General features: G+C 42.0%; 1 protein-coding gene and 3 long non-coding RNA genes across 5 annotated transcripts; 3 read left to right on the top strand and 1 right to left on the bottom strand.

Moving 5' to 3' along the window:
• The first annotated feature begins 55,799 nt into the window (after positions 1-55,799).
• On the top strand, positions 55,800-74,975 carry LOC117502760. The gene is made up of 3 exons (XR_004558403.1): positions 55,800-55,811; positions 72,276-72,279; positions 74,718-74,975. It is a non-coding gene; the product is annotated as an uncharacterized LOC117502760 (long non-coding RNA).
• An 11,308-nt stretch (positions 74,976-86,283) lies between these two features.
• On the top strand, positions 86,284-100,094 carry LOC117502751. Of its 2 annotated transcripts, none has more exons than XR_004558398.1 (3): positions 86,284-86,489; positions 98,960-98,963; positions 100,083-100,094. It is a non-coding gene; the product is annotated as an uncharacterized LOC117502751 (long non-coding RNA). The 2 variants fall into 2 exon arrangements; XR_004558397.1 differs by lacking the exons at positions 98,960-98,963; positions 100,083-100,094 and adding exons at positions 86,937-86,943; positions 99,834-99,844.
• A 42,787-nt stretch (positions 100,095-142,881) lies between these two features.
• LOC117529150 lies at positions 142,882-407,274 on the bottom strand. Its single transcript, XR_004565934.1, has 4 exons — positions 407,184-407,274; positions 324,131-324,193; positions 310,266-310,270; positions 142,882-143,047 (listed from the first exon to the last, which is right to left on the bottom strand). It is a non-coding gene; the product is annotated as an uncharacterized LOC117529150 (long non-coding RNA).
• Positions 407,275-428,970: 21,696 nt separating this feature from the next.
• On the top strand, positions 428,971-576,195 carry lgr4 (leucine-rich repeat containing G protein-coupled receptor 4). Its single transcript, XM_034191843.1, has 18 exons — positions 428,971-429,731; positions 479,556-479,627; positions 502,695-502,766; positions 505,966-506,037; positions 512,711-512,926; positions 522,351-522,422; positions 524,103-524,171; positions 525,978-526,049; positions 526,262-526,333; positions 526,668-526,736; positions 526,819-526,890; positions 528,754-528,819; positions 535,123-535,194; positions 535,303-535,374; positions 535,500-535,625; positions 549,590-549,684; positions 571,507-571,560; positions 571,689-576,195. Exons 1-18 carry the CDS (start codon positions 429,547-429,549, stop codon positions 573,098-573,100), a joined length of 2,940 nt encoding a protein of 979 aa, XP_034047734.1. The 5' UTR covers positions 428,971-429,546; the 3' UTR covers positions 573,101-576,195.
• The last annotated feature ends 521 nt before the right edge of the window (positions 576,196-576,716 follow it).

The following is a 576,716-nucleotide window of genomic DNA, read 5'->3' as shown; positions in this document are numbered from 1 at the left end:
TATGGCTTTCGCTTTGCATGGTAGAGTTTTAACTTGCACTTGTAGATGTAGCGACGGACTGTGCTAACTGACAGTGGTTTTCTGAAGTGTTCCTGAGCCCACGTTGTAAGATCCTTTGCACAATGATGTTGGTTTTTAATGCAGTGCCACCTGAGGGATCGACGGTCACGGGCATTCAATGTTGGTTTTCGGCCTTGCCGCTTACGTTTAGAAAGATCTCCAGATTCTCTGAGTCTTCTTTTTATATTATGGACTATAGATGATGGAATCCCTAAATTCTTTGCAATTGAACGTTGAGAAACATTGTTCTTAACTATTTTTTTCATGCAGTTGTTCACAAAGTGGTGATCCTCGCCCCATCTTTGCTTGTGAATGGCTGAGCCTTTTGGGGATGCTCCTTTAATACCCAATCAGGACACTCACCTGTTTCCAATTAGGTGTTCTTTGAGCATTCGTCAACTTTCCCAGTCTTTTGTTGCCCCTGTCCCAGCTTTTTTGAAATATGTTGCAGGCATCCATTTCAAAATGACCAAATATTTGCACAAAAACAAAAAAGTCTATCAGTTTGAACATTAAATATCTTGTCTGTTGTATGGCTGGGGGGCCTGGCTGCCTTTTTGTTTCTGTCTTTTGTATTTCCTTCCAGGTGGCTTGTATTTGGGACTGAGTGGCTGTGTTGCTGAGGTTATCAGGACCTCACCCTGATCACCTGCGGCTCGTCAGGACTCACAGCTGAGGTGCATCTATATGGATTGGAACATGGTGGCATTTAAGACTGGAGTATACAGTGTGTATTTACCAGAGACTCGACCTTGTGACCAGACGGGTGAGATCGTCGTCTCGGGAGCCATCTCATCATCAGTGGATGCAGAGAACGTCCAGGGTTTGATGCACGGTCTGTGAAAGAGGAGGGGGTGAGGTCTCATGCTCGTCAGCACACTTCCTGAGGTACGTTAGATTTTGTGACTAACGTTTATACAGTCAGTAAATGTGGTGTCCTTCACACCTTATTATATTGAGCTGTACGTTAGTCATGTATCGGCTTCCACTGCAGTGGAGTTTTGTGAACTGTATGTTCCATGCCTGCAGGTTGGGAAGCTGATTAGTAATTAAGCCAGGAAGTGTTTGCTTTGTTTTATGTACACCTTTGAGTGGTCTCTCTGTGTGTAGAGTGTGGACTCACATAATGGTTCCTTCTTTCACAGACTCGGTTTGTTGCGGCCACCTGGGGGGTGTCGGCGGGGTCCTTGGGTCCGAACGGCTTCTGCCTCCGGACCGTTAGCGCTGCTGGGAGCGCACCGTATCACCACCACGCCAGACCGCACACTCTTTTGTTGTTTTGTATCACATCACTGTTATGTGTCGGACGCAGCTCGGAGAACCGACCAGCGTTTGAAGGACCCAGTATGAAATAAGCAGAGCACGGTACAAAGGCTAACTGAATTTAATACATAACAGCAGACACACAGAGAGCCATCAAGAACATCTTGGAAGTAGCTGAAGAAGCTTCCCAGTGGCTCTGGATTAAGAGGGGTGATGAGTGGTGAAGTGAGCTACCTGGACACAAGTCAGGGGCACTCGATAATCCCAGGTTCATCACTGGTGATGTGTCCAGGCTGCACCGCAAGGTGTATTACATGACGGTTCACAATAATTATGAAGAAAGTTATCTGTGGTGAATGTTTTAACTTTAAATAAGCAAATTAGCAAAGTATTCTAAAGTATAAATTCTAATCCTTGATATTATCTGTTTCCAATTTGTATCTTTTATAAATCATTCATGATTCGTCTTGATTCTTCTGAAGGAGGTCATTCTGTCTTCTGTGCAATAGCTGCCTTTTCACTGTATCACAATACTCATTAAAAAAAAAATCAATCTAGGCTTCATAAAAGGATTATCACAATTCACTATACATTGTTACACCCCTAATAAATATGCAAATGATTAAGGTGATAGTAATCTTATTAAGAAAACACAGGTTCTGAAGTCAATTTGGGATAAAGACAAAGAAAAAGTTAAAATGTGCAAAAGAAAATACTACTAGGACACACATGAAGCAGTACAACTAAAGTACTACATAGCTGGGTTACACACCAACACCACACACAATTTATGAAGGCATTTAAATGAAATTTATAAAGTAAAAGCAATATGTAGCACATAAATCTATTGATATTGTGACACGCATTGAGTATCAGAGGACCAGCGATACATAGCCTATTGATCTTTGAGAAATGATGGGGCATGTACTATATAATGACATGTCCTGCATTATTATACAATCCTATCTCAGGTTATTGTATCTCTGAAAATTGTTACATAAAGCTTAGATTTTACTGGCTGCCATTAGAAACAAATGTGTTTTATTTGTTTATTTGTGACAAAAAGGAGACTTGGGGGCTCCAAACAGTATGTAAACATGTCAAACAGCATTTGTGTTCCTTGCATATTTAAATGTAGAAAAACACTCTTGAGCTACAGGCTGTCTGAAGCTTCATAAAATCTCTTTCTTCTCAAATGCTGTGTGCTCAATATGAAAAACAACTTTATTGCTCCATAGAAGAAGTAATCACAACATCAGGGGCTATAAATGATCTCTGACTCAAATTTCTCAATCTCCATGGAAACAATAGCTGTAGATAACTGTAAATATACTGTAAGATGATGCTATTATTGTAGTGTAAGTACAAGATGTCTACAAGGTACAAATCTAATATCTACTGTTGGATTGCAGGTTTAACTGCAATAGATAGACAGATCATTATCAACCATGCTGCTAATAGCAATAAATGTGGGATTAGTGCCTTGACTTGGTATGAGAAAAGACAAACCCAAAGACAACAGTATCTGACAATGTCCCTATGAATTACTCCACCATTGGAAGTACACTTCTACAGAAGTCAAGTCTGGGAGCATGCACTGGTCCTGCACTTGCTGTATCCACAACACCACAGAACAATGTTCGGTCTTGAATGGCAACCACTGGTCCATTCCCACATCTCTATAATAACTATGTATTTGCTACAGCTGGATGAAACATGGGAGTCCCTTTGGCCTTCTCCAACTACTGGGTTCCTCAACACTCAGGTACTTGCGTGCTGGATCATGCACAGAGAAATGCACCACATGGGCCAAAATGTTGAAACTGGCGCTGTGTCCAATGCATGTGATACTTCTCATCTTAGTCTCTTTAAGTAACCGCTGATGTGATACAAAGTCACTTCAGCAGTACCCAAGGATCCTTTGAAGACATCCAGTCATTGCCGTATGTACTGATTAGCATCCAAGTTTCACAACCACACAGTAAGATAGGCGTTCTCCTCCAAAGATATCAGCATCACCGAACACCACTGTCCAGTGACCTCGTGACTCCATCAGCTCTTCCCAGACACCTCTCGAACTCCAAGCCAAGGACCCAGAGACATGTATGTCACTGCCGAGAGAAGTGAAAATCTCGACAAGTACACTTTGACCACATAAAGAAACACTTCTGATGGCTGAATCCAGGAAGTTGTTAAAAGCCTGGACCCATATGCACGAAGCATCTCAAAGTCCTCTCAAAGAGCTCCCAACTTAGCCTAAAATTTCCTGGCAAGGAATCTTAGCCTAAAAGTTAGCCAGCAGGTGTCTGAGAGCAAGTCTGAGCAAGAAGGAGACTAAAACTCCTATCTTAGTGAGAAGGCTGGGACTTCTGTGAGTGCGGTCGCATCTCCTCTTCCTCTCTGTGTTTCTCTATCTCTGCTCCAACCTTCAAAGTCCCTACTTCACCAGCCTGTGAATTCTTCAAACGATATTGGAATAACCATGGAATTGATCAGCTGGTCTCTGAATGCTTTTGACACCATTTTTTCAACAAGAAAATCAGGGCTGGGGGAACCTGCATGCCAGGTGGAACCTACCCTGCGGGCTATGTTCTTGACGCCTGGGAGAAGTGGCGCGTCACGTAGTTGGTTCTCTGGAGGATGGAGGATGTGGAGGATGTCGAAGATTTATTTTTATTTGGTTTTATAGCAGGAGGGCTGGCACTTATTGGTTTATGGGCTGCCCTGACCTACCGGAGAATTGGCAAGACAGCTGCTATAGAATCAGGATCCCTCATCTGCCCATAATGAATAATGAGTTGGGCAAAGCAGTACAGTCTCAGAATGCATTAACCCTTGAACTCAGACGCAAGTTGGAAAACATCTTGGAGCAACTGTCTGCCTTGCAAAGGAAGATATCAGAGACCAGGGAATACTCATAAATTGGATTTAATTAGTCAGAGGAGCACTGAATGGAATTTCTGTGTTTCTCTGCTTAACCCTAAACATGGTAGGCTTATCAGCCACCGAAGGTCAAAACGCCCCATTTGTTTTCCTGCAGAAGAATCTCTATGGCCTTGGTGAACCATTCGGCTCCCCCTCTTATCTTTCTGCCTCCCCTACAGATGTTGTCAAGGAAACTCCAGACATTATGCACACACGGACATGTTAGGTTCTTTTATCATGGTGAGACCTCCAAAAAGAATTGGACAGGAAACGGACTTTAAAGTTTAGATGTTGTATTGTAAAGAGTTGTTACACTGATACAGAGTTATCTCGGAGCTGGGATCTTGAACCCGTCACATGCAAACACCAGGAGCAAAGAACCCTGACTTCCTTTGTTCGTTCTCTAACTTTTATTACTTCAGCCTAAGCCACCCCCATATGGGCAGTCCTTAACCTGGTTTGAGTCAGTGTCTATGTGAGCTGGCTGCAGAGTGGTGAAAATGGGCGGTGTCTGTTCACGGTGCATTATGTTAAAAATCTTATAGTGTGTGTTTATGTATGTAGTGTCACGCAATAAAACAGAGTGTTCCATCATGCTGATTCTTTTTCCAAATAGATATGAATACTTTGGTTTTACCAATTAAACATATATACGAGGGCTGTCAAAGTATAGGTCCTTTTTATTTTTTTCAAAAACTATATGGATTTCATTCATATGTTTTTACATCAGACATGCTTCAACCCTCGTGCGCATGCGTGAGTTTTTCCACGCCTGTCGGTGAGCACTCCTTGTGGGAGGAGTCGTCCAGCCCCTCGTCGGAATTCCTTTGTCTGAGAAGTTGCTGAGAGACTGGCGCTTTGATCAAAATTTTTTCTAAACCTGTGAGGCACATCGAAGTGGACACGGTTCGAAAAATTAAGCTGGTTTTAGGTGAAAATTTTAACGGCTGATGAGAGATTTTGAGGTGATACTGTCGCTTTAAGGACTTCCCACGGTGCGAGACGTCGCGCAGCGCTCTCAGGCGCCGTCGTCAGCCTGCTTCAAGCTGAAAACCTCCACATTTCAGGCTCTATTGATCCAGGACGTCGTGAGAGAACAGAGAAGTTTCAGAAGAAGTCGGTTTCAGCATTTTATCCGGATATTCCACTGTTAAAGGAGATTTTTTTAATGAAAGACGTGTGGACGGGTCTGCGCGTCAGGACGCAGCCGGCGCGGTGCGGCGGCACAGGAAAAACACCTCTGTGTTGATAACCATTTGTAAAATCCAGGCGGCTTTTGATGGCTTTCAGTGGAGTGAGTATATGAGAAATTGTTTAACAGCTGGACATGTTCCAACTTGTCCTTAAGGCTTCCAACAGAGGTGTTTTTCCTGTGATGGAGCGTCGCAGCGGCTGCGAGCCGACGCTGCAATCCGTCCGCACGTCTTTCATTAAAAAAATCTCCTTTAACAGTGGAATATCCAGATAAAATGCTGAAACCGACTTCTTCTGAAACTTCTCTGTTCTCTCACGACGTCCTGGATCAATAGAGCCTGAAATGTGGAGGTTTTCAGCTTGAAACAGGCTGATGACGGCGCCTGAGAGCGCTGCGCGACGTCTAGCACCGTGGGAAGTCCTTAAAGCGACAGTATCACCTCAAAATCTCTCATCAGCCGTTAAAATTTTCACCGAAAACCAGCTTAATTTTTCGAACCGTGTCCACTTCGATGTGCCTCACAGGTTTAGAAAAAATTTTGATCAAACAAAGCGCCAGTCTCTCAGCAACTTCTCAGATAAAGGAATTCCGATGAGGGGCTGGACGACTCCTCCCACAAGGAGTGCTCACAGGCGAATGACGTCACTGACAGGTATGGAAAAACTCACGCATGTGCACGAGGGTTCAAGCATGTTTGACGTAAAAACATATGAATGAAATCCATATAGTTTTTGAAAAAAATAAAAAGGACCTATACTTTATTGACAGACCTCGTATATAAAAAAATCAGATGGTTTTATCAATTAGAGAGCTGTAAAAGGATCTGATTGTTTTACTAAATACAAGGACATTTTGTGCATCAGACATTTTGAAAGGCAGTTAGGTTAAGATCAGACAGTTACAAGGACATTTTGGATGTACATCAGCTGTTTTGTGTTATGCATCATGGAACACTCTTACAACTCCCCCTGTTGATGTGACCTTAGTCACGTCACTAAAGAAGAAAATAAAAAATAAAAGTGAGGTGCAAAAAACCCCAATACAAAACAACAAAAACAAAACAAAGAGAAAAGAAGAAAAAGAGAAAAAATTACAATTAAAATATGAAAATAACAAAAACTCCCGAAAGTACATGTGCCCATAGCTAGTACAATTTTAATTAGTTTGAGTTCATTTTATTTTCCATTTATGTAGCATCAAATCACAACTAAAAAAGGTAAGGTCTAACCTTACCTACCCGCAGAACAAGTCAGGAGGTGGTGACAGTGGCAAGGAAAACTCCCTCTGATGAATGAATGAGTGACAAACTTCAAGCTTTCTTCCTGATTTGAGGAAGAAACCTCGAGCAGACCAGACTCAAGGGGTGACCTTCTGCTTGGGCCATGCTACAGCTAACGATGTGTGGCTATACGGTGGAAATAAACATTAAATATAGTATCAGAAAGATAGGATACAATATAATTAAACATTTCTGAGGAGTCCGTGAGCACAGTGTAACCATGTGATAACTTTAGCAACAAAGTGAGATCAGTTAATGTAGACCCTAATCATAGACCCTATTCTGTCTATATCAGGTGGAAAGAGGTGATGTCTCCGCAGCGTACGGTCCAATGGCACCAGGGTCCAATTCTTCAGGCGAATCTGTTTCAGCATCACCTGGAGACTCAAAACAGAGCTTTAACTTTGCCCATTTGATATGGGAGCAGTTTAAGGGAATCTTGTTCAGCAATAGAAATAAATCTGAGACACAGGGCATCATGTCAGTATTTGTATAAAAATAAGATGGATATTCTTTAAGGAGGTTAGAATATTTAAAGGCAGAAATAATGTATCATCTAGCAATACTGACGGGTACACTGATTATGCTGAAATTGCTGGATTTTTAGTAATAAATATAAAAGCTTGTATAACATCCCATATGTCCCATATGAGCATTTTGAAAAGAATGACATATATGTACAGGAAAATTTCAAATAGTATTAATAAGCGTATTGAAGTTGAGTATATTATCTCCGTGCACGAAGTTTCCAAAATAGTTCATCAATTGAAACATGGTGTTGTGTGGGCCGCTGAAGAGGAGGTACTGCTGGCCCACCACCACCAGAGGGCGCCCTGTCTGGAGTGCGGGCTCCAGGCACCAGAGGGCGCTTCCGCCTCACAGGAGCAGCCGGGGTGACAGCTGTCACTACGACAGCTGTCACCAATCATCTGATCAGCAGTGGTATATCAGCAAGACGACATCTCCACCTCTTTGCCGAGATATCGCTCTACCTAGGAGGTACAGTACTCAGCCGACTGTGTTGTCTTTTTGACATTAACACTTTGTTACTTTTGTGCGTTAAATAGCAGACATTCTTCCGACGAGAGGTGGAGGTGGTTTTCCCACCATACGGGTTGCTGGGTGCAAACGCACCCACATTTAACTGTTTTTGTTCCTCGCCAGCAGTACCAGATCCGACACGCGGAGGCAGTGGCCACCTGGGAGTTCGGGACTTGGCGGCTCCAGTATTCCCGGGGTTCGGTGGCGGAGGAAATCGTGTGGTTCCGGTTCTGCTTTGGACAGACGTCTCTTATCTTCGAGCCTGCCCACGTGACACATTTTGTGAATTGACGTCTTTGTCTATTGTTGTAATCTGTTGTGTTTGTTGTGCTTATTCACAACAGTAAAGTGTTGTTATTTGACTTCCTCCATTGTCCGTTCATTTGCGCCCCCTGTTGTGGGTCCGTGTTCCTACACTTTCCCAACACATGGTAAATCTGATGGAGAGGAAGGTACGCAGTCTGATCATATAATATATGTGCCACACCGATTTATTTTTGAGTCCAATTCCAAAGTAATAAAATAAAAATTAAGAGTATGCTGTTGAATTTAAATAACTCGTGTCATTACCTTGAGGAGTATTATTGCACAAATTGTTGATATCATTATTCTAGTCAAAGAAAAACAAGCCTTGATGAGGTATGACCTGCAGTTTAGTTTAAACCAGGTGTATCCACTACTCAATGTACCTTTGAGGTCTTAACCTATTATAACTACAAGAAACAGGGGCGTCGGCCTGGGGGGTAAAGGGTACTATGTACCCAGGGCCCAGAGCATGGGGGGGGGGGGGGGGGGGGGGCACAAAAAACTGGCATTAAATACATTTTTGTGTTGCATGTTATTAATGTCCTTACAATTCATGTTGTAAAAGAATATAATTAGAATGAATGTATAAATGTTGCAAAACTTTAATTCTACTCTAACAATAATATTGAAAGATCTCTGAGGGCCCTTCCCACCCCTGCACAGTTGTACAATGGTTTAGTCCAGGCGCACAGGCAGCACGCTGCCACACAAACAAACACACACACACACACACACACGGGATCTCACAGAAAGAGGAGGTGTTTAGTAGTGCTGAAACAACTAATCGATTTAATCAATTATTAAATTAGTTGTCAACTAATTTAGTCATCAATTCGTTAAGTAACTTTGTTTTACCGCAGACCTTGAACCAATTGAAGCAGTGATTCGCAGATCGAAGCAGTGCTTCGATCTGGTGCTTTGTTGATTCAGTGTTTTATTTCCCTTAATCTTAATTTTTCCCCAATAAAACCCCAAAGAGCATATGTCTGTGAGTAATATTTACCTTTTTATGTTAATCTGACCTGTTATGGTCTTCTGAAACAGTTGATAGATGTATTTTATAACTTAAAAACAGGACCAATGCTAACGCATTAGCGTGTCTATGGCGTTTTCAATGTTAAACTTAGCATTAAGCTATTGGAGTTGTCAGCACATTTGTTTTCTGTATAATAATTCATGGCTCAGCGTTTGTTGCCATAAAAGAGTCAAATGTATTACAAATTGTAATATTTTATTCATTTATTGTTATTTATATATCAATAATAATAGCAACAACAATAATAGTAATAATAACTAATAATGCCACAATACAGTTTTAAAGAAATGGACAAAAAGAATCTGATGAAACAAAACAGAAAAGATTAAACCAACTAACAATGAACATAAATAAATAAATATAGAAATAACTGTTTCCTGTGAACACATGACTCTTAAACATCAACTTCATGTTGGGAAAGTGTAGTGACACGGACCCACAACAAGGGGGGTAAATGAACGGACAATGGAAGGAGTCAAATTATAACACTTTACTGGTGTGAATGTCACAACCAAACACAGCAGAATCAGAATGTACAACAGTCAATTAATAAAAGGTGTCGTGTGGGCAGGCTCGACGATAGGAGACGCCCGTCTGGAAACGAACCGGAACCACACGATTTCCACCGCCACCTGAACCCGAGGAATACTGGAGCCGCCAAGTCCCGGAGTCCCCAGGTGGCCATCTTCCGGGCGTGTCGGATCTGGTACTGCTGGCATAAAGCAAAAGACAGTCAAAGGGTGGGTGTGTGAACACCCAGTAACACTGGTGGGAATGCCACCTCCACCTCTCACTCAGCGCGTTGCAGCGGTCTCAGCTGAAAAGGAGCGCCGTCTTGCACAGCCTCCTCAAAAACGACCGGTTCTCCTGCAAACACTCACAATAAACAGATTTACAAAAGGCTGAGGATATTACCTCCAGATGAAGATGATATCTCGGCAGTTTGGTGGAGGTGTCTTCCTGCTTTTATACCAGATGTGTTGATTAGTGACAGCTGTCACGGTTGATGGGTGACAGCTGTCACCACGGCTTGTTCCTGAGGCGGCAGCGCCCTCTCGTGTCTGAAGCCCGCACTTCAGGCAGGGCGCCTTCTGGTGGTGGGCCAGCAGTACCTCCTCTTCTGGCAGCCCACACAACAGGACCCCCCCCCTCAACGGGCGCCTCCTGGCGCCCGACCAGGCTTGCCCAGGTGGCGACGATAGAAATCGGCCAGGAGGGCCGGGTCCAGGATGAAGCTCCTCTTCACCCAGGAGCGTTCTTCGGGTCCATACCCCTCCCAGTCCACCAAATACTGGAAACCCCGGCCCATTCGACGGACGTCCAAAAGCCGGCGAACTGTCCAAGCCGGCTCCCCGTCGATAATACGGGCAGGAGGCGGCGCCGGACCGGGTGCACAGAGGGGTGAGGTGTGATGCGGTTTTACCCTGGAGACATGAAAGACTGGATGGATCCGCAGTGAGGCCGGGAGTTGGAGCCTCACTGCGGTAGGACTGAGGACCTTGAGGATGGGGAAGGGTCCAATGAAGCGGTCCTTCAATTTGGGGGACTTGACCTGGAGAGGAATGTCCTTGGTGGAAAGCCACACCTCCTGCCCGGGCTGGTAAGTAGGGGCCCGGGACCGTCGACGGTCTGCATGGGCTTTAGCCCTCGTCCGGGCCCTCAACAATGCCGAACGGGCGGGGCGCCACACCCGACGGCATCTCCGCAGGTGGGCCTGGACCGAGGGCACACCGACCTCTCCCTCCACCACAGGAAACAAAGGGGGCTGGTACCCCAGACACACCTCGAATGGGGAGAGGCCGGTGGCAGAGGACACCAGGCTGTTATGAGCGTACTCGATCCAGGCCAGATGTTCACTCCAAGCCATCGGGTGTGCGGAGGTCGTGCACCTGAGGGCCTGCTCCAACTCTTGGTTGGCCCGTTCGACCTGTCCGTTAGTCTGCGGGTGATACCCAGACGAGAGGCTTACAGTGGCCCCCAGTTCCCGGCAGAAACTTCTCCACACCTGCGAGGAGAACTGGGGACCGCGATCCGAAACGATGTCTGTTGGTATCCCATGCAGCCGGACAACATGGTGGACGAGGAGATCCGCCGTCTCCTGGGCCGACGGGAGCTTCGGGAGGGCCACGAAGTGGGCCGCCTTGGAGAAACGGTCCACTATCGTGAGGATGGTGGTGTGCCCCCGGGACGGCGGGAGGCCCGTGACAAAATCCAGACCGATGTGGGACCAGGGCGGTGAGGCACAGGAAGTGGCTGTAGAAGTCCCTGTGCCTTCTGGTGGTCAGCCTTGCCCCTGGCGCAGGTGGTGCAGGCCTGGATGTAAGCCCGGACATCAGTCTCCAGGGACGCCCACCAGAAGCGCTGCCGGAACACTGCCACGGTCCTATGCACCCCTGGGTGGCAGGAGAGTTTGGACCCGTGACAGAAGTCCAGGACGGCAGCCCTGGCCTCTGGTGGGACGTATAATCTGTTCGTCGGTCCTGTTCCGGGATCCGGGCTCCGTGCCAGGGCCTCCCGGACGGTCTTCTCCACGTCCCAGGTCAGAGCAGCCACGATAGTGGACTCCGGGACAATGGGTTCCGGTGGATCCGACAGCTCGGTCTTGACTTCCTGTTCATGCACCCGGGACAGGGCATCCGATCTTTGGTTTTTGGTCCCGGGGCGGTAGGTGATCCGGAAGTCAAAACGGCCGAAAAACAGTGACCAGCGGGCTTGCCTGGGGTTCAGTCGCTTGGCGGTCCTGATATACTCCAGGTTCCGGTGGTCAGTGAAAACCGTGAAAGGCACTGACGCTCCCTCCAGCAGGTGTCTCCACTCCTCAAGGGCCTCTTTCACCGCAAGGAGCTCTCGATTGCCCGCGTCATAGTTCCGCTCTGCTGGGGTCAACCTGCGGGAAAAATAGGCACACGGGTGAAGAACCTTATCGGTTTCTCCGCTCTGGGATAGCACGGCTCCTATCCCCGAGTCAGAGGCGTCCACTTCAACCATGAACTGGCGACCAGGATCGGGCTGCACCAAGACCGGTGCAGTCGAGAACCGGCGTTTCAACTCCCTAAACGCGGCTTCGCACCGATCCGACCAGGTGAAGGGAACTTTTGGTGAGGTCAGGGCCGTCAGGGGGCTAACAACCTGACTATACCCCTTAATGAACCTCCTGTAGAAATTTGCGAAGCCGAGGAACTGTTGCAGCTTCCTTCGGCTTGTCGGTTGGGGCCAGTCTCTCACCGCTGCGACCTTGGCCGGATCCGGGGCGACGGAGTTGGAGGAGATGATAAACCCCAGGAAGGACAAAGAAGTGCGGTGAAACTCACACTTCTCGCCCTTCACAAACAACCGGTTCTCCAACAACCGCTGCAGGACCTGACGTACATGCCGCACATGGGTCTCAGGGTCCGGAGAAAAGATGAGTATATCATCCAGATATACGAAGACGAATCGGTGCAGGAAGTCCCGCAAGACGTCATTAACCAAAGCTTGGAACGTCGCGGGGGCGTTAGTGAGGCCGAATGGCATGACCAGGTACTCAAAATGACTTAACGGGGTGTTAAATGCCGTCTTCCATTCGTCTCCCTTCCGGATCCGAACTAGGTGGTATGCGTTCCTAAGATCCAACTTTGTGAAGATTTTGGCTCCATGCAGGGGGGTGAACACTGAATCCAACAAAGGCAATGGGTATCGGTTGCGAACCGTGATCTCGTTCAGCCCCCGATAATCAATGCATGGACGAAGACCGCCATCTTTTTTTCCCACGAAAGAGAAACCCGCTCCCATCGGAGAGGTGGAGTTACGGATCAGCCCGGCAGCTAAGGAGTCCCGGATGTAGGTCTCCATTGATTCGCGCTCAGATTGGGAGAGGTTGTACAGCCTGCTGGACGGGAACTCCACGCCTGGCAACAAATTGATGGCACAATCATATGGACGGTGCGGGGGAAGAGTGAGTGCCCGATCCTTGCTAAAAACGTCAGCAAGATTGTGGTACTCAACCGGCACCGCCGACAGATTGGGGGGTACTTGGACCTGCTCCTTCGCCTGGGAACTGGGAGGAACCGAGGATCCCAAACACCTCCGATGGCAGGTTTCTCTCCACTGTACCACCACCCCGGACGGCCAATCAATCCGGGGATTGTGTTTCAACATCCAGGGGAACCCCAGAAACACACGGGAGGTAGAAGGAGTCACAAAAAACTCAATCTCCTCCCTATGATTCCCTGACACTACCAGAGTTACTGGTGGTGTCTTGTGTGTGAGTAAAGGGAGTAGGGTGCCATCTAGTGCTCGCACCTGCAATGGTGTAGGTAGCGCCACCAGAGGGAGCCCTACCTCCCTGGCCCATCTGCTGTCCAACAGATTCCCTTCTGACCCTGTGTCTACCAGTGCTGGGGCCTGAAGGGTTAAATCCCCACTAAGGATTGTAACTGGGAGTCGTGCGGCAATATGTGTGTGTCCCACGTGAAGTTTTTGGCCCACCCTAAGCCCAGTCTCTAGGGGCGGGCGTTGGTGTTTAACCGTTCGGGGCAATCGCTCAATTGATGCTCCATTGAGCCACAAACAAAACACGCCCCGCGTGGAAACCTCCTCTGTCTATTAGGTGGTCTAAATGTGGCCCTGCTCGTGTCCATAGCTTCGTCAGCAGGGGGAGCTGTCGCCCCACGGGACGTAGAGGCCAGGGAGCGTGGGAAGGGCGGACCCTTCTCGGACCCGGAAGGAAGAGGGACGACGCGCGCTTGGCCACGTCCTTTGTCTCGTTCCCGACGGCGTTCCTCCAACCGATTGTCTAACCGTATAACGAGATCAATAAGCCCATCTCATTCCCGCCCATCTCATTCATCCTTGGCCACTAGGTGCTCCTTTAGGACTGACGACAGTCCGTTTACAAAGGTGGCGCGGAGCGCAGCGTTATTCCAGCCGGACCTCGCAGCCGCGATGCGGAAGTCGACTGCATAAGCGGCTGCGCTCCGGCGTCCCTGTCTCATCGACAGCAGCACAGTTGAAGCGGTCTCTCCCCTGTTAGGGTGATCAAACACAGTTCTGAACTCCCTCACAAACCCAGTGTACGTGTGAAGGAGCCGTGAATTTTGCTCCCAAAGCGCTGTAGCCCAAGCGCGTGCCTCTCCCCGAAGCAGCGTGATCACATAAGCTATTTTGCTTGCGTCTGATGCGTACATGACAGGACGTTGTGTGAAGACGAGCGAACACTGCATAAGAAAGTCTGCGCACGTCTCCACACAACCTCCGTACGGCTCAGGAGGGCTTATGTATGCTTCAGGGGATGGTGGGAGGGGTTGTTGGACCACCACTGGAACATTAATATCTAGCACAGGATCGACAGGAGGAGGAGCTGCAGCGCCCTGAGCGCTCGCCGCCACTTGCGCGGAGAGAGCCTCCACCCTGCGGTTCAGGAGGATGTTTTGCTCGGCTATTTGATCCATTCGAGCCGTAAAGGCGGTGAGAATATGCTGTAGCTCACCAATCACGCCTCCTGCAGATGCCTGCGCTCCCTGCTCTCCCATTGGTTGTTCAACAACCTGGTGACGCCCCTCGGAGTCCATGACGCTGGCCGAGATATCCTGTTGGGAAAGTGTAGTGACACGGACCCACAACAGGGGGCGTAAATGAACGGACAATGGAAGGAGTCAAATTATAACACTTTACTGGTGTGAATGTCACAACCAAACACAGCAGAATCAGAATGTACAACAGTCAATTAATAAAAGGTGTCGTGTGGGCAGGCTCGACGATAGGAGACGCCCGTCTGGAAACGAACCGGAACCACACGATTTCCACCGCCACCTGAACCCGAGGAATACTGGAGCCGCCAAGTCCCAGAGTCCCCAGGTGGCCACCTTCCCAGCGTGTCGGATCTGGTACTGCTGGCAGAAAGCAAAAGACAGTCAAAGGGTGGGTGTGGGAACACCCAGTAACACTGGTGGGAATGCCACCTCCACCTCTCACTTAGCGCGTTGCAGCGGTCTCAGCTGAAAAGGAGCGCCGTCTTGCACAGCCTCCTCAAAAACGACCGGTTCTCCTGCAAACACTCACAATAAACAGATTTACAAAAGGCTGAGGATATTACCTCCAGATGAAGATGATATCTCGGCAGTTTGGTGGAGGTGTCTTCCTGCTTTTATACCAGATGTGTTGATTAGTGACAGCTGTCACGGTTGATGGGTGACAGCTGTCACCACGGCTTGTTCCTGAGGCGGCAGCGCCCTCTCGTGCCTGAAGCCCGCACTTCAGGCAGGGCGCCTTCTGGTGGTGGGCCAGCAGTACCTCCTCTTCTGGCAGCCCACACAACACTTCATCCCTGTTTTATTTAAGTTTAATGACAATTTGTTTCGGTCAAACCACATCTAAGCTGTGTTTTTACACAAGAAAAAAATAAAATGCAGTAAACTGCACATTTGTGTCTTTTTTCATGAAAATTGCTTATTAAATATAACATATTACACTTTCGTCAGGCCTTTAAAATACTTTTGTGGACTCTTGCTGTAATATGTTGTCAGTGGTTGAGATAGTTGCTGTAGGCATCTAAAAATGCTCATAACCGGGTGAAACCTGATAGAAATCTCTTTGTGGTGTGTCGGTGATGTATGTATGTCAAAATAAAACAAAACACTACTCCAGGTATGTTTTTGATGAGAATATAACATCATAATTTGTTACAGGGTCAAACATTGATGTTGCGTGATAAAGGCCTTTTAATAATAACTCACTTAAAGAAATAATGACAAAACTCACACGTAAGTTAAAAAAAACTAAACAAAACGATTAATCGAAAAAATAATCGACCGATGAACTGATTAGTAAAATAATCGTTAGTTGCAGCCCTAGTGTTTTGGCTGAAATAAAATATGTCTTTCCTAAAAAAAATCAAAGTCCAGATTTCAAAAAAGAAGAGAAAAAAGGACTAAAAAAAAAAAAACTAAATGAGGGAAAGCGGCTGCTAACCAAATTCTTTGAAAAGAGAGGTGAGCTTGAAAGTTAGCTATATTGACTTGGGGGGTCTGGGGGACCATATTGCACCATTTTCTACAAAAATGGTGCAATATGGTGCATTCCTGTGCATTTTAACAGACGGGAATGCACCATATTGCACCATTTTCTAGAATAATGGTGCAATATGGTCCCCCAGACCCCCCAACTCAGTATTGCTCCCGCAACTTTAAAAAGGGTTCTGACTCCCAGGTGTGATCTAAGGTATACATGATGTAGACCTGGTTTGATCACGCATTAGAAATTTGGTGTTTGCGTTAATAAAAAAGAACATAACAGTGTGTGTGTGGGGGGGTGTTTTCAATATATCTAGTACCTATGGCCCAGAATTTGGTGCTACGCCCCTGACAAGAAAGTAATGTTTTTGTGACCATGCTTGATGCAACTAAAACTTTTGATAAAGTAGACAAAGTATAGCAAAGTATGTCAAAAATTATTAGCCAGAAATATGAGTCATTCCCTGAGAATGGTTAGAATTGGACATGAACATTTTTACATTTTTTTTTTACCAAGATATATTATTTGTATCTATATCCTGCAGCATTAAGGACATATTTAACTATCACAAAAATATTTTCCTATCTCAGGCTAGTTTTATTATTATTTTTCGTTCATCATTTCAAAATGTGGTGTCTGTTATTCTTCAACCCTGTTATGTAGACTATGGAAACTGTCTGAATATAGTCATAAAATGTATGTTTTCAAAGAAATTAATATTTTTATATTAATCAGATGTCCCCCACACTTATTCAATAATTTTAAATATAAAAATAACATAAAATCTCCCTTGTTTTATCCTAAAGCCTGAAATGTGCTTATGTGTGAAAGCACTCTTGGGTTTTTCATCAAAAATGTAGTGTAGTTGAAGTATTGTAATCAAAATCAATGATCTTATGATAGTTCTCAACATTTTATACAGTAGTCAACAACCATTACTTTCAAATTCAGTGTGTAGGATTCTTCATTACAATTACATTTTTGTTATGTAGCCATAGGAAGGACAACAGATATAAATTGAAAAGTGAATTGAGTTTTAGCAACCTAAACTGAAAACAACTTCAACAGCATATCAACAACACTGTTACTACCCATTGCCCTAACCTTGAAGGTCTCTGTTGCGGAGGCTGCTCTGGGTGATCACCCTGATCTGGACTGCTGTTGTCTTTTATATTATTGTAAAAGGCTTACTACAAAATGAAAAAAATTACAATGGTTAATACTTATGCCCCGCCTAATAGTGGCAAACTTTTTTGTTAGAAATCTCACCAATCAAATAGGTGCAGAATCAGAAGGAATAATGATTTGGGGTGGTGATTTCATTATACTGATGAACAACAAGCTCGACACTACAAATAGTAAAAAGTTTAAAAATCCTGTCACAAAAAAAATTTAAAACCTGTCTTGAGGAATTTGGGACTGCAGATACTTGGCAGGAATTGAACCCAGATAAGAGGTTATATGTATTACTCCGCACCAAACAAAAGTTATTCTCAAATTGATTATATTTTCATGAATAAAGTAGATCTATATAGTATACGAGAATGTAAAATTGAAGACACAGTTCTGTCTGATCATTCCTTGCTGACAATGAAACTAAATCTCAATTCTAAAATATGTAATACTTTATGGAGACTTAACGTAGGTCTTTTGAACAATAAACTTATCAAGGAAGAAATTAAAAACAATATAATAAAATATCTGGATGGGGGAGGCATGGCACTGCCTAATCTCAAGGAATACTACCATGCTGCCCAAATCATTCCTGTATTAAATTGGTGTGATGCAAATTATGTCTCAAAATGGAAAAATATTGAACAATATATACAGGGAAGAGAAATCTCAAGTTTTATTGCAGAAACAGATGTAATAAAGAGTAACCTAAATAAAGTGGATGTGATAACATGTTTTACTTTGGAAACGTGGCTGAAAATAATACGGAAATATAAATCAAAAAAAGAACTTTCATTACTTCAATGGCCTGCTTACAGTAAAACTTTTATTCCAGGTACACAAGATCAGACATTTAAATGTTGGATTAATAAAGGAATAACAGCATGGTGTGTGCTAGTAAAAGATAAATGTTTCAAAAGTTTTCAAGAATTTAAAAAGGACTTTGACCTGAATAATCAAGATCACTTCCGCTATCTTCAATTAAGGGATTTTTATGATAAAAAAAATTGAAGAGTAACACTAATCCTAATAATAATCTAATAAATATGATTAATGGACTTTATCACTCTAAAAATACAGGGCCATTACTTTATTATGTAAATATTTTAAGGCTAATAGAACTCACAATGCTAAAGAAGTGAAAGTAAAATGGGAAAAAGGAGTGGTTGGGGGTTTGGAGAACTCAGCATTCAACCACTTCCTCCAGAATTTGAAGGGAGCATGGTTGGAAAAATATAATTAGATTTTTTTATAAACCCCAAAATAACAGCCAGATATGTATCCAGAGTACAGCCCTGTTGGAGGGATTGTGGAGATATCAATGTGAACCATGCTCATGTTTTTTGGTTATGTCCTAAACTTGTATTATTTTGGGAAAATATCCATTCACTAATTACAAAGATTTTAGGCTATGCGATCCCTAAAACCGTCATGTTTATGTATTTTGGTTATGTTGGTAGAGATGTAGAAGGTCATGATAAATACTTATTGAAAATACTACTAATAGCCTGTAAAAAGGCTATATTACTAGAAAGTGGTGTAGAGTAGAACCCCCTGAGATAGAAGAATGGATACAAATTGTAAAAGTTATTGTTGATATGGAGATTCTGACCCACAGACTGAGAATCCAAGAAGACGTTTGCAGAGAGAAACTGGAAAAGTGGACACATTTTATTTCAACGTCACATCAACAAGAATAACTGTTGATTGTTATCCTCAAAAATGTATGTATTGTTTTGCTTATAGTACCCCTAATGTTCCCAACTTATGTTTTGTTTGTAGAAAAAGATAAACTATAATAAAAAAGTATATATAAAAAACAAAAATTCTAGCCCCATGGTCCATCAACAGACACAAATGGTCAGCAGATATTTTATACACACACACACACAGTGCTTGCTTGTCTTTCATTCCATGCAGTTCACACAAACAAAACGAATTGTTACACAACTTGAAGATGTTTGAACATATCTCATTTGCATGCCGATTATCTACATATTAAAAGTGTGCATGAGTTTATAAGTTCAATGTAAGTACATAATATAATTGTAAATGTGTTAAAACTGCATGCATGACACAAGAAACTGAAAACCATTTAAAAATCAAATGACAAAATAGAAATAATAATAAAATAAAATATAAATAATACTGATAATAATAATAAAAATAATGACAATATTAGTGTGTGCATATGATAACAAGAACCTAAACAATTTCTTAATACATTAAGACAGTAAATTAACAGAAAATAATTACATAGATCAAGCTGGTAGGTTTTTACTGACTCACTGTCATCCTATATATGGAGAATGTCTCTGCTTCCTTTCTGTTTTTTCCACCAGCTTGTCTGCTTAAGACACTCTTAGGCTTCTTAAAAGTCCTCCTCACTACTTTTACCAGTTTGGCACCTTAGGAGCTCTCTTAAGACCTTAGGTGCTTTGCAGACAACTTTCATCTTACCAAGGGAAAATTCTAAGAAATGTCTAAGAATTTGAGAAATTCTAAGATTTTTCTTAATATAAAGTCACTAGGAGCTATTTTTAGCCTTAGGCTGCTTCGTGCATGTTGTTGTTGTCCATTCGGCTGCTCCAGTTTTGTGTTTGTGGTCGCCACAGCGGATACAGCCAGGTCCGCATTGGTAGTTGGCACAAGTTTTACACCGGATACCCTTCCTGACGCAACTCCAGTTTTACCTGGAGAAACACACACAGCCACCGGTGTTCTGAAAAGGTTTCCCATCCAAGTACTAACCAGGTCCCGCACTGCTTAGCTTCTGAGATCTGACAGGATCAGGCTCACACAGAGCAGATCAGCTGCTAGGCTGCTTTGTGCATACAGGCCCTGAATCATACATAGTCTTGATCAAAGTGTCATCGCCTCTCCTCTGCCCTGCAGGGGCAGTTCCTCTTGCAGGCAGAGTTGGGTCATGTCTAATTGGAGTCACCTGGGGCTCATGATAAAAGCAGGGCTCCAGCAACATTCTCTTTTTATTCAGTTTTGTTAGGTTTTGGTTTTACATTCAGTCACCTTTACACATGCATCCATGCATTCCATACACCTTACACGCTGACACATCACAGCTCAATTTTCTTATTTTTGTTTAAAGTTAATTTTTATTTTCAATAAAATCCTTTTTGATTGGCCCCTCTTTTTTGTCATGGGCTATGAGCCGGCCTGTGACAAAAGACAGTTGCAGTTCCAGATAGTCCGATTCCTCACTCAGCTTCTCAAGTGCCACAATCAGAGTATCCATTGATTCTGCAAAGACCACAGCAATGTTCTTTAATTCAAGGTCAGTAAACCTTTCCTCACCAACAAAAGCACCCAGGTCACTGGTATCCACAACCCTACCCAACACCCAGTCCATACAAGCAGTGAACACTGCAGGAGCCAGGACACATCTCCAACAAAAGGGAGTTTTCACTTGGAAAAACTGAGAGTCTCTGCCTCCACTCTGTACACCCCTCACAGTATGTGTGTATAGGCTGGCTATGATGTCCACTACCTTTTAGGGGATCCCACAAATTATCAGGATGTTCCAGAGAACAGTCCAAGCAACTCAATCAGACGCTTTGTGAAAATCAACATAGACTCCAAAGAAACTTCCAATATTCACACTTGTGGGCTATGGGTACTCAAAGAGCTATGTGGTTGATAGTTGACTTCTTGGACATGAACCCATACTGTTCCAGTTGCGGAGCTGCAAGTAGCTGGAACTGAATCCTATTAAGAATAATCCTTGCAAGCACCGGCCCCGGCACAGAGAGCAGGGTGATGTTTTTCAATCAAATTCTTCCTCATCATTTTTGGAATTTTGGTTTGAATTTTGAGTTCCATGTGGCGTTTTTGCTAAATTCACACTGCTGAGGAAGTTCTACGTATTTAAATCATGATTTGTCTGAATAGAGATGATGGTTATCACCCTAGGTGTGTCTACCACAGCTGGACTGAGTTACCTATGCAGTTTAGAAGATTTGTGGATTTACTAAGTAAGGGACAAATAGTTTTTTCCACATAGGCCCATTTGGCAATGGGCTTTATTTATTTATTTGTTCTATAAATAAAGCTGGAAATTTAAAACTACATTATTTTGTTACATAGGTGCTGATAAACTTTGAATATCTGCAACAATTTAGTATTAGAATCAAAATCAGAATCGAAATTATTGCCAAGTAAGTTTGCACTTACAAGGAATTTGATCTGGTGCATTGATGCATTAGATAAAAAGAATAAGACATGAGAAGGAGAGCATCTCCACATCCACCATACTACGGAACCGCCTTTGGACCTGGATAGCAGCCACCCAGGTAGACAACTGGTTCATCCACATCTCTCACCAATAACCATCCTTCTGCCATAACTAGGTGGAACATGGTCATTCTCTTAGCCTTCTCCAGCTTCCTGGGGCCCTCAACACAGAGGCACCTGCATTCTGGATCATGCAAGGAAAAATGTGCCACATGGCCAAATGTAATAATTCATAATTCATTTTATTGTGTGTATAAATAGACATATACAAAGTATAATAAAAGCACACATCAGTACATTAAAGTGATAAAAAAATGTAACACTTGTAAGAACATTAGATTTAAAATCACATCAATGACATTGTTATGATTAAGAGATTAAATAGAAGCACACATCGAGCCTCAAATAATCTTTGAAATGAAATAACATCTATAATAATATAATATCTGTCATAATTGTTTTTGAAGGAATTTACATCAGGTGAGAGTACTATGGGCGCAGGGAGGCTGTTCCACAACTCTATTACTAAAACTAAACTTCCTAATATTAAGACGTGATCTTTTCACCCCAACAGTGAGTTCATGACCTCTAAGGCCATTGTACCTTCGCCTCATAAATAAAGTATTGGGGTCGACTGCCTCAAAACCATGTAAATTTTTGTACATTTCTATTAGGTCACCCTGAACTCTTCTGTTCTCAAGAGTTGTTAAACCCAATTCACTTAATCTCTCCTCATAACTCAAATTTTGCAAACCAGGTACTAATTTAGTTTCACGTCTTTGCACCTTTTCTAGTAACAATTTATTTTTTAAAATATGGTGACCCTACTTGTATGCAATACTCAAGATGTTTATAGTGGGCGATTTTAATATCCACACAGATGCTGAGAATGACAGCCTCAACACTGCATTTAATCTATTATTAGACTCTATCGGCTTTGCTCAAAAAGTAAATGAGTCCACCCACCACTTTAATCATATCTTAGATCTTGTTCTGACTTATGGTATGGAAATAGAAGACTTAACAGTATTCCCTGAAAACTCCCTTCTGTCTGATCATTTCTTAATAACATTTACATTTACCCTGATGGACTACCCTGCAGTGGGGAATAAGTTTCATTACACTAGCAGTCTTTCAGAAAGCGCTGTAACTAGGTTTAAGGATATGATTCCTTTGTTATGTTCTCTATTGTCATATACCAACACAGAGCAGAGTAGCTACCTAAACTCTGTAAGGGAGATAGAGTATCTCGTCAATAGTTTTACATCCTCTTTGAAGACAACTTTGGATGCTGTAGCTCCTCTGAAAAAGAGAGCTTTAAATCAGAAGTGTCTGACTCCATGGTATAACTCACAAACTCGTAGCTTAAAGCAGATAACCCGTAAGTTGGAGAGGAAATGGCGTCTCACTAATTTAGAAGATCTTCACTTAGCCTGGAAAAAGAGTTTGTTGCTCTATAAAAAAGCCCTCCGTAAAGCTAGGACATCTTTCTACTCATCACTAATTGAAGAAAATAAGAATAACCTCAGGTTTCTTTTCAGCACTGTAGCTAAGCTGACAAAGAGTCAGAGCTCTATTGAGCTGAGTATTCCATTAACTTTAACTAGTAATGACTTCATGACTTTCTTTGCTAACAAAATTTTGACTATTAGAGAAAAAATTACTCATAACCATCCCAAAGATGTATCGTTATCTTTGGCTGCTTTCAGTGATGCCGGTATTTGGTTAGACTCTTTCTCTCCGGTTGTTCTGTCTGAGTTATTTTCATTGGTTGCTTCGTCCAAACCATCGGCATGTTTATTGGACCCCATTCCTGCCAGGCTGCTCAAGGAAGTCCTACCATTATTTAATGCTTCAATCTTAAATATGATCAATCTATCTTTGTTAGTTGGTTATGTACCACAGGCCTTTAAGGTGGCAGTAATTAAACCATTACTTAAAAAGCCATCACTTGACCCTAGCTATCTTAGCTAATTATAGGCCAATTTCCAACCTTCCTTTTCTCTCAAAGATTCTTGAGAGGGTAGTTGTAAAACAGCTAACTGATCACCTGCAGAGGAATGGTCTATTTGAAGAGTTTCAGTCAGGTTTTAGAATTCATCATAGTACAGAAACAGCATTAGTGAAGGTTACAAATGATCTTCTTATGGCTTCGGACAGTGGACTTATCTCTGTGCTTGTTCTGTTGGACCTCAGTGCTGCTTTTGATACTGTTGACCATAAAATTTTATTACAGAGATTAGAGCATGTCATAGGTATTAAAGGCACTGTGCTGCGGTGGTTTGAATCATATTTGTCTAATAGATTACAGTTTGTTCATGTAAATGGGGAATCTTCTTCACGGACTAAAGTTAATTATGGAGTTCCACAAGGTTCTGTGCTAGGACCAATTTTATTCACTTTATACATGCTTCCCTTAGGCAGTATTATTAGACGGTATTGCTTAAATTTTCATTGTTACGCAGATGATACCCAGCTTTATCTATCCATGAAGCCAGAGGACACACACCAATTAGCTAAACTGCAGGATTGTCTTACAGACATAAAGACATGGATGACCTCTAATTTCCTGCTTTTAAACTCAGATAAAACTGAAGTTATTGTACTTGGCCCCACAAATCTTAGAAGCATGGTGTCTAACCAGATCGTTACTCTGGATGGCATTTCCCTGATCTCTAGTAATACTGTGAGAAATCTTGGAGTCATTTTTGATCAGGATATGTCATTCAAAGCGCATATTAAACAAATATGTAGGACTGCCTTTTTGCACTATTGTAATTCATTATTATCAGGTTGTCCTAAAAGTTCCCTAAAAAGCCTTCAGTTGGTTCAGAATGCTGCAGCTAGAGTACTGACGGGGACTAGCAGGAGAGAGCATATCTCACCCGTGTTGGCCTCTCTTCATTGGCTTCCTGTTAATTCTAGAATAGAATTTAAAATTCTTCTTCTTACTTATAAGGTTTTGAATAATCAGGTCCCATCTTATCTTAGGGACCTCATAGTACCATATTACCCCATTAGAGCGCTTCGCTCTCAGACTGCGGGCTTACTTGTAGTTCCTAGGGTTTGTAAGAGTAGAATGGGAGGCAGAGCCTTCAGCTTTCAGGCTTCTCTTCTGTGGAACCAGCTCCCAATTCAGATCAGGGAGACAGATTGTTGTGTGGGCCGCTGAAGAGGAGGTACTGCTGGCCCACCACCACCAGAGGGCGCCCTGCCTGGAGTGCGGGCTCCAGGCACCAGAGGGCGCTACCGCATCATGGGAGTAATCTGGGTGACAGCTGTCACCCATCACCAAACACAGCTGTTTCTACTCAGCACCGAGGTATATCAGGAGGACGGCGTCTCCACCTCAGTGCCGAGATATCGCCTAAGACCAAGGTAACATTCTCTGCAGCATATTCTGTGATTGATAAACTTGTTAAACCTTTCAGGACTGGTGACTACTGAGACCCTCCTTCTTTGGATAAGTACTCACCTTCCTGCTGAACTTTGCCAAGAGGTGGAGGCGGCTTCTCCCCTCTCTGTGCTGGGTGCGTTCATCCACTCCTGTGTGTTCTTGCTCTCTCCTGCCAGCAGTACCGGATCCGACGAGCGGAGACAGTGGCCACCTGGGAATTCGGGACTTGGCGGTTCCAGTATTTCCGGGGTTCGGTGGCAGTGGAGATCTGGGTGGTTCCGGTTCGACTGAGACGGACGTCTCCTATCTTCGAGCCTGCCCACACGACACCAGCGGATTCGACCCTAAACATTGTGTTTGTTATACTACTCGTGCTTGTTTCAGTAGTAAATCTTGTTTTTTTACTTCCTCCATTGTCCATTCATTGCGCCCCCTGTTGTGGGTCCGTGTTCCTACACTTTCACAACAGGATATCTCGGCCAGCGTCATGGATCCCGAGGGGCGTCAACCGGCTGTTGAACGGCCAATGGAAGACCAAGGCGCAGCGGAGGCTTCGGGAGGGGTAATCGGTGAGTTGCAGCGGATCCTCACCGCTTTCACCTCTCGGATCGATTTAATGACCGAGCAGCATGTTCTCCTAAACCGCAGGGTGGAGGCTTTCGCCGCACAAGTGGAGGCACGCCCTTCGGGCGCCGCTGCGGCTCTCCCTCCCGAGGACCCTGCGCGTGAAAGTGACGTTCCACTGGTCGTTCAACGGTCCCTTCCTCCGTCCCCAGAAGCATACATAAGCCCTCCAGAACCGTACGGAGGCTGTGTGGAGACGTGCGCGGACTTTCTTATGCAGTGTTCGCTCGTCTTCGCTCAGCGTCCCGTGATGTACGCGACTGACGCTAGCAGAGTAGCTTATGTGATAAATCTGCTTCGTGGGGAGGCACGCGCTTGGGCTACAGCGCTCTGGGAGCAGAACTCACGGCTCCTTCATACTTACGATGGGTTTGTACGGGAGCTCAGAACGGTGTTCGATCATCCCAACAGAGGAGAGTCCGCTTCAACCGCACTACTGTCCATTCGACAGGGACGCCGGAGCGCAGCTGCCTATGCAGTCGCCTTCCGCATCGCGGCGGCGAGATCCGACTGGAATAGCACTGCCCTCCGCGCTGCCTTTATAAACGGACTGTCACTGGTCCTAAAAGAGCACCTGGTGGCTAAGGACGAACCGCGGGATTTAGATGGGCTTATCGATCTAGTCATACGACTCGACAACCGGTTAGAAGAACGCCGTCGGGAACGAGGCGAAGGGCGTGGCCAGGCACGCGTCGTCCCTCTCCCTTCCGGGTCCGATCGAGCTCCGCCCTCCCCACGCTCCTCTGTTCCTGCGCTCCGTGCGCCTATGGCTCCCCCTGCTGACGAAGCTATGGACACGAGCAGGGCAACATTTAGGGCACCTGGAGCACAAAGGAGGCGGGCCCACGGAGCTTGTTATGTTTGTGGCTCGAGTGAGCATATGGCAAACGACTGCCCCGAGCGGTTAAACTCCAACGCCCGCCCCTAGAGACTGGGCCAGGGGTGGGCCAAAACATTCACGTGGGACACACCCACATTGCTACACGACTCCCAGTCACGATCCTGTTCGAGGACTCAACCCTGAAGGCCCCAGCACTGGTGGACACGGGCTCTGAGGGGAATCTGCTTGACAGTAGATGGGCCAGGGAGATAGGGCTCCCTCTGGTGGCTCTTACCTCGCCTGTGCAGGTTCGGGCACTAGATGGCTCCCTACTCCCACCAATCACGCACAAGACACCTCCAGTAACTCTGGTGGTGTCAGGTAACCACCGGGAGGTGATCGAGTTCTTTGTGACTCAGGCCACCTCCCGTGTGGTTTTAGGGTTTCCATGGATGCTTAAGCACAATCCCCGGATTGATTGGCCGTCCGGGGTAGTGGTTCAGTGGAGCGAAACCTGCCATCGGGAGTGTCTCGGTTCCTCGGTTCCTCCCGGCTCCCAAGCTAAGGAGGAGGTCCGAGTCCCGCCCAATCTGAAGGCGGTGCCAGCGGAGTATCATGACCTCGCTGACGTGTTCAGCAAGGATCTGGCTCTCACGCTTCCTCCCCACCGTCCGTACGATTGTGCCATTGATTTGGTTCCAGGCAGTGAGTTCCCGTCCAGTAGGCTGTACAACCTCTCACGGCCGGAACGCGAATCAATGGAGACCTATATCCGGGACTCATTAGCTGCCGGATTGATCCGGAATTCCACCTCACCGATGGGCGCAGGTTTCTTTTTTGTGGGTAAAAAAGATGGCGGGCTTCGTCCATGCATTGATTACAGGGGGTTGAACGAGATCACGGTTCGCAACCGATACCCGTTGCCCTTGTTGGATTCAGTGTTCACTCCCTTGCATGGAGCCAAAATCTTCACCAAGCTGGATCTTAGAAATGCGTATCATTTGGTTCGGATTCGGAAGGGAGACGAATGGAAGACGGCATTTAACACCCCCTTATGTCATTTTGAGTACCTGGTCATGCCGTTCGGTCTTACTAATGCTCCCGCGACTTTTCAAGCGTTGGTAAACGATGTCTTGCGGGACTTCCTGCACCGGTTCGTCTTCGTATATCTAGACGATATACTCATCTTTTCCCCGGATCCTGAGACTCATGTCCGGCATGTCCGTCAGGTTCTGCAGCGGTTGTTGGAGAACCGTCTGTTTGTGAAGGGCGAGAAGTGTGAGTTCCACCGCACTTCTTTGTCCTTCCTGGGGTTTATCATCTCCTCCAACTCCGTCGCCCCGGACCCGGCCAAGGTTGCGGCGGTGAGAGATTGGCCCCAACCAACAAGCCGTAGGAAGCTGCAACAGTTCCTCGGTTTTGCTAATTTCTATAGGAGGTTCATCAAGGGCTACAGTCAGGTAGTTAGCCCCCTGACAGCCCTGACCTCTCCAAAAGTTCCCTTCACCTGGTCGGACCGGTGCGAGGCCGCGTTCAAGGAGTTGAAACGGCGCTTCTCGTCTGCACCAGTTCTGGTGCAGCCCGATCCTAGCCGCCAGTTAGTGGTTGAAGTGGATGCCTCGGACTCAGGGATAGGAGCGGTGCTCTCCCAGAGCGGGAAGACCGATAAGGTCCTTCACCCGTGTGCCTATTTTTCTCGCAGGTTGACCCCCGCTGAACGGAATTATGACGTCGGCAATCGGGAACTCCTTGCTGTGAAAGAGGCCCTCGAAGAGTGGAGACATCTGTTGGAGGGAACAGCCGTGCCATTCACGGTTTTCACTGACCATCGGAACCTGGAGTACATCAGAACCGCCAAGCGTCTGAACCCCAGGCAAGCCCGCTGGTCACTGTTCTTTGGCCGTTTTGACTTCCGGATTACCTACCGCCCCGGGACCAAGAATCAGAGATCGGATGCATTGTCCCGGGTGCACGAAGATGAGGTCAAAACGGAACCGTCGGATCCCCCGGATCCCATCATCCCGGAGTCCGCTATCGTGGCCGCCCTCACCTGGGACGTGGAGAAGACCGTCCGGGAGGCCCTGACCCGTGTCCCGGACCCCGGAAACGGACCAAAGAACAGACTGTACGTCCCACCAGAAGCTAGGGCCGCAGTCCTGGACTTCTGTCACGGTTCTAAGCTCTCCTGTCACCCAGGGGTGCGAAGGACCGTGGCAGTCGTCCGGCAACGCTTCTGGTGGGCATCCCTGGAGACCGACGTCCGGGACTACGTCCAGGCCTGTACCACCTGCGCCAGGGGCAAGGCCGATCATAGAAAGACCTCAGGGCAACTACAGCCATTGCCTGTGCCTCATCGCCCCTGGTCCCACATCGGCCTGGATTTCGTCACGGGTCTCCCGCCGTCCCAGGGAAACACTGTTATCTTCACGATAGTGGACCGTTTCTCCAAGGCGGCCCACTTCGTGGCCCTCCCGAAGCTCCCTACGGCCCAGGAGACAGCGGACCTCCTGGTCCACCACGTCGTCCGTCTGCATGGCATACCATCAGACATCGTCTCCGATCGCGGTCCCCAGTTCACCTCGCATGTCTGGAGGAGCTTCTGCCGGGAACTGGGGGCCACGGTCAGCCTCTCGTCTGGGTACCATCCCCAGACCAACGGGCAGGCAGAGCGGGCGAATCAAGAACTGGAGCAGACACTTCGCTGTGTGACAGCCGCGCACCCGACGGCCTGGAGTACCCACCTGGCCTGGATCGAGTACGCCCACAACAGTCAAGTGTCATCAGCCACCGGCCTCTCCCCGTTTGAGGTGCGCTTGGGGTATCAGCCCCCCTTGTTTCCGGTGGTTGAGGGAGAGGTCGGTGTGCCCTCGGTCCAGGCCCACCTACGGAAGTGCCGTCGGGTGTGGCGGGCCGCCCGCTCTGCCTTGTTGCAGGCCCGGACGAGGGCGAAGAAACATGCAGACCGGCGACGAGCCCCGGCCCCCAAGTATCGTCCTGGGCAGGAGGTCTGGTTATCCACCAAGGACATTCCCCTACAGGTTGACTCACCTAAACTGCAAGAACGATACATCGGACCGTATAAAATCCTCAAGGTCATCAACCCCGCCGCAGTGAGGCTCCAGCTTCCGGCCTCACTGCGGATCCATCCAGTTTTCCATGTTTCCCGGATCAAGCCTCTTCACACCTCACCCCTCTGCACCCCGGGTCCGGCACCGCCTCCTGCCCGGATCATCGACGGAGCACCGGCTTGGACTGTCCGCCGGCTCCTTGATGTCCGTCGGATGGGCCGGGGTTTTCAGTATCTGGTGGACTGGGAGGGGTACGGCCCCGAGGAGCGCTCCTGGGTGAAGAAGGGCTTCATCCTGGACCCGGCCCTCCTGGCCGACTTCTACCGACGCCATCCGGACAAGCCCGGTCGTGCGCCAGGAGGCGCCCGTTGAGGGGGGGGTCCTGTTGTGTGGGCCGCTGAAGAGGAGGTACTGCTGGCCCACCACCACCAGAGGGCGCCCTGCCTGGAGTGCGGGCTCCAGGCACCAGAGGGCGCTACCGCATCATGGGAGTAATCTGGGTGACAGCTGTCACCCATCACCAAACACAGCTGTTTCTACTCAGCACCGAGGTATATCAGGAGGACGGCGTCTCCACCTCAGTGCCGAGATATCGCCTAAGACCAAGGTAACATTCTCTGCAGCATATTCTGTGATTGATAAACTTGTTAAACCTTTCAGGACTGGTGACTACTGAGACCCTCCTTCTTTGGATAAGTACTCACCTTCCTGCTGAACTTTGCCAAGAGGTGGAGGCGGCTTCTCCCCTCTCTGTACTGGGTGCGTTCATCCACTCCTGTGTGTTCTTGCTCTCTCCTGCCAGCAGTACCGGATCCGACGAGCGGAGGCAGTGGCCACCTGGGAATTCGGGACTTGGCGGTTCCAGTATTTCCGGGGTTCGGTGGCAGTGGAGATCTGGGTGGTTCCGGTTCGACTGAGACGGACGTCTCCTATCTTCGAGCCTGCCCACACGACACCAGCGGATTCGACCCTAAACATTGTGTTTGTTATACTACTCGTGCTTGTTTCAGTAGTAAATCTTGTTTTTTTACTTCCTCCATTGTCCATTCATTGCGCCCCCTGTTGTGGGTCCGTGTTCCTACACTTTCACAACACAGATACCCTCTCTACTTTTAAGATTAGGCTTAAAACTTTCCTTTTCGCTAAGGCTTATAGTTAGGGCTGGATCGGGTGACCCTGGACCATCCCTTGGTTATGCTGCTTTAGACGTAGATTGTGGGGGGGTTCCCATGATGCACTGTTTCTTTCTCTTTTTGCTCCGTATGCATCACTCTGCATTTAATCATTAGTGATCGATCTCTGCCCCCCTTCACGGCATGTCTTTTTCCTGGTTTTTTCCCTCAGCCCCAACCAGTCTCAGCAGAAGACTGCCCCTCCCTGAGCCTGGTTCTGCTGGAGGTTTCTTCCTGTTAAAAGGGAGTTTTTCCTTCCCACTGTTGCCAAGTGCTTGCTCATAGGGGGTCGTTTTGACCGTTGGGGTTTTTTATAATTATTGTATGGCCTTGCCTTACAATATGGAGCGCCTTGGGGCAACTGTTTGTTGTGATTTGGCGCTATATAAGAAAAAAGTTGATTGATTGATTGATCGATGTGGCCGTAAATAGCTTTTATATAAAGCCAAAAATGACTCTTTGTCAATAAATGTAAATGCTCTCTTGATCATGCCTAGCACACTATTAGCCTTAGCAACAGCCTTGGCTGTGTATTTAGAAAAAGTCAATGCTTAGTTAAGGACCTTAACTAAGCATTTAAGGTCAGATGGTAGTTGATGTAGGACAATGATTTGTTAATGGAAGCTACACAGATTGAAGGGCCAGCACCATTTAGTAGCTGACAAGAGGATTTAGTTGAAAAAAAAATAGACAACACTGAATCAAGCTTACATTTGACCACGCATTTGTAGGGCAATATACTGTGTTTAGTGATAGCTAGCTAGGTGAGTAAAATAAGCACTTTTCAGAAAGTTGCACTTGCTCTTCACATTCAGAGACATAAACTGTGAATAAATACCTCGCAAATGTGACAGTCGCCTGGCAATCACTTGACAGCGCGGCTGGGCGAGGTTACCACCAGTGCTCACAGGGCAGCACCTCTGCTAAATGAGCGCCACCCACAGCAGCACCACGCGACATAAACACACGCCAGAGCAGAGAGAGAGATGAATGTCGGCGCGCTTCGTGGATTGAACCATTTGCCCAGGAAGCGGAGATGATCAAATTACTGTGTTCTTGTGATACATATTTTGGCATAATGCTTGAAATAGGTTGTTTAAAAAAATAGTAGTATAGAAGCATACATACATATATGTATTTTTTAGGGGTGCTTAAAATATTTTTAGGGGTGCTCAAGCACCTCTAAAAATAGGCTAACTCCACCACCGCATTATGTTATCAATATCTTTTTGTAAATTTGATGTCTACTAGGGGACAAGATTGGATGATACACCTTGGTGTCATCTGCAAAGAGCTTACATTTGGTTGATATTGCACCAGGCAAGTCATTAATAAATAGTAAAAACAGGACCGGCCCTGTGACCGATCCTTGTGGAACACCACTAGTTTCACTCAACCATTTAGACTTTGCACTGTTAACACATACTCATTGTTTCCTGTCTGTAAGGAAATCTTCAACCCAGTAACAAAATTTACCAACAATACCATAACTCTGTAGTTTATAAATTAATCTAGCATGAGGTACCAAATCAAAGGCTTTTTTGAAATGTAAATATAACACATCAAATGGTAAGCCCTTGTCATAAAATGTGGTCCACTCTTCTAGTGTGGTAAGCAAATTAGTAAGACAGGATCTACCTTTCCTAAAACCATGCTGTTCATCTGTGAGTAACAATGCTATCTCTTACAGGTTTTTCACAAATCTTACATATTTGAGAAGTGAGACTTACTGGCCTTGTCGTGTGGGCCGCTGAAGAGGAGGTACTGCTGGCCCACCACCACCAGAGGACGCCCTGCCTGGAGTGCGGGCTCCAGGCACCAGAGGGCGCTGCCGCCTCACAGGAGCAGCCGGGGTGACAGCTGTCACTTATCACCGACGACAGCTGTCATCAATCATCAGATCTACAGTGGTATATCAGCAAGACGGCATCTCCACCTCATTGCCGAGATATCGTTCTACCTGAAAGGTAATATCCTCAGCCTGACTGCTTGATAGAAAGCCCTTTTTGTGATTTTTGTGAGTGATAACAGACTTTTTCTCCAATGAGAGGTGGAGGTAGCTTCCCTGCCGTGCAGATTGCTGGGTGCAGACGCACCCACGTTTAACTGTGTTTTTGTTCCTCGCCAGCAGTACCAGGTCCGACACGCGGAGGCAGTGGCCACCTGGGAGTTCGGGACTTGGCGGCTCCAGTATTCCCGGGGTCTGGTGGCGGAGGAAATCGTGTGGTTCCGGTTCTGCTTTGGACAGGCGTCTCCTATCCTCGAGCCTGCCCACACGACACCTTGTAATTTGACCTTTGATCTATTGTGTGATCTGTTGTGTTTGTTGTGCACGTTCGCAACAGTAAAGTGTTGTTATTTGACCTATTCCATTGTCCGTTCATTTGCGCCCCCTGTTGTGGGTCCGTGTACTTACACTTTCCCAACAGGCCTATAGTTTCCAGTTATACACTTGTCCTCCTTCTTGAAAATGGGGATTACATTAGCAAATTTCCAGATATCAGGTACTTTACTTTGGTCAAAAGACTGTCTAAAAATACAAAATAAAGGAAAGTATAATTCGTCTGCACATTCCTGAAGGACACGTGGGTGGATCTCATCCGGACCCATAGCTTTGTTTGGACTGGTTATGAGTAACAATTTCTTAAAATCATTAGGTGTGAAAAATACTATCAAGAATGGTTTAATCTCCCATTCTATTAAATACAACGCCATATATACAATGCATGAAATCGTTAAACCAAATCAAACTTTTATCGTCCTCATAGACAAACACTGATTGAAAGAAACTGTTCAGTTCATCTGCTATATCACAATCATTATTAACATCATCACCATTGATATTTCTAAGTTTGGTAATGGATGATCCAGACTTTATCTTACTGTTCACATACATATAGAAAGCCTTACTGTTTTTCTTAACACGTTTACAATGATTCTTTTCGTACTCTTTCTTAGTCTCTTACTTTTCTATTAACAGCATTTCTTTCCTTTACAAACTCTTAATATCTAACATATGATCTACTGTTCTGATATCTCTTCCAAGCAAAGTATTTTCTTCTTACACTCCTCTTAAGTGCTGCATTAAACCATGGAGGATTAATTTTACCACCATTGTTAATCTTAACCAAAGGTACACGTTCCTTTACAATTTCAAAAATATGGTTATGAAACAATTCCAGGCTACATTAACATCAGTGGAATTTATCACTGGAGACCAGTCTACCTCTCTTAAGAGGCCTCGTAGCTTATCAAAATCTGCCTTATTGTAATCATACCTATATATATCTTCCTTGTATCTATTTATACTTGTGTGGAATTCCCATGTTATCACACTGTGATCAGCTTTACCAAATCAGACAACACACATTAATATTACTAACATTAGTTTCACTTGATGAAATAACCAAGTCGAAACAGCTAGGATTATTATTACCTCTTTGCCTAGTAGGTTCTTGGACATGTTGAACCAGGTACAAATCACACAGTTTGTCAAAGAATCTATGAGAAAAAGCATTGTCATCATCATTTACCATACAGTTAACCCAGTCAATATTTGGCAAGTTAAAAATCACCATTTATGAGTAATTTACCTTTACAAATACTGCTCACAATATCAAACTGTTCTAATAACCTTTCATTGTATTCGTCATTTGCATCACCTTTTCTATAAACAACTCCTAACAGGTAATCATTAGAGTTATTGTTATTCAGCCAAACCCACAAGGTATCTTTGACATTCATTGCAAAGTTTTATATCAATATGATCTCTCACCATTAACAAAACACCACTCCTTATTTCATGAGTATCTTTATGTAACATTTTAAAACCAGGCACATTTAAAATACAATCATTAAAATCAGGTTTCAACCAAGTCTTTGTTCCAAAAATAATGTTAGGCTGCAGTTCATTAATATGAATTTTAAATTCATCAAGTTTGTTCATAATACTCTCAAAATTGGTTGCCATGCGCCTCACATTATTAGATGCAATGGTATCACAGTTAGGGTTATAGTCAACAAGAGTTGGATGCCTGGGTGGCACATGAGTCTCTGGGATGGCATGCTTGGCACGATGTATGCCAAGGTCCTATACAGGACCCTGGACAGCTGTTGGTGCATTGCCTTGTTCCTCTCTGTGGTTTCTCCTGTCTATAACCACTTTAAAGTTCCTGATGGTTAAATTCGTTCCACCTTGATTTCTTCTGCGTTTAAGTTCATCTCTGGCTGCTTTATCAAGGGTTCTTTGTGCTTTTGTCAGATCTGAATTGACAAAAACCCTTCTATGCCACTGAGAGGTCGACTGCTTCAGTTACTTTGCGTTTGCGAGTAGCCGTCTTCTTGTCTGGAGCTTATGGAATTTCAAGCACACCGGTCGAGGTTTACCATCATTCCTGGTTGCTCCTATGTGGAAAATGCTATCTATGTCCTGTTCACTCATCCTGACACTGGGGTTATTTGTACCGATGGACAACAGTGTTACCTTATCCTCATCTCGTCTCTTCTGTCCTCTAGTAGTTCTAGTCTCACCATCTTCATTTTCAGTTTCAAATTCAGGCTCAGGCAGACTATGGACAATCACCCTGAACTTCCTCTTCTCAATCTCAGCTTGCTCATTAAAGTGGTCCTTAACACAAGCCTCGACCATAGTCTTTACTGAATTCGCATTAGTTTTTCTTTCCAGGGCAGACAGCCTTCCCTTCATTTCAGCCATTAGCAAACTGAATAATGTTTTTATGACAAGACTTGCAGAACCACCTGATTACATCCAACAATTCGTTATCTTCTAATCCATCATATTTGTCTCTATTAATATTACAGCATGGGTTGAGATGGAACCAGGCGAAGCACGCCTCACATTGCATACTGGGGGTCAGATTGTCAATGCCAATGTTGCACTCACCACACCGTGTGTCATCATCTCTGTCATTTCTAGTGTTTGTTCTATTGTTCCTAATTCTGTTGATTCTGTTGATTCCCTGCTGTTCTTGTCTGTTTCCAACCCTCCTCTCGGCTTGTGCTCCATTTGCTGCTGCGTCATTACGTTCGCTGCCATCTTGTTCCCTTGGAGCTGCAAGGCACTCGAAGTAACACACACCTTCAGCGTTGAGTTTTCGCGATTTTCCTCTCCCACACCGAACACAAACTCCTTTTCTGTCACCTGCAATTCCAGCACTGAGCCACAAAAAGGAAAGTTTTATCGGAGTTGGTCACCGGAGAAGGAGGCTGTAAGCCACTTGACAGATTCGTCTGAATCGTTTTGTAGTTAGCAGGTTAGCTGAGCATTTTTGTGTGAAGCTTGTATCAAACCCGTAGTTTTCTGTTCAAGATTGATTCACCCCAAACACTGCAACAGCACGAGACCGCTGCTGTGCTTCAACCTTCCAAGATGGGAGGCCAAAGAGCTAGAGTTCCCTCACAGTGCAAGTGATACTCCTCATCTGAGTCTCCATAAGTAACCACTTGTCTGATGTAAAGTCATCCACTTGGCCGGTACCAAAGGATGCTCTGTAGAGACCAACTACCAAAGACATTCAGTCACCACTTTAGGTCACTGGTAGTCATACAAATCTCTCAGCCATACAGTAAGAAAGGAAGCATCAAGATCCAAAAAATGTGGGCCTTCATTCTTGTGGAAAGGTGCACAAGAATCTGCAAACACCTCTGTCAGCATTTCTTGATATCAAAGGCCAAGGAACCAGAGAAATGAATGTCTCTACAAGTTTTACACTTGTACCAGGACAATAAAATTCACTGAACACATCAGTGGTCTCCTGCTGGTTGTACTACAGCAGTCGTGCATCATCACTCTTAGCTTCATAGTGAAATTGAGCGGAGTACCATATTGTTTCACCAAAACATATCAGATCTAGGCTTGCATCTCAGATGTACCTTCTGGCAATTTATAGCTAAACTTTCAGGTCTTCTTTTAAAGAAAATCCTCCTCTATACAACTTCATCATGAAGCTGTATTACTGGTCGAAGATTGATTGGTGCCGCAAGCAAGGGGTCATCCAGCACCCTGGGGTGCAGGGCCAGCATTCATTCGTCACATCATCAGTAGGCCATAGCACAAGCTGTGCTCATGGTAGAGTACATTCCAAAAGCAGACTGCAGTGTGCTGTGTCAGCTTCAGCCATGGAAGCTCATCGTCAGTCCAGTGCCCTGTGGTGCGGAACTGTCAGCCTTGCACAATGTCATCTGTGCCTTGGACAGAGAGAAAAAGAGCAGAATCAGGCAGCTGGAAATAATTACACCTAATGTATGAGTTCACCAGCAGTAAATCAAGAGGGAAGCAGAGAGAATACTAAAGTGATCACCAGCAGCTAGCCCTGATCTTCACTAACAGACCCAGAATTTAGATGAAGTGAGGCCGCGACCTGTTCCATTGCTAATGAGATGAGTTAAAGGGATAGGAATCATAGTTTCATACTATGCCAGTATGCTAACCATAGGAGAGGGAGAACAGATGCATCTTCAAGGATTCAAAAGAATTTTATTGTCATATGCACATAGGAACATGTTTCCTGCACAGTGAATTGTGTTTACTGCATTTTACCCATCCTAATTGCCACTTAGGAGCAGAAGTCGCCTTTGGACGCCCGGGGACTAGCTCTAGATGTACATCCCTGCCTTTGTCAACAGCAGGGCTGAGCAAACCATGACCGGCCTCATGACAACAGACGACGCACACATAACACACAACACACATAAGCCGGCCTGGTACATGAACACATATAAAAGCACACACAAGGTAAACTTGGGAGCATGGTTTACACATAGACGGTTTTGTCAGCGGATAGTACGTAGACCGAAGTTCGCGGTAGTTCTGGCTGTTTTCGCGGTGGAAAGGGGCGGAGCATTTCGCCAGCATTTGACCGCCGTAATAGCCGCAACTACGCGGATAAAACGCCGCTAAATCCGCCGAATAAAGCGGCGTTTTGACACCGTAGCATCCAGCACACGTCAGGCAACGGGGGTTAATACCCAGTTCTATCCTTTACAATCGCAGTGTTCTGCTGCTGCCGATAATGCCCTGTGTACCACTGGATTTATCCAGGCAAATCCTGCGTTACTCCGGGAACTTTTACATATAGGCACTACCCCCAGAGTATAATAGGCTGAAGCAGCAGGAATACATGCCTCTGTCACTCCAGGGGGAGGGAGATACTCAGCCTTTTCTTCTCTTTCCTTTTTCCCCTCCTCAACGTGTTGCTCCGTCTCCACCACAGGGCTACCCTCTGCTTCTGAACCAGACCTCTTGGTAAGTCCTTGCCTCTGCCAGTTTTCTTTTAGGAGGCATACTGGAGCTTCTCTGCAAAAATATCTGGAGCTGGCCGCGAGTGAGAGGCCTGCATGCAGCGCGCTAGCGTTTCTATATTGACCGCTGCCTATCGGCCGTTTGGAACGCCGTTAACCGGGAGGTGGCATTTAGAATGGCGTACTGTCCGCTAGCGCCGGCGTTTTGTCTGCCTCTATCGCCGGTTAAAACGCCCTTGAGGATGCCGATGTGGGCTCTATCGCCATTTTACACGCCGTTGATTAGGGATACAACGCCGGCCGCCAATTACAGTGGTGTAAACTGCGGCACTACAGGAAGGGGCAGGATTAAACGGTGAGTAAAAAGTATCAAACGCCGTTGTTCCCGTTGTCTCCGTCGTCACGCAAATTCTCCAGGAGTGCTCCCGGAATTATTCAACATGTTGAATAATTGTTTGGACGATTCCCGGTAAAGCCGGAACTAAGCCACGCCCCCTAGTGCCGGCATTAACAACGGCGTGTGATCCTTAAGACAGCCAAAAACTCTTCCGGGATGCTTCCGGGAGCTCTTACCGTCTATGTGTAAACGGGGCTTAAGTCTGAACTTGAATGTCTCCACAGAATCTGACGGTTTTATCTCCACAGGGAGATCATTCCACAAAACGGGCATGATAAGAGAAACCTCTGTGGCCCACAGACTTTGTATTCATCCTAGGAATACAAAGTAGTCCTGCACCCTGAGAATGCAGTGCCTGAGCTGGTACATAGGGTGTAATTAGGTCAGCTAAGATGTGAGGTGCTAGTCTGTGAATATTATAGGTTAGTAACAGAACCTTAAACTCTGATCTCTTATCGTGCGTCAATAAAACAATCAGGTTCTCAAGTCCAGATTTGATGCAATTATTTTCCCTTTCATATAGCCAGCATGCTGCCATAGTATGTTACTATGCTTTTTACCCTTTTAAATTCATTCTGTTAGTAAAGAGAGTGTGCCACGGCCTCAACTTTATCTAAAGACTGGGTCTTTTAGTGAAGCTTAGGGCTAGTGGCCGGCGATTACCTTAGTATTTCTTCTGTTTTTCTTGTTGCTTAATGCTGACAAATTATAATGTATTTGTCATCTTTCTGATGCCCGATTATGTTTTTTCTCTCTGTTTAAGGTGCAGCTCCATCCAGAGATGGGATTGATGTCTTCTACGACAAGCCTCCCGTCTTGTGCACCAATGTGGACTACCAAAATTTCCTGTACATTCATATTGTTAATTGTGTCAGTAACATGGCCCAAGCAGTAGGTTACTCCTTTGAGTCTGGTCTGCTTGATGTTTCTTCCTCAAATCATCAGAGGGAGCTTTTCCTTACCGCTGTTGCCTGTGTGCTTGGTCTAGGGAATGGTAAGGTTAGACTTTACTTGTCTGAAGTGCCTTGAGGCAACTTTGTTGTGATTTGGCACTATATAAGTGAAAAAAAAATTAATTAAAGTCAATTTAATGTACAAAGGTTCATTTCTGGTGTATAAATCTCACTGTTTTAGGCAATGATAGCTATCAGCTGGCTGATAGAAGCAAGTTAGAGACAAAAGCAAACCGGCTGATTTCAATAGAACAGCATACAGTCCGAGCGAGTTTTCATCGAGCAGCCAGTCGCAGAAGTACAAATTCTCACTTCGCCGAAGTGATGTGGCACCAACCTTGAGAATATGTAGCATCCTGGGCAGAGCAGAGAGTCAAATGTTGACCTAAACACGAGAATATCATAATACTTAATTTCGTCATGCTTTATTTTAGCTAATAGCCATAATTAGCATTATCAGGGCAGTTCCAACATTGGGAGATACATTATTCATGCATTAATTTTGTCCAGTCTGGACAAACTGCAGTTCCCTGTTTATTTGTATCAGCCAAGAGTCTGTGGCTCAACTCAAGCTGGTTCAAAATGCTGTCATGCTTCATTAACTAGCGGCAAACATTCTGCAGGTCTCATGTGCAGTTCATTTGGTCTCAGTCTCGGGTGGAGCAGGTTGTTCATTAATTGTCAGGTTGGTGGTTCAACGTCTCCCTGGCTACTCATATTTGAATGTTTAAATGTTTCTGAATGAGACTCTAAACCACATATTGCTCTGGCAGATCCACCTTCATCAGTATGAGGATGTAAGTTATTGTTGTAAAGCAGATGTAACTGTACAATCTGCCATTTTGATGACTTCTAGGTTAGTGTGGTGTTGGGCCTGGGTACTTTCTGGAATTACAGTGTCAGTACAGTTTCGACCCACATGACCATCAGGCTGGTCAAGACTGTGTTTCGAAGCTCGGTTGGAAGCACAAGCTGGTAAATTGTCTGAGACCCTAATCGGTGTCACCTGTACAGGATGTTATTGAGACGCTCGGGACGACTGCAGGAAATGGAAGGTCAGGGAGTTGATTCTGCAAAGTGTGGGGGCGGTGTGTCCCCATGCTTGATCTGGAAAATGACATGCTTAATGCCAGGAACAAAAATTGTGTTACACAGTGAATCAGCCCTTGGTAAACTGCGTTATACCCCATCATCACCAATTCATTTTGTTTGTCAAATCTAAATATGGCATTAGCCAACAGCTCTTTGTCTGTCTGCTAGTTCTGCCTCAGTTAGATGGAGAATGGCTGGCAATCCCCCAAACTGGCCATCCAAATTGAGACATCATTTCTTTCAACACTTCGCCATAACCTCTGCCACTCACTTAGCTAGTTCCTTGAGCTCAGCTGAATATATTTTGGTGATGTTACTGCCAGTTTCGGCTGTATACAAACTACTTAATTTCTTTACCTCATAGACAATGCAAGAATCCCCCTGCACTGTGCATGTACACGGTAAGTGAAGTTCTAAACCTTCTAAGGCTGAACCATTTGCATACTCAACAATCAGGTTTTGGTAGAACTCGGACGACAAATCATCAACAAAAAGCTTCTCAATTTTGCCATACTTCTTTAGAAAGTCAATTACCTCTTCATATTGATCAGCTACTCAGGGTTAACTTACGTGCTGCTAATTGGCTGGTCAAAGAGTTAGGTATCATCCATGTGGGGGTACTGTGGGACATAGAAAACTACAAAATTTAACATGTTGAATAACTGTGTCAAAAGAAAAATAATACTTCTATTTAAACTGAAAGCTTAGTTAATCTGGTTCTGTTTATACCTGGGTTACATAAGACAAAAAACACTTGGACCCCAAAGACTTAAGCCTTCATTCTCCTTCAATTCTAGTGAACTCATTGCAACATAAAATCCACTGTTATCCCACTAACAATAACTGTATTTGTGATCTTGACACCAGACATTTGTATGGAGTTCATGTTACTTATATTTTCAAAACTGGTGCTCAAATTAAATGGCTCCTGGCTGGCTCACCACTTCTGCAACCAATTTAGCAATATAAATTAATGTCCTCCTTCTACGGGGGTACCATTGAGAGCATCCTGACCATCAGCATCGCTGTGTGGTACGGTGCCTGCACCGTATCCTGCCGCAAGACCCTGCAGCGCACTGTGAAAGCAGCTGGGAAGATCATTGGTGTCCCTCTCCCCTCTCTGCTGGACATCTACCACACCTACCTCACCCACCCAACTCAGTCTTTTCAGCCTGCTGCCGTCGGGGAGGAGACTGCAGAGACTCCAGGCCAAAACCAGCAGGCTCAAAGACAGTTTTTTCCACCAGTCAGTCAGGATGCTCAACTCCCTCCCTGCTCTGCCTCCACTGACTCTGCCCGCCCACGTACTCACCAACCCCAACCTCAGGACTACACACTTCACTTTATCCTCCCCCATTGCACTATTGCGTCCACATCAGGACTGCCTATACTGGTACATTAGTATATACCCATTGCACTATAGTATTTAATGTTATAATGTTTTACTGTCTACATCAGCATACCTCCACTTGCACTATTGTATTATACTGTTATACTGATTACTTTAGCATACCGCCATTGCACTATTGTATTTAATGTTATACTGTTTACATTAGTACACTGCCATTTGCACTACAGCATCATACCGTTATGCTTACACTGTTTATACTGTTTTATATTGTTATTTTTATTTGTAAATCAGTAGTATTTAAGGTACGTTTTTTACTTAGCTTAGTAGTAGTTTTTATTCTTTACACCATTGGTCTGAGAGGACTGAAATTTCATCTGTGCTGTATGTCAAGCATATATAGCATATTTGACAATAAAGCTGACTTTGACTTTGATAAATGTGGATTACAGTGTAATAAATGAGGAATGGTAACCTGGGCTAGTATCTGAGGAGACCCAATTCTTAAGAGCCAAGGATTTGAGCAACAATTAGAAATTTGTGGTTACTGAGTATTTTAAACTCAAAACCTGTTCTCCAACCTCAGTGCTGACTCGCACCTAAGTAGCGGGTGAAGTTTGGTTTTGACTGTTATGTCACAACTTTACTTTCTGACAGTATTCCTTTAGATCCTACAGACAGTCTTACAAATATTTCAACACTAAACTTAAGACAAATCTTAACTGAGAGATACACTGATATTAGGCACAGGCACGCAGAAGACTGTGGACATGTCATTATTTATTGTCAATTTTTCAAATTTTCCTTCAATTAGTCTGGTCGGTGAATTATTCAGGTTAATTATTTGGACTGGTGTATTAGTGGGGTCAGTACACAAGTGCAATTAATATTGAGTATAATGAATAAATTATAAGTAACAAATTTTCACTTTTGTCTTGTTCCTGGGTTAAAACCATAATTTCCCATTCCTTCACAACCAATCAAAAGAGAAAAGAGTGGTCTTGACCTCCAAACTTTGGTTTTGTGGTCAGGACAATGAAATTGCAACTTAACCAGTTTTTGCATTCACTGAGTGGTCACTACTAATTTCTGGAAAAGTTAAGTCCATTTGTCAGAGTTGTGGTCATCATATTTTCTTTTTGTGATCATGTCAAAAGGGTTCAAACATCATTTTGAACATAATACAATGTTGACAAAGTAATTATATTTATGAAAACCTTCCTCATTTGTACAGATTGAGCAAGAACTTTCAAGAACAGGAGAATAATTTACTGAGGTTTGAAGAATCTCCTTTGTTCATGAAAATTTCACTCTTTAATCAAAGAAAATTAAACAACCTTGTGGAACATTCCGGAAATGTGTAGAATAACAAAGAATGTTCTAGAATCTTTGAGAAAACCCACAAGAATCTCATGGAACTCTCTAGAAAATACCAGAAATCTGTAGAACAGTGCAGAACAGTGAAGAATTTTCTAGAATCTTCTACAATTTTCCATAATGGTTGACAAACAAGTTCAGGAATATTCTTGAGAAATCAAGAAGAATCCAGAATGCCATCATAAAAGACTGAGAAAGTTATGGGGTGTTACATGACAAATATTTAAACAGGGGTTCATAGGCCAGCATTCAGTCAAGCTCGGACTACCTGAGAAGATACACCAGAAGAAGAGAGATTGCATCAAGAGGCTGCAATCATTCTCCAGATAAATTCTGCTACATCTGTGGCCAGTTCATCAAGAAAAGAGCAAACAAGTTTTCTGTGACAGCATCCAGCAAAATGTGTGAAGCCTACAAAGCTTATTTTGGAATGCCAGTTGGAGACCAAGATAAGAACTGGGCACCTCACTTAGCTTGTGAATATTGCAAGAAAACACTTGAAGGTGAGAAAGTTATGTTTTGTTGAAAAAGCCAAAATCTTGTATTGTAAATATTGAATGGTACAGAGGGGAAAAGAGTAATGAAGTTTGCTGTTCCAAGAATATGGCGTGAACCCACTTACCACTCAACCAACTGCTACTTCTGCATGGTGGATCCTTCCAAAGCATAAGTGGGAAGAATGCACCTGCTATTCCTTATCCTGACATTCCATCTTCAATTGCACCAGTGCCACATAGTGCTGAGCTTCCTGTACCTTCACCTCCAGAAAGAAAACACCCATCAGAAGAAGAAAGCGCTGAATCAAAGGATGGGGAGAACAGTGAAGTGGACTGTGACATTACAGATACAGTTTGTTTTCATTGGACCACAAGTCAAGAAAATCATAGAGTGCCCTGAATTTCCAAAGAAACTGACAGCAAAGGAACGGGAAGCATGGAAAAGTTTTGTTGATGTTGTCCATAGGTTTCTGGGCAACCACAAGGCTGACAATTGTGTGGAACTGGTTGAGACTTTGGTGAGAAACTATGGCCAGATGGGTTGTAGGATGTCACTGAAGGTCCACATTCTGGATGCTCACCTTGACATCTTCAAGGACAACATGGTGGCATACCCAGAAGAACATGGGGAGCGCTTCCACCAAGACATAATGGACTTTGAACACAGATATCAGGGATCTTACAATGAAAACATGATGGGGGACTACATTTGGGGTCTGATCAAGGAAAGTGATTCATTGCACATTCGCTGTTGGGAAAGGGTCGTAACACGGACCCGCAACAGGGGGCGCAAATGAACGGACAATGGATAAGACAAAGAGCAACAATTTAATGTTGTGAATCGCACAACTAAATACAGACACAGATAATGCCAGTTGTACACAAGGTGACGTGCGGGCAGGCTCGAAGATAGGAGACCTCTGGCGATCGGAGAGCCGGGACCCACACAGCTTCCACCACCAATGGTCTGAAGAACACCGGAGCCGCCAAGTCCTGAGTCCCCAGGTGGTCACCGTCTTCGGTTGCAGACCCTGGTACTGCTGGCAAAAGATGACAAAACAGTTATGGTGAGTGTGTATCCACACACCCAGTAATCCTTTTTCTGCAGGTCTTCAAGGAGGGAAAACCTCCACCTCCGAAATAGGAACACTCTAGCAGCTCCTGTCAGTCACTTATCTGGATGGAGTGGGAGGCGAAGACGTCGCTGCTCCCACTACACGCCACTCCAGTTATCTCCGACTTCAGGAAAAAGGCTGCAGACAAAGATCAGGTTAAGACACAGTCTTACTCACAGCGGAGAAATTACCTTCAACGGTAGTTGATTTCTCGGCGAGGAGGTGGAGTAATGATCCAGCTTTTGTAGAGCTGGTGGTGATTGGTGACAGCTGGTGTAAACGAGTGACAGCTGTCACTCTCTGTCTCGGCGCCCTCTCATGCTTGAAGCCCGCACTCCAAGCAGGGCGCCGATTGGTGGTGGTGGGCCAGCAGTACCTCCTCTTCAGCGGCCCACACAACAGGAAACCCCCCTCAACGGGCGCCTCCTGGTGCCCGACCAGGCTTGTCCGGGTGTCGGCGGTAGAAATCGGCCAGGAGGGCCGGGTCCAGGATGAAGCTCCTCTTCACCCAGGAGCGTTCTTCGGGTCCGTACCCCTCCCAGTCCACCAGATATTGAAAACCCCGGCCCTTCCGACGGACGTCCAGGAGCCGGCGAACTGTCCATGCCGGCTCCCCGTCGATGATACGGGCAGGAGGTGGTACGGGTCCAGGAGTGCAGAGAGGTGAGGCATGGTATGGTTTTATCCTTGAGACATGAAACACTGGGTGAATCCGCAGTGAAGCTGGGAGTTTCAGCTTCACTGCGGCCGGACTGAGGATCTTGAGTATTGAGAAAGGTCCGATGAACCGGTCTTTGAGCTTTTGTGATTCAACCTGCAGTGGGATGTCCTTGGTTGATAACCACACCTCCTGCCCAGGCTGGTATGCAGGGGCCGGGGAACGCCGGCGATCTGCATGGGCCTTAGCCCTCGTCCGGGCCTGCAACAGGGCAGAACGGGCGGTCCGCCACACACGGCGGCACCTTCGCAGGTGGGCCTGGACCGAGGGGACCCCGACCTCTCCCTCCACAAGTGGAAACAATGGGGGCTGATACCCCAAACACGCCTCGAAACGGGAGAGGCCGGTAGCAGATGAGACCTGGCTATTGTGGGCGTACTCGATCCAGGCCAGATGGTCTCTCCAAGCCGCCGGATGCGCGGAGGTTACGCAGCGGAGAGCCTGTTCCAACTCCTGGTTCGCCCGCTCTGCCTGGCCGTTCGTCTGTGGGTGATACCCGGACGAGAGACTCACGGTGGCCCCCAGTTCCTTACAAAAACTCCTCCAGACCTGCGAGGAGAACTGGGGACCACGATCCGAAACGATGTCCGATGGTATCCCATGCAGATGCACGACGTGGTGGACCAGGAGGTCTGCTGTCTCCTGGGCCATCGGGAGCTTCGGGAGGGCCACGAAGTGGGCCGCCTTGGAGAACCGGTCCACTATCGTGAGGATGACGGTGTTACCCTGGGATGGCGGGAGGCCCGTGACGAAGTCCAGGCCGATGTGAGACCAGGGGCGATGAGGCACAGGCAGGGGCTGGAGGAGGCCCCTGATCTTGTGATGATCTGCCTTGCCCCTAGCACAGGTGGTGCAGGCCTGGACATAGTCCCGGACTCGGCTTCCAGTGACGCCCACCAGAAGCGCTGCTGGACTACTGCCACGGTCCTACGCACTCCGGGATGACAGGAGAGCTTGGATCCGTGGCAGAAGTCCAAGACAGCAGCCCTGGCTTCTGGTGGGACGTAAAGTCTGTTCTTAGGACCGTTTCCCGGGTCCGGGTTCCTGGTCAGGGCCTCCCGGACGGTCTTCTCCACGTCCCATGTGAGGGTGGCCACGACAGTGGACTCGGGAACGATCGTCTCGATGGGGTCTGACAACTCAGCCTTGGCTTCCTCTTCGTGCACCCGGGACAATGCGTCGGATCGTTGGTTTCTAGTCCCGGGACGGTAGGTGATCCGGAAGTCAAAGCGTCCAAAGAACAGGGACCAGCGGGCTTGCCTGGGGTTCAGCCGCTTGGCAGTCCGGATGTACTCCAGGTTCCGATGGTCCGGGAAAACCGGGAAAGGCACCGTAGCTCCCTCCAACAGGTGTCTCCACTCTTCAAGAGCCTCCTTAACCGCGAGGAGTTCCCGATTGCCCACGTCATAGTTGCGTTCAGCGGGGGTCAACCTGCGGGAAAAGTAGGCACATGGATGGAGAACCTTGTTGGACTCCCCGCTGTGGGACAGAACGGCTCCTATCCCTGAGTCAGAGGCGTCCACCTCCACTATGAACTGGCGAGTAGGATCAGGCTGCACCAGAACTGGTGCAGACGAAAACCGGCGTTTCAACTCCCTAAACGCGGCTTCGCACCAATCCGACCAAGTGAAGGGGACTTTAGTGGAGGTCAGGGCAGTCAGGGGACTAACAACCTGACTGTAACCTTTAATGAACCTCCGGTAGAAATTTGCAAAGCCGAGGAACTGTTGCAGCTTCCTACGGCTTGTTGGTTGGGGCCAATCTCTCACCGCCGCAACCTTGGCCGGATCCAGGGCGACGGAGTTGGAGGAGATGATGTACCCCAGGAAGGACAAAGAAGTGCGGTGGAACTCACACTTCTCGCCCTTCACAAACAACCGGTTTTCTAGTAACCGCTGCAGGACCTGACGTACATGCTGGACATGAGACTCAGGGTCCGGAGAAAAGATGAGTATATCATCCAGATATACGAAGACAAACCGGTGCAGGAAGTCCCGCAAGACGTCATTAACCAATGCTTGGAACGTCGCGGGGGCATTAGTGAGGCCGAACGGCATGACCAGGTACTCAAAATGACCTAACGGGGTGTTAAATGCCGTCTTCCATTCGTCTCCCTTCCGGATTCGAACCAGGTGGTACGCATTCCTAAGATCAAGTTTGGTGAACATTTTGGCTCCATGCAGGGGTGTGAACACCGAATCTAACAGGGGCAACGGGTATCGATTGCGAACCGTAATCTCGTTCAGCCCTCTGTAGTCAATGCATGGACGGAGTCCACCGTCTTTTTTACCCACAAAAAAGAAACCCGCACCCATCGGGGAGGTGGAGTTCCGAATCAACCCGGCGGCTAAGGAGTCCCGGATGTAGGTCTCCATCGATTCGCGTTCCGGACGTGAGAGGTTGTACAATCTGCTGGACGGGTACTCAGCGCCCGGAATCAAATCGATGGCACAATCGTACGGTCGGTGTGGGGGAAGAGTGAGTGCCAGATCTTTGCTGAAGACGTCAGCAAGATCGTGGTACACCTCGGGCACCGCCGTCAGATTGGGGGGGACTTTGACCTCCTCTTTAGCTGTAATTCCGGGTGGAACCGAGGATCCAAGACACTCCCGGTGGCAGGTTTCGCTCCACTGTGTCACCACCCCAGACGGCCAATCAATCCGGGGATTGTGCTTCACCATCCATGGAAATCCCAGAATCACTCGGGAGGTAGAAGGTGTTACATAAAACACAATCTCCTCCCTGTGATTCCCAGACACAACCAAGGTTACTGGCTGTGTCTGATGTGTAATTAACGGGAGTAGAGTGCCATCTAGTGCTCGTACCTTCAATGGTGAAGGCAGGGCCACCAGAGGAAGCCCTACTTCCCTGGCCCATCTGCTGTCCAGCAGATTCCCTTCTGACCCCGTGTCTACCAGTGCTGGGGTGTGAAGGGTTAAATCCCCACTCAGGATTGTTACTGGGATTTGTGCTGATTTATGGGTTTTCCCTGTGTACATATTATGGCCCACCCTTAACCCAGTTCCTAAGGATGGGCGTTGGAGTTTGATCGTTTGGGGCAGTCTTTTAACATGTGCTCACAAGAGCCACAGAAAAAACACTCCCCGCGGGCCAGCCTCCTTTGTCTGATATTTAATTTTAATTTGGCCCTGCTCGTGTCCATAGCTTCGTCAGCAGGGGGAGCTGTTGCCACACGGAGCCCTGTGGCAGTGGAACGTGGGGAAGACGACACCCTTTCGGACCCGGACGAGAGAGGGACGGCTTGTGCCCGACCACGCCCCCCGGCCTGCTCTCGACGGTGTTCATTCAACCGGTTGTCTAAACGTATAACCAAACTGACAAGCCCATCGAAGTCTGGCGGTTCGTCCTTAGCCAGTAGATGCTCCTTCAGAACTGGAGACAGTCTGTTTATGAAGGCGGCGCGGAGCGCAACATTATTCCAGCCGGACCTCGCAGCCGCGATGCGGAAGTCGACTGCATAATCAGCTGCGCTTCGGCGCCCCTGTCTTATTGACAGCAGCACGCTCGAGGCGGTCTCGCCTCTGTTGGGATGATCAAACACCTGTTTGAATTCCCATACAAACCCAGCGTATGACGTCAGGAGCCACGAATTCCCAAACCGTAGTTGATTTCTCGGCGAGGAGGTGGAGTAATGATCCGGCTTTTGTAGAGCTGGTGGTGATTGGTGACAGCTGGTGTAAACGAGTGACAGCTGTCACTCTCTGTCTCGGCGCCCTCTCATGCTTGAAGCCCGCACTCCAAGCAGGGCGCCGACTGGTGGCGGTGGGCCAGCAGTACCTCCTCTTCAGCGGCCCACACAACATTCGCAAATCAAGGAAAACTGTTCATTTTTAACTTTGTAAAATTTTTTTTTTTTTTTTTTTTTTGACAATGTGACAAAGTTTATTCGGCACACAAAATATTCAAATAGAAAAAAATGAACAATTCCACAAACAAACACAGACAATACTAGTGAGTCCGAAAGGGTGTGGGCTGAAGCAAAGCTTATTAGCGCCCACCCCTGCTCGTACAAGTCCAACAATTCTTATCAGTCATATTTACATAAATACAAATTCACTACTACATGTCGACACACAGACATACACATCAATATACTATTCACTTATAATTATATTTATATAGTACCAGATCACAAGAAATTCGAATCAAGGCACTTTACGCCAGTAAGGACTAACCTTACCAACCCCCAGAGCGAGCACTAGGCAACTGTGGTGAGGAAAAACTCCCTATAAGGAAGAAACCTCAAGCAGACCAGGCTCTTGGGGGTGACCCTCTGCTTGGGCTGTGCCATATATACCTATATACATACCTATATACTTTACAAACATAAATATATACATACATACATATACACAGTCACTTATATACATATACACCTACCCATATCTATATATCTACATACGCATATACATACCCACACATTCAAATATACGAGTCCCACTTATAAATTGAACATTCCATATAAATCAAATTATATTTGCTTCTTTATGATACTTAGACATGATGTTCTTTTTGAGTAGTTTCTTAAATCTTACTAAGGTACTACTCATTCTAACCTCTGTTAAACATTTGTTCCATTTCCTCACCCCAACCACAGACACACAAAAACCCTTTACATTTGTTCTTACTGGTGGTTCATAAAAATTGCACAACCTCTTAAACTATATCTGGATTCCCTCAATCGGAACAGACTCTGGACATGTCTCGGTAAGGCTTGGTTTTTCGCTCGAAATAAGTTTGAATTGTAATGTAATCGACCAAATCTATGAATTTTATAAATTTAAAGACACAAATAAAGAATGAGTTGGTTCACGATATTGTTTATTGCAGATGATTCGTATGGCTCGTTTTTGCAAAAGGAATATTGGATTGCTATTTGATTTGTAAGTGTTTCCCCATGACTCAACACAATGTGTCATATATGGTACCATCAGAGAATGATATAAAGTAAGTAACCCTTCTTGCGGCAGTAGGTCTTTGGCTTATACAGAATGGCTATAGTTTTTGACAATTTGATTTCACATAATTTATATGTGGTTTCCAGCTAAGTTTATTATCAATTATAACACCTAAAAATTTATTCTCTGTTACTAACTCAATTTCCTTATTGTTTATAGTTAAATTTTTACATTTGGGTGCCTGTTTATTTCCAAATATAATACATTTAGTTTTCCCAAGGTTGAGTGACAACTTATTAGCGTCAAACCAAACCTTAAATTTTTCCAGTTCTTTCTCCACTATGTCCAGAAGCTGTTCAAGATTTTCACCGCTACAGAACACAGTTGTATCATCCGCAAAAAGGACACATCTCAGTGAACTCGACACACAACTTATATCATTTATATAGATTATAAACAACAAAGGACCCAGCACTGAGCCCTGCAGCACCCCACGTGACATCCCTGAGTTCAGAATTTGTATTATTGAATTGAACATACTGAAATCTGCCTTGTAAATAACTAGCTATCCATTCATATGCCAGACCTCTGATTCCATATTTCTGCAGTTTAATTAATAGTATTCCATGGTTAATTGTGTCAAACGCTTTCTGTAAATAAAAAAAACACCCATTGTGTATTGTTTATTGTCGATTGCAGTTGCTATACTTTCCACAAAGTCCATCAAAGCATGTGATGTAGTTCGAGACCTTCTGAATCCATATTGTTCTTCACAAATGATGTTATGCTTCAGTAAATAATCATTTAATCTTTTAGCAAATATTTTTTCCAAAATTTTTGGAAAATTGTGGCAGGAGTGATATAGGTCTATAATTAGAAAATGTGTGTTTGTCACCAGTTTAAACAGAGGAATTACTTTGGCTATTTTCATTTGAGAAGGAAATTTACCAGTACTTAGTGACATATTGCAAATATAATTGAACGGTTTTACTATACAATCAATAACTTTTTTTAATAAAGCCATATCCAAATTATTAAAATCAGTCGATTTCTTACTTTTTGAACCATGAACCAGATCAAGTATTTCCCTTCATGAGTGCCACCAATGAACATTGAAACAGATTTGTTAAACGTTGAATTATTTACCCAGAAGTTATTAGTTGATGAGTCAGTTTTACTGGCAAGATTTTTACCCACATTAACGAAGTATTCATTAAAGTGTTCCGCAATAGACACGTCGTTATCAGTCGTGATGTAGTTGTTACTCTGAAAAAATGAAGGATAATCTCTAGTTACTCTATTCTTTTTTTACTATTTCATTTAATATGTTCCATGTGTTTTTGATGTTATTTCTATTTTTGACAAGTAACTCATTATAATATATTTTTTTACTGAGTCTCATGATATTGATTAACTTATTCTATATGTTTTATACTTACTTTCAGCTTCCTTAGTTCGTAGTTTTATGAATTGTTTATATAGTACGTTTTTCTTTTTACATGCCCTCTGAAGCCCTTTAGTTATCCATGGTTTGTTGCTATATTGATTTCTATATATTTTGTCAACAAATGGACAGTGTTTATTATACAAACTGGAAAAAATGGAGATGAAAGCATCATATGACCTGTCAACATCATCAATAAAAACATCTGACCAATTCTGACTTGATAAATCCTCCCTTAAATGATCAATTGTTTCAGGTGTTACTTTTCTACTCATGAATTTGGTATTGCTTGATACTTACAACAACCCTCCAATGCAAAGACTGAGAAAACTGGCAAGTGATCACTGATATCACTGACCAGTAGTCCCCCACTAAGATTACCGGATATAACATTAGTTAAAATATTGTCAATGAGAGTTGTTGAGTCCATAGTTATTCTGCTAGGATGAATGATGGTTGGAAACAGTCCTAAACATACAAGGTGTTTATAAATGAAGTGATTTGTGGATGATTGTGAGGGTTTAAAAAATCTATATTGAAATCTCCACAGACAAATAAATGCTTATTTCTGTTGATTTTGTTGTACATTCCTAAGATAATGTCTTCAAAGGTGTCAGTATTTGTCCCAAGGGCTCTGTAAATACAACTAACAACTATGTTTTTGGAGTTATAGATGTAATTCTATGGTAACACATTCCATGATGTTGTCCACTGTAAATGACATGTTGTTGATGAGTTTACAGTTATAATCTGACTAACAAACAATGCAACACCTCCGCCCCTTTTCGTCTGCGTATTAACCAGGAACAATTCATAACCATCAAGATATACCAGATCTTTATTATCCTCATTTAACCATGTTTCTGAAATTGCAATAAGTGAAAAACGTTTTTTGGATGTTTTCAAACAATCATTAATAGTGGACAGATTACGAGAAAGACTTCTGCTGTTGAAATGTTAATTGAAAAATCTTCATCATTGATTTTATAATTTTTGAATTGTTCTTCTGTAAAATATTTGCACTGTCTCACAATATTCTCACTGAAAAGGTATCAGGATCATTTTCAGATTCGAAGGGGGTGGTTAGCAGAGTTATTATAATTAAATGTATCTAGACAGAGCTCCTGGGCAGAAATAAATGGATCATTATCCTTAGTCATTATGTCTCTCTTGTCTCCGGGTGTAGATGATGTGGATGAGTGGGTTGCTCCAGTCTGCATCATGGTGCTGTGATGTGTTTGAGTCCTCATACCTATTGTTCATATTTGTCCAGCTCCTCGATGTTCCTTATTGCCATAACCTTTGCTTGTTCTGGTGATCCGTTCAGTTTAATGAATATTTTACAGTTTGAAGTCCATGTGTGCTGGATTTTTCCCTGTTCTTAAGAAGCGTGCTTTCCTGGCGATGTCGGCATTCCGTTTGGTGAGATGTTCATTGATGAATACGTTTGTCTCTTTCAGTTTTCTTCCTTGTTTTAACAGTGCTGTTTTGTGTTTTCTGTTGATGAATCTCATGATGACGGTTCGTTATCACCGTCATTTCTCCGGGGCAGAGGGTGGCACGCTTCAATGTTATTTAAATCCATTTCTATACCTTTAGATAGGAGGAAATCAGCAACCTGTTTTTCCACAGAGCTGACCTCCTGTTCACTGGGCTCCCCTCCGCTCTCATCTGTTACCGCCCGTGCATAGGACCGTGGTTTGATGTGAAGACCTGTGATGATGACGTCGTTGATTCTGGTGTACTGCTCCAATTCAGCACTCTATTTTCCAGCTGCACCAGACGCCGGTCTTTCTCAGCGTTCTGGAGCCGTAATGCCTTCACCTCCTCCACCAGATCCATGATTGATTTCTGTTGCTGCTTCACAACAGAAATCTCCTCTGATAGAAAGTCCAGAGATTTTTTAATATCGTCACCTTCCTCCGCTGTCAGAACCTTCTTAGGCCCCATGGTCGGCTTATGGGCAGCTTGACGATCGCCGATGTTAACAGCCTGCGTTGTTTGTCACCGGGATGGATCTGAACTGCGCTGGTGCCGCGCAGCCTCGGTGTTTCCGCGCTGATGGATCCGCGGTGGCTGCACGAGGCCTCAGGGAAGCGGCACTCGTGACGCGCGGCTTTAATGACACAGCGCGCGGCCTCAGTGAATTCACCACGTTGGGCGGGCCTCGGACGTTGTTGCCGTCCAGTCGCGGGACTAAGTTGCCGGTTGAGGTGGTATTCCCACTGTCCGGGTTGGCAAACACCGGCGTGGCAGATGGCAACTACAAACACCACCTCTGAAAACTCAGGTACAAACTTTTTGCAGCTCGCTCTGACGACACGCAGCTCTCTAGTGACGACACGCAGCTCTCCACTATATCCTGTTCAACTCGAACTCGTTTGTTTTCAAATGTTGAAAATAAACCTTGCTGCAGTTATGTTCCGTATTTTAGTTTTATTGTGAAAAAGTCAGAAATTGTCAGAAGTAGCTGTTTTGAGGGAGATAACATTGCTGTGCAGCCCAAGAAAACAAAGTTTGGCATGAAAAATGGGCTTTTTCTACTGTTTTGCAATAAATGTAGTTGGAAAAAGACACTTATTTGCCAGGAACAAAAATCGTGTTACACAGTGAATCAGCCCTTGGTAAACTGCATTATACCCCATCATCACCAATACATTTTGTTTGGCAAATCTAAATATGGCATTAGCCAACAGCACATTACTGAAATGATTTTATTGTGAAACACAAACACAGCATACCCTTATGTGTAAAAATCTGGATATCCTTGGATTTAAGTACAACATTCAACATCACTGATGAAAACATTTTACTGAAAAGACTGTGTTGGGGTTACTTAACATAAAGGTTTTAAAGTCCATTCATTATTCATTCATTCATTCATTCATTTTCTGTGACTTATTAGCGACTGGCTGGCAGCTTATCCCACACTTCTCTTTCCCTGGCTAAGTCCTCCAACTCTTCCTGGAGTATCCCAAGGCATTCATTCCCAAAACAGCTGGGATATATAATCCCTCCAACATGTCCTGCATCTTTGCTGAGGCTCGTTAAAGGTTGGACGTGCCTGGAAACCTCCCTAGGGAGACAAACGGGGGCATCCTCACCATAATGCCTGAACCACCTCAGCTGGCTCCTTTCGATGCAAAGACCTTATTCTTTCGGTCATTACCCAAAGTTCATGACCATAGATGAGGAAAGGAGCATAAATTTAATCGTAAATTCAGAGTCTCACGGTTCTGGCTCAGCTCTTCCTTCACCATGACGATCCGGTGTCGCCGATCCGAACGGTTTCCCCCCTCAAAATCGGTCCGCCCTGCCTTCACTTTGCGTGCGTCATTAGCCGCAGTTCACTGATTATCACCTCGTTTCTGCTTTAAAACTGCACTCCAGTCATCTTCTGTCTCAGCGACAGACATCTGAAGCTCTTGTACAACAATCATTTTCACATAAATTCAGCATTATTTCATCATAAATGCATAATGACACCAAAAACCTTGTTGATTAGTTGTTAAAGGTCAAGATCAATGTTACTGGAGTGGACCTTTGTAAAAATGTTGTGAGCAGAGATTATTTTAGGTGTACCTGCCCAACTGTCACCAAACTTGGTATATGCCTAACACACACATTGACCCCAGGGTGTAGTTGCAGCTATGTGTGTGTTTTTTACCTCATTGTTGGCAAGTGGTTAATGCGCTTGGTTTCAGTTCAGAAGGCTCCGGGTTCAAATCCCACCCCTGCCACATTTCTCCATGTAATGTGGAGTTGCGTCAGGAAGGGCATCCAGGGTAAAACCTGTGCTAATGAACATGCAGATCCACCTTGGATTTGCTGTGGCGACCCTAGTGCAAACAAGGGAGCAGCCGAAGGGACTTACTGCCAGCCCTAAACAACTCCCAATTTTTTTGGAATGTGTCACAGACCTGAAATACAGGAATGGATGGTATCACAAATGGAATGGCACTGACCACTCAAAACATGAAATATCTTGGGATCATACTGTCTGCAATTGAAACAGATGTCGAAGTAAATCAAAGAATCATTGTTTTTTTTAATTTGCACTTTCCATACAGTCCCATCTTTTTTTCTGAAAACACGTACACACACGAATACTGGAGTGCTTGGCATATACCACGCCCACAGTGCAATAATAGCCTTCATTAGGAACTCCAAGACAATAACACAACTCCCAATCAAGTACAGAATATACCAAAATGATGCACTGTCCTCGTTGATGTTCCCCCTCAGCCAACTCATCATAAATAGCGGATATGGATATTGATTCAGGAGTGGAGTAACCATCAGCCACGTCCTGTACATGGATGACATCAGGCTGTACGCCAAGAGTGAGTGAGGCATTGACTCACTGATTCACCTCACCATTATCTACAGTGAGGATACTGGGATGTCATTCAGACTGGATAAGTGTGGCCAAATGGTGTCAAAGAGAGGGAAGGTGATCCGGACTGAGGGGATGTTGTTGCCAGAAGGCAGAATAGTGGACATACAGCAGCCACAAGCCAACAGGAATCACGATTCAGATCAAGAAAGTCAGCCACTGTCCAAATACCTCCAAATGTAAGCCAGGTGCTAGGAAGCCCGCGCAACAGTTAAATACTATCCGAGACATCAGTACATACTACATCCTACTGTCATCAGATACCCACCTGGAATAATAAGTTGGCCACAGGAGGAGAAAGATGCCACTGATGTCAAGACATGACAGTTCACAAATGCACGGAGGTCTCAAACCAAGGTTCTTGCACCTGAGGGTCTATGAGCAACGGAAAGAGGAAGTGCAAGGGCTAGTCTGTGTTAGAGACAGAATCCAGGATGAATCGCAGAGCATCCTTGAATACACCAGAATGACCGCCCCCTGAGATCAGCTGTTACAAGAATGCCTCAGAGAGCTGAAGACAGACAGTGATCAGGAACAGGAGGAGGAAGCATCATGAAAGATCAAGACCCTCCATGTAATGTACCATTGACAGATAGAGGAAGTGGCTGACATCAAGAAGTCCTACCATTGGCTAGAAAAGGCCAGACAAACAGCACAGAGGCTCTGATCATGGATGCACTGTTGTGTGGGCCGCCAGAAGAGGAGGTACTGCTGGCCCACCACCAGAGGGCGCCCTGCCTGAAGTGCGGGCTTCAGGCACGAGAGGGCGCTGCCGCCACAGACGCAGCCGGGAGTGACAGCTGTCACTCATTATTTCCTGACAGCTGTCACTCATTCTTCATCATCTCACGCCATAAAACCCAGACGTCATCTCCACCTCATCGCCGAGATATCGTACTTCTATGGAAGTAACTTTCTCTGCCTGTATTGATTGATTGTGTTGCAGCTGTCTTATCAGAGGACCGGCGTGGGTCGCGACTGTTTCGTCCTACGTCCCGTCAGATAAGTGGTTACACAGACGCTGCACGAGTGTGTATTAGAGGTGGAGGTGGCATTCCCACCGTTGTTGTTACGGGGTGTACACACACCCACACTTGACTGTTTTTGCTCTTCGCCAGCAATACCAGATCCGACAGTCGGGGACGGTGATCACCTGGGAATTTGGGACTTGGCGGCTCCAGTATTCACCAGGTTCGGTGGCGGCGGAAATCGTGTGGTTCCGGCTCTTCTCAGGACAGACGTCTTCTATCCTCGAGCCTGCCCACACGTCACCTTTGTGGATTGACTGTTATCAAATTCTGAGATTGTCTGTATATTTGTTGTGCACCTTCACAACATTAAACTGTTACTTTTTGGCTCATCTATTGACCATTCATTTGCGCCCCCTGTTGTGGGTCCGTGTCACTACACTTTCGCAACATGCACAAGAACAAGCCCTAAGAAACAGATCCATAAAGGCAGGTGTCTACCACAGCTGACAGGGGCCAAGTTGCAGGCTGTGCAAATGTGCCCCAGAGACATTTCAGTGCATAGCAGCAGGATGCAAGATGAAAGCTGGGACAGCATAAAAGGCACAATCAAGTGTCAAGAATAATGTAGAGGAACATCTGTACCACATACCACATAGAAGTTGTCACGTCCCAATGGGAGACACCACCAAAGGTGGTTGAGAATGACAGGGTTAACTTACTGTGGGACTTCAAATTCCAGAAAGACAAGCAATTGTTGGCCAACCAACCAGACACAGCGGTGATTGACAAGGGAAGGAAGACTGCAGTTGTGATCGATGTTGCAATCTCAGTTGGCAGCAACATCAGAAAGGAGAACAGGAAAATTGAGATGTACCAGAGGCTAGAAGAACAATTGGAGCAGATGTGCAAGGTAAAGTTCACAGTGGTCTCACTGGTAATAGAAGTAGTAGGAGTTGTAACTCCCAAATAGGAAGATGGCTCCAGCGGATTCCAGGCACAACATCAAGAGGTCTCTGTCCAGGAGAGTGCAGTCTAGGAACAGCTAAAATACTGGGCAGAACCTTCAAACTCCCAGGCCTCTGGTAGAGGACCTAAGCTTTCTAACTGTCCCAATTAATCCCCTGGCAGCATATACATATACACACACACACACACACACACACACACACACACACCACACACACACACACACACAACACACACACACCGACCTCGGATTTGCTGTGGCGACCCCAAGTGAAAACAAAGGAGCAACCAAAACTTACTATATATTACGTATACACACAGTGCATTTGGAAGTATTAACAGAGCTTCACTCAAGAAATCACAAGTACATAAGTGTTAACAGCCTTTGCCATTAAGCTAAAAATTGAGCTCAGTTGCATACTGTTTCTCCTGATCATCCTTGAGATGTTTCTGCAGCTTAATTGGAGTCCATCTGGGATAAAATCAGTTGACTCAACATGATTTGGAAAGGCACACAACTGTCTACATATAAGGTCCCACAGTTGAAAGTGCATACCAGAACACAAACCAAGAAGTCAAAGGAATTGTCTGTAGACATCCGAGACAGGATTGTTTAAAGGCACAAATCTGGGGAAGCGCACAGAAGCATTTCTGCTGCTTTGAAAGTCTCAATAAGCACAGTGACCTCCGTCATCTGTAAATGGAAGAAGTTTGAATCCACCAGGACTCTTCCTAGAGTTGGCTGCCCATCTAAACTGAGCAATCAGGGGAGAAGGGCCTTAGTCAGGGAGATGACCAAGAACATGATGGTCTCCAGAGCTCCAGTATTCCTCTGTGTTGAGAGGAGAATTCTAGGACACACTCTGCAGCAAGCCACCAATCAGACCTGTATGGTAAGTGGCCAGACGGAAGCCACGCCTTAGTAAAAGGCACATGGGAGCCCCCTAGGTTGCCAAAAGGTACCTGAAGGACTCTCAGACCATAAAAACATAATTCTCTGGTCTGATGAGATAAAAGATTGAACTCTATGGCTTGAAAGCCAAGCACCATGTTTGGAGGAAACCAAGCACCATCCCTACAGTGAAGCATGGTTTGGCGCAGCAAGCTGTGGGGATGTTTTTCAGCGGCAGGAACTGGGAGACTAGTCAGGATTGAGGGAAAGATGAATGCAGCAATGTACAGAGACATCCTGGATGAAGACCTGCTCCAGAGCGTTCTTGACCTCCTGGCATCTTTCAACAGGACAATGACCCGAAGCACACAGTCAAGATATGAAAGGTTGCTTCATGACAACTCTGTGAATGTCCTTGAGTGGCCCAGCCACAGCCCAGACCTGAATCAGATTTAACATCTCTGGAGAGATCTGAAAATGGCTGTGCACCGACGCTCCCCATCCAACATGATGGAGCTTCAGAGGTGCTGCAAAGATAAATGAGCAAAAGTGCCCAAAGATAAGTGCGTTGAGCTTGTGGTATCATATTCAAGAAGACTTGAGGCTGTAATTGCTGCCACAGGTGAACAAAGGGTGTGAATACTTACGTAAATGTGATTTCTTAGTTTTTTATTTTTAAGAAATTTGCTAAAATTAAAAAAAAATCATGTTGTCATTATGGGGTGTTGTGAGTAGAATTTTGAGGGAAAAAATTAATTTACTCTATTTTGGAATAAGATTGTAAAATAACAAAATGTGGAAAAAGTGAAGCGCTGTCAGTACATTCCGTATGTTATGTGTGTGTGTGTGTGTGTGTGTGTGTGTGTGTGTGTGTGTGTGTGTGTGTGTGTGTGTGTGTGTGTGTGTGTGTGTGTGTGTGTGTGTGTAACATACATATATAAATCTCCAAGCTCTCCAAAATCAGATGTTTACATACTGTTGTGCTGTACTAAAAGGACTCGATGTACATCTCATTAGTTGCCACAGAGATAAGGTGCACAATTTGCTGCAGTGGCCCCTCCTCCTGCCCTTCATTTAGAAGTTCTCATGGTTTATACACCAGCTCTTCCACATTTACGTGGAATAAAGTCAAAATGACAATAGAGGAACAACAATTTGGAGGTCATGGGAGACTTGTCATGACAAATTACATGTTTCTGTGTGTACTTCTGTTTGGGAGTTTGTGTTTTTTGTCTGTGAATGAAATATGTACTCCTTTTCTCTTGTGGTAATCGAGGGTGACATCTCTGAGAAACAACTGCTTTATTATTCACACAGTGTGGGGAAAAATGTACCCATTTGTCTAAATATACACAGGAATAGATAGTTATTTGTTCTGTGAACATTCCAGCTGGCTGTATTATTTTACATTCATTTTCATGTACTGCATTGCCAGTATGCTTTATAATATCACTAAATTCTATTTTCAAGACAGCAAACAAGATAACCATTTTATATATTTATGTTGTTTACATTCGACAATGAGCAAAGGTTTGCGTGTGTTGTGTGTTCAGCATAGATACTTTAGTCAAATGCATATTTTTTCAGAATGTCTGTGATGTGAGAAAAGGCTCGAGTGAGGCTGCTGCTCACAAAGAAGTTGAAGCAGAGAAATGCCACAGCGCACGCTGAGTGACGTCAACCAGGAGGCCCTGTGGGGATGAGGTGAGTCAGAGCCAGGGCCGCGGCCTCGCCAGCTCTCCGCAGCCATGAGCGCGTCATCACCAGTCTCACTGACACCCTCTCACATTTCTCTGCATCTGCTTCAATGTGCCTCTGCCTCCCTCCATCCCTCCGCCTCCTCAGGAGGATCTCTTCGCATCCATGGCATACGCCAGTCCTAGCGATGCTTGCTCATCTCACTCCACACTTTTTGGGTGGGGTTTTTTGTATTTTTTTTTTTTTCTTTCGTCGAGCTCTAAAAAGGGACATTTTGTACACATCCCGAGGATGGTGATTTGTGCAGTTATCATGACATCGCGGAAAATTGAAGTTTGGTCTTGAAATATGCGCAGAGTAGCACGGTTTGGTGATGTAAGAGCAATGAGTCACACATTTGCTCGACTCTAGCAGTTGGACAAATACTAATAACCAAAAAAAAAAAAAAAAACTCCATAACAGACCAACAGGCTCTAATGTCTTCCAGACCAAGCCGTGTTCAGGTTAAGAGTGCAAATGCTTATGTATGGCAGCAGTGTAGGTTTATGCTGATAAGGAGCTCATTAATGCAGCTTGTACTGATTGTGATGTATTGGGGCTGGCAGAGCCGAGCTGTGATGATTCACCCATCACCAGCACAGCTACACTTTAAATATTTCTGAGGAGCTGCTCAGTCACAAAGTACGCCACATACCTTCATTACTGCCCTTCTCAAGGCTTCTAACAATCAGCATCACCGTCACCAAACACTGATTGGTGGCAATAATTAAAAAGATAATTGCTTACTTTTAATTCAATAATTACATCCCTTCATCATCACTACCTTTGTCTCCTCTATTAACAGGCCATTTAAGCTCTAAGCATCCCATTAATGTATTATTTTAATGCAAATAGTCACATGTACAGTGCATTGCATCAGAGGGGCGATGCATATGCTGCACGTGTGTCCTTACTATAAACAGGCTGAAGTGTGTGTGGTCCTGTGATTTTGTGTGTGGGTGTGTCCACAGTGGGTCACGTGGCTCTCGATGTGTCCAACATAGATCTTTGTGCGTAAGCTACCACCTCACTCAATGGAAAACTACAGAGCCACACTTAAGTTTGTATGTTAGAATTGATTTAACTTGCAAACTTAAGTTCAAACAACTTAATTCATTAAGGTTTTTACAAATTGTAACACTTTTTAAAGTTGGTTCAAACATTCTCTTTTTTCAGTGAATAACAGCTGAGTAGATCCTTGTCATTTGATTGGTGCTTTGTATGTCACGTGACATGGATTATTCGTTCCATTTACCGTGCAAATTTGGTTCCATACATTTTCTACCATTGTATGCTGCAAACCCCGCCCACACTAGTGGGGTCGGTGTTTAGCTACACACACACACACATACATACATACATACATACATACATACATACATACATACACGTGTGTATATATATATATATATATATAATATATATAATAATATATATATATAATAGTAGCGTTCAGAATAATACTAGTGCTGTGTGACTAAAAATATTGATCCAGGTTTTGAGTATATTTCTTATTGTTACATGGGAAACAAGGTACCAGTAGATTCTCACAAATCCAACAAGACCAAGCATTCATGATATGCACACTCTTAAGGCTATGAAATTGGGCATAGTAAAAAAAAGTAGAAAAGGGGGTGTTCACAATAATAGTAGCATCTGCTGTTGACGCTACAAACTCAAAACTGTTATGTTCAAACTACTTTTTTATCAATCCTGTGAATCACTAAACTAGTATTAAGTTGTATAACCACAGTTTTTCATGATTTCTTCACATCTGCGAGGCATTAATTTTGTTGGTTTGGAACCAAGATTTTGCTGGTTTGCTTGGGGTCATTGTCTTGTTCAAACACCCATTTCAAGGGCATGTCCTCTTCAGCATAAGGCAACATGACCTCTTCAAGTATTTTGACATATCCAGACTGATCCATGATACTTGGTATGCGATATTAGGCCCAACACCATAGTAGGAGAAACATGCCCATATCATGATGTCTTCACTGTGAATAATTTCTTCTCAAATATCAATGACAGTTGTTGCTATTATACAGATGAACAGTTTAATCGGATCATTAAAACGGATAACAAATTATCAATAATCCATTTCAACAGCAGAAGTTTATATGCAAACTTTAACAACATTAAAGAATATTTAAATCAATTTAAAAAAATATTTAACATAATTGCTATATCAGAAACATGGATCAATGAAGATAAAGGAATGGATTTTGAACTGGATGGATATGAATTTAATTGTGTAAACAGAAAGAATAAGAGTGGAGGAGGAGTGGCTGTGTATGTGGATAAGAACATGGATTATAAAATAGTATACAATATGACAGCTGTGATTGATAACTTATTAGAATGTATAACTATTGAAATATGTGAAGAAAAAAGCAAAAATGTATTAGTCAGCTGTATATGTAGAGCACCAGGATCTAGTATTGAAACATTCACTGACTGTATGGGAAAAATGTTCTCAAAAACTAATCAAAAAACTGTGTTCATTTGTGGTGACTTAAATATTGATCTGCTCAATCCAAATAAGCATAAAATAACAGATGAATTTATCAGTATAATGTACAGTATGAGTTTATATCCAAAAATCACCAGGCCAAGCAGAATTACATCCCATAGTGCCACCTTAATTGATAATATATTCAGCAATGATATTGAGAATAACACTGTGAGTGGATTATTAATCAATGACATTAGTGATCATCTACCAGTTTTCATCGTTTATAATAGAAATCATCGGCGGAATCAGCCAGAGGAGAAAATAAAACAGGCGAGTGCGGACAGAGGAAAACATGAACACACTAAAGAAGGATTTACAGGAGCAAAACTGGGAAAAGGTATACAGTGAAAGTGATGTTGATAGTGCATATGAAACTTTTTACAAATATTTACATCATTATATGATAAAAATTGTCCAATTAAACAAGACTACAGAAAACAAAAAATCCAACATCGACCATGGATGACGAAAGGGTTACGAAATGCATGTAATAAGAAAAATACACTGTATAGAGAATTCATAAAACTTAATCAATCAATCAATCAATCAATTTTTTTTATATAGCGCCAAATCACAACAAACAGTTGCCCCAAGGCGCTTTATATTGTAAGGCAAGGCCATACAATAATTATGTAAAACCCCAACGGTCAAAACGACCCCCTGGGAGCAAGCACTTGGCTACAGTGGGAAGGAAAAACTCCCTTTTAACAGGAAGAAACCTCCAGCAGAACCAGGCTCAGGGAGGGGCAGTCTTCTGCTGGGACTGGTTGGGGCTGAGGGAGAGAACCAGGAAAAAGACATGCTGTGGAGGGGAGCAGAGATCGATCACTAATGATTAAATGCAGAGTGGTGCATACAGAGCAAAAAGAGAAAGAAACAGTGCATCATGGGAACCCCCCAGCAGTCTACGTCTATAGCAGCATAACTAAGGGATGGTTCAGGGTCACCTGATCCAGCCCTAACTATAAGCTTTAGCAAAAAGGAAAGTTTTAAGCCTAATCTTAAAAGTAGAGAGGGTGTCTGTCTCCCTGATCTGAATTGGGAGCTGGTTCCACAGGAGAGGAGCCTGAAAGCTGAAGGCTCTGCCTCCCATTCTACTCTTACAAACCCTAGGAACTACAAGTAAGCCTGCAGTCTGAGAGCAAAGCGCTCTATTGGGGTGATATGGTACTACGAGGTCCCTAAGATAAGATGGGACCTGATTATTCAAAACCTTATAAGTAAGAAGAAGAATTTTAAATTCTATTCTAGAATTAACAGGAAGCCAATGAAGAGAGGCCAATATGGGTGAGATATGCTCTCTCCTTCTAGTCCCCGTCAGTACTCTAGCTGCAGCATTTTGAATTAACTGAAGGCTTTTTAGGGAACTTTTAGGACAACCTGATAATAATGAATTACAATAGTCCAGCCTAGAGGAAATAAATGCATAAATTAGTTTTTCAGCATCACTCTGAGACAAGACCTTTCTGATTTAGAGATTGCGTAAATGCAAAAAAGCAGTCCTACATATTTGTTTAATATGCGCTTTGAATGACATATCCTGATCAAAAATGACTCCAAGATTTCTCACAGTATTACTAGAGGTCAGGGTAATGCCATCCAGAGTAAGGATCTGGTAGACACCATGTTTCTAAGATTTGTGGGGCCAAGTACAATAACTTCAGTTTTATCTGAGTTTAAAAGCAGGAAATTAGAGGTCATCCATGTCTTATGTCTGTAAGACAATCCTGCAGTTTAGCTAATTGGTGTGTGTCCTCTGGCTTCATGGATAGATAAAGCTGGGTATCATCTGCATAACAATGAAAATTTAAGCAATACCGTCTAATAATACTGCCTAAGGGAAGCATGTATAAAGTGAATAAAATTGGTCCTAGCACAGAACCTTGTGGAACTCCATAATTAACTTTAGTCTGTGAAGAAGATTCCCCATTTACATGAACAAATTGTAATCTATTAGACAAATATGATTCAAACCACCGCAGCGCAGTGCCTTTAATACCTATGGCATGCTCTAATCTCTGTAATAAAATTTTATGGTCAACAGTATCAAAAGCAGCACTGAGGTCCAACAGAACAAGCACAGAGACGAGTCCACTGTCCGAGGCCATAAGAAGATCATTTGTAACCTTCACTAATGCTGTTTCTGTACTATGATGAATTCTAAAACCTGACTGAAACTCTTCAATAGACCATTCCTCTGCAGATGATCAGTTAGCTGTTTTACAACTACCCTTTCAAGAATTTTGAGAGAAAAGGAAGGTTGGAGATTGGCCTATAATTAGCTAAGATAGCTGGGTCAAGTGATGGCTTTTTAAGTAATGGTTTAATTACTGCCACCTTAAAAGCCTGTGGTACATAGCCAACTAACAAAGATAGATTGATCATATTTAAGATCGAAGCATTAAATAATGGTAGAGCTTCCTTGAGCAGCCTGGTAGGAATGGGGTCTAATAAACATGTTGATGGTTTGGATGAAGTAACTAATGAAAATAACTCAGAACAATCGGAGAGAAAGAGTCTAACCAAATACCGGCATCACTGAAAGCAGCCAAAGATAACGATACGTCTTTGGGATGGTTATGAGTAATTTTTTCTCTAATAGTTAAAATTTTGTTAGCAAAGAAAGTCATGAAGTCATTACTAGTTAAAGTAATGGAATACTCAGCTCAATAGAGCTCTGACTCTTTGTCAGCCTGGCTACAGTGCTGAAAAGAAACCTGGGGTTCTTATTTTCTTCAATTAGTGATGAGTAGAAAGATGTCCTAGCTTTACGGAGGGCTTTTTTATAGAGCAACAGACTCTTTTCCAGGCTAAGTGAAGATCTTCTAAATTAGTGAGACGCCATTTCCTCTCCAACTTACGGGTTATCTGCTTTAAGCTGCGAGTTTGTGAGTTATACCACGGAGTCAGGCACTTCTGATTTAAAGCTCTCTTTTCAGAGGAGCTACAGCATCCAAAGTTGTCTTCAATGAGGATGTAAAACTATTGACGAGATACTCTATCTCCTTACAGAGTTAGGTAGCTACTCTGCACTGTGTTGGTAATGGCATTAGAGAACATAAAGAAGGAATCATATCCTTAAACCTAGTACAGCGCTTTCTGAAAGACTTCTAGTGTAATGAAACTTATTCCCCACTGCTGGGTAGTCCATCAGAGTAAATGTAAATGTTATTAAGAAATGATCAGACAGAAGGGAGTTTTCAGGGAATACTGTTAAGTCTTCTATTTCCATACCATAAGTCAGAACAAGATCTAAGATATGATTAAAGTGGTGGGTGGACTCATTTACTTTTTGAGCAAAGCCAATAGAGTCTAATAATAGATTAAATGCAGTGTTGAGGCTGTCATTCTCAGCATCTGTGTGGATGTTAAAATCGCCCACTATAATTATCTTATCTGAGCTAAGCACTAAGTCAAAAGGTCTGAAAATTCACAGAGAAACTCACAGTAACGACCAGGTGGATGATAGATAATAACAAATAAAACTGGTTTTTGGGACTTCCAATTTGGATGGACAAGACTAGAGAAACTGCAGAAGTGTGTAAGACTACAACTCTGCTTCCTGGTCCCAACCCTGGATAGTCACGGTTTGGAGGATTTAAGAAAATTGGCCAGATTTCTAGAAATGAGAGCTGCTCCATCCAAAGTGGGATGGATGCCGTCTCCTAACAAGACCAGGTTTTCCCCAGAAGCTTTGCCAATATCTATGAAGCCCACCTCATTTTTTGGACACCACTCAGACAGCCAGCAATTCAAGGAGAACAGGCGGCTAAACATGTCACTCCCGGTCCGATTGGGGAGGGGCCCAGAAAACTACAGAGTCCGACATGTTTTTGCAAAGTTACACACCGATTTAATGTTAATTTTAGTGACCTCCGATTGGCGTAACCGGGTGTCATTACTGCCGACGTGAATTACAATCTTACCAAATTTACACTTAGCCTTAGCCAGCAGTTTCAAATTTCCTTCAATGTCGCCTGCTCTGGCCCCCGGAAGACAATTGACTATGGTTGCTGGTGTCGCTAACTTCACATTTCTCAAAATAGAGTCGCCAATAACCAGAGTTTGATCCTCGGCGGGTGTGTCGTCGAGTGGGGAAAAACGGTTAGAAATGTGAAGTTTTGGCGGTGTACACGGGGCTTCTGTTTAGAACTACGCTTCCTCACAGTCACCCAGTCAGCCTGCTCGGGATCTGCCAGGGGGGAACTAACGGCGGCTAAGCTACCTTGGTCCGCACCGACTACAGGGGCCTGGCTAGCTGTAGAATTTTCCACGGTGCGGAGCCGAGTCTCCAATTCGCCCAGCCTGGCCTCCAAAGCTACGAATAAGCTACACTTATTACAAGTACCATTACTGCTAAAGGAGGCCGAGGAATAACTAAACATTTCACACCCAGAGCAGAAAAGTGTGGGAGAGACAGGAGAAGCCGCCATGCTAAATCGGCTAAGAGCTAGTAGCTACGCTACTAGCTCTTAGACTAAAGAGGCAGAAAATAGATATAAGAAATACAAAAATAGATTAACTAATATTATACGGGTATGTAGGAAGGAATATTATAGTAACATATAATAACAAAAACAATATTAAAGGAATATGGGATATATTAAATAGCATTATCAAAAATGGTAATAAAAAACAGAGTTACCCTCAGTATTTCATTGATAATAATGTCAAGAAGGAAAATAAGGATGAGGTAGTCAACGGTTTTAATAATTTTTTTGTAAATATTGGACCAAGCTTGGCAGAAAAAATTCCCAATTCCCAACCTGAGGATTGGGATAATAATCTCATAGAAAGAAATCCCTGTTCAATGTTCCTCACAGCAGTGGATGGAAAAGAAATTATAGACATTGTGAATAATTGTAAATATAAAACATCTACCGATTTAAATGAAATTGATATGGTGGTGGTAAAACAGGTCATTGAATGGATTGTAGAACCATTAACATACATCTGTAACTTATCATTTCAAACCGGTAAATTTCCCAATCAAATGAAAATAGCTAAGGTTGTGCCGCTGTATAAGACTGGGGATAGACACCACTTCACAAATTATAGACCTGTTTCTTTGCTTCCACAATTTTCCAAATTATTAGAAAAGTTATTCAATAATAGATTAGACAAATTCATAAATAAACATAAATTACTTACTGATAGTCATATGGATTCAGAGCACATAGTTCAACATCACTTGCATTAATAGAATCAGTTGAGGAGATTACAAACGCCATAGACCACAAATTACATTCAGTTGGAATATTTATAGATCTTAAAAAGGCTTTTGATACAATCAATCATGACATATTAATCAGTAAACTTGAACAGTATGGGATTAGGGGGTTGGTGTTGCACTGGGTGAGAAGCTACTTAAGTAACAGAAAACAGTTTGTGAAGTTGGGGGAATATACATCATCATGCTTGGACAATGCTTGTGGCGTCCCACAGGGGTCAGTATTGGGTCCAAAACTGTTTCTAATTTATAAATGATATTGTCAATGTTTCCAAAATATTAAAATTAGTATTATTTGCAGATGACACAAGCATTTTTTGTTCTGGGGGGGATTTGCAGGAGTTACTGAGGAGGATCAGTATAGAAATGGGAAAATTAAATATGGTTTGACAGAAACAAATTATCATTAAAGTAAAACAAAATACATGTTATTTGGCTATTGTAATACAGACATACAGGTTCAGTTACAAGTCGTTCAGCCATGGAAGCTCATCGTCAGTCCAGTGCCCTGTGGTGCGGAACTGTCAGCCTTGCACAATGTCATCTGTGCCTTGGACAGAGAGAAAAAGAGCAGAATCAGGCAGCTGGAAATAATTACACCTAATGTATGAGTTCACCAGCAGTAAATCAAGAGGGAAGCAGAGAGAATACTAAAGTGATCACCAGCAGCTAGCCCTGATCTTCACTAACAGACCCAGAATTTAGATGAAGTGAGGCCGCGACCTGTTCCATTGCTAATGAGATGAGTTAAAGGGATAGGAATCATAGTTTCATACTATGCCAGTATGCTAACCATAGGAGAGGGAGAACAGATGCATCTTCAAGGATTCAAAAGAATTTTATTGTCATATGCACATAGGAACATGTTTCCTGCACAGTGAATTGTGTTTACTGCATTTTACCCATCCTAATTGCCACTTAGGAGCAGAAGTCGCCTTTGGACGCCCGGGGACTAGCTCTAGATGTACATCCCTGCCTTTGTCAACAGCAGGGCTGAGCAAACCATGACCGGCCTCATGACAACAGACGACGCACACTAACACACACACACATAAGCCGGCCTGGTACATGAACACATATAAAAGCACACACAAGGTAAACTTGGGAGCATGGTTTACACATAGACGGTTTTGTCAGCGGATAGTACGTAGACCGAAGTTCGCGGTAGTTCTGGCTGTTTTCGCGGTGGAAAGGGGCGGAGCATTTCGCCAGCATTTGACCGCCGTAATAGCCGCAACTACGCGGATAAAACGCCGCTAAATCCGCCGAATAAAGCGGCGTTTTGACACCGTAGCATCCAGCACACGTCAGGCAACGGGGGTTAATACCCAGTTCTATCCTTTACAATCGCAGTGTTCTGCTGCTGCCGATAATGCCCTGTGTACCACTGGATTTATCCAGGCAAATCCTGCGTTACTCCGGGAACTTTTACATATAGGCACTACCCCCAGAGTATAATAGGCTGAAGCAGCAGGAATACATGCCTCTGTCACTCCAGGGGGAGGGAGATACTCAGCCTTTTCTTCTCTTTCCTTTTTCCCCTCCTCAACGTGTTGCTCCGTCTCCACCACAGGGCTACCCTCTGCTTCTGAACCAGACCTCTTGGTAAGTCCTTGCCTCTGCCAGTTTTCTTTTAGGAGGCATACTGGAGCTTCTCTGCAAAAATATCTGGAGCTGGCCGCGAGTGAGAGGCCTGCATGCAGCGCGCTAGCGTTTCTATATTGACCGCTGCCTATCGGCCGTTTGGAACGCCGTTAACCGGGAGGTGGCATTTAGAATGGCGTACTGTCCGCTAGCGCCGGCGTTTTGTCTGCCTCTATCGCCGGTTAAAACGCCCTTGAGGATGCCGATGTGGGCTCTATCGCCATTTTACACGCCGTTGATTAGGGATACAACGCCGGCCGCCAATTACAGTGGTGTAAACTGCGGCACTACAGGAAGGGGCAGGATTAAACGGTGAGTAAAAAGTATCAAACGCCGTTGTTCCGTTGTCTCCGTCGTCACGCAAATTCTCCAGGAGTGCTCCCGGAATTATTCAACATGTTGAATAATTGTTTGGACGATTCCCGGTAAAGCCGGAACTAAGCCACGCCCCTAGTGCCGGCATTAACAACGGCGTGTGATCCTTAAGACAGCCAAAAACTCTTCCGGGATGCTTCCGGGAGCTCTTACCGTCTATGTGTAAACGGGGCTTAAGTCTGAACTTGAATGTCTCCACAGAATCTGACGGTTTTATCTCCACAGGGAGATCATTCCACAAAACGGGCATGATAAGAGAAACCTCTGTGGCCCACAGACTTTGTATTCATCCTAGGAATACAAAGTAGTCCTGCACCCTGAGAATGCAGTGCCTGAGCTGGTACATAGGGTGTAATTAGGTCAGCTAAGATGTGAGGTGCTAGTCTGTGAATATTATAGGTTAGTAACAGAACCTTAAACTCTGATCTCTTATCGTGCGTCAATAAAACAATCAGGTTCTCAAGTCCAGATTTGATGCAATTATTTTCCCTTTCATATAGCCAGCATGCTGCCATAGTATGTTACTATGCTTTTTACCCTTTTAAATTCATTCTGTTAGTAAAGAGAGTGTGCCACGGCCTCAACTTTATCTAAAGACTGGGTCTTTTAGTGAAGCTTAGGGCTAGTGGCCGGCGATTACCTTAGTATTTCTTCTGTTTTTCTTGTTGCTTAATGCTGACAAATATAATGTATTTGTCATCTTTCTGATGCCCGATTATGTTTTTTCTCTCTGTTTAAGGTGCAGCTCCATCCAGAGATGGGATTGATGTCTTCTACGACAAGCCTCCCGTCTTGTGCACCAATGTGGACTACCAAAATTTCCTGTACATTCATATTGTTAATTGTGTCAGTAACATGGCCCAAGCAGTAGGTTACTCCTTTGAGTCTGGTCTGCTTGATGTTTCTTCCTCAAATCATCAGAGGGAGCTTTTCCTTACCGCTGTTGCCTGTGTGCTTGGTCTAGGGAATGGTAAGGTTAGACTTTACTTGTCTGAAGTGCCTTGAGGCAACTTTGTTGTGATTTGGCACTATATAAGTGAAAAAAAAATTAATTAAAGTCAATTTAATGTACAAAGGTTCATTTCTGGTGTATAAATCTCACTGTTTTAGGCAATGATAGCTATCAGCTGGCTGATAGAAGCAAGTTAGAGACAAAAGCAAACCGGCTGATTTCAATAGAACAGCATACAGTCCGAGCGAGTTTTCATCGAGCAGCCAGTCGCAGAAGTACAAATTCTCACTTCGCCGAAGTGATGTGGCACCAACCTTGAGAATATGTAGCATCCTGGGCAGAGCAGAGAGTCAAATGTTGACCTAAACACGAGAATATCATAATACTTAATTTCGTCATGCTTTATTTTAGCTAATAGCCATAATTAGCATTATCAGGGCAGTTCCAACATTGGGAGATACATTATTCATGCATTAATTTTGTCCAGTCTGGACAAACTGCAGTTCCCTGTTTATTTGTATCAGCCAAGAGTCTGTGGCTCAACTCAAGCTGGTTCAAAATGCTGTCATGCTTCATTAACTAGCGGCAAACATTCTGCAGGTCTCATGTGCAGTTCATTTGGTCTCAGTCTCGGGTGGAGCAGGTTGTTCATTAATTGTCAGGTTGGTGGTTCAACGTCTCCCTGGCTACTCATATTTGAATGTTTAAATGTTTCTGAATGAGACTCTAAACCACATATTGCTCTGGCAGATCCACCTTCATCAGTATGAGGATGTAAGTTATTGTTGTAAAGCAGATGTAACTGTACAATCTGCCATTTTGATGACTTCTAGGTTAGTGTGGTGTTGGGCCTGGGTACTTTCTGGAATTACAGTGTCAGTACAGTTTCGACCCACATGACCATCAGGCTGGTCAAGACTGTGTTTCGAAGCTCGGTTGGAAGCACAAGCTGGTAAATTGTCTGAGACCCTAATCGGTGTCACCTGTACAGGATGTTATTGAGACGCTCGGGACGACTGCAGGAAATGGAAGGTCAGGGAGTTGATTCTGCAAAGTGTGGGGGCGGTGTGTCCCCATGCTTGATCTGGAAAATGACATGCTTAATGCCAGGAACAAAAATTGTGTTACACAGTGAATCAGCCCTTGGTAAACTGCGTTATACCCCATCATCACCAATTCATTTTGTTTGTCAAATCTAAATATGGCATTAGCCAACAGCTCTTTGTCTGTCTGCTAGTTCTGCCTCAGTTAGATGGAGAATGGCTGGCAATCCCCCAAACTGGCCATCCAAATTGAGACATCATTTCTTTCAACACTTCGCCATAACCTCTGCCACTCACTTAGCTAGTTCCTTGAGCTCAGCTGAATATATTTTGGTGATGTTACTGCCAGTTTCGGCTGTATACAAACTACTTAATTTACCTCATAGACAATGCAAGAATCCCCCTGCACTGTGCATGTACACGGTAAGTGAAGTTCTAAACCTTCTAAGGCTGAACCATTTGCATACTCAACAATCAGGTTTTGGTAGACTCGGACGACAAATCATCAACAAAAAGCTTCTCAATTTGCCATACTTCTTTAGAAAGCAATTACCTCTTCATATTGATCAGCTACTCAGGGTTAACTTACGTGCTGCTAATTGGCTGGTCAAAGAGTTAGGTATCATCCATGTGGGGGTACTGTGGGACATAGAAAACTACAAAATTAACATGTTGAATAACTGTGTCAAAAGAAAAATAATACTTCTATTTAAACTGAAAGCTTAGTTAATCTGGTTCTGTTTATACCTGGGTTACATAAGACAAAAAACACTTGGACCCCAAAGACTTAAGCCTCATTCTCCTTCAATTCTAGTGAACTCATTGCAACATAAAATCCACTGTTATCCCACTAACAATAACTGTATTTGTGATCTTGACACCAGACATTTGTATGGAGTTCATGTTACTTATATTTTCAAAACTGGTGCTCAAATTAAATGGCTCCTGGCTGGCTCACCACTTCTGCAACCAATTTAGCAATATAAATTAATGTCCTCCTTCTACGGGGGGTACCATTGAGAGCATCCTGACCATCAGCATCGCTGTGTGGTACGGTGCCCTGCACCGTATCCTGCCGCAAGACCCTGCAGCGCACTGTGAAGCAGCTGGGAAGATCATTGGTGTCCCTCTCCCCTCTCTGCTGGACATCTACCACACCTACCTCACCCACCCCAACTCAGTCTTTTCAGCCTGCTGCCGTCGGGGGAGGAGACTGCAGAGACTCCAGGCCAAAACCAGCAGGCTCAAAGACAGTTTTTTCCACCAGTCAGTCAGGATGCTCAACTCCCTCCCTGCTCTGCCTCCACTGACTCTGCCCGCCCACGTACTCACCAACCCCAACCTCAGGACTACACACTTCACTTTATCCTCCCCCATTGCACTATTGCGTCCACATCAGGACTGCCTATACTGGTACATTAGTATATACCCATTGCACTATAGTATTTAATGTTATAATGTTTTACTGTCTACATCAGCATACCTCCACTTGCACTATTGTATTATACTGTTATACTGATTACTTTAGCATACCGCCATTGCACTATTGTATTAATGTTATACTGTTTACATTAGTACACTGCCATTTGCACTACAGCATCATACCGTTATGCTTACACTGTTATACTGTTTTATATTGTTATTTTTATTTGTAAATCAGTAGTATTTAAGGTACGTTTTTTACTTAGCTTAGTAGTAGTTTTTATTCTTTACACCATTGGTCTGAGAGGACTGAAATTTCATCTGTGCTGTATGTCAAGCATATATAGCATATTTGACAATAAAGCTGACTTTGACTTTGATAAATGTGGATTACAGTGTAATAAATGAGGAATGGTAACCTGGGCTAGTATCTGAGGAGACCCAATTCTTAAGAGCCAAGGATTTGAGCAACAATTAGAAATTTGTGGTTACTGAGTATTTTAAACTCAAAACCTGTTCTCCAACCTCAGTGCTGACTCGCACCTAAGTAGCGGGTGAAGTTTGGTTTTGACTGTTATGTCACAACTTTACTTTCTGACAGTATTCCTTTAGATCCTACAGACAGTCTTACAAATATTTCAACACTAAACTTAAGACAAATCTTAACTGAGAGATACACTGATATTAGGCACAGGCACGCAGAAGACTGTGGACATGTCATTATTTATTGTCAATTTTTCAAATTTTCCTTCAATTAGTCTGGTCGGTGAATTATTCAGGTTAATTATTTGGACTGGTGTATTAGTGGGGTCAGTACACAAGTGCAATTAATATTGAGTATAATGAATAAATATAAGTAACAAATTTTCACTTTTGTCTTGTTCCTGGGTTAAAACCATAATTTCCCATTCCTTCACAACCAATCAAAAGAGAAAAGAGTGGTCTTGACCTCCAAACTTTGGTTTTGTGGTCAGGACAAGAAATTGCAACTTAACCAGTTTTTGCATTCACTGAGTGGTCACTACTAATTTCTGGAAAAGTTAAGTCCATTTGTCAGAGTTGTGGTCATCATATTTTCTTTTTGTGATCATGTCAAAAGGGTTCAAACATCATTTTGAACATAATACAATGTTGACAAAGTAATTATATTTATGAAAACCTTCCTCATTTGTACAGATTGAGCAAGAACTTTCAAGAACAGGAGAATAATTTACTGAGGTTTGAAGAATCTCCTTTGTTCATGAAAATTTCACTCTTTAATCAAAGAAAATTAAACAACCTTGTGGAACATTCCGGAAATGTGTAGAATAACAAAGAATGTTCTAGAATCTTTGAGAAAACCCACAAGAATCTCATGGAACTCTCTAGAAAATACCAGAAATCTGTAGAACAGTGCAGAACAGTGAAGAATTTTCTAGAATCTTCTACAATTTCCATAATGGTTGACAACAAGTTCAGGAATATTCTTGAGAAATCAAGAAGAATCCAGAATGCCATCATAAAAGACTGAGAAAGTTATGGGGTGTTACATGACAAATATTTAAACAGGGGTTCATAGGCCAGCATTCAGTCAAGCTCGGACTACCTGAGAAGATACCCCAGAAGAAGAGAGATTGCATCAAGAGGCTGCAATCATTCTCCAGATAAATTCTGCTACATCTGTGGCCAGTTCATCAAGAAAAGAGCAAACAAGTTTTCTGTGACAGCATCCAGCAAAATGTGTGAAGCCTACAAAGCTTATTTTGGAATGCCAGTTGGAGACCAAGATAAGAACTGGGCACCTCACTTAGCTTGTGAATATTGCAAGAAAACACTTGAAGGTGAGAAAGTTATGTTTTGTTGAAAAAGCCAAAATCTTGTATTGTAAATATTGAATGGTACAGAGGGGAAAAGAGTAATGAAGTTTGCTGTTCCAAGAATATGGCGTGAACCCACTTACCACTCAACCAACTGCTACTTCTGCATGGTGGATCCTTCCAAAGCATAAGTGGGAAGAATGCACCTGCTATTCCTTATCCTGACATTCCATCTTCAATTGCACCAGTGCCACATAGTGCTGAGCTTCCTGTACCTTCACCTCCAGAAAGAAAACACCCATCAGAAGAAGAAAGCGCTGAATCAAAGGATGGGGAGAACAGTGAAGTGGACTGTGACATTACAGATACAGTTTGTTTTCATTGGACCACAAGTCAAGAAAATCATAGAGTGCCCTGAATTTCCAAAGAAACTGACAGCAAGGAACGGAAGCATGGAAAAGTTTTGTTGATGTTGTCCATAGGTTTCTGGGCAACCACAAGGCTGACAATTGTGTGGAACTGGTTGAGACTTTGGTGAGAAACTATGGCCAGATGGGTTGTAGGATGTCACTGAAGGTCCACATTCTGGATGCTCACCTTGACATCTTCAAGGACAACATGGTGGCATACCCAGAAGAACATGGGGAGCGCTTCCACCAAGACATAATGGACTTGAACACAGATATCAGGGATCTTACAATGAAAACATGATGGGGGACTACATTTGGGGTCTGATCAAGGAAAGTGATTCATTGCACATTCGCTGTTGGGAAAGGGTCGTAACACGGACCCGCAACAGGGGGCGCAAATGAACGGACAATGGATAAGACAAAGAGCAACAATTTAATGTTGTGAATCGCACAACTAAATACAGACACAGATAATGCCAGTTGTACACAAGGTGACGTGCGGGCAGGCTCGAAGATAGGAGACCTCTGGCGATCGGAGAGCCGGGACCCACACAGCTTCCACCACCAATGGTTCTGAAGAACACCGGAGCCGCCAAGTCCTGAGTCCCCAGGTGGTCACCGTCTTCGGTTGCAGACCCTGGTACTGCTGGCAAAAGATGACAAAACAGTTATGGTGAGTGTGTATCCACACACCCAGTAATCCTTTTTCTGCAGGTCTTCAAGGAGGGAAAACCTCCACCTCCGAAATAGGAACACTCTAGCAGCTCCTGTCAGTCACTTATCTGGATGGAGTGGGAGGCGAAGACGTCGCTGCTCCCACTACACGCCACTCCAGTTATCTCCGACTTCAGGAAAAAGGCTGCAGACAAAGATCAGGTTAAGACACAGTCTTACTCACAGCGGAGAAATACCTTCAACGGTAGTTGATTTCTCGGCGAGGGAGGTGGAGTAATGATCCAGCTTTTGTAGAGCTGGTGGTGATTGGTGACAGCTGGTGTAAACGAGTGACAGCTGTCACTCTCTGTCTCGGCGCCCTCTCATGCTTGAAGCCCGCACTCCAAGCAGGGCGCCGATTGGTGGTGGTGGGCCAGCAGTACCTCCTCTTCAGCGGCCCACACAACAGGAAACCCCCCTCAACGGGCGCCTCCTGGTGCCCGACCAGGCTTGTCCGGGTGTCGGCGGTAGAAATCGGCCAGGAGGGCCGGGTCCAGGATGAAGCTCCTCTTCACCCAGGAGCGTTCTTCGGGTCCGTACCCTCCCAGTCCACCAGATATTGAAACCCCCGGCCCTTCCGACGGACGTCCAGGAGCCGGCGAACTGTCCATGCCGGCTCCCCGTCGATGATACGGGCAGGAGGTGGTACGGGTCCAGGAGTGCAGAGAGGTGAGGCATGGTATGGTTTTATCCTTGAGACATGAAACACTGGGTGAATCCGCAGTGAAGCTGGGAGTTTCAGCTTCACTGCGGCCGGACTGAGGATCTTGAGTATTGAGAAAGGTCGATGAACCGGTCTTGAGCTTTTGTGATTCAACCTGCAGTGGGATGTCCTTGGTTGATAACCACACCTCCTGCCCAGGCTGGTATGCAGGGGCCGGGGAACGCCGGCGATCTGCATGGGCCTTAGCCCTCGTCCGGGCCTGCAACAGGGCAGAACGGGCGGTCCGCCACACACGGCGGCACCTTCGCAGGTGGGCCTGGACCGAGGGGACCCCGACCTCTCCCTCCACAAGTGGAAACCATGGGGGCTGATACCCCAAACACGCCTCGAACGGGAGAGGTCGGTAGCAGATGAGACCTGGCTATTGTGGGCGTACTCGATCCAGGCCAGATGGTCTCTCCAAGCCGCCGGATGCGCGGAGGTTACGCAGCGGAGAGCCTGTTCCAACTCCTGGTTCGCCCGCTCTGCCTGGCCGTTCGTCTGTGGGTGATACCCGGACGAGAGACTCACGGTGGCCCCCAGTTCCTTACAAAAACTCCTCCAGACCTGCGAGGAGAACTGGGACCACGATCCGAAAACGATGTCCGATGGTATCCCATGCAGATGCACGACGTGGTGGACCAGGAGGTCTGCTGTCTCCTGGGCCATCGGGAGCTTCGGGAGGGCCACGAAGTGGGCCGCCTTGGAGAACCGGTCCACTATCGTGAGGATGACGGTTGTTACCCTGGATGGCGGGAGGCCCGTGACGAAGTCCAGGCCGATGTGAGACCAGGGGCGATGAGGCACAGGCAGGGGCTGGAGGAGGGCCCCTGATCTTGTGATGATCTGCCTTGCCCCTAGCACAGGTGGTGCAGGCCTGGACATAGTCCCGGACTCGGCTTCCAGTGACGCCCACCAGAAGCGCTGCTGGACTACTGCCACGGTCCTACGCACTCCGGGATGACAGGAGAGCTTGGATCCGTGGCAGAAGTCCAAGACAGCAGCCCTGGCTTCTGGTGGGACGTAAAGTCTGTTCTTAGGACCGTTTCCCGGGTCCGGTTCCTGGTCAGGGCCTCCCGGACGGTCTTCTCCACGTCCCATGTGAGGGTGGCCACGACAGTGGACTCGGGAAACGATCGTCTCGATGGGGTCTGACAACTCAGCCTTGGCTTCCTCTTCGTGCACCCGGGACAATGCGTCGGATCGTTGGTTTCTAGTCCCGGGACGGTAGGTGATCCGGAAGTCAAAGCGTCCAAAGAACAGGGACCAGCGGGCTTGCCTGGGGTTCAGCCGCTTGGCAGTCCGGATGTACTCCAGGTTCCGATGGTCCGGGGAAAACCGGGAAAGGCACCGTAGCTCCCTCCAACAGGTGTCTCCACTCTTCAAGAGCCTCCTTAACCGCGAGGAGTTCCCGATTGCCCACGTCATAGTTGCGTTCAGCGGGGTGTCAACCTGCGGGAAAAGTAGGCACATGGATGGAGAACCTTGTTGGACTCCCCGCTGTGGGACAGAACGGCTCCTATCCCTGAGTCAGAGGCGTCCACCTCCACTATGAACTGGCGAGTAGGATCAGGCTGCACCAGAACTGGTGCAGACGAAAACCGGCGTTTCAACTCCCTAACGCGGCTTCGCACCAATCCGACCAAGTGAAGGGGACTTTAGTGGAGGTCAGGGCAGTCAGGGGACTAACAACCTGACTGTAACCTTTAAATGAACCTCCGGTAGAAATTTGCAAAGCCGAGGAACTGTTGCAGCTTCCTACGGCTTGTGGGTTGGGGCCAATCTCTCACCGCCGCAACCTTGGCCGGATCCAGGGCGACGGAGTTGGAGGAGATGATGTACCCCAGGAAGGACAAAGAAGTGCGGTGGAACTCACACTTCTCGCCCTTCACAAACAACCGGTTTTCTAGTAACCGCTGCAGGACCTGACGTACATGCTGGACATGAGACTCAGGGTCCGGAGAAAAGATGAGTATATCATCCAGATATACGAAGACAAACCGGTGCAGGAAGTCCCGCAAACGTCATTAACCAATGCTTGGAACGTCGCAGGGGGCATTAGTGAGGCCGAACGGCATGACCAGGTACTCAAAATGACCTAACGGGGTGTTAAATGCCGTCTTCCATTCGTCTCCCTTCCGGATTCGAACCAGGTGGTACGCATTCCTAAGATCAAGTTTGGTGAACATTTTGGCTCCATGCAGGGGTGTGAACACCGAATCTAACAGGGGCAACGGGTATCGATTGCGAACCGTAATCTCGTTCAGCCCTCTGTAGTCAATGCATGGACGGAGTCCACCGTCTTTTTACCCACAAAAAAGAAACCCGCACCCATCGGGGAGGTGGAGTTCCGAATCAACCCGGCGGCTAAGGAGTCCCGGATGTAGGTCTCCATCGATTCGCGTTCCGGACGTGAGAGGTTGTACAATCTGCTGGACGGGTACTCAGCGCCCGGAATCAAATCGATGGCACAATCGTACGGTCGGTGTGGGGGAAGAGTGAGTGCCAGATCTTTGCTGAAGACGTCAGCAAGATCGTGGTACACCTCGGGCACCGCCGTCAGATTGGGGGGGACTTTGACCTCCTCTTTAGCTGTAATTCCGGGTGGAACCGAGGATCCAAGACACTCCCGGTGGCAGGTTTCGCTCCACTGTGTCACCACCCCAGACGGCCAATCAATCCGGGGATTGTGCTTCACCATCCATGGAAATCCCAGAATCACTCGGGAGGTAGAAGGTGTTACATAAAACACAATCTCCTCCCTGTGATTCCCAGACACAACCAAGGTTACTGGCTGTGTCTGATGTGTAATTAACGGGAGTAGAGTGCCATCTAGTGCTCGTACCTTCAATGGTGAAGGCAGGGCCACCAGAGGAAGCCCTACTTCCCTGGCCCATCTGCTGTCCAGCAGATTCCCTTCTGACCCCGTGTCTACCAGTGCTGGGGTGTGAAGGGTTAAATCCCCACTCAGGATTGTTACTGGGATTTGTGCTGATTTATGGTTTTCCCTGTGTACATATTATGGCCCACCCTTAACCCAGTTCCTAAGGATGGGCGTTGGAGTTTGATCGTTTGGGGCAGTCTTTTAACATGTGCTCACAAGAGCCACAGAAAAAACACTCCCCGCGGGCCAGCCTCCTTTGTCTGATATTTAATTTTAATTTGGCCCTGCTCGTGTCCATAGCTTCGTCAGCAGGGGGAGCTGTTGCCACACGGAGCCCTGTGGCAGTGGAACGTGGGGAAGACGACACCCTTTCGGACCCGGACGAGAGAGGGACGGCTTGTGCCCGACCACGCCCCCCGGCCTGCTCTCGACGGTGTTCATTCAACCGGTTGTCTAAACGTATAACCAAACTGACAAGCCCATCGAAGTCTGGCGGTTCGTCCTTAGCCAGTAGATGCTCCTTCAGAACTGGAGACAGTCTGTTTATGAAGGCGGCGCGGAGCGCAACATTATTCCAGCCGGACCTCGCAGCCGCGATGCGGAAGTCGACTGCATAATCAGCTGCGCTTCGGCGCCCCTGTCTTATTGACAGCAGCACGCTCGAGGCGGTCTCGCCTCTGTTGGGATGATCAAACACCTGTTTGAATTCCCATACAAACCCAGCGTATGACGTCAGGAGCCACGAATTCCCAAACCGTAGTTGATTTCTCGGCGAGGAGGTGGAGTAATGATCCGGCTTTGTAGAGCTGGTGGTGATTGGTGACAGCTGGTGTAAACGAGTGACAGCTGTCACTCTCTGTCTCGGCGCCCTCTCATGCTTGAAGCCCGCACTCCAAGCAGGTAGCGCGACTGGTGGCGGTGGGCCAGCAGTACCTCCTCTTCAGCGGCCCACACAACATTCGCAAATCAAGGAAAACTGTTCATTTTTAACTTTGTAAAATTTTTTTTTTTTTTTTTTTTTTTGACAATGTGACAAAGTTTATTCGCACACAAAATATTCAAATAGAAAAAAATGAACAATTCCACAAACAAACACAGACAATACTAGTGAGTCCGAAAGGGTGTGGGCTGAAGCAAAGCTTATTAGCGCCCACCCCTGCTCGTACAAGTCCAACAATTCTTATCAGTCATATTTACATAAATACAATTCACTACTACATGTCGACACACAGACATACACATCAATATACTATTCACTTATAATTATATTTATATAGTACCAGATCACAAGAAATTCGAATCAAGGCACTTTACGCCAGTAAGGACTAACCTTACCAACCCCAGAGCGAGCACTAGGCAACTGTGGTGAGGAAAAACTCCCTATAAGGAAGAAACCTCAAGCAGACCAGGCTCTTGGGGGTGACCCTCTGCTTGGGCTGTGCCATATATACCTATATACATACCTATATACTTTACAAACATAAATATATACATACATACATATACACAGTCACTTATATACATATACACCTACCCATATCTATATATCTACATACGCATATACATACCCACACATTCAAATATACGAGTCCCACTTATAAATTGAACATTCCATATAAATCAAATTATATTTGCTTCTTTATGATACTTAGACATGATGTTCTTTTTGAGTAGTTTCTTAAATCTTACTAAGGTACTACTCATTCTAACCTCTGTTAAACATTTGTTCCATTTCCTCACCCCAACCACAGACACACAAAAACCCTTTACATTTGTTCTTACTGGTGGTTTCATAAAAATTGCACAACCTCTTAAACTATATCTGGATTCCCTCAATCGGAACAGACTCTGGACATGTCTCGGTAAGGCTTGGTTTTTCGCTCGAAATAAAGTTTGAATTGTAATGTAATCGACCAAATCTATGAATTTTAATAAATTTAAAGACACAAATAAAGAATGAGTTGGTTCACGATATTGTTTATTGCAGATGATTCGTATGGCTCGTTTTTGCAAAAGGAATATTGGATTGCTATTTGATTTGTAAGTGTTTCCCCATGACTCAACACAATGTGTCATATATGGTACCATCAGAGAATGATATAAAGTAAGTAACCCTTCTTGCGGCAGTAGGTCTTTGGCTTTATACAGAATGGCTATAGTTTTTGACAATTTTGATTTCACATAATTTATATGTGGTTTCCAGCTAAGTTTATTATCAATTATAACACCTAAAAATTTATTCTCTGTTACTAACTCAATTTCCTTATTGTTTATAGTTAAATTTTTACATTTGGGTGCCTGTTTATTTCCAAATATAATACATTTAGTTTTCCCAAGGTTGAGTGACAACTTATTAGCGTCAAACCAAACCTTAAATTTTTCCAGTTCTTTCTCCACTATGTCCAGAAGCTGTTCAAGATTTTCACCGCTACAGAACACAGTTGTATCATCCGCAAAAAGGACACATCTCAGTGAACTCGACACACAACTTATATCATTTATATAGATTATAAACAACAAAGGACCCAGCACTGAGCCCTGCAGCACCCCACGTGACATCCCTGAGTTCAGAATTTGTATTATTGAATTGAACATACTGAAATCTGCCTTGTAAATAACTAGCTATCCATTCATATGCCAGACCTCTGATTCCATATTTCTGCAGTTTAATTAATAGTATTCCATGGTTAATTGTGTCAAACGCTTTCTGTAAATAAAAAAAAACACCCATTGTGTATTGTTTATTGTCGATTGCAGTTGCTATACTTTCCACAAAGTCCATCAAAGCATGTGATGTAGTTCGAGACCTTCTGAATCCATATTGTTCTTCACAAATGATGTTATGCTTCAGTAAATAATCATTTAATCTTTTAGCAAATATTTTTTCCAAAATTTTGGAAAATTGTGGCAGGAGTGATATAGGTCTATAATTAGAAAATGTGTGTTTGTCACCAGTTTTAAACAGAGGAATTACTTTGGCTATTTTCATTTGAGAAGGAAATTTACCAGTACTTAGTGACATATTGCAAATATAATTGAACGGTTTTACTATACAATCAATAACTTTTTTTAATAAAGCCATATCCAATTATTAAAATCAGTCGATTTCTTACTTTTTGAACCATGAACCAGATCAAGTATTTCCCTTTCATGAGTGCCACCAATGAACATTGAAACAGATTTGTTAAACGTTGAATTATTTACCCAGAAGTTATTAGTTGATGAGTCAGTTTTACTGGCAAGATTTTTACCCACATTAACGAAGTATTCATTAAAGTGTTCCGCAATAGACACGTCGTTATCAGTCGTGATGTAGTTGTTACTCTGAAAAAATGAAGGATAATCTCTAGTTACTCTATTCTTTTTTACTATTTCATTTAATATGTTCCATGTGTTTTTGATGTTATTTCTATTTTTGACAAGTAACTCATTATAATATATTTTTTTACTGAGTCTCATGATATTGATTAACTTATTCTTATATGTTTTATACTTACTTTCAGCTTCCTTAGTTCGTAGTTTTATGAAATGTTTATATAGTACGTTTTTCTTTTTACATGCCCTCTGAAGCCCCTTAGTTATCCATGGTTTGTTGCTATATTGATTTCTATATATTTTGTCAACAAATGGACAGTGTTTATTATACAAACTGGAAAAAATGGAGATGAAAGCATCATATGACCTGTCAACATCATCAATAAAAACATCTGACCAATTCTGACTTGATAAATCCTCCCTTAAATGATCAATTGTTTCAGGTGTTACTTTTCTACTCATGAATTTGGTATTGCTTTGATACTTACAACAACCCTCCAATGCAAAGACTGAGAAAACTGGCAAGTGATCACTGATATCACTGACCAGTAGTCCCCCACTAAGATTACCGGATATAACATTAGTTAAAATATTGTCAATGAGAGTTGTTGAGTCCATAGTTATTCTGCTAGGATGAATGATGGTTGGAAACAGTCCTAAACAATACAAGGTGTTTATAAATGAAGTGATTTGTGGATGATTGTGAGGGTTTAAAAAATCTATATTGAAATCTCCACAGACAAATAAATGCTTATTTCTGTTGATTTTGTTGTACATTCCTAAGATAATGTCTTCAAAGGTGTCAGTATTTGTCCCAAGGGCTCTGTAAATACAACTAACAACTATGTTTTTGGAGTTTATAGATGTAATTTCTATGGTAACACATTCCATGATGTTGTCCACTGTAAATGACATGTTGTTGATGAGTTTACAGTTATAATCTGACCTAACAAACAATGCAACACCTCCGCCCCTTTTCGTCTGCGTATTAACCAGGAACAATTCATAACCATCAAGATATACCAGATCTTTATTATCCTCATTTAACCATGTTTCTGAAATTGCAATAAGTGAAAAACGTTTTTTGGATGTTTTCAAACAATCATTAATAGTGGACAGATTACGAGAAAGACTTCTGCTGTTGAAATGTATAATTGAAAAATCTTCATCATTGATTTTATAATTTTTGAATTGTTCTTCTGTAAAATATTTGCACTGTCTCACAATATTCTCACTGAAAAAGGTATCAGGATCATTTTCAGATTCGAAGGGGTGGTTAGCAGAGTTATTATAATTAAATGTATCTAGACAGAGCTCCTGGGCAGAAATAAATGGATCATTATCCTTAGTCATTATGTCTCTCTTGTCTCCGGGTGTAGATGATGTGGATGAGTGGGTTGCTCCAGTCTGCATCATGGTGCTGTGATGTGTTTGAGTCCTCATACCTATTGTTCATATTTGTCCAGCTCCTCGATGTTCCTTATTGCCATAACCTTTGCTTGTTCTGGTGATCCGTTCAGTTTAATGAATATTTTACAGTTTGAAGTCCATGTGTGCTGGATTTTTCCCTGTTTCTTTAAGAAGCGTGCTTTCCTGGCGATGTCGGCATTCCGTTTGGTGAGATGTTCATTGATGAATACGTTTGTCTCTTTCAGTTTTCTTCCTTGTTTTAACAGTGCTGTTTTGTGTTTTCTGTTGATGAATCTCATGATGACGGTTCGTTTATCACCGTCATTTCTCCGGGGCAGAGGGTGGCACGCTTCAATGTTATTTAAATCCATTTCTATACCTTTAGATAGGAGGAAATCAGCAACCTGTTTTTCCACAGAGCTGACCTCCTGTTCACTGGGCTCCCCTCCGCTCTCATCTGTTACCGCCCGTGCATAGGACCGTGGTTTGATGTGAAGACCTGTGATGATGACGTCGTTGATTCTGGTGTACTGCTCCAATTCAGCCACTCTATTTTCCAGCTGCACCAGACGCCGGTCTTTCTCAGCGTTCTGGAGCCGTAATGCCTTCACCTCCTCCACCAGATCCATGATTGATTTCTGTTGCTGCTTCACAACAGAAATCTCCTCTGATAGAAAGTCCAGAGATTTTTTAATATCGTCACCTTCCTCCGCTGTCAGAACCTTCTTAGGCCCCATGGTCGGCTTATGGGCAGCTTGACGATCGCCGATGTTAACAGCCTGCGTTGTTTGTCACCGGGATGGATCTGAACTGCGCTGGTGCCGCGCAGCCTCGGTGTTTCCGCGCTGATGGATCCGCGGTGGCTGCACGAGGCCTCAGGGAAGCGGCACTCGTGACGCGCGGCTTTAATGACACAGCGCGCGGCCTCAGTGAATTCACCACGTTGGGCGGGCCTCGGACGTTGTTGCCGTCCAGTCGCGGGACTAAGTTGCCGGTTGAGGTGGTATTCCCACTGTCCGGGTTGGCAAACACCGGCGTGGCAGATGGCAACTACAAACACCACCTCTGAAAACTCAGGTACAAACTTTTTGCAGCTCGCTCTGACGACACGCAGCTCTCTAGTGACGACACGCAGCTCTCCACTATATCCTGTTCAACTCGAACTCGTTTGTTTTCAAATGTTTGAAAATAAACCTTGCTGCAGTTATGTTCCGTATTTTAGTTTTATTGTGAAAAAGTCAGAAAATTGTCAGAAGTAGCTGTTTTGAGGGGATAACATTGCTGTGCAGCCCAAGAAAACAAAGTTTGGCATGAAAAATGGGCTTTTTCTACTGTTTTGCAATAAATGTAGTTGGAAAAAGACACTTATTTGCCAGGAACAAAAATCGTGTTACACAGTGAATCAGCCCTTGGTAAACTGCATTATACCCCATCATCACCAATACATTTTGTTTGGCAAATCTAAATATGGCATTAGCCAACAGCACATTACTGAAATGATTTTATTGTGAAACACAAACACAGCATACCCTTATGTGTAAAAATCTGGATATCCTTGGATTTAAGTACAACATTCAACATCACTGATGAAAACATTTTACTGAAAAGACTGTGTTGGGGTTACTTAAACATAAAGGTTTTAAAGTCCATTCATTCATTCATTCATTCATTCATTCATTTTCTGTGACTTATTAGCGACTGGGCTGGCAGCTTATCCCACACTTCTCTTTCCCTGGCTAAGTCCTCCAACTCTTCCTGGAGTATCCCAAGGCATTCATTCCCAAAACAGCTGGGATATATAATCCCTCCAACTTGTCCTGCATCTTTGCTGAGGCTCGTTAAAGGTTGGACGTGCCTGGAAAACCTCCCTAGGGAGACAAACGGGGGCATCCTCACCATAATGCCTGAACCACCTCAGCTGGCTCCTTTCGATGCAAAGACCTTATTCTTTCGGTCATTACCCAAAGTTCATGACCATAGATGAGGAAAGGAGCATAAATTTAATCGTAAATTCAGAGTCTCACGTTCTGGCTCAGCTCTTCCTTCACCATGACGATCCGGTGTCGCCGACCGAACGGTTCCCCCTCAAAATCGGTCCGCCCTGCCTTCACTTTGCGTGCGTCATTAGCCGCAGTTCACTGATTATCACCTCGTTTCTGCTTAAAACTGCACTCCAGTCATCTTCTGTCTCAGCGACAGACATCTGAAGCTCTTGTACAACAATCATTTTCACATAAATTCAGCATTATTTCATCATAAATGCATAATGACACCAAAAACCTTTTGATTTAGTTGTTAAAAGGTCAAAGATCAATGTTACTGGAGTGGACTTTGTAAAAATGTTGTGAGCAGAGATTATTTTAGGTGTACCTGCCCAACTGTCACCAAACTTGGTATATGCCTAACACACACATTGACCCCAGGGTGTAGTGCAGCTATGTGTGTGTTTTTTACCTCATTGTTGGCCAAGTGGTTAATGCGCTTGGTTTCAGTTCAGAAGGCTCCGGGTTCAAATCCCACCCCTGCCACATTTCTCCATGTAATGTGGAGTTGCGTCAGGAAGGGCATCCAGGGTAAAACCTGTGCTAATTGAACATGCAGATCCACCTTGGATTTGCTGTGGCGACCCCTAGTGCAAACAAGGGAGCAGCCGAAGGGACTTACTGCCAGCCCTAAACAACTCCCAATTTTTTTGGAATGTGTCACAGACCTGAAATACAGGAATGGATGGTTATCACAAATGGAATGGCACTGACCACTCAAAACATGAAATATCTTGGGATCATACTGTCTGCAATGAAACAGATGTCGAAGTAAATCAAAGAATCATTGTTTTTTTAATTTGCACTTTCCATACAGTCCCATCTTTTTTTCTGAAAACACGTACACACACGAATACTGGAGTGCTTGGCATTATACCACGCCCACAGTGCAATAATAGCCTTCATTAGGAACTCCAAGACAATCACACAACTCACCATCAAGTACAGAATATACCAAAATGATGCACTGTCCTCGTTGATGTTCCCCCTCAGCCAACTCATCATAAATAGCGGATATGGATATTGATTCAGGAGTGGAGTAACCATCAGCCACGTCCTGTACATGGATGACATCAGGCTGTACGCCAAGAGTGAGTGAGGCATTGACTCACTGATTCACCTCACCATTATCTACAGTGAGGATACTGGGATGTCATTCAGACTGGATAAGTGTGGCCAAATGGTGTCAAAGAGAGGGAAGGTGATCCGGACTGAGGGGATGTTGTTGCCAGAAGGCAGAATAGTGGACATACAGCAGCCACAAGCCAACAGGAATCACGATTCAGATTCAAGAAAGTCAGCCACTGTCAAATACCTCCAAATTGTAAGCCAGGTGCTAGGAAGCCCGCTCAACAGTTAAAATAATATCCGAGACATCAGTACATACTACATCCTACCTGTCATCAGATACCCACCTGGAATAATAAGTTGGCCACAGGAGGAGAAAGATGCCACTGATGTCAAGACATGACAGTTCACAAATGCACGGAGGTCTCCAACCAAGGTCTTGCACCCTGAGGGTCTATGAGCAACGGAAAGAGGAAGTGCAAGGGCTAGTCTGTGTTAGAGACAGAATCCAGGATGAATCGCAGAGCATCCTTGAATACACCAGAATGACCGCCCCCTGAGATCAGCTGTTACAAGAATGCCTCAGAGAGCTGAAGACAGACAGTGATCAGGAACAGGAGGAGGAAGCATCATGAAAGATCAAGACCCTCCATGTAATGTACCATTGACAGATAGAGGAAGTGGCTGACATCAAGAAGTCCTACCATTGGCTAGAAAAGGCCAGACAAACAGACAGCACAGAGGCTCTGATCATGGATGCACTGTTGTGTGGGCCGCCAGAAGAGGAGGTACTGCTGGCCCACCACCAGAGGGCGCCCTGCCTGAAGTGCGGGCTTCAGGCACGAGAGGGCGCTGCCGCCACAGACGCAGCCGGGAGTGACAGCTGTCACTCATTATTTCCTGACAGCTGTCACTCATTCTTCATCATCTCACGCCATAAAACCCAGACGTCATCTCCACCTCATCGCCGAGATATCGTACTTCTATGGAAGTAACTTTCTCTGCCTGTATTGATTGATTGTGTTGCAGCTGTCTTATCAGAGGACCGGCGTGGGTCGCGACTGTTTCGTCCTACGTCCCGTCAGATAAGTGGTTACACAGACGCTGCACGAGTGTGTATTAGAGGTGGAGGTGGCATTCCCACCGTTGTTGTTACGGGGTGTACACACACCCACACTTGACTGTTTTTGCTCTTCGCCAGCAATACCAGATCCGACAGTCGGGGACGGTGATCACCTGGGAATTTGGGACTTGGCGGCTCCAGTATTCACCAGGTTCGGTGGCGGCGGAAATCGTGTGGTTCCGGCTCTTCTCAGGACAGACGTCTTCTATCCTCGAGCCTGCCCACACGTCACCTTTGTGGATTGACTGTTATCAAATTCTGAGATTGTCTGTATATTTGTTGTGCACCTTCACAACATTAAACTGTTACTTTTTGGCTCATCTATTGACCATTCATTTGCGCCCCCTGTTGTGGGTCCGTGTCACTACACTTTCGCAACATGCACAAGAACAAGCCCTAAGAAACAGATCCATAAAGGCAGGTGTCTACCACAGCTGACAGGGGCCAAGTTGCAGGCTGTGCAAATGTGCCCCAGAGACATTTCAGTGCATAGCAGCAGGATGCAAGATGAAAGCTGGGACAGCATAAAAGGCACAATCAAGTGTCAAGAATAATGTAGAGGAACATCTGTACCACATACCACATAGAAGTTGTCACGTCCCAATGGGAGACACCACCAAAGGTGGTTGAGAATGACAGGGTTAACTTACTGTGGGACTTCAAATTCCAGAAAGACAAGCAATTGTTGGCCAACCAACCAGACACAGCGGTGATTGACAAGGGAAGGAAGACTGCAGTTGTGATCGATGTTGCAATCTCAGTTGGCAGCAACATCAGAAAGGAGAACAGGAAAATTGAGATGTACCAGAGGCTAGAAGAACAATTGGAGCAGATGTGCAAGGTAAAGTTCACAGTGGTCTCACTGGTAATAGAAGTAGTAGGAGTTGTAACTCCCAAATAGGAAGATGGCTCCAGCGGATTCCAGGCACAACATCAAGAGGTCTCTGTCCAGGAGAGTGCAGTCTAGGAACAGCTAAAATACTGGGCAGAACCTTCAAACTCCCAGGCCTCTGGTAGAGGACCTAAGCTTTCTAACTGTCCCAATTAATCCCCTGGCAGCATATACATATACACACACACACACACACACACACACACACACACACACACACACACACACACACACACACACACACCGACCTCGGATTTGCTGTGGCGACCCCAAGTGAAAACAAAGGAGCAACCAAAAAGACTTACTATATATATACGTATACACACAGTGCATTTGGAAGTATTAACAGAGCTTCACTCAAGAAATCACAAGTACATAAGTGTTAACAGCCTTTGCCATTAAGCTAAAAATTGAGCTCAGTTGCATACTGTTTCTCCTGATCATCCTTGAGATGTTTCTGCAGCTTAATTGGAGTCCATCTGGGATAAAATCAGTTGACTCAACATGATTTGGAAAGGCACACAACTGTCTACATATAAGGTCCCACAGTTGAAAGTGCATACCAGAACACAAACCAAGAAGTCAAAGGAATTGTCTGTAGACATCCGAGACAGGATTGTTTAAAGGCACAAATCTGGGGAAGCGCACAGAAGCATTTCTGCTGCTTTGAAAGTCTCAATAAGCACAGTGACCTCCGTCATCTGTAAATGGAAGAAGTTTGAATCCACCAGGACTCTTCCTAGAGTTGGCTGCCCATCTAAACTGAGCAATCAGGGGAGAAGGGCCTTAGTCAGGGAGATGACCAAGAACATGATGGTCTCCAGAGCTCCAGTATTCCTCTGTGTTGAGAGGAGAACCTTCTAGGACAACCATCTCTGCAGCAAGCCACCAATCAGACCTGTATGGTAGAGTGGCCAGACGGAAGCCACTCCTTAGTAAAAGGCACATGGGAGCCCACCTGGAGTTTGCCAAAAGGTACCTGAAGGACTCTCAGACCATAAGAAACATAATTCTCTGGTCTGATGAGATAAAGATTGAACTCTATGGCTTGAAAGCCAAGCACCATGTTTGGAGGAAACCAAGCACCATCCCTACAGTGAAGCATGGTTGTGGCGGCAGCAAGCTGTGGGGATGTTTTTCAGCGGCAGGAACTGGGAGACTAGTCAGGATTGAGGGAAAGATGAATGCAGCAATGTACAGAGACATCCTGGATGAAGACCTGCTCCAGAGCGTTCTTGACCTCCTGGCTCATCTTTCAACAGGACAATGACCCGAAGCACACAGTCAAGATATGAAAGGAGTTGCTTCATGACAACTCTGTGAATGTCCTTGAGTGGCCCAGCCACAGCCCAGACCTGAATCAGATTTAACATCTCTGGAGAGATCTGAAAATGGCTGTGCACCGACGCTCCCCATCCAACATGATGGAGCTTCAGAGGTGCTGCAAAGATAAATGAGCAAAAGTGCCCAAAGATAAGTGCGTTGAGCTTGTGGTATCATATTCAAGAAGACTTGAGGCTGTAATTGCTGCCACAGGTGAACAAAGGGTGTGAATACTTACGTAAATGTGATTTCTTAGTTTTTTATTTTTAAGAAATTTGCTAAAATTAAAAAAAAATCATGTTGTCATTATGGGGTGTTGTGAGTAGAATTTGAGGGAAAAAATTAATTTACTCTATTTTGGAATAAGATTGTAAAATAACAAAATGTGGAAAAAGTGAAGCGCTGTCAGTACATTCCGTATGTTATGTGTGTGTGTGTGTGTGTGTGTGTGTGTGTGTGTGTGTGTGTGTGTGTGTGTGTGTGTGTGTGTGTGTGTGTGTGTGTGTGTGTGTGTGTGTGTGTGTGTGTGTAACATACATATATATAAATCTCCAAGCTCTCCAAAATCAGATGTTTACATACTGTTGTGCTGTACTAAAAGGACTCGATGTACATCTCATTAGTTGCCACAGAGATAAGGTGCACAATTTGCTGCAGTGGCCCCTCCTCCTGCCCTTCATTTAGAAGTTCTCATGGTTTATACACCAGCTCTTCCACATTTACGTGGAATAAAGTCAAAATGACAATAGAGGAACAACAATTTGGAGGTCATGGGAGACTTGTCATGACAAATTACATGTTTCTGTGTGTACTTCTGTTTGGGAGTTTGTGTTTTTTGTCTGTGAATGAAATATGTACTCCTTTTCTCTTGTGGTAATCGAGGGTGACATCTCTGAGAAACAACTGCTTTATTATTCACACAGTGTGGGGAAAAATGTACCCATTTGTCTAAATATACACAGGAAATAGATAGTTATTTGTTCTGTGAACATTCCAGCTGGCTGTATTATTTTACATTCATTTTCATGTACTGCATTGCCAGTATGCTTTATAATATCACTAAATTCTATTTTCAAGACAGCAAACAAGATAACCATTTTATATATTTATGTTGTTTACATTCGACAATGAGCAAAGGTTTGCGTGTGTTGTGTGTTCAGCATAGATACTTTAGTCAAATGCATATTTTTTCAGAATGTCTGTGATGTGAGAAAAGGCTCGAGTGAGGCTGCTGCTCACAAAGAAGTTGAAGCAGAGAAATGCCACAGCGCACGCTGAGTGACGTCAACCAGGAGGCCCTGTGGGATGAGGTGAGTCAGAGCCAGGGCCGCGGCCTCGCCAGCTCTCCGCAGCCATGAGCGCGTCATCACCAGTCTCACTGACACCCTCTCACATTTCTCTGCATCTGCTTCAATGTGCCTCTGCCTCCCTCCATCCCTCCGCCTCCTCAGGAGGATCTCTTCGCATCCATGGCATACGCCAGTCCTAGCGATGCTTGCTCATCTCACTCCACACTTTTTGGGTGGGGTTTTTTGTATTTTTTTTTTTTTCTTTCGTCGAGCTCTAAAAAGGGACATTTTGTACACATCCCGAGGATGGTGATTTGTGCAGTTATCATGACATCGCGGAAAATTGAAGTTTGGTCTTGAAATATGCGCAGAGTAGCACGGTTTGGTGATGTAAGAGCAATGAGTCACACATTTGCTCGACTCTAGCAGTTGGACAAATACTAATAACCAAAAAAAAAAAAAAAACTCCATAACAGACCAACAGGCTCTAATGTCTTCCAGACCAAGCCGTGTTCAGGTTAAGAGTGCAAATGCTTATGTATGGCAGCAGTGTAGGTTTATGCTGATAAGGAGCTCATTAATGCAGCTTGTACTGATTGTGATGTATTGGGGCTGGCAGAGCCGAGCTGTGATGATTCACCCATCACCAGCACAGCTACACTTTAAATATTTCTGAGGAGCTGCTCAGTCACAAAGTACGCCACATACCTTCATTACTGCCCTTCTCAAGGCTTCTAACAATCAGCATCACCGTCACCAAACACTGATTGGTGGCAATAATTAAAAAGATAATTGCTTACTTTTAATTCAATAATTACATCCCTTCATCATCACTACCTTTGTCTCCTCTATTAACAGGCCATTTAAGCTCTAAGCATCCCATTAATGTATTATTTTAATGCAAATAGTCACATGTACAGTGCATTGCATCAGAGGGGCGATGCATATGCTGCACGTGTGTCCTTACTATAAACAGGCTGAAGTGTGTGTGGTCCTGTGATTTTGTGTGTGGGTGTGTCCACAGTGGGTCACGTGGCTCTCGATGTGTCCAACATAGATCTTTGTGCGTAAGCCACCACCTCACTCAATGGAAAACTACAGAGCCACACTTAAGTTTGTATGTTAGAATTGATTTAACTTGCAAACTTAAGTTCAAACAACTTAATTCATTAAGGTTTTTACAAATTGTAACACTTTTTAAAGTTGGTTCAAACATTCTCTTTTTTCAGTGAATAACAGCTGAGTAGATCCTTGTCATTTGATTGGTGCTTTGTATGTCACGTGACATGGATTATTCGTTCCATTTACCGTGCAAATTTGGTTCCATACATTTTCTACCATTGTATGCTGCAAACCCCGCCCACACTAGTGGGGTCGGTGTTTAGCTACACACACACACACATACATACATACATACATACATACATACATACATACATACACGTGTGTATATATATATATATATATATATATATATATATATATATATATATATATATATAGTAGCGTTCAGAATAATACTAGTGCTGTGTGACTAAAAATATTGATCCAGGTTTTGAGTATATTTCTTATTGTTACATGGGAAACAAGGTACCAGTAGATTCTCACAAATCCAACAAGACCAAGCATTCATGATATGCACACTCTTAAGGCTATGAAATTGGGCTATTAGTAAAAAAAAGTAGAAAAGGGGGTGTTCACAATAATAGTAGCATCTGCTGTTGACGCTACAAACTCAAAACTGTTATGTTCAAACTACTTTTTTATCAATCCTGTGAATCACTAAACTAGTATTAAGTTGTATAACCACAGTTTTTCATGATTTCTTCACATCTGCGAGGCATTAATTTTGTTGGTTTGGAACCAAGATTTTGCTGGTTTGCTTGGGGTCATTGTCTTGTTCAAACACCCATTTCAAGGGCATGTCCTCTTCAGCATAAGGCAACATGACCTCTTCAAGTATTTTGACATATCCAGACTGATCCATGATACTTGGTATGCGATATATAGGCCCAACACCATAGTAGGAGAAACATGCCCATATCATGATGTCTTCACTGTGAATAATTTCTTCTCAAATATCAATGACAGTTGTTGCTATTATACAGATGAACAGTTTAATCGGATCATTAAAACGGATAACAAATTATCAATAATCCATTTCAACAGCAGAAGTTTATATGCAAACTTTAACAACATTAAAGAATATTTAAATCAATTTAAAAAAATATTTAACATAATTGCTATATCAGAAACATGGATCAATGAAGATAAAGGAATGGATTTTGAACTGGATGGATATGAATTTAATTGTGTAAACAGAAAGAATAAGAGTGGAGGAGGAGTGGCTGTGTATGTGGATAAGAACATGGATTATAAAATAGTATACAATATGACAGCTGTGATTGATAACTTATTAGAATGTATAACTATTGAAATATGTGAAGAAAAAAGCAAAAATGTATTAGTCAGCTGTATATGTAGAGCACCAGGATCTAGTATTGAAACATTCACTGACTGTATGGGAAAAATGTTCTCAAAAACTAATCAAAAAACTGTGTTCATTTGTGGTGACTTAAATATTGATCTGCTCAATCCAAATAAGCATAAAATAACAGATGAATTTATCAGTATAATGTACAGTATGAGTTTATATCCAAAAATCACCAGGCCAAGCAGAATTACATCCCATAGTGCCACCTTAATTGATAATATATTCAGCAATGATATTGAGAATAACACTGTGAGTGGATTATTAATCAATGACATTAGTGATCATCTACCAGTTTTCATCGTTTATAATAGAAATCATCGGCGGAATCAGCCAGAGGAGAAAATAAAATACAGGCGAGTGCGGACAGAGGAAAACATGAACACACTAAAGAAGGATTTACAGGAGCAAAACTGGGAAAAGGTATACAGTGAAAGTGATGTTGATAGTGCATATGAAACTTTTTACAAATATTTACATCATTATATGATAAAAATTGTCCAATTAAACAAGACTACAGAAAACAAAAAATCCAACATCGACCATGGATGACGAAAGGGTTACGAAATGCATGTAATAAGAAAAATACACTGTATAGAGAATTCATAAAACTTAATCAATCAATCAATCAATCAATTTTTTTTATATAGCGCCAAATCACAACAAACAGTTGCCCCAAGGCGCTTTATATTGTAAGGCAAGGCCATACAATAATTATGTAAAACCCCAACGGTCAAAACGACCCCCTGGGAGCAAGCACTTGGCTACAGTGGGAAGGAAAAACTCCCTTTTAACAGGAAGAAACCTCCAGCAGAACCAGGCTCAGGGAGGGGCAGTCTTCTGCTGGGACTGGTTGGGGCTGAGGGAGAGAACCAGGAAAAAGACATGCTGTGGAGGGGAGCAGAGATCGATCACTAATGATTAAATGCAGAGTGGTGCATACAGAGCAAAAAGAGAAAGAAACAGTGCATCATGGGAACCCCCCAGCAGTCTACGTCTATAGCAGCATAACTAAGGGATGGTTCAGGGTCACCTGATCCAGCCCTAACTATAAGCTTTAGCAAAAAGGAAAGTTTTAAGCCTAATCTTAAAAGTAGAGAGGGTGTCTGTCTCCCTGATCTGAATTGGGAGCTGGTTCCACAGGAGAGGAGCCTGAAAGCTGAAGGCTCTGCCTCCCATTCTACTCTTACAAACCCTAGGAACTACAAGTAAGCCTGCAGTCTGAGAGCAAAGCGCTCTATTGGGGTGATATGGTACTACGAGGTCCCTAAGATAAGATGGGACCTGATTATTCAAAACCTTATAAGTAAGAAGAAGAATTTTAAATTCTATTCTAGAATTAACAGGAAGCCAATGAAGAGAGGCCAATATGGGTGAGATATGCTCTCTCCTTCTAGTCCCCGTCAGTACTCTAGCTGCAGCATTTTGAATTAACTGAAGGCTTTTTAGGGAACTTTTAGGACAACCTGATAATAATGAATTACAATAGTCCAGCCTAGAGGAAATAAATGCATAAATTAGTTTTTCAGCATCACTCTGAGACAAGACCTTTCTGATTTTAGAGATATTGCGTAAATGCAAAAAAGCAGTCCTACATATTTGTTTAATATGCGCTTTGAATGACATATCCTGATCAAAAATGACTCCAAGATTTCTCACAGTATTACTAGAGGTCAGGGTAATGCCATCCAGAGTAAGGATCTGGTTAGACACCATGTTTCTAAGATTTGTGGGGCCAAGTACAATAACTTCAGTTTTATCTGAGTTTAAAAGCAGGAAATTAGAGGTCATCCATGTCTTTATGTCTGTAAGACAATCCTGCAGTTTAGCTAATTGGTGTGTGTCCTCTGGCTTCATGGATAGATAAAGCTGGGTATCATCTGCATAACAATGAAAATTTAAGCAATACCGTCTAATAATACTGCCTAAGGGAAGCATGTATAAAGTGAATAAAATTGGTCCTAGCACAGAACCTTGTGGAACTCCATAATTAACTTTAGTCTGTGAAGAAGATTCCCCATTTACATGAACAAATTGTAATCTATTAGACAAATATGATTCAAACCACCGCAGCGCAGTGCCTTTAATACCTATGGCATGCTCTAATCTCTGTAATAAAATTTTATGGTCAACAGTATCAAAAGCAGCACTGAGGTCCAACAGAACAAGCACAGAGACGAGTCCACTGTCCGAGGCCATAAGAAGATCATTTGTAACCTTCACTAATGCTGTTTCTGTACTATGATGAATTCTAAAACCTGACTGAAACTCTTCAAATAGACCATTCCTCTGCAGATGATCAGTTAGCTGTTTTACAACTACCCTTTCAAGAATTTTTGAGAGAAAAGGAAGGTTGGAGATTGGCCTATAATTAGCTAAGATAGCTGGGTCAAGTGATGGCTTTTTAAGTAATGGTTTAATTACTGCCACCTTAAAAGCCTGTGGTACATAGCCAACTAACAAAGATAGATTGATCATATTTAAGATCGAAGCATTAAATAATGGTAGAGCTTCCTTGAGCAGCCTGGTAGGAATGGGGTCTAATAAACATGTTGATGGTTTGGATGAAGTAACTAATGAAAATAACTCAGAACAATCGGAGAGAAAGAGTCTAACCAAATACCGGCATCACTGAAAGCAGCCAAAGATAACGATACGTCTTTGGGATGGTTATGAGTAATTTTTTCTCTAATAGTTAAAATTTTGTTAGCAAAGAAAGTCATGAAGTCATTACTAGTTAAAGTTAATGGAATACTCAGCTCAATAGAGCTCTGACTCTTTGTCAGCCTGGCTACAGTGCTGAAAAGAAACCTGGGGTTCTTATTTTCTTCAATTAGTGATGAGTAGAAAGATGTCCTAGCTTTACGGAGGGCTTTTTTATAGAGCAACAGACTCTTTTTCCAGGCTAAGTGAAGATCTTCTAAATTAGTGAGACGCCATTTCCTCTCCAACTTACGGGTTATCTGCTTTAAGCTGCGAGTTTGTGAGTTATACCACGGAGTCAGGCACTTCTGATTTAAAGCTCTCTTTTTCAGAGGAGCTACAGCATCCAAAGTTGTCTTCAATGAGGATGTAAAACTATTGACGAGATACTCTATCTCCCTTACAGAGTTTAGGTAGCTACTCTGCACTGTGTTGGTATATGGCATTAGAGAACATAAAGAAGGAATCATATCCTTAAACCTAGTTACAGCGCTTTCTGAAAGACTTCTAGTGTAATGAAACTTATTCCCCACTGCTGGGTAGTCCATCAGAGTAAATGTAAATGTTATTAAGAAATGATCAGACAGAAGGGAGTTTTCAGGGAATACTGTTAAGTCTTCTATTTCCATACCATAAGTCAGAACAAGATCTAAGATATGATTAAAGTGGTGGGTGGACTCATTTACTTTTTGAGCAAAGCCAATAGAGTCTAATAATAGATTAAATGCAGTGTTGAGGCTGTCATTCTCAGCATCTGTGTGGATGTTAAAATCGCCCACTATAATTATCTTATCTGAGCTAAGCACTAAGTCAAAAGGTCTGAAAATTCACAGAGAAACTCACAGTAACGACCAGGTGGATGATAGATAATAACAAATAAAACTGGTTTTTGGGACTTCCAATTTGGATGGACAAGACTAGAGAAACTGCAGAGAGGTGTGTAAGACTACAACTCTGCTTCCTGGTCCCAACCCTGGATAGTCACGGTTTGGAGGATTTAAGAAAATTGGCCAGATTTCTAGAAATGAGAGCTGCTCCATCCAAAGTGGGATGGATGCCGTCTCTCCTAACAAGACCAGGTTTTCCCCAGAAGCTTTGCCAATTATCTATGAAGCCCACCTCATTTTTTGGACACCACTCAGACAGCCAGCAATTCAAGGAGAACAGGCGGCTAAACATGTCACTCCCGGTCCGATTGGGGAGGGGCCCAGAGAAAACTACAGAGTCCGACATTGTTTTTGCAAAGTTACACACCGATTTAATGTTAATTTTAGTGACCTCCGATTGGCGTAACCGGGTGTCATTACTGCCGACGTGAATTACAATCTTACCAAATTTACACTTAGCCTTAGCCAGCAGTTTCAAATTTCCTTCAATGTCGCCTGCTCTGGCCCCCGGAAGACAATTGACTATGGTTGCTGGTGTCGCTAACTTCACATTTCTCAAAATAGAGTCGCCAATAACCAGAGTTTGATCCTCGGCGGGTGTGTCGTCGAGTGGGGAAAAACGGTTAGAAATGTGAACGGGTTGGCGGTGTACACGGGGCTTCTGTTTAGAACTACGCTTCCTCCTCACAGTCACCCAGTCAGCCTGCTCGGGATCTGCCAGGGGGGAACTAACGGCGGCTAAGCTACCTTGGTCCGCACCGACTACAGGGGCCTGGCTAGCTGTAGAATTTTCCACGGTGCGGAGCCGAGTCTCCAATTCGCCCAGCCTGGCCTCCAAAGCTACGAATAAGCTACACTTATTACAAGTACCATTACTGCTAAAGGAGGCCGAGGAATAACTAAACATTTCACACCCAGAGCAGAAAAGTGTGGGAGAGACAGGAGAAGCCGCCATGCTAAATCGGCTAAGAGCTAGTAGCTACGCTACTAGCTCTTAGACTAAAGAGGCAGAAAATAGATATAAGAAATACAAAATAGATTAACTAATATTATACGGGTATGTAGGAAGGAATATTATAGTAACATATAATAACAAAAACAATATTAAAGGAATATGGGATATATTAAATAGCATTATCAAAAATGGTAATAAAAAACAGAGTTACCCTCAGTATTTCATTGATAATAATGTCAAGAAGGAAAATAAGGATGAGGTAGTCAACGGTTTTAATAATTTTTTTGTAAATATTGGACCAAGCTTGGCAGAAAAAATTCCCAATTCCCAACCTGAGGATTGGGATAATAATCTCATAGAAAGAAATCCCTGTTCAATGTTCCTCACAGCAGTGGATGGAAAAGAAATTATAGACATTGTGAATAATTGTAAATATAAAACATCTACCGATTTAAATGAAATTGATATGGTGGTGGTAAAACAGGTCATTGAATGGATTGTAGAACCATTAACATACATCTGTAACTTATCATTTCAAACCGGTAAATTTCCCAATCAAATGAAAATAGCTAAGGTTGTGCCGCTGTATAAGACTGGGGATAGACACCACTTCACAAATTATAGACCTGTTTCTTTGCTTCCACAATTTTCCAAATTATTAGAAAAGTTATTCAATAATAGATTAGACAAATTCATAAATAAACATAAATTACTTACTGATAGTCAATATGGATTCAGAGCACATAGTTCAACATCACTTGCATTAATAGAATCAGTTGAGGAGATTACAAACGCCATAGACCACAAATTACATTCAGTTGGAATATTTATAGATCTTAAAAAGGCTTTTGATACAATCAATCATGACATATTAATCAGTAAACTTGAACAGTATGGGATTAGGGGGTTGGTGTTGCACTGGGTGAGAAGCTACTTAAGTAACAGAAAACAGTTTGTGAAGTTGGGGGAATATACATCATCATGCTTGGACAATGCTTGTGGCGTCCCACAGGGGTCAGTATTGGGTCCAAAACTGTTTCTAATTTATATAAATGATATTGTCAATGTTTCCAAAATATTAAAATTAGTATTATTTGCAGATGACACAAGCATTTTTTGTTCTGGGGGGGATTTGCAGGAGTTACTGAGGAGGATCAGTATAGAAATGGGAAAATTGAAAATATGGTTTGACAGAAACAAATTATCATTAAAGTAAAACAAAATACATGTTATTTGGCTATTGTAATACAGACATACAGGTTCAGTTACAAGTCGAGGGGGTAGATATTGAAAGGGTACATGAAAATAAGTTTCTGGGGGTGATAATAGATGATACGATAAACTGGAAGACTCATATAAAACATATACAAAGTAAACTGTCAAGAAGCATTTCAGTTCTAAACAAAACAAAACATATTCTGGACCACAACTCACTCCGCATTCTTTACTGCTCACTGGTTTTACCATATTTACAGTACTGTGCAGAGGTATGGGGTAATACTTATAAAGGTACAACACAATCACTATCAGTAATGCAGAAAAGAGCTATAAGAATTATTCATAATACTGGCTATAGAGATCATACAAATCCACTATTTTTACAATCCAAATTCTTAAAATTCACAGACTTGGTTCATTTTCAAACAGTACAAATCGTGTATAAAGCAATAAACAATTTACTTCCAGCAAATATTAAAAATATGTTTTTTAACAGATCAGGGGATTGCAGTCTGAGGGGGAAATTTAATTTAAAGCATCAGTGGGCACGAACAACATTAAAAGGTTTCTGTATTTCTGTCTGTGGGGTGAGGATGTGGAACAGATTGGGAGTGGGGCTCAAGCAATGTCCAAGCATGAACCAGTTCAAACAGCGGTACAAAAATATGTTTTTTTCTAGGTATAGGGAGGAGGAAGGGTAATGAGGGTTAGGGTGTTTTTGTTTTTTGCTTCAGCTTGTAAATATATAGTATTTTGTATGTAAGTAGGTATGTGTAGGTGTATATTTGTTTGTGTATATATGTGTATATATGTGTATGTATATATATATATATATATATATATATATATATATATATATATATATATATATATATATATATATATATATATATATATATATATATATATTGGTTTAGGTGTGTAGGAATCTATGTGTATATGTAGCAAAGGGTATTACTGGTTGTGGGGAAGAAGGGGTAGGGATAAATAAGCTGATGCTTCACCCTACCCCTTTTCGGACATGTTTGGTACACAGTAGGAACTTTTTTGTTGTTGTCTTTACTGATCTATCTTGTAATTGTTGTTGTATCAAATGTTCGAAATAAACAGTTTTCATTCATTCATTCATTCAAACTGTGGCTTGAATTCAGAGTTTGGGGGTCGTCTCACAAACTGTCTGCGGCTCTTGGACCCAAAAATAACAATTTTACTCTCATCAGTCCACAAAATATTCCTCCATTTCTCTTTAGGCCAGTTGATGTGTTCTTTGGCAAATTGTAACCTCTTCTGCACGTCTTTTATTTAACAGATGGACTTTGCAGGGGATTCTTGCAAATAAATTAGCTTCACACAGGTATCTTCTAACTGTCACAGGACTTACAGGTAACTCCAGACTGTCCTTGTTCATCCTGGAGCTGATCAGTGGGTGAGCCTTTGCCATTCTGGTTATTCTTCTATCCATTTTGATTGTTGTTTTCCGTTTTCTTCCACGCGTCGCTGTTTTTTTTTGTCCATTTTAAAGCATTGGAGATCATTGTAGATGAACAGCCTATAATTTTTTGCACCTGCGTATAAGTTTTCCCCTCTCCAATCAACTTTTTAATCAAACTACGCTGTTCTTCTGAACAATGTCTTGAACGTCCCATTTTCCTCAGGCTTTCAAAGAGAAAAGCATGTTCAACAGGTGCTGGCTTCATCCTTAAATAGGGGACACCTGATTCACACCTGTTTGTTCCACAAAATTGACGAACTCACTGACTGAATGCCACATTACTATTATTGTGAACACCCCCTTTTCTACTTTTTTTTTTATATAGCACTACTATTATTCTGAACACCATATACACACACTTTGCAGTGGGATACCAATTAAACAACTGCAAATTATAAAGAAAACAATGCATATATGGCTGAGGGTATTTTAGCATCGTGTTATCCTTTTTATTTTTTCATTATGCATTTTAATAATGCATTCTTAGAAACTTTGGATCACCCCTCTAACCATATTCCAATCAGACAACTCACATTTATGCATTTGTTTTGCAGCAGCAGGACATAGGTTGAGTTCGGCATCTAGGGTCTGACTTCATCACTCCCTGCACATTCCCCAAATCTAAGCCCACAGGTGGATGCTAGGTGGAGGTGTAGCTGAGCAGCAACAGCAACAGGGATGCAGTAGTGGAAGAAGTTGACAGGCAGGAAAACAGGAAAGCTAGGAAATTTGGAGGGAGTATTTAGTGGATCATACTGAAAGTATGTTTTTATAGGAAGTATGTGGTAATGAGACCATCAGTTGTACATAATAAAAGGTTTAAAAATTGGTTTTGCTCCAACATCATTGTGACTACTTTTTGATGGTGGATTTCCATTTTGACAGACCCCTTGAAAATATTCCTAAAAGTTCTCCGCTAGGAACGCTGCAGTGTTTTGGCTATTAACCCTTTCCTGTCAAAGTAGGAATTATGAAAGTTTAACTTACTCAATTTCAGGAGGCAAAGAGAAAAAGTACTTCCTAAAATACTGTAAATGGCATCCTACAGCCAACTAATCTGTCTTCAATGTGAACCCCCAAAATTCAGCGTAAATGGAGAGTCTATAAAATTTCACGATTTTACTGCCTTTATTGCAAAAAATAACACCGTGATACAGTTTTCATAGATTATGAATTAACTCAGTCCACCATGCATTATTTTTTTATTCACGAAACCACTTCAAGTACTTACAAGACCAGGGAAAACATAGGGCCAATCAAGTGAGTCTAGGCCTATCTATTTTCACTCATCAAAGTCACTTTCATTATCATCCTCCAGATCATCACAGTTGTCTAGTGAATCAATGCCAGTGGTGCTTTCTGATTGGTTTTCTGACACAATTCACCATGGGTAAAGAAGACATCCAGGTCATATTCTGCTGTAGTTAGGTCAGCACCCTTACAGCAGTTGAACAAAAACTCAGACACTCTTTGTTTTTTCCACCTGAAAGGAACTTCTTCCAGTGTTTTGGCATTTTCTGCTCCACTCCATAGATACGGACAAAATGACTGCCCCACAATGCTCGTCTAGCCTGTTCCGTGGCATAACTTGAACGAAGTTTCTTAGGGTTAAAAGGATGTTGATGTTGTGTGCTTGGCCTTTTTTTCTGGAGCATATTGTTTTGTTGCAATTTCAATTCATTTTTTTTTTAAATCAATAAAACGTCTGTAACAGGCTGGGTGAAAGTCCAGTTCTGGGCCAGAGTGTTTATCAAAATCGTACTTCAGGTGCACCATGGCCGATTCGGCGATTACACTATCTGGAGCATCCAAATCAAGCCATTCTTCAGCGCATGCACAGGCTTTTTGCCATCTTGCTTCAGTGAAGACTTGTGGCATTTCACCGGTAACTGAGTCATAGTGAATCAAACACTTTGTAATGATTTTTTAAAAAGATTTTGGTTTATTTTCTTCAATATCACATTCACCCGTAACTGAGTCATAGTGAATCAAACACTTTTTTGAATGATTTTTTAAAAAGATTTTAGTTTATTTTCTTCGATATCACTTTCACCTGTAACTGAGTCAATCACTTTGTAATGATTTTTTTAAAAAAGATTTTGGTTTATTTTCTTCAATATCACTTTCACCTGTAACTGATTCATAGTGAATCAAACACTTTTTGGAATGATTTTTAAAAAGATTTTGGCTTATTTTCTTTGATATCACTTTCACCTGTAACTGATTCATAGTGAATCAAACACTTTTTGGAATGATTTTTTAAAAAGATTTTGGCTTATTTTCTTCGATATCACTTTCACCTGTAACTGAGTCATAGTGAATCAAACACTTTGTAATGATTTTTTAAAAAAAGATTTTGGTTTATTTTCTTCAATATCACATTCACCCGTAACTGATTCATAGTGAATCAAACACTTTTTGGAATGATTTTTAAAAAGATTTTGGCTTATTTTCTTTGATATCACTTTCACCTGTAACTGATTCATAGTGAATCAAACACTTTTTGGAATGATTTTTTAAAAAGATTTTGGCTTATTTTCTTCGATATCACTTTCACCTGTAACTGAGTCATAGTGAATCAAACACTTTGTAATGATTTTTTAAAAAAAGATTTTGGTTTATTTTCTTCAATATCACATTCACCCGTAACTGATTCATAGTGAATCAAACACTTTTTGGAATGATCTTTTAAAAAGATTTTGGCCTATTTTCTTTGATATCACATTCGCTGGTAACTGAGTCATAGTGAATCAAACACTTTTTGGAATGATTTTTAAAAAAGATTTTGGCTTATTTTCTTCGATATCACATTCACCGGTAACTGATTCATAGTGAATCAAACACGTTCTAATGATTTTTAAAAAAGATTTTGGTTTATTTTCTTTAATATCACGTTCACCCGTAACTGAGTCATAGTGAATCAAACACTTTGTAATGATTTTTTTTAAAAAGATTTTGGTTTATTTTCTTGGATATCACTTTCACCCGTAACTGATTCATAGTGAATCAAACACTTTTTGGAATGATTTTTTTAAAAGATTTTGGCTTATTTTCTTCAATATCACATTCACCGGTAACTGATTCATAGTGAATCAAACACTTTATAATGATTTTTTAAAAAGATTTTGGTTTATTTTCTTTAATATCACGTTCACCTGTAACTGAGTCATAGTGAATCAAACACTTTTTGTAATGACTTTTTAAAAAGATTTTGGTTTCTTTGATATCACATTCACCGGTAACTATTCATAGTGAATCAAACACTTTGTAATAATATTTTTAAAAGATTTTGGTTTATTTTCTTCTATATCACTTTCAGCTGGAACTGGTTCATAGTGAATCAAACACTTTTTGTAATGATTTTTTAAAAAGATTTTGGTTTATTTTCTTGGATATCACTTTCACCGGTAACTGAGTCATAGTGAATCAAACACTTTTTGGAATGATTTTTAAAAAAAGATTTTGGCTTGTTTTCTTCGATATCACATTCACCGGTAACTGATTCATAGTGAATCAAACACTTTGTAATGATTTTTTTTTTAAAAGATTTTGGTTTATTTTCTTCAATATCACTTTCACCCGTAACTGATTCATAGTGAAGCAAACACTTTTTAGAATGATTTTTTAAAAGGATTTTGGTTTATTTTCTTTAATATCACGTTCACCTGTAACTGAGTCATAGTGAATCAAACACTTTTTGTAATGACTTTTTTTTAAAAGATTTTGGTTTCTTTGATATCACATTCACCGGTAACTGATTCATAGTGAATCAAACACTTTGTAATGATTTTTTTTTTAAAGATTTTGGTTTATTTTCTTGGATATCACTTTCACCGGTAACTGATTCATAGTGAATCAAACACTTTGTAATAATTTTTTTTTAAAGATTTTGGCTTATTTTCTTCGATATCACTTTCACCTGTAACTGAGTCATAGTGAATCAAACACTTTGTAATGATTTTTTAAAAAAAGATTTTGGTTTATTTTCTTCAATATCACTTTCACCCGTAACTGATTCATAGTGAATCAAACACTTTTTGGAATGATTTTTTAAAAGGATTTTGGCTTATTTTCTTTAATATCACGTTCACCCGTAACTGAGTCATAGTGAATCAAACACTTTTTGTAATGACTTTTTTAAAAGATTTTGGTTTCTTTGATATCACATTCACCGGTAACTGATTCATAGTGAATCAAACACTTTGTAATGATTTTTTTAAAAAAAGATTTTGGTTTATTTTCTTCTATATCACTTTCAGTGGGAACTGGTTCATAGTGAATCAAACACTTTTTGTAATGATTTTTTAAAAAGATTTTGGTTTATTTTCTTGGATATCACTTTCACCGGTAACTGATTCATAGTGAATCAAACACTTTGTAATAATTTTTTTTTTAAAGATTTTGGCTTATTTTCTTCGATATCACTTTCACCTGTAACTGAGTCATAGTGAATCAAACACTTTGTAATGATTTTTTAAAAAAAGATTTTGGTTTATTTTCTTCAATATCACTTTCACCTGTAACTGATTCATAGTGAATCAAACACTTTTTGGAATGATTTTTTAAAAAGATTTTTTCTTATTTTCTTTGATATCACATTCACTGGTAACTGAGTCATAGTGAATCAAACACTTTTTGGAATGATTTTTAAAAAAGATTTTGGCTTATTTTCTTCGATATCACATTCACCGGTAACTGATTCATAGTGAATCAAACACTTTGTAATGATTTTTTAAAAAAGATTTTGGTTTATTTTCTTCAATATCACTTTCACCTGTAACTGATTCATAGTGAATCAAACACTTTTTGGAATGATTTTTAAAAAGATTTTGGCTTATTTTCTTTGATATCACTTTCACCTGTAACTGATTCATAGTGAATCAAACACTTTTTGGAATGATTTTTTAAAAAGATTTTGGCTTATTTTCTTCGATATCACTTTCACCTGTAACTGAGTCATAGTGAATCAAACACTTTGTAATGATTTTTTTAAAAAAGATTTTGGTTTATTTTCTTCAATATCACATTCACCCGTAACTGATTCATAGTGAATCAAACACTTTTTGGAATGATCTTTTAAAAAGATTTTGGCTTATTTTCTTTGATATCACATTCGCTGGTAACTGAGTCATAGTGAATCAAACACTTTTTGGAATGATTTTTAAAAAACATTTTGGCTTATTTTCTTCGATATCACATTCACCGGTAACTGATTCATAGTGAATCAAACACGTTCTAATGATTTTAAAAAAGATTTTGGTTTATTTTCTTTAATATCACGTTCACCCGTAACTGAGTCATAGTGAATCAAACACTTTGTAATGATTTTTTTTACAAAAGATTTTGGTTTATTTTCTTGGATATCACTTTCACCCGTAACTGATTCATAGTGAATCAAACACTTTTTGGAATGATTTTTTAAAAAGATTTTGGCTTATTTTCTTCAATATCACATTCACCGGTAACTGATTCATAGTGAATCAAACACTTTATAATGATTTTTTAAAAAGATTTTGGTTTATTTTCTTTAATATCACATTCACCTGTAACTGAGTCATAGTGAATCAAACACTTTTTGTAATGACTTTTTAAAAAGATTTTGGTTTCTTTGATATCACATTCACCGGTAACTATTCATAGTGAATCAAACACTTTGTAATAATATTTTTAAAAGATTTTGGTTTATTTTCTTCTATATCACTTTCAGCTGGAACTGGTTCATAGTGAATCAAACACTTTTTGTAATGATTTTTTAAAAAGATTTTGGTTTATTTTCTTGGATATCACTTTCACCGGTAACTGATTCATAGTGAATCAAACACTTTGTAATAATTTTTTTTTTAAAGATTTTGGCTTATTTTCTTCGATATCACTTTCACCTGTAACTGAGTCATAGTGAATCAAACACTTTGTAATGATTTTTTAAAAAAAGATTTTGGTTTATTTTCTTCAATATCACTTTCACCTGTAACTGATTCATAGTGAATCAAACACTTTTTGGAATGATTTTTTAAAAAGATTTTTTCTTATTTTCTTTGATATCACTTTCACCTGTAACTGATTCATAGTGAATCAAACACTTTTTGGAATGATTTTTTAAAAAGATTTTGGCTTATTTTCTTCGATATCACTTTCACCTGTAACTGAGTCATAGTGAATCAAACACTTTGTAATGATTTTTTAAAAAAAGATTTTGGTTTATTTTCTTCAATATCACATTCACCCGTAACTGATTCATAGTGAATCAAACACTTTTTGGAATGATCTTTTAAAAAGATTTTGGCTTATTTTCTTTGATATCACATTCGCTGGTAACTGAGTCATAGTGAATCAAACACTTTTTGGAATGATTTTTAAAAAACATTTTGGCTTATTTTCTTCGATATCACATTCACCGGTAACTGATTCATAGTGAATCAAACACGTTCTAATGATTTTTAAAAAAGATTTTGGTTTATTTTCTTTAATATCACGTTCACCCGTAACTGAGTCATAGTGAATCAAACACTTTGTAATGATTTTTTTTTAAAAGATTTTGGTTTATTTTCTTGGATATCACTTTCACCCGTAACTGATTCATAGTGAATCAAACACTTTTTGGAATGATTTTTTAAAAAGATTTTGGCTTATTTTCTTCAATATCACATTCACCGGTAACTGATTCATAGTGAATCAAACACTTTATAATGATTTTTTAAAAAGATTTTGGTTTATTTTCTTTAATATCACGTTCACCTGTAACTGAGTCATAGTGAATCAAACACTTTTTGTAATGACTTTTTAAAAAGATTTTGGTTTCTTTGATATCACATTCACCGGTAACTATTCATAGTGAATCAAACACTTTGTAATAATATTTTTAAAAGATTTTGGTTTATTTTCTTCTATATCACTTTCAGCTGGAACTGGTTCATAGTGAATCAAACACTTTTTGTAATGATTTTTTAAAAAGATTTTGGTTTATTTCTTGGATATCACTTTCACCGGTAACTGATTCATAGTGAATCAAACACTTTGTAATAATTTTTTTTTTAAAGATTTTGGCTTATTTTCTTCGATATCACTTTCACCTGTAACTGAGTCATAGTGAATCAAACACTTTGTAATGATTTTTTAAAAAAAGATTTTGGTTTATTTTCTTCAATATCACTTTCACCCGTAACTGATTCATAGTGAATCAAACACTTTTTGGAATGATTTTTTAAAAGGATTTTGGCTTATTTTCTTTAATATCACGTTCACCCGTAACTGAGTCATAGTGAATCAAACACTTTTTGTAATGACTTTTTTAAAAGATTTTGGTTTCTTTGATATCACATTCACCGGTAACTGATTCATAGTGAATCAAACACTTTGTAATGATTTTTTTAAAAAAGATTTTGGTTTATTTTCTTCTATATCACTTTCAGTGGGAACTGGTTCATAGTGAATCAAACACTTTTTGTAATGATTTTTTAAAAAGATTTTGGTTTATTTTCTTGGATATCACTTTCACCGGTAACTGATTCATAGTGAATCAAACACTTTGTAATAATTTTTTTTTTAAAGATTTTGGCTTATTTTCTTCGATATCACTTTCACCTGTAACTGAGTCATAGTGAATCAAACACTTTGTAATGATTTTTTTTTAAAAGATTTTGGTTTATTTTCTTCAATATCACTTTCACCTGTAACTGATTCATAGTGAATCAAACACTTTTTGGAATGATTTTTTAAAAAGATTTTTTCTTATTTTCTTTGATATCACATTCACTGGTAACTGAGTCATAGTGAATCAAACACTTTTTGGAATGATTTTTAAAAAAGATTTTGGCTTATTTTCTTCGATATCACATTCACCGGTAACTGATTCATAGTGAATCAAACACTTTGTAATGATTTTTTTTAAAAATATTTTGGTTTATTTTCTTCAATATCACTTTCACCCGTAACTGATTCATAGTGAAGCAAACACTTTTTAGAATGATTTTTTAAAAGGATTTTGGTTTATTTTCTTTAATATCACGTTCACCTGTAACTGAGTCATAGTGAATCAAACACTTTTTGTAATGACTTTTTTTTAAAAGATTTTGGTTTCTTTGATATCACATTCACCGGTAACTGAGTCATAGTGAATCAAACACTTTGTAATGATTTTTTTTTTAAAGATTTTGGTTTATTTTCTTGGATATCACTTTCACAGGTAACTGATTCATAGTGAATCAAACACTTTGTAATAATTTTTTTTTTTAAAGATTTTGGCTTATTTTCTTCGATATCACTTTCACCTGTAACTGAGTCATAGTGAATCAAACACTTTGTAATGATTTTTTAAAAAAAGATTTTGGTTTATTTTCTTCAATATCACTTTCACCCGTAACTGATTCATAGTGAATCAAACACTTTTTGGAATGATTTTTTAAAAGGATTTTGGCTTATTTTCTTTAATATCACGTTCACCCGTAACTGAGTCATAGTGAATCAAACACTTTTTGTAATGACTTTTTTAAAAGATTTTGGTTTCTTTGATATCACATTCACCGGTAACTGATTCATAGTGAATCAAACACTTTGTAATGATTTTTTAAAAAAAAGATTTTGGTTTATTTTCTTCTATATCACTTTCAGTGGGAACTGGTTCATAGTGAATCAAACACTTTTTGTAATGATTTTTTAAAAAGATTTTGGTTTATTTTCTTGGATATCACTTTCACCGGTAACTGATTCATAGTGAATCAAACACTTTGTAATAATTTTTTTTTTTTAAGATTTTGGTTTATTTTCTTCTATATCACTTTCAGTGGGAACTGGTTCATACTGAATCAAACACTTTTTGTAATGACTTTTTTAAAAGATTTTGGTTTCTTTGATATCACTTTCACCTGTAACTGAGTCATAGTGAATCAAACACTTTGTAATGATTTTTTTAAAAAAGATTTTGGTTTATTTTCTTCAATATCACTTTCACCTGTAACTGATTCATAGTGAATCAAACACTTTTTGGAATGATTTTTTAAAAAAAGATTTTGGTTTATTTTCTTCAATATCACTTTCACTCGTAACTGATTCATAGTGAAGCAAACACTTTTTAGAATGATTTTTTAAAAGGATTTTGGTTTATTTTCTTTAATATCACGTTCACCTGTAACTGAGTCATAGTGAATCAAACACTTTTTGTAATGACTTTTTTAAAAGATTTTGGTTTCTTTGATATCACATTCACCGGTAACTATTCATAGTGAATCAAACACTTTGTAATAATATTTTTAAAAGATTTTGGTTTATTTTCTTCTATATCACTTTCAGCTGGAACTGGTTCATAGTGAATCAAACACTTTTTGTAATGATTTTTTAAAAAGATTTTGGTTTATTTTCTTGGATATCACTTTCACCGGTAACTGATTCATAGTGAATCAAACACTTTGTAATAATTTTTTTTTTAAAGATTTTGGCTTATTTTCTTCGATATCACTTTCACCTGTAACTGAGTCATAGTGAATCAAACACTTTTTGGAATGATTTTTAAAAAAGATTTTGGCTTATTTTCTTCGATATCACATTCACATGTAACTGATTCATAGTGAATCAAACACGTTCTAATGATTTTTAAAAAAGATTTTGGTTTATTTTCTTTAATATCACGTTCACCCGTAACTGAGTCATAGTGAATCAAACACTTTGTAATGATTTTTTTTAAAAAGATTTTGGTTTATTTTCTTGGATACCACTTTCACCCGTAACTGATTCATAGTGAATCAAACACTTTTTGGAATGATTTTTTTAAAAGATTTTGGCTTATTTTCTTCAATATCACATTCACCGGTAACTGATTCATAGTGAATCAAACACTTTATAATGATTTTTTAAAAAGATTTTGGTTTATTTTCTTTAATATCACGTTCACCTGTAACTGAGTCATAGTGAATCAAACACTTTTTGTAATGACTTTTTAAAAAGATTTTGGTTTCTTTGATATCACATTCACCGGTAACTATTCATAGTGAATCAAACACTTTGTAATAATATTTTTAAAAGATTTTGGTTTATTTTCTTCTATATCACTTTCAGCTGGAACTGGTTCATAGTGAATCAAACACTTTTTGTAATGATTTTTTAAAAAGATTTTGGTTTATTTTCTTGGATATCACTTTCACCTGTAACTGATTCATAGTGAATCAAACACTTTGTAATAATTTTTTTTTTAAAGATTTTGGCTTATTTTCTTCGATATCACTTTCACCTGTAACTGAGTCATAGTGAATCAAACACTTTGTAATGATTTTTTAAAAAAAGATTTTGGTTTATTTTCTTCAATATCACTTTCACCCGTAACTGATTCATAGTGAATCAAACACTTTTTGGAATGATTTTTTAAAAGGATTTTGGCTTATTTTCTTGGATATCACTTTCACCGGTAACTGATTCATAGTGAATCAAACACTTTGTAATAATTTTTTTTTTTTAAGATTTTGGCTTATTTTCTTCGATATCACTTTCACCCGTAACTGATTCATAGTGAATCAAACACTTTTTGGAATGATTTTTTAAAAGGATTTTGGCTTATTTTCTTTAATATCACGTTCACCCGTAACTGAGTCATAGTGAATCAAACACTTTTTGTAATGACTTTTTTAAAAAAAGATTTTGGTTTATTTTCTTCTATATCACTTTCAGTGGGAACTGGTTCATAGTGAATCAAACACTTTTTGTAATGATTTTTTAAAAAGATTTTGGTTTATTTTCTTGGATATCACTTTCACCGGTAACTGAGTCATAGTGAATCAAACACTTTGTAATGATTTTTTAAAAAAAGATTTTGGTTTATTTTCTTCAATATCACTTTCACCTGTAACTGATTCATAGTGAATCAAACACTTTTTGGAATGATTTTTTAAAAAGATTTTTTCTTATTTTCTTTGATATCACATTCACTGGTAACTGAGTCATAGTGAATCAAACACTTTTTGGAATGATTTTTAAAAAAGATTTTGGCTTATTTTCTTCGATATCACATTCACCGGTAACTGATTCATAGTGAATCAAACACTTTGTAATGATTTTTTAAAAAAAGATTTTGGTTTATTTTCTTCAATATCACTTTCACCCGTAACTGATTCATAGTGAAGCAAACACTTTTTAGAATGATTTTTTAAAAGGATTTTGGTTTATTTTCTTTAATATCACGTTCACCTGTAACTGAGTCATAGTGAATCAAACACTTTTTGTAATGACTTTTTTTTTTAAAAGATTTTGGTTTCTTTGATATCACATTCACCGGTAACTGATTCATAGTGAATCAAACACTTTGTAATGATTTTTTTTTTAAAGATTTTGGTTTATTTTCTTGGATATCACTTTCACCCGTAACTGATTCATAGTGAATCAAACACTTTTTGGAATGATTTTTTAAAAAGATTTTGGCTTATTTTCTTCAATATCACATTCACCAGTAACTGAATCATAGTGAATCAAACACTTTATAATGATTTTTTAAAAAGATTTTGGTTTATTTTCTTTAATATCACGTTCACCCGTAACTGAGTCATAGTGAATCAAACACTTTTTGTAATGACTTTTTTAAAAGATTTTGGTTTCTTTGATATCACATTCACCGGTAACTGATTCATAGTGAATCAAACACTTTGTAATGATTTTTTTTAAAAAGATTTTGGTTTATTTTCTTGGATATCACTTTCACCGGTAACTGATTCACAGTGAATCAAACACTTTGTAATAATTTTTTAAAAAAGATTTTGGTTTATTTTCTTCTATATCACTTTCAGCGGGAACTGGTTCATAGTGAATCAAACACTTTTTGTAATGATTTTTTTTTTAAGATTTTGGTTTATTTTCTTGGATATCACTTTCACCGGTAACTGATTCACAGTGAATCAAACACTTTGTAATAATTTTTAAAAAAGATTTTGGTTTATTTTCTTCTATATCACTTTCAGCGGGAACTGGTTCATAGTGAATCAAACACTTTGTTGTGAAAGTGTAGGAACACGGACCCACAACAGGGGGCGCAATGAACGGACAATGGAGGAAGGTGAATAACAAGGTTTACTATTGTGAAACGAGCACAATGAATACAACAATCACAATTTGGGGTCGAATCCGCTGGTGTCGTGTGGGCAGGCTCGAAGGTAGGAGACGTCCGTCTCAGTCGAACCGAAACCACCCAGATCTCCTCTGCCACCGAACCCTGGAAATACTGGAACCGCCAAGTCCCGAATTCCCAGGTGGCCACTGCCTCCGCTCGTCGGATCCGGTACTGCTGGCGGGAGAGAGCAACAACACAGGCGTGGATGCGACAGCACCCAGCAACGGAGAGGGGAGAAGCCGCCTCCACCTCCAGTTACAGTATGACAGGCAGGTGAGTACTTATCTAAGCAATTCAGCTGTCCTGAAAAGGTTTAACAAATCTGTTAGCTATGTAGTCAGAATATAAATGCAGAGAACGTTACCTTCGTCTAAAGGCGATATCTCGGCACTGAGGTGGAGACGCCGTCCTCCTGATATACCTCTGTGCTGAGTGGAACAGCTGTGTCCGGTGATGGGTGACAGCTGTCACCCAGGCTGCTCCCATAAGGCGGCAGCGCCCTCTGGTGCCTGGAGCCCGCACTCCAGGCAGGGCGCCCTCTGATGGTGGTGGGCCAGCAGTACCTCCTCTTCAGCGGCCCACACAACACACTTTTTGTAATGATTTTTTAAAAAGATTTTGGTTTATTTTCTTGGATATCACTTTCACCGGTAACTGATTCATAGTGAATCAAACACTTTGTAATAATTTTTTTTTTAAAGATTTTGGTTTATTTTCTTCTATATCACTTTCAGCGGGAACTGGTTCATAGTGAATCAAACACTTTGTTGTGAAAGTGTAGGAACACGGACCCACAACAGGGGGCGCAATGAACGGACAATGGAGGAAGGTGAATAACAAGGTTTACTATTGTGAAACGAGCACAATGAATACAACAATCACAATTTGGGGTCGAATCCGCTGGTGTCGTGTGGGCAGGCTCGAAGGTAGGAGACGTCCGTCTCAGTCGAACCGAAACCACCCAGATCTCCTCTGCCACCGAACCCTGGAAATACTGGAACCGCCAAGTCCCGAATTCCCAGGTGGCCACTGCCTCCGCTCGTCGGATCCGGTACTGCTGGCGGGAGAGAGCAACAACACAGGCGTGGATGCGACAGCACCCAGCAACGGAGAGGGGAGAAGCCGCCTCCACCTCCAGTTACAGTATGACAGGCAGGTGAGTACTTATCTAAGCAATTCAGCTGTCCTGAAAAGGTTTAACAAATCTGTTAGCTATGTAGTCAGAATATAAATGCAGAGAACGTTACCTTCGTCTAAAGGCGATATCTCGGCACTGAGGTGGAGACGCCGTCCTCCTGATATACCTCTGTGCTGAGTGGAACAGCTGTGTCCGGTGATGGGTGACAGCTGTCACCCAGGCTGCTCCCATAAGGCGGCAGCGCCCTCTGGTGCCTGGAGCCCGCACTCCAGGCAGGGCGCCCTCTGATGGTGGTGGGTCAGCAGTACCTCCTCTTCAGCGGCCCACACAACACACTTTTTGTAATGATTTTTTAAAAAGATTTTGGTTTATTTTCTTGGATATCACTTTCACCGGTAACTGATTCATAGTGAATCAAACACTTTGTAATAATTTTTTTTTTAAAGATTTTGGTTTATTTTCTTCAATATCACATTCACCCGTAACTGAGTCATAGTGAATCAAACACTTTTGGAATAATTTTTTAAAAAGATTTTAGTTTATTTTCTTCAATATCACTTTCACCTGTAACTGATTCATAGTGAATCAAACACTTTTTGGAATGATTTTTTAAAAAGATTTTGGCTTATTTTCTTTGATATCACTTTCACCTGTAACTGAGTCATAGTCAATCAATCAATCAATCAATTTTTTTTATATAGCGCCAAATCACAACAAACAGTTGCCCCAAGGCGCTTTATATTGTAAGGCAAGGCCATACAATAATTATGTAAAACCCCAACGGTCAAAACGACCCCCTGTGAGCAAGCACTTGGCTACAGTGGGAAGGAAAAACTCCCTTTTAACAAGAAGAAACCTCCAGCAGAACCAGGCTCAGGGAGGGGCAGTCTTCTGCTGGGACTGGTTGGGGCTGAGGGAGAGAACCAGGAAAAGGACATGCTGTGGAGGGGAGCAGAGATCGATCACTAATGATTAAATGCAGAGTGGTGCATACAGAGCAAAAAGAGAAAGAAACAGTGCATCATGGGAACCCCCCAGCAGTCTACGTCTGTAGCAGCATAACTAAGGGATGGTTCAGGGTCACCTGATCCAACCCTAACTATAAGCTTTAGCAAAAAGGAAAGTTTTAAGCCTAATCTTAAAAGTAGAGAGGGTGTCTGTCTCCCTGATCTGAATTGGGAGCTGGTTCCACAGGAGAGGAGCCTGAAAGCTGAAGGCTCTGCCTCCCATTCTACTCTTACAAACCCTAGGAACTACAAGTAAGCCTGCAGTCTGAGAGCGAAGCGCTCTATTGGGGTGATATGGTACTACGAGGTCCCTAAGATAAGATGGGACCTGATTATTCAAAACCTTATCAAACACTTTGTAATGATTTTTTAAAAAAAGATTTTGGTTTATTTTCTTCAATATCACTTTCACCCGTAACTGATTCATAGTGAATCAAACACTTTTTGGAATGATTTTTTAAAAAGATTTTGGCTTATTTTCTTTGATATCACATCACTGGTAACTGAGTCATAGTGAATCAAACACTTTTTGGAATGATTTTTAAAAAAGATTTTGGCTTATTTTCTTCGATATCACATTCACCGGTAACTTATTCATAGTGAATCAAACACTTTCTAATGATTTTTTAAAAAGATTTTGGTTTATTTTCTTTAATATCACGTTCACCCGTAACTGAGTCATAGTGAATCAAACACTTTTTGTAATGACCTTTTTAAAAGATTTTGGTTTCTTTGATATCACATTCACCGGTAACTGATTCATAGTGAATCAAACACTTTGTAATGATTTTTTTTTAAAGATTTTGGTTTATTTTCTTGGATATCACTTTCACCGGTAACTGATTCGTAGTGAATCAAACACTTTGTAATAATTTTTTAAAAAGATTTTGGTTTATTTTCTTCTATATCACTTTCACCGGGAACTGGTTCATAGTAAATCAAACGCTTTTTGTAATGATTTTTTAAAAATATTTTGGTTTATTTTCTTGGATATCACTTTCACCGGTAACTGATTCATAGTGAATCAAACACTTTGTAATGATTTTTTAAAAAAGATTTTGGTTGATTTTCTTTACTTTCTTTCACGTCTTCACTGGGCGCAGCCATGTTGGTGTGTTTCACTAGCTTCATGGGAGGAGAGTTCACAGGACTGGCCACTGATTGGTTGTTTTGTGTACTATTTTAGTGCACTGTACTTCACTGCTTTATTCCTCGCTGTGTACATGTGCGAATATAGTGCAAAGTTTGATAATAGCTCATTAAATAACTGCAGGGATTTCAATGGAGAACTTTCGGATTTTGGACAAATAGAAACTGATGTATCATAAACTGTTCTCTGATTTTAGTTCCACACTCGGTGGAGCGAACCTGAACGCTGTGGAGAACAGCTGATGGCCTAAATTATGTAGAGTCAGGCATATCAGCGTGTATGGCACAGAGCAGCTAGTGCTTCCTGCCTGAGGTACATCCATCATAAACAAACTTACCAGACCTATCATCACAGACTGGTGCAGGGTTGTTATACGTGCATCCAGAAAGTACTTACAGCACTTCGTTTTTTTCCACATTTTGTTGTGTTTTGTGTGTAAATTAATTTGTTTCCTACAAAATTCTACTCACAACACTCCATAATGACAACATGAAAAAAGTTGTTGGTTTTTTTTGCAAATTTATTAAAAATAAAACTAAGAAATCACATGTGCATAAGTATTCACACGCTTTGCTCAATACTTTGTTGATGCATGTATGGCAGCAATTACAGCCTCAAGTCTTCTTGAATGTGATGCCACAAGCTTGGTGCACCCATCTTTGGGCATAGTAGAGAAGCTTGAATCTTCGACTGGACTGGGTTACTCTGGTAGTCTGACTTCTGTCTTGAGTCAAGACAGAAGTCAGACTATCAGAGCAAGAATTTTAGCTGAGGAAGCTTCTGCGATTTGAAGCGAAACGTCCTCGCGTCAATCAACCCAGTCCAGTCGAAGATTCAAGCTTCTCTACTATGGAAACCACCTGGACAACTGAGAGCCTACACAGAAACATCTTTGGGAAGTTTTGCTCATTTCTCTGGATGGGGAGTGTCGGTGCACAGCCATTTTCAGATCTCTCCAGAGATGTTCAATCAGATTCAGGTCTGGGCTCTGGCTGGGCCACTCACGGACATTCACAGCTGTCATGAAGCCACTCCTTTGATATCTTGGCTGTGTGCTTAGGGTTATTGTCCTGCTGAAAGATGAACCGTCGCCCCAGTCTGAGGTCAAGAGCGCTCTGGAGCAGGTTTTCATCCAGGATGTCTCTGTACATTGCTGCACTCATCTTTCCCTCAATCCTGACTAGTCTCCCAGTTCCTGCTGCTGAAAAACATCCCCACAGCATGACGCTGCCACCACCATGCTTCATTGTAGGAATGGGGCCTGGTTTCCTCCAAACATGATGCCTGGCATTCATGCCAAACAGTTCAATCTTTGTCTCATCAGACCAGAGAATTTTGTTTCTTATAGTCTGAGTCCTTCAGGTGCCTTTTGCAAACTCCATGTGCGCTGCTGTGTGCCTTTTACTAATGAGTGGCTTCTGTCTGGTCACTCTACCATGCAAGCCTGATTGGTGGATTGCTGCAGGGATGGTTGTCCTTCTGGAAAGTTCTCCTTTCTCCACAGAGGAATGCTGGAGCTCTGACAGAGTGGTTCTTGATCACTTCCCTCACTAAAGCCTTTCTCCTCCAATTGCTCAGTTTAGACAGACAGCCAGCTCTAGGAAAAGTCCTGGCAGATCTGAAGTTCTTCCATTTACAGATGATGGAGGCCACTGTGCTCATTTGGGACCTTCCAAGAAGCAGCAATGTTTCTGCACCCTTCCCCAGATTTGTGCTTCAAGACAATTCTGTCTTGGAGGTCAACAGACAATTCCTTTGACTTCAAGCTTGGTTTGTGCTCTGACATGCACTGTCAGCTGTGAGACCTTTTGTGTAGACAGGTTTGTGCTTTTCCAAATCATGTCCAATCAACTGAATTTACCCCAGGTGGACTCCACTTAAGCTGTAGAAACATCTCAAGGATGATCAGTGGAAACAGGATGTACATGAGCTCAATTTTGTGCTTCATGGCAAACACTGTGAATACTTATGTACATGTGATTTCTTAGTTTTTATTTTTAATAAATTTGCAAAAATCTAAAAAAATTATTTTTTCACATTGTCATTATGGGTTATTGTGTGTAGAATTTTGCATATTGGAAAAAGGCTGTAACAAAATGTGTAAAGTGAAGCGCTGCGAATATTTTCCAGATGCACTGTAAACTGGTATATTTAAAAATACACAGACAGCTAGCTGTATGTCTTCAGACGTAATGTTAACATATCAATGGTTACAAGGTTGCTAGCATTATTTCAGTGCTGGTTTGGGTGCAGAATGAATCTTTGTAACTCCAAGGACAGTTAACTCATTCACTCCCATTCGTTCTTTACTATTTTTGGCTTTTTGTTTGCTTTTAAATGAAGCAGTCTCAGGCCGAGGCTTGACTATCAGCAATATGACGAAGTATGCAAAAAGATCAAATTTATTTAATTCAAATTATATTAACTTTATTCTTTCTTCTGTCTTTTTCTGCAAGTAACTTCTTACAATAAACTGTATAATGCACTGCATCTTTTAAAGTACACCAAATACTGAATATGTGGCAGCAATAATCAGCAGCTGCCACACTCTAATTTATTTGAGTTTCGGTGAAAAGCCAAGTGTTTTCATATGTTATCTGCCTTCAGAAAGAAGCAACAGTAGTAGTTCTAATGGTATCAGTGTTCCAATGGCATGGTACAGGCGAGCTTCTAGTGCAGCTGATTGCAGTGTGTGTGGAGGGGAGGTACAGCATACAGAAAAACTGACAATTTTTTATCCATCCAATTGGTTGGTGTCTGTCTGCAAGCTGCCTGCAATATCAGCTGTGTAAGTCCCATTCATGCCAGACAGGAGTGTGTTGCAGGGGTGAAGGTGGGGTGGAGGGAAGAAGCTGGCCCAGAGGAAGAGGTCTGCACCACATACAACATTCAAGCGGACATCTGACGTCAGCAGCATCAATAATTAAAGCATTTTATTCATAGCCTGGTTGAAGGAGAATCAATTGACAAATCATATATTCACTTTGTGTTACTTCAAACAGTGAAACAATTAAAATGCACATCTCTTTGTTTGTATGTGTATGAAGAGAAGGATGTCATTTTTCTACAATCCCAATTCCAATGAAGTTGGGACGTTGTGTAAAATGTAATTAATAACAGAATACAATGATTTATAAATCCTCTTCAACCTATATTCAATTGAATACACCAGAAAGACAAGATATTTAATGTTCAAACTGATAGACTTTATTGTTTTTGTGCAAATATTTGCTCATTTTGAAATGGATGCCTGCAACATGTTTCAAAAAAGCTGGGAGAGTGGTATGTTTACTACTGTGTTACATCACCTTTCCTTCTAACAACACTCAATAAGTGTTTGGGAACTGAGGACACTCATGATTGGGTATAAATGGAGTATCCCCAAAACGTCTCAGCCGTTCACAAGCAAAGATGGGGCAAGGATCACAACTTTGTGAACAACTGCATGAAAAAATAGTTCAACAGTTTAAGAACAATGTTTCTCAACGTTCAGTTGCAAGGAATTTAGGGATTCCATCATCTACAGTCCATAATATAATCAGAAGATTGAGAGAATCTGGAAAACTTTCTACACGTAAGCGGCAAGGCCAAAAACCAACACTGAATGCCAGTGACCTTCGATCCTTCAGGTGGCACTGCATTAAAAACTGACATAATTGTGTAAAGGATGTTACCGCATGGGCTCAGGAACACTTCAGAAAACTGTTGTCAGTTAACACAGTTTGTCACTACATCTACAAGTGCAAGTTAAAATTCTACCATGCAAAGCAAAAGCCATACATCAACAACATCCAGAAACGCCGCCGCCTTCTCTGGGCCCGAGCTCATTTGACATGGACAGACGCAAAGTGGAAAAGTGTGCTGTGGTCTGATGAGTCCACATTTCAAATTGTTTTTGGAAATCATGGACGTCATGTCCTCTGGACAAAAGAGGAAAAAGACCATCCAGATTGTTACCAGCGCAAAGTTCAAAAGCCAGCATCTGTGATGGTATGGGGGTGTGTTAGTGTCCATGGGATGGGCAACTTACACATCTGTGATGGCACCATCAATGCTGAAAGGTACATCCAGGTTTTGGAGCAACACATGCTGCCATCCAAACAATGTTTTTTTCAGGGACGTCCCTGCTTATTTCAGCAAGACAATGCCAAGCCACATTCTGCACGTGTTACAACAGCGTGGCTTCATAGTAAAAGAGTGCGGGTACTAGACTGGCCTGCCTGCAGTCCAGACCTGTCGCCCATTGAAAATGTGTGGCGCGTTATGAAGTGCAAAATATGACAACAGAGACCCCGGACTGTTGAAAAACTGAATTTGTACATCAAGCAAGAATGGGAAAGAATTCCAATTGCAAAGCTTCAGCAATTGGTGTCCTCAGTTCCCAAACACTTATTGAGTGTTGTTAGATGGAAAGGTGATGTAACACAGTGGTAAACATACCACTGTCCCAGCTTTTTTGAAACCTGTTGCAGGCATCGATTTCAAATTTGCACAAGAACAATGAAAAACAATAAGGTTTATCAGTTTGAACATTAAATATCTTGTCTTTGTGGTGTAGTCAATTGAATATAGGTTGAAGAGGATTTGCAAATCATCGTATTCTGTTTTTATTTACATTTTACACAACGTCCCAACTTCATTGGAATTGGGGTTGTATTCATAGGCCCCATGTAGCTTAGGATGCATCCCCCAAAATATGTGTCCACATAAGACAAATATTATATTATAAATACTGTCATTATTATGCTCCCAGGTTGTTCATCCTTGTGTTGTAGTTGGTTGCAAGGTTAGTTTTAGCCTTTCTATTTGCACCAAAAAAAAAGAAAGTTTTATTGTCTAATTGGTTGCAAGGTTAGTTTTAGTCTTTCTATTTGCGCCAAAATTTTTTTTTTTTTGTGCAATAGCACATACATATATAATCTGTATATACAGTCACGGTGTACATTGCCTCATGGCCTATGACTGCTGGGATAGGCTTCAGCCTGCCCCGTGGTCCTTATAAGCGAAGAGCGCAACGCAGCTGCGCATGCGTGGGTCAAACGGGACAAAAATTCCAACTACCAAACTCACACCGCTACCATTGAATTTCGTATACAGTAGCATTAGCGGACTGTAAAAGTTAAGGCTTACAGGGATTGTTTCAGGACTGTAAAAGTTAAGGCTTACAGGGATTGTTTCAAACGCTTTAAGCCTTAAGCGACGCATACAATAATGACAGGTGCACATTGTGCTGTTTTCATATGCTCAACCGGAATTTCTAGGCTTGAAAGTTGGCTGAAAACACACGATTGCAAGGCTCCGCCGAGTCCACACAAAGACGGAAAAAAGAAGAAATGTGGTTGTAAACCTCCGATCATTCTAAACAATTTCCCCACAGAAAAGAAAGATCCAGACGGACGTAAAAAATGGACTAAAATTGTAAGTTTCTTGCACACATTTATTTTGTCAATATCCTGAAACTGTGCCGAATTATAATGTGGCTGATACGCCGTTTTTGTGCATCGGCTTATGACTGTAATGTCGCGCCATGAATGACATGGCGCGTAATATTGTAATATTGTAATATTGACATGTTCTATAAACAAACTGCATGCATGCACATATCACTGTTTGTCAACTTATCAAAACAAACGTGACACCAAAGAGGTTATATGTGAGACCCACCTTCCTTGTAGTCATTACGAAGCCGGCAGAGTAGCAATTTTTCATCCCTGCTTAGCAAATATTCTGCAATATCCACAGTCTCAGACCCTGGACTTCGTCTAACCATCCGTCAGTTGCCTTCAAGGGGTCAGAAATTTGTTTGTCTCCAGCTATTAACAAGGACTGGTCATTTTCGACAGCAGCGCGCTCTTCCTCCTTTGTCGGCACTAACGGTAGTTTCTGTAACGATGCAGCATACGCAAGCGCAGCCAGCTCTTCTTTTCATTTCTGTCCACTGCTGTACGTAGTCCTGGTTGTAACAGGCAATCCGCGGAGCTTACAAAAACACTTTAAATCGTCAACTTTCTAGTGGTTAAAATGATCCAAATTACAGCGCTTCTCGCTGCTTTCCGCCATCATAGCTTGTGGATTGATAGTCGAAAAATTTATTGTACCCATAATGCACCGCGTGGCCCGAGATGTGCACTTCGCTTATTGGAGTAAGTGGGTATAGAAAATGGATGGATATACAGTCAGGTCCATAAGTAATAGGACAGACTACTACAAATTGTCACTTCTACAGTTAGTTTTCTTTGAACAAGTCCTATCCAAGTCACCTAATCATGTCATGTCAAGGCCACAGATCAAAGGTCAATGTTAAATCAGATGGCACTGTATGCTGTCTACAGTGATATCTTCAAAATGGGAAGAGCAATTTTATTCAAACTTGGTGGAGAAACTAAGTGGATGCCCTCTCACATTAGAGCAAGTCTAACACCAAGATCAAATCAGAGGCCATTGTCTAAAAGATATTATAAACCCCGTCTCATGAATTACCTGAGATGAAATGCAGTTTTGACACTGTGACATCAAGAAAAGTCCAAAAATTAGCTTGTGGGAATGAGGCACTACAGTCATCTAGATCTCACACCAAGTTTGTGATGGCATTGCAGAAAGTGGTTTAATCTATTAGCTCGTGATACTGTCACGTGTTACATCGTTATGACTGTATCACAAAGTTATTTTGTGATGGTATCATGCAGTTTGGGGTGACACAACTGTGGCATGGCGTTGTGGGGGGGGGGGGGGGGTTGGGGTTATGGTTAGGGTAAGAATTAAGATAAGGATTAGGGTTAAAAATAGTGACTGAAGCTTGACTGGGTCACGAAAATATGACTGGATGTCTTTAGTACTAAGTGTCTTTGAGGGATCCTTAGGTACTGCTGGAATGACTGTATCAAATGAGTGGTTACTGAGAGAGACTAGGATGAGGAGTATCACTTGCATTGTGAGGGAGCATCAGCTCTGACATTTTGGGCATGTGCTCCATCCATGATCCAGCACATAAAGCGTATTGTATCCACTGTCAATTTTGCATGGTTTTCCCACCTACAAAGAATGAAGAGGTCTGTAATTTTTATCATGGGTACACTTCAACTGTGAGACACAGAATCTAAAAAAAAATTTAAAAAAATTGGAAAGTCATATTGTATGATTTTTTTTAAAAAAACAATTAATTTGAATTTTATTGCATGAAATAAGCAAGAATTCTGGCTCTCAGACTATTCTGCACTCTTTACCTGTATTAACTGCACCTGTTTGAACTTGTTACCTGTATAAAAGACACCCATCCACACACTCAGTCAATCACACTCCAACCTATCCACCATGGCCAAGACCAAAGAGCTGTCTAAGGACACCAGGGAACAAAATTGTAGCCCTGCACAAGGCTGGGATGGACTACAGGACAATAGGCAAGCAGCTTGATGAGAAGACAACTGTTGGTGCAAATATTAGAAAATGGAAGAAACATAAGATGGCTGTCCATCTTCCTCGGTCTGGGACTCAATGCAAGATCTCACCTCGTGGGGTAAGGATGATTTTGAGAAAGCCCAGAACTACACGGGAGGACCTGGTCAATGACCTGAATAGAGCTGGGACCACAGTCACAAAGATTACATTCGTAACACACTAACACCGTCATGGTGTAAAATCCTGCAGGACAGCAGTGTCCCCTTGCTCAAGCCAGCACATGTCCAGGCCCGTTTTAAGTTCACCAGTGACCATCTTGATGATCCAGAGGAGGCATTGGAGAAGGTCATGTGGTCAGACGAGACCAGAATAGAGCTTTTTGGTATCAACTCTACTCACCGTGTTTGGAGGATGAGAGCAACCCCAAGATCACCATCCCAGCTGTGACACATGGGGCTGGAGACACACAGCCAGGGCAACTAAGGATAGGCTCTGTTAGAAGCATTTCAAGGTCCTGGAGTGGCCTATCCAGTCTCCAGACCTAACTCCAGTCTGTATATTTGTATTGCCATTTGTGTCAGTAGCATGGCCCAAGGAGAGGGTCACCCCTTTGAGTCTGGTCTGCTTGAGGTTTCTTCCTCAAATCAACAGAGAGAGTTTTTCCTTACCAATGTCGCCTGTGCTTTTGCTGTAGGGGTTGGTAAGGTTAGACCTTACTTGGGTGAAGTGCCTTAAGGCAGCTTTGCTGTGATTTGGCATTATATAAATTAAATAAATTGAATTGAAATTGAACTCAATAGAAAAACTTTGGAGGGAGCTGAAACTCAAACCTGAAAGATTTGGAGAAGATCTGTATGGAGGAGTGGACCAAAATCCCAGCTGCAGTGTCTGCAAACTTGGTCAAGAACTACAGGAAACGCCTGACTCTGTAATTGCAAACAAAAGTCTTCTGTACCAAATCTGGCTTGTTTTTCTATTGTATCAAATCCTTATTTCATGCAACAAAATGTGAATTAATCCTTAAAAATCATACAATGTGATTTTCTGATTTATGTTTTTTTGTCTCTCACAGTTGAAGTGTAAAAATTACAGACCTCTCCATTCTTTGTAGGTGGGAAAACTTCAACAAAATCAACAGTGGATCAAATACGTGTTTGCCTCACTGTGGGTATCTGAGTGCCAAGGACCCCAGCAGCTGGAGAAGGCCAAGGGATTGTTTATATTTCACCTGGCCGTGGCAGATAGATGATTATTTTAGAGATGTGGGAATGGACTGGTTGTCTGCCTGGGTGGTTGCCATCCAGGACCCAGGGCAGCTCCGTGGTGTTATGGATGCAGCATGGTGCAGCAGCAGCACCACATGCTCCCAGACTTGACTTGATGGCATTATCCATGAATGTACTTTTGTTTGATAGTGTATAAAACAATTACTGTATTTTAATTACATTCTTTCACAGTAGATAATTATTTTTGGTGAAATAGCCGGGTATATCTACTTCTTCTGATACTTTCAACAAATGATTGTTGTACAGTAGGAGTAGCTTAGTTACTTTCAACAAAGAGTACTGTGTAGCTTAATTAGCTCCAGTGTCAAAGTGACTCCCACCTCCACTCTCCACATTTGAAAATGGTGTTATCCAGCCCGATGTCGCTATGGTTTTCCACAAGCTTCACAGTCATTAACTAATGAATCTGCTTTCAAACCTGCAAATCACATCGCTCTGGAGACAACTTCTTGTTTCTCATTGAAATGTCAACATCGAAAGTCAAAGTTTGAAGTTCGGTTTCACTGTGACTTTAAAAACAAATGTAATCAGTATCAATTGCTGAAACATTGCTGTGACTTTAGCTTGTTTCAGTGGAATGTTGTTTCTAAGGAAACAGCTTGAGACCAAGCTGATATCAAGAAATGCGAGAGTAAATGAATTTACAGCCAATTATATTTTTTTTCTGTTTGGAACAATCAATAGCAGCTGGTGGACTGACAGAAAATATGGAGGAGACCAGACTGTGCTTTACATGTGTGCTTGTACCTGAGCACAACAAAATGTCTGAAAAAACATTTGGACAATGATGACAAAAAGTATAGTCTCATCTGCATTCATCAGTACCATTGCAATCTTCCAAAGCCAAGAAAGGACATAAAACAGGAATTATATAGTTCCATCATAGTTTCTTCAAAGTTTCTTCAAGGATCAGGCCTGAGTTCATGTGCTGGAGCTGCACATCTCTGCATCCACCGCACGATGGAACTGCCCCAAGTCCCCTAGTGCAACCACCATAGCAAACATCTGGTACATACCTGCCTCTAGAAAACAACCATATATCTGCTGCTGCCATGTGACTGTCGCCTTGGCCTTCTCCAACTGCTAGCATCCTCAACAATGATTTTCAGTGCATCTGGAAAATATTAACAGCGCTGCACTTTTTCCACATTTTATGTTACAGCCTTATTCTAAAATGGATGAAATTCATTTCTACCTCAAAATTCTACATACACTACCCCATAATGACAACATGAAAAAAGTTTTTTGGAGGTTTTTCCAAATAATAATAATAATAAAAAAAAAACAATCAAAAAATGAAGAAATCACATGTACATAGGTATTCACGGCCTTTGCCATGAAGCTCCCAATTGAGCTCAGGTGCATCCTGTTTACATTGATCATCCTTCAGATGTTTCTACAGCTTAAATGATGTGTCAGCAGCTTAAAAGATGCGTTGGCATTAATTAATAGTCTCTGGTCCCCTCCTGGTGCAATTGTGTAGACAGCAAGGCTTTACTTTCATTGATAACTGGCCTTCTTTTGGGGGTGGCCGTGGCTTGCTGATGATGGATGGCCTTCACACTACCAAGGAAGGCACCGCAGTCTTATCTGTGAACACAGTTAGAGCTCTACAAGGAGGGTAATATTAGGACTCCGCAGGCCGCAGAGCAGGTGATTAGAGAACTTGCACGGCTTACGACTAATGTGGGCATGGAATCCATTAGCTTTGTCAGTAAATTGGCTCAGAAAACCACTATGGTGATAGTGCAGTTTATGTGGAGTTATGTGTGCAGTTTACACCCCCCCAAAAGCACAGTCGCTTTGGTTCAATGATTACTTACATGACCTCAAGCATAAGGCTAGAGGTCAAACTCGAAGTATTCCACCATACGTGACGCAATGCTATTCTAGATTATAAGCATGGGCTACTGGTTACAAAGTGGGCATACTACTCTGATTTGATCAACAAAAGCAAGTATAATTCAAAGTTCCTGTTCAACACATTCATATGTCATATATTCATGGACAACCCCCCGTAAGTCGCTCTCCTTTTGCAGTCCAAGATTTTTTAAATTACTTTGAGAAGAAAATTTTTAAACTCAGGCAAGACTGAAATGATGATCATCAGCATCAGGTTGACCAGCTAATGCTTAGCCTAGGCTCATCTGTCATACATCACACTGACAAAGTGAGGAAAGTTGGGGTGATTTTGATCCTATGTTGTCCTTTGACCTCCACATTATAGATATTATGAGGACTGCTTTCTTCCACCTGTGAAATATACTGAAGATTCGTCCCATCCTGTCTATGGCCGATGCTGAGACACTGATTCATGCATTTGTTTCTTCTAGATTGGACTACTGCAATGTTCTATTTTCTGGTTTACCACAGTCCAGCATTAGGGGTCTCCCATTGGTTCAAGATACTGCTGCCAGACCCTTGCCAGGAAGCAGAAAGTTTGACCACATTACACCCATTTTGGTGTCTCTTCATTGGCTTTCCTGTCTCTGTGAGGTCAAAGTTTAAGGTTCTGCTATTAACCTATAAAATTATTCACAGACTAGTACCTCCTTACTTAGTACTACGTTGTCAGGGAGCAAGACTACTTTGTGTCCTAAGGGTGAATGAAAAGTCTGCGGGCAACAGAGCATTCTCTTATTGTGCACCTGTTTTGTGGAATGATCTCCCTATAGAGATAAAACAGTCTGATTTGTGGAATGATCTCCCTATAGAGATAAAACAGTCTGATTCTGTAGAGACTTTCAAATCCAGACATAAGACGCACTTATTCTCCCTTTTGTATGGCTAGCATACTGGCATAGTATGGAACTATGCTTTCTATCCTTTTTAATAAATGTTATTAGTACTGGAACAGTTCTCAGCCTCACCTTTATTTAAATTCTAGGTCTGTTAGAGCAGCTTAGGGCTACCGGCCAGTGGTCACCTTAGTATTTTCTCTGCTTTCCTATTGATTTACTCACTCACTCACTCATCTTCAACTGCTTTTCCGGGTTCGGGTCACAGGGGCAACAGCTCCAGCAGGGGACCCCGGAATTCCCTTTCCCTTGCCACATTGACCACCTGTGACTGGGGGATCCCGAGGCATTCCCAGGCCATTGTGAAGATATATTCTCTCCACCTAGTACTGGGTCTTCCCCGGGGTTTCCTCCCAGATGGACGTGCCTGGAACACCTCCCTAGGGAGGTGCCCAGGAGTCATCCTTACCAGATGCCCGAACCACCTCAGCTGGCTCCTTTCAATGCAAAGAAGCAGCCACTCTACTCTGAGCTCCCCACGATGACCGAATTTCTCACCCTATCTCTAAGGGAGATGCCAGCCACCCTCCTGAGGAAGCCCATTTCGGCTCCTTGTACCCACAATCTAGTTCTTTCGGTCATGACCCAACCCTCATGACCATAGGTGAGAGTAGGAACAAAGATTGACCAGTAGACCGAGAGCTTCGCCTTTTGGCTCAGCTCCCTTTTCGTCACAACAGTACGGCAGAGCGAATGCAATACCGCCCCTGCTACACTGATTCTCCGGCCAATCTCGCACTCCATTGTCCCCTAGCTTGTGAACAAGACCCCGAGGTACTTGAAGTCCTTCACTTAGGGCAAGACCGTATTCCCTACCCGGAGTAGGCAATCCATTGGTTTCCTGCTGAGAACCATGGCGTCAGATTTAGAGGTGCTGATCATCATCCCAGCCACTTCACACTCGGCTGCGAACCGATCCAGTGAGTGTTGGAGATCACTGGCCGATGAAGCCAACAGGACCAGATCATCTGCAAAAAGCAGTGATGAGACCCTGAGCCCACCAAACCGGAAACCCTTCTCCCCCCGACTACGCCTTGATATCCTGTCCATGAATATTACAAACAGGATTGGTGACAAAGCTCAGCCCTGGCGGAGGCCAGCCCCCACTGGAAACAAGTCCGACTTACTGCCAAACACCCGAACACAGCTCTTGTTTTGCAAGTACAGAGATTGGATGGCCTGAGAAGGGACCCCCTCACTCCCGCAGCACCTCCCACAGTATCTCCCGGGGTACCTGATCATACGCCTTCTCCAAGTCCACAAAACACATGTAGACTGGGTGGGCATACTCCCAGGCACCCTCCAGGATCCTTGTGAGAGGAAAGAGCTGGTCGGTTGTTCCACGACCAGGACAGACCCTGCATTGTTCCTCTTCAATCAGAGGTTCGACTATCGGCCGACTTCCAGCACTCTGGAGTAGACTTTACCAGAGAGGCTGAGCATTGTGATACCCCTGAAGTTGGCACACACTCTGTGGCCCCCCTTTTTGAATATGGGGACCACCACCCCAGTTTGCCACTCCTTAGGCACTGTCCCAGACCTCAACACAGTGTTGAAGAGACGTCTCATCCAAGACAATCCCTCCACACCCAGAGCCTTCAGCATTTCTGGATGGATCTCATCAACCCCCGGGGCTTTGCCACTGCGAGTTGTTTGACTACCCCAGTGACTTCCACCAGGGAAATTGATGAAAATCCTCCATCATCTTCCAGCTCTGCCGCTACTATGTAGGGCACTCTGGTCTGATGCAAGAGTTCCTCAAAGTGTTCCTTCCAGCGCTGGATTGCATCCTCAGTTGAGGTCAACAGAGTCCCATCCTTACTGTAGACAGCTCAGATGGTTCCCCGTTTTCCCCTCCTGAGGTGCCTCATGGTCCGCCAGAAACACCTTGATGCTGACCGAAAGTCCTTCTCCGTGGCTACTCTGAACTCCTCCCACACCCGCTGCTTTGCCTCTCCCACAAGCAGAGGTTGCTGCCCTTTGGGCCTGTTGGTACCTTACAACTGCCTATCAATTTATTGTTGATGAATTATGGGGCTTTCACACTGAATGTGTCAGATGTGTCAAATGCATCAAAAATCAGTCTCAAAAGCATTATTTTCAATGAGACGCGTTGCATTTTAGATGTGTCAGATGTGTCGCATCAAAAGCTGAGCTAAACCAACGTATCTGACGGGAGCGCGCACTGCCGCTTGTCGGTAGGCTGACGCAGTCAAAGTTCAATCCAATCCAACTTTCGATGCTCTGAGCTGTGACGTACCTTTGCGTTGTCCAATAGGAACGATGCGTCGGGCCAAAACACGGAAGACTAGTGGCAGAAACCACTGATCTCTACAAAATGGATCTGTGTTTAAAAAAAAAAATGGATCGGTGTTGAAACCACTGATCTCTACAAAACAAACGTGTCACAGAACTGCTCATTTATGGAGCAGTTTTCTGAAGAAAAATCCTTGGAAATGTTTTTTGTTGTTGTTTATTACCTCAGAATTTCTGATTACTGTTTAAAAAAAGTTTAGAACACTTGTAATTAAAATAGCTAAATAAATCAATAAATGGTTCTTTAGAAACCTTTCATCTGTAAATTAAAACCACCTGTGATTTCAGATTAGATAATTTCTTGTTTAACATAAGGAACCTCAGACATTTCTTTTTAGACAAAATAACATGGAAATTTGTACTTTTTTTAAGTCTGGTAGATTATTTACATCTCATTTCAACCATAAAAACAGACACTGTAAATAAATACAAATGTTTATTATAAATGCAACAGGAAATAATTTAACAGTGACTGCAGTGTGATTGTACAGTAGGATTTCTATGATATAAACCTCATGATGAATTTTTTTTATAGTCATTTCAACTTGTAATTTCACCAAAATATGTAATTGCCTTTAATGTTGCTATCAGGACAGAGTCATTTCTAAAATATGAATTTGAGCGCAATAAGTGGAGAGCTTCTACCTGTGCAAATGTCTTTTGACTTTGATTTCGTGGACATTTTTACTGATCCGTTCATTTATTGTTAAAATATAAAATGAAACAGCTTTTTTAAAAATAATAAAATAGTTGCTGTTTAAAGAGCCTTTTATTTAGAAGCAGGTGATGTTCTGCTGGATTCTTGGGACCAGATGAAGCTCTCTTCTGCAGCTTTGAACTCTGGTGGTGTTGCTGAAAAGCAGAGATGTTTTCTTTTGACTGGACTTCGTGGTGTTCAGCTCATCAATGAAGTTTGGTTGTCTGCACAGCAAATGTTCGTGATTGGGACAAATAAAAATATTTATTTAAATATAAAGAAACACTAAACAGTTTATATATAAAAAAAAAAGGGGGGGGAAAAACGGGAAAGAAATGATGGAAAAAACGCCCGAAAAAAATAAGTTATTTAAAGTTGAACTTTTGTGGTGTCTGAAAAAAGCTGTAGCTTTATTTGGTAAAAATAAAAAAGACTGAACCATTTAGAAATTAAAGTGTTCACTCAGATCAACTGTGCTAAAAGGCTACGCTAACGTTATCCAATCATTAAACCTTCACAGCAGTGCAAATGTCACATTTTATTTTAATATTATTCTCACCTCGATAAAGCTGCAGAACTAAACTCCGTTGGGCAAACTGGGACTTTGCATATATCCAAAAAGTGGGAGATTTCGGACTGAGTGGGTTTGCGCCATCCCCTTGGCTGCCTGCCTCGCTCTCCCCAGTGATGATGCCTGAAGGCCGGCTTCTCCGTGCAGGTTGGCCCGCTGTCGCGGTTCGATCAATATCCCACCAAGTCATCAGTCCTCCCTCGGTCGGCGTCACTCCGAAAAGTAGCTGAAAAAAAGCTTCTCCCAGCAGGGTGATGGGAGAATCGTTCTGCTGCTGTTTTTAAAGCTTTTTTGTGGTTCAGGCGACCCAAATTCAAGATGGCGATCACTGAACTTTTTTCAGATTGTGGAAACGGCCAGAGTATGACGTAGCAACCCCCCCCCCACCTTTTTTTTTTTTTTTGCCGTTTCCAAAGCGACGCAACTGACGTCATGCGTCGGATCCGTCAGATGCATTTTCCGACGGATTCCGACACGTTGACGGATTGGCCTGACGTATTCATTGTGAAAGGCCCATTATACTTTAGGTCTGGATTTTCCAGTCAACTTATTCTGCTCTTTTTCTCTCTGTCTGAGGTGCAGAGGGAAATGTGCGGGAGTAGTGTCTGTAGACAACGGGATGCTGGACTGATCGCAAGATGCCATGCCTGAAGCTGATGCAGCAGATGATTTAATTTCCAGTTTTACGCACTGCTTAGAATGGTCTAAGCAGTGGGTAAAACTGGAAATTAGAATAGTCTAAGCACTGGGTCACCCCTCTGAGTCTGGTAATATCATCAGAGGGAGTTTTTCCTTACCACTGCCTGTGTGCTTGCTCTAGGGGTTGGTAAGGCTAGACTTTACCTGTGTGAAGTGCTTTGAGGCATCTTTGTTGTGATTTGGTGCTATATAAATGTAATAACTTGAATTAATTGGAGTCTACCTTGGATAAATTCAGTTTATTGGACATGATTTGAAAAAGCACACACCTCTCTCAGGCCTGTATTGTAGAGTGGCCAGACGGAAGTCACTCCTTAGTAAAAGGCACATGGCAGCCTGCCTGGAATTAGCCAAAAACACACCTGAAGGACTCTCAGACCATGAGAAACAAAATTCTTTGGTCTGATGAGACAAAGATTGAACTCTGGCATCAATGCCAGGCATCATGTTTGAAGGAAAACAGGCACCATCCCTACAGTGAAGCATGGTGGTGGCAACATCATGCTGTGGGGATGCTTTTCAGGAGCAGGAACTGGGAGACTAGTCATGATTGAGGGAAAGATGAATGTGGCAATGTACAGAGACATCCTGGATGAAAACTCCACAGCACTCTTGACCTCGGACTGGGGTGACGGCCCATCTTTCTCCAAGACAATAACTTTAAGCAAACAGTCAAGATATCAAAGGAGTGGCTTCAAGACAGCTCTGTCAATGTCCTTGAGTGGCCCAGCCAGAGACCAGACCTGAATCTGACTGAACATCTCCGGAGAGATCTGAAAATGTCTGTGCACTGACACTCCCCATCCAACCTGATGGAGCTTGAGAGGGGCTGCAAAGAGAAATGGGCAAAACTGTCCAAAGATGGGTGCCCCAAGCTTGTAGTATCGTATTCAAGAAGACTTGAGGCTGTAATTGAATGAATGAATGAATGCATGAATTCATTCATGCATTCATTGCTGCCAAAGGTGCATCAACAAAGAATTAAGCAATAAGTGTGAATACAGGGGTGGTGGCCAAGTGGTTAGTGCGCTTGGTTTCAGTGTGGAAGGTTCCCGGTTCAAATCCCACCCTTGCCACATTTCTCCATGTGAAGTGGAGTTGCGTCAGGAAGGGCATCCGGCATAAAACCTGTGCCAATTCAACATGCAGATCCACCTTGGATTTGCTGTGGCGACCCGAGTGCAAACAAGGGAGCATCCGAAGGGAGTTACTTTTTACGTGCCATGTCTTAGTTTTTTTAACATAAATTTGCAAAAAAACAACCTTTTTTCATGTTGTCATTATGGGATGTAGAGGCTTGAGGGAAAAATGAATTTGCCCCATTTTGGAATAAGGAACGTTTTCCTTTTTCTACATTAAAATGTGGAAAACATAAAGCGCTGTCAATACTTTCCAGATGCACTGTATGTGCATGTTGGATCATGTACAGAGAAAACCGCCTCATGTCCATATTGTCATAGCCAATGCTTCCTTACAGAGCAAGTCGTACTCCTCAAATGAGTCTTCCTAATCGTGTTTTGATGCAAAGTCATTCCAGTCATACCCAGTGATCCTCCAAAGACAACTAGTACGCAGGATCCTGTTGTATCCTTAGGTCATCAGTTAGTATCCGTGTCTGCAAGCCAATACAGTAAGACACAAAGCAGCAAGAACCTAAAGACTCAAACCTTTGTTGTCCTTCAAAGGTACTGGCATCACTAAACACCTGCCACTACAAAGACAAGGGAATGTCTGTGAAAGTTCGACACTTTATCTCATTAAGATACACTTCTGATGGTCCAGGGAGTCACTGAAAGCCTGGACCTTCATTTTGATGCAGGACCATTACAAACCCAGACATTCCATTTCCTCACCCATTTTGTCAAGCACTGCAATGTGAGTATCCATTGATTCAGCAAAGATCATAGCATCGTAAGCAATGCAAAGGTCAGTAAACTTCTCTTCACCTACAAAAAAACCCATGTTGCTGCTTTCCACAACGTTAAAAATAAATAAATAAAAACACTATAAAATTATAACCACATGTGTGCACACAACAACATCTGATCATTACTATAAGGTAAACATCTTTCACTGTTAATCTAATTTTTTAATATTGTTAACACTAATGACTAACGGACACAGCAATCAGTTCTTACTCTCTCGGGTATCAACTACGAGTGAGGCAGAGTGGTACAATGATGATAAAAGCATGAAACTTGGCACAGTATTAGGTTCGGGATCTCTGAAAATTTTGGGCTATATGGTCATCTGAAATCTAGTCTATGATAGCTATGCTGAGAATTTTTCGACAAGGTCTCCAATCACTTCAACAAAATACAAGTAATGCCTAATCACCTTGGTACGTGAATTATTTTATATCCAGTTCTTCTTCCTAAATGGTTTGCACATGTTTCTGTGGCTGTCTACTGATCCACTGTGAACATGCTGAAACCTGGCACTGCATGCATATTTGCTGAGTACAGATCAGATATATTTCAACCATACATCACAACGTAGAGGGTAAATCACCAGAAAAGGGGCAAGTGAGCCCACAGATGTATGGAATAATCAACTTCTATACCCAGAAACTGGCAAGAATTCCTGAGGAATGATGGCAACAAAAGAGAGCTCTTGTCCTTTCTTAGCAAACAGACCAAGATCTTGAAGACCAAGATCCAGATTATTGTCACTGACACATACCTTGCTCTGTTGATGAACACCTGGAGAAGTTGGAGCGCTTTGTGGTGCTCCTGTATGACAGGGCAATCATTGAGGTAATGGAGGCTTGGAAGCATGTCTTCTCTCAGAAGGGCAGGTCAATGGATAGCTCTCCGCTAACTCAAGCTGCACTTAAGGAACAAATCAAGAGATCAGGCAGGACTACCGATAACTACTCCAATACTTCCATCTCCCAGTGACTGGGGCTGGGTTCAAGTAGATGATGGGGGAATGGCCCTCCCAGAAGCTTCAAAAACATGCTGTGAGTTGTACATATAGCTGCAAGAAAAGGTCGCAGAGGCCAATGTATTTTTGTCAAAGCTGCCCTAAAGTGTACTACTCTCTGCTTCTATGGTGGAAGATGTGACCGGAAATAAACAGTAATGAACATAAAGTATGAACACTTGACTTACTGGACGAGTAACTTGTGTCTCAAACAAGGTATGTGTGTGTTTGTATTTTGAAATAAAGATGAAGAATGTATCAGTGATAATGCAAGTTCACAATGTACCTCTTACGTGAATGGTCATGATATTTTACCGCCATTTCCAAAATGGCTGCCACACTGACACTCAGACAAATCTGAGGTAAAAAAAATTTCTCTTGCTCTCTGCTAACTGTGCCAAATTTTTTGATATATTTTACCAAGCCGCCTCACTATACACAACGATCCTGATTTCATTCTATCTGTTTTTTGGGATATTTTCTGCAATCATTCCATCTGGCACATTTGTTTATTTAGACTCGTGCATAATTGCATGTGTCTATTTCAGTGATTAGACAGTGCTTCAGCACTCAGCTCTCTCTCTGTGTCATGCTGTGTGCTTTTGTTTGCTCTGCTGTCTGTTGTGTTCCAGCCCCTGGATACATGCATAGATACTGTATATATGGACACGGCAGAGTTAATTGTCATTAATGGGAGCCAGTCATGAAAAGAAGACCAAGAGGGTCGATTTAATTTATATAGCACCAAATCACAACAAAGCTGCCTCAAGGCACTTCAAACAAGTAAGGCTAACCTTACCAACCCCTGGAGAAGGGGTGTTGAACTTGTTCCAGAAAGGGCGGAGAGGGTGCAGGTTTTCTTTGCAACCACCCACTCCACCAGGTGTTTTCACTGATAAACTGATTCCGTTTACTCAAAGTGATGTTCATCAGCTATACGTACAACTCACAGCAGTAATCTAAGAAATCTTGTGCTGTAAAAGGAGAATGAACTACAGGTGGTTGTCCATAAATAAGTGTTGTCACTGTGTCGGACAAGAACTTTGAGTTGTGCTTGTTTTTGTTTTTTGTTTTTTGTCAGTTAGGGAATAACCCTGTTGTGTCTGATGATTTTTATTCTTTTGGTTAAAGGGGTGGGCGTTTATAAGCTTTTGCTTCTGCCCACACCCTTTCAGTCACATGGACGCTTTGTCGGATTGTTTTCTTTGTTTTCACTGTGAGGTGAATTTGTTATTTTTGTCTGTGTGCAGAATAAACTCAAATTCAAATTTCCAGACGTCAATGCTGGATTTTACAGTCACAAAAAAAAAAAAAGGAGTTTTAAAACGGATATTTGTGACCATAATCCAGCATTAACATCCGCAAATCATCAGACACGAGGGGGTTCTTCCCATTATAATCCAATTCCAACGTTTGTACGGATCCGTGTTTTCAGCAAAAGAAGAGTTCACCACTGAAGGCTACATCTTAATCCACATAATAATATAGTTTGATAAAACTGTTACGGAGACAAAGGGTGTAGTCGGCTCGCCAAAGCTTACCGTAGAAAAAGTGTGTTCATGCCAAACTGGAAATTCTGTGAGCAGAATCCACATCAATACTGTCGTATCTTAAATTTATGCATTTTGGTATCGTCGTCGCTCCGCCTCTCTGCTCTGTTTCTCTCGCTCTCAGCTGACAGCGCCATTATTGACATCTGCATAGCAGCACGCGCGGCCAGGGCAGGGAGTAATACATCAAATGTGAAACGGTCGAATATTTTGCCAACGTCAACGTGTTATTTTATAGTCTGAAATCTCACACGATTAACCAATCAGATTAACCTATCCTCACTCAGTTTTTGAGAACTGCCTCCCGCAAACGGATTTACCATATCATACCATACTGTTTGTATTTCTTAAAGATTGCTGTAAATGTTGTCCAAGATATATTCAGTAACTTGGAAATGTTCATGTAACCATCCCCTGACTTGTCTAAAGAAAACTGGATGTATAAGTGATGATTTACTGTAAACAGCATCTGCCCAGGGAAGATTCTTCACATACAATACACGGGCTTGGACTCAGTCAACCCATTCAGGCCTTCATGATTTTCTCCTGGAAACCCAGAGTTCTTACTGAAATGAATTTATATTGAACTTTTCAGCCTTCATAAATGTCTGGATAGCCATAGAAAAGGCATTTGTTTTATAAATGAATGGTGCCTCAGATGACTGATGAATGCATTGGAGTGTTTCTACCTCTGCAAGACTAGCGAGGCATTTGTTTTCCTTGTCCTTCTTTCTGGCTGGAGCATTGAATACTCACTTCTGCACTTTGTGTGCACAATTTTGGAATAAGGAACGTTTTCCTTTTTCTACATTAAAATGTGGAAAACATAAAGCGCTGTCAATACTTTCCAGATGCACTGTATGTGCATGTTGGATCATGTACAGAGAAAACCGCCTCATGTCCATATTGTCATAGCCAATGCTTCCTTACAGAGCAAGTCGTACTCCTCAAATGAGTCTTCCTAATCGTGTTTTGATGCAAAGTCATTCCAGTCATACCCAGTGATCCTCCAAAGACAACTAGTACGCAGGATCCTGTTGTATCCTTAGGTCATCAGTTAGTATCCGTGTCTGCAAGCCAATACAGTAAGACACAAAGCAGCAAGAACCTAAAGACTCAAACCTTTGTTGTCCTTCAAAGGTACTGGCATCACTAAACACCTGCCACTACAAAGACAAGGGAATGTCTGTGAAAGTTCGACACTTTATCTCATTAAGATACACTTCTGATGGTCCAGGGAGTCACTGAAAGCCTGGACCTTCATTTTGATGCAGGACCATTACAAACCCAGACATTCCATTTCCTCACCCATTTTGTCAAGCACTGCAATGTGAGTATCCATTGATTCAGCAAAGATCATAGCATCGTAAGCAATGCAAAGGTCAGTAAACTTCTCTTCACCTACAAAAAAACCCATGTTGCTGCTTTCCACAACGTTAAAAATAAATAAATAAAAACACTATAAAATTATAACCACATGTGTGCACACAACAACATCTGATCATTACTATAAGGTAAACATCTTTCACTGTTAATCTAATTTTTTAATATTGTTAACACTAATGACTAACGGACACAGCAATCAGTTCTTACTCTCTCGGGTATCAACTACGAGTGAGGCAGAGTGGTACAATGATGATAAAAGCATGAAACTTGGCACAGTATTAGGTTCGGGATCTCTGAAAATTTTGGGCTATATGGTCATCTGAAATCTAGTCTATGATAGCTATGCTGAGAATTTTTCGACAAGGTCTCCAATCGCTTCAACAAAATACAAGTAATGCCTAATCACCTTGGTACGTGAATTATTTTATATCCAGTTCTTCTTCCTAAATGGTTTGCACATGTTTCTGTGGCTGTCTACTGATCCACTGTGAACATGCTGAAACCTGGCACTGCATGCATATTTGCTGAGTACAGATCAGATATATTTCAACCATACATCACAACGTAGAGGGTAAATCACCAGAAAAGGGGCAAGTGAGCCCACAGATGTATGGAATAATCAACTTCTATACCCAGAAACTGGCAAGAATTCCTGAGGAATGATGGCAACAAAAGAGAGCTCTTGTCCTTTCTTAGCAAACAGACCAAGATCTTGAAGACCAAGATCCAGATTATTGTCACTGACACATACCTTGCTCTGTTGATGAACACCTGGAGAAGTTGGAGCGCTTTGTGGTGCTCCTGTATGACAGGGCAATCATTGAGGTAATGGAGGCTTGGAAGCATGTCTTCTCTCAGAAGGGCAGGTCAATGGATAGCTCTCCGCTAACTCAAGCTGCACTTAAGGAACAAATCAAGAGATCAGGCAGGACTACCGATAACTACTCCAATACTTCCATCTCCCAGTGACTGGGGCTGGGTTCAAGTAGATGATGGGGGAATGGCCCTCCCAGAAGCTTCAAAAACATGCTGTGAGTTGTACATATAGCTGCAAGAAAAGGTCGCAGAGGCCAATGTATTTTTGTCAAAGCTGCCCTAAAGTGTACTACTCTCTGCTTCTATGGTGGAAGATGTGACCGGAAATAAACAGTAATGAACATAAAGTATGAACACTTGACTTACTGGACGAGTAACTTGTGTCTCAAACAAGGTATGTGTGTGTTTGTATTTTGAAATAAAGATGAAGAATGTATCAGTGATAATGCAAGTTCACAATGTACCTCTTACGTGAATGGTCATGATATTTTACCGCCATTTCCAAAATGGCTGCCACACTGACACTCAGACAAATCTGAGGTAAAAAAAATTTCTCTTGCTCTCTGCTAACTGTGCCAAATTTTTTGATATATTTTACCAAGCCGCCTCACTATACACAACGATCCTGATTTCATTCTATCTGTTTTTTGGGATATTTTCTGCAATCATTCCATCTGGCACATTTGTTTATTTAGACTCGTGCATAATTGCATGTGTCTATTTCAGTGATTAGACAGTGCTTCAGCACTCAGCTCTCTCTCTGTGTCATGCTGTGTGCTTTTGTTTGCTCTGCTGTCTGTTGTGTTCCAGCCCCTGGATACATGCATAGATACTGTATATATGGACACGGCAGAGTTAATTGTCATTAATGGGAGCCAGTCATGAAAAGAAGACCAAGAGGGTCGATTTAATTTATATAGCACCAAATCACAACAAAGCTGCCTCAAGGCACTTCAAACAAGTAAGGCTAACCTTACCAACCCCTGGAGAAGGGGTGTTGAACTTGTTCCAGAAAGGGCGGAGAGGGTGCAGGTTTTCTTTGCAACCACCCACTCCACCAGGTGTTTTCACTGATAAACTGATTCTGTTTACTCAAAGTGATGTTCATCAGCTATACGTACAACTCACAGCAGTAATCTAAGAAATCTTGTGCTGTAAAAGGAGAATGAACTACAGGTGGTTGTCCATAAATAAGTGTTGTCACTGTGTCGGACAAGAACTTTGAGTTGTGCTTGTTTTTGTTTTTTGTTTTTTGTCAGTTAGGGAATAACCCTGTTGTGTCTGATGATTTTTATTCTTTTGGTTAAAGGGGTGGGCGTTTATAAGCTTTTGCTTCTGCCCACACCCTTTCAGTCACATGGACGCTTTGTCGGATTGTTTTCTTTGTTTTCACTGTGAGGTGAATTTGTTATTTTTGTCTGTGTGCAGAATAAACTCAAATTCAAATTTCCAGACGTCAATGCTGGATTTTACAGTCACAAAAAAAAAAAAAGGAGTTTTAAAACGGATATTTGTGACCATAATCCAGCATTAACATCCGCAAATCATCAGACACGAGGGGGTTCTTCCCATTATAATCCAATTCCAACGTTTGTACGGATCCGTGTTTTCAGCAAAAGAAGAGTTCACCACTGAAGGCTACATCTTAATCCACATAATAATATAGTTTGATAAAACTGTTACGGAGACAAAGGGTGTAGTCGGCTCGCCAAAGCTTACCGTAGAAAAAGTGTGTTCATGCCAAACTGGAAATTCTGTGAGCAGAATCCACATCAATACTGTCGTATCTTAAATTTATGCATTTTGGTATCGTCGTCGCTCCGCCTCTCTGCTCTGTTTCTCTCGCTCTCAGCTGACAGCGCCATTATTGACATCTGCATAGCAGCACGCGCGGCCAGGGCAGGGAGTAATACATCAAATGTGAAACGGTCGAATATTTTGCCAACGTCAACGTGTTATTTTATAGTCTGAAATCTCACACGATTAACCAATCAGATTAACCTATCCTCACTCAGTTTTTGAGAACTGCCTCCCGCAAACGGATTTACCATATCATACCATACTGTTTGTATTTCTTAAAGATTGCTGTAAATGTTGTCCAAGATATATTCAGTAACTTGGAAATGTTCATGTAACCATCCCCTGACTTGTCTAAAGAAAACTGGATGTATAAGTGATGATTTACTGTAAACAGCATCTGCCCAGGGAAGATTCTTCACATACAATACACGGGCTTGGACTCAGTCAACCCATTCAGGCCTTCATGATTTTCTCCTGGAAACCCAGAGTTCTTACTGAAATGAATTTATATTGAACTTTTCAGCCTTCATAAATGTCTGGATAGCCATAGAAAAGGCATTTGTTTTATAAATGAATGGTGCCTCAGATGACTGATGAATGCATTGGAGTGTTTCTACCTCTGCAAGACTAGCGAGGCATTTGTTTTCCTTGTCCTTCTTTCTGGCTGGAGCATTGAATACTCACTTCTGCACTTTGTGTGCACAAGTTGAACAGGAACTACATGGATATGGCCACCACGTTCTTTGCTTGCTCTTTTCATTCTTTCATATCCTTTGGTAGTCAGGGTCACCCTTTTCTGACCATTATCTACTGGCTGCTCACAGAATATGCACTTGCCCATTGTGCTCACTTTTTTCTCTGAAATGCACAGAAAATAAAATTCAGTGATATTAACTCTCTGGGGCCGACGCCGTCGTATACGACGGCTAAGACCAAGCTTTACTAAATTATAAATAACTTTTTAATGATATGAGATAGAAACTTTTTTTTTTTTTTTTGCCCAAAACTTAACTCCGCGGACTTTTGAGCCAGCCATGGGCCGTCTTTGTACTCTTCATAGAAGTTCTGTGATGATGTGCACAATGTGAGTGTACAATCGGAATTGGTTCACCGTCACATGGTTTTCCAAAATCCAATCGTAGCGCAGATTTACCTCACGTGAAAAGCCAAAGATCATTTTCAGGAGTGATATGTTACGAGTTGGCCCGTTTGAATAGCCCCTTGGGTGCTCCAATGAGTACATACCATTGGGCTCCAATGCACCCTGCGCCATTACGCACAGCGATCAGTGAAAGCAGACGGAGAGCCTCTTATGACAATCTCACGTGCTCAAACAAAGTGTGTAACTATCAAGATTGCTCCACTAGTTTGCATGTGAATGTTATTGGATAACTCTGTTGCTTAAAGGACTGTTTACCATATCAATGGAGCGAGGGGGAGGGCCACTCCTCAGTTGTAAGGAGCCAAAGTGGGCCAAAGTGTGAATGAAAGCTGCTTTAGAAGCAGCACAAAGCACTCCAAAACACAGTAGAAGTAGACGTTTGTGATGTAACCTTTGTGTAATAGCAGACAGAAATTGCTTTGAGATGAAGACAAAACAAAAGCATAGACCATTTTGTATATATTGTTCAAAATGTGCATTTGTGTTTATTGTTTAAACCTTTTTGTTGTACAATCTTTCACACAAGACCTCAAAATACCTTTATAAAGTGTCAGAACAGTTGTTTATTATAGTTTGTTGTGTGTTTTGAATAAATGTGTGTGGAAAATTCTTCCGCTTTACTTTTTCCTTTCCTATTTCTGATTGTAAACCTTTATTACACTTAGAAAACACAACAAAAACATATATATGAAAGCACAGGTTGTCCTGAAAAAAAGAGACATAAAACTTGATTGTGCGATTCAGTGAGAGCTGTTAACAGCAATAATAAAACATTTATGCCAGGCGAGTGAACTGTTCAAAAAATGCCTTCAGACCCCAGAGGGTTAACAAAGACTTCATTCAATACAGCAGTTGGCAAACAGTGATAAACTTGGCCAGGTTAATATGGGTGTAATATTAAGATGGAGGGATTCCAATATCAGTGTTTAGGGCCCCTTCACACATAGTGCAAATATATACAACTCAGGGCGACACCCATCAGAGCAGCTTGTATGAGCGCACCATGAAACATCATGCCGACAGGCAGGCGTGCATGATTCCGGTGCGACGGTTCATGCACACAGGAACATAGTGCCACAAGCTGCATGATACGGTTACACATCGTGCAGCTGCTGTGAAGAAAAAAAAATACATGCTGCAATGGTTTTGTGCATGCGGGAACACAGCAGCTTTTCACAGCAGCTTTTACACATCACGCAGCTGCTGTGAAAATAAAATAAATAAAAATTACATGCCACCCACGGGACTCAAACCCGCGCCAAAAGCTCTGATTGCCAGTCAGAAACTTTACCACTGAGCTACAATCACTGTCCTGTTAAAGCTGCTGGAAACAGGACATGGACGTATTAAAAAAACACACACACACCATATAGAAACACCGCATTTTATTGAATCCCTCTTATCAAGTGGGCAATACAAGTATGATCTGTCTGTTCCTCTGTAGATGACCCATGGTCACAGACATACAGTCATGAAATGACATGAATGATGAAGCAGTTTGCTCTTCTCATGTCCACATCTACTGGTCCTATGCGTCCAGTCGACCGTGCACGCATGTTCTGCCAGACACGCGTGTCTTGTGGACGCTGCACCACACGACTGACACCGCGTCATGTGAAACAGAGCTTACGTGGGTGGTGTGACAGTCAGATCGCCTGCTGCATGTTATGATTTGATGGTTCCTTTCAGCCTGTGAATGTGCGCACCGTGCGTGCACTCACTCACTTCAGCCCATCGCCACAACGATATATGAAATTTTAGTAAGGTATATCTTATATTATATTCCAAATCTAAGGTGGAACTATGCTAGTATATAAAGGTATATCTAAAAAGGAAAAGTAAAATAGGAGAGTAGAAAACAGTAGAGTTGAGCCACTTTGGTGCCTGGTCTTGAGAACCAGGGATGGTATATTTTTTATTTATTTCCACGTAAGGACAGCAAGCACACACGCGCATCACAGTGTTAGTTCATGTCTGTCCAAACACAATACGTGTTGTCCTGCTGGGACGTCCAGATCCACAGCTCCCCACAGCTGTTTCTGTCGACGGCCGCACCTCCTGTCAGTTCAGCACACACACCAACGTGTCAGTGTGTGTTTGCAAAGCCACACTTGTGGGACACTTAGACAAACTTCACTGCCAGCATGACAGTGATTGCCTGCTGACTGTTGTTGTGTCAATAGTACGAATGGCCACACATTTTCTAAGTGCCAAATGAGCGGTGTTAGAGGTTTGTGTGTCACCTGGAATTGGCCGACACATGCCACGAGAGGGTTCAATGGGCTCGGACACCGCACACTTTGTTTTTCAGTTGCTGGTGTGCGCGAATAGTTTTAGCAACAGGTGTATGAGGCAGCTACGATTTGACATGTTTTACGCACAATTCCATGCCAAATTCGCACTATGTGTGAAGGAGCCCTTAAATTAGACTTTAAAACTAGCGTTCGATTATGAGTAAGAATTATTTGAACATGCACTTCATGTTGGCAATAAATGGGTGGTCAATGTTATATTTATCACCCATGTCTCTATAGACTGATAGTTTCATCGCTCCCATCCTGTCCGCCTGGTGAGTTGACAGGGGGAGAGCTCGCTTTAGTGGGGATTACTGTTAGAGTTTAGGCTTTGCCTTTCCTTTTCCTTGTGTTTCTTGTTGTTTTCCCTCTTTGGTGTGTCATGTTGTCTCAGTCTGTCTCTGTGTTGGTGGGCATGGACTCTAGGTGCTGTCGGTGTTCTGAACTTAGCCCCTCTGGACCTCTACACTGCTCTAGAGGCAGTTTCTACATCAGTAAGTCTGCACCAGTTGGGCAGGTGGCAAAGATTAGCAGATGCCAGTCATACCTTAATCATGGAAAGAATATCAGCGGATTTTCCGCTTAATACTTTCCCATGTGTTAGGGTACGAAAAATATACTCTTTTGTGAATAAATTTAGTACAGCGATAACAGGGAGAGAGTCATGGTCAGACCTGGCTCTGAACACGGCCTCACCTGTAATCACTTGTTTTACAGACGGATCATTGATCGGAGGAAAGCCAGAGCTGGAGTGTTAATACAACACAACAGCCTGACACAGGAAAAGAGCTTTGCACTGGGCAGATACAACACCATCTTTCAGGCTGAGGTGTTTGCTGTCATTCAGTGTGTCGAGTTCCTGATTAGCCTCAATTTTAGGGGTAAAAGGCGTTTCAGGGCATTTGCTGGCCTGCGTAGAAGTATAATAGGTCCAGGCACCATCCCTATAGTGAAGCATGGTGGTGGCAACATCATGCTGTGGGGATGTTTTTCAGGAGCAGAAACTGCGAGACTAGTCAGGATTGAGGGAAAGATGAATGTGGCAATGTACAGAGACATCCTGGATGAAAACCTGCTCCACAGCACTCTTGACCTCGGACTGGGGTGACAGCTCATCTTTCTCCAAGACAATAACTTTAAGCAAACAGCCAAGATATCAAAGGAGTGGCTTCAAGACAACTCTGTCAATGTCCTTTAGTGGCCCAGCCAGAGACCAGACCTGAATCTGATTGAACATCTCTGGAGAGATCTGAAAATGTCTGTGCACTGACACTCCCCATCCAACCTGATGGAGCTTGAGAGGTGCTACAAAGAGGAATGGGCAAAACTGTCCAAAGATGGGTGCCCCAAGCTTGAAGCATCATATTCAAGAAGACCTGAGGCTGTAATTGCTGCCAAAGGTGCATCAAAAAAGTATTAGGCAATAAGTGTGAATACGTGCCATGTCTTAGTTTTTTTTTTTTTTTTTAATAAATTTGCAAAAAACAAAAAACAACCTTTTTTCATGTTGTCATTATGGGATGTAGAGGTTTGAGGGAAAAACGAATTTGCCCCATTTTGGAATAAGGAACGTTTTCCTTTTTCTACATAAAAATGTGGAAAAAATGAAGCGCTGTGAATACTTTCCGGATGCACCGTATGTAAATGTTGGATCATGTACAGAGAAAACCGCCTCATGTCCATATTGTCATAGCCAATGCTTCCTCACAGAGCAATTCATACTCCTCAAATGAGTCTTCCTAATCGTGTTATGATGCAAAGTCATTCCAGTCGTACCCAGTGATTCTGCAAAGACAACTAGTACCCAGGATCCAGTTGTATCCTTAGGTCATCAGTTAGTATCCGTGTCTGCAAGCCATACAGTAAAACACAAAGCAGCAGGAACCTAAAGACTCAAACCTTTGTTGTCCTTCAAAGGTACTGGCATCACTAAACACCTGCCACTACCAAGACAAGGGAATGTCAGTGAAAGTTCGACACTTTATCTCATTAAGATACACTTCTGATGGTCCAGGGAGTCACTGAAAGCCTGGACCTTCATCTTGAAGCAGGACCATCACAAACCCAGACATTCCATTTCCTCACCCATTTTGTCAAGCACTGCAATATGAGTAGCCATTGATTCAGCAAAGATCATAGCATCGTAAGCAATGCAAAGGTCAGTAAACTTCTCTTCACCAGCCCTCTCCCTCACCATCCTCACCACCATCATCATCATCATCATCATCATCACAGTCAGCCGGAACAAACACCCACTCTCACCACCCTCCCTCCTTCACGGTAGACCAGGTCAGGAGAGAGCTAAGGAGATTCCACCCCAAGAAGGCAGCAGGCCCGGATAAAGTGTGTCCCAGAATGCTTAAGGCCTGCGCCAACCAACTGGGGGAGCCCCTCCAGCATGTTTTCAACCTGAGCCTGCGTCTCGGAAAGGTCCCAGTGATGTGGAAGACATCCTGTGTCATTCCAGTTCCTAAGAAGGTACACCCGAAGGAGCTGAATGACTACAGGCCGGTCGCTTTGACATCCCACATGATGAAGACCATGGAGCGACTGCTGTTGAGCGTCCTCAGACCTCAGGTTAGACATGCTGAGGACTCACTGCAGTTTGCATACAGGGAGAAGGTGGGAGTGGAGGACGCCATCCTCTACCTCCTTCACAGGGCCCACTCTCATTTGGACAGGGGTAACAGTGCTGTGAGGGTCATGTTTTTTTGACTTCTCCAGTGCCTTCAATACCATCCAGCCCCTGCTACTGAGAGACAAGCTCATGGAGATGGAGGTGGACACTCATCTGGTCACCTGGATCACTGATTATCTAACTGGAAGACCACAATATGTTAGATTCAGTAACTGCACCTCGGACACAGTGATCAGCAGCACTGGAGCACCACAAGGAACCGTGCTGTCTCCAGTTCTGTTCACTCTGTACACATCAGACTTCAATTACAACTCGGAGTCGTGCCACATGCAGAAGTTTTCGGACGATACTGCTATTGTGGGATGTGTGCGAGAGGGACAGGAAAGCGAGTACAGGGACCTGATACAGGACTTTGTGGAGTGGTGCAAATCAAACCACCTACAGCTGAACATTACCAAAACAAAGGAGATGGTAGTGGACTTTAGAAGGTCCAGGCCCACTCTGCAGCCAGTCTCAATTGAGGGGGTCGATGTGGAGATGGTCCGGTCTTACAAATATCTGGGGACACTTATGGATGATAGATTGGACTGGTCAGCCAATACTGACACACTCTACAGGAAGGGACAGAGCAGACTGTACTTCCTGAGGAGATTAGGGTCCTTCAGGATTTGCCATAAACTCCTGCGAATGTTCTACCAGTCTGTGGTAGCCAGTGTCCTCTTCTCTGTGGTGGTCTGCTGGGGGAGCAGCATGAAGAGGAGGGACACTGGGCGACTGGACAGGCTGGTGAGGAAAGCTGGTTTAGTGCTGGGAACAGAGCTGGAGACACTAACATCAGTGGCAGAGAGAAGGACCCTCAGTAAACTGCTGGCCATTATGGACAATGTTGAGCACCCTCTGCACAGCGTCATCATCAGGCAGAGGAGCTCATTCAGTGGCAGACTGCTGTCCCAGTCCTGCCACACGGACAGATTTAGGAAGTCTTTTGTCCCTCAGGCCATCAGACTGTTTAACTCTTCCCAACACAGCAAAAAATAATCCTGTGATACATCTGATTAGACCTTTCATTGCTTTTTTTGCACTACCAACAATGTTTACACTGTTTACTTCTTTGCACAACTTTCACTGTTTATATTGTGTACTGTTTACATCTGCACTACCTCCTTACTACTGCATTATTACACTATATTTACTCCTCCGTTATATTCTGTGAGACTGGATGCTGACAAAATTTTATTTTTATTTTTAGTTTAGTTAGTGGTTTTTATTGAGTGGTCTATCTTCTTTTATTTATTTAATCTTATTTGTGTGTCTGGTGTAATGTGTGTCTTGTCTAATGTGCAAGCTGCTGGATGCCTTGAATTTCCCTCTGGGATCAATAAAGTATCTATCTATCTGTTTGTCTGTCTGTCTGTCTCTCTGTCTGTCTGTCTCTCTGTCTGTCTCTCTGTCTATCTATCTACCTACAAAAGCACCTACAGTGGGGAAAATAAGTATTTGACCCCCTGTCAATTTTGCAGGTTTTCCCACCTACAAAGAATTGAGAGGTCTGTAATTTCTGTCGTAGGTGCACTTCAACTGTGAGAGACAGAATCTAAAAAAAATCCAGTAAATCACATTGTACAATTTTATATAATTAATTTGCATTTTATTGCATAAAATAAGTATTTGACCGCCTAGAAAAACAGAGCTTAACAATTGGTACAGAAACATTTGTCTGCCTTTACAGAGGTCAGACGTTTCCTGTAGTTCTTGACCAAGTTTTCACACACTGCAACAGGGATTTTGGTCCACTCCTCCATACAAATCTCCAAATCTTTCAGGTTTGGAGTTTCAGATTCCTCCAAAGATTTTCTATTGAGTTCAGGTCTGGAGACTGGCCAAGCCACTGCAGGACCTTGAAATGCTTCTTATGGAGCCCCTACTTAGTTGCCCTGGCTGTTTGTTTTGGGTCATTGTCATGCTGGAAGACCCAGCCATGACCCATCTTCAATGCTCTTACTGAGGGAAGGAGCTTGTTTGCCAAAATCTCGCAATACATGACCCCATCCACCCTCCCTTCAATACGGTGCAGTCGTCCTGTCCCCTTTGCAGAAGAGCACCCCCAGAGTATGATGTTTCCACCCCCATGCTTCACGGTTGGGATGGTTTTCTTGGGGTTGTTCTCATCCTCTAAACATGGTAAGTGGAGTTGATTCCAACAAGCTCTATTCTGGTCTCATCTGACCACATGACCTTCTCCCATGCCTCCTCTGGATCATCCAGATGGTCACTGGTGAACTTCAAACGGGCTTGGACATGTGCTGGCTTGAGCAGGGGGACCTTGCTGCCCTGCAGGATTTTAAACCATGACCGCATCATGTGTTACTAATGTAATCCTTGTGACTGTGGTCCCAGCTCTCTTCAGGTCATTGACCAGGTCCTCCTGTGTAGTTCTGAGCTTTCTCAGAATCATCCTTACTCCACAAAGTGAGATCTTGCATGGAATCCCAGACCGAGGGAGATTGACAGTCATCTTGTGTTTCTTCCACTTTCTAATAAATAAACATAACAGTTGTGATGTGTGGGCCGCCAGAAGAGGAGGTACTGCTGGCCCACCACCAGAGGGCACCCTGCCTGAAGTGCGGGCTTCAGGCACGAGAGGGCGCTGCCGCCACGGACACAGCCGGGAGTGACAGCTGTCACTCATTAATTCCTGACAGCTGTCACTCATTCTTCATCATCGCACTCCATAAAACCCAGACGTCATCTCCACCTCATCGCCGAGATATCATACTTCTTTGGAGGTAATAGACTCAGCCGTTTGTGTTTTACAATATAATCTGTATATTGTGAATGTTTGCAGGAGTACCGGTCCCTCTGTCTGTGGAAGCTGAGTGAGTGCTGGATGGCACTCTTTTCCCCTGAGGAATCACTGCGGTACTCTGCAGAATATTGTGTTAGAGGTGGAGGTGGCATTCCCACCATTGTTGTTACGGGGTGTACACACACCCACACTTGACTGTCTTTGTTCTTCGCCAGCAGTACCAGATCCGACAGTCGGGGACGGTGATCACCTGGGAATTCGGGACTTGGCGGCTCCAGTATTCACCAGGTTCGGTGGCGGCGGAAATCGTGTGGTTCCGGCTCTTCTCAGGACAGACGTCTTCTATCCTCGAGCCCGCCCACACGTCACCTTTGTGGATTGACTGTAATCATATTCTGAGATTGTCTGTATATTCGTTGTGCACCTTCACAACATTAAATTGTTACTTTTTGGCTCATCTATTGACCGTTCATTTGCGCCCCCTGTTGTGGGTCCGTGTCACTACACTTTCACAACAAGTTGCTGTCTTCTACCAAGCTGCTTGCCTGTTGTCCTGTAGTCCATCCCAGCATTGTGCAGGTCTACAGTTTTTTCCCTGGTGTCCTCAGACAGCTCTTTGGTCTTGTCTATGGTGGACAGGTTGGAGTGTGATTGATTGAGTGTGTGAACAGGTGTCTTTTATACAGGTAACAAGTTCAAACAGGTGCAATTAATACAGGTAAAGATTGCAGAATAAGAGGGCTTCTTAAAGAAAAATTAACAGGTCTGTGAGAGCCAGAATTCCTGCTGGTTGTTAGGGGTTCAAATACTTATTTTATGCAATAAATTGCAAATTAATTATTTAAAAATCATACAATGTGATTTTCTGGATTTTTTTTTTTTAGATTCTGTCTCTCACAGTTAAAGTGTACCTACGATAAAAATTACAGACCTCTACATTCTTTGTAGGTGGGAAAACCTGCAAAACTGACAGGGGGTCAAATACTTATTTTCCCCACTGTATGTTGCTGGTTTCCACAATGTTAAAAATAAATAAATAAAAACACTATAAAATTATAACCACATGTGTGCACACAACAACATCTGATCATAACTCTGAGGTAAACATCTTTCATTGTTAATATAACTTTTTAACATTGTTAACACTAATGACTAACGGACACAGCAATCAGTTCTTACTCTCTCTGGTATCAACTACTAGTGAAGCAGAGTGGTACAATGATTGTGCAATTGATGATAAAAGCATGAAACTTGGCACAGTATTAGGTTCAGGATCTCTGAAAATTTTGGGCTATATGGTCATCTGAAATCTAGTCTATGATAGCTATGCTGAGAATTTTTCAACAAGGTCTCCAATCGCTTCAACAGAATACAAGTAATGTCTAATTACCTTGGTACGTGAATTATTTTATACCCAATTCTTCTTCCTAAATGGTTTACACGTTTCTGTGGCTGTCTACTGATCCACTGTGAACATGCTGAAACCTGGCACTGCATGCATATTTGCTGAGTACAGATCAGATATATTTCAACCATACATCACAACGCAGAGGGTAAATCAAGCCTGCAATGAAGACATTCCTGGTAGTTTGAAGTCATGCACACACCAGAAAAGGGGCAAATGAGCCCACAGATGTATGGAATAATCAACTTCTATACCCAGAAACTGGCAAGAACTCCTGAGGAATGATGACAACAAAAGAGAGCTCTTGTCCTTTCTTAGCAAACAGACCAAGATCTTGAAGACCAAGATCCAGATTATTGTCACTGACACATACCTTGCTCTGTTGATGAACACCTGGAGAAGTTGGAGTGCTTTGTGGTGCTCCTGTATGACAGGGCAATCACTGAGGTAATGGAGGCTTGGAAACATGTCTTCTCTCAGAAGGGCAGGTCAGTGGATAGCTCTCCGCTAACTCAAGCTGCACTTAAGGAAAAAATCAAGAGATCAGGCAGGACTACCTATAACTACTCCAATACTTCCATCTCCCAGTGACTGGGGCTGGGTTCAAGTAGATGATCTGGGTTCAAGTAGATGATGGGGGAATGTCCCTCCCAGAAGCTTCAAAAACATGCTGTGAGTTGTACATATAGCTGCAAGAAAAGGTCGCAGAGGTCAATGTATTTTTGTCAAAGCTGCCCTAAATTGTACTACTCTCTGCTTCTATGGTGGAAGATGTGACCGGGATTACACAGTAATGAACATAACAAAGTATGAACACTTGACTTACTGGACGAGTAACTTGTGTCTCAAACAAGGTATGTGTGTGTTTGGTATGTGTGCTTTTGTTTGCTCTGCTGTCTGTTGTGTTCCAGCCCCTGGATACATGCATAGATACTGTATGTATGGACACGGCAGAGTTAATAGTCATTAATGGAGCCAGTCATGAAAAAAGACCAAGAGGTCGATTTCATTTATATAGTGCCAAATCATAACAAAGCTGCCTCAAGGCACTTCAAACAAGTAAGGTCTAACCTTACCAACCCCTGGAGAAGGGGTATTGAACTTGTTCCAGAAAGGGCGGAGAGGGTGCAGGTTTTCTTTGCAACCACCCACTCCACTAGGTGTTTTCACTGATAAACTGATTCCGTTTACTCAAAGTGATGTTCATCAGCTATACGTACAACTCACAGCAGTAATCTAAGAAATCTTGTGCTGTAAAAGGAGAGCGAACTACAGGTGGTTGTCCATAAATAAGTCTTGTCACTATGTCGAACAAGAACTTTGAGTTGTGCTTGTTTTTGTTGATCAGTTAGGGAATACTAGTTGGCCTGTTTGAATAGCCCCCTGGGTGCTTCAATGAGTACATACTATTGGGCTCCAATGCACCCTGTGCAATTACGCACAGCGATCAGTGAAAGCAGACGGAGAGCCTCTGATGACAATCTCGTGCTCAAACAAAGAGTGTGTAACTATCAGGATTGCTCCACTAGTTTGCATGTGAATGTTACTGGATAACTCTGTTGCTTTCTCGGCGTAAAGCACTATTTACCATATCAATGGAGCGAGTGGGAGGGCCACTCCTCAGATTGTAAGGAGCCAAAGTGTGAATGAAAGCTGCTTTAGGAGCAGCACAGAGCACTCCAAAACACAGTAGAAGTTTGTGATGTAACCTTTGTGTAATAGCAGACAGAAATTGCTTTGAGATGAAGACAAAAAAAAAACGCATAGACCATTTTGTATACATTGTTCAAAATGTGCATTTGTGTTTATTGTTTGAACCTTTTTGTTGTACAGTCTTTCACACAAGACCTCAAATTACCTTTATAAAGTGTCAAAATAGTTGTTTATTATAGTTTGTTGTGTGTTTTGAATAAATGTGTGTGGAAAATTCCTCCGCTTTACTTTTTCCTTTCTTATTTCTGATTGTAAACCTTGATTACACTTATAAAACACAACAAAAGCATATATATATATATTATGAAAGCACAGGTTGTCCTGAAAAAAGAGACATAAAACTTGATTGAGGGATGCAGGGAGAGCTGTTAACAGCAATAATAAAACATTTATGCCAGGCGAGTGAACTGTTCAAAAAATGCCCTCAGACCCCAGAGGGTTAACAAAGACTTCATTCAATACAGCAGTTGGCAAAAAGTGATAAACTTGGCCAGGTTAATATGGGTGTAATATTAAGGTGGAGGGATTCCAATATCGGTGTTTAGGGCCCCTTCACACATAGTGCAAATATAGACAACTCAGGACGACACCCATGGGAACAGCTCATATGAACGCACCATGAAACATCACACCGACGGGCAGGTGTGCATGATTCTGGTGCGACAGTTCATGGACACAGGAACACAGTGCCACTAGCTGCACGATACGGTTACACATGTGGGTGGTGTGACAGTCAGATCGCCTGCTGCGTGTTATGATCTGATGGTTCATTTCAGTCTGTGAATGTGCGCACTGTGCGTGCACTCGCTCACTGCAGCCCGTCGCCACAACGATATATGAAAATTTAGTAAGGTATATCTTATATATTATATTCCAATTCTAAGGTGGAACTATGCTAGTATATAAAGGTATATCTAAATATCTAAAAAGGAAGAGTAAAATATTAGAGTAGAAAAGAGTAGAGTTGAGCCACTTTGGTGCCTGGTCTTGAGAACCAGGGATGGTATATTTTTATTTATGTCCACGTAAGGACAGCAAGCACACATGCGCATCACAGTGTTAGTTCATGTCTGTCCAAACACAGTACGTGTTGTCCTGCTGGGACGTCCAGATCCACAGCTCCCCACAGCTGTTTCTGTCGATGGCCGCACCTCCTGTCAGTTCAGCACACACACCAACGTGTCAGTGTGTGTGTTTGCAAAGCCACACTCGTCGGGCACTTAGACAAACTTCACTGCCAGCATGACAGTGATTGTCTGCTGACTGTTGTTGTGTCAATAGTGCAAATTGCCACACATTTTCTAAGTGCTAAATGAGCGGTGTTAGAGGTTTGTGTGTGTCACCTGGAATTGGCCGACACCTGCCACGAGAGGGTTTGATGGGCTCGCACACCACACACTTTGTTTTTCAGTTGCTGGTGTGCGCAAATAGTTGTAGCAACAGGTGTACGAGGCAACTACGATTTGACACATTTTGCACACAATTCCATACCAAATTTGCACTATGTGTGAAGGAGCCCTTAAATTAGACTTTAAAACTAGCGTTCGATTATGACTAAGAATTATTTGAACATGCATTTCATGTTGGCAATAAATGGGTGGTCAATGTTATATTTATCACCCATGTCTCTATAGACTGATAGTTTCATCGCTCCCATCCTGTCTGCCTGGGGAGTTGACGGGGAGAGCTCGCCTTCGTGGGGATTACTGTTAGAGTTTAGGCTTTGCCTTTCCCTTTCCTTGTATTTCTTGTTGTTTTCCCTCTTTGGTGTGTCATGTTGTCTCAGTCTGTCTCTGTGTTGGTGGGCATGGACTCTAGGTGCTGTCGGTGTTCTGAACTTAGCCCCTCTGGACCTCTACACTGTTCCAGAGGCAGTTTCTACATCAGTAAGTCTGCACCAGTTGGGCAGGTGGCAAAGACTAGCAGATGCCAGTCAAACCTTAATCATGGAAAGAATATCAGCAGATTTTCCGCTTAATACTTTCCCATGTGATAGGGTACGAAAAAGATACTCTTTTGTGAATAAATTTAGTACAGCTATAACAGGGAGAGAGTCATGGTCAGACCTGGCTCTGAACACAGCCTCACCTGTAATCACTTGTTTTACAGATGGATCATTGATCGGGGGAAAGCCAGAGCTGGAGTGTTAATACAACACAACAGCCTGACACAGGAAAAGAGCTTTGCACTGGGCAGATACACCACCATCTTTCAGGCTGAGGTGTTTGCTGTTATTCAGTGTGTCGAGCTCCTGATTAGCCTCAATTTTAGGGGTAAAAGGTGTTTCAGGGCATATGTTGGCCTGTGTAGAAGTATAATAGGTCCAGTGGTTGGGACTTACAGGTCACAACCTATTGAATAGATATAGAATGGTAATGAGACTCCAACAGGTCAGTACATGTACACACAGATGTACTGTGGGGAGGAACCTGAGACATCACTCCACTTTTTAGGCCGGCATCTAGCATGGGGTAGACTGACACAGAGGGTTCTGGGTTCCGTTATTTTTGAACCTAACCAGATTAGGAAACTAAAACTAAGAAACCTGGTATCCTTTATCAAGGGTACCAAAAGGTTTAACTAAGTACAGTAGGTTCATTTTGGGGGGTGCAATGGGCCCTTTGGTGGCCTATGGTCTGCTGGGCTGATAGTCCATCCCCTCTTCCCTAACTTGAACTAACCTCATGGTTACTCTGCCAGAGCTCCAGCACTCCTCTTAGTTCAAGTTCAAGTACTTTTATTGTCATTTCAACCATATACACAGTGAAACGAAACAACGTTCCTCCAGGACCAAAGGTGCTACAAAGATTATTATGATTTATCATGATAAACAATAATAAATACAGGTAGGCAGTAAAGTGCACTTGTGACCATTTTTTATAAAGTGAATGCATAGCAGCAGTTATTGACCATAAACATTGCACTCTTAAAAGATGAGATTGTGTGTGTGTGTGTGTGTGTGTGTGTGTGTGTGTGTGTGTGTGTGTGTGTGTGTGTGTGTGTGTGTGTGTGTGTGTGTGTGTGTGTGTGTGTGTGTGTGTGTGTTCAGTCCAGTCACTGAAATATGTGTGACTGTTCAGACCAGACTCTGGTTGTTAAGGAGTCTGATTATTTGTGGGACGAAGCTGTTGCACAGTCTGAACTTGAGGGCCCGGATGCTTTGGTACCTTTTTCCAGATGGTAGGAGGGTGAAGAGTGAGTGTGAGGGGTGTGTGTGATCATCTACAATACTGGTTGCTTTGCGGATGCAGCGTGTGGTGTAAATGTCTATGATGGGAAGAGAGACACCGATGATCTTCTCAGCCGTCCTCACTACTTGCTGCAGGGACTTGCGATCTGATACCATACAGTTCCCAAACCAGGCAGTGATACAGCTGCTCAGGATGCTCTCGATGGTTCCTCTGTAGAATGTGGTGAGGATGGGAGGCTGGAGATGTGCCTTCTTCAGCCTTCGCAGGAAGTAGAGACACTGCTGGGCTTCTTGGTTATGGTGCTGGTGTTGAGGGACCAGGTGAGATCCTCTGCCAGGTGAACTCCAAGAAACTTGGTGTTCTTGACGATCTCCACAGCAGAGCCGTCGATGTGCAGTGGAGAGTGATCACGCCTTGTCCTTCCGAAGTCAACAACCATCTCTTTGGTCTTGTCTACGTTCAGAGACAGGTTGTTGGTTCTGCACCAGTCCATTAACCGTAGCACTTCCTCTCTGTATGCTGACTCATCATTCTTGCTGATGAGACCCACCACAGTCGTATCATCTGCAAACTTGATGATGTGGTTCGAGCTGTGCATTGCTGCACAGTCGTGAGTCAGCAAAGTGAACAGCAGTGGGCTGAGCACACAGCCCTGGCGGGCCCCAGTACTCACCATGGTGGTGCTGGAGATGTTATGTCCGATCCGCACTGACTGAGGTCTCCCAGTCAGGAAGTCCAGGATCCAGTTACAGAGGGAAGTGTTCAGGCCCAGTAGGTTCAGCTTCCTGATCAGGTGCTGGGGAATGATTGTGTTGAATGCTGAACTAAAGTCAATGAACAGCATTCGAACATAAGTGTCTCTATTGTCCAGATGGGTGAGCGCCAGGTGAAGGGTGAATGGCGTCGTCTGTTGAGCGGTTGGGACGGTATGCAGACTGCAGAGGGTCTAGTGAAGGAGGCAGCAGGGACTTGATGTGCCTCATGACAAGCCTCTCGAAGCACTTCATGATGATGGATGTGAGTGCGACGGGACGGTAGTCATTGAGGCAGGACACTGAAGACTTCTTTGGCACAGGTATGATGGTGGTTGCCTTGAGACACGTTGAGATGGTGGCACTGCTCAGGGAGATGTTGAAGATGTCAGTGCAGACATCTGTTAGCTGGTCTGTACATTCCCTGAGCACTCTACCAGGAATGTTGTCTGGTCCAGCAGCTTTCCATGGGTCAACTCTGCGTACAGTTTTCTTCACGTCAGCTGCTGTAAGGCACAACACCTGGTCGTCAGGAGGAGGGGTGGTCTTCCTCGCTGCCACACTGTTCTGTGTCTTGAACCGAGCGTAGAAGTCATTCAGCGCATCTGGAAGAGAAGCATCACTGTCACAGGCAGGTGGTATTTCCCTGTAGTTGGTGATGGCCTAGATGCCCTGCCACATGCGTCGTGTGTCCCCGCTGTCTCTGAAGTGGCTGTGGATGCTCTGACCGTTTGCGCGCTTTGCCTCTCTGATGGCCCGGGACAGTTTGGCCCTTGCTTTTTTTAGAGCTGCCTTGTCTCCTGCTTTGAAGTCAGAGTCTTTAGCCTTCAGCAGAGCACGCACCTCTGCAGTCATCCATGGCTTCTGATTGGGACAGCACTGATGCAGTCACAGATGAAGTGTACTCCTCAAGTCTATGGTGTTACTGTAGGTTGCAGCCTCCCTAAACATTTGCCAGTCATTGTGCTCAAAGCAGTCCTGGAGAGCAGAGATGGCTCCTGATGGCCAGGTTCTTACCTGCTTCAGAACCGGTTTTGAGCATCTGACGAGCGGTCTGTATGCTGGAATCAGCATAACAGAGATGTGATCTGATTATCCGAGGTGAGGGCGGGGCTCTGCCCGGTACGCGCTGGGAATGTTCGTGTAAATGAGGTCCAGTGCGTTCACTCCTCTCGTTGCAAAGTTCACATGTTGGTGGAATAACTGACTTGATATTCACATGGTTGAACTCTCCAGCAACAATAACCAGTCCGTCGGGGTGTGTGTTTTGCAGTCCGCTGATAGCGCTGTACAGCTCACAGAGTGCGTCTTTAGCGTTGGCGGCGGGTGGGATGTAAACGCTGATGATCAGCACTGTGGTGAATTCCCTCGGGAGATAAAAAGGTCTGCATCTGATGACCATGAACTCCACCAGAGATGAAAAGTGACTGGAGACTAGTACAGAGTTCTTGCACCATTCTGTGTTGATGTAGACACACAGTCCTCCACCGCGAGTCTTACCGCACAGGGCTAAATTTCTGTCGGCTCGAAACGGGCTAGTCCGTCTAGCTGAATGGCGGCGTCGGGAACTCTGTTGCTCAGCCACGTCTCTGTGAAGACAAAGACGTAACAGTCTCCAGATTCTCGTCTTGTAGGACATGCATGTAGGACTTCCAGAAGGACAACCATCTCTGCAGGAATCCATCAATCAGGACTGTATGGTAGAATGGCCAGAAGGAAGCCACTCCTTAGTAAAAGGCACATGGCAGCCCACCTGGAGTTTGCCAAAAGGAAGCTGAAGGACTCAGACCATGAGACCTAAAATTCTCTGGTGTGATGACACAAAGATTGAACTCTTTGGTGTGAATGCCAGGTGTCATGCTTGGAGGAAACCAGGCACCATCCCCACAGTGAAGCATGGTGGTGGCACAGACTGCCACCAGTTTCTGACTGACTGTGCCAGGTCATCGCTGCAAGATGGGCTTGTGGGAAGGCTGCAAGACTACTTTTGAGGTTTCCTGGATGTAAACAAGAAGACATCCAACTTGGCGCAAAGCCACATGCCTGCATCAGTGAGAGGATAAGTAACTGTGATTTAGTTTAAATTGTTGCTATTCGTGTGACTTAAAACATTGTCAAATTATTACATCCACAACTCATGCATTGTTTTGCAGTGCAGTTATTCATTTCTGTGGGACTACTTTAGGTGTAGTGATCGCTTCTTGGTGATGAGGCCAGAGCGCAGATGCGCACAGAATATTAAAGATCTTAATAGTGGTTCAGCCAACTGAGAGAGACCACTACAGCTTCTGAGCAGTGGCGAGTGGTAGAGGATGGGTGGTGGCAGCATCATGCTGTGGGGACGTTTTTCAGCGGCAGGAATTGGGACTAGTCAGGATTGAGGGGAAGATGAATGCAGCAATCTACAGAGACATCCTGGATGAAAACCTGCTCCAGAGTGCTCTTGACCTCAAGCTGGGGCGACAATTCATCTTTCAGCAGGACAATAACCCTAAGCACACAACCAAGAGTGGCTTCAGGACAACTCTGTGAATGTCCTTGAGTGCCCCAGCCAGAGCCCAGACTGAATCTGACTGAACTTCTGTGGAGAGATCTGAAATTGTCTGTGCACTGATGTTCCCCATCCTCGCTAATGGGGCTTGACAGGTGCTGCAAAGAGGAATGGACAAAACTGCCCATAGATATGTGCACCAAGCCTGTGGCATCATATTCAAGAAGACTTGAGGCTGTAATTGCTGCCAAATCAACAAAGTACTGAGCAAAGAGTGTGAATACTTATGTACATGTCATTCCTAATTATAATTGTTTTATTTCTAATAAATCTACAAAAATAAAAATAAAAACATTTTCATGTTGTTATTATGGGGTTCTGTGAGTAGAATTTTGAGGGGAAAATGGAACCTTATTCCATTTTGGAATAAGGTCGCAACATAACAAAATGTGTAAAAATTGAAGCGCTGTGAATACTTTCCAGATGCACCGTATTTGCATTAAGAACCAACCCTGGAATTTTTTTTAAAAGCATTTTGAAATTAATATCCATACCTAATATACCTAATATTATTTGATCAACCTACTGAGGAGAAATAAGTTTGCAATGTTTTCACTATGCGATATGCCGAAAAAGTTCAGTGCCAAATCTGACAGTGTTCCATCAAATATACTGTACTTTCCTCCATTTTTAGTATGTTAATTTGACCTACATAAAGAATAAAAAAACTTTTGAAATTCGTCCTAGGTCCAATCATAAATTTACTGGACTATTTGACCAGATTGAGATCATAAAAATAACATGCTCTCGACTCTGAGAAAGAACAACTATAAGTGTTATGGGATGCACATAGGGCAAAGGAACTGCCAAACACAAAGCTTAGGTCAGATTAGGTCAGGGTCAGGCCAGCCTGCAAGCCAGAGACAGTCACAAAGGGGCAACAGGACATGCTTAGCAAGATAAATGCTTAGCAAGATAAATACTTAAAAAGCCATCACTTGACCCAGCTATCTTAGCTAATTATAGGCCAATCTCCAATCTTCCTTTTCTCTCAAAAATTCTTGAAAGGGTAGTTGTAAAACAGCTAACTGATCATCTGCAGAGGAATGATCTATTTGAAGAGTTTCAGTCAGGTTTCAGAATTCATCATAGTACAGAAACAGCATTAGTGAAGGTTACAAATGATCTTCTTATGGCCTCAGACAGTGGACTCATCTCTGTACTTGTTCTGTTAGACCTCAGTGCTGCTTTTGATACTGTTTAGTAGAGAAGCTAGAATCTTCGACTGGACTGGGTTACTTGAGGCGAGGATGTTTCGTTTCAAATCGCAGAAGCTTCCTCAGCTAAAATTCTTGCTCTGGAAGTGTGACTTCTGTCTGACTCTTGTAGAGAAGAATAAAACAGAAGCCAACAAAAGCTGGAGTTTTAAACCTAACCAGACCCATCCTACTGAGAGGCAGACTGCTATAGGCTAGTGACTAAACAATAGCTCTAATTAGCAACTATTGTGCTGTAGTTAGCACACCTAATGGCAGGACATCTGTCCCTCTAATGATGGGATGGATGCCTTTCTGATGGCTCCCTTGATGATGTGAATGACTCATTACCATGAACAAAAGACTGAAACTCCTTTGACCTGAGTACCCCATTGTAAACAGGGGATAAAGTGTGTCTCAGACCCCCTCCCCGGTTAAGGCTGGGTTTTAAACATTTCACAAAGAATGCCTCCTTGACCCCTCTCTCAAACCATTTCTTCTCTCTGGCTAATATTTTAACTTCCTTGTCCTCAAACGTGTGGTTAGTGTCTTTAAGGTGGAGGTGAACCGCAGACTGAGGTCCACTGGCGCCTCAACAGCAAGTTGAGGACTTTACAGAACACATCAACTCGGTGGACGCCAATATCAAGTTCACACGTGAGGATGTGTTTTCTCTGCAGCTCAAAAGAGCACATACAGAAAAACTGCCCCAAACGGCCAAAACGACAACACCCGCCCTTAAAGACTGGGCTAAGGGGGGTCATAACATTCACGTGGGACACACACATATTGCCACACGACTCCCAGTTACAATCCTGAGCGGGGATTTAACCCTTCAAGCCCCAGCACTGGTGGACACGGGGTCAGAAGGGAATCTGCTAGACAGCAGATGGGCAAGGAAGGTAGGGCTCCCTCTGGTGGTGCTTCCTTCGCCATTGCAGGTGCGGGCACTAGATGGCACCCTTCTCCCTTTAATCACGCACAAGACACAACCTGTAACTCTGGTGGTGTCTGGAAATCATCGGGAGGAGATCGAGTTTTTTGTGACTCCTTCTACCTCCCACGTGATTTTGGGTTTCCCGTGGATGTTGAAACACAATCCCCGGATTGATTGGCCGTCTGGGGTGGTGGTTCAGTGGAGCGAAACCTGCCATCGGGTGTGTTTAGGATCCTCGGTTCCTCCCGGTTTACATGCTAAGGAGGAGGTCAAAGTCCCTCCCAATCTGACGGCGGTGCCGATTGAGTACCACGATCTTGCTAACATCTTCAGCAAGGATCTGGCACTCACCCTTCCCCCGCACCGTCCGTACGATTGTGCCATTGATTTGGTTCCAGGCGTTGAGTTCCCGTCCAGGAGGCTGTACAACCTCTCACGACCTGAGCGCGAATCAATGGAGACCTACATTCGGGACTCATTAGCTGCCGGGCTGATCCGGAACTCCACCTCCCCGATGGGTGCAGGTTTCTTTTTTGTGGGCAAGAAAGATGGTGGACTCCGTCCATGCATTGATTACAGGGGGCTGAACGAGATCACGGTTCGCAACCGATACCCATTGCCGTTGTTAGATTCCGTGTTCACCCCCCTGCATGGAGCCAATATCTTTACTAAGCTGGATCTTAGGAATGCGTATCACCTGGTTAGGATCTGGAAGGGAGACGAGTGGAAGACGGCATTTAACACCCCGTTAGATCACTTTGAGTACCTGGTCATGCCGTTCGGCCTCACTAACGCCCCCGCGACGTTCCAAGCTTTGGTTAATGACGTCTTGCGGGACTTCCTGCACCGATTCGTCTTCGATTACCTGGACGATATACTCATCTTTTCTCCGGATCCTGAGACTCATGTCCAGCATGTACGTCAGGTCCTGCAGCGGTTGTTGGAGAACCGGTTGTTTGTGAAGGGCAAGAAGTGCGAGTTTCACCGCACTACTTTGTCCTTCCTAGGGTTTATCATCTCCTCTAACTCCGTCGCCCCTGATCTGGCCAAGGTTGTGGCGGTGAGAGATTGGCCCCAACCAACAAGCCGTAGGAAGCTGCAACAGTTCCTCGGCTTCGCTAATTTCTGTAGGAGGTTCATTAAGGGCTACAGTCAGGTAGTTAGCCCCCTGACAGCCCTGACCTCTCCAAAAGTCCCCTTCACCTGGTCGGATCGGTGCGAAGCCACGTTCAGGGAGTTGAAACATCGGTTCTCTACTGCGCCAGTTTTGGTGCAGCCCGACCCTAGCCGCCAGTTTGTGGTTGAAGTGGACGCCTCTGACTCAGGGATAGGAGCCGTGCTATCCCAGAGCGGAGAGACCGATAAGGTTCTTCACCCGTGTGCCTACTTTTCTCGCAGGTTGACCGCAGCTGAACAGAACTATGACGTCGGCAACCGAGAACTCCTTGCGGTGAAAAAGGCTCTTGAGGAGTGGAGACACCTGTTGGAGGGAGCGTCTATGCCGTTCACGGTTTTCACTGACCATCGGAACCTGGAGTATATCAGGACCACCAAGCGGCTGAACCCCAGGCAAGCCCGCTGGTCACTGTTCTTCGGGAGTTTTGACTTCCGGATCACCTATCACCCCGCGACCAAGAACCAGAGATCGGATGCCTTGTCCCGGGTACACGAAGAGGAGGTCAAAACTGCGCTGTCGGATCCACCGGAGCCCATCCTTCCTGAGTCCACTATCGTGGCCACCCTCACCTGGGACGTGGAGAAGACCGTCCGGGAGGCCCTGGCACGAAGCCCGGATCCGGGAACTGGACCAAAGGACAGACTATACGTCCCACCAGAGGCCAGGGCTGTGGTCCTAGACTTCTGTCACGGTTCCAAGCTCTCCTGTCATCCGGGGGTGCGAAGGACCGTGGCAGTTGTCCGGCAGCACTTCTGGTGGGTGTCTATGGAGGCCGACGTCCGGGAGTACATCCAGGCCTGCACCACCTGCGCCAGGGGCAAGACTGACCACAGGAAGTCCCAAGGACTCCTCCAACCGCTTCCTGTGCCTCATCGCCCCTGGTCCCACATTGGACTGGATTTTTTCACGGGCCTCCCACCGTCCCAGGGCAACACCACCATCTTCACGATAGTGGACCAATTCTCCAAGGCGGCCCACTTCGTGGCCCTCCCGAAGCTCCCTATGGCCCAGGAGACAGCGGACCTCCTGGTCCACCACGTCGTCCGTCTGCATGGAATACATACTGACGTTGTCTCGGATCGTGGTCCCCAGTTTTCCTCTCAAGTCTGGAGGAGTTTCTGCAGGGAACTGGGGGCCACCGTGAGCCTCTCGTCCGGGTACCACCCACAGACGAACGGACAGGCAGAACGGGCCAACCAGGAGTTGGAACAGACCCTCCGCTGTGTGACATCCGTGCACCCGACGGCCTGGAGCAACCACCTGGCCTGGATCGAGTATGCACACAACAGCCAGGTGTCTTCTGCCACCGGCCTCTCCCCGTTTGAGGTGTGTTTGGGGTACCAGCCTGCCAAGTGCTTGCTCACAGGGGGTCGTTTTGACCGTTGGGGTTTTTCCATAATTATGGCTTTGCCTTACAATATAAAGTGCCTTGGGGCAACTGTTTGTTGTGATTTGGCGCTATATAAATAAAATTGATTTGATTCGATAATGAAGTTAATATTCATATTAAATTAATTTTAATGCAATTGATTTTATTTATATAGCACCGAATCTCAATGCTGCCCCAAGGTGCTTCACATGGGTAATGTCTAATCTTACCAGCCCCCCTGAGCAAGCTCATAGGCAACATTGGTAAGGAAAAACTCCTCTTGCGTTCTTGAGGAAGAAACCTCAAACAGACCAGCCTCAAAGAGGTGACCCATTGCTTAGGCCTTTCCAACAGTTACAGAGTTACAAGCAGGTATAGCAGTCAAACTGCATGATTCTTCAAAGTCCAGCATAAGGTCAAGCTGACAGGGTCCAAGAGTTAGTCTCATATCCTTGCCATCGGCAGTGGCACTTCTAGCAACTAATCCTTTCAACAACAAACCCAAAATTTTTAATATAATGAGACTGAGAAGTGCTCAATTTTTAAGTAACACAATTTAAGAGGACAGAAAAATGATTTGACATTCTGCATGCATGTACCCAAATGAAAGGGAAACAAACTCTAAAAACTTACTGTGTTCTACTCAGTTTTTTCAGTGAAACATTTTTACACTTAAAAATGCAGAGTAAATGAAAAAGCTGTGAAATCGTTTAAATATACTTGATGATCTTGGTAAATCTATATATTAAAAGTATATTTGTCCTTTCCAAATATTCTGAATTAAATTTCCTAAAAATAGAATTTGTTGATATTGTATATGTGGAAAAAGTTTTAGATCTTTGAGTTCATCTCATACAAAATGGGAGCAAAACCAAAAGTGTTGCGTTTATATTTTTGTTGAGTGTATATATATATATATATATATATATATATATATATATATATATATATATACAGTAGTGTTCAGAATAATAGTAGTGCTATGTGACTAAGAAGATTAATCCAGGTTTTGAGTATATTCCTTATTGTTACATGGGAAACAAGGTACCAGTAGATTCAGTAGATTCTCACAAATCCAACATGACCAAGCGTTCATGATATGCACACTCTTAAGGCTATGAAATTGGGCTATTAGTAAAAAAAAAAAAAAGTAGAAAAGGGGGTGTTCACAATAATAGTAGCAGCTGATGTTGACGCTACAAACTCAAAACTGTTATGTTCAAATTGCTTTTTTAGCAATCCTATGAATCACTAAACTAGTATTTAGTTGTATAACCACAGTTTTTCATGATTTCTTCACATCTGCAAGGCATTAATTTTGTTGGTTTGGAACCAAGATTTTGCTCGATTACTAGTGTGCTTGGGGTCACTGTCTTGTTGAAACACCCATTTCAAGGGCATGTCCTCTTCAGCATAAGGCAACTTCACCTCTTCAAGTATTTTGACATATCCAAACTGATCCATGATACCTGCTATGCGATATATAGGCCCAACACCATAGTAGGAGAAACATGCCCATATCGTGATGCTTGCACCACTATGCTTCACTGTCTTCACTGTGAACTGTGGCTTGAATTCAGAGTTTGGGGGTCATCTCACAAACTGTCTGTGGCCCTTGGACCCAAAAAGAACAATTTTACTCTCATCAGTCCACAAAATATTCCTGCATTTCTCTTTAGGCCAGTTGATGTGTTCTTTGGCAAATTGTAACCTCTTCTGCACATCTTTTATTTAACAGAGGGACTTTGCGGGGGATTCTTGCAAATAAATTAGCTTCACACAGGCGTCTTCTAAATCAAATCAATTTTATTTATATAGCGCCAAATCACAACAAACAGTTGCCCCAATGCGCTTTATATTGTAAGGCAAGGCCATACAATAATTACGGAAAAACCCCAACGGTCAAAACGACCCCCTGTGAGCAAGCACTTGCCGACAGTGGGAACGAAAAACTCCCTTTTAACAGGAAGAAACCTCCAGCAGAACCAGGCTCAGTGAGGGGCAGTCTTCTGCTGGGACTGGTTGGGGCTGAGGGAGAGAACCAGGAAAAAGACATGCTGTGGAGGGGAGCAGAGATCGATCACTAATGATTAAATGCAGAGTGGTGCATACAGAGCAAAAAGAGAAAGAAACACTCAGTGCATCATGGGAACCCCCCAGCAGTCTAAGTCTATAGCAGCATAACTAAGGGATGGTTCAGGGTCACCTGATCCAGCCCTAAGTATAAGCTTTAGCAAAAAGGAAAGTTTTAAGCCTAATCTTAAAAGTAGAGAGGGTGTCTGTCTCCCTGATCTGAATTGGGAGCTGGTTCCACAGGAGAGGAGCCTGAAAGCTGAAGGCTCTGCCTCCCATTCTACTCTTACAAACCCTAGGAGCTACAAGTAAGCCTGCAGTCTGAGAGCGAAGCGCTCTATTGGGGTGATATGGTACTATGAGGTCCCTAAGATAAGATGGGACTTGATTATTCAAAACCTTATAAGTAAGAAGAAGAATTTTAAATTCTATTCTAGAATTAACAGGAAGCCAATGAAGAGAGGCCAATATGGGTGAGATATGCTCTCTCCTTCTAGTCCCTGTCAGTACTCTAGCTGCAGCATTTTGAATTAACTGAAGGCTTTTCAGGGAACTTTTACGACAACCTGATAATAATGAATTACAATAGTCCAGCCTAGAGGAAATAAATGCATGAATTAGTTTTTCAGCATCACTCTGAGACAAGACCTTTCTAATTTTAGAGATATTGCGCAAATGCAAAAAAGCAGTCCTACATATTTGTTTAATATTTGTTTAAGTGACTCCAAGATTTCTCACAGTATTACTAGAGGTCAGGGTAATGCCATCCAGAGTAAGGATCTGGTTAGACACCATGTTTCTAAGATTTGTGGGGCCAAGTACAATAACTTCAGTTTTATCTGAATTTAAAAGCAGGAAATTAGAGGTCATCCATGTCTTTATGTCTGTAAGACATTCCTGCAGTTTAACTAATTGGTGTGTGTCCTCTGGCTTCATGGATAGATAAAGCTGGGTATCATCTGCATAACAATGAAAATTTAAGCAATGCTGTCTAATAATACTGCCTAAGGGAAACATGTATAAAGTGAATAAAATTGGTCCTAGCACAGAACCTTGTGGAACTCCATAATTAACCTTAGTCTGTGAAGAAGATTCCCCATTTACATGAACAAATTGTAATCTATTAGATAAATATGACTCAAACCACCGCAGTGCAGTGCCTTTAATACCTATGGCATGCTCTAATCTCTGTAATAAAATTTTATGGTCAACAGTATCAAAAGCAGCACTGAGGTCTAACAGAACAAGCACAGAGATGAGTCCACTGTCTGAGGCCATAAGAAGATCATTTGTAACCTTCACTAATGCTGTTTCTGTACTATGATGGATTCTAAAACATGACTGAAACTCTTCAAATAGACCATTCCTCTGCAGATGATCAGTTAGCTGTTTTACAACTACCCTTTCAAGAATTTTTGAGAGAAAAGGAAGGTTGGAGATTGGCCTATAATTAGCTAAGATAGCTGGGTCAAGTGATGGCTTTTTAAGTAATGGTTTAATTACTGCCACCTTAAAAGCCTGTGGTACATAGCCAACTAATAAAGATAGATAGATCATATTTAAGATCGAAGCATTAATTAATGGTAGGGCTTCCTTGATCAGCCTGATAGGAATGGGGTCTAATAGACATGTTGATGGTTTGGAGGAAGTAACTAATGAAAATAACTCAGACAGAACAATCGGAGAGAAAGAGTCTAACCAAATACCGGCATCACTGAAAGCAGCCAAAGAGAACGATATGTCTTTGGGATGGTTATGAGTAATTTTTTCTCTAGTTAAAATTTTATTAGCAAAGAAAGTCATGAAGTCATTACTAGTTAAAGTTAAAGGAATACTCGGCTCAATAAAGCTCTGACTCTTTGTCAGCCTGGCTACAGTGCTGAAAAGAAACCTGGGGTTGTTCTTATTTTCTTCAGTTAGTGATGAGTAGTAAGATGTCCTAGCTTTACGGAGGGCTTTTTTATAGAGCAACAGACTCTTTTTCCAGGCTAAGTGAAGATCTTCTAAATTAGTGAGACGCCATTTCCTCTCCAACGTACGGGTTATCTGCTTTAAGCTGCGAGTTTGTGAGTTATACCATGGAGTCAGGCACTTCTGATTTAAGGCTCTCTTTTTCAGAGGAGCTACAGCATCCAAAGTTGTCTTCAATGAGGATGTAAAACTATTGACGAGATACTCTATCTCACTCACAAAGTTTAGGTAGCTACTCTGCACTGTGTTGGTATATGGCATTAGAGAACATAAAGAAGGAATCATATCCTTAAACCTAGTTACAGCACTTTCTGAAAGACTTCTAGTGTAATGAAACTTATTCCCCACTGCTGGGTAGTCCATCAGAGTAAATGTAAATGTTATTAAGAAATGATCAGACAGAAGGGAGTTTTCAGGGAATACTGTTAAGTCTTCAATTTCCATACCATAAGTCAGAACAAGATCTAAGATATGATTAAAGTGGTGGGTGGACTCATTTACATTTTGAGCAAAGCCAATTGAGTCTAATAATAGATTAAATGCAGTGTTGAGGTTGTCATTCTCAGCATCTGTGTGGATGTTAAAATCGCCCACTATAATTATCTTATCTGAGCTAAGCACTAAGTCAGACAAAAGGTCTGAAAATTCACAGAGAAACTCACAGTAATGACCAGGTGGACGATAGATAATAACAAATAAAACTGGTTTTTGGGACTTCCAATTTGGATGGACAATACTAAGAGTCAAGCTTTCAAATGAATTAAAGCTCTGTCTGGGTTTTTGATTAATTAATAAGCTGGAGTGGAAGATTGCTGCTAATCCTCTGCCTCGGCCCGTGCTACGAGCATTCTGGCAGTTAGTGTGACTCGGGGGTGTTGACTCATTTAAACTAACATATTCATCCTGCTGTAACCAGGTTTCTGTAAGGCAGAATAAATCAATATGTTGATCAATTATTATATCATTTACTAACAGGGACTTGGAAGAGAGAGACCTAATGTTTAATAGACCACATTTAACTGTTTTAGTCTGTGGTGCAGTTGAAGGTGCTATATTATTTTATCTTTTTGAATTTTTATGCTTAAATAGATTTTTACTGGTTATTGGTGGTCTGGGAGCAGGCACCGTCTCTACGGGGATGGGGTAATGAGGGGATGGCAGGGGGAGAGAAGCTGCAGAGAGGTGTGTAAGACTACAACTCTGCTTCCTGGTCCCAACCCTGGATAGTCACGGTTTGGAGGATTTAAGAAAATTGGCCAGATTTCTAGAAATGAGAGCTGCTCCATCCAAAGTGGGATGGATGCTGTCTCTCCTAACAAGACCAGGTTTTCCCTAGAAGCTTTGCCAATTATCTATGAAGCCCACCTCATTTTTTGGACACCACTCAGACAGCCAGCAATTCAAGGAGAACATGCGGCTAAACATGTCACTCCCGGTCCGACTGGGGAGGGGCCCAGAGAAAACTACAGAGTCCGACATTGTTTTTGCAAAGTTACACACCGATTCAATGTTAATTTTAGTGACTTCCGATTGGCGTAACCGGGTGTCATTACTGCCGACTTGAATTACAATCTTACCAAATTTACGCTTAGCCTTAGCCAGCAGTTTCAAATTTCCTTCAGTGTCGCCTGCTCTGGCCCCTGGAAGACAATTGACTATGGTTGCTGGTGTCGCTAACTTCACATTTCTCAAAACATAGTCGCCAATAACCAGAGTTTGATCCTCGGCGGGTGTGTCGCCGAGTGGGGAAAAACGGTTAGAAATGTGAACGGGTTGGCGGTGTACACGGGGCTTCTGTTTAGGGCTACGCTTCCTCCTCACAGTCACCCAGTCGGCCTGCTTTCCCGGCTGCTCGGGATCTGCTGGAAGGGAACTAACGGCGGCTAAGCTACCTTGTTTCGCACCGACTACAGGGGCCTGGCTAGCTGTAGAATTTTCCACGGTGCGGAGCCGAGTCTCCAATTCGCCCAGCCTGGCCTCCAAAGCTACGAATAAGCTACACTTATTACAAGTACCACTACTGCTAAAGGAGGCCGAGGAATAACTAAACATTTCACACCCAGAGCAGAAAAGTGCGGTAGGAGAAGCCGCCATGCTAAATCGGCTAAGAGCTAATAGCTGCGCTAAGCTAGCGGATTCCTAAAAACACACAAAGTGAATAATGTGTAAATAATTTAGAGGTGATTCAGCAGAGGGAGTGCTTTAGTTAAGGCACGTGAAGATTACAATGTGAAACAAATCGTTATATAGTTATCTAGATCAATGTAACTGCGCAGATTAAACAGCTAACAGATACATTAAAACGCCGCTGTGCTCCGGAACAGGAAGTGATACAATACCGCAGTGAGAGCCAACCACCAGTAGAGGCAAGCAAGAGTCAGATGTCACTAATGACATACAGAATGACCAAAAAAGCCTATCTCGGCTTTCAGTGCTTACCAGTCGAGTGAGTATAAGAGAAATTGTGGCGAGCTGGGCATGTCCCAACTTGTCCTTTAACACTCCGAAACGGAGGTGTTCCTTTGTCTCGCGTCATCAGCGAATTGGTTGTGACGCACGAAGCCTCCGTGCGGCTTTCCATGACAAAATCTCTTGTTAAAAGTGAAATCTGCAGGAAAATGGCTGATGTCCAGCTCTTGTGATAACAAGAGAAATTGCACACGACGGTCCCGGCTCCACACAGCGATCCGTTTAGAAATGATCTGGTGGTTTCTGCCTCTCGATGGCGGCTCGGAGCGCGGCGCACCGTGCTCCATTGTGGGCCGTCCTTAAAGCTGTAGTAACACTCCTTATTCTCTGTGAAGCCCGTAAAATTTTCACCGAAAGCCAGATACATTTTTTGAATGGTTTCCAGCTGCCTGTCTCTAACAGTTTCTGAAAAAATTCTGATGGGAAAAAAAGCCCAAATCATTCTGCCATTTCCTCGCAATGAAACAACGACGAGAGGGGTGGACCAGTGCTCACTCAAAGCCTGCCCACAGGCGAATGACGCAACCGACAGGCGTGGAAAAACTCATGCATGCACACGAAGGTTCAAGCTTGGCTGACGTAAAAACATATGAATCAAATCCATATATTTTTTGCATAAAATAAAAAGGTTGGATACTTTTCTCACAGACCTCATATATATATATATATATATATATATATATATATATATAGATAGATAGATAGATAGATAGATATATCCTGGTAGTCAGGAGGATATATGTGTTTCCAGTGATTTTTGAGGAATGAAACTAGCAGACAGCTAGCTGATTCATGCTCTGTTGTCTTATATGAAATGCAACGTGAAGATGCATCTTTTAGATGCTCAGGTTGAATGAAATAATGAAATTTATTCCACCTCTGTTCTGTATAAAAGCTCTGGACATTGAATGGACAGAATTGCTCCTTCAGTAAGCGGCTACAGATGTAGACTGTATGATGCTGTTTCTGGTGATGGTAAAGTTAGTTTCAGGTATTTGACATTTTTGAACCCACAACGAATATCCTATCTGTCAAATATCCAACCTGAAACTAACTTTAAATGGACTGCATTTATATAGCGCTTTTCCATTACAATCATGCCTCACATTCACCCTGATGTCAGGGGACTTTACCATGATGCTGTTGCTTTAGCTGTGGTGGAGCGAGAGGTGACCGTTTCAAAGCAAGTGAATTACATCAGTAACACTTTACTCAACAGCACGACATCGAGAAGTCAAGTGTTTTTTTTTTTTGTTTTTTTTTGATAAGTAAGACAGTTAGTTTAGTTATTTGATGAAACATGATCTAGAAGAAGATACAGTATGTTTTGTTTAATCATTCCAATAAGGACTGGAAGTACTTTAGTGACACCAAAATTATGCATTTCACTTAAAAATACACATGCCCCTGAGTGTTTCTCAACTGGCTATACAAAGCCCTCAAAAGTATTGGAACACTTGGTATTTCACACATTTTAATTTGTTTATGCCATTTCAAAAACAAAAAATAAAAATTTCTAAAATTATCTGTCTTAAACTCAAACTGAAAGCAAATCTCTACAACTTTATTTAAATTAATTAAAATTATACATGCCAAGACGATGGGTTGCATAAGCAATGGAATGCTTTGGTATAATACCTGTAAATAATCAGTTTTATTGCCAGTTTTCTTCAGACAAGTCATGGGATGGATACATGAACATTTACAAGTCACTAAATATGTTTTGGGCTTTATTTACATCAGTTGTGGAGAAATACAAAATGTTGTTTCACCAAACCATCAAATCTATACTTTCTGGGTAAATTGTAGCTGAACGTTCAGGTCTTCTTTTTAAGAAAATCCTCCTCTATACCACTTCATCACGAAGAGAAGCCTATAACTTCTTCTGGGTTGTCTGGGTGTCTTTTCTCGCTCTTCTCCTTCTTGCACAGTCACTCAGTTTTTGAGAACTATCTACTCCATACAGATTTACCAGAGAGTGCCATACTGTTTGTATTTCTTCATAATTATTTCTTTCACAAGTTGGAAGAAAGTAGTCCTAGTGACTTATCTAATTTGTAGGTTGAAGGACAGCATGGGATCGAAAATAAAACCAAGATTCCTCGTTATCTTTGTGATGCAAAACACGACTCATATTGGCTTGAAAGCCCATGTTTGCCATGATTACAAAAATCTCAGGAAACCCCATTTGATTGTTTTGCGTGTATCCACCAGAGGTGGGATGCAGACACCATCAAGTCACTCTCAAGTCATGAATCATCAAGTCCCAAGTCAAGGTCTCTAGTCATAATGACCACCAGTTGTTTGCAAACTGATTTGAGACTTGACTTGGAACTTGCAGATTGATGACTTGAGAGTCACTTGACAGTAACTTCGTCCCACCTCTGGTATCCACTGAGCATCTACAACTCCAATTCCAATGAAGTTGGGACGTTGTGTGAAATGTAAATAAAAACAGAATACCATGATTTGCAAATCCTCTTCAAACTATATTCAGTTGAATACACCACAAAGACAAGATATTTAATGTTCAAACTGATAAACTTTATTGTTTTTGTGCAAATATTTGCTCATTTTGAAATGGATGCCTGCAACACCTTTCAAAAAAGTTGGGACAGTGGTATGTTTACCACTGTGTTACATCACCTTTCCTTCTAACAACACTCAGTTAGCGTTTGGGAACTGAGGACATTAATTGTTGAAGCTTTGTAGGTAGAATTCTTTCCCATTCTTGCTTGATGTACGACTTAAGTTGTTCAACAGTCCGAGGTCTCCATTGTCGTATTTTGCGCTTCATAATGTGCCACACATTTTCAATGGGCAACAGGTCTGGACTGCAGGCAGGCTGTCTAGTACCTGCACTTGTTTACTTTGAAGCCACGCTGTTGTAACACGTGCAGAATGTGGCTTGTCATTGTCTTGGTGAAATAAGCAGGGACGTCCCTGAAAAAGACGTTGCTTGGGCATGTGTTGCTCCAAAACCTGGATGTACCTTTAGGCATTGATGGTGCCATCACAGATGTGTAAGTTGCCCATGCCATGGGCACTAACACACCCCCATACCATCACAGATGCTGGCTTTTGAGCTTTGCGCTGGTAACAATCTGGATGATCTTTTGTCTTTTGATCCTCTTTTGTCCAGAGGACATGACATCCATGATTTCCAAAAACAATTTGAAATGTGGACTCATCAGACCACAGCACACTTTTCCACTTTGCATCTGTCCATTTCAAATGAGCTCGGGCCCAGAGAAGGCGGTGGTGTTTCTGGATGTTGTTGATGTATGGCTTTTGCTTTGCATGGTAGAGTTTTAACTTGCACTTGTAGATGTAGCGACGAACTGTGTTAACTGACAATGGTTTTCTGAAGTGTTCCTGAGCCCACGCGGTAAGATCCTTTACACAATGATGTTGGTTTTTAAATGCAGTGCTGACTGAGGGATCAAAGGTCACGGGCATTCAATGTTGGTTTCAGCCTTGCTGCTTATGTGTAGAAAGTTCTCCAGATTCTCTGAATCTTCTGATTATATTATGGACTGTAGATGATGGAATCCCTAAATTCCTTGCAATTGAATGTTGATAAATGTTCTTAAACTGTTGGGACTGTTTTTTCACGCAGTTGTTCACAAAGTGGTGGACTTTGCCCCATCTATGCTTGTGAATGGCTAAGCCCTTTGGGGATGCTCCTTTTATACCCAATCATGAGACTCACAGTTAGTGTCCTCAGTTCCTTATTAAGTGTTGTTAGAAGTAAAGGTGATGTAACACAGTGGTAAACATACCACTGTCCCAGCTTTTCTGAAACGTGTTGCAGGTATCCATTTCAAAATGAGCAAATATTTGCACAAAAACAATAAAGTTTATCAGTTTGAACATTTAATATCTTGTCTTTGTGGTGTATTCAACTGAATATAAGTTGAAGAGAACTTGCAAATCATTGTATTCTGTTTTTATTTACATTTCACACAACGTCCCAACTTCATTGGAATTGGGGTTGTCCTCTCCAACTTGTCCTCATCATCTAAAGGTTTTGTAGCAAGTAATTATTAAGCATATGATTGTGTCACTAATCTGCTGCTTGCAGTATATATTTTTGAATTACTTTCACAATGTCCTTTCTAGCTGCTAGTTTCAAAAAATAACATTTCTGCTTCCCTGTTGCTCAAAAATGTCAATAATGTAATGTCACATTTTTTGCTTCTTTGGTGACAGAGATTCATGCTCCCTTGCCTTCTCTGGTGATAAGTAATATGTATGATCTTCCATTCCACAAAAATGAGAGTTCTAAAATTTGATAGCCTGCACTAGTAACCAACAGGCATTGCATAGGGGAGCAACTTGATTTCTGTTCCTTTTTCTTTAGACTTTCGGTTATGCCTCAAAATGCGAAAGCAGAGTAAATATGTTCCATTTGGCCTGCTGTAGGAATATGGAGTTGCAACATGGCGGCCTCTATAAGTCTAAGTCTGTCTACGGACACCAGGGACAAAATTGTAGACTTGCACAAGGCTGGGATGGGCTACAGGACAACAGGCAAGCAGCTTGGTGAGAAGGCAACAACTGTAATTATTAACTGTAATTCTTCAGTCAGGGGCTCTATGCAAGATCTTGCCTCGTGGGGTAAGTCTGATTCTGAGAAAGACCAGAACAACACGGGAGGACCTGGTCAATGACCTGAAGAGAGCTGGGACCACCGTCGCAAAGATTGCATTAGTAACACACTATGCCATCATAGTTTAAAACCCTGCAAATCCTGTTTGAAGTTCACCAGTGACCATCTGGATGATACAGAGGAAGCATGGGAGAAGGTCATGTTGTCAAATGAGACCAAAATAGAGCTTTTTGGAATCAACTTGGGGTTGCTTTTCTGCAAAGGAGACAGGACAACTGCACCGTATTGAAGGGAGGATGGATGGGGTCATGTATCTGTCAATTTTGGCAAACAACCTCCTTCCCTCAGTAAGAGCATTGAATTTTGTTCCAAATTCATGATGACAACAACCTGGTCTCACGGCAAATCATGATTCAGCAGCAGGAAATATCCATTAATCTATTGGTTTGTGATATTGTGATGAAAAGCACCTAATTTTCGTCACAGCAGCATAAATTCATTCTAATTCATTCCGTGATGGCTGCACAAAAGTAAAAGTGAAGCGGGGGGGGGGGTGGGGGGGGGGTGCTTATGGTTAGGGTTGGGGGAAGGAGTAGGGTTAGGTTATGGTTAAGGTTAGGGTTGGGGGTAGGAGTAGGGTTAGTAATAGTGAGTTTAAAAAACCCTGTCACGGATGACAATCGCCTGTTGACATCAGCCGTTTGAAATATCATCATGAATTAATTTTTTAAAATTAATTACTTGCCCTAAAGACAGACTGGCGTCCTGTCCTGGGTGTACCCCGCCTCGCGCTCTATGACTGCTGGGATAGGCTCCAGTCCCCCGCGACCCTTAATTGGACTAAGTGGTTGAAGATGAGTGTGTGCGAGTGTGTACTTGCCCTAAATTATCCCCGTCCCAACTGTTTTTCAAATTTGTTGCAGACGTGAAATGCAGGATGTATATTTAAAAATGAAATTAAGCTGACCAGAAAAAAACATGAAATATCTTGGATATTTCACATGTATGTGCATGCATGCATGGACACACACACACACACACACACACACACACACACACACACACACACACACACACACACACACACACACACACACACACACACACACACACACACACACACACACACACACAGCAAGAGAGAGGAAGAGATCAACTTGTTTGTTCATTTACTTCATTTCTGTAGACTAGATCTGGTGGTCACAAAGGCCACCACTGCTTTTTATCCCAGATGAGAAGAATTTGATGTCCTGGCATCCATCCGTCTGTGGGAGATGATGGTGTAGTGTCCAGTTTGTTTTTTTGCTTTTGATTTATACATTTTTTCAATTTCAATTTATTTCTTTCATATAGCACCAAACCACAACAAAGCTGCCCCAAGGTTGCCCCACACACGCAAGGTCCAACTCCATCAACCCACAGAGAAAGCACACAGGCGACAGCGACAAGGAAAAACTCCCTCTGACAATCCGAGGAAGAAACCCGAAGAAGACCAGACCCAAAGTGGTGACCCCCCCGCCCGGGCCACGCCACCCACACAACCAACAATACAAATACACGGGAAATTTTTGTCTTTTTTTCTGTCTGCTCCTGCATGAATGACTTATCAGTCCAATGACGTAACAGTGTCTGCTGCATTTGTTGCACGTGTACTGTGATGCCTGCTGAGGCTACTGCTGTCGCTCTTTACTCCTAGCTCGGCGCCAGAACAAAAATATTAAGGGGGCGATTAAGTTTATCACAGGGGGCGGGGTCGCCCCCCCCCCCCCCCAAAAAAGTGCGCACCAGAGGAGACAGTGCCTCTGAGCGTGCGTAATGAATTGGGTGCGCTCCTGGAAAGCTCGTGTATTTAGGCTACACCGTTGTAAGAGACTGACTAAGAGTAAAGAGTGATGACAGTATTTTTTAAATTATTATTTGAATGTACAGACCCTCGGTCAAGTGATCTCCTGCATACCACACAGAGCTGGTGTTCTGCCGAGATGAGGTGCACCAACTTTCGACACTGAACTGTGACGTACCTTCGTGTTGTCCAATAGGAACGACGCGTCGGGCCAAAACACGGAAGACTCGTGGCAGAACCACTGGTCTGTACAAAATGGATTGACCAATCCTATTGGTGTAGAAACACTGATCTGTACAAAATGGATTGGACCAATCCGATTGGTGCAGAAACCATTGAACACTGACACTGTACAAAACATTAACGTGTGACAGGACTGCTCATTTAGAGAGCAGTTTTCTGAAGAAAAATCATTGGAAATGTTTTTTTGTTGTTGTGTGTTACCTTAAAATTTCTGATTACTGTTAAAAAAAGTTTAGAACACTTGTAATTAAAATAGCTAAATAAATCAATAAATGGTTCTTTAGAAACCTTTCATCTGTAAATTAAAACCACCTGTTATTTCATATTAGATACTTTCTTGTTTAACATAAGGAACCTCAGACATTTATTTTAGACAAATAAAATAACATGGAAACTTGTATATTTTTTAAGTCTGGTAGATTATTTATATCTCATTTCAACCAGAAAAACAAACACTAAATAAATACAAATGTTTATTATAAATGCAAAAGGAAATAATTTAACAATGACTGCAGTGTAATTGTAAAGTAGGATTTCTGTGACATAAACCTCATGATGAATTTTTTATAGTCATTTAAACTTGTAATTTCATCAAAATATGTAATTGCCTTTAATGTTATCAGGACGAGTCATTTCTAAAATATGAATTTGAGCACAATAAGTGGAGAGCTTCTACTTGTGCAAATGTCTTTTGACTTTGATTCGTGGACAATTTTTAATGATCCGTTCATTTATTGATAAGATGTAAAATGAAACAGCTTTTTTAAAAATAATAAAATAGTTGCTGTTCAAAGAGCCTTTTATTTAGAAGCAGGTGATGTTCTGCTGGATTCTCGGGACCAGATGAAGGTCTCTTCTGCAGCTTTGAACTCTGGTGGTGTTGCTGAAAATTAGAGATGTTTTCTTTCGACTGACTTCGCGGTGTTCAGCTCATCAATGGAAGTTTGGTTGTCTGCACAGCAAATGTTCCTGATTGGGACAAATAAAAATATTTATTTAAATATAAAGAAACACTAAACAGTTTATATATAAAAAAGAAAAAAACGGCAAAAAAACGATGGAAACAACAAAAAAAAATGCCAGAAAAAATAAGTTATTTAAAGTTGAGTTTTGTGGTGTCTGAAAAAAGCTGTAGCTTATTGGTAAAAATAAAAAGATTGAACCATTTACAAATTAAAAGTGTTCACTCAGATCAACTGTGCTAAAGGCTAAGCTAATGTTAGCCGATCATTAAACCTTCACAGTTCAGTAAATGTCACGTTTTATTTTTACATTATTCTCACCTCAGTAAAGCTACAGAACTAAACTCCGTTGGGCAAACTGGGACTTCGCATATATCCAAAAAGTGGGAGATTTTGGACTGAGTGGGTTTGCTCCATCACCCCGGTGGCCTGGATCTCTCTGCCCAGTGATGATGCCTGAAGGCCGGCTTCTCCGTGCGGGTCGGCCCGCTGTCGCAGTTCGATCGATATCCCACTAAGTCGTCGGTCCTCCCTCGGTTGGCGTCACTCCGAAAAGTAGCTGAAAAAAGCTTCTCCCAGCAGGGTGATGGGAGAATCGTTCTACTGCTGTTTTTTAAGGTTTTTTTGTGGTTCAGGTGACCGAAGTTCAAGACGGCGATTGCTGAACTTTTTTCAGATTGTGGAAACAGCCAGAGTGTGACGTAGCAATCTCTGCCCCCTTGCTGCTTCCGAAGCGACGTGTCTGACATCACGACATGTTGGAAACGCATCGCCCTCTGCCGCACTGACAAGCGCAACCCTCAACCTATCAAATCCCTTGAACACAGACACACGCCATATCTGTTTGTTTTAAAATTAATTACTTTAGTTAATTCATTTGGTTTATTTGTTAAATATGTGATATTATTGAATAACTAATATTTTGCTGTATTTTCCAGTATTTCTTTTTCTTTCTTTTTTATTTTTTGATAACTCTAACATCCGAGGGGGCGAGGTTGATGACGTGAGGGGGCGTCGCCCCCAAACGCCCCCTCGTGGCGCCGGCTATGAGCTCATTGCTCAGCAAGGTCTTGGTGCCTCTCCTCCTCAGCCCTCTGTGCACCTGTTCTGACAGTAAGGTGCCAGGCTGCATGGTCCTCTGCACACTGCTCCCATGTGTTGACATTGATGATTGATGATTGTTCCTCGAGGTTTACTCCTGAAAGCCTTGTCCAAAACTAGATATAGCAGCAAGGCAGTGGAGGTTTGAGATCAGAGTTTCCTTCTCCTAGATAAACTGCCTTCCTAGGCTGACAAGTTCCATCTACCCAAAGCAACTGGTTTTGAGGCACCAGAGACCCACCTTCGCCCCTTCTCCTCTCAGTAGAAGCAGTTCTGCTGGGCTTAGGAGCTAAGCCATACGATCAGACCAGGAGCAGGACTTGGTTGCCAGAGGCTATTTGAGACACACGGCATATGGGAGCACTTTTTAGGTAGTGGGAGCTTGTCCCTACTACCACCCCCGGCTGTAACAACCTTGGAACCTAAGAAAACCTAAGAAAAATGAATTGCTATATAAAGGCACACTAGTTATTTGCCTGAATGTTGCACTAACGTGCCCGCTGAGAGCTCCAAGGAAACACTTGGAATTTAGCTAAACAGAGATAGACTTGGTGTTATCAGAGGTGGAACTTGGGTTGACCACACATGCAAATTAAAAGTCCAAGTGCACTTCTGATGTGATAATGGGGCAACATTAAAATGTTAAAACAGGTGTAGGAGCCCATAGGACACTTCCGGTGGCACACAGAAGTTCACTCACTCGAGTGACATTATAGTAGTCATTCATTCATTCTCTGCACCTGCTTAGTCCTGTTAAAGGTTGTGGGGGTAGAGGTGGGGGGCTGGAGCCTATCTTAGCAGGGGTTATTGGGTGAGAGGCAGGGTACACCCTGGACAGGGTGCCATTCTATTGCAGGGCCAGCATATAGACAAGCACATTCACACTCTCACTCATACTGAGGGGGATTTTAGCGTCACTCTTCACCTAACCTGCATGTCTTTGGAGGTGGGAGGAAGTGTGGGCAACTGGAGGGAACCCATGCAAACATGAGCAGTCCATGAAAAGTCCACACAGGAAGGACCAGGTCTGATTTGAACCTGACACCTTCTCATTGTGAGGCAGCAGTGCTAACCATTAAGCCACCATGCTGTCTGCCATATGGTGTAATGTACGTGTCACAATTTCAGTTCATGTTATTTCACAAAATACATTTGATGAACATATTGCAGGTGTTTCAAACTCAAGCTCCAAATTTAAATGGCAATATTTTCATGAAATTTTGTCACATGCATAACTGAAATCAAAATGGAAAATTGGAAAGAAAAACTTGTGCAACAGCTGTAAAATATCATTGCTGATTCATTTGATATATTCAGGAAGTTGAAAACCTTGCACATACTGTACATAATAAGAAAAGCAGTTATTTCTACACAGAAAATTGACGAGAAGGAAAGCACAGTTTAAATCATTCCATGGTTGCTTGCAAATGGGAGTTTTTAGAACCTCTAGGGCCTGATATATGAAAGGTTTGCATATATATATTAAATATGTACATATGCAAACACCATACCTAATGCAAAGAAAACAAAACAAATTGTGCATCCTAATTTAGTAACTGCACACCTTTCAATGTGTAAAATAGTACATGTTGTCCATTTAACACCTTTGGCTTTGTAAATATGCAGTTTGGGGTGTGTCTACCAGAGTGCACAAAACTGTAGGATGTGAACATACAAATAGGGGAATGTAGTACATGCAATGAGAGTTTTCTACATTGAAAAGACATTTTGCGGGTTCTGATTGCATCTGTATATTGCAAATTTCAAATCTGGATGTTAATTTATTGTGCTTGACAGACTGAATAAATAAATAAATAAATAGAATAAATACGAGGGCTGTCAATAAAGTAACGGTCCTTTTTATTTTTTTCAAAAACTATATGGATTTCATTCATATGTTTTTACGTCAGACATGCTTGAACCCTCGTGCGCATGCGTGAGTTTTTCCACGCCTGTCGGTGACGTCATTCGCCTGTGAGCACTCCTTGTGGGAGGAGTCGTCCAGCCCCTCGTCGGAATTCCTTGTCTGAGAAGTTGCTGAGAGGACTGGCGCTTTGTTTGATCAAAATTTTTTCTAAACCTGTGAGACACATCGAAGTGGACACGGTTCGAAAAATTAAGCTGGTTTTCAGTGAAAATTTTAATGGCTGATGAGAGATTTTGAGGTGGAGACTGTCGCTTTAAGGACTTTTCACGGTTGCGAGACGTCGCGCAAGCTCTCAGGCGGCGTCATCAGCCTGTTTCACAGCTTAAAACCTCCACATTTCAGGCTCTATTGATCCAGGACGTCGTGAGGAGAACAGAGAAGTTTCAGAAGAAGTCGGTTTTAGCATTTTATCCGGATATTCCACTGTTAAAGGAGATTTTTTTTAATGAAAGACGTGCCACAGGAAAAACACCTCTGTTGAAAGCCTTAAGGACAAGTTGGAACATGTCCTGCCTGTTAAACAATTTCTCATATACTCACTCCACTGAAAGCCATCAAAAGCCACCTGGATTTTACAAATGGTTATCAACACGGAGGTGTTTTTCCTGTGCCGCCGCACCGCGTCATTCATTAAAAAAATCTCCTTTAACAGTGGAATATCCGGATAAAATTGCTGATAACCGACTTCTTCTGAAACTTCTCTGTTCTCTCACGACGTCCTGGATCAATAGAGCCTGAACTGTGCAGGTTTTCAGCTTGAACAGGCTGATGACGGCGGCTGAGAGTGCTGCGCGACGTCTCGCACCGTGAAAAGTCCTTAAGCGACAGAATCACCTCAAAATCTCTCATCAGCCGTTAAAATTTCACTGAAAACCAGCTTAATTTTTCGAACCGTGTCCACTTCGATGTGTCTCACAGGTTTAGAAAAAATTTTGATCAAACAACGCGCCAGTCTCTCAGCAACTTCTCAGACAAAGGAATTCCAACGAGGGGCTGGATGACTCCTCCCACAAGGAGTGCTCACAGGCGAATGACGTCACCGACAGGCGTGGAAAAACTCACGCATGCGCACGAGGGTTCAAGCATGTCTGACGTAAAAACATATGAATGAAATCCATATAGTTTTTGAAAAATTAAAAGGACCATTACTTTATTGACAGCCCTCGTAAATAATAAAAATAAATAAATAAATAGAATTTAAAAATCATCAGGGTTCCCATGGGTCCTTGGAAGTTTGTGAATTTGAAAAAAGAAAACGAAAAACACAACAACAAAAAAACCTTAATAGCTTTGGAAATAGACATGGGTCATTCAGTTTGCTTGAATTATATATTTATTCAAGACAGAATTGTGTCTGTTTGCATGTCTTCTGCCATCTATGTGTTCTTTTATTATGCCACCATGCAGCAATGTCAGACTCACGCAGAATTATAAGTCTGTGAGTAATAGTGGTGTGATGAATGAGCCACAGCAAGCAATTTATCAATAACCATATATGAACTGACTCAAAAGCAGTAATCATGAATCGAGTGCAGAACTGATTTTGAAATCATACCGGGAACATTAAATAACACCTTTTACCAGACTTTTTGTTATTATGAAAGAAGTTGCACACAAAAAATGTAAATACAATTTTTAAACAAATTGTGCCTGTTATAAAAGTCACATGACTGCTGTCCTCCTACAAGAAGTCTCTTTTCTGCTCTCCCCTTCCAACAATTCTCCATCCACATGGAGCTCCGTGACTGAAGGAAATATGTTGGTACATTTATATATGTACAACCCCAAAACAGACAGTGCAAATCAAGATTTCATGTTTATGTGGTAAACCGAATTTAATTTTGTAATATATAGCCATTCATGCATTTAGGGCCTCCAATACATTGCAAGAAAGAAAGAAAGAAAAGTTGGGAAGTGGGGAATTTATTCTAAATATAAGGATTAATCATCACTTTTACAGCCAGTCTTCTTGAGATAAGTCAAGGGATGGATACATAAATATTTTCAAGTCACTGTATACGTCTTCATTTTTTAATTTATCAGGGATGATACATACCACATTACCACAAAAAAGGGAAAATGGGATGAATAAAAGATGTCTACCTTCAGCTAATTTGTGTTCTTAGTCCCTGGTCAGGCTCCAGAACCGGTAAAAATCCACCAAACAATAGCACATCGCAATGATACAAATACAGTGAAACAGTGAACAATACAATGAATACAATGACTAATTAACACAAATAAATAAACACAGTTGCAATTGTAGATTAAGCTAAATTTAATATTAAACATTAGTAAAATGAATAGAAAAATAACATGAAGGAAATGAATGTTGACATTTCTGCTGCTGTTTAAGCCAGTGTTTAACTTTCACACTAAACCTTTTCAGTTCTGTTTGCAATTTTCTTTCTAAAGTAAAGAATTCCATAGTTGTGTACCTTGCACTGAGAGAATTGTTAGATACATCTTTGCTGATTCCTTATTGTATACAACCCCAATGCCAATGAAGTTGGGACATTGTGTAAAGTGTAAATAAAACAGAATACAATGATTTGCAAATCCTCTTCAACCTATATTTAGTTGAATACACCACAAAGACAAGATATTTAATGTTCAATGCCTGCAACATGTTTCAAAAAAGCTGGGACAGTGGTATGTTTACCACTGTGTTGCATCACCTTTCCTTCTAACAACACTCAGTAAGCATTTGGGAACTGAGGACACTAATTGTTGAAGCTTTGTAGGTGGAATTCTTTCCCATTCTTGCTTGATGTACGACTTCAGTTGTTCAACAGTTCGGGGTCGCCACTGTCATATTTTGCGCTTCATAATGCGCCACACATTTTCAATGGGCAACAGCTCTGGACTGCAGGCAGGTCAGTCTAGTACCTGCACTCTTTTACTATGAAGCCACGTTGTTCTAACACGTGTAGAATGTGGCTTGGCATTGTCTAAAAAGCAGGGATGCCCCTGAAAAAGACGTTGCTTGGATGGCAGCATGTGTTGCTCCAAAACCTGGATGTACCTTTCAGCATTGATGGTGCCATCACAGATGTGTAAGTTGCCCAAGCCATGGGCACTAACACACCTCCATACCATCACAGATGCTGGCTTCTGCGCTGATAACAGTCTGGCCCAGAGAAGGCGCCAGTGTTTCTGGATGTTGTTGATGTATGGCTTTCACTTTGCATGGTAGAGTTTTAACTTGCACTTGTAGATGTAGCGACGAACTGTGTTAACTGACATTGGTTTTCTGAAGTGTTCCTGAGCCCACGTGGTAAGATCCTTTACACAATGATATCGGTTTTTAATGCAGGGATCGAAGATCATGGGCATTCAGTGCTGATTTTTGGCCTTGCTGCTTACATGTAAAAAGTTCTCCAGATTCTCTGAATCTTCGGATTATATTATTGACTGTAGATGATGGAATCTCTAAATTCCTTGCAATTAAACGATGAGAAACATTGTTCTTAAACTGCTGGACTATTTTTTCACACAGTTGTTCACAAAGTGGTGATCCTTGCCTCATCTTTGCTTGTGAATGGTTGAGCCTTTGGGGATGCTCCTTTTATACCCAATCATGACATTCACCTGTTTCCAGTTAGGTGTTCTTTGAGCATTCATCAACTTTTCCAGTCTTTTGTTGCCCCGTCCCAACTTTTTTGAAATGTGTTGTAGGCATCCATTTCAAATGAGCAAATATTTGCACAAAAACAAAACGTCTATCACTTTGAACATTAAATATCTCATCTTTGTGGTGTATTTAATTGAATATAGGTTGAAGAGGATTTGCAAATCATTGTATTCTGTTTTTATTTACATTTTACAAAACGTCCCAACTTCATTGGAATTGGGGTTGTACAAGAAGTATGGAACTTTATGGTAAATGTGTCAATTAGGCAGTTCTCCAAAATTTGAGTGACCATGATGGAAGGAGACTAATGAGAGAAGCCACCAAGGCAGAAAAACAACTCTGAAGGCGTTATACGCTTCTGTGGTTGGAAAAACTGCATAGTGCAGCTGTTATCTGTTGCACCACCAGCTATACAGCGTCACGATTAAGTGGAATCGAGAATTTTCTTAAAAAGACCATGCAACATGTGAAACTTGAGCCTGGAGTTGATTTGATTTCCTGTTTCACAATCCTTCCCTACTCCACTTCAAAATGAAACTGTGAATGGGGATACAGCAGACAATGTTGCATCATTCCCATCCATTTCTGCAATCACATCCAGTGAAGCCTATCATTCTAATTACTTTTTTTAGGCAGTGGATGGTTCACTCAAAAATAGGCCACTATTAATTAGGGGTGTTACACTAAATTTTTTTATTTAACCACATGTTACACACCCAGTGGTTTGGTGCACAGAACTATACGTAGAATACATGGTACGACACTGTGCAGTATGATCATACACATGTACTTATTTCTTTATATAAATCACTGACATTTCAGCAAGCCTTGTTATGTCCACAGACTCTGTCCCTCTGGTTTCATGTTCTGTGCAGGAGGTGTGTCAGTCCCCTCAGCCTGCTGTCTGTGTGTCAGTTGAACAGAGGAAACAGCAAACCAGCCATTTGAAGCAAGTTATTTTTCCATTATTCCATCCAGAAACTTTGGAAGCATCAATGGAATTGGTTAATGAACCTTTTTCTTCTGAAATATGAACCTAAAGGTGAAGGTGTACAGAACCATATTTGTGTTGAAATACTGTACCCGTGTGAAATCACACAAATGCAATGCCACCAATTTATGACAAATGTTGACATTTTATATGAATTAGTGTAAAATTTCACAGATGAGATGGCCACTTTATAGCGACACTGCGCACAATGATTTAAAATCTGTACAGAGTAAGGTTTTAAGAGACGCCATCATTTGCACGAAAATCAAACTTAAAATGAACAAAATTGATTTTGCAAAAAGGATGGAAATGGCTGCAGTGAATACCTACTTTAGGAAAAGGGAGGAGCACAGAGTAACATATAAGAGTGGAGGAAGGTGCACACAGGTGACTACATTCTTTATAGGAGGTGCAAGCTAAAAGAAATCACGACTGTAAGGTGGTGGCAGGAGAGAGTGTAGTTAGACAACATAGGATGGTGGTTTGTAGGATGACTTTAGAGGAAAAGAATAAGGAGAGAGTGAGAGCTCAACAAAGGATCAGCTGGTGGAAGCTGAAGGAGGAAGACTGTTGTGTGAAATTTAGTGAGCAGGTGAGAGAAGCACTGGATGGAAGGGAAGCAATTTTGGACAACTGGAAAAGTAATGCAGGTGTGGTGAGGGAGACAGCTAGGATGGTACTGGGTGTGACATCTGGATAGTGGAAGGAAGACAAGGAGATTTGGTGGTGGAACAAAGAGGTCCAGGAAAGCATAAGGAGAAAGAGATTGGTGAAAAGGTTTTAGGATAGTCGGAGAGATGAAGAAAGTAGACAACAGTACAAGGAGATGTGGTGTAAGGCAAAAAGAGAAATGGCAAAAGCTAAGGAAAAGGCATATTGCGAGCTGTACAAGATGTTGAATAGTAAGGAAGGAGAAAAGGACTTGTACCCATTGGCCAGACAAAGTGACAGAGCTGGAAATGATGTGCTGCAGGTGAGGGTGATAAAACATGCACATGGTAATGTGCTGACAAGCAAGGAGTGTGTGTTGAGAAGGTGGAGGGAATATTTTGAGGAGCTAATGAATGAAAAAAAATGAGAGAGAGGAAAGGCTGGATGATGTGGTGAGAGTAAGTCAAGAAGTACAAGAGATTAATAAGGCAGAAGTGATGGGAAGCTATGTATAGGATGAAGAGTGAAAGGTAGTTGGTCCTGATGACATTCCAGCGGAGGCATGTAAATGTCTAGGAGTGATGGCAGTGGAGTTTCTATCCAGATTGTTTAATAAAATCTTGGAAAGTGAGAGGATACCTGAGGAGTGGAGACGAAGTGTGCTGGTTACTATTTTTAAGAACGAGGGTGATGTGCAGAGCTGCAGTAACTACAGAGGCATAAATTTGATCAGCCACAGCATGAAGTTATGAGAAAGAGTAGTAGAAGCTCGGTTTAGAAAACAGGTGAAGATCTGTGAGCAGCAATATGGTTTCATGCCGAGAAAGAGCACTGCAGATGCAATGTTTGCTCTGAGAATACTGCTGGGGAAGTACAGAGAAGGACAGAAAGAGTTACATTGTGTGTTTGTGGACTTAGAAAAAGCTTATGATAGGGTGCCAAGAGAAGAGTTGTGGTATTGTATGAGGAAGTCTGGAGTGGCAGAGAAGTGCAGGACATGTACAAGAATAGTGTGACAGTGGTGAGATGTGCGCAGTTGGAATGACAGACTCATTCAAGGTGGAGGTGGGATTACACCAAGGATCAGCTCTGAGTCCTTTCTTGTTTGCAGTGGTGATGGACAGGTTGACGGATGAGATCAGACAGGAGTCCCCATGGACTATGATGGTTAAAGAATGACATTGTGATCTGTAGTGAGAGTAGACAGCATGTTGAGACTAGTCTGGAGAGGTGGACATATGCTCTGGAGAGCAGGGGAATGAAAGTCAGTAGTCGCAAGACTGAGTATATGTGTGTGAATGGGAGTGGAATACATGGTAAACATACCACTGTCCCAGCTTTTTTAAAATGTGTTGCAGGCATCCATTTCAAAATGAGCAAATATTTGCACAAAAACAATAACGTTTATCAGTTTGAACATTAAATATCTTGTCTTTGTGGTGTATTCAACTGAATATAGGTTGAAGAGGATTGCATATCATTGTATTCTGTTTTTATTTACATTTTACACAATGTCCCAACTTCATTGGAATTGGGGTTGTATGTTGTACGGCTTAGAGACGGTGGCACTAACAAAAACACAGGGGGCAGAGCTGAAGATGTTGAGATTCTCTTTGGGAGTGATGAGAATGGACAGATTAAGAATGAACATATCAGAGGGACAGCACAGGTGGGACAGTTTGGAGACAAAGTCAGAGAGGCGAGATTGAGATGATTTGGACATGTGCAGAGGAGGGACCCAGGGTATATAGGGAGAAGAATGCTGAGGATAGAGCCACCATGCAGGAGGAGAAGAGGGAGGCCAAAGAGAAGGTTATGGATGTACTGAGTGAGGACATGCAGGTTTTTGGTGTGACAGAGGAAGCTACAGAGGACAGGATGAGATAGAAACTATTGATCTATTGTGGCGACCCCTAACGGGAACACCGAAAGAAAAAGAAGATTGAAGGTAGCCAACACGTCGCGCAACATGTAAACAAATGAAACACAAAGCGCTGCACAGTAAATTCATCCAACAAGATTTACAAAGCATGTAATCCATTTAAATACATTAATGAACAAAGAAAGTTTACATTTACACTTGTCTCATGGTGCTAAAGTGCCTGACGGCCCCTTCCTGCTACTCATGTTAAAGCTACTTTATGTAAGATTTGAACACTGGAACAAATCCTATGTCCATCAGATATTAATGGGTTTTTAACTTTTTAAACATTATTTATGATCTATGCATAACATCAAATGGCACGAAATGTCTCATCCAGTGACTGATATTTTTGGACATGAAGACAGAAATCATCTAACTGGAAGTGGTGAGTGATTTTATTTCACATTTATTGACATTGTTAAACCCATTTCTAGCACCAAAATAGTTAATCCACATGAAAAAAGTTGTATTTTCAATAATGTTTTGAATATTTTCAAAAACGAACTCATACTGAACCGTGACCTCTGTGTACCGTGACAGTACTACTATTAATGAATGCTTAAGTGTGGTGTTTTCTGTGTTAAAGACGTTTACTGAGTTGAAATAAATCAGTGCATACCTAAACAACTCACGGAAAATGACTTTGAATCAGATTTATGGGTGTCTATAATTCATCACAAAAAAACTTTAAAAACTTGGTGCTAAGTTACTTAGAACCAATTTCAGCCCTTAAAATTGCATCTGTAAGTCTCACTGATTTCCATGTTCAACATCTGCAGTATTGGGCACACCCTAAATCACAAATGCATGTGTGTTGGGCCGCTGAAGAGGAGGTACTGCTGGCCCACCACCACAAGATGGCGCCCTGCTTGAAGTGCGGGCTTCAAGCACGAGAGGGCGTCGGAGCGACCAGGAGTGACAGCTGTCACTCATCATCCGTACCAGCTGTCACTCATCCACTACTCATCACCACCACCATAAGGCCGGACTGCAACTCCACCTCCCCGCCGAGAAATCAACTACCAATCAGGTAATTTTCTCTGCTGACTAAAATTCGAGTATTAGTTGATCTCTTTTGCAGCCGTTTTCCTGGGACGGATACCCTGTCTGTGGAGTTGGCGTTTGGTGTGGACCGCGACGGCTTTGCCTCACACCCCACCCAGATAAGTGGTTATCTCAGGAGCTGCACGAGTGTGTGATTGGAGGTGGAGGTTCTCCCTCCTTTACTGAATACAGACTGGTGGGATTACTGAGTGTGCGAACCTCACACTCATCAGGACTGTCTCTGTTCTCTGCCAGCAGTACCGGGTCTGACTGCTGAAGACAGCGGCCACCTGGGGTGCAGGGCTTGGCGGCTCCGGTGTTCTTCAGCTCCGTTGGCGGTGGAAGCTGTTGTGGATCCGGCTTTCTCTCGCCAGGCGTCTTCTATCGTCGAGCCTGCCCACACATCACCTGGTGTATGATTGACAGTCACTGTATTGTTATTGTCTGTACATCGTTGTGTGATTCACAACATTAAATTGTTACTTTTTGGCTTATCCATTGTCCGTTCATTAACGCCCCCTGTTGTGGGTCCGTGTCACGACACTTTCACAGCAATGCATGAAAAATTAACAATATGTACTATTTTGCACACTGGAAAGACATTGTTCTCAGTGTTTATTGTTAATAAATCACCATGCATGTTTTTTTGTTAGTGCTGTGACGTTTGTGCATGTTTTAACACACGCAAATCTTTAATAAACTAGGCCCTAAATGTTATAACTGTATGAGTTCTATAATTATGCAATCTGCACACATTCTCGGTCACCTTAGCAAATGTCACACCAACTTAATGTAGTCATTTATTCTCCTGACTACCCTACATGGAAATACCCTGGATGGGCTCATGTCCCATCCAGTGTGAAGTCATAGACTCATCCATTTCAGGAATCTGGAGGATAAACACAAGCACCAACAGGCCCCAATATACTGCAGGATGTAATCTTTTTTTACCCCTACTTTGTGTAGTTCCTGGTTCCAGACACGTTATCCAAAACTTAAAAAAAGTCATTGTATGGCATTCTCATAGACCTTCTCGAAAACGTGTCTTCCTTTTGTCAGTTCAAAAAGAGTTATTGTATATGTATATGAAGGGTGAAGATGGATGTGATTCTGAGAAAATACTATATCCTCTGAGTCATTCTGTTCTGTTGTTGTACAGTACATCTGGTGATTGCATCATTAGTTATCTCTTTCTAATTCCTCAGGTTTATGAGAAACGGAAAGAGGCTCAGGTAAAGAGATGGAAGGATAAATCAATCATGTGTGCTTCCGGAGTTATAAGTTGCTGGTTTATCGCCAAGAGTGTTGTTAACCCCCCAAACGTGAATCAGCCACCAATCGTGAATAATCTGCACACCATGAACTGCAAAACATGAATACTGGGAAAAAAGCTCCGGAAACTTGAATGCACATCTCTAAAAATTTAAGTCGCAAAACATGAATTTCTTCATGATCTGGTGTACGAGGTCTGTCCGTAAAGTATCGTACCTTTTTTTTTTTTCAAAAACTGTATGGATTTCATTCATATGTTTTTACGTCAGACATGCTTGAACCCTTGTGCTCATGCATGCGTTTTTCCACGCCTGTCGGTGACGTCATTCGCCTGTGAGCACGCCTTGTGGAAGGAGTGGTCCCGCCCCCTCGTCGGATTTTCATTGTCTGGAAATGGCGGAATGAAAAGGATTTTTTTTCCATCAGAATTTTTTCAGAAGCTGTTAGAGACTGGCACCTGGAAACCATTCGAAAAATTTATCTGGCTTTCAGTGAAAATTTTATGGGCTTCACAGAGAATAAGGACTTTAACTACAGGTATAAGGACCCCTTTAAGGACGGTCGGTGCGCCGCGCTGCGAGCTGCGACGATGCGGCACAAACCACTGGATCATTTCTAAGCTGATGGCTCTGTGTATACGAGACCGTCGTGTGCTCTTTCTCTGGTTATCACAAGACCTGGACATCAGCCATTTTCCGGCAGATTTCACTTTTAACAAGAGATTTTGTCATGGAAAGCCGCGCGGAGGCTTCGCGCGTCACGACCGATTCGCTGATGAAGCGAGACAAAGGCCTCCGCGCGGCTTTCCATGACAAAATCTCTTGTTAAAAGTGAAATCTGCCGGAAAATGGCTGATGTCCAGGTCTTGTGATAACCAGAGAAAGAGCACACGACGGTCTCGTATCCACAGAGCCATCAGCTTAGAAATGATCCAGTGGTTTGTGCCGCATCGTCGCAGCTCACAGCGCGGTGCACCGACTGTCCTTAAAGGGGTCCTTATACCTGTAGTTAAAGTCCTTATTCTCTGTGAAGCCCATACAATTTTCACTGAAAGCCAGATAAATTTTTCGAATGGTTTCCAGGTGCCAGTCTCTAACAGCTTCTGAAAAAATTCTGATGGAAAAAAAGTCCTTTTCATTCCGCCATTTCCAGACAATGAAAATCCAACAAGGGAGCGGGACCACTCCTTCCACAAGGCGTGCTCACAGGCGAATGACGTCACCGACAGGCGTGGAAAAACTCACGCATGCGCACAAGGGTTCAAGCATGTCTGACGTAAAAACATATGAATGAAATCCATATAGTTTTTGAAAAAATAAAAAGGTACGATACTTTACGGACAGACCTCGTATGTCCTTGGTTGAGGAGCCAGTGGTGCAAAGCTACCATCTGTGGGATTATGACTACAGCCTCTGACTTTCGTTGCACCAAAGAGCTTCACGCCACCCCTTGACTCGTGCGCATGTTACCTTGACACTTGCACAAATTTGATCCCTGTACTGGCACGCAATCTGATTTGCCAATGAGAAAAACCCGTCAAACTGTTGTAAACTGTGCATAAACTGTGCAGGGCTACGTGCCAGTGTGCAAAGCAAATTTGAAATGATCAGAACTTCTGGCACTCATTAATTTCTTGAACTAGTCGTGAACATTGGCCAACCTATTCAAAAACTGTGTGTCACTGCATGCCACTGCGCGCAGGGCATCTGAACTTGAACTTGAGATTATAATGAGATGTTACATCTACATTAAACATAAATTTACAGATACATTATTTAACTCATAAGAAGGAATGAAAATGCAACTGTTTTACTGTTGCATTGCAATATATAATATATAAATATATATATATATATATATATATATATAATTACTTTTGAGACAAGATTCTAAATGCGTTCTCCACCGCACGATGCACACAAGACAACCTGTAGCTGTAGATAATTTCTCTGTGATTCTGGAAGAGAAGAGAGAATATTTCATCAGCCAAGTTCTGAGAGCAAATGTGTCATCTGCTATGAAATTATTATTTTGTATATCGTGGCGTCCAGTGGGCCAAAGCGGGACGCATTGGCACGATAAATTGCGTGGCAATTGGGGGATCAAATTTGTGCAAGTGTCAAGGTGCCGACTCTTTCACATTCCCTATTAGTGGGTGAACAATCGAACACTTGGTGAATTCTGCTTCATGATGATAAGAGAGTCAAAATCGAGGATGAAAAAGTGACATCGTTATGAACGCTTGGCCGCCACAAGCCAGTTATTTCTGTGGTAACTTTTTGACACCTCCTGCTTAAAACCCAAAAAGTTGATCATGAGGCCCGGCTTTCACAATTTGTATTAATACTGAAAATCAAGATCAAGCGAGGTTTTGCCCTTCTGCTCCACAGGAGGTTTCTGTCCTCCCTGAGTCTGTCTTAGGACACCTGCGTTGCCATTTGACAGGTGTATCGCCCCAGTTAAATTCCTCACCTGCCACTGTCGCTGGAGCAGGTCACACCCAGCAGGGCCAGGTGCTAGACAGCAGAAGTGAGAGCCCGCTCGGGGCTTGCCTTCCCGCTTCATCGCGTGTAGTGACAGCCTGTTAACCCCCAAAATGTGAATCAGCTGCAAATCATGAATTATCTGCAAACCGTATGTCTCGGATCGTGGTCCCCAGTTTCCTCTCAAGTCTGGAGGAGTTTCTGCAGGGAACTGGGGGCCACCGTGAGCCTCTCCGGGTACCACCCACAGACGAACGGACAGGCAGAACGGGCCAACCAGGAGTTGGAACAGACCCTCCGCTGTGTGACATCCGTGCACCCGACGGCCTGGAGCAACCACCTGGCCTGGATCGAGTGGTGCACACAACACCAGGTGTCTTCTGCCACCGGCCTCTCCCCTTTGAGGTGTGTTTGGGGTACCGCCTGCCAAGTGCTTGCTCACAGGGGGTCGTTTTGACCGTTGGGTTTTTCCATAATTATGGCTTTGCCTTACAATATAAAGTGCCTTGGGGCAACTGTTTGTTGTGATTTGGCGCTATATAAATAAAATTGATTTGATTCGATAATGAAGTTAATATCATATTAAATTAATTTTAATGCAATTGATTTTATTTATAGCACCGAATCTCAATGCTGCCCCAAGGTGCTTCACATGGGTAATGTCTAATCTTACCAGCCCCCCTGAGCAAGCTCATAGGCAACATTGGTAAGGAAAAACTCCTCTTGCGTTCTTGAGGAAGAAACCTCAAACAGACCAGCCTCAAAGAGGTGACCCATTGCTTAGGCCTTTCCAACAGTTACAGAGTTACAAGCAGGTATAGCAGTCAAACTGCATGATTCTTCAAAGTCCAGCATAAGGTCAAGCTGACAGGGTCCAAGAGTTAGTCTCATATCCTTGCCATCGGCAGTGGCACTTCTAGCAACTAATCCTTTCAACAACAAACCCAAAATTTTTAATATAATGAGACTGAGAAGTGCTCAATTTTTAAGTAACACAATTTAAGAGGACAGAAAAATGATTTGACATTCTGCATGCATGTACCCAAATGAAAGGGAAACAAACTCTAAAAACTTACTGTGTTCTACTCAGTTTTTTCAGTGAAACATTTTTACACTTAAAAATGCAGAGTAAATGAAAAAGCTGTGAAATCGTTTAAATATACTTGATGATCTTGGTAAATCTATATATTAAAAGTATATTTGTCCTTTCCAAATATTCTGAATTAAATTTCCTAAAAATAGAATTTGTTGATATTGTATATGTGGAAAAAGTTTTAGATCTTTGAGTTCATCTCATACAAAATGGGAGCAAAACCAAAGTGTTGCGTTTATATTTTTGTTGAGTGTATATATATATATATATATATATATATATATAATATATATATATATACAGTAGTGTTCAGAATAATAGTAGTGCTATGTGACTAAGAAGATTAATCCAGGTTTTGAGTATATTCCTTATTGTTACATGGGAAACAAGGTACCAGTAGATTCAGTAGATTCTCACAAATCCAACATGACCAAGCGTTCATGATATGCACACTCTTAAGGCTATGAAATTGGGCTATTAGTAAAAAAAAAAAAAGTAGAAAAGGGGGTGTTCACAATAATAGTAGCAGCTGATGTTGACGCTACAAACTCAAAACTGTTATGTTCAAATTGCTTTTTTAGCAATCCTATGAATCACTAAACTAGTATTTAGTTGTATAACCACAGTTTTTCATGATTTCTTCACATCTGCAAGGCATTAATTTTGTTGGTTTGGAACCAAGATTTTGCTCGATTACTAGTGTGCTTGGGGTCACTGTCTTGTTGAAACACCCATTTCAAGGGCATGTCCTCTTCAGCATAAGGCAACTTCACCTCTTCAAGTATTTTGACATATCCAAACTGATCCATGATACCTGCTATGCTATATAGGCCCAACACCATAGTAGGAGAAACATGCCCATATCGTGATGCTTGCACCACTATGCTTCACTGTCTTCACTGTGAACTGTGGCTTGAATTCAGAGTTTGGGGGTCATCTCACAAACTGTCTGTGGCCCTTGGACCCAAAAAGAACAATTTTACTCTCATCAGTCCACAAAATATTCCTGCATTTCTCTTTAGGCCAGTTGATGTGTTCTTTGGCAAATTGTAACCTCTTCTGCACATCTTTTATTTAACAGAGGGACTTTGCGGGGGATTCTTGCAAATAAATTAGCTTCACACAGGCGTCTTCTAAATCAAATCAATTTTATTTATATAGCGCCAAATCACAACAAACAGTTGCCCCAATGCGCTTTATATTGTAAGGCAAGGCCATACAATAATTACGGAAAAACCCCAACGGTCAAAACGACCCCCTGTGAGCAAGCACTTGCCGACAGTGGGAACGAAAAACTCCCTTTTAACAGGAAGAAACCTCCAGCAGAACCAGGCTCAGTGAGGGGCAGTCTTCTGCTGGGACTGGTTGGGGCTGAGGGAGAGAACCAGGAAAAAGACATGCTGTGGAGGGGAGCAGAGATCGATCACTAATGATTAAATGCAGAGTGGTGCATACAGAGCAAAAAGAGAAAGAAACACTCAGTGCATCATGGGAACCCCCCAGCAGTCTAAGTCTATAGCAGCATAACTAAGGGATGGTTCAGGGTCACCTGATCCAGCCCTAAGTATAAGCTTTAGCAAAAAGGAAAGTTTTAAGCCTAATCTTAAAAGTAGAGAGGGTGTCTGTCTCCCTGATCTGAATTGGGAGCTGGTTCCACAGGAGAGGAGCCTGAAAGCTGAAGGCTCTGCCTCCCATTCTACTCTTACAAACCCTAGGAGCTACAAGTAAGCCTGCAGTCTGAGAGCGAAGCGCTCTATTGGGGTGATATGGTACTATGAGGTCCCTAAGATAAGATGGGACTGATTATTCAAAACCTTATAAGTAAGAAGAAAATTTTAAATTCTATTCTAGAATTAACAGGAAGCCAATGAAGAGAGGCCAATATGGGTGAGATATGCTCTCTCCTTCTAGTCCCTGTCAGTACTCTAGCTGCAGCATTTTGAATTAACTGAAGGCTTTTCAGGGAACTTTTACGACAACCTGATAATAATGAATTACAATAGTCCAGCCTAGAGGAAATAAATGCATGAATTAGTTTTTCAGCATCACTCTGAGACAAGACCTTTCTAATTTTAGAGATATTGCGCAAATGCAAAAAAGCAGTCCTACATATTTGTTTAATATTTGTTTAAGTGACTCCAAGATTTCTCACAGTATTACTAGAGGTCAGGGTAATGCCATCCAGAGTAAGGATCTGGTTAGACACCATGTTTCTAAGATTTGTGGGGCCAAGTACAATAACTTCAGTTTTATCTGAATTTAAAAGCAGGAAATTAGAGGTCATCCATGTCTTTATGTCTGTAAGACATTCCTGCAGTTTAACTAATTGGTGTGTGTCCTCTGGCTTCATGGATAGATAAAGCTGGGTATCATCTGCATAACAATGAAAATTTAAGCAATGCTGTCTAATAATACTGCCTAAGGGAAACATGTATAAAGTGAATAAAATTGGTCCTAGCACAGAACCTTGTGGAACTCCATAATTAACCTTAGTCTGTGAAGAAGATTCCCCATTTACATGAACAAATTGTAATCTATTAGATAAATATGACTCAAACCACCGCAGTGCAGTGCCTTTAATACCTATGGCATGCTCTAATCTCTGTAATAAAATTTTATGGTCAACAGTATCAAAAGCAGCACTGAGGTCTAACAGAACAAGCACAGAGATGAGTCCACTGTCTGAGGCCATAAGAAGATCATTTGTAACCTTCACTAATGCTGTTTCTGTACTATGATGGATTCTAAAACATGACTGAAACTCTTCAAATAGACCATTCCTCTGCAGATGATCAGTTAGCTGTTTTACAACTACCCTTTCAAGAATTTTTGAGAGAAAAGGAAGGTTGGAGATTGGCCTATAATTAGCTAAGATAGCTGGGTCAAGTGATGGCTTTTAAGTAATGGTTTAATTACTGCCACCTTAAAAGCCTGTGGTACATAGCCAACTAATAAAGATAGATAGATCATATTTAAGATCGAAGCATTAATTAATGGTAGGGCTTCCTTGATCAGCCTGATAGGAATGGGGTCTAATAGACATGTTGATGGTTTGGAGGAAGTAACTAATGAAAATAACTCAGACAGAACATCGGAGAGAAAGAGTCTAACCAAATACCGGCATCACTGAAAGCAGCCAAAGAGAACGATATGTCTTTGGGATGGTTATGAGTAATTTTTTCTCTAGTTAAAATTTTATTAGCAAAGAAAGTCATGAAGTCATTACTAGTTAAAGTTAAAGGAATACTCGGCTCAATAAAGCTCTGACTCTTTGTCAGCCTGGCTACAGTGCTGAAAAGAAACCTGGGGTTGTTCTTATTTTCTTCAGTTAGTGATGAGTAGTAAGATGTCCTAGCTTTACGGAGGGCTTTTTTATAGAGCAACAGACTCTTTTTCCAGGCTAAGTGAAGATCTTCTAAATTAGTGAGACGCCATTTCCTCTCCAACGTACGGGTTATCTGCTTTAAGCTGCGAGTTTGTGAGTTATACCATGGAGTCAGGCACTTCTGATTTAAGGCTCTCTTTTTCAGAGGAGCTACAGCATCCAAAGTTGTCTTCAATGAGGATGTAAAACTATTGACGAGATACTCTATCTCACTCACAAAGTTTAGGTAGCTACTCTGCACTGTGTTGGTATATGGCATTAGAGAACATAAAGAAGGAATCATATCCTTAAACCTAGTTACAGCACTTTCTGAAAGACTTCTAGTGTAATGAAACTTATTCCCCACTGCTGGGTAGTCCATCAGAGTAAATGTAAATGTTATTAAGAAATGATCAGACAGAAGGGAGTTTTCAGGGAATACTGTTAAGTCTTCAATTTCCATACCATAAGTCAGAACAAGATCTAAGATATGATTAAAGTGGTGGGTGGACTCATTTACATTTTGAGCAAAGCCAATTGAGTCTAATAATAGATTAAATGCAGTGTTGAGGTTGTCATTCTCAGCATCTGTGTGGATGTTAAAATCGCCACTATAATTATCTTATCTGAGCTAAACACTAAGTCAGACAAAAGGTCTGAAAATTCACAGAGAAACTCACAGTAATGACCAGGTGGACGATAGATAATAACAAATAAAACTGGTTTTTGGGACTTCCAATTTGGATGGACAATACTAAGAGTCAAGCTTTCAAATGAATTAAGCTCTGTCTGGGTTTTTGATTAATTAATAAGCTGGAGTGGAAGATTGGCTGCTAATCCTCTGCCTCGGCCCGTGCTACGGCGTTCTGGCAGTTAGTGTGACTCGGGGGTGTTGACTCATTTAAACTAACATATTCATCCTGCTGTAACCAGGTTTCTGTAAGGCAGAATAAATCAATATGTTGATCAATTATTATATCATTTACTAACAGGGACTTGGAAGAGAGAGACCTAATGTTTAATAGACCACATTTAACTGTTTTAGTCTGTGGTGCAGTTGAAGGTGCTATATTATTTTATCTTTTTGAATTTTTATGCTTAAATAGATTTTTACTGGTTATTGGTGGTCTGGGAGCAGGCACCGTCTCTACGGGGATGGGGTAATGAGGGGATGGCAGGGGGAGAGAAGCTGCAGAGAGGTGTGTAAGACTACAACTCTGCTTCCTGGTCCCAACCCTGGATAGTCACGGTTTGGAGGATTTAAGAAAATTGGCCAGATTTCTAGAAATGAGAGCTGCTCCATCCAAGTGGGATGGATGCTGTCTCTCCTAACAAGACCAGGTTTTCCCTAGAAGCTTTGCCAATTATCTATGAAGCCCACCTCATTTTTTGGACACCACTCAGACAGCCAGCAATTCAAGGAGAACATGCGGCTAAACATGTCACTCCCGGTCCGACTGGGGAGGGGCCCAGAGAAAACTACAGAGTCCGACATTGTTTTTGCAAAGTTACACACCGATTCAATGTTAATTTTAGTGACTTCCGATTGGCGTAACCGGGTGTCATTACTGCCGACTTGAATTACAATCTTACCAAATTACGCTTAGCCTTAGCCAGCAGTTTCAAATTTCCTTCAGTGTCGCCTGCTCTGGCCCCTGGAAGACAATTGACTATGGTTGCTGGTGTCGCTAACTTCACATTTCTCAAAACATAGTCGCCAATAACCAGAGTTTGATCCTCGGCGGGTGTGTCGCCGAGTGGGGAAAAACGGTTAGAAATGTGAACGGGTTGGCGGTGTACACGGGGCTTCTGTTAGGGCTACGCTTCCTCCTCACAGTCACCCAGTCGGCCTGCTTTCCCGGCTGCTCGGGATCTGCTGGAAGGGAACTAACGGCGGCTAAGCTACCTTGTTTCGCACCGACTACAGGGGCCTGGCTAGCTGTAGAATTTTCCACGGTGCGGAGCCGAGTCTCCAATTCGCCCAGCCTGGCCTCCAAAGCTACGAATAAGCTACACTTATTACAAGTACCACTACTGCTAAAGGAGGCCGAGGAATAACTAAACATTTCACACCCAGAGCAGAAAAGTGCGGTAGGAGAAGCCGCCATGCTAAATCGGCTAAGAGCTAATAGCTGCGCTAAGCTAGCGGATTCCTAAAAACACACAAAGTGAATAATGTGTAAATAATTTAGAGGTGATTCAGCAGAGGGAGTGCTTTAGTTAAGGCACGTGAAGATTACAATGTGAAACAAATCGTTATATAGTTATCTAGATCAATGTAACTGCGCAGATTAAACAGCTAACAGATACATTAAAACGCCGCTGTGCTCCGGAACAGGAAGTGATACAATACCGCAGTGAGAGCCAACCACCAGTAGAGGCAAGCAAGAGTCAGATGTCACTAATGACATACAGAATGACCAAAAAAGCCTATCTCGGCTTTCAGTGCTTACCAGTCGAGTGAGTATAAGAGAAATTGTGGCGAGCTGGGCATGTCCCAACTTGTCCTTTAACACTCCGAAACGGAGGTGTTCCTTTGTCTCGCGTCATCAGCGAATTGGTTGTGACGCACGAAGCCTCCGTGCGGCTTTCCATGACAAAATCTCTTGTTAAAAGTGAAATCTGCAGGAAAATGGCTGATGTCCAGCTCTTGTGATAACAAGAGAAATTGCACACGACGGTCCCGGCTCCACACAGCGATCCGTTTAGAAATGATCTGGTGGTTTCTGCCTCTCGATGGCGGCTCGGAGCGCGGCGCACCGTGCTCCATTGTGGGCCGTCCTTAAAGCTGTAGTAACACTCCTTATTCTCTGTGAAGCCCGTAAAATTTTCACCGAAAGCCAGATACATTTTTTGAATGGTTTCCAGCTGCCTGTCTCTAACAGTTTCTGAAAAAATTCTGATGGGAAAAAAAGCCCAAATCATTCTGCCATTTCCTCGCAATGAAACAACGACGAGAGGGGTGGACCAGTGCTCACTCAAAGCCTGCCCACAGGCGAATGACGCAACCGACAGGCGTGGAAAAACTCATGCATGCACACGAAGGTTCAAGCTTGGCTGACGTAAAAACATATGAATCAAATCCATATATTTTTTGCATAAATAAAAAGGTTGGATACTTTTCTCACAGACCTCATATATATATATATATATATATATATATATATATATAGATAGATAGATAGATAGATAGATATATCCTGGTAGTCAGGAGGATATATGTGTTTCCAGTGATTTTTGAGGAATGAAACTAGCAGACAGCTAGCTGATTCATGCTCTGTTGTCTTATATGAAATGCAACGTGAAGATGCATCTTTTAGATGCTCAGGTTGAATGAAATAATGAAATTTATTCCACCTCTGTTCTGTATAAAAGCTCTGGACATTGAATGGACAGAATTGCTCCTTCAGTAAGCGGCTACAGATGTAGACTGTATGATGCTGTTTCTGGTGATGGTAAAGTTAGTTTCAGGTATTTGACATTTTTGAACCCACAACGAATATCCTATCTGTCAAATATCCAACCTGAAACTAACTTTAAATGGACTGCATTTATATAGCGCTTTTCCATTACAATCATGCCTCACATTCACCCTGATGTCAGGGGACTTTACCATGATGCTGTTGCTTTAGCTGTGGTGGAGCGAGAGGTGACCGTTTCAAAGCAAGTGAATTACATCAGTAACACTTTACTCAACAGCACGACATCGAGAAGTCAAGTGTTTTTTTTTTTTGTTTTTTTTTGATAAGTAAGACAGTTAGTTTAGTTATTTGATGAAACATGATCTAGAAGAAGATACAGTATGTTTTGTTTAATCATTCCAATAAGGACTGGAAGTACTTTAGTGACACCAAAATTATGCATTTCACTTAAAAATACACATGCCCTGAGTGTTTCTCAACTGGCTATACAAAGCCCTCAAAAGTATTGGAACACTTGGTATTTCACACATTTTAATTTGTTTATGCCATTTCAAAAACAAAAAATAAAATTTCTAAAATTATCTGTCTTAAACTCAAACTGAAAGCAAATCTCTACAACTTTATTTAAATTAATTAAAATTATACATGCCAAGACGATGGGTTGCATAAGCAATGGAATGCTTTGGTATAATACCTGTAAATAATCAGTTTTATTGCCAGTTTTCTTCAGACAAGTCATGGGATGGATACATGAACATTTACAAGTCACTAAATATGTTTTGGGCTTTATTTACATCAGTTGTGGAGAAATACAAAATGTTGTTTCACCAAACCATCAAATCTATACTTTCTGGGTAAATTGTAGCTGAACGTTCAGGTCTTCTTTTTAAGAAAATCCTCCTCTATACCACTTCATCACGAAGAGAAGCCTATAACTTCTTCTGGGTTGTCTGGGTGTCTTTTCTCGCTCTTCTCCTTCTTGCACAGTCACTCAGTTTTTGAGAACTATCTACTCCATACAGATTTACCAGAGAGTGCCATACTGTTTGTATTTCTTCATAATTATTTCTTTCACAAGTTGGAAGAAAGTAGTCCTAGTGACTTATCTAATTTGTAGGTTGAAGGACAGCATGGGATCGAAAATAAAACCAAGATTCCTCGTTATCTTTGTGATGCAAAACACGACTCATATTGGCTTGAAAGCCCATGTTTGCCATGATTACAAAAATCTCAGGAAACCCCATTTGATTGTTTTGCGTGTATCCACCAGAGGTGGGATGCAGACACCATCAAGTCACTCTCAAGTCATGAATCATCAAGTCCCAAGTCAAGGTCTCTAGTCATAATGACCACCAGTTGTTTTGCAAACTGATTTGAGACTTGACTTGGAACTTGCAGATTGATGACTTGAGAGTCACTTGACAGTAACTTCGTCCCACCTCTGGTATCCACTGAGCATCTACAACTCCAATTCCAATGAAGTTGGGACGTGGTGTGAAATGTAAATAAAACAGAATACCATGATTTGCAAATCCTCTTCAAACTATATCAGTTGAATACACCACAAAGACAAGATATTTAATGTTCAAACTGATAAACTTTATTGTTTTGTGCAAATATTTGCTCATTTTGAAATGGATGCCTGCAACACCTTTCAAAAAAGTTGGGACAGTGGTATGTTTACCACTGTGTTACATCACCTTTCCTTCTAACAACACTCAGTTAGCGTTTGGGAACTGAGGACATTAATTGTTGAAGCTTTGTAGGTAGAATTCTTTCCCATTCTTGCTGATGTACGACTTAAGTTGTTCAACAGTCCGAGGTCTCCATTGTCGTATTTTGCGCTTCATAATGTGCCACACATTTTCAATGGGCAACAGGTCTGGACTGCAGGCAGGCTGTCTAGTACCTGCACTTGTTTACTTTGAAGCCACGCTGTTGTAACACGTGCAGAATGTGGCTTGTCATTGTCTTGGTGAAATAAGCAGGGACGTCCCTGAAAAAGACGTTGCTTGGGCATGTGTTGCTCCAAAACCTGGATGTACCTTTAGGCATTGATGGTGCCATCACAGATGTGTAAGTTGCCCATGCCATGGGCACTAACACACCCCCATACCATCACAGATGCTGGCTTTTGAGCTTTGCGCTGGTAACAATCTGGATGATCTTTTGTCTTTTGATCCTCTTTTGTCCAGAGGACATGACATCCATGATTTCCAAAAACAATTTGAAATGTGGACTCATCAGACCACAGCACACTTTTCCACTTTGCATCTGTCCATTTCAAATGAGCTCGGGCCCAGAGAAGGCGGTGGTGTTTCTGGATGTTGTTGATGTATGGCTTTTGCTTTGCATGGTAGAGTTTTAACTTGCACTTGTAGATGTTGCGACAAACTGTGTTAACTGACAATGGTTTTCTGAAGTGTTCCTGAGCCCACGCGGTAAGATCCTTTACACAATGATGTTGGTTTTTAATGCAGTGCTGCCTGAGGGATCGAAGGTCACGGGCATTCAATGTTGGTTTTCGGCCTTGCGGCTTAATTGTAGAAAGTTCTCCAGATTCTCTAAATCTTCTGATTATATTATGGACTGTAGATGATGGAATCCCTAAATTCCTTGCAATTGAATGTTGATAAATGTTCTTAAACTGTTGGGACTGTTTTTTCACGCAGTTGTTCACAAAGTGGTGGACTTTGCCCCATCTATGCTTGTGAATGGCTAAGCCCTTTGGGGATGCTCCTTTTATACCCAATCATGAGACTCACAGTTAGTGTCCTCAGTTCCTTATTAAGTGTTGTTAGAAGTAAAGGTGATGTAACACAGTGGTAAACATACCACTGTCCCAGCTTTTCTGAAACGTGTTGCAGGTATCCATTTCAAAATGAGCAAATATTTGCACAAAAACAATAAAGTTTATCAGTTTGAACATTTAATATCTTGTCTTTGTGGTGTATTCAACTGAATATAAGTTGAAGAGAACTTGCAAATCATTGTATTCTGTTTTATTTACATTTCACACAACGTCCCAACTTCATTGGAATTGGGGTTGTCCTCTCCAACTTGTCCTCATCATCTAAAGGTTTTGTAGCAAGTAATTATTAAGCATATGATTGTGTCACTAATCTGCTGCTTGCAGTATATATTTTGAATTACTTTCACAATGTCCTTTCTAGCTGCTAGTTTCAAAAAATAACATTTCTGCTTCCCTGTTGCTCAAAAATGTCAATAATGTAATGTCACATTTTTTGCTTCTTTGGTGACAGAGATTCATGCTCCCTTGCCTTCTCTGGTGATAAGTAATATGTATGATCTTCCATTCCACAAAAATGAGAGTTCTAAAATTTGATAGCCTGCACTAGTAACCAACAGGCATTGCATAGGGGAGCAACTTGATTTCTGTTCCTTTTTCTTTAGACTTTCGGTTATGCCTCAAAATGCGAAAGCAGAGTAAATATGTTCCATTTGGCCTGCTGTAGGAATATGGAGTTGCAACATGGCGGCCTCTATAAGTCTAAGTCTGTCTACGGACACCAGGGACAAAATTGTAGACTTGCACAAGGCTGGGATGGGCTACAGGACAACAGGCAAGCAGCTTGGTGAGAAGGCAACAACTGTAATTATTAACTGTAATCTTCAGTCAGGGGCTCTATGCAAGATCTTGCCTCGTGGGGTAAGTCTGATTCTGAGAAAGACCAGAACAACACGGGAGGACCTGGTCAATGACCTGAAGAGAGCTGGGACCACCGTCCGCAAAGATTGCATTAGTAACACACTATGCCATCATAGTTTAAAACCCTGCAAATCCTGTTTGAAGTTCACCAGTGACCATCTGGATGATACAGAGGAAGCATGGGAGAAGGTCATGTTGTCAAATGAGACCAAAATAGAGCTTTTTGGAATCAACTTGGGGTTGCTTTTCTGCAAAGGAGACAGGACAACTGCACCGTATTGAAGGGAGGATGGATGGGGTCATGTATCTGTCAATTTTGGCAAACAACCTCCTTCCCTCAGTAAGAGCATTGAATTTTGTTCCAAATTCATGATGACAACAACCTGGTCTCACGGCAAATCATGATTCAGCAGCAGGAAATATCCATTAATCTATTGGTTTTGTGATATTGTGATGAAAAGCACCTAATTTTCGTCACAGCAGCATAAATTCATTCTAATTCATTCCGTGATGGCTGCACAAAAGTAAAAGTGAAGCGGGGTGGGGGTGGGGGGGGGTGCTTATGGTTAGGGGTGGGGGAAGGAGTAGGGTTAGGTTATGGTTAAGGTTAGGGTTGGGGGTAGGAGTAGGGTTAGTAATAGTGAGTTTAAAAAAACCCTGTCACGGATGACAATCGCCTGTTGACATCAGCCGTTTGAAATATCATCATGAATTAATTTTTTAAAATTAATTACTTGCCCTAAAGACAGACTGGCGTCCTGTCCTGGGTGTACCCCGCCTCGCGCTCTATGACTGCTGGGATAGGCTCCAGTCCCCCGCGACCCTTAATTGGACTAAGTGGTTGAAGATGAGTGTGTGCGAGTGTGTACTTGCCCTAAATTATCCCCGTCCCAACTGTTTTTCAAATTTGTTGCAGACGTGAAATGCAGGATGTATATTTAAAAATGAAATTAAGCTGACCAGAAAAAAACATGAAATATCTTGGATATTTCACATGTATGTGCATGCATGCATGGACACACACACACACACACACACACACACACACACACACACACACACACACACACACACACACACACACACACACACACACACACACACACACACACACACACACACAGCAAGAGAGAGAAGAGATCAACTTGTTTGTTCATTTACTTCATTTCTGTAGACTAGATCTGGTGGTCACAAAGGCCACCACTGCTTTTTATCCCAGATGAGAAGAATTTGATGTCCTGGCATCCATCCGTCTGTGGGAGATGATGGTGTAGTGTCCAGTTTGTTTTTTTGCTTTTTGATTTATACATTTTTTCAATTTCAATTTATTTCTTTCATATAGCACCAAACCACAACAAAGCTGCCCCAAGGTGCCCCACACACGCAAGGTCCAACTCCATCAACCCACAGAGAAAGCACACAGGCGACAGCGACAAGGAAAAACTCCCTCTGACAATCCGAGGAAGAAACCCGAAGAAGACCAGACCCAAAGTGGTGACCCCCCCGCCCGGGCCACGCCACCCACACAACCAACAATACAAATACACGGGAAATTTTTGTCTTTTTTTCTGTCTGCTCCTGCATGAATGACTTATCAGTCCAATGAAGTAACAGTGTCTGCTGCATTTGTTGCACGTGTACTGTGATGCCTGCTGAGGCTACTGCTGTCGCTCTTTACTCCTAGCTCGGCGCCAGAACAAAAATATTAAGGGGGCGATTAGTTTATCACAGGGGGCGGGGTCGCCCCCCCCCCCCCCCAAAAAAGTGCGCACCAGAGGAGACATGCCTCTGAGCGTGCGTAATGAATTGGGTGCGCTCCTGGAAAGCTCGTGTATTTAGGCTACACCGTTGTAAGAGACTGACTAAGAGTAAAGAGTGATGACAGTATTTTTTAAATTATTATTTGAATGTACAGACCCTCGGTCAAGTGATCTCCTGCATACCACACAGAGCTGGTGTTCTGCCGAGATGAGGTGCACCAACTTTCGACACTGAACTGTGACGTACCTTCGTGTTGTCCAATAGGAACGACGCGTCGGGCCAAAACACGGAAGACTCGTGGCAGAAACCACTGGTCTGTACAAAATGGATTGGACCAATCCTATTGGTGTAGAAACCACTGATCTGTACAAAATGGATTGGACCAATCCGATTGGTGCAGAAACCATTGAACACTGACACTGTACAAAACATTAACGTGTGACAGGACTGCTCATTTAGAGAGCAGTTTTCTGAAGAAAAATCATTGGAAATGTTTTTTTGTTGTTGTGTGTTACCTTAAAATTTCTGATTACTGTTAAAAAAAGTTTAGAACACTTGTAATTAAAATAGCTAAATAAATCAATAAATGGTTCTTTAGAAACCTTTCATCTGTAAATTAAAACCACCTGTTATTTCATATTAGATACTTTCTTGTTTAACATAAGGAACCTCAGACATTTATTTTTAGACAAATAAAATAACATGGAAACTTGTATATTTTTTAAGTCTGGTAGATTATTTATATCTCATTTCAACCAGAAAAACAAACACTAAATAAATACAAATGTTTATTATAAATGCAAAAGGAAATAATTTAACAATGACTGCAGTGTAATTGTAAAGTAGGATTTCTGTGACATAAACCTCATGATGAATTTTTTTATAGTCATTTAAACTTGTAATTTCATCAAAATATGTAATTGCCTTTAATGTTATCAGGACAGAGTCATTTCTAAAATATGAATTTGAGCACAATAAGTGGAGAGCTTCTACTTGTGCAAATGTCTTTTGACTTTGATTCGTGGACATTTTTAATGATCCGTTCATTTATTGATAAGATGTAAAATGAAACAGCTTTTTTAAAAATAATAAAATAGTTGCTGTTCAAAGAGCCTTTTATTTAGAAGCAGGTGATGTTCTGCTGGATTCTCGGGACCAGATGAAGGTCTCTTCTGCAGCTTTGAACTCTGGTGGTGTTGCTGAAAATTAGAGATGTTTTCTTTCGACTGGACTTCGCGGTGTTCAGCTCATCAATGGAAGTTTGGTTGTCTGCACAGCAAATGTTCCTGATTGGGACAAATAAAAATATTTATTTAAATATAAAGAAACACTAAACAGTTTATATATAAAAAAGAAAAAAACGGCAAAAAAACGATGGAAACAAAAAAAAAAAAATGCCAGAAAAAATAAGTTATTAAAGTTGAGTTTTTGTGGTGTCTGAAAAAAGCTGTAGCTTTATTTGGTAAAAATAAAAAAGATTGAACCATTTACAAATTAAAAGTGTTCACTCAGATCAACTGTGCTAAAAGGCTAAGCTAATGTTAGCCGATCATTAAACCTTCACAGTTCAGTAAATGTCACGTTTTATTTTTACATTATTCTCACCTCAGTAAAGCTACAGAACTAAACTCCGTTGGGCAAACTGGGACTTCGCATATATCCAAAAAGTGGGAGATTTTGGACTGAGTGGGTTTGCTCCATCACCCCGGTGGCCTGGATCTCTCTGCCCAGTGATGATGCCTGAAGGCCGGCTTCTCCGTGCGGGTCGGCCCGCTGTCGCAGTTCGATCGATATCCCACTAAGTCGTCGGTCCTCCCTCGGTTGGCGTCACTCCGAAAAGTAGCTGAAAAAAGCTTCTCCCAGCAGGGTGATGGGAGAATCGTTCTACTGCTGTTTTTTAAAGGTTTTTTTGTGGTTCAGGTGACCGAAGTTCAAGACGGCGATTGCTGAACTTTTTTCAGATTGTGGAAACAGCCAGAGTGTGACGTAGCAATCTCTGCCCCCTTGCTGCTTCCGAAGCGACGTGTCTGACATCACGACGTGTTGGAACGCATCGCCCTCTGCCGCACTGACAAGCGCAACCCTCAACCTATCAAATCCCTTGAACACAGACACACGCCATATCTGTTTGTTTTAAAATTAATTACTTTAGTTAATTCATTTGGTTTATTTGTTAAATATGTGATATTATTGAATAACTAATATTTTGCTGTATTTTCCAGTATTTCTTTTTCTTTCTTTTTTATTTTTTTGATAACTCTAACATCCGAGGGGGCGAGGTTGATGACGTGAGGGGGCGTCGCCCCCAAACGCCCCCTCGTGGCGCCGGCTATGAGCTCATTGCTCAGCAAGGTCTTGGTGCCTCTCCTCCTCAGCCCTCTGTGCACCTGTTCTGACAGTAAGGTGCCAGGCTGCATGGTCCTCTGCACACTGCTCCCATGTGTTGACATTGATGATTGATGATTGTTCCTCGAGGTTTACTCCTGAAAGCCTTGTCCAAAACTAGATATAGCAGCAAGGCAGTGGAGGTTTGAGATCAGAGTTTCCTTCTCCTAGATAAACTGCCTTCCTAGGCTGACAAGTTCCATCTACCCAAAGCAACTGGTTTTGAGGCACCAGAGACCCACCTTCGCCCCTTCTCCTCTCAGTAGAAGCAGTTCTGCTGGGCTTAGGAGCTAAGCCATACGATCAGACCAGGAGCAGGACTTGGTTGCCAGAGGCTATTTGAGACACACGGCATATGGGAGCACTTTTTAGGTAGTGGGAGCTTGTCCCTACTACCACCCCCGGCTGTAACAACCTTGGAACCTAAGAAAACCTAAGAAAAATGAATTGCTATATAAAGGCACACTAGTTATTTGCCTGAATGTTGCACTAACGTGCCCGCTGAGAGCTCCAAGGAAACACTTGGAATTTAGCTAAACAGAGATAGACTTGGTGTTATCAGAGGTGGAACTTGGGTTGACCACACATGCAAATTAAAAGTCCAAGTGCACTTCTGATGTGATAATGGGGCAACATTAAAATGTTAAAACAGGTGTAGGAGCCCATAGGACACTTCCGGTGGCACACAGAAGTTCACTCAACTCGAGTGACATTTATATAGTCATTCATTCATTCTCTGCACCTGCTTAGTCCTGTTAAAGGTTGTGGGGGTAGAGGTGGGGGGCTGGAGCCTATCTTAGCAGGGGTTATTGGGTGAGAGGCAGGGTACACCCTGGACAGGGTGCCATTCTATTGCAGGGCCAGCATATAGACAAGCACATTCACACTCTCACTCATACTGAGGGGGGATTTAGCGTCACTACTTCACCTAACCTGCATGTCTTTGGAGGTGGGAGGAAGTGTGGGCAACTGGAGGGAACCCATGCAAACATGAGCAGTCCATGAAAAGTCCACACAGGAAGGACCAGGTCTGATTTGAACCTGACACCTTCTCATTGTGAGGCAGCAGTGCTAACCATTAAGCCACCATGCTGTCTGCCATAGGTGTAATGTACGTGTCACAATTTCAGTTCATGTTATTTCACAAAATACATTTGATGAACATATTTGCAGGTGTTTCAAACTCAAGCTCCAAATTTAAATGGCAATATTTTCATGAAATTTTGTCACATGCATAACTGAAATCAAAATGGAAAATTGGAAAGAAAAACTTGTGCAACAGCTGTAAAATATCATTGCTGATTCATTTGATATATTCAGGAAGTTGAAAACCTTGCACATACTGTACATAATAAGAAAAGCAGTTATTTCTACACAGAAAATTGACGAGAAGGAAAGCACAGTTTAAATCATTCCATGGTTGCTTGCAAATGGGAGTTTTAGAACCTCTAGGGCCTGATATATGAAAGGTTTGCATATATATATTAAATATGTACATATGCAAACACCATACCTAATGCAAAGAAAACAAAAACAAATTGTGCATCCTAATTTAGTAACTGCACACCTTTCAATGTGTAAAATAGTACATGTTGTCCATTTAACACCTTTGGCTTTGTAAATATGCAGTTTGGGGTGTGTCTACCAGAGTGCACAAAACTGTAGGATGTGAACATACAAATAGGGGAATGTAGTACATGCAATGAGAGTTTCTACATTGAAAAGACATTTTGCGGGTTCTGATTGCATCTGTATATTGCAAATTTCAAATCTGGATGTTAATTTATTGTGCTTGACAGACTGAATAAATAAATAAATAAATAGAATAAATACGAGGGCTGTCAATAAAGTAACGGTCCTTTTTATTTTTTTCAAAAACTATATGGATTTCATTCATATGTTTTTACGTCAGACATGCTTGAACCCTCGTGCGCATGCGTGAGTTTTTCCACGCCTGTCGGTGACGTCATTCGCCTGTGAGCACTCCTTGTGGGAGGAGTCGTCCAGCCCCTCGTCGGAATTCCTTTGTCTGAGAAGTTGCTGAGAGACTGGCGCTTTGTTTGATCAAAATTTTTTCTAAACCTGTGAGACACATCGAAGTGGACACGGTTCGAAAAATTAAGCTGGTTTTCAGTGAAAATTTTAATGGCTGATGAGAGATTTTGAGGTGAGACTGTCGCTTTAAGGACTTTTCACGGTGCGAGACGTCGCGCAACGCTCTCAGGCGGCGTCATCAGCCTGTTTCAAGCTTAAAACCTCCACATTTCAGGCTCTATTGATCCAGGACGTCGTGAGAGAACAGAGAAGTTTCAGAAGAAGTCGGTTTTAGCATTTTATCCGGATATTCCACTGTTAAAGGAGATTTTTTTTAATGAAAGACGTGCCACAGGAAAAACACCTCTGTTGAAAGCCTTAAGGACAAGTTGGAACATGTCCTGCCTGTTAAACAATTTCTCATATACTCACTCCACTGAAAGCCATCAAAAGCCACCTGGATTTTACAAATGGTTATCAACACGGAGGTGTTTTTCCTGTGCCGCCGCACCGCGTCATTTCATTAAAAAAATCTCCTTTAACAGTGGAATATCCGGATAAAATGCTGAAACCGACTTCTTCTGAAACTTCTCTGTTCTCTCACGACGTCCTGGATCAATAGAGCCTGAAATGTGGAGGTTTTCAGCTTGAACAGGCTGATGACGGCGGCTGAGAGTGCTGCGCGACGTCTCGCACCGTGAAAAGTCCTTAAAGCGACAGAATCACCTCAAAATCTCTCATCAGCCGTTAAAATTTTCACTGAAAACCAGCTTAATTTTTCGAACCGTGTCCACTTCGATGTGTCTCACAGGTTTAGAAAAAATTTTGATCAAACAACGCGCCAGTCTCTCAGCAACTTCTCAGACAAAGGAATTCCAACGAGGGGCTGGATGACTCCTCCCACAAGGAGTGCTCACAGGCGAATGACGTCACCGACAGGCGTGGAAAAACTCACGCATGCGCACGAGGGTTCAAGCATGTCTGACGTAAAAACATATGAATGAAATCCATATAGTTTTTGAAAAAATTAAAAGGACCATTACTTTATTGACAGCCCTCGTAAATAATAAAAATAAATAAATAAATAGAATTTAAAAAATCATCAGGGTTCCCATGGGTCCTTGGAAGTTTGTGAATTTGAAAAAGAAAACGAAAAACAACAACAACAAAAAAACCTTAATAGCTTTTGGAAATAGACATGGGTCATTCAGTTTGCTTGAATTTATATATTTATTCAAGACAGAAATTGTGTCTGTTTGCATGTCTTCTGCCATCTATGTGTTCTTTTTATTATGCCACCATGCAGCAATGTCAGACTCACGCAGAATTATAAGTCTGTGAGTAATAGTGGTGTGATGAATGAGCCACAGCAAGCAATTTATCAATAACCATATATGAACTGACTCAAAAGCAGTAATCATGAATCGAGTGCAGAACTGATTTTGAAATCATACCGGGAACATTAAATAACACCTTTTACCAGACTTTTTGTTATTATGAAAGAAGTTGCACACAAAAAATGTAAATACAATTTTTAAACAAATTGTGCCTGTTATAAAAGTCACATGACTGCTGTCCTCCTACAAGAAGTCTCTTTTCTGCTCTCCCCTTTCCAAACATTCTCCATCCACATGGAGCTCCGTGACTGAAGGAAATATGTTGGTACATTTATATATGTACAACCCCAAAACAGACAGTGCAAATCCAAGATTTCATGTTTATGTGGTAAACCGAATTTAATTTTGTAATATATAGCCATTCATGCATTTAGGGCCTCCAATACATTGCAAGAAAGAAAGAAAGAAAAAGTTGGGAAGTGGGGAATTTATTCTAAATATAAGGATTAAATCATCACTTTTACAGCCAGTCTTCTTGAGATAAGTCAAGGGATGGATACATAAATATTTTCAAGTCACTGTATACGTCTTCATTTTTTAAATTTATCAGGGATGATACATACCACATTACCACAAAAAAAGGGAAAATGGGATGAATAAAAGATGTCTACCTTCAGCTAATTTGTGTTCTTAGTCCCTGGTCAGGCTCCAGAACCGGTAAAATCCACCAAACAATAGCACATCGCAATGATACAAATACAGTGAAACAGTGAACAATACAATGAATACAATGACTAATTAACACAAATAAATAAACACAGTTGCAATTGTAGATTAAGCTAAATTTAATATTAAACATTAGTAAAATGAATAGAAAATAACATGAAGGAAATGAATGTTGACATTTCTGCTGCTGTTTAAGCCAGTGTTTAACTTTCACACTAAACCTTTTCAGTTCTGTTTGCAATTTTCTTTCTAAAGGTAAAGAATTCCATAGTTGTGTACCTTGCACTGAGAGAGATTGTTAGATAACATCTTTGCTGATTCCTTATTGTATACAACCCCAATGCCAATGAAGTTGGGACATTGTGTAAAGTGTAAATAAAAACAGAATACAATGATTTGCAAATCCTCTTCAACCTATATTTAGTTGAATACACCACAAAGACAAGATATTTAATGTTCAATGCCTGCAACATGTTTCAAAAAAGCTGGGACAGTGGTATGTTTACCACTGTGTTGCATCACCTTTCCTTCTAACAACACTCAGTAAGCATTTGGGAACTGAGGACACTAATTGTTGAAGCTTTGTAGGTGGAATTCTTTCCCATTCTTGCTTGATGTACGACTTCAGTTGTTCAACAGTTCGGGGTCGCCACTGTCATATTTTGCGCTTCATAATGCGCCACACATTTTCAATGGGCAACAGCTCTGGACTGCAGGCAGGTCAGTCTAGTACCTGCACTCTTTTACTATGAAGCCACGTTGTTCTAACACGTGTAGAATGTGGCTTGGCATTGTCTAAAAAGCAGGGATGCCCCTGAAAAAGACGTTGCTTGGATGGCAGCATGTGTTGCTCCAAAACCTGGATGTACCTTTCAGCATTGATGGTGCCATCACAGATGTGTAAGTTGCCCAAGCCATGGGCACTAACACACCTCCATACCATCACAGATGCTGGCTTCTGCGCTGATAACAGTCTGGCCCAGAGAAGGCGCCAGTGTTTCTGGATGTTGTTGATGTATGGCTTTCACTTTGCATGGTAGAGTTTTAACTTGCACTTGTAGATGTAGCGACGAACTGTGTTAACTGACATTGGTTTTCTGAAGTGTTCCTGAGCCCACGTGGTAAGATCCTTTACACAATGATATCGGTTTTTAATGCAGGGATCGAAGATCATGGGCATTCAGTGCTGATTTTTGGCCTTGCTGCTTACATGTAAAAAGTTCTCCAGATTCTCTGAATCTTCGGATTATATTATTGACTGTAGATGATGGAATCTCTAAATTCCTTGCAATTAAACGATGAGAAACATTGTTCTTAAACTGCTGGACTATTTTTTCACACAGTTGTTCACAAAGTGGTGATCCTTGCCTCATCTTTGCTTGTGAATGGTTGAGCCTTTTGGGGATGCTCCTTTTATACCCAATCATGACATTCACCTGTTTCCAGTTAGGTGTTCTTTGAGCATTCATCAACTTTTCCAGTCTTTTGTTGCCCCGTCCCAACTTTTTTGAAATGTGTTGTAGGCATCCATTTCAAATGAGCAAATATTTGCACAAAAACAAAACGTCTATCACTTTGAACATTAAATATCTCATCTTTGTGGTGTATTTAATTGAATATAGGTTGAAGAGGATTTGCAAATCATTGTATTCTGTTTTTATTTACATTTTACAAAACGTCCCAACTTCATTGGAATTGGGGTTGTACAAGAAGTATGGAACTTTATGGTAAATGTGTCAATTAGGCAGTTCTCCAAAATTTGAGTGACCATGATGGAAGGAGACTAATGAGAGAAGCCACCAAGGCAGAAAAACAACTCTGAAGGCGTTATACGCTTCTGTGGTTGGAAAAACTGCATAGTGCAGCTGTTATCTGTTGCACCACCAGCTATACAGCGTCACGATTAAGTGGAATCGAGAATTTTCTTAAAAAGACCATGCAACATGTGAAACTTGAGCCTGGAGTTGATTTGATTTCCTGTTTCACAATCCTTCCCTACTCCACTTCAAAATGAAACTGTGAATGGGGATACAGCAGACAAATGTTGCATCATTCCCATCCATTTCTGCAATCACATCCAGTGAAGCCTATCATTCTAATTACTTTTTTTAGGCAGTGGATGGTTCACTCAAAAATAGGCCACTATTAATTAGGGGTGTTACACTAAATTTTTTTATTTAACCACATGTTACACACCCAGTGGTTTGGTGCACAGAACTATACGTAGAATACATGGTACGACACTGTGCAGTATGATCATACACATGTACTTATTTCTTTATATAAATCACTGACATTTCAGCAAGCCTTGTTATGTCCACAGACTCTGTCCCTCTGGTTTCATGTTCTGTGCAGGAGGTGTGTCAGTCCCCTCAGCCTGCTGTCTGTGTGTCAGTTGAACAGAGGAAACAGCAAACCAGCCATTTGAAGCAAGTTATTTTTCCATTATTCCATCCAGAAACTTTGGAAGCATCAATGGAATTGGTTAATGAACCTTTTTCTTCTGAAATATGAACCTAAAGGTGAAGGTGTACAGAACCATATTTGTGTTGAAATACTGTACCCGTGTGAAATCACACAAATGCAATGCCACCAATTTATGACAAATGTTGACATTTTATATGAATTAGTGTAAAATTTCACAGATGAGATGGCCACTTTATAGCGACACTGCGCACAATGATTTAAAATCTGTACAGAGTAAGGTTTTAAGAGACGCCATCATTTGCACGAAAATCAAACTTAAAATGAACAAAATTGATTTTGCAAAAAGGATGGAAATGGCTGCAGTGAATACCTACTTTAGGAAAAGGGAGGAGCACAGAGTAACATATAAGAGTGGAGGAAGGTGCACACAGGTGACTACATTCTTTATAGGAGGTGCAAGCTAAAAGAAATCACGACTGTAAGGTGGTGGCAGGAGAGAGTGTAGTTAGACAACATAGGATGGTGGTTTGTAGGATGACTTTAGAGGAAAAGAATAAGGAGAGAGTGAGAGCTCAACAAAGGATCAGCTGGTGGAAGCTGAAGGAGGAAGACTGTTGTGTGAAATTTAGTGAGCAGGTGAGAGAAGCACTGGATGGAAGGGAAGCAATTTTGGACAACTGGAAAAGTAATGCAGGTGTGGTGAGGGAGACAGCTAGGATGGTACTGGGTGTGACATCTGGATAGTGGAAGGAAGACAAGGAGATTTGGTGGTGGAACAAAGAGGTCCAGGAAAGCATAAGGAGAAAGAGATTGGTGAAAAGGTTTTAGGATAGTCGGAGAGATGAAGAAAGTAGACAACAGTACAAGGAGATGTGGTGTAAGGCAAAAAGAGAAATGGCAAAAGCTAAGGAAAAGGCATATTGCGAGCTGTACAAGATGTTGAATAGTAAGGAAGGAGAAAAGGACTTGTACCCATTGGCCAGACAAAGTGACAGAGCTGGAAATGATGTGCTGCAGGTGAGGGTGATAAAACATGCACATGGTAATGTGCTGACAAGCAAGGAGTGTGTGTTGAGAAGGTGGAGGGAATATTTTGAGGAGCTAATGAATGAAAAAAATGAGAGAGAGGAAAGGCTGGATGATGTGGTGAGAGTAAGTCAAGAAGTACAAGAGATTAATAAGGCAGAAGTGATGGGAAGCTATGTATAGGATGAAGAGTGAAAAGGTAGTTGGTCCTGATGACATTCCAGCGGAGGCATGTAAATGTCTAGGAGTGATGGCAGTGGAGTTTCTATCCAGATTGTTTAATAAAATCTTGGAAAGTGAGAGGATACCTGAGGAGTGGAGACGAAGTGTGCTGGTTACTATTTTTAAGAACGAGGGTGATGTGCAGAGCTGCAGTAACTACAGAGGCATAAATTTGATCAGCCACAGCATGAAGTTATGAGAAAGAGTAGTAGAAGCTCGGTTTAGAAAACAGGTGAAGATCTGTGAGCAGCAATATGGTTTCATGCCGAGAAAGAGCACTGCAGATGCAATGTTTGCTCTGAGAATACTGCTGGGAAGTACAGAGAAGGACAGAAAGAGTTACATTGTGTGTTTGTGGACTTAGAAAAAGCTTATGATAGGGTGCCAAGAGAAGAGTTGTGGTATTGTATGAGGAAGTCTGGAGTGGCAGAGAAGTGCAGGACATGTACAAGAATAGTGTGACAGTGGTGAGATGTGCGCAGTTGGAATGACAGACTCATTCAAGGTGGAGGTGGGATTACACCAAGGATCAGCTCTGAGTCCTTTCTTGTTTGCAGTGGTGATGGACAGGTTGACGGATGAGATCAGACAGGAGTCCCCATGGACTATGATGGTTAAAGAATGACATTGTGATCTGTAGTGAGAGTAGACAGCATGTTGAGACTAGTCTGGAGAGGTGGACATATGCTCTGGAGAGCAGGGGAATGAAAGTCAGTAGTCGCAAGACTGAGTATATGTGTGTGAATGGGAGTGGAATACATGGTAAACATACCACTGTCCCAGCTTTTTTAAAATGTGTTGCAGGCATCCATTTCAAAATGAGCAAATATTTGCACAAAAACAATAACGTTTATCAGTTTGAACATTAAATATCTTGTCTTTGTGGTGTATTCAACTGAATATAGGTTGAAGAGGATTTGCATATCATTGTATTCTGTTTTTATTTACATTTTACACAATGTCCCAACTTCATTGGAATTGGGGTTGTATGTTGTACGGCTTAGAGACGGTGGCACTAACAAAAACACAGGGGGCAGAGCTGAAGATGTTGAGATTCTCTTTGGGAGTGATGAGAATGGACAGGATTAAGAATGAACATATCAGAGGGACAGCACAGGTGGGACAGTTTGGAGACAAAGTCAGAGAGGCGAGATTGAGATGATTTGGACATGTGCAGAGGAGGGACCCAGGGTATATAGGGAGAAGAATGCTGAGGATAGAGCCACCATGCAGGAGGAGAAGAGGGAGGCCAAAGAGAAGGTTTATGGATGTACTGAGTGAGGACATGCAGGTTTTTGGTGTGACAGAGGAAGCTACAGAGGACAGGATGAGATAGAAACTATTGATCTATTGTGGCGACCCCTAACGGGAACACCGAAAGAAAAAGAAGATTGAAGGTAGCCAACACGTCGCGCAACATGTAAACAAATGAAACACAAAGCGCTGCACAGTAAATTCATCCAACAAGATTTACAAAGCATGTAATCCAATTTAAATACATTTAATGAACAAAGAAAGTTTACATTTACACTTTGTCTCATGGTGCTAAAGTGCCTGACGGCCCCTTCCTGCTACTCATGTTAAAGCTACTTTATGTAAGATTTGAACACTGGAACAAATCCTATGTCCATCAGATATTAATGGGTTTTTAACTTTTTAAACATTATTTATGATCTATGCATAACATCAAATGGCACGAAATGTCTCATCCAGTGACTGATATTTTTGGACATGAAGACAGAAATCATCTAACTGGAAGTGGTGAGTGATTTTATTTCACATTTATTGACATTGTTAAACCCATTTCTAGCACCAAAATAGTTAATCCACATGAAAAAAGTTGTATTTTCAATAATGTTTTGAATAATTTTCAAAAAACGAACTCATACTGAACCGTGACCTCTGTGTACCGTGACAGTACTACTATTAATGAATGCTTAAGTGTGGTGTTTTCTGTGTTAAAGACGTTTACTGAGTTGAAATAAATCAGTGCATACCTAAACAACTCACGGAAAATGACTTTGAATCAGATTTATGGGTGTCTATAATTCATCACAAAAAAACTTTAAAAACTTGGTGCTAAGTTACTTAGAACCAATTTCAGCCCTTAAAATTGCATCTGTAAGTCTCACTGATTTCCATGTTCAACATCTGCAGTATTGGGCACACCCTAAATCACAAATGCATGTTGTGTGGGCCGCTGAAGAGGAGGTACTGCTGGCCCACCACCACAAGATGGCGCCCTGCTTGAAGTGCGGGCTTCAAGCACGAGAGGGCGTCAGAGCGACCAGGAGTGACAGCTGTCACTCATCATCCGTACCAGCTGTCACTCATCCACTACTCATCACCACCACCATAAAGGCCGGACTGCAACTCCACCTCCCCGCCGAGAAATCAACTACCAATCAGGTAATTTTCTCTGCTGACTAAAATTCGAGTATTAGTCTGATCTCTTTTTGCAGCCGTTTTCCTGGGACGGATACCCTGTCTGTGGAGTTGGCGTTTGGTGTGGACCGCGACGGCTTTGCCTCACACCCCACCCAGATAAGTGGTTATCTCAGGAGCTGCACGAGTGTGTGATTGGAGGTGGAGGTTCTCCCTCCTTTACTGAATACAGACTGTGGGATTACTGAGTGTGCGACCTCACACTCATCAGGACTGTCTCTGTTCTCTGCCAGCAGTACCGGGTCTGACTGCTGAAGACAGCGGCCACCTGGGGTGCAGGGCTTGGCGGCTCCGGTGTTCTTCAGCTCCGTTGGCGGTGGAAGCTGTGTGGATCCGGCTTTTCTCTCGCCAGGCGTCTTCTATCGTCGAGCCTGCCCACACATCACCTGGTGTATGATTGACAGTCACTGTATTGTTATTGTCTGTACATCGTTGTGTGATTCACAACATTAAATTGTTACTTTTTGGCTTATCCATTGTCCGTTCATTAACGCCCCCTGTTGTGGGTCCGTGTCACGACACTTTCACAGCAATGCATGAACTAAATTAACAATATGTACTATTTTGCACACTGGAAAGACATTGTTCTCAGTGTTTATTGTTAATAAATCACCATGCATGTTTTTTTGTTAGTGCTGTGACGTTTGTGCATGTTTTAACACACGCAAATCTTTAATAAACTAGGCCCTAAATGTTATAACTGTATGAGTTCTATAATTATGCAATCTGCACACATTCTCGGTCACCTTAGCAAATGTCACACCAACTTAATGTAGTCATTTATTCTCCTGACTACCCTACATGGAAATACCCTGGATGGGCTCATGTCCCATCCAGTGTGAAGTCATAGACTCTCATCCATTTCAGGAATCTGGAGGATAAACACAAGCACCAACAGGCCCCAATATACTGCAGGATGTAATCTTTTTTTACCCCTACTTTGTGTAGTTCCTGGTTCCAGACACGTTATCCAAAACTTAAAAAAAGTCATTGTATGGCATTCTCATAGACCTTCTCGAAAACGTGTCTTCCTTTTGTCAGTTCAAAAAGAGTTATTGTATATGTATATGAAGGGTGAAGATGGATGTGATTCTGAGAAAATACATATATCCTCTGAGTCATTCTGTTCTGTTGTTGTACAGTACATCTGGTGATTGCATCATTAGTTATCTCTTTCTAATTCCTCAGGTTTATGAGAAACGGAAAGAGGCTCAGGTAAAGAGATGGAAGGATAAATCAATCATGTGTGCTTCCGGAGTTATAAGTTGCTGGTTTATCGCCAAGAGTGTTGTTAACCCCCCAAACGTGAATCAGCCACCAATCGTGAATAATCTGCACACCATGAACTGCAAAACATGAATACTGGGAAAAAAGCTCCGGAAACTTGAATGCACATCTCTAAAAATTTAAGTCGCAAAACATGAATTTCTTCATGATCTGGTGTACGAGGTCTGTCCGTAAAGTATCGTACCTTTTTATTTTTTTCAAAAACTGTATGGATTTCATTCATATGTTTTTACGTCAGACATGCTTGAACCCTTGTGCTCATGCATGCGTTTTTCCACGCCTGTCGGTGACGTCATTCGCCTGTGAGCACGCCTTGTGGAAGGAGTGGTCCCGCCCCCTCGTCGGATTTTCATTGTCTGGAAATGGCGGAATGAAAAGGATTTTTTTTCCATCAGAATTTTTTCAGAAGCTGTTAGAGACTGGCACCTGGAAACCATTCGAAAAATTTATCTGGCTTTCAGTGAAAATTTTATGGGCTTCACAGAGAATAAGGACTTTAACTACAGGTATAAGGACCCCTTTAAGGACGGTCGGTGCGCCGCGCTGCGAGCTGCGACGATGCGGCACAAACCACTGGATCATTTCTAAGCTGATGGCTCTGTGTATACGAGACCGTCGTGTGCTCTTTCTCTGGTTATCACAAGACCTGGACATCAGCCATTTTCCGTCAGATTTCACTTTTAACAAGAGATTTTGTCATGGAAAGCCGCGCGGAGGCTTCGCGCGTCACGACCGATTCGCTGATGAAGCGAGACAAAATCTCTTGTTAAAAGTGAAATCTGCCGGAAAATGGCTGATGTCCAGGTCTTGTGATAACCAGAGAAAGAGCACACGACGGTCTCGTATCCACAGAGCCATCAGCTTAGAAATGATCCAGTGGTTTGTGCCGCATCGTCGCAGCTCACAGCGCGGTGCACCGACTGTCCTTAAAGGGGTCCTTATACCTGTAGTTAAAGTCCTTATTCTCTGTGAAGCCCATACAATTTTCACTGAAAGCCAGATAAATTTTTCGAATGGTTTCCAGGTGCCAGTCTCTAACAGCTTCTGAAAAAATTCTGATGGAAAAAAAGTCCTTTTCATTCCGCCATTTCCAGACAATGAAAATCCAACAAGGGAGCGGGACCACTCCTTCCACAAGGCGTGCTCACAGGCGAATGACGTCACCGACAGGCGTGGAAAAACTCACGCATGCGCACAAGGGTTCAAGCATGTCTGACGTAAAAACATATGAATGAAATCCATATAGTTTTTGAAAAAATAAAAAGGTACGATACTTTACGGACAGACCTCGTATGTCCTTGGTTGAGGAGCCAGTGGTGCAAAGCTACCATCTGTGGGATTATGACTACACGCCTCTGACTTTCGTTGCACCAAAGAGCTTCACGCCACCCCTTGACTCGTGCGCATGTTACCTTGACACTTGCACAAATTTGATCCCTGTACTGGCACGCAATCTGATTTGCCAATGAGAAAAACCCGTCAAACTGTTGTAAACTGTGCATAAACTGTGCAGGGCTACGTGCCAGTGTGCAAAGCAAATTTTGAAATGATCAGAACTTCTGGCACTCATTAATTTCTTGAACTAGTCGTGAACATTGGCCAACCTATTCAAAAACTGTGTGTCACTGCATGCCACTGCGCGCAGGGCATCTGAACTTGAACTTGAGATTATAATGAGATGTTACATCTACATTAAACATAAATTTACAGATACATTATTTAACTCATAAGAAGGAATGAAAATGCAACTGTTTTACTGTTGCATTGCAATATATAAATATATAAATATATATATATATATATATATATATATATATAATTACTTTTGAGACAAGATTCTAAATGCGTTCTCCACCGCACGATGCACACAAGACAACCTGTAGCTGTAGATAATTTCTCTGTGATTCTGGAAGAGAAGAGAGAATATTTCATCAGCCAAGTTCTGAGAGCAAATGTGTCATCTGCTATGAAATTATTATTTTGTATATCGTGGCGTCCAGTGGGCCAAAGCGGGACGCATTGGCACGATAAATTGCGTGGCAATTGGGGGATCAAATTTGTGCAAGTGTCAAGGTGCCGACTCTTTCACATTCCCTATTAGTGGGTGAACAATCGAACACTTGGTGAATTCTGCTTCATGATGATAAGAAGAGTCAAAATCGAAGGATGAAAAAGTGACATCGTTATGAACGCTTGGCCGCCACAAGCCAGTTATTTCTGTGGTAACTTTTTGACACCTCCTGCTTAAAACCCAAAAAGTTGATCATGAGGCCCGGCTTTCACAATTTGTATTAATACTGAAAATCAAGATCAAGCGAGGTTTTGCCCTTCTGCTCCACAGGAGGTTTCTGTCCTCCCTGAGTCTGTCTTAGGACACCTGCGTTGCCATTTGACAGGTGTATCGCCCCAGTTAAATTCCTCACCTGCCACTGTCGCTGGAGCAGGTCACACCCAGCAGGGCCAGGTGCTAGACAGCAGAAGTGAGAGCCCGCTCGGGGCTTGCCTTCCCGCTTCATCGCGTGTAGTGACAGCCTGTTAACCCCCAAAATGTGAATCAGCTGCAAATCATGAATTATCTGCAAACCGTTAATTGCAAAATGTGAATACTGAAAAATATCTCTCAAAACGTGAACACAGGTTTTGCAATACGTGAATGTCATTGATAATATGTATTTACACACACAAACACAGTTGTGCTCAAAAGTTTACATACCCTGGCAGAATTTTTGCTTTTTTGGCCATTTTTAAGAGTATGAATGACAACACAAAAACTTTTTTTCACTCATGGTTAATGGTTGTGTGAAGCCATTTATTGTCAAACAACTGTGTTTCCTCTTTTTAAATCAAAATGACAAGAGAACTACCCAAATGACCCTGATCCAAAGTTTACATACCCCTGTTCTTAATACGGTGTGTTGCCCCCTTTAACATCACTGACAGCTTGGTGTCTTTTGTGGTCGTTGTGGACGAGGCTCTCTGATGGTAAAGCTGCCACTGAATATGTTTCAGACTTTATTTACATCAATTACAAAGAAATACAAACAATATGGCACTTTATGGTAAATCTGCATGGAGTAGACAGTTCTCAAAAACTGAGTGACTGTGCAAGAAGTAGAAGTAGAAGAGTGAAGCCATCAAGACACCCCAGGAGAAGTTATCGGCTTATGTGGCTGTGATTGGAGAAATTGTGCACAGTGGAAGCTTATTAATATTACCATTAAATTTTCATGAATGGTTTGTGGATAATTCACGATCTGCAACAGATTCACATTTTGGGGGTTAACAGTGCCGATAAGAAGTTGACAGCAGGCAGGCAAATTGAGTCTGTCAAAGGCTCTGGGGCAGGATGTGATCAGAAGTTACAGAAAGGTCAAAAACAAGGCCGGGTCGGAAATGATACCATGTGTACAGCCAATAAGCCAATCATAAATGTGCCTTATTTTTAATGACTACTAATGGCTGACAGAGGGCCATGGCCCACACTTTTGGAACCATATACCAAGAATTTTCATGGTACTGTGAGCTTCTGGGATACATATCAATGAAAGAATAACACTTCAGTTGTTTAAAAAAAATGACAGGAAGAATGATGAACCACAACAGACGAACACCATGACCACTTCTTTTGTGTCTCTGAGCAACGTCCACTTCCTGTAGCTGTCTGTAGCAGCTTCATTAGGATTTGCAAACATGCATTTTTGAGTTGTGAATGAGTGTGAAAGTGAGCTACATTATGGCTTTACAGAAGTAAATGTGAACAGTGGTTTAAGCTGGGGCCGTGTGTTTGATTCCGCACGAGGCTGGCTGTGCCCGTCATGTCAACGTGCCGTTCTCTGAATCACAACGTTGTCCAGCCGCCGGTGGGGGAGTAAAACTGAGGAGGCCCAACGAGGAACATAAGACTCTGAGCCTGACAGTGGGATGAAGTGTTTTCTCCCCCTACTGACAGAAATGCTGCCTGTTTTTTTTTCACACAGAACATTTCATACCCTTACACAGACACTCATTCATTCATTCATTCCTTGTTGACTAGAACATATAGTGGGTTTATTGGATGCTCGGATCATTGCATGCCTGTGACTTTGTCAGTTAAAAAAAGCTCTTCACATAAAATTAATAAGAATGTAAAAATTGCCACTTGCTGAGATTTCTTTAATGAAGATTTTTCTCCGTGTGTGTGTGTGTGTGTGTATACATATATATAAAAAATACCTTAAATCAGTTGTGCAACTTATTTCTTATGTGACTTTATACATTACAAATAACAGCACTCCTTTCAGCAGTGTGAGTGTGGTAACGCTTTTAAGGTCTCACAATGAGGTGCCACATCAAAACCACGAGTCGACGTGGGTGACAGTTTTATATCTCAGCTGCAACTCAAAGAGCCTTGAAAGTGTTTTGTCAGTGAAGTCTTTAACTGAATTCCTTAAAATGGGAGCAGCCCAGCAGTGAGCCCAGCACCCTTGGAAGTAGCGTCTGCAATGTGACGTATATCAATTGGCATTTCTCTAAATCGTAGAGTTGTAGTCTTACACACCTCTCTGCAGCTTCTCTCCCCCTGCCATCCCCTCATTACCCCATCCCCGTAGAGACGGTGCCTGCTCCCAGACCACCAATAACCAGCAAAAATCTATTTAAGCATAAAAATTCAAAAAGAAAAAATAATATAGCACCTTCAACTGCACCACAGACTAAAACAGTTAAATGTGGTCTATTAAACATTAGGTCTCTCTCTTCTAAGTCCCTGTTGGTAAATGATATAATAATTGATCAACATATTGATTTATTCTGCCTTACAGAAACCTGGTTACAGCAGGATGAATATGTTAGTTTAAATGAGTCAACACCCCCGAGTCACACTAACTGTCACAATACTCGTAGCACGGGCCGGGGCGGAGGATTAGCAGCAATCTTCCATTCCAGCTTATTAATTAATCAAAAACCTAGACAGAGCTTTAATTCATTTGAAAGCTTGACTCTTAGTCTTGTCCATCCAAATTGGAAGTCCCAAAAACCAGTTTTATTTGTTATTATCTATCGTCCACCTGGTCGTTACTGTGAGTTTCTCTGTGAATTTTCAGACCTTTTGTCTCACTTAGTGCTTAGCTCAGATAAGATAATTATAGTGGGCGATTTTAACATCCACACAGATGCTGAGAATGACAGCCTCAACACTGCATTTAATCTATTATTAGACTCTATTGGCTTTGCTCAAAAAGTAAATGTGTCCACCCACCACTTTAATCATATCTTAGATCTTGTTCTGACTTATGGTATGGAAATAGAAGACTTAACAGTATTCCCTGAAAACTCCCTTCTGTCTGATCATTTCTTAATAACATTTACATTTACTCTGATGGACTACCCAGCAGTGGGGAATAAGTTTCATTACACTAGAAGTCTTTCAGAAAGCGCTGTAACTAGGTTTAAGGATATGATTCCTTCTTTATGTTCTCTAATGCCATATACCAACACAGTGCAGAGTAGCTACCTAAACTCTGTAAGTGAGATAGAGTATCTCGTCAGTAGTTTTACATCCTCATTGAAGACAACTTTGGATGCTGTAGCTCCTCTGAAAAAGAGAGCTTTAAATCAGAAGTGCCTGACTCCGTGGTATAACTCACAAACTCGTAGCTTAAAGCAGATAACCCGTAAGTTGGAGAGGAAATGGCGTCTCACTAATTTAGAAGATCTTCACTTAGCCTGGAAAAAGAGTCTGTTGCTCTATAAAAAAGCCCTCTGTAAAGCTAGGACATATTTCTACTCATCACTAATTGAAGAAAATAAGAACAACCCCAGGTTTCTTTTCAGCACTGTAGCCAGGCTGACAAAGAGTCAGAGCTCTATTGAGCTGAGTATTCCATTAACTTTAACTAGTAATGACTTCATGACTTTCTTTGCTTTTGTCTGAGTTATTTTCATTAGTTACTTCATCCAAACCATCAACATGTTTATTAGACTCCATTCCTACCAGGCTGCTCAAGGAAGCCCTACCATTATTTAATGCTTCGATCTTAAATATGATCAATCTATCTTTGTTAGTTGGCTATGTACCACAGGCTTTTAAGGTGGCAGTAATTAAACCATTACTTAAAAAGCCATCACTTGACCCAGCTATCTTAGCTAATTATAGGCCAATCTCCAACCTTCCTTTTCTCTCAAAAATTCTTGAAAGGGTAGTTGTAAAACAGCTAACTGATCATCTGCAGAGGAATGGTCTATTTGAAGAGTTTCAGTCAGGTTTTAGAATTCATCATAGTACAGAAACAGCATTAGTGAAGGTTACAAATGATCTTCTTATGGCCTCGGACAGTGGACTCATCTCTGTGCTTGTTCTGTTAGACCTCAGTGCTGCTTTTGATACTGTTGACCATAAAATTTTATTACAGAGATTAGAGCATGCCATAGGTATTAAAGGCACTGCGCTGCGATGGTTTGACTCATATTTGTCTAATAGATTACAATTTGTTCATGTAAATGGGGAATCTTCTTCACAGACTAAAGTTAATTATGGAGTTCCACAAGGTTCTGTGCTAGGACCAATTTTATTCACTTTATACATGCTTCCCTTAGGTAGTATTATTAGACGGTATTGCTTAAATTTTCATTGTTACGCAGATGATACCCAGCTTTATCTATCCATGAAGCCAGAGGACACACACCAATTAGCTAAACTGCAGGATTGTCTTACAGACATAAAGACATGGATGACCTCTAATTTCCTGCTTTTAAACTCAGATAAAACTGAAGTTATTGTACTTGGCCCCACAAATCTTAGAAACATGGTGTCTAACCAGATCCTTACTCTGGATGGCATTACCCTGACCTCTAGTAATACTGTGAGAAATCTTGGAGTCATTTTTGATCAGGATATGTCATTCAAAGCGCATATTAAACAAATATGTAGGACTGCTTTTTTGCATTTACGCAATATCTCTAAAATCAGAAAGGTCTTGTCTCAGAGTGATGCTGAAAAACTAATTCATGTATTTATTTCCTCTAGGCTGGACTATTGTAATTCATTATTATCAGGTTGTCCTAAAAGTTCCCTAAAAAGCCTTCAGTTAATTCAGAATGCTGCAGCTCGAGTACTGACGGGGACTAGAAGGAGAGAGCATATCTCACCCATATTGGCCTCTCTTCATTGGCTTCCTGTTAATTCTAGAATAGAATTTAAAATTCTTCTTCTTACTTATAAGGTTTTGAATAATCAGGTCCCATCTTATCTTAGGGACCTCGTAGTACCATATCACCCCAATAGAGCGCTTCGCTCTCAGACTGCAGGCTTACTTGTAGTTCCTAGGGTTTGTAAGAGTAGAATGGGAGGCAGAGCCTTCAGCTTTCAGGCTCCTCTCCTGTGGAACCAGCTTCCAATTCAGATCAGGGAGACAGACAACCTCTCTACTTTTAAGATTAGGCTTAAAACTTTCCTTTTTGCTAAAGCTTATAGTTAGGGCTGGATCAGGTGACCCTGAACCATCCCTTAGTTATGCTGCTATAGACGTAGACTGCTGGGGGGGTTCCCATGATGCACTGTTTCTTTCTCTTTTTTGCTCTGTATGCACCACTCTGCATTTAATCATTAGTGATCGATCTCTGCTCCCCTCCACAGCATGTCTTTTTCCTGGTTCTCTCCCTCAGCCCCAACCAGTCCCAGCAGAAGACTGCCCCTCCCTGAGCCTGGTTCTGCTGGAGGTTTCTTCCTGTTAAAAGGGAGTTTTTCCTTCCCACTGTAGCCAAGTGCTTGCTCACAGGGGGTCGTTTTGACCGTTGGGGTTTTACATAATTATTGTATGGCCTTGCCTTACAATATAAAGTGCCTTGGGGCAACTGTTTGTTGTGATTTGGCGCTATATAAAAAAATTGATTGATTGATTGATTGATTGATCACTAATTGAAGAAAATAAGAACAACCCCAGGTTTCTTTTCAGCACTGTAGCCAGGCTGACAAAGAGTCAGAGCTCTATTGAGCCGAGTATTCCATTAACTTTAACTAGTAATGACTTCATGACTTTCTTTGCTAATAAAATTTTAACTATTAGAGAAAAAATTACTCATAACCATCCCAAAGACATATCGTTCTCTTTGGCTGCTTTCAGTGATGCCGGTATTTGGTTAGACTCTTTCTCTCCGATTATTCTGTCTGAGTTATTTTCATTAGTTACTTCCTCCAAACCATCAACATGTCTATTAGACCCCATTCCTACCAGGCTGCTCACGGAAGCCCTACCATTAATTAATGCTTCGGTCTTAAATATGATCAATCTGTCTTTATTAGTCGGCTATGTACCACAGGCTTTTAAGGTGGCAGTAATTAAACCATTACTTAAAAAGCCACCACTTGACCCAGCTATCTTAGCTAATTATAGGCCAATCTCCAACCTTCCTTTTCTCTCAAAAATTCTTGAAAGGGTAGTTGTAAAACAGCTAACTGATCATCTGCAGAGGAATGGTCTATTTGAAGAGTTTCAGTCAGGGTTTAGAATTCATCATAGTACAGAAACAGCATTAGTGAAGGTTACAAATGATCTTCTTATGGCCTCAGACAGTGGACTCATCTCTGTACTTGTTCTGTTAGACCTTAGTGCTGCTTTTGATACTGTTGACCATAAAATTTTATTACAGAGATTAGAGCATGCTATAGGTATTAAAGGCACTGCGCTGCAGTGGTTTGAATCATATTTATCTCATAGATTACAATTTGTTCATGTAAATGGGGAATCTTCTTCACAGACTAAGGTTAATTATGGAGTTCCACAAGGTTCTGTGCTAGGACCAATTTTCTTCACTTTATACATGCTTCCCTTAGGCAGTATTATTAGACAGCATTGCTTAAATTTTCATTGTTACGCAGATGATACCCAGCTTTATCTATCCATGAAGCCAGAGGACACACACCAATTAGCTAAACTGCAGGATTGTCTTACAGACATAAAGACATGGATGACCTCTAATTTCCTGCTATTAAACTCAGAGTAACCTGATGTTATTGTTCTTGGCCCCACAAATCTTAGAAACATGGTGTCTAACCAGATCCTTACTCTGGATGGCATTACCCTGACCTCTAGTAATACTGTGAGAAATCTTGGAGTCATTTTTGATCAGGATATGTCATTCAAAGCGCATATTAAACAAATATGTAGGACTGCTTTTTTGCATTTACGCAATATCTCTAAAATTAGAAAGGTCTTGTCTCTTTTTTTTTACTGGTAAAGTGAGCAAAGCTTAACGGTCAAAAACGTTTGTAAACCCTAAAATCAAACATTTTAGTCCATATGTTGTGTGTTTGTTTATGGCTGGCTGGCTGTCGCTTGCCGATGACATCATCATTAAGTGCAAAAGGTGATTGGCCGGTCGACGCAGGGAGCATTGTGGGTAGTGTAGTTCAGGTTCACTTTGGACATTACAGTGTTTCCATCCCTTGTCCCTTGGAAATCTGATGCAAAACCCATCACCCATCGTGCAAAAAGAATTATTTAAATATCTAAAGGATTACTTCATAGCATCTAAACAAATGACAATGGCTGCCAGGAGTTAAGGTTATGTAAAATGTCAGCGATCACTCACCAGCCCGGTAGGTGGCGGTAAATGCACCTTAAACTGGTGCTGTCCGACATTGGATCCGAAAGAAGAAGAAGTCGGCTCGACACAAACACAAAACGGACGAATTTTAACATTATTTTTATTTTATTTCTTTGTGACTGATGGTATCGCCAAGATTCGCTGGGAGAGAGGAGCTCTCATGGCGCAGCTGTGTACAGATTGGAACGTTTCTTCACCATTTAGACCGTTTTGGATAATCTCAGGATGATTGTTTTTTCAGATGAATCCCATTGAAACTGACAGATAAGAATTTACATTTACTACGTGTATTTTACTCTGCTAATCAATGCATTAAAAATGCATGGATGTATTTCGGCTGTTTAAGCTACAGGGTTGAAAGCGTGTGAAAAAGCGGCAGCTTTTACCTCATAAATCTAATACCGAGATAAACTGTGACTTCTAATACTGTGTTTTACTGCTTTTGAAATATAATGACAGTGTTTGGGGTTTTATTTTTTTATTGATTCATTTTTCGTGCATTCTTGTGCGTTTGTGATCCTTGAATTTACCCAGCAGCCCCTGCGGTGCTTTCAGTGAAACTGGTTTATCAGAAGCCGACAGTGTAATCTGATGTGGCCGCGTCCAAATCAATACTAAAAGTTATCCGTTATCTGTAATAAAGATACATTTTTAGCAGTTTATCGGTTTATCGTCATAAAAGATAACTTTTCAGTTATCTGATAAATTTTTATCGAAGCTAACTTTTTGGAAAGCTGTGCCTACTTGCCTACACTGCTTGATTCCAGAAATTATCAAATATGGCTCACATGCCCACAACAGCAGTCTAAAACTGTGGGTCATAGAACCCAAAATTCTATACGATTTTGGAGAATCTAAAAACATCACAAACTAGTGCCTCGCACTCATTGAGCGCAAACCTCCACCAACACTACGGGTGCTGGTTCATCTTTCAACAGGACAATGCCCCAAAGCACACAGCCAAGATATTAAAGGAGTGGCTTCAGGACAACTCTGTGAATGTCTTTGAGGTCCAGTCAGAGCCCAGACTGGAATCCAACTGAACATCTCTGGAGAGATCTGAAAATGGCTGTGCACCGACGCTCTCCATCCAACCTGATGGAGCTAGAGAGGTGCTGCAAAGAGAAATGGGCAAAACTGCCCAGTGATAGATGAATACTTACAGTAGTGTTCAGAATAATAGTAGTGCTATGTGACTAAAAAGATTAATCCAGGTTTTGAGTATATTTCTTATTGTTACATGGGAAACAAGGTACCAGTAGATTCAGTAGATTCTCACAAATCCAACAAGACAAAGCATTCATGATATGCACACTCTTAAAGCTATGAAATTGGGCTATTAGTAAAAAAAAGTAGAAAAGATTTGGCACCTTGTCATCCTGTGGCAGAGATGTATGCTCTTCAGCTTGCCGCTCTAGTTCAATAAGAATCTTAATGCATTTGAAACAAGCTGGATTCCATTTGAGCTCAAGGATGCAAAGGAAAATAAGGATTCAGCAAAGATAACCAGAATGCAAGGACTGAACTAGATCTGAAATCTTTCCATCTCAGAAGCAGCATTTTAAAACGAGTACAGATTTTACATCACACAGTGCATCGCTGTGATCTGACACACATAGAAAAGCAACCTCTTGAAACTGCTGTGCACCAGTAACAAATTTAGCTCATCAGCAGGTGTGAATGTATATTTGTCTGCTATTAACACATTCTCATCTGCCTCCGTGCACAGGCGCACACGTGATTGTCTGGCTGCCTGTGTCATGGGTGCGTCACGGTGTGTATATTATGTTTGTATTTTGATTCTAACATGAAAAGGCACTTCCACACCCATATATTACCTTCTAAAAATAAAATCATGACGTCAAACAACTGTTATTTCAGTTGGTCAGCTAACATCTCACCTCCCTCCTCAGAAAACACTCAATAACGCCTCAACTTTATTTATTTATTTATTTTTGAGCTGCAAAAAACTAAGTGTGGAAAACTTCTTCAGTGTACACCAATGACAAAAAATTAATAAATGCAATAAATTGCTACATGGGTAAATAAATCACTCGGCATTTCATTTTTAATCACACAGTTTTATATATAGGAGCACTGGTTGTTCCCTTTTCAAGCACAAAAAAGAACTATATTGCAAAACCCCAAAATAAAAAATGTGATATTTTTATCCCCTTTGGGTGTGTGTGTGTGTATAAATAGGTGGTGACCAAGTGGTTAGTGCAGTTTGTTTCATTGCAGAAGGTTTCTGGTTCAAACCCCACCCCTGCCACATTTCTCCATGTAATGTGGAGTTGTGTCAGGAAGAGCATCCGACGTAAAACTTGTGCCAAATCAACATACAGATTGGTGCAGCTGAAGGGACTTACTGTGTGTGTGTGTGTGTGTGTGTGTGTGTGTGTGTGTGTGTGTGTGTGTGTGTGTGTGTGTGTGTGTGTGTGTGTGTGTGTGTGTGTAAATATAGATTTCTTCCATGGCGTAATTATCACATGCAGTAATGAATGTACAACCTTAATTTACTCCTATATGATGGATATGTTACTACAAGCCTGAAGTGTAGAAACAAGTTGAGCGTTCTTTCCCCCGATAAGTATTCACATCACATGTGACTCTCTGCAGTGAGGCTCCGATATGACTCATAGTTGGAATAGTAGGAGGGCACATTAACAGACTGACTTTTTTTTATTGCTGCTCAGCTGAAAACAAATATGACAATGGAGCAATAATTAGAAACGGAATTATAAATGAAAATAACACTTATATAATCATGCAAAATCCTTTCCTTCAATTAAGCTGTAAGTGCAAACCTTACAGATGGGTCCGTTTTTCCACGGCAACCCCAGAATGATTTGAACTGTGTCTCAAAAACTGCACAAAAGACATCTGAAAGCTCTAAAGTGAGCTGAGCGTGAGAGCTTGTGTCAGTTTGACAATGTTTCTCCTGCTCCACAACTACGTGCTGTCAAAAACCAAAGGTGTCAACAGTGTCAGTTGTTTCTTTTTTTAAGTATGCATTTGCATGACATTTATCATAACTTTTCAGTTTTTAATAACTGTGGGTTTGACGTAAGCATATGCGCAGCTTTGCAATGAGTACATTATGTTCCTTAAAGAAAAAAAGTCCACCAAGTGTGTCTTTCAGTTTGAGCATCAGAGAATATGAATATTGGAATGTTCCACTTGAATGATTAGATGCTGAAACTCATGTTTATGATGAAGCATCTTTTGATCTGAGGATGCTATTAAAGCTTTACTCCTGGATTTGGCCTATAAGATAGCGTGTACTTTCCAAAATATATTTATTCACATGTATTAGGATCTTATCTTCAGAGGCTGCTTGGGAACCAGAATGCATTTGTGTTAAACGGGCAGTTACTGAGGGAGACTAAGGGCCCAATCATACCGGGGGTTGCGACCAAGACTCAAGATTCAAGACAAAATATCACATTAGTGCGCACCACATTCGCTTGAATGTCACTGAAAAAAATGGATGTCAGTGATAAGTCACGGCCTGAAAATCTATCACAGAGTAGATCCTGAACATGTTCAAAATATACTCTGCAAATCCTGCAACGTTAAAATTCACCAACTATTTTTTGTTTGGTGTGGCACAATCTCTCAAGAAGAAGAAAAATAAACAAACAGCTCTGGTGCTGAAATTTGAAGAGGGGTCCTTGTGAAGAGCATCACACATACAAAAATAAACATCTTGACTATTTATACATGTATTTTTTAATGTGCATTCAGATCTGTTGATTATTTTGAAAGAAAGAATGTAAGTGAGCCAGTGTGTTTTTAACACATGTCCGTTTATGTACTATGCCAGACATAAATTGCGGAAAACTTATTTTACACAGGCCCTTGTGTTCACACAATATTAATATAACCTTAGGTAATTTTAATTTCTATGGAACATTTTACAGAAGATAAGATGTAACTGGATGCACAAAATAATCTGGATTTCTGGGAAAAATTACTTCACCCTACCTCCCCCTATAAAACCATATAACGTCAGTCCTGTCCAAATAATTTATGCAATATGGGATGTACCAATCAATCATTCTGCATAAATAAGATGTTCATAGAGGCAGAATTGGAAATATTTTATGGCTTTTGCGATTTATCTTCATAAATAAGCTGAGAAAACAGACCTGTTTTTAACCAAAATGTTAGTGAATGAAATGCTGAATGTATTATCCAAGTAGTAATAATAATATTTTCATGTCAGTGATGGTTGGTCAGTGGTCCTGTGCTGTTTTTGCTCACATTTCATGTGGCTACACCTTTGCACCACAGAAAACCTCATTTTGGAAATAAGTCAATTTGGAACCTTAATATAAAACATCCTTTTGATCATAAGCAAATGAGCCTTCACTGCACAGAAAACTGGACTCTGTTATGTTTCGGACGCGGTCGGAGCACCAACCCAGCATAAACTAAGCAGAGCACGGTTCAAAAGGTAACAGAATTTAATAAACATAACAGTGAGTGAAGTGCTAAACAACTAAAAAGTCCGCGGTCTGGTGAGGTGGAAACACGGCGTGCTCTCAACAGCACAAACGGTCCGGAGCCACAGCAGTTCGGACCCAGGGACCCCGCCGACACCCCCCAGGTGGCCGCGACAAACCAAGTCTGTGAAGATAGAAAACATGGAGGTGAGTCCAACTCCACACAGAGAGACACAACTCAAAGGTGCACGCAATCAGCAAACACTTCCCGGCTTAAATCTATACATCAGCTTCTCACCCTGCAGGCACGGAACAACTCAGTTCAAATCTCCACTGCAGCAGAAGCTGATTAGACAATTAGCATAATGTGACAGCTCGATACAACAAGGTGTGAGGGACACCAAATCCACTGTCATTACTTCATAAAAGTCACCAAAACCAAATTACCTCAGGAAGTGTACTGAAGAGCGTGAGACCTCACCCAATCCTCCTTCACAGACTGTGGCGTCAAACCTGGAGCGGTCTCTGCGTCCGTGATAGTGAGATTGTTCTCCTGACGTCGATCTCACACGTCTGCTCACAAGGTCGAGTCTCTGGCAATCACACACTGTGCATTCAAGGTTTAAATGCAGCAATCTCTGATCAAGATAGAATACACCACAGCTGTGAGTCCTGATGACCTGCACATGAAAACAAGCCCTGTATTTTATTTTGTACTCACTTGGTCTGGGGTTCCAGCTGGACGATGCAACAAAAACAAAAACCTCTGCAAGCAGCAGGCCCATCCCGGCCATTGCCCAGAGAACTCAGCCTAGTCAAAGAAACAGGAGTTTGCAGATGTAACATGCTTGGAGCAATCCAGGCTGCATTGTGCAATTTCACCTAAAATGAACAATGCCATTGCAGCCAATTTTAAAATCTGCTTTTTTGTGCACTGCAGTACTCTCTGTCATGAACGCGTTCTATTTATGGTGCACTTTTTAAAGATTCTATCCACACTATCCTATCCACATATTTTACAAAAGCACATTTATTTGTAAACACCAACACACATTACAATGATTCACTTGTGTTGGTTTTAACATAGAATGAATTAGTCAACCAATCAGTATGAGTGCAGGCTAAGTTTACCCATAATCCCTTTGGGCATCTGTGTGTTAATGTTCAAATCTTCAGAATTAGTGCATTATTTTAAAATTAACAGATATGTGTTATATATCACGTTGTACATTTTAAGAGTTTACATTAATGTAGTTATTCTATCCAGATTAATTTGATTTATACAAGTAAATCAAAACCATAAGTCAAACCTGCTTTCCATTTCAAGACCTCTGCCTCATGGCTTGACCACTGTATGCTGTCAAGGTAAATGACGCTTCCCTACAGGAGTGGGTTTAAACTCAAAATTGGCTTGTTAGTAGCTGAGAGTGTATGGGAGACAAAATTGAAAGTTATTGTTTAGCTGTAGCTTCCAATAAATTTTTAGGCAGTTTATCGGTTTTGTTGTGAAAGTGTAGGAACACGGACCCACAACAGGGGGCGTAAATGAACGGGCAATGGATAAGCCAAAACAGTAACAATTTAATGTTATGATGTGCACAACGGAATACAGACAAAACAGGTTTGGAAAAAACAGTCAATTATACGTTGAGTGACATGTGGGCAGGCTCGAGGATAGGAGACGTCCGTCCAGAAACGAGCCGGATCCCACACGGCTTCCACCACCAACGGATCTGAAGAACACTGGAGCCGCCAAGTCCTAGGTCCCCAGGTGGCCACCGTCTCCAGCTGTCAGACCTGGTACTGCTGGCAGAGAGAACAGAAACAGTGCAGGTGAGGGTGAGTTTGCACACTCAGTAATCCCTCAGTCTGTGTTCCGTAAGGAGGGAGAACCTCCACCTCCAATAACACACTTGTGCAGCTCCTGTGAAACCACTTATCTGGTTGGGGTGTGAGGCGAAGCCGTCACAATCCACACCAAACGCCATTACAGCAGACAAGGACACCGTCACAGGAAAACGGCTGCAAATGAGATCAGACTATTGTCGTTTTAGATACAGCAGAGAATTACCTTTAGGGTAGCTGATTTCTCGGCGGGGAGGTGGAGTTGCAGTCCGGCCTTTATGGTGATGGTGATGAGTAGTGGATGAGTGACAGCTGGTACTGATGATGAGTGACAGCTGTCACTCCCGGTCGCTCCGACGCCCTCTCGTGCTTGAAGCCCGCACTTCAAGCAGGGCGCCATCTTGTGGTGGTGGGCCAGCAGTACCTCCTCTTCAGTGGCCCACACAACAGGACCCCCCCCCTCAAGGGGCGCCTCCTGGCGCCCGACCAGGCTTGTCCGGGTGACGGGTGTAGAAGTCGGCCAGGAGGGCCGGGTCCAGGATGAAGCTCCTCTTCACCCAGGAGCGCTGTTCGGGTCCATAACCATCCCAGTCCACCAGATACTGGAACCCCCGGCCCTTTCGACGGACGTCCAGGAGCCGGCGTACTGTCCACGCGGGCTCCCCGTCGATGATCCGGGCAGGAGGCAGCGCCGGTCCAGGGGCACACAGTGGAGAGGTATGGCAGGGCTTGAGTCGTGACACATGAAAGACGGGGTGAATCCGCAGTGAAGCTGAAGCTGCCAGCTTCACTGCGGCCGGACTGAGGACTTTGAGGATGGTGAAGGGTCCTATGAACCTGTCTTTGAGCTTCTGGGATTCCACCTGCAGGGGGATGTCCTTTGTGGATAGCCAAACCTCCTGCCCGGCTGGTATGCAGGGGCCGGGGAACGCCGGCGGTCTGCATGGGCCTTGGCCCTCGTCCAGGCTTTGAGCAGGACAGAGTGGGCGGTACGCCACACCCGACGGCACCTCCTCAGATGGGCCTGGACCGAGGGCACCTGACCTCTCCCTCCACTAGCGGGAACAATGGGGGCTGGTACCCCAAACACACCTCAAACGGGGAGAGGCCAGTAGCAGATGATACTTGACTATTGTGAGCGTACTCGATCCAGGCCAGATGGTTGCTCCAGGCCATCAGGTGTGCGGAGGTCACGCAGTCACCCTGGGGCCTTATGATGGTCTGCTTTGCCCCTGCCGCAGGTGGTGCAGGCCTGGACATATTCCCGGATGTCGGCTTCCATGGATGCCCACCAGAAGCGCTGCCGGACCACTGCAATGGTCCTTCGCACCCCTGGGTGACAGGAGAGCTTGGAACCGTGACAGAAGTCCAGGACTGCAGCTCTGGCTTCTGGTGGGACGTAGAGGCGGTTCTTCGGGCCTGTGCCTGGGTCAGGGCTCCGTGCCAGGGCCTCCCGGACGGTCTTCTCCACGTCCCAGGTGAGGGTGGCCACGACATTGGACTCGGGGATGATGGTTTCCGTTGGGTCTGACAGCTTGGTCTTGACTTCCTCCTCGTGCACCCGGGACAGGGCGTCAGATCGTTGGTTCTTCGTCCCGGGGTGATAAGTGATCTGAAAGTCAAAACGCCCGAAGAACAATGACCAGCGAGCTTGCCTGGGGTTCAGAAGCTTGGCGGTCCGAATGTACTCCGGGTTCCGATGGTCCGTGAAAACCGTAAATGGTACCGAAGCTCCCTCCAACAGGTGTCTCCACTCCTCCAGAGCCTCCTTCACCGCAAGAAGTTCCAGATTGCCGACGTCATAGTTCCTTTCAGCCGGGGTCAACCTGCGGGAAAAGTAGGCACATGGGTGGAGAACCTTGTCAGACGTCCCACTCTGGGATAGCACGGCTCCTATCCCTGAGTCAGAGGCATCCACTTCAACTATAAACTGGCGTTTTGGATCGGGCTGCACCAGAATTGGTGCGGTCGAGAACCGGCGTTTCAACTCCCTAAACACGGCTTCGCACCGATCCGACCAGGTGAAGGGGACTTTAGTGGAGGTCAGGGCTGTCAGGGGGCTAACTACCTGACTGTAGCCCTTGATGAACCTCCGGTAAAAATTTGCAAAACCGAGGAACTGTTGCAGCTTCCTACGGCTTGTCGGTTGGGCCAATCTCTCACCGCCGCAACCTTGGCCGGATCAGGGGCGACGGAGTTGGAGGAGATGATGAACCCCAGGAAGGACAAAGAAGTGCAGTGGAACTCACACTTCTCGCCCTTCACAAACAGCCGGTTCTCCAACAACCGCTGCAGGACCTGACGTACATGCTGGACATGGGTCTCAGGATCCGGGGAAAAGATGAGTATATCATCCAGATATACAAAGACAAATCGGTGCAGGAAGTCCCGCAAGATGTCATTTACCAAATCTTGGAATGTCGCGGGGGCGTTAGTGAGGCCGAACGGCATGACCAGGTACTCAAAGTGACCTAACGGGGTGTTAAATGCCGTCTTCCACTCGTCTCCTTTCCGGATCCGAACCAGGTGATACGCATTCCTAAGATCTAATTTGGTGAAAATTTGGGCTCCATGCAGGGGCGTGAACACTGAATCCAACAGGGGCAACGGGTATCGATTGCGAACCATAATCTCGTTCAGACCCCTGTAATCAATGCATGGACGGAGTCCGCCATCTTTCTTGCCCACAAAAAAGAAACCAGCACCCATCGGGGAGGTGGAGTTCCGGATCAGCCCGGCATCTAACGAGTCCTGGATGTAGGTCTCCATTGATTCGCGTTCAGGACGTGAGAGGTTGTACAGTCTACTGGACGGGTACTCAACGCCCGGGATCAAATCAATGGCACAATCGTACGGACGGTGCGGGGGAAGAGTGAGTGCCAGATCTTTGCTGAAGACGTCAGCAAGATCATGGTACTCCTCAGGCACCGCCGTCAGATTGGGGGGAACTGTTACCTCCTCGTTAGCAGTCACACCGGGGGGAACCGAGGATCGTAAACACTCCCGGTGGCAGGTTTCGCTCCACTTACCCACAACCCCAGACGGCCAATCAATCTGGGGATTGTGTTTAATCATCCATGCGAAGCCCAAAATCACGCGGGAGGTAGAAGGAGTCACATAAAACTCAATCTCCTCCCGATGATTCCCAGACACTATCAGAGTTACTGCCAGTGTCTTGTGTGTGATTAAAGGGAGAAGGGTGCCATCTAGTGCCCGCACCTTCAATGGTGAAGGGAGCGCCACTAGAGGGAGCCCTACTTCCCTTGCCCATCTGCTGTCCAGCAGATTCCCTTCTGACCCAGTGTCCACCAGTGCTGGGGCCTGAAGGGTTAGAGCCCCACTCAGGATTGTAACTGGGAGACGTGCAGATATGCGTGTATGTCCCACGTGAATGTTATGACCCACCCTTAGCCCAGTCTCTAAAGGCGAGTGTTGTCATTTTGGCCGTTTGGGGCAGTTTTTCTGTATATGCTCTTTTGAGCTGCAGAGAAAACACTCCCTGCGGGCCAGCCTCCTCATTCTGTCATCTGATCTCCTTTTGGCCCTGCTCATCTCCCTAACAACGTCAGCAGGAGGAGCTGTTGCCACACGGAGCACTGAGGCTGTAGAGCGTGGGGAGGGCGGAACCTTTTCGGACCCAGAAGGGAGAGGGACGGCGCGTGCCCGGCCACGTCCTTCGTCTCGCTCCCGACGGCGTTGTTCTAACTGATTGTCTAATCATATGACTAGATCAATTTGCCCGTCCAAATCCCGCTTCTCGTCCTTAGCCACCAGATGCTCCTTTAGGACCAGAGACAGTCCATTTACAAAGGCGGCGCGGAGTGCAACGTTATTCCAGCCGGACCTCGCAGCCGCGATGCAGAAGTCGACTGCATACACGGCTGCACTCCGACGCCCCTGTCTCAGAGACAGCAACACTGTTGAAGCGGTCTCGCCTCTATGTGGGTGATCAAACACCAGTCTGAACTCCCTCACAAACTCAGTATACACCGTTAGGAGCCGTGCATTCTGCTCCCAAAGCGCCGTAACCCAGGCGCGTGCCTCACCTCGAAGCAGATTAATTACATAAGCCACCCGACTGGACTCTGACGCGTACATCACGGGACGCTGTGCAAAGACGAGCGAACACTGCATTAAGAAATCCACGTACGTCTCTACACAACCTCCGTACGGTTCCGGGGGACTTATGTATGCTTCAGGGGATGGTGGGGGGGGTCGTTGAATGACCATTGGAATGTTTATATTTGGCACTGGGTCAGCAGGAACTGCAACTGCTCCCGGTGCCTCGTCGCCCCTGGTCCCACATTGGCCTGGACTTTGTCACGGGCCTCTTCCAGTGACGTGTGGGCAGGCTCGAGGATAGAAGACGTCTGTCCAGACAAGAACCGGATCCCACACGATTTCCACCGAACCCGGAAGATACTGGAGCCACCAAGTCCCGAGTCCCCAGGTGGCCACCGTCTCCGGCTGTCGGATCTGGTACTGCTGGCAGGAAGCAGAAACAGTTAGGTGTGGGTGTGTGCACACCCAGTAACAGTCAGCAATACAGGTGGGAATTACACCTCCACCTCCGCAATTACGAACACACAGTCTTTTACAGAACCTGAACAGTCACTTGTCTCACTGATCGTGAAGGGTGCACTCCGTCACCCTGCCGTCACCGACCAGCTCAACCTCCAGCTGACGCAAGTAACCAGGTACTCCTGTAACAGACAGACAAACGGAGTGCGATACGGCACAGATACGGCTGAGGATTATTACCTCCAATGGTAGGTGATATCTCGGCAGCGGGGTGGAGATGTCGTCCGGCCTTTAAGGAGAGGTTGATGAGATGGTGATAGGTGACAGCTGTCATGAGTTGATGAATGACAGCTGTCACTCCCGGCTGTTCCTGTGAGGCGGCAGCGCCCTCTCATGCCTGAAGCCCGCACTTCAGGCAGGGCGCCCTCTGGTGGTGGACCAGCAGTACCTCCTCTTCAGCAGCCCACACAACAATGATCAGTGAATTGCTGCATTGAATTTGGTGCATTCATCTCTAGCCTGTCAGCTAGTGTGGACAACATTTTGATTATTGGTGATTTTAATATTCACATAAATAAGCCCTCTGATCCCCTTTGCAAGTCATTTATGGAACTTGTGGATGCGCTGGGATTCCAGTAATGTATTCAGGATTCAACACATACTAGTGGAAATACCCTTGATCTGGTACTCACACGTGGCCTTGCTGTCACAAACATTGACATTTTGCCTCTTGCCTCGGTGATCTCTGACCACTCATTTGTTAGGTGTGCATTTATGTTGCCGCACCTAGTGGATCGAAAGCCTTGTCTTTCTTTGCGGCGATGCATTACTCCTTCAATTATGATAGAACTCGAAGCCAGACTGCCTGAAATTTTGGCCTCGGGGTTTGAGAATATTCAATCAGTAGATAGTCTTGCGGATGGCTTGAACTCAGCGCTCAAGGCCACACTGGACAAGGTTGCGCCTCCTCTCTTGAGGACACGCCTTCCCAAGGCATACTCACCTTGGTTTAATGGTTACCTGCGTGACCTTAGGCAGAAGGCTCGAGGTTTTGAACGGAAATGGCGTAGTTCTAAGTTAGAGGTGTTCCATCTTGCATGGCGAGATGCTGTCTTGGATTATAAGCAGGCACTACTGGCTACAAAGCGTGCCTATTATTCTGATTTGATTAATAAAAATAAGCATAATTCCAAGTTTTTGTTTGAAACTGTAGCACTTCTTATTCATGAACAGCCACCTGTTATTCACTCTCCATTCTCAGCACAGGACTTCTTGGATTACTTCGAGAAGAAAATTGAGGATATTAGGTTGAGTATATCTCAGCAGGCTTTGGCCCAACCACTGCATACTGCTGTGGAGGTGGATGCACCCACTGAGGTGGTATCCAGATTTACAGATTTTGATGGTATCTCGCTAGGCGCACTGACGAAGCTCGTGACGTCTACTAAAGGCACAACCTGTTTAATTGATCCTATACCAACAAAACTGTTTAAGGACCTGTGGCCCATTCTTGGACCAACTGTGCTGGAAATTATAAATCTCTCATTAACTTCTGGATCTGTTCCTAAGTGTTTTAAGTCTGCAGTGATCAAACCATTACTTAAAAAATCTAATCTCAACCCTAGTGTATTGAAGAATTATAGGCCGATATCAAATCTGTCATTTTGTTCTAAAATCCTGGAAAAAGTGGTCTCGCGACAGCTCGTGGACTACCTCACTGAGAATAATCTTTTTGAGCCACTGCAGTCTGCTTTTAGAAAATTTCATTCCACAGAGACAGCACTTACTAAAGTAGTGAATGACCTTTTGCGAGCAATGGACTCGGATATCACTACGGTCCTGGTGCTGCTGGATCTTAGTGCTGCATTTGATACTGAGGATTACCATATTCTACTCAATAGGCTGGAGAATCACTTTGGGATTACTGGAACTGCTCTTGCATGGTTGACATCGTACCTGTCCAGTCGTTCCTACTGTGTATTGTGTAATGGAACCTCCTCCGATCGTAGAGACATGAAGTTTGGGGTTCCTCAGGGATCCGTTTTGGGCCCCTTGCTTTTTTCTCTTTATGTAGCACCCCTCAGGAATATATTGCGGTGTTTTGGGATTCCCTTTCATTGCTATGCTGATGACACTCAATTGTATATGCCAATAACTGTTGGTAATCTTACTCACATAAAATCCTTGGAAGATTGTCTTGCATCAGTAAGAAGTTGGATGTCTAGTAACTTCCTACTTTTAAATTCTGATAAGACTGAAGTTATGGTTTTTGGTCCAGCGAGATATCGGCATCAATTTGATCAGCTAGCATTTAGCTTAGGTCCGTGTGTTATACATCATACGGATAAAGTGAGGAACCTTGGAGTAATTTTTGATCCTGCGTTGTCCTTTGATCTCCACATTAGAGACATTACAAGGACTGCCTTCTTCCATTTGCGAAATATAGCGAGGATTCGTCCTATTCTGTCTATGGCTGATGCTGAGACTTTGATTCATGCGTTTGTCTCTTCTAGATTGGACTACTGTAATGCTCTATTCTCTGGCTTACCGCAGTCCAGGATCAGGGGTCTTCAATTGGTTCAGAATGCTGCTGCCAGACTTTTGACATGGAGTAGAAAGTTTGACCACATTACGCCAATCTTGGCGTCCCTGCACTGGCTTCCTGTTTCTGCAAGATCGGATTTTAAAGTACTGATTTTAGTTTATAAAATTGTTCATGGACTTGCACCTCCCTATCTGGCTGACTTGATAAGCCCCTATGTACCAGCTCAGACCCTGCGTTCTCAGGGTGCAGGACTTCTGTGTATTCCCAGGGTGAATAAAAAGTCTGCCGGTCACAGAGCTTTTTCCTATCGTGCCCCAGCTCTGTGGAACGATCTGCCGGCACACATTCGGCAGTCGGACACTGTGGAGACCTTTAAATCACGTTTAAAGACTCATTTATTTTCCCTGTTTTATCATTAGTGTTATGATGTGTTTTTAATCTTGTATTCTTTTACTGCTGTATTTCTTTTATGGTTGTTTTTATTGTGTTTTAAATTTTTAATTGTTTTTTATGTTGTGAAGCGCCTTGAGACGATTTTGTCGTGAATTGGCGCTATATAAATTAATAAATTTGAAATTTGAATTTGCTGCTGAGCTATGAAATGAAGCATGTGCAGTGAAGGCAGGGCAGACTGATTTTTAGGGGAACCATTCGGTCGGTGACACCGGTCATTAAATGAGGCAGGCCCCTATTCAAAGTCAGGCGTTTAATCAAGGAAATATGTCAATTTAAATGTTACTGGGGATTCCCTGTAGATTACCTGGCACCTCCTGGCTGTAATCTGTTACATACATTTCGCAGATTTTGTCTTTTTAAACATATAACAGATTTTGACCATTTTATACATATAGGAGATTTTGGTTATAACAGACAAAATTCACTGGTCCACCTGAATTCCACATACTTTCGTCAGAATTAGCCTTTTTTTTAACCAGATTTAAACCCAAACTGTTTAGAATGCTGGTATCCATTATGTGAAAGTGAGGCTGTGGTGATGTGGTTTTGTTTACATTCTGTTGCAAAATGGAATTCCCCAGAAACCACGTGTATCTGAACAACAATGATCAGATACCATTTTCACTTTTTGGCTTCAAAGGAAGAAAAGAAAAGAGAAACAACACAGGAAATTGACTTGGGGGGGGGGGGGGGCAAAAGATCACTTTGTGTTGTTGATTATACTGAGGTAGGTAGGTAGGTTCTGTTTCCTTAACAGAAATTTCCCTGTTGCATGCCATTTGACATGACTTTTTTCTAGTTCCTACAAAAAAGATCATTTATTTAGGAAATCCTAGACCAACGACATGGTACTTCACTTCAGCAATAAATAAAAAATAAAGAAACAAAAGTTATTGAACCTATAGGCCAATGGCATGGTATATTCACTACTAATCCAATAGTACACCATTTTCAAATTATGCAGTATGTTAAGACGCACACAATACTTTCCCCAACTTATACACTATACTCTTTCTGTCTTTTTTAAAATAAACACAAACCTTAATTTTATAGATTCTTTGTTGATGCAGACAAAAGACATATGATCAGTGATTGAGTGGTTGTTACTTTGATGCAGTGACTGATCATGTCCTGTTATTAGGTAAGAAGTATGATTTCCTTTAAAGAGTGTTCCAGTGTAAAAAAAAAAAAAGTATGTGTCCAATTTTTAACCTGAGGCCAAAATATATGGCCATTGGGTATTGTGGAGACTTTGCGTCCATCCGTCTGTCTGTGCTCAGCATAGGTCCAGTCCTATTACTGCCAGGGTCTTCAAATTCACAGGGAATATTCTTGGGACACAGACATAGGACAAGTTCAAAGATGGTTAACCTTGATCTCTTCTAAGAGGTCAAAAGGTCACATTCTGTTTCTTGTTTTATGCTCATATGGCTGATGGTATTTTAGCATTGCGCTGTATTTATGTACAGTAGTGTTCAGAATAATAGTAGTACTATGTGACTAAAAAGATTAATCCAGGTTTTGAGTATATTTCTTATTGTTACATGGGAAACAAGGTACCAGTAGATTCAGTAGATTCTCACAAATCCAACAAGACCAAGCATTCATGATATGCACACTCTTAAGGCTATGAAATTGGACTATTAGTAAAAAAAAAAAAAAAGTAGAAAAGGGGGTGTTCACAATAACAGTAGTGTGGCATTCAGTCAGTGAGTTTGTCAGTTTTGTGGAACAAACAGGTGTGAATCAGGTGTCCCCTATTTAAGGATGAAGCCAGCACCTGTTGAACATGCTTTTCTCTTTGAAAGCCTGAGAAAAATGGGACGTTCAAGACATTGTTCAGAAGAACAGTGTAGTTTGATTAAAAAGTTGAGTGGAGAGGGAAAAACTTATACACAGGTGCAAAAAATTACAGGCTGTTCATCTACAATGATCTCCAATGCTTTAAAATGGACAAAAAAAAACCAGAGACGCTTGGAAGAAAATGGAAAACAACCATCAAAATGGATAGAAGAATAACCACAATGGCAAAGGCTCACCCATTGATCTTGCTTAAAAAAGATTTTTTCTGTTTCATTTCAGACCGACAAAATGACAAGTACATTAAGAGGAAAATCAAAGAAAAGTTTGCAGAGTGAGAAAAGGAGGAAAATGTTCAGCTGAAGAAAAGGAAATAAAAACTGGTAATGCAAAGGGAAAGAATGAAAAAGTCATATCATTTAAAAACAGGTGACAAAAAAGGAGCTCCTGCAGAATAAGAGAGAAAATGCAATCAAGCTGAGGAAAGAAAAGATTAATCCAAGAAGTGCCAAAGAGATGCTGACATCCTTTATGAGAAAGATAACACAACAAAAAGTACTGTATATAAAGATGGTTTAACAAGATAATATTAGTCCTCTTTCTCTTTTTAATAGTTATAATCAATAGTTCATATTCAATTTGGCATCACATTGTGACAAGTAGTCAATATGCTAGTTCTGAATAAATGTATGTTGAATGGAAACCACTGTTTAATTTCATGTGTTCATTTAACTATTCATCTTGCTCATCATCTGATGTTGGTACACTAAACCTTCTTGGAAAGTTCATGTTTATGCTACAAAATATTAAAAATTTCAGTGTAAAATTTGGTGCAAGATGCAAATGGGTGTATTTTGTAAACACAGCACCTGACTACACCTCCTTTGAAGACAAACACACCCATAGAAACACACATGAGTACATGAATATTTCCTACTTAAAAAATGTGAGCATTGAGTGTGAATATGAACTGCATTGGATGGAACCTGGCACGGATACTTGCACAGCACTGTGTAGGAAAGGACCCTAGTTTCCTCCTAGAGTCTAGGGGTGGGCAACTTGTTCCAGAAAGGGCCAAGAGGGTGCGTGGGTTTTCTTTGCAGCCACTGACTCCACCATGTGATTTCACTTATTAATATCACTTTGAGCAGTTAATCAGTGAAATCACATGGTGGAATTAGTGGCTGCAAAGAAAACCTGCACCCTCTTGGCCCTTTCTGGAACAAGTTGCCCACCCCTGCACCTAGACAGATAGAAAACACTACTCAATGGTAACCAGAAGAAGAGAAGCATATGAAAATTCAGTAAGGTATATCTTCTATTATACATTCCAAATATAAGGTAAAACTCTACTAGTATATACTAAGGTACACCTAAATATCTAAAAAAAAAAAAAAAAAAAAGTAGAGCCACTTAGGTGCCTGGTCTTGAGAACCAGGGATGGTAGGTTTTTCTCCCTACCCACGTAAGCAGCTCAAGAATATAAGTGATAGTGTATATAAGTGATAGTTACACAATCTGGGTAGTAAAAAACAGATACAAGAAATATAGTTACTACATAATATTATAGGAGTTAGCTCCTATAATATGTTTTAGGTTTCTATCTAAAGTTCACCATACTAGCTTACTATAGGAAGACAAATTTCATACTCTACATGCTTTCTGATGGAAACCCCAAACTTAGATACTATCTATTGATATCTATTAAAGAACCCATAAACTGAAGAACCATTAAAAATCTACACCATGTAAAATAAAAGTGTAAATCTCGAAAGTAGGCTAACTATAGCCAGATCAGCTACCATTAGTTTAGCCGTTAACTAGCCAACCATACCTTGCTAGCCAACAAAGTTAAACAAAGCCATTAACTTTTATTACTAATATAATAATATAAAAAATAAAAAAAACAAGAAAAAGGACAATTGTATATATTCTCAACCATAAAGCATGCTGAAATGTATATGGAGACAAGATATAAGTACCGTAGTGAAAGGATACTGAGTGGAACCGCTCCCGGCTAAGGAGAGCTCGGGGCTTGTGGCCGCAGCAACATGTAGGCCAGGGTAGCCCTTAACTGGCTCGATGGAGAGGGATAAATTCCAGGTAAGTTAACAGTGATAGTGGTAGTCTTGTGTCAAATGTCAAGTTAATGTCAAATTACTATGAATTATGTAGGATGGTTGCAGTGCTTAATTTGTAAATCATTAGGTACCGGAACGCAAAGTACATATGACAGCACGGCAATGATGAGATGGACACAGGTCCCCGAACGCACAGAAAAACAACGTGAATGGCCACGTCTAGAGCTGTGGCACTTAAAAGCCTCAATTTCAGACAACATCCCTTTTATAAATGCTATTATGACAACAATTAACCAATATTTAGGTTATGCTCTGCAGGGTGCATGCAACTGTCCACACCAGGAGGGACTTAACAGGTCTACGTCTAAAACATTTAAAAAAAAATCAGAGCTTACAAAAGGTTACATAAATCTTCCATTTTTATTTAAGGATTGGCACGGCGGCCTACGAATGCAAAGTATGCTCACCATTTAGTTGTTCAAAATACTCCACAACACCAGCATGTCAGGATTCTCCTCCTCCTCCCTGTTTCAGGTTTTACTGTGTGTGTCTGTGGCAGTTCTGTGTCCCTTTGCCACCCACGACCTCACGTAAGGGACAGGGTTGAATTTATCCAGGGGTGGTCCAACAAGATTTAGGAATAGCAAAGATGATATGGTGGGTATGAGCAGAGAGCCACGGTTGGGAGTGCATATCAGGTTCATTTGAGAAAATCCGCGCTCACATTCAGCACTTGCAATGGGAATGCTGTTGACAGCAACAAGTAACTCCATCAGTTCATCGGGCATGTCGTTTCCACCCGAGTCTCTGTACACCTTGTAGGCCCGTATGACTGCGCGTGGGTTGGTAATGTTGCCCCCATCGCCGGTTGCTTTAAGTCGTTTTGAGGCATCTCCCTCTTCCTTTTTCTTAAAAAAGGACATCAAACTCATCTGTCGTTTAGACATGTTTTTTTTGGAAATGAAACACCACTCGTTTGTTCCTCTCGATTCGGTTGCTCCTCACGTGCGAATTTTCTAGGTTTCCGTTTTGTTCCTGTTGGGGCGTGGTTTGTGTGCCAAGCAACAAATCTCCGACTCTCAAATAACGTTGGGTTTTAATAAACGACATGAACTTATGAAGATTTTTTTATTTAAATAAAATGTATCAATTTATTTGATACATTTTAAAACATTTTTCATATAAATATTTTTTTTTTATTCACGAGAGGTGCCGGATCAGCCCAAATAAGTCCCGGAACACAGGGGGGTCAAAATCAAGAGGTGCCGGATCCTGTTCCGGCAGGATCCGGCTCCAATTAACCTCTGGATGGTTGCATTGGGATATAATTACCGTATAATTTCAGAGATACAACAAAAACATGCAAAGTTCTGCTGTCTTATTCATATTTATATTGGGGTAGTGTGCCCCAGGGTGAGTAGGTCCTGGGGTTCAGCATCATGGTCAGGGACCCTTCAGCACAACTGGGGACTAAATCAACTAATCTGTGTTCAGCAAATGCTTGTTCTACCAACTGAGCTTGCCAACCTTGTTTTTCTGCGCTTCAAAAGAAACTTCTCAACTATTAATTGAATGCTATTTTTGAAAAAAGCAATATTCCAAATAAAAGATTTCACACTTTTAATGCTGTTTCTCATTTGATATGAGTGTGAAGTAAAGCAGATGAAGGAAAACATATTTTTTCCTGTACTTTTTAACAGATTAACAGTGTTCTGAAAATGCTTAGTGACTTTATGTGGCTTTCCTTGTTTGCTGGACAAAGAACACAGACCACTGTGTGGTGAGTTCGTCTCACGCAGGCATGGAGCATATGTGCATGCCGGTTGAAGTCTGTGATGCTTACAACAACAGCTTTTAAACAAAAACATGAAGCTGTGTGAGGAAGCGTGAGGCGATGTATCAGATGGTCATCAGTAGTTCTTTTAAGTCGACTGTGTCAGGCCCTCAGCCTGACTGACTCACTCTCTGTGGGTGATACCTATTTAACTGCTACCTCCTCTTCTGCTCAGCATTGGCCGTCTGCAGAGGGTTGTAGTTTGGGATGCGCTGACAGAATTTATGAGGCTGATGCTGACAGTCCAACCATTTACTATCCATACTGACTGATACAACGGATTCCCTGTACAACCACAAACCAGAAGAAGTTGGAACAATATGGAAAATGCAAATAAATAAACAATACAGAAATTCTTATATTTAGTTTGTTGCAGATGGTATTAACTCAAGATATTTTATGTTTTCTGTGATCAACTTCATTTCATTTGTTAATATACATCCATCCCTGCATTCAGACATGCAATTCATCCCAAAAAAGTTGAGACACCAAAGCAGAGCATGCACCCACAATGAGACCCTTTGTGCATGGGACATTGGCCGGTGGTTTGGGTTTTGTCAAAACCTGGTGCTCAGCAGTGACCCACAAGGCAGCCTGCAAGAGGGCATGGCTGGGTTGCTCCTTGTGGTGATGGCCCTTGGTTCCAGGCCTGTTGGGTTAGCTCTCTCTGGTGGTCAGTGTGGGTGTGTGTTTTTGTTTTCTAACAACATTGGTGGTAGTCTGGGGGGGGGGGGGGGGGGGGGGGTGAGCTGTTTAATCCTCTGACTGTTAATTCTTGCTTCTTCCTCCTCCTTGTCCCTAGCTGGTTGCTCATTGCCCTGTCCTTGCCCCTAGGAGCACAGGCTAGGGGTGGTCCTATTGTTCTGCATCTCTCTTGGGCCCTCATCTATACTGCTGGGTTGCTTTCTGTGGGCCTAGTACTTGGAAGGCCATCATCGTCCTGAGGGCTCTAGTGGTTTGCATGCTACTGGGGTCTGTTTGGGGTGCGGATGGGGACACTCCTCCTTCCTGTGTGTGTATCCTCTCCATACAACCATTTCATAAGTACACATGTATGGGGTAGAGTCCCTTTATACAGAGAGTAAGGACAATTAAGAACATGGTGCCATTTTGGGGCCAACTATGCTGAACTACTCAACGAACCTTTTATGTTTGAAACTTTTTTTTATCAGTTAAACACACATCAACACATCCAGGTACAGGTACTATGAAAACAAATATAAAAATAGTCAAGCTCTCAAATTTACAATTTATGACAATTTATTTCATTAATTTAAAGCCTGATTTATGCTTCTGCAGCTCTGTAACTCTATGTCAACTCCATGACATGTGTGACAGTTTTAAAGTTCTCTGTCGCTGAATTGTGCTTTATTATGGATTAATTTGACCCTCAACAAGCCTTTCTTTCTACAATCATCAATTCAAAGGTAAGCTGTACAATTTCCTCTCTTTCTGACTCCCTGTCGTAAATTTGCAAATTTTTCTGCCAAATGTATGTGATCCCGAAATGTAATCAGCGTGCGCACTGCAAAACCTATTAAAACATTATGGGAGATGGAGTGAAACCAAAAAAGTGTCAAATCACAGCCTTTTGCAGTGTCTGATTTAACAGGTGCACATCAGGTTGCATGTCTGAGCATGGTTTGAAAAAAATAAACGGTCACAGAAACAGTTTAATCACAGAAATGACTCTGGGCCGACTTCCCTCAAATCGGTGAGTGTCACTTTAATTTTGTACCTCTGTTACTGAACATGTCCAGACTGCTTGGGGTTTTTAATGGAAATACATCGGACGGGACATTTTATCTGATGTGAGCGAAAACCCGTTATACAAAATCCGTTATATACATGGTGTTTATTACATGGAAAACAATACAAAAACTTTGGGACGCTTTTGTCTGGTGACTGCGAATATCCAGTTTATACGATGATGGTTTAGGTGAGTTTTACTGTACATGGGACTGCACAATACATTTACCTTGCAAAACTTTGATGATAAAGTCGCTTCCATCCCACACAGCTCACTTTATTTTCCCAAATTTTTCTTCTGTTCGGATCTGAAGGGAATCTGGACATCTAATTGACAATAGCTGGGAAAAGACACAGGAAGAAAGTTAACAAAACACTCAAGGAAACCATGACCACGAAAATAAAACAGGAAGAACATACTATAAGAAATACAGCAACAAAACCATGATAAAATAAACACAAGAATGAAATAGAATAAAACCAGACTACAATAAATCAGGAACTAAACTGCAGAACATTTAAATATACACCAAAGACATACAAGAATCAAGACAGCACATGGACATGAAAAGACACAGGGACCACAAACAACATCAACACTCAGAACAGTCACAAGGGCGAGCCAGAGGACAAGGACAGATACAGACAGGGCTCATGACAAGCCCCGGCTACCAGCACAAGTCAACATTCACCACAGCCCAAACCGGTTACTTCACCAAACACGCTCCTCCAGGATTCACTAGTTTGTGACCCAGAACTGCTTTTAGACACCTTTTCCTCATTTTTGTTACAATGCTCCATAGTTTGTTTGTTTTTTTTTTTTTTTTCAGAAAAACCCTCAAAATTCTAAATGGACAAAAAGACGACAGACTCACAGTTGCTCCCAGTTCACCTCCCAGGTATGGAAGGCTTTCTGCAATGCCTTGGGAGCAACTCTGAATCTGTCTTCTGGGTATCATCCCCAGACGAATGAGCAGGCGGAGAAGGATAATCATGAATTGGAGTCCGCCTTGTGCTGCATTACGGCCAGCCATCCTGCAGACTGGAGTGACCATCTTCCTTGGATTGAATAGACGTTCATCTTCCAGGTGATCACGGCTACAGGACTCACAGCTTTTGAATGCTCTCTAGGTCATCAGTCACCTCTTTTCCCACTGAGGAGGTAGAGGTAGCTATCTCGACAGTCTCAGCTCATCTGCGCTATTGCTGCAGCATCTGGAAGTTCACCTGTTCCGCCTTGCTCGACTCCCGGAACCAGGCTTGCCACCATGCAGATCGTCATTGCGCCCCACCCCTTATGTATCGCACTGACGAGGAGGTGTAGTTGTCATCCACAGACATCCCATTGAAGGTGGAGGCACACAAACTGGCTCCATTTGTGGTGGTGTGCATCAACCCCTTGGCAGTCAGGCTTCACTTGCCCCACTCTCTTGACATTCACCCAATGTTCCATGTCTCTCACCTGCGACCTGTCTGAACCAGCCCTCTTTTCCCTCTAGCCGATCCCCTTCTCCCACCTGTCTCGTGGATGGTCATGCGCATTCACTGTGCGGCACCTGCTGGATGTCTCTTGCCAGGGTTGAGTTCTGCAGTATTTGGTGGACTGGGAAGGTCCCGGATTCTGCATTGTTGTAGGATATCTAAAGGGCTCACCCAGGTGTTTCGGATTGTTCGCCTGAGGACTCTTCTTGAGGGGGATGCTCTTTTGATTTGGGGTTGCAGTCAGACCTGTTCCTGGTTTCTCCTCTTTCCTCCTGTGTTTGTTTCTCCAGTGGAGCTGCTCATGAGAAACAGCTGTGGCTGCAACACACCTGTTACCAATTAGAGGCATCAACTTAAGACCTGGCTAAGCATGAAGACATTGGCAGATTATTCCATTCACCATGTGTTGTGAAGCTGCCACCAGCTCCACTGGCCCACCTGCTTTGAACTCTCAACCTTCCAGCTCTCCTGTGTCTTGCTCCAGTGCCTGCTCCATCTACCTCACAATGATCATTCCTTGTTGGACAATAAACCTGTATTTTACACCATTCTGCCTCATTACATTATGAGTCCTCATCAGTCTCCCTGTTCCATAACATGGTTACTTTTGAGAGGTTGAGATGGACCGGTTGTGTTCCTGGGAGGTTGGCATCCTGGACCGTGGCATCGGTAGATACTCTGAGACTTGAATTGATATATAAAACACATTCATGACAAATCAAGACTGTATTGTCTAAGTAGTAATTATAATATTAAATGAAACAGTCATGTCAACAATGTTTGGTCAGTGGACTTGTATTGCTTGCACTCAGACTTCATGTGGCCCTACCCCTGGGCACCTTTGTGCACCTCTGTGCCACACACAAACTTCTTTTGAAAATCTTTTCCTTGCTTGGTCAGAACGCCTCTGCCATTCAGGCCAGAACCTCACCAGCAGCCCGGCTCTGACCACGGTACAGAGTGCTCACCCACGTTAATCAAACCAGACTTTGTGGACATAACACACTCAATGTGGTCCAGACTATGACAAATATGTGGGCGTGTGCACCGTGGACAAAGTGTGTCAGGGGGTATTACATTGTGTGTACTCCTATACACATGACCAGTGGTGGGCACAGCTAACCTTAAAGTTAGCTTCAGTAACCATAAATCCGATAACTGAAAAATTATCTTTTATGATGCTAAACCGATAAACTGCTAAAAAATGTATCTGTATTACAAATAACTGATAACTTTTAGTACTGATTTGGACACAGCCACATCAGATTGCACTGTCAGCTTCTGATAAACCAGTTTCACTTTCACCTTTTGCTGCTGGGTAAATTCAAGGATCACAAACACATAAGAATGCACAAAAAATGAATGAATAAAAAAATAAAACCCCAAACACTGTCATCATCTTTCAAAAGCAGTAAAACACAGTATTAGAAGTCACAGTTTATCTCGTATTAGATACACCGTCATTTACGAACCAAAAAGCTGCTGCTTTTTCACACGCTTTGAACTCTGCGACTTAAAGAACTGAAATACGTCCATTAATGCATTGACTGGCAGAGTAAAATATACATAGTAAACATAAATTCTTACCTGTTAGTTTCAGTGGGATTCATCTGAATGAATAATCCACATAAAGTGTCCATTTTGGTTTTTAAATCCAAAAGTGTCTAAACGTGAAGACAGTCCCTCGCTCTGTACACAGATGCGCAGTGTGAGCTCCTCTCCCCCACCGAGTCTTGGCGATTAAATTACAGCCACAAAGAAATAAAATAAAATAATGTTAAAATTAGTCCGTTTTGTTTTTGTGTCAATCAATCAATCAATCAATTTTTTTATATAGCGCCAAATCACAACAAACAGTTGCCCCAAGGTGCTTTATATTGTAAGGCAAGGTCATACAATAATTATGTAAAACCCCAACGGTCAAAACGACCCCCTGTGAGCAAGCACTTGGCTACAGTGGGAAGGAAAAACTCCCTTTTAACAGGAAGAAACCTCCAGCAGAACCAGGCTCAGGGAGGAGCAGTCTTCTGCTGGGACTGGTTGGGGCTGAGGGAGAGAACCAGGAAAAAGACATGCTGTGGAGGGGAGCAGAGATCGATCACTAATGATTAAATGCAGAGTGGTGCATACAGAGCAAAAACAGAAAGAAACAGTGCATCATGGGAACCCCCCAGCAGTCTACGTCTATAGCAACATAACTGTTGTGTGTTGGGGGGTGTGGCTGGATGTTTTGGTGTTCTTTTCTTTTCTTTGCTCTTCAGGTGGCATGGAAACTGATTCTTCTGTGGAGAAGGTGCTGGCTGAAGAGTCCTCACCCTCATCAACATCATGTGTAGCACCTGTGAATGGTGCTCACATGCAACCTTAAAGACTTTCAGCTGAAGCAGATAATTGGATGGCGTTCTGCATTTAAGGCATGTGTGATTCAAGCAGAACTGCCGGGAACTCGACCTTGTGATGTTCGTTTGTGAGACGCTGAGGACCGCACCTGGGTTTGACACATCGAGCCCGTGAAGCAAGGAAGGGTGAGGACACATGCTGTCAGCACACATCAAAGGTGATTAAGTGTTTGACTAATTGTTGATAGTAACTTGGTGTTTTGTTACACAGTATACTTGAATTGTGATGAGAATTGTGCAGCTTGCTTCTCACTGCAGTGGCATGCGGATAAGTGATCCTCCACCTGTTGTGAGAAGCTGCTCATTTGCATAAAGTTAAAAAGATACAGACCTGAATGTGTTGCTGATAGCGTGTGTCTTTTGAAAGTTATTGTTGTAACTGCTGACTTACCTCACCTCTTCTTTGCTTCACAGAGAGTCAGTTTGTCGTGTCCACCTGGGGGGTGTTTGGCGGTGGTAGTGGGTCCAGGAACGCCGGGCTTTGATCCTTGCGGGCGCTGGAGAGCGTGCCAACGGTCACTCCACCAGAGGGATGCTGTTTTTGTTTTTACACCTTTTATGCACAGTGGGGGTAATAAATATATTGTTTTTGGAACCGCTTTTCTGGTTATTTGTAGCGCTGGGTTCCGTCTGACGCAGGTCCGCTCCTCAACCCGCGTCGACACATAACAATAACTAAGGGATGGTTCAGGGTCACCTGATCCAGCCCTAACTATAAGCTTTAGCAAAAAGGAAAGTTTTAAGCCTAATCTTAAAAGTAGAGAGGGTGTCTGTCTCCCTGATCTGAATTGGGAGCTGGTTCCACAGGAGAGGAGCCTGAAAGCTGAAGGCTCTGCCTCCCATTCTACTCTTACAAACCCTAGGAACTACAAGTAAGCCTGCAGTCTGAGAGCGAAGCGCTCTATTGGGGTGATATGGTACTACGAGGTCCCTAAGATAAGATGGGACCTGATTATTCAAAACCTTATAAGTAAGAAGAAGAATTTTAAATTCTATTCTAGAATTAACAGGAAGCCAATGAAGAGAGGCCAATATGGGTGAGATATGCTCTCTCCTTCTAGTCCCCGTCAGTACTCTAGCTGCAGCATTTTGAATTAACTGAAGGCTTTTTAGGGAACTTTTAGGACAACCTGATAATAATGAATTACAATAGTCCAGCCTAGAGGAAATAAATGCATGAATTAGTTTTTCAGCATCACTCTGAGACAAGACCTTTCTGATTTTAGAGATATTGCGTAAATGCAAAAAAGCAGTCCTACATATTTGTTTAATATGCGCTTTGAATGACATATCCTGATCAAAAATGACTCCAAGATTTCTCACAGTATTACTAGAGGTCAGGGTAATGCCATCCAGAGTAAGGATCTGGTTAGACACCATGTTTCTAAGATTTGTGGGGCCAAGTACAATAACTTCAGTTTTATCTGAGTTTAAAAGCAGGAAATTAGAGGTCATCCATGTCTTTATGTCTGTAAGACAATCCTGCAGTTTAGCTAATTGGTGTGTGTCCTCTGGCTTCATGGATAGATAAAGCTGGGTATCATCTACGTAACAATGAAAATTTAAGCAATACCGTCTAATAATACTGCCTAAGGGAAGCATGTATAAAGTGAATAAAATTGGTCCTAGCACAGAACCTTGTGGAACTCCATAATTAACTTTAGTCTGTGAAGAAGATTCCCCATTTACATGAACAAACTGTAATCTATTAGACAAATATGATTCAAACCACCGCAGCGCAGTGCCTTTAATACCTATGGCATGCTCTAATCTCTGTAATAAAATTTTATGGTCAACAGTATCAAAAGCAGCACTGAGGTCTAACAGAACAAGCACAGAGATGAGTCCACTGTCCGAGGCCATAAGAAGATCATTTGTAACCTTCACTAATGCTGTTTCTGTACTATGATGAATTCTAAAACCTGACTGAAACTCTTCAAATAGACCATTCCTCTGCAGATGATCAGTTAGCTGTTTTACAACTACCCTTTCAAGAATTTTTGAGAGAAAAGGAAGGTTGGAGATTGGCCTATAATTAGCTAAGATAGCTGGGTCAAGTGATGGCTTTTTAAGTAATGGTTTAATTACTGCCACCTTAAAAGCCTGTGGTACATAGCCAACTAACAAAGATAGATTGATCATATTTAAGATCGAAGCATTAAATAATGGTAGGGCTTCCTTGAGCAGCCTGGTAGGAATGGGGTCTAATAAACATGTTGATGGTTTGGATGAAGTAACTAATGAAAATAACTCAGACAGAACAATCGGAGAGAAAGAGTCTAACCAAATACCGGCATCACTGAAAGCAGCCAAAGATAACGATACGTCTTTGGGATGGTTATGAGTAATTTTTTCTCTAATAGTTAAAATTTTGTTAGCAAAGAAAGTCATGAAGTCATTACTAGTTAAAGTTAATGGAATACTCAGCTCAATAGAGCTCTGACTCTTTGTCAGCCTGGCTACAGTGCTGAAAAGAAACCTGGGGTTGTTCTTATTTTCTTCAATTAGTGATGAGTAGAAAGATGTCCTAGCTTTACGGAGGGCTTTTTTATAGAGCAACAGACTCTTTTTCCAGGCTAAGTGAAGATCTTCTAAATTAGTGAGACGCCATTTCCTCTCCAACTTATGGGTTATCTGCTTTAAGCTACGAGTTTGTGAGTTATACCACGGAGTCAGGCACTTCTGATTTAAAGCTCTCTTTTTTAGAGGAGCTACAGCATCCAAAGTTGTCTTCAATGAGGATGTAAAACTATTGACGAGATACTCTATCTCACTTACAGAGTTTAGGTAGCTACTCTGCACTGTGTTGGTATATGGCATTAGAGAACATAAAGAAGGAATCATATCCTTAAACCTAGTTACAGCGCTTTCTGAAAGACTTCTAGTGTAATGAAACTTATTCCCCACTGCTGGGTAGTCCATCAGAGTAAATGTAAATGTTATTAAGAAATGATCAGACAGAAGGGAGTTTTCAGGGAATACTGTTAAGTCTTCTATTTCCATACCATAAGTCAGAACAAGATCTCAGATATGATTACAGTGGTGGGTGGACTCATTTACTTTTTGAGCAAAGCCAATAGAGTCTAATAATAGATTAAATGCAGTGTTGAGGCTGTCATTCTCAGCATCTGTGTGGATGTTAAAATCGCCCACTATAATTATCTTATCTGAGCTAAGCACTAAGTCAGACAAAAGGTCTGAAAATTCACAGAGAAACTCACAATAACGACCAGGTGGACGATAGATAATAACAAATAAAACTGGTTTTTGGGACTTCCAATTTGGATGGACAAGACTAAGAGTCAAGCTTTCAAATGAATTAAAGCTCTGTCTGGGTTATTGATTAATTAATAAGCTGGAATGGAAGATTGCTGCTAATCCTCCGCCCTGGCCCGTGCTACGAGCATTCTGACAGTTAGTGTGACTCGGGGGTGTTGACTCATTTAAACTAACATATTCATCCTGCTGTAACCAGGTTTCTGTAAGGCAGAATAAATCAATATGTTGATCAATTATTATATCATTTACCAACAGGGACTTAGAAGAGAGAGACCTAATGTTTAATAGACCACATTTAACTGTTTTAGTCTGTGGTGCAGTTGAAGGTGCTATATTATTTTTTCTTTTTTAATTTTTATGCTTAAATAGATTTTTGCTGGTTATTGGTAGTCTGGGAGCAGGCATCGTCTCTACGGGGATGGGGTAATGAGGGGATGGCAGGGGGAGAGAAGCTGCAGAGAGGTGTGTAAGACTACAACTCTGCTTCCTGGTCCCAACCCTGGATAGTCACAGTTTGGAGGATTTAAGAAAATTGGCCAGATTTCTAGAAATGAGAGCTGCTCCATCCAAAGTGGGATGGATGCCATCTCTCCTAACAAGACCAGGTTTTCCCCAGAAGCTTTGCCAATTATCTATGAAGCCCACCTCATTTTTTTTTTTTTTTTTTTGGACACCACTCAGACAGCCAGCAATTCAAGGAGAACATGCGGCTAAACATGTCACTCCCGGTCTGATTGGGGAGGGGCCCAGAGAAAACTACAGAGTCCCACATTGTCAAGCGGACTCACTCAATGTAACGTCCAAAATGAACCTGAACTACACTACCCACAATGCTCCCTGCGTCGACCAGCCAATCACATTTTGCACTTAATGATGACATCATCAGCAAGCGACAGGCAGCCAGTCTGCTACAAACACACAACAGATGGACTAAAATGTTTGATTTTAGGATTTACAAATGTTTTTGACCGTTAAACATTGCTCAATTTACCAGCAAAAAAAAAAAGTTATTGGACTGAAAGGTATCAGTCCGAGTCTAAATTTATCAGAAGATAATTGGTCCGATGATGGTTTTAAAACTTATCTGAAAAGCTTATCCGCTAGCAAAAAATTATCTTTGATAATTATGTTATTGGATTAGCTGAACTGTGCCCACCACTGCACATGACTGAAGCATAAACATTGCCACAGATTTGCACATTTTGCAACAGACATCTTCCTTTCTCCTTGATAAAAAGCACCATGGACAGCTCATGCGCAAGTGATGGCAAAAAATAAGAGTTTCATAAATTCCTGCCACATACACACTACAACAACACAACTGTGCTGCCACCATCATGCACATCTGCATCAGTGTCTTATATATGTGACTGCAACTTTATTTTTGCAGTCGCATATAAGACAAAGTCTGCAATCATATTCTTGAGGAGGCTGCAACAGAAACTGTTGCCAACTCTCCTAAATCGCTGACAGCCTTATCTCTCTGTGACATCTGCATGCTGGATGACGTGTTACATGGCAAAAATGTAGCTGATGCTCCCTCACAATGGAAGTGCTAATCACTTCCATTCGCCAATCACTTCACACTGTATCTAAGTCTCCCAAAGTAACCACGTGTTTGACACACAGTCATTCTAGTGGTTCCCAAGGATCCTCCGAAGACAACTCTTGCTGTTTAAAGAAAATGGACATTGGGTGCAAGAATTACACAGAATTACATCTGCATCGACTGAAAACTAGCAATGACACTATGCTTTGCATCATGTAGAACAGGGGTGGGCAACTTGTTCCAGAAAGGGCCAAGAGGGTGCAGGTTTTCTTTGCAGCCACTGATTCCACCAGGTGACTTCACTGATTAACTGATTCCATCTGGTCAAAGTGATATTAATCAGTGAAATCACCTGGTGGAGTCAGTGGCTGCAAAGAAAACCTGCACCCTCTTGGCCCTTTCTGGAACAAGTTGCCCACCCCTGGTGTAGAAGATAGGGCCAGGTGTCATTTGCAGTCATAAGGCTGTTGTGTTGCCATTAGAATCCACTTTCTAAAAGCTCCACAAAAACATCATATTTTCTTCACTGAAAAAATATTATCAGCCTAAAACAAAACCAAAAATCTAATTAAATAATAAATTAATAAATAAAATATATCAACAAGTTTGCTAATTTCCTGGTGGCTTTCTAAATTAAAGATATGGTTGCAGAACAGAAAACCTTACAGACTCTCAACACAACATTTTTCCAGTTAAAAGGAACAGCATGGAAATGCTTGAGATTCCACGGAATGAGTCCAGGTGCCAGTACCCCAGATATTTAAAAGATGACAATGTGTTTCCGTTTGTAAAACAAAGCCAGAGCTTTGCTCCACATTCATTCTTCTTTTGTTAAGTCTGGTGCATTTTGATGCCAAAGAAAAATGTAAATATTGAAATTTGTCATGAAGCACTTTGGGAGCATAAGCCAGTGCCATTTAGTAAGGGACAGTTTACATACTTTAGATGTGAGAAACATTGTTCTGAATGAGTCTTACATAAATACCATTCCTAGGTCGGTCAAAGTAAAAGCTGAAAACTTGTTCTGCTTTGTTCATCTGACTTTTGCGGTAAGTACATAATTTGAATGAATTACTGTGACTTCACTTTTTAAGATGAATAATGTTGCTTAATGACAACCAACAATGATATTTGTCTGCTAAAGTTTAATACTCATACATATATACAGTACATACACACTTTATGAATAAATTGTGGTGATCCAACAAAGCAAAGTTAAACTGACATGTAACTGTACTACTTGAAAAAGTAGTTGTAACTACCCTATTAAATTAAGTAACTAATAGTCATATCAAACAAGTTTAAATGGCCCAAGAAAATTACATAAAATTTTCAATTTTCAATTTATTTTCATTTATATAGTGCCAAATCACAACAGAGTTGCCTCAAGGTGCTTGACACAAGTAAGGTCTTACCTTACTAGCCCCCAGAGCAACAGTGGTAAGGAAAAACTCCCTCTGAGGAAGAAACCTCAAGCAGACCAGACTCAAAGGGGTGACCCTCTGCTTGGGCCATGCTACAGACATAAATTACAGAACAAGTCACAGAACAATTCACAAAACAAATATACAGGAAATGCTGTTGGTGCACAGGACAGGAGGGTCTCAAGCACAAATACAACTCCCATCTCTGGATGGAGCTGCACCTTAAACAGAGAGAAAAAACAGAATCAGGCATCAGAAAGACAAGAAAATACTGTATAATTTGCCAGCATTAAACAACAAGAAAAACAGAAGAAATACTAAGGTAATCGCTGGCCACTAGCCCTAAACTTCACTAAAAGACCCAGAATTTAGGTAAAGTTGAGGCCGTGGCACACTCCGTTTCCTAATACAATGAATTAAAAGAGTTAAAAGCGTCAATGTGTTACATTTACCCTTACAATTTGTTCATGTAAATGGGGAGTCTTCTTCACGGACTAAGGTTAATTATGGAGTTCCACAAGGTTCTGTGCTAGGACCAATTTTATTCACTTTATACATGCTTCCCTTAGGCAGTATTATTAGAAAGCATTGCTTAAATTTTCATTGTTACGCAGATGATACCCAGCTTTATCTATCCATGGAGCCAGAGGACACACACCAATTAGTTAAACTGCAGGAATGTCTTTCAGACATAAAGACATGGATGACTTCTAATTTCCTGCTTTTAAATTCAGATAAAACTGAAGTTATTGTACTTGGCCCCACAAATCTTAGAAACATGGTGTCTAATCAGATCCTTACTCTGGATGGCATTACCCTGACCTCCAGTAATAATGTGAGAAATCTTGGAGTCATTTTTGATCAGGATATGTCATTCAATGCGCATATTAAGCAAATATGTAGGACTGCTTTTTTGCATTTTCGCAGTATCTCTAAAATTAGAAAGGTCTTGTCTCAGAGCGATGCTGAAAAGCTAATTTATGCATTTATTTCTTCTAGGCTGGACTATTGTAATTCATTATTATCAGGTTGTCCTAAAAGTTCCCTGAAAAGCCTTCAGTTAATTCAAAATGTTGCAGCTAGAGTACTGACGGGGACTAGAAGGAGAGAGCATATTTCACCCATATTGGCTTCTCTTCATTGGCTCCCTGTTAATTCCAGAATAGAATTTAAAATTCTTCTTCTTACTTATAAGGTTTTGAATAATCAGGTCCCATCTTATGTTAGGGACCTCATAGTACCATATCACCCCAATAGTGCGCTTCGCTCTCAGACTGCAGGCTTACTTGTAGTTCCTAGGGTTTGAAGGCAGAGCCTTCAGTTTTCAGGCTCCTCTCCTGTGGAATCAGCTCCCAATTCGGATTAGGGAGACAGACACCCTCTCTATTTTTAAGATTAAGCTTAAAACTTTCCTTTTTGCTCAAGCTTATAGTTAGGGTTGGATCAGGTGACCCTGAACCATCCCTTAGTTATGCTGCTATAGACTTAGACTGCTGGGGTGTTTCTTTTTATTCACCTCTTTTTGCTCTGTATGCACCACTCTGCATTTAATCATTAGTGATTGATCTCTGCTCTCTTCCACAGCATGTCTTTTTCCTGATTCTCTCCCCTCAGCCCCAACCAGTCCCAGCAGAAGACTGCCCCTCCCTGAGCCTGGTTCTGCTGGAGGTTTCTTCCTGTTAAAAGGGAGTTTTTCCTTCCCACTGTCGCCAAGTGCTTGCTCATAGGGGGTGGTTTTGACCGTTGGGGTTTTTCTGTAATTATTGTATGGCTTTTGCCTTACAATGTGATTTGGCGCTATATAAATAAAATTGATTTGATTTGATACAGGGCAGGGGTGGAGGCCAAGTGGTTGTTGCACTTGGTTTCAAAGCAGAAGGCTCCCTATTCACCCCTGCCACATTTTTACATCCGCCAAGGTCATAAAAAAAAAATCATTGGGGTTTATTTATTTATTTATTCATTTGTCTGTCTGTCTGGCTGTTAGCAGGATTACGTCAAAACTACTGTATGGATTTTGACGAAATTTTCACCACAGAAAAATATTAGGCCATGGAAGAGCCCATTAAATTTTGGAGGTGATCAGAATTCTGGATCAAGTTTCACTTTATATAGTCTTTGAAGGATTATTGTTAGCAGGATTACGTCAAAACTATTGCACAGATTTGACTAAATTATTATCACAGATACATATTAGGCCATGGAAGACTCCATTAAATTTTTTAGGTGATCTGGATCCAGATTCGGATTCTGAATTAAGTTCCATTTTATATAGGCTTTGAAGGATTACGTCAAAACTACTTCACGGATTCTCACCAAATTTTCACCACGGATACATATTAGGCCATTCGGTATGTTAACATTTCCCATAATGCCCCTGGCGGCCCCCTTGGCTTCCCAGAATGCACTGCATTGCCACCAGATTTCCAGCGTCTCACAGCGCATGTAAACAATGACTAACGAGGACGTGGATGCTGTTGATCCAGCAAATTCACAGGCGATTATGATGATGACACATTCCCCCAAGTTGAGAGGGTTATCTAGAGGAGGTGTAGCACCTGTGATCAACTTCTAAGGTGCCCCAAAGTTGTCTTGTTGTCTACACTTCATGACGTTTTTTTACATTGTGCCCTGAACCGGTGTCCCCGACCGAACGGTCCCCCCACTAAAAATTGGTCTGCCCTGCCTTCACTGCGCATGCGTCATTTCTGTGCTGATGCACAGATATGACGCTATCACCTCGTTTCTGTTTCAAATTGCACTCCAGTCATCATCTATTCAGTGACAGATATCTGAAGGTTTTGTACAACAATCATTTCCACATAAATTCTGCGTTATTTCATCATAAAAGACAGAGGAAGTGATCAGAGCGCAGCAGACAGACGAGGTGCTGCTGCTGCATTCACTGCGCCTCTGTCATTTCAAAGCATCAGGAGCGACTCACCAATTATCGCCGGGTTTCTGCTTAAAACTGCCTCATTTCTGTTTAAAACTGACTTTAGAATGATGTAAGAAGTTTTACCGTGTCATCTGATGATTAATAATCACATTATTCCTTTTGATTGCTTTGGATGAAGAGACTCAGTCTCAGATGAGCTGCTGTGGTCCCAAATGACGCATGCGCAGTGAAGGCAGGGCAGACCAATTTTTAGGGGGGATTGTTTGGTCTGTGACACGGGAACTCTGCTGAAACTAATCTAATGCATGAGTCATGGACCGCGAGACAGCGCAAGATTCACAACTGTGAAACACCGAATGGAAGACTCCATTAAATTTTGGAAGTGATCCAGATCAGAATCCGGATTCTGGATCAACTTATATACACTTTGAAAGATTATAGCAAAACTACTTTTATGGATTCTCACCAAATTTGCATCCACAGATACATATAAGGGCATGGAAGACTCCACTGAAGTTTGGAGGTAATCTGGATCCAGATCTGGATTCTGGATCAAGATTCACTTTATATAGGCTTTGAAGGATTTCTTCAAAACTACTTCATGGATTCTCACCAAATTTGCACCACAGATGGATATTAGAGCATCGAAGACTCCACTGAATTTTGGAGGTGATCCAGATCCGGATTGGCGGACGCCAGAAATCTCTGATTGCTCAGGAATGGCATCTGGTATAAAACCTTTGCCAATTCAACATGCAGATCCACTTTGGATTTGGTGTGGTGACCCGAGAGCCACCGAAGGGGCATACTTTTTTTGTTAAATTTACCCTTACAAATCTAGTTTGTCGAAACAGTGGTAATTAAGTAACAGTAACGCAAATTCATCATGTTGACCCAACAAATTTACATTTAGGTCATGCAACAAAATTGTTTCTGACCAAGTTAATACATTTTACTTGGGTGGAAATACTTTCCATAATTTTATTATGTTCACTGAGCAAGCTTTTTTTTTTTGTGAAATGGGTCATTTTGACCAAACATCAGTCTATGACGAAATGGGTAGCCCTGCTGCATCATTGTGTGACACACTGGGAAGCGCTAACCCTAACCCAAAGCCTAACCCTAACCAAAACATAGAAGAATGCTCCCCGATGGCACAGACAAGAAGCTGATAGCTCCCTGCGCTGAGAGAAATGTAAATATATATATATATATATATATATATATATATATATATATATATATATATAAGGTCTGTTAGAAAAGTATCTCACCTTTTTATTTTTTCAAAAACCTGATGGATTTGAATCAAGTGTGCTTGCATGAGCCAACCTTGAACCTTCGTGCGCATGCGTGAATTTTTTCACGCCTGTCGATTGCGTCATTTGCTGATAAGCAGTCTTTGTGTGAGGATGGGTGTAGTCTCTCGTCGGATTTTCTTTGCAAGGAAAATGGCGGAATGACTGGAGCAGCGTGACAGCATCAAATTTTGCCAGAAACTGGGCGACAGCCAGGTGGAAACCATTCGGATTATTCAGACGGCTTTCGGTGACGATCCTATGGGCATCACACAGATTAAGGAGCGGTACAACCGGTTTAAAGACGTCTGCACAACGGTGGAGAGCGAGCCACGCTCCGGTCGGCCATCAACATGCAGAAATGACCAGATAATTTCCAAAGTGAACGCTGTGGTGATGCGGGACCGTCGTGTGACTATCCGAGAAATTGCAGAAGAGGTGGACATCAGCACTTTTTCAGCACATTCCACTGTGACAGAAGATTTGGCCATGAAAAGAGTTGCAGCGAAATTTGTGCCGAAGGTTTCTGCACGAAGCTGATGGCGGAGAAAAAGCGCCTTCACATGTCTCACAGGACATGTTGTGACATGCCCACCTCTTCCACAATTTCTCGGATAGTCACACGACTGAAAATCAACTGAAAGCCGTCTGAATCATCTGAATGGTGGAAGAGGTGGGCATCATTTTTCGGAGTCACAGCATGTCTTGTGAGGCTTCAACACGGTGGCGCTTTTGCTCCGTCAGCAGCTTCTAGCCGAAGCCATCGGCATGAATTTCGGACAGAAAGCGGACAGTCTCCAAGAGCAACTTTACACGTCAAGCCAATTTTCTTATAAGTGACAAAGACACTCTGGCTCAGCAAGAATTAGTGGATTTGTTTAATAACCTTTCTGACTGCCTCAGAGACCTCTTCGGATCAAACGACAACTACTTGGCTGGAGTATTGTCTGATATGACAGGAAAGAGGAAGAGATGCAAGTTCTTGAAATCCAAGAGGAGATTGATAGAACTACTAAAGAAGCTGAGGAAAAATTTAAGCATATACGAGGTCTGTCCAAAAGGTACCGTACCTTTTTATTTTTTTCAAAAACTATATCGATCCCTGGACTCTTTTCAGATGTTCAAAAAGCAACTAAAGACTCTACTTTTTAAACAGGCTTTTCATGGCCAATAATCTTTTAGTACTGAGTGTGTATTTTTACTGTATATTTTTATTGTTTTACCTTGTAAAGCGCTTTGTGACCCCTGTCTGTGAAAAGCGCTATATAAATAAAGTTTACTTACTTACTTACTTACTATATGGATTTAAATCACGTGTGATTACATCAGCCAAGCTTGAACCTTCGTGCACATGCGTGAGTTTTTCCACGCCTGTCGGTTGTGTCATTCGCCTGTGGGCAGGCTTTGAGTGAGCACTGGTCCACCCCTCCCGTCGGATTTCTTTTGTCTGAGAACTTACTGAGAGACTGTCGCTTTGCTCCATTAAATTTTTTTCAGAAACTGTTAGAGACAGGCAGTTGGAAACCATTCGATAGATTCAGTTGGATATCGGTGAAGATTCTGTCGGCGTCACGCGGATTATGGACTGTTAAAACCTTTTTAAAGACGGCCCACAGTGGCGGAGGGTGCGTGGCACGCCGAGCGGCCATTCGACAGGCTGGATCGACCAGATTATTTCTAAACTGAATGCTGTGTTGATCCAGACATCATGTGACTACCACAGAAATGGCAACAGAGCTGGACATAGCACTTTAGCGGCACATTCCACTGTTACAGGAGATTTTGTAATGAAAGATGTGCAGAGGATTTTGCGTGTCAGCATGAAGCAGCTCAGGACGCGCAGCAAAAAAACACCTCTGTCTTGGAAGTCTCACAGGACATGTTGGGCCATGTCCAGCTGTTACACAATTTCTCGGATACTCACTCGACTGAAAGCCATTGAAAGCCGTCGGAATCTTCTGAATGGTTTCCAACACGGAGCTGTTTTTTTTTGCTGCGCGTCCTGAGCTGCTCCGTGCCGACGCGCGAAATCCTCCGCACGTCTTTCATTACAAAATCTCCTGTAACAGTGGAATGTGCCGCAAAAGTGCTATGTCCAGCTCTGTTGCCATTTCTGTGGTAGTCACATGATGTCCCAGATCAACACAGCGTTCAGTTTAGAAATGATCTGGTCGATCCTGCCTGTCGAATGGCCGCTCGGTGTGCCGCACGCCCTCCGCCGCTGTGGACTGTTTTTAAAAAGGTTTTAACAGTCCATAATCCACATGACGCCAACAGAATCTTCACCGATATCCAACTGAATCTTTCGAATGGTTTCCAACTGCCTGTCTCTAACAGTTTCTGAAAAAAATTTCATGGAGCAAAGCGGCAGTCTCTCAGCAAGTTCTCAGACAAAAGAAATCTGACGGGAGGGGTGGACCAGTGCTCACTCAAAGCCTGTCCAAAGACGAATGACGCAACCGCCGGGCGTGGAAAAACTCACGCATGCGCACGAAGGTTCAAGCTTGGCTGATGTAATCACACGTGATTCAAATCCATATAGTTTTTGAAAAAAATAAAAAGGTACAATACTTTTTGGACAGACCTCGTACAGAACATTGTACAAGAGACTCAGTGGTCTAGGGATGGACAACAAGAGGTTATGGAAGCCACTGAAGAAGCAGAGCGATTAGGAGGAAAAGCACGAGATCTACCTGTGTTAAGCGCTAATCTCGAGAGTTTCAATGTTCACATGGACTTGTTTGGGGTCAGGCTCAAAGAAGTGAATGACATCATGCGTGCTTGGGAGAGATGGATTCCTGTGGAGCACAGACAGACTCTAAATGACAGAGTTAAAGGCATCAGAACTGTAAAAAAGAGGCTCGACCTATGGAAAGCAGAGTTTGTGACTGCAAGAAGAGTTTCAGAGGAAACTGTAGGAGCTGGTCACGGGTTACCAACAACTCCCACCCCAGTAACATCAAATCCAATTGTCAGAATAAAACCAACCGCACTTCCTGTATTCACTGGCAAGAGCCGAGATTATTATAGATGGAAGAAGGATTGGGAAAACCTGCAAAAACAGGGTGAACCAACTGGATCTGTCGAAGTAAAAAAGATCCAACTGTTGGACAGTGTTGACGACAGGATTGTGAAGGACTTAAGATTGTCAGCATATACCTCGGCTGAGGATATGTTCAGAGTCCTGGGGAACAGGTATGGTAACAAGTCTGCTATAGCACTTGAAATACTAGAAGACTTGGAAAGAGTACCACCTGTTCGGGGAAACCAACCACGCAAGGTAATTGACCTCATTCAAGTGGTTGAAAAAGCCGTAAGCGACCTGACAGAACTGGACAATGTTAACGCAATAAAGAACCCCTTGGCAATCCGGAAAATTGAAAGTAAACTTCCCGACTTTTTGAAACGTGACTGGCTCATCCACATGATGGAACCAAGCAATGGAGTAACTTCTGATAACCACTTTGATATGCTTTTTAAATTCCTGGAAAAACAGGAGGGCATCCTTGAAAGGTTGGAACAATTAAAAGTAACTTACAAGTCCGAAGGCCTCCCACCAAGACAGCCAGAGAAGAAATTTGCTACAACCAAGACAACAACAACAAAAAAAAAAAGAGCTTGAGAGCACATGTGGTGTGTGTGTGGTGATGAAAGGCAGTACAACAAACTCTTCTACTGCAGGAAATTTAAGAATTTAACTGTTCCAGAGAAGAAGGCTACACTGAAACGTCTTGGAGTGTGCAGCATGTGTCTTGGCAGGCATATAAGAAAAGACGATTGCACAGATACATACCTTTGCAGAAATCCAGACTGCAAGAAAGGGGGTCGTCTGGATCACCACTACTTTCTATGTCAGAGAGACAGCACCACACAGCCAAAAAAAGCTGGTGACATCAGCCCGAAAAACACTGTGGTGACAAGCAAACTAACCACAGAGCAAGAAGAGTTCCTGGCAGAACTGTCTCCGGAAATGACAATCAAATGCAGAAAGCCATTCACCAACAGTAACTCTCGAGTTGGCATGCAACCGTCGTCCCAACTACTGGAGAAGAGTGGACTGTCAGAACCACCAGTCATACTGATGTTACTGGAAATTACAGCAGACACGGGTCAGAAAGTTGCACGCTCACAGACCTCGCATCAGACACATACTACATCACACACAAAGCTGCTGATCGGCTCAGATTGTGAAGTGAAAAAAGTGGTCCTCGTCCTGTACAGCGTCGGTGGTATGACTTGGACTGCTAACATGAAGCGATATCTCCTCAGGGTGCGTACTCAGACTGTTTCAGGTGAAGAAAGGTCACATAAACTTGTTTGCTATGGATTGGATCAAATTGCAAAAGTCCATTAAGAAATTGAACCCAGTAAACTTCAAAACGTCTTTCCTGAAGTTGACTTGGAAGAGTTAAGACGGCCAAGGGAGGTTGAGCGGCTAATCAGCCACCATGATGGAAGACTTGCCCCCCAAAGAGTGAAAGTTATTGGACACCTTGTCTTGTGGGACAGTCCACTGGGCAAGACTGTTGGGGGAGCCCACCCTGAATTATTTGAGCACATTGAAATGGCAACACATCAATCAAAGACTTATTTTGCATGATCAATGCGAACAGCTGCAATCAGATATCAGGAAATAAGCAAATACTGTCCCAAGCTGAAAGCATCTCTGTTCTACCAGAGACTTTCTGGAATGGTGGAGATGGGAGAGCATTGGTGCTTCCTGTGAGCCTAAATGCAGAGGTTGTTGGTGTGGTAATTGTCAGCTGGGCGGCAAGGACACAATGCCGGCTGAGGAAAAGGAGTTGGAAATAATTAAAGAGGGTCGCACCTATGTCAAGGCAGATGTTCGCATTGACTCCCCACACTGGGACACAAAGTATCCATGGACACAAGCCCCTGCCTCACTACCGAACAACAGGAGTGCTGTTCAAGCTACATTTCTAAGAACAGAATGACAGTTAAACAGGGAACCAGGAAAGCGGCATATACTGGCCAAGTACACAAAATGGTAGAACAACGTGCAGCCATAAACCTCACAGAGAGAATGATACATGATTGGACAGGCCCTGTCTAATATGTAAGCCATCTGGTTGCCCCAAATCCCCACTCCGTCACGACTCCAGTCCAACTAGTGGGGAATAGCAGCCAGAAGTTCAAAGGACTAAGCATGAACGATATACTGCTCAAAGGTCTGGGCGTGCTCAATCCCATCCGAGCTGTTCTGTTACAATTTAAATGAGGTGTGCATGCTGCTTTAGGAGACATCAAAAAGATGTACAACTCTGTCTGGCTGGAACACCATGAGATGCACTTACACCGATTTCTCTGGCGAGACCATCCTGCTAAAAAGACTGAAGAGTATACCATTATAAGAGTAAATATTGGTGATAGACCAGCAGGGTGCATCGCACAACTGGCAATGAGAGAGACGGCTACGTTACCTGCCTTTATCAATCGGACAGAGGAAGAAAGAGTCCTTGAAGAAGACAGTTATGTGGACGATATACTCACTTCCCACAACAGTCTAGAGTCTCTGGGCAAGATCACTCAAGGAGTGGATGAGATCCTGAAGGCAGGTGGCTTCTCTCTGAAACCCTGGGTATGGTTTGGCCAGAGTGGAAGACAAGTGAGTACTGGACAGGTTCAAACACAAGATAAAGACCTCCAGCATCAAGCTCTGAGGAAAACTATCATCCTTCCGAATCAGATGAAGGATGAGGATAACGAGGCCCTTGGGATCAGCTATGACATGGCGGAGGACAGGCTGTACATGATTACCTCAATCAATTTCTCTAAAAAGAAAAAGAAAATGAGACTTGGCAAGAATCTCACAAGAGAGGAGGCAAGGTTGGGGACAAAAATCCTGTAAGCCAGAGAGAGCTGTTAAGCCAAGTGGCTGGACTCTATGACTCAATCGGTCTAGTTACACCATTAAAACAAAGAGGCGCTATCCTCGTACGACGGGCTTTCCAAGAAACTGATGGTGGAAGGATGCCTCATGAGACCTGGGACAAACCACTATCTCAAGACCTTAGAGAGGAGGCGATTAAACTCTTTGAGGAGTATGCTGACTTGAGTAACATCAAGTTCCTCAGAAGCCTCATGGTGACCGACTGGATGGACAGTCCAATAGCGATAACCTTTTCTGATGGAAGTGACAGCACTTTTTGCGCTGTAATGTATTTTTTAATGGCACACAACAGATGGAGCTGATGTCCGGTTTGTGGAGGCAAAGGCCAAATAACACCCCTGGATCAGAAGGGTGAAGTTGTAAAAGCTGAAATCTGTGGAGCTGTTTTTGCTGCCCAACTTCGCAAATATTTTGAGAGGCATGCAAGGATGCATGTGGAACAGTGGTTTCACTTAGTGGACAGCCAAACAGTACTGGGAGCTATCCAAAGAGACAGCTATGGCTATCAGAACTTTTTTGCTAATCGTGTTAGTGAGATCCAGAAGTCTGCACCCGTGACAGATTGGTGGTGGATCCCAGGGGAGCTAAACATTGCTGACATCATAACAAGAGGGAGCTCGACTGAGGAACTGAAGGAGGAATCTGCATGGCAAAAAGGCCCAGATTTTCTGAAACTGCCAGTGGGTGAGTGGCCCACAAAATCACCTACAGAAGTTGCAACCCATGTCAGTAAAAGTGTAAACAAGCTCCTGAGGAAGTCCTTTACAGCTATTACCACCAGACGTCAGGCCAAGAAGGACGCACAGCCGACACTCCAGAAGAAAGAAATTAAGCCAGGCGTCAGAGCTCCATGTGGCTTGGTCAGAAAACTCATAATCTTAGAAAACTTTGGCAATCTGGAAAGACTTGTGATGTAGTTGCTTGGATCTGGCGGGCAGCTTAGTCATGGTTGAGAAAAGGGCAGGTAAAAGTCAACACCTCAAGAAACATACCTGGATTAACTCCTACTGAGCACCAAGATGCATTCAGAGACCTACTTCTGGCAGCCCAAGAAGGTCAAACATTTCCAGACACAGCTCTGAAAAGGTTGGTTGTGTTCAGAGACAGTGACGGACTCCTGGTATGTGGAGGATGGTTCCAATTCTTCACTGAAGAGCATTGCGCCGTTCCAGTCCTCCCATACAAACATTGGATTTCCACTTTACTTACCAGAGAAGCCCACAATGCAAACCATGAGGGAATTGCGGGGACACTCCTATGAATGAGGAGAAAAACTTTGGTGTGCATGTGCGCGCGTGTACACATGCATGCGTGTGAATGGTAAATATAAATGGATTGCATTCATATAGCGCTTTTCCATCTGCATCAGATGCTCAAAGCACTTTACAATAATGCCTTATATTCACCCTGATGTGAGGGTGCTGCCATAAGGCACTCACTACACACTGGGAGCAATTCAGGGATTAAGGATCTTGCCCAAGGGCTCTTAGTGATTTTCCGGTCAGGCTGGGATTTGAACCGAGGATCCTCTGGTCTCAAGCCCAACGCTTAACCACTAGACCATCACCTCCCCAATATTTGCATATTGATAGTTCCCAGTGGTTTGAACTGCTGTCCTGCTGAACCCATTTTCTTTTTTTGTTTGTCTGTTTTTAAAAAAAAGTCATATATCACCACTACTTCTGTGTCCTAAAGATTTTGGTAAGCCAGTTTTTTGCACCAAAACAGTTCATCCACACAATACAACAAAGGTGTATTTTCACTAAAGATTTGAAGAATTTTCAAAAAACAAATTTCATTTTCTCAGGCTTAGAGCCAAATTATTCCTCTTTACAGTGTACTGGACAAATATTTGTCACATACTCTGAAAACAGAGATTATTCATAACCTTTTTATATGCAACACACAGGCATTTCGACTAACATTTGGTAAATACTGAGTGAAAAAATAAGTGTATTCAAAAAGCAAACTTATGTAATTGTCATTTTGGAAATGTATTACACACAGATCTACAATTTTCTTAATATATTACACCATCTTTGTGAGCCAAAGACTTTGGTGAACCCATTTCTCACACCAACACACTTCATCCACATTAATAAAGTTGTATTATCAATAAACATTTGAGGAATTTTCTAAAAATGAGTTTAAATTTTTCAGATTTACAGACAAATTATTTCTTCTTGCAGTATTCTAGACAAATATGTGGTACATATGCTCATAGCTGAGATTATTGCTAACATTTTGATGTGCAAAACATGCGCATTATCCTAATTAAAAAAATACCTTAAAAGGGGAATTACTGAAATTATGGTAAAATCACAAAAATACCCCTGGATTCCAGAGGGTTAAAAGTCTCTTGGCTAATAAAGAATGTCACATTTGGTCAAAGGTTAGCAAGTTCTGGGTTCACTTTGAACCAAATCTGAATAAAGTTTTGCAAAATACAGGACATCTGTCAAATGAAACAAAAATAAGCACTAAAGGCAGTTTATGCGTGTGTCCGTGTGTAATTAGAGTGGTCATACTGAGGCTGTGAATCAAACAAGACGCTTGTAGCTTCATCAGGGGAGGAAGTAATAACTCTTAATGTTAGGCACTTGGGAGATGCGCGAGGCCTCATTATCTCCCTAAACGCCTCAGACTTTCCAATGTTCTCACCTTACACCCACCACTGACCTATGACTCACCATCCCATCTATCCTCATACCAAACCTTTATTACATTACCTTAATCGCGAAACATCTTGTTGGAAGGTTGGAAGACAACTTGCATTCTCCCTCAAAACCTGCACCTCCTCATCATTTCGTCTTTTTCCAGTAAACACTGAAATCCTTTTAGCCCTGCCTTCTTGCAAAAGCATAATATGTATTTTCCAGCTGAATGCACACGCAGAGTTGTCAGCTCAGTTTGATTTTGTTTTGTTTAGAGTCACCAGACTATCTGTGCTGTTGGCCGACATCCCTGCGTGACAGCAGACTGGGCTGTTTAGAGACTTATGTCACCTGATGTTGGTGAACATTTTTCTCAAACGACTGACGTGTTTCAATTAAAAAATATATCAACAACTCAAATGGTTGGTGACAGGTTATGTAAATGCAGTTCCTCCTTTTTTGTAGAACGTGTTCCAAAGACAAACATAATCATAAATTAAAATTATTAAGATTCCGAATTCCTACAATGACATATTCTCCTTGACTTTCACTGCTCAGAGATACACTGAGAAAAGATTCTTTTTCATTTCTTGGAGTTTTAGTAAAGGCTTGATTAACATACTGTATATAGTTCATTATTTATCATACTATAATTTGATAAATGTTTGTTTACTTGCTCCACTACTCATCCAAGGAGCTTGGACCAATTTCCACCAAACCTGCTGTATGCACGTAGGTTGTCCCTAGATTAACCCCTAAGGCTAGTACCTCACTGGGCTGTGACAGCCTGTGAACATGATCCAGTCACGCAGGTCGCCACGAGGTTCGCAGCTGTTTATGTCTCCTCGCCTCAGTCATGGGGCGGTGCCCACGTGTCGTAAGATTTTTGAAAAAAAAAAAAAATTCCCCGCGATGAACTCCCTTGCCAAATAGTCAGGTGGGTACCTCGTACCCCTCACCATGTCCTCTCTGCAACTTGTACTGAACACTCCAGCAGCCTCCAGCCACGCTGCTCTGCAGCCGGCCGGCACCCACCTGACGTACACTGGTGGGAGTGAGCTGGACGCATTCAGTCCAGCCACAGACGAGCTGCACAAACCAGATTCATTGTGTTTACATCTATTTATTTATTTATCTGAGGACAGAAGTGGATTTAAGTTTAATGCTCCTGGTCAGCACACACCCCACATGCATGTGCTGGCTGTACACGTTCTGTCCTGCCATGGACGACCTGCACAAACCAGCTTTATTGTTTATTTATTTATTTAGCAATTATTCTGCATACAGAGGTGGTTTTAAGTTTAACGCTCCTGGTCAGCGCACACCCAATGTACGCGCACTGGGCTGGATGCAGGAGCTGCACCAACCGGTTTCATCGTGTTTATTTATTTATGTATTTATTTCTTCATTTATATTTCTGAGGACAGAAGTGGGAAATAAGTTTAATGCTACTGGCTGTCGGCCAGACTGTGGCTTCATTCTTTTGCTACCTGAGGCCAAAATATGGCCATCGGGTATTGCAAAGACTTTGCGTCTGTCTGTTCGTAGCATATGTCCTGTCCTATTACTGCTAGGGTCTTCAAATTCACAGGGAACATTCTTGGGGCACAGACCTGGGACATGTTCAAAGATGGCTACGTTTGACCTATTTTAAGAGGTCAAAAGGTCACATTGTGTTTCCTGTTTTTATGCTCATACAACAAAGGGTATTTTAGCACGGCATTATATTTTTACCTGAGGCCAAAATATGGCCATCAGGTATTGTGAAGACTTTGCATCCATCCATCAGTATGTCTGTGCTCAGCATAAGTCCAGTCCTATTACTGCCAGCATCTTCAAATTCACAGGGAACATTCTTGGACCCAGACCTTGGACAAGATCAAAGATAGCTAACTCTGACCTATTTTAAGAGGTTAAAATGTCACATTCTGTTTCATTCAGTTACATTTTTGTTTGAGTGGCGGGTCTGACAACCTATCATAGTAGAGCAGTAATGCGATATCAGTGGCAGGTCTCTATAAAACCTCTTCATTTATGTGTTTATATAACATGTTTCTCATATATTATGTAAAAGCTAGCAAGAATTAAACACTTCTAAAACTGCAAATGCTGTTTTTAGAACCTAGTAACGCCTTTGAAGACAGTTCACAGATGTTAGCATGATGATGTCATAGGCTCGCTGCAAACCATTTCATTTGTGTGTAAATATATCCTGTTTGTTGTATGGCTGGGGGGCCTGGCTGCCTTTTTGTTTCTGTCTTTTGTTTTTCCTTCCAGGTGGCTTGCATTTGGGACTGAGTGGCTGTGTTGCTGAGGTTATCAGGACCTCACCCTGATCACCTGCGGCTCGTCAGGACTCACAGCTGTGGTGCATCTATATGGATTGGAACATGGTGGCATTTAAGACTGGAGTATACAGTGTGTATTTGCCAGAGACTCGACCTTGTGACCAGACGGGTGAGATCGTCGTCTCGGGAGCCATCTCATCATCAGTGGATGCAGAGAACGTCCAGGGTTTGATGCACGGTCTGTGAAAGAGGAGGGGGTGAGGTCTCACGCTCGTCAGCACACTTCCTGAGGTACGTTAGATTTTGTGACTAACGTTTATACAGTCAGTAAATGTGGTGTCCCTCACACCTTATTATATTGAGCTGTACGTTAGTCATGTATCGGCTTCCACTGCAGTGGAGTTTTGTGAACTGGATGTTCCATGCCTGCAGGTTGGGAAGCTGATTAGTAATTAAGCCAGGAAGTGTTTGCTGTTTATGTACACCTTTGAGTGGTCTCTCTGTGTGTAGAGTGTGGACTCACATAATGGTTCCCTCTTTCACAGACTCAGTTTGTTGCGGCCACCTGGGGGGTGTCGGCGGGGTCCTTGGGTCCGAACGGCTTCTGGCTCCGGACCGTTAGCGCTGCTGGGAGCGCACCGTATCACCACCACGCCAGACCGCACACTCTTTTGTTGTTTTGTATCACATCACTGTTATGTATTAAATTCAGTTAGCCTTTGTACCGTGCTCTGCTTATTTCATACTGGGTCCTTCAAACGCTGGTCAGTTCTCCGAGCTGCGTCCGACACATAACAGTAGTCTCTGGCCAAACATCACGGACCCAGCGGTAGCAGAGACGGTAACGCGCGGGAAGGCGGCAGCAGACGTTCAGTAGTTATCCGGATCAGTTGCAGGTGCTCTCCGCCCGGATGGTGCGTGTTTGAGACCCATTACTGAATACTGATTTGTGCTCTCTTGCAGCCGTGTTCCTGTGTTTGTGCCTTATCCGTGGGTCGTGGTGGAGTGTGACTGGCGACGGCTTCGCGTCACGCTCCGACCGGATAAGAGGTTTAAACGGGAGCTGCAAGAGTGTGTCTGTAATGGGTGCACGCGCACGGCGGAGCTCTGTGGCACGGGTCGCTGAGCTTCCTGTGTTACAGTTGTAGCCCCGTTTCCCCGGATAAAGATAACTACTGCGTCTGTTGTATCAGCTCCGGCGTTATTTAGTTGAGCACATTTTGGTTGTGTGTTGCACACAGCTGCGCACGGAGATGCAGCTCGTTTGTTTTTTGTCACCAAAGGGGTTTTTTTCATTGTTAGCACTTTGGCTCCCTCTTTTGGTGACTAGTCACATTACCGTTAAGCTCTTAAGTTAGAACAGGTGTGTTCGACTTGTTTGAGCTTAACGGTATACGTCACTGATTTGTTTTGTGTTAGTTCATTTTGTGTGGGTGTTTTTTGAGTTGGTTTTTGTGTGGGGTTTTATTTTTTGTTTTACACTATTTAGTGTCTGGGTCGTGACCCTGCAGTTCTGTCAAAAAAAAAAAAAAAAAAAGGGACCCAAGCAACCTTATGTTAGTCTTTTTTATTTCTTTCGGTTTCGCCTCCCAGGGTTTGATGGGACGGTCCCCTGGGGGGTCATGGGGGGGTAATTGGGTTGTTTTTTCTTTTTTTTTGTTTTGTTTTTTGTTATGCCCTCTCTTCTCCTCTGACTCCAGCCGGGTGAGCCGTAGTGTCGGCGTTGCTGGAGTGGTGCAGTTTGGTTATACTGGGCGTTTCCCGGGTAACCTCTGCACCTGGGGGGGGGGTTGTTTTTTGATTCCCTGTCCCACCTCCGGCTTCAGCACGCCTTTGGCCGTCTGCCATCGGCGTGGCTGAGGTTTGGGGCAGTGGGATATACCTGCAGCTAGTGGCTGGTGTAGAAGTCGGAGGAGTGGCGCCGGTTTGTGCTGTTTGCCATAACCGCTGTTCCACCCCTTCCGGTTGGCTTCTGGGGTATAGTCACGGTTGGTGACACTGGACGTGCTTCCAGTTTCCACTGCGCCAAGGGGGTGGGGTTGGGGTTGTTTTGTTTGTATGTTTTTTTTTTTCCTCTCTTCTTGTTTTTCCCCCCAGTTTCCGCCCTCAGGGTTTGACTGTGGTGTCCTCTGGGGGGGAAAGGGCTGTGGGTCCATCTAGCCATAGACGGCCGGGGCTGGGTCCGTTGGTCATGAGGGGAGGCGTCTCCTGGGTTTGACGAGTGGTCCTCTGGGAGGCGCTGGGAGTCCCCGTGGGTGACGTTGGATCCCAGAGGGACCTCGGCTGTGGTTATTACTCCTGGAGCTGGCGGGAAGTCCTCTGGGGGGTGTTGGTCCCTACATGTCGTTTGGGGGGGGGGGGGGGGGGTGTTTTAGCGCTTTTATTTGTAAGCTTAAGTTTGGGGTTTTTCTTTTCTCCTCATCCCGGGGTTTGATAGGACGGTCCCCTGGGGAGGGGGGGGTGGTTTGGTTGTTTGTGTTTGTCTTTTTTGTTTTATGACTAATGACCGCACATGGTTGGATAAAGGCTGACCGCACAGGTTTAAGAACTCCTGGCCACACCTGTGCTAAGTGACTGACTGAAACAAAGGCAAGGATGCAGCCAGAGGAGAGGACATCAACCATTCTGTTGGAAGACGAATGCAGATGCGGTTTCCAGCCATGGTCCCTGGAGGGGGGTATTTCTCCTGGGCCAGGTTTGTGTGGTCGCCGGGAGGCTTCCCGTGAGGGTGGGGTACTGTTGTATGGCTGGGGGTCCTGGCTGCCTTTTTGTTTCTGTCTTTTGTTTTTCCTTCCAGGTGGCTTGCATTTGGGACTGAGTGGCTGTGTTGCTGAGGTTATCAGGACCTCACCCTGATCACCTGCGGCTCGTCAGGACTCACAGCTGTGGTGCATCTATATGGATTGGAACATGGTGGCATTTAAGACTGGAGTATACAGTGTGTATTTGCCAGAGACTCGACCTTGTGACCAGACGGGTGAGATCGTCGTCTCGGGAGCCATCTCATCATCAGTGGATGCAGAGAACGTCCAGGGTTTGATGCACGGTCTGTGAAAGAGGAGGGGGTGAGGTCTCACGCTCGTCAGCACACTTCCTGAGGTACGTTAGATTTTGTGACTAACGTTTATACAGTCAGTAAATGTGGTGTCCCTCACACCTTATTATATTGAGCTGTACGTTAGTCATGTATCGGCTTCCACTGCAGTGGAGTTTTGTGAACTGGATGTTCCATGCCTGCAGGTTGGGAAGCTGATTAGTAATTAAGCCAGGAAGTGTTTGCTGTTTATGTATACCTTTGAGTGGTCTCTCTGTGTGTAGAGTGTGGACTCACATAATGGTTCCTTCTTTCACAGACTCGGTTTGTTGCGGCCACCTGGGGGGTGTCGGCGGGGTCCTTGGGTCCGAACGGCTTCTGGCTCCGGACCGTTAGCGCTGCTGGGAGCGCACCGTATCACCACCACGCCAGACCGCACACTCTTTTGTTGTTTTGTATCACATCACTGTTATGTATTAAATTCAGTTAGCCTTTGTACCGTGCTCTGCTTATTTCATACTGGGTCCTTCAAACGCTGGTCGGTTCTCCGAGCTGCGTCCGACACATAACACTGTTGGTTTTATATATATATATATATATATATATATATATATATATATATATATATATATATATTAGGGGTGCTGGAAAAAAATCGATTCACGTCGGAATCGCGATTCTTATTTATTACGATTCTGAATCGATCCAAAAGGTCCAAGAATCGATTTTTAAAAAGCATTTTTTTAAACATTTTCTTGCTTACTCGCTGCGTGTACTGTTTGTCAGGCAACGGCTTCCGTACTACAGCGTCCCCACGAGGGGAGGGTCCGGCGTGCTTCAAACATTCGTGAGCTGCAGTTTAGCATGGCGGACGAAGACCTAATTCAGCCAGCACCGTCTTTGCTGAAGGCAAATGTTTGGGCGCATTTTGGATGTTATTATTTGCTGCGTAAGGAGCTTGACATGACTTATGCAGTGTGCAAAATCTGCAAAATGAAAGTCAAGTACTTCGGAAACACTTCAAATCCACAAGCCCACATGCTACGCCATCACCCGGAGTTAAAAGAAGTGGAACCAGCGCTTCACAAAACTGCCAGCCAACACTGAACGAGCAAAGCAGATAAGTAAATTTACATCTAGAATCACTTGATTAACCTTGTAAAGCTGCATTTTCTTAAACATAAACATTTTTAAGTAATATAACTATTTCTCAGAGCTCTTTCAATCGAAAATCGATTCTGAATCGAATCGTCACCCCAAGAATCGGAATCGAATTGAATCGTGAGTTGTTGTACGATTCACATCCCTAATATATATATATACATATATATATATATCGTCATACTTGACCAGTCATTCTCACTGTGTTTTGTACAGTAACACTACCTCTAACCTTAGTGACATGAAATTTGGGGTTCCACAGGGGTACGTCTTAGGCCCCCTGCTTTTCTCCCTTATATAGCACCCCTTGGGCACATATTGTGGCGTTTTGGGATTACCTTTCTCTGCTATTCTGATGATACTCAGTTATACATGGCGATAACTGCTGGTAATCGCATTCACATAAAATCCTTAGAAGATTGCCTTGCATCAGTGAGAAGTTGGATGTCTAGAAATTTCCTACTTTTAAACTCTGGTATGACTGAAATGATGGTTCTTGGTCCAGTGAGACATCAGCATCAATTTTACCAGTTAACGCTTAGCCTAGGCTTGTGTGTCATACATCACACTGACAAAGTGAGGAACCTTGGGGTAATTTTTGATACTACATTGTCCTTTGACCTCCACATTAGAAATATTATGAGGACTGCTTTCTTCTACCTGGAAAATATAGCGAAGATTTGTCCCATCCTGTCTATGTCTGATGCTGAGACCCTGATCCATGCGTTTATCTCTTCAAGATTGGACTACTGCAATATTCTATTTTCGGTTTACCGCAGTCCAGCATTAGGGCTCTCCAGTTGGTTCAAAATGCTGCAGCCAGACTTTTGACATGAAGCAGAAAGTTTGACCACTTTACACACATTTTGGCATCCCTTCACTGGCTTCCTATCCCAGTGAGATCAGATTTTAAGGTTCTGCTACTAGTCCATAAAACTGTTCACTTACTGGCACCTCCCTACCTAGCTGACCTAATTAAACCTTACGTACCGGACCGGGCTTTGCGTTCTCAGGGTGCAGGACTACTTTGTGTCCCTAGGGTGAATAAAAAGTCTGCGGGTCACAGAGCTTTCTCTTATTGTGCCTCTGTTCTGTGGAAACATCTCCCTGCATCAATAAAACAGTCAGATTCTGTGGAGACTTTCAAGTCCAGATTTAAGATGCACTTATTTTCCCTTTTGTATGGCTACCATACTGGCATAGTATAGTTGTACGCTTTTTACTCTTTTAATTCATTTTTATTAGGAAATCGAGCATGCCGCGGCCTCAGCTTTACCTAAATTCTGGGTCTTTTAGTGAAGCTTAGGGCTAGTGGCCGGTGATCACCTTAGTATTTCTGTTTTTTCTTGTTGTTTGATGCTGGTAAATGATACTGTATTTCTTGTTTTTCTGATGCCTGATTCTTTTTTTTTTTTCTCTCGGTTTAAGGTGCAGCTCCATCCAGAAATGGGTGTGGCATTTGTGATGGAGACCCTCCTGTCCTGTGCACCAACAGCATTTCCTGTATATTTGTTTTGTGAATTGTTTTTTAATTTATGTCTGTAGCATGGCCCTAGCAGAGGGTCACCCCTTTGAGTCTGGTCTGCTTGAGGTTTCTTCCTCAGGGGGAGTTTTGCCTTACTACTGCTGCTCTGGGGGTTAGTAAGTTTAGACCTTACTTGTGTGAAGCGCCTTGAGGCAACTCTGTTGTGATTTGGCACTATATAAATGTAAATGAATTGAAAATATATTATGTGCACGCTAGTGAGAAATAAACACTTCTAAAACTGAAAACACTGTTTTGGTTACCTGATAACACCTCCAGAAGGATTTACAAGACATTTTGTGGACGTCAGTATGCACACTAACTTCTGCTAACCAGAGCTAACTTCTGCTCTTGACAAAAGCTCATAAACGTAAATATTGTTTATGATTGATAGAGGGACTTTATTGAACATGTACAAATTGTACATTAGACAATAGGATCTTAATAATTAATGTAAATAACAATAAATGTATAATTTTATATATATATATATATATATATGCACACACTTTGCACTGGGAAACCATTTAAACAACTGCAAATTATAATGAAGACAATGCTCATATGGCCGAGGGTATTTTAGCATTGCATTATATTTATTTTTATTAGAATACTTCCAAAGGATCACGATGCCCGTGCATCATGCCACAGATGAGTCATGCCACCTGATAAAACTCAGTTTTATGCATGGCCCAGTGTGAATGCGCTGTCAGGCTTTACAGGCACGCTTTTCCCCCTTTTCTTTTATTGTTGTTTACGCACCTATTACGTCTTATAGAAGTATTTTCTTTTATTGTTGTTTATGGACCAGTGATACCAGATCAGATTCCTTGTATGTGAGAACTTACTTGGCAATAAATTCAATTCTGATTCTGATTTGCTCATTGTGACTGGCCACAGAGGAGTGCACGAACCGGATTTTCTCTTATTTATTTATTTATTTTTCTGAGGACCGTAGTCTAATGCTGCCGACCAGTGGCAGGGACAGCGGACTTCACTTGTGTTGGGAATGTGGACAAGGCGTCTGTGAGGGCATCAATGGAACTTGAGAGACGTGGCTTAGTGGATATCATTCTGTATATCTGTGCGTGGATGTTCACGCTTTTCTTCTTTTTAAAATTATTATTCAATTTTTATTTTCAGTGATGTTTCTGCCTAAAGTCATGGGAATTTTCAAAGCCTCTTTCACATAATAACAATTTAATAGTCCACATCAATCTTGAGCAGTGTGTGCACAAATGTGGTCATTCAGTCGCGCCGGTGACACAGAACATCCGTGAGAGTTCCGCGCGGTATTCATGCGCAAAGACTTGCACCTGCAAAGACAGTGACAGTGCCGCTCGACTTTCACATGCACCCAGCGTGGCATGTCAGTGTCTCTTGCACAGTATATGTGGGGACTGCTCGAGATTTTGGCATTCAGTGGACAGTTGGCCGCTGGATGTGCACATGTCGAGAAGACCAATTCCACATAATGGAAAACAGTTCTTGGAAATAGTTCTTAGTACTAGTTCTTGGAACAGTTCTTAGTCATGCACAGTCACGGACAGGAGCTTCATGAGAGCTGAATCTCACAGACATGAAGGAACTTAACTGAAGTGTGGCAGAGCTACGTGCTCTGCAGCTGAGAGCCATGGTGCATAGTTGTGGAGCCAGGAGCATTTGCGAAATGGATGCCACGCAGGTGGGTGTCTGAGTACACCAGAGAAAGCAACAAGCTCTAATACCGGAATTAGAGTTGGCCAGGTTACCTTGAAATGAGCTGCGGAAAACTCTGATGTCAGAGCACATGGAAGCAGCAGGAAAGACGAAGTCAAGGTCATGGAATCTCAGTGAAGCTCTGGGAAGCTCCTGGAAGAATCTGGCCTCAGAAAAAAATGAAGCTCAGACTGAGTTTAACCCCTTAACGCCCATCGTCGCATATATGCTACAATCTCTGACTCAAATATGCAACTTACCAAATTGACCTGTATGCCCGTTGTCGCAAATTTGCAACATACCATCATTATTATTATAACATTATAACATAAAGTCATTACCAGAATACCCAATATTACTATCTATTTTTTGTGCAAAAGTGAAATTAATAATCTCAACATTATTTACCATCTACTTAAAGGCAAAAACACACACAAAACATGTTTTTATATACAGCTACATAAATTTGGGCGTTAAGGGGTTAAAGCCGGGGTTTAAGTAGCCCGCTCCTGATGAGCCGCTCATAAGCTTCAGGTGCGAGGAGATGATGAGTTACAGGTGTTCCTCCGCTCTGCAGCATGCCATCTGGGGGAAAAACAGACAAACTACACACAATGTTAAAAAAGAGTCAACAACCAGGGCAGACCATGACAAGTCTAGCATTACAAATTACTCTGGTTTTGTATGAACAAATACAATCATACCTAGAAGGACCATTATCAGAGCACACAAGCCTGGCAATGCCTTATCTTATTTTGATTTGAAAAAAGCTTCAAATGCTATGTTCATACTCTTTATTGAGCTGTGTCCCAGAATTTATCACATGTAACAAAAAGCCTAAGGTTATCTATATGGTGTGAACATACTGTACAATAGACATATAGTGAAGAAGCACATGTGTATAATAAATGTATCACAATGAAGTTTAACAGCCACAGGGTCATCATTGAGTTTTGGAAATGTTCCAAATATGCTGATGAATCACAAGCTATTTGGCTGTTAACTGCAAGGCTGTCACCAGCTGCCACATGTTCTTAACTGCATGTCTGTAGTATAGGCAGACAAAAAAGCAAACAAATAAACAAAACCAACAACAAAAGCATGACAGCACATTTGTAATCACAAGTACTCACAAACCGCCAAACCATCAGTGTTTACAACCAGGGTTGGGACGACGAATGAAAATCATTTGTCGACTACCATTGGCCGTTGTCTAAAATGTGCTGGGTACCATTAGTTATTATTAAATTCATATGGTCAAATATACGCAATAAACCTGCAAATTGACTTAATAACAGCTACAGATCTAAAAGTTGAAAATATGGCATGAATTCAGTCATTGATATGGAAACAAAGTTTATGGATCTAATAGATGCAAGATATTTATTCAAAGAGCTGCTTGCTGATTAATGTTGGCCTGTGTTGGCTCCTAATTGATCTCGGGCCTTGAAGAAACAATCTTTTCAAGGATACCCTGTTTCTGTTTCCAACAGCTGCGCAAGAAACTGACTTGTCAACTACAAAAAAAAAAAAAAGGAATCAACTCATTGGGAATTAAGTAATCCAAGTCAGCTATTACTATTACAACCTGTACAATTTTGCGATACCGTGCACTCACCTGCATTACATATTAACTACGCCATCATTTTTGTCACAAACGTGAGAGACGTATCATAGTGAATGGTATTTATTCAAGCCCAAATCAAAAGACATACATTTAGTAAAACTGCACCCTTTTCAAAATAATTATTTTTATTTTTTTCCTAATTTAACTTTGATTGTGGAGTACTTTGCAAACTTTGGATATTGAACAATTTACATACACACACACACACACACACAAACACACACACATGCAATGGTCTAGCCTAGAGAATGCTCAAACATAAGTTGGATATACAGTATGATTGATGGTGTGCGATGTTTCCTTGTGCCCAAAATGCCACTTGATGACACTGGAAGTTGCACATCTGCCCACAGACTTGGACAACTTTTTATTAAGCAGTTTGGTTACCAACAACTAGTATAACACCAAAGTTTCATTCATTGTTATTGGCAAATGGGAGCATGTTGTTGTACCAACATGGATGGGGGGGCGGTAACTTGGGAATTACTGACGCAGAGGGCGGCGATAAAGTGTCAGTTTTGACACTGTTATCAAAGCCCATCATAACCTTAAAAGCTGACCTTACGCAGTTCTCCCCCAGCCTATCAAATGGGTCCCTGGGGTATTTTTTTTTTTTGTTCTGGCATCAGGTGAGGACCTGATAAGAACTGTGACCCTTGCGGCACAACCTCACACGGTCACACTATTCCATTTTTGAGCAAGCCTCTGTAATGATGCAGAGGTGCATCATACCCACACTGATGTCAAGGGCTCTGACATAGCAACATCTCACGCCTCCTAATGAGAACGTGTTGATTACAGCAGGGCTGTGGGATCTCCTCGAGCCCTCGTGACACATTATAGAACAAATGATGGAAAATAAATGGATGGAAGTTCATATAAAATTTTAACAAGCTGAAATGCCAGCATCAGTGTTTGAATTGTTGTCGTAAATTGTCTTAGAATCAGTAAGGAATTATGACAAAGTTGATTTATGATAACAGGCGATGCTCACTGAACAGTGATCTGTATGGGTCACCTTTCTTCTGCAGCAGCCTGTTTCTCATAATCTGAGGTTTTCATCTCAGCCAGAGGCCACAGTCTTCACATTTCTTATTTCCAAGCCTCACTTCTGTTGATGACTCATCTACCCCTCAACCACCGCCCCCCACCACCACCACCGTCGCCTTATTACAACAAAGAGCAGCACTCGTTCTCCATCGCTGGACTACAGGATGACTTTACTGCACACCTTATAATGAAATGGAGAAGGTGATGCAAAAGAGACAACGTGGAGTGACAAATTCACTGCTTCGGAATATGTAGTTTTATGTCATGCTGGCAGTGAGGCATTAAGAAGAAGGTATATTTACTGAAAAGAAGCAAAATGTGTGGGTGCTCTCATAGAAAAACATGATGCTTCTAAGTCCTTCAATATAACTGGGAGATGTGCTGGTGTGTGTATGTGTCATGACCCATTCTCGATACATTAAGGCAGTTTTCTTCAATGTACACCAATATCTTCATGTTTGCTATTAATTATTGTTGTTATTATTGGTTTTGGTTTATACGTATTGACTGGATTTGACAGGTTTGGGCACTAAATGTAGCAATAAAAGCTTTGACCAATTGATATGAAATGGATGTGCACTAGCTTGGGAAATCACCTGTTCTCCATATATGACATGATCAGTGAATTTCCTCAATGGCCTGCTTATGAAAGCCGGGTTTTTGCCATATTTAAATATCAGAGGAGTGAAAAGAATCATCAAAAGAGTTGCCCAAGAGCCAACGACCACTTGTGGAGAGCTTCTAAAAGGCCTGGAATTAGCAGGTACAATTGTTTCAAAGAAAACAAGAACTAATGCACTCGACCATGTCAGGTGTGGCATAAACCGGATGGACACAAATGCAAGCTCACAAGACTGATAAAGTTAAAATGGTTTAATAACAGGCAGGGGTTCGGTACACGGGTGGTCCAGCAGCGAGGAAAAGGTAGCAAAAAGGCAAGAGGCTGAGACATGATACAATAAACAGGCACAGGTAAAAAAAACACAGTGTAAGGCCTATCAGAGGCAAGGCAAAATCAAGGTCAAAAAATGAGGCAGAGTCAAAACACATGCAGGCAAAAACAGAGCAAGGAACAGGGCTGGAAAGTGACACAAAATCAACAATCTGGCAGTGAGATTGTGAGGATTTAAATAAGCAGCAAACAAATCAAGTAGATGTGAGGCAGGTGTGTGGAAGTCTCTAGAAGGGGGCATGACCAGGGGAGACAAAGGTTGTGCACAGTGCAAGATAGTGAAGGAAGGGAAACAGAGTGGAGTGATGTAATAGACAAAGACACGTGAGCAGGTGCAAGAGCGGGGGTGGATGAAAACACAGAGTAGAAAGAGTCACAGAGAGAGACAAAGGCACAAGGGCTGGTGCAGGGGCAAAAACTGAGAACAAAGATAAATCAGAGACCGAGGACAGAATACAAAACAACTATGACCAGGAAAGAACTAAGCATGAACATATGAACTGAAAAGTGAATCATCAGAATATGAACAAAACTAAGATGGAAACAAATCATGACTGAAGGAAGAAATAAAAGATAACCAGGTGGTAAAACAACCTATATGCAAACAGAGACTAAACACACCCGGTGACTACAGAATAATGCAATTATTAAAACAAGATAACTGATGAACAGAAAATGCAATAAATAACAAATGGAACAAAATCAGATAAGCAACACTGAAAATAAAAACAAAAACCAGTGAATAAAGCATAATATGATAAATGTGATAAACAGAATTAAACTAAGACTGGAATGACTAAGTGACCAAGAGTGAACAAATACAAGGATGATGAACTGAAACAAAACCAATGATAACATGACCATGACCATGACAAGACATGAATAAAACCACTGAAGGCTCAGAGCATGGGAACAGAAACAGGTCTAGAACTATAAATGACCCTAAAGGGCTGGATCATGACAGACCACCAGGACCTGTATGCATGCTCACCACGCAATCAATCAATCAATTTTATTTATATAGCGCCAAATCACAACAAACAGTTGCCCCAAGGCGCTTTATATTGTAAGGCAAGGCCATACAATAATTACGTAAAAACCCCAATGGTCAAAACGACCCCCTGTGAGCAAGCACTTGACGACAGTGAGAAGGAAAAACTCCCTTTTAACAGGACGAAACCTCCAGCAGAACCAGGTTCAGGGAGGGGCAGTCTTCTGCCAGGACTGGTTGGGGCTGAGGGAGAGAACCAGGAAAAAGACATGCTGTGGAGGGGAGCAGAGACTCCATTGCTGAAGAAAAAGCATGTTGAAGCTCCATTTAATATTTGCTGCACAACATGTAGACTAGCCTGTGAAATAATGAGAGAATACAGTCTGGTCAGATGAGACCGAAACTCTGAACTCTTTGGATGCCATAACACACATCATGTTTGGAGGTCAAATGGCACTGCACATCAGCCCAACCTCACCAACAGTGAAGTTTGGAGGTGGGGGCATCGTGGTGTGGGCTGTTTTCAGCAGACGGCATGAGCAAACTTCATATAATTGAAGGAAGGATGAATGGAAAAATGTACCAAGACATTCTTGATAAAAATCTACTGCCAGAATGATGAAGATAAAACAAGGGAGGACATTTCACCAAGACAAGGATCCCAAACAGACAGCCAATGAAACTCTCAGTTGGTTTCAGAGAATGTAAGAGAAAACAGCTAGAATGGCCGAGCCAATCACCTGACGTGAATCCAACAGAAAATATGTAGAAAGAACTAAAGATCAGAGTTCATAGAAGAGGTCCACGGAACCTTCAAGACTTGAAGACTGTTTGAGTGGAAGAATGGTCCAAAATCACACTTGAGCAATGATTGTGACTAGTTTCTCCATACAGGAAGTGTCTTGAAGCTGTCATTACCAACAAAAGCTTTTGTACAAAGTATTAAATAAATTTCAGTAAGCGTATTCAGTATTTTTTTCCCAGTGTCATTCCATTTTATTACACATAACTTCGTTTTTGTACTTATTTGTTTTGGTTTCTTTGTATTTGTGGATTACTTGGGTTGTTACCGGCATCTGGTGAAAATTTCATGTCAGTAGCACCTTTAGAAATATATTTACTGAGAAAAATGGTGGTGTGTTTAATACTTATTTTACCTGGCAACGCAGTGTCTAAGTGGTGAGCACTGCTGCCTCACAGCAAGAAGGTCCTTGATCACTTCCCACGTAGTCCTTTCTGTGTGGAGTTTACATGTTCTCGTTGTCTTCATGTGGGTTTCTCCCATTTCCAAAGACATGTAGGTTAGGTGAATTGGGAACTTTAAATTGATCAAAGATGCACATGCAAGTGTGAATGAGTTTGTCTATCTATCTGTGGCCCTGCAATAGACTGCTGTCATGCCCAGGGTGTACCCCACCTCTCACCCTATGACTGCTGGGATAGGCTACAGCCCCTGTGACCTTTGATTGGAGTAAGTGGGTAAAGGAAATGAACAAATGAATTACTAGCAATTATGATGATGATGATGATGATGATTATTATTATTATTATTGTTATCATCGTGACTGTTGTCACTCTGCTCTTAGCAAACCAGATTCTTAGACTGTGTCTGAGTTCCATTAGTGCCTGGTCTGTGCCTTGTTTATTAATTTATGACATTTTAAATTAGCCTATTTTATTTGTGGTTGTGGAGCTCTTGTATACTCTGTGTATTTTGCAGTATTTTTACCTTTGTATTTTATTGAGTGAACTTGTATGCAGTGACAATCCATTTTCCCTTTGGGGTTAATAAAATAATTTACAGAATCTAGCTACCACCAAAGCTCCCTGAGGTGAAGCATTGGAACAACTCATGCAGCACCCTCTCATCTTCCTCTGACAACTGGATCTGCTCCATATCCTACCAAGTGCAGTTCTCCTCCCCACCCCTATTCACCACCACCACCACCAACCACATTGCTTGTAGACCAAACCCAATCTCATGGCAGTTCATCATGGCATTATGAAAAGTAAATTCATCTATGGTTCGTGGCCACGTCACACTTTTCGTGATGGGGCACAAATTAATTTCGTGATGGGGCATGAAATGCAGGGTGACAAGGGGGGGTTCTGGGGGAGTTATGATTAGAGCTAGGGGTAGGGGGAAGACTTATGTTTTGGTTATGGTTAGAGTTAGGAGAAGGGGTAAGATTACAAATACATAGTAAAATAAAAAAACATGTCACGGAAATGTGACTCATTTTGTGATGGGGCACGAAAAAAAAGCGTGAGCCAGCCCCACCTTGTTGAGTTCTGCCAACAAATTCAAAGAGCAAGAAAAACTAGTGCAAAATTATGGAACAAATAAATTATTCAAGCTTTCTAGTTTTCTATTAGTGTTTGCATTTATTTTATTTTATAGTTGGGTTTAAATTCAGTTTTGTTGTAGTTTGATGTACTATTTCTCTGTATGTACAAATATAGTGTTGTACTTGTTTATGTTCTATGGTGCATTCAGTTTTTGCTTCCTCACAATAATAATGTACAGCACTGTGTTTGGTTGACAAGAAGGGACAGTATTAGTATGGTGCATGATGACTTTCTGATGTGGAAAAATTCCTGGCATCTTTCGGATGCTTTAAGATACTGTCCAAATCAATGAAGCAATATAATGTCAAAACTAACAAAGGTAAAACTGATATCCACACCTTCAGATCTTGTACTCATCTACTCTATGTCAGCTATGGAGTATTATATAGTCCGCTGTAAAATATAAGACCTGAACTTTTCAGGTGTTTTTATTGTGTCTATTTACAGTTACAATTGCAGTCATTGGCACTCTGTTTTCTGTATTTATCGCTGGGACAAGCATAGGGCTCAGTTTATACAATAACCCTCATTTCTCTCCTCCTTTATGATTTAATCAGTGAATGTTGGCAGGAGCTCAATGGCAAGGCCAGTGATGAGTCAGCCAGGCTGCAGTTTTGAGAGCTGGAGGTGAGAATAACACTGAAGGGAGGATGAAGGCAGGGACAGGGAGAAAACACAAGCAGTTAGGGACACAGCGTATGCAAGAAATCAACTGTAAATATCACCCAATTTAGGGAGCACATTTTGGGTTTGGTTTTATGTGTCTGTGTGCTTTTTAATGAGTCACACAGATGCAGAACTCCTGAAATGCAAAATTTATTACCCCATGAAACTCCTCATTAATACTCCTCTTTGAATGTTGATCATCAGTCCACTAATGTTTCAAATGAGCTGAACAGAGATCACATTCCAATCCAAAGGCTCCTTCCCTAAATTAGGACTGTTTATCCAGGGTTATCAAACCTGCTATATTTGGTGATTTTCACATTAATGTAAATATTAAAAAATTTTGTCTGAATGCATAACCATATAAGACATACATACACCTGCTACCAGCCTGACTGATGAGTTAGATCTACTGCACTGGCTCCAACATTCCTTCCATTTTTCACAAAATACCAATACGACAGGAAAGCTTTCCATGCCTGCGTTTACTTAATGGCCGGATGTCTTTTTCAAACATTACAGTAAATGTAATGTTAATTATGAATCCATTTAATAGCGGCAGTATTTTCACCACCAGAGGCTTCTCGTGACATTGTTAAGCTATGACACACCACGTTTAGATACTGTGGTATTTTCAGTCATAACACTCAAGCTGTTCCTGTTATTGGACCAAAGAAAAATACATTAGAAGACATCCTTAAGCTGTTTAGGAAAGGTTTATTCATATGTTTGCCTCAACTGAAAGTTACTCTGCTCAATACAAAAAGTGCTTGAAGATTTTTATATTGTATATAGAACACATCGATCAATCTCTGTGTGTGTATATATATATATATATATATATATATATATATATATATATATATATATATATATATATATATATATATATATATATATATATATATATATATATATATATATACGAGGTCTGTTAGAAAAGTATTGGACCTTTTTATTTTTTTCAAAAACCTGATGGATTTGAATCACGTGTGCTTGCATGAGCCAACCTTGAACCTTTGTGCGCATGCGTGAACATTTTCACGCCTGTCGAGTGCATCATTTTCTGGTAAGCAGCCTTTGTGTGGGAGGTGTGTCATGTGCTCGGCGTTTTTTCATTCCAAGGAAAAAGACGGAAGGACTGGAGCAGCGCCGCATCAAATTTTGCCAGGAACTGGGCGACAGCCAGGTGGAAACCATTCGGATTATTCAGACGGCTTTCGGTGACGATGCTATGAGCATCACACAGATTGAGGAGCGGTACAACCGGTTTAAAGACGTCCGCACAACGGTGGAGAGCGAGCCACGCTCTGGTCGGCCATCAACATGCTGAAATGACCAGATCATTCCAAAGTGAATGCTGTGGTGATGCTGGACCGTCGTGTGACTATCCGAAAATTGCGGAAGAGGTGGACATCAGCACTTTTTCGGTACATTCCACTGTGAAAGAAGATTTTTGCCATAAAAAGAGTGGCGGCGAAATTCTTTCCTGAAGCTTCTGATGGCGGAGCAGAAGCGCCTCCGTGTTGAAGTCTCACAGGACATGTTGTGACATGCCCACCTCTTCCACAGTTTCTCGGATAATCACACGACTGAAAAGTCACCGCAGGTTTCCACCTGGCTGTTGCTCAGTTTCCGGCAAAATTTGATGCGGTGCTGCTCCAGTCGTTCTGTCTTTTTCCTTGGAATGAAAAAACGCCGAGCGCACGACACACGTCCCACACAAAGGCTGCTTACCAGAAAATGATGCAATCGACAGGCGTGGAAAAGTTCAATACTTTTCTAACAGACCTCGTATGTATATATATATATATATATATATATATATATATATATATATATATATATATATATATATATATATATATATATATATATATATATATATATATATTCATTCATTCATTCATCTTCAACCACTTATCCAGTATTGGGCAACAGCTCTAGCAGGGGACACCAGACTTCCCACCTCTGACTGGGGGACCCCGAGGCGTTCCCAGGCCGGTGTGGAGATATAATCTGTCCACCAAGTCCTGGGTCTTCCCCGGGGTCTCCTCCCAGATGGATGTGCTTGGAACACCTCCCTAGGGAAGCACCCAGGGGGGCATCCTTACCAGATGCCCAAACCACCTCAGCTGGCTCCTTTCAACATCAAGGAGCAGTGGTTCTACTCCAAGCTCCCCACGGATGGCCGAGCATCTCACCCTATCTCTAAGGGAGACACCGGCCACCCACCTATGGAAGGCCATTTTGGCCACTTGTACCCACAATCTAGTTCTTTCAGTCATGACCCAACCCTCATGACCATAGGTGAGAGTAGAAATGAAGATTGACCAGTAGATCAAGAGCTTCGCCTTTTGGCTCAGCTCCCTTTTTGTCACTACAGTACGGTAGAGCGAATACAATACCGCCCCTGCTGCACCAATTCTCCGGGCCAATCTCACGCTCTGCTGTCCCCTCAATCGTGAACAAGACCCCGAGGTACTTGAACTCCTTCACTTAGGGCAAGACCGCATTTCCTACCTGGAATGGGCAATCCATCGGTTTCCTGCTGACAACCATGGCATCAGATTTACAGGTGCTGATCCTCATCCCAGCTGCTTCACACTCGGCTACAAACCAATCCAGTGTGTGTTGGAGGTCACAGGTCGATGAAGACAACAGGATCACATCATCTGCAAAAAGCAGTGATGAGACCCTGAGCCCACCAAACTGGAAACCCTCCTACCCCCGACTACGCTTTGATATCCTGTCCATGAATATCACAAACAGGACTGTCCACAAAACACATCTAGACTGGATGGGCATACTCCCAGGCACCCTCCAGGATCCTTGTGAGAGTGAAGAGCTGGTCGGTTGTTCCATGACCAGGACGGAACCCGTATTGTTCCTCTTTAATCAGAGGTTCGACTACTGGCCGAACCCTCCTTTCCAGCACCCTGGAGTAGACTTTACCAGGGAGGATGAGTAGTGCGAGGCCCCTGTAGTTGGCACACACTCTCTGGCCCCCCTTTTTTAAATATGGGGACCATCACCCCAGTTTGCCACTCCCTAGGAGTGTCACTGTCCTACTGTCCCAGACCTCAACGCAGTGTTGAAGAGACGTCTCATCCAAGACAGTCCCTCCACACCCAGAGTCTTCAGCATTTCTGGACAGATCTCATCAACCCCCGGGGCCTTGCTACTGCAAATTTGTTTGACTACTTCAGTGACTTCCACCAGGGAAATTGATGAGAATCCTCCATCAGCTTCCAGCTCTGCCCCTACTATAGAGGGCACTCCGGTCTGATGCAGGAACTCCTCAAAGTCTTCCTTCCAACATTGGATTACATCCTCAGTTGAGGTCAACAGAGTTCCATCCTTACTGTAGACAGCTTGGATGGTTTCCCGTTTTTCCCTCCTGAGGTGCCTCACAGTCTGCCAGAAGCACCTTGGTGCCGACCGAAAGTCCTTCTCTATGGTTGCTCCGAACTCCTCCTAGATCCACTGCTTTGCCTCCCCCACAGCAGAGGCTTCTGCCCTTTGGGCCTGTCGGTACCTTGCAAGTGCCTCCGGAGTACTCTGCGATAACATATCCCGGAAGGACTCCTTTAGTCGGACGGCTTCCCTGACCACCGGTGTCCACCACGGTGTTCGACAGTTGCAACCCCTTGAGGCACCTAAGACCTTCAGGCCACAGCTCCCCACTGCAGCTTCAGCAATGGAAGCTTTGAACATTGCCCATTCTGGTTCAATGCCCCCAACCTCCACAGGGATGCTAGAAAAGCTGTGCTGAAGGTGTGAGTTGAAGATCCCTCGAACAGTGAGCTTTTCCAGATGTTCCCAGTTCACCCGCACTATCCATTTGGGCTTACCAGGATCTTCGGCCTATGGTGCTCTGGTAACATGTACACTTATGAGCATCCTTATGTTCAAACATGGTTTGTTATGGGTAGTCCATGACTAGCACAGAAGTCCAATAACAAACGACCATTTGGGTTTAGATCGGGGAGGCCGTTCCTCCCTGTCATGCCTCTCCAGGTATCTCTGTCATTGCCCACGTGTGCGTTGAAGTCCCCCAGCAGAACAATGGAGTCCCCCAGCAGAGCACCATACAGGACTCCATTCAGGGACTCCAAGAAGGCAGAATACTCCAAACTGCTGTTCGGTGCATACGCACAAACAACAGTCAGAGTTTTCTCCCTTGCCACCCGAAGGCACAGGAAGGTGACTCTCTCACTGACTTTCACTGCCACCCATGGGACAGTGCACCCGGCACCAGCGGTTCCCTCTGTGGGTGGTGAGCCCACAGGGTGAAGATGGAAGGTTTACGTTGCCTTTTCGGGCTGTGCCCAACTGGGCTTTATGGCAAGCCCAGCTACCAGGTGCTCTCTGACAGGCCCTACATCCAGGCTTGGCTCCAGACAGGGGCCCTAGGCTTCCTCTGGGCCACGTCATATTTCCTCTGCCTTGTTCTGTCATGGTGTCTTGTGAACCATTCTTAGTTTCTCAATTTGCCATGAGGGACCCTACCAGTAGCACAAAGATTCCAGATAACACAGCTCTCAGGTTCATAGCGGCACACAAACTTCTCCACCACAATAAGGTTATGGTTCCCAGAGAGGTGTATGTATATCATCAGCATAATCTTGTTTTCAAGCATTAAAGGACCATGTCAGATCAACCTCAGTTGTTCAAGGGGTGACAATGTCATATGTAGCTGGTCAGACCCAGAGCAGAATGGAAGAGTTGGGAACACTTTGTGCAGGGGAGAGTGGGTGGTGAGTGAGGAAGGAGGAAGGAGGAGCTGCTCTTTACATTGCTGTCTCTTGTACTCTTTTCTTGTACTCACTTCACAGCATTGTTGTTTCTCCATGTGGGCTGTTCCCTTAATGACGTGCCTCCACTCAGTGCGGTTTTCGGCGAGGGTCTCCCAGTTGGCATAGTCGATGTTACAGCAATGATGCGTGGCCCTCAGTTGGTCACAAAATTGACATTTGGGTGCACCTCTGGCTCTTGTACCTGATTCGAGCTGTGAGAAGAGGATCTGGAGGGGGAGTCGGGTTGTGGGCATTCTTCTGACATGCCCTGCCCCATGGAGGCGATGTCGGGCCATCGTGGTCTTGATGCTAGAGAGATTGGCTTGGAGAAGCACAGATTCATTGGAGACACGGTTTTGCCATTTGATCTTCAGGATTGCACGTATATATATATATATATATATATATATATATATATATATATATATATATATATACTCAACAAAAATATAAACACAACACTTTTGGTTTTGCTCCCATTTTGTATGAGATGAACTCAAAGATCTAAACCTTTTTCCACATACACAATATCACCATTTCCCTCAAATATTGTTCACAAACCAGTCTAAATCTGTGATAGTGAGCACTTCTCCTTTGCTGAGATAATCCATCCCACCTCACAGGTGTGCCATATCAAGATGCTGATTAGACACCATGATTAGTGCACAGGTGTACCTTAGACTGCCCACAATAAAAGGCCACTCTGAAAGGTGCAGTTTTATCACACAGCACAATGCCACAGATGTCGCAAGATTTGAGGGAGCGTGCAATTGGCATGCTGACAGCGGGAATGTCAACCAGAGCTGTTGCTCGTGTATTGAATGTTCATTTCTCTACCATAAGCCATCTCCAAAGGCATTTCAGAGAATTTGGCAGTACATCCAACCAGCCTCACAACCGCAGACCACACCACGTGTAACCACACCAGCCCAGGACCTCCACATCCAGCATGTTCATCTCCAAGATCGTCTGAGACCAGCCACTCGGACAGCTGCTGAAACAATCGGTTTGCATAACTAAAGAATTTCTGCACAAACTGTCAGAAACCGTCTCAGGGAAGCTCATCTGCATGCTCGTCGTCCTCATCGGGGTCTCGACCTGACTCCAGCTCGTCATCGTAACTGACTTGAGTGGGCAAATGCTCACATTCGCTAGCGTTTGGCACGTTGGAGAGGTGTTCTCTTCACGGATGAATCACGGTTCACACTGTCCAGGGCAGATGGCAGACAGCGTGTGTAGCGTCGTGTGGGTGAGCGGTTTTCTGATGTCAATGTTGTGGATCAAGTGGCCCATGGTGGCGGTGGGGTTATTGTATGGGCAGGCGTCTGTTATGGACGAAGAACACAGGTGCATTTTATTGATGGCATTTTGAATGCACAGAGATACCGTGACGAGATCCTGAGGCCCATTGTTGTGCCATACATCCAAGAACATCACCTCATGTTGCAGCAGGATAATGCACGGCCCCATGTTGCAAGGATCTGTACACAATTCTTGGAAGCTGAAAATGTCCCAGTTCTTGCATGGCCGGCATACTCACCGGACATGTCACCCATTGAGCATGTTTGGGATGCTCTGGACCGGCGTATACGACAGTGTGTACCAGTTCCTGCCAATATCCAGCAACTTCGCACAGCCATTGAAGAGGAGTGGACCAACATTCCACAGGCCACAATTGACAACCTGATCAACTCTATGTGAAGGAGATGTGTTGCACTGCATGAGGCATATGGTGGTCACACCAGATACTGACTGGTATCCCCCCCCAATAAAACAAAACTGCACCTTTCAGAGTGGCCTTTTATTGTGGACAGTCTAAGGCACACCTGTGCACTAATCATGGTGTCTAATCAGCATCTTGATATGCCACACCTGTGTGGTGGGATGGATTATCTCAGCAAAGAAGAAGTGCTCACTATCACAGATTTAGACTGGTTTGTGAACAATATTTGAGGGAAATGGTGATATTGTGTATGTGGAAAAAGTTTTAGATCTTTGAGTTCATCTCATACAAAATGGGAGCAAAACCAAAAGTGTTGCGTTTATATTTTTGTTGAGTGTATATATATATATATATATATATATATATATATATATATACGAGGGCTGTCCGTAAAGTATAGGTCCTTTTTATTTTTTTCAAAAACTATATGGATTTCATTCATATGTTTTTACGTCAGACATGCTTGAACCCTCGTGCGCATGCGTGAGTTTTTCCATGCCTGTCGGTGACGTCATTCGCCTGTGAGCACTCCTTGTGGGAGGAGTCGTCCAGCCCCTCGTCGGAATTCCTTTGTCTGAGAAGTTGCTGAGAGACTGGCGCTTTGTTTGATCAAAATTTTTTCTAAACCTGTGAGACACATCGAAGTGGACATGGTTCGAAAAATTAAGCTGGTTTTCAGTGAAAATTTTAACAGCTGGTGAGAGATTTTGAGGTGATTCTGTCGCTTTAAGGACTTTTCACAGTGCGAGACGTCGCGCAGCGCTCTCAGGCAGCGTCATCAGCCTGTTTCAAGCTTAAAACCTCCACATTTCAGGCTCTATTGATCCAGGACGTCGTGAGAGAACAGAGACGTTTCAGAAGAAGTCGGTTTCAGCATTTTATCCGGATATTCCACTGTTAAAGGAGATTTTTTTAATGAAAGACGTGCGGACGGGTCCGCGCGTCGGCACAGGAAAAACACCTCCGTGTTGATAACCATTTGTTAAAATCCAGTTGGCTTTTGATGGCTTTCAGTGGAGTGAGTATATGAGAAATTGTTTATCAGCTGGAGATGTTCCAACTTGTCCTCAAGGCTTCCAACAGAGGTGTTTTTCCTGTGACGGAGCGTTGCGGCGGCTGCGAGCCGACGCGCGGACCCGTCCGCACGTCTTTCATTAAAAAAATCTCCTTTAACAGTGGAATATCCGGATAAAATGCTGAAACCGACTTCTTCTGAAACTTCTCTGTTCTCTCACGACGTCCTGGATCAATAGAGCCTGAAATGTGAAGGTTTTAAGCTTGAAACAGGCTGATGACGCTGCCTGAGAGCACTGCGCGACGTCTCGCACTGTGAAAAGTCCTTAAAGCGACAGAATCACCTCAAAATCTCTCACCAGCTGTTAAAATTTTCACTGAAAACCAGCTTAATTTTTCGAACCATGTCCACTTCGATGTGTCTCACAGGTTTAGAAAAAATTTTGATCAAACAAAGCGCCAGTCTCTCAGCAACTTCTCAGACAAAGGAATTCCGACGAGGGGCTGGACGACTCCTCCCACAAGGAGTGCTCACAGGCGAATGACGTCACCGACAGGCATGGAAAAACTCACGCATGCGCACGAGGGTTCAAGCATGTCTGACGTAAAAACATATGAATGAAATCCATATAGTTTTTGAAAAAAATAAAAAGGACCTATACTTTACGGACAGCCCTCGTATATATATATATATATATATATATATATATATATATATATATATATATATATATATTCACAGAACATACATATTTGTCGGCTGTGGATTCCTACAAGTATGTTGTGCTGTGCCTGGACAGCAAACTGAACTCGACAACCCACACCAACCACCGGTACAGGAAGGGACAGAGCAGGCTGTACTTTCTGAGGAGGTTGCAGTTGTTTAACATCTGCTGGAACCGCCTGTTGATGTTCTACCAGTCTGTAGTAGCCAGAGTCCTCTTTTACACAGTGGTGTGCTGGGGGCGGCACATCCAAGAAGGATGCGTCCTGGACAAACTGATCAGGCGGGCTGGCTCTGTGATTGACATGAAGCTGGACTCTCTGATGACAGTGGCAGAGAAGAGAACACCAGATAAATTGCTGGACATTATGGACTATGCCAGTCACCCTCTGCACACTGTCATCAGCAACCAGAGGAGCCTCTTCAGCCACAGACTGCTCCTTCACAAGTGCAGGACGAACAAACTGAAAAACTCCTTTGTCCCTCAGGCTATCAGACTGAACAGCTCCTCACTCATGGGGAGGAGGAGTAACAGGAAGACAGAGGACGGGAAGGAGAGGAACAGTAGTAGTCAGTAAGACAGTAGTGATCAGTATGTCTGGTATTTATACGTGTGAAGTTATATTTGCAAAATTTTTTTTTTTTTTACTTCCACTTTTGATGCTTTGTGCGCTTCTTACCCTGTGTGCTGCTATACAATGCTGCTGGAGCCTCAATTTCCCTGAGGGAGTCTTCCCAAGGGATAAATAAAGTTCTATCTAATCAAATTATATATATATATATATATATATATATATATATATATATATATATATATATATATATATATATATATATAAAACACACACACACACACACACACAGAGGGAGGAAGATGATCCAAATCACAAAGTATCAGTGTGTCCTCCTACTTGATATTTGTTTGAATACCCGGTGGGAATCCCAGGCTTTGGCTGGATTGTGTCATTCACGTTTTCCTTCAAGCTAAAATGTTTTCAAGCTGTCAAGTCATCGTCTCTGTTTCTGTCTGCAAAACCATACTGTATGTTTTTTTGTGCCACATCCTCTCTGTGTAACTGAGGACTATAAATCCTAGTTTTAGTTATCTTTTGAACAGTATTTGACATTTTGTAAAACCAACATTAAAGCTGTTACTAAAGAATTAAAATTGTCTTAGATGTCTGATTCATCTAAGGTACTCTAAATGATAAAATGGAAGAAGTAGGTGCATGTTCCATAATAAAATAACAATAACGATAAATGCAGAATCAGGAATGCAAAAGCAGACAAATCAACAACTAGAACACTTTCCACGTGTGACCACATATGCAGTGCTAAGGCCTGTATCTCACTAGGTTGCGATACAGTGTGAATAGCATTCCTGAGGGAAGTCGTGGAATTTTGCGAAACATGCAGGGGGGTGTTCCAGTCTCCTTGTGTGAGTCGCAGGGTGTCCGTTGAATTTTGAAAGTGCTCAAAAATTGTGCAGATAAATTTTCTCTCTAAATCGTCACACAGTCCTGATGTAAAATCAATCAATCAATCAATAAATCACAGAAAAATAGCTGGGGCACAACACAAGACAGACTCAAACTAGTGTTCGAACTGCTGCTTCCTTGACCGACAACCTACTGACAGTTTTTCTGTTTAAAATCGGCAGCAACACTCTCTTTAAGGGAAAAAAAAAAATCTGTGTGTGTGGTCGTCACACGCACACACACTCCGTGATACATTCAGTGTCAGTTGTAAATTTCATTCTCGTCTCTCTCTTTCTCTTCCCCCACCACCCCCATGCACTGCAACCAACAGGCAGAACAAAACCGTAGTATGTGGAAGTCATACCTGGTCATTTTTGTAACACCGCGGACAATAATTTATTTCACTGAAAGACAGTGTTTTGCAAAGACAGTGCACTCTGCCCTACTTGATAAATTCTCTGCAAGTACCATAACTTAGCTGTAGCTGCAAGCTGCAGTAGATGGAGGCTTGCCATCAAGGAAAGCATACAGGCAAGCGAAAGAAGACGAGAGGACAGAGAACAGAGCACAGGCATTGGAGGGCAGGAACACCACTCACAGAGGCGGGCGTGGTCTACACCTGTAGAATGTATAACAGAGACGACCTCTGGGGAATTAGGCTGTACAGTCACAGCAGGCACTGCAGCTCAACCATCGACTAATCCTCTGGCACGTACCCCCTCCAATGTTTCTTGAGACAGTCGGAGGCCACACACCATAAGCGACATCTTATAAATCTCTCTGCACCCAATCATAATGGTGAAATATTCATTATAATGCATTTACAGGATTTGCAAAAAAAGCAAGAAAAAAAAGGTAGCCTTTTATTATGGTGCCATTCATGCCATGCACTTGAATCAAAGCTTTTTTTATGATGTCAGGTTTTTTCTTTTTTTTTTTTTTACTTTTTCAGTTTCTGAATTCTTTTTAAGATAATTTTCACAGAACATTAGTTATCTCTGCTATGCACAATTTGTCATTGCTTTTGGCACTTGGTTTCCAACTGATAACTGGAAGATAGACAGGTATACACTGAGTGATGATGCACTAAGTGTTTCTTTCTCTTTTTGCTCTGTATGCACCACTCTGCATTTAATCATTAGTGATTGATCTCTGCTCCCCTCCACAGCATGTCTTTTTCCTGGTTCTCTCCCTCAGCCCCAACCAGACCCAGCAGAAGACTGCCCCTGCCTGAGCCTGGTTCTGCTAGAGGTTTCTTCCTGTTAAAAGGGAGTTTTTCCTTCCCACTGTCGCCAAGTGCTTGCTCACAGGGGGTCGTTTTGACCGTTGGGGTTTTTACGTAATTATTGTATGGCCTTGCCTTACAATATAAAGCGCCTTGGGGCAACTGTTTGTTGTGATTTGATGCTATATAAATAAAATTGATTGAATTGATTGAGGTATACATTGGAACCTCCATCCAATTTTGGTGGTGTAGAAAAATTCATAACAGAAAAATGAGAGTGACTGAGGCACTTTTGATTGAGATATAATGCAAAATGTACACAAATGAGCTTTTCAATATTAAATACAAATGTCCACAAAATCTACAATCCTGATCAGATCTGGATCAAACTTTGTCAGTAGATAAAGGATACCATCCTGTACATAACGCTCACAAAGAAATTTGATTTTTTTTTTTGACAGAGTTATGAATTTTTGAAAATTTGTTCAATATTAGGGATTTTTCAAATTTTAATTTTTAAAAGATTCTTCCTCACTTTGACCTTTGACCTTGAAAATTAAATCAGTTCTTGCCTATCAGGATCTGAATCTTTCGTAAAAATTTCATAATGACATGAAAAATTGTGGGCTCTAGGCTGTTCACAGACAAACAAACAAACAAACAGGGGCAAAAACATAACCTCCTCCAACTTCATTGGCGGAGGCAACAACAACAACAACAATAATAATAATCATCATCATCATGATAATAATAATATGATGGAGAATAAAACCAGAAACAAATAATGCAGAGATAAGAAACAAATGCCAAAACATGAATACGACAGTGGCAAAGTACAGCACTGATGCATGCTGCCAGATTTGCCTGATCCTTCATCACCTCTACTCCTTGCAGTCTCACCATCCCATCATGATCCCTCTCATTTACACACGTACTCTGAAGTTTAGTAAGCTCAGAAACATCTGTGTGGCCTTTTAAGTTCTCAACTTTTTTTGACAGTGTGGACATGTGACCATGTTATTTGAGTTTTTCTAAGTACCCACTGTTAATCAGAAAATGATGTTTTATTTCTCTGATATAGTAAAGTTCTGTGCAGGAATGCTCTCTTCCTCTCACAGACCCCATTCACGGCGTACCTCACTCTACCATCTCACTCATGCTTGTTTTCTGTTGCACCTAAATTCATGCAAAATCTTTTGAGCATGTTAATTGAGTTTTAGTGCATAACTGCTGTTAAACATTCAGAATATAATAATTTATTTCTCTAATTCAGTAAAGTTTTTCTGTGCAGAAGTAGTATGTCTCTCTAACTGACAAACACACCTATAAAAATAGGTCTTCAGTCTTGACTTAAAAATGTCCACAGACTCTGACTGTGTCATGGTCGCAGGAAGACTGTTCCACAGGGTGGGTGCACAATGAGAAAAGGCTCTTTGACCTGCTGACTTCTTCTTCACCCTGGGAACACAGAGAAGTCTCACATCCTGAGACCGCAAAGCCCGGGCTGGCACGTAAAGTTCCACCAGATCAGCCAGATGAGATTAGAATTATAATTATTGATTGATAATTACTGATTATAATATAAAAAAATAAAAACTATTCATAAGAAATAGAATAAAAATAGGTTTTCAGTCAGTCTTGACTTAAAAATGTCCACGGACTCTGACTGCCTCACGGTCGCAGGAAGACTGTTCCACAGGGTGGGTGCACGATGAGAAAAGGCTCTTTGACCTGCTGACTTTTTCTTCACCCTGGGAACACAGAGAAGTCCTGCATCCTGCGCCCGGAAAGCCCGGGCTGGCATGTAAAGTTCCACCAGATCAGCCAGATAAGATGGCGCCGGTCCATGAACAACTTTATAAGTAAATAACAAAACCTTAAAATCTGCTCTCACAGAGACAGGGAGCCAGTGCAAAGATGCCAAAATGGGTGTGATATGTTCAATCAATCAATTTTTTTATATAGCGCCAAATCACAACAAACAGTTGCCCCAAGGCGCTTTATATTGTAAAGCAAGGCCATACAATAATTATGTAAAACCCCAACGGTCAAAACGACCCCCTGTGAGCAAGCACTTGGCTACAGTGGGAAGGAAAAACTCCCTTTTAACAGGAAGAAACCTCCAGCAGAACCAGGCTCAGGGAGGGGCAGTCTTCTGCTGGGACTGGTTGGGGCTGAGGGAGAGAACCAGGAAAAAGACATGCTGTGGAGGGGAGCAGAGATCGATCACTAATGATTAAATGCAGAGTGGTGCATACAGAGCAAAAAGAGAAAGAAACAGTGCATCATGGGAACCCCCCAGCAGTCTACGTCTATAGCAGCATAACTAAGGGATGGTTCAGGGTCACCTGATCCAGCCCTAACTATAAGCTTTAGCAAAAAGGAAAGTTTTAAGCCTAATCTTAAAAGTAGAGAGGGTGTCTGTCTCCCTGATCTGTCTGCTACGTGTCAAAAGTCTGGCAGCAGCATTCTGAACCAGCTGAAGATCCCTAATGCTGGACTGCGGTAACCCTGAAAATAGAACATTACAATAATCTAATCTAGAAGAAACAAAAGCATGAATCAGGGTCTCAGCATCAGGCATAGACAGGATGGGGCGGATCCTCATTATATTTCACAGATGGAAAAAAGCAGTCCTAGTAACATCCCTGATGTGGAGGTCAAAAGATAGCGTGGGATCAAAAATTACCCCAAGGGTCCTCATTTTGTCCGTATGATGTATGACACACGAACCCAGGCCGAGCGCCAGCTGGTCAAACTAATGCCGATGTCTCGCTGGACCAAGAACCATGATTTCAGTCTTATCAAATTTTAAAAGTAGGAAGTTACTAGACATCCAACTTCTCACTGATAGAAGACAGTCCTCCAGGGATTTCATGGGAGTGAGATTTCCCGCAGTTATCGGCATGAACAACTGAGTATCATCAGCGTAACAATGAAAGGCAATCCAAAAACTCTGCAGTATACGCCCAAAGGGTGCTACATACAGGGAGAAAAGCAAGGGGCCTAAAATGGATCCCTGTGGAACCCCAAATCTCATGTCTCTAAGGTTAGAGGTAGTATTATTATAAAAGACACATTGACAATGACTGGACAGATATGACGTCAACTACGCAAGGGCACTTCCAGTAATCCCAAAAAGATTCTCCATCCTATCGAGCAAAATATGATGATCCATGGTATCAAATGCAGCACTGAGATCTAACAACACCAAAACTGTAGTGGTGTCTGTCTGTCTGTCTGTCTATCTATCTATCTATCATGGTACATAGATAGGCTCTTCCCAAGAAATATCAAAATACTGATTACAATTTAAGGGCCCCACCTTTAAAGATAAAGCCCCTTTCACACTGAACCTGCATAGAGTTGCATTGTGTTGCGTATCTAGTATGCAGGAATGGCTTGCACAAGTTGTGCGCAGGGGGGAGAAGCTTGGCTCCATGACACTGTTTTTACAGACTGCCTGGACATGCAGATGGATTTGATTCATTGGAAAAAGTCAGAATACATTATTTCCAGGAGTTAATGGACTTTATTTAATGTGCCACAATCATGAGAGAACGTGAGGAGGTGAAGGTGGAGCCGTGAGGAGTTATAGTGGATGTGAACATCTCCTCTAGCTGACAATCCATCCGTGAGGAGTTATAGTAGACATGTAAGCTTGGCCCCCCTCTTCTTCTCATGTGGTTTTGAAGCTTCAGTTCCAGCAAAGTTCAGCGGGATGAATAAAATCTAGCAATGCAGGTATGTACTGATAAAAACCTTTGCCAGACTGGCATAGGGTTGTGTACAATTGCAGAGGCATGGTGCACAGTAGTGCATTAGTGGAGTGTTGTGGAGACTTGCGTAAAGCAGTCTGTCTGGTGTGCTACACCAAAAGTCTGCGAAATAATTAAACATGTTTAATTTTTTGCGTCCATTTCGTGGACCCCGTGCGTCCCTTAGCATACTGCCATGCAGGGCTGCGCAAACTTGGCATAGGGCTGCATAAGCTCAACGTAGTCTGTATGGCGCATTACGCAACTCTACGTTGGCCCAGTGTGAAAGGGGCTTTAAGTGTAAAATTTCATTTAAATAATCTGAACTCTGACTGATTTTCTTGTCCATGGTATACACCATGGAGCGTCCAGCCGCAGTCCTGCAAATCACCTGCCTTCCATGTTGCCATATTTACCTGAGTTCATAATGCTGGTGTATCCCAGCTCTTGATTGGCTGAGCACACTTAAGTGGGGAAAATTAGGAAAACCTGAAGTATAGGTGCTCTCCAGGAGAAGAGTTAGACGCCCCTGGCATACATTACAAAAAAGAAAATGCAATGATAATATGTCAGTGACACATAAAAAATGGTGAAAATACGTGAATGATCCCAGTATGAAATGTCATCATGACATGGACTGCCTGTTAGCTGACTTCCAAAGAAAAAAGAGGATGACGCATGAGATGAGCTTAGGTGCTGGATGATCAACAGAAGCGCCAAGAAATAAGGGTGTAAGAAAAAGTTCAGTGTGGGTGAGTGAGAGCTGAAAAACGTGACCATTAGGAGGAGCAGTGACGTTGATTACTCTGATTACTCAGGAACTTTATCACACTAGCTGTTATTTAATATTACGCAGGTCTCGAAATTCACATCACTGTGGAATCATGTTTTTAATACGTCATGAGATCTCATTTACACACACACACACACACACACACACACACACTGTGTGTGTGTGTGTGTGTGTGTGTGTGTGCGTGCATGTGTGTAAATGAGATCTCATGATGATTTTCTTTTTCTTTAAGTAATATTGTTGAAAATCGACTCCCCACTTCCCAAAAACCCTGTATTGTTTATGACTGTCATCGAGAAAAGATTGTGAGATTAAATCAGAAAGTGACTTGTTTGGTGCAGACATGGGTGTCACAGTGAGGGTGTGGATAACTGCAGCCAAAACACACCAGTAAATATTTCAAACAGCGTGGTCGGTTGCCGGAGAGAGTGCACCTCATTGTTGCTGTGGTTTTTTGTTCGGTGGGGGTGGGAGGAACGCTGCCGTTGCAGTGGGTGTTCGGGATTGGGCCGAGGCAGCTTGTCTGTGTTGCCTGGCAGCCATGTAGGTGATAGGCGTTTGTACTGGCTATGCACGTATGTATGCACGTGCATGTATGTGGAAGTGCACATGAGTCTGTATGGTACATTTAGTGGGCCTATAACTTCTTTCAAAGCAGCATATATCCTGTAAATATTTAAACCTTTTTTTGTTGCTTCTTACTGTTAACTTTGTCCATTTATTAATCATTGTGTACTTGGTTTGTCTTGCTGTGCCATCATGTCTTTTCCGATGTTCCTTTTTGTCTTGTCTAGTCCATTTAGTTTCAGGTCCATAAGTATTTGGACAGTGATAAAAACTTTACCTGGGGTTTTGTGGAGGGATTTCTCTTGTCGGTGTGGTGTTGATGTTGTTTGGTGTCGGGTGTGTTCCTCTTGTCCTCCCTTCCTGCTTGCCACACCCCATTCTGGAACTTTCCTCACACACCTGTGGTGCATTTCCTCCTGATCTCGTCCCCTAGATTAGCCACTCCTCTTTCTTTTCTCACTTTTCCTTGTGCCTTGTGCCACTTTCAAGTGTTTGTTCTCAGAGTTTCACAGTCCTGTTTTGCTTGTATCGACCTGTCTGCCTGTTTTTGGATCTTGTCTATGCCTTATGCTTCGGTTGCTGTTGCTGTTTTTGGACTGCGTATTTGTGTACCGACCCACGCTAGCCCTGACAATAAACCCTGTTAAGCTGAGTCCTGAATCCTGCATTTGTGTCTGACCTCTTTGTGCCACCAGGTGTGTCATTTGGAGACATGGCACCTCCATTTTTCAGAGCCCACAAGTAATTAGATAAAGTAAATACTATAAGGACTGTTTGACGCAAGTCATAACTTTTACAGAAAAGATTTCTTTAGACACATCAGGGGATAGATATGCGAACACTTCCAAATCACTGAATATATCTTGGATTTTAAAGGACCTGACTATCTGCAGCAATATGTAGGGATCCTTTTAGCCTTTTCCAGTTGCTTGGATCTTCAGCACTCATGCAACTGTGTGCTGGATCATGCTCACAGTTCCAGCACACAGTGTGCACCACATGGCAATAATAATGTAGCTGACGTTACCCCACTTTGCAACTAGTACATCTCCTTTGGTAACCATTACTTTGACACAAAGTCAATCCAGTGGCTCCCAAGGATCCTCTGAAGAGACCTAGTAACAAAATCCAATCATCACATTTGGTTACTATAGTCCAAGTTTCACACTCATACAGTAAGACTGGAAGCACCAGAACAATTGGTCACTGCAGTCTCGTTTCAGGGCGGGTGCTAAAGGGGTAAAATATAACAGAATTTTTCTACATTTGGGACAGCCCTCATCTGTCCCCATCAGAAACACCGCACTTTCTCTGGGATTTTTGGGCAAATTACATGGCAAACAAAATGAAAATGCAAAGAAAAAGTGACGATGCGGTGGAAAGGTGTTCATGTGTTGCAGTTTTGTTTATGACGCAGAAAACACGTCGAGGCAGTTGTGCAGACGAGAGAATGCAGTTACTCTGGCTAGGTGTGTAGGCTAAAACTTTTCATGACATTTCGGTGATTGTAGCCAAAAACAAAACAGTACACCATTTTTTCTGTTAGAAGCGACGCTATTTGTGGGAAGAGACTACTCCCCAGGTGGAGCACACCCACTAGGTGGCAGCAAGTATGCTTTTACGTTTACCGAGCCAGGCCGAATAGTTTGTGCTGAAACTCCCACACTCCGTCCCTGGATTAGTCTCGTGTTCCTGCAGGCTGTCCCCGGATGTGGTCAAATCCCACGATATCGTGCAGGGGTTCAAATAAGTCTACGCTGCCCTATAAACACTTGGACCTTCATTCTTCTGCAAAAATATCAGGATTGCTAAACACCTCTGTCCAGTGACCTCATGCATTCATAAGCTCTCCTCCGAACTCAAAGGCTGAGGGCCGAGATATAAATATCGCTGGGCAATGAAAACACAACAGCCAAAATCCTAAACTAGAATGTGAATATCCTTCCTAAAACAAAAATGACTTTCAAATATTGTTTATAAGAATGCATGAGTGCCAAAATTAACAGATTTTCAGAAACTCTTTCAAAAAATGTTCCCTTTCATTTAAACAGTCCAGGGTATTTATTTCACAACTGTGGATGTGCATTATGAACAGGATGGTTTTACAACTGTAAAGTCTAAAGTTGTCCTCTGGAAAACCCTCATTGATTTTTAGTGCTAACATTCATTGCCATCATGTTAAAACTACAGGAAACATAAAGAAACAAAGAAATTGGAATGATGACTGCTGTAAGACCACAACAGGAGGCTACACATCATTTTAACGCGCACCCATCAACATTTTCACACTCTTGGCAGATCAACCACTACCATGTGCACAAAAGGTGACAATTCAAAAACAGAACCACGATATTTCCTTCCATCATGTTTGGAATCATTTCCAGACAGCTGAAGTAAATGCCCCCGATTCTGTTGACATGAGGTGAAGACAAATGAATCACAGAACAGTCTGTAGACATCTCACAGCTGTGGGCATGTGTGTAAGAAGACAGTATCACATTCAGATTTTAACACACCAGAACAGATATACAAGGCAACAATGGGCTGCAGCTGGAGGTCACATGGTCAACAGATGATGTCAAGCATCAATCAACTTCTCTGTGTCAATTATCCTGATAATCTACTCAGTTTGCTGACGTCCAGGAAAACGTTACGCGCTGTGTCGTGGACAGCCATCATTTTACTGGAGGTAGTGTTGTGATTTGGGCTGCCATCTGCTCTCAGTTCAGATTAAAACTGATTTTGTCCAAGGAAATCTAACAGCACAGCATTACATCAACAAGATCTTTCAGCCAGTTCTTTTTCTGATGGTGCCACATGGTGGTCACAACAGACTGGTGTCACTTAGATGAGTCGCAAAACATCTTGAAGACCAAACAAAAAGTACAAATGCATTTGATTAAACTCATAGACATATTATTTAGTTTGCTTTTGGAAATGAGTCAGTCAAGCAAGAGTTTTCATTTGTTTTGCCTAATTAGCCGTCTTCTTTGGACTGCGTGGGTGGATATACAGTTTACTGTACTTTCCTCATACATCTCTGGTACTTTCCTGTTCAGACTAATGACATCCATTACTTCACACCTGTTAGTGCAGCCTGATACCATTGTGAGGGATTAGATCTCCAAAAGCTGCACAGTTGCCAGTACCCTCTTTGTCTCAGTGAAGTGTAGCTATTGAAATAACATTAGATTTGTGTTGGCAGATAGAAACTGGAAGTGACTGTCATTGTATTATGCACCTCTCTGGGTATCCATGGGTATTTTTTATAACTTTGGTCTTAAACATTTTGGGAATTTGCTTACAGTACTTGTAGTTAAACTTTGCTTCATTAGTTTTCAGACGGGGTGGCAGAGTGGCAGCCAAACAACTTCCAAAAGCAGAAGGTTCCTTATTCAAGACGACTGTAATATGTGATATGGAGTTGCTTCAGGAAGGCATCCGGCATCAAATTTGTGCAAATCAACATGCAGATCCATATCAGATCTGCTGTGGTGACCCCAAGTGAAAAAGGGAGATGCCAGAAGAACTTACCAGTGTTCAAATGGTGCAGCATGGTGGCTCATCTTGCCTCCCAGCAAGAAAGTCTGGGGTTCAATTCTAACCATTCTCAGTTCCTCTCTGTGTGGAGTTTGCACGTTGTCTGTATGGGTTTCCTCTGGACACTCCGGTTTCCTCCCACCATCAAAAACACGTTTCATGTTCCTTTCTCTGTCCTTGACCAAGACACCATCTCTCCATCTGTAGTTGGTCAGTCAGTGCTGGACTGTGGCTGCCTACTGCTCCTAGTGGTTGGACTGTATGTAGCTGTAATTAGGCTGGTTTAAATGCAAAGGAGAAATTTCATTTTATGTATCCATGTATGTACAACCACAATAAAGGCCCTTCCTTTCCTAGAATGTTGACTGAACCCAAAGAGCTGTGACACAGCTGGTAATGTAACACAGGGTGAATGCCTGTATAAAAACCAAATTCTGTTCCACAAAAATACATCTATTTGCCCTGTACATTCTTTCAAAGTATAACAACACCATTATTCCATACTAACACATTTTCTAGAATAAGTTGCACCTGTCAAAATAAATAAAAGTCTTGAAGAGGAAAAAAGATATACGAGGTCTATTAGAAAAGTATCCGACCTTATTATTTTTTCAAAAACCATATGGATTTGAATCACGTGTGATTACATCAGACATGCTTGAACCCTCATGGGCATGCGAGAGTTTTTTCACGCCTGTCGGTTACGTCATTCGCCTGTGGGCAGTCTTTGAGTGAGGAGTGGCCCACCCTCTCGTCGATTTTTTCATTGTTTAGGAATAGCTCAGAGACTGCTGCTTTGTTTGATCAAAATTTTTTCAAAACTGTAAGGCACAACTGAGTGGACACCATTCGATAAATTCAGCTGGTTTTCGGTAAAAATTTTAACGGCTGATGAGAGATTTTGGTCTGGTAGTGTCGCCATAAGGACAGCCCACGGCGCTTGACGGCGATCTGCGCTTCGAGGCGGCAACGTCTCGCCGTTTCAAGTTGAAAACTTCCACATTTCAGGCTCTGTTGACCCAGTAAGTCGTCAGAGAACAAAGAACTTTCAGAAGAAGTCGGCATGAGGAGTTTATTCGGACATTCCATTGTTAACGGACATTTTGTAATGAAAGAACGTGCGGGCAGAGTCGCATGTCGGGCCGGATCCGACCGCGGGAGGTCGCGACAGGAAAAACACCAAACCTTAACGGGCAAGTTGGAACATGCCCAAGCTGTTAAACAATTTCTCAGTTACTCACTTGTTGAAAGCCATCAAAAGCCGCCTGAATTTTACAAATGGTTTTCAACACGGAGGTGTTTTTCCTGTCGCTGCGCACACAGATTCGCCGAGTCGTCACGGAAATGTCTCGGCGAATTTGCGCGCACGTCTTTCATTAAAAAATGTCCTTAAACAGTGGAATGTTCGCATAAAGTCCTCATGCCGGCCTCTTCTGAATCTTCTCTGTTCTCTCACGACGTCCTGGGTGAATTAAGCCTTAAATTAGGATGTTTTCAGGTCAAAACAGGCCGACGACGGCGCCTGGAAGCGCTGCGCGACGTCCCGCTCCGTGGGAAGTCCTTACAGCGACAGAAACACCCCATAATCTCTCATCAGCCGTTAAACTTTTCACCAAAAACCATCTTAATTTCTCGTTCAAGCATGATTGGTGTAATCGCACGTCATTCAAATCCATATAGTTTAAAAAAAAATAAAAGTGTCGGTTTCTTATCTAATAGATATAATATATCTATAATATAATATAATATAATTCACAGTGGAGTCACAGTTTTTTGGCAGCACATGGAACTTTATATCAGCGTGTTTCCCTGGGGGCGGGTTTATCAATGGACAACAGCTCAGTAACACGTGGAGACGACAGTGTGCTATTACATAATACCGAACATCGAGTGAGGCGAGTGCAATACCGCCCCTGCTGTGCCAATTCTCCATGAACAAGACCCCGAGGTACTTGAACTCCTTCACTTGGGGCAAGACTGCATTCCCTAGTAGGCAATCCATCGGTTTCCTGCTATATGCTATATACGCTATATATATTTACATATATATAAGTAAGTCATTTTGGCTGCTCCCTTGTTTTACACTCAGGGTCCCCACAGCAAATCCAAGGTGGATAAGCATGTTGAATTGGCACAAGTTTTGTGCCCTTCCTGATGCCCTTCCTGACGCAACTCCACATTACATGGAGAAATTTGGCAAGGGGTGGGATTTGAACTGGGAACCTTCCGCACACATACACACACACACACACACACACACACACACACACACACACACACACACACATATATATATATATATATATATATACACTCAACAAAAATATAAATGCAACACTTTTGGTTTTGCTCCCATTTTGTATGAGATGAACTCAAAGATCTAAAACTTTTTCCACATACACAATATCACCATTTCTCTCAAATATTGTTCACAAACCAGTCTAAATCTGTGATAGTGAGCACTTCTCCTTTGCTGAGATAATCCATCCCACCTCACAGGTGTGCCATACCAAGATGCTGATTAGACACCATGATTAGTGCACAGGTGTGCCTTAGACTGCCCACAATAAAAGGCCACTCTGAAAGGTGCAGTTTTATCACACAGCACAATGCCACAGATGTCGCAAGATTTGAGGGAGTGTGCAGTTGGCATGCTGACAGCAGGAATGTCAACCAGAGCTGTTGCTCGTGTATTGAATGTTCATGTCTCAACCATAAGCCGTCTCCAAAGTCGTTTCAGAGAATTTGGCAGTACATCCAATCAGCCTCACAACCGCAGACCACGTGTAACCACACCAGCCCAGGACCTCCACATCCAACATGTTCACCTCCAAGATCGTCTGAGACCAGCCACTCGGACAGCTGCTGAAACAATCGGTTTGCATAACCAAAGAATTTCTGCACAAACTGTCAGAAACCGTCTCAGGGAAGCTCATCTGCATGCTCGTCGTCCTCATCGGGGTCTCGACCTGACTCCAGTTCGTCGTCGTAACCGACTTGAGTGGGCAAATGCTCACATTCGCTGGCATTTGGCACGTTGGAGAGGTGTTCTCTTCACGGATGATGCGAAGGAGATGTGTTGTACTGCATGAGGCAAATGGTGGTCACACCAGATACTGACTGGTATCCCCCCCAAATAAAACAAAACTGCACCTTTCAGAGTGGCCTTTTATTGTGGGCAGTCTAAGGTACACCTGTGCACTAATCATGGTGTCTAATCACCATTTTGGTATGCCACACCTGTGAGGTGGGATGGACTATCTCAGCAAAGAAGAAGTGCTCACTATCACAGATTTCGACTGGTTTGTGAACAATATTTGAGGGAAATGGTGATATTATGTATGTGGAAAAAGTTTTAGATCTTTGAGTTCATCTCATACAAAATGGGAGCAAAACCAAAAGTGTTGCGTTTATATTTTTGTTGAGTGTGTGTGTGTATATGTATATATATATATATATATATATATATATATATATATATATATATATATATATATATATAGCCCAGTCACCCATTTTTTTGTGCTCCTGTCACGAATTGAGTCAAATTTTCATGACGGGTTTTTTTTAAACTCACTATTACTAACCGTACTCCTTCCCCCAACCCTAACCATAACCACCTCCCCCCACTTCACTTTTAATTTCATGCAGCCATCACGGAATGAATTAGAATGAATTCGTGCTGTGATGACAATGAGGCACTTTTCTTCACAATATCATGAGCCAATAGATTAATGTATATTTTGTGCTGAATCACGACTTGCCGTGAGACTGGGTTGAGATATATATATATATATATATATATATATATATATATATAAAAGCCATGGGATCACTTCCCACATGGGCCTTTCTGTGTTTGCATGGGTTCCCTCCGGGTGCTTCGGCTTCCTCCCACATCCAAAGGTTAGGTGAATGGGGAAACTTTAAATTGATTGTAGGTGGGTGTGAATATATCTGTCTGTCTACATGTGGCCCCGTGATAGACTGGCATCCTATTCAGGGTGTACCCAGCCCCCTTGCCCCATGATTGGAGTAAGTGGGAATGGAAATTAATATATACGGTATATTCATAATTTCACTTTGTCATTGTGATATCATTGGATAATGCACAAACTCATTTCAGAAACTACCCAGCAAGCATAAAATAGTTCATTGTAAAGGTCAAACTATTTTAAAACTTGATCATACCAAGACATGTATGTGCAGTAGTGAGCATATTATATATTTGTGTTCCTTGGTGCAGTTTATTGCATGAAAAAGGACAGATCTTGTGGAAAAAGAAACGTGGGAAGGTTCCTGTGATGCAAACTGCGCTTATGACGTAAGACTGTGTTAAGTATGTCAAGTAAAATAAAAACTGCTGTTCAGTTCAACCCAGGGGTAAAATAATGAAATGATCATGTTAGAAGAATACAAAATATCTGCCTTATCAGCCTTCATAATTGTTTGTGCCTGTCTCTTTTTCTTTGATAAGTACTGACATGATCCCTCTGATCTAAAATGCAAATGCCCAGAGAACTTTCAGAATGCCTTTCAAAAAAACAAAACGTACTGACAGAAATATGTGGGCAAGAAATATCCAGTGACATGACTCAGCCCTGTGATGTCTTATGGTTCCTCTTTATTGGTTGCTTGCGTGTTATTACAGTAAATGAATGGTTCTGTATTTGAATATTACTGGAAAAATCACTGGTAGAACCACACCCACTAATGGTGTTGAATGCGAGAGCACGGATTTTCAAGCGGCAGACATAATAATTACGCCACAATAAATGAATCACATTCAGAAGTAACTAAATCAAACTATACAAAGGCAAGTCATGTGGATGAGAGATACAAATTAATTATTATAACTGTTTTTTCTTCCGGCTGCTGCTGTTAGGGGGTCACCACAGCAGATTATCTGTCTCTATCACATCCTGTCCTCTTCTTCTTCCTCTTTCACACCAACCACCTGCATATCCTCCCTCACCACATCCATAAACGTCTTTGGCCTTCCTTTTCTCCTCCTCTCTCTTGGCTCCATCCTCAGCATCCTTCTTCTGATATACCCCATGTTCATCCTCTGTACAGTTTCAAATCAACTCAGTGTCATTTTCCATTTTGTCTCCAAACTCTCCCAGCTATAGATTCCCTCTAATATGCTCACTCCTAATCCTGTCCATTCTTTTCAAGAAATCATACCATCTCCAGCCTTGCCTCTTGTCTTTTATGCCAGTACATTTTCTCAAAGCCATGGATGCAACTTTTCCCATACAAGAACTATCATTTAGAAGGGGAGAGTATGACGTGACAATGAGCACATCTCACAAATACTTCAGAACATGTGTATGTTCATGAGCATATGATTGTCAGAGAAAGTCAAGCCTGATATGGTGAACTGGAAAAAGAATAAGCAATAAAATCATAAATGATGCAGACACTCAAACTGTTTTATATTATATAACGGCTGAATAGATCCTTGTCATTTGATTGGTGTTTTGTATGTCACGTGTTATTGATCATTCGTCCCATTTAGCATTGTGCTCCATAGTGTGCAATTCTGGTTCATTTAGTGTGCAAATTTAGTTCCATATGATCTGTACTATTGCACGCTGCAACCACCTCGCGTGTACCGTGCACGTTTACTGACGCTGCTCATTCTTTTAACACAAAAGCAAAAACAAATCCACTATGCCATAAGCCATCTGGGGTATCTCTAGGTGAAGTGCAACCACTGTTGGATGAGGAGCTCAACAAATTTCTGTTGCAAATTTTCACTGGACTAAGAAAAACAGATGGCAGTGTACACAAAGAAGTCACTGTATGGCATCAGGTTTGGAATTGCCATCTGAGGTGGATCTCTACATTGATTTGGCACAAATTTTACACCAGATGTCCTTCCTAATGCAACTCCATATTACATGAAGAGGGGTGGGGTTTAATTCGGGAACCTTCCGCACTGAAACCAAGTGCACTAACCACTTGGCCATCACCCCTGTGATGAGCAATAATCAATAGCAATCATAGTATGTTCGTTTTGTGAATTGTTTTTTGTGTCTGTAGCATGGCCCAAGCAGAGGGTCACCCCTTTGAGTCTGGTCTGCTTGAGGTTTCTTCCTCAGAGGGAGTTTTTTCTTACCACTGTTGCTCTGGGGGTTAGTATAAGGTTAGACCTTACTTCTGTGAAGCCCCTTGAGGCAACCTTGGCACTATATAAATGAAAATAAATTTAAATTCAAATGTAAAAAATACATATAACACATTAAATTTACCATAGGTGCTCATCCTCCTTTCTTTATCAAATCAAATCAAATCAATTTTATTTATATAGCGCCAAATCACAACAAACAGTTGCCCCAAGGCGCTTTATATTGTAAGGCAAAGCCATACAATAATTACGGAAAAACCCCAACGGTCAAAACGACCCCCTGTGAGCAAGCACTTGGCGACAGTGGGAAGGAAAAACTCCCTTTTAACAGGAAGAAACCTCCAGCAGAACCAGGCTCAGGGAGGAGCAGTCTTCTGCTGGGACTGGTTGGGGCTGAGGGAGAGAACCAGGAAAAAGACATGCTGTGGAGGGGAGCAGAGATCAATCACTAATGATTAAATGCAGAGTGGTGCATACAGAGCAAAAAGAGAAAGAAACACTCAGTGCATCATGGGAACCCCCCAGCAGTCTAAGTCTATAGCAGCATAACTAAGGGATGGTTCAGGGTCACCTGATCCAGCCCTAAATATAAGCTTTAGCAAAAAGGAAAGTTTTAAGCCTAATCTTAAAAGCAGAGAGGGTGTCTGTCTCCCTGATCCGAATTGGGAGCTGGTTCCAGAGGAGAGGAGCCTGAAAGCTGAAGGCTCTGCCTCCCATTCTACTCTTACAAACCCTAGGAACTACAAGTAAGCCTGCAGTCTGAGAGCAAAGCGCTCTATTGGGGTGATATGGTACTATGAGGTCCCTAAGATAAGATGGGACCTGATTATTCAAAACCTTATAAGTAAGAAGAAGAATTTTAAATTCTATTCTAGAATTAACAGGAAGCCAATGAAGAGAGGCCAATATGGGTGAGATATGCTCTCTCCTTCTAGTCCCTGTCAGTACTCTAGCTGCAGCATTTTGAATTAACTGAAGGCTTTTCAGGGAACTTTTAGGACAACCTGATAATAATGAATTACAATAGTCCAGCCTAGAGGAAATAAATGCATGAATTAGTTTTTCAGCATCACTCTGAGACAAGACCTTTCTAATTTTAGAGATATTGCACAAATGCAAAAAAGTAGTCCTACATATTTGTTTAATATGCGCATTGAATGACATATCCTGATCAAAAATGACTCCAAGATTTCTCACAGTATTACTAGAGGTCAGGGTAATGCCATCCAGAGTAAGGATCTGGTTAGACACCATGTTTCTAAGATTTGTGGGGCCAAGTACAATAACTTCAGTTTTATCTGAGTTTAAAAGCAGGAAATTAGAGGTCATCCATGTCTTTATGTCTGTAAGACAATCCTGCAGTTTAGCTAATTGGTGTCCTCTGGCTTCATGGATAGATAAAGCTGGGTATCATCTGCGTAACAATGAAAATTTAAGCAATGCTGTCTAATAATACTGCCTAAGGGAAGCATGTATAAAGTGAATAAAATTGGTCCTAGCACAGAACCTTGTGGAACTCCATAATTAACCTTAGTCTGTGAAGAAGATTCCCCATTTACATGAACAAATTGTAATCTGTTGGATAAATATGATTCAAACCACCTCAACACAGTGCCTTTAATACCTATGGCATGCTCTAATCTCTGTAATAAAATTTTATGGTCAACAGTATCAAAAGCAGCACTGAGGTCTAACAGAACAAGCACAGAGATGAGTCCACTGTCTGAGGCCATAAGAAGATCATTTGTAACCTTCACTAATGCTGTTTCTGTACTATGATGAATTCTAAACCCTGACTGAAACTCTTCAAATAGACCATTCCTCTGCAGATGATCAGTTAGCTGTTTTACAACTACCTTTTCAAGAATTTTTGAGAGAAAAGGAAGGTTGGAGATTGGCCTATAATTAGCTAAGATATCTGGGTCAAGTGATGGCTTTTAAAGTAATGGTTTAATTACTGCCACCTTAAAAGCCTGTGGTACATAGCCAACTAATAAAGACAGATTGATCATATTTAAGATCGAAGCATTAATTAATGGTAGGGCTTCCTTGAGCAGCCTGGTAAGAATGTGGTCTAATATACATGTTGATGGTTTGGAGGAAGTAACTAATGAAAATAACTCAGACAGAACAATCGGAGAGAAAGAGTCTAACCAAATACCGGCATCACTGAAAGCAGCCAAAGAGAATGATATGTCTTTGGGATGGTTATGAGTAATTTTTTCTCTAATAGTTAAAATTTTATTAGCAAAGAAAGTCATGAAGTCATTACTAGTTAAAGTTAAAGGAATACTCGGCTCAATAGAGCTCTGACTCTTTGTCAGCCTGGCTACAGTGCTGAAAAGAAACCTGGGGTTGTTCTTATTTTCTTCAATTAGTGATGAGTAGTAAGATGTCCTAGCTTTACGGAGGGCTTTTTTATAGAGCAACAGACTCTTTTTCTAGGCTAAGATCTTCTAAATTAGTGAGACGCCATTTCCTCTCCAACTTACAGGTTATCTGCTTTAAGCTGCGAGTTTGTGAGTTACACCACGGAGTCAGGCACTTCTGATTTAAGGCTCTCTTTTTCAGAGGAGCTACAGCATCCAAAGTTGTCCTCAATGAGGATATAAAACTATTGACAAGATAATCTATGTCACTCACAGAGTTTAGGTAGCTACTCTGCCCTGTGTTGGTATATGGCATTGGAGAACATAAAGAAGGAATCATATCCTTAAACCTAGTTACAACGCTTTCTGAAAGACTTCTACTGTAATGAAACTTATTCCCCACTGCTGGGTAGTCCATCAGAGTAAATGTAAATTTTATTAAGAAATGATCAGACGGGGGTTTTCAGGGAATACTGTTAAGTCTTCAATTTCCATACCATAAGTCAGAACAAGATCTAAGGTATGATTAAAGTGGTGGGTGGACTCATTTACATTTTGAGCAAAGCCAATCGAGTCTAACAATAGATTAAATGCAGTGTTGAGGCTGTCATTCTCAGCATCTGTGTGGATGTTAAAATCGCCCACTATAATTATCTTATCTGAGCTAAGCACTAAGTCAGACAAAAGGTCCAAAAATTCACAGAGAAACTCACAGTAACGACCAGGTGGACGATAGATAACAACAAATAAAACTGGTTTTGGGGACTTCCAATTTGGATGGACAATACTAAGAGTCAAGCTTTCAAATGAATTAAAGCTCTGTCTGGATTTTGATTAATTAATAAGCTGGAGTGGAAGATTGCTGCTAATCCTCCGCCTCGGCCCATGCTACGAGCGTTCTGGCAGTTAGTGTGACTCGGGGGTGTTGACTCATTTAAACTAACATATTCATCCTGCTGTAACCAGGTTTCTGTAAGGCAGAATAAATCAATTTGTTGATCAATTATTATATCATTTACTAACAGGGACTTAGAAGAGAGAGATCTAATGTTTAATAGACCACATTTAACTGTTTTAGTCTGTGGTGCAGTTGAAGGTGCTATATTATTTTTTCTTTTTGAATTTTTATGCTTAAATAGATTTTTGTTGGTTATTGGTGGTCTGGGAGCAGGCACCGTCTCTATGGGGATGGGGTAATGAGGGGATGGCAGGGGGAGAGAAGCTGCAGAGAGGTGTGTAAGACTACAACTCTGCTTCCTGGTCCCAACCCTGGATAGTCACGGTTTGGAGGATTTAAGAAAATTGGCCAGATTTCTAGAAATGAGAGCTGCTCCATCCAAAGTGGGATGGATGCCGTCTCTCCTAACAAGACCAGGTTTTCGCCAGAAGCTTTGCCAATTATCTATGAAGCCCACCTCATTTTTTGGACACCACTTAGACAGCCAGCAATTCAGGGAGAACATGCGGCTAAACATGTCACTCCCGGCCCGATTGGGGAGGGGCCCAGAGAAAACTACAGAGTCCGACATTGTTTTTGCAAAGTTACACACCGATTCAATATTAATTTTAGTGACCTTTGATTGGCATAACCGGGTGTCATTACTGCCGACGTGAATTACAATCTTACCAAATTTACGCTTAGCCTTAGCCAGCAGTTTCAAATTTCCTTCAGTGTCGCCTGCTCTGGCCCCCGGAAGACAATTGACTATGGTTGCTGGTGTCGCTAACTTCACATTTCTCAAAACAGAGTCGCCAATAACCAGAGTTTGATCCTCGGCGGGTGTGTCGCAGAGTGGGGAAAAACGGTTAGAGATGTGAACGGGTTGGCGGTGTACACGGAGCTTCTGTTTAGGACTACGCTTCCTCCTCACAGTCACCCAGTCGGCCTGCTTTCCCGGCTGCTCGGGATCTGCTGGAGGGGAACTAACGGCGGCTAAGCTACCTTGGTCCGCACCAACTACAGGGGCCTGGCTAGCTGTAGGATTTTCCAAGGTGCGGAGCCGAGTCTCCAGTTCGCCCAGCCTGGCCTCCAAAGCTACAAATAAGATACACTTATTACAAGTACCATTACTGCTAAAGGAGGCCAAGGAATAACTAAACATTTCACACCCAGAGCAGAAAAGTGCGGGAGAGACACGAGAAGCCGCCATGCTAAACCGGCTAAGAGCTAGTAGCTGCGCTAAGCTAGTGGATTCTTAAAAACACACAAAGTGAATAATGTGTAAATAATTTAGAGGTGATTCAGCAGAGGGAGTGCTTTAGTTAAGGCACGTGAAGATTACATTGTGAAACAAATCGTTATCTAGTTAACTAGATCAATCTAACTGCGCAGATTAAACAGCTAACAGATACAGCAAAACACCGCTGTGCTCCGGAACAGGAAGTGATACAATACCGCAGTGAGAGCCAACCACCAGTAGAGGTAAATGAAGAGTTAAATGGTACAATCATACAGTACATAGATTTTCATTAAATTTTTTATAAAATACAGGTAACATGAATGAAAATATTAAATTAAAAAATAGATTTTCTAAATATTTCTAGACCAGCATATAATACCTTCTTGACCCTGATTGTCCATCTCTGTTTTAACAGAACTTTCAATGAAAAGAAGCAGACACTCTACCCACAACGTATTCCAGTTGATAAAATGGGATATGTGAAATAGGGGAAAGAATCTCTGAGCCTATATATTGTTTGTTGAAAATGCTTTAATAGCAGTCTATAAAAATAGGCTCACAAAAGTGTGATCTTTTTGAAAAAGTGCTTACAGTTCAAGGCTTTGTTTAAATGTGCATGCACCCTTGTCTGGACATCTATTCAAATTGCAGACTAGTGATTCACAGTTAGCAAGAAATGGATGAGATGATCACTGTATTAATAGTAACTTTTTTTTAGTGATTGTGTCCACGCTTTTGGAGGGTGTGGTGACTCATATGTTATTGACATGGAGCCCAAAATAGCAGCCAAATGGAAGAGGACATTCCGTCTACCCTTGAGAGTTTTCACGATGGTGAAAAAAATGGAGAGAGATAGGAGTGCAGTGACAAAAGGAGGGAAAATAGGAGACGAGTGTTGAGAGAACTTTGAAGGTTTGTGTTGTATAAGCTGACAGTGAGTCATACTCACTGTGTGAATCTTGAGGTCTAATGCAAAATCGTTTGTTTTCTTTCAACATGGTGTGGGTTAACTCTGTAAGGACAAAAAAGGAAATAGCAAGATTTGAAAACAGTTGCATGATGCAGTGTGTGCTGGGGCGTTTGCAGTGACATCAGGCTGTGGAACAGCAAGTGAATTAAACATACTTAAAGTAGGTGGTGGTAAGGATCTGAGATTTAGGAGTTGCATTACCCAAAATGGTCAAAACAGCAACAACCATGACACACATACGTTGCAGCATTACAGGTCAGGACTTAACATGTTTAAGTAACATTTCAGAAATGTTTGATATGTGAAGTGCTACAAGGTTCGATTTTAGGGCCAGTTATTTATTTTGTTTATCAATGTTTTTTTTTTTTACTCAGTTTAAAAGCTGTTGGAAAAAAGTACATTATTTACAGATAACACTAATTTCTTCGATTGCTGAATTTTTCTCCCAGGACCTTCATTAAGTCCTCAGGTTTTAGTCACCCTCCCAATCAATTTTGTTGGTACTGGTACTGTTTGCATTCTGTCTTCAAGCAGTTCATTTCCCAGCGTAGCTTTTTTGTTAATTCGTTTGTGCTATGTGGTTTCTGCAGTTCTTACAGTGTTCCATTTTGGTGAATGTTTCCTTTTTGTATTCAATGATTAAGCAAGTTCATTTCCCACGTCTGCATTCTGTTCGCGCTTCAGGCAGCCCAAATGTAAATTGTTCCAAGCTTGATCACCACCTATGTGTGTTTTGTGGGTTTTCTCTCCTTTTGCGTTCTCTTAGAAAGCAGTTCAACACCTCATGCAGTCCTTTTTCAAGTAGATTTTTTGTCCATGGCCCTAGCAGTGTTTTGGTGTGGGTTTTTTTTTTTTTTTTCATTTTTTACGTTCTTCACTTAAGCGGAAATTTTTTCACCCACCCACAGTCGGTTAGCACCTCTTGCAGTTCTGTTATTGGTTTTCCTATTTTTTGGCCCCTAAGTTGGTCTTGTCAATTTTTGCACCTCCTACTTTTTCTGGGTAAACACTTATGCCACCCATTTAGTTCATTTACCAGTCTGTTAGTTTTCACCGGCTCTGGTAGTATCTCATTTTGTTTTGAATATTTTTTCTATTCTTTAGTGCAGCTAGTTCGTCCCTCATGTCATATTTTCGGTTGCTTACCTCGCAGTCCTTTTGTGGATTTATTCACTGTTGGTTCCCTCCAGTGTCAATTGTGGCATTGGGTTTCTTGTTTTTTATGTTCTGGTATTATGTGGTTTTGGTTCCCCTGGGTGTTAATTGGTCTTGTTTTTCCGCAGGTGCTCTCCTCTCTCGTTTCACTGGTTAATTTTGTGTCTCCCTCCTTCCTCCAGTGGCTCAGTCAGTCCGTTGTCCTGATGAGGTTTTGTTTTTTCTGGTTTTTATGTCATATGTCTGACCCTTGTCCTCCCCATGACTCTCATCCCTGTTCCCCTGATTCATCTGGAGACCTTTGTGGGCCTTGTGGCTGACCCCTGGACTCACCTATAGACCTTAAAATACCTCACAACCGTCTTCCTGCTGTTCCTAAGCACTTTGATAGGCCTCATGGTCGTCCTCCCATTTCTACTCCTATTATCACTTACTGCCCCGTTGTCTTTCAGCCTCTGCCACAGACCACTGTACATTGTATGATGGACCATTTGACTTTTGCTGGGCCTGGTTACCCTCACATCCGACCTCCGGGTTTTCTTGGTGGCCCATTGTAGACCTGGGGACCTTTATCTTCTGACTGGTTTATGTCAACCATGCAATGGCCCCACGCCCTCATTTTTTTAAACTGGTGGGTCGCCTTTGTTCTGACTCTACTTTGGCCTCTGGTAATTTGTTTCTCTTAGACGGCCGTTCAGTCTCCTGGATTTTGATCTTGTTGTTGGGGGGGGGGGGGGGGGGGGGGGGGGTGGTTCTGTTGCTTTCCTCCGGTTCCCCAGTTTGGCTGTGCCACCTTCTAGCCCCGTCCTGTACGCCTGTGGTTGCTCTGTTTGTTGGGTTTGCTTTTTGTGGCCGTCTGGGTCGGCCATTTTGGGGGACTACTGTCATGATTTGCCCTGGATCTGGGCTCATGTGCTCTTTTGTCTTTTTATCTGTGAGCCATTAGTCTTTGATTTTCTGTTTAGCAGGATTTCAGTCTCTGGTTGTATTTATCTAGTCATTTTATTTTAGTCACTTGTGTAGTCTTGTCTTGGTTCTGATTGTCTCTTTTCTGTGCATATTACTTTTGTTACTGGTTTTATGCTCTGTTTATCATTTCTTTTCTGTGTAGTCATTAGTGGTATTAGCTGTTATACTTTTGCCACATTGCGAGTTCCAGTTTAGTTTCTGCCCCAGCCTTTAATGTCTTGGTTACAATTCTGTATGCCTTTTGTCTGTCTTTTTGCTCCTGCTCTCACTCCTCTCCACTCTGCTTTGTGTTTCTGTCTCTGCACTATCTTGCCCCACATCTTCCCTCTGAGTCTGTCTGCTTTGCGTTATTGCACTATCTGCACCTGTCCTCTCTCATCTTTGTTTTCCCACACACCTATTCTCACTTACCTTGATCACCACACCTTGTATTTCAGCCCACCTGGTTCTCTCCCACACTGCTCGTTTGTTGCACTTCTTGTCTTAGGTCCTGCCTGTGTATTTTTGTAGTTCTTGATCATTGTGTTTTGCCGGTTACAACCTTGCTCGTTTTTTTGACCTTGCCTTTTTGCCTCAGCCTGTGTTATACTGTCTTGCTGTGCCACTGAACCCAGCATGTTTGACCACGCCTTTTTGCTTTGTGCTCTCCTGTACTTCTGTGTCCCTGACTGACCACTTGTGTACCATATCCTCGCCTGTGTTCCAAGATAAAGCCTTCTGATACTCCACCCTCTGAGTCTGTAAGTCTGCATTTGTGTCCAGCATTCAGTCTGTCCCCCACGCCATGGGCCCTTCAGCTGCTCCCTTGTTCTCACTTGGGGTTGCCGCCAAAGATTTGAGGTGGATCTGCATGTTGACTTGGCACAAGTTTCAAACCGGATGCCCTTTCCTGATGCAACTCCATATTACATGGAGAATAGGCAGGGGTAGGTTTGGAACCAGGAACCTGAAACATTTGAAACAAACACACTTAAATACTTGGCCACCACCACCCTGATATGGGGGGGGGGCATAGGAAAATGCTTCTTCTTCGTCTTTCGGCTGTTCCTGTTAGGGGTCGCCACAGCAGATCAATCGTTTCCATCTCACCCTGTCCTCTGTATCTTCCTCTGTCACACCAACCACCTGCATGTCCTCTCTCAGCACATCCATGAACCTCCTCTTTGGCCTCCCTCTTCTTCTCCTGCCTGGTGGCTCCATCCTCAGCATCCTTCTCCCTATATACCCTGGGTCCCTCCTCTGCACATGTCCAAACCATCTCAATCTTGCCTCTCTGACTTTGTCTCCAAACCGTCCCCCCTGAGCTGTCCGTCTGATATGTTCATTCCTAATCTTGTCCATTCTTGTCACTCCCAAAGAGAATCTCAACATCTTCAGCTCTGCCACCTCCAGCTCTGCCTCCTGACTTTTTGTTAGTGCCACCGTCTCTAAACCATACAACATAGCTGGTCTCACTACTGTTTTGTAAACTTTCCGCTTCACTCTTGCTGATATTCTTCGGTCACAAATCACTCCTGCCACTTTCTCCACCCACTCCACCCTGCCTGCACTCTCTTCTTCACCTCTTTACTACACTCTCCATTACTTTGAACAGTTGACCCCAGATATTTAAACTCATCTACTTTCACCACTTCTACTCCTTGTAACTGCACTATTCCACTGGGCTCCCTCCCACTCACACACATGTACTCAGTCTTGCTTCTACTGACTTTCATTCCCCTTCTCTCCAAAGCATATCTCCACTTCTCCAGACTAGACTTAACTTGCTCTCTACTCTCACTACAGATCACAATGTCATCTGCAAACATCATAGTCCATAGGGACTCCTGTCTGATCTCATCCGTCAACCTGTCCATCACCACTGCAAACACGAAAGGACTAAGAACTGATCCTTGGTGTAATCCCACCTCCACCTTGAATGAGTCTGTCATTCCGACTGCGCATCTCACCACTGTCACACTATTCTTGTACATGTCCTGCACTACCCTAACATACATCTCTGCCACTCCAGACTTCCTCATACAATACCACAACTCTTCTCTTGGCACCCTATCATAAGCTTTTTCTAAGTCCACAAACACACAATGTAACTCTTTCTGTCCTTCTCTGTACTTTTCCAACAGTAATCTCAGAGCAAACATTGCATCTGTAGTGTTCTTTCTTGGCATGAAACCATATTGCTGCTCACAGATCTTCACCTGTTTTCTAAGCCTAACCTCTACTACTCTTTCCCATAACTTCATGCTGTGGCTGATCAGCTTTATGCCTCTGTAGTTACTGCAGCTCTGCACATCACCCTTGTTCTTGAAAATAGGAACCAGCACACTTCGTCTCCACTCCTCAGGCATCCTCTCACTTTCCAAGATTTTATTAAACAATCTGGTTAGAAACTCTACTGCCATCTCTCCTAGACATTTCCATGCCTCCACTGGAATGTCATCTGGACCAACTGCCTTTCCACTCTTCATCCTCTTCATAGCAGCCCTCACTTCTTCCTTGCTAATCTCTTGTACTTCCTGATTTACTCTCACCACATCATCCAGCCTTTTCTCTCGCTCATTTTCTTTCTTCATCAGCTCTTCAAAATATTCCCTCCACCTTCTCAGCACACACTCCTCACTTGTCAGCACATTACCATGTGCATCTTTTACCACCCTAACCTGCTGCACATCCTTTCCAGCTCTGTCCCTTTGGCTGGCCAATTGGTACAAGTCCTTTTCTCCTTCTTTACTATTCAACTTCTTGTACAGCTCGCAATATGCCTTTTCCTTTGCTTTTGCTACTTCTCTTGTCGCCTTATGCTGGATTTCCTTGTACTCCTATCTATTTTCTTCATCTCTCCGACTATCCCAAAACTTTTTCACCAACCTCTTTCTCCTTATGCTTTCCTGGACCTCTTCATTCCACCACCAAGTCTCCTTGTCTTCCATCCACTGTCCAGATGTCATACCCAGTACTGTCCTAGCTGTCTCCCTCACCACATCTGCAGTACTTTTCCAGTTGTCCAAAATTGCTTCCCCTCCAACCAGTGCTTCTCTCACCTGCTCACTAAATTTCACACAACAGTCTTCCTCCTTCAGCTTCCACCATCTGATCCTTTGTTGAGCTCTCACGCTCTTCTTCTTCTTTACCTCTAAAGTCATCCTACAAACAACCATCCTATGCTGTCTAACGACACTCTCTCCTGCCACCACCTTACAGTCTCTGATTTCTTTTAGCTTACATCTCCTATAAAGAATGTAATCCACCTGTGTGCACCTTGCTCCACTCTTATATGTCACCCTGTGCTCCTCCCTTTTCTTAAAGTAGGTATTTACCACAGCCATTTCCATCCTCTTTGCAAAATCAACTACCATCTGTCCTTCCCCATTCCTATCCTTGATACCATATCTACCCATTACTTCCTCATCACCTCTGTTCCCTTCACCAACATGCCCATTGAAGTCCGCTCCTATCACCACTCTTTCATGCTTGGGCACACTCTCCACCACCTCATCTAACACACTCCAGAAATCTTCTTTCTCCTTCATCTCACAACCTACCTGTGGGGCATATGCACTGATGATATTCATCATCACCCCTTCAATTTCCAACTTCACACTCATCACCCTGTCAGACACTCGCTTAACCTCCAACACACTTTTAACATACTCTTCCTTTAAAGTAACAATATATCCTTCACTTTAGTAGCACGACACATATATACTAATTTATGTGTAGACATACTGGAACAACCTATACTTCAGCCTATCCATTCTGGTGGGCATGCTATTGTTATATTATTGTTGTCTTTATCATCATCATCCTCATCCTCATCATTATTGTTGTTGTAATTCTTCTTTATATTTTTAGTGATTAATTATACTTTATTTTATATTTATATTTTACTCTTTATTCCAGACACAGGGCCCATATCATCAAACAAAGACAAACAAGATACAACAAAATAAGCATATAGACATAAAAACATAATTGGCATAATACATGGATCCACAGGGATCAGGACACATAAAGACATTTTCTCCAAAGCTTCCAACATCCAGAGCAATATGTTATGTCATAAGGGTAGGATCAGTTAAAATTCTAAAAATTTCATTGTTTGAGTCAATAAATGTATACAATAGATAAATACAACATTGCATACAGTAAAACTTGCATGTAATGGATTCAGGTGGACCAGCAAATTTTGTCCGTTATAATTGAAATCCGCTATATTTATAAAAAGGACAGAATCCGTTATATGTATAAAATGGACAGAATCCGCTATATGAGGTCTAGTAGAAAAGTATCTAATGTTATTATTTTTTTCAAAAACCATATGGATTTGAATCACGTGTGATTGCGTCAGACAAGCTTGAACCCTCGTGCGCATGCGTGAGTTTTTCCACGCCTGTCGGTTGCGTCATTCGCCTGTGAGCAGGCTTTGAGTGAGAAGTGGTCCACCCCCTCGGCGGATTTTCATTGTCAGGAAATGGCGGAATGATTTGGGCTTTTTTTTCATCAGACTTTTTTCAGAAACTGTTAGAGACTGGCAGCTGGAAACCATTAGAAAAATTTATCTGGCTTTCGGTGAAAATTTTACGGGCTTCACAGAGAATAAGGACTGTTACTACAGCTTTAAGGATGGCTTTAAGGACGCTCGGCACGCCGCGCTCTGTGCCGCCTTCGAGAGCCACAAACCACCGGATCATTTCTAAACGGATGGCTCTGTGGATCCGAGACCGTCGTGTGCACTTTCTTTGGTTATCACAAGAGCTGGACATCAGCCATTTTCCGGCAGATTTCACTTTTAACGAGATTTTGTCATGGAAAGCCAAGCGGAGGCTTCGCGCGTCACGACCGATTTGTTGATGGATCGAGACAAAGGAACACCTCCGTTTTGGTCTCACAGGACGGCTTTGAGATGGCGTTCAGACAGCTGTCGGTGGTTTTTCCATCGAGTGATTATCCGAGAAATTGTGGATGTGCCTGGACATGCCAGAACATGTCCCGTGAGGCTTCATCACGGTGTTGCTGTGCGCCATGCGGCACCACATCACTGCAGTAGAGTCATCCATTAAACATAACAGTTTGTCAGAGTCAGAAGCTGGGGACCGCCGACTAAGAGCCACAGCAGTGATGAACAGTGCTAAGCCTCCTCCGTCCAACATCACAGGAGAAGAACAGAAAGCTTTGTCAGCACTGCAGAAGGACCAAAGCATCCTTATCCTGCCAGCGGATAAAGGCAGATGCACGGTGGTCCTGAACACATCGGACTATGAGGCCAAGATCAGCAACTTGCTCAGTGACTCCAATACATACGAACGTCTGAAGAGAGACCCAACGAGCGGCTATAAGAAGAAAATCATTAGCTACCTCCAAAACCTGGAGAAAGAGGGACTCATCGACAGGCAGGCATACTATAGACTGTACCCTGGGGACGCCACTCCATGCATCTATGGACTTCCCAAAATCCACAAGACGTGCCACTCAGGCCTATTGTATGTAGCACAGATTCCATCACATACAATTTGGCCAAGCACCTCAAGTGGATTTTTGCTCCTCTAGTGGGTAACTCAGAGCACCATGTGGAGAACACACAAGATTTTGTGAACGAGATCAAGGACCTGCAGCTGGAGGCAGATGAAACTATGGTGTCATTTGATGTCACATCGTTGTTCACTTGCATCCCCACCGCTGAGGCCGTCTCAGCTGTGAGGCAGAGACTGCTGGAGGATGTGTCTCTACTTGCAAGGACCAAACTCACACCAGACCACTTCTGTCAACTCTTGGAGATCTGGCTTAACACCACGTATTTCCTGTTTAGGGGGAATTATTACAGGCAGATCCATGGTTGTGCGATGGGGTCTCCGGTATCCCCCATTGTGGCCAATCTGTACATGGAACGAGTGGAGAAGACAGCCTTGACATCTTTCACGGGCATCCCTCCCAGTCACTTGTTCAGATATGTCAATGACACATGGGTTAAAATCAAGCAACAGGAGGTTGAGGACTTTACAGAACACATCAACTCAATGGACTCCAATATCACGTTCACATGTGAGGATGCCAGAAACAACCATTTAGCCTTCTTGGACTGTGATGTTACGATTGGAGAGAACAGGCAGCTCCAGACAGGGGTTTACAGAAAACCCACTCACACTGACCAATATCTGCTCTTTGGCTCAAACCACCCCCTTGAACACAAGCTCGGGGTGATCAGGACTCTTCAACACAGAGCCCTACAGGTGCCCACAACTGCAGAGGGAAGGGCTAAAGAACAACAACTGGTCCGGAAAGCCCTCACAGTATGTGGGTACCCACGATGGTCCCTGGACAAAGTGCAGAAGTCCCAGAGAACAAAGAGACCAGATAGACAGGAGACAAGAAGAAGAGGAGTGTCTCTCCCTTATTTAGCAGGAGTAGGGGAAAAACTACAGAGGATCTTCAGACAGCACAAAATCCCAGTTTACTTTAAACTGGTTAACACCTTGAGACAGAAATTAGTTCACCCTAAGGACAGGATCCCTAGTTACAAACAGAGCAATGTAGTGTACTCTATCAGATGTCAGGAAAACTGTAACGAACACTACATAGGTGAGACTAAGCAACCTTTACACAAAAGGCTATACCAGCACCACAGAGAGGGTGCCAGTGGACCTCAGTCTGCAGTTCATCTCCACCTTAAAGACACTAACCACATGTTTGAGGACAAAGAAGTTAAAATCTTAGCCAGAGAGAAGAAATGGTTTGAGAGAGGGGTCAAGGAGGCATTCTATGTGAAACAGTTGAAACCCAGCCTTAACCGGGGAGGGGGTCTGAGACACGCTTTGTCCCCTGCTTACAATGGGGTACTCAGGTCAAAGCAGTTTCAGTCTTTTGTTCATGGTAATGAGTCATTCACGTCATCAGGAGAGTCGTCAAGGGAGCCATCAGGAGAGGCGTCCATTCCATCATTAGGAGGGACAGCTGCCCTGTCATTAGGAGGGTGATAACTACAGCACAATAGGTGCTAATTAGAGCTATTGTTTAGTCACTATCCCACAGCAGTCTGCCTCTCCTTAGGAGGGGTCTGGTTAGGTTTTAAACTCCAGCTTTTGTGGCTTCTGTTTATTCTTCTCTACAAGAGTCAAGACAGAAGTCAGACTACCAGAGCAAGAATTTTAGCTGAGGAAGCTTCTGCAATTTGGAGCGAAACGTCCTCGCGTCAAGCAACCCAGTCCAGTTGAAGATTCAAGCTTCTCTACTATGGAAACCACCTGGACAACTGTGAGCCTACACAGAAACATTCCAACCAACTGTGGACATGAGGCCCTGGCACTGGTACGTAAGCTGGAAAAGACTTCTAAAAAGATAGCTAACTTTAGAAACCACTTAAGATTTAACCTGAGATGCAAACAAAACAATGTTATTCCCAAATGCATGAAGCAAAAGGCACTAGAAGCAGGTCACACAGCAGAAAAGATCCAGCACAGTTACCTTAGGAGGATTTTGGGTCTTAGAATTAGAAGGCTTCATTTTAAAATATTAGACCTTCAAAATAATCTTGATAGTTTTCAAAAAAGGTTAGAAACTTTAGTGGGGGAAGAGGCCCATAATAAGATCACAAAGTTCATAGTTAAAATTCAAATGGCTGAGCATTTAAAAAGTAAGGAGCGGCAAATCAGGAAGTTTCACAACCTTTTAGTGCAGGAAAGGCGTGCTTTCAGTGGGAGTAGTTTTAAAGATACACCCAGACAAATTAGTGACAACAGGGAAAATTGGGTAAAGAATCTCTCCGACAGGGTTCTTACACAGACAGAAAAGGATGTGCTCGCTAAAGGACTAAATTTCTCAGTGACCCCTAAACATATACCGACAGTAGATTACATCACTGCAGTAGAGTCAGCCATTAAACATAACAGTTTGTCAGAGTCAGAAGCTGGGGACCTCCGACTGGTTCTGGATCAATTTGTCTATCAATGAGTTCCACAATTTCCCTCCATGAGTTGCAGGTTATTTGAGCATCTTTGTAGTTTTTAGACTCCACATTATAAAGTTGGTCATATTTGTGGACATTTCTGCCAAACGTTCCTCTATTTAGAATAGAATAGTATAGAATAGATATTCATTGTCATTCCATTTCTGCAATGAAAATCTGGTGGCACTATCCAAACAGCTATACGCAAAAAACAATGCAACAGCAAGTTTAATAAGAGCTTCACAGGATGGCAAGAGCTTCTTAACCCCTTAACGCCTATTGTCGCATATATGCGACAATATTTGACTAAAATATGCAACATACCAAATTGACCAGTATGCCTGTTGTCGCAAATTTGCAACATACCATTATTATTATAACATTATAACATAAAGTCATTACCAAAATACCAAAATTACTATTTATTTTTTGTGCAAAAGTGAAATTAATAATCTCAACATTATTTACCATCTACTTAAAGGCAAAAACACACACAAAACATTTTTTTATATACAGCTATATAAATTCAGGCGTTAAGGGATTAAATACAAAAAGAAAAAAAAGGTGCTTAATAAATTATTAAGGTGCTTAATGCTTAGTGAGGTAGGATAGTTTTAGATATGTAAACAGACTGTATTATGTATTGCACATGTTGATATCCATTACGGAATGTCTGTGTTTGTGCTTGTGGGAGGGGAGTGCGTGGGGTGATGGAGGCTACAGCTCTGGTGAAAGAGCTGTTCCTTAGCCTATTAGTCTGTGTCCTTATATTGTAGGAGCAAACAGCGAATGTCTCGGGTGGCTGTTATCTTTGCAGATGGCCCGTGCTTTCCTCTGCAAGCAGTCAAAATACACACAGAGTCTAAGTCTGGGAGCTCAGCTTCTACAATCCACTATTCTGCCTTTTAGCTGCTGTACCACACTGTGCAGCCCTGGCACAGAATTCTCTCGATGGTGCTTCTGTAGAGGTTTCTGAGCAGCTGTGGAGCCAGACCACCCTGCTTCAGCATCCTCTGCTGGGCTTTTTTCACCAGGTTGTAGGTGTGTAATGTCCACGTCAGATCCTTGGTGATGTGGGTGATTGCATCCACCCTCTCCACCTCTTCTCCACTCATGTATAATTTTGGGCTGTGAGACTCTCCTGGTTCTCTTGAAGTCTATGATGACCTCATTCATTTTGGTGGAATTGAGGACCAGGTCGTTGTCTGCACACCGCTCTGTCACTCCGTGTTTGACCTCCTTCCTGTACCAGATCTTGTTGTCCCTGATAAAGCAGACAATCGTAGTGTCATCGGCCAACTTTATCAGGATGTTGGAGGGGTGAGTGGGGACACAGTCCTGACTCCTGAGTGAAGAGTGTTGGAATGAGCACACACACCTGCAGTGTGCCTGTGTTCATGGTTATGGTGCCAGATGTCAGGTTTCCCATCATGACATTCTGAGGTCTGTTGGTCAGGAAATCCATAATCTAAGAACAGAGTGAGGTGGAGAGTCCAAGGTTGGTGAGATTATGGACCAGTTTATGAGGGATTACAGTATTAAATACACTGCTATTTGATCCATGATCAAATGCAAAAACTTTTTAAAATATGACAGGAGTGAAAGTTGAAAAGTGACCAATCACAGCCCTTGTGGCCACAGTCATTTAGCAGGTGCACGTCAGGCTATGGAGAGGGTTTGTAACCATGCCAAGGGCTCTAATCTAAAGCGGTTGCCTTTGGTTCACCACACTCAGGGATATCTGTGAAACCTAACACCATATTACAGTGCAGGCAGCAAGCAGCATTTTGTTAATAATTGCTGCCTTGAATAAAGGCCTGCCTTGTTCAAGCACCGGGTCTGAGCACGGTTTGAAAAAATAAACACCCAGGCTTTTCACTCACTCACTTCACCCGCTTACTCCAATTAAGAGTCATGGGGGGACTGTAGCCTATCCCAGCAGTCATAGGGCGTGAGGTGGGGTACACCATGGATAAGACACCAGTCTGTTGCAGGGCCACATGTATACAAAACATTCACACCCGCACACACACCTACTGATAATTTAATGTTTCCAGTTCACCTAACCTGCATGTCTTTGGATTTGGGAGGAAGCTGGAGCACCCAGAGGGAACCCACACAAACAAGGGGAGAACACGGAAATTCCACACAGAGAGGCCACCAGAGAGAAACGAACCCATGACCTTCTTGCTGTGAGGCAACAGTACTAACCACTAACCACACCATGCTGCTCCCAGGCTTTTAATTAAGGAAATACCGCATCCACTTTCCTCGAATCAGCTAGTGTCAGTGCTGAACTTCATTTTGTACCTCTGTTGTGACTGGGCATGCCCAGACTGCTCTGTCCAGTACATGCGAGAGGTTTTTAATGGAAATGCACTGTGTTTTGTCAGATTTGAGCAAAAATCCGTTATACCAAATCCTAATGGATCCAAACTTCTTCCATTTATGGATGATGGAGGTCACTGTGCTCACTCGGACGTTCCAAGCAACAGAAATATTTCTGCACCCTTCCCCAGATTTGTGCCTTGAGACAATCCTGTCTCTGAGGTCTACAGACAATTCTTTTGACTTCATGCCTGGTTTGTGCTCTGACATGCACTGTCAACTGTGGGACCTTATATGTAGACAGGTGTGTGTCTTTCCAAATCATGTCCAATCAACTGAATTTCCCCCAGGTGGACGCCAATTAAGCTGGAGAAACATCTCAAGAATGATCAGTGAAAACAGGATGCACCTGAGCTCAATTTTGAGCTTCATGGCAAAGGCTGTGAGTACTTATGTACATGTAATGCCTTTGTTTTTTATTTTTAATAAATTTGCAAAAATCGCAAAAAATCCAACCTTTTTTCACATTGTCGTTATGGGGTATTGTGCGTTGAATTTTGAGAAAAATAATTTATTTCATTTTGGAATAAGGCTGTAACAAAACAAAATGTGGAAAAAGTGAAGCACTGTTAATACGTTCTAGATGCACGGTATATGCATAAATCTGTACTGTATTTAATACGTTTTAATATCATTGACAGCACAATAGCCAAGGAAATTGGTCTATAATTTTCCATGGTGGATATTTTACCAGTTTTTTCCTTAACCCTGTTCCCAAATTACCCACTCTGCTCTGCCCCCACCCTACAGAGTGAGAAAGGTGTTGCCGTTTTGCCCGTTAGTGTAAAATCTTGTTTACGGTTTATTTTTTAATATTCCTTTCCCCCATTTGTTTTAAACCTTGGCCTTTCCTTGTCCCCAACCAACCCAGAATCTTTTTTCTTGTATGTTTTGAGGTTCTGAACCTCAAGGCAAAAGAATTTATTTTACACTTTGTTTATTTGGAATGTAAGCACTGCATTGGCAGACAGCTAGCAGAGTGATTGGCGTTACTGGATGTGGCACAAGGACATCAGAGTGGAAACACAAGAGCCAGAGAAACACAAGGCAAGAAGTACCAAACCTCTAGCTAGAATACTTAAGATGCTCAGATGTTATTAGGTCAGGGCCACATGCCTTATTCATGGACAGCTGCTCAGTGCCATGGTGCATCAGGATTAACAACCACATTATCAATATTTAAGGGAGCATAATTTTTAAAATCAACACTTTTGACACAGTTAAAAAAATATCCTTGTCCTTATCCTTTCCATATCTCAGTAATATTTTCTGACCCAGCACCTCCATCAATACTAGATGGTAACTACAACTTGCTATTACTGATGACCTTGACTTCTTTCCAGAACTCATAAACATGATTCTGCTGCAGTTCTTTAGCCATAGAATTAGCTCTCCTGGCCTGCTTATTCATTTGAATAAAATGCACAGCGTATTTGCATCTTTCACTTCCTTATTTTTTATGTTTACACACTGATTTTAAAAGCTTCTTTGGCTTCTACATGAAGGTTTTATCTTTTTACCTGCATGCTGTTGATTTTACTCAGAGTACTACCAGGAAACCACTTTCTGAACACCTTCAAGGTGTGATGGGATTGTAGTCAGTGAGCAGGTCAGAAACATACTGGGCAGCTGAGCCATGCATAAACTAAAAAAATTAACAGATGTACCATATTTTCCAGAGTACAAGTTGCATTTTTTAAACTACTTTAGGTGGTCCTGCAACTTATACTACAGTGTGACTTACATACCATAAAATAAATAAAAATCACATGTTGTTATTATTAATAACGAGTAATTATATATAGGACTCTCCCAGGAATCAAAGCACTAAATAAAAGAAACTGTAATAGTAAAAGAATAAATTCCAGTAAACAAAGAGTACACCACAGTGCACAAAAATCCCAAATTAAATAGCTGACTAGCGTGTTGCCCATGGAGATCCATGGGCTCTAGACTGGGCAGTGTTTATAAAATACGTAGCTGACGTTTTGTGGTGAGGGTGGTTATAAATTAAGCAAAGCTTGAATAATGAGTTAAAATGGCTTGTGATTCCAGAATGTTTTTAGAACCTTAGACTTCAACAATTTTTAGAAAAACTCAACCCTTTTATTTCCTGTTGATTATGTAATTTTAATTATGTATTTTTTTAATGTAATGTTAATTCACTGTCTGATTGTATTTATACATTGTTTAGGTTCTTGTTATCATATACACTATTATTATTTTATTTCTGCATCTATTTTCTCTCTTTTTTTTTAAATGCACCACAATGGAAATAAGTGTTTTCACATTCTTGTATCATTCATCTATTTTTAACGTATTTACAATTTTACAATTACATTAAGTACTTGCATTGAACTTAAAATCACTCACCACACTCGTGCTTTTAGTGTAAAGATGACTTACCACCCCCTGCTGGAATGGCGTGAGTCCAGAAAGTAGTTAGCAACACACACACATTTTAATTTGACAAACAAAGACATTAAAACCACTAAACATTCCACTCATGGTACCAACATGAAACTTAAATCACTCATGGTAATAGCAACAGGAGACTAATCTAAACTGACTGAGCTACAAAAACACAATAAATCATTAACACAAACAACACTGTTAAACTAACATAAATCACAATAACAACATTTAAAACTTCAAAAACCCCAAACTACCATAGTGCATTGCATCACAGCATTGATTGTTTATTGGTTAGGTAAAATTGCTAATTTCTCCAAAAATATTTGCCCTATCAATCTTCCGTTTTCGCAGTGTTCATCCGTGACCCAAAATACATAAGTATACCAAACAGCAAATGTCAGCTGTCCCCGGTTTTTGCATGATCAAAGCCGCCCCCCCCGCCCCAACACACACACACACAGAGGCCACTTGCCTATTATAACAAAGCACAGCGGCACAGAGCTCGCTCATGGTACAGGGAGTCCCAAGCAGGAAGTGCCAAATTTTGAGTCCACAGTGAAACAGGAAATGTCAAATGTCAAACACATCTTGGATTGACAGAAGAGATCCCATGGAATCTCACGGGAACTCTGTGGCAAGTTCACACTCAAAGTTAGTCAAAGTCAAAGTTCTTTATTAATCGTCTCCTTTCTGAGAAATTTAGTTTGGTGCATGAGGGGGCTCATCTGCACAGACAATAAAAACACAGTAAAAGCCACAAAAATAAATATCACCAACAATAAAATAACATAAATAACCAAAAATAACCTTAAAAATCACTGTAACCAACCTACTATATACTACTAAAACCACACAGCCATTTATTTACCTTTAACCTTTACATTTTACCTTTTCTTATATTTGTTGGTTTGATTGTTTGTCATCAAGCAGCGAAATCGTCTTATGGACATTATGAAGGTGTGCTGTAAAATCACCAGAGGTTCACTTAACGATTTTAATGAAATATTTAAGGTCAGATGTTTTAAAAAAGCTAAGGCCATTATAGCTGACCCTTCTCATCCTCTTTGGCATGAGTTTTCACTGCTGCCATCTGGCTGCCGTTATGTTGTCCCTCGGTGTAGAACTAACAGGTTTAGAAAGTCCCTGATTCCAAATGCTATTCGCTGTCTCAATGCACATTTGTAAATGTCTTAGTTGTAGTTGTACTGTTGTTATGTTGTTTGAGTTGTAATTACTGCTGCAGACAAATTGCCCCATGGGGACAATAAAGAAACCTTGAACCTTGAACCTTGAACCACTCGCCATTCAACTGAACAATGTGCAAAATTTATCCTATGACATAAGTACAATTTAAGCTTGTTCATTAATAAGCTTAATAGACAACAGAACAAATGAGTGTTTGTAACGGTTACATTTGCACAAAGGAACACAATATCTCTTTCCTGAGTTTAACAAGGTATACTCTGAGTGCAGAACATGTGAGCTGTCCATTAAGATGTTTTTTGCTTTTACACTGATACAGGAATTGCCAAATTTTGAGTCCACAGTGAAACAGGAAATGTCAAATGTTGAACACTTCCTGGCATGGGTGGAGCTAGAGCAGATGGCCAGGGTTGCACTGGACTCCCCTGAAATCTGACTGGACACAGATGGTTGATATGTCACGGCACCACACGTGTGGTTGAAAAGAGCTGCATTTTGAAATCCGTGTCAGTATTGACTGCTAGGTTCCTCTTGTCCAGTAGTTGGTGCTGTGTACCACAAAAAGTTTGAATTCACCTTAGTAGAAGAAGAAAAATGTTTACCTCAGATTTGAACTGACCATGATGTTTGAACCATGGACTAATAATGACACTAAAGTTATACTGGTGAGTAAACGACCGTATTTTATACCAGAAATGAGGTCCAGGTTGTTAAAACCGGCATTTCTCCTTTAATTCAGGTTTTCCTTATATATACGTGTGTCTCCAGTGATTTTTAAATGAGCAGGCAGTTCAATTCAATTTCAATTTATTTTCATTTATCACAAAATGCAAATCACAACAGAGTTGCCTCAAGGCGCTTCACACAAGTAAGGTCTAACCTTACTAACCCCCAGAGCGGCAGTGGTAAGGAAAAACTCCCTCTGAGGAAGAAACCTCAAGCAGACCAGACTCAAAGAGGTGACCCTCTGCTTGGGCCATGCTACAAACACAAATTACAGAACAATTCACAAAATGAATATACAGGAAATGCTGTTGGTGCACAGGACAGGAAGGTCTCCAGCACAAATACCACACCCATCTCTGGATGGAGCTGCACCTTAAACAGAGAGAAAAAAACAGAATCAGGCATCAGAAAGACAAGAAATACAGTATAATTTGCCAGCATTAAACAACAAGAAAAACAGGAAATACTAAGGTGATCACTGGCCACTAGCCCTAAGCTTCACTAAAAGACCCAGAATTTAGGTAACATTCAGGCCGTGGCACGCTCCATTTCCTAATAAAATGAATTAAAACAGTAAAAAGCATAGAACTATACTATGCCAGTATGTTAGCCATACGAAAGGGAAAATAGTGTGTCTTAAGTCTGGACTTGAAAATTTGTCAGCTGTTGATTAAATAACCTCTTAATTTTCCTGTCTGAATGACTTAAATAACCTCTTAATTTTGCTCTCTGAGTGACACCAGGATGATGCATTTCACTTAACAATAGACATGACACGGAATGTTTCTCAACTGTACTCAAAAGTATTGGAACACTTGGTATTTCACACATTTCAATTTGTTTATGCCATTTCGAAAACAAATAAATAAATCTAAAGTTATTTTCCTTGAACTCAAACTGAAAGCAAATGTCTACAACTTGATAAAAATTAATTAAAAATATAAAATACAGCTTCCTGTTGTAGTATAGAGGAGGATTTTCTTAAAAAGACCTGAACGGTCAGCTACAAACTTTTGTATTTCTTCATAATTTATGTAAATAAAGTCCAAGAGATATTCAGTGACTTGGAAATGTTCATGTTTCCATCCCCTGACTTGTCTGAAGAAAACTGGCAATAAAGCTGATTATTATTTACAGGTATTATCAAGTTTTAGAGATTTGCTTTCAGTTTGAGTTTGAGGAAGATAATTTTAAAAATTTTTATTCCTTATATTTTTTTGTATTTCTTGTATTCGAAGTGGCATAAAGAAATTAAAATGTGTGAAATACCAAGTGTTCCAATACTTTTGGAGGGCACAGTATCCTAACCTTATGATGAGTGCAAAATGTTGCTGCATTTTGTGTGAAGTCATAGTCATATAATATATCATATTGATATGACAATATTGAGACATGATAATTTGGCTATATTGTACAGCCCTACTGTCAACTAGCTGAAAACTTTGAATATTAATTTACATCTACTTTTAAAAAAAATGCTTAAAGTGGCAGTGGGCTAACAGGGCTGTAATTGGGGGGGGGGGGGTCCTGTGGAGTGGAGTCCCCCAGAAGCTGAAAGGTAAAAAAGAAAAATGCTTAAAAAGGCTGGGGTCTGGGGGGGCAGAGCCCCCACAGAAGCTGAAAGGTTTTAGCCATGCTCATGCTCCCAAGAACCATTTTACTGAAAAAAAGGTCTGAAGGACCTACAGTAAATGGCATGGTTAGATGGTGAGGAGCTTCCAGGCATGTGGAAGGCAAATAAAGAAAAATGCTTAAAAAGGCAGGGGCTCTGGGGGAGCAGAGAAGGTTTTAGCCATGCTAATATTCCCCTAAAGCGTTTATTTAAAAAAAAGTCTGAAGGACCTAAATGACATGGTGAGATACTGAAGAACTTCACTCGTTCATGTCCGCAACATATACATATTGTAGCTAATACAGAAAAAGCACAACTTATACTCTGGAATGACTTAGAGTCCGGAAAATACGGTATTTTGAAATGGACTTGTTCCTGAAAAGGAAGCCAGTGGAGTGATTTGGATATTGGAGTCATGTGACCTTTTCTTGTCCCTTTGAGGATTCTGGTGGCTGAATTCTGAAAGAGTTGAATTCTTATTTATTGAGTGTTTTGATTATCCTGTAAAAAGAGCACTGCCATAATCTAATCTGTGAAAAATGAATGCATGAACCAGTTTCTCCAATCTGATAGTGATATAAAGCTTTTTACTTTTCAAATATTTTGAGGATTTTTTTTTTTTCTTTTTTATTGGAGCCAGTGAGGAGATCTTGTTTTTTCCTTTTAAGAGAAAGAAAGTTAATTTTCATTCAATACTCTGTGTCTGCTTCACATTGTATAAGGTTATCACTTGGACCGAAATCATCAGGGGAAAGGGCGATGCAGAGATGTCAGAGTTATTACGGAGTTCAATATTCAAATTACACAACTGTTTCTTTTCATTGTCTACACCAGGTACACTTTGAGGCCATACAAAGGGAAAACAGCATGGTGCTTCAAGTGCAGTTTTACAATGAACATCTATAAGCCAAACCTCACCACTCGCAGGACATTCAGATTGAGAGGTTGAAAATTAATCTGACAGCATGCTTTTAACCCAGGACCCTGAAGCTACAGGCCACACATGGGCTAATGTGCGTTTCAGTGATTCTTTAGCCTATGCTGCTTTCAATTACGATGTTTAGAGATTGGACTGAGTCTCACACAGGCCTGCCTTTGTAACACAAAATGAACACATTTAATGTATCATCAACTGGGCTCTATTTTCTGTCATGCATATTTGCTAGTCATCTGATGTCTGATTTCTGACATGTCTTAACAGGTACACTGATATATAACTGTATGAATGTTTGCATTATATGATTTCCACCAACATGACTTTATCAAATAAAATATTTTGTAGCACATAGGAGCTGATAATTGTAAATATTTCATGGTATAATCAGTAAATTTGCTTCTTTTTCCTGGAGTTGCAATATTGGCGCATGACTCTGTCGTGGATTTAATTGTCTGTTGTTAACATTTACAGATGGGTGCCTTCATGTAGCATATATCACGCATATGTCATCAAAGAGTGACAAACAACAGTGACTACTGTGCTGATGATAACATTCTCAGATACTAGAATATGGCTGGAGGGGATCGTATCACAATGAACAGTTACACAGACAGAAAGCATGAATGATAGGGCCACATAGGCTGATTGTCAGAGTAAATGATGGACTGGACATTCTTCTTTTTTGTGCAAGATCTCAATTCATGTTAACTTGCAAGAAATTTCTGCCACACTAAGGGCCCCTTCACACAGTGTGAATACGTACATCTCCAGGGCGACTCACGGCGAAACACATGTAGGATGATGGGCTCGCACAGCGCACGCTCTGTCTTTCGGCTGCTGTTGTACACAAATAGTTGTAGCAACAGGTGTACGAGGCGTTGGAGGCAGCTACAAAATTACACGTTTTGCACACGATTCATGCTTCATGCGCACTTTCTGCGCAAACTGACCAAAATCGCATGGTGTGTGAAGGGGCCCTAAGATCCTACAACGAACACAGTGACCGAAACATGTATCAACATATACAGCCAGTATTTGGACAGTGACCAATTTTGTAATCATGCCTCTGTACAACACCACAGTGCTGTTGAAATGAAACAGCCAAGATGTTTGCAGTGACTTTTAACTTTAATTCAAGGAGTTTAATAATACAATATGGCATTTCACTTTTATAGAGTCCTTCCATTTTTAGAGAGAATACGTGAATAGAAAAACAAAATATACCAATCGATCATAAAATTGTGACCACTAATGGGTGAAGTAAATAACACTGATAGTAATAGTACAAGTGATCGTCTGCATTGGTGGGATCACATTATGTCCTCAATGTTGATGTGTTGCCAGCAGGAAATGAAGATGCAAATAATGGACAGCCCATTCTTTCTGGGGCGGGGACACATGTGGAAAGTGTCAGGAACGTCCGTTTCCCAGGAGTCCACATAGAGGAGAAACTGACCAGGGACAGGAACACCACACAGTTGGTAAAGAAGGAACAGCAAAGACTCCACTTCCTGAGAATCCCCAGGAAAATAACACAAACCAGAGATTGTTTGTCTTTTTACTGCTCTACCATGGAGAGCATCATCACATAATGCCTCTGTATGTGGTTTGCCAGCTGCACGGTGGCAAACAGGAAAGAGCTCCAGAGGGTTACCAAAATGGCAGAGGAGATCACTGGGTGCCCTCTACCCACACTGGGGGACCTTCAAGGCTCTCACTGTCTCAGTACTGAGTACTGAGGTCTGAGGAAGGGCAGTCTTTCCGAAACATCACGTCTTTATTAATAAAGTGTTTTTGCTTTTTTCGGATCTTTCTATTTCAGGAGAGCCAACACCATCCTGAAGGACTCATCCCACCCTGGCCACACTCTGTTTGAGCGACTGCCTGATGGCAGACGGTACAGGGCCATTAAAGCAAGTACAAATGGACTGAAAAACAGTTTCTACCCAACTGCTGTTAGCGCAATGAATGCACTGAAATAAAACAGTCACGTTACATGTCCCGCTTGAAATAGTGCAATATTTTTAAATGTGCAATATCCATAGTTTTTGCACTTACTTTCTCATTTTTTTACATATAATTTTTTTTTGCTTCTACATACTTATAATTTTTTTTAACTTGTGCTTTGAATTTACCTTTTTCTATCTGTTACAATTATATGTATATTTTCTTTTCTTCCCTAGACCTTTTAAGTGTGCATGCGGTAAGGAAGGAAAAACAGTGAACTGGTGACAGGATCATGGCCGGGACGAGGATCACTGATGCATGTGGGGAGAAAAGTCTGGCCCGTGTTGTCCGATCCAATCGAAGGATGTGCTGCTTAAGTCTTAAGGCCAAATATCAGAGCACATCTTCAGAGGTCTAGTCAAGTCTATGCCTTGAAAGGATAAAAGGGGGAACTCCACAATATTTGGCAGATGGTCACAATGTTATGGCTGATCTTTTGATCTTTGCTTTGGACTTCATTTACATCAATCATTAAGAAATACAAACAGTACTGTACTATATAGAAATTGTCTGGAGTAGGCAGTTCTCCAAAACTGAGTGACCATGCAAAAAGGAGACGAGTAAGGAGAGCTACCAACACCCAGACAGGCTCTAAAGGAGGTATAGGCTTCTGTGGCTGTGACTGGAGAAAGTGTATTCTGGACCTGTTGTTTGTTGCACCATCATTCACAGCTTCATGGTGAAGCATAATAGAGAAAGATTTTCATACAAGAAATAGTTAAAAATTCATCCTTGAATCTGTATAACTACTGATGCAACAGACTTCCTATGATAACAACTTGTTAAACTCCTTGAATTATAGCTGAAAATCAGCATTATAAATTCATCTTGATTGTTAAATTTCATTTCCATTGTGGTGGTGTAGAGGCAAAATGTTAAAAAGTGTACATGTCCAAATACTTATGGACTTAACTGTATATCTTTGATAACTTTATAACAGGTGAAATGAATTGCTTGAAATGAATTATATCCATGAGTAACCTTTCATGAGATGAGTATCTTCAGGCTGTAAAGACTTAAGTCCCCTCTTTAGAGCAGCTTGCCCTGTATTGCTGGCAAGGAAATATAACCATGAATACCCTTTAATATGACTTTGGCTGCAACTTTTAACAGATTAAAAATTTAAGGTCACAGACAGACCTCTTCTGTCCCAGTCAAAGTAAATACAAATTTATTTTGGATGGATAAAATAAATTCATAAATGCAACTCATGAATGGCAACAACTACGTTGTGTATATACGAGGTCTGTTAGAAAAGTATCCGACCTTATTATTTTTTTCAAAAACCATATGGATTTGAATCATGTGTGATTGCGTCAGCCAAGCTTGAACCCTCGTGCGCATGCGTGAGTTTTTTCACGCCTGTCGGTTGCTTCATTCGCCTGTGAGCAGGCTTTGAGTGAGGTGTGGTCCACCCCTCTCGTCTATTTTTTATTGCGAATAAATGTCTGAACGATTTGGATCTTTGCTGCATCAATTTTTTTCCAGAAACTGTAAGAGACCTCCAGGTGGACACCGTTCAAAAAATTAATATGGCTTTCAGGGACGATTTTATGGGGATTAAACAGATTACGGGGTGTTACTGCCCCTTTAAGGACGGCCCACAACTGCTGAGAGCGCAGCATGCTCCCAGCGCCGATGGACAGGCAACACCCCGCACAAACAACCAGATCATTTCCAACGTGAAAGCTTTGTTGATCCAGGACCTCGTCTGACTTTCACAAAAAGGCAGAAGATGTGGACATCAGCACTTTTTCCGGCACATTCCACCGTTACAGGAGTTTTTTTTTCATGGAAAAAGAAGCTGAGGGACGCGCCACCGTGCCGCTCTTGATGCGGCACAAAACCATCTCGGTGTTGGTCTCTCAGGACGGCTTTCAGACGAATTCCGGTTGCTTTTCTGTAGTGTGAATATCCAAGAAATTGAGCTTGAGCTGGACAAGCCCCAACATGTCCTGTGAAGCTTCATCGCGGTGTTTCTTTGCACCGAGCGGCTGCACCACGACGCGCCGAACTCCTCCGCACGTCTGTCTTAATGTGCCAGAAAAAGTGCTGATGTCCACGTTTTTTCACAATTCCTGTGCTAGTCAGAGGACATACCGGATCAAGACAGCGTCCAGTTTAGAAATGAACGACACATTTCACTGTTACAGGAGTTTTTGTCATGGAAAGAGGAACAAAGGCGGAGGAATTCCGCGCATCACGGCGGAGCTGCATGGCGAAAAGAAACGCCGTGATGAAGCCTCACAGGACATGTTCTGGCATGTTCAGCTCATGCACAATCACAATCGGATATTCACAAGACTGGAAAGCAACCGGAATCCGTCTGAAATCCACCTTTAAGCCGTCCTGAGAGACCAACACCGAGGTGGTTTTGTCCCGCGTAATGAACGGCTCCGTGGCGCATCCCTCGGCTTCTTTTTCCATGAAAAAAAAAACTCCTGTAACGGTGGAATGTGCCGGAAAAAGTGCTGATGTCCACATCTTCTGCCTTTTTGTGAAAGTCAGACGAGGTCCCGGATCAACAAAGCTTTCACATTGGAAATGATCTGGTTGTTTGTGCAGGGTGTCAGCCTGTCCCTCAGCGCTGGGAGCGCGCTGCGCTCTCAGCAGTTGTGGGCCGTCCTTAAAGGGGCAGTAACACCCCGTAATCTGTTTAATCCCCATAAAATCGTCCCTGAAAGCCATATTAATTTTTCGAACGGTGTCCACCTGGAGGTCTCTTACAGTTTCTGGAAAAAAATTGATGCAGCAAAGATCCAAATCGTTCAGACATTTATTTGCAATAAAAAATAGACGAGAGGGGTGGACCACACCTCACTCAAAGCCTGCTCACAGGCGAATGAAGCAACCGACAGGCGTGAAAAAACTCATGCATGCGCACGAGGGTTCAAGCTTGGCTGATGCAATCACACGTGATTCAAATCCATATGGTTTTTGAAAAAACTAATAAGGTCGGATACTTTTCTAACAGATCTCGTATATGACCTCAAAGCCTACATTCCGAGACTCAGAAACACAGCTACAGTGCATCCAGAAAGTGTTCACAGCGCTCCACTTTTTACACATTTTGTTATGTTACAGCCTTATTCCAAAATGGATGAAATTCATTTTCTTCCTCAAATTCTACACACAATGCCCATAATGACAATGTGAAAAAAGTACTTTTGAGACCTTTGCAAATTTATTAAAAACAAATAATAATAATAAAAATAAATCACATGCACACAGCCTTTGCCATGAAGCTCAAACGAGCTCGGGTGCATCAAGTGTTTCCACTGTTCATCCTTGAGATGTTTCTCCAGCTTAATTGGAATCCACTTGCAGTAAATTCAGTGGAATGGACATGATTTGGAAAGGCACACGCCTGTCTACATATAATGCCCACAGATGACAATGCATGTCAGAGCACAAACCAAGCATGAAGTCAAAGGAATTGTCTGTAGACCTCAGAGACAGGATTGTCTTGTGGCACAAATTTGGGGAAGGGTACAGAAAAAAATTTCTGCTGCTTTGAAGGTTCCAATGAGCATCCACCATCTGTAAATGGCAGAAGTTCAGTCATATCCACCATGAGTGTTCCTAGAGCTGGCTGCCCATAAACTGAGCAGGAGAAGGGCCTCAGTCAGGGAGGAGAACAAGGACCTAATGGTCACTCTGTCAGAGCCTCAGCATTCCTCTGTGGAGAGAGAAGAACCTTCCAGAAGGACAACCATCTCTGCAGCAATCCACCAATCAGGCCTGTCTGTTAGAGTGGCCAAACGGAAACCACTTCTTATTAAAAAAGAACATTGCAGCCCACCTGACATTTCCCAAAAGGCACCTAAAGGACTCTCAGACCACAAAAAACAAAATTCTCTGGTCTGATGAAACAAAACTTGAACTTGGTAGTGAATGCCAGGCATCATGTTTGGAGGAAACCAGACACCATCCCTACAGTGAAGCATGGTGGTGGCAGCATCATGCTGTGGGGATGTTTTTCAGCAGCAGGATCTGGAAGACTAGTCAGGATTGAGGGAAAGAGGAATACAGTAATGTAAAGAGACATCCTGGATGAAAACCTGCTCCAGAGCCCTCGTCACTTCAGACTGGGGTAACAATTCATCTTTCAGTAGGAGAATGACCCTACGCACATAGCCAGTATATCAAAGGAGTGGCCCAGCCAGAGCCCAGACATACGAGGTCTGTTAGAAAAGAAACAGACCTTATTATTTTTTTCAAAAACCATATGGATTTGAATCACGTGTGATTGCGTCAGACAAGCTTGAACCCTCGTGTGCATGCGTGAGTTTTTCCACTCCTGTCGGTTGCGTCATTCGCCTGTGAGCAGGCTTTGAGTGAGGAGTGGTCCACCCCCTCGGCGGATTTTCATTGTCAGGAAATGGCGGAATGATTTGGGCTTTTTTTCTTTCGGTGAAAATTTTACGGGCTTCACAGAGAATAAGGACTGTTACTACAGCTTTAAGGACGGCTTTAAGGATGCTCGGCGCGCCGCGCTCCGTGCCGCCATCGAGAGCCACAAACCACCGGATCATTTCTAAAAGGATGGCTCTGTGGAGCCGGGACCATCGTGTGCACTTTCTCTGGTTATCACAAGAGCTGGACATCAACGATTTTCCGGCAGATTTCACTTTTAACAAGAGATTTTGTCATGGAAAGCCGAGTGGAGGCTTCGCACGTCACGACCGATTTGCTGATGGAGCGAGACAAAGGAACACCTCCGTTTTGGTCTCACAGGACGGCTTTGAGATGGCGTTCAGACAGCTGTCAGTGGTTTTTCCATCAAGTGATTATCCGAGAAATTGTGGATGTGCCTGGACATGCCAGAACATGTCCCGTGAGGCTTCATCACGGCGTTGCTGTGCGCCATGTGGCACCACCGCGACGCACGAAGCCTCCAGTCCTCTTTACATGACAAAAACTCCTGTAACAGCGGAATGTGCCGTTCATTTCCAAACTGGACGCTGTGTTTTATCCGGGATGTCGTCTGACTAGCACAGGAATTGTGAAAAGACGTGGACATCAGCACTTTTTCGGCACATTGAGACAGACGTGGCTCTCGATGGCGGCACGGAGCGCGGCGCGCCGAGCGTCCTTAAAGCTGTAGTAACAGTCCTTATTCTCTGTGAAGCCCATAAAATTTTCACCAAAAGCCAGATACATTTTTCGAATGGTTTCCAGCTGCCAGTCTCTAACAGTTTCTGAAAAAATTCTGATGGGAAAAAAAGCCCAAATCATTCCGCCATTTCCTGACAATGAAAATCTGCCGAGGGGGCTGGACCACTCCTCACTCAAAGCCTGCTCACAGGCGAATGACGCAACCGACAGGCATGGAAAAACTCACGCATGCGCACGAGGGTTCAAGCTTGTCTGACGCAATCACATGTGATTCAAATCCATATGGTTTTTGAAAAAAATAAAAAGGTCGGTTTCTTTTCTAACAGACCCCGTAAATGCAATTGAACATCTCTGGAGAGATCTGAAAATGGCTGTGCACCGAAAGTCTCCATCCAGCCTCATGGAGCTTGAGCGGTGCTGCAAAGAGAAATGGGCAAAACTGCCCAAAGATAGGTGCGCCAAGCTTGTAGCATCATATTCAAGAAGACTTGAGGCTGTAATTGCTGCCAAAGGTACATCAACAAAGTACTAATCAAAGGGTATGAATACTTATGCACATGTGATTTTGTTTTTTTTTTAATTGCCACCCTCCCCAAAACAAACAAAACTTTTACATGTCATTATAGGGTGTTGTGAGTAGAATTTTAAGGGAATAAATAAATTTACTCCATTTTGGAATAAGGCTGTAACGTAACAAAATATGGAAAAAGTGAAGTGCTGTGAATACTTTCTGGACGCACCGTATACCAAGGTTATTATATCATACTGTCTGAACAAAATAACAAGCACTTCATTACCTTGAAATGCCAAGGAAGACATGAGTTCATGAGTTCACTTGTCAGTCATCTGTGATTTCTCTTCCTGAAATGTGCTGTGTTTTGATCAGCATCAGACAAAAGGAGCTTTATTATCAGCTGGGAATGACGAACACTGGCCATTCAAGGCTGATCCAGAAAAGTGTGATCATTGTGACCACTAATGCATCTCAGATGACAGAGAGATAGCGTCATCTGCTGTTATGATCATTCTGTCCCTCACTTGACAACAACAGCAGTCGGACATTGCAGGCCCCTCGTCAGTTCGAGACTTCCTTACTGTCAATATGTTGATAATGTGACAACGATGTGAAGGTTCCTCCTGTCACACCTACTGATGAACCCAGTCTGGATCATATTGTGCAGTGTGGCTGACATGAATGAGGAAATGTCTCCACTTATTAAATTTCAAAAATCACCAGAGATATAAGCCAAGATGGTAAAAATGAGCTATGGCAAGGAATCCTTTGGTTAAATGTTTAATTTGTGATACTGCTGAGTTTCTTTTCAGTACACTAATACTGGAGCCAGAATGTTATTAATTACACTTTAAATAATATTGCACCCATTAGAATGGGAAATCTGGTGACACATGGGGCTCAGTCTTCACAGTGAGCACATAACCTAAAGCGCAGGTGGTTCTGGGGTGTGTCCATGTTGTTATTGCTATTTAAAGGGCACACAAACTGAGGGCAAAGGTTGGCAAAGGGGTTAGATTTGTCTTCATCAGTCAGTGGGCCTAACAAATTCAACCAATCAGACTGTGACCCAGAAGGCCGGACTGCATCATACACACAGTAGAGCAGTATTAAAGAACCTATAACTCACATTTTAAACATTAACCTAGCATTCAACAACTATTTTTTTTATATAAATGGAGGAGTGTAATGGTATCACATGCAAAAAGGAAACAACACTCCGCCTATGTGTGTAGTAATCCAAGCTTTTCTGATTGTTGTTTTCATAGCTGGACTAGCCACATGTGAAACTGTTTCCTCTGCTAGACAGTCATGACCACTGACACAACACAGCATAGAAAAAAATTATTCCATACATTTTCATGACAGTGGAAATGATAAACACAACATTAAAGTTCTCTTTATTAACATTCTTAGTTCTACAACCCCTGGCAAAAATTATGGAATCACCGGCCTCGGAGGATGTTCATTCAGTTGTTTAATTTTGTAGAAAAAAAGCAGATCACAGACATGACACAAAACTAAAGTCATTTCAAATGGCAACTTTCTGGCTTTAAGAAACACTATAAGAAATCAGGAAAAAAATTGTGGCAGTCAGTAACGGTTACTTTTTTAGACCAAGCAGAGGGAAAAAAATATGGACTCACTCAATTCTGAGGAATAAATTATGGAATCACCCTGTAAATTTTCAAAAAGGAGTGATCACACGTTGGAGAGCTGTTGCACCAAGTGGACTGACATGAATTATGTCTCCAACACGAGAGATGTCAATTGAAACAAAGGAGAGGATTATCAAACTCTTAAAAGAGGGTAAATCATCACGCAATGTTGCAAAAGATGTTGGTTGTTCACAGTCAGCTGTGTCTAAACTCTGGACCAAATACAAACAACATGGGAAGGTTGTTAAAGGCAAACATACTGGCAGACCAAGGAAGACATCAATGCGTCAAGACAGAAAACTTAAAGCAATATGTCTCAAAAATCGAAAATGCACAACAAAACAAATGAGGAATGAATGGGAGGAAACTGGAGTCAACGTCTGTGACCGAACTGTAAGAAACCACCTAAAGGAAATGGGATTTACATACAGAAAAGCTAAACGAAAGCCATCATCAACACCTAAACAGAAAAAAATAAGGTTACAATGGGCTAAGGAAAAGCAATCATGGATTGTGGATGACTGGATGAAAGTCATATTCAGTGATGAATCTCGAATCTGCATTGGGCAAGGTGATGATGCTGGAACTTTTGTTTGGAGCCGTTCCAATGAGATTTATAAAGACGACTGCCTGAAGAGAACATGTAAATTCCCACAGTCATTGATGATATGGGGCTGCATGTCAGGTAAAGGCACCGGGGAGATGGCTGTCATTACATCATCAATAAATGCACAAGTTTACGTTGATATTTTGGACACTTTTCTTATCCCATCAATTGAAAGGATGTTTGGGGATGATGAAATCATTTTTCAAGATGATAATGCATCTTGCCATAGAGCAAAAACTGTGAAAACATTCCTTGCAAAAAGCCACATAGGGTCAATGTCATGGCCTGCAAATAGTCCGGATCTTAATCCAATTTAAAATCTTTGGTGGAAGTTGAAGAAAATGGTCCATGACAAGGCTCCAACCTGCAAAGCTCATCTGGCAACAACAAACAGAGAAAGTTGGAGCCAGATTGATGAAGAGTACTGTTTGTCACTCATTAAGTCCATGCCTCAGAGACTGCAAGCTGTTATAAAAGCCAGAGGTGGTGCAACAAAATACTAGTGATGTGTTGGAGCATTCTTTTGTTTTTCATGATTCCATAATTTTTTCCTCAGAATTGATTGATTCCATATTTTTGTTCCCTCTGCTTGGTCTCAAAAAGTAACCGTTACTGACTGCCACAATTTGTTTTCCTGATTTCTTATAGTGTTTCTTAAAGCCAGAAAGTTGCCATTTGAAATGACTTTAGTTTTGTGTCATGTCTGTGATCTGCTTTTTTTTCTACAAAATTAAACAACTGAATGAACATCCTCCGAGGCCGGTGATTCCATAATTTTTGCCAGGGGTTGTACATGTGGCATCTCTGCTGCCGAGGGCGCATCTGGTAGCCTGTCAGAAAGCTAGACTAACACTGACTGACCACACAGTCACCCAGCTGATGGAGAGTGTCACACCAGTCGGCCTGACCTTGACTCATCTGACCTCTGCCTGCCATGCGGCTGTCCCCCTGATCCTGCTTCTTCTGACCTCTGCCTGCCATGTGGCTGTCCCCTTGATCCTGGTTCTTCTGGCCTCTGCCTGCCATGTGGCTGTCCCCCTGATCCTGGCTTTCCTGACCTCTGCCTGCCACGTTTCCACCTCCTGACCTTGACTCCTCTGATCTCTGCCTGCCAAGCAGCTGTCCTCCTGACCTTGACTCCTCTGAAATCTGCCTGCCATGTGGCCACCCTCCTGACCCTGACTCCTCTGCCTGTCACGCAGACCCTGACTCCACTGACTTGTGCTTGCCATGTGGCTGTCTCCACTGAATATAATATCTCTGCCTGTCACTCAGCCGTCCTCCCAACTTTGGCTCCCTGGACGTCTGCCTGCCACACGCCCATCCTCCCAGCCTCTGTACATCTGACCATGCCCTGATCGTGGACTCCTGGGCCCTCCTGCCATCTCCTCCTCCCATCTATAGTGATCTATGGATACCTGCAACACATTTCAAAAAAGCTGGGACAGTGGTATGTTTACCACTGTGTTACATCACCTTTCCTTCTAACAACACTCAATAAGTGTTTGGGAACTGAGGACACTAATTGTTGAAGCTTTGTAGGTGGAATTCTTTCAATTTCAATTTCAGTTTATTTTCCTTTAGCGCCAAATCACAACAGAGTTGCCTCAAGGTGCTTCACACAGGTAAGGTCTAACCTTACCAACCCCCAGAGCAACAGTGGTAAGGAAAAGCTCCCTCTGAGGAAGAAACCTCAAGCAGACCAGACTCAAAGGGGTGACCCTCTGCTTGAGCCATGCTTCAAACATAAATTACAGAAACAATTCACAGAACAATTCATGGACGAATATACAAGAATTGCTGTTGGTGCACAGGACAGGAGGATTGCCAACACAAATACAACTCCCATCTCTGGATGGAGCTGCACCTTAAACAGAGAAAAAAAACAGAATCAGGCATCAGAAAGACAAAAAATACTGTATAATTTGCCAGCATTAATCAACAAGAAAAACAGAAGAAATACTAAGGTGATCGCCGGCCGCTAGCCCTAAGCTTCACTAAAAGACCCAGAATTTAGGTAAAGCTCCAAATACTAATAACATGAATTAAAAGAGTAAAAGCGTAAACAAAACTGTACCAGTATGCTAGCCATATGAAAGGGAAAAGAAGTGCGTCTTAAGTCTGGACTTGAAAGTCTCCACAGAATCTGATTGTTTTATTGACGCAGGGAGACCATTCCACAGAACAGGGGCATGATAAGAGAAAGGTCTGTGACCCGCAGACTTCTTATTCACCCGAGGGACACAAAGTAGTCCTGCACCCTTAGAGCGTAAAGCCCGGGCAGGTACGTAAGGTTTAATTAGGTCAGCTAGGTAGGGAGGTGCCAGTCCATGAATAATTTTATAGGTTAGCAGCAGAACCTTAAAATCTGATCTCACTGGGACAGGAAGCCAGTGAAGAGACGCCAAAATGGGTGTAATGTGGTTGAACTTTCTGCTTCGTGTCAAAAGTCTGGCTGCAGCATTTTGAACCAATTGGAGAGCCCTAATGCTAGACTGCGGTAAACCAGAAAATAGAACATTGCAGTAGTCCAATCGAGAAGAGATGAACGCATGGATCAGGGTCTCAGCATTAGCCATAGACAGGATGGGACGAATCTTTGCTATATTTCGCAGGTGGAAGAAAGCAGTCCTAGTAATCCTAGTAATATTTCTAATATGGAGGCCAAGGACAATGAAGGATCAAAATTACCCCAAGGTTCCTCACTTTGTCAGTGTGATGTATGACACACGAGCCTAGGCTGAGTGTTAACTGGTCAAATTGATGCCGATGTCTCATTGGACCAAGAACCATCATTTCAATCTTATCAGAGTTTAAAAGTAGGAAGTTTCTAGACATCCTTCTCACTGCTACAAGGCAATCTTCTAAGGATTTTATGTGAACGAGATTACCAGCAGTTATCGGCATATATAACTGAGTATCATATGTGCCCAAGGGGTGCTATATAAAGAGAGAAAAGCAGGGGGCCTAAGACAGACTCCTGTGGAACTCCAAATTTCATGTCACTAAGGTTAGAAGTAGTGTTACTGTACAAAACACAGTGAGAACAACTGGTCAAGTATCAAGTACTGGTCATGCAAGGGCACTCCCAGTAATCCCAAAATGATTTTCCAGCCTATCAAGTAGAATATGCTGATCCGCTGTATCAAATGCAGGACTGAGCTCTAACAGCAACAGAACCATAGTGGTGTCCGAATCCATTGTAAGCAGAAGATCATTCACCACTTTAGTGAGAGCCGTCTCTGTGGAATGATATTTTCTAAAAGCAGACTGCAGTGGCTCAAAGAGATTATTCTCAGTAAGATAGTCTATGAGCTGCCGTGACACCACTTTTTCCAGAATTTTAGAGCAAAATGATAGATTTGATATTGGCCAATAGGTTGTCAATACACTAGGGTCAAGATTGGGACCAAAACCCCCAAGCCAGGAAACACATGTGACTCCCCCAACACTCGAGACTCCCCCAATACAGCCAGCAGGACCCATCCAAGACCCCACCCCAGCCCCTCATCCACTCCCCCGGATCCCATCCCAAACACCAAAGCCCAAGATCAGGAGACGACCCAAGTGAGAGCGGGACAGCACCCCACCCCACGGAGATCATGGTCCCCTCCTCCAAGCAGCTGTCCACCCCCTCATTGTCATCGCATGCGCCCCACTGCAACACCCCCCCCCAACAGGCTGTGGTACCCTGGGCCCCACAAACCCCAGAGTAGAGCGCCGAGACCACGGCAGAAATGGACAGACGGACCACCCCCCATCCCAGCACCCCAGACATCCCCAGCCATCTGGGGTCACAAACCCACCCTTGTTATTATAATACTCTCCCTTGAGTGTGCGACCCCCCTAAGTGAGCAAGGATAAAGTGTTGCTTTAAAAGCAGGGCAGGAACGGCAGGTGGCAGACTGCCGTAGGAGGCCGCAGTACACTGCTGCACCTCAGACTGCCCTGCAAACCCACTATTGCCTAGTGACCTTGACTCTAAATTGGCGAATGTGTTTATTAAATGTGTAGAAGTAAAGTCTGTGTATTAAAATGGCAGGGCAAGATTGGCTGCTGTGGGAGGCTGCAGCGCACAGCTATGCCACAGACTGCCCTGCAAACCCATCACCAACACCTGACCCACAAACCTATATGAACCCTATAATATGCTACTTAAAACCCATATAATGCGCATACAAGTACTGAGCTAGTGAAGTGCATTAAAGCGTCTGACACGTGAGGCCCTAACCCCAAGCAGCGGTGGAAGGGAGAGGCATGGTGCAGGGAGTGAGACGCACACACCAGCTCCCACCGGCCCACCCTCAGACCCAAGGGAGGCGCCAGGGCAACTACAAGACAGGGAGGAGGCGGGCAGTCCTGGAGGAGCACTGGAAGCCCAGGGGAAGAACAACCCAACAGCGGGGACAGGGGGCCACAGGGGCAACTGAGGAGCTAGAGGGAGACAGGCAGGGCCCACAGAATCACTCACAGAGTGACAAGGGAGCACCGGAAGGCAACACTCCCCAGTCCCCCGAGTCCCCACCCCGACCCAAGATCCCCAAGCAAACCTTGGACCCACTATCCAAACAGCCAAACCATCCCCGCATGCATCAGGCCACACAGCCCCACCTGAGGGGCCACCCATTTTATAAGATACAAGCTCTAACTCCACTAATGCAAACATTTTCAAGAAACGAACACATAACATCATTCTCTGACAACAAGAGTACCACAATGAGCTGCAACCTGGATCTGCAAGTACAAGAGTGGCATTCCCTTACAGGCAAAAATCAGTCCTCCAAACTCCAGTTCAAATTTAATAAGTTGATAAATAAGGACCACACACACATCACACACACTACACACCACACACACACACACACACCACACACACACCCACACACACACACACACACACACACACACACACACACACACTCACACTCATCTTCAACTGCTTAGTGCAATTAAGGGTCTTGGGGAGCTGGAGCCTATCCCAGCAGTCATAGAGCGCGAGGCGGGGTACACCCTGGACAGGACGCCAGTCTGTCACAGGGCTAAATAGGGACCATTGTTGGGAAAGTGTAAGTACACGGACCCACAACAGGGGGCGCAAATGAACGGACAATGGAATAGGTCAAATAACACACTTTACTGTTGTGAATATGCACAACAAGGACAACAGATTACAATAAAGGACAAAGTCAAATTCACCACAGGTGTCGTGTGGGCAGGCTCGAAGATAGGAGACGCCTCTCCAAAGTAGAACCGGAACCCACACGGTTTCCTCCGCCACCAGACCCCGGGAATACTGGAGCCGCCAAGTCCCGAACTCCCAGGTGGCCACTGCCTCCACGTGTCGGACCTGTACTGCTGGCGAGGAATAAAGAACAGTTAAAGGAGCGCGTTCGCACCCATCCGAACGGCAGGTAAGCTACCTCCACCTCTCGTTGGGAAGTTCTCTCAGATAAATGCACAAAGTCACAAAGATCACTGTCAAACAGTTAGCTGAGTACGTTACCTTCTCGGTAGAAACGATATCTCGGCAAAGAGGTGGAGACGTCGTCCTGCTGATATACTCCTGCCGATCAGATGATTGGTAACAGCTGTTGCAGGTGATGCGTGACAGCTGTCACCCTGGCTGCTCCTGTGAGGCGGCTGCGCCCTCTGGTGCCTGGAGCCCGCACTCCAGACAGGGCGCCCTCTGGTGGTGGGCCAGCAGTACCTCCTCTTCTGGCGGCCCACACAACAACCATGTTCCATTAAATTGTGATAACTGGTTTCTTAATGAAGCGGATATTTTTTCCATTGATATATATCAAAAAGGAGGTTTGACCAGTGGTCAATATTGATTGATTTTTTTTTTCCCAATTCAGCAAAATTTTTTTTTTTTTTTTGGCAATAATCAGTGCTACAAGTATTGTTTTAGATTGTTTAGTTGGCAGTTCAATGACTGTTGTGTCTCCAAGTAAACATAAATTACGAGATAAGGAGATTCTATATCCCGAGATGGAGGACAATTTTACAGTTACCTTTGACCAAAAACTGGACAGGTAAGCAGAGCCAAAGGGAATGAAAATAGGTGTCAGTAACAAACATCAGAGTCTGAGAAGCCCATTTTATACATCTTATATTGTGTAATGTGTGTTCTGTGAAGAATTTTGTATTGGATGAGGTGTAAGTTGGTATTTTTTGTCATCGAAAATATGTTTTTACAAATCTGTGTCTAGTGGTCAGGGTCAGAGGTGAGGAGGAGGTCCACCCCCTCATTTTAAACTGGGTCAGTGTAAAGCAGTGTCCACACATGATATTAACTTATATACCTTAGACAAAGTTTTTTTTATTGGGAGAGCTTCTTGATGTCTGTCATTAATGTAGGTGGTTGTGGTGGGCACTGACGTGTCTGAAATTTATACATCACTGCATACTTTACTTGATGGTAAATAAAATGTCCTCCTATAATTCCAAACCTCTGCATCAAGTTATTAAATTACATGACATGTTATTTTGAAAGAGGTGTGAATGTGTGCAATTCCTTTCTGTTCCATGTGCTGACATGAAGAGTTGCTTTATTGATCTTAAAGTCTGGGTTGTGCCAAATAGGAGCATCTATACAGATTTCCATTAGTGACTCTGTAATTTCTAAGGCTTTCCACCAGGCAGTCAGAGTGGAAGAAATCAACAGATTTTTAAAACATTTATGCCATTTAATGGAAGTAGTAATAAAGGGTAAATCTGAGAGTTTGATGTTGTTACATTCTGTTACATTCTATCCAGGAGCTGTGGACTGGATTTGGATGAATCCATTTAATCAAGTATTGTATCTGGTTAGCCAGATAGTAATGTAAAAAATTTGGTGCTTCCAGACCCCCTTGAGATTTAGTTTTCTGAAGAGTAGCTATGCTAATTTTAGCTTTTTTTTTTTCCTGTAAAACTTTGAAATGGCACACTCTAAGAAATGAAACACAGGGGTTGTAAATGTAATAAATACTATTATTTTCAGTATACTTGGAATCATTAATTTTAGGGATTTAACTAATAATGTTTCATTTGATTTAACAAATTTTAATTACAATATTGTTTTGCACTTAATTGACAATGTTATGTGGAAAAGTTACCTTAACTTTATTAAATTCAACGTTTTATTTCTTAGAGTGCAGAATCTAAAGACTGAAACCATTTAACTGTGGGTTTGAATGGAATAATTGGAAAAAGGTCATTCATTTGTGGTAATATTTCATTTCATATACCCTTGATGTTAATGTTGTGACGTATTGCAGCTGCAAATGCTCCGATCAATATTGTGCATAATAGTGGTGAGAGTGGGCAGCCTTGTCTAGTCCTTCTTTGCAATGTGAAACTTTGAGATGTAATCTCGTTAGTTGTGACTGTGGCCTTTGGTGAGTTATAAAAGTTGTGAATCCAATGAATGATTCTCCAAAACTAAATTTATGAAGGACTAATAAGAAAACTCCAGCTGACGGTCAAAGACTTTTTCTGCATCCAATGACACCACTATTGCCTTTGTATTGCTACGCTGTTTGTTAATGAGATTGAGAAGTCTTATGACATTATTGGTAGAATGTCAACACTTAAAACCCAGTTTGATTATTATGCATTATTGATGACAATATTTTTTCTAAGCAGGATGCCAATGCCTTAGCAATGATTTTTACATCAGTATTTATTAAAGACAGTGGGCGGTAATTAAAGGTCAGAGTAGGGTCTTTTTCTGGTTTCAGTTTAAGTTTTATTGCTGCAGTATACATATGAGTGGGAATCTGACCATTTGTCCAAATTTCTGATACAGTCCTAAAGAATAGTGGAGCAAGTATCTGCCAAAAATGCTTCAGGAATTCCAAAGGAAAGCCATCTGGACCCGGAGCCTTTCCATTAGGCATTTTATTCAAAGCTGCATGCAGTTCTGTGATAGTTACAGTGTTGTATAGTAACGAAGTAAAAATACTTCACTACTGTACTTAAGTACGTTTTGGGAGACTTGGTACTTCACTTGAGTTTTTTAATTCAGCTTACTTTCACTTTTACTTCACTACATTTCCGACCTTAATTGCATACTTCTACTCTTGATACATTTTCTATGCGCCATGCCATTACTCGTTACAAAACACACACACACACACACACACACGAAAAAAGTTGTGTTTTCACCCAGAGACACCACTGATTACTAGTGACTGCAAGGAAGTCAGGCCGATTTGTCATGAGGCATGTCCGATAGGCTTTTTTGCAGTTGCGCACTTGGGGGGTGTTTGTCAGGAAAATGATCATTTCTCTGCATTGATTACAACAGACCTGCAGCGGGTCTGTAATCAACTTTTCTGCAGCGCGGCTTTGTTTTGAACCTTGAACCAATTGAAGCAGTGATTCACAGGTCAATGCAGTGCTTCGATCTACGATTCGTGGATTTTATTTCGCTTTATCCTAATTTTTTCCCACTAAAACCCTAAAGAACATATGTCTGTGAGTAATATTTTATATTTTTATGTGAAACCGACCTGTTATGGTCTTCTGAAACAGTTGATAGATGTATTTTATAACTTAAAAACGGGACAGATACTAACGCGTTAGCATGTCTATGGCGTTTTCAATGTTAAAGTTAGCATTAAGCTGTTTGCATCAGCACATTTGTGTTGATTTGTTTTCTGTACAATTAATGGCTCAGAATTTGTTGTCATAAAAGAGTCAAATTGTAATTTTTTAAATTATTCTTTTTCATATATTCAACAACAATAATAGTCTACATAATAGACAATAATAGTCAATAATAATAGACTAATAATGTTACAATACAATTTTAGAGAAAGAGACAAAATAACCTAATGAAACAAAACACAACAGAAAAGATAAAACCACGTAACAATGAAATAAATAAATACATATAGAAATAAATGTTTCCGGTCAACACCTAGTGAGTAGCCTACTCTCGTTTAGGTTTTGAAACCTTGTTTCTGAAGTGTTTTTGTGTGATATGCACAATTTTCAGTATTTTGACTAATTTACCAGTCATTTATAAGCCTAGATAAACTTTTATTAAAAAAATCAGTCCGTTTTTGATTATTAACATTTACTTGTACTTTTACTTTCAATACTTGAGTACATTTAGTTGTACATTACTTGCCATACTTAAGTACAATAAATACTAGATACTTTAAGACTTTTACTTGAATAGCATTTCAATGAGTGACTTGAACTTCTACCAAAGTCATTCTTTAATGGGTATCTGTACTTTTACTTAAGTGTGATTTTCCGGTAGTTTATACAACACTGGAGGGGGACCATCACCACCAATCTTCGACTGGACTGGGTTGCTTGACGCGAGAACGTTTCGCTTCAAATCATAGACGCTTCCTCAGCTAAAATTCTTGCTCTGGTGGTCTGACTTCTGTCTTGACTCTTGTAGAGAAGAATAATCAAGAAGTCACAAAAGCTGTTGGGAAAGTGTAGTGACACGGACCCACAACAGGGGGCGCAAATGAACGGTCAATAGATGAGCCAAAAAGTAACAATTTAATGTTGTGAATGTGCACAACGAATACAGACAATCACAGAATATCATAACAGTCAATACACAGAGGTGACGTGTGGGCAGGCTCGAGGATAGAAGACGTCTGTCCTGAGAAGAGCCGGAACCACACGATTTCCGCCGCCCCAGAACCTGGTGAATACTGGAGCCGCCAAGTCCCGAATTCCCACGTGCACCGTCCCCGACTGTCGGATCTGGTACTGCTGGCGAAGAACAAAGACAGTCAAGTGTGGGTGTGTGTACACCCAGTAACAACAACGTGGGAATGCCACCTCCACCTCTCATTCAATATGTTGCAGCGGTCTCAGCTGAAAAGGAGCGCCGTCTTGCACAGCCTCCTCACAAACGCGGTTCTCCTGCAAATTCTCACAATAACAGAGTTACAAATCTCACAAAAAGGCTGAGGTATTACCTCCTATGAAGTATGATATCTCGGCAACGAGGTGGAGATGACGTCTGGTCTTTATGGAGTGAGATGATGTTGAGTAGATGGGTGACAGCTGTCAAGAGGTAATGAGCGACAGCTGTCACCCCCGGCTGTGTCCATGGCGGCAGCGCCCTCTCGTGCCTGAAGCCCGCACTTCAGGCAGGGCGCCCTCTGGTGGTGGGCCAGCAGTACCTCCTCTTCTGGCGGCCCACACAACAAAAGCTGGAGTTTTAAAACCTAACCAGACCCCTCCTACCGAGAGGCAGACTCCTATAGGCTAGTGACTAAACAATAGTTCTGATTAACACCTATTGTGCTCTAGTTAGCACCGTCCTAATGACAGGGCAGCTGTCCCTCTCCTGATGGCTCCCTTGACGACTCTGCTGATGACATGAATGAGTCATTACCATGAACAAAAGACTGAAACTACTTTGACCTGAGTACCCCATTGTAAACAGGGGATACCCCCTGTTTATAATGGGGTACTCAGGTAGTACTGGTACAGTTTTTTTTTACTTTTACTCTTTTAATTCATTTATTAGTAATTGGAGCGGGCTGCAGCCTCAACTTTACCTAAATTCTGGTCTTTTAGTGAAGTTTAGGGCTAGTGGCCGGCGATCAGCTTAGTATTTCTCTGTTTTTCTTGTTGTTTAATGCTGGCAAATTATACAGTATTGTTGTCTTTCTGATGCCTGATTCTGTTTTTTCTCTGTTTAAGGTGCAGCTCCATCCAGAGATGGGAGTTGTATTCGTGTTGGCGATCCTCCTGTCTTGTGCACCAATAGCATTTCTTGTATATTCGTCCGTGAATTGTTCTGTGAATTGTTCTGTAATTTATGTTTGTAGCATGGCCCAAGCAGAGGGTCACCCCTTTGAGTCTGGTCTGCTTGAGGTTTCTTCCTCAGAGGGAGTTTTTCCTTACCACTGTTGCTCTGGGGGTTGGTAAGGTTAGACCTTACCTCTTTTTTTTATATATTGCCAAGTTGGAATTTTGCATTATTTAATTCAGACAAATTTTGATCAGTTGTTTCCGCAGCATATTTATTTATTAAATGTTTAATTTTTTCTTCAATGTCACTTTCTAATTTATGCTCCATTTTTTATAAGAATAATAATGAAAGAATGAAATAATTTTGAAATAATGAAATAATTTTCCCTCTAATTACTGCTCTTCCTGTTTCCCAAAGCAAAGAAGGAGAAACAGAGAGTTATTTCTGTTATGTGTCGGACGCGGCTCGGAGAACCGACCAGCGTTTGAAGGACCCAGTATGAAATAAGCAGAGCACGGTACAAAGGCTAACTGAATTTAATACATAACAGTGATACAAAAAATAACAAAAGAAAGTGCGGTCTGGCGTGGTGTGCTCCCAGCAGCGCTAACGGTCCGGAGCCAGAAGCTGTTCGGACCCAAGGACCCCGCCGACACCCCCCAGGTGGCCGCAACAAACGAGTCTGTGAAAGAAGGAACCATTATGTGAGTCCACACTCTACACACAGAGAAACACTTAAAGGTGTACAAACAGCAACACTCCTGGCTTGATTACTAATCAGCTTCCCAACCTGCAGGCATGGAACATCCAGTTCACAAAACTCCACTCTAGTGGAAGCCGCCGATACATGACTAACATACAGCTCAATATAAAAAGGTGTGAGGGACACACATTTACTGACTGTATAAATGTTAGTCACAAAATCTATCGTACCTCAGGAAGTGTGCTGACGAGCGTGAGACCTCACCCCTCCTCTTTCACAGACCGTGCATCAAACCTGGACGTTCTCTGCATCCACTGATGATGAGATGGCTCCCGAGATGACGATCTCACCCGTCTGGTCACAAGGTCGAGTCTCTGGCAAATACACACTGTATACTCCAGTCTTAAATGCCACCATGTTCCAATCCATATAGATGCACCTCAGCTGTGAGTCCTGACGAGCCGCAGGTGATCAGGGTGAGGTCCTGATAACCTCAGCAACACAGCCACTCAGTCCCAAATGCAAGCCACCTGGAAGGAAAAACAAAAGACAGAAACAAAAAGGCAGCCAGGCCCCCCAGCCATACAACAATTTCTTTGATAAAGTCTGCCCACTCTCTCCTTGATTTTATCAAATTCACAGTCCTTAGAAGGTGAGGTGTTGAAGCACCATGAGTGAGATGGTTTAATTAGTGGATTCTATTTGTACAGAAAGTGACACAGGAGCATGATCGCTGATAGTGATGGAATGAATTTTAGAATTAATTTTGGGAGTTATAGAATTACTAAATATGTTACTAAAACTCACCGTGGGTGTGTTGTTCTTGTTTGTTGCATCATCATTGCACTGAGACACACCGAGATGACGCAAACTGTTGTAAAGCGCTCAGAGCTGCTGTAAAAAAAACAGCAAAGTAATGACTCGCCACATCCAGTAATGATACATCAAAAATTAGTGTGTTGCCTATGGGGATCCATGGACTCTAGATTGGGTGGCGTTTATAAAATAGGTAGCTGACATTTTTCAAGGGTGGTAATAACTTATGCAAAGTTTCTATAATGAGCTGGAATGGCGTGTGAGTCCAGAATGTTTGTAGAACCTCAGACATTAGATCTCAACAATTTTTAGAAGAATCAAATCAAATCAAATCAATTTTATTTATATAGCGCCAAATCACAACAAACAGTTGCCCCAAGGCGCAAGAAGAACTCAACCCTTTTATTTCCTGTTAATTATGTAATTTTTTAAATATTAATGTACTGTCTGTGACTGTAATGCATTAATAAATTGTTTAGGTGCTTGTTATCATACACACATCATTATTATTATAATTATTATTATTCTCAGTATTATTATTATTTATTATTACTTCTATTTTGTCATTTGATTTTCAAATGGACCACAATGGAAATAAGTGTTTTCACTTCCTTGTGTTTTCCGTGTATTTTTTTAACATATTTACAATTATATTTTGTACTTACATTGAACTTACTAAATAAAATCACACACATGCATGCATACAGGTACGCAGACACCACTTCACTTTTAATATATAGATGATTTACCACCCCCTGCTGGAATGGTGTGTGAGTCCAGAATGCAATTATCAATGTCCATTGTTCAGTGTTTTTAGCTAATATCCATAGTTCTCCAAAAATATTTGTCCTATCAATGTTACATTTTGGCAGCGTTTATCCTTGACCCAAAATACATAAACATTCCAAATGGCAAATGTCAGCTCTCCCCAGTTTGTCCCTGATCGAATTAATACGCAGGCACACATGCACGTATACATGTACACAGAGGCCACTTCGTTTTTAATGTCTAAGTCCAGAATTTAACTGTATAGACCCCTATTAGTCACTCGCCGTCACTGCGATGGGACAAGGGGTATTTTGTGAGGAACACAGTGCTTTGATTACTCTGTATGAGGCACAGTGTATCACAGATGGAGAACCATCTGATTACAGATGTGTTTAACAACTGCTTCCTTGGCTACCCTCAGTGCCACCACAGCCTGCTTTTCATCTCCCTATACAGCCCGGCATTTCAGTAAGACTGTTCCGGATAATATTCAAAGTGCCCTCAGATATGAAACACCTCATCCTCTGGACATTGGTGACAGCAGTGAAATCATGGACTATTTTTAGTGTCTGGTTGCAAAGGTACATTCTCCTACATTCCATTTGGGTGTGTCCAGTTGTATTCAAATCCGTGAGTCCTCCGGACAGCCTACATGCAAAGTCCTACAAAAATGTGTGATCTAGATGTCTGACCATGTTTAATCTTGCACAGAGAGCACACAGCAGTCTGTGAAACTTCAGCTGAATCCTTTGAAAAGCTACAATAAGTCCAGGTTTGTAAACAAGGCACTTCTATAGACCAGACAGTTCTGCAAAGGTCTCCAGCACCGTTCCATGAGAACATCATCAACCTCCTTAGCACCACCATAGGTATCAGAATGCCATATCAGCCGTGCTGCCTTGTACAGTCAAACCAGGATCCAGCAACTTGTTGCCTCGGCTTCTTGCAAAGCAGAGGAGCAATGGATCATATTAGCAATGGTTACTAGATCCATGAGGACCGGTACAGTTCTTGAAGCCAGTCCTGTAAGTGCCAAGGATTAAACTGAATTCACCCATAACCAGTGGTATATCACAACTGGGTCAGTTGTCAAGGGAAACTGTGAGTAAAGTCCTTCACCGAGATATCACTCACCATGGTCAGAGAGCAGAGTGAGACACCATACAAGGTGTCAGGGAATATCAGCTACTGAGATCTGACCAATTCCACATCTCTGCACCTCACACTGAACAGCCACTGCGATGTGTTTACATTGGCTGGAGTGCAAATCTATCTCCAGCCCCCAGATGGAGAATAATGCTAGAACAGAAACAAAATAAATATCACAGACTATTTGCAAAGTTTATTTTGGCTTTTATCCAAACAAATTAAATACTCAACAAAACCAACAGTTATAAACAATATTTCATAAGTAAAACTATGTAGTAGGTCCCTTCAACTGTTCCTTTTGGGTTTCCACAGCAGATCCAAGGTGGGTCTGCCTGTTGATTTGGCACGTTCTACACCAGATGGTTTCCTGCTGCAACTCCATGTTCTATGGAGAGTGAATAGTGGTAGGTTTTGAACCTAGAACCTTCTGCACTGAAACCAAGCACCCGTACTATAACCTTGGCCACTATCCCTGCCTTGTAAGCACCTACATAAAAATGCAAAAAAAATAAATAAAAAATACTACAGGTTCAATCATTTATCTTCGATCAATACCTTCACTCATTTTGCCTTGGTGTAGATTCAGTTCAGTGGGTAAGCTAAAATGCAGACTTATGATTTGTCCACCAGGGGTGCAATGATCACATCGCACATCTAATCAACAGGAAGTTCTTTGGCTTCTCACTTTTTTATTGGGGGGGGGGGGGAGAACAGCAGTTCTGATATGGATCTCCATGCTGATTTGGCAAAGTTTTACACCAGATGTACTTCAGGATGCAACTGCAAATTACATGGAGAATGGGTAGGAGTGGCCTCAATCTAGGAAGCTTCTGCTCTAGACCCAAATACACCAACCACTCGACCACGACACTGCCCACAAACATCTAATAAATGACATGGAAATTTAGTTAAAATAAATTAACTGAGTTTACATATTAGCGATGATAGCGCCATCAATCAGTAAAGGTTTTGAATTAATGTTTCTGTTAATGTTTGATGTTAAAATGCACTTAAGAAGAAAATGGACAGACTGTGAGACAGAGCAAAGAAGATAAAAAGACAAAATTGCAGAATACATAAGTTGCTAGTAGACTTGTTATTTCTAAACCTTTTGCATTACAAGCAGAATTACTTAACAGTAATAAAAAAATCCTCTTTACAAATGTGTCAACAAATTTAGTAATTTTTTTTTTCAACATTTGACCAAACACTCTTGAATTACTGTAATTAATGCAATATACACTCAGGGGCGATAATAATACAGTACAAACTGTGGAGTATACTTTGATTCTGGCAGAAGAAATGGTGTTGAGTTTTACTATCTGACTAAATGTTGGTATGGGGGACGTTATGAGCTTTATTGGAGACTTAGAGGATTTCTGGTGATGATTTTGCACAATGATTGTATTCACTATGTTTGCCATGGATTTAAGTATGATTTACACATTATCCCGCCCTTTTACGGCAAGAAACCTGACAAATGGGCCGATCTCTGATCAATAGTCAGCGTGGGTGGATACCGTGTATTTACTATTTACTGTGCATTGTATGAAGCTGAGATCAAACTGAGATGATTTTTGTTGTTGTTGTTGTTGAAGTGATTGTTAATTCTTCAATAAATTATTTCACAATATGTGTGAGAAGGTGTTTTGTTATTGTTTATTGTGCTTACGTGAATACAAAGTGTTCTGGTGCCAGTTTTATGCTATATAATTTATTTTTGGTGTCATACTGATCTCATCAACTGCTGTAATATGTGCATTTTATCATTTTGCATTATTGATGCTGTTCTTTTTTCCTGCTCCTTGATAAGAGCATACAACTTTTCTGACACCAGAGATGCCACTGTGTGCACTGACACACTCGAGGATGTCTGCTGGATGTCATAACTGAATAGCTCCATATCATGCATCAATCATTTAATGACTGAAATGATTGTTTCGTGGATTTTACATCACTTCATTAAGTGTGATGTGATGCTCTGGTGGGTGGGGCGGTGGGCCCGTACACTGAGGCTCTTTGGAAATGTAGAGAAAACACTTTGGAGCACTGAGAAATTCTAGCCACTGTGGGGTAGTGTTTCTCTTCATAAGAGGTATGCTATACAGCAACTGTACTCAGAAAGAAACAGGGATTAAAATGGTTCCTTTATCATAGATTGTGCTAAATGTCCAGATTGGGATGAAATAATTAGCCCAGCATACTATTAAGATGTTTTACAGTGTGTATTTATAAAAATGAAGCAACCAATAGTTATTTGATGGAAGTCCAAAAAGCTCTTTAGGAAGAATGAGTAATAATTACTCACAAGCTGTTTTTGTTTTTTTAGAGTTTCCCTGCAAATCAAATGTTGAAGATGGTTTTTAGCACAGCCATTTGACATTTATACTGATAAACAGTAATTTGTTGTTGTGATTTTATGGTTGGATAAATTCAGGTCACTAGTGATAGGTTCTCTTGCATTTGTAAATAGACTGCTTTATGAGCTCAAGTTCTATAAACCTCATCCAGTACAAAGTCACATTTCTTTTAAATCTACACAAAGTTTTCAGCTCCACAAATACTTATCTAGAATTCGGTCACATGTAGTCAATGTAATGTCAAATCCACTAATACTAGTCAGCTCATTTTGACATGATAACTCACAAAGTTATGAGTGACCTTTTCAATTAATAGAATAGAATAGAATAGGGCCTTTATTGTCATTGTACACATATACACAAACAACAAAATTTGTCCTCTGCATTTAACCCATCCTAATTATAGTTAGACACGATCCAACCACTATGAGCAGTGGGCAGCCACAGTCTGGTGCCGGGGACCAACTCCAGATGTAGAGGCGCTGCCTTGGTCAGGGGCAGAGAAAGGAGCAGACCCTAAATAAGCATGTTTTTGATTGTGGGAGGAAAAAGGAGTGCCCAGAGGAAACCCACACAAACACGGGGAAAACATGCAAACTACACACAGAAAGGGCAGGAAGAGATCCCACAACTTTCTTGCTGTGAGGCACCAATGCTAATTTTTAATTAAATAATATAATTAAACAAGAGCAATGAGAGATTTCTGACATTTCCCAATCTGGATCTGGATCGCCTCCAAATTCAGTGCAGTCTTCCATGGCCTATTATGTATCTGTGATGAAACTGTGGTACAAATCCGTAAAGAAGGTTTGATCCTTTAAAGCCTATATAAGGTGAATCTTGATCCAGAATCTGGATCCTGATCTGGATGACCTCCAAAATTCAGCGGAGTCTTCCATGCCCTGACATCTATCTGTGGTGTAAATTTGGTGAGAATCCATGAAGTAGTTTTGACATAATCCTTCAAAGCATATATAAAGTGAAATCTTGATCCAGAATCCGGATATGGATCTGGATCGTCTCCAACATTTACTGGAGTCTTCCATGCCCAAATACAACCCCAATTCCAATGAATTTGGGACGTTCTGTAAAATGTAAATAACAGAATACAATGATTTGCAAATCCTCTTCAATATTCAATTGAATACACCACAAAGACGATATTTAATGTTCAAACTGATAAACTTTATTGTTTTTGTGCAAATATTTGCTCATTTTGAAATGGATGCCTGCAACACATTTCAAAAAAGCTGGGACAGTGGTATGTTTACCACTGTGTTACATCACCTTTCCTTCTAACAACACTCAATAAGCGTTTGGGAACTGAGGACACTAAGTGTTGAAGCTTTGTAGGTGGAATTCTTCCCATTCTTGCTTGATGTACGACTTCAGTTGTTCAACAGTCCGGGGTCTCCATTGTCATTATTGCGCTTCATAATGCGCCACACATTTTCAATGGGCAACAGGTCTAGTACCGCACTCTTTTACTACGAAGCCACACTGTTGTAACACGTGCAGAATGTGTCTTGGCATTATCTTGCTGAAATAAGCAGGGACATCCCTGAAAAAGACGTTGCTTGGATGGCAGCATGTGTTGCTCCAAAACATAGATGTACCTTTCAGCAATGATGGTGCCATCACAGATGTGTAAATTGCCCATGCCATGGGCACTAACACACTCCCATACCATCACAAATGCTGGCTTTTGAACTGTGTGCTGGTAACAATCTGGATGGTCTTTTTCCTCTTTTGTCAGAATTGCACGATGTCCATGATTTCCAAAAACAATTTGAAATGTGGACTCATCAGACCACAGCACACTTTTCCACTTTTCCATTTCAAATGAGCTTGGGCTCAGAGAAGGCGGCGCCGTTTCTGGATGTTGTTGATGGATGGCTTTCGCTTTGCATGGTATTTACTTACACTTGTAGATGTAGCGACGAACTGAGTTAACTGACAATGGTTTTCTGAAGTGTTCCTGAGCCCACGCAGTAAGATCCTTTACACAATGATGTCAGTTTTTAATGCAGTGCCACCTGAGGGATAAAAAGTCACAGGCATTCAATGTTGGTTTTCGGCCTTGCTGCTTATGTGTAGAAAATTCTCCAGATTCTCTGAATCTTCTGATTATATTATGGACTGTAGATGATGGAATCCCTAAATTCCTTGCAATTGAACATTGAGAAACATTGCTCTTAAACTGTTGGACAATTTTTTCACACAGTTGTTCACAAAATGGTGATCCTCGCCCCATCTTTGCTTGTGAACAGCTGAGCCTTTTGGGGATGCTCCTTTTATACCCAATTATGAATGACTCTCACAAATTAGTGTCCTCAGTTCCCAAACACTTGAGTGTTTGAAGGAAAGGTGATGTAACACAATGGTAAACATACAACTATCTCAGCTTTTTTGAAACGTGTTGCAAGCATCCATTTCAAAATGAGCATATATTTGCACAAAAACAATAAAGTTTATCAGTTTGAACATTAAATATCTTGTCTTGGTGGTGTATTCAATTGAATATAGGTTGAAGAGGATTTTCAAATCACTGTATTCTGTTTTTATTTACATCTTACACAACATCCCAATTGGGGTTGTATGTATCCGTGGTGAAAATTTGGTGAGAATCCGTGAAGTACTTTTGACGTAATCCTTCAAAGCCTATATAAAGATGAAGAATGAATTACAGAAATTTAAACAATGGTTCGATTCAAACAAATTATTGCATTTTGGTAAAAGTATCATATTTGGGAATAAGTTTTATGTGGGGGCGCAAGTTAAAAGGGCGATCCAAGGCCCGACTGAACCCAGCATAAAATAACTTGAAGCAGTTCCAAAGAAACAAATTTATTTATCACCCTGTCGTGCTGTACATAAATGTCAAAATAAAATACATCTGGTGGTGGCTAAACAGGCGGCGCGCTCTCTCTGCGCCTAGACTGACCGGAGCCCGAACGTTCAGGACTCAGGATCTCCGCCGACACCCCCCCCCCCAGGTGGCCTTTCCCGGACTATACTCTGTGAGGAGGAAACAAAGGTGATATCCTTCAATATAAATATCAGAAACTATTAGAGGCTTACTTATCAGCAACACGTTCAGTTTGATCTCAGCATTATTTAAAAGAAGAGCTGCTCGCAGCCGGTGGAGGATTATCACTCCGCACGTCACCGCCGCGAGGAGCAAACAAGACACTGACTTTTAGTATTTAAATTTAGCTACGCAAAATTGCCACATTATTTTCATAGATAAACATTCAAAGAAAGTCACCTCTGACGTGTGCTGACAGCATTTGCCTCTCACCCTCGTCAGGCTCTGAAGCGACCCTCAGCGTCCCCAAACGGTCGACACAACGTTGTTTTGAGCTGTGAAAAGTTGAATTCTCTGGCAGCCAGCACTCATCACCGCTGGCTTAAATGCAAGATCTTGTTTTTCCTTTTAAGAAAGAAAGTTAATTTTCATTCAATACTCTGTGTCTGCTTCACATTGTATAAGGTTATCACTTGGACCGAAATCATCAGGGGAAAGGGCGATGCAGAGATGTCAGAGTTATTACGGAGTTCAATATTCAAATTACACAACTGTTTCTTTTCATTGTCTACACCAGGTACACTTTGAGGCCATACAAAGGGAAAACAGCATGGTGCTTCAAGTGCAGTTTTACAATGAACATCTATAAGCCAAACCTCACCACTCGCAGGACATTCAGATTGAGAGGTTGAAAATTAATCTGACAGCATGCTTTTAACCCAGGACCCTGAAGCTACAGGCCACACATGGGCTAATGTGCGTTTCAGTGATTCTTTAGCCTATGCTGCTTTCAATTACGATGTTTAGAGATTGGACTGAGTCTCACACAGGCCTGCCTTTGTAACACAAAATGAACACATTTAATGTATCATCAACTGGGGCTCTATTTTCTGTCATGCATATTTGCTAGTCATCTGATGTCTGATTTCTGACATGTCTTAACAGGTACACTGATATATAACTGTATGAATGTTTGCATTATATGATTTCCACCAACATGACTTTATCAAATAAAATATTTTGTAGCACATAGGAGCTGATAATTGTAAATATTTCATGGTATAATCAGTAAATTTGCTTCTTTTTCCTGGAGTTGCAATATTGGCGCATGACTCTGTCGTGGATTTAATTGTCTGTTGTTAACATTTACAGATGGGTGCCTTCATGTAGCATATCACGCATATGTCATCAAAGAGTGACAAACAACAGTGACTACTGTGCTGATGATAACATTCTCAGATACTAGAATATGGCTGGAGGGGATCGTATCACAATGAACAGTTACACAGACAGAAAGCATGAATGATAGGGCCACATAGGCTGATTGTCAGAGTAAATGATGGACTGGACATTCTTCTTTTTTGTGCAAGATCTCAATTCATGTTAACTTGCAAGAAATTTCTGCCACACTAAGGGCCCCTTCACACAGTGTGAATACGTACATCTCCAGGGCGACTCACGGCGAAACACATGTAGGATGATGGGCTCGCACAGCGCACGCTCTGTCTTTCGGCTGCTGTTGTACACAAATAGTTGTAGCAACAGGTGTACGAGGCGTTGGAGGCAGCTACAAAATTACACGTTTTGCACACGATTCATGCTTCATGCGCACTTTCTGCGCAAACTGACCAAAATCGCATGGTGTGTGAAGGGGCCCTAAGATCCTACAACGAACACAGTGACCGAAACATGTATCAACATATACAGCCAGTATTTGGACAGTGACCAATTTTGTAATCATGCCTCTGTACAACACCACAGTGCTGTTGAAATGAAACAGCCAAGATGTTTGCAGTGACTTTTAACTTTAATTCAAGGAGTTTAATAATACAATATGGCATTTCACTTTTATAGAGTCCTTCCATTTTTAGAGAGAATACGTGAATAGAAAAACAAAATATACCAATCGATCAAAATTGTGACCACTAATGGGTGAAGTAAATAACACTGATAGTAATAGTACAAGTGATCGTCTGCATTGGTGGGATCACATTATGTCCTCAATGTTGATGTGTTGCCAGCAGGAAATGAAGATGCAAATAATGGACAGCCCATTCTTTCTGGGGCGGGGACACATGTGGAAAGTGTCAGGAACGTCCGTTTCCCAGGAGTCCACATAGAGGAGAAACTGACCAGGGACAGGAACACCACACAGTTGGTAAAGAAGGAACAGCAAAGACTCCACTTCCTGAGAATCCCAGGAAAATAACACAAACCAGAGATTGTTTGTCTTTTTACTGCTCTACCATGGAGAGCATCATCACATAATGCCTCTGTATGTGGTTTGCCAGCTGCACGGTGGCAAACAGGAAAGAGCTCCAGAGGGTTACCAAAATGGCAGAGGAGATCACTGGGTGCCCTCTACCCACACTGGGGGACCTTCAAGGCTCTCACTGTCTCAGTACTGAGTACTGAGGTCTGAGGAAGGGCAGTCTTTCCGAAACATCACGTCTTTATTAATAAAGTGTTTTTGCTTTTTTCGGATCTTTCTATTTCAGGAGAGCCAACACCATCCTGAAGGACTCATCCCACCCTGGCCACACTCTGTTTGAGCGACTGCCTGATGGCAGACGGTACAGGGCCATTAAAGCAAGTACAAATGGACTGAAAAACAGTTTCTACCCAACTGCTGTTAGCGCAATGAATGCACTGAAATAAAACAGTCACATTACATGTCCCGCTTGAAATAGTGCAATATTTTTAAATGTGCAATATCCATAGTTTTTGCACTTACTTTCTCATTTTTTTACATATAATTTTTTTTTGCTTCTACATACTTATAATTTTTTTTAACTTGTGCTTTGAATTTACCTTTTTCTATCTGTTACAATTATATGTATATTTTCTTTTCTTCCCTAGACCTTTTAAGTGTGCATGCGGTAAGGAAGGAAAAACAGTGAACTGGTGACAGGATCATGGCCGGGACGAGGATCACTGATGCATGTGGGGAGAAAAGTCTGGCCCGTGTTGTCCGATCCAATCGAAGGATGTGCTGCTTAAGTCTTAAGGCCAAATATCAGAGCACATCTTCAGAGGTCTAGTCAAGTCTATGCCTTGAAAGGATAAAAGGGGGAACTCCACAATATTTGGCAGATGGTCACAATGTTATGGCTGATCTTTTGATCTTTGCTTTGGACTTCATTTACATCAATCATTAAGAAATACAAACAGTACTGTACTATATAGAAATTGTCTGGAGTAGGCAGTTCTCCAAAACTGAGTGACCATGCAAAAAGGAGATGAGTAAGGAGAGCTACCAACACCCAGACAGGCTCTAAAGGAGGTATAGGCTTCTGTGGCTGTGACTGGAGAAAGTGTATTCTGGACCTGTTGTTTGTTGCACCATCATTCACAGCTTCATGGTGAAGCATAATAGAGAAAGATTTTCATACAAGAAATAGTTAAAAATTCATCCTTGAATCTGTATAACTACTGATGCAACAGACTTCCTATGATAACAACTTGTTAAACTCCTTGAATTATAGCTGAAAATCAGCATTATAATTCATCTTGATTGTTAAATTTTTTCCATTGTGGTGGTGTAGAGGCAAAATGTTAAAAAGTGTACATGTCCAAATACTTATGGACTTAACTGTATATCTTTGATAACTTTATAACAGGTGAAATGAATTGCTTGAAATGAATTATATCCATGAGTAACCTTTCATGAGATGAGTATCTTCAGGCTGTAAAGACTTAAGTCCCCTCTTTAGAGCAGCTTGCCCTGTATTGCTGGCAAGGAAATATAACCATGAATACCCTTTAATATGACTTTGGCTGCAACTTTTAACAGATTAAAAATTTAAGGTCACAGACAGACCTCTTCTGTCCCAGTCAAAGTAAATACAAATTTATTTTGGATGGATAAAATAAATTCATAAATGCAACTCATGAATGGCAACAACTACGTTGTGTATATACGAGGTCTGTTAGAAAAGTATCCGACCTTATTATTTTTTTCAAAAACCATATGGATTTGAATCATGTGTGATTGCGTCAGCCAAGCTTGAACCCTCGTGCGCATGCGTGAGTTTTTTCACGCCTGTCGGTTGCTTCATTCGCCTGTGAGCAGGCTTTGAGTGAGGTGTGGTCCACCCCTCTCGTCTATTTTTTATTGCGAATAAATGTCTGAACGATTTGGATCTTTGCTGCATCAATTTTTTTCCAGAAACTGTAAGAGACCTCCAGGTGGACACCGTTCAAAAAATTAATATGGCTTTCAGGACGATTTTATGGGGATTAAACAGATTACGGGGTGTTACTGCCCCTTTAAGGACGGCCCACAACTGCTGAGAGCGCAGCATGCTCCCAGCGCCGATGGACAGGCAACACCCCGCACAAACAACCAGATCATTTCCAACGTGAAAGCTTTGTTGATCCAGGACCTCGTCTGACTTTCACAAAAAGGCAGAAGATGTGGACATCAGCACTTTTTCCGGCACATTCCACCGTTACAGGAGTTTTTTTTTCATGGAAAAAGAAGCTGAGGGACGCGCCACCGTGCCGCTCTTGATGCGGCACAAAACCATCTCGGTGTTGGTCTCTCAGGACGGCTTTCAGACGAATTCCGGTTGCTTTTCTGTAGTGTGAATATCCAAGAAATTGAGCTTGAGCTGGACAAGCCCCAACATGTCCTGTGAAGCTTCATCGCGGTGTTTCTTTGCACCGAGCGGCTGCACCACGACGCGCCGAACTCCTCCGCACGTCTGTCTTAATGTGCCAGAAAAAGTGCTGATGTCCACGTTTTTTCACAATTCCTGTGCTAGTCAGAGGACATACCGGATCAAGACAGCGTCCAGTTTAGAAATGAACGACACATTTCACTGTTACAGGAGTTTTTGTCATGGAAAGAGGAACAAAGGCGGAGGAATTCCGCGCATCACGGCGGAGCTGCATGGCGAAAAGAAACGCCGTGATGAAGCCTCACAGGACATGTTCTGGCATGTTCAGCTCATGCACAATCACAATCGGATATTCACAAGACTGGAAAGCAACCGGAATCCGTCTGAAATCCACCTTTAAGCCGTCCTGAGAGACCAACACCGAGGTGGTTTTGTCCCGCGTAATGAACGGCTCCGTGGCGCATCCCTCGGCTTCTTTTTCCATGAAAAAAAAAACTCCTGTAACGGTGGAATGTGCCGGAAAAAGTGCTGATGTCCACATCTTCTGCCTTTTTGTGAAAGTCAGACGAGGTCCCGGATCAACAAAGCTTTCACATTGGAAATGATCTGGTTGTTTGTGCAGGGTGTCAGCCTGTCCCTCAGCGCTGGGAGCGCGCTGCGCTCTCAGCAGTTGTGGGCCGTCCTTAAAGGGGCAGTAACACCCCGTAATCTGTTTAATCCCCATAAAATCGTCCCTGAAAGCCATATTAATTTTTCGAACGGTGTCCACCTGGAGGTCTCTTACAGTTTCTGGAAAAAAATTGATGCAGCAAAGATCCAAATCGTTCAGACATTTATTTGCAATAAAAAATAGACGAGAGGGGTGGACCACACCTCACTCAAAGCCTGCTCACAGGCGAATGAAGCAACCGACAGGCGTGAAAAAACTCATGCATGCGCACGAGGGTTCAAGCTTGGCTGATGCAATCACACGTGATTCAAATCCATATGGTTTTTGAAAAAACTAATAAGGTCGGATACTTTTCTAACAGATCTCGTATATGACCTCAAAGCCTACATTCCGAGACTCAGAAACACAGCTACAGTGCATCCAGAAAGTGTTCACAGCGCTCCACTTTTTACACATTTTGTTATGTTACAGCCTTATTCCAAAATGGATGAAATTCATTTTCTTCCTCAAATTCTACACACAATGCCCATAATGACAATGTGAAAAAAGTACTTTTGAGACCTTTGCAAATTTATTAAAACAAATAATAATAAAAATAAATCACATGCACACAGCCTTTGCCATGAAGCTCAAACGAGCTCGGGTGCATCAAGTGTTTCCACTGTTCATCCTTGAGATGTTTCTCCAGCTTAATTGGAATCCACTTGCAGTAAATTCAGTGGAATGGACATGATTTGGAAAGGCACACGCCTGTCTACATATAATGCCCACAGATGACAATGCATGTCAGAGCACAAACCAAGCATGAAGTCAAAGGAATTGTCTGTAGACCTCAGAGACAGGATTGTCTTGTGGCACAAATTTGGGGAAGGGTACAGAAAAAAATTTCTGCTGCTTTGAAGGTTCCAATGAGCATCCACCATCTGTAAATGGCAGAAGTTCAGTCATATCCACCATGAGTGTTCCTAGAGCTGGCTGCCCATAAACTGAGCAGGAGAAGGGCCTCAGTCAGGGAGGAGAACAAGGACCTAATGGTCACTCTGTCAGAGCCTCAGCATTCCTCTGTGGAGAGGAGAACCTTCCAGAAGGACAACCATCTCTGCAGCAATCCACCAATCAGGCCTGTCTGTTAGAGTGGCCAAACGGAAACCACTTCTTATTAAAAAAGAACATTGCAGCCCACCTGACATTTCCCAAAAGGCACCTAAAGGACTCTCAGACCACAAAAAACAAAATTCTCTGGTCTGATGAAACAAAACTTGAACTTGGTAGTGAATGCCAGGCATCATGTTTGGAGGAAACCAGACACCATCCCTACAGTGAAGCATGGTGGTGGCAGCATCATGCTGTGGGGATGTTTTTCAGCAGCAGGATCTGGAAGACTAGTCAGGATTGAGGGAAAGAGGAATACAGTAATGTAAAGAGACATCCTGGATGAAAACCTGCTCCAGACTGGGGTAACAATTCATCTTTCAGTAGGAGAATGACCCTACGCACATAGCCAGTATATCAAAGGAGTGGCCCAGCCAGAGCCCAGACATACGAGGTCTGTTAGAAAAGAAACAGACCTTATTATTTTTTTCAAAAACCATATGGATTTGAATCACGTGTGATTGCGTCAGACAAGCTTGAACCCTCGTGTGCATGCGTGAGTTTTTCCACTCCTGTCGGTTGCGTCATTCGCCTGTGAGCAGGCTTTGAGTGAGGAGTGGTCCACCCCCTCGGCGGATTTTCATTGTCAGGAAATGGCGGAATGATTTGGGCTTTTTTTCTTTCGGTGAAAATTTTACGGGCTTCACAGAGAATAAGGACTGTTACTACAGCTTTAAGGACGGCTTTAAGGAGCTCGGCGCGCCGCGCTCCGTGCCGCCATCGAGAGCCACAAACCACCGGATCATTTCTAAAAGGATGGCTCTGTGGAGCCGGGACCATCGTGTGCACTTTCTCTGGTTATCACAAGAGCTGGACATCAACGATTTTCCGGCAGATTTCACTTTTAACAAGAGATTTTGTCATGGAAAGCCGAGTGGAGGCTTCGCACGTCACGACCGATTTGCTGATGGAGCGAGACAAAGGAACACCTCCGTTTTGGTCTCACAGGACGGCTTTGAGATGGCGTTCAGACAGCTGTCAGTGGTTTTTCCATCAAGTGATTATCCGAGAAATTGTGGATGTGCCTGGACATGCCAGAACATGTCCCGTGAGGCTTCATCACGGCGTTGCTGTGCGCCATGTGGCACCACCGCAACGCACGAAGCCTCCAGTCCTCTTTACATGACAAAAACTCCTGTAACAGCGGAATGTGCCGTTCATTTCCAAACTGGACGCTGTGTTTTATCCGGGATGTCGTCTGACTAGCACAGGAATTGTGAAAAGACGTGGACATCAGCACTTTTTCGGCACATTGAGACAACGTGGCTCTCGATGGCGGCACGGAGCGGCGCGCCGAGCGTCCTTAAAGCTGTAGTAACAGTCCTTATTCTCTGTGAAGCCCATAAAATTTTCACCAAAAGCCAGATACATTTTTCGAATGGTTTCCAGCTGCCAGTCTCTAACAGTTTCTGAAAAAATTCTGATGGGAAAAAAAGCCCAAATCATTCCGCCATTTCCTGACAATGAAAATCTGCCGAGGGGGCTGGACCACTCCTCACTCAAAGCCTGCTCACAGGCGAATGACGCAACCGACAGGCATGGAAAAACTCACGCATGCGCACGAGGGTTCAAGCTTGTCTGACGCAATCACATGTGATTCAAATCCATATGGTTTTGAAAAAAATAAAAAGGTCGGTTTCTTTTCTAACAGACCCCGTAAATGCAATTGAACATCTCTGGAGAGATCTGAAAATGGCTGTGCACCGAAAGTCTCCATCCAGCCTCATGGAGCTTGAGCGGTGCTGCAAAGAGAAATGGGCAAAACTGCCCAAAGATAGGTGCGCCAAGCTTGTAGCATCATATTCAAGAAGACTTGAGGCTGTAATTGCTGCCAAAGGTACATCAACAAAGTACTAATCAAAGGGTATGAATACTTATGCACATGTGATTTTGTTTTTTTTTTAATTGCCACCCTCCCCAAAACAAAACAAAACAAAAAAACAAACAAACAAAACTTTTACATGTCATTATAGGGTGTTGTGAGTAGAATTTTAAGGGAATAAATAAATTTACTCCATTTTGGAATAAGGCTGTAACGTAACAAAATATGGAAAAAGTGAAGTGCTGTGAATACTTTCTGGACGCACCGTATACCAAGGTTATTTATATCATACTGTCTGAACAAAATAACAAGCACTTCATTACCTTGAAATGCCAAGGAAGACATGAGTTCATGAGTTCACTTGTCAGTCATCTGTGATTTCTCTTCCTGAAATGTGCTGTGTTTTGATCAGCATCAGACAAAAGGAGCTTTATTATCAGCTGGGAATGACGAACACTGGCCATTCAAGGCTGATCCAGAAAAGTGTGATCATTGTGACCACTAATGCATCTCAGATGACAGAGAGATAGCGTCATCTGCTGTTATGATCATTCTGTCCCTCACTTGACAACAACAGCAGTCGGACATTGCAGGCCCCTCGTCAGTTCGAGACTTCCTTACTGTCAATATGTTGATAATGTGACAACGATGTGAAGGTTCCTCCTGTCACACCTACTGATGAACCCAGTCTGGATCATATTGTGCAGTGTGGCTGACATGAATGAGGAAATGTCTCCACTTATTAAATTTCAAAAATCACCAGAGATATAAGCCAAGATGGTAAAAATGAGCTATGGCAAGGAATCCTTTGGTTAAATGTTTAATTTGTGATACTGCTGAGTTTCTTTTCAGTACACTAATACTGGAGCCAGAATGTTAATTACACTTTAAATAATATTGCACCCATTAGAATGGGAAATCTGGTGACACATGGGGCTCAGTCTTCACAGTGAGCACATAACCTAAAGCGCAGGTGGTTCTGGGGTGTGTCCATGTTGTTATTGCTATTTAAAGGGCACACAAACTGAGGGCAAAGGTTGGCAAAGGGGTTAGATTTGTCTTCATCAGTCAGTGGGCCTAACAAATTCAACCAATCAGACTGTGACCCAGAAGGCCGGACTGCATCATACACACAGTAGAGCAGTATTAAAGAACCTATAACTCACATTTTAAACATTAACCTAGCATTCAACAACTATTTTTTTTATATAAATGGAGGAGTGTAATGGTATCACATGCAAAAGGAAACAACACTCCGCCTATGTGTGTAGTAATCCAAGCTTTTCTGATTGTTGTTTTCATAGCTGGACTAGCCACATGTGAAACTGTTTCCTCTGCTAGACAGTCATGACCACTGACACAACACAGCATAGAAAAAAATTATTCCATACATTTTCATGACAGTGGAAATGATAAACACAACATTAAAGTTCTCTTTATTAACATTCTTAGTTCTACAACCCCTGGCAAAAATTATGGAATCACCGGCCTCGGAGGATGTTCATTCAGTTGTTTAATTTTGTAGAAAAAAAGCAGATCACAGACATGACACAAAACTAAAGTCATTTCAAATGGCAACTTTCTGGCTTTAAGAAACACTATAAGAAATCAGGAAAAAAATTGTGGCAGTCAGTAACGGTTACTTTTTTAGACCAAGCAGAGGGAAAAAAATATGGACTCACTCAATTCTGAGGAATAAATTATGGAATCACCCTGTAAATTTTCAAAAAGGAGTGATCACACGTTGGAGAGCTGTTGCACCAAGTGGACTGACATGAATTATGTCTCCAACACGAGAGATGTCAATTGAAACAAAGGAGAGGATTATCAAACTCTTAAAAGAGGGTAAATCATCACGCAATGTTGCAAAAGATGTTGGTTGTTCACAGTCAGCTGTGTCTAAACTCTGGACCAAATACAAACAACATGGAAGGTTGTTAAAGGCAAACATACTGGCAGACCAAGGAAGACATCAAATGCGTCAAGACAGAAAACTTAAAGCAATATGTCTCAAAAATCGAAAATGCACAACAAAACAAATGAGGAATGAATTGGGAGGAAACTGGAGTCAACGTCTGTGACCGAACTGTAAGAAACACCTAAAGGAAATGGGATTTACATACAGAAAAGCTAAACGAAAGCCATCATCAACACCTAAACAGAAAAAAATAAGGTTACAATGGGCTAAGGAAAAGCAATCATGGATGTGGATGACTGGATGAAAGTCATATTCAGTGATGAATCTCGAATCTGCATTGGGCAAGGTGATGATGCTGAACTTTTGTTTGGAGCCGTTCCAATGAGATTTATAAAGACGACTGCCTGAAGAGAACATGTAAATTCCACAGTCATTGATGATATGGGGCTGCATGTCAGGTAAAGGCACCGGGGAGATGGCTGTCATTAATCATCAATAAATGCACAAGTTACGTTGATATTTTGGACACTTTTCTTATCCCATCAATTGAAAGGATGTTTGGGGATGATGAAATCATTTTTTCAAGATGATAATGCATCTTGCCATAGAGCAAAAACTGTGAAAACATTCCTTGCAAAAGCCACATAGGGTCAATGTCATGGCCTGCAAATAGTCCGGATCTTAATCCAATTTAAATCTTTGGTGGAAGTTGAAGAAATGGTCCATGACAAGGCTCCAACCTGCAAAGCTCATCTGGCAACAACAAACAGAGAAAGTTGGAGCCAGATTGATGAAGAGTACTGTTTGTCACTCATTAAGTCCATGCCTCAGAGACTGCAAGCTGTTATAAAAGCCAGAGGTGGTGCAACAAATACTAGTGATGTGTTGGAGCATTCTTTTGTTTTTCATGATTCCATAATTTTTTCCTCAGAATTGATTGATTCCATATTTTTGTTCCCTCTGCTTGGTCTCAAAAAGTAACCGTTACTGACTGCCACAATTTGTTTTCCTGATTTCTTATAGTGTTTCTTAAAGCCAGAAAGTTGCCATTTGAAATGACTTTAGTTTTGTGTCATGTCTGTGATCTGCTTTTTTTCTACAAAATTAAACAACTGAATGAACATCCTCCGAGGCCGGTGATTCCATAATTTTTGCCAGGGGTTGTACATGTGGCATCTCTGCTGCCGAGGGCGCATCTGGTAGCCTGTCAGAAAGCTAGACTAACACTGACTGACCACACAGTCACCCAGCTGATGGAGAGTGTCACACCAGTCGGCCTGACCTTGACTCATCTGACCTCTGCCTGCCATGCGGCTGTCCCCCTGATCTGCTTCTTCTGACCTCTGCCTGCCATGTGGCTGTCCCCTTGATCCTGGTTCTTTCTGGCCTCTGCCTGCCATGTGGCTGTCCCCCTGATCCTGGCTTTCCTGACCTCTGCCTGCCACGTTTCCACCTCCTGACCTTGACTCCTCTGATCTCTGCCTGCCAAGCAGCTGTCCTCCTGACCTTGACTCCTCTGAAATCTGCCTGCCATGTGGCCACCCTCCTGACCCTGACTCCTCTGCCTTCACGCAGACCCTGACTCCACTGACTTGTGCTTGCCATGTGGCTGTCTCCACTGAATATAATATCTCTGCCTGTCACTCAGCCGTCCTCCCAACTTTGGCTCCCTGGACGTCTGCCCTGCCACACGCCCATACCTCCCAGCCTCTGTACATCTGACCCATGCCCTGATCGTGGACTCCTGGGCCCTCCTGCCATCTCCTCCTCCCATCTATAGTGATCTATGGATACCTGCAACACATTTCAAAAAGCTGGGACAGTGGTATGTTACCACTGTGTTACATCACCTTTCCTTCTAACAACACTCAATAAGTGTTTGGGAACTGAGGACACTAATTGTTGAAGCTTTGTAGGTGGAATTCTTTCAATTTCAATTTCAGTTTATTTTCCTTTAGGCGCCAAATCACAACAGAGTGCCTCAAGGTGCTTCACACAGGTAAGGTCTAACCTTACCAACCCCCAGAGCAACAGTGGTAAGGAAAAGCTCCCTCTGAGGAAGAAACCTCAAGCAGACCAGACTCAAAGGGGTGACCCTCTGCTTGAGCCATGCTTCAAAATAAATTACAGAAACAATTCACAGAACAATTTCATGGACGAATATACAAGAATTGCTGTTGGTGCACAGGACAGGAGGATTGCCAACACAAATACAACTCCATCTCTGGATGGAGCTGCACCTTAAACAGAGAAAAAAACAGAATCAGGCATCAGAAAGACAAAAAATACTGTATAATTTGCCAGCATTAATCAACAAGAAAACAGAAGAAATACTAAGGGTGATCGCCGGCCGCTAGCCCTAAGCTTCACTAAAGACCCAGAATTTAGGTAAAGCTCCAAATACTAATAACATGAATTAAAAGAGTAAAAAGCGTAAAACAAAACTGTACCAGTATGCTAGCCATATGAAAGGGAAAAGAAGTGCGTCTTAAGTCTGGACTTGAAAGTCTCCACAGAATCTGATTGTTTTATTGACGCAGGGAGACCATTCCACAGAACAGGGGCATGATAAGAGAAAGGTCTGTGACCCGCAGACTTCTTATTCACCCGAGGGACACAAAGTAGTCCTGCACCCTTAGAGCGTAAAGCCCGGGCAGGTACGTAAGGTTTAATTAGGTCAGCTAGGTAGGGAGGTGCCAGTCCATGAATAATTTATAGGTTAGCAGCAGAACCTTAAAATCTGATCTCACTGGGACAGGAAGCCAGTGAAGAGACGCCAAAATGGGTGTAATGTGGTTGAACTTTCTGCTTCGTTGTCAAAAGTCTGGCTGCAGCATTTGAACCAATTGGAGAGCCCTAATGCTAGACTGCGGTAAACCAGAAAATAGAACATTGCAGTAGTCCAATCGAGAAGAGATGAACGCATGGATCAGGGTCTCAGCATTAGCCACTAGACAGGATGGGACGAATCTTTGCTATATTTCGCAGGTGGAAGAAGCAGTCCTAGTAATCCTAGTAATATTTCTAATATGGAGGCCAAAGGACAATGAAGGATCACAAATTACCCCAAGGTTCCTCACTTTGTCAGTGTGATGTATGACACACGAGCCTAGGCTGAGTGTTTAACTGGTCAAATGATGCCGATGTCTCATTGGACCAAGAACCATCATTTCAATCTTATCAGAGTTTAAAGTAGGAAGTTTCTAGACATCCTTCTCACTGCTACAAGGCAATCTTCTAAGGATTTTATGTGAACGAGATACCAGCAGTATCGGCATATATAATCGAGTATCATATGTGCCCAAGGGGTGCTATATAAGAGAGAAAGCAGGGGGCCTAAGACAGACTCCTGTGGAACTCCAAATTATGTCACTAAGGTTAGAAGTAGTGTTACTGTACAAAACACAGTGGAACAACTGGTCAAGTATCAAGTACTGGTCATGCAAGGGCACTCCCAGTAATCCCAAAATGATTTTCCAGCCTATCAAGTAGAATATGCTGATCCGCTGTATCAAATGCAGGACTGAGCTCTAACAGCAACAGAACCATAGTGGTGTCCGAATCCATTGTAAGCAGAAGATCATTCACACACTTTAGTGAGAGCCGTCTCTGGGAATGATATTTTCTAAAAGCAGACTGCAGTGGCTCAAAGAGATTATTCTCAGTAAGATAGTCTATGAGCTGCCGTGACACCACTTTTTCCAGAATTTTAGAGCAAAATGATAGATTTGATATTGGCCAATAGGTTGTCAATACACTAGGTCAAGATTGGGACCAAAACCCCCAAGCCAGGAAACACATGTGACTCCCCCAACACTCGAGACTCCCCCAATACAGCCAGCAGGACCCATCCAAGACCCCACCCCAGCCCCTCATCCACTCCCCCGGATCCCATCCCAAACACCAAAGCCCAAGATCAGGAGACGACCCAAGTGAGAGCGGGACAGCACCCCACCCCACGGAGATCATGGTCCCCTCCTCCAAGCAGCTGTCCACCCCCTCATTGTCATCGCATGCGCCCCACTGCAACACCCCCCCCCAACAGGCTGTGGTACCCTGGGCCCCACAAACCCCAGAGTAGAGCGCCGAGACCACGGCAGAAATGGACAGACGGACCACCCCCCATCCCAGCACCCCAGACATCCCCAGCCATCTGGGGTCACAAACCCACCCTTGTTATTATAATTACTCTCCCTTGATGTGTGCGACCCCCCTAAGTGAGCAAGGATAAAGTGTTGCTTTAAAAGCAGGGCAGGAACGGCAGGTGGCAGACTGCCGTAGGAGGCCGCAGTACACTGCTGCACCTCAGACTGCCCTGCAAACCCACTATTGCCTAGTGACCTTGACTCTAAATTGGCGAATGTGTTTATTAAATGTGTAGAAGTAAAGTCTGTGTATTAAAATGGCAGGGCAAGATTGGCTGCTGTGGGAGGCTGCAGCGCACAGCTATGCCACAGACTGCCCTGCAAACCCATCACCAACACCTGACCACAAACCTATATGAACCCTATAATATGCTACTTAAAACCCAATATAATGCGCATACAAGTACTGAGCTAGTGAAGTGCATTAAAGCGTCTGACACGTGAGGCCTAACCCCAAGCAGCCGGTGGAAGGGAGAGGCATGGTGCAGGGAGTGAGACGCACACACCAGCTCCACCGGCCCACCCTCAGACCCAAGGGAGGCGCCAGGGCAACTACAAGACAGGGAGGAGGCGGGCAGTCCTGGAGGAGCACTGGAAGCCCAGGGGAAGAACAACCCAACAGCGGGGACAGGGGGCCACAGGGGCAACTGAGGAGCTAGAGGGAGACAGGCAGGGCCCACAGAATCACTCACAGAGTGACAAGGGAGCACCGGAAGGCAACACTCCCCAGTCCCCCGAGTCCCCACCCCCGACCCAAGATCCCCAAGCAAACCTTGGACCCCACTATCCAAACAGCCAAACCATCCCCGCATGCATCAGGCCACACAGCCCCACCTGAGGGGCCACCCATTTTATAAGATACAAGCTCTAACTCCACTAATGCAAACATTTTCAAGAAAGAACACATAACATCATTCTCTGACAACAAGAGTACCACAATGAGCTGCAACCTGGATCTGCAAGTACAAGAGTGGCATTCCCTTACAGGCAAAAATCAGTCCTCCAAACTCCAGTTCAAATTTAATAAGTTGATAAATAAGGACCACACACACACACACACACACACACACACACACACACACACACACACACACACACACACACACACACACACACACACACACACACTCACACTCATCTTCAACTGCTTAGTGCAATTAAGGGTCTTGGGGAGCTGGAGCCTATCCCAGCAGTCATAGAGCGCGAGGCGGGGTACACCCTGGACAGGACGCCAGTCTGTCACAGGGCTAAATAGGGACCATTGTTGGGAAAGTGTAAGTACACGGGACCCACAACAGGGGCGCAAATGAACGGACAATGGAATAGGTCAAATAACACACTTTACTGTTGTGAATATGCACAACAAGGACAACAGATTACAATAAAGGACAAAGTCAAATTCACACAGGTGTCGTGTGGGCAGGCTCGAAGATAGGAGACGCCTCTCCAAAGTAGAACCGGAACCACACGGTTTCCTCCGCCACCAGACCCCGGGAATACTGGAGCCGCCAAGTCCCGAACTCCCAGGTGGCCACTGCCTCCACGTGTCGGACCTGGTACTGCTGGCGAGGAATAAAGAACAGTTAAAGGAGGGCGCGTTCGCACCCAGGAATCCGAACGGCAGGTAAGCTACCTCCACCTCTCGTTGGGAAGTTCTCTCAGATAAATGCACAAAGTCACAAAGATCACTGTCAAACAGTTAGCTGAGTACGTTACCTTCTCGGTAGAAACGATATCTCGGCAAAGAGGTGGAGACGTCGTCCTGCTGATATACTCCTGCCGATCAGATGATTGGTAACAGCTGTTGCAGGTGATGCGTGACAGCTGTCACCCTGGCTGCTCCTGTGAGGCGGCTGCGCCCTCTGGTGCCTGGAGCCCGCACTCCAGACAGGGCGCCCTCTGGTGGTGGGCCAGCAGTACCTCCTCTTCTGGCGGCCCACACAACAACCATGTTCCATTAAATTGTGATAACTGGTTTCTTAATGAAGCGGATATTTTTTCCATTGATATATATTCAAAAAGGAGGTTTGACCAGTGGTCAATATTGATTGATTTTTTTTTTCCCAATTCAGCAAAATTTTTTTTTTTTTTTTTGGCAATAATCAGTGCTACAAGTATTGTTTTAGATTGTTTAGTTGGCAGTTCAATGACTGTTGTGTCTCCAAGTAAACATAAATTACGAGATAAGGAGATTCTATATCCCGAGATGGAGGACAATTTTACAGTTACCTTTGACCAAAAAACTGGACAGGTAAGCAGAGCCAAAGGGAATGAAAATAGGTGTCAGTAACAAACATCAGAGTCTGAGAAGCCCATTTTATACATCTTATATTGTGTAATGTGTGTTCTGTGAAGAATTTTGTATTGGATGAGGTGTAAGTTGGTATTTTTTGTCATCGAAAATATGTTTTTACAAATCTGTGTCTAGTGGTCAGGGTCAGAGGTGAGGAGGAGGTCCACCCCCTCATTTTAAACTGGGTCAGTGTAAAGCAGTGTCCACACATGATATTAACTTATATACCTTAGACAAAGTTTTTTTTATTGGGAAGAGCTTCTTGATGTCTGTCATTAATGTAGGTGGTTGTGGTGGGCACTGACGTGTCTGAAATTTATACATCACTGCATACTTTACTTGATGGTAAATAAAATGTCCTCCTATAATTCCAAACCTCTGCATCAAGTTATTAAATTACATGAACATGTTATTTTGAAAGAGGTGGTGAATGTGTGCAATTCCTTTCTGTTCCCATGTGCTGACATGAAGAGTTGCTTTATTGATCTTAAAGTCTGGGTTGTGCCAAATAGGAGCATCTATACAGATTTCCATTAGTGACTCTGTAATTTCTAAGGCTTTCCACCAGGCAGTCAGAGTGGAAGAAATCAACAGATTTTTAAAACATTTATGCCATTTAATGGAAGTAGTAATAAAGGGTAAATCTGAGAGTTTGATGTTGTTACATTCTGTTACATTCTATCCAGGAGCTGTGGACTGGATTTGGATGAATCCATTTAATCAAGTATTGTATCTGGTTAGCCAGATAGTAATGTAAAAAATTTGGTGCTTCCAGACCCCCTTGAGATTTAGTTTTCTGAAGAGTAGCTATGCTAATTTTAGCTTTTTTATTTTTCCTGTAAAACTTTGAAATGGCACACTCTAAGAAATGAAACACAGGGGTTGTAAATGTAATAAATACTATTATTTTCAGTATACTTGGAATCATTAATTTTAGGGATTTAACTAATAATGTTTCATTTGATTTAACAAATTTTAATTACAATATTGTTTTGCACTTAATTGACAATGTTATGTGGAAAAAGTTACCTTAACTTTATTAAATTCAACGTTTTATTTCTTAGAGTGCAGAATCTAAAGACTGAAACCATTTAACTGTGGGTTTGAATGGAATAATTGGAAAAAGGTCATTCATTTGTGGTAATATTTTCATTTTCATATACCCTTGATGTTAATGTTGTGACGTATTGCAGCTGCAAATGCTCCGATCAATATTGTGCATAATAGTGGTGAGAGTGGGCAGCCTTGTCTAGTCCTTCTTTGCAATGTGAAACTTTGAGATGTAATCTCGTTAGTTGTGACTGTGGCCTTTGGTGAGTTATAAAAGTTGTGAATCCAATGAATGATTCTCCAAAACTAAATTTATGAAGGACTAATAAGAAAACTCCAGCTGACGGTCAAAGACTTTTTCTGCATCCAATGACACCACTATTGCCTTTGTATTGCTACGCTGTTTGTTAATGAGATTGAGAAGTCTTATGACATTATTGGTAGAATGTCAACACTTAATAAACCCAGTTTGATTATTATGCATTATTGATGACAATATTTTTTCTAAGCAGGATGCCAATGCCTTAGCAATGATTTTTACATCAGTATTTATTAAAGACAGTGGGCGGTAATTAAAGGTCAGAGTAGGGTCTTTTTCTGGTTTCAGTTTAAGTTTTATTGCTGCAGTATACATATGAGTGGGAATCTGACCATTTGTCCAAATTTCTGATACAGTCCTAAAGAATAGTGGAGCAAGTATCTGCCAAAAATGCTTCAGGAATTCCAAAGGAAAGCCATCTGGACCCGGAGCCTTTCCATTAGGCATTTTATTCAAAGCTGCATGCAGTTCTGTGATAGTTACAGTGTTGTATAGTAACGAAGTAAAAATACTTCACTACTGTACTTAAGTACGTTTTGGGAGACTTGGTACTTCACTTGAGTTTTTTAATTCAGCTTACTTTCACTTTTACTTCACTACATTTCCGACCTTAATTGCATACTTCTACTCTTGATACATTTTCTATGCGCCATGCCATTACTCGTTACAAAACACACACACACACACACACACACACGAAAAAAGTTGTGTTTTCACCCAGAGACACCACTGATTACTAGTGACTGCAAGGAAGTCAGGCCGATTTGTCATGAGGCATGTCCGATAGGCTTTTTTGCAGTTGCGCACTTGGGGGGTGTTTGTCAGGAAAATGATCATTTCTCTGCATTGATTACAACAGACCTGCAGCGGGTCTGTAATCAACTTTTCTGCAGCGCGGCTTTGTTTTGAACCTTGAACCAATTGAAGCAGTGATTCACAGGTCAATGCAGTGCTTCGATCTACGATTCGTGGATTTTATTTCGCTTTATCCTAATTTTTTCCCACTAAAACCCTAAAGAACATATGTCTGTGAGTAATATTTTATATTTTTATGTGAAACCGACCTGTTATGGTCTTCTGAAACAGTTGATAGATGTATTTTATAACTTAAAAACGGGACAGATACTAACGCGTTAGCATGTCTATGGCGTTTTCAATGTTAAAGTTAGCATTAAGCTGTTTGCATCAGCACATTTGTGTTGATTTGTTTTCTGTACAATTAATGGCTCAGAATTTGTTGTCATAAAAGAGTCAAATTGTAATTTTTTAAATTATTCTTTATTCATATATTATAGCAACAACAATAATAGTCTACATAATAGACAATAATAGTCAATAATAATAGACTAATAATGTTACAATACAATTTTAGAGAAAGAGACAAAAATAACCTAATGAAACAAAACACAACAGAAAAGATAAAACCACGTAACAATGAAAATAAATAAATACATATAGAAATAAATGTTTCCGGTCAACACCTAGTGAGTAGCCTACTCTCGTTTAGGTTTTGAAACCTTGTTTCTGAAGTGTTTTTGTGTGATATGCACAATTTTCAGTATTTTGACTAATTTACCAGTCATTTATAAGCCTAGATAAACTTTTATTAAAAAAATCAGTCCGTTTTTGATTATTAACATTTACTTGTACTTTTACTTTCAATACTTGAGTACATTTAGTTGTACATTACTTGCCATACTTAAGTACAATAAATACTAGATACTTTAAGACTTTTACTTGAATAGCATTTCAATGAGTGACTTGAACTTCTACCAAAGTCATTCTTTTAATGGGTATCTGTACTTTTACTTAAGTGTGATTTTCCGGTAGTTTATACAACACTGGAGGGGGACCATCACCACCAATCTTCGACTGGACTGGGTTGCTTGACGCGAGAACGTTTCGCTTCAAATCATAGACGCTTCCTCAGCTAAAATTCTTGCTCTGGTGGTCTGACTTCTGTCTTGACTCTTGTAGAGAAGAATAATCAAGAAGTCACAAAAGCTGTTGGGAAAGTGTAGTGACACGGACCCACAACAGGGGGCGCAAATGAACGGTCAATAGATGAGCCAAAAAGTAACAATTTAATGTTGTGAATGTGCACAACGAATATACAGACAATCACAGAATATCATAACAGTCAATACACAGAGGTGACGTGTGGGCAGGCTCGAGGATAGAAGACGTCTGTCCTGAGAAGAGCCGGAACCACACGATTTCCGCCGCCCCAGAACCTGGTGAATACTGGAGCCGCCAAGTCCCGAATTCCCACGTGCTCACCGTCCCCGACTGTCGGATCTGGTACTGCTGGCGAAGAACAAAGACAGTCAAGTGTGGGTGTGTGTACACCCAGTAACAACAACTCTGGGAATGCCACCTCCACCTCTCATTCAATATGTTGCAGCGGTCTCAGCTGAAAAGGAGCGCCGTCTTGCACAGCCTCCTCACAAACGACCGGTTCTCCTGCAAATTCTCACAATAACAGAGTTACAAATCTCACAAAAAGGCTGAGGTATTACCTCCTATGAAGTATGATATCTCGGCAACGAGGTGGAGATGACGTCTGGTCTTTATGGAGTGAGATGATGTTGAGTAGATGGGTGACAGCTGTCAAGAGGTAATGAGCGACAGCTGTCACCCCCGGCTGTGTCCATGGCGGCAGCGCCCTCTCGTGCCTGAAGCCCGCACTTCAGGCAGGGCGCCCTCTGGTGGTGGGCCAGCAGTACCTCCTCTTCTGGCGGCCCACACAACAAAAGCTGGAGTTTTAAAACCTAACCAGACCCCTCCTACCGAGAGGCAGACTCCTATAGGCTAGTGACTAAACAATAGTTCTGATTAACACCTATTGTGCTCTAGTTAGCACCGTCCTAATGACAGGGCAGCTGTCCCTCTCCTGATGGCTCCCTTGACGACTCTGCTGATGACATGAATGAGTCATTACCATGAACAAAAGACTGAAACTACTTTGACCTGAGTACCCCATTGTAAACAGGGGATACCCCCTGTTTATAATGGGGTACTCAGGTAGTACTGGTACAGTTTTGTTTTATACTTTTTACTCTTTTAATTCATTTATTAGTAATTGGAGCGGGCTGCAGCCTCAACTTTACCTAAATTCTTGGTCTTTTAGTGAAGTTTAGGGCTAGTGGCCGGCGATCAGCTTAGTATTTCTCTGTTTTTCTTGTTGTTTAATGCTGGCAAATTATACAGTATTGTTGTCTTTCTGATGCCTGATTCTGTTTTTTCTCTGTTTAAGGTGCAGCTCCATCCAGAGATGGGAGTTGTATTCGTGTTGGCGATCCTCCTGTCTTGTGCACCAATAGCATTTCTTGTATATTCGTCCGTGAATTGTTCTGTGAATTGTTCTGTAATTATGTTTGTAGCATGGCCCAAGCAGAGGGTCACCCCTTTGAGTCTGGTCTGCTTGAGGTTTCTTCCTCAGAGGGAGTTTTTCCTTACCACTGTTGCTCTGGGGGTTGGTAAGGTTAGACCTTACCTCTTTTTTTTATATAATATTGCCAAGTTGGAATTTTGCATTATTTAATTCAGACAAATTTTGATCAGTTGTTTCCGCAGCATATTTATTTATTAAATGTTTAATTTTTTCTTCAATGTCACTTTCTAATTTATGCTCCATTTTTTATAAGAATAATAATGAAAGAATGAAATAATTTTGAAATAATGAAATAATTTTCCCTCTAATTACTGCTCTTCCTGTTTCCCAAAGCAAAGAAGGAGAAACAGAGAGTTATTTCTGTTATGTGTCGGACGCGGCTCGGAGAACCGACCAGCGTTTGAAGGACCCAGTATGAAATAAGCAGAGCACGGTACAAAGGCTAACTGAATTTAATACATAACAGTGATACAAAAAATAACAAAAGAAAGTGCGGTCTGGCGTGGTGTGCTCCCAGCAGCGCTAACGGTCCGGAGCCAGAAGCTGTTCGGACCCAAGGACCCCGCCGACACCCCCCAGGTGGCCGCAACAAACCGAGTCTGTGAAAGAAGGAACCATTATGTGAGTCCACACTCTACACACAGAGAGAACACTTAAAGGTGTACAAACAGCAAACACTTCCTGGCTTGATTACTAATCAGCTTCCCAACCTGCAGGCATGGAACATCCAGTTCACAAAACTCCACTGCAGTGGAAGCCGATACATGACTAACATACAGCTCAATATAAAAAGGTGTGAGGGACACCACATTTACTGACTGTATAAATGTTAGTCACAAAATCTATCGTACCTCAGGAAGTGTGCTGACGAGCGTGAGACCTCACCCCCTCCTCTTTCACAGACCGTGCATCAAACCCTGGACGTTCTCTGCATCCACTGATGATGAGATGGCTCCCGAGATGACGATCTCACCCGTCTGGTCACAAGGTCGAGTCTCTGGCAAATACACACTGTATACTCCAGTCTTAAATGCCACCATGTTCCAATCCATATAGATGCACCTCAGCTGTGAGTCCTGACGAGCCGCAGGTGATCAGGGTGAGGTCCTGATAACCTCAGCAACACAGCCACTCAGTCCCAAATGCAAGCCACCTGGAAGGAAAAACAAAAGACAGAAACAAAAAGGCAGCCAGGCCCCCCAGCCATACAACAATTTCTTTTGATAAAGTCTGCCCACTCTCTCCTTGATTTTATCAAATTCACAGTCCTTAGAAGGTGAGGTGTTGAAGCACCATGAGTGAGATGGTTTAATTAGTGGATTCTATTTGTACAGAAAGTGACACAGGAGCATGATCGCTGATAGTGATGGAATGAATTTTAGAATTAATTTTGGGAGTTATAGAATTACTAAATATGTTACTAAAACTCACCGTGGGTGTGTTGTTCTTGTTTGTTGCATCATCATTGCACTGAGACACACCGAGATGACGCAAACTGTTGTAAAGCGCTCAGAGCTGCTGTAAAAAAAACAGCAAAGTAATGACTCGCCACATCCAGTAATGATACATCAAAAATTAGTGTGTTGCCTATGGGGATCCATGGACTCTAGATTGGGTGGCGTTTATAAAATAGGTAGCTGACATTTTTCAAGGGTGGTAATAACTTATGCAAAGTTTCTATAATGAGCTGGAATGGCGTGTGAGTCCAGAATGTTTGTAGAACCTCAGACATTAGATCTCAACAATTTTTAGAAGAATCAAATCAAATCAAATCAATTTTATTTATATAGCGCCAAATCACAACAAACAGTTGCCCCAAGGCGCAAGAAGAACTCAACCCTTTTATTTCCTGTTAATTATGTAATTTTTTAAATATTAATGTACTGTCTGTGACTGTAATGCATTAATAAATTGTTTAGGTGCTTGTTATCATACACACATCATTATTATTATAATTATTATTATTATCATTATTATTATTATTTTATTATTACTTCTATTTTGTCACTTGATTTTTAAATGAACCACAATGGAAATAAGTGTTTTCACTTTCTTGTGTCTTCCATGTAGTTTTAATGTATTTACAATTATATTATGTACTTAAGTTGAACTTACTAAATAAAATCACACACATGCATGCATACAGGTACGCAGACACCACTTCACTTTTAATATATAGATGATTTACCACCCCCTGCTGGAATGGTGTGTGAGTCCAGAATGCAATTATCAATGTCCATTGTTCAGTGTTTTTAGCTAATATCCATAGTTCTCCAAAAATATTTGTCCTATCAATGTTACATTTTGGCAGCGTTTATCCTTGACCCAAAATACATAAACATTCCAAATGGCAAATGTCAGCTCTCCCCAGTTTGTCCCTGATCGAATTAATACGCAGGCACACATGCACGTATACATGTACACAGAGGCCACTTCGTTTTTAATGTCTAAGTCCAGAATTTAACTGTATAGACCCCTATTAGTCACTCGCCGTCACTGCGATGGGACAAGGGGTATTTTGTGAGGAACACAGTGCTTTGATTACTCTGTATGAGGCACAGTGTATCACAGATGGAGAACCATCTGATTACAGATGTGTTTAACAACTGCTTCCTTGGCTACCCTCAGTGCCACCACAGCCTGCTTTCTCATCTCCCTATACAGCCCGGCATTTCAGTAAGACTGTTCCGGATAATATTCAAAGTGCCCTCAGATATGAAACACCTCATCCTCTGGACATTGGTGACAGCAGTGAAATCATGGACTATTTTTAGTGTCTGGTTGCAAAGGTACATTCTCCTACATTCCATTTGGGTGTGTCCAGTTGTATTCAAATCCGTGAGTCCTCCGGACAGCCTACATGCAAAGTCCTACAAAAATGTGTGATCTAGATGTCTGACCATGTTTAATCTTGCACAGAGAGCACACAGCAGTCTGTGAAACTTCAGCTGAATCCTTTGAAAAGCTACAATAAGTCCAGGTTTGTAAACAAGGCACTTCTATAGACCAGACAGTTCTGCAAAGGTCTCCAGCACCGTTCCATGAGAACATCATCAACCTCCTTAGCACCACCATAGGTATCAGAATGCCATATCAGCCGTGCTGCCTTGTACAGTCAAACCAGGATCCAGCAACTTGTTGCCTCGGCTTCTTGCAAAGCAGAGGAGCAATGGATCATATTAGCAATGGTTACTAGATCCATGAGGACCGGTACAGTTCTTGAAGCCAGTCCTGTAAGTGCCAAGGATTAAACTGAATTCACCCATAACCAGTGGTATATCACAACTGGGTCAGTTGTCAAGGGAAACTGTGAGTAAAGTCTCCTTCACCGAGATATCACTCACCATGGTCAGAGAGCAGAGTGAGACACCATACAAGGTGTCAGGGAATATCAGCTACTGAGATCTGACCAATTCCACATCTCTGCACCTCACACTGAACAGCCACTGCGATGTGTTTTACATTGGCTGGAGTGCAAATCTATCTCCAGCCCCCAGATGGAGAATAATGCTAGAACAGAAACAAAATAAATATCACAGACTATTTGCAAAGTTTATTTTGGCTTTTATCCAAACAAATTAAATACTCAACAAAACCAACAGTTATAAACAATATTTCATAAGTAAAACTATGTAGTAGGTCCCTTCAACTGTTCCTTTTGGGTTTCCACAGCAGATCCAAGGTGGGTCTGCCTGTTGATTTGGCACGTTCTACACCAGATGGTTTCCTGCTGCAACTCCATGTTCTATGGAGAGTGAATAGTGGTAGGTTTTGAACCTAGAACCTTCTGCACTGAAACCAAGCACCCGTACTATAACCTTGGCCACTATCCCTGCCTTGTAAGCACACCTACATAAAAATGCAAAATAACAAATAAATAAAATACTACAGGTTCAATCATTTATCTTCGATCAATACCTTCACTCATTTTGCCTTGGTGTAGATTCAGTTCAGTGGGTAAGCTAAAATGCAGACTTATGATTTGTCCACCAGGGGTGCAATGATCACATCGCACATCTAATCAACAGGAAGTTCTTTTGGCTTCTCACTTTTTTATTGGGGGGGGGGGGGGAGAACAGCAGTTCTGATATGGATCTCCATGCTGATTTGGCAAAGTTTTACACCAGATGTACTTCAGGATGCAACTGCAAATTACATGGAGAATGGGTAGGAGTGGCCTCAATCTAGGAAGCTTCTGCTCTAGACCCAAATACACCAACCACTCGACCACGACACTGCCCACAAACATCTAATAAATGACATGGAAATTTAGTTAAAAATAAATTAACTGAGTTTACATATTAGCGATGATAGCGCCATCAATCAGTAAAGGTTTTGAATTAATGTTTCTGTTAATGTTTGATGTTAAAATGCACTTAAGAAGAAAATGGACAGACTGTGAGACAGAGCAAAGAAGATAAAAAGACAAAATTGCAGAATACATAAGTTGCTAGTAGACTTGTTATTTCTAAACCTTTTGCATTACAAGCAGAATTACTTAACAGTAATAAAAAAATCCTCTTTACAAATGTGTCAACAAATTTAGTAATTTTTTTTTTCAACATTTGACCAAACACTCTTGAATTACTGTAATTAATGCAATATACACTCAGGGGCGATAATAATACAGTACAAACTGTGGAGTATACTTTGATTCTGGCAGAAGAAATGGTGTTGAGTTTTACTATCTGACTAAATGTTGGTATGGGGGACGTTATGAGCTTTATTGGAGACTTAGAGGATTTCTGGTGATGATTTGCACAATGATTGTATTCACTATGTTTGCCATGGATTTAAGTATGATTTACACATTATCCCGCCCTTTTACGGCAAGAAACCTGACAAATGGGCCGATCTCTGATCAATAGTCAGCGTGGGTGGATACCGTGTATTTACTATTTACTGTGCATTGTATGAAGCTGAGATCAAACTGAGATGATTTTTGTTGTTGTTGTTGTTGAAGTGATTGTTAATTCTTCAATAAATTATTTCACAATATGTGTGAGAAGGTGTTTTGTTATTGTTTATTGTGTTTACGTGAATACAAAGTGTTCTGGTGCCAGTTTTATGCTATATAATATTTATTTTTGGTGTCATACTGATCTCATCAACTGCTGTAATATGTGCATTTTATCATTTTGCATTATTGATGCTGTTCTTTTTTTCCTGCTCCTTGATAAGAGCATACAACTTTTCTGACACCAGAGATGCCACTGTGTGCACTGACACACTCGAGGATGTCTGCTGGATGTCATAACTGAATAGCTCCATATCATGCATCAATCATTTAATGACTGAAATGATTGTTTCGTGGATTTTACATCACTTCATTAAGTGTGATGTGATGCTCTGGTGGGTGGGGCGGTGGGCCCGTACACTGAGGCTCTTTGGAAATGTAGAGAAAACACTTTGGAGCACTGAGAAATTCTAGCCACTGTGGGGTAGTGTTTCTCTTCATAAGAGGTATGCTATACAGCAACTGTACTCAGAAAGAAACAGGGATTAAAATGGTTCCTTTATCATAGATTGTGCTAAATGTCCAGATTGGGATGAAATAATTAGCCCAGCATACTATTAAGATGTTTTACAGTGTGTATTTATAAAAATGAAGCAACCAATAGTTATTTGATGGAAGTCCAAAAAGCTCTTTAGGAAGAATGAGTAATAATTACTCACAAGCTGTTTTTGTTTTTTTTAGAGTTTCCCTGCAAATCAAATGTTGAAGATGGTTTTTAGCACAGCCATTTGACATTTATACTGATAAACAGTAATTTGTTGTTGTGATTTTATGGTTGGATAAATTCAGGTCACTAGTGATAGGTTCTCTTGCATTTGTAAATAGACTGCTTTATGAGCTCAAGTTCTATAAACCTCATCCAGTACAAAGTCACATTTCTTTTAAATCTACACAAAGTTTTCAGCTCCACAAATACTTATCTAGAATTCGGTCACATGTAGTCAATGTAATGTCAATCCACTAATACTAGTCAGCTCATTTTGACATGATAACTCACAAAGTTATGAGTGACCTTTTCAATTAATAGAATAGAATAGAATAGGGCCTTTATTGTCATTGTACACATATACACAAACAACAAAATTTGTCCTCTGCATTTAACCCATCCTAATTATAGTTAGACACGATCCAACCACTATGAGCAGTGGGCAGCCACAGTCTGGTGCCGGGGACCAACTCCAGATGTAGAGGCGCTGCCTTGGTCAGGGGCAGAGAAAGGAGCAGACCCTAAATAAGCATGTTTTTGATTGTGGGAGGAAAAAGGAGTGCCCAGAGGAAACCCACACAAACACGGGGAAAACATGCAAACTACACACAGAAAGGGCAGGAAGAGATCCCACAACTTTCTTGCTGTGAGGCACCAATGCTAATTTTTAATTAAATAATATAATTAAACAAGAGCAATGAGAGATTTCTGACATTTCCCAATCTGGATCTGGATCGCCTCCAAAATTCAGTGCAGTCTTCCATGGCCTATTATGTATCTGTGATGAAACTGTGGTACAAATCCGTAAAGAAGGTTTGATCCTTTAAAGCCTATATAAGGTGAATCTTGATCCAGAATCTGGATCCTGATCTGGATGACCTCCAAAATTCAGCGGAGTCTTCCATGCCCTGACATCTATCTGTGGTGTAAATTTGGTGAGAATCCATGAAGTAGTTTTGACATAATCCTTCAAAGCATATATAAAGTGAAATCTTGATCCAGAATCCGGATATGGATCTGGATCGTCTCCAACATTTACTGGAGTCTTCCATGCCCAAATACAACCCCAATTCCAATGAATTTGGGACGTTCTGTAAAATGTAAATAACAGAATACAATGATTTGCAAATCCTCTTCAATATTCAATTGAATACACCACAAAGACGATATTTAATGTTCAAACTGATAAACTTTATTGTTTTTGTGCAAATATTTGCTCATTTTGAAATGGATGCCTGCAACACATTTCAAAAAAGCTGGGACAGTGGTATGTTTACCACTGTGTTACATCACCTTTCCTTCTAACAACACTCAATAAGCGTTTGGGAACTGAGGACACTAAGTGTTGAAGCTTTGTAGGTGGAATTCTTCCCATTCTTGCTTGATGTACGACTTCAGTTGTTCAACAGTCCGGGGTCTCCATTGTCATTATTTGCGCTTCATAATGCGCCACACATTTTCAATGGGCAACAGGTCTAGTACCCGCACTCTTTTACTACGAAGCCACACTGTTGTAACACGTGCAGAATGTGTCTTGGCATTATCTTGCTGAAATAAGCAGGGACATCCCTGAAAAAGACGTTGCTTGGATGGCAGCATGTGTTGCTCCAAAACATAGATGTACCTTTCAGCAATGATGGTGCCATCACAGATGTGTAAATTGCCCATGCCATGGGCACTAACACACTCCCATACCATCACAAATGCTGGCTTTTGAACTGTGTGCTGGTAACAATCTGGATGGTCTTTTTCCTCTTTTGTCAGAATTGCACGATGTCCATGATTTCCAAAAACAATTTGAAATGTGGACTCATCAGACCACAGCACACTTTTCCACTTTTCCATTTCAAATGAGCTTGGGCTCAGAGAAGGCGGCGCCGTTTCTGGATGTTGTTGATGGATGGCTTTCGCTTTGCATGGTATTTACTTACACTTGTAGATGTAGCGACGAACTGAGTTAACTGACAATGGTTTTCTGAAGTGTTCCTGAGCCCACGCAGTAAGATCCTTTACACAATGATGTCAGTTTTTAATGCAGTGCCACCTGAGGGATAAAAAGTCACAGGCATTCAATGTTGGTTTTCGGCCTTGCTGCTTATGTGTAGAAAATTCTCCAGATTCTCTGAATCTTCTGATTATATTATGGACTGTAGATGATGGAATCCCTAAATTCCTTGCAATTGAACATTGAGAAACATTGCTCTTAAACTGTTGGACAATTTTTTCACACAGTTGTTCACAAAATGGTGATCCTCGCCCCATCTTTGCTTGTGAACAGCTGAGCCTTTTGGGGATGCTCCTTTTATACCCAATTATGAATGACTCTCACAAATTAGTGTCCTCAGTTCCCAAACACTTGAGTGTTGTTAGAAGGAAAGGTGATGTAACACAATGGTAAACATACAACTATCTCAGCTTTTTTGAAACGTGTTGCAAGCATCCATTTCAAAATGAGCATATATTTGCACAAAAACAATAAAGTTTATCAGTTTGAACATTAAATATCTTGTCTTGGTGGTGTATTCAATTGAATATAGGTTGAAGAGGATTTTCAAATCACTGTATTCTGTTTTTATTTACATCTTACACAACATCCCAATTGGGGTTGTATGTATCCGTGGTGAAAATTTGGTGAGAATCCGTGAAGTACTTTTGACGTAATCCTTCAAAGCCTATATAAAGATGAAGAATGAATTACAGAAATTTAAACAATGGTTCGATTCAAACAAATTATTGCATTTTGGTAAAAGTATCATATTTGGGAATAAGTTATTATGTGGGGGCGCAAGTTAAAAGGGCGATCCAAGGCCCGACTGAACCCAGCATAAAATAACTTGAAGCAGTTCCAAAGAAACAAATTTATTTATCACCCTGTCGTGCTGTACATAAATGTCAAAATAAAATACATCTGGTGGTGGCTAAACAGGCGGCGCGCTCTCTCTGCGCCTAGACTGACCGGAGCCCGAACGTTCAGGACTCAGGATCTCCGCCGACACCCCCCCCCCCAGGTGGCCTTTCCCGGACTATACTCTGTGAGGAGGAAACAAAGGTGATATCCTTCAATATAAATATCAGAAACTATTAGAGGCTTACTTATCAGCAACACGTTCAGTTTGATCTCAGCATTATTTAAAAGAAGAGCTGCTCGCAGCCGGTGGAGGATTATCACTCCGCACGTCACCGCCGCGAGGAGCAAACAAGACACTGACTTTTAGTATTTAAATTTAGCTACGCAAAATTGCCACATTATTTTCATAGATAAACATTCAAAGAAAGTCACCTCTGACGTGTGCTGACAGCATTTGCCTCTCACCCTCGTCAGGCTCTGAAGCGACCCTCAGCGTCCCCAAACGGTCGACACAACGTTGTTTTGAGCTGTGAAAAGTTGAATTCTCTGGCAGCCAGCACTCATCACCGCTGGCTTAAATGCAGCTCCTCATTTCTCTATTGACACCAGCTGAAAGTCCTTACTCTGCACGTGAATGCCACAGGTGCAGCAGATTGTCCTGAGTAAGCGCTGCACGTGAATGCCACAGGTGCAGCAAATCCTTGTATCAGAGGTGAGAGACTCTTCTGCAGCACAATTTACCCAGAGAACAGTCCCAAACCACCTGGAAAGGAAAACAAACACACAAACACCAACACAATATCCAACCCCGCCCCCCAACACACAACATAAGTCCAGGAACTTAAGCAGAAATTCATTATCACATGATATCGAAAGTGAAATTGTAACAGATACAAAATTTCTTGGGGTTTTTATTGATGATAAATTAAGCTGGAAAACACATATTAATTATCTAAAATCTAAAACATCAAAAGCCATTGCAATTCTGCATAACGCACAAGACTTCCTCTCCCAACATTCTTTGGCCATTTTATATCTTTCATTTCACTTCAATCACTTGTTCCATATATGACATACTGTGTTGAGGTTTGGGGAAATACATATAGAACTAATACTAATCCAGTGTTTCTGTTGCAAAAGAAAGCTATAAGACTTATCAGTAATAAACCATATCATGAGCCAACAACTCCATTATTTGCCTGTTTACAAATTTAAAAATTCTGGGACTTGGTTGATTACATCACAATACAAATTATGTATATAAAGTTAAAAATAAACTTTTGCCTCAACATGTTCAGCATCTGTTCAAAATGAGGGACTCCAGTTCCAATTTGAGAGGAACATTATTTTTTGAGAAATTAAAGATCCGAACTACTGTAAAAAGTCAGTGTTTCTGTTAAAGGTGTTAATATTTGGAATAGCTGTCCTGATAATATTAAATTACTCGGTACCTTGGTTGGCTTTAAAAGGCTTTACAACAACAACAAAAAAATTACTCATTATAGTTTGAAGAATTAGGTTTACCAATTTTGTTATTGTGCTTGGGATTGTGCACTATTGCTTGTTTGGTTGTGTTTTGAAATTTTAGTGCATTGATTAAGTTGTATTGTACATTTATTTTGTATTGTTGTTATGAATATATATATTTATATATGTATACATTCTTTATTTTTTATCGTATAAGGGGAGGGTATTTACAAGCTTTGCTTCTGCCTTCACCCTTTTGGCCACACAGGTTTACTGTACGTTGTTCTTTTTATGAGTTTTTGTAATTGTCTTTGTTGTTGTTCATCTGTGTGCCGAATAAATAAATAAATTCATTCATTCATTCATAAAGTGAACCCTGATCTAGAATCCGGATCCAGATTACCTCCAAAATTCAGTGGTGTCTTCCATGTCCTAATATCTATCAGTGGTGCGAATTTCGTGAGAATCTGTGAAGTTTTTTTGACGTAATCCTTCAAAGCGTACAGAAAGTGAAATCTTGATCCAGAATCCAGATTCGGATCTGTGTTACATCCAAGATTTAATGGAGTCTCTTCCATGTCCTAACATGTATCCATGGTGAAACTTTGGTGAGAATCTGTGAAGTAGTTTTGAGGTAGTCCTTCAAAGCCTATATAAAATGGATCTTGATCCAGAATTTGGATCCAGATCACCTCCAAAATTTAATGGAGTCTTCGATGCCCTAATATCTATCTGTGGTGCAAATTTGATGAGAATCTGTAAATAGTTTTGACATAATCCTTCAAAGCCTATGTAAAGTGAATCGTGATCCAGAATCTGGATCCTGATCTGGGTCACCTCCAAAATTCATTTCACATTGAGAGTTCAAATGAAGAACTACCAACTGCAAATTCAACACTTACAATCACCTCGAAGACCTTTTATCTGCTTAATTTGCCATAAAACAATGATGGAGTAGGCCACACCTAGATATAAAACTTATTAATAATAAATGGGCTGGATTTCTATAACACTTTTCCATATTATACAGATGTTCAAAGTGTTTTACAATCTCTCTCTCTCTCACACACACACACACACACACACACACCGATGTCTGCGTGCTGCCATGCATGGCACATAACCGCATACCAGGAACCAGGGATTTTGGGCCCCATGAAAAGAAATCTTACTGGGCCACCCCAATATTATTTTGTCAGTACTATTATTATATTAGGGGCCTGTCTGGGCCCCTGTCAATCATGGGCCCCTAAAATCCTTCTCCTTATTCTCCCCTTCATGGCAGTCCTGCCAGGCGCAATATCGGGATTGAGAACCTTGCTCAAGGGTTACGTTATTGAGTTGCCTGTCTGATTGGGGAACTGATGACCCTCTGGTCACAAGCCCTAACTGCCATATGCCCAGTTAGCTATGGCTCTGAAAGTAAAGGAGCTGTGTATAAATAAAAAAAAGGTTGTAAATCTGATAGGGCTAATGCAATATTTTTTGATAAACCCTTTGAATTAAAGTTAAATATTGACATTTTAAGCAAATCTTGATTGCTTCATTTTAAGACGGTTTGTCACAATAAGACTGAATAATAATGACTACATACGCATAAGTGGTGTCTCTGATTTCACTCCTGCTGTGTTCGCACACAGAGCCATGTAGAATTATTGTTCCACTGTGTGCCGCTTTCATTTCTCCACAAGAAAACAGTTCCTCCACCAGAAGCCGGTTCCCGGTAGCTTAGCTTATCTATCAGTTTTGCTCAGCTTAGCCAATAACACAAACATTGAAGCTGGTTCATCTCCCGACTGTCCTGTTAACAGCGGTCACTTGTTGTCATGTTCTGTACGACTCCGTGATCATAGAAGCAGCTTCTTCAGTGACACTCACAGTGTCCCACACATAGTAACACCTGCCGCGAGAGGGCTTGAATGGACTCTCACAGCGCACACTCTGTCTTTCAGCCGCTGGTGTGCACAAATAGTTGTAGGAACAGGTGTATGAGGTGTTGGAGGCAGCTACAAATTTACACATTTTGCATACGATTCCTGCTTCATGCACACTTCATGTGCAGTTCGACCACATTCATACTATGTTTGAAGGGGTGGCAGTGCAACCACAAACACGGCCATGTCTACACTTTCAGGAGAGGAAACATACATTGTTAAGAATTTTCTCCTGGCCACAGGAAAGGAAAGGAAAAAATTCATGGTTCGATCCATGTTTTCACATCTGCTGGCTTGAGATGCACTATATAAAAAAACACCTCACTTTCCTCCTCAAAATATTATCTTTGGAAAATCTGTCCACCTAATAAGCAACACTAGTCACTTTAGTGCATCCTCATAAAATACAGATTTCAACCATTTTGAAGTATTCATCATTACAGTCCACAAAAAACCACACTGATTTCACACTGTTAAAAAAAAAAAATCTATTTTCCCCATTCATTTCAATAGAGGCCCTCGAGAGGCATGGCCTGAGATGATACTGCATTGCATAAAATAAGTGCTATTTATTATAAATTTTGTTGGCACAAATAAAACATTTCTACTTCAAGCCCTGATGAATAATTCTGATCCCTGTTTAATTAAGCAGGTTGAATAAAAAAAAAAGAGTCTATTTTCAGTAACAGATTGCAGAGCTGCAGGCTAATGGATATTCCACATGTTCACACAGACACTCTAAGAAAACATTTGGAAGCAACATTTCGGAAAACTCTTACAAACAGTCCCATAAATTAACTGCTCGAAGGTTTTTTGATGGGAGGTGATTGATTCAGCTCTCTGGTACTGTGCTCTCCTGTGTTTTATGGTTTAAACTCACATGGTAATAATATTCAAGATTAAGATCTTCCCCTTGAGACATGAAGTGAGTTTGTCTTGTTGAACTAGTTCACCCCTTCACCATCAGCACCTGTATAAAGTGTAAAACTGTGAGTCGAGAACATGCATTTGAAAATGCTTTTCCTTTTTTAGGCTACCTGTGAAAAGAACCAGAATCTAATTGAGAAAAATATGAAAATTATGTTATTCCGACACATTCCGATTATGTGCAAGTGGTGTACACATTTAATTCATGTAAATCCAAGAGACTTTTTTCCTTAAGAGGCACCTGCTTGCCACGTACACAGAGAAACACGCCACATGGCCTAAACGTTGATAATGTTCTTTCACAATGCAAACTGTACTCAACTGAGTAACCATTTCTATGTACAGTTGGGAAAATAAGTATTTGACCCCCTGTCCGTTTTGTAGGTTTTCCCACCTACAAAGAATGGAGAGGTCTGTAATTTTTATCATAGGTACACTTCAACTGTGAGAGACAGAATCTAAAAAAAAATCCAGTAAATCACATTGTATGATTTTTAAATAATTAATTTGCATTTTATTGCATAAAATAAGTAATTGACCCCCTAGAAAAACAGAGCTTAACAATTGGTACAGAAACATTTGTCTGCCATTATAGAGGTCAGACATTTCCTGTAGTTCTTGACTGTTTTCACACACTGCAACAGGGATTTTGGTCCACTCCTCCATACAGATCTTCTCCAGATATTTCAGGTTTCGAGTTTCAGCTCCCTCCAAAGATTTTCTTTTGAGTTCAGGTCTGGAGACTGGCCAGGCCACTCCAGGACCTTGAAATGCTTCTTACGGAGCCCCTCCTTAGTTGCCCTGGCTGTGTGTTTGGAGTCATTGTCATGCTGGAAGACCCAGCCATGAACCATCTTCAATGCTTTTACTGAGGGAAGGAGGTTGTTTGCCAAAATCTCGCAATACATAACCCTATCCATCCTCCCTTCAATACGGTGCAGTCGACCTGTCCCCTTTGCAGAAGAGCACCCCCAGAGTATGATGTTTCCACCCCCATGTCTCACGGTTGGGATGTTTTTCTTGGGGTTGTTGTAGTCCTCTAAACGTGGTAAGTGGAGTTGATTCCAGAAAGCTCTATTTTGGTCTCATCTGACCACATGACCTTCTCCCATGCTTCCTCTGGATCATCCAGATGGTCACTGGTGAACTTCAAATGGGCCTGGACATGTGCTGGCTTGAGCAGGGGGACTTTGCTGCCCTGCAGGATTTTAAACCATGACAGCATCATGTGTTACTGATGTAATCTTTGTGACTGTGGTCCCAGCTCTCTTCAGGTCATTGACCAGGTCCTCCTGTGTAGTTCTGAACTTTCTCAGAATCATCCTTACCCCACAAAGTGAGATCTTGCATGGAATCCCAGACCGAGGGAGATTGACAGTCATCCTGTATTTCTTCCACTTTCTAATAAATAATCACAACAGTTGTTGTCTTCTACCAAGCTGCTTGCCTGTTGTCCTGTAGTCCATTCCAGCCATGTGCAGGTCTACAGTTTTGTCCCTAGTGTCCTTACACAGCTGTTTGGTCTTGGATATGGTGGACAGGTTGGAGTGTGATTGATTGCGTGTGTGAACAGGTGTCTTTTATACAGGTAACAAGTTCAAACAGGTGCAATTATTACAGGTAAAGAGTGCAGAATAAGAGGGCTTCTTAAAGAAAAATTAACAGGTCTGTGTGAGCCAGAATTCTTGCTGGTTGGTAGGGGGTCAAATACTTATTTTATGCAATAAAATGCAAATTAATTATTTAAAAATCATACAATGTGATTATCTGGATTTTTTTTTAATATTCTGTCTCTCACAGTTGAAGTGTACCTACGATAAAAATTACAGACCTCTCCATTCTTTGTAGGTGGGAAAACCTGCAGAACTGACAGGGGGTCAAATACTTACTTTCCCCACTGTAAGTCATTCCAGTAGTACACAATAATCCTCCACAGGGTCCAAGTACCAAAGATATCTAGTGTGCCCAAGTTTCACAACCACACATCAAGACCGAAAGCACTTTGTCCCTAAACTGTTAAACTCTTCCTTGCCAATGAAGGCACCTAAGCTTCTGGTTTCCACCTCAGATGAAGCCCTACTGAAAGAAGAACAAGTTGCAGTTCCTTGACTGGCCACTTGAGGCTGGCCCCAAAAGCAAGCAACTTCCCATTCAACTCCACGTTAAAATGTTAAATTTTAGTTGTAAGTTACCTGAAATGTACAACTCAACAAAAACAATAAGCTCTTATTTGTTTGTGGAGACTTTAACATTGATTTTCTAAATCCTCATAGCCATATACATATAGCGGAATTCTTAGATTCTGTGTTCTGTATGGGATTATATCCAGCAATAACACGCCCAACCAGGATTACCACGAACACTTCGACACTCATTGACAATATATTAACAAATGTTATTGTTGGGAATTTAACAGGTAGATTACTTATTAGTCACATCAGTGATCACTTGCCGGTTTTTGTTGTTTACAATTCCTTAGTTGATAAAGTCGACCATATTGACATCCCAAATTTTAAAAGGAAAACAACTGAGGAGTCTATGGCTAATCTTAGAACTTATCTATTGCACCAAAACTGGCGTGACATCTACACTGAAGACACTGACCAATCATATGAATCATTTATCTCCATTATCTCTAAATTATATGACAAACATTGTCCATTGATATTAAACGTTGGACACAAGCGAAATACTGATAAACTTTGGATCACAAAGGGACTGCTGAATGCATGTAAAAAAAATGTTTTGTATACTGCAAAAATTGATATCTAAGAAAGTAAAAAAGACTTGTTTAAAGAACATTTGACTTATTTTTTGTCTAAATAGAAAAATAATCTTGTCGAGCATTTTCTACATAAGAAAAAATGTCATTTTGGGAAAATGTTTGCTAGTTTTGAGAATTCTAACCAAGCAAATTTTTGTTACCCCATTGGCAGATTTTTTTTTTTCTTAATACAAAACAATTTGGCTAGATTTAGGAATTTGGCTTATTTTGAGAGGGGCAGTTTTTGCAGTGTACAAGCAATTTTTAAATGCAGAACAATTGAGGCTGAGTGTAAATATAAGACATATAAAAACAAGTTAACTAATATTATGCGATCTTGCAAAAGGCAGTATTATAGTGATTTGTTGGAAAAAAAAATAAACAAACATCAAGGGTACTTGGAAGCTCTTAAGTTAAATCATCAACAATAAAAAAAAGTGGTTAAAGATTACCCAAGATATTTTACTCAAATTCTGATACAGTTTTTAAGGAAAAGAAAACTTATAGTAGATCATTTTAATGATTATTTTGCTAATGTGGGGAAAATGTTTGCAAATTCAATTGTACCTTCTAGTACGAGTACAGGACAATGAGGAATACCCTTTCAGATTCAATATTTTTGAGAGAAACTGATGAGTACGAAATAATTGACATAGTACATACACAAAAGGGGAAAAAAAATCAATTGATTATGATAATTTTGATATGTCTTTGATAAAAAAAATTGATTGTCATTAAACCTTTAACTTTTATCTGTAACTTGTCATTAACGACTAGGGGGATTTCCCTCCAAAATGAAAATAGCTAAAGTGATACTGCTGTTCAAATCTGTTTTTCAAACTACAGGCCAGTCTCACTGCTACCTCAATTTTCAAAAAATCTGGAAAAAGTATTTTTTAAGAGGCTAAATGTTTTTATATCCAAACGTCACATACTAAATGAGCACCAATATGGATTTAGAAAAAACGTACTACTTCACTGGTGGTAATTGCATTTGTGGAGCATATCACAAATGCAATTGAAAACAAACAATATACCGTAGGGCCTTTTTTCGTCCTACAGAAAGTATTTGATACTATAGATCGTGCCTTGCTATTGGATAAATTATGGAAGTATAGCATCAGGATATTGGCTCATGATTGGATAGCTAGTTATTTGCCCAATAGGTGTCAATGTGTTCACTTGGGTGGGATAAATTCCGAATTTTTGAGGTGCACTTATGGGGTGCCCCAGGGCTCAGTCCTTGGCCCTTTGCTGTTTCTTTTATATATCAATGACATATGTTTAGTTTCTAAATTGTAAGTTGTATTTTATTTGCTAATGACACGACTGTGTTTTGTAGTGGGTATCATTTGGGACAGGTTCTGGACACAGTGGAGAGGGAACTACATAAGTTTAAGGAATAGTAACCCCAATTCCAATGAAGTTGGAACGTTGTGTAAAATGTAAATAAACACAGAATACAATGATTTGCAAATCCTCTTCAACCTATATTCAATTGAATACACCACAAAGACAACAAACTAATGAACTTTATTGTTTTTGTGCAAATATTTGCTCATTTTGAAATGGATGCCTGCAACACATTTCAAAAAAGCTGGGACAGTGGTATATTTACCACTGTGTTACACCACCTTTCCTTCTAACAACACTCAATAAACATTTGGGAAGTGAGGACACTCATGATTGGGTATAAAAGGAGCATCCCCAAAAGTCTCAGCCGTTCACAAGCAAAGATGGGGTGAGGATCACCACTTTGTGAACAACTGCATGAAAAAATAGTCCAACAGTTTAAGAACAATATTTCTCAATGTTCAATTGCAAGGAATTTAGGGATTCCATCATCTACATTCCATAATATAATCAGAAAATTCAGAGAATCTGGAGAACTTTCTACATGTAAGCGGCAAGTCTGAAAACCAACATTGAATGCCCATGACCTTCGATCCCTCAGGCGGCACTGTGTGGAATCAGGAACACTTCAGAAAACCATTGTCAGTTAACACAGTTCGCTACATCTACAAGTGCAAGTAAAACTCGACCGTGCAAAGTAAAAGCCATACATCAACAACATCCAGAAACACCGCCACCTTCTCTGGGTCCAAGCTCATTTGAAATGGACAGACGCAAAGTGGAAAAGTGTGCTGTGGTCTGATGAGTCCACATTTCAAATTGTTTTTGGAAATCATGGATGTAGTGTCCTCTGGACTAAAGAGGAAAAACAACATCCAAATTGTTACCAGTGCCTTGTTCAAAAGCCAGCATCTGTGAGGGTATGGGTGTGTGTTAGTGCCCATGGAATGGGCAACTTACACATCTGTGATGGCACCATCAATGCTCAAAGGTACATCCTAGTTTTGGAGCAACACATGCTGCCATCCAAGCAACGTCTTTTTCAGGGACGTCCCTGCTTATTTCAGCAAGATAATGCCAAGACACATTCTGCACGTGTTACAACAGCGTGGCTTTGTAGTAAAAGAGTGCAGGTACTAGACTGGCCTGCCTGCAGTCCAGACCTGTCGCCCACTGAAAATGTGTGGCACATTATGAAGCACAAAATATGACAACGGAGACCCCGGACTGTTGAACAACTGAAGTTGTACATCAAGCAAGAATGGGAAAGAATTCCACCTACAAATCTTCAACAATTACTGTCCTCAGTTTCCAAATGCTTATTGTGTGTTGTTAGAAGGTAGATCCTTCTATAGATACTGGCAACTTCAAGGCAATTCCAAGGTTATGGTTGTTGAAGAACTCCCACATTCCATTCAGGCCATCATTTGTGTCCATGTCTGCAAGTCTGCTGGCCAGACTGCATGCAAACTCCTGCAAAAGAGTCTGATCTTGAAGACCAGCCATATTTAATGTTGGACACTGAGCAGACAACAGTTTGCAAGACTTCAGCTGAATCCTTATGGGAGCTTCACAAACTGGGCCCATCTAAAACACCCTATAGTTTTGGAGATCAATGTCTTTAACAACACTGCCTGTATTAGAATACCATGTCTAGTGGTCCTGCTCTAGACAGTAAAAGTAGGATCTAGCAATGTGTAGCTCCAACATTTCTACAAATATATCAAAGGAAAACCTGTCACCAAAAATTAATCAAAAATATTAATATTTTTAGGGTCTGTTTTTCATAGAGCCCCGGTGTAAAGCCTGTGTATTTAGGATGTAGGCTTACTTGTGAGCTTAGTGAGTGCATCCAGTATGTTTTATCAACCAACATAGTGGTGTAAACATGTCTGTAAGTGGTCTATACCAATAAACTGCTGTATTTCTTAATTTGCATTAGCTATAGTAACTTTGCACATAATACGTGCCTATTTTTCTTTTCCTCACTAGTAAAAAAGTTGTCCAACTTGTAGAGATGAGTTCTACTTTTCTTGGCATTTACCTAAATTATGCATTCCCACCATAATGTTTTTGTGCCTCCCCTTGGCAATTTGGTAAGTGACAGCTTTATGTGCTGTTTAACTTTGGATTAATCATTTATAACAGAGGGTAAACATATCAAGTACAAACGTCTATGGGGAAAATTAACTGATTAATTAATAATTAACATTTATGCATTTACATTTTAGCAATTACATTTATACATTATTTTTCAACAGTAATTAATTAATGATTTATTGCATCAACAACGTAATAATAGCCAAAATTATTAAATTACATTTGACAACCGAATGATGAAGGTAGTCAGAATTATTAGGTTTTTTCACCATTTTGCCTATAGGTATGTACTGATGTGGAGCACGTATTATAGAGTTGCTACAAACACTAATTCACAGCATTAGGACAGTTTGTATTCAGATATCATGTGGCACTTTTCACTATGGACTACTGTGTACTACCTCAGTCACATCAACATGAACACCGACCAAAACATGTTTATGATATTTCTGATGGTGTAAGGCAACAACATTACAGAACAGATCAAAGGAAAGCCTCTGACACAATGAAAAAGAAAGAGATGAAAGGAAAAATATTTCAAGGTGTCATAAGGCAAGAATGTTCGAGAACATATCAAAGGAAAACTGTCACAATGAAAAACAAAGAAATAAAAGGAATTTTTTTGATGTTGTCATAAGGCAAAACAGTTAGAGAACGAATACATCAAATTAATATATAGCTCACAAAGAAGAAGAATTACTTGAAGAAGAAAAAATGAAGGCATATTCAGAGCATATTTATGGTTATTAGCTCAGGTCAAGGAGCATGCAATGGAGCTGTTAGTTATACTGAAACATCTACCACTCTGTGGAGAAGACTTGTGTCCTGAATGGCAAACCACTCAGGCAGATCAGCAAGCGGTTCATCCCTATCTCAGATAAGAAGCTTTCAATCAGTCAGATGATATGTGCGTGTCCCTTGGTGTTGTCAAGGGATGCTCAGCAATGAAACACCTGCATGCTGGATCAGGGTCAGGAAAACAGACCAATGCAAGTAGAATGCCTCATCTGGGTCTCCCTAATTAAGCATTGATTTCACACAAAGTTATTTCAGGAGTAAGCAATGTTTCTTCAGAGACTTAGTACCAAAGGTGTTCAGTTGTCATCTTAAATTAAAGCTTAGGTGTTATTTATGCAAGACCAAGAGCATCAAGACTACTTGGACCTTTGGCCTTCTGTATTATGACACACGTTGCCTATTCAAACAAAATGAATAGTATTTCCCATTGTTCTGAAGCCCTTCCTGAACTGGTGATATTCCAAAAAGTGATATTATCAGTTATCAAGTTGTTCACCAATGAATATGGCTTTATACCGTGAAGAAAACCATTCAGCCTCAGGGTGTATGGTTTTCCGGTGGGAAATACACACGTGGAACAAGAGGTGAAGCTCTTAACAGACAGAATATTTTACGTCCACTAATGCTTCAGCTGAACGGTGCTGTTTCTTTTTTTTTCTCCCTTGTTTCAGAAGCCATAACTGGCAACTGTCTTCTATTGTTAGCGGAGGTTAGCCTGTAAGCTCGCGGTCGTGCTGATAATCATTCGAGTACATTTGTTTAATGAAGCTGCTGTAAATGAAGAAATTCATCAAAATATCGACATAAATTGCGAAGGTGTTTTGCTTCTTTCATCATCCATCCACCTCAAGTTCCAAGCGCTGTGTTCTAAGCGAGACGGAAAGAACTGTACGTGTCACCTGATTGGCTGATTACTTGGGTGGTATGAAAAATATTACCCTTCGAAAAGGGTGTATTGCTAATTATTCTTTAGTGTTTTATCCAATCATATTGGCGTATCATTTATAGGTATATGATAATATCACATATTTGTAAAAGTCAGAGAAGTACATAAAGTGGTCAAAATACCATTTGTAATATTTGAATTTGGTGCTATTGACATACACTGTGTGAATATAATATTTTAAAGGCCCACAGACCATTTGATTTTAGCCCAGCATCTCATGACCACTTTAAATGGTCCAGGATGTCTGAACTGTCCCTAGGTTATGCTGCCATAGACCTAGGATACTATACAAATAATTAATGTTTATGAGTTCAATGGTACAAATATTTCATGATGTGAAAGCTGGAACATGGTATGTTCCAGTTTTCCTCAAATTAACCCTCTGGGGTCGACACTGTCATATACGATGGCTAAGACCAAGCTTTACTAAATTATGAATAACTTTTTAATGGTATGAGATAGAAACTTTTTTTTTGCTGAAAAATTAACTCCGCGGACTTTCGAGCCAGCCATCTGCCATCTTTGTACTCCTCATAGAAGCTGTGTGATGACGTGCGCAATGTGAGTGTCCAATCGGAATTGGTTCACCATCACATGGTTTTCCAAAATCCAATCGTAGGGCAGATTTACCTCACGTGAAAAGCCAAAGATTGTTTTCAGGAGTGATACGTGACTAGTTGGCCCGTCTGAATAGCCCCCTGGGTGCTCCATTGAGTACATACTATTACAACCCCTGGCAAAAATTATGGAATCACCGGCCTCGGAGGATGTTCATTCAGTTGTTTAATTTTATAGAAAAAAAGCAGATCACAGACATGACACAAAACTAAAGTCATTTCAAATGGCAACTTTCTGGCTTTAAGAAACACTATAAGAAATCAAGAAAAAAAATTGTGGCAGTCAGTAACGGTTACTTTTTTAGACCAAGCAGAGGGAAAGAAATATGGAATCACTCAATTCTGAGGAATAAATTATGGAATCACCCTGTACATTTTCATCCCCAAAACTAACACCTGCATCAAATCAGATCTGCTTATTAGTCTGTATCTAAAAAGGAGTGATCACACATTGGAGAGTTACTGACTGCCACAATTTTTTTTTCCTGATTTCTTATAGTGTTTCTTAAAGCCAGAAAGTTGCCATTTGAAATCACTTTAGTTTTGTGTCATGTCTGTGATCTGTTTTTTTTCTACAAAATTAAACAACTGAATGAACATCCTCCGAGGCCGGTGATTCCATAATTTTTGCCAGGGGTTGTAGTACATACTCAGTGTGCCCTGCGCCATTACGCACAGCGATCAGTGAAAGCAGGAGCACATCTCCTTGTGCTCCTGCCTCTGATGACAATCTCATGTGCTCAAACAAAGAGTGTGTAACTATCAGGATTGCTCCACTAGTTTGCATGTGAATGTTACTGGATAACTCTGTTGCTTTCTCGGCATAAAGCACTGTTTACCATATCAATGGACAGCAAAACACATAGACCATTTTGTATATATTGTTCAAAATGTGCATTTGTGTCTATTGTTTGAACCTTTTTGTTGTTCAGTCTGTCACACAAGACCTCACATTACCTTTATAAAGTGTCAAAACAGTTGTTTATTATAGTTTGCTGTGTGTTTTGAATAAATGTGTGTGGAAAATTATTTTTCGCTTTATTTTTTTCCTTGCCTATTTTTGATTGTAAACCTTTATTATAAAGTACAGGCTGTCCTGAAAAAAGAGACACAGAACTTGATTGTGGGATGCAGAAAGAGCTGTTAACAGCAATAATAAAACATTTATGCCAGGCGAGTGAACTGTCCAAAAAATGCCCTCGTACCCCAGAGGGTTAAATATTAATTCAATTGAAAGAATGTAAAAACATTCATTATTTGTTTTATATAGCGACTAAAATAGATCCTTGTCATTTGATATTATATTAATTTATAAACAACAGAAAAGGGACTTACATTTTGGTGCGCTACTGCACTGACTTTGTGTACTTCCCCCCCAAAAAAGAAAAAGAGTTTGTGTACTTCCTCACTCCAGCGAAAAATCACGTCAGAAATTTGTCCAGCTTTGGTCCATCACTGCTGCTCTGACATCAACAATCTAACACGAACTTTAAATAGGAGTCCAGAAACAATTCTGACGATGTTGTCTGTGATGCCATGCACCAACTTCATGTACTTCCAAAAAAAAAAGACTGTGTCCTTCCTCGGTACAGCGAAAAAAATCCCATCAGAAATTAGTCCAGCTTTTCACTCGAACTTCCTCCTAACAGCTCTTCATGCCTCCAGATGGCTTACAGTGGATTTGTTTTGTGCATGCGTGCGTATGTGTGCATGCGTGCGTATGTGTGCATTCGTGCGTATCTGTGTGTGCGTTTTTGTGTGTGTGTTCGGAGAATCAGCACCGTCAATTAGCTCCTTCAAATCGTCGTCAGTCAGCAAAACAAACTCTGCATGTTTTGCAAACACTGCCCACACTAGTGGGCAGTGTTTGCAGAGGGCAATGGTACCAAATGTATGGAACCATATTTGCATGATAAATGGAACCAAATTACACTCTAAATGCAATGCAACACAAACGGGACAAATAATCCATGTCACGTGACATACAGTAGTGTTCAGAATAATAGTAGTGCTATGTGACTAAAAAGATTAATCCAGGTTTTGAGTATATTTCTTATTGTTACATGGGAAACAAGGTACCAGTAGATTCAGTAGATTCTCACAAATCCAACAAGACCAAGCATTCATGAGGTGCACACTCTTAAGGCTATGAAATTGGGCTATTAGTAAAAAAAAAGTACAAAATTGGGTGTTCACAATAATAGTAGCATCTGCTGTTGATGCTACAATCTCAAAACTATTATGTTCAAACTGCTTTTTTTTTTTTTAGCAATCCTGTGAATTACTAAACTAGTACTTAGTTGTATAACCACAGTTTTTAATGATTTCTTCACATCTGCGAGGCATTAATTTTGTTGGTTTGGAACCAAGATTTTGCTCATTTACTAGTGTGCTTGGGGTCATTGTCTTGTTGAAACACCCATTTCAAGGGCATGTCCTCTTCAGCATAAGGCAACATGACCTCTTCAAGTATTTTGACATATCCAAACTGATCCATGATACCTGGTATGTGATATATAGGCCCAACACCATAGTAGGAGAAACATGCCCATATCATGATGCTTGCACCACCATGCTTCACTGTCTTCACTGTGAACTGTGGCTTGAATTCAGAGTTTGGGGGTTGTCTCACAAACTGTCTGTGGCCCTTGGACCCAAAAAGAACAATTTTACTCTCATCAGTCCACAAAATATTCCTCCATTTCTCTTTAGGCCAGTTGATGTTTTCTTTGGCAAATTGTAACCTCTTCTGCACGTCTTTTATTTAACAGAGGGACTTTGCGGGGGATTCTTGCAAGTAAATTAGCTTCACACAGGCGTCTTCTAACTGTCACAGCACTTACAGGTAACTCCAGACTGTCTTTATCATCCTGGAGCTGATCAATGGGTGAGCCTTTGTCATTCTGGTTATTCTTCTATCCATTTTGATGTTTGTTTTCTGTTTTCTTCCATGCGTTTCTGGTTTTCTGTCCATTTCAAAGCATTGGAGATCATTGTAGATGAACAGCCTATAATTTTTTGCACCTGCGTATAGGTTTTCCCCTCTGCAACTTTGTAACCTTCAAAAATGCATTTCTTTCCAATTTATGTTATTCAAATCGTGTGGTTAACACTTCACAGTGTTAATTTAACACTATCGGTGTTAGTTTTACACTGGTGATTTTACTGTGTACATTCCCTTTCCATCAGAATCTGTCATTTGGTACATTCCCTTTCCGTCACGGTCAGCATTTGGTACATTCCCTTTCTGTCAGAATGTCAGAATGTATCATTTGGTACATTCCCTTTCTGTCAGAATCTGTCATTTGGTACATTCCCTTTCTGTCAAAATCTGTCATTTGGTACATTCCCTTTCTGTCAGAATCTGTCATTTGGTACATTCCCTTTAAGTCAGGAATCTATAATTTGGTACATTCCCTTTAAGTCAGAATCTGTCATTTGGTACATTCCCTTTAAGTCAGAATCTATAATTTGGTACATTCCCTTTAAGTCAGAATCTGTCATTTGGTACATTCCCTTTAAGTCAGAATCTATAATTTGGTACATTCCCTTTAAGTCAGAATCTGTCATTTGGTACATTCCCTTTCTGTCATGGTCAGCATTTGGTACATTCCCTTTAAGTCAGAATCTATAATTTGGTACATTCCCTTTCCGTCAGAATCTGTCATTTGGTACATTCTCTTTCCCTCACGGTCAGCATTTGGTACATTCCCTTTCTGTCAGAATCTGTCATTTGGTACATTCCCTTTCTGTCAGAATCTGTCATTTGGTACATTCCCTTTAAGTCAGAATCTGTAATTTGGTACATTCCCTTTATGTCAGAATCTGTCATTTGGTACATTCCCTTTCTGTCAAAATCTGTCACTTGGTACATTCCCTTTATGTCAGAATCTGTCATTTGGTACATTCCCTTTCTGTCAAAATCTGTCATTTGGTACATTCCCTCTCTGTCAAAATCTGTCATTTGGTACATTCCCTTTAAGTCAGAATCTGTCATTTGGTACATTCCCTTTATGTCAGAATCTGTCATTTGGTACATTCCCTTTCTGTCAAAATCTGTCATTTGGTACATTCCCTTTCTGTCAAAATCTGTCATTTGGTACATTCCCTTTCTGTCAGAATCTGTCATTTGGTACATTCCCTCTCTGTCAAAATCTGTCATTTGGTACATTCCCTTTCTGTCAGAATCTGTCATTTGGTACATTCCCTTTAAGTCAGAATCTGTAATTTGGTACATTCCCTTTATGTCAGAATCTGTCATTTGGTACATTCCCTTTCTGTCAAAATCTGTCACTTGGTACATTCCCTTTATGTCAGAATCTGTCATTTGGTACATTCCCTTTCTGTCAAAATCTGTCATTTGGTACATTCCCTTTAAGTCAGAATCTGTCATTTGGTACATTCCCTTTATGTCAGAATCTGTCATTTGGTACATTCCCTTTCTGTCAAAATCTGTCATTTGGTACATTCCCTTTCTGTCAGAATCTGTCATTTGGTACATTCCCTTTAAGTCAGGAATCTATAATTTGGTACATTCCCTTTAAGTCAGAATCTGTCATTTGGTACATTCCCTTTAAGTCAGAATCTATAATTTGGTACATTCCCTTTAAGTCAGAATCTGTCAATTGGTACATTCCCTTTCTGTCACGGTCAGCATTTGGTACATTCCCTTTAAGTCAGAATCTATAATTTGGTACATTCCCTTTCCGTCAGAATCTGTCATTTGGTACATTCTCTTTCCCTCACGGTCAGCATTTGGTACATTCCCTTTCTGTCAGAATCTGTCATTTGGTACATTCCCTTTCTGTCAGAATCTGTCATTTGGTACATTCCCTTTAAGTCAGGAATCTATAATTTGGTACATTCCCTTTAAGTCAGAATCTGTCATTTGGTACATTCCCTTTAAGTCAGAATCTATAATTTGGTACATTCCCTTTAAGTCAGGAATCTATAATTTGGTACATTCCCTTTAAGTCAGAATCTGTCATTTGGTACATTCCCTTTAAGTCAGAATCTATAATTTGGTACATTCCCTTTCCGTCAGAATCTGTCATTTGGTACATTCTCTTTCCCTCACGGTCAGCATTTGGTACATTCCCTTTCTGTCAGAATCTGTCATTTGGTACATTCCCTCTCTGTCAAAATCTGTCATTTGGTACATTCCCTTTCTGTCAGAATCTGTCATTTGGTACATTCCCTTTAAGTCAGAATCTGTAATTTGGTACATTCCCTTTATGTCAGAATCTGTCATTTGGTACATTCCCTTTCTGTCAAAATCTGTCACTTGGTACATTCCCTTTATGTCAGAATCTGTCATTTGGTACATTCCCTTTCTGTCAAAATCTGTCATTTGGTACATTCCCTCTCTGTCAAAATCTGTCATTTGGTACATTCCCTTTAAGTCAGAATCTGTCATTTGGTACATTCCCTTTATGTCAGAATCTGTCATTTGGTACATTCCCTTTCTGTCAAAATCTGTCATTTGGTACATTCCCTTTCTGTCAGAATCTGTCATTTGGTACATTCCCTTTCTGTCACGGTCAGCATTTGGTACATTCCCTTTAAGTCAGAATCTGTCATTTGGTACATTCCCTTTCCATCAGAATCTGTCATTTGGAACATTCCCTTTAAGTCAGAATCTGTCATTTGGTACATTCCCTTTAAGTCAGAATCTATAATTTGGTACATTCCCTTTAAGTCAGAATCTGTCAATTGGTACATTCCCTTTCTGTCACGGTCAGCATTTGGTACATTCCCTTTAAGTCAGAATCTATAATTTGGTACATTCCCTTTCCGTCAGAATCTGTCATTTGGTACATTCTCTTTCCCTCACGGTCAGCATTTGGTACATTCCCTTTCTGTCAGAATCTGTCATTTGGTACATTCCCTTTCTGTCAGAATCTGTCATTTGGTACATTCCCTTTAAGTCAGGAATCTATAATTTGGTACATTCCCTTTAAGTCAGAATCTGTCATTTGGTACATTCCCTTTAAGTCAGAATCTATAATTTGGTACATTCCCTTTAAGTCAGAATCTGTCATTTGGTACATTCCCTTTCCGTCACGGTCAGCATTTGGTACATTCCCTTTCTGTCAGAATGTCAGAATGTATCATTTGGTACATTCCCTTTCTGTCAGAATCTGTCATTTGGTACATTCCCTTTCTGTCAAAATCTGTCATTTGGTACATTCCCTTTCTGTCAGAATCTGTCATTTGGTACATTCCCTTTAAGTCAGGAATCTATAATTTGGTACATTCCCTTTAAGTCAGAATCTGTCATTTGGTACATTCCCTTTAAGTCAGAATCTATAATTTGGTACATTCCCTTTAAGTCAGAATCTGTCATTTGGTACATTCCCTTTCTGTCATGGTCAGCATTTGGTACATTCCATTTAAGTCAGAATCTATAATTTGGTACATTCCCTTTCCGTCAGAATCTGTCATTTGGTACATTCTCTTTCCCTCACGGTCAGCATTTGGTACATTCCCTTTCTGTCAGAATCTGTCATTTGGTACATTCCCTCTCTGTCAAAATCTGTCATTTGGTACATTCCCTTTCTGTCAGAATCTGTCATTTGGTACATTCCCTTTAAGTCAGAATCTGTAATTTGGTACATTCCCTTTATGTCAGAATCTGTCATTTGGTACATTCCCTTTCTGTCAAAATCTGTCACTTGGTACATTCCCTTTATGTCAGAATCTGTCATTTGGTACATTCCCTTTCTGTCAAAATCTGTCATTTGGTACATTCCCTCTCTGTCAAAATCTGTCATTTGGTACATTCCCTTTAAGTCAGAATCTGTCATTTGGTACATTCCCTTTATGTCAGAATCTGTCATTTGGTACATTCCCTTTCTGTCAAAATCTGTCATTTGGTACATTCCCTTTCTGTCAGAATCTGTCATTTGGTACATTCCCTTTCTGTCACGGTCAGCATTTGGTACATTCCCTTTAAGTCAGAATCTGTCATTTGGTACATTCCCTTTCCATCAGAATCTGTCATTTGGAACATTCCCTTTAAGTCAGAATCTGTCATTTGGTACATTCCCTTTCCATCAGAATCTGTCATTTGGAACATTCCCTTTCTGTCACGGTCAGCATTTGGTACATTCCCTTTAAGTCAGAATCTGTCATTTGGTACATTCCCTTTAAGTCAGAATCTATAATTTGGTACATTCCCTTTCCGTCAGAATCTGTCATTTGGTACATTCTCTTTCCCTCACGGTCAGCATTTGGTACATTCCCTTTCTGTCAGAATCTGTCATTTGGTACATTCCCTCTCTGTCAAAATCTGTCATTTGGTACATTCTCTTTCTGTCAGAATCTGTCATTTGGTACATTCCCTTTCTGTCAAAATCTGTCATTTGGTACATTCCCTTTAAGTCAGAATCTGTCATTTGGTACATTCCCTTTAAGTCAGAATCTGTCATTTGGTACATTCTCTTTCCCTCACGGTCAGCATTTGGTACATTCCCTTTCTGTCAGAATCTGTCATTTGGTACATTCCCTCTCTGTCAAAATCTGTCATTTGGTACATTCTCTTTCTGTCAGAATCTGTCATTTGGTACATTCCCTTTCTGTCAAAATCTGTCATTTGGTACATTCCCTTTAAGTCAGAATCTGTCATTTGGTACATTCCCTTTCTGTCACGGTCAGCATTTGGTACATTCCCTTTAAGTCAGAATCTGTCATTTGGTACATTCCCTTTAAGTCAGAATCTATAATTTGGTACATTCCCTTTCCGTCAGAATCTGTCATTTGGTACATTCTCTTTCCCTCACGGTCAGCATTTGGTACATTCCCTTTCTGTCAGAATCTGTCATTTGGTACATTCCCTCTCTGTCAAAATCTGTCATTTGGTACATTCTCTTTCTGTCAGAATCTGTCATTTGGTACATTCCCTTTCTGTCAAAATCTGTCATTTGGTACATTCCCTTTAAGTCAGAATCTGTCATTTGGTACATTCCCTTTAAGTCAGAATCTGTCATTTGGTACATTCTCTTTCCCTCACGGTCAGCATTTGGTACATTCCCTTTCTGTCAGAATCTGTCATTTGGTACATTCCCTCTCTGTCAAAATCTGTCATTTGGTACATTCTCTTTCTGTCAGAATCTGTCATTTGGTACATTCCCTTTCTGTCAAAATCTGTCATTTGGTACATTCCCTTTAAGTCAGAATCTGTCATTTGGTACATTCCCTTTAAGTCAGAATCTATAATTTGGTACATTCCCTTTCTGTCAGAATCTGTCATTTGGTACATTCCCTCTCTGTCAAAATCTGTCATTTGGTACATTCCCTTTAAGTCAGAATCTGTCATTTGGAACATTCCCTTTCTGTCACGGTCAGCATTTGGTACATTCCCTTTCTGTCAGCATCTATCATTTGGTACATTCCCTTTCTGTCAGAATCTGTCATTTGGTACATTCCCTTTCTGTCACGGTCAGCATTTGGTACATTCCCTTTAAGTCAGAATCTATAATTTGGTACATTCCCTTTCCGTCAGAATCTGTCATTTGGTACATTCTCTTTCCATCACGGTCAGCATTTGGTACATTCCCTTTAAGTCAGAATCTATAATTTGGTACATTCCCTTTCCGTCAGAATCTGTCATTTGGTACATTCTCTTTCCCTCACGGTCAGCATTTGGTACATTCCCTTTCTGTCAAAATCTGTCATTTGGTACATTCCCTTTAAGTCAGAATCTGTCATTTGGTACATTCCCTTTAAGTCAGAATCTGTCATTTGGTACATTCCCTCTCTGTCAAAATCTGTCATTTGGTACATTCCCTTTCTGTCAGAATCTGTCATTTGGTACATTCCCTTTCTGTCAAAATCTGTCACTTGGTACATTCCCTTTAAGTCAGAATCTGTAATTTGGTACATTCCCTTTATGTCAGAATCTGTCATTTGGTACATTCCCTTTCTGTCAAAATCTGTCACTTGGTACATTCCCTTTATGTCAGAATCTGTCATTTGGTACATTCCCTTTCTGTCAAAATCTGTCATTTGGTACATTCCCTCTCTGTCAAAATCTGTCATTTGGTACATTCCCTTTAAGTCAGAATCTGTCATTTGGTACATTCCCTTTATGTCAGAATCTGTCATTTGGTACATTCCCTTTCTGTCAAAATCTGTCATTTGGTACATTCCCTTTCTGTCAGAATCTGTCATTTGGTACATTCCCTTTCTGTCACGGTCAGCATTTGGTACATTCCCTTTAAGTCAGAATCTGTCATTTGGTACATTCCCTTTCCATCAGAATCTGTCATTTGGAACATTCCCTTTAAGTCAGAATCTGTCATTTGGTACATTCCCTTTCCATCAGAATCTGTCATTTGGAACATTCCCTTTCTGTCACGGTCAGCATTTGGTACATTCCCTTTAAGTCAGAATCTGTCATTTGGTACATTCCCTTTAAGTCAGAATCTATAATTTGGTACATTCCCTTTCCGTCAGAATCTGTCATTTGGTACATTCTCTTTCCCTCACGGTCAGCATTTGGTACATTCCCTTTCTGTCAGAATCTGTCATTTGGTACATTCCCTCTCTGTCAAAATCTGTCATTTGGTACATTCTCTTTCTGTCAGAATCTGTCATTTGGTACATTCCCTTTCTGTCAAAATCTGTCATTTGGTACATTCCCTTTAAGTCAGAATCTGTCATTTGGTACATTCCCTTTAAGTCAGAATCTGTCATTTGGTACATTCTCTTTCCCTCACGGTCAGCATTTGGTACATTCCCTTTCTGTCAGAATCTGTCATTTGGTACATTCCCTCTCTGTCAAAATCTGTCATTTGGTACATTCTCTTTCTGTCAGAATCTGTCATTTGGTACATTCCCTTTCTGTCAAAATCTGTCATTTGGTACATTCCCTTTAAGTCAGAATCTGTCATTTGGTACATTCCCTTTCTGTCACGGTCAGCATTTGGTACATTCCCTTTAAGTCAGAATCTGTCATTTGGTACATTCCCTTTAAGTCAGAATCTATAATTTGGTACATTCCCTTTCCGTCAGAATCTGTCATTTGGTACATTCTCTTTCCCTCACGGTCAGCATTTGGTACATTCTCTTTCTGTCAGAATCTGTCATTTGGTACATTCCCTTTCTGTCAAAATCTGTCATTTGGTACATTCCCTTTAAGTCAGAATCTGTCATTTGGTACATTCCCTTTAAGTCAGAATCTGTCATTTGGTACATTCTCTTTCCCTCACGGTCAGCATTTGGTACATTCCCTTTCTGTCAGAATCTGTCATTTGGTACATTCCCTCTCTGTCAAAATCTGTCATTTGGTACATTCTCTTTCTGTCAAAATCTGTCATTTGGTACATTCTCTTTCTGTCAGAATCTGTCATTTGGTACATTCCCTTTCTGTCAAAATCTGTCATTTGGTACATTCCCTTTAAGTCAGAATCTGTCATTTGGTACATTCCCTTTCTGTCACGGTCAGCATTTGGTACATTCCCTTTAAGTCAGAATCTGTCATTTGGTACATTCCCTTTAAGTCAGAATCTGTCATTTGGTACATTCCCTCTCTGTCAGAATCTGTCATTTGGTACATTCTCTTTCTGTCAGAATCTGTCATTTGGTACATTCTCTTTCTGTCAAAATCTGTCATTTGGTACATTCTCTTTCTGTCAGAATCTGTCATTTGGTACATTCCCTTTCTGTCAAAATCTGTCATTTGGTACATTCCCTTTAAGTCAGAATCTGTCATTTGGTACATTCCCTTTCTGTCACGGTCAGCATTTGGTACATTCCCTTTAAGTCAGAATCTGTCATTTGGTACATTCCCTTTAAGTCAGAATCTATAATTTGGTACATTCCCTTTCTGTCAGAATCTGTCATTTGGTACATTCCCTCTCTGTCAAAATCTGTCATTTGGTACATTCCCTTTAAGTCAGAATCTGTCATTTGGAACATTCCCTTTCTGTCACGGTCAGCATTTGGTACATTCCCTTTCTGTCAGCATCTATCATTTGGTACATTCCCTTTCTGTCAGCATCTATCATTTGGTACATTCCCTTTAAGTCAGAATCTGTCATTTGGTACATTCCCTTTAAGTCAGAATCTATAATTTGGTACATTCCCTTTCTGTCAGAATCTGTCATTTGGTACATTCCCTCTCTGTCAAAATCTGTCATTTGGTACATTCCCTTTAAGTCAGAATCTGTCATTTGGAACATTCCCTTTCTGTCACGGTCAGCATTTGGTACATTCCCTTTAAGTCAGAATCTATAATTTGGTACATTCCCTTTCCGTCAGAATCTGTCATTTGGTACAGTCTCTTTCCATCACGGTCAGCATTTGGTACATTCCCTTTAAGTCAGAATCTATAATTTGGTACATTCCCTTTCCGTCAGAATCTGTCATTTGGTACAGTCTCTTTCCATCACGGTCAGCATTTGGTACATTCCCTTTAAGTCAGAATCTATAATTTGGTACATTCACTTTCCGTCAGACGCTGTCATTTGGAACATTCCCTTTCTGTCACGGTCAGCATTTGGTACATTCCCTTTAAGTCAGAATCTATAATTTGGTACATTCCCTTTCCGTCAGAATCTGTCATTTGGTACATTCTCTTTCCATCACGGTCAGCATTTGGTACATTCCCTTTAAGTCAGAATCTATAATTTGGTACATTCCCTTTCCGTCAGAATCTGTCATTTGGTACAGTCTCTTTCCATCACGGTCAGCATTTGGTACATTCCCTTTAAGTCAGAATCTATAATTTGGTACATTCCCTTTCTGTCAGAATCTGTCATTTGGTACATTCCCTTTCTGTCAAAATCTGTCATTTGGTACATTCCCTTTCTGTCAGAATCTGTCATTTGGTACATTCCCTTTCTGTCAGAATCTGTCATTTGGTACATTCCCTTTCTGTCAGAATCTGTCATTTGGTACATTCCCTTTCTGTCAAAATCTGTCATTTGGTACATTCCCTTTCTGTCAAAATCTGTCATTTGGTACATTCCCTTTCCGTCAGAATCTGTCATTTGGTACATTCCCTTTCCATCACGGTCAGCATTTGGTACATTCCCTTTAAGTCAGAATCTATAATTTGGTACATTCCCTTTCCGTCAGAATCTGTCATTTGGTACATTCCCTTTCCATCACGGTCAGCATTTGGTACATTCTCTTTCCATCACGGTCAGCATTTGGTACATTCCCTTTCTGTCAGAATCTGTCATTTGGTACATTCCCTTTCCATCAGAAGCTATCATTTAGTACATTCCCTTTCCGTCACGTTCCGTATTTGGTACGTTCCTTTTCTGTCAGAATCTGTACTTTGGTGCATTCCCCTTCTGTAAATTTGTTTCAGGACTTCTTGTGAAAGTGTTCTGCCGTTTGTAAAAGTGTTTTTGCACTTCCCAGCCGCCGTACCTGTCTGAAGAAAATCTACATTACACGGAGAATGGACAGGAGTGGTCTTGAACCCACTGCATTAACATCCATCCATCCATCTATTTACTATAGCTGCTTACTCCAATTAACGGTCACGGGGGGCTGGAGCCTATCCCAGCAGTCACAGGGTGTGAGGTGGGATACACCCTGGACAGGATGCCAGTCTGTCGCTGGGTCACATATAGACAAACAAACACATTCACACCTACACACACACCTACAGACAATTTAAAGTTTCCAGTTCACCTAAACTGTATGTCTTTGGATGTGGGAAGAAGCCAGAGCACCCGGAAAGAACCCACATAGACATGGGGAGGACATGCAAACTCCACACAGAAAGGGTGGGAATTGATCCCACGACCTTCTTGCTGTGAGGCAATACTGTTAACCACTAATCCACTGTTGTGCCCATGAACTAACATGAACATCATGAATAAATTATGCCTAATCTCTTTAGTTACACTTAACGCTTTGGAACATCATTAATACATGCTTAATCACATTAGTTAACACTTAATTAACTGTTAGTTAATGGTTATTACTGTATTAACTAATGTTAATTCACGTAGTGTTACTGTGAAGTGTTAACCACACGATTTGAATAACATAAATTGGAAAGAAATGCATTTTTGAAGGTTACAAAGTGGTGGCAATATGGTAAATTGGCAGCAGCTCCCCCCACCCCCCATATGAAATGTACCTGTAATTTTTTCACTCGGCAGTACCTCGGTAATGTGAGCGCGTGTCCGCGGGCTGAGCGGGTGTTTGGTGGGTGTCTGGGTGTCGGTGCACGGTGGCGGTGTGGTGCAGGCCGGGCCCAGTGCTGCAGGTTGTCCTGTAGGCTGCACGCTGTTGATGTCAGGAGCAAAGGAGGGGAACGTGAGGAATGGCTGAACACTAACCGCGCGCTCTCACGTAAAGGAAACAAACCACGACGTTATATCAGCGCGAGCGACTCGCGCGCTCGAGAAACTTACCGTCGCCGAATCGGCGTCTTCAACAGCCGCCGCTCGGTTTTACAAATTTAACGGGGCAACGAAAATGCAAAAAACGCAAGGTAGGCTTCCGCTCCTGTCGCCAGCGCTGCTTCTTGATTTCAACGGACACGGCGTCGCTTCTGCGAAACACAGTCGGCTGTTCTTCGAAGACAGCGTTTGATTTTGAGGCGAAAGTGGATATTTTGTGTGTGTATGCGCGTGCGAAGTGTTTTGTTTGGAAAAGGAAGGGGGGGGTCGGGGAGGCTTCACCTCATGCCTCAGCCCAGTATGAGAAGTCGACGTCCGGAGTAGATTTTACCACAAAGGCCCGTTGAGTTTTCACCTGAAACTACGAGAAAATGCGTGTGGGTTTGTTTTGGGTATGTTTGTGGTGCTTGGTCGGTCCCGGTGCCGCCGGTGAAGGACGCTCCAACCCGGCCGCCTGCTCGCCCTCCTGCAGCTGTGATGAAGATGGGGGAGCAGACTGCTCCGGCAGAGGACTGACCTCCGTCCCGGCTGGTCTCAGTGCTTTCACGTACTACCTGTGAGTACACGTTACTACACTTAAAAACACGTCGCCTGGTGTTCTCACCACGAACCCCTGTTTGTGTTTACAAGTCACTGAAGGACAATGAACTGTCCCGGGGACCATAAGGACGCCTGGTGCTTGTAGCCTGCGTCTTTTTTAGCCTGTCAGGTTAATAGAGACCTTACTCCAGCGGCGGAGCTAGAGGTTATTTATTTTTAACAAGGGGGGCACCGAAGTAGACACAGTTTATACAGGGGACAGCCACACATACTCCATTGAGCTACACTGGCTAAAAAAGTTCTGTATTTCTGTTTTCCACACCCAAGAGTCCCCAAATTTGGGGACTTGCTCCATTTAGCAACATTTGAACGCTCATAACTAACCAATGCTGACACCAATATACACTTATTATACATCAAAATGTCAAGCGAAGGCTCCTCTACAAAAGTATTCACTCCAGTCACATATCAACTAACCACAGCTCAAACGCCAAGCAAATAAAGAAAATCAGAATTCATTTTTTGAGCAAAAAACGTCATTTACACCTACCAAGTATTATTTACTTTAATTTTTTGCATCCACAACATCCCCTAGGACCTGTCTTTTAACTGCATTTTTGACCTTGTACAAGCTAAGAAATAATCATAATGCCATAATGTATGTGATTTTGGTGACATAGGCCCTAGGGCTTAAGAGGTTAAAAAAATATAATTACTGTCCACATACCCTGAAAATAAAAACAGCAGTGACGTACAGTCACTGTGTTGTATTTCAACAAATGCTTTGAACCAGTTCAAGGAATAGAAAAAAATAAATAAAACTACAAACAATTGCAATATTTGTACCAACAAAACAAAACTTAATTTTTTTTCATGTTCTGGAAGCGGAAATGTTTAGTTCAAACAATGATAACTGGTTAATAATATTTTTAAACTCTTATTATAAATTAAACATTTACTGCTTGCTTTAGGCTGGTGCTTAGTTCACATCCCATCTTGCTCTGAATGTTATACCAGCGAACAACTATATGTTTGCTGAACATTGCATTAAAGTAACAGTGACGTGGCAGAACATTGCAGAAATGTTCATTTGTAGACTCTCCAGAATGTTGGATGTTACTCAGAATATTAGCAACCAGTGGAACAAAAATGTGGCTACAGCATTGTGACATTGTGAAAAACATTGCAATTTTATTATTACACCATTTGAATGCACCCCCCCCCCCCAAAAAAAAACAACAAAGTGAGGGAATATGGCAATAATTAACAACAAATAATTAAATAAAATAGGATACAGAAGCCTGTAGTTATGATTGTCAAGATTACAATAACATTATTGTATACATGGCATAGATATACTGAACTAGGCTATTGCTGGATTTACACCCATATTTGTTGCATTTCTTGTTTTTGCACACAATCCACCGACTTGCACAAAGTATTGCAAACAACCATTAGTGAACATTGCAGTGGAAGCTTGTCTGAACGTTTACGCATGTTTGTTATTCTTTTTTTCTGGTGCAACTCAACTGTGAGTTCTCAGCAACTTTGCAAGTGTGTTCCATGTTAGCTGAGATGCATGAATTATGGAGAGAAATTTACCAGTGATAGCCGAGCAAAATAAAATGTGTTGCGGTATGTTTTCTACCAGAGGAGGTAACTGTTGTGCTCAGTATTTTGTAAGTATTGTTCTTTAACATAGACTTCATCAGTGTTTGATGACAGGCTAATGTGCAAGGAGAAATAATGTTGGAAACAGTTAGCCGTAGCTCTAGTTACGGTAAACAATGTGCCTAGCATAGCCAAGCTTGTTATCTGTGTCATTAGTGGTGGACTATACAGTAAAATATAACCTATAACATTGGCCATTGCCCAGTGCTGCAACGCTGCAGCCCAACCTGAAATATGCATATCTTTTACAGACCCCCCCCAAACCTTTAAATCACAATTTTAAATTAAATTAGATATAAATTAGATAAATACACAGTAGTACAGTATTTAAGGCCCATGGTTTTGCTTTTATTGCGGTTGCTTTTTGAAAATAATCATAAATATCTTTGAGTAATTTTAAACGTCATTAAATAACTGAAAAATCAAAGCTATTATTTATTTGTTTATTTTTAATTACCTCTCACGAGTCAGCTGCTGCCCCCCCTTAGAATCACTGGTATAGACATTCTTATAAAGTCTGAAAGAAAATATTGCTGTGTCCCTCAGGCATACATGGAATGTTATTAACCATTATTTTATTTTGTTCTAACCAGTCCTGGAACAGTAATGTTACCCAAAACTGTAAACATAAATTCAGATTCCACTCGGGACAAGCCACTTGAAAAAAATGGTGGTTTTAAGCCCTTATTAAAACAAATTAAAACTCATAATACAGAATTTACAGTTGGCATTGCTCTTGCTCTCTGAACCAAAAGAACAAGAAAATAGTTTTCATTAAAATTTGAATACTATGTCCAAAACTAAAAGATGGTCATTCAATCAGTACAGTACAAGCTAAAGATTTTGACACATAAATGGTAAATGGACAGTGTTTCTGTAGCATCCTTTCCCATTTGATAGAGACGCTCAAAGTGCTTTAAGATGATGCCTCACATTAACCCACTAAAACACACTCTGATGTCTCCGTGCTGCCATCCAGGGTGCTCAAGTGCAAACTGGGATCAACATAGATGTTGTTCCTTGCTTGTAAGGATATTGAGTGAGTCAGTTTGCTCAAGGACACTTCAGGGATTTTCCTGTCTGACGGGGAATCAAACTGATGATCTTCTGGGAACATGCCTGCCTCTGTAATCTCCAGATCTAGGATTTGGAAATGAAAGAAACAGACAAGCACGCTCAGTTCAAGCTACACGTAACTTCAAGCACACAGATGTTGATAAGAGAAAAGCAGCACCTGCCAATAAATTCCAAACAGCAAATGTGATGATAAGATTATTCCCCACAACAAACCCACAAATGTCCAGGTGGTAGATAGATACATGGGTTCTTAAATAAGTAAAACAAACATACTGTATGTTTTCTATTGATCTGAGTGTGCCAAATTTAATGTAATTTAGACCAGTGTATCCACATTATACGCCATTTTAATTTGGAGAATTACAAGATGATAGCATTTATTGTTTGTGCATAAACATGTTAAACTGGAGGGGATTAATTCATTTATCTGTCTCTGTGAATCAATCAAATTTATTGCCAAATAAGTTCTCACAAAAACGAATTTGTTCTGGTGTCATTGGTGCATAAACAACAATAAAAATAAAAAGTCAAGTAGACAAATGGGCGACTTGACTCCTGGGCTATGTTCACTGTCAAATAAATATAATAGATTAGAATCGGGCTGTGCGAGGCATGCAGATGTACAGGGATGTTCAATCTGTACTTTGTGGGAGTCGGAGGAGCAGAGTAAATCGGGGTTTCTGGCATTATTTATAAGTCTAGCTGCAGACGAAAAGAAACTGTTTTTGTGTCTTGAGGTTTTAGTCCTGATGGACCTCAGCCATCTGCCAGAGGGGAGGGTGACAAAAAGATTGTGGCCTGGGTGAGAGGGATCGTCTACTATCTTCCTTGCTTACCTCAGGTCCCTGGAGGTGTACAGGTCCTGTAGGGATGGCAAATTGCAGTCGATCACCTTCTCTGCTGCGTGGATGATACACTGCAGTCTGCACCTGTCTTTAGCAGTGGCAGCAGCGTACCAGACGGTGATGGAGGAGGAGATGATGGACTCAGTGATGGCACATCCATCATTCATCCATCCATCAGACACTAGGGCTGTAAAAAATATTAATGGTCATGATATCACAATAATTAATTTTATGATAGAATAGATTTTTAAAGTCCAGAATCAATATAATTAAAATTTAATTGCTGGTTGAAACAAGGTGGACATGCAGTACCATTTTCATTCAGCCGAAGTCGCACTGACTTGTACACCTAATCTGAGTATTACGTAATCTCACCTGTATTTCAAACGGACATAAGAAAAAATAATGGCGGGCCATGAGAAATTTCCCCAGAGATGAAATTGGGCAATGATGAGTATTTAATTAAAGCAAAAATTAAGGATGGGTGCAAGTCTTTATTTGTATGTTTATAGTCAGAGATGCTAGAACCGTTTCCAAGGTTTGGTGGAACAAGGTGAAGAGGCAAGCAGCCATCGCACAGTCCTTCTTAACCAGCTGATATGTATGAGGGTGATTCTTAGACTACGGGCACTTATTATGTCCTTTGATCATATTGTATGAAAAACAGAAAAAGGGGAAATTTCACACTTTTATAGTTATCTTTACAATGAAAGTGTGTTAAGAAATTTGTTCTAGTAGTCTATGATGACTTTTTCACCTTTTTTCAGCATCATTATATGCAATTCCTTTTCTCTCAAAGATTCTTGAGAGGGTAGTTGTAAAACAGCTAACTGATCACCTGCAGAGGAATGGTCTATTTGAAGAGTTTCAGTCAGGTTTTAGAATTCATCATAGTACAGAAACAGCATTAGTGAAGGTTACAAATGATCTTCTTATGGCTTCGGACAGTGGACTTATCTCTGTGCTTGTTCTGTTGGACCTCAGTGCTGCTTTTGATACTGTTGACCATAAAATTTTATTACAGAGATTAGAGCATGTCATAGGTATTAAAGGCACTGCGCTGCGGTGGTTTGAATCATATTTGTCTAATAGATTACAGTTTGTTCATGTAAATGGGGAATCTTCTTCACGGACTAAAGTTAATTATGGAGTTCCACAAGGTTCTGTGCTAGGACCAATTTTATTCACTTTATACATGCTTCCCTTAGGCAGTATTATTAGACGGTATTGCTTAAATTTTCATTGTTACGCAGATGATACCCAGCTTTATCCATGAAGCCAGAGGATACACACCAATTAGCTAAACTGCAGGATTGTCTTACAGACATAAAGACATGGATGACCTCTAATTTCCTGCTTTTAAACTCAGATAAAACTGAAGTTATTGTACTTGGCCCCACAAATCTTAGAAGCATGGTGTCTAACCAGATCGTTACTCTGGATGGCATTTCCCTGATCTCTAGTAATACTGTGAGAAATCTTGGAGTCATTTTTGATCAGGATATGTCATTCAAAGCGCATATTAAACAAATATGTAGGACTGCCTTTTTGCATTTACGCAATATCTCTAAAATCAGAAAGGTCTTGTCTCAGAGTGATGCTGAAAAACTAATTCATGCATTTATTTCCTCTAGGCTGGACTATTGTAATTCATTATTATCAGGTTGTCCTAAAAGTTCCCTAAAAAGCCTTCAGTTGGTTCAGAATGCTGCAGCTAGAGTACTGACGGGGACTAGCAGGAGAGAGCATATCTCACCCGTGTTGGCCTCTCTTCATTGGCTTCCTGTTAATTCTAGAATAGAATTTAAAATTCTTCTTCTTACTTATAAGGTTTTGAATAATCAGGTCCCATCTTATCTTAGGGACCTCATAGTACCATATTACCCCATTAGAGCGCTTCGCTCTCAGACTGCGGGCTTACTTGTAGTTCCTAGGGTTTGTAAGAGTAGAATGGGAGGCAGAGCCTTCAGCTTTCAGGCTCCTCTCCTGTGGAACCAGCTCCCAATTCAGATCAGGGAGACAGATACCCTCTCTACTTTTAAGATTAGGCTTAAAACTTTCCTTTTCGCTAAGGCTTATAGTTAGGGCTGGATCGGGTGACCCTGGACCATCCCTTGGTTATGCTGCTTTAGACGTAGATTGTGGGGGGGGTCCCATGATGCACTGTTTCTTTCTCTTTTTGCTCCGTATGCATCACTCTGCATTTAATCATTAGTGATTGATCTCTGCCCCCCTTCACGGCATGTCTTTTTCCTGTTTTTTTCCCTCAGCCCCAACCAGTCTCAGCAGAAGACTGCCCCTCCCTGAGCCTGGTTCTGCTGGAGGTTTCTTCCTGTTAAAAGGGAGTTTTTCCTTCCCACTGTTGCCAAGTGCTTGCTCATAGGGGGTCGTTTTTGACCGTTGGGGTTTTTTATAATTATTGTATGGCCTTGCCTTACAATATGGAGCGCCTTGGGGCAACTGTTTGTTGTGATTTGGCGCTATATAAGAAAAAAGTTGATTGATTGATTGAAATATTGCCGTTTTGTGCTTGTCCCACACCCAGTCTTTTGATCTTCAATGATAAAAATGAATGGTAAAGAAACGTTTTTTCTAATGTTTTAAAATATCTCTGAATAAAATATCAGGAAAATAATCAAAACATAATTGGGGTATTCAATGTCATACAACTTGTGATTTTTTAAACAAAAGGTAGTTGTCCCACACTATTGCCGTAATTTCCACCACAACACTGTAATGTCCCTTTAAACAGTTTGTATGAAAGATTGTTTGGGTAGTTTCTATGGAGATAAACGGTGACATCAGAGCACATGTATATAGCGCCAAATCACAACAAACAGTTGCCCCAAGGCACTTTATATTGTAAGGCAATGGTGTGGTGGAAATTACATTTACAAGGCCAGTAGTGCCCGTAGTTAAGGAATCACCCATGAACAGCCCAGTCTCACTTTTTTTTTCATGCTCCCGTGATGAAATGAGTCAAATTTTTGTGATGGGGTTTTTTAACTCACTATTACTAACCCTATCTTTCTTTTGCAGTCTCCTTCAGCCACTTACAAAGAAAATGAGGCTTTTCTAATTTTTTTTCTTTCTGTGGCAGCTGACATATTTTTGTTGATGCCAGCTCTGTTATCAGTTTTGCTTATCGATATTATGCTTTTCCAATCCCTGATCAATTTTACGTGTAGGACAAAAACAAGTAAGCCTCCACAGATTTTCAGTACAGTGTAGCTGTTTTATTGTCTTAACACAGTTATGTGTTTGCCAAATAAAATTTGAATGTCATAAAATAAATTACAGTGCTACTTTTCTTTAAAAGGATATAATTTGGATGACCAAAATTCTGGTTCTTTTGCTGTTGAGAAAGGGTGAAAACCGTTCATTGCAAATTTTGTGACTGCACAGTGACACTCATTCAGCCTTTCTTCATTTATTTTCCTTCCCTGTGCAGAAAGCGTGAAAGGATTTTGCTGGCTGGTAGCTGCTGGGCAAGTTGAGCAGCTCGTTGTAGCTTCAGAGCTTTCTGTTGTAGAGCGTTTTCAGTGTATCTTGACAAATCATCATCTAAAATGGATGAAATGAAAGAATATGTGTACAGCATTAATTTTCTTGCTCAAAGAAAACTTCCACAGTACCAAATGCATAGGTGAAACAATATTTTTGGGTATAAGCAAAATTTAACATCTATATTTATTGTCAGAATCCCTCCCAGTCATCACTGACAGATCTCAGGGTGCATGTGCACCCATTTTTTCCTTCAAAATTTAAGTCCAGACAGCCTGATAAAGCATGTGTACACAAAATGAGGCTGGGCCGATTGTGGCTTGAGGGGTGCCATAGTGGCCTGGCTGCCGTGCCACAAACAGAACATGTTAAGAATCACTGTCATGCTTCTTTTTTTTTTTAAATGAGACTTTCTTGAGCAGCAGGACTATTAGTTGTTGTGAAAAAGGAGTTAAAGAGGCAAACGGCGAAGAGCATAAACACAGAGATAATGTCATGAAAAATCATGTCCATGTTGAGTAGATGTCAGATTCTGACAATCTTTTATTGACAACTCTGTACTGATAAAGACTGCAACAGGGGTTTCAGTTTACTTTGCAGACAGGATTTTTTAGGATTTTTACGACCGATTGCTCATATTGTGAGAAACTGCTCAAAACAAATTGAATGTAAAATATACTGCTAGAAAAAACAACATTAAAGGACCACTTTTTAATCAGAGTATAGCATCAAGTCAGTTCAGCATCTGGGATATTGATCTGTTCATTTACGTAGTAGGGGGTTTATTAATCAGTTTCATCTGCTTTGGTTTTAATGAAATTTGCAACAGGTGCACTAGAGGGGCAATAATAAAACAATCCCCAAAACCAGACTGGTTCTACAGGTGGAGGCCACTGACATTTTTTCCCTCCTCATCTTTTATGGCTGATTTTTCACTAGTTTTGCATTTGGCTAGGGTCAGTGTCACTACTGGTACCATGGTGTTTTAACTGGACCCTACAGAGGTTGGACAGGAAGTCCAACTCCTCCAGGATGGCACATTGGTAAGTGCCATTGCCAGAAGGTTTTCTGTGTCTCCCTGCACAGTCTCATGAGCTTGGAGGACATTCCAGGAGACAAGCAGTTACTGTAGGAGAGCTGGATAGGGCCGTAGAAGATCCTTAACCCATCAGCAAGACTGGTGTCTGCTGCTTTGTGCAAGGAGGAACAGGATGAACACTGCCAGAGCCCTAACAAATGACCTCCAGCAGGCCACTGGTGTGAATGTCTGTAAACAATCAGAAACAGACTTTGTGAGGATGGCCTGTGGGCCCGACGTCCTGTAGTGGGCCCTGTGTTCACTGGCTGGCACCATAGACCTTGATTGGTATTCACCATACAACATCAGACGTTGCAAGTCCGCCCTTGGTGCCCTGTGATTTTCACAGACGAGAAGAGGTTCAACCTGAGCACATGTCACAGATTTGAAAGGGTCTGGAGACACTGTGGTGAATGTTATGCTGCCTGCAACATTGTTCAGTATGACCGGTTTGGTGTTGGGTCAGTAATGGTCTGGGAAGGCATTACCCCAGAAGGATAGACAGACCTCTGCAGGCTAGACAACAGCACCCTGACTGTTATTAAGTATCGGGATGAAATACTTGGACCCATTATCAGACTCTATGCTGGTGCAATGGGTCCTGGGTCCTTCCTGGTGCATGACAATGCCTGGCCTCATGTGATGAGAGTATGCAGGCAGTTCATGGAGGATGAATGAATTCATGCCTTTGACTGGCCTGCAGCCAGCTAACACCTCAAACTGTGCAGGATCTAAGTGATGCCCTGGTCCAGATCTGGGAGGAGACCCCACCCAGGACAGTCGTTTCATTAGGACCCTGTCCCACTAGCGTTTAGGAGGATTTGCGTATGGATTGCGCACAAAATTGGCCCATATTCGCCAAACATCCGCAATATCCATGTAACATGCCTGTATGAGTCGGCCGTCATCCGAACACGCCGATCATCCACAGAGGCACGCATGTTTGCAGCCAGGATTTTTGAGTAGCTCAAAAATCTGGATGCGGATAACACCTGCCTTACATACTCCATACATACTCAATTCATACACAGTACATACTCTATGCACTGTATATCTGCCGTTAACCGCTGATATCTGCAACTGACGGGGATTTGCGGCTTGGCAGTGGACTGGGACAGTGTGTAAAACAGATATATATTGTGCCCATCATGTCCACATCACAAACTAAAATAAGTTGTAGCGAATGCATACAGATCTGCTTTGCAGCTGATTTGCAGACAATCTGTGAATGCATAACAAACACGTCACGCAAACCCAAAGTACTATATGTTGCAGAAAGTGACGTACCTGCCAGTCAGTGCCAGTCCAGCTGTGTAAATCTACAAAGACGTAGCTGCTGCAGTCCAGGACTTTTATTTAACACCAACAAAAGGAAGAGTTGCTGTTTAGCCACAACTCACGCTGAAGTCTGTTTTCTGTGACACTCTCAAAAAAAAAAAAAAAATCACCGTCTCACACCCGAGCGGCTTCCCCCCTCCCGCTCCCCAAACTCATGAACAGTTAACCCTCACATGACAACACTCTGTTATCAACTTGTCCAAGTCCAGCAAATGCTCCAGAGGCTGTGTTGTTGGTGTGAATAGTGATGCCGAACGGAGCGAGTGCGATTCTTTTATGACTGCAATGCAGATGCCGTGCACGCGCAACACGTGTGCGATGCATTTATAATACACCTGTCATGCTGCCGTGATAATCTCAATGTGTCGGATCAGTTTCCTCACTACATGCGTTATATAACCGTGATTGTTCATCATACACTCAACAAAAATATAAACGCAACACTTTTGGTTTTGCTCCCATTTTGTATGAGATGAACTCAAAGATCTAAAACTTTTTCCACATACACATTATCACCATTTCCCTCAAATATTGTTCACAAACCAGTCTAAATCTGTGATAGTGAGCACTTCTCCTTTGCTGAGATAATCCATCCCACCTCACAGGTGTGCCATATCAAGATGCTGATTAGACACCATGATTAGTGCACAGGTGTGCCTTAGACTGCCCACAATAAAAGGCCACTCTGAAAAGTGCAGTTTTATCACACAGCACAATGCCACAGATGTCGCAAGATTTGAGGGAGCATGCAATTGGCATGCTGACAGCGGGAATGTCAACCAGAGCTGTTGCTCGCGTATTGAATGTTCATTTCTCTACCATAAGCCGTCTCCAAAGGCGTTTCAGAGAATTTGGCAGTACATCCAACCAGCCTCACAACCGCAGACCACGTGTAACCACACCAGCCCAGGACCTCCACATCCAGCATGTTCACTTCCAAGATCGTCGGAGACCAGCCACTCGGACAGCTGCTGAAACAATCGGTTTGCATAACCACAAATTTCTGCACAAACTGTCAGAAACCGTCTCAGGGAAGCTCATCTGCATGCTCGTCGTCCTCATCGGGGTCTCGACCTGACTCCAGTTCGTCGTCGTAACCGACTTGAGTTGGCAAATGATCACATTCGCTGGTGTTTGGCACGTTGGAGAGGTGTTCTCTTCACGGATGATGCGAAGGAGATGTGTTGCACTGCATGAGGCAAATGGTGGTCACACTAGATACTGACTGGTATCCCCCCCCAATAAAACAAAACTGCACCTTTCAGAGTGGCCTTTTATTGTGGGCAGTCTAAGGCACACCTGTGCACTAATCATGGTGTCTAATCAGCATCTTGATATGGCACACCTGTGAGGTGGGATGGATTATCTCAGCAAAGGAGAAGTGCTCACTATCACAGATTTAGACTGGTTTGTGAACAATATTTGAGGGAAATGGTGATAATGTGTATGTGGAAAAAGTTTTAGATCTTTGAGTTCATCTCATACAAAATGGGAGCAAAACCAAAAGTGTTGCATTTATATTTTTGTTGAGTATATATCCGCTATATATTATTAATATATCCATAATTCATACTGGGACATTTGTCATTTTTGGCCATTTTTGTTGCGGACAACAACGAACGCCCGCAATTTGTATACTCAATTCATGCGCAATTAATCCTCTCCCCAGTGGGACAGGGCCCTTAGGAGCATGACCAAACAGTGTCAGGCATGTATACAAGCAAGTGGGGACCCTCCAACTACTGAGTATCATTTTGAGTTGCTGCAATGACATTTTGGCAAAATGGACAAACCTGCTGCATCATTTTTGTGCTTTGAATTCAGCCTTCTATAGGTTGACATTTTTCATTTCCATCAAATAATGTGGCATTTTTCCTTCCTAACTCAATACCCAGTCCATCTCCAGCGTGATTTTTTTTCCCCATTGAGATCTGATCTGCTTTGAAAGTGTTCCTTTAATTTTTTTTTGAGCAGTGAATATTGGAAGGTGGTGGTTAATGGCTGACTTTTTTTTTTATTAAAATGTGTGGTATTAATGTCAGATTCTGACGTCTTCAGTTGAGCATGATAGTCTCGTTTGAGGATGGTCGATAAAGGGGTTAAATGAAAGAGCATATGACACAAAAATTGTACTTCCAGGGACAGACCCATTATCATTATTCATATTAAATCTTGCTAAAACTTACCGACACAACCTTTCCCATTTGCCTCGTCTTCCCTTCTCCACTGGGAACCACAAAAAAATGCACTTTTTGTAACTGCTTTGGTGATTGCAGCTGAAAACAAAACAGTACACCATTTTTCCATGTGAAGTGATGCTGTGTTTGTGTTGTACACTGGGAGGCTGTACCTGAAAGTGGACATGTCCTGTGATATCATGCAGGGGTTCAAACGAGACTGTGCTGCCCCATTGAAAGCTCTGACTCCTAACTTTAGTTGAAGTTTGGGCAGCCAGAGTTTTATCTATCTGGTGACTGCCAGTAAGATATTGCCATTTGAAATAATGCACATTTGTCTGTATTTTTTGTCTGCTTTACTAACAATGACTTTAGCCTCAGCAATGACCTTAAAAGGAACCCCGACTATAACATCAAATTTATCAAAAAATTGAAACACTGACGTCTGCTATTATAATATATAGTTAGAAGTGCATAAACAAGTCTTGAATGATATAAAATAGCGTTTATTTATCACGTATTTAAATACAACACGGCTGCCATGTTTTTGCCTGCGCAATGCATTCTGGGGGTGATGACGTGGAAAGGTTTCTGAAATCTTTCATGCAAGCGAAAACAGTGTTAAAGCTAGTTCTTCTACCGAGATAAAATGCCACATTGCGTGGCTTTTGGATGCAATTTTCAGTCTAAGGGCAACAAAGAAAGCGAGGTAAGCCTCCATTGCTTTCCAAAAGAAAGAAAGTTAAGGAAAAAGTGGGAGAATGCTTGTGGAAGAGTGCAGTTGCCGAAAGACCCGCGGCTGTGCTCACGTCACTTCAACGCGGATGCATTTGAGGCTTTTCATCGACCTCAGCTAATGAGGGAGCTTGTTGGTGTTTCTGGATACAAACGACGTCTTAAACCAGATGCAGTGCCCGTCATATTTCCCTACAAGAAGAAAAATCGTCCACGAGTAACTAGTGAAAATAGGACTAAAACACGCGAAAGAGCAGCAGACGCTCTCTTTTTTGTCGGCATCGGCAAGCAGCCCCCACACAGACACCACCTACAATGGCCAACTCTTGCTTGATCAGAGCGCTGATCTTCATTTCTGACAGTATTTTCAAAGTTCTCTTCCTCACACTGCAGATCACGCTCTGGTTCGAACTGAAAAGGGTGAACAGAGGAGCTCATCGTTGCTGATTGCCGCTAGTTGTAATGTAAACACGGGAAACCCTGCCCCCGTTTGACGTCACTACCCAGAATGTATTGCGTTACAAACAACAATGGCGACCTACGTAGAAATAAAGTTTCTTAAAATATCATAAAACGTGACATTATTTTCGCAAATTTTGTCCCATAGTTATGTTACTAATATCACAACAAGTCATATAGAATAAACATGTATTTATAGTCGGGGTTCCTTTTAATAAATATGCAGCATATGTTGATGAAACAGTAGCGCCTGTGGCACCAAGGTTGTGAAACATTTTAACAGAATAAGACATTTTTTAATTTAATGCAACAATGGTGTAAGGCATGTGCCCTTCCCAATCTATGATTAAGGGTGCTCATTGTCTTTACAATGTTATGTGTCGGACGCAGCTCGGAGAACCGACCAGCGTTTGAAGGACCCAGTATGAAATAAGCAGAGCACGGTTCAAAGGCTAACTGAATTTAATACATAACAGTGATAATAACAAAAAGGTGCGGCCTGGCGTGGTGCGCTCCCAGCAGCGCTAACGGTCCGGAGCCAGAAGCTGTTTCGGACCCAAGGACCCCGCCGACACCCCCCAGGTGGCCGCAACAACCGAGTCTGTGAAAGAAGGAACCATTATGTGAGTCCACACTCTACACACAGAACACTTAAAGGTGTACAAACAGCAAACACTTCCTGGCTTGATTACTGATCAGCTTCCCAACCTGCAGGCATGGAACATCCCGTTCACAAAACTCCACCGCAGTGGAAGCTGATACATGACTAACAAACAGCTCAATACAATAAGGTGTGAGGGACACCACATTTACTGACTGTATAACTGTTAGTCACAAAATCTAACGTACCTCAGGAAGTGTGCTGACGAGCGTGAGACCTCACCCCCTCCTCTTTCACAGACTGTGCATCAAACCTGGACGTTCTCAGCATCCGCTGTTGATGAGATGGCTCCCAAGACGACGATCTCACCCGTCTGGTCACAAGGTCGAGTCTCTGGCAAATACACACTGTGCACTCCAGTCTTAAATGCCAACATGTTCCACTCCATCCAGATGCACCACAGCTGTGAGTCCTGACGAGTCGCAGGTGATCAGGGTGAGGTCCTGACAGCCTCAGCAACACAGCCACTCAGTCCCAAATGCACGCCACCTGGGAGGAAAACCAAAAAACAGAAACAAACCGGCAGCCAGGCCCCCCCCAGCCATATAACATACAAATTAAATTATCTAGTCTTCATACCTTAGTTAACCTGAAGACTGCTAATAAATATTTACTAAGCACAGCTATGTCTTAATTCACTGTTAGTTAGTCAGTACTACTGCATTAATTAATGTACCTGAAAGATGTGGTACACGTGCTTGTGTAGTGCAAATGTTAGTATAGGATATTTACCCTCAGTAACAGATGTGCTGCTTGGTGAGGAAACATTTCCACTGGTGCTTTGAACACACAACATTGCTTACTCTAATGTGAAATGATAATTTTACAGACCATATAAGAAGCACTGGTGTCATATTTCGAAGCCATGCTTTGGCTTCTTCTTCGTCTATACCATTTCTGCTAGTTTCCAGCGGTGTAGTGCACAGATGCAATGTTTGTTGTTTGAGTTTGTCACCATGACGCATCAGTGAAACAGAAAAAAACATGTCAACGTCAGCGAGAGGAATCGAAGCGCTCGGAGGCATACGCTTCCAATAGATTGGACAGTTTGAACTGGTTCTTTATCCTCATACCTGTTTACTGTATTATTAAGTGAACACTGGGAGTGTCTTTGTGCTGTCAGTAATTGAGTAGTGCACTGACAAATTTATTGTTAGTTTTAAAATGAGTTCTGTAACTTTTTCGCTAATTTCTTCAATGAAATAGTGAAACACCACTTTTGAACATCTGATTTTTCTTGAAATGTGAATAGTTGCAAATGTTATTTTATGTTGATCCTCTGATGAAGGGGAAAATCACACCATAATTGTCAACATACTAGGATGCTGAAATTCTTTGCACAATATTGTATATGTTATGACAGTAAAGAAAAAATGTAAATACATTTCCCTAATGTTCAAAATGTAAACACCTTTCTTTTTCCCTTTTTTAATTGTACATGCCAGAATTAAAGTCCACTGAGCTCTAAACTAAGCAAAACTCTTTCTTATGCTTCCAGTCAAAAGAGTAAGGACAGATGTCATACTTGATGGTGGAATGCGTGAGCACTCCGTGTCAACTCATCCACAAGTTTGATGTTGTGGTGTTATTATGATTAAGTACTACAAAAGAAACCATCTACATGTACCCAGACTAAAGCTGCATGATATCATTTGAACATTGCTAGGTGCACGTGTGGGATTGCACACATCACACGTTCTCAGCTAAAAAAAGAGACAGCTTGTCTCGTTTTCGGTAGCTGAAAACAATGAACTTCTTTGAAAAGGGTGTGTTTTAGGGCTGAAACAGTTAATCGAGTAACTCGAATAATTCGATTACAAAAATGTTTGAGGCAAAGAGTGAAGGATAAACAACAGCTGTCTGAAGCCTGCGCTCTATTACAGACCTCAGCCTCGACCATATTTTTGCTACGTCATCACGAGAACAACACCTGCTGATTCAAGCCCAAATCAATTGTAAACACGGCAGAGGTCAAGCTGTTTTCAGACAATTTTTTTCTAGTGTACAGCTTTTTTTAAAAGTCCAGTCTGAAGGTTTTTCTGAAGCAGCTGTGGAGTACACAGCCTTATCGTTTTGAGACTTATTTAGACCATAGTGAGAGAGGTGAAACCTTGGAGGAAAACCGTCAGTTTAACAACAGTGACGATATTTATTGGCAGAGTTCAGAACACAGAATGGTGATTATAAAATAAATAAATAAATAATGCAGGCGATCTCGGGATGCAACAGATGATACCCCCCCCAGCTCTATGGTCATGATCGACTGATTAAAAAAAAAGTTTGTTTTACTGTCCTTGACATCAGAAAAATGTGATGAGGTAGTGTGGATTTTTTTATTTAGTTTTTTAATTAGAAAAAAGGTACATACATTTCAAATCTGAACAATGACACGAGGAACTGAAAATATGAGTTATTTTTAAAATAAATATTGTTTCCTTTTTTGAATACAGTTAATGTACTGTATGTTAGTAGCGTAACACGTTATTATTAAATATTAAAACCATTCACAGAAGGAGTAAATAATATATTCTTACCTGTCCATTTCAGTGAGATCATCTGAAAACTTATCCACCTTTACAAAACATCTGAAAATAATTTAATTCCTTCTGTTTTGGCTGAAGAAAAGTCCATTGTCACACGGGAGTTTGGTGCCAGATTACAGTGCCGGCTGTAATCCGTTATTGCGGCTGATGGATTGAGTGTTTGCTGTTAACGAGCCACTTTGCACTGCAAGTTAAAAGACTCCCAGAGTCCTTCATCTGCTCACGTCTCACGTGACAAAATTATGCCATGATCCACAAAACAATGAAATAAAAAAATAATAATCTGAAAATACTCAGTTTTGCCTCCATGTCGAGTGGAGAAGCCGTGGACACCGTGCAAGTGTGCAATTGTCAATATGTTTCCACCTGCCAATCAAAAGGATTCTGCAGGCGAGAATTAACTGTTCTCACACCTAAACATGGTGCAGCTCTGGCCCGAACCACTCGGTGGAAAGGGGGCTGTCAGTAGCCTGTAAAAATCCATAAATTAATGGGGTGATTAAGACAGTGTTTCTCGTGCTGATGTCACTTCCTCCTTCTTCTCCAGTGTTGTGACTGTGCCAGAAGTTCCTGGTTTTCAGTGGCGCGCGGTTCAAAATCCGAATATTTATCTCTTCATTATACGTGCACCGGGAAAGGACAAATTTCAAAATGTTGTTTAATTTTAGTCTTAAATATTCAATAAAACATGGCATAACGTGTCGCCTACACTTTAAGTGAATCATGTTTAACTATTAGAAAAAATGCCTTTATTCAGATTTGATAACAGAGTTTTTATCAACAGGCTGTACAGTGGATTTATCAGTGCAGCTTTTGTAGAAACGCTGCACTCCACAGCTGTTTTTCCAAGGCTTTGTTATTCGCCAAGTATCCACAGAAAACAAGGAATTTGACTGGTTTGAGCTGCACTCTGTACGGCATGTATGAATATACAAGTACACTTAACACTGAATAAATCACAGAAATAAAAATTGCAAATGAAATGTGCAATAAGAGAAAAAAAAAGAACGTCCTGGCCACAGACTGAAGATTTCACAGACCACCTGGGCTTATGGTTCTGCAAAGCTCCAAAACTCTTAACAGTGTGAAAAAATAAATAATTACCAAGAAAACAGAGAGGAAACACCCTAAACTTAAAAATCTGCATGATGGCACAGCGACATTGTGCCATTGCTTAGGGAGATCCCTGCCACTATTGATATTGTTTAAGAAGACAAAACTACTTTTTATCTGAATACTCAATCAATAAAATAATCAGTAGAATACTCTGCATTAGCTGCGTTGTGAAGCTGTCCAATTTTATTGATCTAGAAGGACATTTTAAGTTTTCCATTCTATAACATCATATCAGACCGATGTGTTGGAAGTTTTACTTGGTATGTGTCTTTTCATCCTTCCTAGTCCACTGACAAATATTACTAATATGATAACTGCGGCTGTTACCTACTGCATGGCCATAAGGTCTGAAAAAGAGAAAACTATCAAGAGCCATCACCTGCTTTCTTATCTGTGAGCAGAACTGTTTAACTGACTTGTTTAAACAGCTACCTAAAGAGTTTAAAATTCTGTTTTTACCAAATAAATTTGAGAAGGCATTATGCAGTCAGCAAAAGTTGATGACTTCGAAACAATGTTATGCATTAAAAAATGCCATTGATTTTAAATAGCATTCAGCAATAAATAGTCTACACTTGTACAGCCCATGTGCATTACAATGTACTTTGAGCTTTTGTTATCAAATGGAAAAGCACAGTACTTTTCCTATCATAAAAAAATTAAGTAATACAAATTGGTAGTTTATATTAAATAACACAATATAATCATATAATAATTATGATATGTGATACAGCAGTACAAAATGCATTGTGAAAATTCAGTCAAGCTGAACTTTATCTGACATCCAGTTTGCACTTGTTTTTAAGAGTCAGTGAAAGCGTGTTTGTAGTCTGTTAATGGCTGAACAAATGCTGCAAGGACGGTAGTCTGCAGTGAACTATAGTCCAGGTTGTGACATTATCGCAACCTCAACTCTAATCTGAGACTTTCACAATCACTCCTTCAGGTAAGGTCAGTAATTTTTATAAGCGAGTGGAGTAATTGGGCCCCATAGGTTAGACCTTAACTTGATTGAGTGCGGAGTTGATGATTGGCTCATGAGGAAATTCCTCAGTATGTTTTTCACAATCGTTGGGTTAATCATAAACCACCTCAGCAACAGCATCAACAACAGCATGTTATTGTTAATTTCAGGGATTACATTTTCTTCACAAATGAAAAGATTGCCATTATGAGCTTAAGTGAGTTGGCATAGAAACTTGTCTATAACATTTGTTTGGTCAAGAAAATTGTCCCTTTAGCTAAAATTTTGAGTTTGTTCTTGTTGGTGTTGTATGTGGTGTTTTATAATTTAGCAATAGTGCTCCATAACATTATTGTTCCATTTAAATCACCAGTGTTAACTGAACAGTGGAAGTAGGATTCCTATACCATCCTGTCAGGACATGTCACATTGGGCCTGTTCCTTACAGCTGAAACTCTCACAGCATTCCTTTTCTTTTGGATAATGTGCTCCTATTTATTAAAGGTAGTCTGGTATTTCAGTCACAAGCTGAAACAATGTTTTCACAAAATGATATCGTTGACCTTACTATAGCTAAAATGGAAAGCATTATGTTTTTGAGATTGTTCTGTCTTGTTTGTGTTGTGGTCAGTATTACACGTAGTGATAGGCTGTCTGATATATTTAGTTCAAACTCTGAAGTATGTGAAAGGTTGTTTGTTACTCACTCTGTGTCTCGCTCTCATTTGTTCTTCTGGTCTCTTGAACTTTAGTTGTCCTCTCCCACTCCCTCCGTCTTTTGTATGTGGAGCACTGGGGTTAGGGATCATGATGGATTAGTGAGACATATTACAGCTGCAAGATCTCCTTCTCTCAGAGCTAATACACCCACAATAGACTGTTAATGTCAAGAAAAAAGTTATTTTTTTTAATGTTTTTCTATACAGTATTTGCACCATTTTTCTTCAAGTTAGGTTGCACTCTTAAGACTGCACAAAATGTTAAGAAGGACCAGTAGTAGGATGGAAAATGTTGAAAGAAATTTATTTAAAAAGAACAGTATCCCTCTAAGTATTTTAGAGCGCAGAGAAAATACTTAGAGGGATAAATATACTGTTATGTGTGTTGATTTGTACTTTTACTTTAAAAAGAATTTAACTTATTAATATTTGTACAAATAGAAGACTCTTACCTACAGCCTACAGGGGCTTGGCTTTTGGCAAATGTCACGGAAACAGCCATGTCACAGGAAAGCAGATGCAAAAAAGGGAAAAAAAGTGGGCCCCTTATCCCTTAATATAGTACACACTGTATTTGAAAGCATGCTGTTTACCTGCCACTGAATTTCTGTACAGATTATTTTTCCAGTTTTCCATAGTGTCTGTCTGTACTGTTGTAAATTTGAGTAAGGTGTTGGCGTTGGGGGGTCACACTTGTGTATTACTGTGTGCCTCAGTTGTGCTATGCTCTTTTATGGGATGAAAAACGTTCAGACTTGGGGGAGTTGGGGGGGGGTGGCGTCAGTGGACCTGCAGACTGGCCAAGCTTACCAGGTTCACCATTGGTTCTCTTGATCCATTTTTAACTGAATGGTACTTTTGTTCTAGGCCAGCAGAGGTGAAAGAACATAGTCAGCAGTTCCCGTTCACACCCAAGATGAATAGCAAATGGAGGAATATAAATGCTCTTTATCTCGTTTTGACTTCTCAACCATGTTCACCAGTCGTACACCTTTTCCACACTAGGGTGGAACAATTATTTCAGTAAAATATCTTCTTGCAGTTTTTTTGGAACACTAATCCCTTTGTTGTTTAAATTACAGTGATTTGTTGATAAACCGAACTTCAGACCTGTATGGTGTATATGGTAAAGGTTGCATGACTTCAGATTTTTTAAAGTCATCTTGTAAAATCAAGTCATCTTGTCAGCTAACTGCTGCTGGTGTCATTAATAAAACTATGCAAAGGGAATGGTTGATAGCAATAACCTGTATCTGTAAAAAATTAATGCATACTACAACCCCAATTCCAATGAAGTTGGGACATTGTGTAAAATGTAAATAAAAACAGAATACAATAATTTGCAAATCATCTTCAACCTATATCCAATTTAATACACCACAAAGACAAGATATTTAATGTTCAAACTGATAAACTTTGTTTTTGTGCAAATATTTGCTCATTTTGAAATGGATGCCTGCAACACATTTCAAAAAAGCTGGGACAGTGGTATATTTACCACTGTGTTACATCACCTTCCCTTCTAACAACACTCAATAAGCATTTGGGAACTGAGGACACTAATTGTTGAAGCTTTGGAGGTGGAATTCTTTCCCATTCTTGCTTGATTGTTCAACAGTCCGGGGTCTCCGTTGTCGTATTTTGCGCTTCATAATGTGCCACACATTTTCAGTGGGCGACAGGTCTGGACTGCACGCAGGCCAGTCTCGCCAGTCTCTTTTACTACGAAGCCACTGTTGTGTGGGCCGCCAGAAGAGGATGTACTGCTGGCCCACCACCAAAGGGCGCCCTGCCTGAAGTGCGGGCTTCAGGCACGAGAGGGCGCTGCCGCCACGGACACAGCCGGGAGTGACAGCTGTCACTCATTAATTCCTGACAGCTGTCACACATTCTTCATCATCGCACCCCATAAAGACCAGACGTCATCTCCACCTCATCACCGAGATATCATACTTCATTGGAGGTAATATCCTCAGCCGTTTGTGTCTTTTGCAATATATCTGTATATTGTGAGTGTTTGCAGGAGTACCGGTTCCTTTTTCTGTGGAGGCTGAGTGAGTGCAGGACGGCACTCTTTCCCCTGAGGAATCACTGCGGTACTCTGCAACATATTGAGTGAGAGGTGGAGGTGGCATTCCCACCGCTGTTGTTACTGGGTGTACACACACCCACACTTGACTGTCTTTGTTCTTCGCCAGCAGTACCAGATTCGACAGTCGGGGACGGTGATCACCTGGGAATTCGGGACTTGCCGGCTCCAGTATTCACCAGGTTCTGTGGGGGCGGAAATCGTGTGGTTCCGGCTCTTCTCAGGACAGACGTCTTCTATCCTCGAGCCTGCCCACACGTCACCTTTGTAATTTGACTGTAATTATATTCTGAGATTGTCTGTATGTTCGTTGTGCACGTTTCACAACATTAAATTACCTTTTGGCTCATCTATTGACCGTTCATTTGCGCCCCCTGTTGTGGGTCCGTGTCACTACACTTTCACAACAGGCACGCTGTTTTAACACGTGCAGAATGTGGCTTGGCATTGTCTTGCTGAAATAAGCAGGGGCGTCCCTGAAAAAGACGTTGCTTGGATGGCAGCAGCCATCACAGATGTGTAAGTTGCCCATGCCATGGGCACTAACACACCCCCATACCATCACAGATGCTGGCTTTTGAACTTCGCACTGGTAACAGTCTGGATGGTCTTTTTCCTCTTTTGTCTGGAGGACACGACGTCCATGATTTCCAAAAACAATCTGAAATGTGGACTCATCAGACCACAGCACACCTTTCCACTTTGCGTCTGTCCATCCATGTCAAATGAGCTCAGGCTCAGAGAAGGCGGCGGCGTTTCTGGATGTTGTTGATGTATGGTTTTTACTTTACATGGTAGAGTTTTAACTTGCACTTGTACATGTAGTGATGAACTGTGTTAACTGACAATGGTTTTCTGATGTGTTCCTGAGCCCACGTGGTAAGATCCTTTACACAATGGTGTCGGTTTTTAATGCAGTGCCGCCTGAGAGATTGAAGGTCACGGACATTCAGTGTTGGTTTTCGGCCTTGCCGCTTACATGTAGAAAGTTCTCCAGATTCTCTGAATCTTCTGATTATATTATGGACTGTAGATAATGGAATCCCTAAATCGCTTGCAATTGAACGTTGAGAAACATTGTTCTTAAACTGTTGGACTATTTTTTTAGAGCATTTGCAAATCATATTCTGTTTTTATTTACAGTTCACACAACATCTCAACTTCACTGGAATTGGGGTTGTAGCTATGTGTGACATTGGTCAAAGTTTACAGTCTCTGTATCTTGTGAACAAAAATATGTAAAATTATCAATGAGTAAAACAAATGCAACATATGTATACATACCTTTTAAGTAAAGAATTTATAATTAATGAATATGCATATAAATTTACTACACTTAAATCTTGAATTGAAGCATACATTAGTTGAATTACACATTAATTTGTACATTGTACTGAATGCAAATCAACAATAATCACATTCACAAACAAATGATTAATAATAATACCTCTGTCTGTGTTTATAAATAGAATAAAGATGATCTGCTTGTTTTCTTGATTTTGTTACACTGTTTATCTAAAAACAGTGGCTTGTAGTAGTTTTTGTAGTTTGCAAAACACCAAATACTATTTGATATCTCCAGGACAAAGTGCAGAGGACAATTTCACCATTCTTTAAAAAAAAAAAATGACAGAAAAACCATAGCCCTGTCCTCAACCAGGAAGTTGATAATGTAAAGTATTGGTTATCTTATAAGTGAGATTACTTTATAGACTATTTTTCCTTCATATAAATGTATGCAGATTTAATTGAAATGTTTTTCCTCCCTTAATCATGTAAATATAAGTGAATAACCCTCAGGATTATTCTGAGAACACAATGATGATGACCATAATAATGATGATGATAATAATAATAATAATAATAATAAACAGGCATGAGTGACGAAATGTTATCTTCAATAAGAATAGCTGGGGATTTTCTAGGAAAATTTATCAAGGGGGTGACACCAAATGTGAGGGAGTGGAGCGACCGAGTGGGGGGATCGTGCGGTGCGTAACTTTTGAAAATTTGAGGTCAAAATGAGGCCTCTATGGTGGAGTGGCCAGACAGAAGCCACTCCTTAGTAGAAGGCACATGGCAGCCTACCTGGAGTTTGCCAAAAGGCACCTGAAGGACTCTCAGACCATGAGAAACAAAATTCTGTGGTCTGATGAGACAAAGATTGAACTCTTTGGTGTGAATGCCAGGCATCATGTTTTAAGGAAACCAGGCATTATCCCTACAGCAGTGATGGAATTTTTCCAGAAATTCCTGTACATCCGAGTTTTTACTTACATGGTGAATGTTTCTTGATAGCATATGTCAGAATCCATTAATGGTCCACACCCAAACAGTTGGTGGCGGTAATACACTGTACTGGTTTGCAAACTGCCAATAACCTCGAAAGAAGAAGAAAGGTTATTTTTGTTTTTGTGGCACATGTTGGATTTAGTCTACGGCCTGTTTTCACAATGTTTGTATTTGTAAAATTATTTGTAAACCGTGACCTCTTATGAGAGATGTCACAGTGGATATTAAGTCTTACGTATTCATGTCCTAATCCAAGACTGAAGGATTAATGTAATGTGCCGCCGCTCAACCACACAGCGACGAATGAGAGACATCATTACAGATTTGACCATGACCTGTGCGCTGTGCTGAAACTACAAAACAAATAGATGAAATGTTCTGCTGTGAGAGACCATTTAAAGTTAGAGCAAAAGCACCAGAATGCCAACCCAATTTTTTTCTATCATTGTTTGAAAAGCTAACACCCCAGTAAAGGCCCTGTCCACTTTGATGATTTAGCCTGCGTATGCCGACTGTATTAAAAACGCTGGCATGCACTGGCATACGTCTAATAAATTAATGCAGCTGTCACACTTTAATGATTAACCAACGTATTCCGACAGCCCCGTTTCCACCAAGTGGTTCGGGTCGGTGCTGCACGATGTGGTGCGGGTCAGAAACAGAGTATTTTAACATTAATTTATTTTTTATTTTCATTTTTTATCTTGGTGGACCATTTTCAGTGTGTACAGAATGCTGATGAGTCGACGAGCTGTGGTAAATACAGCCCTAAATGAATGGAGTGCTGTGACTCTTTAAGCTTTCAAAGTGCCGAGCAGTTGCTTTCTGATCAGGTCCGCCGATCAGACTTTATCAGCGGTCCGCTGATCAGGTCATCACAGACTGAATAATGAAACGCTGTGATGATTTATACTTTTAAAGCACCAGTCGATTGCGATCAAGTGTGATCAGACCTGAATTAAGTGCTGTGTGATCTGTCGGTGTGGTGATCACACGACTGATCACAGCGACAGCGCTTTAAAGTTTAAAGAGTCACAGCACTTCATTCAGCTCTGATCACACTTGATCGATCAGGTCGTCTGATGATCACACCGAGAGCGACAGTGCTTTAAAAGTTTAAAGAGTTACAGTGCTTTATTTGATCCCACCTAATCGCTGTCGACAACCTCTTTAAAAGTTTAAATCATCGGTGATCAGAGCGCGACACCGGCATCCTCTGAGAAATGCACCCGCAGCAGAAAAACCACAGAGGGATACATGATGGATCGGACTGAAGCAAACAGGTAATATTTACTCTGTGTGTGAATGAAACAGTCTGTCTGCAGGAGGACAACAGGTTTCAGCCAATTAATGGCCAGCATTGATGGACATATTTACACTTATGAATAAATTACAAGAAACGTGCCAGCAATCACATAACTTACCTACAACTTGTGTCCCGCATGTACGGGACGTGTGAGTCGCACACTGGCATTCGTTGAAAATTTTCAGCATGCCCAAACTTTTTCAAGGAGCTCAGCGTATTAGGATGTGTATCAGCGAGCTTCAGTGTGCTCTTAACTTATAAAATAAAACTTACCCTTATTAGACTCATGCCAGCGTTTTTTTAATACGGTTGTCATACGCTGCCTAAATTCCTTAAGTCTTTGATCATATTATGTCATGTTTCAAAATCTGTCTGGGATGAATTTACTTCAAACTGTTTAATGCAAACATGATATGTTAGCCTACAGTGATGAAAGTTTTCCGGGAATTCTTAGCTATGTTTCGCAGGTGGAATAAAGCAGTCCTTGTGATATCTCTAATGTGTAGTTCAGACGACAGCGTGGGATCAAATATTACCACAAGATTCCTCACTTTGTCAGTGTGATGTGTGACACACGAGCCTGGGTTAAGCATTTGCTGGTCAAACTGATGACGATGTCTCGTTGGACCAAGGAACATCCAGGGCTGTGAACACTTTGCAGATCCGAGGAATTACACGGATTTCATCATGGTGGGAGGCGATTTACTCTGTAATCGTGATTGTCACTGAGTTTTTAAAATGCCTATCATAAAGCATTCTTATTTTTTACGACATTGTGAAAGTTTTATAAGTCCGCGGACACTGATCTGTATAACAGATAGAGATCAGTGTCCTCGGAGTTCAGCGGAGAAAAATGCCTCACTCAAAGCCTGGCTGTCAGTTGTCATAAAACGGGACTGGTTGGTTGGTACTGTGATGCTGTGTGTCTCCTCCTGCAAGACATTGTTTTTATGCTAAACGTAGCATGTGGACATTGCATACTTTTTAGAGCTATTAAATTTTTAAAAGAAGAATTTTGCAGTATGTCTGTCTCACGAACAACGTTGGACATAGAGAAGGTGGCGAGAAAGACCGTGTCAAAATGTTGGATAAGGAATCAAGAATCCATGTAATTGGCACTGGCTTGAATTTATAGCCGTCCTCATGAACTGAAAGATAAAAGTAACTAGAAAAGCGAACTGCATCTTGTGCTCTCAGGAAACATGGTAAGAAATTTTCTCTCCCTGGAAAATAAACATTGTGCTGTTCAAACAGGATTTCAGACGATTATGTGACTTCTTATGAATATAGACTTTCTATCATTGGAAAAATGACACTGTGGCTTTGAATGGGTTTACAGTAATTCACACAAGAATTTGTGAATTTTTTTACTATAAGGTTTGTTATTGATTGATTGATACATTTTACCATAATTTTCAAAATATTCTACAAGCCTGAGCTGTGGTTTTTGAAATGCTTTAACAGTCTTTACAGTCTTCATGAATTTCATGTAGTTGAATTTTTCTGAGTTAATGCATCATGTGGTTTACAATTAAAAGGAAAATCATTCCAGATCCTACTTGGGTTGGGTATCGAGAACCGGTTCTTTTCTGGTATCGTTAAGAAATTATTCAATCCACCGATATCAATAGCCTTTTTGCTTAATGATTCCCTTATCGGTCGTTCAGAGCGGCCGTTGTTTTGGGGGGTGTTTTTGGGGGTTAGACCCATGTCGTATCTGCCATTTCTGTCTAAGGTTTTAGAAAAGGTTGTGTTTATACAGTTACAGTCATTTTTAGAAGACAATTACATCCTTGAAAAATTCCAATCTGGGTTTAGATCGCGACACAGCACTGAGTCGGCACTTTTAAAAGTTCGTAATGACATCACTTTGTCGGTGGATGCAGGGAATCCTGCTGTGCTGGTTCTGTTGGACCTCACAGCAGCCTTTGATACACTACTTGTTTCCCAGTTAGAACATTTTATTGGCATTCAGAGTACTGCACGTAAGTGGTTTATATCATATTTGGCTGAAAGGAGCTTTTCTGTTATGATCTCCTCATCAACTGCTCCTCTGTGTTGTGGAGTGCTGCAGGGTTCTGTTCTTGGGCCTATTCTATTTTCTTTGTACATTCTGCCATTGGGGTCATTTATAACCCAGCACAACCTGTCCTTTCATTGCTATGCGGATGATCTGCAAATCTGTCTGCCTATGAGGACTAATGGGAGTGATGCTTTGTCATCATTATTTAATTGTATTCACGATGTAAAGCATTGGCTGTCCTAAAACCTCCTTTAAGCCTAGTTCACACGACAGGATTTTAAAATTATCTTTAGGTTTCCAAAACCTGAGAGACCACACGCGTGAAGATAAAAAAATCATAGATCTAACAGGTTTCGTCATACAGTGTGTGGTGTTCAGCCACACGGTAAGGACAATAACATCACACACGAACAGATTTCACACACCAACATTCTCAGGTCAAACAGGAAATCTCGCAAAATCTCTCGAGATTAAACGTGACTTCAGAGTAAACGAACGGAGATACTTGTGGACTATTTAAAACAGAGGGAAAAAAACAATACAAAAAGAAAAGTCGTTCTTTAAAGGAGTGGAGACAGCGTGACCACCGGACTTTCTGTATGTCCGTCACCTCGCTTTCTGATTGGCTACACGTCAAATTCAGCAGGCTGTGAGCTCGTTTGTGGTCGGAGGACACAACACACACTGCGATATCAGACCAAAAAAATCCAACATGTTGAATATCCCCAATTTGCGATCAGAGTACTCCCGATGTCCATCCGAGCAGATCAGAGCACTCTGAACACACCACAGACGGCAGGAATATCTGATAAGATTATCTTTAGCATCATCACGATTGTCGGTGCGTCCTTAAGATTGTCGGATTGGGAAGACTGGATCCGATATCGGCCTAATTATCCTGCTGTGTGAACCCGGCCTTACCTGAATGATGGTAAATCTGAGATCATGGTATCTGAGCACTCTGGCATACCAAATGTGGTAACACCAAATTTTGGTGCTCTGGCTAATTATGTAAAACCAGCTATCAAGAATTTGGGTGTGATATTTGACAGCTGTTTGAGGTTTCATCAACAGATAAACTCTGTTGTCAAAGCAAGTTTTTTCGAGCTTCATCTTTTGGCTAAAATAAAGTACTTCCTCAGTAGACGTGATCTTGAGACGGCCATTCATGCTTTCATCAGCTCCAGACTTGATTATTGTAATGCACTTTATTCTGGCATTAATCAGTCTTCTCTTGCACGTCTCCAATTGGTGCAGAATGCTGCTGATCATCTTTTAACAAACTCTTTTAGACAGGAACATATTACGCCCGTCCTGTACTCACTCCACTGGCTTCCAGTTCATTTTAGAATTGATTGTAAGATTTTAGTGTTTGTTTTTAAAGCTGTTTATGCCCTTGCACCTCCCTACTTGTCTGAAATTTTAAATTACAGTAGGACATTAAGCGCGTCTGGCAAGCTTTACTTAGATGTTCCGAGGTCAAGATACAAACACTGGGGTGATCATACTTTTGCGGTAGCTGGCCCCAGACTGTGGAACAAGCTAACTCTTGAATTGCGTATTATTCCTGACCTAGCACCTTTTAAATCTAAGTTAAAGACTTATTTATTTACACTGGCTTTTAACACCTCATGGGGAGGTGACATGTTCTGTTTTTACGTGCTGTTTCAAAATGTTATTGTATACAGTGGTCCCTCGCTATAACGCGGTTCACCTTTCGCGGCCTACCAGTTTCTGGGATTTTTTAGTCCAATTTTGCATGCTTTTTTTTTACAACGCATTGTGTTCTGCGTCCTCATCAAGCAGGCCGGTCGCGGCACCGCGAAGGGAGAGTACGCGCATTGTGTTCTGCATGTCTGTTTATAAGAATCTTCTTGCCCAGAAGAAAAAAGAGCGCCAACAACTACCCATAACTGTGTTCTTCATTCGGAAAAAGACACCTGCACTGAGGTGTGACCACTAGTTCAGTGGGTGTGACTCAGTGGAAAAAGGCGCGACAGCGGTGCGGCGCCAGGATGAAGAGGCGCGATCAGAGGAACTGTGAAATACTGGTCAGTCACTATTAATAATTTCTTATGTGTCCAGCCTTGTAGGTTGATCGTTAAAATTAAATTCATTAGTTCAGCTGGAGGTGGCAGAGCTGAAGATGTTGAGATTCTCTTTGGGAGTAACAAGAATGGACAAGATTAGGAATGAACATATCAGAGGGACAGCTCAGGTGGGACGGTTTGGAAACAAAGTCAGAGAGGCGCAATTGAGATGATTTGGACATGTGCAGAGGAGGGACCCAGGGTATATAGGGAGAAGGATACTGAGGATGGAGCCACCAGGCAGGAGGAGAAGAGGGAGGCCAAAGAGGAGGTTTATGGATGTGTTGAAGGAGGACATGCAGGTGGTTGGTGTGACAGAGGAAGATACAGAGGATAGGGTGAGATGGAAACGATTGATCTGCTGTGGCGACCCCTAACGGGAACAGCCGAAAGACAAAGAAGTTCTAAAAGCCATCATAATTATTTGTAGGAAAACGTTCTATTTTTATTTCTCAAAAAAATGTTTGGGCCTGAAAACAGGTTGGTCTTATTTTTTTACTAAGGTTTGAACTTTGAGAGTGTTTACACACGAGAGAAAAGTGAGAAAATGTTAATGCCTGTTTGAGAAAAGTGTATAAAGTGTGTAGTGAGGGGTTTTACAGCCTTAAAACATCTATAATAATTGTAAAAAATAACGCTGATTACTTCGCGGATTTCGCTTATTGCGGGCTATTTTTAGTACGTAACTCCCGCGATAAACGAGGGACCACTGTATGTGTTTTATTTTTGTGAATTTGTGTTTTTAATGTTAAGTGCTTTGGACAGCAGTTGGTGCTGTAAAGCGCTCTATAAATAAATGTTGATTGATTGATTGATTGATTGATTGATTGATTGACATCCTTCCCTTGCATTGAGCCAAGAATCCTCTCACCCATACTCTCAACCTGATCCACAGTGACTGCATCTTCTACTACAACTTCTGAGACAGTGCTACACAATGACACATCCTCTTTTCTGGCAGTGACTTAATTCACACCACATGCTGAAGCAGTGTCACACCCCTGAATCTACTAAAGCTACTGGTCACTTTGAGGCTTTGTATCAACATCTGTTCAATTATCAGATCTGTGAAGAGGCCAGTCACTACAGCAAACAACATGTAGACCTTTCATGAATATACTGAGACATCAGGATGGTCTGTTGACAGTATAGCCATTTGCTGGAGATACAGGTAGTGCACTGTTCACGCATGCAAATTATGGCCAGCAGCAGCAAAATATGGTAACATTTGTATGGTAAATATGGTAATAGCCAGATAAAGTTTCCAGTCACCTGTTCTCTCTGCTGTAAGAAAAGGTCTCAGCACATCCACCATCTTTCTGTACTACAGCCAGAGACTGTCATGCCCGGCCCTGATCCAGGCTTTGATCCCTTTTTTGCCCCTTTCTTTGCTGCATCTTCTGTTCCCGCTTTGATTTATTAGTTGTTTATTTATTAGTTGTTTATTTTCATCATGTGTTTCTTCTATGTTCTATTTTGCTTTGTCACTTTGTTTCTTTGCTACTTTTATTCTTTAGCCATTGTCCAGTTCCGTTCTTGTTTTGTTCAGCCAGTTTGTGTTTTCATTGTTTACCACTTGTTTATTTTGTTCTTCTCATTTGTTATATTATCTGTTGTGCTTTAGTGTCAGGTTTTGTTATCACAGTCTCTGTTTTATTTTTAACTTGTTTCGCCACTTTGGTTTCTTAGTCAGTTCCAGTTTAGTTTTGTCTTGGTGATATTTTCTTTCAGTTCTCATGTTCATGCCTGGTTTGTTGTTGTATTATATTCTGCCCTTGATTTCCATTTTAGCTCTGTTATGTTTTTTGCCATTTCTTTCCACTCCACACCCCTGCACCTTCCATCATGTCTTCGTCCCTCACTCATATTTGATTGTGTTCACTGAACCTGTCTCGTTTCTTTCACTCACACTCTTGGCACCCACTCACGTGTCTTTGTCTATTACATCACTCCACTTTGTGCACTCCCCTCCTCACAATCTTGCCCGTGTATAATCTTTGTTCATTAGCCATGCCCCCTTCTAGGTCTTTCCTCACGTGCACCTCATTAACACCACCTGTTCCTGATGTCACATCCTGATTAGTCCACCTGTATTTAAACCTCACAGCCCTTCACTTCACTGCCAGATTGTTGTCTTCGTACACTTTCCACCGCCCATTCACAGTCCTGATTTTTGTCTTGCCGTGTTCTGAACCTTGCTCTGTATTCTTCGATCATGCCTCTCGCCTCATCCCAGATGTCGGTGTTTGCCTGTGCCTCTGAACCCTGCTCGTTTATGACTGCATCTCATCCTGACCCTGTTTGTACTTCTGCTGCGCTGACTGATTACTTGTGTACCAAACCCAAACCTGAATTAAAGACCATGATTTCCTCCACACCTAAGCCTAGTCCGCGAGTCTGTATTGCGGGTCCAGCCGCTCCTGGTGGCGGGCTCCCGCCCGTCCTGACACAGACAAGTGGTCTGGCAAGACATGTTAATGTGGTTTTCTTCTTCCAGTTTAGTTCTAGCATAGCTGCTTTGGACGCATCATCCTGTGGAATCTTTTATGATCAGTTCATCCAGTTATTTGGCTTTTGCTATTAAACTTTCCACAGAGCCATTGTTATCAGTGCGGTGCAGTGCAGCAACACCAAACACTTCATCCTTGTGAGAAATTTTTGCTTACTTTAGAACTGTGGTTGGACCTGGTGTTACTGAAATAATGTTTTGTAATGTAATTTATAGCAAATATTATTGTCATTATTATTTAAATCGTGAATTTGGGTATCAAAAAGCAGAAGATTTTCATATTTCTCATAGGATGATTTTGGTAGATTTTTAGTATGTCAAACTGTGTACCTTACAAAATGCATTGTGCAAAAATAAATTCTGTTTGTTTTTTTGTTTTTTTTTTCCTTTTCCACTGATTCTACTGGCCTATTGGAAACAATGAAAATTGACTGGGATTAAGAATTTTGCCTTCCAGTTTAGGTTTATGGTAAAATGGTAAATGGACTGCATTTATATAGTGTTTTCCCATCTGCATCAGACACTCAAAGTGCTTTACAATTATGCCTCTCATTCACCCATTCACACAGACACACACACACCAATGTCAAGGTGTTGTCATGCAAAGCACTCACTACACACTGGGAGCAACTCGGGGATTAAGGACCTTGCCCAAGCTCCCTTAGTGATTTTCTGGTCAGGCTGGGGTTTGAACCAAGGATCCGCTGGTCTGAAGCCCACTAGCAATACCCACATTATTGATTGTACCATCTTAATCCGGCTGTTAGTGTCACACTCCATTTACTTGGAGTGTTTATCTTGTGGTTGTAGCAAATTCCACCTCAGAGAGAAAAAAAATAGTGGTTTCTTGAAAAATATCATGCCCTCCAGTGTTAAGGTGGTCATTCTCATGCCAAACACTCATGGTTCTCACAAGCATTATAACAGAAATGATTATCGTTTCTGATTGTGGGCCCGCAGTTGGTCCAAAATCAACCTACAGAAATTATCTTTTTTTTTTCATCAACCTCAGTCAAACCCATTTAAAGATGTCAATTGTGACTCACTTTTCTGCTGAATGAAGTCGCTACTGGACTATGGTTTGTTATTGCGGGCAAGAAAAGAAAAGCGTCCACCGTTTCACACCGCAGTTTTTTTCCGTTCCTCATGACATGCATTTTCCATTGGGACAGTGCACAATGGTGGAGATATTTTGGCTTTTTTAAAAAAGATGGGAAACTTAAGACGCAGGTCATTTGGAAAGAATACCGTGGCTGCCGCTGCGCCCCCTAACTCGGCAAAACTGATAAGAAGGGATCTCAAATTACTTTTGCCAAGGCGGTACTCTGTTAATGAATGACTCACTTTAAGTCACTTATTGAGAGTGATGTTGTTTTACTGTTTACTGTACTGTTCTGACTGTGTGATCAAACTGGTTTCAAATATGAGGGAACCAATTCCTGTTCCTTAATGTTGAATCTGGTAAATTTGCTACTTATAAGAAGTAAAACGAATCCTCTGCCCCTAGTAGAATCAGAAGAAGAATACCATAGTACCATACTGAATTGCAGCTTCTTATTTTCTATTTAAATTTTTGGTATAATTTCTTTGCATCATGTTGAATTGCATCTTATCGCACCAAACTGCATCGTATCACATTGTGAGGAATTGAATCACCATCAAATACATATCAAATTGCATTGAATCGGGAACAGGGATGTTTCGTATTGCATCGTATTGTCGGTGTCGTAAGTTGTAGTGTATCATTGGTAGTGTATCGAGATGCGTATCGAAATTGTTGTCAGTGATGAGATTCACATGCCTAAATCAAATCAAAATCAAATTTATTAATTTGTATAGCGCCAGTTCACAACAGGGTCCCCTCAAGGCGCTTCACACAACACAATTTGAAAACAGAACAAAATGAATAAAAAGATCAAATAAGACTGGGGAAAAATAAATGGGTCTTTAGTCTAGACTTAAGTCTCCAGAGAATCCACCTGCCTTATTTGTGCAGGAAGATCATTTCACAGAACGGGGGCACAATAAGAAAAAGCTCTGTAACCCGCAGACTTTTTATTCACCCTAGGAACACAAAGAAGTCCTGTACCCTGTGAACGCAAGGCCCGAGCCGGTACATAGGGCTCAACCGTGTCAGCCAGGTAGGGAGGTGCCAGCCTGTGAACATTTTTATAGGCCAGTAACAGAACCTTAAAATTCAATCTCACAGATACAGGAAGCCAATGAAGGGATGCCAGAATGGGTGTAATATGGTGAACCTTCTGCTTTGTGTCAAACGTCTGGCAGCAGCATTTTGAACCAATTGAAGACCCCTAATGTTGGACTGGGGTACATCAGAAAATAGAGAATTGCAGTAGTCCAATCTAGAAGAGATAAATACATGTATCAGAGTCTCAGCATCAGCCATAGACAGGATGGAACTGATGAGCTCATCCCATCTGCTCAAAGTGAAATCACCTACTGGGGTCAGTGGCTGCAAAGAAAACCTGCACCCTCTCGGCCCTTTCTGGTATACTTTGGACACCACTGGTTTAGGTTCTTATCATATACACACTATATTATTATTATCATCATTATTATTTTTAGTTTATTTTGTTATTACTTCTGTTTTGTCATTTGATTTTTAAATGGACCACAATGGGGTGTCACAGTGCACCTACAAAGCATATTTCCATGCTGAACAACACCTTTTCTTTTGAACCGCTCAAATAATGATCCCATGTAAAGCATCAAAACCTTCAGTTGCCATTTTGCAGGTGTCTGATGTCGTATTACAAAATTCTTCCAAGTAAAACATTTGTTTGTTATTTATTATTTACTTTTATTGGGGTTTCCAAGGATTAATTACCAGTGTTGTCTGTCATTCAAAGCATCATTTTGTGTGCCCGTTCATCTGTAAAATTGTTAATTGATAGTTCAAGAGCTGATTATGACTGAAGCAAGATGTGTACCTAAAAATGTGGTTTGTACCGCATCCAGTGTACCTCCTTACCATCTGGCAATCAGAAAAAAATAATTCATGTCCAAGCAGGAGAACTCTTCTTACTACCTTGCATACTTTCTCCCCTGTTCTCTTCAAGAAAACGGTAAGACAGGTTCGGAGAAGGGTGGTAAACTGGTGTCACTGTCATCACACTGTTGTGAAAGTGTCGTGACACGGACCCACAACAGGGGGCGTTAATGAACGGACAATGGATAAGCCAAAAGTAACAATTTAATGTTGTGAATCGCACAACGACGTACAGACAATAACAATATGGTGGACTGTCAATTATACACAAAGTGACGTGTGGGCAGGCTCGACGATAGAAGACGCCTGGTGAGAGAAGAGCCGGATCCCACACAGCTTCCACCACCAACGGAGCTGAAGAACACCGGAGCCGCCAAGCCCTGCGCCCCAGGTGGCCGTTGTCTTCAGCAGTCAGACCCGGTACTGCTGGCAGAGAACAGAGACAGTCCTGATGAGTGTGAGTTCGCACACTCAGTAATCCCACAGTCTGTATACAGTTAGGAGGGAAAACCTCCACCTCCAATCACACACTCGTGCAGCTCCTGTCTAACCACTTATCTGGTTGGGGTGTGAAGCGAAGCCGTCGCTGATCACACCAAACGCCAATCCCACAGATAAGGCAACACCCACAGGAAAACGGCTGCAAAGAAGTTCAGACTATTAGTCAGTGTTAAGTACAGCAGAGAATATTACCTGAATGGTAGCTGATTTCTCTGCGAGGAGGTGGAGTTGCAGTCCGGCCTTTATGGTGATGGTGATGAGATGAATGAGTGACAGCTGGTGCTGAGGATGAGTGACAGCTGTCACTCCCAGTGGCTCCGGCGCCCTCTCGGGCTTGAAGCCCGCACTCCAAGCAGGGCGCCATCTGGTGGTGGTGGGCCAGCAGTACCTCCACTTCAGCGGCCCACACAACAGGACCCCCCCCTCAACGGGCACCTCCTGGCGCCCGACCAGGCTTGTCCGGGTGCCGGGCGTAGAAATCGGCCAGGAGGGCCGGGTCCAGGATGAAGCTCCTCTTCACCCAGGAGCGTTCTTCGGGTCCATATCCTTCCCAGTCCACCAAATACTGGAACCCCCGGGCCTTTCGACGAACGTCCAGGAGTCGACGCACAGTCCAAGCCGGCTCCCCGTCGATGATCTGGGCAGGCGGCGGCGCCGGTCCAGGGGCACAGAGGGGAGAGGTGTGGCAGGGTTTGAGTCTGGAGACGTGGAATACTGGATGTATCCGCAGTGAAGCTGAAGCTGCCAGCTTCACTGCGGCTGGACTGAGGACCTTCACGATGGTGAAGGGTCCTATAAATCTGTCCTTAAGCTTCTGGGATTCCGTTTGTAGAGGTATGTCCTTTGTGGATAACCAGACCACCTGCCCGGGCTGGTATGCAGGGGCCGGGGAACGCCAGCGGTCTGCATGGGCCTTAGCCCTCGTCCGGGCTCTGAGCAGGGCAGAGCGAGCGGTACGCCACACCCGACAGCACTTCCTCAGATGGGCCTGGACCGAGGGCACCCCGACCTCTCCCTCCACTAGCGAAAACAATGGAGGCTGGTACCCCAAAAACACCTCAAACGGGGAGAGGCCGGTGGCAGATGACACTTGGCTATTATGAGCGTACTCGATCCAGGCCAGATGGTTACTCCAGGCCGTCGGGTGCGCGGAGGTCATGCAGCGGAGGGCCTGCTCCAGATCCTGATTCGTCCGCTCTGCCTGCCCATTCGTCTGGGGGTGGTACCCAGACGAGAGACTGACGGTGGCCCCCAGTTCCCTGCAGAAACTCCTCCAGACCTGGGAGGAGAACTGAGGACCACGATCCGAGACAATGTCCGATGGAATCCCATGCAGACGCATGACATGGTGGACCAGGAGGTCTGCAGTCTCTTGGGCCGTCGGGAGCTTCGGGAGGGCCACGAAGTGGGCCGCCTTGGAGAACCGGCCCACTATCGTGAGGATGGTAGTCATGCCCTGGGACGGCGGGAGGCCCGTGACAAAGTCCAGGCCGATGTGAGACCAGGGGCGATGAGGCACGGGCAGAGGCTGGAGGAGGCCTTGGGCCTTGTGGTGGTCGGCTTTGCCCCTGGCACAGGTGGTGCAGGCCTGGACATACTCCCGGACATCGGCTTCCATAGACGCCCACCAGAAGCGCTGCCGGACCACTGCCACGGTCCTTCGCACCCCTGGATGACAGGAAAGCTTGGAACCATGACAGAAGTCAAGGACCGCAGCCCTGGCCTCTGGTGGGACGTACAATTTGTTCTTCGGACCTGTCCCCGGGTCCGGGCTCCGTGTCAGGGCCTCCCGGACGGTCTTCTCCACGTCCCAGGTAAGGGTGACCACGACAGTGGACTCGGGGATGATGGTTTCAGGAGGGTCTGACAGCTCGGTCTTGACCTCCGTTTCATGCACCCGGGACAGGGCGTCAGATCGTTGGTTTTTTGTCCCGGGGCGGTAGGTGATCCGGAAGTCAAAACGCCCGAAGAACAGCGACCAGCGGGCTTGCCTGGGGTTCAGACGCCTGGCGGTCTGAATGTACTCCAGGTTCCGATGGTCCGTGAAAACCGTAAATGGTACCGATGCTCCCTCCAACAGATGTCTCCACTCCTCAAGAGCCTCCTTCACCGCAAGAAGTTCCCGATTGCCGACGTCATAGTTCCTTTCAGCCGGGGTCAACCTGCGGGAAAAGTAGGCACATGGATGGAGAACCTTGTCGGACTCCCCGCTCTGGGATAGCACGGCTCCTATCCCTGAGTCAGAGGTGTCCACTTCAACTACGAACTGGCGATTAGGATCGGGCTGCACCAGAACTGGTGCAGTCGAGAACCGGCGTTTCAACTCCCTAAACGCGGCTTCGCACCGATCCGACCAGGCGAAGGGGACTTTTGTGGAGGTCAGGGCTGTCAGGGGGCTAACTACCTGACTGCAGCCCTTGATGAACCTCCGGTAGAAATTTGCAAAACCGAGGAACTGTTGTAGTTTCCTACGGTTTGTTGGTTTGGGCCAATCTCTCACCGCCGCAACCTTGGCCGGATCAGGGGCGATGGAGTTGGAGGAGATTATGAACCCCAGGAAGGACAAAGAAGTGCGGTGGAACTCGCACTTCTCGCCCTTCACAAACAGCCGGTTCTCCAACAACCGCTGTAGGACCTGACGTACATGCTTGACATGGGTCTCAGGATCCGGAGAAAAGATGAGTATATTGTCTAGATATACGAAGACAAGCCGATGCAGGAAGTCCCGCAAGACGTCATTAACCAACGCTTGGAACGTCGCGGGCGCATTGGTGAGGCCGAACGGCATGACCAGGTACTCAAAGTGACTTAACGTGGTGTTAAATGCCGTCTTCCACTTGTCTCCCTCCCGGATCCGAACCAGGTGATAAGCATTCCTAATATCCAATTTTGTGAATATTTGGGCTCCATGCAGGGGCGTGAACACTGAATCCAACAGGGGTAACGGGTATCGGTTGTGAACCGTGATCTCGTTCAGCCCTCTGTAATCAATGCATGGACGGAGTCCGCCGTCCTTGCCCACAAAAAAGAAACCAGCACCCATCGGGGAGGTGGAGTTCCGGATCAACCCGGCAGCTAATGAGTCCCGGATGTAGGTCTCCATTGATTCGCGTTCCGAACGTGAGAGGTTGTACAGCCTGCTGGATGGGTACTCAGCGCCCGGTATCAAATCAATGGCACAATCGTACGGACGGTGTGGGGGCAGCGTGAGTGCCAGATCCTTGCTGAAGACGTCAGCAAGGTCATGGTACTCGGCTGGCACCGCTGCCAGATTGGGGGGGACTAAAACCTCCTCCTTAGCTGTCACACCGGGTGGAACCGAGGATCCTAAACACTCCCGGTGGCAGGTTTCGCTCCACTGAACCACAACCCCAGATGGCCAATCAATCCGGGGATTGTGTTTCAACACCCATGGAAAACCCAAAATCACTCAGGAGGTAGAAGGTGTTACATAAAACACAATCTCCTCCCTGTGATTCCCAGACACCACCAATGTCACTGGCTGTGTCTGGTGTGTGATTAGTGGAAGAAGGGTGCCATCTAGTGCCCGCACCGACAATGGTGACGGTAAGGCCACTAGAGGGAGCCCAACCTCCTTTGCCCATCTGCTATCCAGAAGATTCCCCTCCGACCCCGTGTCCACCAGTGCTGGGGCGTGAAGGGTTAGATCCCCGCTCAGGATCGTGACTGGGATTCGTGCAGATTTTCGGGGTTTCCCCGTGTGGGTGTTGTGACCCACCCTTAGCCCAGTCTCTAAGGACGAGTGCTGCTGTTTTGACCGTTTGGGGCATTTTCTCTGTGTGTGCTCGGTTGAGCTGCAGAGAAAACACTCTCCACAGATCAGCCTCCTTTGTCTCTGATCTGATCGCTTTTTGGCCCTGCTCGTTTCCATAGCAACGTCAGCAGGGGGAGCTGTTGTCACGTGGAGAGCCCTGGCAGTGGAGCGTGGGGAAGTCGGCTCCCTTTCGGACCCGGGAGGAAGAGGGACGGCTTGTGCCTGACCACGCCCTTCATCTCGCTCCCGTCGGTGTTCTGTTAATCGGTTGTCTAACCGTATAACCAGGTCGATAAGCCCATCTAAATCCCGCGGCTCGTCCTTCGTCACCAGGTGCTCCTTAAGGACCAGAGACAGTCCGTTTACAATGGCGGCGCGGAGCGCAACAGCATTCCAGCCGGCTCGCGCTGCCGCGATGCGGAAGTCGACTGCATACTTTGCTGCGCTCCGACGCCCCTGCCGTATCGACAGCAGCACGCTTGAAGCGGTCTCGCCTCTATGAGGGTGGTCGAACACCTGTTGGAACTCCCTCACAAACTCAGTGTAAACCATTAGGAGCCATGAATTCTACTCCCAGAGCGCCGTAGCCCAGGTGCGTGCCTCTCCTCGAAGCAAATTTATAACGTAAGCCACCCGGCTAGCGTCTGATGCGTACATGACGGGACGCTGTGAAAAGACGAGCGAGCACTGCATCAAGAAGTCCGCGCACGTCTCCACACAGCCTCCGTACGGCTCCGGAGGGCTTATGTATGCTTCAGGGGAAGGTGGGGGGGTTCGTTGAACGACCAGCGGAATGTCTGTTTCTGGCACTCGGTCAGCAGGAGGAAATGCTGCAGCAGCGCCATGAGCACGCGCTTCCACCTGGGCGGTGAGAGCCTCCATCCTACGATTGAGAACAATGCTCTGCTCGGTAACTAAGTCCAACCGAGCAGTAAAGGCGGTTAAGATGTGCTGCAGCTCACCCAACACGCCTCCTGCTGGCGCCTGTGCACCTCGCTCTTCCATTGGCTGTTCAAGCGATGGTTGACGCCCCTCGGGATCCATGACGCTGGCCGAGAAATCCTGTTGTGAAAGTGTCGTGACACGGACCCACAACAGGGGGCGTTAATGAACGGACAATGGATAAGCCAAAAGTAACAATTTAATGTTGTGAATCGCACAACGACGTACAGACAATAACAATATGGTGGACTGTCCATTATACACAAAGTGACGTGTGGGCAGGCTCGACGATAGAAGACGCCTGGCGAGAGAAGAGCCGGATCCCACACAGCTTCCACCACCAACGGAGCTGAAGAACACCGGAGCCGCCAAGCCCTGCGCCCCAGGTGGCCGTTGTCTTCAGCAGTCAGACCCGGTACTGCTGGCAGAGAACAGAGACAGTCCTGATGAGTGTGAGTTCGCACACTCAGTAATCCCACAGTCTGTATACAGTTAGGAGGGAAAACCTCCACCTCCAATCACACACTCGTGCAGCTCCTGTCTAACCACTTATCTGGTTGGGGTGTGAAGCGAAGCCGTCGCTGATCACACCAAACGCCAATCCCACAGATAAAGCAACACCCACAGGAAAACGGCTGCAAAGAAGTTCAGACTATTAGTCAGTGTTAAGTACAGCAGAGAATATTACCTGAATGGTAGCTCATTTCTCTGCGAGGAGGTGGAGTTGCAGTCCGGCCTTTATGGTGATGGTGATGAGATGAATGAGTGACAGCTGGTGCTGAGGATGAGTGACAGCTGTCACTCCCAGTGGCTCCGGCGCCCTCTCGTGCTTGATTCCCACACTCCAAGCAGGGCACCATCTGGTGGTGGTGGACCAGCAGTACCTCCTCTTCAGCGGCCCACACAACACACACGATTGTACAGTAATGGCAATAAAACAGAATAAACATTGGGCAATTTCTTTTTTTAAAAATGTCAATGAAAACTAACACAACTGAAATAATGAATGAACATTTTAGCACAGCGCTGTTCAGCACTGCAGTGCTTCTGTGATCAGAACGACAGGCCGAGGTGGTCTAAACTGCCATTAATTGTTTTTTTGGTTTGTTTTCCTCATATTGTGATGATTCAAAACACCAGTTCAAATGCTTTGCTCAATTGGCATAACTCATTTTTAAGTAATTTAATACATGCATGTAATTGGGGTGCATTGCGTGCGCTTTTGGTGCACAGTTGGTGCGCATGCTAAAAATAAATGCTGCACATGTCCTACAAACTCTTGTCATTGTTTTCCTCCAGAGAAGCATTTCCCTCAGTGTCTTCTGCTGCACATTTAACGCATCAGTGTGTCAGAGGTGGGGCATGGGGGTACTTGGGATTTTTCCTTTTTACGATGTGTTGGGGTCACAAAATATATTTACGAGGTCTGTCAATAAAGTATAGGTCTTTTTCATTTTTTTCAAAAACTATATGGATTTCATTCATATGTTTTTACGTCAGACATGCTTGAACCCTCGTGCGCATGCGTGAGTTTTTCCACGCCTGTCGGTGACGTCATTCGCCTGTGAGCACTCCTTGTGGGAGGAGTCGTCCAGCCCCTCGTCAGAATTCCTTTGTCTGAGAAGTTGCTGAGAGACTGGCGCCTTGTTTGATCAAAATTTTTTCTAAACCTGTGAGGCACATCGAAGTGGACACGGTTCGAAAAATTAAGCTGGTTTTCCGTGAAAATTTTAACGGCTGATGAGAGATTTTGAGGTGATACTGTCGCTTTAAGGACTTCCCACAGAGCGAGACGTCGCGCAGCGGTCCCAGGTGCCGTCGTCAGCCTGTTTCAAGCTGAAAACCTCCACATTTCAGGCTCTATTGATCCAGGACGTCGTGAGAGAACAGAGAAGTTTCAGAAGAAGTCGGTTTCAGCATTTTATCCGGATATTCCACTGTTTAAGGAGATTTTTTTAATGAAAGACGTGCGGGCGGATTGCAGCATCGGCTCGCAGCCGCCGCGACGCTCCGCCACAGGAAAAACACCTCTGTTGGAAGCCTTAAGGACAAGTTGGAACATGTCCAGCTGTTAAACAATTTCTCATATACTCACTCCACTGAAAGCCATCAAAAGCCGCCTGGATTTTACAGATGGTTATCAACACGGAGGTGTTTTTCCTGTGCCGCCGCACCGCGCCAGCTGCGTCCCGACGCGCGGACCCGTCCGCACGGACCCGTCCGCACGGACCCATCCGTAAAAACATATGAATGAAATCCATATAGTTTTTGAAAAAAATAAAAAGGACCTATACTTTATTGACAGCCCTCGTATTTTATGGTGGGTTTTGTCAAGTTTCATTAAAAAAGAGGGTGGTGGGGGGCATTTAAAGCATGGACATTGTACTAGGTCTATTAGATAATAAACCGACACTTTTATTTTTTTTTAACTATATGGATTTGAATGACGTGCGATTACACCAATCATGTTTGAACCCTCGTGCGCATGCATGAGTTTTTTCACGCGTCGGTGACGTCATTTCCCTGTGGGCAGGCCTTGAGTGAGATGTGGTCCCGCCCTCTCGGCTGAATTCCTTTGTTTCACACGCTGCTTGAGACGGCGCGCGTTGCTTTATCAAAATTTTTTCTGGACCTGTGAGGAATATCCGAGTGGACACTATTCGAGAAATTAAGCTGGTTTTCGGTGAAAAGTTTAACGGCTGATGAGAGATTATGGGGTGTTTCTGTCGCTGTAAGGACTTCCCACGGAGCGGGATGTCGTGCAGCGCTTCCAGGCGCCGTCGTCGGCCTGTTTCGACCTGAAAACATCCTAATTTAAGGCTTAATTCACCCAGGACGTCGTGAGAGAACAGAGAAGATTCAGAAGAGGCCGGCATGAGGACTTTATGCGGACATTCCACTGTTTCAGGACATTTTTTAATGAAAGACGTGCGCGCAAATTCGCCGATTGTAATTCACGTTGGCAGTAATGACACCCGGTTACGCCAATCGGAGGTCACTAAAATTAACATTGAATCGGTGTGTAACTTTGCAAAAACAATGTCGGACTCTGTAGTTTTCTCTGGGCCCCTCCCCAATCGGACCGGGAGTGACATGTTTAGCCGCATGTTCTCCTTGAATTGCTGGCTGTCTGAGTGGTGTCCAAAAAATGAGGTGGGCTTCATAGATAATTGGCAAAGCTTCTGGGGAAAACCTGGTCTTGTTAGGAGAGACGGCATCCATCCCACTTTGGATAGAGCAGCTCTCATTTCTAGAAATCTGGCCAATTTTCTTAAATCCTCCAAACCGTGACTATCCAGGGTTGGGACCAGGAAGCAGAGTTGTAGTCTTACACACCTCTCTGCAGCTTCTCTCCCCCTGCCATCCCCTCATTACCCCATCCCCGTAGAGACGGTGCCTGCTCCCAGACTACCAATAACCAGCAAAAATCTATTTAAGCATAAAAATTCAAAAAGAATAAATAATATAGCACCTTCAACTGCACCACAGACTAAAACAGTTAAATGTGGTCTATTAAACATTAGGTCTCTCTCTTCTAAGTCCCTGTTGGTAAATGATATAATAATTGATCAACATATTGATTTGTTCTGACTTATGGTATGGAAATAGAAGACTTAACAGTATTCCCTGAAAACTCCCTTCTGTCTGATCATTTCTTAATAACATTTACATTTACTCTGATGGACTACCCAGCAGTGGGGAATAAGTTTCATTACACTAGAAGTCTTTCAGAAAGCGCTGTAATTAGGTTTAAGGATATGATTCCTTCTTTATGTTCTCTAATGCCATATACCAACACAGTGCAGAGTAGCTACCTAAACTCTGTAAGTGAGATAGAGTATCTCGTCAATAGTTTTACATCCTCATTGAAGACAACTTTGGATGCTGTAGCTCCTCTAAAAAAGAGAGCTTTAAATCAGAAGTGCCTGACTCCGTGGTATAACTCACAAACTCGTAGCTTCAAGCAGATAACCCGTAAGTTGGAGAGGAAATGGCGTCTCACTAATTTAGAAGATCTTCACTTAGCCTGGAAAAAGAGTCTGTTGCTCTATAAAAAAGCCCTCCGTAAAGCTAGGACATCTTTCTACTCATCACTAATTGAAGAAAATAAGAACAACCCCAGGTTTCTTTTCAGCACTGTAGCCAGGCTGACAAAGAGTCAGCGCTCTATTGAGCTGAGTATTCCATTAACTTTAACTAGTAATGACTTCATGACTTTCTTTGTTAACAAAATTTTAACTATTAGAGAAAAAATTACTCATAACCATCCCAAAGACGTATCATTATGTTTGGCTGCTTTCAGTGATGCCGGTATTTGGTTAGACTCTTTCTCTACGATTGTTCTGTCTGAGTTATTTTCATTAGTTACTTCATCCAAACCATCAACATGTTTATTAGACCCCATTCCTACCAGGCTGCTCAAGGAAGCCCTACCATTATTTAATGCTTCGATCTTAAATATGACCAATCTATCTTTGTTAGTTGGCTATGTACCACAGGCTTTTAAGGTGGCAGTAATTAAACCATTACTTAAAAAGCCATCACTTGACCCAGCTATCTTAGCTAATTATAGGCCAATCTCCAACCTTCCTTTTCTCTCAAAAATTCTTGAAAGGGTAGTTGTAAAACAGCTAACTGATCATCTGCAGAGGAATGGTCTATTTGAAGAGTTTCAGTCAGGTTTTAGAATTCATCATAGTACAGAAACAGCATTAGTGAAGGTTACAAATGATCTTCTTATGGCCTCGGACAGTGGACTCATCTCTGTGCTTGTTCTGTTAGACCTCAGTGCTGCTTTTGATACTGTTGACCATAAAATTTTATTACAGAGATTAGAGCATGCCATAGGTATTAAAGGCACTGCGCTGCGGTGGTTTGAATCATATTTGTCTAATAGATTACAATTTGTTCATGTAAATGGGGAATCTTCTTCACAGACTAAAGTTAATTATGGAGTTCCACAAGGTTCTGTGCTAGGACCAATTTTATTCACTTTATACATGCTTCCCTTAGGCAGTATTATTAGACGGTATTGCTTAAATTTTCATTGTTACGCAGATGATACCCAGCTTTATCTATCCATGAAGCCAGAGGACACACACCAATTAGCTAAACTGCAGGATTGTCTTACAGACATAAAGACATGGATGACCTCTAATTTCCTGCTTTTAAACTCAGATAAAACTGAAGTTATTGTACTTGGCCCCACAAATCTTAGAAACATGGTGTCTAACCAGATCCTTACTCTGGATGGCATTACCCTGACCTCTAGTAATACTGTGAGAAATCTTGGAGTCATTTTTGATCAGGATATGTCATTCAAAGCGCATATTAAACAAATATGTAGGACTGCTTTTTTGCATTTACGCAATATCTCTAAAATCAGAAAGGTCTTGTCTCAGAGTGATGCTGAAAAACTAATTCATGCATTTATTTCCTCTAGGCTGGACTATTGTAATTCATTATTATCAGGTTGTCCTAAAAGTTCCCTAAAAAGCCTTCAGTTAATTCAAAATGCTGCAGCTCGAGTACTGACGGGGACTAGAAGGAGAGAGCATATCTCACCCATATTGGCCTCTCTTCATTGGCTTCCTGTTAATTCTAGAATAGAATTTAAAATTCTTCTTCTTACTTATAAGGTTTTGAATAATCAGGTCCCATCTTATCTTAGGGACCTCGTAGTACCATATCACCCCAATAGAGCGCTTCGCTCTCAGACTGCAGGCTTACTTGTAGTTCCTAGGGTTTGTAAGAGTAGAATGGGAGGCAGAGCCTTCAGCTTTCAGGCTCCTCTTCTGTGGAACCAGCTCCCAATTCAGATCAGGGAGACAGACACCCTCTCTACTTTTAAGATTAGGCTTAAAACTTTCCTTTTTGCTAAAGCTTATAGTTAGGGCTGGATCAGGTGACCCTGAACCATCCCTTAGTTATGCTGCTATAGACGTAGACTGCTGGGGGGTTCCCATGATGCACTGTTTCTTTCTCTTTTTGCTCTGTATGCACCACTCTGCATTTAATCATTAGTGATCGATCTCTGCTCCCCTCCACAGCATGTCTTTTTCCTGGTTCTCTCCCTCAGCCCCAACCAGTCCCAGCAGAAGACTGCCCCTCCCTGAGCCTGGTTCTGCTGGAGGTTTCTTCCTGTTAAAAGGGAGTTTTTCCTTCCCACTGTAGCCAAGTGCTTGCTCACAGGGGGTCGTTTTGACCGTTGGGGTTTTACATAATTATTGTATGGCCTTGCCTTACAATATAAAGCGCCTTGGGGCAACTGTTTGTTGTGATTTGGCGCTATATAAAAAAATTGATTGATTGATTGATTTCCGCGACTCGGCAAATCTGTGTGCGCCGCGACAGGAAAAACACTTCCGTGTTGAAAACCATTTGTAAAATTTAGGCGGCTTTTGATGGCTTTCAACAAGTTAGTAACTGAGAAATTGTTTAACAGCTTGGGCATGTTCCAACTTGCCCGTTAAGGTTTCCAACAGAGGTGTTTTTCCTGTCGCGACCCCCTGCGGTCGGGTCCGGCCCGACATGCGACTGCCCGCACGTTCTTTCATTACAAAATGTCCGTTAACAATGGAATGTCTGAATAAACTCCTCATGCCGACTTATTCTGAAAGTTCTCTGTTCTCTGACGACTTACTGGGTCACCAGAGCCTGAAATGTGGAAGTTTTCAACTTGAAACGGCGAGACGCTGCCGCCTCGAAGCGCAGATCGTCGTCAGGCACCGTGGGCCGTCCTTACGGCGACACTACCAGACCAAAATCTCTCATTAGCCGTTAAAATTTTTACCGAAAACCAGCTGAATTTATCGAATGGTGTCCACTCAGTTGTGCCTTACAGTTTTGAAAAAATTTTGATCAAACAAAGCAGCAGTCTCTGAGCCATTCCTAAACAATGAAAAAATCGACGAGAGGGTGGGCGACTCCTCACTCAAAGACTGCCCACAGGCGAATGACGTAACCTACAGGCGTGAAAAAACTCTCGCATGCCCACGAGGGTTCAAGCATGTCTGATGTAATCACATGTGATTCAAATCCATATGGTTTTTGAAAAAAATAATAAGGTCGGATACTTTTCTAATAGACCTCGTATTTTTAGAATTCGCGTGCATCATTTCCACAATGGAAATGGTTAAACAGAACCAGTTTGGTTTTTGACATGGCGACTTACAATCATTTATGAACACAGCCACGGACCCTTTAAACATAAAACCATAACAATAATAAAAAATATTTGAATTTTAACTTTGAAAGAGCAGATTTGAAAATGAAAACTGTCCAGTTAAACTTTTGCTCGAGAATTGATAATTATTAAAGTGATCATAAATTGCAAATCTAGTAATCCTGTGATTGATATATATATATATATATATATATATATATATATATATATATATATTTACTGTCACCATCCAAAAACTGAAAAATACACGGATATTAGGTCAAATTGCCCATCCCTTAGACAGGTTGTGGTCCAGTAATCCAGGCACCACAACATGGCACATTTGACTGAAAGCACTATGACTGCCCTCCAACGAAAGGCCCACACGTGCCACATCCCTGTAACTACATTTAGGTGAACTCTTTAGACACCTCAAATTAATGTTTTTCTGTGCACAATGTGAAAATTGGAATCCACATTGGGCATTGAACAACACAAGTCTCTCCCTGTGAGATATTTGGCTGAAATGCACTACCACGGACACTCCGTGAGCACGTGCACTGCTCACGCAGTGTCTGGGGCAGTGTAGCCATTGCAGCCATTTCACTTCACTTGTCCACTGGTTGCCTTGAGGTACATATCCCCAGTAACAAATAATTGTTTACATTATAGCAGGGCCAAAGGAATTAGTGTATATTCCAGGGTGTGGGTGTGTGGCATCACTGTGGTAACTGCATATCGTGATTTTGGTCAGTCATCCATTGATGTTGGAAGATGAAATCATCCAGTTGCCCAGCCTTAAATATCAATGCATTTTTATGTTTAAGTCTTAGTGTTTAAAAATTTGATTCATGAAATATTGATTTGGCAAATAGGTTGACATTGTAATTTTAATGTATTTTAATTTTTAAATAAACTTCACGTTGTCTAATGCAGACTTTCATAGAACACGGCTCCTGCTTTTCTCAGTTTTTCTCATTTAAGCTGTTTTGCTTCCTTTGCACGAAAATAAATCCAAATGGCACCTGGAATAGAAATTTGCTGTTACCTGCTTGTAGAAACATTCAGGATTTGCACCATTTATCACAGCTGCATTTTTAATGTCACCTTATATCTGTCGTAGCAGAAACTTGCCAGGAAACTTGATGACTAAAGCAGCCGGAAATAGACGGAAGGAGGAAGTGTGATAAAGTGATGTAGGGCTCCCATTGCTCCCTGGTCTACCTGTGGGTCGAACCAGTCAACAATCTGTGGAACATTTAACCAGATTGCTTAAAATGTAGTTAGTGATCTAACATCTGACCCTGTGATGGCTCTACAACCGTGGTAACACCACCAAAGATAAGGGTTGGGTGTATATATGGTAACTAGATAGTCAGGTAAGTAGAGAAGGCACATACATAGGTTGCAGTGATGATGAGGGTTGTGTTGGGGCCTGTCTTTTTAATGTGTCTGTGTGTTTGTGTGTTGTTGGGACTGCAGAGGAAAAGCAATATGATCCTGTTTAGGATTCAGGGGCCCACACACAAGGTCCTAGAGAGACCTGGCAGTGAAATTCAAGCTGGCCAGTTGGAGAGTGAGGGGGAGAGAGGAAAGGGCATGGGGGTGGGTGGGTGAGGGGGGTCTGCTTCATTCGTGAATCCCAGATGTTTTTCCAAGCCTTGATATACACCATCTATTTACATATATCAGCTGAGGACTGCCCTTTGAAATGGCCATCCAGAGTGCAACAGGGCTGCTCAATTGACCCGAAAAAGTATTGCTCCCAACAATCCCAGTGATAATTCCTTGCTTGCATTCACAATTAAAATTGCTGCTGATTATATTGTGAAGTGATTCTGTGTTATTTTGAAGAAGAAGCACACATTGATGTGTTTAAAAATATTTAAGAACATTTAAATGCATTACAGTCATATTAGTTGCATGTGGAAGCAGCTTTAGTCTTTTGTGCATATTTTTCATGCTGCTACATGCCTATCTTTAGCTGATGTTTGTTTGAAAAATGAAGAGCCCCAGGGCTTCAAGATACAAGTTTTTTTTCTGCGGCTTTTTTGAGGTTTCACCCATACGAAAATGTAGCAAAAAAAAAAACCTACAACAAAACAAAAAGGCTTAAAGGGCAGGTAGGTACCTTATATGTCTTTATGTGTATATGAAGTTTGTAAATTGTAATAATAATAATCTGTGATTCTTCTTTTAGGTAATTTAATTATACCTTCCCCCAAAAGTTCTATAGGAGTCACCTTCTCCATCTGTGCATGATTTTTTGTAAGCACAACCCCTCCTAAACCAGTTGGTGGATTTCAGTGAAACTTCACTCAGTGATAGTACATGATATGAAGGTATTTCAAAAGGAAAATGATTGTGGTCCAACATCTTCAATGGGAGATCATTTGACTTTTGTGTTTCAGTGATGCATGATATGCACTGTAAACCCGAACAAGTTAGCAGAACTCAAAAATATTGAGCCAGTCAATTGCCACAAATTTTTGAGTTCATAAATGTAAAAGTCAGTTGTTCCCAGAACTTAAAAAGTTTTGATTCTGTGCTACTTCTACCTCAGGATTACAATTAAGTTAAAGTTTTCATTAAGTAAAAGTGATCCCCTTCAGCTGTTCCCTTGTTCCTCCTAAAGTGTTAAATGGATTTCAGTAAAGCTTCGGGCAATAGTACCACACCATATCAAGATGCATATTTTATGAAAATAATTCCAGTACATCTTCAAGGGGAAATATGGAATTGGAATTTTTAAATATACATCATATTTGTCAGTTGTGTACATGTATAAACTGATCCGTTAGTCTCTTCAATACAGAGGGTTCCCACTTTGTTAATTTATTTCATCACAGAAGATTTACTACCACCTTTATATGATACATGTCAGAGTGCAGATAGCATTTTGTGAAGTTGGTCATAGATCACTAGTTAAAGGTTGAGTCAATATACATTTCATTTCCATTATTTTGAGGTTGGCTGTGAAACACCAGGAATTACGGTATGCCAATAATGAGTGTAATTTGTAGTTGTCTGGTTGGGTGTTTGCCATTCAAGACTCAAGGCGATTTTACAGTGAGGTTAAAGCAGTACCAGGGTACGCTCCCACATCTGAGAAATGAGTGAAAATTTTCTCCTGTAACGCAATCTTTTACATTTATATCGCTGAAACACATATTGTTTGTTTGTATTAACTATAACATTGTTGAAAACCCCAGTTTTTGTTGTGTTTAAAATAATTCTTCTTGTTTCTATAGTGACCTCAGCATGAACAACATCACTGAGCTTCCAGCTTATGTCTTCAAGAACTTCCCCTACCTGGAAGAACTGTGAGTACTTGTCCTTTTTCCCCTTTTGTTATCACTTTATTTACTCTGTACAGTATTGACATGAGGGCTGGGCCTTTAGATATGCACCTGGGTCTTTGAGATAACACTGCAGACATACAGTATACATGTAGAACATGTCCTTTTTCAGCTCAATCAGATATCCATGTGCAGGAAGAATCAAGCACTGTTATACGTAGTAAAGCCCAATTTAAAGGGTTTGAGGTGATGCCATATATTTGTATACATATAGGTTTGTGACAATGTGTGTATTTTTTGTGTCTTTAAGGGATTATCAGTATGATAACAACATACGTCCGGTCTGGGCTTTGTTGAGTGGCGTACATCCAGTCTTAGTGATTGTTTGTTATTCCTTTGCTCTTTAAATACACCTCTGTCTGGCTCAGTGCTGTGAGTCAGAGATAAAATCTGTCTACCTGATATCAGGTAACATGCAGCCTTGAGAATTCAAAATGACCAGCAAGTGAACACAGCTCCAGCAGTTCCAGCTCCACTTGTCTTTGTGGACATGTTTTTTCAACACGTGTGCATCTTTCAGCCTTCCGAGCCTTTGCCCGCTTCTTTTCCAAAACCACTCCAATCTGCTTTGTTAAAAGGCAATTTGCTTTTCATCGCATTGTGCAGAGGAATGCAAGGCAGGAAGGAAAAAGGCAAAACAATGATTACTATGGCAACAAAGCTAAAAACCCACCTAATCTCGCAGCTATTTCTTTCTTGCCCTCGATCACGATAATAAATGGACTGTCTTAGGGGGTGTCTTCGGAGGAATGCATTTTCATTGACATGTATCCTTAGTTCATGTGTGTTTTTAACCTTTTATTTTTTCAGTGAACAAATCTGCAGGCATGTGTCGGTGAAGGATGGTGGATGACTTTTTTGCTTTAGGGCTGCAACATTGTCGGTGAACCAGAGCATGGGCCCTGAGGGGAAAGAGAGAGGAAGAGATCTGGGGGAGAAAAGAGAGGGCCATTCTCAGAAAGGACTCAAAAACAGACAAGGAAGGAATATTTGCTCCATCATAGTCACGCAAATCTCCTTTGTTCGCTTTCTTCCTTCCTGAGGGACAACATAGCTAAACAGTCATGATCGATACTCTTTCTCCTTTGGTCTTCATTGTCTTGAATGTAACCAGTGACGGAATGGTTTGTGGTAATGGAATCTGGGTTAGTCTTCTCTAATCCCTCTGTGTGGTGCTTTGTTGGCAGAAAGTTTTTTTTCACTCAGTGACTTGAAAAATAGGCACACCTATACAATGTTAAGTTGAGTACGGGGTCCTGTGATACAGTGTCTTATGTAAAACGTTCACTTTTTCTTCACACTATTCTCACAACAACGTGATGGATTTAAATGAATACTAAATAAATAGTTTTTGTTGTTTTTACATCAAGATGACATATGAGTAGTCCAGTGGACCACAGGAAACTGTGTTAATATGAAAAATTTCTCTGCCTTTCACACACCCTAGGGGCCTGGTCACACGGCACACGGTGATCGCTGAACGAAGGGAAAAAAGTCACAAAGTCACAAATCGTCGAGAAAAAGTGGACGAATGAGCCTGCACTTCTCCCATCACCGAAAAGCCTGCGAGTCCAGAGCACATAAAAGAACAAAACAAAACCGAAACTAACAAAAGAAAAACGAAGCAAACGGCGCTTTAAACAAAATCAAAACGAAACATTTATGATGACTTGACAGCAGGTATCAGATTGAGGGCCAGCCTGTGATCTTTTCTGAAGCCACCCTGCGCTCTGCACAGCGCCTGCAGCTGCAAGAACTGGTTGTCTTGACAACAGGTTTGTCTTCACGGCTGCAACGTACGTGCGTAAATAGTTAAAGTAGCTGACAAACCGTTCTTGGTGCTATTGTTTCTGAATGAAAACATTGCTGTTCGTTCCACACATGGGCGAGTCACGTTCAGCTCGTCTGAGGTTTAGTTATTGAGCCGTTCAGAGATCGTCAACGTTCGTGCAAGACGTCGGACTTGGGAGGTTGAACGAAGTTGGATGATAATCAAACAGAAGTACGGTACGGGAACTACGCAAACGACGAGGAACCGTCAAGACAGAAAGCAAAACGGACGAATTGAGGTTGTCGTCAGGATTTGTTCACATTTTTCAACAGTTTGAAAATTCTTTCGATGCACCGGCTACAGAAACGAAGCTGGGTGATGGGTAAACGCTGTTTCTGAAAGTCAGTGTAAGTCCAGATTTCTTGTTTCGTTTTGGCTTTGGTGTCTTTCGTTAGTGTTGTGTGACCAGGGCTCTCGACTGCCAACCCCCCAGCATGGGTTCCCATGATGCACTGAGTGTTTCTTTCTCTTTTTGCTCTGTATGCACCACTCTGCATTTAATCATTAGTGATTGATCTCTGCTCCCCTCCACAGCATGTCTTTTTCCTGGTTCTCTCCCTCAGCCCCAACCAGTCCCAGCAGAAGACTGCCCCTCCCTGAGCCTGGTTCTGCTGGAGGTTTCTTCCTGTTAAAAGGGAGTTTTTCCTTCCCACTGTTGCCAAGTGCTTGCTCACAGGAGGTCGTTTTGACCGTTGGGTTTTTCCGTAATTATTGTATGGCCTTGCCTTACAATATAAAGCGCCTTGGGGCAACTGTTTGTTGTGATTTGGCGCTATATAAATAAAATTGATTTGATTTGATTTTTACACTTTACAGTATATGTCATATTTCTGAGTCACAGTGAAATTTTCATGGTTTTTGAGCACTTTGTAGCGCTGTATTCTCTGCTGTGGCAATGTCAGCTAAATATAGCTCGTCATATTAGCTGCAAACATTGTTTTAAATTTAGAGAATAGCAAATATGTTTAATATGCTACAGATTTTATCTGTGGTACCATTGCACCCACCGGTACACATGGTTGAGACAGTTGGCCTTCGATAACTTAAATTATTTTCCACATGTTCTGCCTCTCCCCAAGAAAGGTTCTCCGTGATCCCGTCTTCCTTTTGTTGGGTGAGGCCCATCTCAAGGTCACTTTCTGTGTATGTTCTTGGTCCACTGTAAGCAACTATCCAAACGCTATAATGTTTCATTACTTGATCTCCTGTACCATCTTGTGACTTTATCTCACGATGGAGCTGCTCATGAATACTTGTTTTAGTACTTACTTATTAACCCCCCCCCCCCCCGCCCAATAGAGAAATTGAGCATACATGATTGTAATTCTATTTTATGTTGCCTGTTAGTAAACCACAGTCTTATCCAGTTACTTGAGTAATCATGAAAGTATCTACGATGGTCTTCTGAAAATAATTGTTCATTGTAGCTGCACAGTATCACCTCACTGTCAGTGTGAGCAACAATAAAATACGAGGTCTGTTAGAAAAGTATCGGACCTTTTTATTTTTTGCACAAACCATATGGATTTGAATCACGTGTGATTGCATCAGCCAAGCTTGAACCTTCGTGCGCATGCGTGAGTTTTTTCACGCCTGTCGGTTGCGTCATTCGCCTGTGAGCAGGCTTTGTGTGAGCAGTGGTCCACCCCTCTCGTCAGATTTTTATTGCGAATAAATGTCTGAACGATTTGGAGCTTTGCTGCATCAATTTTTTCCAGAAACTGTGAGAGACCTCCAGGTGGACACCATTCGGAAAATTCAGATGGCTTTCAGGGACCATTTTTATGGGGATTGCACAGATTAAGGAGTGCTCCAGCCGGTTTAAAGACCGCCCACAGCGTCCATGCGGCTCTGCCGCGATGCGCGGAATTCCTCCGCATGTCTGTCTCAATGTGCCGAAAAAGTGCTGATGTCCACGTCTTCTGCAATTTCTGTGCTAGTCAGAGGACGTCCCGGATAAAACACAGCGTCCAGTTTAGAAATGAACGGCACATTTCACTGTTACAGGAGTTTTTGTCATGGAAAGAGGAGCGGAGGAATTCCGCGCGTCGCGGCAGAGCCGCATGGCGCAAAGCAACGCCATGATGAAGCCTCACAGGACATGTTGGGGCATGTCCAGCTCATGCACAATTTCTCGGATAGTCACACGACTAAAAAGCCACCGACAGCCGTCTGAAATCCATCTCAAAGCCATCCTGTGAGACCAACACGGAGGTGGTTTTGTCCCGCGCCATGAGCAGCATGGTGGCGCATCCGTCCGCTTCTTTTTCCATGAAAAAAACTCCTGTAACAGTGGAATATGCCGAAAAAGTGCTGATGTCCATGCCTTATGTCTTTTTTGTGGAAGTCAGAAGACGTCCCGGATCAACAAAGCCTTCACGTTGGAAATGATCTGGTTGTTTCAGCGGGGTGTCAGCCTGTCGATCGGCGCTCGGAGTGCGCCGCGCTCTCAGATGCTGTGGGCGGTCTTTAACCCCTTAACGCCCATCGTCGCATATATGCTACAATCTCTGACTCAGATATGCAACTTACCAAATTGACCTGTATGCCTGTTGTCGCAAATTTGCAACATACCATCATTATTATTATAACATTATAACATAAAGTCATTACCAGAATACCCAATATTACTATCTATTTTTTGTGCAAAAGTGAAATTAATAATCTCAACATTATTTACCATCTATTTAAAGGCAAAAACACACACAAAACATTTTTATATACAGCTATATAAATTCGGCTGGAGCACTCCTTAATTTGTGTAATCCCCATAAAATGGTCCCTGAAAGCCATCTGAATTTTCCGAATGGTGTCCACCTGGAGGTCTCTCACAGTTTCTGGAAAAAATTGATGCAGCAAAGCTCCAAATCGTTCAGACATTTATTCGCAATAAAAATCTGACGAGAGGGGTGGACCACTGCTCACACAAAGCCTGCTCACAGGCGAATGACGCAACTGACAGGCATGAAAAAACTCACGCATGCGCACGAAGGTTCAAGCTTGGCTGATGCAAACACACGTTATTCAAATCCATATGGTGTTTGCAAAAAATAAAAAGGTCCGATACTTTTCTAACAGACCTCGTAGTCCCTTAAATTTGGAATAAATAAAACATATACACCACTGCTGGGTTGGATTGGATTGCAATGAATGAGTGTGTCTATTTTTCTGGAGATTGTATGTTTAACATGGTTTTTGTTAACAACCACCAGAATTATCGCAACAGAGGTGATTTATGGCTCGCAAACATGATTGTGCAAGGCCTATTTATGTGGAGTCAAAGTTCTCTATAAGATGTTCTAACAGAATCTAAAAATCACATGTAAGATATTGTGACACACCTGGTATAAATTTTAAATGGTCCCTTTTTATTAAAAGTGACAGCCTTTTAGGCATAAGACATGCTGACCTGGTAGGGTAAATGATGTGTTGAAGATCTCATGGAAGAACATTGACTCTGCATTAATAGGGGCTTTGCGTGGTCACCTATGTTTACGAACCATAAATCTCACCTCTGCCGGGATCATTCTTGAGTTTGCTCTCACTGTTTGATTGCAAAAAGTACGTACATTGTAAAGATGTTGATTTTTGTGTCTCCCAGAGCAGCTACAGCAGCCAACTTCACAGCAAACTTCACCCTAGCATTTGTGTACTGATGTTCCAGTGATGTGTTTCTGTGCACACCTAGCCACGTTTCATGGCACCTTAGTTACCATTGCAATGGGAGTCATCTGACTGTAAAACCTTTGAGACAATGGGACTGCACTCAGAGTTATCTGCAGCAACCATCAAAAATGGACTTGGTGCTTATTTGAAGCAAATCAGAGCATAAATTTGCTTAATTTTGAAACACTTCTGAAACATGACTTGTCCAGCTGGTAAGCTAGCAAGCTTTAAATAGCGCGGTGGCTACTGGCTCCATCGACGCCTTGTGAAATTCTTAACACACTGCTTAAAGCTGATAGTGATTGATAAAGTATGGCCTTTTCAGACCTGATACCGATCATTCAGTTTGGCTCGGGGCATGCCTGCATGTCAATATATGTGAAATATACTGTATCACATACACTGTATTAAAATAGCTGTCTAACTTCAGTTTTTTCCTGTATTTGATATGATTTTTGATGCACACATACCAGTATTGGGCTGGTAGGTAACGCACTACCATTGATGTTGTTAATAAGATACATTACTTTAAGTGTGCGGTCTGGTGTTAGTGATGTGAGCACATTCAGTGTGGCAGTATGTAATTTTGGTAATTTCAAAATAATTCTTTGAACAGTGTGTGATTTAAACTATATGGGCAATTTCTGTCAATATTTATCAACTGTGTGAACCTCTAAGTGAAAAATTATCATAAAAGTTGTCAATGTGACATTAATGCCTGTCTGTATTTTTACTGCCAACACAAAAATTTACTCAAAGGCTTATCATTAACGTTAGCTGTGTCAACAGTGGTACAAAAAAGGTGTGTATTTTACATGCGAGTACATGTTGTGGTGATAGTGGTGGTTGTTCAGGTTTTTTGTCACAGTCTGTTCCTAAATCAAATTACAGGATGTATTTTTACAGCACTTGGAATTGCAGATATTTAAAAATGAGGAAATCTGGTTTAGCTTCATTTGGTCTTCACTCTGTGACATATACACCTTTTGACGAATTGAATATTGACAAAAGTAGACTTGTGGGTGTGGTGTTACACAAGGAGAGGATTTGGCATTTAATATAACATAGTTTAGCACATTATTTTTTCCTCATCAAAACCTGAGGGGGACAGTTGTTCATTTTTTGCTGGAACATCAAAGATCAGGACAAGGTTGTGTTATAAAAAGTGATGGATATTTGAATCATTTGTCAAACTGTCTTTGCATAGCTGTTAGTGGTTTTTAATCCTTGTTATAGGTTGATAATACTGTACTGTACAAGTTTGACACATTTTGGCAGAGTTCTGGCCCTTGATTAACAAACAGACACTGTCAGTTCCATGAGTTGGTGCCTGCAATCTGAAATCAACTTCTCTCACATTTTTAGGAAGAATTTCAGGAAACATACAATTCCTTAAAATGTTACCAAAATGTAGCAAGCACTTTTTCCAAAGCAGCATTTGCCAACAGGAGATATTGTGCTTTCAGAGCACTCTTGTTGCATTTGGTACTGTGCGGCAGTACGTTGATACTCACTCACCTTTTGTTCACCACTGGGTGCAGTACCATATACAGCAGTATATAATATAGTTGATATATTTATATAATATAATTTTCTGTATTTATTCATCTAACTATTTATTTGCTGAAATCATAGGCAATTGGGTTTAAAAAAAAATCAGTAATAGGAGATAGGCTTTAGAAAATGTTCCTCCGAAGTGTTTTCAATGTCAGTGTCAGCTTTATTTATATAGCACATTTACACAGCCAATGGCCTCTCAAAGTGCTTTACAGTAAAATAGGCACAACAATAAAAATAATAAAAAGCAATAAAAACAACAATAATAATACAGTGGAATAAAACAGATAAAAGAACTAATAAAATGGTTTTGCACAATCAAAGGCAAAGGTGAACAAGTGAGACTTCAGAAGTGTTTTAAAACTGGAAAGGCTATTCGCAGTCCACACCGTGAAAGGTAGCGCATTCCAAAAAATGGGAGCCACAACCGCAAAGGCTTGGTCTCCTCTAGTTTTTAAGAAGGATTGAGGAACGACCAGAAGCATCTGATTCATTGATCTAAGGGCTCTGGAGGGCTGGTGCAATCTAATAAAGTCAGACAAGTATTCCGGGGCCAGCCCATTCAGAGACATAAAAACAAATAAAAGAGTCTTAAAATCAGTCCTGTACCTAACAGGGAAGAGGGAAGAGAGCGCCGGCATTATGTGCTCACGCTTCTTTGTTCCGGTTAGGAGATGAGCTGCTGTATTCTGCACAAGCTATAGGTGGTTCAGCTGTGACTGGTCAATGCCAACATACAAGGAGTAACAATAATCTAAGAGAGACGTAATAAAAGCATGAATCACTTTTTCAAGATCTTTCTGGCTTTGATAAGATTTACCTTTGGTATAAGCTTCAGCTAAAAACACTAGATTTGACCACTGAGCTAAATTGTTTATCTAATTTAAATGCACCATCAATAATCACACCAAGATTCCTAGAATGGGATCCTATGTAAGATGTTAGTGGGCCTACGGAGCTGGCAAGGACCTGAACTAGGTCAGGGCGACCGAACAGGACAACCTCTGTTTTGTTTCCTTTAAATTTTAAGACGTTTAAGTTTTGTGTTGAAACTTTGTATTAGTGCAGTAGATAACTGAAACAGTCTATCAAATGGTGGTACAAGCACCAAATTCAGCACAAATACTCCTTAGACATTACTCTTTTCAGAAAGCAGACTGTCCACTTGATTTTTCAATAGGCGGCCAAGTAGGAGTTAATAAAGAATTACACAGGGGTCAAAACTTACAAATGCTCCAATCATATTGAAAACTATACCACATTATTCGTCTGATCATAAAGATTCTAAAAAGGTATAGTTTGGACTGTCTTTGACTGAATGTTATGAAGTTATGGGGTAAAATAGCAAAAAGGGTGACAAAAGGTAGTTTCAGTTTGTACAGGGGGCCAAAGTTAAAGTTGCACCAATTTTGGTAAAAAGTAATGCAAATTATTGATGGAGCTAATAGGATTAATAAATGGAATAGTTTTGACTGTGTTGAATGTTTGCTGCCCAAAGTAAAGGTCTGACAGTGTCGACGTCTATTGGATTCTATGGCATATGACATGTTACCCATAACATGATAACTAAGCATGACACATGGTGTCAACTATTCCTTTTTAAAACCCTATTAACCACCATTTGAAAGATTCCTCTGTAAATATTCTGTTATCTGTTGCACTATATTATTGTAAAGGCATCAAGGAGATTCGGTCTGTACTATTTGATGGATGATCTGCTCTACAGTTATATATGCTGTGCAAGCAGAGCTGAAGAATTTTATGGATATTCTTTGTGTTTTTATTTTTAAACTGAATGCTGTTAACATTTTATTGTGTATTTTGGAAGAAGGGTAACATGGAAAGACAGATCTTGACCAAAAGAGTTACTAGATACTTACTAAACTTTACATTTGGCATGACAACTGCTGTTATCTTGAACTTGTCACATGCTTATTAAAGGAAGGCATTGTCTTTAATTTGGGTTGAAAATGGTTCTTTGAGCAACACGAGTAACTGGGGCATTCCTTGGTAATTTTGTCTACTTTGAGAATTTCTTTCCTCTGTGGAACTCTTATCCAGCAGAACAGCACATGGCTATGTACTGACATGTGTTGGCATGCATTGAAAAGAATCAGAATGTCTTTATAAATGTTGCGATCATGCGGTATAATCTTCTGATCTGTTATCCCTTGACATGCTTTAATATTTTCAACTAAATACGTATGCCAAAACACCATGTCTCCATGAATAAATTACCACCAATCAAGCACATAAATTGATCAGCCACAACATTATGGCACATGTTGAATGTCATCTATGTGCCCATTTTGTTTCCAAAACAGCCCAGACCCATTGAGGCATGAACTCCATTAGACCTTTGAAGATGTGCTGTGGTGTCTGACACCAAGACATTACCAGCAGACACTTTAAAACCTGTAAATTGCAAAGTGTGGCATTTGTGGATTGAATTTGTTTGTCCAACACACCCCACGTGACCCTGTCATCGGTTCACCGGCTTTCCTTCCTCTGGCCAATTTTAATTGGTATGGACCACTACACACCAGGAACATTCCACAAGAGCAACAGTTTTGGAGATGCTCTGGTTCTGTCATAGAGCCATCACGATTTGTCCCTTGTCACAGTTACTTAAATCTTCATGTGTCCCCATTTTAGTCCTTTGGTCAAAGGTCGATAGAATTACTGCCATCAAGATTTGTGCACACTTCACAGTGCACGATTCTCCACCCCTTGATTTTCTGAAAATCAGTTGACTGAATTTTTCTGAGATTTAGTTCAAACACTCCTTGGGAGACTGTCTGGTATTAGTCATTTCAGTTCAGTTTATTTACAGTATATTGCGCAAAATCACAATAGAAGTCACCTTCAGGCACTTCACAAGGGTAAGGTCTAACCTTACCGACCTCCCTGAGTAAGTACAATTGTGGTTGGAAGTTTACATGCACTCATCATGGGTATGAATATCATGGTAATTTTTACTTTTTAATAATGTTTTTGAACTGTTCTTTTGCCAGGATGGAATGATTGCACACCATAGATTATTGACTCTAAACAAAACAAAAAGAACAAACAAAAATTGGATGCACAAGTTTGATTTTTTTTTTTTTTGGACCTTCTCTAATCTACACAGGCTTAATATATACATATATTCACTTAAATCTTTTAATAAGTGCTGAAGGTTCTCCAATGTCAAGGCCTATTCACTCCTACATAGATAAACATAGATAGAGCTCTACAGGGAGGGTAACATTAGGAATCGGAGCCACGGAGCAGGTGATTAGAGACCCTGCAAGGCTTATGACAAATGTGGGTGTGGAATCCATTAGCTTAGTGCGGAATTTAGTGCAGAAAATCCACTATGGTAATAGTGCAGTTAATTTGCCAGGGAGGGAGTTTCAACAAGTTGAGACTGTGGCCTGCTTCCGTAGTCATGTTCATAAAAATCATAGAGGGATATGCTTTCCAAACTTAATACCCATTACTATATTGGATGATGTTGAAATTGAGGATGGCCCAGTGGTTGTTCCAGCAATAGCAAAGATTTTGTGTCTGCTACCTACAAAGCACATGGAATGTCTTAAACCTAAATCTACTTCTAGGCATCTTATATATGCTACTCTGGAACCACCCCTAAACCCAAACAGTTCAACTGTCAACCCCACTGAGGTCCTTAGACTGGGTCTCATTAACATAAGATCACTGTCCTCAAAATCATTGTTGATCAATGATCTAATTATTGATCATCACTTAGATATGATTGGCCTATGTGAAACCTGGCTTAAACCTGCAGCTGTCCTCCCCTTAAATGAAGCCTGCCCACCAGCATATACATTTAGTCACGTCCCTCATGATGCGAAGCAAGGCAGGGGTGTTACTCTTATTTATAAATCTAGGTTTAGCTTATTAGTTGTTGGTGGGTTACAAATATCACTCGTTTGAGCATCTGATTCTCCGCTCTGCTCAGGATATTACACATTGCCAAGGTCAGAAGAATAAAAGTCAGTCGTATTACTTTATCACTGTATATAGGCCTCCTGGCCCGTATTCTGAATTCTTAGATTAATTTGGTGCATTCATCTCTAACTTGTCAACTAGTGTAGATTACATTCTGATCATTGTTGACTTTAGCATTCATATAAATAAGCCTTCTGATCCCCTCTGCAAATCATTTATGGAAATTGTGGATGCATTAGGATTTCGGCAGTGCATTCGGGATTCGACGCACATTAGTGGAAATACCCTGGATCTGGTTCTCGCACATGGTACTGCTGTCACGAATATTGACATCATGCCTCTTACATCAGTTGTGTCTGATCACTCACTTATTAACTTTACAGTTTCGTTGCCTTGTTTAGTGGAACAACAACCTTATATATCATTACGGCGATGCATCAACTCCTCAACTAAGACCGAACTCGAAGCTAGACTTCCTGATGTCTTAGCTTCACATTTGACAAATACCCAGTCAGTAGACAGACTTGTGGATAGTTTAAACTCAGTGCTCAAAACTACACTCGACATGATTGCACCACCTGTGTTAAAACCGCACTCCCCCAAATCACAGTCACCTTGGTTCAGTGATTATCTGCTTGACCTCAAGCATAAAGCAAGAGGTCTAGAATGGAAATGGCGTTGTTCAAAATTAGAAGTATTTCACCTTGCGTGGCGTGATGCTATCTTAGACTATAAGCATGCATTATTGGCTACAAAGCGGACCTACTACTCTGATTTGATCAACAAAAACAAGCATAAGTCAAAGTTCTTGTTCAACACGGTGGCAACACTTTTGCATGGACAACCACCTGTAGTTCACTCTCCTTTTACAGCACAAGATTTCCTGGATTATTTTGGGAAGAAAATAGAAAACATCAGGTTAAACATATCCCGGCATGCCTTAATCCAGCCACTACACCCTGCTATTGGTGTGGGCGCCACTATTGAGGTATTACCTAGATTTACAGAATTTGACAGTATCTCACTAGGCATGCTGACAAAACTCGTAAGTCAACAAAAAGCACAACCTGTTTTTTGATCCTATACTAACAAAACTGTTTAAGCACCTGTGGCCCACTCTTGGGCCGACTGTGCTGGAAATTATTAATCTTTCTTTAACTTCTGGATCTGTTCCTAAATGTTTCAAATCTGCAGTGATTAAACCATTACTTAAGAAACCTAATCTTGACCCTAGTGTATTGACAAACTATCGTCCAATATCAAATCTATCATTTTTGTCTAAAATTCTGGTTAAAGTGGTGTCACGGCAGCTCGTAGACTATCTTACTGAGAATAATCTCTTTGAGCCACTGCAGTCTGCTTTTAGAAAATATCATTCCACAGTGACGGCTCTCACTAAAGTGGTGAATGATCTTCTGCTTACAGTGGATTCGGACACCACTACGCCTCTGTTGCTGTTAGATCTCAGTGCTGCATTTGATACAGTGGATCATCATATTGTACTTGATAGGCTGGAAAATCATTTTGGGATTACTGGGAGTGCCCTTGCATGGCTGACGTCATACTTGACCAGTCGTTCTCACTGTGTTTTGTACAGTTACACTACCTCTAACTTTAGTGACATGAAATTTGGGGTTCCACAGGGGTCTGTCTTAGGCCCCCTGCTTTGCTCCCTTTATATAGCACCCCTTGGGCACATATTGCTGCGTTTTGGGATTACCTTTCACTGCTATGCAGATGATACTCAGTTATACATGCCGATAACTACTGGTAATCTCGTTCTCATAAAATCCTTAGAAGATTACCTTGTAGCAGTGAGAAGTTGGATGTCTAGAAACTTCCTATTTTTAAACTCTGATAAGACTGAAATGATGGTTCTTGGTCCAGTGAGACATCGGCATCAATTTGACCAGTTAACGCTCAGCTTCGGCTCGTGTGTCATACATCACACTGACAAAGTGAGGAACCTTGGGGTAATTTTTGATCCTTCGTTGTCCTTTGGCCTCCATATTAGAAATATTACGAGGACTGCTTTCTTCCACCTGTGAAATATAGCGAAGATTCGACCCATCCTGTCTATAACTGATGCTGAGACCCTGATCCATGCATTTATCTCTTCTAGATTGGACTACTGCAATGTTCTATTTTCTGGTTTACCGCAGTCTAGCATTAGGGGTCTCCAGTTGGTTCAAAATGCTGCAGCCAGACTTTTGACACAAAGCAGAAAGTTCGACCACATTACACCCATTTTGGCATCCCTTCACTGGCTTCCTGTCCCAGTGAGATCAGATTTTAAGGTTCTGCTACTAAGCTATAAAATTATTCATGGACTGGCACCTCCCTACCTAGATGACCTAATTAAACCTTACGTACCGGCCCGGGCTTTACGTTCTCAGGGTGCAGGACTACTTTGTGTCCCTAAGGTGAATAAGAAGTCTGCGGGTCACAGAGCTTTCTCTTATCGTGCCCCTGTTCTGTGGAATGATCTCCCTGCGTCAATAAAACAGTGAGATTCTGTGGAGACTTTCAAGTCCAGATTTAAGACACACTTATTTTCCCTTTCATATGGCTAGCATACTGGTACAGTTTTGTTTTACACTTTTTACTCTTTTAATTCATTTATTAGTAATTGGAGCGGGCCGCGGCCTCAACTTTACCTGAATTCTGGGTCTTTTAGTGACGTTTAGGGCTAGTGGCCGGCGATCACCTTAGTATTTCTCTGTTCTTCTTGTTGTTTAATGCTGGCAAATTATACAGTATTTTTTTGTCTTTCTGATGCCTCATTCTATTTTTTCTCTCTGTTTAAGGTGCAGCTCCATCCAGAGATGGGAGTTGTATTCGTGTTGGCGGTTCTCCTGTCCTGTGCGCCAATAGCATTTCTTGTATATTCCTCCGTGAATTGTTCTGTGAATTGTTCTGTAATTTATGTTTGTAGCATGGCCCAAGCAGAGGGTCACCCCTTTGAGTCTGGTCTGCTTGAGGTTTCTTCCTCAGAGGGAGTTTTTTCTTACCACTGTTGCTGTGGGGGTTGGTAAGGTTAGACCTTACCCGTGTGAAGCGCTTTGAGGCAACTCTGTTGTGATTTGGCGCTATATAAATGAAATTGAAATAGAAATTAAGTTGAAAATTGAAATTGAAACTCCTCCTTAGTGATCAAGACTGACTACAACTGGTAGTTTGTCTTTGCCAACATAAAAAGGGTGTATTTGACAGCACTCATTGGACAACCAATTCTAAGAACAATGGGAAAGTCCAAGGAACTCAGAATTGCAATTATCCTTGAGAATTTGAGAACTGAGAACTACAGGTTCCAGGATCATCAGTTCAAACAATTGTATGCATGAACAAGTTAGTAGGATGTGTCACCACTCTGCCAAGGTCTGGATTAAGACCCAAGCCGTTGCCAACAGGAACATGACAGGAAATTGGGTTGGATGTTCAGGAACAACCCTGGAACCACCAAGGCTCAGGCCTGCCATGAACCTGAAACTGCAAGAACACCAGCGGCACTGTCTGTAATGAAGCGGATCTTACATCGCCATGGACTTACAGGATGCCGACCAAGAACGAAGCCCCTGCTTCAAAATCAACACTTTCAACGTAAACTGAAATTTGCAGCTGCCCACATGAACAAGCCAAATACCTTCTTGAGAAAAGTTTTATGGTCAGACATAGTTTTTTGGTCAGAAAAGACCAAGATAGATTTGGCCACAATAAAAAAATGGTATATTTGGAGGAGTAAAGGTGAGGCTTTCAAACCTAAGAACACTGTACTAGCTGTCAAGCATAGTGGCAATAGCATCATGCCCTGGGGCTGTTGTGCTGGTGCATTGTACAAAGTGGATGGAATACAGAAGAAGGAGGACTTTCTTCAAATTCTTCAATATCACCTCAAATCAACAGACAGATTGTTGAAACTTGACCACAATTGGGTATTCCAGCAGAAGAATGACCCAAAACACATCAAAACTGGCTGTGAGTTGGATAAAGCAAACTAACATTAAGCTTCTAGATTGGCCTTCCCAAAGCCCCAACCTCAACCCTATAGTGGAGCAGATAACTGTAACAATCATTCATTTCTGGAAACAAGCAACGAAATTGGCACACATACTTCTTATACCATAGGTGTCAAACTGATCTGATGCCACCAGATGATTTCACTGAAATCACCTGTTCCTACTTGACAGACACCGTCGCGTGCACAAACCGTTGCGCTGGCGTTGTGCACACCTGCCCATTGACGCGGTGTTACGTGGTGTGCAAATTCGAAGTGTTTTGCACTGTTTTGCCGTATTTGTCCAAACGTCATCCAAACTTCACATTCTGTGAGAAGGGGCCTTTAAAGTTGCTCTAATTTTGGTCAAAAGTGAGCTGTGTGCCGCAGGACTATATGACAGGCCAACAGTACGACTAATATGCCACTTTCAGTCACATATCAGCAGAAATACACCATAGCAGACACTGTTTTGTCAGTTATCACAGTACTTTTCTTCTTTTTTTAGAAAATATGTTTGTCTGCTTGCTGATTAGAGCCATTTCACGCTCCTGTTACGAGACAGTGATTGTGGCGCAGTGGTAGAGTTGCTGTCTGCTAATCAGGTGGCATGGGTTCAAATCTTCTGAGTGGTGTTTTTTTTTTTTTTTTTTACGAGGGTTGTTTAACCGCAGGGTTCTGTATTGTGTCCTTCTTTATGTATTATTTATATCAATCTAGTGATATTCACTAATTATACAGCTGTTTTTTTTTTTTTCCTTCATTTTTCTCCAAATCAACAGCGTGATGTGGTGCAGCTCATCCCATGGAACAGAATGCGAGCAGCTGCTGTTCCTGCTCAACAGACACGGTCGCGTGCACAAACCATCACGCTGGCGTCATGCATGCCTTGCCCATCGGCGCTATGTTTCGTGGTGCGCAAATTCCAAGTGTTTTCGCCATTTTGCTGTATTTGTCCAAACATCGTCCAAACTTCGCATTATGTGTGAAGGTGTTGTGTTTGGCCAGCACCTCAACTGAGCTTATTATGTCACATGTCTTATACAATTTTGTTTTTCCATTCACAGAACATTTCCATTGGGAACACTGTTGAGAGCTTTAAAAAGAAGCTCAAGAACCTTTCGTTGAAGGCGTGCTTATATTTAGTTTGTTTTTTAACTGCTTGTTGTGTGGGCCGCTGAAGAGGAGGTACTGCTGGCCCACCACCACCAGAGGGCGCCCTGCCTGGAGTGCGGGCTCCAGGCACCAGAGGGCGCTGCCGCCTGACAGGAGCAGCCAAGGTGACAGCTGTCACCAATCAACTGAGACAGCTGTCATCCATCAGCGGAGGGGTATATCAGCTGGATGGCATCTCCACCTCATTGCCGAGATATCGCTCAATCAAAGAGGTAACGAACTCAGCCAGTTGTTTCATTCAGAGACGTAATACTTTGTTGCTTGTGCTTAGGACACTGAAGACCCTTTTGGACGTGTTTGGATAAGTACACATATTCCTACACTTCAGTGTTGTTTTGTGATTTGAGGTGGAGGTGGTATTTCCACCTCACGTGTTGCTGGGTGCAGCCGCGCCCACACCTGACTGTTTCTGTTCCTCGCCAGCAGTACCAGATCCGACGAGCGGAGGCAGTGGCCACCTGGGAGTTCGGGACTTGGCGGCTCCAGTATTCCCGGGGTTCGGTGGCAGAGGAAATCGGGTTGGTTCCGGTTCGACTTGGACAGACGTCTCCTATCGTCGAGCCTGCCCACACAACACTGCTGTAATTGGACTCAATCTCGAGAATGTAATCTGTTGTGTTTGTTGTGCCTGTTTCACAACAGTAAAAGCAGTGTTATTTGACTCCTCCATTGTCCGTTCATTTGCGCCCCCTGTTGTGGGTCCGTGTTCCTACACTTTCACAACAGGATATCTCGGCCATCGTCATGGATCCCGAGGGGCGTCAACCGGCTGTTGAACGGCCAATGGAAGAACAGGGCGCGCAGGCGTCCGCGGGAGGGGTGATCGGTGAGTTGCAGCGGATCCTCACCGCTTTCACGACTCGGTTAGATTTGATGGCCGAGCAGAGCGTCCTCCTGAACTGCAGGGTGGAGGCTCTCGCCGCACAGGTGGAAGCGCGCCCTCCGGGCACCGCTGCGGCTCTCCCTCCCGTCGACCCTGTGCGTAACAGTGACATTCCACAGGTCGTTCAACGACCCCTCCCACCTTCCCCTGAAGCTTACATAAGCCCCCCAGAGCCGTACGGAGGCTGTGTGGAGACGTGCGCGGATTTCCTTATGCAGTGTTCGCTTGTCTTCGCACAGCGTCCCGTCATGTACGCGACTGATGCTAGCAAAGTAGCTTATGTAATAAACCTGCTTCGCGGTGAGGCACGCGCTTGGGCTACAGTGCTCTGGGAGCAGAATTCACGGCTCCTTCTGACGTATGATGGGTTTGTAAGGGAGCTCAGAACCGTGTTCGATCACCCCAATAGAGGAGAAACCGCTTCAACCGTGCTACTGTCAATGAGACAGGGGCGTCGGAGCGCAGCTGCCTATGCAGTCGACTTCCGCATCGCGGCTGCGAGGTCCGGCTGGAATAGCACTGCCCTCCGCGCCGCCTTTGTAAACGGACTGTCTTTGGTTCTTAAGGAGCACCTGGTGGCTAAGGACGAACCGCAGGATTTAGATGGGCTCATCGATCTTGTCATACGGTTAGACAACCGGTTAGAAGAACGTCGGCGGGAACGAGACGAAGGGCGTGGCCGGGCACGCGCCGTCCCTCTCCCTTCCGGGTCCGACCGCGCTCCGCCTTTCCCACGCTCCACGGCCCCTGCGCTCCGAGGGGCCACAGCTCCCCCTGCTGACGAAGCTATGGACACGAGTAGGGCAACATTTAGGGCACCAGATGCACAGAGGAGACGGTCCCACGGAGCTTGTTTTGCTTGTGGCTCGAGAGAGTACCAAGAGAGAGACTGCCCCGAGCGGTTAAACACTAAACGCCCGCCCCTAGAGATTGGGCTAGGGGTGGGTCGAGACATTCATGTGGGACACACCCACATTGCCACACGACTCCCAGTCACGATCCTTTATGAGGATTTAACCCTGAAGGCCCCAGCACTGGTGGACACGGGCTCTGAGGGGAATCTGTTGGACAGCAGATGGGCCAGGGAGATAGGGCTCCCCCTGGTGGCGCTTACCTCGCCTGTACAGGTTCGGGCACTAGATGGCTCCCTACTCCCTCCAATCACGCATAAGACACCACCTGTAACTCTGGTGGTGTCAGGAAATCACCGGGAGGTGATCAAGTTTTTTGTGACTCAGGCCACCTCCCGTGTGGTTTTAGGATTTCCCTGGATGTTGAAGCACAATCCCCGGATTGATTGGCCGTCCGGGGTAGTGGTTCAGTGGAGCGAGACCTGCCATCGGGTGTGTCTAGGTTCCTCGGTTCCTCCCGGCTCCCAAGCTAAGGAGGAGGTCAGAGTCCCGCCCAATCTAGGGACGGTGCCGGTGGAGTACCACGACCTTGTCGACGTGTTCAACAAGGATCTGGCTCTCACTCTTCCCCCCCACCGTCTGTATGATTGTGCCATTGATTTGGTTCCGGGCAGTGAGTTCCCGTCCAGTAGGCTGTACAACCTCTCACGGCCTGAGCGCGAATCAATGGAGACCTACATCCGGGACTCGTTAGCTGCCGGGTTGATCCGGAATTCCACCTCCCCGATGGGCGCAGGTTTCTTTTTTGTGGGTAAAAAAGACGGCGGACTTCGTCCATGCATTGATTATAGGGGGCTGAACGAGATCACGGTTCGCAACCGATACCCGTTGCCCCTGTTGGATTCAGTGTTCACACCCCTGCATGGAGCCCAAATTTTCACCAAGCTCGATCTTAGAAACGCGTACCACCTGGTTCGGATCCGGAAGGGAGACGAGTGGAAGACGGCATTTAACACCCCCTTAGGTCACTTTGAGTACCTGGTCATGCCGTTCGGTCTCACAAACGCTCCCGCGACATTCCAAGCGTTGGTTAATGATGTCTTGCGGGATTTCCTGCACCGGTTCGTCTTCGTATATCTAGACGATATACTCATCTTTTTTCCGGACCCTGAGACCCATGTCCAGCATGTACGTCAGGTCCTGCAGCGGTTGTTGGAGAACCAGCTGTTTGTGAAGGGCGAGAAGTGTGAGTTTCACCGCACTTCTTTGTCCTTCTTGGGGTTCATTATCTCTTCCAACTCCGTCGCTCCTGATCCGGCCAAGGTTACGGCGGTGAGAGACTGGCCCCAACCCACAAGCCGTAGGAAGTTGCAACAGTTCCTAGGCTTTGCTAATTTCTACAGGAGGTTCATTAAGGGCTATAGCCAGGTAGTTAGCCCCCTGACAGCCCTGACCTCACCAAAAGTCCCCTTCACCTGGTCGGATCGTTGCGAAGCCGCGTTCAAGGAGTTGAAACGGCGCTTCTCGTCTGCACCTGTTTTGGTGCAGCCCGATCCTAGTCGCCAGTTAGTGGTTGAAGTGGACGCCTCGGACTCAGGGATAGGAGCCGTGCTGTCCCAGAGCGGGAAGACCGATAAGGTCCTTCACCCGTGTGCCTATTTTTCCCGCAGGTTGACCCCAGCCGAACGGAACTATGACGTCGGCAATCGAGAGCTCCTTGCGGTGAAAGAGGCTCTTGAGGAGTGGAGACATCTGTTGGAGGGAACGTCCGTGCCATTCACGGTTTTCACTGACCACCGGAACCTGGAGTATATCAGGACCGCCAAGCGACTGAATCCCAGGCAAGCCCGCTGGTCACTGTTCTTCGGCCGTTTTGACTTCCGGATCACCTACCGTCCCGGGACCAAGAATCAAAGATCGGATGCTTTGTCCCGGGTACATTAAGATGAGGTCAAAACGGAGTCGTCGGATCCCCCGGATCCCATCATCCCGGAGTCCGCTATCGTGGCCGCCCTCACCTGGGACGTGGAGAAGACCGTCCGGGAGGCCCTGACACAAGACCCCGGAACCGGACCGAAGAACAAACTCTACGTCCCACCAGAGGCTAGGGCTGCCGTCCTGGACTTCTGTCACGGTTCTAGGCTCTCCTGCCATCCTGGGGTGCGTAGGACCGTGGCAGTCGTCCGGCAGCGCTTCTGGTGGGTGTCCCTAGAGGCCGACGTCCGGGGTTACATCCAGGCCTGTACCACCTGCGCCAGGGGCAAGGCCGATCACCGGAAGACCTCGGATTTGCTACAGCCGCTGCCCGTCCCTCATCGCCCCTGGTCCCACATCGGCCTGGATTTTGTCACGGGTCTCCCGCCGTCCCAGGGAAACACCGTCATCCTCACGATAGTGGACCGATTCTCCAAGGCGGCCCACTTCGTGGCCCTCCCGAAGCTACCAACGGCCCAGGAGACAGCGGACCTCCTAGTCCACCACGTCGTCCGTCTGCATGGGATACCATCAGACATCGTCTCCGATCACGGTCCCCAGTTCTCCTCGCACGTTTGGAGGAGCTTTTGCCGGGAACTGGGGGCCACGGTCAGTCTCTCGTCCGGGTATCACCCCCAGACCAACGGACAAGCAGAACGGGCCAATCAAGAGATGGAGCAGACCTTACGTTGTGTGACAGCCGCGCACCCGGCGGCCTGGAGTACTCATCTGGCCTGGATTGAGTACGCCCACAACAGTCAAGTGTCGTCAGCCACCGGCCTCTCCCCTTTTGAGGTGTGTTTGGGGTATCAGCCCCCATTGTTTCCGGTGGTTGAGGGAGAGGTCGGTGTGCCCTCGGTCCAGGCCCACCTGCGGAAGTGCCGTCGGGTGTGGCGTGCCGCCCGTTCTGCTTTGTTGAAGGCCCGGATGAGGGCGAAGACCCATGCAGACCGGCGGCGGACCCCGGCCCCAGCGTATCGCCCCGGGCAGGAGGTGTGGTTGTCCACAAAGGACATCCCCCTACAAGTGGCCTCCCTGAAACTGAAGGAACGATACATAGGACCCTACAAGATCCTCAAAGTCATCAATCCCGCCGCAGTGAGGCTCCAGCTTCCGGCCTCACTGCGGATCCATCCCGTGTTCCACGTCTCAAAGCTCAAACCATATCACACCTCGCCCCTCTGTACTCCCGGTCCGGCACCACCTCCTGCCCGGATCATCGATGGCGAGCCGGCTTGGACGGTGCGCCGGCTTTTGGATGTCCGACGGATGGGCTGGGGTTTTCAATACCTGGTGGACTGGGAGGGGTACGGCCCCGAAGAACGCTCCTGGGTGAAGAAGAGCTTCATCCTGGACCCGGCCCTCCTGGCCGACTTTTACCGCCGCCACTCGGACAAGCCCGGTCGGGAGCCAGGTGTCGCCCGTTGAGGGGGGGGTCCTGTTGTGTGGGCCGCTGAAGAGGAGGTACTGCTGGCCCACCACCACCAGAGGGCGCCCTGCCTGGAGTGCGGGCTCCAGGCACCAGAGGGCGCTGCCGCCTGACAGGAGCAGCCAAGGTGACAGCTGTCACCAATCAACTGAGACAGCTGTCATCCATCAGCGGAGGGGTATATCAGCTGGATGGCATCTCCACCTCATTGCCGAGATATCGCTCAATCAAAGAGGTAACGAACTCAGCCAGTTGTTTCATTCAGAGACGTAATACTTTGTTGCTTGTGCTTAGGACACTGAAGACCCTTTTGGACGTGTTTGGATAAGTACACATATTCCTACACTTCAGTGTTGTTTTGTGATTTGAGGTGGAGGTGGTATTTCCACCTCACGTGTTGCTGGGTGCAGCCGCGCCCACACCTGACTGTTTCTGTTCCTCGCCAGCAGTACCGGATCCGACGAGCGGAGGCAGTGGCCACCTGGGAGTTCGGGACTTGGCGGCTCCAGTATTCCCGGGGTTCGGTGGCAGAGGAAATCGGGTTGGTTCCGGTTCGACTTGGACAGACGTCTCCTATCGTCGAGCCTGCCCACACGACACCGCTGTAATTGGACTCAATCTCGAGATTGTAATCTGTTGTGTTTGTTGTGCCTGTTTCACAACAGTAAAAGCAGTGTTATTTGACTCCTCCATTGTCCGTTCATTTGCGCCCCCTGTTGTGGGTCCGTGTTCCTACACTTTCACAACACTGCTGTATTAATGCCTTTTTATTTTCTTTTAAATTGTGAAGCACTTTGTGACTTCTGTTCTTGAAAGATGCGATACAAATAAATTTTAGATATGTACATAATCTGAAGAATAACCGGCACAATACTCAAAATAATTAATGATGGAGCCTCAACCTCAACTACTGTCAATCTTATTGGAAAGGCATAGCATTGTTTATGACTACAAACTCATGTTTTCTCCTTAAAATATCTTGTCAAATTCAGCAAAAGGTGTGACATACCTACTCACACAAGGCCCCTTTTGATTTTCCATGTCAGGTATGTGGCTCTCTCAGAGTCAGGTTAGGTTGTCAAGCTCTCACCAAGTGTCTCCTGTTGCAGGGACTTCAGCCTGCCTAGACTCGAGTTACAGAGTGATAAATCTGTTGCTAATCTTTCAGCCCAGATAGTGTACCATGGCTCGCTGCCCCAGTCAGCCTGCTCTCGACTTATTTACACCCCTGTTTCCTTTACATTTCCTGTTTCTAAAAAGGAAGGGAGGCCCATCCTCACCCTCAAATATCCTACGTGAGGACAGAAACAGCTGTCAAATGCAAACAGTTAATACAGTTAATGTTGCATATTACTTTTTGCTTGTTTTTGCAATGTTTTCACCATCTGCTTAAATAATGATCCTGAGCAACACAAAGCAGCAATGGTTGGGTGTCTTATGAAAGGACTTCAGGAGGAGGGGCATATCAGGATTAGTTTTAATCTGTTGTGGGTGACAGGGGAAGTGAGAACAGGCCACGACATGAACACATGTCACTGACACCTCAGGCACCTTGTAGTACTTTTATAGCTGTTTTCAACAGTGTGCATGACCATATGAATGAATAAAATTAATTCTGTGTGGTGTATTTGTGCAGAAAATACACTTCCCTACCTTAAAAAATAACCAGTAGGGAGGAAATTTATAAAGTGTAATTGTGGCTCTGTCTCCACACAGGCGCCTTGCAGGGAATGACCTGTCATTCATTCACCCTGACGCCCTGTCTGGACTGCATCAGCTCAAAGTCCTGTAAGCATACACTCTCCCTGCTTCTGCTGCCACACACGTGTGCGCACACACACTCACACACACGCACAGTCACTGAGGTTTTCCTGCTGCAGGAAAAAGAAAATACTGCAATTTTGTGGTAACATTGTGGTCCTGTCAGTTATTGCCACCCTACAGATAACATACAATTTACATTGATGTGAAATAGGTTTAATGCACTTTTCCTTAATTGTACCAAGTGTCTGAGTGAAAGACTAACACCATTACTTACAAACCCAGTGTAAAAATATGTTGTGTATGTCACAGCCAGATACAAAGTGTTACCTTGTTAATTATGGACAGAGCAAAGATGTTAAAAGGTATTGTTGATATAAAGGTGCCCAAGATACAACGTGCATACAGATACAACACAAAAAAGAGGCAGGGTAGGCATCCATTCATTTTCTGTACACCCACTCACTCCAATCAAAGGTCCCTTGTTGGGGTGGTCAGTGCCAGCAATCATAGGGTGTGAGGCAGGGTATACCCCAGACAGGACACCAGTCCATCACAAGGCATGGGGCACGCATAGTATAGATTATTACCTTCTCAGTGCTTCATTCACATGGAACTATGACTATATCACTGAATAGAAATGAAAAGCCATCATTTTAGCAGTGTGACTCAAACCATATATTTAGAAAAAGTGGGTCCATCATTTTCTGCAGATAATTAAAACTGTGATTTACTCAACCCAGTCTCACAGCAAGTTGTGCTTCAGCAGCACGAAATATACATTAATCTATTGGTTCGTGATATTGTGACGAAAAGAGCCTAATTTTCGACTCCAGACGTTTAATGAAAAGGTAATTGTTGTGTGTAATGTAAATGTAATTTTCCCCCCATTGGGGATAGAAAATCTAAACAAAATATCCAAACCTTCTTTACCAACAAAAATTAAATGTTTTTTTCTATTTGACTGAACTCAACGATGAAGGCATAATCCTCTTTTTAAAATTTAAAACAAAATGTATTTATTTATTTGGAAGGTGTAAAACTTGCAAATAATAACAGAAAATTGCAAAAAAAAGAGAAAGATTAATTTATTTACTTTCTATACCCACTTGCAGGACAAGTGGGTATAGAAATGGCGAAGTGGTTAGTGCTGAAAGTTCCCAGTTCAAACCCCACCCCTGCCACATTTCACCATATAATTTGTCAGGAAGGGCGCCCGGTATAAAACTTGTGCCAAATCAAGATGCAGATTCACTTTGGATCTGCTGTGGTGACCCTGAGTGACAAACAAGGGTGCAGCTGAAGGGGCTTATTTTTACTTTCTGTACCCACTTACACCAATCAAGGGTCACAGGGGAGCAGGATCCCATCCCAAGCAGTCATAGGACATGAAGCGGGGTACACAAAGTAATAGTGTCTCTGACTAAAACTTTTGAAATAGAGCTGTGAAACTCTTGTCCCTTGTAGAGGACAAAAATGCATTACTGGGTCTCAATTGGATATCTACGACATTATCAATACCTGAAATGAGCACAGTACTGTATGTCCCAAATTATTATTTTTGGCTAACCAAAATGAGAAATATTTCAAAATTACATTGCAACACTTGATAATACTTCATTGACTATGTAGAATTTAACCAAGAAAGATCAAGGTCAGTAGCTTCCATGGAAGCTACTGGCATCTTTGTTTATACATTTCAATTGTCAAAAGTCAGATTGTGAAAATGCAACAGTTAACTGGGACAAAGCTTTCTTTTCCCACTAATTTGTAGAATCAGAATCAGAATTGAATTTATTGCCAAGTAAGTTCGCACATACGAGGAATTGGATCTGGTGTTATTGCTGCATAAACATTAAGAAAAAGACAAGAAAAGAAAGAATTCTGTAAGAAGTAAAAGAGTCAAATAGGCAAAACTATATTCACTGTTAAATAAATATAACGTATTGAAATGGGACTGTGCAAAAACAGGTGATTGAAGTACAGATGTATGGTATCTTTCAGTGCAGGGATGAACAATCTGTGCATTATGGTAGTGTGGAGTGGCAGGGTAAGTGAAGGTCTCTGGTATTATTTATTAGTGTAGCTGCGGATGGAAAGAAGCTGTTTTTGTGCCTTGAGAATTTGGTCCTGATGAACCTCAGCCTCTTGCCAGAGGGAAGGGTGACAAAAAGTTTGTGACCTGTGCCCAGTTTCATAAAGCAGTCTAATCTTGTTTAGTCGAATAAACTCACTTAGTTGACTAGTTTTTTTTTTTTTTTTTTTTACATTAGTTACACAAAGCACTTAGTCGGCTGAAGTTTCACGTTACCCGAATAACTTTTTAGCCTGGCACAGTGGAGGCTAATCTTATTTTAGTCTATAAAACATGAATGTCTTACCTCAACAAATGGCAGCTACCATCTACCACCACTTGATGGAACACTCAGAAGCACCCAACATCGCTCATATTCCTTCAAAAGATCTTCCTTTGCTTTTGGCTGTGGTTGCAGCAGATGACTGTCATGATGTGTTTGTGACAGTTGTCACATGAGCCACCGGGCTTCTGAGCAGCGTTGTGTACATAAAAAGGTTGACAAAAATGTAGAAGAAGAAACTGAAGAGTGAAACTGCTAGGCTAAGTGCTAAGCACGTCATTCTGCAGTTCATATTAGTTTGTAAATGTTAATATAGCCACTTAACGAAACAAAGGCTGGATAGTTCATGACAACGACCAACCAGTAAGTAAAGAGAACTGTTGCGCATGGAGCCATCTCTCAGCAATGGCATGTGCGAGGCTGTTATGCCTGTGAAAACAGTTGACTAAGGTAAGACAGCTAAGCTACAGGTTTAACCATCAGTGTGAAACAGTGATTAGACAGATAATGTTGGGTGACTAACCGTAGTCCTCTAAGAAAGTTTAGTAGACTGAAAGATTAGGTTGCTTTATGAAACCCTACCCTGGGTGGGAGGGACTTGTTCTAACACATTGTAGTCAATGAAATGTTACACAACTGTACACATTTGACCATTCAATTTTTGACATTTTAGGGGAAGCTGAGCTTCCCTTGCAGTTTGAGAGAAATCGCCTCTGCTCTATGATCGATAAATAAATGATGTTTAAAATATGCTCATTAACATACTCTGATTTTAATGCATTCTTACTTTTATTTTATGATGTTTTAGATTCTTGAAGAGATAAATGGTGTATTGACTTAAACATCTTCATTTTGGACTTTACCTTCAGGATGCTCCAGAATAATCAGCTGAAAACTGTGCCGAGTGCACCACTAAGGAACCTTCACTCTCTTCAGTCTCTGTAAGTCATCTCTGACATACTTTCACACATACAGGGAATTGTCTGCTGAAAAATTCAAAGAGTGTTTGAACTTCAAGTGCACTGTTCCATCTAGCAGTTATTGCGGAACTTTGAGCGCTGTTGCTGTGGTCTGTAAAAGTAAATAAATACATAAATAAATGAAACATTTTGACAAAATAATTGGGTGACTAGAACTCTGAATATTTGGCTGTTCTCTGTGCATTTATGTCTCTGTGAGGAAGAATTGCATTGTCTTGTTGGTGATGTTAATTTGTGTCCATGCCTCCAGGTGGTCCCCAGACAGCACATCTAGCCCTGTACCTGAAAGCCAGAGAGCCTTTACGGATTGCAGTGTGGAATCACAGATATGCTCAAACAGTTTCATTATATCAGTGATATACAGGACATAGATACTGATAACCATAGGATCAGTGTGATCAGAGGAGGATTTTCCTAAAAATTGCTGTTTCTCCTTTTGGCTGCCCCCATTTGTTCAGAGTCACCACAGCAGAGACAGTACAGATCTGCATTTGGATTTGGCAAAAGTTTTACCTCTGATGCCTTTTCTGATGAAACTCCAGTTTTACCTGTAGAAACACATTCAGCCACTAGTGCATCATGATGAGGTGCACAAACATGTTTTAACTTTTAGTTTACTGGTGTGGTAATAATCCAAACACAGCCAGTCCACATGAATTCAGGCTTACACATGCAGCTTTAGCAGGTGAGCTGGGGGGCCTACAGCCATCCTGGGTTTTAGAATTTTGAATCAGTGAATGAGAGCCACCCAAGTTCAAATATGGCTGAGCTGTTAAAGAATATATTGAATGAAAATTAATTATTGATCATTACAAATACTTTGCTTTGAAAAGAACCAAGTAGTTAAACTGTGTGGAAAAAATTAATCCTGTATACAAAAAAAGCATGCATCAAGATGCATCAATAATCATTGTATAATCAAATTATTTGTTAAATCAAATCAAATTTGTTACGCAGATGATACCCAGCTTTATCTATCCATGAAGCCAGAGGACACACACCAATTAGCTAAACTGCAGGATTGTCTTACAGACATAAAGACATGGATGACCTCTAATTTCCTGCTTTTAAACTCAGATAAAACTGAAGTTATTGTACTTGGCCCCACAAATCTTAGAAACATGGTGTCTAACCAGATCCTTACTCTGGATGGCATTACCCTGACCTCTAGTAATACTGTGAGAAATCTTGGAGTCATTTTTGATCAGGATATGTCATTCAAAGCGCATATTAAACAAATATGTAGGACTGCTTTTTTGCATTTACGCAATATCTCTAAAATCAGAAAGGTCTTGTCTCAGAGTGATGCTGAAAAACTAATTCATGCATTTATTTCCTCTAGGCTGGACTATTGTAATTCATTATTATCAGGTTGTCCTAAAAGTTCCCTAAAAAGCCTTCAGTTAATTCAAAATGCTGCAGCTAGAGTACTGACGGGGACTAGAAGGAGAGAGCATATCTCACCCATATGGCCTCTCTTCATTGGCTTCCTGTTAATTCTAGAATAGAATTTAAAATTCCTCTTCTTACTTATAAGGTTTTGAATAATCAGGTCCCATCTTATCTTAGGGACCTCGTAGTACCATATCACCCCAATAGAGCGCTTCGCTCTCAGACTGCAGGCTTACTTGTAGTTCCTAGGGTTTGTAAGAGTAGAATGGGAGGCAGAGCCTTCAGCTTTCAGGCTCCTCTCCTGTGGAACCAGCTCCCAATTCAGATCAGGGAGACAGACACCCTCTCTACTTTTAAGATTAGGCTTAAAACTTTCCTTTTTGCTAAAGCTTATAGTTAGGGCTGGATCAGGTGACCCTGAACCATCCCTTAGTTATGCTGCTATAGACGTAGACTGCTGGGGGGTTCCCATGATGCACTGTTTCTTTCTCTTTTTGCTCTGTATGCACCACTCTGCATTTAATCATTAGTGATCGATCTCTGCTCCCCTCCACAGCATGTCTTTTTCCTGGTTCTCTCCCTCAGCCCCAACCAGTCCCAGCAGAAGACTGCCCCTCCCTGAGCCTGGTTCTGCTGGAGGTTTCTTCCTGTTAAAAGGGAGTTTTTCCTTCCCACTGTAGCCAAGTGCTTGCTCACAGGGGGTCGTTTTGACCGTTGGGGTTTTACATAATTATTGTATGGCCTTGCCTTGCAGTGTGGAGCGCCTTGGGGCGGCTGTTTGTTGTGATTTGGCGCTATATAAAAAAATTGATTGATTGATTGATTGAAATTGCAGCCCTCTGAATTGTAGTTGAATTGAATCTTGTGGTGCTTCAAGATTCCTGCCCCTAATTAATTACAAATTACAATTGTAATTCTGAAACAGTTAATTATTTTTTGAAACCCCTTAAATTAAAACGAACATCTTACACTACAAGCAAACGTGATCATTTCATTGAAGTCCATTGTGGTGGTGTACAGAAGGCAAATAAATAAATTATAAAATTATTGCCCAAATACTTATGGACCGGACTATCTTGCTTTGTGGCTGTGGCTTATAAAAAAGACAGTGCTCATATGGCCGAGGGTATTTTTCATTGCGTTATATTTTTAGATTAACAGCTTCATGTTTACAAAAAGCTCCACAGAAAAGTCTGTGTTTCTTTGAAACGAGGGCAGGGGAGGGAGAAGAGAGTAGAGGGGATGTTTACTCATTTTTTCACATGAAACCCAAAGTTACAGTTTTCATCTAATTTCCAAATGATCACATGATCATTTGTGGGAGCAGCGGACATCAGCGCTAAACGGTCATTAAGCTAGCGGACCAACTTAATGATCTTAAACAATCAGTGTTTAAGCACAGAGCCTGACTTTGTGAAACAGGAAGGTATGAAAAACTATGATTCAGAAAGATTTTCATCCAGGTTTTATCCTTTAAAGAGCAGGTTTTACAATTAAATCAGTCCAGGTTCAGCTGTTGTTCAAATAAAACAGTTATAAAAGTGGTTATATTGTTGAAAAAAAAGTAATGCACTCAGTAATTTTGAAAGCAAAAAACTGTCAAGTTGACAGAAAAACTGCTTGACACAGCTCTTCGCCTCACTGGACTAAAGCCACTGTGTGTAAATTTACATTTACACGCTGTCTCACGGTGTTAAATCATCTGACACAGCTCTCTGCCTCATTGGACTAAAGCCACTGTGTCAGTTTTGAAGAAGGAACCAAATGCTATGCATATCAAATATTAATGTGTTTTTAACCCTTTAAACATTATTTATGACCTACGCATAACATAAAACGACATGAAATGTATCAAATGAAAAATGAAGTTTACATCATATTTAAGTTTAATTGCCTCAAGTTGTGGCGTTTACAGTAGATTTCAAAACATTACAAATCTTGAATTACTTTAATTTATTCTGCTTCACATAGGCATATTGATGTCTGAGAAAGGCCGTCATATGGAGCAAATGGTCCCTTACTTCAGGCACTGAGGAGCTATTATCCCATACCAATGTGCGTTCTGTCGTGCATTGTCTCTTCTAGATTGGACTACTGGAGTGTTCTATTTTCTTGTTTGCCGCAGTCCAGCATTAGGGGTGTCCAGTTGGTTTAAAATGCTGCTGCCAGACTTTTGACACAAAGCAGAAAGTTTGACCACTTTACACCCATTTTGGCATCTCTTCACTGGCTTCCTGTCCCAGTGAGATCAGATTTTAAGGTTCTGCTACTAGCCTATAAAATTGTTCACAGGCTGGCACCTCCCTACTTAGCTGACGTAATTAAACTCTATGTACCAGCCCGGGCTCTGCATTCTCAGGGTGCAGGACTACTTTGTGTCCCTAGGGTGAATAAAAAGTGTGTAGGTCACAGAGCTTTTGTTTATCGCACACCTGTTCTGTGGAATGAGCTCCCTGCATCAATAAAACAGTCAGATTGTGTAGAGCAGTAGTCTCCAAACTATTCCAGAAAGGGCGGAGAGGGTGCTGGTTTTCTTTGCAGCCACTGACTTCAGCAAGTGATTTCACTGATTAACATCACTTGGAGCAGGTGGGATGAGTTCATCAGTGAAATCACCTGCTGGATTCAGTAGCTGCAAAGAAAACCTACACCCTCTCGGCCCTTTCTGGAATAGTTTGAAGACCACTGGTATAGAGACTTTCAAGTCCAGACTTAAGACGCACTTATTTTCCCTTTTGTATGGCTAGCATAGTATAGATAGTATAGTATGGCATAGTATGTTACTATGCTTTTTACACTTTTAATTCATTTTATTAGGAATATATGGCACATATATGGCATTCTCCCCCATCATACCTCACTTGAGGTGCACAGTTTAGGAGGTGCAGTTAATTTGTAATTTAATGGGGAAAGATTTCTGTCCTGTCTTCTTGGGCAAGAAGATAAGTTATATGTGTGAAGGTGTTATGGTCAGGTTCTGATGTGACCCCAAATGCAGAAAACCAACAGAATATGTTCAGACAGTGTTCTTTAATTCAAGCCAATTTCAGTTCAAGGTCATATGCAGGTGCTCATAATCAGTGTGACTCCCTTATTTATTTGCTTTATTTTTCTCCTTTCCTGTCTGCAGCAACAGTTTATGCACTCCAAGGTTGTTCATTTGGCAAATTAGAAGTATTTTTTTAATTAAATGTGAAATTGTTGCTACTGCTAGTAATGCATCGTAATACTGTTATAACAGCAACAAAATGAACTAAACTGGACCTGCATACAGTGTTCTGTATTGATTCAGACTAATATTCAAGTTTGAATTGACAGTATGCTGACGTCAGTTGCATGTCTGTCGACAAACAAATTAATGGTAGGTGTGTGAAGCTGCAGCTCACGTGGCTGAGGATGACAGGACATGTGTCAGCTTGTGGAAACATGTGGAGTGCTTGCATAGTTACCATGTGGAAAAACAACAAAAGAACTAACAATGAAACCTTGTTATTGACCTTGGATGTAACTTTCATTTGTGAAAAATCCCTAAGATGAAATTTCACTTTGTTTCATATATGACATTGGTACAACACTTTACATGTTATATTAATGTTAAATTTCCTTAGAACAAAAGATAAGTGTGTATTTCTTCAGGATGAATAGATGAATTCTGCATTACTTAGTTGAAACATTGTCGTCACATCAGAGTGGTTGCACATATTCTGGGTGTTTTATTTGTACTGCAGCAATTTGTGCTATACAAATGTAGGTCAGTCTTAGTCAGCAGATCTGCAGCTTTCTTCTCTTTATTTATTAATTTCTCTATCTCGTTTATATCTTTTGTTTGTGTTTCTTCTGCATACATATGTACTCGTCACTGTCATCCTTGTCCAATTTGTCTGCCTTGCTCATCTTTATTCTTTCTGTTCTTTTTTGATAATGACTGATTGTCACTTTCATTGTGACCATAATGTGCACATGACTCCATTTGTGCAAGAAGTCCATTTGCTCAGCTTTTGTGTTTGACAGACAATTTGGGAAATGCAGCCAGTTTTTTTTTTTTTTTAGCTATCATGTCTCTCCTCTTGTCCCTTATTCCCCCCCCCCCCTCTCTCTCTCTTTCTCTTTCTCTCTTTCTTTTTTTTTTTACATGTCCTTTACTTTCCCTCCCTTACCTGCTGGTTTTCTCTTTACCAGATGTCTTTTCTGTGTGAGGGTTTTAAGGTCTACAGCTGAAGTAATATGCTTTGACAGAGCCAAGACTTAAGTTTGTATAAAGCCTTAGAGAGCGAAATGGCAGTCAGAAGTGTTTTTCATGCAGACCAGACACTTAAGGAATTTTGAGGGGGGGTGAGACATTTTGTGAGGGAGGATAGCAGCAGAAAACAGTAGTGTCATAGTAAAACCAACAATGCACATTTGTAATATTGATAAATACATTTTTGGTTTGTTTTCAGTAGCTCTTGGTCAGAAATTCATTGTATATTTCATACATTTCTGTTTACAGGGTCAGTGAAGTCAGTGACAGGAGACAAACCTAATTTTAATCATGGGCTGAAACTTGAAACTGTTGCTGTAATACAGTGTATATATAGTTAATATTGTGAAGTTGTTGACAATAAACTCTTTGGAGACCTGTGGGGTCATGTTGACACAGTGCTGACCAAATACAAACATCAACCTCTACAATAATTTTGTAATATAAGTATGTGTGTTACATAGTATGTATGCTGGACATTACACCGGTCAGCCATAATACTGGGCTCACTGACAAGTAATAAATAAAAAACATAGATTATGTCATAACAATAGCACTTGCCAGTGGGTGGGATATATGAGGCAGCAAGTTAACATTTTGTTGATGTGTTGGAAGCAAGAAAAATGAGGATCCATAAATACTTGACTAACTTTGACAAGCACCAAATTGTGATGGCTTGACAACTGGGCCAGAGCATCTCCAGAACCACAGCTCTTGTTGGATGCTCCTAGTCTGTAGTGGCCATTAACCACCAAAAGTGGTATAAGGAAGGAAGATGGGTAAAAAGGTCATGTGCGGTCAAGGCCCTTAAAACATCATCAGTAATATTCTATAGTAACAATATGTAGGTGAATAGTGTTCAACTAATAGACTATGTCAGTGGTTCCACACTAATGAGCTCAGGACAAACATAGTTTAAAGATCGGTGGCAGTTTTTGTCTATTTAAAACATCACATGAATTAATTGTATCTATTTTGTCCTCCCCTCCTTCCATTCTGCAGTCGCCTGGATGCAAATCATATTACCACAGTTCCAGAGGACAGCTTTGAAGGCCTTCAGCAACTACGCCACCTCTGGTTGGATGATAACAATCTGACGAAGGTTCCCATTGGTTCTTTGAGACATCAAGCTAACCTACAGGCTCTCACATTGGCCCTCAACAGCATCTCTAACATACCAGACAATGCTTTTGCAAACCTCACCAGTCTGGTTGTGCTGTAAGTATTGTGTTGGATTATTATTTGTTCAGTGTGATTGCAATAACTGTAATCATATTGAAGTTCAGACCTCTTTCTGGGTATTCCAGTCCTCCATTTGTCATTGTGCTCAGTATGTACAAACAGGAATTTAAGGTGTTGTTCAGCCTAGAAACAATTATATAGTGTATAATTAAGAGTGTTGTAATGTAACGAAGTAGAAACACTGATGTATATGTATTTTATTTTGTTATTTACATTTCTGGTGACTTACTTTTACTCCACTACATTTCTTCAACAAAATGTAGACTTTTATTCCGATAAATTTCCCTTATCCAGCTTTGTTACTCGTTACTGCAATATGAAAGTAGAATAAATTTGATTGGGCAGTGCCTGTTTGCAGAGGTGAAACTAAGCCGGAGCACAGCAGCTACAGTCCTCTTCAGCCGCAGCGCAGCACCTTTCACCCCCGCACCATCAGGTGCCGTGGTTGACATAAAACAGGTTGAAAAGGCAAAAAAAATAAATAAATAAATAAATAATAATAATAATAAAAAAAAAAATATATATATATATATATATATATATATATATACTCAACAAAAATATAAACGCAACACTTTTGGTTTTGCTCCCATTTTGTATGAGATGAACTCAAAGATCTAAAACATTTTCCACATACACAATATCACCATTTCCCTCAAATATTGTTCACAAACCAGTCTAAAAGTGAGCACTTCTCCTTTGCTGAGATAATCCATCCCACCTCACAGGTGTGCCATATCAAGATGCTGATTAGACACCATGATTAGTGCACAGGTGTGCCTTAGACTGCCCACAATAAAAGGCCACTCTGAAAGGTGCAGTTTTATCACACAGCACAATGCCACAGATGTCGCAAGATTTGAGGGAGCGTGCAATTGGCATGCTGACAGCAGGAATGTCAACCAGAGCTGTTGCTCGTGTATTGAATGTTCATTTCTCTACCATAAGCCGTCTCCAAAGGCGTTTCAGAGAATTTGGCAGTACATCCAACCAGCCTTACAACCGCAGACCACATGTAACCACACCAGCCCAGGACCTCCACATCCAGCATGTTCACCTCCAAAATCGTCTGAGACCAGCCACTCAGACAGCTGCTGAAACAATCGGTTTGCATAACCAAAGAATTTCTGCACAAACTGTCAGAAACCGTCTCAGGGAAGCTCATCTGCATGCGCGTTGTCCTCATCAGGGTCTCGACCTGACTCCAGTTCGTCATCGTAACCGACTTGAGTGGGCAAATGCTCACATTTGCTGGCGTTTGGCACGTTGGAGAGGTGTTCTCTTCACGGATGATGCGAAGGAGATGTGTTGCACTGCATGAGGCAAATGGTGGTCACACCAGATACTGCTGGTATCCCCCCCCAATAAAACAAAACTGCACCTTTCATAGTGGCCTTTTATTGTGGGCAGTCTAAGGCACACCTGTGCACTAATCATGGTGTCTAATCAGCATCTTGGTATGGCACACCTGTGAGGTGGGATGGATTATCTCAGCAAAGGAGAAGTGCTCACTATCACAGATTTCGACTGGTTTGTGAACAATATTTGAGGGAAATGGTGATATTGTGTATGTGGAAAAAGTTTTAGATCTTTGAGTTCATCTCATACAAAATGGGAGCAAAACCAAAAGTGTTGCGTTTATATTTTTGTTGAGTATATATATATATATATCTATATATATATATTATATCGAGGGCTGTCAATAAAGTTACGGTCCTTTTTATTTTTTCAAAAACTATATGGATTTCATTCATATGTTTTTACGTCAGACATGCTTGAACCCTCGTGCGCATGCGTGAGTTTTTCCACGCCTGTCGGTGACGTCATTCGCCTGTGAGCACTCCTTGTGGGAGGAGTCGTCCAGCCCCTCGTCGGAATTCCTTTGTCTGAGAAGTTGCTGAGAGACTGGCGCGTTGTTTGATCAAATTTTTTCTAAACCTGTGAGACACATCGAAGTGGACACGGTTCGAAAATTAAGCTGGTTTTCAGTGAAAATTTTAACGGCTGATGAGAGATTTTGAGGTGAGACTGTCGCTTTAAGGACTTCCCACGGTGCGAGACGTCGTGCAGCGCTCTCAGGCGGCGTCATCAGCCTGTTCAAGCTGAAAACCTCCACATTTCAGGCTCTATTGATCCAGGATGTCGTGAGAGAACAGAGAAGTTTCAGAAGAAGTCGGTTTCAGCATTTTATCCGGATATTCCACTGTTAAAGGAGATTTTTTTAATGAAAGACGTGCGGACAGATCCGCGCGTCGGCTGCATCCCGACGCGCGGATCCGCCACAGGAAAAACACCTCTGTTGAAAGCCTTAAGGACCAGTTGGAACATGTCCTGCCTGTTAAACAATTTCTCATATACTCACTCCACTGAAAGCCATCAAAAGCCGCCTGGATTTTACAAATGGTTATCAACACGGAGGTGTTTTTCCTGTGCCGCCGCACCGTGTCGGCTGCGTCCCGACGCGCGGATCCGTCCGCACGTCTTTCATTAAAAAAATCTCCTTTAACAGTGGAATATCCGGATAAAATGCTGAAACCGACTTCTTCTAAAACTTCTCTGTTCTCTCACGACGTCCTGGATCAATAGAGCCTGAAATGTGGAGGTTTTCAGCTTGAACAGGCTGATGACGCCGCCTGAGAGCGCTGAGCGACGTCTCGCACCGTGAAAAGTCCTTAAAGCGACAGAATCACCTCAAAATCTCTCATCAGCTGTTAAAATTTTCACTGAAAACCAGCTTAATTTTTCGAACCGTGTCCACTTCGATGTGTCTCACAGGTTTAGAAAAAATTTTGATCAAACAACGCGCCAGTCTCTCAGCAACTTCTCAGACAAAGGAATTCCGACGAGGGGCTGGACGACTCCTCCCACAAGGAGTGCTCACAGGCGAATGACGTCACCGACAGGCGTGGAAAAACTCACGCATGCGCACGAGGGTTCAAGCATGTCTGACGTAAAAACATATGAATGAAATCCATATAGTTTTTGAAAAAAATAAAAAGGACTGTTACTTTATTGACAGCCCTCGTATAGGTGTTTTTTTCCCCCAATTTCTGCTAATGTATAGCACCTGGGTCTTAAAATTTATAGAGGCTGAAATATAATGTTATGATATGAAGAGCTGAACAACAGCACTATGCTACATTATGTTTGGAAGCAATTATATATTTTGAACTCAAACAATTTTTGACTTGTACTAAGTAGCTTTCTGAAGTCTCTGGATGCTTTTGGGCTGTCATGGCTGATGCGCTGATACAATGTTGCATGGAAGTTGGGGATAGTACCTCTGGATTGGCAAACTGGGGTGGTGCTCCTTATCTTTTCAAAATGGGACCAAAGAGTGTGTTCCAGTTATAGAGGAGTCACACTTGTCAGCCTCTCTGGGAAAGCCTATGCCGGGGTACTAGAGAGGAGACTTCAACTGTTAGTCTAACCTCAGATTCACAAGGAGTAATGCAGGTTCCATCTAGGGCTGCACCTATCGATTATTTTAGTAATCGAGTATTCTATCGATTATTCTGGCGATTAATCGAGTAATCGGATAAAAAGTACTTTTGCATTTTAAAATATTAACAGTCCAGGGCGCTCCCGAAGTAATGGCACAATGTCACTGCGTTATTATTTATTTTTTTCACATCTTTCCAAGTTTTGGATCTTTCCTGGTGTCAGGAGCTCAGCCAAAGTTGGGCCAAAGTCTTGACATTTTGCTGAAATGGTGATGGGTTGTGGCTTTCTGTTTTTTTGTTTTCCCCAACTTGTAAAATTTAACCGTTTTTATTTATTTGTTTTTTTATTAAGGCGATGGACTGGGTCCCTGCATGAATTTCTTTTTAAAACTCTGCGATTCAGCCAATGCTTTTCATTTTCAGCTGGAGGTTGAACATGCAGCCTCGCAGTCACTGGGTTTTTTATCATTATTATTTTATTTGAGTCCCCGTGTTTGTGAAGCATTGTGTGTTGCCCAAAAAAGTGAAACACTCATTGCGAGTCACACAGAAGAAAGAGTGGACTTCTTCCAGAGACTGTCTGTGGCCGGGATGGAGCTGTGTGAGGGCAGTGCTGAGCCGCTCACGGACGAAACTGTTTTAAAAAAAAAAACAAACACCCTGCTTTGGTTTAAATGCACAGTAAGATATTTTCCCTAAAAGGCTTTATTTCCCTCTGTTTGTCACGTTGTAGCTGTAGCTGTAGCTTTTGTGCTAATTTGATTAGCGCTTGCTCTACTTCTTCTTCTGTTTGTTTTTCTGGGGACATTACAGCGCCACACACAGGCCTGGCATATGTACTGCAACGTTAAATGAAGCTTCGAGGCACAGAATTTGTCTCGACCATTTTTTGTAATCGAATTATTCGAATTACTCGACTAATCGTTTCAGCCCTAGTTCCATCCTGGTCCTGGAACGGTCAACCAACATCAACAGTCCAGCTCTCTCTAAGCAATGGCACAATGTCGCTGCGCCATCGCACAGATTGTCAAATTTAGTGTATCCCTTTCTGCTTTCCTGTATAATTATTACTCACTTGACACCGGAACGTAAGCGCAGGCCATCGGTGTAATCATCAGTCAGTCAGGCTGCATGTGAACGTGAGCACAGCCTGTGAAAAACTGGGCTCTGGAGTGTAGCTTTTCCACAAAAGCCACACTGATAAATCCACTCTACACCCTGTCAATGAATACTTGACTTAAAGTGCATGTAGAGGGCCGAGTCTATTCGCCCGGCAGCCGGGGACGCAAAACCGTGTCAAAATGTCTGTTTGCCTGATTGTCGGCTGAATAAGGCACAAATAGTCTATTTGTCCGACCATGGTCGGGCCAAAGTCTTGACATTTTGCTGAAATGTTTTTTTCCCAACTTGTAAAATTTAACCATTTTTAAGTTTTTTTTTTTTTTTAAGGTTGGTGGACTCTTATCCCTCTTTCTCTGCGATTTAGTAGATGCATTTCAGCTGGTCACTTTTTTTTTAAGTTACCGTGTTTGTGTAGTGTTGCCCAAAAAAAAGCGAAAGTTAGAAAGCTCATGTACCCATAGCAGGTGACTCGATATGCTCGCTTGCTGTCTGACTGCCTCTGTGTGGCTGCAGACCTGGTCGTCATCTATGACACAAATCATTTCAGGGATTTGTGGTTCCTACCTAATATCAAGGTGAATGTACATGCTAGTTTGGGTGGCACCACGGTCTGCAGCAACTGTTTTTCCTGGTGGGATTGAGGCCTAAGCCACTTTTCCTTTTGGGCTGAAACCTGTATGTTATGTCATTATATAAATGCTGCCCTATGTTTTTAACCCACTCCCAGTCTAATGTCAAATAATGTCTTCATGTTGTGTTTCACGTTATAACAAAGAAACGTAATTTAAAGTGAAGCAGTAGTGATGTAATTAGAGTGACATACCTTTGTTTTGGTAAAGTTTGACACATACACTCAACCAAAGCTGTTGCTCGTGTATTGAATGTTCATTTCTCTACCATAAGCCGTCTCCAAAGGCGTTTCAGAGAATTTGGCAGTACATCCAACCAGCCTCACAACCGCAGACCACGTGTAACCACACCAGCCCAGGACCTCCACATCCAGCATGTTCACCTCCAAGATCGTCTGAGACCACCCACTCGGACAGCTGCTGAAACAATCGGTTTGCATAACCAAAGAATTTCTGCACAAACTGTCAGAAACCGTCTCAGGGAAGCTCATCTGCATGCTCGTCGTCCTCATCGGGGTCTCGACCTGACTCCAGTTCGTCGTCGTAACCGACTTGAGTGGGCAAATGCTCACATTCGCTGGTGTTTGGCACGTTGGAGAGGTGTTCTCTTTACGGATGAATCCCGGTTCACACTGTCCAGAGCAGATGGCAGACAGCGTGTGTGGCGTCGTGTGAGTGAGCGGTTTTCTGATGTCAGTGTTGTGGATCGAGTGGTCCATGGTGGCGGTGGGGTTATGGTATGGGCAGGCGTCTGTTATGGACGAAGAACACAGGTGCATTTTATTGATGGCATTTTGAATGCACAGAGATACTGTGACGAGATCCTGAGGCCCATTGTTGTGCCATACATCCAAGAACATCACCTCATGTTGCAGCAGGATAATGCACGGCCCCATGTTGCAAGGATCTGTACACAATTCTTGGAAGCTGAAAATGTCCCAGTTCTTACATGGCCGGCATACTCACCGGACATGTCACCCACTGAGCATGTTTGGGATGCTCTGGACCGGCGTATACGACAGCGTGTACCAGTTCCTGCCAATATCCAGCAACTTTGCACAGCCATTGAAGAGGAGTGGACCAACATTCCACAGGCCACAATTGACAACCTGATCAACTCTATGCGAAGGAGATGTGTTGCACTGCATGAGGCAAATGATGGTCACACCAGATACTGACTGGTATCCCCCCCCAATAAACAAAACTGCACCTTTCAGAGTGGCCTTTTATTGTGGACAGTCTAAGGCACACCTGTGCACTAATCATGGTGTCTAATCAGCATCTTGGTATGGCACATCTGTGAGGTGGGATGGATTATCTCAGCAAAGGAGAAGTGCTCACTATCACAGATTTAGACTGGTTTGTGAACAGTATTTGAGGGAAATGGTGATATTGTGTATGTGGAAAAAGTTTTAGATCTTTGAGTTCATCTCTTACAAAATGGGAGCAAAACCAAAAGTGTTGCGTTTATATTTTTGTTGAGTGTAGAATGAATGAATTGTTCTTTGTACGAGTCTCAGTGAAACAGCTAATTAATTAATCTGTCCTGTTGGGATTACTGATTAAAGCATAATCAAAGTCAGTTGTGTGGCCCTGCTGGTTTCTTAATTCATTTCTGGTTTAAACTGTGTTCTCCAGTCAGCTTGTTATTTGGATGTTTTGCGTGAAATGACACACTGTGTACCACATTACATAGCACAGAGCAGAGTTCAAACATCCAACATGAACATAATCAGTAAGCAAGAAAAAAAAAAAACTACACTAATCTGTACATCATTGCTGGTTTATACAGAGGTGCTGTGTGTACTGTGCAGACTGGAGGTAGAGTCTTTGACTTCTCTCCAGTGAATGCTGGGGTTTTTCAGGGATGTGCTCTGGACCCTATTCTAAGCACTGGACAAGTTGAAGGATGAGTTGAGTGTCTGGGTTTTGTGACTGCACAATTTATCTTGGACTCAGCCATCAGCAATGGCAATGTGTTGACTTGTTGAGAAACAAGATGTTGTTTGTGGAAGGTCAGCCTATGAGGATGAGGAATGTCTGGGAAAAGCTTGTGGAGTCATGAGATCACTGGACAGAGGTGTATGGTGATGCTGAGTTCTTTCCAGGAAGATAACTGTCTATGTCTCTAGGGTCCTCGTGCTTCTGGTCTTACTGTATTGTTGTGAGACCTGGACCCTAACCAGTATTATAAGATGATGACTGCATTTCTTTGGTACTCCAGAAAGTCCATGGGCACTGCTGGAATAACCTTGTATCAAATGAGGAGGTACTGAGTGGCACCCAGGTGACCTGTACTACTTGCATTTTACTACTTGTATAGCAGCAGTTGTGATGCTATGGTTATGTGTCATGTTTCCCTGACCATTATCTAGTTTGCAGGTGCCTCCGTGCTGAGGATTCTCGCAACTGTGTAAGTCGATGGTGATACCCACATAGAACCTGGATGTGTCCTGGTTCTGGCCTTGTTGGCAGCTTTTTTAATATTTTACTGTGGGTTTTTGTGTTTTGTGGTGGGTATATTATGTTTTATCTACTGGTTACCTGTCTGTTTTCCCCTGTGTATTTGAGCCTTTCTGTGTTTCTCGGTTTGTCTCTGTCCTTTGACACGTCACTTCATTCTGTCTCAGTCCCCTGGCTTTAAGACTGTTTATCATGCACCTGCAACTTATTCAGTAATCACTCACCTGTTGCCAGTTTTACTCATCAACACCATACTATATCAGTTCCCATGATATAGTATTTCCATGTGTTGGATGTGGCAGTGTGCAGCATCAATGCATAGTCATAGACCTGACCTGGTTCAGATACTATTTCTATTGAGGAAAACACCTCTCATTTTCAGCTTCATGTTACTTTGTAGTACCCATTTAGAACGCAAGTGCCCCAGCCTGCCAACTTGTTACTCTATTGCCTTCTTTATACATGTGCAATGGCAGACACACATACACTGTGCAATTTACAGAAGAGACATGCAGGCATCACATGAACATATCATTTTAGAGACCTTATCTGAAACACATAGGAAAAGCCTAATACAACAAATCTATGTGATGGAACATCAGGTGGAAATCACTGACATTATCCGTTACAATCTTTCCTGTAAATGCAACTTGGGAAAATGGTCTGTCGAAAAGAAGAGTGAAAGCCATATAAAAGTGAAACTTGTGTTGTTTCAGAGTCGTCAGTGTAAGTGTCCCCAGGGTAGCCTAGGAAACTGTATGCAAATTCAGAGCCTCAAAATAACACAACAGGAACAACCTGCTGGTGTGCTGTTTTAAAACTTTAACTAACCGACACAGTGGCTGAGAATACCCTCCGAAAATGACCTGGGGAGCTATTGAAGGAGGAGTTTGAGTCATATGACTGGGTGTTATGGAGATCAGGGTATTTGTCAAGTGAAAAGCAAGTACTGTGCAAATGATCTGTAACCTTTACGCGCGTACACACCACACACACACACAAATTTTCACAAATGTCACAATGTGATTTTATACATTACATTTTTTAAGAACACCATCAGCATCTTCATTGAAGTCAGAGGTTAATTCTTACTTGCTTTTAACTAAATCTCTTCTCTGCTTGTGTAAGATTTCATTCAAGTTATGTTGTTTATCAGAAATTAATGCATGGAATTGCAACAGCAGTAGTTTTTATTGTTGGAAACAGTAAGTCAAAACACGAGTTGTTCCTTGTGAGCCACTGGAATTTGACTTTTAATCAGTGACACTGAAAATGCTGCTTGACTCCGAGCAGTAACACGGTGCGCCCAGGCTAAAGGATTTGTTCCAAAATTACATATTTAAGGCTGCTGTTGTACATTTCCACTCAGGTACATGTGTGCTGCCACATATAGACAAGCACATTCAGTTTTAGTGCTGCAGGGTTTGTATAAACACTTCAGAAATAACAGGAAGAAAAGTCCTTGAATCTTTTAAGCAGTGAAAGCTTTCTGCAATATCACACAAAATAAAGAAGCCAGATCTAAGGTAATTAATTATTTTTTGAGTGTATCTGTGGCATTAAAACCCCCAAAGCAAGTCTAGTTTTAAGGATTGTGATAGTATCCAGTTGGCCTTCCGCTTAAACCAACAGTATGCACCAACAATGATTATAAAACATGTTATAAAACATATACCCGTTGTGCAAACTTTTTTATACAATAAAATCTGACAAATATAGTCTAAAATTGCCTTTATTTTCCAGGCATCTTCATAACAACAGAATCAAAGAGATAGGAGAAAACTGTTTTTCTGGATTAGTCAACCTGGAGACACTGTAAGTGCATAATTTTACAGTTATATTTGATGTGTGTGTGTGTGTGTGTGTGTGTGTGTGTGTGTGTGTGTGTGTGTGTGTGTGTGTGTGTGTGTGTGTGTGTGTGAGAGAGAGAGAGAGAGAGAGAAAACACTTCTCCACCCACCTCTGTTCCAGTCCTCCAGACATCGAGTCCACTTCCTCTTTTAATTGCTGCTGGGTAAATAGAGCAGGGTACACGATGGTTATCAAAGCTGCCCTCCCACTGTTCATTTCCTTTTGCCACACAGCCATGAAACATCCTTTGGTGACAACCTTCCGCAACGACAAACAGTGACTGTATAACACAGACACAAAACCGCAGCAGACTAGTGTGTCCTGATCATGGTCTGAGGAGGTTTTAAATTATCTGTTGGGATCCACTCTAATCTGATATTCATAATTTCTTAATGCAGCGCAGTGGCAGCTAACCCTAATGTAGACCTCCACTTAGAATGAGTTGAAGGCATTCCAATTTTTGGTATCTATTTAAAATGACAGACAACAGGAAAACACTGTTTTTTGTTGTATCACACATGGGGATGTTTTTGAAAAGTAGTAGTAATAGAGTAGTCAGTTTGTAACGGTTGCTATAAGAATCACTTAGCACTGTTGGCACATGTCACTTTTTTTGATCATTGGTTATTATTTTTTGCTGTGGAGGTTATGTGTTTGGACTTGCTTGTTTGCATGTTTGACTGTTAGGAGGGTTACCCAGACACCTCTGATCCAATGCAGTGATGGGACATCGGCCAGTAAATTTTGAAGTGGATCCAGAAATTTATTTCTCTTGAATATTGCAAGATTCAACTTTTTACAACATTATTGTCAGTTACTCAAAAATTGCTTAACTGATTTAAATGAAACATGATGGAGGTCTAGGGCATCAGATAAAACAGATTTAGGATTGGGTTTTTATTAACATTGTTATAAAGGGCATTTTAACAGTTTCCCAAAACACACTGAGTATTCAGCTGGGTGCAACTAGCTTGATGTATCATTGATAGTGCTAAAGGTATATTGACAAGTGACTCCTGGATTCTGGTGCAGTTGTGAGAGAGTGAAACTGTCAGGTGTGTGTTCTATGTGGGGACCTCTGGTTAACAGTGTTGTGTTAAGTATGTGACTTGTTGACAGTATATTAACCCCTTAAGCCCTAGAGCCTATTTCACCAAAATCACATACCCTTACATTATGATTTATTTCTCAGCTTGTACAAGGTCAAAAATGCAAAGGTTTGGATTAGCTAAAAGACAGGTCCTAGGGGATGTTATGGATGCAAAAAAAAAAAAAAAATGAAAGTAAATAATACTTGGTAGGAGTAAATGAGGTTTTTTTTCCAAAAAAATTAATTCCGATTTATGTCTTTATTTGCTTGGCGTTTCAGCTGTGGTTAGTTGATATGTGATTGAAGTGGATACTTTTGTAGAGGAGACTTCGCTTGACATTTTGATATATAATAATTGTATGTTGGTGTCAGCATTGGTTAGTTATGAGTGTTCAAATGTTCCAAAACAGGGCAAGTCTCCAAATTTGGGGACTCTAGGGTTTAGAGGTTAACAAACAGAACAGAACTGAAATGTAGATTTTTTTTTAGTTTGAGTGATAGTTTTAGCAACATGTATTACAGTTGTGATCTCCTATGTCTCTTTGTCATCCCAGAGATCTTAATTTCAACAACCTCATGGCTTTTCCCAAAGCAATAGAGGCTCTTCCCAAACTCAAGGAACTGTGAGTACATTCTCCAACTTGAGCTGGAAAATAATTTGTACTTTAAAAAGTAGGTCAAGTGTGTGATCCTACCATTTCAACACTACGATTTCTGTGAGAAAAGTAACGGACCTTTTTATTTTTTTCAAAAACTATATGGATTTGAATCACGTGCGATTACATCAGACAAGCTTGAACCCTCGTGGGCATGCAAGAGTTTTTTCACGCCTGTCGGTTACGTCATTCGCCTGTGGGCTGGCTTTGAGTGAGGAGTGGTCCACCCCTCCCGTCAGAATCTCTTTGTCTGAGAACTTCCTGAGAGACTGATGCTTTGCTTGATCAAACTTTTTTCAAAAACTGTGAGGCACATCGAAGTGGACACCATTCGAGAAATTCAGCTGGTTTTCTGTGAAAAAACTCATCCATGCGCACGAGGGTTTAAGGTTGTCTGATGTAATCGCACGTGATTCAAATCCATACAGTTTTTGAAAAAAATAAAAAGGTACGTTAGTTTTATCACAGACCTCGTATTTACCTGATTTGAATTGAACTACTCCAATATGAAAGCACTCTGTGCTCATTATTTTCTGCACTGTATTTTGCTTTATTTTAATCAAGCCTTATTCCAAAATGGAGTAAAATCATTTTTTTTTCCCCCTCAAAATTTTACTCACAGCACCCCATAATGACAACATAAAAATATCTGTTTTTTATTTTGGGAAATAAATATTCACTACCTTTGCTCAATACTTTGTTGATGCACCTTTGGTAGTAATTACAGCTTCACGTCTTCTTGAATATGATGCCACAAGCTTGGTGCACCTATCTTTGGGCAGTTTTGTCCATTCCTCTGTGCAGCACCTCTCAAGCTCCAACAGGTTGGATGGGGAGTGTGGGTGCACAGCCATTTTCAGATCTCTCCAGAGAAGTTCAATCAGATTCAGGTCTGGGCTCTTGCTGGGCCACTCAAGGACATTGTCATTGTCCTGCTGCCAGATGAACCGTCACCCCAGCTGAGGTCAAGAGCACTCTGGAGCAGGTTTTCATCCAGGATGTCTCTGTACAGCTGCATTCATCTTTCCCTCAATCCTGACTCGCCTCCCAGTTCCTGCCACTGAAAAACATCCCCACAGCATGATGCTGCCACCACCATGCTTCACTGTGGGGATGGTGTCTGGTTTTCTCCAAACATGACTCCTGGCATTCACGCCAAAGAGTTCAATCTTTGTGTTATCAGACCAGAGAATTTTGTTTCTCATGGCCTGAGAGTCCTTCAGGTTCCTTTTGGCAAACTCCAGGTGGGCTGCCATGTGCCTTTCACTAAAGAGTGACTTTATACTTGGTTTGTGCTCTGACATGTACTGTCAACTGTGGGACCTTATGTGTAGACAGGTGTGTGCCTTTACAAATTTTGTCTAATCAACTGAATTTACCCCACGCAGATCCAGTTAAGCTGTAGAAACATCTCAAGGTTTATCAGTGGAAACAGGATGTACCTGAGCTCAATTTTGAGCTTCATGGGAAAGGCTCATGTACATTCTTTTTTAATAAACTGGCAAAAATCTCAAAAAGGAAAAAAAAAATTCACATCTTCATTATGGGGTATTGTTTGTAAAAGTTTGAGAGAAAAACAAGCTTTTTATCCATTTTGTGTGTGTGTCTATATATATATATATATATATGTGTGTGTGTGTGTGTGTGTTCCACCGGATGAAAAGTCGCAGGACCTCTTGGGACTATATTGTATTTTTTCTTCTCAACATGTTTCATCAGCATTCAATTTCAGCAAAAAATAATTTAATGTGTCCTTCATCTTCTGTCTTTTAGTGGGTTTCACAGCAATGACATAGCATCCATACCTGAAGGAGCCTTCCATCATAACCCTCTGCTGAGAACCATGTAAGGCCAAACTCCTTGTTTTGTAAAAGTGTTGCTTAAAATCCACAGCACTCAAATCACTTAATCCAAGCCAAATGCTGACATACAACATGTACAAATTCACTGCAGCTTCTACTGGTAGCAAACATTTATGTTACCTAGTAAACAGTTGTCCAGAAGATGGTGCCGTTTTTGAAGAGTGAAGAAATTTGGTTTGAACTTTGTCCTTTCAGCCATCTTTATGACAACCCTCTGTCCTATGTGGGTGCCTCAGCTTTCCAGAATCTGTCTGACCTGCACTCTCTGTAAGTTCCTCTCATCGACATGATTGCTCAAAAATCTGTGCCATCTAAATGTGTGAGTGTTTAGAAGGGCTGACGAGCAGTTTCAAAGCACGTGTCATAAAGGGACAACAGTGTGCAGGTTGTCGTTCCAATCAAAGACCACTCCAGCTGAATTCACTAAACAGCAGCACTGTGAGATCTGTGAAAGGCGGTCGCTTGGAACAAAAACCTTCAGTGTTGCCCCTTCATGGCACAGCACATGAGACCACCAGCCTCGACAGTGACAATTGATTATTTATAAACATTTTTAACATTTTAAGTGTTTTTTTGCCTTTTACAACAATGTGTGTGTCAGGATGTTGCGTGGGGCCAGTATGATGCAGGACTTCCCCATCCTTACATCGACGAATAACCTCGAGAGCCTGTGAGTATACCTGATAGCTTTATTCATTTCTTGCATGCTTTTGTTCATGTTAGTAATGATTGATCACTTGTTTGCTTTGCAGGACTCTGTCTGGCACCAAAATATCTTCTATACCTGCTGATTTGTGTGAGGATCTGAAGTTCCTTCGAACTCTGTAAGGAAATTTTTCTTTACTGTCAGCGACCTTGCAATAGTTAGTAATAACGTGGCTACTTAACATGAAATATAAAGGAATTTTCTGAGAAAATTATTTTATTCAGAGCAATTTGCTTGAAGACATAATACGGTCCCTAATGTCTGTTTTAAAGGTCCATATCATGTCACCCTTTTTCTTCAGATTGAGAACAATAAGCAGTTTGTATAAACAGGAGGGTGGAAGGGGGTTATTTTTATCCTGTTCACCTGATTATGTAAATTTAGGCCACAAGGGATCTGCACTTTATCAGAGTTAAAGCCACAGTTTTATTCTGCCGGCATCATTTAATTACACCCCTAAAACTGAATTGTTACAACATATGCTTCTCCTTAACTTCAAAATATCCCATCTGCCAATGTTTTAAAAACTCTGTTAAAATATAGAAGCTTCACCTCTTGATACCATCCTGTTTGAGCAGTAAAGGCCATGAGAGCAGACACCAGAATCCAGAAAGTTAACATACATTTGTCTTACAAACTAGGACCCTAAAAGCCAAAATGATTGTGTTTAGTGACTGCACATTTAAGCAGACAACAGCATTAATTACGTTACATGTCACACGGCGAGTTTAAAAAAAAAGAATAAATAAATGTGTTGGGGGGCTGGAGCCTATCCCAGCACTCATAGAGCGTGAGGCGGGGTACACCCTGGACAGGACTCCAGTCTGTCACAGGGCCACAAACAGACAAACAAACAAAGTCACACCCACACGCACACCTATGGACATTTTAAATATTCCAGTCCACACAACCTGCATGTCTTTGGATGTGGAAGAAAACTGGAGCACCCGGAGGAAACCCACACAAACATGGGGAGAACATGCAAACTCCACACAGAAAGGCCACAGGTGGGAATTGAACCCACGACTTTATTCCCGCTGTGAGCCAACAGTGCTAACCACTAAGCTACCGTGCTACCCCAATGACAGACAGTTAATGAAAAAATAGCTTACATTTACACTCTGTCTCACAGTGTTAAAGTGTCTGATCAGCTCTCTGAAGCTCAGATTGAAGATGCTGTGTAGATTTGTGAAAACAGCAACAAACACTACATCCATCCAATATCAATTTGTTTTTAGCATTGTTTCTGATTAATATATAACAACTGACATGAAGTATAATGAATAAAGAAATATAAAATGTGCATCATGTTTAAATTAAATTGGCTCAAGTTGTGGCTATTACAATAGATAAAAACATTATAAGTCTTGAATGATTTATTTTATTTTATTCTGCTTTGCTTTAACAAATTTCCAGCCAATTCTGAACATGCAAATAGAATAACTAAATCCAATAAATGTTTCATTTCAAAAGACCCGTGCTCCTACAGCGCTGTGGATTTACAAGAAAAACAGATGTCTCATTATATCTGATGGGAAGACTAGCAAATTTAAAATATCGGAGGAAAACACAAACATTCAATAATTCAACAAGTGCATTTTGTCAGATAATGATAGCATTCAGTATTTGAGATGTGTGAAACACGATATTGAATGAAATGGTAATCAGAAATAACTGTTTTTTATCAAAAAGACTAAAGTGTCTTGACTGAAACTAGACTAAAATACATTACATTCTTCTTTTTAGACTAAAACTAGACTGAAATTAACAGACTTTTAATCACCTAAAACATGACTAAATAAAATGGTATGTGAATGACTAAAACTAAAAAGGACATTTGACACAAGTAACTAAATTAAAAAACAGGTGAGAAAAGTAACACTAAAGTGTACTTTAATGTGCAGACTGTACTGTGACACTCTTTGTCTGGTGTAAGAAACATCCTCTTAGCTTCTTGATGCTGTTGTTTTTCCACCATCAGAGACCTATCCTACAACAAAATCAAAGAATTACCATCATTCCATGGATGTGCCACACTGCAGGAGATGTGAGTGTTGAAATTATTCGATACGGAATTTTGCTTGTTCAGAACACATATATGTCTCCATTTCCCCCTTGGCATGAAGTGATTTCTAAAGAAGCACAATGTGGAACGAGATATAATGCAGAGACAGATCAATACAAGGGCCAATTTATAGCTTCACTAAAGCAGTGTGACGTGCACTCTAAGTACCTGTGTCTTGAATGTGTTTCTTCACTTAGTTTCCAGTGTACCTGAAAAATTACAAAGTATGTCCAACTTGAAATAGAATAGAACCAACTCATCCACATGAATGAGGGCAGAAAATGGCATGAGAAATCTTTAGAAGATTACCTTGCATCAGTGAGAAGCTGGATGTCTAGTAACGTCCTACTTTAAAACTCCGATAAGACTGAAATAATGGTTCTTGGTCCAGCGAGGCATTGGCATCAGTTTAACCAGCTGGCGCTTAGCTTGGGTTCATGTGTTATACATCATACGAACAAAGTGAGGAATCATAATAATTCATAATTCATTTTATTGTGTAAAATATTTGTATACATGATTGCATATAATGACACATAACAAATCATAACATTCAATAAAAACAACTATTAATCAAAATCAAAATCTGGTGGCATTCATTATACTATAATGCAGATCATAATTTGCTTTAAAAATATCTGTACTTGAGGATAAGACCACTTCAGGTGGCAAACTATTCCAGATCTTTACTGCTCGGTTACTAAAGAATTCTTTCCTCACATTTAATCTAGATCTATTAACTTCCAAGCACAATTCATGACCTCTAAGGCCAGTATACCTTCTCAATTCGAAAAATACAGTGGGGTCAATATTCTCAAAGCCATACAAAATTTTGTATATTTCAGTCAGATCACCTCGAGTTCGTCTGTCTTCAAGACTTGTGAGACCAAGTTGCAAGAGCCTATCCTCATAAGACAAATTTTTAAATTCTGGAACCAGCTTGGTGGCCCTCTCTGTACTTTCTCTAAAATATTTTTGTCTTTCTGCAAATAAGGTGACCATGCCTGCACACAATATTCAAGGTGAGGACGAACAAACGTTTTGTATAAAAGAAGAAAGAAGTCTTTGTCAATAAACAAAAAGACCCTTTTTGTCATCCCAAGAATTCTATTGGCCTTAGCTGCCGAAAGAGCAATATGGCGGGAAAAGGATAAGTCCTTAGAAATCAACACTTCTAGGTCTCTTTCTTCTGAAACCGCTTCTAATTGTTTTTCATTCATAAAATAATCGTAACATGGATTTTTTCTATCAATATGGAGAACTTCAGACCAAGCCATGAGACTATCTGTGTCTGACTGGAGGTCTTCTCCATCAGCTAAAGAAAGGATGGGGTGATACACCTTCGTGTCATCGGCGGAAATTTTACAGTTTGACTTTATTGCACATGGCAAATCATTAATAAAAAGCAAAAACAATATCGGCCCTATGACCGATCCCTGGGGGACACCACTGGTGACCTTCATCCAAGAGGACTTCACACCATACCAATTCCTCAAGAATAACAAGTAAATTAGTGAGACAGGATCTGCCCCTTCGAAAACCATGCTGATCGTTGGAGAGCACTTTTTCTATAAAGATTACAAGCTTATCTCGAATGATTTTTTTCACATAATTTACAAACCTGTGATGTCAGACTCACAGGCCTGTAATTACCTGTTATGGTCTTTTCACCCTTCTTGAAAATTGGGGTCACATTGGCCCTCTTCCAAGTGTCAGGAAGTCTACATTGGTCAAAAGATTGTCTAAGAATGCAAAATAAGGGTAAATAGATGGCCTCAGCCGACTCTTTAAGAACTTGAGGATGTATTTCGTCCAGACCCATCGACTTATTAGCATTCATCTGAAACAACAACTTTTTCACATCTTCAGGTGAGAAAAATATGTCATCTAAAACATGATGTTCAACAATTTGACCATAAAAATTAAAGGGATCACATACTGTTTCACCGTAAATACATTTCATAAAATCATTAAATCAGATCAGACTTTTATCTTCTTCATTCACAAAGACCGACTGGAAAAAAACGATTTAACGCAACAGCAATTTCTTCATCATTATCAATAATCATGTCATTTTCATTTTTCAATTTTTCAATAGTAAACCTGTTTTTAGTCCTATTATTTACATATATATAAAAAGCCTTGGGGTTCTTTTTGACCCTTTTACAGAGATTTTTTTCAAACTCTCTTTTTGCTGCCTGGGGTTTTTTTATTGGCAGCATTTCGGGCCTTAATATACTCTTGATATCTAGCATAAGATTTCGTTTCCTGATATCTTTTAAAGGAAAAATATTTCTTTCTGATAGCCCTTTTAACGGAAACATTTAACCAGGGTGGATTGATCTTACTGCCACTAGTTATTTTTACAAAAGGTACACATTCCTTAACAGCAATATTAATTTGCCTATGAAAATACTCCCATGCAACATTCACGCCATTTGTAAATACACAAGATCAATCAACATTTTTTAATAAATTACAGAGTTTTTCGTAATCTGCTCGGTTATAATCATACCTAAATAACTCATTAGTACATGAATGATTGACCTTAATATAAAAGTCCCAGGTTAATATGCTGTGATCAGCATTACCAATAGGACATCCAACATTAACATGCTCTACTGCAACTGGCGAGGAAGAAATGACTAAGTCTAAACAACTTGGGGAATCAGTCCCTCTCTGTCTAGTAGGCTCTAGCACATTCTGACATAGAAACAAATCACAGATTTTATCAAAGAATTTCTGTGCAAATGAGTTTTCACCTTCATTTACAAGGCTATTCTGCCAGTCTATACTTGGCAGATTAAAATCGCCATTTATCAACAGCTTACTTTTACAAATTCTACTTGCAATATCAAATTGTTCTAACAGACTCATATTGTATTCATCACTTGCATCTCCTTTTCTATAACACCAAGTAGACTGTCATGGGAACCATCACTCTTCATCCAAACCCACAAGGTGTCTTTTAAATTCATGTCATTCAATACATTGCATAATTCAACATCTATATTGTCTCTAACCATTAGTATAACACCACCTCTGACTTCAATTGTATCTTTACGTAAAAGTTTAAAACCAGGTATGCTTAAAAGACAGTCTGGTATATCACATTTTAACCAAGTTTCGGTTCCAGATATAATATCCGGCTTCTCCTCACTCACACGGAATCTGAACTCATCAATTTTACTCAGAATACTCTCAAAATTAGCAGCCATACATCTAACCGTGTTAGATGCATGGCTATCACAAGCCGCACTAATTGCAGCTGAAACCCCGACAACCCCTCAATGTAATGTCACAACATGGTCATGATGTGTGGCTGCTTCCTATGCTTGTATGTTTGCTTGTTCTCTTCGTACAGTCCGGTTGTTAGTAACAACCCTAAAGTTCCGTATGATGAGGTTCTGTTCTCCATTTTGTTTCCTTTGTTTCAACTCATCGCACGCTGTTCTGTCCTTGTCCCTCTGTGACAGGGTCAGGGTTCACGAAAACACTCTTGTTCCAGTCAGTTGTTGAGCACCGGAGAGACTTTGCGCTCGCCAGAAATTGTCGCCTTACATCAGCATTGCGAAACCTCACACAAACAGGGCGGGGTTTGCCGTCATTCCTGATTGCTCCCAAGCGGAAGACGCCATCGATATCCTCAAAAGATAATCGTATGTCAGCATTTCCCTCCCGAGTCGATACCAGCTTAATAGCATCAGCCTCTTTCCTTTCTTGGCCAGTAGTAGCTCTCATCTCCCCCTCACAGTCTTCCCTCTCTTGAGCAGGTTCAGGCAGACCATGCACGATGACATTCAATTTCCTTTTCTTAGTTTCAGCTTCTTCCTTGAGAGGTCTTGTACAACCTCCTTCACTACAGCTCTGACGTCTTTGTTACTTTCCAGTACAGATAATCTCTGTTTAATTTCAGATAACTCACTGGCGAACTGGATTATGCTTTTGTCACATCTTTTACATTTTACAATCTTGGGGTAATTTTTGATCCTACATTGTCTTTTGACCTCCACATTAGAGATATTACGAGGACTGCTTTCTTCCCTTTGCGAAATATAACGAAGATTCATCCCATCCTGTCTATGGCTGATGCTGAGACTTTGATACATGCATTTGTTTCTTCAAAATTGGACTATTGTAATGCTCTATTTTCTGGTTTGCTGCAGTCCAACATTAGGGGTCTTCTACTGGTTCAAAAGCTGCTGCCAGACTTTTGACACAAAGCAGAAAGTTTGGCCATATTACACCCATTTTGGCATCCCTTCACTGGCTTCCTGTCGCTGCAAGATCGGATTTTAAGGTTCTGTTATTGGTCTTTAAAATTGTTCATGGACTTGCACCTTCCTATCTGGCTGACCTGGTCAAGCCCTACGTACCGGCTCAGGCCCTGCGCTTGCAGGGTGCAGGACTTTATGTGTTCTCAGAGTGAATAATAAGTCTGTCGGTCACAGAGCTTTCTCCTACCGTGCCCCAGCTCTGTGGAATGATCTCCCGGCAGTCGGGTAATGTGGAGACTTTTAAATCGAGACTGAAAACCCATTCGTTTTCCTTGTTTTATCATACGTTTTATTGTGTTATTATGTGTTTTTATTTTTGTGCTCTTTTATGGTTTTGTCTTTTTATTGTCTTTTTTAAATTTTTTATTCAATTTTTTTCTCTGTTTTCGGTATTGTGTTGTGTAAAGCGCCTTGAGGCAATCTCATCATGAGTTGGTGCTATAGAAATGAATAAATTTGTTTTGATTTGATTTTAGAAATCTCATGTTAATTAGTGAGCACTGTAGCGCTTACAGGTTCTCTTCAATATATTTCTCCATGTCCTGACAATATTGAATTTTAGTAAAGGAGGTTCCTGGAAACTTGACTTTATATTTGCATCCAGCATGGCTTGTATGCCAGTAATCTGAGTGATTGAGTCAGTGAATGTATCCATATTCTTTCAGACATGATAACTCCAAAGATGAGAATGCCAGCATCGCGTTATTTACCATGTCACGTGTTGGTATGTAAGAGATAATGTGATAAGGTTTTGAGTTAATTTGATTAAGTTGTTGAACATGGTCAGCACAGCCAATACAGTTGTGCTCAAAAGTTTATATACCCTGGCAGAATTTGAGATGTTTTGGGCATTTTTCAGAAAATATGAATGACAACACAAAAACTTTTTTTCACTCATGGTAAGTGGTTGTGTGAAGCCATTTCTTATCAGACAACTGTATTTACTCTTTTTAAATCACAGTGACAACAGAAACTAACCAAATGACCCTGATCCAAAGTAATAATAAGAAATAAATAAGAACAGAAACAATAAACGAAATAGAAGGCATCATTAGAAATGATAGTGAAATTTAAAAATAGTAGTGGAGGATTAGGCAGGGGCCAAAATGGAAAACATGCTTCATGTTGAATATTATTTATTTGATCAAATCAAATCAATTTCATTTATATAGCGCCAAATCACAACAAACAGTTGCCCCAAGGAGCTATTTGATCATAAAGATTCCAATTATGTATAGTTTGTACTATCTATGGCCAAGAACTACTGAGTTCAATTCAACACATTTATGAAGAAGCAGTGATGAGGCGGGTCAAGATCATCTCCACCGACCCAGATCACCTGCTGTTCCCTGAATATGTGCTGCTGCCGTCAGGGAGGAGACTGAGAGTGCCTCAGTGCAGGAACAACAGGCTGAAACTCTCCTTTGTACCAGCCTCTATCAAACTCTTAAACACAAAAGCACATTAGCACTTTACTCGCCCAAAAACTGTTTTTTGTTGTTGTTCTTTTGTTTTGTTTTTTTAATGTTTGTGTTTGTGTTATTTGTGTTTGTCTTTGTCAATGTCTTTTAATGCAACTTTGTAGTACTTTGCCCAAGACAAATTGCCCCTTGGGGACAATAAAGTTTATTCAGTCAATCAATCAATCAATCAATCAAGTTATGGGGTAAAATGGCATAAATGTTGACAATGGCTGACTGGTTTAAACAAGGGTCAAAAGCACTCCAATTTTGGAAATTGCAAATTATCGGTTGCGCTAACAGAATTTAAAAATTAATGATTTGCACCATCTGTTAATTATTACATTATGTAATAACATGTCATATATATATATATCATCCCATCCTATCCCATCCCTATCCCATCCTATATATCATCCCATATATCATCATATATCATCCACATATATATATATATATATATATATATATATATATATAATCATAAACATTGATAATGTATGTTTGCTCTCCATTAACCTGGTAAATTCTTTGTGGACACCCAACAGAAGCCTTCAACACAACCATATTCAACAAATTGACAGAGACACATTCCAAGGCATGTCTGCTCTACGTTTGCTGTAAGTCAGCCGCACCCAATAAAACACTTACACATGCTAACATGCACACGCCAGGTCAGCGTGTTCTCTGCTGATGATGGGAGTTTATTCTATTCTGGTTTTACACAGAGACCTGAGTAGGAATGAAATCAGATTCATCCACAGAGACTCCTTCCTCACTCTCACTGGGTTAACCAACTTGTGAGTATGAGCTCTAATGTTTTATGCTTTTCATCACAGTGAACACAGAATTGCAGTTGCATTGCTCCATTTAGTTTGATTGTGTGTAATATTCTGTGTGATTACTGTATATCCATATTTTTCAGAGATCTGAGTATGAACTCGTTGACTGCGATCCCAACAACTGGACTTAGTGCCCTCAATCAGCTTAAACTCTCAGGAAACCCGCAGATGAAAAATGTGCTGTCTGCCAAAAACCTGCCCCAACTCAGGTGAGAAACAATTCACCTGTTCTGATCACAGAATGTATACATTCCAGACCATAACCCTCCCTGACGTCATCCTTAGAGTTTATGAAGAGCGGTTTTGACACTTTAGTCATGCAGCTCTGGATGTTGCCATATTAACAGTATAGACTCTGTGTAATTTCCTATAAATAACCTATAACCGTCATCAGCAACCAGAGGAGCCTCTTCAGCCACAGACTGCTCCTTCCCAAGTGCAGGACCAACAGACTGTACAACTCCTCACTCAGGTAGGTAACAGGAAGACGGGACAGGAAGGAGAGGAACCGTCATAACCAGTAAATCAGTAGTGAACAGTATGTCTAGTATTTAAATTTATATCTGCAAAATTATTATTATTGATTTTATTCATTCATTTATTTATTTATTTTTATTTTCACTTTTGATGCTCTGTGTTTTTCCTACCTTGTGTGCTGCTATACAATGCTGCTGGAACCTCAATTTCCCTGAGGGAGTTTTCCCAAGGGATTAATAAAGTTCTATCTAATGTAGCCTAATCTAATCTAAAATGGCTAAAGAAGTGCAGTGTGGGCAAAACCGTTGTATGACCTGGGCAGGGCGAATGAAGCCTGAACACACTCCCATCTCATAGTTACAAAAGAAGCTAAAGCTAACAGGCTAACCTTTGTTTAGGTGTTTTATTAACACATTTTTTTTGAAGACTGGGTAGCAGTTTTCATGACAGGTGGCTTGGGTGTAGGTATTAAAAATTTGGATCGTCTCAGATTACCTTTGTAAATGTGAAGTAACAGTTGCAGCTAATGTCACCACGCTACGATACCTGCTAACAGTGTTAACCGTGATGAAATACAAATGAAATATAACATGAAAATTTCTCTTGATGGAAATAGGGAGCGCAGACTTTTTACATAATCTGTTAGTAAGTACATTTCAATGCATAACAAGCCATATTGTCTCAAATATTTGTAATAAACTGTTCATAAATGACAGATGCAGTTAGTTCACAACAGCTAGCAGCCATCGGTCACACCATAGCCAACTTTGCCCCTCATTATTCATAATGTTATGGCAAACAAAAACACTTTCACTTTAGAAATCTTTAGGCTTCTCCCTTTATTCACTCGGGGTCACCACAGCAGATCTTAGTTGGATCTGCATGTTGATTTGCCACAATTTTTGATGGGCAGGGGTGGTATTGAACCAGAAATCTTCAACTCTGGAAAGAAGTGCACTATCTGCTTGGCCACCATGCTGCTTTAAATTAGCTGAAGCCTCATGTTTTACATGAGGCTAAAAACATGTTTGTTTCTGCTCTAAAGTTGGACTCCCTTTTGAAGCCAGTGTCAAGTGGCCACTAAAGGAACTGCAAGATTTGCCATTTCCATGTACATGCTTCATTTAACAGGCTGTATCTGCAAAGGTCCTGTCAGGTCTGGCAGCATGCGCTGGTGTTGCGCTTTACAGCATCAGCAGCACTCTGGTCCTGCCCTGAGTAATGATTAACAACTACCCATGCAGATCAGTGGTCCATCCCCAAAAGCAACCGTCAGTCTGCTGTAGCCAGGTGACATGTGGCCTTGCCCATTTGCTGGGGTTCTAAGCAGTGATACAGTGATAGAGCAGTGTCTCTGTGAGATCAGATTTTAAGGTCCTGCTACTGGCCTTTAAAATTGTTCATGGTCTGGCACCGTGCTATTTAGCTGATCTACTTAAACCCTATGTACCGGCCTAGCCTTTGCGTTCACATTACGCAGGATTACTCTGTATCCCTGTGACGCGCCTTGAGGCAACGCTGTCGTGATTTGGCGCTCTACAAATTCAATAAATTGAATTGGATTGATGCACCTAAAAGCTAGATTATGCTCAGGAAAAATGTACCACATGACCATAGTGTTGTCAGTGGCATTCCCTCATAATGACAATCATACAACTCGTATGGGCCTTCCTAAATAAACACTCATTTAACACAAAGTCATTCCAGTGGTACCCAAGAATTCTTCATCTTATGTCCATGGTATCATCCATGTAAACAACTTAGTGAACAACAAACACACAGTTTTCTTTAAAGATAAAAGAAAATACATATTTAACATATATTTAAAAAAAAAATCAATTTCATCATGTGTTAGGATTCGAATATGGTTCAAAGTGGCAGATGAAGGATTTTTTGTTTTGACTTTGGATGACCTGTTCCTAGTGAATCTACTCAGCCGGAATTGAACTGAGAGGTTCCCAAATATGTGGACAGTGGCAGTTACTGTTTTATTTAAGTGTCTTCTTGATGAAGTCACAAAGTCATAATATGATGTCATACACTCAACAAAAATATAGACACAACACTTTTGGTTTTGCTCCCATTTTGTATGAGATGAATTGAAAGATCTAAAACTTTTTCCACATACACAATATCACCATTTCCCTCAAATATTGTTCACAAACCAGTCTAAATCTGTGATAGTGAGCACTTCTCCTTTGCTGAGATAATCCATCCCACCTCACAGGTGTGCCATACCAAGATGCTGATTAGACACCATGATTAGTGCACAGGTGTGCCTTAGACTGCCCACATTAAAAGGCCACTCTGAAAGGTGCAGTTTTGTTTTATTGAGGGAGGATACCAGTCAGTATCTGGTGTGACCACCATTTGTCTCATGCAGTGCAACACATCTCCTTCGCATAGAGTTGATCAGGTTGTCAGTTGTGGCCTGTGGAATGTTGGTTCACTCCTCTTCAATGGCTGTGCGAAGTTGCTGGATATTGGCAGGAACTGGTACACGCTGTCGTATACGCCGGTCCAGAGCATCCCAAACATGCTCAATGGGTGACATGTCCGGTGAGTATGCCGGCCATGCAAGAACTGGGACATTTTCAGCTTCCAAGAATTGTGTGCAGATCCTTGCAACATGGGGCCGTGCATTATCCTGCTGCAACATGAGGTGATGTTCTTGGATGTATGGCACAACAATGGGCCTCAGGATCTCGTCACGGTATCTCTGTGCATTCAAAATGCCATCAATAAAATGCACCTGTGTTCTTCGTCCATAACAGACGCCTGCCCATACCATAACCCCACCGCCACCATGGGCCACTCGATCCACAACATTGACATCAGAAAACCGCTCACCCACACGACGCCACACACGCTGTCTGCCATCTGATCTGGACAGTGTGAACCGGGATTCATCCGTGAAGAGAACACCTCTCCAACGTGCCAAACGCCAGCGGATGTGAGCATTTGCCCACTCAAGTCGGTTACGATGACGAACTGGAGTCAGGTCGAGACCCTGATGAGGACGACGAGCATGCAGATGAGCTTCCCTGAGACGGTTTCTGACAGTTTGTGCAGAAATTCTTGGTTATGCAAACCGATTGTTTCAGCAGCTGTCCGAGTGGCTGGTCTCAGACGATCTTGGAGGTGAACATGCTGGATGTGGAGGTCCTGGGCTGGTGTGGTTACACGTGGTCTGTGGTTGTGAAGCTGGTTGGATGTACTGCCAAATTCTCTGAAACGCCTTTGGAGACGGCTTATGGTAGAGAAATGAACATTCAATACACGAGCAACAGCTCTGGTTGACATTCCTGCTGTCAGCATGCCAATTGCACGCTCCCTCAAATCTTGCGACATCTGTGGCATTGTGCTGTGTGATAAAACTGCACCTTTCAGAGTGGCCTTTTATTGTGGGCAGTCTAAGGCACACCTGTGCACTAATCATGGTGTCGAATCAGCATCTTGATATGGCACACCTGTGAGGTGGGATGGATTATCTCAGCAAAGGAGAAGTGCTCACTATCACAGATTTAGACTGGTTTGTGAACAATATTTGAGGGAAGTGGTGATTTTGTGTATGTGGAAAAAGTTTTAGATCTTTGAGTTCATCTCATACAAAATGGGAGCAAAACCAAAAGTGTTGCATTTATATTTTTGTTGAGTGTAGTAAAAACAAAGAAAAAAAACCCTTACTTGGCTGTGTGGTCCCTCACAGCTTACTTCATGTACTTCTGACAAGAAGTAATCATAATTCACCATATAATCTTATATCTCAGTGTGCAGAGCACCCTGTGATGCCTTTCATTTAAATATTTGTTTCAAATCCTTTGCCTGAAGTCTGGAGCCAACAGATCTCACAAGGCGCTAGGTTTGTTTTGTGGTGATGCAGTAGTGTGTCTTCATCGCAGCTGTCTTCAGTTCGTACTTGTTTTTGGTGCATTTTACCATCAACAAGTGAAATACAGGTAAATCCCATTATCTCATGCAAGTCGGGGTACACAAAATCAGACCAAGACTTATCTGAAACCGCGAGTTAATGAGGTTGACCAAAATTTTTTTAAATCAATTATAGATAGTCAAAATTTTTGGGGTCCGCAAATTGACCACGAGTAAAGCTGAAACACGAGTTACACATGTGCAAGCTAACAGGGTTTACCTGTACATGCTCAGCTGCCTTCAAATCATTTGATTCTTTTCTGTTACAGAATATAAAAAAAACAAACTTAAGTCTGAAGCACCATTTGTACTTTTTAAGAATTGAGTTGTTCACAGATGAGGTAGTACGACAGTTTGTCCATACTCGTATTGTTCCATCATTTTGGAACATGCTTGTTTGACTCATCTGTTGTTCTGGAACTGTACAGGCACTCCCATATTCATATTTGGTCTACTTGTTTCTGAGGCTTCACTGCGGATTAAATCCTGATGATGTGAAAGTTGGCAAAAGCAGCAGCATGAACTCTAAAGTGCTTATCACTGTGTGATCTGAGGGACAGTGCAGCTTTTAATGCAAAGAAGCAAATTGTTCAGCAATTGCAAAGTCAGTCAAATGATCTGAATCCAATTGTACAAGCATTTTACTTGTTAACTGCAACACTGAAGTCATTGTGCCCAAATAAAAAAAAAAGAAGAAGCAAGAGTGGAAGACAGCTGCACTGAAAGTCTGACAGTATTCGCAGGGTCAAAACCCAGTTTCTGGGTTTTAGACTTCTAGGAGTCATCTACTGTAAACAACAAGTCGCAACAATATTTTGCATAGGTTGATTTAATTCATTTTTATTACTTTTTCCAGTTCTTTCAAAGTGCCTAAAATTGAAGCTTTATGAACATCTGTACTTACACAACTTCTTGATTATTTCCAAATCCAGCATCATGGCGCACAGAGCCAAAGACAGTGACGTTTCTTATCACTGTCCAATTATTTAACTATCCATCCATTTTCTGTACACGCTTACTCCAAGTAAAGGGTCAAAGGGTGCTGGAGCCTATCCCAGCAGTCTTAGGGCGTGAGGCAGGGTACACCCTGGACAGGACGCCAGTCTGTCGCACACTGAAAAAAGAGAATAGTTGAACCGACTTAAGTGAATTGCTTCAATTGGTAACATCTCAGTGAATTAAGTTCTTTGATCTTAAGTTAGTAAGTTAGAATCAATCTAACTTACTAACTGGCGCCGGACATGGTGCCGTGCAGCAGCAGTGTGTGAGAGTGGAAGCCATTTGTTGGGATCAAGTGGGTTCTTTTTTTGCCTGTATGTGTTTTTTCTGTCTGCTTTTGTCTCTCAATGATATTTATCATTGATAAATAAGTTCATTACACTATTGGGTTGACAGTGGAAATATGACTCACCCCATGAAGACGCTCCTCATCCTCCTTGTGCTTCTCTGCAACCTCCTGCTGGGAATATGCAAGTATGGAGGTTCAATCCGGTACAGCCGTGAGTCCCTTTTGCTCTTCAGTACTGGGGTTGGTGGTACCGTTTACACATCCACTTTTCCTGCGGAGATTCTCAAGTCGGATCATCATGCAGGAGTGGGGGCCAGGGCGGGCCAACCAACAGCGTGGCGGAGAAGGGGAAGACGCGGTGGTCCTCGCCAGAGGCTCTAAAGAATGGGCCATCGTCAGATACCTCTTCCATCTATCCTCCTGGCCAATGTTCAGTCACTGCATAATAAGGTGGATGAGCTCCAAGCTTCCGTCAAGTCTGTTGAGGAATATAAAAGTGCATGTTTACTCGCTCTGACTGAGACATGGCTTAAAGATCATGACATACAGTCTGATCTGGAAATTGATGGCTTTGAGACTCCCTACCGGCTCACTAGAGATTCATCGGTGACAGGTAAGTCACTCGGTGGCAGAGTGTGCCTTTATGTAAACCGTAAATGGTGTAACACGGTGGTAGTGAGAGAAGCACAGTGTACCCCAGACATAGAACTCTTGGCACTGTCACTTCAACCCTTCTATCTGCCTCGAGAATTTCCTCAACTTTTTGTGATTGTTGTATATATTCACCCTAAAGCTAATGCAGACTCGGCAACTTTAGCACTCAGGAAAACAGTGCTGCGGCTACAGCAGATATCGCCGGACGCTCCTATGCTTATAATGGCCGACTTTAATAACTGTAGACCCGGAAAGTCATTGTGTGGCTTTCAGCAGTATGTCACATGTCCTACCCGCAATCACAAGTGGTTGGATTTGTGTTTCGGCTCCATAAAAGGGGCATATAAATCCTTTATTCATGCCCCACTCGGCATGTCCGACCACAACACTGTGTATTTAGTTCCGTCCTACAAACCAGTCCTGAAGGAACAAAAGACGTAACGAAGATTAGTTCCGTTAGAATTTATCCAAATAATAAGCCTTGGGTCTCTAAAGCAGTGAAAACTGCCATTAACAAGAGGAATATTTGTTTTTACCAGGGGGACATGTCACAGTACAATGAGCTAAAGAAGGTGGTCAGAAGGGAACTCAAAGTGTCCAAAACGAGATACAAAGACAAGATTGAAAATTTATTGAGTTCAGGAAACTCCCGCCCGGCCTGGCAAGGTGTCAAGTCTATGATGGGGATGCAAACCTCCCGTGCCCCCATTACTTGTGATAACAAGTCTGATTTGGTGTTGACAAATGAACTGAATGTTTTTTATAATCGTTTTGATGTTTTTGATTTTAAAAGGAACTTGCCTAAGCCCATTAATAGTAAGCTCCAAATTATTAATGTTGAGGCTGGTAAACTAACTGGCATTTTCAGGAGAGTGAAGGAGAGAAAAGGCGCTGGTCCAGATGGTATAAGTGAACGCATCCTAAAAAATTGTGCTGAACAATTATCTGAGATCTTCTCCTTTATTTTTCAACAATCTCTTTACCGTCAGTGTGTGCCAAAAATTTGGAAGGAGTCAATTATTGTTCCTGTACCAAAGAACAAACTGGCAGAGTTGAATAACGACTACAGGCCTGTAGCTCTGACATCTATAGTTATGAAAAGCTTTGAAAAAATTGTTCAGTCTGAACTTTTGAGCCAGGTGGTGGATAGGTTAGACCCTCTACAATTTGCTTATAGGTCTGGCAGAGGGGTTGCCGATGCCTTGGGAACGTTGCTTCATTTTATTTCCTCTCATCCTTAGAGCCCTTTGCTCGAATGGTCTTTGTTGATTTTTCATCTGCATTTAACTGTATTCAGCCACACATTTTGGCGCAGAGACTGTCCAGCTATAATATAGGACACAACCTTGTCTGCTGGCTGACAAACTTTCTGACAGACAGACCACAGTGTGTTAGGGTCAACAATGTTCTGTCAGATGTCCTCTTGTCCTCCACAGGATCACCTCAAGGGTGTGTCCTTTCGCCTCTCCTCTTTGTCCTGTACACTGATGAGTGCAGACGTCAGCACGACGGCCGATATATCTTGAAATTTGCGGATGACACTGTGATTGTCTCTCTTTTGAAGGGCCCGGCCACTGAGCACGATCCTGTGGTGTCTGATTTTATTGAGTGGTGTGAGGCCTCCTTTTTAAGGATAAACTCCTCACAAACAAAGGAGATGCATATTGACTTTAGGAGATCTCCTCCCCTCTGTCCTGTGCTCTTTGGCTCAGAGCCGGTGGAAGTGGTGCACCAGTACAAATATTTGGGAACAATTATTGATGACAAACTGACTTTCGAGGCTCAAGTTGATGCCTTCTGTTCCAAGGCCCATCAGCGCATGCACTTTTATCGGAAACTGCGGAATTTTAATGTTGAGAAGACTTTTATGAGAATGTTTTATTCATGTTTTATTGAGTCTGTTTTAACATTTTCTTTTATATGTTGGTTTAGTGCTCTTTCTATGAAGAAAAAAAGCACCTGCAAAGCACACCTGTGGCAAAATTGCAGGATGCACTTTTAATGACCTGCAGGATGTGTACAGGACACATCTTTTGAAAAGGGCGAGACAGATCTTCTCAGACCTCAGCCATCCTCTATGGGCTGAGTTCACACTGGTGCCATCCGGCCACAAGTTCACTGTCCCCAAGTGTAGAACCAACAGATTTAAAAATTCTTTTATTCTGGTTGCAGTTGGTGTTTTAAACCAGTCTCTGTAACTGTAATTGTTGTTCATCTTTTTAATTGTCTATTTTTTGTGTTATTGTTTCACTGGATGTGTGAATTGGTGTGTATTTTTGCTGCTGCTGCTGCAAACCAAATTGCCCCCTTGGGGAAAATAAAGACACCTTGAACCTTGAACTTAATTAATTGAGGTGTTACTAATTGAAACAACTTAAGTTGGTTCTTTTTTTTTCTGTGCAGGGACGCCTATAGTCAAACAAACATATACACACCCGCATGTACACTTAAAGTTTCTGATCCACCTAACCTGTATGTCTTTGGATGTGGGAGGACGCCAGAGCACCCGGAGGAAACCCACGCAAACACAAGGAGAACATGCAAACTCCACACAGAAAGGCCACAGGTGGGAATCAATCCCATGATTTTCTTGCTGTGAGACAACAGTGCTAACCACTAAGTCACCGTGGTGCCCGCTGATGTGCCCACTGCCTTTAAAATGTTTTTACGGCGTTATGATTTTCAATGCTTTATCTATATTTATTGCTTTTGTATTTATATTTCAAAAGTAAATGTATTATTGAGAGGTTTTTGTTGATCAAAAGACTATACATGTATTGTACCTAGTATACATTTTCATGAAACTCTAATGCAAACACAATCTCTTTCAGTGTGGAATCGTATAAAACACTTCATACTGCATATGACCTTTTTTCTCCATCCTAATTGGTTGCAGATTAGTCAAGAAAAACAGTCACATTATTGTAAGCCAGAGCAAACAAATGCATTTCAGACACATTATGCTTTGCAGAGTGCTATCAGATATGTAAATATTTGTACAGTGATGGCATTTTTGTATTTTGCCTCTCGACATCACCACAATGGAGCTGAAACGACAGCGTCAAGATCTGATTGAAGTGTGGACTACCAGCTTTAACTCGGATGTTTCACAAAAACATTGTCTTAGCTGTTATGGAATTACAGCTACTTTTATACACCGTTCCTTCATTCTCGATGTTCAAAAGTAATTGGACAAGCTGACTTTGATAAATGTCAGGAGTATTGTTAGAACCTGGATTAAAATCCTTTGCAGCCAATGGCTGCCTGAAGCTTGGAGCCCGTGCTTTCTTCACTTTTTGCTTGTTTGTGGGTCCTTCTGCCTTCAGCTTTATCTTCACTAAGTAAGCATGCTGTATTGCAGGGATCATCCACCCTCCTCCCAGAGATCACCTGTTTCCATGTGTACCTGCTGCAACCACAGCAGACTAGCAAAGTCTGGTGTATCCTGGCTCTTGATTGTTGGAGCAGGAACAGTTGGAATCATGCAGGTGACCCCTGCTCTTTTGGGTGGAGGTCAGATGTCTATTTTTTTTTTTCCCTTGAGAAGTTCTTGGTTTGCTTTGGCAGAATGTTTTGTGTCATAATCCATCTGCACCATGAAGTTCCATCCTCTGTTTGTCAACATTTGGCTGAATTTGAGCAGGCAGCACAGCCTTTTTCTTGTTTGGTTACCCCTGGTTGATCGGAGTCACCACAGCAGATTCAGTGCAGATCCACACTTTGATTTAAGTTTTACACTGGATACCCTTCATGATGCAGTTTCAGTTCTACACAGAGACCTCTATTGGTGTTCCGAGTGGTTTCCCAAATAAGTACTTTTCAGGGACTCCTGGTACTCGCTGCACTTCTGAGAGTTGATGGGATCAGGTGTACTCAAGAGCAGCGTGGCTGCATATAGTGTAGCACTACACACTTCAAAATTAATTTTGCTGCTTTCAGCAGCAGTCACAGAATCAGTAAAGCCCAGTGACTCAGTTCCATTGGCAGCCATAAGTGCCCATGCCATACATGACCTCCACCATGTTTAACAGATGATGTGATATACTTCAGATCATGAACTGTTCCTTGTGTTTGAGCTGTAGACTGACTGTGCATGTTGTGGTCTCTCTCCTGCCTGTGGTCTATCCTGGGTAGGAATGGGTATTGATAAGATTTTATCTATCAATACCATTATCCATTCCGCTCATCAGTCAGATTCCTTGTCAATTCCCTTATCGATACCTCTTGTGAATTTTCTGTTCACTAAAAGTAGCCTTTACAATTTTCTTTGTCAACAACATTTTATTGAGTCTTAAAGTAAATAAATGTGAAATTGGTCACTGGATCCTTAAACTCTGGACATAATAAACTCTGCATGGTGGATCCTTGATCTCTGGACATAAATAGAAATAAAGAAAATCTGTAGTTTTTGTCGAAAGCATTTCCTTTCAGACATTATTGGCATGAATGTCTTTCCATACATTTCAGCTGAGCTTTTGCAGCTGGCTGCGCTGCATGTCAGGATGTAATTCATAAAGAATGCAGTATGTCTCATTTTGGGAGGAAAAAACTTTTTAGTCAATTGTAGCTTATTGTCTGTATTACAACGTTTGGAAAGAGGTGTCATTAAAGCGGCAATTTATTTTGAAGTTATTCATTCCGACAGGACTCTGTCTTGACAGAGAGCTGCGAGCGTTTGGAGCTGTGCCAACGGAACGGAGGATGATTCTCATTTCTTGACTGCAACAAGACAAGAGTCCCTGTTAGTGACTTTAATCCACACAAAAGTGACTCACGATTGACATTTTTAATGGCTTTAAGAGGAGTTAAGAAGCAGACTGTCTGCTTCTGAAGAGCAGCGAATCAAAGAACCAACGAGCCAGCGGATCAAAGCATTGCTTCATTGGTTCACGCTTCAAAGTGGAGTCACGCTGCAGAAGCGGTTGATTACAGACCTGCTGCAGGGTCTGTAATCAACATAGAGAAATGATCATTTTCCCAACAAACACCCTCAAAAACAACAGCTGCTCTGAAGGACCGATAAAGGAATCGTTAAGTAAAAAGGCTATTGATATCGGTGGTTCTCGATGCCCAGCCCTAGTCCTGGTGATTGTGTTCTGTCTGTGCCCTGGTGTTAGTATTCTATTTATTATTCCCCTGTCATCCTTGTAGTCTGTCCCCTGTCCTTATCTGTGGTCTGTCCGTTGTCTGTGTGTTAATTGTCATGGTCATTATTTGCAAGTCATCTTGCAAATAAGTGGTGGTCATTATGACTTGAGACTTGATTTGGGACTTGCAGATTCATGACTTGAGAGTGGCTTGACAGTGACTTTGTCCCACCTCTCTTATGCGTGTTATGTTTCCCTGATTGCACTTTGTTCACTTTTGAGTTCTATGTTAGTTTTCTGCTGTTGTTTCCTTGGTTTAGTATTTGTTTTTTGTGGTTCCTTTTTTAGTTTGATTAGTGTTATGATGATGTTTTTGGTTCTACACACCCCGGGGTTCTCTTGCAGTTATAGTCATTCTGTGTTGGTTAGTTTCTGTCATGTCTCGTCCTGTTTGGGTCCCAGTTGGTATTTTGTCCCCTTGTCTTTTCTTTCAGTTTGCTTTGATCTTGACTTTATAGTTGTTTTATCTTGGCCTCTTGATTATGTTCATTCTAGTTTGGTTCTGATTATTCTGGTTCATGTATTATTCTGTGGTCCCTGATTTTGGTTCTTTATTGTGTTCTTGGTTCTCTGTATTGCATTTTCAGTTCAGTCATTTATTGCTTTGCTTTCTGTTTGCTGTAGTCACAAGTTTCATTCTGGGTTACCTTTTATTTTTTTAGTCATATATGTACTGGTTATCTTCAGTTGAAATTATGTATTCTCTGGTTTTGCTTATTATTTTTCTTCAGTGTTTCATATCTGTTTATGTTCTATTTGTGAATTATTGCATTTTCTGTTTTTTTTTTTTTTTTTGCATTGTCTTCTTATTATCGGTCTTTGTATTTATTTTTATACTTTATTCAGTGTCAGTTCTGTTCCAGTTTCAGTTATTACTATTGATCTCCTAGTTTCCTGCTTTTTAGATTAGTCACATTATTTTCTAGTTTTTCTCCGTTTTGTTTGCTCACATTAATTATTGTCTGCCTTAAGTACGTTGCATTTTCCACCGTTAGTTTTCCAGTCACTTAGCTCTCTGCTTTATGTTTTCCTGCCCTTACTCTTCTCGCACCTGTTCCTCATCTGTCGGCCACGCCCCCCTTTTCCAGATCCTTCGTCCTCATGTGCGTCTTGTTTTCCTGTCACCGCCTTCCTTATTTAAACTCCGTCTTTTCACTCCCTCATTGCTCGTTTGTTGATTTTGATCACTTACCAGCACTCTGTCACCGTCGTGTTTTACCTAGACTTTTTTTTGACTCTGCTCTGTGTACCGGATCCTGCCTTTAGCCTCAGCTCTGAAAACCCAGTTTGCTCGTGTACTGACCCTGCTTGTTTATGACCACGTCCTCTGTCTCGCCCCTGCCTGGCACTTTTGCTTCGCGGACTGCCTCCCTGTATACCAAACCCTTGCCTGTATTAAAGACCATCCTTTTTACTCATACGTCCTATTTGAAAGCCTGCATTTGCGTCCAGCCTCTGTCTGTGCCTCGCCTCCACTCAGCCTGATAGTTTCTGTGTGTATGTTCACATGTGTCTTGTGTTCCAGCTTCCCCTACAACTGTCGCACTCCACACCTGTTGCTCATTTGTTCCTTTGTGTTTTTAAGACTGCACTGTTTCCTTTTCCGTCTGCTGGTTTCATCTTTGGTTCCCCTCACGATTGTCTTTGTCATCACCTGTGAGTAGCCATGTTCTGTTCATTAGTTTTGGTTATTTCCTTGATACCTCCATTTGTGTTGCATATTTGTTTGATTACATTTTGTGTTCATTCTGGACTCCTGTTAACCCCAGTGTACTCTCATTGTTTGTTGGACTTGCTCTCATCTTACCTTCCATTTGGTTGCTGCCTACAATTTGGAGTTCATGTAGATACTGCAAAACATAACAGTGCATCCACTGTTTTTAAGAACTGACACAATGAATTTCTGCTATCTGTCAGACACACACACACACATAAATACTAGCGTGTTGCCCGTGGGGATCCACAGGCTCTAGATTTGGTAGTGTTTATAAAATAGGTAGCTGACATTTTTCAAGGGTGGTAATAAATTGTGCAAAGTTTGTATAATGAGTGAGAATGGAGTGTGAGTTCAGAACCTTAGACCTCAATAAAAGAACTCAACCCTTTTTTCTTGCTAATTATGTAATTTTTTTATGTTAATTTACTGTCTTAATGTATTAACAAATTGTTTAGGTTCTTGTTATGTTGTTGTTGTTGTGTGTGTGTATTCATTCCCCTTCGCTTGTATCAACACCTCTTTGGACCTCATAATGAGAGTGCAAATGAATAGATTTCAAATGTTGAAATGCAACACTTGGAACCAACGCTAGACCTTAGCATACCATGGAATCACAATGCAACAGGTCACACGTCTCTGTAAAACTGCTTGTAATTGAACAGCTGTTCAATTACTTAATGATGGAGGGTTTCTGTATTCAAACGCCATTAATTTCTCAATGGCTTATGAAATATTTTTTTGTTAAATCCCTAGAAGTAAAGCTAAAAGTCTCCATGACAGTCACAGTCACATATTGATTTCTTGATTTTAAATCCATTGCTGTGGTGTACAGAGGCAAAATTACAAAAATGGTCACTGTACAAATACTTCAGCACCCACATATTTGTTTTTTGAATCTTATAATATCTGTAGCAGTGCAGCGATTGACAGTTGGCCTTTTGAATTATTATGTGTTTGTAGGTCCATATCTGTTCCATATGCATATCAGTGCTGTGCATTTGCTGGATATGACACAACAAGTACAACTGATGAAACGGCCATGAAGAAATCTACAGGTGAGAAATCTGCATCTAAATATTTTGGTGCTAGCAGTAAGGATTAACTACATACAATAACATATTTGCAACACAGCAGGTAAATAAGTACTGATCATGTCACCACTGAGAAATTTTCTCAGTAAATATATTTCTAAAGGTCCTGTTGATGTGACATTTTCACCAGATGTTGGTAACATCCCCAAGCAATCCACACATACAAAGAAACCAAACCATAGATATCCATAAATTAAGTTATGTGTAATAAAATAGAATGACACAGGGAAACGCATTGCACACACTTACTGAAATTAATATTTTGCACAAGAGTTTTTGTTGGTGATGACAATTTCAAGATGCCACCTTTATGGAGAAACTAGTCGCATACTTTGGTCAGGTGTGATTTTGGCCCATTCTTCCACACAAACAGTCTTCAAACCTTGAAGGTTCCGTGGTCCTTTTCTATGAACTCTGATCTTTAGTTCTTTCTACATATTTTCTATTGGGTTTATTTGATGTGATTGGCTGGGCCAATCTAGCAGCCTTATTTAAATTCTCTGAAACCATTTGAGAGTTTCCTTGGTTGTATGTTTTGGATCAATGTCTTGCTGAAATGTCCACCCTTGTTTCATCATCATAGTCCTGATAGATGACAGCAGATTTTTATCAAGAATGTCTCGGTATATTTTTCCGTTCATCATTCCTTCAATTATATGAAGTTTGAAATTTGCCAGTGTCATATGCTGAAAAACAGCCCCACACCATGATGCTCCCACCTCCACACTTCACTGTTGGCATGGTCTTTTGGGGTGATGTGCAGTGCCATTTGACCTCCAAACATGGTATATATTATGGCATCCAAAGAGTTCAATTTTGGTCTCATCTTACCAGACTGTTCTTCCAGCTTGTGTAAATGTTGTGCAGCAAACTTTAAATTAGCTTCAATGTGCTTTTTCTTCAGCAATGGAGTCTTGCATGGTGAGCATGCATACAGGCCATGGAGGTTGAGCGCATTACTTATTGTTTTCTTTGAAACAGTTATAACTCCTAACTCCAGGTTTTTCTGAACCTCCCCACAAGTAGTCCTTGACTCTTGGACAACTCTTCTGATCATTTTGTTTCACTCCTCTGTCAGAAATTTTGCAAGAAGCACCTGATCATGGCTGGTTTATGGTGAAATGATGTTCTTTCCATTCCAAAAGTGCTCACTGGAATGTTACGAAGTTTAGAAATCCTTTTGAAACCAATGTCATCAGTATGTTTTGCAACAATAAGTTTGCAAAGATCTTGAGAGAGCTCTTTGCTTTTATCCATCATGAGATGTTTCTTGTGTGACACCTTAACAATGAGACACTTTTTTATAGGCCATCAGTTTGAACTGAACCAGCTGATATTAATTTGCACTGACAAGGGGCATGATTGCTTTCTAACTGCTGATAGATTTCAGCTGGTGTCTTTGCTTTCCATGTTTTTTGCACCTACCTTTCTTCAGGTGTTAAATACTTTTTCCCTGTGTCATTTCACATTATTATTCATAACTTAAGTTATAATGTTCTTTGTATATGTGGATTACTTGGGTTGTTACTAACATCTGGTGAAAATTTCATGTCAGTATCACCTTACAAATATATTGACTGAGAAAAATGGTGACGTGTTCAACATAATTGGGTGGTTGAGTATTCATTTTTGCATATTAATCAGGATGGGGTTTTTTAACAGGCATTACAGAGAATGCTTTATGCTGGACTTTGGGTTCATTACAATATCTGTCTTTGTTACCAACTTTCTAATTTGCATTAATAATTCCAGCACCCACAAATTAATAATTCATGATGAATGACTTCATATTGAGTGGATATTTATTTATTTAGTGAGTTATTTGCATATACACAAGTCACTACGTATCTCAATCAATCAATCAATCAATCAATTTTATTTATATAGCGCCAGATCACAACAAACAGTTGCCCCAAGGCGCTTTATATTGTAAGGCAAGGCCATACAATAACTACGGAAAAACCCCAACGGTCAAAACGACCCCCTGTGAGCAAGCACTTGGCGACAGTGGGAAGGAAAAACTCCCTTTTAACAGGAAGAAACCTCCAGCAGAACCAGGCTCAGGGAGGGGCAGTCTTCTGCTGGGACTGGTTGGGGCTGAGGGAGAGAACCAGGAAAACATGCTGTGGAGGGGAGCAGAGATCAATCACTAATGATTAAATGCAGAGTGGTGCATACAGAGCAAAAAGAGAAAGAAACACTGGGTGCATCATGGGAACCCCCCAGCAGTCTAAGTCTATAGCAGCATAACTAAGGGATGGTTCAGGGTCACCTGATCCAGCCCTAACTATAAGCTTTAGCAAAAAGGAAAGTTTTAAGTCTAATCTTAAAAGTAGAGAGGGTGTCTGTCTCCCTGATCTGTATTGGGTGTTATGTGTCGGACGTGGGCGGAGAACCGACCAGCGTTTGACAGGACCCAGTATAAGATAAGCAGAGCACGGTACAAAGGATAACAGAATTTAATAACATAACAGTGAGTGCTAAATAATAACAAATGAGTGCGCGGTCTGGCGAGGTGGAATAACGGTGCGCTCCCAGCAGCACAAACGGTCCAGAGCCAGAACAGTTCGGACCCAAGGACCCCGCCGACACCCCCCCCAGGTGGCCGCGACCAACCGAGTCTGTGAAAGAAGAAACCATCATGTGAGTCCACCACTCCACACACAGAGAGACCACTCAAAGGTGTACATAAACAGCAAACACTTCCTGGCTTAATCACCAATCAGCTTCCCACCCTGCAGGCATGGAACACCCAGTTCAATTCTCCACTGCAGTGGAAGCTGATTAAACGACTAACATAACAGCTCAATATAATAAGGTGTGAGGGACACCACATTTACTGACTGTACTCATGTTAGTCACAAAACCTAAAGTACCTCAGGAAGTGTGCTGACGAGCGTGAGACCTCACCCCCTCCTCTTTCACAGACCATGGCATCAAACCTGGTACGGTCTCTGCATCCATGATGATGAGATGGCTCTCTAGACGACGATCTCACCCGTCTGGTCACAAGGTCGAGTCTCTGGCAAATACACACTGTGTACTCCAGACTTAAATGCAACCATGCCCCAATCCATATAGATGCACCACAGCTGTGAGTCCTGACGAGCTGCACATGACCGGCCTCAGGTGATCAGGGTGAGGTCCTAATAACTCAGCCACACAGCCACTCAGTCCTGAACGCATGCCACCTGGAAGGAAAAACAAAAGACAGAAAACAGAAGACAAACAAAAGCCAGCCAGGCACGCCAGGCACCCCAGCCACAACATTGGGAGCTGGTTCCACAGGAGAGGAGCCTGAAAGCTGAAGGCTCTGCCTCCCATTCTACTCTTACAAACCCTAGGAACTACAAGTAAGCCAGCAGTCTGAGAGCGAAGCGCTCTATTGGGGTGATATGGTACTATGAGGTCCCTAAGATAAGATGGGACCTGATTATTCAAAACCTTATAAGTAAGAAGAAGAATTTTAAATTCAATCAATCAATCAATCAATTTTTTTATATAGCGCCAAATCACAACAAACAGTTGCCCCAAGGCGCTTTATATTGTAAGGCAAGGCCATACAATAATTATGTAAAACCCCAACGGTCAAAACGACCCCCTGTGAGCAAGCACGTGGCTACAGTGGGAAGGAAAAACTCCCTTTTAACAGGAAGAAACCTCCAGCAGAACCAGGCTCAGGGAGGGGCAGTCTTCTGCTGGGACTGGTTGGGGCTGAGGGAGAGAACCAGGAAAAAGACATGCTGTGGAGGGGAGCAGAGATCGATCACTAATGATTAAATGCAGAGTGGTGCATACAGAGCAAAAAGAGAAAGAAACAGTGCATCATGGGAACCCCCCAGCAGTCTACGTCTATAGCAGCATAACTAAGGGATGGTTCAGGGTCACCTGATCCAGCCCTAACTATAAGCTTTAGCAAAAAGGAAAGTTTTAAGCCTAATCATAAAAGTTAGTTAGTAAGTTAGTTAGTAAGTTCTATTCTGGAATTAACAGGAAGCCAATGAAGAGATGCCAATATGGGTGAAATATGCTCTCTCCTTCTAGTCCCCATCAGTACTCTAGCTGCAGCATTTTGAATTAACTGAATGCTTTTCAGGGAACTTTTAGGACAACCTGATAATAATGAATTACAATAGTCCAGCCTAGAGGAAATAAATGCATGAATTAGTTTTTCAGCATCACTCTGAGACAAGACCTTTCTAATTTTAGAGATATTGCGTAAATGCAAAAAAGCAGTCCTACATATTTGTTTAATATGCGCTTTGAATGACATATCCTGATCAAAAATGACTCCAAGATTTCTCACAGTATTACTAGAGGTCAGGGTAATGCCATCCAGAGTAAGGATCTGGTTAGACACCATGTTTCTAAGATTTGTGGGGCCAAGTACAATAACTTCAGTTTTATCTGAGTTTAAAAGCAGGAAATTAGAGGTCATCCATGTCTTTATGTCTGTAAGACAATCCTGCAGTTTAGCTAATTGGTGTGTGTCCTCTGGCTTCATGGATAGATAAAGCTGGGTATCATCTGCGTAACAATGAAAATTTAAGCAATGCCGTCTAATAATACTGCCTAAGGGAAGCATGTATAAAGTGAATAAAATTGGTCCTAGCACAGAACCTTGTGGAGGCCATAAGAAGATCATTTGTAACCTTCACTAATGCTGTTTCTGTACTATGATGAATTCTAAAACCTGACTGAAACTCTTCAAATAGACCATTCCTCTGCAGATGATCAGTTAGCTGTTTTACAACTACCCTTTCAAGAATTTTTGAGAGAAAAGGAAGGTTGGAGATTGGCCTATAATTAGCTAAGATAGCTGGGTCAAGTGATGGCTTTTTAAGTAACGGTTATCTGACCATTCTGACATATGTGGTTTGATTTCTTTATATGTCTGGATTAATTGGGTTGTTGCTGACATCTGGTGAAAATTTCATGTCAGTATCACTTTCAAAAAAATATTTTTAATGAGAAAAATGGTGATGTGTTCAATACTTATTTTGCCGACAGAATTCTACTCACAACACCCCATATTGACATGATTTTTTTTTTTTTTTTTTTTTTTGCAAATTTATTAAAATTAAAAAAAACTAAGCAATCACATGTACATAAGTATTCAACCCTTTGCTCAATACTTTCTTGGTGCATCTTTGGCAGCAATTACAGCCTCAACTGTTCTTGAATATGATGCCACAAGCTTGGCGCACGTATCTTTGGGCAGTTTTGCCCATTCGTCTTTGCAGCACCTCTCAAAGTACATCAGCTTGGATTCGGAGCATCGGTGCACAGCCATTTTCAGATCTCGCCAGAGATGTTCAATCGGATTCAGGTCTGGGCTCTGGCTGGATCACTCAGGAACATTCACAGAGTTGTCCTGAGGCCACTCCTTTGATATCTTGGCTGTGTGTGTAGGGTCATTGTCCTGCTGAAAGATGAGCCCTCGCCCCAGTCTGAGCTCAAGAGCGCTCTGGAGCAGGTTTTCATCCAGGATGTCTCTGTACATTGGTGCATTCATCTTTCCCTCAATCCTGACTAGTCTCCCAGTTCCTGTTGCTGAAAAACATCCCAACAGCATGATGCTGCCACCACCATGCTTCACTGTAGGAATGGTGTCTGGTTTCCTCCAAACATGATGCCTGGCATTCATGCCAAAAGTTCAATCTTTGTCTCATCAGATCAGAGAATTTTGTTTCTCATGGTCTGAGAGTCCATCAGGTGCCTTTTGACAAACTCCACGTGGGCTGCCATGTGCCTTTTACGAAGAAGTGATTTCTGTCTGGTCATACAGGACTGATTGATGGATTGCTGCAGAGATGGTGGTCCTTCTGGAAGGTTCTCCTCTCTCTACAGAGGAATTCTGGATCCCTAACAGAATGACCATCAGGATCGCTCAGTTTAGATGTGCAGTTAGCTCTTGGAAGAGTTCTGGTAGATTTTAACTTATTCTATTTACAGACAATGGAGGCCACTGTGCTCAAAGCAGCAAAAGTGTTTCTGCACCCTTCCCCAGATTTGTGTCTCAAGACAAACCTGTCTTGGAGGTCTGCAGACAGTTCCTTTGACTTCATACTTGGTTTGTGCTCTGACATGCTCTGTCAACTCTGGGACCTTATATGTAGACAGGTGAGTGCCTTTCCAGATCATGTCCAATCAACTGAATTTACCCCAGATGGACTCCAATTAAGCTGTAGAAACATCTCAAGGATGATCAATGGAAACAGGATGCACCTGAGCTTAATTTTGAGCTTCATGACAAAAGGTGTGAATATTTATGGACATGTCATGTTTTAGTTATTTTTTAATAAATTTGCAAAAATCTCATAAAACGTTTTTCCACATTGTCATTGTGGGGTGTACATCAGTCATTAAGAAATGCAAACAGTATGGTCAATCTGTCAGCAGAAGACAGTTCTCAAAAAATGAGTGATAGCACAAGGAGACTAGTAAGGGAAGCCACCAAGATATTCATGACAACTCTTAAGCATGGTTTACACATAGACGGTTTTGTCGGCAGGTAGTACGTAGACCGAAGTTCGCGGTAGTTCCGGCTGTTTTCCTGGTGGAAAGGGGCGGAGCATTTCGCCGGCATTTTGACCACCGTACTAGCCGCAAATACGCGGAGAAAACGCTGCTAAATCCGCCGAATAAAGCGGCGTTTTGACGCCGTAGCATCCGGCACGTCAGGCAACGGGGGTTAATACCCAGTTCTATCCTTTACAATCGCAGGTTAAGATGCACGTGAGAACGGCGGTGTTCTGCTGCCGCCGATAATGCCCTGTGTACCGCTGGATTTATCCAGGCAAATCCTGCGTTACTTCAGGAACTTTTGCATATAGGCACCACCCCCAGAGTATAATAGGCTGAAGCAGCTGTCACTGCAGGGGGAGGGAGCTCATACTCAGCCTTTTCTTCTCTTTCCTTTTCCCCTCCTCAACGTGTTGCTCCGTCTCCACCACAGGGCTACCCTCTGCTTCTGAACCAGACCTCTTGGTAAGTCCTTGCCGCTGCCAATTTTCTTTTAGGAGGCATACTGGAGCTTCTCTGCAAAAATATCTGGAGCTGGCCGCGAGTGAGAGGCCTGCATGCAGCGCGCTAGCGTTTTATATTGACCGCCGTCTATCGGCCGTTTGGAACACCATTACCGGGAGGTGGCGTTTAGAACGACGTACTGTCCGCTAGCGCCGCCGTTTTGTCTGCCTCTGTCGCCGGTTAAACCGACCTTGAGGACGCCGATGTGGGCTCTATCGCCATTTTACACGCCGTTGATAAGGGATACAACGCCGGCCGCCAATTACAGCGGTGTAAACTGCGGCACTACAGGAAGGGGCAGGATGAAACAGAGATTAAAAAGTATCAGACACTGTTGTTCGCGTTGTCTCCGTCGTCACGCGAATTCTCCGGGAGCGCTCCAGGAATTATTCGACATGTTGAATAATTTTTTCGACGATTCCCGGTAAAGCCAGAACTAAGCCACGCCCCCTAATGCCGGCATTAACAATGGCATGTGATCCTTAAGACGGCCAAAAACTCTTCCGGGACGCTTCCGGGAGCTCTTACCGTCTATGGGGAGTTCTAGGCTACTATGGCTGTGATTAGACAATCTGTATATAGTGTAAGTTTTGGAAGTGACAGCATAAAGGTAAGCATACCTTGTCATGGGCTCAAAGGTTCAGTTCTTCAGTCAGACAGAAAAATCACAAAGGTGCCATTGAGCAGGTTCCTGAATTCCCAAGTTGCTCCTGGTGTGCAGTTGCATGGCAGCACCCTAAAATCAGTGTGTGAATGTGATGCATTGTAATGTGCTTTGAGCATTTGCATCAGATGAACAAGCACTTTATAAATGGAGTCCATTTTGCATTTTGTCTGCTGTATCAGTACTCACAATAAAGTGGAACAGAGGAGGACTTTGTTCAGAGAAAACAAACTCTAGACTCCAGCGTCCCATGTGCCTTCTGGCAAACTACAGCTGATGTCTCCCTTTCTCGAAAATACTTTCTGTTCCACATCATTATGAAGTTGTATAAATGTAAGGGCATAACAAAATTGTAATGCAGAGAAACCTTTAAAATTTGTTGTTAAAAAAAAATGTGTAAAAATCCAATCTCTTCTATAAATGTCAGCTGTGGGTGTGTATGTATGTACAGTGAGGAAAATATTTATGTAAACACCCTGCAGTTTTGCAAGTTCTCCCACTTAGAAATCATGGAGGGGTCTGAAATTTTCATCTTAGGTGCATGTCCACTGTGAGATACATAATCTAAAAAAAAAAAAATCTGGAAATCACAATGTATGATTTTTTTAAATAATTTATTTGTATGTTACTGCTGCAAATAAGTATTTGAACACATACCAACCAGCAAGAATTCTGGCTCACACAGACCTGTTAATTTTTCTTTTAGAAGCCCTTATTCTGTACTCTTTACCTGTATTAATTGCACCTGTTTGAACTTGTTAACTGTATAAAAGACACCTGTTCACACAATCAATCACACTCCAACCTGTCCACCATAGCCAAGACCAAAGAGCTGTCTAAAGACACAGGGACAAAACTGTAGACCTGCACAAGGCTGGGATGGACTACAGGACAACAGGCAAGCAGCTTGGTAGAAGATGACAACAACTGTTATGATTATTTATTAGAAAGTGGAAGAAACACAGGATGACTGTCAATCTCCCTCAGTCTGGGATTCCATGCAAGATCTCACCTTGTGGGGTAAGGATGATTCTGAGAAAGCTCAGAACTACACAGGAGGACCTGGTCAATGACCTGAAGAGAGCTGGGACCACAGTCACAGAGATTACATTAGTAACACATGATGCTGTCGTGGTTTAAAATCCTGCAGGGCAGCAAGGTCCCCCTGCTCAAGCCAGCACATGTCCAGGCCCGTTTGAAGTTCACCAGTGACCATCTGGATGATCCAGAGGAGGCATGGGAGAAGGTCATGTGGTCAGATGAGACCAGAATAGAGCTTTTTGGAATCAACTCCACTTACCATGTTTAGAGGATGAGAACAACCCAAGAAAACCATCCCAACCATGAAGCATGGGGGTGGAAACATCATACTCTGGGGGTGCTCTTCTGCAGAGGGGACAGGACAACTGCACTGTATTGAAGAGAGGATGGATGGGGATGGCAAACAACCTCCTTCCCTCAGTAAGAGCATTGAAGATGGGTCATGACTGGTCTTCCAGCATGACAATGACCCCAAACACACAGCCAGGGCAACTAAGGAGGGGCTCCGTAAGAACCATTTCAAGGTCCCGGAGTGGCCTGGCCAGTCTCCAGATCTGAACTCAATAGAAAATCTTTGGAGGGAGCTGAAACTCCAAATCTGAAAGATCTAGAGAAGATCTGTATGGAGGAGTGTACCAAAATCCCTGCTGCAGTGTGTGCAAACCTGGTGAAAAACTACAGGAAACATTTGACCTCTGTAATTGCAAACAAAGGTTACTGTACCAAATATTAACATTGATTTTCACAGGTGTTCAAATACTTATTTGCAGCAGTAACATACAAATAAATTATTAAAAAATCATACATTGTGATTTCCGGATTTTTTTTTAAGATTATGTCTCTCACAGTGGACATGCACCTAAGATGAAAATTTCAGACCCCTCTATGATTTCTAAGTGGGAGAACTTGCAAAACCGCAGGGTGTTCAAATACTTATTTTCCTCACTGTATATGTCTGCCTGTGACTGCATTGTAAAGAAAGTGCTTACATACCTTCCAAATTAAGTGTCATTTCCTTCCAGGCTTCCTTCCTCCCTTTCTGTCCACAATGTCCAAATGCTTAGCAAACATTAGTTCCTAAAGTTAAATACATGAAAACATTGATCAGCCAAGATCAAAGTTCAGTGTGGAGGCTTGATGTTGCATTTTCAGTGATGTCACTCAGTTCCATCTTAAAGCTATAGGACCTTTCAAATTTCACAAAACTGAGAAAATTTAGTTTCTGCCCAAACCCAAGCATTATAATGTAGGTTTGTTTTTGTAACATGTTGCAAACTTACAGCTCATTTTAATGAAGAGGACATATTTATGCAGACTATCTACAGGAGGAAGTGCATGTGCGCATGTGAGGTTTTGAGATTACTTGTGACCCATTTTACATTAACATCCATAAGATTTCTTGTAAATCACTTCCAAATTTACCAAATGTTGGTCATAGCATCTAGGGGTGGGCAGTATAAACAATATATTCGGTTCACGGTATAAATTTGGTTGACGGTAGAGATTTAGACTCAAGTGACCAACCGTTAGGGTGATTCTTAGACTACGGGCACTTATTATGTCCTTTGATCATATTGTATGAAAAACAGAAAAAAGGGGAAATTTCACACTTTTATAGTTATCTTTACAATGAAAGTGTTTTAAGAAATTTGTTCTAGTAGTCTATGATGACTTTTTCACCTTTTTTCAGCATCATTATATGCAAATATTGTCGTTTTGTGCTTGTCCCACACCCAGACTTTTGATCTTCAATGATAAAAATGAATGGTAAAAAAACATTTTTTCTAATGTTTTAAAATATCTCTGAATAAAATATCAGTAAAATAATCAAAACATAATTGGGGTATTCAATGTCATACAACTGTTGTGATTTTTTTAAACAAAATGTAGTTGTCCCACACTATTGCCGTAATTTCCTCCACAACACTGTAATGTCCCTTTAAACAGTTTGTATGAAAGATTGTTTGGGTAGTTTCTATGGAGATAAACAGTGACATCAGAGCACATGTATATAGCGCCAAATCACAACAAACAGTTGCCCCAAGGCACTTTATATTGTAAGGCAATGGTGTGGTGGAAATTACATTTACAAGGCCAATAGTGCCCGTAGTTAAAGAATCACCCGATAATGCTTGCTGATGACGTCATCGTATCTTCCTCAGTGACTCTGAACGACTGGAAAAGGCTGCAGTCAGTCCTTTGGTCACAGGCTCCATCTCCACCTTGGCAGATTAAAACTTCTCCTTGTAAGAGTGTAAAATTATGTTATTTTAATCCCTCTGGAGTCGCCTGACTGAATTTGGAAATGTAAAAGTCACATGAACGTATTAAGTAATTGTCCCATTAAATTCACCAGACTCAGTCTCTGTTTCAATGCATTTTAAAAGTGCATGCTTCAAGCTTTATGCAAGTTTTTAAATTATGTTAATAGGCCTACTATAACCTGAATTATGATTAATAATTTCCGCTATTTTTTTGTGAGTGTGAATTTTATGGTCATATTTGGTGCGCATATTTGCAGAAACCTACAGTAAACAGTCTCACATTTCCTCATTCAACTGAGCCGAGAGCTCTGTCTCGGCTCGAGGCAGGGGAGCGGAGAAAAAAAACACGCTTTCCGCTTTATCACTGGTGAAACCCCACAACATGAGCCAATCAGGATCATCAACCCACGTGGACGTGTCTCTGAGGTCTTTCTGGAAAAAAAACGGCACCAAAAGCAGACAAACTGTCATTGCCTCCTGCTGGACAGAAGCAGGAATGGCGAAATAAGGTTATTCCAATGCACAAAAATACATGTCAAACAAGTCAGAGAATCAGGCACACACAATTAATTATATGTCTATTTTTTTGTTTTTTATTTGTTTATTTTAATCAATTTAGCTTTGCAAAGGGACTATATGACCCATTCAGAAACACTTCCATTATAACATTTACACTTATGTTTATATCGTGATATATACCGTTACCGTGAAGCGATTCAGTTTATATCATGATATGAATTTTAAGTCATATCGCCCAGCCCTAATTGCATCTGATGCCTTGAATTTCTCCTCCTCAGGGTTTCAAATTCTAAATTGTTTCCAGACAGCATGAATTTTGATCATATTGGCAATATCATATTATGAATCCCATATCCAAATGCTAAGGAATAAAATTATAGTGGTGTCAAAGAAAATTCTTTTTATGACTTAAATGTTAAAAAAAACAGTTGCACTATACCTTTAGCACTTGAAAACCCAACCTTTTCTCCCACCTCCTATTCTGACCGGAGGGTGCCAAATGGCACTGCTGAGGTAATTTACAACTCATTAGGCCACCTTTTCTTATGCACCTGTTCTTATGTTTCATATGTAAGTGCAGCCATTAGATTGGAATGTGGCAGTACCAGAGTGACTGGCAGTTTGAGCTTTCTGCTCAAGCTTGCATTCTGACTTTGAGAAAGTCAAAAAAGTCCCTGTTATGCATGCATACAAATAAAAAAAAAAATGACCAAAAAAATTGAACATTGAATTGAAATTGAATTGAAGCTTCTGCATCACTTTTTAAAACCCTTGTATTATGTTGCGGTTCAATTTGACCCATTTCAATTTTTGTGTTGACCAAAGTGCAGGTTATCCTCACTTTTTTCCCATGAAATTTTATGACTTTTCCTCATCTGGGGTCATGAACTGCTGTGTAAAATCTGAACACTTTGATGTGTTGTGGAGTGTCTGCACAGAGTTTGTATACAAAGATGATGTTGCGGGTCATTTTGACCCAGACACAAAGTGGCTGTTCAAATCCAAAATAAACATGTCTCTTTGATCTTCATTATTTTGATTGCCTCTGAAAAGCCATTCAGAACCAGGTGTGGTGGAAGAGGGACTTTCTCTCCCCTCTTCTTGTCACTGTGTCCATGCCCTTTCTTTGAGAAATACACCAAAAATGAACTCCAGACGATTTACATCTGAAGACGTTTTGTCGCAGCTTATGAACTGGGATATGATGCAGAGGAAGAGATTTCAGATATGATGCAGAGGAAGAGATTTCAGAGATAGAGGATCCTTCAGAGCCAGACGACAATGCTATTGTCCCCACACAGGGGACATGGACATCTAAAGACGGTGAAATAAAATGGTCAACATCACCATACAAAAGTCGAGGCAGACTGTCATCTTCTAATGTCATCAAAATGACTCCTGGTCCGACAAGATTTGCTGTAACAAGAATTGATGATATTGAATCAGCATTTCAGCTCTTCATATCCCCACCCATAGAGAAGATAATCCTCGACATGACGAACTTGGAGGAGGCATGTTTTTCAAGAGAAATGGAAGCCACTGGATCCAATTGACTTGCATGCTTACATTGGAATTCTGGTGTTAGCTGGAGTATATAGGTCAAAGGGTGAAGCAACTGCAAGTTTATGGAATTGAGCAGGAAGCAGCTGGCTGTGTTTGCAGCATCCTTGCATCATCTAAAACAGTGAAACAAAGATGAGCTGAAAACAACTTTTCTCGTGCTGAAAAGCGGAGGTTGTTTATCCAGGCCAGCGGCATCAGTGGAGGCGGTTCATCCAGGCCCGCGGCAACGGTGGGGGCAATATATCCAGGTCCGAGGCGTCGGCTACATCCGAGGCTAACAGTGGCTACGTCCATGGCTAGCAGCGGCTACATCTGGGGCTGGCGGCGGAGGCATCACTGGAGGTGGTTCATCCAGGCCGAGGCATCGGTGGCGGCGATACATCCAGGCCCGAGGCATCGGCTACGTCCGCGGCTAGCAGCGGCTACATCCGGGGCTGGCAGCGGCGGCAGCCGGGGCTGGCGGCGGTAACATCTGAGGCCGCCTACGGCTACATTCCTGGCTGATGGCGGCTACATCCGTGGCTAGCAGTGGCTACGACCGAGGCTGGGGGCGGCTGTGAACGAGGTTAGCAACGGGGAGGGTTGGTGCGCGGCGACTGGACCTGTGGTGGTGCAGGTTACGGGTGAGAATTGTTTTTTGCAATTAACAGTGGCCATACTAAGCCACGATAGTTAACATGGCACCACCCAAGAAGAAGGAGAAACTTGTGGACAATATAGAGGAGATAGAAACCTCAATAAACCAGATATTAAAAGACATGTCTGATTTAGACAAGCTGACGGTGGAGATTAAAGAACTCCAAAAACTGGTTAAAGAGAAGGACAAGATCATTAAGAAACTTGAACAATGTGTAGATGAACTTGGAACAATTCACTAGAAAAGATGATGTTATAATATCTGGACTAGAAACAAGGCATCGGACATATGCAAGGGTGGTGGATTCTGGTGGAACCAGTGGGGAGAATGCACCACCTGAAGAACGACAATCATTGGAACAGCAAGTTACAAATGTTTGTATATCAAAAAGGTGTTGACATCCATCAAGACACGATATCAGACTGCTATACTGTTCCAACTAAAGATAGAAAAAATAAACTGTCTAACATTGTTATACGATTTACAAGCAGAAAATATAAAAATGAATTATTAAGATAGGCAAAGAATTTGAAAGGAACGAGTGTCTACATAAATGAGCAAAAAATGCAGATATTGCTAGGGAAGCAAGACTATTAAAAAACAGAAGCACATTGTTGCTACATGGGTCTGGAATTGTAGGGTGTGGATTAAAGTAAAAGAAGGAACAAACGGTATACAAATCAAAAACATGGAGAACCTTACAAAATACAGACCTGAATAGACAATCAAATATGACGTCTGTTGGTAGTTGGACCAACAAAAAAAATCTGATCAAACATGGAAACAGATGATAAAATATATGACATAGACACTAATATTGATGAAAGTATATTTGACTTAAAAACGATTGGTTGTGAGTATTATACGGTAGAACAGCTAAATAGTGAAAAAATTGCAGAAGATACCTTGTCCCTCATACATATAAACAGTCGAAGCTTGTATTGTAAAATGTCACAAATAAAAGATTATTTAAATCAGTTTAAAAATAGATTTAGTATTGTTGAAATCACTGAATCTTGGCTTAATGATGATCTCATGGCTGATGTTCAAATGGAGGGATATGAGCTGTATTTTGTCAACAGAAGAGATAAAAGGGGCGGTGGTGTTGCTCTGTACATAAAGGCAGAGCTGTTATGTACAATTGTAGAAGAAATGACAACTGTGGATGACGTCATAGAAATTGTAACAGTGGAACTTGTACATGAAACATCTAAGAATATTTTAATCAGTTGTGTATACAGAGCACCAGACACTTGTGTTGTGAAATTTACAGATAGAATAATAGAGTTATTCCATCAGATTAAAAACAAAACGCTTTTTATATGTGGAGACTTTAACATAGAAAGCTCCAGTTGCCAAAAATAAGTGATTTTGAGAATTCAATGTATAGTTTGGGGTTATTCCACTTGATAACAAAACCAACCAGAATTACATCACAAAGTGCAACGGTAATCGACAATATATTTACAAATAGAACAGATGAAATTATCAGGAATCTTGATGACAGATGTTAGTGATCATTTACCAGTTTTTTCAATATTTAAATATAAAAATAGGCACAAGAAAAAAACTGTTAGAAACCTTAAAAGAGATAAGTCAGTATGACAGTAGTTAGAGGCATTAAAATATGATCTTAAAAATCAAAATTGGGAAGACGTTTATGTCAGTGATGTTAATGTAGCATATAACTCATTTATGAAAATACTGATGAAATCATATAATAAAAACTGTAAATTAATAGAAATTAGTAAGAAAAGAGTAAATAAACCATGGCTGACAAAGGGAATAAAAAATGCTTGTGCAAAGAAAAACTATTTATACAGGTGCTTTTTAAAAATGCAAACAAAGGAAACAGAACACAGATACAAAAAATCTAAAAATAAACTATTGACAATAATTAGGAAACAAAAAAAAGATTATTATAGTGAACAATTAAATAAGAGTAAAGATAATATGAGGGCAACATGGGGAATTATAAAAAGTGTGATTGAAAGTGATGGACCGAACCCAACTTTTCCAAATTACTTTGTGAAAGAAGATAAAGAGATATATGACATAAAAGAAGTGGCAAATGGGTTTAATAATTATTTTTCAAATGTAGGTTCAAGTCTGGTGGGAAATAAACCAATAGTAGAAGATACATTACATACACTTGTAAATACGGTCAATAGTATTTTCCTGGACAATGTGGAAAAAGATAAAATAAGAAATATTGTAAAAAAAAAACTGTGTAAGCAAAAGATCAACTGACCATGAAGATTTAGACATGATGACTGTAAAAGTATAATAGAAACTGTTTGAACCATTCACTTATATTTGCAATCTGTCTCTGTCAACAGGGATTTTTCCAGATGAAATGAAAATTGCCAAGGTAGTCCCATTATATAAAAATGGAGACAAACATAATTTCCAGTATCATTGCTTCCACAGTTTTCTGTTGTGTGGGCCGCCAGAAGAGGAGGTACTGCTGGCCCACCACCAGCGGGCGCCCTGCCTGAAGTGCGGGCTTCAGGCACGAGGGGACGCTGCCGCCTTACAGGAACAGCCGAGGTGACAGCTGTCACTCATCAGCTATGACAGCTGTCACCGATCATCTGCACTTCACCCCGGTTAAAAGCAGGATGACACCTCCACCACGTCGCCGAGATATCGTACTTCTTGGAGGTAACTTTCTCTGCCTGCGTATTGTACTAATTGATTTCAAGAGCTACTTTGTTGCAGCTGTCTACCCAGAGGACCGGCGTGGGCAGCGACTGTTTCGTTCTACGTCCCACCAGATAAGTGGTACTCAGACGCTGCACGAGTGTGTGTTAGAGGTGGAGGTGGAATTCCCACCGTTGTTGTTACAGGGTGTACACACACCCACACTTGACTGTCTTTGCTCTTCGCCAGCAGTACCAGATCCGACACGCTGAGACGGTGGCCACCTGGGGAATTCGGGACCTGGCGGCTCCAGTATTCTTCGGGTTCGGTGGCGGTGGAAATCGTGTGGTTCCGGTTCTTCTCCAGACGGACGTCTCCTATCGTCGAGCCTGCCCACACGACACCTTTATCCATTGACTTGTATTTATTCTATAATCTGCTGTGTGTGGTTGTGACATTCACAACAGTAAAGTGTTCAAATTTAACTCCCTCTATTGTCCTTTCATTTGCACCCCCTGTTGTGGGTCCGTGTCACTACACTTTCCCAACATTTTCTAAAATTATGGAAAAAGTTTTTGTGACAAGGTTGGATAAATTCATTGAGAAACATCATATTTTAAATAATGCTCAGTATGGATTCAGAACAAAACATTCAACAGCTATGGCAATTATGGAATTAATAGAGAAAATATCAACAACAATAGAAAATAAGGATATTGACTTGAAAAAGGCTTTTGATGTTATTGACCACTCAAGATTGCTTCACAAGTTACAACAATATGGAATAAGCGGTATTGCACATCAGTGGGTAAAAAGCTACTTAGAAAACAGAAAACAGTTTGTTCAGATAAATAATATCAAATCAGAATTGTGTAATATTACTTATGGAGTACCACAAGGATCGGTACTTGGACCCAAACTGTTTATTTTGTATATCAATGATTTTGTGAATGTATCTAATGTGCTTGGTAGCATTTTATTTGCTGATGATACAACGCTGTTTTACTCTGGATCAGATATACAGGAAGTAGCACAAGTGATAAATACAGAATTGGAAAAGGTTAAACATTGGTTTGATATAAACAGACTGTCACTAAATATTAATAAGACAAATTTCATATTGTTTAATGACAGAGCAAAAAAAAAATGTGTCATTACAAATAGATGGAATGGATATACAAAGGGTAAAAGAAACAACATTTTTAGGAGTCATGATTGATGAAGATCTTACATGGAAGTCACACATGTAAGTCCCTTCGGCTGCTCCCTTGTTTGCACTCGGGGTCGCCACAGCAAATCCAAGGTGGATCTGCATGTTGATTTGGCACAGGTTTTACGCCGGATGCCCTTCCTGACGCAACTCCACATTACATGGAGAAATGTGGCAGGGGTGGGATTTGAACCCAGAACCTTCCGAACTGAAACCAAGCACATTAACCACTTGGCCACCACCCCTGCTACATGGAAGTCACACATAAAGGGGATCAACATATACAACTTATATACAACCTTTGTTTATTCTGCAGAAAAGGGCTTTAAGGGTGACAGTGGTTTTAGAGATCCATCTAATCCATTGTTCATTAAGTACAGGGTACTTAAATTTCATGATTTGGTTGATTTGAAAATATTACAAACAATGTACCAAGCTAATAAAAATGCTTTACCAACAAACATTCAAAATATGTTTGAGAAAAGAGTAAGTAGTTATAAATTGAAAGGAATAGAAGTCTTTAGAAAACCAAGATTTAGAACCAAAGTAAAGGAACGGAGTATTGCAGTAAATGGTGTAAAATTATGGAACAATCTCAACAAAGAAATTAAAGAATTAAGGTTGCTTAAATTATTTTAAAAACGTATTAAACTAGATGTATTAAGTAAGTATGAAACTATGAAATAAGTCAGTGGGCTGTAAGGAAGTCAAAAAGGTAATTTGTTAATAATGTTTAAAATGTTTTGTTTAAAAATGTAACCTGTCAGAGATGTAATCTATTAAATAATGGTCATAATTATGAAATAAATCAGTGGTATGTGACAAGTTAAAGAAATACAATCTGTTAAATAATGTCGAATAATGACGCTGGATATTGAAAGATTGTATTGTAAAAAGGGCAGAAAATATGACTTGTTCTTCTCTCTGCTCCTTTTCATTCTTTATTTCTGCTTTTCTGTTTTTTTTGTTTTTTTTTTTTTTGTTTTTTTTCTTTTAAATGAAATAAATATTGAAGAAAGAAAAAAAAGAAGAATGAAGAGAATGGAAGGCCAATCTTCCGAGCAACGTCTTTGGAGACATTTCACATGATCTCTCGTGTGATCAGATTTGACAACCGTGACACCAGAGCTGGTTGATGAGAGAGAGACAAGCCTGCAGCGATCAGAGACGTCTCGGATAAATGGGTTGAAATCCTGCCTTTATTGTATAATCCTGGCCCCAATGTCACTGTCAATGAGCGCTGTCCTTTCCGACAGTATATGCCAAACAAGCCTGTGAAATATGGCATCAAAATATGGGCAGCCTGTGATGCAAAATCCAGTTATGCATGGAACTTGCAAATATATACTGGATGCAAAATCCAGTTATGCATGGAACTTGCAAATATATACTGGCAAGCCACCTGGAGGAGCACCTGAGAAGAATCAAGGAATGCATGTGGTATTGGAGATGACTGAAGGGCTGCAAGGTCATAACATAACATGTGACAACTTCTACCGTTTTGGAGATGAACTTCAGGAGAGAAAGCTGACTATGTTGGGAACAGTCAGAAAAAATAAGACAGAACTTCCTCGTGAGATTCTGAAGATGCAAGGAAGACCTCTGCATTCGTCAAAATTTGCTTTCACAGAGAAAACAACACTTGTTTCTTACTGCCCAAAGAGAAACAAGAATGTTCTTGTGATGAGCACGATGCACAAAGATGCATCATAGGAGGAGTTGACAGTCTTGACAAAGTCACCGCGACATATAGCTGCCAGCGCAAGACTGCCCGTTGGCCCTTGGTGGTTTTCTACAACATTGTGGACGTGTCTGCATACTGTGCTGTGGATTGAGATCAACCAGTAGTGGAATGCCGACAAACTGTCAGACGTCGACTTTTCCTGGAAGAACTAGGCAAAGCACTCGTCACTCCCAAGATCCAAAACCGGGCAAGGCCAGCTCGACCCAAAGCAGCTGCAGTGTTCATCACAAAGGTCCAGGCATCTGACCAACCCACAATGGATCTTTTGGATACAGGTGCAAAGAAACGCAAAAGATGCCAAGTCTGTCCCTATTAAGATGACAATAAAACAAGTACCTGTTGTGCAGGGTTTAAGAAGTACATCTGCAGAAAGCACAAAGTCACATTCTGTCCATCATGTGGGGAAAATGTTGAACAAGGAAAATCCGAGAAAATGGGGCAAGTTAAATGAAAAAAACGTGTTCGTGAAGAGGGAAAAATTGAAAACAGGAGTTCTTTGATATAGTGTGTGATTTGTATATCTCTTCTTCTCATCTCTTCAAAATGTTTGTATAATCTAAAATAAAGTTCTTGTTGGGAAAGTGTAGGTACACGGACCCACAAGAGGGGCGCAAATGAACGGACAATGGAGGAAGTCAAATAACAACACTTTACTGTTGTGAAGAAGCACAACCAACACGGCGAATTACAATTATGGATAAATAGTCAATACAAAAAATGTGTCATGTGGGCCGGCTCGAAGATAAGAGACATCCGTCTAAAGCAGAACCGGAACCACACGATTTCCTCCGCCACCGAACCCCGGGAATACTGGAGCCGCCAAGTCCCGAACACCCAGGTGGCCACTGCCTCCGCTTGTCGGATCTGGTACTGCTGGCGAGGAACAAAAACAGTTAGATGTGGGTGCACGTGCACCCGGCAACACGTACGGTGGGAAGACCACCTCCACCTCTCGTCGAAAAAGAAACGGAGTATCTGCTGTCCAGACACACACAAGCAACAGATATTTCTGTTATAAACACAGTCAGCTGAGAATGTTACCTCCTTGGTAGAGCAATATCTCGGCAAAGAAGTGGAGATGACGTCTTGCAGATATACCGCTGCGGATCAGCTGATTGGTAACAGCTGTCGTAGGTGACAGCTGTCACCCTGGCTGCTCCTGTGAGGTGGCAGCGCCCTCTGGTGCCTGGAGCCCGCACTCCAGGCAGGGTGCCCTCTGGTGGTGGTGGGCCAGCAGTACCTCCTCTTCAGCGGCCCACACAACAGTTCTGATTGGTTTAACTTCATTTTTGACTGTTTTGAGTGGATTTAAACAATACAGGTCAAAATGACCCGCAGCATAACAAACGTATTTATTTCTCACCATAATACAAGGGTTAAAATGAACATTCTCACAGGCTCAAACTGTCGGTCACTCTGGTACTGCCACATTCTGATCTAATGACTGCACTTGCATAAGAAAAGGTGGCCTAATGAGTTGTAAATTACCCCAACAGTGCCATTTGGCAGCACCTTGGTCATGAAAGGAAGAAGTGCCATTTGGCACCACTCTGCTAGTTCTAGTTTAATGCTATTGATGGCTTTAATCAAAGACAGTTAAAGCAAAGTCAGTTGTGGGAATGTATGTACGTATGTCCACCCATTCAACTGATGACTGGCCTGTTGCTAAACAACAATAACCATGGCAACTGAGTCAAAATATGTTTAATGCACTCTGCACAATTTCTCTAATCACGGCCATAGAAGCTATGATAGGAGAAACTCTTTCAGAGTAGTCATTGGTGTCTTGGTGGCTTCCCTCACTATTCTCCTTCTTGCATTGTCACTTAGGTTTTTAAGAACTGCCTGCTACAGACATATTTACCATATAGTACAATACTGTCAGTATTTGTATGATATATACATATATTTCTATAAGAGGAAAGGAAACCTGCTCAGAGGGACCCCTAGAGGGTGGAAGAAGTTACAAAGAAAAAGGAAGGACACACGTATTTAAGAGCATTTCATAAAGGGGGATGCACATTTCAGTGTTGATGTGATTTATGTTATTTCACCATACCTTTCTTTTTATACTCTGAAAATGTTTGTTACTTTTGATGATGATGGAATATTTGTACAAGCTGTGTTCAATATTGTGTTGATGAAAAATAAAAGTTTTACTCTTTCCCATTTCAAAGTAAGGGGATGCAGATTGTTGCGCTCAGCTGTATACACAAACAGGAAGATGTTCATTGAAGCATATTTTATTCATTTATTTTACATTTGATGATAAGATGTTAAGCACCTTGGTGGAAGGATGCATTTTGAGTGAACATCAAGTGACATAATTCAGTTGGGCATAATTGTGTCGACATGGGCGGTGGGGGGTGGCATTTTGACGTAGTTGAGCATGATAACATACTATACTTCGTACATACGTTCTGTGTATCAGATTCCTAAACAGTGCATTTGTAAGCATATTTTTGTTTTTAGGCGGTGAGGATGTGGAAAGAGTCTCTATGCTTTTGCATTGCTCTCCTTTACCAGGTAAGTGTTACGCGGCTTTTATAGATTCTTATATTTGATGGTTAACATTTACTATTCCTTCTTGAGAAGCAGTGAGACAAACTCAACAACATTTGCTGAATAAACAGAGATTTTTTTTCTATCTCCAGGAGCCTTCAAACCTTGTGAGCACCTCTTGGGCAACTGGATGATTCGTCTGACCGTCTGGTTCATCTGCCTGGTGTCTCTGGTCTTTAACAGCCTGGTGCTAGTGGCCACCTTCTCCGCCACTCATCGTACACCTCACCACGCCCACTCCCTGACCCCATCGATCGCTGCAGCCAGGCTCCTGATGGGGCTGCTGGCACTGACAAACCTCCTCACGGGCCTATATGTTGGCGTGCTGACTGTGCTGGACTTGGCTACCTGGGGGTCCTTCGCTGAATTCGGCGTTTGGTGGGAGATGGGGCCTGGCTGCAAGATCACAGGAGTTCTGTCAGTTTTCTCATCCGAGTGGGCAGTTTTGTTGCTCTTACTGGCAGCGGTGGAGCGCAGTGTGGCCGTTCAAGCAATTCTTGGGAAGGTAATGATGTTACCCAGGAGGAACGGCGGAAGCCATCGTGGATTCTGGAGAGGAGACCGACGATTCAGCATCGCTGCAGGACTGCTGGCACTGTTGGCTGCTGCCGGAGCCTGTCTGCCTCTTATAACCTCCAGCAGCCTGTCTGCTTCTCCTCTCTGCCTGCCGTTTGCAGGTGGTGAGAGTCCAGCTTTGAGTGTTACCGTCGTCCTGGTGCTGTTCAATGCACTAGCTTTCTTGTTCACTGCTGGTGTCTACACCCAGTTGTACTGCCGTCTGGGCAGGGCGGAGCTGGCCGATCCCGAGCAGACAGGTGCACTGCGTCATGTAGCCTGGCTGATCTTCACCAACTGTATATTTTTCTGCCCTGTGGCTGCATTCTCCTTTGCTCCTGTCTTGACTGGGTCTGGCTCTACGGCTGGTGGCCCAGAGATAGCAAAGTCAGTCACCCTCATCTTCTTCCCGCTGTCTGCATGCCTCAACCCAGTGCTTTACGTCTTCTTCAGCCCAGCTTTCAGGGAGGACTGGCTGAGACTGCGCGGCCGCAGAGGTCTGCCCAGGGAAGTGAAAGCCGGTAGCAAAAGTCCCAGAGTTAGCGGTGGAGGCTCAGAGGTCACATATGGAGGTTCCTCCACACACCTAGGCTTTGACTGTGGGGTGTACTCACAGCTGTGTGGAGAAACAGTTGTGTGCGAGCAGTGTGAAGCAGTGCTGCATGCCAGGACCTGCTCCTCATCCTCTTCCTCGACAGTCTGCAGACATTTGCTGAAGTCTCATAGCTGTCCCACCCTTTTAGCAGGAGCTACAGTGAGCCAGCGTGCTGAGGGGTTTTGGGCAGACACCGGCACACCTTCTGCTCAGTCTGAATACGCAGAAGAGGGGGACTCATTCGGTTCGGACAGTTCAGACCAGGTGCAGTCCTGCGGCCGGGCCTGTTTCTGTCAGAGCCGAGGCCTTCCTCTGGTGCACTACTCCTACAACATACCTCGAAACAAGGACTGAAGCAGCCTTCATAGCGACAGCACGTCTCTGAGCACAGTTCTGTCTGTTATGTGAATTTAAATCCTATTTGAATTTTTGTGTAACAACAAAATTGTGCCAACCACCCTGCCAATCGACGATTCAGGAAGCACTTATGTTTGTATGCACCCGGTCTCTTAAAGGGAACTCAGTATGCTTGCCGAACTTGTTCTTAAGTGCATAATTTCCACCCCCACCCCCTACTAAGGTGGTCGAATTTAGCCCAGTTAAGCACACCCTGTTTCAAAGGGGTTGACAAGAGATGTTGCAAAGAAAAATCTTCCCACGAGTGCCTGCGTCTCACTTTAAATTTGATGGGCTGTTGTGCTGTTCACAGTCTCAAATTATGCATCTGTCATCATAACAAAGATTTGTGATTTGTTTGACCTGTACACTAAACTTCTCAAGTTTTTGTTATATCTTGTTAAATTTTTTGAAACTCTACAGCAAACTGTTGAGTTAATGTTTTTTTTTAACCTATATAATGTAGCACATGCAATAATCATTCTTTAAAATTGGTTTTCGGTGGGCTGTCTGTTAATAACAAGCTCAATCAGTTCTTGCTACCTAGCGTGGTAACGGTGTGAGTATATGCCAGCGTGAAACACAGTTCTTCGTGTTAAATTACAAAGACTATGAATGTGATGAAAGTAGCAGATGTCACTGTTTAAACAACAGCAGTACTTTGTGGGTTTGTGCTGTTGTTTGCTTTTTGGAGCTGCACGAATGTCTGGATGGAGATGATTTCAGGTTTATGAAACATGGCCTTTGATGACTTTATACACTAATTCGAGCATTCACTAGAACAGCAGCACTTCTTAATGTGAACATGTAAAATGTTTAGTCCTTCATTGAAATGTTTGGCTGGTTTTCATGAATAATTCCATTAGTTTTAAATCTTATTTTCTGGTTGTTGCCGTCATGCCGATTGATATGACTCAAGCTGTGTTTGTTTTAGTTACGTAACTGCAGACCTACAGATTGTCATCAGACCAAGAGAAACAGTTGATGAGACCTGCTGAGATCTGCTTTTTTGATTATCTGTGGCTACAGCAAAAGTCAGACAATTCTGGAGGGTTTTGCACGACATTTTGATCATGTGATCAAGAACAAGAAGTGCTCAGAGAGCACAGACCTCCAGCAACATTTAAGGATATATTGTAACCACAGAATGCATAAAGAGAATCCTGATTCTCCTTATTGTGTAAAAGCTGGCTTCGTTATTTATGTTGGGGGAGTGTAAGGTAACAAATTGGGCTGTAAACCTGCAACTATTTTTTCTACATATTCTGTGAGTGTGCAAACATAATATTTATTTCTGATGAACAGAACAAGATCTGTTTCATAAAAGTTTAATCATTCTCATAAATGCAACCTGTTGAAAATTCATAGTTTGATCCATAAAATCTAGATTTTTATAGGATATGCACCAAATTAAATATATTATTGAAATGTCACCCTAATGTGAATACTTGATTATTATTATTATTATTATTTTAATGATCTATGGATATATTTCTGAGAAATTGATGAAAATCTATTAAATTGTGCTATTACACAATATTAAAATAAAAAAAAAAAAAACACACAAATATCCTGGATCCCCTCCAAAAGTTATTGGTTTCCTCCATGGCCCATTCTCAACCCTTCCACCAAGTTTCAAGAAAATCAGTTCAGTATTTTTTGTATAATTCTGCTAAAAGTCAAATAACACAAACCATTATGTAACTGGTGGATGTAATGTCGAACACCCTCATCTGTGACTCAAATAACTGCCCATTAAAACGTGCACTTAACTGAATGCATGAAAGGATGCCCACTGATCCTTAATTTAAAATGTGCAAAAAATAAAAACATTATCTTGTCAGCACTAAGCTAAAACATGAATATTATCCAACTGAAGCACATGCAAAAAAAAAAAAAAATGGGGTGAGCAGAGCAGAAGGATGGTAGTCAGCTGAATTAAGAAATGTGCAAACAGTGCCAAAAGTGATCATATGGTTCAGAATTATTCAGCCACACAGTTATATAAGCACAAGTAAGTGCAGTGTGTTAATGCATTAAAATGATTATTCATGCAGACTCCCTCCTCCTGCATGTACCTTATCAATCTTGCACAGTTATAGACAGAGGGACTTGGTGCCTGTCCTTAATGTGAGGTAATTAACACAAGTTGGAGTTACTACTAACAGTGGCACAAAATTAGCCACAAATTGTAATTATGCTGACAATCTGGCCATGTTATATTGTCTAGTTCATATTTAGTGTGCAGGTTTTTCACAAAGCATGATTACATTGTAATACGTATTATTTTGGCTCTTTATCCTGCAGTGAGAGCTGATCTAAATGTTACCGTGTGTGCGGTATGTCTGGTGCATGAATGTCTGGTGGATCCATCCTCAGAGCATGTATCCACAAGTGCACATCATGTGAGTGCTCAGGAATGTAAGGAAAAGCTTTCTTCTATCGCTGTTCTTGTGTCTTGTGCAAAACGCACCATTTACTTTGTTTCCCCGAGCCGGTTGTCATTTTCTTCTACACTTTTTGACTTGGTGTACAATTTCTAGCACAAACCAAATATTGTCAAATAATTGTTCGATGTGTGTCGTGTCCCATCTTTATCTAAAAATAAATCGATCGTTCTGTAGTAGTTTTGTTAATTGTATATGTAAATTATTTTGAAACAATCAAGAATGGGATGCTAACAAAGGAAGCTACCTCCTCAGCTGTAGTGGCGACCAGCAGTGCTTTGTAAAAGAAAGTTTTTGCCTTTCTTGTTACACTCTTGGCTTTATGTTGATTGTGTGTTTGTGCATCATCATTTTAGTTAAGTCAAATTGTGGGAGGAATCTATGTACTGTATACTGTGATTTATTTTTTTTAACCAGACTTTAAACTACAAAAAAGACATATCTTTTATAGATTGTAAACATGCAGAATAATAGAGTATAAAAGTAATTCAGTTAATTTCAGTTTGTTTAATCTTACTGTAGGTTTTCATGTGACACACCAACTTGTTTTGTTCTGTAAAACTAGAAAAATAATTACAAATTGTGAATAAAGAAAAGTGAAAGAACCACAAGTTTCTGTTCTTTGTGTCTGCAATACAGCACATCCAGAAAGTATTCACTTCGTCACTTTTTCCACATTTTGTTATGTTTCAGCCTTATTCAAAAATGGATGAAATTCATTTTTCCCTCAAAATTTTACAACACTTCATAATGACATGATTTTTTTTTTTATATTTTGAATTTTTTTGCAAATTTATTAAAAATACAAAATTAAGAAATTACATGTACAATAAGCTCCCCCTCTAGCTGCCACCTTATCGTGGTGGGGGAGTTTGCGTACCCGGATGATCCTAGGAGCTATGTTGTCGGGGGCTTTGTGCCCCTTGTAGGGTGTCCCAAGGCAAACAGGTCCTAGGTGACGGGTCAGACTAATGGGCAGTTCAGAAGCTCCCATGACCAGTAAAAAATCAAGGACCGAGACGTCGCCCGGTATGGCGGAGCCGGGGCCCCACCCTGGAGCCAGGCCTGGGGTGGGGGCTCGCGTGCGAGCGCCTGGTGGTCGGGCCTTAACCTTAACCCATGGGGTC

This window comes from Thalassophryne amazonica, chromosome 2 (assembly GCF_902500255.1).
Source record: "Thalassophryne amazonica chromosome 2, fThaAma1.1, whole genome shotgun sequence".
In the NCBI taxonomy this organism is placed as follows: Eukaryota; Metazoa; Chordata; class Actinopteri; order Batrachoidiformes; family Batrachoididae; genus Thalassophryne; species Thalassophryne amazonica.
Note: the sequence above shows the minus strand (reverse complement) of the source record. Positions and strands in the feature narration are given on the sequence as shown.

Excerpts from the sequence above, each read along its gene's own strand:
- lgr4 (XM_034191843.1), top strand. The coding sequence starts at position 429,547 with ATGCGTGTGGGTTTGTTTTGGGTATGTTTGTGGTGCTTGGTCGGTCCC. Across the intron at positions 549,685-571,506 it reads GGCCATGAAGAAATCTACAG|GCGGTGAGGATGTGGAAAGA; the intron begins GTGAGAAATCTG and ends TTTTGTTTTTAG. Across the intron at positions 571,561-571,688 it reads GCATTGCTCTCCTTTACCAG|GAGCCTTCAAACCTTGTGAG; the intron begins GTAAGTGTTACG and ends TTCTATCTCCAG.